The sequence below is a fragment of the Cynocephalus volans genome, chromosome 14 (assembly GCF_027409185.1).
Source record: "Cynocephalus volans isolate mCynVol1 chromosome 14, mCynVol1.pri, whole genome shotgun sequence".
Classification (NCBI taxonomy): domain Eukaryota; kingdom Metazoa; phylum Chordata; class Mammalia; order Dermoptera; family Cynocephalidae; genus Cynocephalus; species Cynocephalus volans.
This window is the reverse complement of record NC_084473.1, coordinates 96,106,841-96,532,400: the sequence shown is the minus strand read 5'-3', so window position 1 is coordinate 96,532,400 and position 425,560 is coordinate 96,106,841. Positions and strand designations below refer to the sequence as shown.

The 425,560-nt window shown below is 40.8% G+C and overlaps 4 protein-coding genes and 1 pseudogene across 6 annotated transcripts; 4 read left to right on the top strand and 1 right to left on the bottom strand.

Moving 5' to 3' along the window:
- Positions 1 to 16,930: 16,930 nt before the first annotated feature.
- On the top strand, positions 16,931 to 17,891 carry LOC134362660 (mediator of RNA polymerase II transcription subunit 27-like; annotated as a pseudogene).
- A 32,704-nt stretch (positions 17,892 to 50,595) lies between these two features.
- On the bottom strand, positions 50,596 to 54,172 carry LOC134362659 (histone H3.3A-like). Its single transcript, XM_063077834.1, has 2 exons — positions 54,086 to 54,172; positions 50,596 to 51,315 (listed from the first exon to the last, which is right to left on the bottom strand). The coding sequence occupies exons 1-2, from the start codon at positions 54,170 to 54,172 to the stop codon at positions 50,920 to 50,922; spliced, it is 483 nt and encodes a 160-aa protein (XP_062933904.1). The 3' UTR covers positions 50,596 to 50,919.
- Positions 54,173 to 62,150: 7,978 nt separating this feature from the next.
- Positions 62,151 to 69,118, top strand: LOC134362658 (large ribosomal subunit protein P2-like). The gene is made up of 2 exons (XM_063077833.1): positions 62,151 to 62,240; positions 68,777 to 69,118. Exons 1-2 carry the CDS (start codon positions 62,151 to 62,153, stop codon positions 69,116 to 69,118), a joined length of 432 nt encoding a protein of 143 aa, XP_062933903.1.
- A 22,950-nt stretch (positions 69,119 to 92,068) lies between these two features.
- VWA3B (von Willebrand factor A domain containing 3B) lies at positions 92,069 to 339,938 on the top strand. 2 transcript variants are annotated; one of them, XM_063078561.1, is made up of 27 exons: positions 92,069 to 92,264; positions 105,260 to 105,354; positions 107,107 to 107,357; positions 108,852 to 109,011; positions 115,502 to 115,671; positions 119,111 to 119,226; positions 151,040 to 151,165; positions 173,560 to 173,756; positions 178,852 to 179,006; positions 190,316 to 190,454; positions 191,532 to 191,663; positions 232,778 to 232,876; positions 241,030 to 241,212; positions 251,965 to 252,095; positions 254,527 to 254,684; positions 258,928 to 259,047; positions 260,450 to 260,522; positions 260,612 to 260,768; positions 271,984 to 272,102; positions 275,857 to 275,907; positions 295,677 to 295,878; positions 312,640 to 312,751; positions 323,734 to 323,858; positions 325,063 to 325,200; positions 328,706 to 328,806; positions 338,930 to 339,214; positions 339,475 to 339,938. In XM_063078561.1, exons 1-26 carry the CDS (start codon positions 92,069 to 92,071, stop codon positions 339,189 to 339,191), a joined length of 3,768 nt encoding a protein of 1,255 aa, XP_062934631.1. In that variant the 3' UTR covers positions 339,192 to 339,214; positions 339,475 to 339,938. The 2 variants fall into 2 exon arrangements, with proteins under 2 accessions (XP_062934631.1, XP_062934630.1); XM_063078560.1 differs by having other exon boundaries at positions 338,930 to 339,938.
- A 50,484-nt stretch (positions 339,939 to 390,422) lies between these two features.
- On the top strand, positions 390,423 to 413,305 carry CNGA3 (cyclic nucleotide gated channel subunit alpha 3). 2 transcript variants are annotated; one of them, XM_063078859.1, is made up of 8 exons: positions 390,423 to 390,523; positions 398,391 to 398,501; positions 399,563 to 399,733; positions 402,966 to 403,019; positions 403,783 to 403,794; positions 408,427 to 408,531; positions 409,010 to 409,116; positions 411,894 to 413,305. In XM_063078859.1, the coding sequence occupies exons 1-8, from the start codon at positions 390,423 to 390,425 to the stop codon at positions 413,303 to 413,305; spliced, it is 2,073 nt and encodes a 690-aa protein (XP_062934929.1). The 2 variants fall into 2 exon arrangements, with proteins under 2 accessions (XP_062934929.1, XP_062934930.1); XM_063078860.1 differs by lacking the exons at positions 402,966 to 403,019; positions 403,783 to 403,794.
- The last annotated feature ends 12,255 nt before the right edge of the window (positions 413,306 to 425,560 follow it).

Genomic DNA, 425,560 nt, shown 5'->3' with positions numbered 1-425,560 from the left:
GTGCTAAGACAATGGATTTCAACTCCAGCTACACATGAGAATTACCTGGGAAGCTTTTAAAGCATGCATGTGCCAGGCCACCTGAGTACTGGCATATTTAAAATGCTCTCCAAATGATTCTCATGTGCAGCTGGAGGCAAGAACTTCCGCGCTGGGAGGATATTTTCAGCATCCTTTTATGCATATCTACTGAAAAGGAGGAAATGGATTGCAGATAATTTAAGATGCCCCACACCAACCCCTACACACACACGCACGCGCGCACGCACGCACACTCACGGGTAGAAGACCAAACCCGTATTACAACCAAGTCTTAACAATGAGGTCTTGAAAAGTGGTTTGGATGAAACCATCACCTTCCTCTTGGTCCAGATGTCTCTCTCAAATATCCTACCTTTCACTTGGAGAATAACTGGCTGCTTCTCAGTTCTTGCTCTGTCCTCGGCTGGAAGCTAAAGAAGACCACCAGACCGCCGGCCCACCAGCCAAGACAGGATGCAGCTTCTCAGCATTAACCTACTTTAGTTTCCTTTTTTAAGAGAATCTTCATATTTTGTCTTTGCATTTGACACTCCTCACGTTCACTATGACATGACTATAGGTGGATTTATTTTTACTTATCCTGCTCATAATTCAGTGTGCCATTTCAGTTTGAGCACTCATCGGCCTACAATTCTGGTAAATTCTCTGCCATTATCTCTTCAATATGTTGCCTCTCCCTCCATCTCTCTTCTTTGAACTCCTATTAGGTTTATATTGGATTTTGAAATTCTATGGTTCACATTACCCTGATTTCACTTTCGTAATTTCTGTTCTCTCCGTGCTTTGGTGTGATTCATCTTCCAAACCACTAGTTCTCTTTCTAATCCTCTAGTCTAATTTGTCTATTGATTTTTTAATTTTAATGACTATATATTTCCTTTCCAAAATTTCTATTTGCTTCCTTATTTTATACAATGTTCTCTTCCTGCCTTATAAGTTCTATTCATTCCTTTATCTCTCTAAACATTCTAACTGGCTCAGACTATTTTATTATCCCTAGTTCTTGGATTGTATATTCCACCATTTGCTGTGTCTGCTGAAAATCCCTACAATCTCATGCAGACATGTGTAGTAATCTTACTCTTCTGAGTAGCATAATCTCAATATTGCAAGATAATATTCACTGTCTTCCTGCACTAAATGCGCAGTTTAGAAAGTATCGTTCCTACTGATATCCAGACTTATATTTTACATGAGATATTTCACATTGTTTTAAAGCCCTGACCTAAGGAGAATACTGTGGGCTGTTTTTTCTATAATTAAGATTGGGATGGGGAAAAGAAAGCCACTTAAACTTTCCAAAGCACTTAATCCACAAGGTTTAACAGAAGGTAATTTGATAAAAAGCCTCTTGCTAAGATGGTATAGTTATGTCACTATCAAGGCTAGATATCAAGATTTAGAAAAAACCCTAACAATCTTTGTTAAAGGACATCACACTAAAACATGTTTTTTTTTTTTTTTTGGTCTTCTTCATGACCAGCACTCAGCCAGTGAGTGCACCAGCCATTCCTATATAGGATCCGAACATGCAGCAGGAGCGTCGCTGCGCTCCCAGTGCAGCACTCTCCCGAGTGCGCCATGGGCTCGGCCCAAATGTTTAGGTTTTTTTTTTTTTTTTTTTTTTAAATGTGTTTTATCAACTGAATATCTTCACATGTTCCAGCTGTTAACACTCTGATGTCATTTTGAGACCACTAAACATTCTTGCTTCCCTCCTTTGCGTGGTCTTGGGATTGCCACTACAGTCCTTTAGTGTGCAAGATTGGAACACAATATGTCACACCAGCCAAGAGGACACGGAACCCTTGTCCTTGTCCTGGACCCTGTGCTTCTACTCATGCAGCCCAAGGTTATCAAACATTTAAAAATAACATGTCATATCACTGAGTTATAATGTTCAGTTATCTAAAACCTCAAATGTCTCACACAGAAACCTGCTGCCTTAACTCTGTAGGCAGCTGAGCATGTAACTCCTGCTGTATAATCACTGCGACCCCCAAGGACATCAACAGAGATGGTTTAATGTGCTATGCACTCTCAGTATCCTGCAATAGTCCTTTCATGGGTCTTGGTCACAGAAGGAAATGGAATGAGCTTAGGCTCTGCCCAGAAGGACCATAGCAAAGGAAAGAGCACTTGCATATGTAAGACAATGGGAGTGTACAGCAAATGCCAGTCATGTGGATCAGACAAATACTGCATAAGGGAAGGGAGAGATCAAGAGTTGGCAAAAGTTCATGGGCAGACTGAGGGATGAGTTGGGCCTGTGCATGGAGCATCGAGGGGCTACGTGCATGCTAAAACATGCTAGCAGCTCATGCTAACATTTTGGTCTGAATGAGTGGATCAGTGTTGGTGAGGGGTACTAGTGACAGGCGGGGGTGGGTGGGTGTGTAAGAAAGTTAGAGGGGAGAATATTGATGACTGACTGATGCTCAGGAGGGGAAGTGGTAACAAGCAGATGCCAAGCAGGAAAAACAGCCGCTGCTCACCACATGCTTTCTGTAGGTTGGGCTTTGTAACTATGTTTCACGAATTATCTCATTTAATCCTCACACATCCTATGAGGTAGAGGATGCTAGTATCCTCATTTTCCAGATGAAAAATTTGATGCTAAAGAAGGTTAAATAAGTTTCCCCCGGTTATATAGAGAGGAAGTAATAAAGTATAGATATGAACCCTGCCAGTCCAGCACCAGAGTTTGTTCCTAATCACCATGAAATACTGTGCCTCAGAGAACATAGTGACTTACCTTAATGCTACTAAAGACTGGCGTGTGTATTGTCTTGGTCATTGTCTAAGACATTGCTCACTCAACAAGTACTTATTATGATGCTGCCAATCCCTGGCCTTATTTTGTATACTGAGGACATCTAGATGAATTAGATTGGTCACTGCGCTCAAGGAGGTGACAGTCCCCACAAGGAGGTCACAAGAGAGAGAACCACGTAAACATATAATTATAAGCAGCATGGCAAATAAAGATTCAGTGGATGTTTCTACACAGTGCTAGGGAATCTCAGAAGATGGAGTGGCCAGTTCCATGAGAGAGAGTTGTGGAAAGCTTCAGAAAGAAGGGGATATTTAAGATAAGTTTTGAAGGACCAGTAGTTAATCAGATAGATGTGAGGGTATAAAAGGTTTGGAAGCAGAGGAAATAGTGTTCAAGGGCACAGGTATATTGGAGTGCACGTCAGGTCAGCAAATGAGCATGGCTGCAAGAAATAGGAGTATAAAGTTCAGTGGTCATCCTCAAACATGTTGTGCAGACAACTGTTCCTGGGTGAGTTGACTTCCATAGTCAAAAAGTGTGGAAACCATTGTATCCTACCACCTCTTTCTATCAGTACTTTTCTAAGAAGTACTACAGTAAACCAGCCTGTTCAAATCTTTTAAAATAAGAGTTTCCCACTTTAATTGCCCACAGAATCCCTTTTTTTCCTACTCCCCCAAAACACTTTTGCTTTTCACTTCAAGAATTTCCATTTTTTCCTAGTTTTCATTTCTTTGCTCTAATTCTTTGAACATAAGTTTGACAGATGCTTTAAAGCCTTTTTTTGCTAATTCTAAAATCTGGTCCATTTAGGTTTGATTTCAATTGCTTTTTAAAAATTAATTACTATGGATCACATTATATCATTTCTTTGTATGTCTAGCACTTTTTGATTGTTTATTGGACATTGTGACAGCACATTCTGGAGAATTCTGGTTTCCTATTATCTTTCTCTGAAGTGTTGATTCCTGTTTTATCAGGAGGATTAACTAATGGTTAATTACTGTGAATTTAATGTAGGCTTAGTTTTATACTTGGTTAGTGCAGATTTGTGGAAAGTTCAAGACATTTCCCAAGCCTTTCTAACTTCTAACTTCTAGACTCATCCTCCAAACTTTTTATTGCATGTGAACCATGTTGGCATTTGGCTTTAGACTTTGGTAGGGTGAGTTTGGAGTAGATGTTACTCTAGGGCTGGGTGCTTACTGCCAAGGTGCAGGCTTTCCTATGTCTTGGATGCCAAGGATATTAATGAGATGTAAAGAAGATCTCTTCACTCTGGCAGGCTTGGGCTCCAACATCCTCAAGTACTGTTCAGCCTCTAATATCTGTATTCCGCTCTCAACATCACAGCAAAGAGGACTTTCCTTGCATGTGGGCACCTTCATCAAAGGATTCATGGTAGTTCCCCACATGGATTTCTGGGGCTACCTCAGCATAGCTTCCTCCTCTTCTATGTCCCATCACAGATCCCAGCTGTTTCAGCTGCCCCAAACTGTTATTTCTGCCTCTTCAGCTCAGAGAGACCACAGAGCCCTGCTTGGACTCCAGCTCTGCTCTAATCAGTTGGAAAACTTTCCCCAGGTACAGATTTGGGCAATCGTGAGGCTCACCTTATAAATTTCCCTTCTTTCAGGGATTACAGTCTTGTGCTATCTGTTGCTCACTACATAAAAACAGTTCCAGTTTTATAGTTGTTTAGGGAAGGATGTTTACTTTGGTACCAGTTATTCCATCACAGTCAGAAATGGAAGTCTAACATAATACTATTAAACAGCACATGAAAGCAGCAACATGCAAAATATACTCTGAGAAACAACAAGGTAAGTTTATTTTTAATTGTAGCCTAATTTTTAGTAATAAGGATTCATGTCTTCCAGCAGCTTGTTTTGTAACTCCACTTTGACTTCAATAGGCCTCATAACTTAACATATCTAAAACAAAAGTCTTAACTTCCAAAAATTTCTTTTTTTTAAGCCTACAAAATCTTTCTTTTATTAGTATTTTTTATGCAAATCTTTTAAAATTGATTGTGAATATTCATGAGATACAAAGCTGATTGTCATCACTCATGCCCAAGATGTGATGGCCAGATCCATACTGGCAGCATTCACATTACCACAAATTGCAATTGTACCCCATGTCCCCAACCAATTATCCCTGACCTCCATCCCCACTCCCCTTTCTCCCACTCCACTTTGTATCCCTAGGTATGCTCTCTCCCTCTGCAAGTCCAACACACCACTGTGGTCTTTCTTTCCTCCCTTCTTTCTCTCTTAGCTCCCACTTATGAATGAGTACATGCAGTATTTATCCCTATGTTTTGCTTATTTCATTCAACGTAAGTTTCTCCAAGCTCATCCATGTTGCAAATGAGAGAATTTCATTCTTTTTTATGGAAGAGTAGTATTCCATGGTATATATATATATATACCACATTTTCCTTATCAATGGACATTTAGGTTGGCTCCATGTCTTGGCTATTGTAAACAGAGCTGCTATGAACATGGGAGTGTACATACCCCTTCGACATGGTGATTTCCATTCCTTTAGGTATATACCCAGAAGCAGGATTGCTGGATCATATGGACGATCTCTCTGTAGTTGTTTGAGAAACCTCCATACTGTTTTCCATAGGGGTTGTACTAATTTACATTCCCACCAACAGTGTAGGAGCGTTCCCTTTTCTCCACACCCTCGCCAGCATTTGTTATTCTCCATCTTTTTTATTATAGCCAGTCTAACTGGGGTGAGATGATATCTCAATGTGGTTTTAATTTGCATTTCCCTGATGACTAGTGATGTTAAACATTTTTTCATGTACCTGTTGGCCATTTATATGTCTTCCTTTAAAAAAGTCTATTCAGCTCCTTTGCATATTTTTTAATTGGGTTATTTGGGTTTTTTACTGCATAATTGCTTGAGTTCCCTGTATATTACAGATATTAATACCTCATCAGATGCATGGTTAGCAAAACTTTTCTTCCACTCTGTAGACTGTCTTTTCACTCTGTTGATTGTTTCCTTTGCTGTACAGAAGCTTTTGAGTTTGATATAGTCCCATTTGTTTATTTTTTCTTTTGTTGCCTGTGCTTTCAGGCTCATGTTCATAAAGTCGGTGTCCAGACATAGTTCCTGAAGTGTCTTGCTTATATTTTCCCTTAGTAATTTTACAGTTTCAGGTCTTATACTTAAGTCTTTAATCCATTTTGATTTGTTTTTAGTATAGGTGAGAGGTGCATGTCTAGTTTCATTCTTCTGCATATGGATATCCAATTTTCCCAGCACCACTTATTGAAGAGGCAGTCTTTTCCCCAATGTAGGTTTTTGTTGCCTTTGTCAAATATCAGATACCTGTAAGCCTGAGGGGTGATTTCTGGGTTCTCTATTCTGCTTCACTAGCAGTCTATTTTTATGCCAGTTCCATGCTGTTTTGGTTACTATAGTTTTGCAGTATGATTTGAAGTCAGGTAGTGTTATGCTACTGGCTTTATTTTTTTTTGCTCAGGATTGCTTTGGCTATTTGGGGTCTTTTATTGTTCCATATGAGTGTTAAGATTGTTTTTTCCATTTTTGTGAAAATGTCATTGGTATTTTGATGGGGATTGCATTGATTCTGTAGATCACTTTGGGTAGTATAGAAATTTTCACCATGTTCATTCTTCCAATCCAAGAGCATGGAATGTTTTTCCATCTTTTTGCATCTTCTTTAATTTCTTTCAGTAGTGGTTTGTAGTTCTCATTGTAGAGATCTTTCACCTCCTTGGTTAAATTGATTCCTAGGTGTTTTACTTTTTTTTGCAACTGTTGTAAATGGGCTTATTTATTGATTTCTCTATCTGTTAGTTCATTACTGGAGAATATAAATGCAACTGATTTGGGGGCATTTATTTTGTATCCTGGAATGTTACTGAAATTATTAACCAGCTTTAGGAGTTTTTTGATAGAGTCTTTTGGTTTTTTATATATACTATCATGTCACCTGCAAATAGGGACAATTTGACTTCATCTTTTCCAATCTGGATACCCTTTATTTCTTTCTCTTGCCTGATTGCTCTGGCTAGTATGTCTAGTACTATGTTAAATAGAAGTGGTGAGAGTGGGTATCCTTGTTCCTGTTCATAAGGGAAAAGTCTTCAGTTTTTCCCCATTCAGAATGATACTAGTGGTGGGCTTGTCATAGTTGTCTTTTATTGTGTTAACATACTTTCCTTCTATACCTAATTTTTTGAGACTCTTTATCATGAAAAGATGTTGAATTTTGTCAAATGCTTTTTCAGCATTTATTGAGATAATCATACGGTTATTGTCCTTGAGTTTGTTGATGTGATGTATCACACTTATCGACTTTTGTATGTTGAACCATCTTTGCATCCCTGGGATGAATCCCACTTGATCATGGTGTATACTTTTATTAGTGTGTTGCTGTATTCTGATTGCTAATATTTTGTTGAGGATTTTTGCATCTATGTTCATTAAGGATATTGGCCTGTAATTTTCTTTTTTTTGTCATGTCTTTATCTGGTTTTGGTATCAGAATTATGTTGGCCTCATAAAATGAGTTTGGGAGAGTGGCTTCTGTTTTAATTTTTTGGAATAGTTTGAGGAGAATTGGTGTTAATTCCTCTTGAAAGGCTTGATAGAATTCAGCTGTAAAGCCATCCAGACCTGAGCTTTTCTTTGCTGGAATATTGCTGATTACCACTTCAATCTTGTTGCTTGTTACTGGTCTGTTCAGGTTTTCTGTCTCTTCTTGGTTCAGTCTGGGTAGTTTGTATGTGTCCAGAAACTTATCCATATCTTCCAGGTTTTCATATTCGTTGTCATACAGTTGTTTATAATAGTCTGTAATGATTCTTCATATGTCTGTGGTATTGGTTGTAATGTCTCCCTTGTCATTTCTGATTTTTGTTATTTGGGTCTTCTCTCTTGTTTTTTTAGTTAACCTAGCTAATAGTTTATCTATTTGGTTAATCTTCTCAAAAAAACAACTTTTGTTTCATTGATCTTTTCTATTGTTTTTTGAGTATCTATCTCATTTAGTTCTGCTCCGATCTTAATTATTTATTTTCATCTCCTACCTATAGGATTGAATTGTTGTTTTTCTAGTTCTTTGAAGTGTAGCATTAGTTTATTTTATTTGAAGTCTTTCCATTCTTTTGATGTAAGTGTTTATTGCAAAAAATTTCCCTCTTAGTACTGCTTTTGCAGCATCCTAGAGGTTTTGGTATGATGTGTCTTTATTTTCATTAGTTTCAAGAAACTTTTTGATTTCCTGTTTAATTTCTTCTTGGACTCATAAGTCATCTAGGAGCCTATTTCTTAGTGTCTATGTATTTGTATAGTTTCCAGAGTTTTGCTTGTTATTGCTTTCCAGTTTTAGTCCATTGTGGTCTGCAAAGATACTTTGAATGATTCCAAGTTTTAAAAATTTGCTGAGACTAGATTTGTGACCTAATACGTGGTCTGTCCTGGAGAGTGTTCCATCAAGAGACCCACCTCACCTATAGACACACACAGACTAAAAGTGAAGGGATGGAAAAAGATATACCTTGTAAATGGAAACCAAAAACGAGCAGGAGTAGCTATTCTTATATCAGATAAAATAGACTTTAAACTGGAAAACATAAAAAGAGACAAAGAAGGCCACTATATAATGATAAAAGGATCTATCCAGATAGAAAGCATAACAATCATAAATATGTATGTACCCAATACTGGAGCACCCAGATATGTAAGCAAACATTCTTAGACCTAAAGAAAGAAATAGGCCCTAATACATCAATAGTGGGTGACCTGAATACCCCTCTCTCAGTATGGGACAGATCTTCCCAGCAACAAATCAACAAAGAGACACAGGATTTAAACTACACCTTAGACCAACTGAACCTGGCAGATATATACAGAACATTTCACCCAACAACTAAAGAATATACTTTCTTCTCATCGGCACATGTCACCTATGTAAGGTCCTATCCCTTGCCACTCTCTGTTGACTTACACTGCTTCATTTTCTTCATGGCATTCACCACTGATATATATGATATCTCTTCACTTGTTTTTCTCTCCTGCTTGAAGTTGGCTCCATGAAAACAGGGACCTTTGTCTGTTTTGTTCACTGCTTTATCCTGGGCACCTAGAACAGTGCCTTGCACTTAGTTGGCCCTCATTAAATTAAGTTGAATGAATAATATGAATTATAATAAATGTATTTAAATTTAATTTTTTGTGAAGTGGTTCAGAGAGATAAAGAAAGATTGAAAAAAGGCATCCCAATTGCAAATATATTGGAAAAACTCTGAATATATTATTGACTCTTATGAACAAAGATGATCAATGCAAAAGCACTTATAGGTTGCTTTACCCAATGGCGGAGAAATTATGTTTAACTTTATCTGTGTGAAGTTTCCTGGGCTCAATCATCTTCCCTCCACAGAGCAATGTCAATAAAAAGCCAAACAGAAGAACGTATAGAAATAAGAAAAGAAAATGCAGCACCCAGGACAATGCTATTATACAGTCTACGTCTTCCAGGAAAACCTATTTTTTTCCCTCTTCTTAAACAGAAACAATGGCATTTAGAGAGCAAAATAGCCTCCATTACCTGAAAAGTTTGTATGCCCAGATTTGCTCTGGAGTATGAAAAATGTGTGTGGAGAGGAAAGTCTCTTGTGTTTGTGTTCACAGAAAATGAGCCAAAACTATAGACCCTTGCAGCAAGAGATTACCTGGTAAAATTCTGCAAAGATACTTTCATCCCTCTGTGTACTGGAGCTCTTGTAAAGCCAAAGGACACCTCTTGAAGCAAACACAGTGCCAGAGAAGCAAGTGCAGTTTAACTCCACCTTCTTTGGTATGATTTCTCACCCAGGACTGTTCCATTTGCTCACTATTCTAGAAGGACAAACTGTGGTAATGATGGACAGGTTATTCCAAGCCATCGTGATCAGCATCTTAAAGAATATTCGTTCTAATTCCCACTTCTTCCTAAAGATCCAGAAAGGCCCTTAGGCACTTCCAGTTTTTGAGATTCCTGATATATTAAAAAAGATAAAATCCTAAAACACGGTTTCAAAATGGTGGTATACTTAAAATGCTTCCGTTTAATAAATTAATGCTTTTAAAACAAGAACATACAAGGTGATGTCATTATGCTATCTGGGAGTGTATGGAGGGCCTTGTTTGGAGATAATATCAAAAGTCTAAACTTGAGCTGCTTCAGGAACGTGACCCTCCCTGGGATAGATCCTGTCCCCCCCATGCCCTGGAGGTGGCTAAGGTCTTTCACTGTTCACCTAATAATTCTGAGTTTTGACAGTTAAGTCTCTTTAATCCTCACTCACTTCATAGCCACTTGATGGATAAATAGATGCCTCAATGTAATGAGGCTTGTTTCGGTGGGTAGAGAAAATTAACTATTTGACCAAATTAGCTAGTCCCATGAAAATGACTAAAATATTCCAACCAATTTATTACAAAATGTATTCCTGAAATCTCATTATCTGCTATATGCTGTGAAAGTGGCTCATAAAAAGGACATTTCAAAGGGTGCTCGGATTTGTAAAGTAAACCTCCGTGACACTACAGCTATGTACACACAGAGGGTTATGGTATATGTTAAGGCTGAGAGTAAGAGAATGATCAGATTGGGGGAATCAGGCGGTGCAGCACTGACTGAGGATATTAATTAACTCATCCATCCATCTATCCAACAAATGCTTATTCCTCCTGCCCATCCACTCATCCACTAATCCATCCAATTTAATATTTAGAGAGGGCCTTTTCCATGCCAGGCACTATGCTAAGTGCCTCAACACTTTGCAAAGTGAATGGGACAAAAAGAAGAATGTGACAGAAGCTTTAGAAACCTATTCTGCTTCAAGGTGGAAACACATCTACAATGGCAGCCTAGGTTGTGAGTGACCTAACAGAGGTGAGCAAATTTATCTGGTGCACAGAGGACAGGCAGCTAACTTAGTCTGGGAAGATGACCAACAGCCATGACCCAATTCCTAGTTTTCTTCCACTTTGCTTTTCAAAACGAATGTCCTTGGAGCTAGAAATAATAGAATACTGGTAAGAATAAACTGAAGGTGAAGATGGGAGAGAAAATCTGAGGGAGAGACTTATCTTTACATATTCTAAGTGAATTTAGATTTCTTTGAATGTTTTATGGAATCTCAGGGGAAAGAGGTTGTGTTTATTCTGTGTATTTCCAGTGAGCAAAACTATGACCAACAGAAAAAAAGTAAGAGGAAGGAAGATTACAGCTCAATGTATGAAGGGCATTTAAGTAAATATGCTTTGTAGCAAAAGTTATTTCTTTTACCCTGTAGAAAAACCAGAATATGCAAGAAAGCTATTAACATTTAGATAATAAAAATTGCACCTAATCTCACAACTCAGTAATAAACATCATCGACCGTGTGGTACATTTCCTTCCAGTCCTGAAATGCATTACATAGATGAGACTATTTAATATATGCAAATTATATCTTTCTTATTTGCTTAACATTAAGCATTTTCCACATCATTATAAGTCTTCACAAAAAATAATTTCAGAGTTCTGCTTCCAGCCAAGATGGAATATCCACAGTCTTCCCAGGTCTCCCCTCTTACAACTGAAAAATTCAGGATATATCATAACCAACAAGCATAGAAAGACACTGAAAGGTGTAAAGAAGTAATACTGACTAAGGACTTTGGGACTGAGGTGATGCGTTCCCTGGGCTTCCTTTTTGCTTCCTATAGGAAGACGCTGAAAGGTGAAAAGAAGTCATACTGACTAAGGACTATGGGAGTGAGGTGGTGAGTTCTCTGGATTTCCTTTTTGCTTCCTATGTATCCTGAGTAGAGTGCTAGTGAAGCTCGCAACCTGGCACCACCAACAAGCACAGTAAATTAAAAAGAAGGCTCCAAGAAAAGCCTATTTCCCCTGAACAAAGGACCACAAAGAGAGGCATAAGAGAACAGAATGTCTTCCCTACTCCAGCAAAACACAAGTGGAAAAATATCCCGATTCAAGGTTTCCACCAAGCCCAATGAGAAACTAATCTTCTATCTCCCCTACCAGGCCTGAGGAAGGAGGAGTGGAGCTCTGGTTTGTCCACTTGGTGGTGTTGGCAGGGACAACCAGGGAGCTAATTTTCCAGCTTCCACCCATCAGAAGAGGGCAAGACTCCAATTCTCCTGCTTCAGTACTGTCAGTGGGGTCCACTGCTTTGTCAAGCATCCACCCTACCTGCTATCAAGGCAACTAAAGGAGAAAGTTTGTGGTAAGGCTATTAGCCATCCATGTCCCTGTGCCCCTGTGTCAGCTAGGCCTAGCAGGGAGCTGGGTTTATACCTCACCTGAGGACAACGAGGTAGTGTGAGTGGTGCTAGCAGGGCTGCTGATCTTTCACCCTACTCATATGCACTCAAGGAAGTATGAGGCACTGGTTAACCATTTTTGCAATGGTGTCAGTGGGGCCCAGGAGGGAGCTGAATACCCACCCACACCTTGGTCTGCATGCTACAGCTAAAATGGGTGACTGTGAGCTAAAAAAAAAAGATTAAATAGGGTTCAAAGTCTCACAGCATAATAACCAAAATGTCCAGGATATAAATGAATATCACTCGTCATAGCAACAAACAAGAAAATTACAATTTCAGCAAGAGATACAATCAACAGATGCCAACCCTTAAATGACACATATGTTGAAATTATCTGATAAGGAGTTTAAAGCAGTTACCATGAAAATGCTTCAACAAGCAATTGCATACATGTTCAAAACACATAAAAAATGGATAATCTCAGAAAAGTAGGTGATATAAAAAAAGAACCAAAGGGAAATTAAATTATAGAACTGAAAATCTAATAAGCAAAAAATATTTTTAACTCACTAATTGGACTCAATGCTAGAAAAAAAAATATGGCAGAGGAACAGATCAATGAGATTGAAGACAGAACAATAGAAATAACGCCAACCAATAAACTGAAAAGGAAAGGAACAGAGACTTAGGACTACAATGAAAAAATCGAACATGCATATTATCAGAACCTTAGAAAGAGAGGAGAAAGAAAATGGAAATGAAAAAATATTTGAAGGAATAATGACTGAAATATTCCTGATTTTGGCAAAAACAACAGCAACAGCAACAACAAAAAAGCCCCATAAAACAATATATACAAGAAACCAAGGGAATACCAAACAGAATCCCAAAGAAATCTACACCAAGACACACATAGTCAAACCTCTAACAACTAAAGACAAAGAATCTGAAAGCATCCAGAGAGTCATAACACTTTACCTATATGAGAAAAACAATTAGAATGACAGCAAATTTCTCACAAAAAACCAAGAAGGCCCAAAGGAAGTGGCACAATATTTTTTAAGTGCAGAAAAAAAAAAAAAAAAGAACTGTCAACCATGAATTCTACATCTGGCAAAATTATCCTTCAAAAATGAAGACCAATAAAGACATTGTTAGGAAACTGAGAGAACCCATTGCTAGCAGGTCTAGCCTTAAGGGACAGCTAAAGGACATTTTCCAAGGAAAAGGTAACAGAAGAAGGCTTGGAACTGCAGAAGGGAAATAAAAATGATAAAATGGGTAAAAAAAAATTACAAAGTAGTGAGGGGGTAAATATAATAGACTATCTCATTCCTTATGAGTTTCTTAAATAATATTTAATCTTTGACGCAAAAATCATAACACCATCTGATGTGTTACTCAGTGTATGTATAGAAAATATCATAGAATTATATTTTTAAAGCAGGTAGGTGGACGTAAGGTTTTTATACTTCATTTAAAGTGGTAAAACATCATTAACAGTAGAATGTGATAAATTATATGTATATGTATATGTGTATGGATATATATATTTGACAAATATTATAGACAAATTGAAAAATATACTTGGGGATCTCAACACCCCACTCTCAGAAACTGACAGAAAGTCAGCAAAGATTTAAAATATCTGAACACCACCACTATCCAACAAGATCTAATTAACATTTAAAAGAACACATGACCCAATGATGGCAAAATACACATTATTTTTAAGTACCTGTGAAACATTCACAAAGTCAGACCATTCATATCCTGGGCCCTAAAACAAACCTCAAGACATTTAAAAGACTTGAAATTATACAAACTAAGTTCCTGGAAGATAATGGAATCAGGATAGGAACCAATAACTGAAAGTCAATAGGAAGATCTCTAAACACTTGGGTATAAGACAACAGAATTCTAAATGATTTATAGGTTAAAGAGGAAGTCTCAAAGAAAAAAGATACATGTAACTGAATGTAAATGAAATGCGTCATATCAATATTTGTGGAATGCATCTAAAGTAGTGCCAAAAAAGAAATCATAAGACCAGAAATCAATAAAATTAAGTAATGTCAGCAAAAATGGCAGAGTAAAGGATCTGCAAAACTCCATATAAGCAATGAGAAAAGTGGCAAACTTTTATGAATCAATATTTTTCAAATCTCTGGAAATTAGCCAAAGGCTTTCAGTAATCTAGGAGTATTTATTCAATAAAAAGTCTGAATTAAAATAAGAACAGTGAGTTTTCTGGCATTTTAACTTGTCCTATTCCCATCTCACCTCACCCCAGTTCTGTATTAGCCTTGAAAACCAACTGCCCACAATAACAGTGAAAACCAACAAACTGGCAGCCACTGGAGCGTTCAGAACAGTGTTGGAGATTCAAGCCTCATTCCCAGAGAGTTGTCATTATTTGACCTACATGGTAGCTCCTTGTCTTTATGTGACCTGACTTGGAGCTTGCCCAGTGTGGAAAGCCTTGTCTCTTGGGCATTCGTCAAAGACATTTGGAATTATTTAACTTCACTGCTGCCTGAGGTGGTAGATACCAATAGGGCAAATAATAGGCGAATCAAAAGCTTAAAAGGAAAAGCTGGGGAATGAGATGTCTGTAGGGGCTTAAAAAAGCCCTGTCATATTCCTAGGAATCTAGAAGACCACGCACATGCACAAGACTATGCACATGTTCAGGAAAGACCTGAGAAAACCCTAAGCTCTCACCTCAGCCTGATCTTGAGGCTGTGTAAACAGAAAGCAAAGGCTTAGGCAGAGTTGTAAACTGCCTGGCTGAGCTTTACGGGCATGCACCAATATGTGCACACTGAGTCTATCCTCAAATATTGGGAGAAATATTGGTCCAGACATTTAAAGAAATCTGTCTAATTATTCCCTGACTGTTAAGCTAAACAAGCAGAACTTCAGTGGCCATACATGACGAAGTATATAGACTTTGCAGAATTAATTCAGAAAGCTACTAAACAAACAATGACAGCAAAAAATAACAATAATAAAACCTGGGGAGGGGGAAGAATCTGATTTCCAGAGTTGCCACATTATATTGTTTATAATGTCCAGTTTTCAACAAAAAATTCCAATACATTCAAAGAAACAAGAAAGTATGGTTCACACATAAGGGACAACATTATTTATCAGAAATTATTCCTAAGGAGGCCCATATGTTGGAATTACTAAATAAAGACTTTATATCAGCTATTTTTAATATGTTCAGAGAACTATAAAAAGAATCAAACAGAAAAGTACAATAACTGAAATGAGAATTTACTAGAGAGACTCAGTCGATTTGAGCAAACAAATGAATCTTGAAAGCAGCAAGAAGGAATTCATCATACACACTGAGATTAACAGCAGATTTCTCATAAAAAACCATGGAGCCAGAATTTGAAATTTTCAAATTGCTGAGAGAAAAACACTGTCAACAAGTAGTCTTATTTCCAGCAAACCATCTTTCACAAAAGAAGGAAAATTAAGCCATTCCCAGATACACAAAAATTGAGGAAATGTTTAGCTAGCAAACCTGCTGTACAAGAAACACTTCCTTCCTACAAGAAATGCTTCCTTTCTACAAGAAAGGATATCCTTCAGTCTGAAGTGAGAAGACACTAGACAGTAACTTGAAGAAATAAAGATCTCTAGCAAAGGCACTACAAAGGTAAATTTTTTATAAAAGACAATATTAATGTATTTTTGTTTGTAACACTGTTTTCTCCTGACTGATTTAAAAGACAATTGTATAAGGCAATAATTACAGAGCTGTGTTGATAGGTACACCATGTATAAGCACCTAATTTGCATGACACAGAAAGGGGAGGAAACAGAAATACAACACATGCAAAGCTTTTGAATTCTATTGAAATTAAATTGATTTCATTACACTTTGATTGTTATAAATTAAGGTGGTAATTTTCACTCCACGGGCAACCACTACAAAAATAACTCAAAAATATAGTTAAAGAAATACTGAAGGAATTGAAGTGGTATATTAGAAAATATGTATTTAACACAAAAGAAGGCAGTAACGGAGGAGTAAAGGAATGAAAAAGCATAAGACATATCAAACACAAATACCAAAATGGTGCACGTAAATTCTACTACAACAGTAAGGACATTAAATGTAAATAAATAAAACATTCAATTAAAGGGCATCACAAAATGGATTTAAAAATGGTCCAACTCTATGCTGCCTACAAGACACACATTAAATTAAAAAACACAAAATGGTTGGAATTAAAATAATGGATAAATACCATGCAAACAGTAACCAGAAAAGAGCTGGAGTGGCTATAATAATAAAATAGACTTAAGATGAAAATTGTTACAGAGTTGAAGAAATTGAAGAATATCTTTTATTTCTTATTATATGGAAGAAAATCTGTGTTCATGAATTTGAAGACTCAATATTGTTAGGATGGCGATACTCTCCAACTTGATCTACAGAATCAATGCAATCCCTATCAAAATCCCAGTTGCCTTCTCTGAAGAAACTGACAAGCTGATTCTGAAAATTAATACAGGGGAAAGAAGAGTCTCTTCAACAAATGATGCTGGGAAACTGTATATCAATACACAAAAAGAATGAAGATGGAGTGTTGGTGGTATAGCGGTGAGTATAGCTGCCTTCCAGGAATGAAGGTGATCCCCTACCTCACACTATATATAAAAATTAACTCCAAATGGATCAAAGACATAAATATAAGAGCTAAAACTATAAAACTCTTAGGAGAAAAAATAGGGGTAAATCTTTATGATCTTGGATTAGATAATGCCTTTTTAGCTATGACTCTAAAGGCACAAACAGGTAGAGCCCACCGTGGTGGGGACAACGTGGCTGATCTGCTGAGTGTTAGAGTGAATCCGGAGGCATTTTCCCATGCCATCGGTGCCATCCAGGCGCTGCACTCCAGCGTGAGCAGGGTGTTCGACTGCCTGAAGAATGGCATGTGGAACAAGGAGACACTGGAGGCTCAGGAGAAGGCCTTCACTGCACACTTCCAGGAAAGCTTGAATTCCGTCAACTGGGACCTCCATGAGCCGGAACATCTGAGCAATTTGGTAGGCAAGCCATTAGAGAACCATCCTCTCCATGACAGCAGGCTGTTAAGCCTGGATCCTGTGCAGGACAAAACTCCTCTCTATAGTCAACTCCTTCAAGTGGTCAAACAAGTTGCAGTGCCATGCAGGTCTAGTATCTGGCCTTTTGAATCAATAGTCACTGAAGCATTCTGCTAATCTCAAGTGCAGACCAAAGACTCAGCCCATGACTCTCATCTTACTGCCTCAATATGATGATGACATGATCAGCTGCATTGACAGGATGTTTCCTGAAATGTCCATCTACTTATCCAGACCCAATGGAACATCAGCAATGCTTCTGGTAACCTTGGGAAAGGGGTTGAAAGTGATCATGGTCATGCACAGCCTATTCATTGATCCAACAATAGTAAAGGAGTATAATGAAAATGTCTACACAGAAGACCGCAAGCTTGATATATGATCCAAATCCAACTGCAACGTATTCTAGAAGATGACAGACCACGCCACCACCGCCCTGCTCCACTATCAGCTGCCACAGATGCTGGACATCCTGATCAGATCCTCCATGACCTGGTTAAGAAGTTACATAAAGCTGTTCCAAGCCCCATGCCAGTGCTGCAGGAAGTTTCTGCAAGATGGCCTTCCTGGCACGAGGAGGGATTTCTGAACCTTCGAAGCCTTCTACAACACCTGCCGGCACTAACTCTACCCCAGCCCGAGGATGACCTGCAGATTTCCACCCGGCACCTTCCTAGGCAAGCCCTAAGGAATATTGATGGCCCAGACCTTTCTTTGCTGCCCAAATATCAATACAGCCACTCTTCCCTATTGTAAAAAAGTGTCATGTCCTCTGTGGCTGAGGGAACTAATTATACGTGTTAGTGAGTGTATTAAAGGCAAAGATGACCTTTCCAGAACCTAATGTGGAGAAATTATACACCATGCTCTTCTTCCATGTATGTTGGCAATACTGTTGAATTGACCTTCCTGGGTCTGTGTGTGAAGTCATTTTCACGAGCTGTCACTGGATTGAGCCCTGTGTTCATATGAATAGTCATGTAGCTATTTTTTTGTAACATTTTTTTAAGCAATAAACCTTTTCTATCCAGAAAATAAATAAATGTATAAAAGCACAAACAACTAAAGAATAAAAAAAGAAACTGGACTTAATTAAAATTAAAAACTATTGTTCTTCAAAGGACACTATGAAGAAAGTGAAGAGACAACCCACTGAATGGGAGAAATTTTTTTGCAAATTACATATCTGATAAGGTTCTAGTATCCAGAAGATATAACAGACTATTACAATTCAATAATTAAAGACAGATAATTCAATTTAAAAATGGTCAAATGGTTTAAAGAGACATTTCTCCAAAGAAGATGTACAAATGGCAAACAAGCACATGAAAAGATGTTCAATATCATTAGTCATTGGGGAAGTGAAAATCAAAACTACAATGAAACACTGGTTTCACACCCAGTAGGATGGCTACAATAATAGTAATAATAAAAAGACAACAACAAATGTTGAGGAGAATGTGGAGAAATTGGAACTCTCATATATTGCTAATGGGAATATAAAATGATGCAGTCACATTGGAAAACAATTCAATAGTCTCTTAAATAGTTAAACAGAGTTACCTTATGACCTAGCAATTCCACTCTTGGATATATACCCAAGAGAACAGAAAACAAATATTTTTATATGTCTGTATAAAAATGTGCACATAAATGTTCATAGCAGCACTATTCATTATAGCAAACAAGTGGGAACAACCCAAGTTTCCATTAACTGGTGAGTGAAGAAATAAAATGTGTTTTATACATTCAGTGGAATATAATTCAGCTATAAAAAGGAGTGAAGTACTGATTCATGTTACAATATTGGAATATGCTACAATAATGAAAATACCATACTAAGTGAAATAAACCAAACACAATGGCCACAAATTGTATAATTCTGTTTACATGAAATGTCCAGACTGGGAAAATCCATAGAAACAAAAGTGAGTTAAGAGTTGTCGAGGACTGGGGGAGAAGGGGATAGAGAGTGACTGCTTAAAAAGAAAAATCATATGATCATATCATTTGATAGAGAAAAAGCACTTGACAAAATCCAGTAGCCATTCTTGCTTAAAAAAACCTCTTAGCAAACTAGGAATGGGGGAGAAATTCCTAAACTAGATAAGGAGTAGCTACAAGAAACCTACCATAACATTGTACTTGATGAATAAAGCTTGAATGTTTTCTCTCTAAGACTGGAAAAAAGGCAAGGATGTCTATCATCACTTTTATTGAACAAAGTATTGGAAGTTCTGGTCAATGCAATAAGTCAATAAAAAGAATTAAAAGGTGTATAGTTTGGAAAAGAAGAAATAAAACTTCCCCTCTTTACAGGTGACATGATTATCTACATAGAAAATCCCAAGAAAATCTATAAAAATAATTGCTAAAACTAATAAGTGAGTTCACAGGATGCAAAATCAACACACACAAAAATTCAATCACATAACTGTGTACTAACAACAGCAGGTGGAATAAAAATTTTTTAAAGTTGCCATTTCCAATCACTCTAAAGAAAATTAAATACTTATGTATAGATCTAATAAGCATGTATAGGATCTGCATGCTGAAAATTACAAAATGCTGATCAAAGAAATCAAAGAACACAGAAATAATAAAGAGATATACCTTATTCATGGAATGGCATCGTCAATACAGTAAAGATGTCAATTCTCCCCCAAATGATCTATAGATTTAAAGTAATCTCTATCAAAATCACAGTGAGGTTTTTTTTTTCTAGACATAGGTAAAATGATTATAAAATTTAGATGAAAAGGCAAAGAAACTAGAATAGATAAATCAATTCTGAAAAAAAAGTGGGAGAAATCACTTACCTGATATTAAAGCTTAATATATAGCTATATTAATCAAGACGGTGTGGTTTTGATCAATGGAATAGAATGTAGATCCTAGAAATAGATTCACACAGATATGCTCAAGTGATTTTTGACAACAGTACCAAAGAAACTCAGTGGGGAAATGATAATCTTTTCTACAAATGGTACTGGAGCAATTAGACAACCATGGATTAAAAAAATAAATCTTGACCTAAATTTATACTTTATACAAAAATTAGTTCAAAATAGATCACAGACTTAAATCTACAAACCTTATAGAATAAAACACAGGAGAAAACCTTTGGGTGCTTGAGCTCAGTGAACACCTTTTAGGATTAACACCTAGAGTACAATCCATAAGAAGAAAAATGGATAAATTGGGCCTTATTAAAATTAAAAACTTTTGCTCTGAAAAAGGATAGAAAAAGAATAAAAAGACTGGGAGAAAAATATTTGCAAACCATAGATCCGACAAAGGTCTTGTACCTAGGGTATATAAAGAACTTTCAAAGCTCACCAGTAACAACAACAACAACAACAACAACAACAACAACAACAAAGCAAACCATCTGAGTAGAATGTGAACAACAGACATGAAGAGACAGTTCACTAAAGAGGACACACAAATGGCAACTAACCATATGAAAAGATGTTCAAGATCATAAGCCATTATGGAAATGCAAATTAAAACCACAATGAGATTCTACCACCTATCAGAATGACTATCTACTTACCAGAATGACTAGAATGAAAAATAATGATATTATCAAACGCTGGAGAAGATTCACAGAAAATATATCAACTATACATTGCTGGTAGAAATGTAAAATGGTACAGCCATTCTGGAAAACAGTTGGACAGTTTCTTTTTTATTATTATTTCATTCAAAATATTTGAACACTTACTTGTATGTATTTGTGGGGTACAGCATGTCATTTCAATACATGAATATACTGCACAATGATTCACTTAGGGTGGATAGCATAGTTTTGTGGCCATCAATCCACCGCTTCCCTCCCTGCCCCCCTCACCCCATGCCTCTGGTAACTATTAGTCTACTCTGTCTTTCTATGAGAACCACTTTTTTTTTTTCAGATTCCACATATGAATGATATGTGGTATTTGTCTTTTTGTGTCTGACTTACTTCACTTAACATGATGGTTTTCAGTTCCATTCATGTTGCTGCAAATGATAGGATAACATTTTTTTTTCTAAGAGCTGAGTAGTATTCCATTGTGTATACATACCACCGATTTATCCATTCATCCATTGATGACATATATGTTGGTTCCATCTCTTGGCTATTGTGAATAGGGCTGTGATGAACATGGGAGTGCAAATGTCTTTTTGATATACCGATTGCATTTGCTTTCAGCTGGATGGTAAGATAGATATATTTTTAGTTCTCTGATGAACCTCCATACTGTTTTCCAAAGTGGCTGTACCAATTTACACTCCCACCAGCAGCAATGTAGGAGAGTTCCTTTTTCTGTGAATCCTTGCCAGTATTTGTTATTTTTGTCTCGTTGATGATAGCCATTCTAACTTGAGTGAGGTGAAATCTCATTGTGGTTTTAATTTGCATTTCCCCTGATGATTAGTGATGGTGAGCATTTTTCATGTACCCGTTGGCCATTTATATGTCTTCTTTTGAGAAATGTCTGTTCAGGTCCTCTACCCATGTTTTAATTGGGTTGTTTTTTGCTGTTGAGTCATTTAAGTTCCTTATATATTCTGGTTATTAGTCCATTGTCTGATTATTAGTCTCTTGTGTGGCTGGCAAACACTTTCTCCCCTTCTGTAGTTTGTCTCTTCACTTTGTTGACAGTGTCCCTTGCTGTGCAGAAGCTTTTTATTTGATGTAGTCCCATTTATGTATTTTTGCTTTAGTTGCCTATGCCTTCATAGTCCCACTCAAAAAAACACCACCCACTCCCATACCCTGTATTTTCTTCTAGTAGTTTCATAGTTTCTGTTCTTAAATTAAGGTCTTTAATCCATTTCAAGTTGATTTTTGTGTATGATGAGAGATAGGAGTCTGGTTTCAATCTTCTGCATGTGTATATCCAGTTTTCCCAGCACCATTTGTTGAAGAGGCTGTCCTTTCCCTATTGTATATTTTTTGGCATCTTTGTCAAAAATCAGTTTGCTGTAAGTGTATGGGTTCATTTCAGGGCTCTCTATTCTATTCCATTGGTCACTTTGTGTGTTTTTATGCCAGTACCATAACATTTGTTACTATAGCTTTATAGTATATTTTGAAGTCAGGAAGTGTGATGCCTCCAACTTTGCTCTTTTTGTTCAAGATTGCTTTTGCCATATGGTGTCTTTTGTGGTTCCATACCAATTTTAAGATAGTTTTTTCTATTTCTATGAAGAATGTCATTGGTGTTTTGATAGGTATTGCATTGAATGCATAGATTGCTTTGGGTAATATAGACATTTTGATGTTAATTCCTCTCACCCATGAACATGGGATATCTTTCCATTTATTTGTGCTCTCTTCAATTTTTTTCAGCAGTGTTTAATAGTTTTCATTGTAGACGTCTTTCACCTCCTTTGTAAATTTACTCCTAGGTATTTCATTTTTTGGGTAGCTATTGTGAATGGGATTACTTTGTAGATTTCTTTGTTGATTTCTTCTTTGGCTATTTCATTATTGGGGTATGGGAGGGTAATTGATTTTTGTGTCTTGATTTTGTATCTTGCCACTTTACTAAATTCATTTATTAGTTCTAGTAATTTTTTGGTGGAGTCGTTAGGGTTTTCTATGTATAGAATAATGTCATCTGAAAATAGGGATAGTTTGACTTCTTCCTTTCAGGCTTGAATGACCGCTATTGCTTTCTCTTGCCTTATTGCACAGCCTAGAACTTCTAGTACGATGCTGAATAAGAGTGGGGAAAGTGGGCATCCTTGTCTTGTTCCAGATCTTAGAGGAAAAGCGTCCAATTTTCATCCATGCAGTGTGATGTTATCTCTGGGTTTGTCATAATGGCCTTTATTGTGTTGAGGTACATTCCTTCTATATTCTATACCTAATTTGTTGAGTTTTTTTTTTTTTTTTTTTTTTTTTACCATGAAATAGTGTTGGATTTTATCAAATGCTTTTTCTGCATGATTTGAAATTATTGTGTTTTTTCTCCTTCATACTGTTGATATGATGCATCATATTTATAGATTTGCATACATTGAGACATCCTTGCATCCCTGGGATGAATCCCACTTGGTCATGGTGTATGCTCTTTTTAATGTGTTGCTGGATTCTGCTTGCTCGTATTTTATTGAAGATTTTTGTGTCTGAGTTCATTAGGGATACTGGTCTGTCTTTGTTGTTGTGTCTTCTTCTGGTTTTGGTATGAGGGTAATGCTGGTCTAGTAGAATGAGTTTGGAAGCTTTCCTTCCTCTTCAATTTTCTGGAAGTGTTTGAGAAGAATTTTTATTAGTTCTTCTTTAAATGTTTGGTAAAATTCAGCAGTGAAGCCATCTGGTCCTGGGGTTTTCTTTGTTGGAAAATTTTTTATTGGTTTCAATCTAGTTTCAATCTTTATTATTCATTATTGGTCTGTTTAGTTTTTCTAGTTCTTCATGATTCAACTTTGGTAAGTTGTATGAGTCCAGGAATTTATTTATTTCTTCTAGGTTTTCCAGTTTGTTTGCATATAGCTGTTCATAGTAGTCTCTTATGATCCTTTGTATTTCTGTGGTATAAGTTATAATGTCCCCTTTTTCATTTCTGATTTTGTTTATTTAAGTCTTCTTTCCTTTTTCTTTATTCTAGCTAAAAGTTTGTTGATGTTATTTATCTTTTCCAAAAACCAACTCTTTGTTTCATAAATCTTTTATATTGTTTTTTAAATCTCTAATTCACTTGTTTCTGCCCTGATCTTTGTTATTTTTCTCCTTCTACTGATTTTGGGTTTGGCTTGTTCTTGTCTTTCCAGCTCCTTGTGGTGTCACATTAGGTTGTTTATTTGAAGTCTTTTTTGATGTAGGCATTTATTGCTATAAACTTCCGTCTTTGAGCTGTTTTCACTGTATCCCATAGGTACTGGTATGTTGTGTTTTCATTTTCATTTGTCTCCAGGAATTTTTAAAATTTCCTTCTTGATTTCTTCTTTGATCCTTTCATTGTTTAGAAGAATGTTGTTTAATTTCCATGTATTTGTACGTTTCTAATGTCCTTTTTGTTGTCGATTTACAGTTTCCATTGTTGTTGTCAGATAAGATAGTTGATATGATTTGGAGTTTTTAAAATTTGTTGAGACTTGTTTTGTGTCCTAATATATGATCTATTCTAGAGAATGTTCCATGTGCTGCTGAGAAGAATGTGTATTCTGTTGAATGAAATGTCCTATAAATGTTCATTAGGCCAAGTTGGTCTATGGTAGAGATTAATTCTGGTGTTTCCTGGTTAATTTTCTGTCTGGATGATCTGTCCTTTGCTCAAAATGGGTATTAAAGTTCCCAGCTATTATTGTGTTGGAATCCATCTCTCTTGCTAGGTTCAATAGTAATTGCTTTTATAGCTGGGTGCTCTGGAGTTGGGTGCATATATATTTAGAATTGTTATATCCTCTTTTTTTTTTTTTTTCTTTTACTTCTCAAGATACATTGTAGTTGATTTTTGTGTCCCTTTACCTGTTCTTCTCCACCTCCTCCACTCCCCCCATCATATCTGTTCACTTGACTTGAATAGTGCAAGGAGTTTTTGAGGTTATTCTGTCTTTTTTACCCCTCCAACCATGATTTGTTTGTGTGTTTATTTATTTGTTTATTTTTAGCTCCCACAAATAAGTGAGAACATGTGGTATTTCTATTTCTGTGACTGACTTGTTTCACTTAATATAATTTTTTCTAAGTCCATCCATGTTGTTGTGAATGGTAGTATTTTGTTCTTTTTTATAGCAGAGTAGTATTCCATTGTGTAGCTATGCCACAGTTTCATTATCCAGTCATCAGATGATGGACATTTGGGCTGGTTCCAACTCTTGGCTATCGAAAATAGAGCTGCAATAAACATTGGAGTACAGGTATCCCTTCAGCATGGTGATTTCCATTCCTCTGGGTATATGCCCCACAGTGGAACAGCTGGGTCATATGGTAGATCTATCTGTAATTATTTGAGGAAACTCCATACCATTTTCCATAAAAGCTGCACCATTTTGCAGTCCCACCAACAGTGTATGAGAGTTCCTTTTTCTCTCTATGGCACTTATCATTCTGTCTTTTGGATATTAGCCATCCTAACTGGGGTGAGATGGTATCTCAAAGTGGCCTTGATTTGCATTTCTCTGATGCTGAGTGAGGCTGAGCATTTTTTCATGTGTCTGCTGGCCATTTGTATATCTTCCTTTGAGAAATGCCTATTCAGCTCCTTTGCCCATTTTTTAATTGGGTTATTTATTTTTATTTTTTTGCTGTAAAGTTGTTTGAGTTCCTTGTATATTCTGGATATTAATCCATTGTCAGATGTATATTTTGCAAATATTTTCTCCCAGTCTGTTGGTTGCCTTTTTACTCTGTTGATTGTTTCTTTTGCTGTGCAGAAGCTTTTTAGTTTGATAAAATCCCATTTGTTTATTTTTGCTATAGTTGCCTGTGCCTTTTGGGTCCTATTTATGAAGTCTGTACCCATTCCTACTTCCTGGACTGTTTCCCCTATGTTTTCTTTAAGGAGTTTTATTGTTTCGGGTCGTATATTTAACTCTTTAATCCATTTTGAGTTGATTTTCGTATATAGTGAAAGGTACAGGTCTAGTTTCATTCTTCTTCATATGAGTATCCAATTCTCACAGCACCACTTGTTGAAAAGGCAGTCTCTTCCCCCATATGTAGATTTGCTGCCTTTGTCAAAGATCAGATGGCTGTAGGTGTATGGATTGATTTCTGTGTTCTCTATTCTATTCCATAGATCCATGTGCCTATTTTTATGCCAGTACCATGCTGTTCTGGTTATTATAGCTTTGTAATATACTTTAAAGGCAGGTTTTGTTATGCCTCCAGCTTTATTTTTTTTTACTCAGGATTGCTTTGACTATACGTGGTCTTTTGCTATTCCTTTTAAATGTCTTGATAGCTTTTTCCATCTCAGAGAAAAATGTCATTGAAATTTTGATGGGGATTGCATTGAATCTGTAGGTCACTTTGGGTAATACGGACATTTTCACAATGTTAATTCTTCCAATCCAAGAGCAAGGGATATCTTTCCATCTTCTTGTGTCCTCTTTAATTTCTCACAACAGTGGTTTGTAGTTCTCTTCATAGAGATTTTTCATGTCCTCGGTCAGCTTTATTCCTAAGTTTTTTGTTTGTTTGTTTGTTTGGGGTTTTTTGGTGGCTATTGTAAATGGGCTAGCTTTCTTGATTTCTTTTTCTGCATGTTCACTGTTGGAGTATAGAAATGCTACTGATTTTTGTGTGTTGATTTTGTATCCTGCAACTTTGCTGAAATCATTTATCAACTCTATGAGGTTTTTTTGTAGAGGCTTTAGGCTGTTCAATATATAGGATCATATCATCCACAAAAAGGGACAGCTTGACTTCATCCTTTCCAAGCAGGATGCTCTTTATTTCCTTCTGTTCTCTGATTGCTCTGGCTAGTACTTGCAACACTGTGTTGAATAGGAGTGGTGAGAGTGGGCATCCTTGTCTAGTTCCTGTATTTAAGGGAAGAGCTTTCAGCTTTTCTCCATTCAGGATGATATTGGCAGTGGGCTTATTGTATATGGCTTTAATTATGTTGAGATACTTTCTGTCTATGCCTAACTTGTAGAGAGTCTTTATCATGAAAGGATGTTGAATTTTGTCAAATGCTTTTTCAGCATCAATAGAGATGATCATGTGGTTTTTGTCTCTGCTTTTATTTACATGTTGTATCACATTCATTTATTTGCATATCTTGAACCAATCTTGCAGCCCTGGGATGAATCACACTTGATCATGGTTTATAATTTTGTGTATGTGTTGCTATATTCTGTTAGCTAATATTTTATTGAGGATTTTTGCATCTATATTCATCAAGGATATTGGCATGTAGTTTTCTATTTTTGCTGCATCTTTGTCTGGTTTTGGTATCAGGGTGATGTTTGCCTCATAGAATGAGTTTGGGAGAATGGCCTCTGTTTCAGTCTTTTGAAACAGTTTGTAGAGAATTGGTATCAGTTCCTCTTTGAAGGTTTGGTAGAACTGTGCAGTGAACCCGTCCAGTCCTGGGCTTTTCTTTGTTGGGAGCCTTCTGATAACAGCTTCAATCTCTTTTATTGTTATTCGTCTATTCAGATTTTCTATATCTTCTTGGCTCAGTTTTGGTAGTTTGTATGCATCCAGAAATTTATCCATTTCCTTCTGATTTTCAAATTTGTTGGCATGTAGTTGTTTATAGTAGTCTCTAATGAATGATTCCTTGTATTTCTGAGGTGTCAGTTGTAATGTCACCTTTTTCATTTCTAATTTTTGTTATTTGGGTCTTCTCTCTTCTTTTCACAGTTAATCTTGCTTTGTCAATTTTATTTATCTTTTCAAAAAACCAACTGTTTGTTTCATTGATCTTTTGAATTGTTTTTCGGGTTTCTATTTCATTTAGTTCTGCTCTGATCTTAATTATTTCTTTCCATCTACTAACTTTAGGTTTGGATTGTTCTTGTTTTTCTAGATCTTCAAGGTGAAGTGTTAGGTTATTTATTTGCCGTCTTTCCATTCTTCTGAAGTAAGCATTTAATATGATAAATTTCCCCCTTAATACTGCTTTTGCAGTATCCCACAGGTTTTGATATGATGTGTCCTTATTTTCATTAGTTTCAAGAAATTTTTTGATTTCCTGTTTAATTTCTTCTTGGACCCACATGTCATTAAATAGAATGTTGTTTAATTGCCATATATTTGCATAGTTTTCAGAGTTTCATTTGTTGATTTCTAATTTTAATCCATTGTGATTGGAAAAAATACATGGAATAACTCCAATTTTTTAAATTTGTTGAGACTTGCTTTGTGACCTGACATGTGGTCTATCCTGGAGAATGTTCCATGTGCTGATGAGAAGAATGAATATTCTGAGGTTGTTGGATGGAATGTTCTGTAGATATCTGCAAAGTCCAATTGGTCTAAAGTATTGTTTAGATCTTGTGTTTCTCTGTTGATTTTTGGCCTAGATGATTGTCCAATGATGAGAATGGGGTGTTCAGGTCTTCCGCTATTATGGTGTTAGTGTCTATGTGTTTCTTTAGATCTAATAGTGTTTGCTTTGTACATCTGGTTCCTCTGACATTGGGTATGTATATATTTATGATTGTTATGTCTTTTTGATGTATAGATCCTTTTATCATTATATAGTGGCCTTCTTTGTCTCTTTTTGTGGTTTTTGGTTTAAAGTCTATTTTATCTGATATAAGAATATCTACTCCAGCGCATTTTTCATTTCTATTTGCATGATATATCTTTTTCCATCCTTTCACTCTTAGTATATGTATGTCTTTACAGGTCAAGTGAGTCTCTTGAAGGCAGCATATTGTTGGGTCTATCTTTTTAATCCTGTCAGTCAGTCTGTGTGTTTTGATTGGGGAATTTAATCCCTTTACATTTATAGTTATTATTGAAAGGTATCAATTTACTCCTAGCATTTTACTGATTTTTGTTTAGATGTCTTAAGTACCTTCTTCCTAATTTTCTGTTTGCCTTTTGTATTTGTTGGTTTCTTGGGGTGATAGATAAACTGTTTTTTTCTCTTTTGCTAGCATTTTTGTTTTGCTGATAGGTATTGTTCTTTCTTGCATATTCACAGCAGCAATGGTTGTTTTTGTGGTATCAAACCCAGTACTTCCTTGAGAATTTCTTGTAGGGCTGCTCATGTGGTAGTGAACTCCCGCAGTTTTTGTTTGTCTGATAAATATACTATTTGCCCTTCATCTCAGAAGGATAGCCTTGCTGGGTAAAGTGTTCTTGGCTGGCGATTTTTGTCCTTCAGTGTTATGAATATATCATCCCATTATTTTCTGGCTTTTAGGGATTCTGATGAAAAGTCTGATGTTATTCTGATTGGGGCTCTCTTATAGGTGATTTGCCAATTCTCTTTTGCAGCTTTTAAGATTCTTTGTCTTTGAGTTTTGTCAGTTTGATTATCCCATGTCTTGGAGAGGGCCTTTTTGGGTTGAATGTGTTTAGTGATCTTTGGGCTTCCTGAATCTGGAGATCTGTGACTTTCCCTATACCTGGGAGGTTTTCTGCTATTCTTTCATTGAATATGTTCTCAATGCCATTTCCTTTTTCCTCCCCTTCTGGAATACCCATGATTTGGATATTTGAACACTTAAGGCTGTCAGTTGTCTCTCTTAGATTGTCTTCAATTTTTTTGATTCTTTTTTTCTGGTCTGTCTGTGATAATTCAAACAGTCTGTCTTCAAGGTCAGAAATTCTCTCTTCTGCTTGTTCAAGTCTACTGGTTAAACTGTCTGCTGTGTTTTTTATTTCATTGCATGAATCCTTCAGCTCCACAAGCTCAGCTACATTCTTTTTCAAAGCATCGATTTTTTTGTACATTTCTTCTTTCAGATCCTGTATATTTTTTCTCATTTTATTGTGCTGTTTATCATTTAGTCTTGTATCTCATTTGGTTTCCTTAGAATAGTTACTCTAAATTCCTTGTCTGTCATTTCAGAGACTTTCTGTTCTATAGGATCTAGCGCTTGAGAGTTTTTATTTTCCTATGGTGGTGATGTACTTACTTGATTTTTCATATTTCTGGTGTCTTTCCTTTGGTGTTTTGTCATTGTGACCAGGGGTATCTCAGTCCACTTATTTCACTCTGATGTCTGGCTTGGATATTGAAGGGACTGCCACTTCTGGGCAACAGGAACTAGCCTGGGCCAGAAGTCCTGCCCCACCTGCCTTCTCCAGCTCAGCTGGCTCAGGGTGTGGGGACTTCAAGCCTCTTAAGTCACTCCTGGAGGCAGGGACTGGCCTGGGCCAGGAGTCCCATCCCACCTGCCATCTCTGGCCCAGCAGGCTCAGGGCGTGTGGGCCCAGAAGCTCTAACATCTCTCTATGCAATGGGGAGCAACCTGAACTGGGGTCCCATGGCATGTGGCTTTTGTCTGCTCCAGTGTTGATCTTGGGTCCTCTGTCGCTGCTCCTCGATAGCTGCAAATTGGTCATTATGTGGGAGAGAGTGACACCAGGAACCGACTACTCTGCCGTCTTGACCGGAACCACCCTTCTTGTTGAATTGATCTGTCTTATTATTATATAATGACATTTCTTATCTTTTTTTCTTTCCTTGACTTGAAGTCTATTTTATCTGATATAAGTAGAGCTACTCCTACCCTTTTTTGGTTTCCAGTTTCATGAAATATCTTTTTCCATCCCTTTACTTTCAGCTGATGTATATCTTTATCAGTTAAGTGAGTCTCTCAAAGTCAGTACATTGTTGATTCTTGCTTCGTAATTCATTCAGCCATTCTTAGTCTTTTAACTGGGGCATTTAATCCATTTACATTTAGGGTTATTATTCATATACAGGGTCTTGTTACTGCCATTTTGCTATTTTTTTCTGGTTGTTTTGTGGATCCTTTTTTCCTTGTCCTCTTTTGTGGTTGAGTGGCTTTCTCTAGCTTTACATTTTGTTTTCTCACTATTTATTTTTAGTATGTCTCTTCTAAGATTTTGTGTTATGGTTATCATTAGGCTTACAAAAAAACATGTTATAGTTATAACAAATTATATCAGACTAATAACAACTTAACTTTCATATCTAAGGAAAAAGAAAAAATCAAAGCTAACTCTATGCTTTGGTGTCATTGCCCCCACTTTTTGGCACTTTGTTGTTTCAAGATGCATCTTTTGATTTTGACTTTCTCTTATACAGTTGTACATTTTAGTGTTTTGCTAGGTTTGTCCTTTAGTCTTCATACTAAGGATGTAGGCAGTTTATTCACCATCCTTACAGCATTGAAGTATTCTGAAGCTGTCTGTGTACTTACCTTACTAATGATTTATGTACCTTCAAATGTTTTCTTGCTGCTCATAGTGTTGTCTTCTTTCAGATTGAACTCCCTTTTGCATTTTGCGTAAGGCAGATGCAGTGTCAAACAATTCCCTTAGCTTTTGTTTGTCTGGAAAAGACATTATTTTTCCTTTATATTTGAAGGTTAATTTTGCTGGATACAGAATTCTTGGCTGACAGTCTTTTTCCTTCAGCACTCCCAATTATATAATCCCATTGTCTTCTGGTCTATAGGGTTTCTACTGAGAAATTCACTGAGAGATGTACTGAGGCTCCACTGAATGTTAGGTGTCTCTTTTCTCTTGCTGCTTTCAGTATTCTCTGTCTTTTGTTTTTGATAATTGGATTATAATGTGCCTAGGAGTGTTCCTCCCTGGGTTGAATTTGACTGGCAGCCTCTGAGTTTCCTATACCTGGGTGCTCTCATCTTTCTCCATATTTGGGAATTTTTCAGACATCATTTTTTTGAATATGCTTTCCAGGCCTCTTTCTTTTTTCTTTCCTTCAAGTATGCCATTATGTGGAGGTTATTTTGTTTGAGGAAGTCCCATATTTGCTGTATTTCTGTTTCATTTTTTCCGTATTCTTTTTTTCTTTTTGCTCCTCTGATTGGATAATTTAATATGTTTTATCTTTAAGCTCACCGGTTCTTTCCTCTGTTTGATTAAGTCTACTGTTGGCAATTTCTATCTAGTTTTTCAATTCAGATAAGGCATTCTTTATTTGTAGAATTTTTATTTGGGTTTTAAAAATTGCTTCTATTCCTTTGTTGAGTTTCTCATTCTGCTCCTGAATTATTTGGCAGATGTCATTTAACCTTCTATCTGTATTTTCTTGTGACTCCCACACATCCTTAAGAGGGTTATTCTGAATTCTTTGTAAGACATTTCATAGATTTGCTGTTCCCCTGCATCCATTGCTGGTGCTTTGTTTCATTTGGTGGCAACATACTTCTCTGTACTCTTTCAATCTGTGTGTCTTTATGTGGATGCCTGGGCATTTGAGGAGACTGCAATTTGCTGCTGATTCTCTGGGTAGACGTTTGGTACAGATTGTTAATCATTTCTGGGTCAGGGCTATGTGAGAATTTCAGCCTGGACTGAGACTTTCCTGTAGGTTGCAGCCCCTGCAGTTCTATCACCCTGACCAATTTCCAAGCTGTGCTCAGCACTCCAACTGCTTCCTAGGGTGCAGACTTTGTACACATGCCTTGTGATAACTCACCGGCCTCTGGGCAACTCTTTTCTCTCCTGTCAGTTGCAGCCGCTTGCTCCTATGCGGGGCTGGGGGAAATCTTGCCATTGGTCTTTATGGCCTGTGGTCTTTATGGCCTATGAGCCAACCTCAAAAATTTATATACTGTATGATTTCAGTTATTCAATATTCTGGAGAGCTTGTTTGGAAGTTCTAGCAGGCGAGCAGAACTACTTGTATACACCTGACTGAAGAATGGTCCTCTCCTCTATTGGGGAAGATCGTCCTCTTCAATAAGGTGTGCAGCTTAAGGAGGGATGCACATGGAACAGTGAGAGATGAAGGGGACATCTGCTTAGCCAGCCAGATCAGCCAAATCAGCCCTGGTGATCAATGGGGTGACAAATGCTGCAGCCAGGTTGCTCTCACACCCTTATTTGTAGAATATTCTTTAAATGACAAAATTATAGTGATGGAGAGCAGACTGGTGGTTGCCAAGGTGAAGGAGGAGATAAGAAGGTGGGGTGTGTGTTACTATAAAAAGGTAGCATACTGACCAATGGAATAGAATAGAGAATCCAGAAATCAACCCACACACTTACTGCCATCTGATCTTTGACAAAGGCACCAAACCTATTCACTGGGGAAGGGACTGCCTCTTCAGCAAGTGGTGCTGGGATAACTGGATATCGATATGCAGGAGAATGAAACTAGATCCATACCTCTCACCGTATACTAAAATCAACTCAAAATGGATTAAGGATTTAAATATACACCCTGAGACAATAAAACTTCTTAAAGAAAACATAGGGGAAACACTTCAGGAAATAGGACTGGGCACAGACTTCATGAATACGACCCCAAAAGCACGGGCAACCAAAGGAAAAATAAACAAATGGGATTATATCAAACTAAAAAGCTTCTGCACAGCAAAAGAAACAATTAAAAGAGTTAAAAGACAACCAACAGAGTGGGAGAAAATATTTGCAAAATATACATCTGACAAAGGATTAATATCCAGAATATATAAGGAACTCAAACAACTTTACAAGAAGAAAACAAGCAACCCAATTAAAAAATGGGCAAAAGAGCTAAGTAGGCATTTCTCTAAGGAAGATATCCAAATGGCCAACAGACATATGAAAAAATGCTCAACATCACTCAGCATCCGGGAAATGCAAATCAAAACCACATTGAGATACCATCTAACCCCAGTTAGGATGGCTAAAATCCAAAAGACTCTGAACGATAAATGCTGGCGAGGCTGCGGAGAAAAAGGAACTCTCATACATTGTTGGTGGGACTGCAAAATGGTGCAGCCTCTATGGAAAATGGTATGGAGGTTCCTTAAACAATTGCAAATAGATCTACCATACGACCCAGCCATCCCACTGTTGGGAATATACCCAGAGGAATGGAAATCATCAAGTCGAAGGTATACCTGTTCCCCAATGTTCATCGCAGCACTCTTTACAATAGCCAAGAGTTGGAACCAGCCCAAATGCCCATCATCAGATGAGTGGATACGGAAAATGTGGTACATCTACACAATGGAATACTACTCAGCTATAAAAACGAATGAAATACTGCCATTTGCAACAACATGGATGGACCTTGAGAGAATTATATTAAGTGAAACAAGTCAGGCACAGAAAGAGAAATACCACATGTTCTCACTTATTGGAGGGAGCTAAAAATTAATATATAAATTCACACACACACATACACACATACACACACAAACCGGGGGGCGGGGAGGAAGAAGATATAACAACCACAATTATTTGAAGTTGATACAACAAACAAACAGAAAGGACATTGTTGGGGGGGAGGGGGGGAGGGGGGAGGGAGGGAGGTTTTGGTGATGGGGAGCATTAATCAGCTACAATGTATATCGACAAAATAAAATTTAAAAAAAAAAAAATAAATAAATAAATAAAAAAATAAAAAAAAAAAATAAAAAGGTAGCATGAAGGAGATCTTTGCGGTGTTGGAGGAATTCTATGTCTTGATTGTGGCAGAAGTTACACCAATCTACACCAGTGATAACTTTTTGTATAAGTAGTACATTAGCAAAATTAGAAAATTGACATTGGTACAATCCACAGAACTTATTTGGATTTCACCAGTTTTACATGCACTCATTAGTGTGTATGTATGTCTCTGTGTCCGTGTATGAGTAGTTCTACTGGGTGAAGTTAAAAAATAATTTTTTAAAAAAGTAATTTCAATAGCCATATTTACCAAACTTTAAATGTTGGGCATTTAAGGTGTTAAAAGCTGGCACTAGTATAAATATTTGCATATATAAATCTTTGTGTACAAATCTTGCCCATGTTTTGACTCATTTCTTAATTTCGAATTTCTAGTAGTAGAATTTCATGGTCTTAGAGTAAGAAAGAATATTTTAACATTTAAGCTGTTTAAACTGGGACAGGCTATCCAAGGAGCTGGTAGAGTATTGTCATCGGTGAAGGTCAAGTACCGGGAGTGTGATCACAAGTCAGGAATGCTGTAGAGGAGACGCTCGTGTTAGCTGGACCAGGTGGCCTCTGAGGTCCACGTACAACTCAGAGTTCCAGCATGGAATCCACCGCAGACTACTGTACTCAGTGGGAACAACACTGAGTTCACCACCCTCTCCTCAGACCTGCTCCTTCTCCTGTGTTCTCTGCCTCTTTGAATGACATCACTAACCCACTGTTCACTGAGAGTTGCTTTAGACACCTCCTGTTCATTTGCCACCAGTCGTCACCAAGTCCTTGGGATCACCAAGCCCCAACATATCTCTCACCTCTGCTGCTCTTCTTCCTCCTGGCTGCCACGTCTCACCTGGCCTTTCAGCGCTAAGGATTTGTGCCTTCCCCCAGTTACACTACACACCTTCTCTATTCACACTTCACACTGTAGTCAAAGTGAGCCAAAAAGGGGGGGGATGCTACCCACCTTTAGTTTGCTATCATGGTTTCTGTTTTTTTTTTTTAACCTTCTAGAAAAGACTATCTCCCAAGTCAAGAAAAGGGTTGTGGGGAGGGGCCAGGGAATAGAGGAAGACCCAGTATTGCCTCACTTGCTGGTACCCCAAAATTTACTGTAAAGTTTTGAGGGCAGGGCCTGTGCCCGGATGAGCTTTCAAACCTAACATCTGGGGTACTAATCATGTGTCAAATATGGTTCCAAGTACTCAATTACACGGCAGGGTCCTGTTATTATTATTGCTACTTTACAGATAAGGAAACTGAAGCACAGAAAAGTGTTCAAAAAAAATCACAGGCCAGCTTACATTGGGACGCTGTTATTAAACCAAATTGTAGAAATCAAAAATTGCACTGTAGAGGCTGGACCTTTGTTATATACTAAGGCAAACAAACCAGTTCACTTTACCCTTCCCCACCCCTAATTTTTTTTTTTTTTTAATGATTCTCTTGTATAGTTTTTCATTTCCAGTGACTTTAGTCACCTAGGACCACATCTAAATTCTCTGTCAGGTGTGACAAGTAACGTTGTCTGTAATTCTGACATGCGATGAAAGGTGCATATTAGTTACAGCTGGCTATTTGTATTGTAAAATAAAGTTAAAGTGTTACAGACTATGAAGAAAAGTGCCTAGTCAAAGACATAAGGAACTAAACCAAAATCAAAAACAAAAACAAAACCCAGAAACAAGGAGAGCACTCATCAGGGAAGGGAAAGTCTTTCTAAGATTGTGTAGGAACTGAAACTTTTTGTGTGTGATCTGCTCCTATTCCCTGTGGTACAGGAATAATTAAATTAATGGTGGAGAAGGTTTCTAGAGTTAGAAATAATTACCACGAACCTCAGCACCCGGCCTCGCAGCCTCCGCAGCTCACACACTCCCAAGCCAGGGCCTCCCTCTAACAGCCTTTCAGGCAGTGTGTTGTGAGTCTGGGTGTGTACTAGTCGCTGACAGCTGCTGTAACGAAGTACCACAAACCAAGTGGCTTAGAACAACAGAAATTTATTGTCTCACAGTTCTTGAGATTCAAAGTCCAAAATCAAGGTGTCCCCTCTGGGACCTACAGGAGAAGGGCCCTTCTTTGCCTCCTCCAGCCTCCAGTAGTTTGCTGGCAGACTGCAGTTTTCTTTGACTTGTAGATGCATCAGTCCAATCCTGCATCATCCCACGGCCCTCTTCTTTCTGCGTGTGTTTATTGCCAAGTCCAGATTGTCCCTTTTTATACAGGCATGACTCATATTGGATTAGGACCCACCCTAATGACCTCATTTTAACTTGGTTACATCTGCAAAGACCCTATTTCCACAGAAGGTCACAGTCCGAGATACTGGGGGTTAGGACTTCAATATACCTTTTTGGAGGGGACTCAGCTTAACCTGTAACTGGGTGCTAGGCCACAGGGTTCTGTCATTTCTTCTTCTGCACTTATGGAACTGGGAGGGCTCTGGGGTGCTGCGTCCTCAAGTCACCTCTATCTTCGGACCATTGTTTAGTTAGGTGCTGCCTGGGAAAAGCCTTTGCAGGCCCCACTGCTGTGCTGTCAAGTGCCTCAGGTCCCAGGTGTCACACAGACAGGGGCTCCTCCATGGGAATAAATGCATCTGAGGGCTCATGCAGGAGCCCGCTGGCTTCATGCTGCTAGTTACCTGTGCTTTGCTTGCACTCTAAGGCTTTCTATTTTTATCTGACTGTGCTGTGTGTTCCTTCTCACAATCCTCCTCAACTCTCTTTGAGGTGAAATAAGGTATAAAAATAAATGAGATGAATGGCAATTCCCTGACACGGTTTGGTGGCTTAATTAAACAGCAACACAAGAGCAGGCAGACGGGCTGAGTTCCAGGGCCTCGTGTCGCCATGACAACCACAGCATGTGGCCTCCCCCACTTGGCCCTTCCTCAACTTCCACCCCTAATGCCAGCTCAGCCTCTGGCCCCACCTCTTCTGAGAGGCCGTCTCTGGGCAACAGACAGGACAGCAGCTCTCTCTCCATGTGCTGCCACTGAATTCTGGGCTCCCTCGGCCACTGCACTCACCTCGGGGCATTCCAATTGCCTGTTCAGCTCCGTCTCTCCAGGCCATGAGCTTCTAGAATGCAGGGACCTCTCCAGGCCATGAGCTTCTAAAATGCAGGGACCATGCCCCCTCCATTGTTACTCCCACCAGCATCTAATTCAGAACTTTACCCACAGTAGGTATTCAAGAAATAATAATGAGTGGTAGAGAGGAATCTGCAGGGAGTCAACACCACAGACTGGTAGACCAGCAGTTATGATCTCGGAGGCCATCTCCAGAGCTACGACCACATGTCACCTCGCGTGCCTACATAAAATTAAAATTAAATGAACTAAAATGGAAAATTCAGTTCCTCAGTCCCACTAGCCACATTTCAAGTGCTGAATCATCACATATGGCTAGTGACTACCATGTTGGACAATGTAGATATAGAACATTTCTGTTATCACAGAAAGTTCTGCTGGACAGTGCTGCTCTCAGAAGACCCCATAACCAGTGCCCTCTGGGATGCTCTTGTTTGTTAATTGCACTTCTAGCCCCTCAGTGCTGTGCTAACTACATTTAACCCTGGAAACCAAAGAGAAAATGTAAGCGGTACAGCCCTGTGTCAGGGTCATGACTTAATGCCCTCTCCCCAGAGGGAGGAACACAAGTACCATGACATATTTTCTCTCCATTTCCTGAAGAAGCCCGGACCTTGCTGCCTGTATGCTTTTGCATATGCGTGGGTCCTCTGCCCGGAATGTCTGCACTTAGGGGAACTCCTGACATCTTATGCATTCTTCAAGAGTGAGCACAAATGCCTTCACATGCATAATCTTTTCTCCTCTTGTCTTCCCCTCAGTTGCAGGTGTGCAGAATCTGTCTTCTCACACTGACTGCATTCTATCTATTATTATGTGATGGCATAAAGAATTAAATATTTTGTAATTAGCACAGAAGGCAAAACTCAAGTAGAACCAACACCACCCTCGAAAATCCCTTAAACCCCATAGAGCATGCATTCTTGGCTTCACTTATGCAACCCACACAGGAATTCTTAGGGACACTCTAGTGGAAGTACTACTAAACTAGACTAAGGAGGAATATCCATAGCAGATATCTTCGCCATCCAAGCCTCCCAGCTTTTAAGACAGCCACAACATCCCTGACAGGAAAGGGGCATTCTAGATTGTCCCTGATGGCCTACGTTGTTTCCTCCAGTGGTTCTCAAAGTGTGGGTCCTCAGAGCCAGCAGTGTCAACATCACCTGGGAACTTGTTAGGATGCAAATTCTCAGGCCCTACCCTGACCTACTTGATCAGAAATTCTGGGTGACAGTCTGTTTTCCTCCAGATGATTCTAATGCATCCTTAATTTGAGAGCTACTGATTTACTCTCTCTGATTTTAATATTTAGCCACTATAGCTTAGTAAAGATTGATGGATTTATTTGCTGTCACGAAGAAGGAAAAGGACAATATCTGTGAAAACACCCCATGTAGGGCCTAGCATGTTGTGGGTGCTCCATAAATTTTTGCTGGATCGAATCTAAATCTTGCATAGTCAGATAGTTGCATTCTTTGAATGTGACACTTGGAGGAGCTGGAGAAGAGTTTGGCCACCTGCCCGCTGCCTTTCCCAGGTGACATTTCCACTGAACAGGGTCATTCCTGCTTCTTTGGACATTGGTCTCATCTCAGAAGAAATATGAGGTGTGGGTCAGGTTTTATAGTCTCCCCAGAACTTAAGGACGTGAAAGGTGTGCAGTGCATTCTGTCCCCAGGAGCTCTCTCACTCATTCCTGTGATGGCGCGTTCTGGGTGAAGGAAGTACTGTCGGAACGGACAGAGCACGTGCCATGCCATGTTGCCAGCACTACTTGCCCTAAGGGTTTTCCATGAAACCTAGCAACACCCCACAACCCTATGAGGAGGGCGCAGAGGGATTATATAACTAGCTTATGGTTAGACAGTGTATTAGTCCGTTTGTGTGTTGCTATAACAGAATTACCTCAGACTGGGTAATTTATAAGGAAAAGAGGTTCATTTGGCTTACTATTCTGGGACAGCTGCATCTGGCATGGGCCTCAGGCTGCTTCTACTCATGGCGGAACGTGGCAGGCAGCCGGTGGGTACAAGCAGATCACATGGCGAGAGGAACAGAGAGAGAGAGGAACCAGGGTCTATTAAACAACCAGCTCTCGCAGGAACTAATAGAGTGAGAACTCACTCATTAATCCCTCCTCCCCTAGGGAAAGCATGAATCCATTCATGAGGGATCCGCCCCCATGACTCAATCAGTTTCCAACACTGCCACATAGGGGAGCAGATTTTCACATGAGTTTTGGTGGGGACCACACATCCAAACTCCATCAGACAGCTAGTATGAGATGGAGTTGAGATTTGAATCTAGTCTGGCTCCAGATTCTTAGATGTAAACACTACCCTCTACCACCTCTCATACAGCATCAAGTGAACTTTGGGAGAGATGTTCAACGGGGAAAATAAGAGGTACGCTAATGTGCAGCCATGGAGAAAAGGTTAAGTAAATTCTGCTGTATTCATAAAAAGGCGTACTGTGTGGCCATTAAGTATGCTGCTGTAGGACTTAATCACAAAGAAAGATGCCTAAGATCTAACAACGATGTGTACATGCCCTAATTTCACACACACACATGTTAAAGAAGGGTAAGAATAGACAGAAGACTGAAGGGCCGCTGTGTTAGTTTCCTAGAGTCCCTGTAAGAAATTACCGCAAACTGGGTGGTTTAAAACAACAGAAATTTATTCTCTCATAGTTCTGGAGGCTGGAAGTCTGAAATCAAGGTGGGGGCAGGGCCGTGCTCCCTCTGAAGGCTCTAGGAACAATCTAAGAATCTGCCTCTCTACTAGCTCTGGTGGTGGCTGGCAGTCCTCGATGCTCCTAGGCTTGTATGTACAGCTCCCATTTTAGCCTCTATCTTCATATGGCCTTTCCTCCTGTGTGTCTGTCTCTATGTCTCTGTTTTCTCTTCCTATAACGACACCAATCATTGGACTATAAGTCCACCCAAATCCAGTATGACCTGTTAGAGTAAATTAAATTGAAGACCAGGACTGAAGCCAACAAAATCAATTAGGCCTCGTAAGTGACCTCAACCTTGCTTGATTTGCAAACATAAACAAAACTTAACTTGAACTATTTCTTATAAATGCCTGTATTAAACAAAACTTAAGCTCAGCCAATCAGAAGCATCCGACAAACTTGTTACTGTATAAGTAGGGACTTTCCGGTGGGATAGATCAAATAAGGCAACTGTGTGATTGTAGCCAATCAGATGTTTTCTTTGCTTTACTTCAGTGTCAATCCTGTAAAAGCCTCCAACTTGCATTCCCTTGGTGGTGTTCCTGAACCACTTCTGGTTTGGAGCTCCCCAACTCATAAATTGCTTCGTACTCAAAATAAACTTCAAAATTTTATTGTGCTTCAGATTTTTCTTTTACAGTTCTTATCTTAATTTAACAATTACATCCACTAAGACCCTCTTTCCATATAAGGCCACATTCTGAGGTTTCAAGGAGACGTGAATTTTGGGGGGACAGTATTCAGCCTGGTACTGTCTGTCCTCTGGGGTCCCCAAATTCATGTCCATCCCATGCGCAAAATACATTCAGTCTATTCTAACATCTCCAAGGTCTTAACCCATTCCAGTATCAAGTCTAAGTTCAAAATCTCATCCGAAATGTGTAGAGTATGCATAAAGCAAGTGTACTTCACAGGGCCTGGTTTTCCAGAGCCTTACAGTTTCAAATATTGACCTTACAAAAACAGGAAATTTTCCCAAGGCTATTTAGTATCTGTTGTAAGATAAAGAAGTGTAGCACAGCAAGATTGCTGGCTCAAAAACAGACAGGTTACTGATTGATATGTAAAGATACTGGGAAGCCTCTGCAGGGAGAAGGGATGTTTGCTAAAATCAAGCTTTTGTTAGTGGATTGACTTAATTGCAGGTTACCAGCTTCTATTGTTAAACTTGTTAAACTGTACTTAGCAAAAACCCCACCTATGTTCTCTTCCTGTAATTCCTGGCTGGAGAATAAATGCAGGAAGAGAACCCCAATTCGTGGTTAATTTCCCAAATGGAAGGAATGCCTTGCTCTTGAAGTTCTGGGAGATTAACCGCTTTCTGGGGTTTCTCACTGCTCAGAAGAGATGGGCTTTGAGTAATCTTTGGCGGCTCCGTCACCCAGGGGAAAAGGGGTGACAAATCTGTGGGAGGCAAAGCAACAAAAAGGCCCAAATCTCGTCTTTTAAATCATGTAAATCAGGCTTCAGTGAGAATTTGGGTATGATTCCTCTCCACCCGTAGACCTGTGAATCCTGGAAAACAAGTTGTCTGCTTCTGAGATACAATGGTGGGATAGGTATAAGAAAGACGTGAGCATGCCCAAATATACCATTGCCCCAGACGCTACAACAGCTGTTATCTGCCACTTGCAACACAAAATGCTGATGACCTGACAGTAACATCTTCACTGTAGCCATCCTAGAATAGCCAAATACTTCCTTACTGCTTTCCAGTTGATTCCAATCCTTTCGCATGTTGATCACTTCATGCTGCTCATGTTTGTTTTCCAATTCTCCATTGATAGTTCTGATTAAAGGAACTCACATCACACGGTTTCCAGCTTTTTTGTGCTAGAAGTTGACTGAGGTTGTGCTGAATGAGTCAAGTTGAAACATTGTTTATATTATATCATTTGAGTCACAGATATGCATAAGTTTGTGAATTGTATGATTTTACTCTTATAAAATATATATTTTTAAGCTTGTAAATGCCTTTTGCTCTGAATTTCAACTTGTTTAAGTTAAATATCATGATCTTGCTTTATCTTTACTGGATTGGCCTTTAAAAAAAATTTTTTTTTTAACTTTCCTGAACACTATTCTCAGTATAATTCTTACATGCACATGTATTTCTCTATTTTAGAATTGTGGCTTTTTTTGTTTGTTTGGTTTTGTAATCTGATTTTTTTTCTTTTTGAATAGGAAAGCCTATCAATATTATTTTAACTAATATTTTTGGTCTTATTTCTGTCCTATTTTAGGTTATGCTTTTTGTTTTGATTGCTTCTTTTTAAATCTTTCACCGTATTTCTGACTTCTTTTGTGTGTGTGTTTTCTGATAAATTAGATTTATATTTTGTTCTTGTAGATTATTTTGTGAATTTTTTAGCTGAAGTTTCAGATTGTGATAAAGTTTATGCTGGCTTCTTAACCTTTTTGTCTTTTCTCTGGAAAAGTTTATGTATTATTAATGTTATTGATGTTTAGAGAAATTTCCCACTGAAGCCATCAGAACTTGGAATTTTCCTTGTAAAAAGATTTTAAATTATTTATTCTATTTTACCTAATAAATATAGGGCTACTCATATTTTCTATTCTTTATTGTGACGATTTTGGAAAATATAGCATTTGTAGGGAAGTTTAAACTTTTCCTCTGAAGGTTTGATAATTGAGTCTGTTGAAATAAAGTGACAAGAGACAGATTAACAGGAGAAAAAGCATACAAGTTAATTAACATGCAAGGGCATGGGCTTCACACAAAATGTGAAACTCAAAGAAGGGCCAGGTGGTTGAAGCTTAAAAACCCTCTTCACAGGGGAGAGGGAAATAAGAAATGTAAGCAACTTTAGAGTAAGAGTAAATAACTTTTAGGGAAGGTGAATGGGCCCAAAGAAGAGACAATAGCTTGGGATGAAGTTCCTCTGGGCTGTGGGGAAGTTATGGAAAGATGAGAGATGAAAAGGCACTATGAACAAAGGTTGTCTTATTCTGCACATTAAGTCTCTCAGGTAACAGCTCTCAGAAGAATATTGGGGAAAGAAACCAGGGAAAATCAGAGAGACCTTGATTCTGAGGCAGCTTCTAAGTCCTTCTAATTTCCTTTAATTAGAAGTGCTCAGCATGTCAAAATGTCATATTTTGGAGTATTGTTTTCTGAGCCTCAACATGCTTGTTAAAGAATTCGCCCATTTCATCTAAATGTCCAGATTTATTGGCATAAAGTTGTTTATATTATCTTCTAATTATCTTCTTATTGTCTATAGAATCTCTATATGATCTATACTGGTGTTTTATGATTTTTTTCTCCATTTTCTTCATCAGTCCAGGTAAGGGGTTAACAAATTGATTAGTCTACAAACTAATTTTGGGCTTCTTTGATTTTTCTGTATTATATATTTTTTTATTAATACATTGGTTTTTGCTCCTTATTATTTTCTTCTTTCTATTAATTTTGTTTTTAATTTGATGATCTTTTTCTAGGTTTATTGAAATGGATGCTTAGTTAATTGATTTTCAGCCTTTTTTCTCCCATAATAAATGTATTTAAAGCTATAAATTTCCCTCTAAGCATGACATTTGCTGACTGCCACTTTCTATTTTCATTGTCATTTGATTTGAAATATTTTAAATTTCCATTGTGATTTCTACGTTGACCTCTGGGTTATTTAAAATAATCATATCTTCCTGTTATTTGATCATTTTATTATTATGAAATGTTCTTCTTTAACTCTAAAAATGGTTCTTATCTTAAAGTCTATTTTGTCTGGTATTATTATAGCTATTACAGCCTACTGTTGGTTATTATTTATATCATATATTTTCTGTACTTTTAATTTCAATCTTTCTGAGTTCCTGTATTTAAAATGTCTCTTTTAAGCAGTATAGAGTTTGGCTCATTTTAATCAAGTCTGACTGTCTTTTTGTCTTTTTAAAAAAATTAATCATAATTGATTATACATATTTTGAGGGTTCAACATTAACATATGTTGATCAAATCAATATTATTAGCATATATATTATTACAAATCATACTTATTTTTTATGCCCCTTATCCAATCTCTCCCTATCCCCCTCTCCCTCTTCCCTCCCACCTCTGATAACCCTAGATTTCTTCTCTCCTTCTGAGAGAGTAACAAGCCCTGTGGCAGCAGTGGCATGCCTGGTTGTGGGAGGAGAGGTTGGTCCCTGGATCCAGACCTCAGGACCCTGGGTGGGCCCTATGGCAGGGGCAGCCTGCCTGGTTGTGGGAGGAGGGGTCGGTCTCCAGCTCCATCTGTTTTTACATTCTAAGTTGTTGTTGCAGAGCAGTTGAGTGGGATGGCGGAAAAGAAAGGGGAAGCAAATAGGGTAGGAGAAGGAGAAAGGAGGGGGGGCATGGTTGAGGTCTATGGCACCCCCCTCATTACTTCAGGGGAGACCAGGGGCCTTCCAGTGGTGGCTTGGTTGTTGCTGGGCTGAATGCAGATGTTAGGGGGATGTGGCTGAAGCCCTCAGCCCCTGACTGCCCTGGCTTGGGAGACCAGGAGTCTTCCAGCAGTGGTTCAGTGGTCATCACTGGGCTGGTTGCAGATGTTGGAGGTGTGTGGCTGAAGCCCTTGGCCCCCTACCATCCTGGCTTGGGAGCCCAGGGCACTTTCTGTGGTGGCTTGGTGGTTGTCACTTGGCTCAGTGCAGTTGTCAGGGGGCATGGCCAAGGCCCTTGGCCCCCCACTGTCCCAGTTCGGGAGGCTGGGATGCTTCCTGTGGTGGCTCAGTGGTTGTTGCTGGGCTGGTTGTGGGTGTTAGGGGGCATGGCTGAGGCCCCTGGCCCTCTCCCCTCTTTGGCTTGGGGGCCCAGGAGGCTTCCAGTCCTTCTAGGTTTTATAAGTATCCTTTGGTGAAGTGAGACCTTTACTAGTTAATATTAAACTTTGTTTCTGGTCTGCGGGTATTTTGTTTTTTCTTTCAGTTCTGTTTTGGATTATTCACTGTTCATACCACTTAAACTCTACACTGGAACTAATTTGTTGTTTCCTGCTTACTTCTAAAATGGGGAACTTCCTGTGGGGACCAGCACTTGAGCCCTGTGTTGAGCTAAATTGCTGCTTTGCTGCTGATTCCCTGGCGAAGGCTTTTTGTGCAGCTCAGGTTTTAATGGTTGACTTTGTAAGTACTTCTGGGTCTCATGATATCTGGTACACCTGGGTTGTATAGAAACTCTGGTCTAGGCCTGAGTCTTTTCAGAAAACTGCTCCCTCTGCAGTTCTATATTCCTGGCCAGTCTCCACTGAGTGGTCCTGTGCTGATTAGGGGGCAGATCAGCTGTCCATGCTGTTCCGCAGGTGGCCCCGTCTGCCCCACTGCCTGCACTCCAAACACTTCCCATGGAATGGGCCATGCTCTGGTCTCTTGCAATGACTCACTGACCTTTGAGTGGCTCCTTTTATCTGTTGCTGTGGCTCCTTGGTCCTATGTGGGTCCACAGGAATGCTGTCAGTGGTACTGCTGGCCTGAGGGTCACCAAAGTCCTCTTCTCCCCTGCAGCCTCCAAGCAACTTCATACAAAGGGCACAGCTGCAGCTTTTGCCAGCTCTTGCTCCATGCACTCACCAGCTTCAGCCTTGAAGTGCTTGGGATTCAAAATGGTAGGAGCAGTCCTTTCTTTCTCTCATTGTGGCTTCTCCTGCCTTCATGAACTGTGTAGGTCTCTTCTCTTCCCCTGAGCACTAGTGGCCCCAGCTTGGCTGTTGTTTCTTTTTAATAGTTGTAAATTGGTTCATTTGTGGGAGAGAGTGACATTGGGGACCATCTATTGTGCCATCTTGACCAGAAGCCTCTTTCTGCCTTTTAATTAAAGTATTTAATCCATTTACATTTAATGTAATTATATATTTTCATTTAAATCAACCAACTTATTCTCCTTTTTTTATTTGTCCTATATTTCTGTTGTTTCTTTATATTTCTCCTGTCTTGACTTCTTTTAGGTTAACAAAAAAATGTTTTTTTTTGTTATTTCATTCCATATTCCCCCTTTATTGTTGGTTACACATTCCATTATTATTCATTTCCCTAAGAGATTGCTATACATGTCTTTGACTTTTTAGAGTCTTCCTTAAATTAATACTGACACCACTTTTCAAACAGGGCAAGGGCTTTAGGACACTTTAATTTCATTACCTTCTTATTGCCACTTATACTAGTGTTGTTGTGTATTTTAATTGAACATATATTTTAAACTTCTCAAAAAATACTATTTAAAACTCAATATTGATTTAAAATTTTCCTCATTTTTGCCTTTTCAGATTCTCTTCATTTTTTCTTGATCCTCCAGCTGAGATCAATTTTCATCTGACTTAAAGAAAACTCCTTTCAGATATCTGTTAGGTGAGTCTGTTGGTAATCCAATCTCTCGGATTTAAATGTTGTTGTTGTTGTTGTTGTTGTTGTTTGGTTTTGCTTTTTGAAAATGACTTTATCTCTCCATTCTTGGAAGCTATTTTCCCTGGGTAGAGAATTCCAGGTTGTCAGTTGTATTCTTTCAGTATTTGAAAGATGACAATGCATTTCTTTGGGCTTTCATAATTTCTGTTAAAAGTTAACTAAAAGTGTTATTGTATCTTTGAATGTGATGTATTTTTATTCTCTTTTTTAATTAAAAAAATGCTTTTAAGATTTGCCCTTTATCCTTTTAATGATATACCTAAGTGTGGTTTTCTTTGTACTTATCCAGGTAGTATTTTTGAATCTGACTTAATATCTTCCATTGCTTTTGGAAAATTATAAACCAGATTCTCTGCAGACACATTCTCCCTCTTTTCTCTTTCTGGAACTTTGATCCATGTATGTTAGAATTTTTTGCCATGTGCCATATGTGTCTTGTGCTCTTTTTCTATTCTTTGTTTTTTCTTTCAGAACTTTAATTTAGACATTTTCAACTTACCTATTTTCCCATTCCCTAATCCACTCTTCTGGGTATAATCTGGTGTTGTTCTCATGGGCAAAGGTTGGTCTGATACCAATGACTCCATCATAGCAGCAGATATATCTGATCATTTTAAATTCTTTGGTCATTTTAATTTCATTTTGCTCACTTTTCTCAATTCTCTCTTCCTTTTATCTTACTATGTTTTCAACTTACTCTTCTTTTGTGTGCTGCTTCTTTTAGTCTTGTTTTTGTAATTATTTTGTAATTATTTTTGTAATTATTTTTTATCCCAATGCTTTCCTATGTGCTGCTAAATCATTTTATCTATCTCTCTGCCTTGCCATATTTTTCCTGACCTCTTAAGTTTGTGCTTCATGTTCTTCTTTTATAAGAGCAAATGCTTTATTAATTTCTTTAAAAAAGTTCTGTCACTATGTTTGGTCAACTTGTTATCTGTTTCATGGCAATGGCTTTTTTTGGTGAATGTTTTTCATTCATCACTTCTCCACTATTACTTTCACCTTTTTCTTTACTGTGGTATCTTTGTTTAGATTCTGGATTTTTTTTTTTTTCTGTGAACTTTAAGAAAAAAAAAATTCGTAAAGAGGTGAATTCTTCCTAGAGGCTTAGATTGAAGAGGGACCAATGCCATTTTCCTGGCCGTATGAGAGTTCTTTTATCCTTTATCTCTCCCCAGACAGATGTGATAAGCATGGCAGAACTGCTCACATCATTCTGCTTCACCATCAGAATGTAAAGATAGCGGTGTGTGTCCTTTCTCATTTCATTCCCACATGTCTTACTTGTCAAGACTTTGTATTTAAACAGTCTAGGGAATCTCCAGCCACAAACCCGTACACTTTCGTTCCAAAAAGGGACTGTTGGTTTTGTTTCTCAGGGTATGTCACTTACTTTGAGGAACTAGACTTTCCTGGCTTTGACTGATGTTTACAACTGTGGATATCCTATCTCATTATTTTCCTACACGCCTACTTGACCTTCAGTGCATTTGGAAGCCTTCCTCATCTATTTTGGTTCAGAGTTACAGATATCCGTCAGTTTCTTCCAAGATAGAGTTTTGTTCCTGTTTCTTATTCTCCTTCTTGCTTTTGGGTGATTTCTCAGAGAAGAGGGGAATTGCCTTCTTTATACCACACTTTAAAACTAGAAGGCTCACCCTCAGAGAGTCATTTGCATACAGCATTATTTTTAGTTTCAGTTCTGCATCACATATAATCTTTTAAGTGTCAGTTTAAGTCATAATTTACATTAAAATTCGATCTTGCCTCGTGCTACCAATGGAAATAACTCAATTGAAGTGACAATCAAATCAGAAGATACTGTCATGCATGGCCAAACTTGCATATGTGCAGGCAATGACCATCTCATCACAGTATACTTCTCTGCCTGGCTGCTGGTCAACATCATCTGATATAAATTTAAAATGTCTCCCCAAAGCTGATATGTAAAAATGGAGAAAAATGTTGTATGGCTCTTCAGCTGGTCCCAAAGAATGGACGGAGTCCAACAGCCTGGCGAGGAAAGTGAGCATGGAGCAGACAGAGCATGGAGCAGCTTGGAGCTCACCTTCTTCCATGAAGCATCATCAGTGTTTGCAAAGGCTGTAATTTTAGAATGGGTTTAGGAATCAAATAGCAAATAGTCCAATTGAGGAGGGAAGTATGTTCTATAACATGTGACACTTCATTCTCTATTGACCAGAATGCCAGTTCTTTAACTTAGAAATGAAATCTGCCCCCAACTTTCCAACCTACCCATTGTCTTCTCATTGTCTACAGAATAATGCTTAAATGCTACAGCCTGGCATTCAAAGCCTTCTGCCCCATGAAGCTAAAAGTAATGGAAGGAATTGGGTTAGATGACCAGTCAGATCAATATCCTTCTATGGTTTGGTAGAACCCTCTCCCCTCCTCCCCTGCTATGTGTGACTGGTGTGAGCTGTTCACCAAGCTTGCCTTGCGCTTTCCCATATCTGTGCCTTTCCTCGTGGATTCCTCCTGGAATCCTTCTCTTCCCTGATGACCAGCTCTGATGATCAAAATCCTGCTTATCCTTCAAAGCCCCAGAGGCCTTTACTGATTCCACAACCAGAAATGAATTTGCTTTCTACCTCTGGGACTGCACTTTTCACTATCTTCTCAGACCAGGTTCTACTTCCTAGGGAGGCAAGGACTGTTACTCTAGCACCTCAGCTCACCCCTCTGCCCTTGAGAAACAGTCTTCTGGACAAGCCTTCAAACTTCTGCTCTCCTGTTTCCCTTTGTCCAGTCGAATTTCCGTGCTCAATTTGACTCCCAACTTTGCTCCTATATAATTCTTGCTTTGACCTGGAACTTTCAGATTCTGGGCCCACTGTTGTCCCCAACTGTGTTTTGGTTGTCCTAGCTCTTGGCTATAAGTGTATCTATATTCCCTTGAGACGATTGTACTGACAAACTAGTCAACAAGCTTCCAATTTCCAGAGCCACTTACTCTGGTGGCCATCATTGCTGCCCCTGTCAGACCTCAGGCCACAATCTCCCAGCTGCCCACGGAGCACTGCTTGCCAAGCTTTAGCTATTGGGTCATCACCCCCATGGATACTGAATATTCTTCTTGGATTTATATTCATTGTATGTTTGTCTCGTATTCTTGGCTCTTTGAGGGTGGAGTCTGCAATGCCCAGCACAGTGCCTTCCATGAAGAAGCACTCAGAAGTTATTTACTCAATGCTGTTTGAATATGAGCACCTTAAGGAACTCAGGCACCTCCCAGTGTACCTCAGCAATGGCACACCTCAGGGTGCTGCTCACCTGTAACTAGACTCAGGTCAGTGCTGTCTCTCAAGGCTGACAGCTTGACACTTTCAGAATGAAGAGGACCAAAAACTCCCCCATCAGAACCACAAATGTACATTTTCTGAATATATGTCCCCTGCTGTGCCTCTAGGACCCCCCAGTCTCCTCTCTTCCCTCTTCCCAAATTGTGCTTGACCACCAGTCACACCAGAGATAGGAAAATCTCTTCTGCGAGTTTGTACTCTCCCTGAGGCCAGGCACTGGGCCTTTTCATGTCTGTATCTCACCAGGGTCGAGCCCACACCTGCCCCGTGCCTGGCCCACAGTTTGTCCTCATTCAAGTTTGTGGGTCGAACGTTTTTATGCCTTAGCTTTGCCCTCTATTCCTGCCATGCTTACTTTCTGTGGTTGCTAGAATATTTCTTCTCTCCTCTAAATTTCTGCCTGAGCATTTAATAATATTTACATTTAAAATTTTTAATTGTTAATATATTCTCCATTTATTATTGATTAGAGAAAGGACTGAAGACAGAAGGGCCTGTGGAGAATGATGGCATGACCCAAGGATCAGACAAGCTTCTATTTGTTTTTTGTTTTTTTGTTTTTTTTTTATAGTTTAAAGTATTTTAATAGCAAACTTACAGGAACAGCACAGAAGACAGACAACATTAAAAACATGTACTTGCATGTAGGACAACTCAGTTAGAAAAGTATAGTGAATGGATGGAACCTACTGTATGATAAAAATGCTACAAACGCCATTTAGTTGCCATCAATAAGAAATTTACTTATTTTAAAAAAATCCAAATGCTGGCATTGTCCAGAAAAATTTAACAGGTTTATTTATAATTGTTATAAAGTTGAACTGCTGAAACTTGTTCACCCAAACATTTTGACTTGCATTAATACTTTACGTCCCCGCATTTATATTAAAAATTCACACACAAATGAAAATGGAAAAACTGCCAATACCTGACTTCTGTCCCCTATTTTTCCACTTGCAACCATATACTTAGGTACCTTTTGACCCCATGGAAAAAAAATATCTAATGTTCAGAACTACCAATAACAGGAAGAAGAGAATTTTTTTTTTTTTTTTTTTTTTTTTGAGAATGAAATGTTTCCCATCATAGTGGATTCTTAAGCACGTTCTCCACGTATGCGGCGTGCTAGCTGGATGTCTTTTGGCATAATTGTTACACGTTTGGCATGGATAGCACACAGGTTGGTGTCTTCAAAAAGGCCAACCAGATAGGCCTCACTTGCCTCCTGCAAAGCACCAATAGCTGCGCTCTGGAAGCGCAGATCTGTTTTGAAGTCCTGAGCAATTTCTCGCACCAGACGCTGGAAGGGGAGTTTGCGAATCAGAAGTTCAGTGGACTTCTGATAACGTCTAATTTCATGGAGTGCCACAGTACCAGGCCTGTAACGATGAGGTTTCTTCACCCCTCCAGTAGAGGGCGTACTCTTGCAAGCGGCTTTTGTAGCCAGTTGTTTCCTGAGTGCTTTACCACCGGTCGATTTGCGGGCAGTCTGCTTTGTACAGCCATGGTATAGAGACCTCCTTACTTACCCCCCCTTCTCCTCGGGCTGGAGCTCGGCGAGCGAGAGGCGGCGCTGGCGTTGGAGAGAGCGACAGCCTGACAAGCTTCTATTTGAACCCTGCTGTGTTACTTATCTATTGTTACATGATTGATTACCCCAAAGTGACTTAAGACAACAAGTATTTCACTTTCAGTGAGACAGAAATTTAGAAGTGACCTAGCCAGGTGGTTCCAGTTCTTTTAAAGCCCTCAGAACCAGGGCCCTGACCACCACTTTTAATCCATTCATTACTGCATGATCCTACAGTCCAATCACCTCTTCAAGGCTCCACCTTTCAATTACCATAATAGGATTTCCTGTCCTCTTATCAGTCACAGTGGGGGCTAATTTTCTAAAACATAAAACTTGGGGAACACAGTTCAAACTTCAGTGACTTTTGGGGGGACATAATTCAATCCACTACATGAAGGCTTGACTGAGGTTGGAGGTTCCACTTCCAAGATGGTTCACCCATGTGGCTGTTGGCAGGAGGCTTCAGTTCCTTACCAAGTGGGCCTCTTCATAGACTGCTTGAGTGTCCTAGTGACATGGCTGCTAACTTCTCCCAGAGCACGCAATCCAGGAGAAAGAAGGCAGAGGCCACGTGTCTTATAATCTAGCCTCAGAAGTGATATACCAAAAAATATGGCTGAAGTGAATATGGCAGAAGCAATGGTATTTCACTTCTGAGATATTCTCTTGGTCCTACAGACCAATCCTGATTCAATGTAGGGGACTGGGACTACAGAGGGTATGAATACCAGGTGGCAGGGCTCATTGGAGACCATCTTCAATCACGTCTCCCAAACTTAATGTCTGGGCTTTCATTCTCCATGTTTCCCTAGGGACCCAGGCTTTGGAATCCAAGCCTTCAGATGATTGCATCTACACAAGAAATGATGAACGGGAACCACCACGCTGAGTGACTCCTGAATTCTGGCCTCACTGAAGGTGTGAAATAATACTCGTTGTGTTAAGTCACTATGGGAAGAATCTTGCTAGTAATTTTTTCTCCTACCTTATCATATCCCTGACCACATCAGGGCTGACCATTTGCTTGAGAGAAATGCCAGAAAGGCAAAAAAAAAAAAAAAAAAAATTGGTAATTAAGGAATCATATTTCACCGGGGAGTTAAACACAGGATAAAATAAGACTTTGGAGGAATAATACCTAACCCTGACTGGCTTCTTGGAGAAGGTGACAGTCAAATGCAAATGAGAGTCACCCTGTGTGTTTGTTTCCCAGGGCTGCCATAACAACGTACCGCAAACTGGATGGCCTAAGATGGAATTTGTTGTCTCGCGGTGCTGGGGGCTGGAAGTCTGAGATCAAGGTGCAGCTGGGCCGTGCTCCCTCGGAAGCCCCCAGGCAAGCCCTTTCTCCCCTCTTCCCAGCTCCCGGGGCTTGCTGCATCTCTGCTGTCCCTGTGCTTGCAGCTGCATCTCTCCAGTCTCTGCCTTCATTGTTGCATGATGTCCTCTCTGTGTCTGTGTCTTCATGCGGCTGTCTTGCTATAAGGACACACCAGCCATATTGGATTAAGGGCCCATTCTATTCCAGGATGACCTCGTCTAAATAATTACATCTGCAATGACACTGTCTTTTAAGTAAAATCACATTCTACAGTGCTCGGGGTCAGAACTTCAACAAATCTTTTTTGAGGGGACATGATCATCCCACACACTTGGGAGGGACAGGGGCATGCCCTGGACTAAGCAAGGGCTCCTTGGGTAAAAAGTGCCTATGTGAACTCAGGTCGGTGTAGACAATTTTCACCCCTGCTGCCAACAGGGATTGAGCCTGCAGGGTGGGTGACCCCAAGCCATTGTGGGAAGAGCAATAAGGAGGCTGGTGACCCAAAGTGAATCAAAGACAAGGGTCAGACAGTGAAAAGGAAGATGTTCCCTCATAGAAGCCGGGACAAATAGGGAACAGGGAACACAAAGAAATGAGCATGTTTAGATTCCCAGGTACTCTTCTAAGTTGAAATGTTGAAATGTTGAAACACTTAAAACATGATACAATTAGTTAGGATGACAGGGAGAGGGAAGTCCAAGAGAAACTTCAGATGTCTTTATATTGTCGCAGTTATGGGAATACACTTCCAGAAGCATGTTCTTGGGAACTTCTGGAGATGGGGCGTGTTGTCAGGGAACAATGTAGAGAAACACTAACCTCTTCGGAGAGTATCAATGGAGCAATTGTATTCCTCTGGTGGAGGGTAAAGACGTGTGCCCCTGTGTGCCCCTGCACGGAGCCCTGTTCTGCTAATTCCCACTGTCTCATCCCCTTCTCCAAATGGCTTAAACTATATGAAGTCCACTGTCGGGCTCCAGTAATGGCTCCCAGGCCTCACTTTTGACTTTGCATATTCTTTCTATGTCAGCCAGCAGCCGCATTTTGTTCTGGTTGGTTCAGTTATCTTAAAAAGTCGTTCTGTTCGGATCCCCATAGTGGCCAGCCACCAAAAATGAAAAAGCAAAAACAAACAAGTCACTCTGCATCTTTTGTTTTGATTTGTTTTCCAAAATGATTATAACAATTTTAAAAAATAATTTATTTATTTATCAATATTATTATTTTTTTTTTACATTCTAAGATGTTGTGGAGCAGTTGCGGGGGAAGGGGAGAGGGGAAGGGAGAAGGGAATAGGGTGGGAGGAATAGGAAGTGGGGGTTTGGTCAAGGCCAATGGCAACCCCATCATCCTGGCAGGGGAAACCAGGGGGGTTCTGCTGGTGGCTCGGTGGTCATCACTGGGCTGATTGCGGATGTCAGGGAGGCATGGCTGAAGCCATTGGCCCCCCATTACCCCATCTTGAGAGCCCAGGGCACTTCCTGCAGTAGCTGGGTGGTCATTGCTGGGCTGGTTGTGGATGTCAGGGGTGGGGCGTGACTGAGACCCTTGGTCCCCCACTGCCCTGGCTCGGGAGCCTAGGAGATGTCCGATCCTTTTGGGTTTTATAGGTGTACTTTTGTGGTGTTAGATCTTCACAGTTAACGTCAGACTTTGTCTCTGATCTGTGGGTATTTTGTTCTTTCTTTCAGTTCTTTGTTAGCTTATTTGCTGTTCCCACCCCTTAAACTCTGCACTGGAATGAATTTTGTTGTCCTTTGCTTGCTTCTAAAATGGCGGAACTCTCTGTGGGGGACCAGCACTTGAGCTCTGTGGTTGAGCTAAATTGCTGCTTTGCTGCCGATTCCCTGGGGAAGGATTTTTGTGCAGCTCAGGTTTTAATTGTTGACCTTGTATGTACTTCCAGGTCTTGTGAGGTCGGGTACATCTGGGTTGTGTGGAAACTCTGGTCTGGGCCTGAGTCCTTTCATCAAACTGCACCCCCTGAGGTTCTATATTCCTGACTATTCTCTACCAAATGGGCCTGGGATGATTAGAGGGCAGATCAGCTGTTCTTGCTGTGCCCCAGTGTCCCCTTGGTGGGCCTGTCTCCCTATCCCTCTGCACTCCAAACACTTCCCATGGGATGGGCTGTGCACCAGTCCCTCATGATGACTCACCAGCCTCTGAGTGGCTCCTTTTTTCAGTTGTCTGTGGCCCCTCACTCCTATGTGGGTCCATGGGAACCCTGTCAGTGGTCTTGCTGGCTTGGAGGCCGCCAAGGGCCTCTTCTCCCTGCCATCTCCAAGCAACTTCATCCAAAGGGCACAGATGTGGCTTTTGCCAGCTCTTGCTCCATGTGCTCACCAGCTCCAGACTTGAAGCAGCCAGGGCTTGAAATAGTGGGAGCGGTCCTTTCTTTCTATCATTGTGGCTTCTCCTGAGTTCATGCACTCTGTAGGTCTCTCCTCCTCTCCCCCTGAGCTCTAGTGGCCCCAGCTTAGCTGTCATTGCTTTTTAATAGTTATAAATTGGTTGATTTGTGGGAGAGAGTGACACCAGGGACTGTCTATTCTTCCATCTTGACCTGAAGCCCCACTCTGCATCTTCAATGCGACTGCTTGCTATCGTTTGAGAAAAACTTGCCTGTGACTGAAGATGGATTTTAAGTCAGCAGCTTCATGTCATAATTTAGGCAAGTTTAGAGAGGTGTTATCTCTTCTTGTGAGTTTTACAAATATTTTCAAATTCATTCAGTTTTTCAACAGTTACTTGAGTGTCTATGACATGCCTCAGGATTAAATATTCTGCCTTTCTGAAAGAACTACTTACCTGGATTGGAAACTTTAAATAAATGACATCTTTGGGGAGGTGTTTTAGTTTAAAATGCTTTGGTCTTAATGTGTTTCTCCCCCCGCCTCAATCTAAGCCTTTTCTCTCTTTTTTTTAAAAAAAGAAAATGTAATGGAAATAATATAAAAATTTATTCTAAATTAGAATTGAAATTGTCTTTTTTTCTAGTTTTATTTATTTTTTATTTTATTCTATCAATATACAATGTAGTTAAGTTTCATGTCCCTTTACCTAATCCTCCCTCCCTCTTCCTTCTCCCCGCTCCCACCCGTCAACATCATATCTGTTCGCTTGTCTTAACAAGTTCAAGGAATTGTGATTGTTGTGTCTTCTTCCCCACCCCCCACCCGTTTGTTTGTGTCTTTATTTATTTATTTTTAGCTCCCACAAGTAAGTGAGAAATTGTCAAAATAAGTTATTGATATTAAGAATAACTCATTCTTAATAGTGAGTTTGAATTCTCTTCCAAACTCATTATTAAGTAAAATATTTTCAGCCAAGAGTCTTAGGCTAATAAAAGCAAGTTGCTTCCTAATTTGGAAAACTTGTTCTTTGATAGGGATGGGAACTTTTGGGGGGAATGGAAATGTTTTCTATCATGGAGTGACAGTGGTTACACAGATGTCCACATTTGTCAAAACTTATCAAATAGCACATTTGAAAATATGCAAATTGTGCTTCAGTAAAATTGATATAAAAACAAGAACATAAAGCAGTGTGGAGCTAGGATTTAAATGGACAGGCATTCTCAAAAAAATGACAGCATTTACAAGGGGACTTCAAAAAGTTCATGGAAAGATTGTATTATCTTTTAATTCTATTTTTTCTATTTTTTTCTGCCCATAGGGAATTGGGCCCATCCTCTGCGACAGCCTTTCTCAGCTCTTTAAGGTCATGAGCTTCCCAAGGGTACCAAGCGGCCGGCCTATTTCCACCGGGGGCAATGTTGACTGGATAGGCCTGAGGGGCCGCTTCCCCCCACGGGCTGCGGACGGCTGGGGGTTCCCAGCGAGCCATGACAGGAAAAGCCTGCGGCTCTGCCAGGGGTGTTTTTAAAGGTGGGCTAGCCTCCTCCACTTCTTCAGGTGCCGCTTTCTCTCCTTCGGCTAAACTTTGGCGGGGTGAGTGTGCCGGGAGAGGAGGGTACAGGGTAGGGGCACAGGTATCACTCAGTGGCTCAGGGCCTTGCATTGGCAGCTTTGTTTCCTTTTTTCTCTCCTCATCGAACTGCGCCCAATCCCTTTCTGCCCCTTCCTGATGCTCGGGACGGAAGCAAAGCTTTAGGGCAGAGATGGTTGCGTAGAACCCTAAGGGGGCGTCTAGCCCGTGACTAATCTCATTCTTTCTGGCCAGGGTCTGAACCCGGTCCCAAGTCTCATACGAGAACAAGTTGGACAAAGGTGCCCAAGGGGCCACCTGCACCACATGACGCCAGGCATTGGTGGCCGTGGAGTCAGATATTTCTAGGCCTCTGCTTTTTAACATGTACTTTAGAGCCTTGCAGGCTGTCTCGTCACTCTCTCCACACACGCCTCCCATGTTGCCCTGTGAGGAAGGGACAAAGGGAGCAACAGGGCAGAGAAGTGCAGGGACTTCCCCCTGTTATGGCACTCACCCTGACACGCAGGCGAATTACTTCGCAGCGACTACTCCGCTGGCTGATCACCCTTCGTCGACCTTCTTTCAGGACTGAGCAGCCGGGGGCCTCACTCGCTCACGTTTCACCCACGAGTTTTAAAAAACGCCTCACATGGGGCACCACTCTGTCGGGTCCACCACCGGCTGACCCGTACAGCCCTTGCCTCACTATCAGTCTCTCCCTTGGTGTCCCTTCTGGTGGGTGAGCGAATTGCCCAGATTCCTCTTTCCCTCCCGTCCCCATTGGATGGAGACAGGGGAATAGAGCCATGAAGAGAGGTGAGCACAGCCCCCGGCCCCAACCAGCCCGTTAAAGGACACTCAGACACGGTGGGGGTTCTGTCCAGCAGTTCCGTTTATTATCACACAAGCACTTGCTTTTAAAGGCAAGCGGGGAAGGGAGGTTTTTACATCCTCCAATCAGCTTAAAGGTTAGGAGAGCATGCATCCTGTCTCAATGCCTAGCTATTGCAATCACGCAGTGTTCACAAGCATGGAAGCGTGTATTTGGCCAATAAGGGCTAAGGCAAGGCTCCCGCAGACACTCCCACCTTACTTCCTCCCAGCGCCCTCTTAGGCTGCCATGTTAATACGCCCTTGTGGGCCCATAATGGTGCCGCTTGTATTGTCACTTAAGGTGGCGTTAGTTTTTAAGGCCCGACAGTGGAGGACACCCTGAGCCTCCCCCTCCCATGCTTCCATTGGAGCTTAAAATTAAGGCAATGGCTCTCAACTTACTTTTTATGTACCATCCCAGGATTCTACTGATGAAATGAACAAAATAAACGTAATTTGTTTCTACATGGAATATCACAATCTAAGAGTATGTGTAAGGAGTATATGCTCCTTTGCAGGGCAGGGTTAGCTCTTGCTCTTTGCAGGGAGTTTGCCTAGCTCTGGGCTGTGGACCAGCCCCGGAGACTGGAGTGTGGAGTGTGTTTGAGAACAGTGTGACAGATTGGGTGTTCCTGGATCTCTGCTTTTAGTATTAAAGACAGGTCTTTAAAGTTCTAGAATGTTGGGGCTGTGTTGTCAGCCAACAAATTGCTCATGGACTGCCTGGCTCATGCATGTTGCTTTTGTATACACTATTTGAAGGGGTCTTCAAAAAGTTCATGGTAAGATTTGTATTATCTTTTAAATCTATTTTTCCACAAGCTTTTTGAAGTTCCCTCATATATTAGGTCATTGCTCTCAAGGCTGGCTACATAATTTTCAGGGCTCAGTGCAAGAAAAAAATGCGAATCCCTTTGTTTAGAAGGGAGGCTTTCTTCCTTTCTTTTGCATTCTCTCTCTCCCTCTCTTTCTCTGTCTGGTAAGGTGGGGTTTTTTTGTTTGTTTTTAAGTTTGCTATTTAATGTTGCTCTCCTCTGGCCCAAGGTCGTGTGCAGGCCCCCAGCAGGGGGCTGCAGGAAGGGGCAACTGAGCCTGGGTGCTGAGCATCAGCATGAGGCGGGGGCAGCACATGAGCCTGGCTCCAAGCCCCCGCAGCATGTTCCCTTCTGCTGTTTCGTTGTATTCACTCACAGAGCACAAATTCAAAGACCAGATTATTAAGAATTTCAAGGCAGCATCTGCAGAGGACTAAACCCAAGCACTGGCCCCCTGCTGAGCAGTGGCCCTTGGTGGCTGGCTGTTGGCAGGCTTAGCAGACCAGCCAGCTTTGATCACTATTTCACATCATTTCCATCCAGCCTCCTACTGGTGGGATTTGAACTCAGATGTGCCAGGAGCCTCTGGAGTGAACAGCAAGCATAAGGCTCTGGAAAGAAGCTGGTTTGATGCTCGCTTTCCTACTGGCTGATTGTAAAACTCATTTAATTTTTAGGAATCTAATGCTCCCCGTCTATAGAATGGACTTGTAAATAAATAGCTGCTTTTCAGACATGTTGTGTGGGTCACATGAAATAATAAGAAAACATATATATTTAAATGTATGGTTTTATTATTTTGGGGTCTCTGGCATCAAGTTGCCTGAAATTGTGAAAACTTCTTCGCACCCATGCACCCTACACCATTTCTGTGGGCAGTGCCAGCCCTCTGCAATATTTCGATTCAATGATGTTTACCTTCTAGGTCTCCTTCATTTCTACATAAACTTTCCTCCTCCTGGTGGCACATGCCCTTCCCCTGCTGCTTGGTGCCCCGTATTGTGTCATTCTACCTGGACTGCACTCCCCAGGCAGTGGCCCCTGGTTCAGGTTTTCCTGATTCCCCAACTTAAATCAAAACACACCTGTTTAGTATCCACTTTGCTTAAGACTCTGCAAGCTCCTCACAGAGATGATGTGATAATGTAACTTGAGTTAATCTTGCCCTGCTTTAGTAGATCGTAATCCTTGACGACATTGCATTTGAACAAACAACTTTAATGTCTTAACCCAAGAAGTGAGTCAGTGAGGAATTTCAGAACCCTGAGGGCCAGTGCAGGAGATGTTTATGAATAGCTGAGGGCACCATGTAATGGAGTTGTGAGTGCAGAGAGCCTAGCCTGTCTTTGATGTAGGAGAATCTACATCCCAGAGAACAGATATAACATGAGGATGAGCCTGACTCAGCTGAGCACCTGGAGAGCTTCTGAGATGGAAGCATCATTTCCAGGCCCAGGAGCTGCATTTGGCCCTGGCACGCCTTGTCCGGTGGGCATTGCTTTTTTTTCTCTTATAATTTGAATGTGAATGCCTTTAAGTGGGGTCAGCCCTCTCTGGTTCACTAGAGGCCCTACCTTCCCTGTTGTCTGAAGTCCTCCCTCTTGGCTGGGCTGTTAGTCCACACCCTCACCTTGGAGATGAGAAGTTGGTTTGGTTAACTGAAAGGCCAAGGCCAGGGGGCTTGGTCCCAGCAGGGCTCTGTCTTGCCCCTGAGATCCTTTGTCAGTTTTTTGCACGCTGGCCCAGGTGTGCCTTTACTTCCAACCTGGAGTTCACCTGGCTTGGTGCGTGAGTTTCCTCTGGCTGCCATAACCAAGTTCCACAAACTCAGTGGCTTGAGACAACAGAAATTCATTATCTCACAGTTAAGGTGGCTGGAAGTCTGAAATCAAGGTGTCAGCAAGGTCGGTTCCTTTTGGAGGCTCTGAGGGAGAATCTGCTCCACGCTGCTCTGTGAGTTTCTGGTGTTGCTGGCGATCCTGGCATTCCCTGGCTTGTACGTGCTTCTCTCCAACCTCTGCCTCTGTCTTCACATGGTATCCTTCCCTGTGTGTGTTAATCTGTCTGTCTGTTTTCTCTTCTTATAAGGACACAGTCATTGGATTAAGACTCAACCTTGAAGAGGAAAAGAGGCCAGAAAGGAAAACTGAAGAAAGAACTGAAGTGACTCCTTGATTGAACTGTAAGTGACTTGTTACTCAGGACTAAGAAACTGTTGGTTTTCTTGAATTTATTGACGTCAGGAAACCCACTGTTTAGACAGAGATAGGTATAGTCATTTGACTGGGTACCGTAAACACAATTAACTGTTTGTAGATCAGATTACATCTGGAAACCTGATGTAATCACTCACCTATTGTGTTTGAAAACAGTATTTGGAACCTTGTTTACTGATTATGCGGTCCTGTACTTTAACTACTAAAATCTCTTACTTTTTGTCTCAGATGGGCAGACTGTCCCCTCAGCTTGAGAGGTAGTCTTCCCCAGTTTGCAAACCTCATAAATGCCTCCTTAAAATTTCCTTACAGATTGAAGTGCTCTGCTGTGACACCATCCTCCTGTATGACTTCATCTTAACTGATTACATCTGCAAAGAATCCTATTTCCAACGAAGGCCACATTCTGGGGTTCTGGTGGACATGAATTTGAGGGGATATTATTTAACCCAGAGCACCTGAGCTCAGAAAGAACCCAGAATGTCTAGGAATTTACATCCCTCCAACTCCTTCTTGGGGGGAGAGCTCTTAAGTACTCTACCCCCTTACCCAGGACTGGCTACTTAATTTACTAGGCCCCATGCAAAACGACAATGTAACGCCCCTTGTTAAAAAATTATTAAGAATTTCAAAATAGTGAGAGCAGAGCATTAAACCAAGCATGAGCCCTTCTGAGTGGGGCGTTCTGTACAACTGAATATTCCCATGAAGACCCCCACCCTAGATTCTGATCAGGACAACTCAGAGGGGACCCTTGTGCTGTCTCTACTGCTCCCTGTGGGATCAAGCCAAAGTTACCTCCCTGGATAATGCCTCCCTCACTTTCCAGTCTCACTTCCGCATTTCCCCACTGGTTATTTATTTCCCAATAAATCTCTTTCACCCAAATCCCCATATCAGGTCTACTTCTGGGAAATGGAATGTCAGACAGATGAGGGCAGCTCTGCTCTAACTGGATGACTACTGAAAAGAAGTGCCAGAGCAGCATGCGTTAATGTGGGGAAGCTAGGGACTCCATTCCTTTTCTCTATCTAAGGATAACTTCCAAAACAAGTCTTAAAGACGCACGAGGGGACTTCTGGGAAGATGAAGATGTGTTTTACCTATACCTCCTGCTAAGCATAACTAAAAACTATTGACATGATATATAAAACAAACATAAGAAGACTTTGAAAAATGGAGAGGCAACAGAAGACTGACTAGGGACTTCAGGACCCAAGGAATAACATGGTAGTAAATTCCCTGGATTTTTTCCTCCCTCATATATCCCAGAGTTAGAGCAGAAGAAGTTGGGAACCTGAAAATGCCAATGGTGCAGACAAAACAAAACAAAAGCCCCAACAAGCCTGCTCTTTCTAGCCAGAGGACTAGGAAAGGGACAGCCTAGCAAGGCTAAAAGTTGACTTTTAGACAACGGCTACTCTATTCCAGCTAAAAACCACAGAAAAGACTGTGGCCCCACTTCCACCTATGCCCGCCAATGTTGAGTGGAGAGCCTAGACTTCTACCGTGACCAGGCTGTAAAGAGATGTCCCAATCCTAGTGGAGGGTCAGGATGTTCACCGTCACCTAGTGGTAACAAGGTCGCCCTCGATGGTGTCAGTGGAGGCCATGTGGGGAGCAGCAATGACAAACTCCGATCCTCTCCAGTCAAGGATGTACAGCCTAGAGGGCAGCCAGAACGTACACCCCCGTCCAGTGGTAGTGAGGGGCCTCACTCCCCTTGAATGTCAGAGGAGGCCATGAGGGGAACCTGGGCCTCTATTGTCACCTGGCAGTAATGAGGCAGCCATCTCACTTCTGCCGGGGCCGTGTCAAAAGAAGCCAACTGAGACAGAGGCCTAAATAAGACACAAATTCTCATAGTCTTAAATGTTCAGAATTCAATAAAAAATCGCTCATCATCTCAAGAACCAGGAGAATCACAAAGTGAATGAAAAAAATCAATAAATGTCAACACAAGATGACAGAGATGGTAAGTTTATTTAACAAAGATTTTCAAGCAGCCGTAATAAAATTGCCTCAATGAGCAATTATGACTATGCTTGAAGCATACAGATAAACGGAAATTCTCTTCTAAGAAATAGGGACTGTAAAGAACCAAATGGAAATTTTAGAAGCAGAAAGCACAACAGCCAAACATTCAATAGACAGACTCAACAGCAAAATTGATGAGGCAGAGGAAAGAATGAGTTAGCTTGAAGATATAACAATAGAAATTACCCAATCTGGACAGCAGGAAAGAAAATAGACTGGAAAATAAATAAATAAATAAACAGAACTTCTGGAACCTTTGGGACTGTAATGAAAGATCTAATACTTATCTCTTCAGACTCTGAAGTCTCAGAAGGAGAGGAGAGAGAGGACAGGGCTAAAAAGGTACTGCAAGATATAATGACTAAAATCCTTCCCGAATTTGGCAAGAAATGTAAAATTGAAGACTAAAGATTGAAGAAGCTAGGCAAACCCCAAATAGAATTTACATAGAAAAATCCACATCGTGATACGTTATAGTCAAATGTCTGAAGACTAAACAGAACGAAAAAGAATCTGGAAGCAGTTAGAAAGAAACAACACCTGATGCATGGGGAAAAACAATTTTAATTACAACAGATTTCTCACCAAAACCATGGAGGCACAATATTTTTCAGGTGCTGAAAGAAAAGAACTGTCAATTCAGAATCCTATATCCAATAAAAACAGGCTTCAGAAATGAAGAGGAAATTGGGTCATCCTCAGGTGAAGGGAAAGTAAGGAATTTGTTACTAAATCTACTCTAAAATAATTCATAAAAGAAGTTCTCTAAACAGAAAGGCAATGATAAAAGAAGGAAATTTGGAAAATCAGGAAGAAAGAAAGAACACAGTAAGCAAAAATATACTCTCCTCCTCCTTGTCATTTTCCTAAATTATGTTTGATGATAGAAGCAAAATTCGTAACACTGTCTAATGTGGTTCTAAATGTATGTGGAGAAAATATTTAAAACAATTATATTATTATTATTATCTTAAATATTTAATATATTAAATTTAAAAAGCTATGCAAAGATATACACTAAAAAGAAAAGGTATGGATAAATCAAAACAGAATTCTTAAAAATGTTCAAGTAACCCAAAGGAAGTAAGGGAAAAAAACCCCAGAGAAATGAAAAATAGAGAGAAAAAATAGACAACAAAAAATTGCAGACTTAAGCCCTAAGATATACCAGGCTAACACTAATCGAAAGAAATCTGGATTAATCAGTTTGTTAGGGCTGCTGTAGCAAAATACCACAAGCTAGGTGGCTTAAACAACAGGAATTTATTGTCTTACTGATTTGAAGACCATAGGTTCAAGGTTAAGGTGTCACTAGGGCCATGCTCCCTCTGAGGGTGTTAGGAAAGAATATGTTCCAGTACTCTCTCTCCACCTTCTGGTAGGTTCTTGGCTTGTGGAAGCATAACTCCAGTCTTCACATGGTTCTCCCTGTGTACATGTGTGTCTCCAAATTTCCCAAATTTTCCAAACTTTTTATAAGTAGTATTGGATTAGGGGCTCACCCCTCTCCAGTATTGTCTGAGGGTGGAGCAAAGACAAAATACCCACCAAACTGAGAGGGTATCTTGAGACTGAAAAATGAAGCAGACTCTTAATTAAAGAGTGTAGTTTACTTAAAGGGTAATGGACCAAGTGGGTGGTGACCCAGGAGCGTAGGCAAAGTTTCTCCATGCCACCTTCTGGTTGAGCCCAAGTTTATGTAGGAAGTTCACACAAAGCACTGGAAAAAGTCAAGAAGCAATTACTAAGGAACAGGCTAATGTCACAACTTAGTACGATGATTATATTTTTTGGTGGTCTTGTGATGCATGTAGCCAGACCAGTTGTTACTACACAAGTGCTTGATCGTTAGGTCCCTTCTTTATAGTCACCAAGCTGTTTCTACTTCTTGTTTTAGCTACCTTGCTTCTAGCTACTGTATAACTTCACATAAAGGACATGGCAAGGAGAGAGGGCTTTCCAGATGGGGTAAGGTACACTCACAGTATCACAAGTATCATCTTAACTAATTATATCTACAACAACCCTATTTCCAAATAAATTCAAATTCTGAGATACTGGAAATTAGGGCTTTGACATTTTTGAGGGGGACACAATTCAACCCATTATACTGGAGTAGCTACATTAATTTTAGACAGAGCAGAATCCAGGGCAAGAAAAATTATCAGAGATAATGAGTAGCATTATATAATGATAAAGGAGTCAACTCTCCAAGAGGACATAACAGTTTAATGTGTATACACCTAACAACAGAACGTTGAAATATGTGAGGCAAAAACTGATAGAACTACAAGAAAAAAATATACAAATTTGCTATTATATTAACACCTTCTATCAGTAATTGACAGATCCAGCGGGTGGAAAATCAGTAAGGACATAGTTGAACTGAATAGCACCATCAATCAACTGGATATAAGTGACATTTATTTACAGACAGTGCCCAACTTATGATGGTTCAACTTAATGATTTTTTGATTTTATGATGGTGCAAAAAATGATATACATTCAGTAGCAACTGTACTTCGTGTGTTTATGTAACCATTCTGTTTTTCACTTTTAATACAGTATTCAATAAATTATATGAGATATTCAACATTGTATTATAAAATATGTTTTGTGTTAGATGATTTTGCCCAGCTGTAGACTAATGTAAGTGTTCTGAGCACTTCTAAGGTAGATGAGGCAAAGCTATGATGTTTGGTAGGTTAGGTGTATTAAATGCATTTTTGACTTATGATAGTTTCAATTTACTATGGGTTTATCAGGATGCAACCCCATCATAATCTGAGGAGCATCAGTACTTCATCCAAGGACAACAGAATACACATTCTTTTCAAGATCAGTTGGAATGTTCACTAAGTGAGACCATATTTGGGCCATAAAACACCCCTTAACAAACATAAAAGAAGAGAAATCATGAAAAGTATGGTCTCAGACCACAATGGAATTAAATTAGAGATCAATAACAGAAAGATAACTGGAAAAATTACAAAACATTTGGAGATTTAACAATACACTCCTAAATAACACACAGGTTAAAGAAGAACTCTCAAGAGAAATTTAAAAATATCTTGAACTAAGTGAAAATGAAAACATAACTCATCAAAATTTGTGAGATGCAGCAAAAGCAGTATTTACAGGGAAATTTATAGCATTAAATGTATATATCAGGAAAGAAGAAAGATCTAAAATGAATAACCCAAGCTTCTACATGAGGAAACTAGAAAAATAAGAACAGATTAAATCCAAAGTAAGCAGAAGAAAAGAAATAATAAAAAGGCAGAAATCAATGAAACTGAAAGGAGGAACTCAATAAAGAAAACCAATGGAACTGAAAACTAGTCCTTTGAAAAGATTGATAAAATAGATAAACCTCTAGCAAGACTATCCACAAAAACAAGAGAGAAGACACAAATTACTAATATCGGAAATTAAAAAGAGGCCATCACTACTGATCCCATGGACATTAAAAGGGTAATAAAAGGAAATTATGAAGAAAAATTTGTACTATGTGCACAAATTTGATAACTTAGATGAAATGAATCTTGAAAACATTACCAAAATCTACCAAAACTCAGACAAGAAGAAATGAATGATCTGATTAGACCTATATCTATTAAAAAGAAATTGAATCAACAATTAATAATAGTCTTTCAAAATAGAAAGCACCAGGCCCAGATGGGTTCACTGGTGAATTCTACCAAACATTTAAAGAGGAAATGACATCAAGTTTCTACAATCTCTTTCAGAAAATAAAAGCAAAGGAAATACTTCCTTACTCAACCTATGAGGCCAGTGTAATACAAATACTTAACACCAAAACCAGACAAAGTCATTATAAGAAAGGAAAACTATAGACCAATATCTCAGGAACATAGAGCAAAAATTCTGAAGAAAATATTAACAAATCAAATATAACAATATACTAAAATAATTGTATACCATGACCAAGTGGGATTTATTTGAAGTATTTAACACTACTTCAACATTTAAAACTCAATTAATGCAGCTCACCACATTAACAGGCTAAAGAAGAAAAATCATATGATCATATCAATAGATGAAGAAAAAACATTTGACAAAATCCAACACCCATTCTTGATAAAACCATCAGCAAACTAAGAATAGAAGGGAACTTCCTCAACATGGTAAAAAACATTTATAAAATGTCTACAGCTAACATTGTACTTAATGGTGAGAAACTAGATTCTTTCCTCCGAAGATCAGGAACAAGGTAAGAATGTTCACTCTTACCACAGCATACTGGAAGTCCTATCTAATGCTATAAGACAAGGAAAGGAAATAAAAAGTATACAGATAAGGAAGGAAGAAATAAACTGTCTTTGTACACAGATGGCATCATTGTCTGTGTAGAAAGTCCTAAAGAATTAACAACAACAAAAACTCCTGGAACTAACAAGCACTTGCAGCAAGGTTCCAGAATACATAATTAATATGCAAAAGATAACTCCAATATACCAGCAATGAACAACTGGAATTTGAAATTTAAAACACCACGCCATTTATATTAGCACCAAAGAAGAAAAAGAGAGGGGAGGAGGAGGAGAAGCAGGAGGAAGAGGAGGAAGAAAAATAATAAAGTGTCAGTATTTTGGATTCTAAACATTCTAACTGGTGTGTAGTGGTATCTTATTGTTATTTTAATTTGCAATTTGCTAATGACATATGCTGCTGAGCATCTCTTCATATACTTATTTGCCACTTTTTTGATGAGCTGTCTATTCAGATCTTTTGCCCATTGTAACAAATATACCAGATATTAATAATAAGAGAAATTCTGTGTGTGTGTTGGGGGGGTATATATAGGAACTCTGTAATTTCTTTCTCAATTTCTCTGAAAACCTAAAATATCCCTGAAAATAAAGTCTGTTAATTTTTAAAAGGCATTCTTAAGACCTAACATAGCAATAATTGTATTAAATGTAAGTGATTTAAATACACAAATTAAAAGACAGGGAATGAAAGGTTGGATTAAAAACGTAATCCAACTATATGCTGTTTATAGAAACTCACTTCAAATATTACAAAATAGGCAGGTTGAGAGTAATATGATATAAAAAGGATATGCCATGCAAACATTAATCAAATATCAAATAAAGTGGACTTTAGAGCAAAGAAAATTACCAGGGACATAGAGTGTTATCACACAGTGATTAAAAGGTCGATCCACCAAGAATAATAGTAATACTAATATGTAAGTATTAAACAACAGAGCTGAAAAATATGTGAAGAAAATCTGGTAAAATTGAAAGGAGAAATAAACATATCCATACTTATAAGTTGGAAACTCAATATCCTGTGTCAACAATTGACAGAATAACTAGATAGAAAATCAGTAAGGATTTAGAAGTGTTCAACACCATCATCAACCAAGCGGATTTAATTGACATTTACAGAAAATTTCACACAACAGCATAATACACATTCTTTTCAAGTGCCCACAGTACATATACAATGGTAACAACATCCTTGGCTAAAAAACAAACCTCAACAAACCTAAAGGAATCAAAATGATAGAGTGTTTTCTTCAGCCACAATGGAATCAAACTAGAAACTAACAACAGAAAGATAACAGTAAAATCTCCATACATTTGGAAACTACACACACACATCTAAATAATCTATGGGTAAAAGAGGTGCTCTCCAAGAAATTTTAAAAATACATTGGATTGAATGAAAATGAAAACACAACTCCTCCTTTTCCTCCGTGATGCTGCTGAGGTTGCACATGTGAGGCCTCTCTGCCACTGCTGAGATGCGCTGTGTCATTGTATTAGTCTGTTTCTGTTGCTTATAACAAAATACCTGAAACTGGGTAACTTGTAAAGACACGATATTTATTGCTTACAGTTGCAGAGGCTGGGAAGTCCAAAGTCCAGGGAACACATCTGTTGAAGGTCTTGGTGGTGATGACAATGATGCAGGGGTCTTACATGGCAGAATGGCAGAGCAGAGACAGAAAGCAGCCTCCTCATTTAGTCTCCTTTTAAAGCCACCAGAACCACTCCCATTATTCCAAGAATGATCAATCCATTCATGAAGGTACAGTCTTCACAATCTAATCACCTCGTCAAGGTCCCACCTGTCAATTACCATAATAGGATTTCCCACCCTCAACAGTTACAGTGGGGATTAAGTTTTGGGGGGACATTCAATCCAAGGCAGTTGCCTCCTACCTGCTGGACAACCATGGAGGCAACTCCTGCCCCAGCACTAAGGACATCAAGAAGACCCTGGACTGTATGGGTAACGAGGTGGATGAAGACCGGGTCAGCAAGGGCATCAGTGAGCTGAACAGAAAAAACATTGACGATGTTACTGCCCAGGGTATTGGCAAGCTTGCCAGTGTGCCCACTGGTGGGGCTGTGGCCACCTCTGCTGCCCCAGGCTCTGCAGCTGCTGCTGCTGGTTCTGCCCTTGCTACAGCTGAGGAGAAGACAGGTGAGAAGGAGGAGGAGTCCAGAGAGTCAGACGATGATGTAGGATTTGACCTGTTTGATTAAACTCCTGCTTCCCTGCAAATAAAGCCTTTTTATGTATCTATGAAGTGAAAAGAAAATACATCTCCAAATTTGTAAGACAGTTAAAGCCGTTCTGAGAGGAAAATTTATAGCACTGAATGCAAATATTAGAAAAGACAAATGCTTCAAATCAATATCTAAGCTCTCACCTTAAGAACCCCAAAAAAGAAGAGCAAAATAAACCTGAAGCAAACAGAAGGAATGAAATAATAAAGATCAGAGTAGAAATCAATGAAATTGAAAACAAAGCAAAACACAAAATAAGAAGATAAATGAAACAAAGAGCTGGTTCTTTGAAAAGATCAATAAAATTTACAGATTTCTTTCACGACTGACAAAGAAGAGATAAGACACAAACCACCAATATCAGAAATGAAGCGGGATGCGTCACTAGGGACCCTGCATTTACTAAAAGGACAATAGAATACTACAAACAGCTATAACCACATAAATTTGATGAAATGGACCAATTCCTCAAAAACCACAAACACTAACTACCACAAGTCACCTTTTATGAAACAGACAATTTGTATAAATGCTATAAAATCAGGTGCATAATTTTAAAGGTGCCCCAAAGTGGCCAAACTCCCACAGATCCTGATAGTTTTGTTCTGGATTCACTGTACTGTGCTGGGCCTCCACTTGACCTGGGGAGGACTTCCTGTGCAGTGGCTGGCTTCTGTGTCATGACCAATTTCTATGCCAAGTTCACCTTCCTGTGCCTTATCATGACAGCACTACCTTCCTTTTTGTTCCTACCATGGGGTGTGAGGGTTTGGGCTGCACTGTGAACATCAGCATTATCTCATGGGTGCCGATGGCTTCTTGTACACAGTAGAATTCTACTGCATGTTTCTAGAGACAGTGGAACTTGAACTCTGTCGTGAGGGCTATCCATTACCCTGAGAATACACACACTTCAAAACGGCCTCCACAAGCTTGTTTTCGTGTCCTTGAGTCTTATGAGACTTTTCTATGGCAGCATTTTGCATGAAATCATATAGACTGCACATCTGGAGAACAAGAAGTCAGTCTCTGGCTGTGTTTTTCTCAGCATAGTAACATATCTTTTGGCCCTTGGACCTTATCAACCTCTTTCCTTACTTAAATACCTCTTAGAAAGCAGGGAATGGGGATTGGATTTCTGTAAGAGAGAGCACAAGTTTTCTGGGCAAATCACCCTGTGTCCAATGACGTTTTAAAATACATTGGCTCTTGTATTCTACATCCTTATCTCCAAAAACACTTGAGGAGAAGTGAGAGGCTTATGTACGTGTTGTGTCCTTCCTTTGGAGGTGTCATAGGGGAAGTTTCTGTGAAGGCCACTGTAAAGCAGTAAAAGAGCATTTCTCAAATTGAGTTCCAGGCATACATCCCCAGGGAACTGTGAATTTATGACAAATTTTAAAATTCTTGTGTTTTTATTTTAATAATAGCCTAACAGATGGATGACCCTTATGCAGATATGGCTGTCAGCTGCAGTGTCATTTGGTGTGATGTAGTTTTCCTTTAATAATTGCAGACTCAGGAAGAAAGAGCAAAGGATGACATGAAATGTAAACAGTGCGTTCTTCCAAAGTATAGGCCAAATGACACCAGGGCTTAAAGAAAATTTCGCAATAGTTCAAAGGGAGAAAAATGTGGAAGAACTGAGTCATCACATGGAACACGGTGATAGAGGCAATTCTCTGTAAAATTATATTCCAGTGTGAGCAGCAGTTTAGGTCCAACAAACCAGTATTATTCGTTACATTGAATTAATAATGTCAATTATTAACGAATAAAAATAATTAAAATTTAATAATATAGATTGATAAACGTTTTTATTAGATATGTTGTTTTGCTTATTTTAATCTCTAAAATTATTTGCATAAGGAAATATCTTGTCCAGTTTTAAGTTTACATGTTTAAGTAACGTTTTGATTAAAGCAATCAACAACAACACTGGAGGGCCATGAGAACACTTTTCCTTTAAGCATTGTGCTGTCATAGAGTAATTTTTAAACTGGAAAGTTCTTCAGAGATTTGGTAGAGAGGAAACTGAAACCCCAAGAGATTAAAGGACTTTTCCAAGGTCAGACAACTAATCCACAGCAGGGCTGTGACTAGCACCAGGTCTCCTGGTGTCCAGCCCAGGCTCCCTTCCAAGGCACGGCTGTTCAGAATAGTGATCCAAGAAGGAGGATTATTCAGCTTTAGATGATTGAGTGGCAATGTCTTCTCTAAAACAGAGGCTGGGAGCTTTATTTTTCCTTTTTTCAGGCCACTGACTCATGAAATACATCAACTGTGGCCCAGACACAATGGAAAAACAAGAGGAGAAGTTTAGAGACAAGATTAAACGTCAGTCCCACTCCACCCCCAGCAACCCCACCACAGCTGACGTTACCATATACTCCACCTCTGTCACATTCAAATAAGTGCAGAAAGTGAGAAAGGATGTGCTAAAAGGCTATTTTTAACATCTCTAAATGGATGCCACAGACTGTACACATTAGGAAATGGGCTATGCAATGGTTCTCAGCTGAATGGTTCCTTTTAGCTTTTAAAAAAAGATCCACTTCCTCTCTACTGCATTTGACCAGTTAATAAAAAAAGGTCCACTTCCCCGAGGGCATCATTACTGCAGCTGGGCTGGCATATTCCAAAATTTAAGTTTGTTTTTCAGCCTTGAGTTGTTAGTGAAATAACAGCAGTATTGTAATTATTGATTTTCAAGCTTTGAACTTGTGCTGTTTGTAGATGAAACTCATCTGAAACTTTCTAACATAACATACATTTCATTGGTTCTAACCACTCACCAAATAATGCAGAAATGTTTCCAGATGATTTCTGGGGGTGCCCAGGGGTACTTTCCAAATGCTTAGAAATACATTGAGTCAGTTACCAGATGTGGTTGGCCCATTCTCAAGTTTAATTTCTCTGCCCTGTCTAGTGGTCTGCACCATCATCTCCATTTCCCAGCTGTTTCATAGGCCCACTCCTGCCCTGTTTTCTTATGACCATGCTATTGTTTCTCTGAGACCCCCGATCTTCCCACCTTGACTGGGTCCCCTGCATATGCAGCCTTTTCCATGGGACGTTCATGGTCCTGTACTCCCAGAATTCTGTCATGAGGAGAGAGAGTGCTTTAAAAGGTCTATAACTTACTTTAAGATGACTCAATGCAGACAGTGTAAAGCAGAATAAACTTTTTCCTTCCCCCAGAGCTATTAGTCACCTAAGTAGGAATACACTCTCTACATCCATCGGGGGCAAGGCTTCTTTACCTGGGTCTCATTGACCTCCCAGGAGTCCAAGGATAGAATCCAAAAAGTCTGTCTATTTGGATGGGAAAAAAATTACATCTTTGTTTTTACAATCCTCAAACAAAAACTGCATTTCCTCTTGTTATGAAAGTAGGCAACAAACTGCAATAGAAGGAGAGGACCAGTGACTGTCACAGCAGAAATCTGAGGGCTTTTCATTGATGTTACAGTTGTTGCAGATCTCTCCAAATATTGTTTATACTCTTCATCATGTCCAAATTATAATAATTATTAGATTTTCCACTAGATCTTGTTATTTAAAGTGTTAATAAAGAAGCGCATGTATTACTTTAGCACAAATTTGCCTTTTTAAATATTTTGAAAACTGTATTTCAATATAACTGGTTTCTTTTGCAATCCTGTGTATTTTATTTTATTAATTTAAAAGGGGTTTTTTTTGTTGTTTTTTTTTTCTGAGAAGGGATCCATAGGCTTCTCAGATTGCCAGAGGGGTCCATGGCCCAAAATGTTGAAGAAACCTTGTGCTAGAGGGTTAAGAGATGTTTAGGTTACCAGCCCTGCTATTGCTTGACTGCAGCACAGAATCAGAAGGCCCAGTAGTACAACATTTGCAAGTTCAACTAAGATCTTGGACTCCATTTGTTCTTCCCTTTACAGAGGTTGTTGCTGTCTGACACAACCGGAAGCCTGGTCCTGCGGTTGGGTCATTGTCGTATCGGCTTTTATGTGACCGTTTCTGGCAAGATGTGTATTGTGGGTTAAGTTGTGTCCTCCAAAAATATGTATTGAAGATCTGATCCCTGGTGCTTGGGAACGTGATCTTTCTGGAAATAGGGTCTTTGCAGATGTAATCAAGTTAAGATGACGTCATACTGGAGTAGGGTGGGCCCTTAATCCAATAGGACTGGTGTCCTTATAAGAAGAGGGGAAGAGACACAGAGAAGAAAGCCATGTGACGACGGAAGCAGAGATTGGACTGTTGCAGTTGCAAGCTAAGGAGCATGAAGGATTGCTGGTAACAACTGGAAGCTAGGGAGAGGGAAGGAAGGATTCCACCCAGAGTCTCACAGGGAGGCTGGCCCTGCTGACACCTTGATTTCAGACTTCTAGCCTCCAGAACTGTGAGAGAATAAATCTCTGTTGTTTTAAGCCATCAAGATTGAATTACTTTGTTACTGCAGCCCTAGGAAATGAATCTAGTAGATATCAGAGGGCCAATAAAGGGAAAGAGGGTGGGAACTCCACTGAGGTCACAAAACTGGTTGTGTGACTTTTGGAGCCTAGTTGCTAATAAGGCTTGTTCATGGGGCAGAATCTGGTCTGAGAGGACACTGATTGCTACAAACCATCTGGTTGTGAGGTTATGGGGAAGGAAATATATAGCTCTCACCCACTTCCAACTGACAGAGCCTAGAGATACCCTAAATGGCAGTGCAATTGTTGGGCCTAGAGATTGGCTTAGTTCAGTTGAAAACAGAACCACTCTCTCCCTTTTGGTGTTAGACTTGGCTAAAGCTGCCCCTGTCTCACAAGTGCTGCAAGTGAAATTGTCTCCTTACATTTTTACTCATTACCCCTTCTTTCCCTGGGGCCCAAACTAAGTTCAGGGAAGGCCAGGTGGGGACCAAACTGACCAGCAAACCTATGCTAGTTCCACACCACTCTGTTTCCCTCTTCCTTAGGATGAGTTCCCTCCCGGGGAGAGCTCAATCCTCACACAGAGACATATGCAAGTCTGCCCAAGGGAACTGCTAGACTTCTGTCTTGTCTACTTTTTAAGAGTGGGTAGCGTTTTGCTCAAGTTGGGACTCTCTTCTCTATCAGTACGATAGCCTCGTTTACCCAAAAAGACAAACCACGTCATCATGTATTAGGGTACCAATTCAGACACCCATTTTACAAGATACTTTGAGCTTGTGGGCAGAAGTGTTCTGCGGTTTTGAACTTCTTGCTTCCCTGGTTTGGACACTCAAAGAAGAAATGGTGCAGGATCAAGAATCAGTAGGGGCCAGGACATCTCATTGTCCAGTCCGTCACAGCTACCACTCTCTTCCTCCTAAGTCCCTATTTCCTTCAAGTTTGGCTCTAAATCTCTGTATGTTCAAGACAGTTCTCCTACTACTGAAATCCCTACTTTCTGCTCTTGCCTGGAGACGTGTCCTGAAGTCCACCCTGGCTCCCAAAAGATTCATATATAAAGCCCTTAAACTACTCTAGAGCATTCATAAAAACCACCTAAATTTTCCATAAATAATTTCTCCTGGATTAAGTGCAAAGTCAAATATTGACCTCAATAAACTTATACTCATGTAATCTAATCTTCAAATGTTGGAAAAATAGCCTTTAACCTTCCTTTCCATGCCAGAGAGAGAAACTCTGCAGCTCCTTTGGTCTCACATAAAACCTTCTTCAAAACGTCTAGTCCTGCCCCCCAAAGCAAGTTGTCAATCGAAGAAACAACTTGCTCAAAATATCTATAAACAAGCCCTTCATGTTACTAAACTACCCTGCTTCCTCTGCTGTTTTTGGCCACTGAAATAGCTCCCATTTATTAACCGATTGATTGAGACATAATTCACATACCATAAAACCTATGCGTGTAAAGTGTACCTTTCAGGGATTTTTAGTGTATTCACAGGGTTGTGCAACCATCACCACTACCTAATTTAGAATATTTCCATCAGCCCCAAAAGAAACTTGTGCCCACTAGCAATCCCTCTTCACCCTCTCTCCCCAGTCCCTGACAACCACTCCTCTACTGCTGTCTGTAAGGATTTACCTGCTTCTTTATTTTTTTCAACCCTGTTCCAATCCCAGAATCCCAGAGTCCTACCAAATAACACCTCTTTAAGTGAAGGCCTGCCATGCAGGAGTCTCTCTGCTTTGAATTTGAAAGGCCAACTGTATGAAGTTCTCTTTACTCAGAACAGTGAAGAAAGAGGGGCAGGGGGTCAAGCCGATGCCCAGGAGGGGCTGGGAGTCAGGGGTTAGAGGGTGTGGCAGCAGGGAGGACTTGTTTCTAGTGAATATGTTGAATCTTGCCCGTTTGCAACAGATGTAAGGCGAGAGATCCTGATTAAACTTTTTCTACTTTCCTTACAACTCTTTTAAAGGAAAGAAGACAGCCACTATTCCCTTACATTATTTTTATTGTAATGTGTCTAAAATATGGACTAACATAAAGCTAGTGATAAATTCCTTATGCTTATAACAAACAATTTTAAAACCCAAAGAAATTTAAAAATTAAACCCCAAATGGCCACCAAACCCAATACAATTCAAGTGGACATTTTTGCTGCTGTTCTGCTGAGACCACAACCCCACCTGCCATGGGGACTTGCTCTCACTGTCTCTACTGCAGTGTGTTACTGTGTGTGACGTGATGACCCCGTTTTCCCATCACTGGTCTCTATCAAACTGCTATGAAACCTTCTCTCATAGAGGTAGTCTTGACAATTATTTGGCCTTTACTTTGAGGAATACACCATTCTCCTGGTTCTTTTCTAATTATATGAGACATTTAATGTCTGATGCCAACACATAAATAAACACACGTGAGCATGGACACCCAATTCTATTGGTTAGCAGAAACATCATCCAGATACTCATGAATGAATCAAGAATATAGTTAACTATTTTTAAAGATCAGCAATGGACATGAAAACACAAAATTAATAAATTTTCATAGAGCATTCATGGGCATCCAAAAATAAATTTAAGAAATATAGGGCTGAGAGAAACATTGTTATTGGCTGTCTTTTGATGCATTAAAAAAAGTGTTCGTTTTTTTCATGTTTTGATACAGCTAAGTATTGGGCATTCAAAGGGGAGGATAAGGTGGAGTCAGGGACAGGGCCCTGGCAGCGATCACTCCAACGTGATATGCTGGTTGAGGTCCCAGGCATCAAAGGCTTCCCAGTGACACTAAGGCAAGGACTTGATTAAGGCTGATAAAGATAACTTTCAGTTAATACTGATTAAATGTTTAGTTTCTAAGCTATAATTAAATTAGTTTTTGCATAGGCTAGACATTCAGGAGACATAAACCATTGTTTAGTGAAGTCTTCTTTCCACATATGTCCCTAAACACTTATTTTCTCTCCCCGGAGGCAATCAGTACTGCAGTTTCTTGAATCTCCTTCCAGAAATAGATAACACACAGACAAGCAATTACATATATATTCTTAAAGAAAGGAATTGATTAGCACCAGATTTTTATATCGTTTGGGATGCATTTTCTTTCACTTAGGGGGGAAATGGTTATTAGTTTTTCAAATTTCAAAATAATGCATATTTATTACAGAAAACCTAGAAAATACAAAAAGGAAAAGGAAGAAAATAAAAATTGCCCGTTATGTCACCATATGGAGATAGCGTCTAGTGACCTACGAAAATTTATACTCCTTTCTAGTCCTTTTACACTCCATACACAATATATTTCATTGGGGTCTTTTTGTTCTCATTACTACAGTGTTTCCGCCTTTCCAAGTCATTAAGTGTGTCTTCTACACATCAATTTTAATAGCTCGTTTGTATATAACATTTTATCTAACCTTAATTACTTTAATTATACAAGATCTTATCTTGTTTGAAACTCAGGTGGATTACAATTTTGCACCATTATAAGCCTTCACTTGATATATATTTAATCTTTGTTTATTGATGACTTTGTAATTCAGGTGCACATTTCCTAAGGGAGAAGACTGTCCTTGTCTTGACTATATATCTCCCCAGAGAACAGTACTTAGTTAAATGAATTTAACTGTTAGAAGACCATATCTGCAATGAAAAATGCAAGTTTTAAGTGAAGTTAACCTCAGAAAGGATTGGGTTTCTGGTATAAGTTGCTTTTTGGAAGACAGGACAGCATTCTTTCACCTATAGCTACAAATCATGCTGAGGACACAGCAAAAAAGACACACGTGTCACAGAAAGAATTGTGACTTTGTCTCCTAAATACAAGAACAACGTTGCAAAAAGAGCCTCCGTTTTTAAAAAGCAGCACCCTCTACAATTTTTACTGTATTAGGACGAAAGAGTACATTTTACTCTACTGCAATAAACTCGCCATAGGGCACCCACACCGGCCTAAAAACACCAGATAAAACGCTCTCTGTACAAGTAACTGAGACAATGCCATTTATCAGATTACTAAAAGCTGCTTTCTCAAAACAGTTCCCTGTTCCTCAGGGAAGATCTATTTTAAAGGCAAGTGCTCACTAGACAATTGCGGTCTTTATTATTATTCTAAATGAGGCAACAGAATCCATGTAGCTTGTTTGGTCTGCAAAGAGATCTTTCCCTGTCCCTAACTGAGTCTCCGCAACGGAAACAAAGAAGGGCGCTTCCAGGGCAAAGGACCAAGCAAAGAAGCAGGGTTGATAGAGTGGTGTTCACAGGTGTTCCACTTGTGACTCAGCTGAAGGTTGACATTTCAAGTCACAAAAGTGCCTGGAGATTGCTGCTGTGTTGACAAAGCCCCATGTCTGGCTACTGAGAAGACCAGGAGGACCAGGAACACTGAGCGCTTAGTTGTGACAACAGGATCAGGGACCACTGAGCACGTGGGCACCTGATGTCATTTTTCCTTTAATGGGAAACTTATACAGACCCAGGCCAGGTTTAGGCTTTGTGCTTGTGAAAAGAAGTCTCCTGCAAATCGCTGACTTTGAACACGCTTACAGAGTGAGAAGAGAAACAATCAGGTTTTTTCTTCACCGGAAACTATACTTTTAACTGTTTTTCTATAGAAAAATCTTTCTTGAGTTTATCCTCCCCTGCAGGTATAAAAAGCACCTCTACTTGTTAATTTTTTTTTGAATGTTCTAGAGATGCTGGTGAAGGAAGTTCCAATACCCCCCAAATGATACTTTTACCATTATCTTGGCCCACATTTTGTCCACGATGCATGTGACCTGAGAATGGACACAACATCCCAGAGAAATGACAGCTCTGCCTCTGTCAGGAACAACAGATCATCAGCAAAAGTTCATGAAGTTACCTATATAAACTTTGAAACATATGCCACTGTTATTTTTTTTTTTTACCTTTTATTTTAAAATAATTATAGACTCACAGTAAGTTGTAAAACCAGTACAGAATTGCCTGCTCTTCCTGCAGCTTCTCATGGTAACACCTTGTGCAACTGCAGTGCTCTATCAAAACCAGGAGACTGGCATTGATGTTGGTGTGCTGCCGCTCTTCTTTTTGACATCTGACAGTACAAAAACTGAAAATTGAAAGTCCTAAGAAAAGGAATGAGTTACATCTGCTAAGACCTACTACGACCAGGCTCAAGTTTTCCACACACCACTCTGCTCAGACTATTTTGGTTTTGTAACATCCCTGCCTTCTTTGGGCAGCAAAATGCTGTCTCCTGGCAGATCTGCTCATCCCTAGGGCTGAATATGCAGAGGAGCCTCCTGTGTCTGTTGCTCCCTGTCCCAGACAGATAACTTTCCGTTGTTCAACTGGAAAGGGTAGGTGGCATCTATGGGGATCTCTCCTGGTACTGTACTTTAATGTTCTTTAAAAAAAAAATTTTTTTTTAAATTATAGATTCATGGGAAATTGCAAAAACGGTACAGAAAAGTCCCAGGTACCCTTTACCAGGTTTCTCCCAATGGCTATATCTTTAATGTTCATTTTTTCAGATTACATCTTTAATGTTCATCTTTTTCAGATTATATCTTTAATGTTCATCTTTTTCATTTGGAAAAGATAATCAATTCCTGTTTCATTTTGTTTCAGCTAGGAAACATTGAATCTTTTCTTTAGCTACTCCCTTTGCCCAGTGAAAGAAAATCCATTACAGCTGACACTCTCTCTTAGTTAAGAGATTGGGGCTAATTATTAACCTTAATTGAAAAATGTAGGAACCATAAAAATGGTACGCAGATCTTATATATCTTATCTAACTTGGCTTATATAAATGTGTTCATTGCCAATCTTTTGATGTAGAGTTGTAGGAAAAAATGTTGTGCTTTAATGGAAAACTACGTATTGTCAATGCTGCCCTCTTCTGCCTTATCAGACAGATTCTATGGAGCTCTTTTACAAATCTATGTGTTGTAGGTAACTGATAGACATGCAAATTATGTTCAGCCTGCTAGAGATTGGGTTCCCTCTCTCATGAGGAAAAGCCAGTCTGTGTCCATCTGCACATCCAACAGGGTCAAGATATATTCTTTGAATATTTAACCATTGGTTAGAGTTTCTTCTTTAAAGATGACACTTACATCACAGACGGAAATGATTTCCCGTTTTACTCTCTCTAAAGTGGATATAGAGCTTAAAGATACATGCAAGACAATTTGAGAGCGAAACATTTCTAGATTTGTATGACTCCTTGTCCCTTCTCCAGGCTTTTCCTGGGGTCTCACCCACTCCTAATTCAATAGCAGTGTTATTTAGTGACTCACCTCCATCTAGTATTTCCAAAGCATTCGTCCTAAGTTTCACAGACAAGAACTTTTTCTCTTTTACCATGTACTGTTCTCTAATTTAAACATTTAATAAAATGACATAATAAGAGACTGGCCAGCATGAATAGATTTGAGGATGAACATATCTGATAGGATAAACGTAGAACTCGGTTGGCTGGAGCAGGGCCTGCACACCCCTGCCTGGCGAGTCCTCGGAGCCGACGGGGCTGCAGTCAGTCTGCACGCTGCAGGTCTATGTTATTTGTCGGTTCATCCTGTGCGTACGCCGAGGGGAGGCCAGTTGAGAGAATGTGTGGCAGAGACTGGCTACTTGTTCACCAGGTTTCTTTCTCTCCCTGGGCACAAGCTGGATCTCACATGCCAGGCTTCCTTGCGGTTAGTGTGGCCATGGGACGGAATTCTAGCCCATGGAATTTAAATGAAAGTGGCAAATGCTTCTTCTAAGTCTGCCCCATAAAACCTCCCACTTGCCATTCTCCAGTTCTCTTTCTCTTTTGCCAGCTTGATGGGACAAGCACCTGAGAGTCAGTGATAACGGGGGTGGAGCCAGAAGACACATGGAGCCTGGGTCCCTAGATTACTGCTTAGAGGGATATCGCTTTGGGACTTTAAGTGAGCAAGATATTAACTTCCATTGTGTTTGAGCAGTATACATTTCTGGATTTGCTTGTGACAGCAGCTGATGCCAGAAAAGGGTCTGGGAAAGCCCAGTAGTTGGCCTTAATTCACCCCATGCTCTTACCAGATTCTTGATTCTGCCGCAGGAAAGAATTCAAGAACAGAGTCACATTAGAGAGTGAGAACAGATGCAACAAATAAGAGATACAGATTTCACAGAGAGGGTGTGGCCTAGCTCCGGAGACCCAGCAGGGCCTGCACCAGGACCAACACAAAAGTGAGAAACACCCCCTTACAGTCTAGTACAGAAAGCAGGCCAGCTCAAGAGAGCACATAGCCACCTGCCAAAAGAAAGTTCATTACAAGTGAAAGATACACACCTCAGCTAGTGAAGTGCAGGTTGGCCCCAGGAAAGTAAGCAACAACCTTGTCTTCTGCTGGGATTCAACTTTAGAGTTTTGCTATCTAATACATATTCATGCTATCTAATGAATATAAATTCTACTTTCCTGAGCATTGTTGGCCATTAGGGTTATAGAAGCCCCTTCTATGGCGAATGCTTGGCCACTGGATTTGCATAAGTCAGCCCCCTGTCTCTCATCGGTAGGAAAATAGGTTCAGCTAGCAACAGTAATTCTCCTCTAGGGGAGGGCCTAGAAGAGGGCCCTGAGACCTGCTTGAAAACCAGAGGTGTGTCCTGAAACCTGAATCCAGGGGAACTGAGCACCTCCTATCTCACAGCTACCATCATTGTCCCAGTTCGAGAGCTATTGCTGTAGGCCCACAGTTGACCCTCTGTTTCTATTCATCAAGGGAAAGATCAATCTTTAATTGGGGATTCTCTGGTAAAAGCGAATAATTAGCATAATTAGTCTGATGAAGTGCTTACCCCACTGAAACATCCTTTAAAGGGAAGGCAACTGGATTTAGGTTCCTCACATCTTTATTCATTCCACACAGATGCACTGAGGGCCTGTTTCTTGCCAGGCCCCATTCCAGGCCCTGCAATATGCAGTGAACAAAACAGACAGAGCTCCCTGCTCCCCAGGAGCTCACATCCTAGAGCAGAGAGACAGATCACAGCAAAGTTGAGTGCTACGGAAGTTAGACAGCGCCATGTGCTGTGAAGAAAAGTCAAGCAGAGAAGGCAGACAGAGAGTTAGTGGAGAACTGTCTAAAGAGACAGATGTCTGCGATTTTCAGTGCCCTGGTCCAGGAAGGTCTCAGGGACAAGGTGACGTTTGAGCAAAGACTTAAGGTGGTGAGGAAGCAAGTCACATGGCTATCTGGGGGTAGAGCATTTCAGGAAGATGGAAGAGTAAACACTAAGGCCTCTTTCCACTCAGGTTAAAATTCTACATTCATTACCCAGTTTTAAAAATCAAACCTTGTTGGGGGTTGAGGGTGGGGATTTCTTCAGTGACTGGGCCTCTGAGCGAGGCTTCCCTGATGTTCACTTCTTCTCTTACCCTCTGAACCAGCACGTTGGGTAGATCCAGGGGCACAAAGCCACCTGGGCATGGTGAACTCACAGATTCTGCACTGCTGGCAGTGGCTGTCCAGGGCAGCCGCAGTGAATTAATATTCTCTTTTTCCTCTGTTACTAGGTTTTGCAGTGGGCTTAGGAAAATTGCTTTTTCTTCCTTCATTTCATTTATCACCTCCCTCCCCTGCCAAAGATTCTAATCATGGCCATAAGCCCAAGCAGTGTCAGTAACAGAATTGTAAAGGACCACAGAAAACAATTACACTGTATAATGTTGAATATACTAGTTATCCTGATTTGAGTACCACATATTGCACACAGATAAGGATATTCCACTCCATACCCTACAGAAATGTAAAATCAACTATGTTACAATAATAATATTTAAAAAGTAATAGACTTGTATAAAGAAAAAGAAAAACCATTCGACCTGGAAAGTAAACAGCACAAAGATTAAATAACAATGAAAGGACTGTCACGAGGAAGTACACGGTTGTCAAGAGTGTACCGACAACTGATGCTCTGAGGCTGGACAGGTTCAGAGAAATCATTGGGGTTGGAGCCTCCATTTAAAGACTTTGTGAAGAGAGAAAGGTTTGAGCTGACCCTGAAGGACCTGTAGGACTGGATTCTTAAACTGTGGCAATCTGGGTCACAAGAGGAAAGGCATCTGTGCTTAGGATCAGGGACCAAGTTAGTCTCTTTGCTGGAGGGATTGTGTAGGGGACAGTGGGCAAAGAGACTGCAATGGTAGTCAGGAGGCTAGACATTAAAGATGGGAGTGATATGATAAATGTCAATTACTGAGGTTGAAGGTAGAATACAAATTACTTGGAAAAATGTAAATTCTAAACAGATTTGTTGAAAGTTCAGTACAATGGTGTACCACAACTGTGCTAAAGGCATTCTATTTCCAAATCACTCAACAGACAAAAATGAGGCAGGCTGTCCTGTGGCTAGGTGAACTGAAGTCCACATCAGCTATGCTAGACTTCAGAATGACCTTAAACTTCTGCTCACTCTTCTTTCTACAATTTATGTAATGTTTAATATTTTCATAAGAATGTATGTTTACAGACACATAAATGTAAGAGACAGAAACAAGGTCATCTGCAGTGACTTGCATGCATGTGGCAATTATCCCAGGGAAGAGAGAAGGCAGGAGGTGAGGGTGGGGTCAGGAGTGCCTGGTGTGACCCCATGAGGCAGTGTGTTTGGCTGTGTGATTCTGTGTGATCTATCTCACCTGCTTGACCCAGGAATATTAGTCTGGCAGGATATGGACAGCAGGGATTGATGTGGCATTGGCAAGTGTAGGCCTGGCTGGTGTACTATTCCTCTTCTGAACAGAATCTTTCGTACTGTCAAGGTTTTGTTTGTCTTTTTGGTGGTACAGATGGCAGGTGTCATTTGCAAGACCAAAGGTATACAGTCATAACTTTAAGGAATGATTTGTGATCTGGGATCAAACCTTTCAGCACTTTAAAAAATTTAAAGGCATTAAAAGAATGCAGGAAAAATAAATCCCTATGGATAAAGTAGACTTGTCTGTTGGGAACAGAATTATTCATTTCTAATATTAGCTATGTTTTATTAGATCTTTGACTTGAAAACGTACAAATGATCTGGTCAGTTCTTCAGTCTTAAAATCTAAAACACAATTTAATATCCCAATATACTAAAAACAATGCTCGCTGTCGGGATCTTTCATTAAGGACTTATAGATGCTTTTCGTAGGCACAGTTTTATTTCCTAGTGACTGCAAAAACTGAGAATGCATTTTGAGCTCTTTGCTTACTTGATAAGGTAAAATAAAACAAGGGCTAAAATAAAACCGAATGGAGAAAATAATGCCTATAGTAATACTCAGAGATCAGAATATTTTTGGTAACTGCAGTCCTTGCTTCCAAATTACAGAACTGCGAATTTGCAAAACTGCAGCTCATCATCCCTGCTGCCTGTCTCGTCTCCACCCACGTCCCAGGGCTGAGCATCTGCAACTGACCCGCCTCTTTAAGCTTCTCTCCACCGTACAACGGAGAACACCGCCTCTCAGCGCCGAGGTGGAAACTGCACAAAATGACGCAGGGATCAGTGCTCTGCACTCTGGAAAGTGCGACCAGAAGTTGTGTTTGGAACGCTTCCCGCCGTCTACTCTCCCGCCTTGCGCCTCTGACGCCTCCCTCCACGGTCTGCTCGCACCCTGGCTCCCTACCCGGGCTCGTCTGTGTATCTATTTGCTTGTTAATCGAACTCATGAACACTCCGCACTGTTGTTCATTTTCCCAGTGACAGTGGGCGCAGGAGGCAGCACCCTCCGGCCTGTCCCTCCGCAGTCCGGGACAGCCGCGTTCCGCACCCGGCCTGGGATCGCGCCTCGGAGCCCCGCCCCCTCGGCCCCGCTCCCTCCGCCTCCCGCGGGGCGCGCTCCCTGGGCGGGGCCGGCGGGGAGCCGCGCCGTGATTGGCCGTGTCCGAGCAACCGCGGCGACGCCGTCGTCAACACGCCGCGCGGGCCGCGCGACGAATCCGCGGTGGTGTGGGTCACAGGGAAATCGAACGGCTGGAATCCTCGGCGCCCTTCGCCGACCCTTCGCTCGCGGGAGTCGCTGCTTTATCCTGCAGCGGGATGCTTACCTCGCCCGCCCTCTCGGGTCAGGCGGCCCCCGGCGGGTGGGAGGGTGGCTGCTGAACAGGAGCCTCGTCGGCCATCTGACAGACTGCCTAGTAAGTGTGGCATGCGGTCTCTCCCACTCCGGACCCGCGGGGCTGCTGAGCGTTCCAGCGAGCTGCTCAGGCACATCTTGGAAGTATGCAGCTTCCGAGCTGGACTACACTCCCCCTTTACAGGTGTGGACACAGTGCCAGGAAGGCTCGACAATTTACCCAGACTCGCTTAGCTGTTTCGTACTAGGGTCAAGCCCAGAGACAAGGTATCCCACCCCTCCTACTCTAGAGGTCCTTCCACCGTGCCGAAAAAGCTCAGCAGTTCTCGTGGAGAACCTGCTTTCCTAGTTTCTATTTATGCCTTAGGCCAAAGCTAATAAGGTAATACAAGAACCAGGAGAAATTTATTTCTAATAAATAACGATAAATATAAATAGTCCAAACCCCAAAGCGATCTGTTTGCATTAAAACTTTCTACAACTTTCTGTCCTGGAAAGGCCTCTAGCTCCCTCCCATCCTTCCACACATATATGGTTTTCACAATCACATCACTTTCATTCTTTAAATGGGCATAAAACTTAACTATTAGGTTTAGTTTCCATTAGGCAGAGTTTTTCCTTTTATCCTTGTGGGAGCTCTCGATTTCTTTCTCCTCAGCAATGACCTTCCACCTAAAGCACTCCAATTATTCTCAGATTTTCTTTTCTTGGCCTTGTTTTCTCTACCGTGGTAGAGTTCATTTCAATCCACAGGCCTCTGCCCACATTATATGAGCCAATGATCACGTCCTATCCTTGACGCAGAAAAATGGGGAGAGGTTAATGGTTTGGGGAGAACAGTTGCAGCAGGATACATCATCGAACTTCCTCTTGGCTTCTTTTCTTCCCAGAATGATCATAGTTCAAAACTCACATAAATCTCAAGATACATCCACCTCGCCCAGACTTCTTTTTCAGAAACTAACAAGAATGCAGGAAGCTTGGTGTGGTTATGATAAAGGAGGTAGAAGCTTACTGAATGTTTAAGCTGAGTTGATGGACTCTAAGTCCTGCACTGTCCCTCAGCCTCTGACCACATAGGACCTTCTCTCTTAGGTCATGAGGACTTCCACAAAACTCTCACCCCAGAGCAGCCTTGGAGCATCTCCTGGCTGTCCAGTATGGGTAGACTCCAGCAGCACAGGGCTGGCTGTACATGGAGCCCCTTCTTCCTTTGGTTGGGGCCTTTGGACTTGTGCCAGTTTAACCTTTCTATTTTCCCAAAAGTTTTGCCTGCTCATTCCTTCAGCTCAGACTTTCACTTCCTTTTTTTTTTTTTTTTTTTTAAATTTTAATTTTATACTTCCTCCTTCTACTCAGGAAATCCTTCCTATTTCCCCAAACTCTATGGCTCTTGGAATAATGTTTAAAACTTAGGGCAGTGCTCAACTGGGATATGTTGTTGTTTCTGACTTCTGGGATCCTCTGTCCCCCAATTTGCAATAACCTCAGATGAGGCAACACTGAATAGGTAAATAACCAAGTAAATAGCATAGTTATACACAGAAAATAATGTATCTCTGTTTAAAGAGACAGCTGTTTCCTGATCTTAGCCTTATTAGAACCTTGGATCTTTGCCTTGTTTGGAAAAAAAGTCAGGATTCTATCAGTAGCTCTGAATGATTAATTTAATTCATCTCAATAGTCATACAAAGTCTCTGCTGTATATAAGGCACTGTGCTGAGAATCTTCAGATAGTTTGTCCCCTGTAGTCATTGAAGCTTCTTTCAGTTCAGAGAGGACAAACTTGAAGTGACCAAGGCCATAGTGATGAAATAACAAAGCAAATTTTAGGGCTTTCCCTGAAAGAGACTGCAAAAGTTTGCAAAGTGGATCTGGAAGAGCTTAAAGGTTGGGCTTCCTTGCTCTGACAGAATGGTTCTTATCCCATTTGAGTAGAACGATTCCTTCTGTTGTAAGATGCACTTTCTGTCTTTCCTTCCTTGTTTTCTCTGGCTAAGTTCCATCTTCCATTTGCTTTCATTACAGACAATACAGTATTCTCAGGCTATAAAACCCTTAAGTTAAGGTCTGAATCAGAATGAATCATACAGGCTCTCAGATCCAATAGAGCCAATTACACTTTTTTTTAAAATTTGCATTTTACTTTATTTTTTTTTAAAAAAGACGAAGATCATAGAAAATATGTTCTCTGACCACAATAACAGAAGGAAATTTAGAAAACTCACAAATGTGTGGAAATTAAACAATACTCTCCTAAATAAACAATGGGTAATAAGAAAAATCACAGGGAAATTAGAGAGTACTTTGAGATAAAGATCAAAGTACAACCTATCAAAATTTATAGGATGCAGGGCTCATGCAGTGCTTAGAGGAAAATTTGTACTTGTGAATGCCTATATTAAAAATAAGAAAAATCCCAAGTCAGTAATGTAAACTTCTACCTTAATAAAATAGAAAAAGTAAAGCAAACTAAACCAAAAGCAATATAAGAAGGAAATAAAGATTACAACAGAAATATATGAAATAGGGAATGAAAAAACAGAGAAAAATCAACAATGCTAAAAGTTGATTCTTTACAAGGATCAACGAAATTTGCAAACCTTTATCTAGACTAAGAAAAAAAGAGAGAAGACCAAAATTACTAAAATCCGAAATAAAGCAGGGGCATTATTACATTGTCACTATGGCATTTTGTGGTGGTAAGAATTAGTTTCTTCCTCTTTCTCATTTGCATTTTTGTTCTACCAGTGGGTTTTTTTCTTTCTTGTGTATTCATGGTAGTCCAGATGCAGGACTTCGTTAAGGATTTCTTGTAGGGCTGGTCATGTGGTGGTGAACTTCCTCAGCTTTTGTTTGTCTGAGAAATGCACTATTTTCCCCTCTTTTCTGAATAGCCTTGTTGGGTATAATATTCTTGGCTGGCAGGTTTTTTCTTTTAGTATTTTGAATATATCATCTCATTTTCTTTTGGCATGTAGAGTTTCTGCTGAGAAGTCTGCTGTTAGTCTGATAGGAGCTCCTTTATAGGTGACTTAATGCTTTTCTCTTGCTTTTTTAAAGATTCTCTCTTTGTCTTGAGCTTTGCCGGTTTGACTGTAATATGTCTTGGAGAGGATCTTTTTGGGTTGAATCTGTTTGTGGATCTTTGAGCCTCCTGGATCTGAAGGTCTATCTGTCTCCCTATACCTGGGAAGTTTTCTGTTTTTACTTCATTGAATAGTTTTTTTTGTTTGTTTTTTGGGTTTTTTTTAAAACAAGATTATTTTTATTTTAACAAGTAGACAAAGAAATCCACACTAATTTAGTTTACCAAGGTACACAATTAATCTTAGTCTTTTCCTTTTGAGAAAATCATGAATGCAATGATAGACATCTAAGGAAAGTACATAAATGGCAATCACAACAATAAATAAACCAAGCGATGTATAATGCTAATTGGTTACTATTGACTTAGTCATTTGTTGAATAGGTTTTTCATGCCTTTCCCTTTCTCCTCCCCTTCTGGAACACCAATGATTTGAATGTTTGTGTGCTTAAGGTTGTCTGCTAGCTCTCTTAGATTTTCTTCATTCTTCATTTTTAAAAGTTCTTTTTTCCTTTTTTTTTCTTTCTTTTTTTTTTTTTTTGTTCACCTGGCTTATTTCAAAAAGACTATCTTCAAGATCAGTAATTCTTTCTTCTGCCTATTCTAGCCAGCCACTGAAGCTGTAGATTGTGTTTTTTATTTTGCTGAGTGATCTTTCAGTTCCATGAGTTCTGCTACATTCTTTCTTAAGATATTAATCTCTTTATAAATTTCTTCCTTCCTATCCTGGATTTTTTTTCTTGTTTCATTATGTTGTCTGAGTCTTCTCATATCTCAGTGAGTTTCCTTAAGATTGCTTCGAAATCCTTTTTAGTCATTTCAAGGGTTTCCTGCTCTATAGGGTCTAGTATTTGAGAATTACTGGATTGTTTTGGTTTTGTCATATTTTCTTGGGTTATCATATTTCTCATATCTCTATGTTGATGTCTGGTCATCTGGTAGAGCAGTTGCTTCTTCTTACTCTGGAGTGGGCTTTGAGGAGAGAGATATCCTCTTCTTTTTCCAGTCTTTGCTGGTGACTCTCCTTGTGTCAATGCAGTTAAGTCTCCAGTGGGCCCCTTGCACGGTGGATGTGGCTACTTCCGTGGTGTTGAGCTGCTTTTTTAGCAGCCATGGTTGTGGCAGTGGCTATGGTGGGCCACCAGGATGGAGGTGGTGTTTTTGGTGTGATCTCTTGCCCACTTCTGGGCAGAGGGGGCTGCAGCCCACAGCTCCTTGCCTAGGACCCCAGGTCTGCTCTCTTGCCTGCTTCTGGGCATAGGGGCCTGCAGCCCTTGGCTCCTTGCCTAGGCACTTTTTTAAATTAATTTTTTAAAATAAGTCAAGTGAGTGCAAAAGAGACTGGGGCATGTGCCTTAGGTAGGCTGGAGAATTTGGTTACCTTTCATTGGGGATCAAGAATGTCCTTTCGGCTTAAAAACAACCTGTGACTCATCTGACCCCTCTTTAAGGTTCCAAAATCCACTTTGAAAAAATCCTTATTAGGGCAGTGCTGTGGATTGAATCCCCCTTCCCCCAGCCAAACTCATTTATGCTTAAATTGTTTCCATCAAATTTCCAGGTATTGGAAACTTGGCCCCCACCATGATAGTGTTGAGAGGGTGGGAAATCCTACTGTGATAATTGAAAGAGGTGATTAAGTTGATAGTTTAATGGTGGTCATGGGCATGGTTCTGCTGTCTTTAAAAGGAGAGTGCATGAGGAGCTAACTATTTCTCTCTGCTCAGCCATTTTCTGACTTGTGAGACCCCTTCATTGCTGTAAAGCCACCATCAAAGGAGACCCTCACCAGATGTGTTCCTTGGACTTTGGACTTCCCAGTCTCTGAAACTGTAGCAATAAATTTTGTTTTCTTACAAATTACCCAGTTCCAAGTATTTTGTTATAAGCAGCAGAAATGGACTAATACAGGCAGTTTATGTAGAAGTGCTCCCTTTTCAACCTAGGACATGTAGCTCCCTCCCACAAGAAGAATGTAGGAGGTGGGTGTGTGTCAGGGAAGAGAAAGATTAACTGGAAATGATGAAATAGTCAAAAATATCTCTTCCAAGCTTCCCTTTCTTGTTTCTATAGGAACAATTGACGAAATTTAAAAGTCTTTCAGCTGCAGTCTTTATGGACAGATCCCTAAAAGAAAGTTGAAGCATATTAGTCCGCCCTTGTTTTCATGTTCTGCGATTTTAAACTTAGCTCAATATGACTGGAGACTTGGGTATAAAAAAGTGCTTGGAATGAAAGTGGGTATCATAAAACAAAACACAATTACTAAAGGATAATGACTTTTGGGTAACTTATTTGTGCATAGCTCTTTCCAATATATCAAAGTGCTTATCCAGCATAATTCATGCATTTGTTTCTTGCAGTTTCCCTGGGAGTTAGGTCATGCAGGTGGTATTACTATCATAGAGAGGTACAATCACTTGCCTAAAGTGGCAGAATGCTCTTATACTGAGTTTTGATTCTAAACTTTTCCACTCTGACATGATGTTCTTCAGATAATATTGTAACATTCTCATCAAATTGAGCTCTTATAGAAAGAAGGTGAGATCTTCACCAATAATATGAATTTGTATACCTTTGGAATTTGACCTATGTGGACAATACACATTCACATAAACCTTGAAATGGAAATCATTATCTTTAAAAGCTTGAGAGTGATAAACCAGAATGCCTATTGGGCCTGAGCTCTGAGAATGAAGATTAGAGCTCTTTGTCCTCAGTGAGGACGCAGGAGCCCTACTAGAACACAATCCTGCTGGAACACAGTCCTAAACTTGTCCCATGGGACCAGGCTGGAGGTGCTTAGTTGTAAAGATAGAGTGGTTAAGAAATAGCTTTAACTCCTGCTTCTGCCACTTACTGACTGTGGCAGAACTTGTGAATAAGTTCCTGAAATTCTCGAAGCTTCCAATTTCTCAAATATAAGTAGGTATTAGTGCATAACTTGATATGGTTATGAAGAATCTGTGAGATAGTGCAAATAAAAAGCTCAGCTCAGTGCATGACCAACAAATGGAAGTTGCTGCAGTTGTTTTTATAATAATAAAGACCACAGAACACAGACTCTGGAGCTGTATGGCTGGGTTAGAATCTCAACTGCACTTCCTACCAGCTGTGAGACTGTGGGCAAGTTAGTTAACCCCTCTCTGTCTTGGTTTCATCATCTGTAAAATGCAAATAAGAATAGTACCTACTTTATAAGGTTATTATATGGATTAAATGTATTACGTGGATTAAATGCACATAACATAATGTTAAGTGAATGTTTGCTAATAATAATACTTCTAACTTTTAAAAACCTCCCTGTCCTGGGTCCACTGAGTTTTGTGTTTGACTGAATTTCCATGTCATACACTGAGACTTTCAGGAAATACAGCTAGAGTTCTAGAAATAGGAAAAGGGAGTATTTTGATTGTTGAACTTTTACAGTCCAACTGAATCAGTTTATATGCACTGCACACCCTGGGGACAGAGGTAAGCGTGGCTTTCTACACTTCCTCCACGTTATCAGGCCCTGCCCAGCTGTGGTGAGTGAGGTAGGATTGCATTACAGTTTGGCCACTCCCTTCCTCTTGTGTACACTCACTGTATTCAGGCAGGTCTAGATCAGATTAATATGTTGTGTATTGCCTTGAGTCCAGTTGATTCCAGAACAGCTGGCTATATGAGCCAGAATGTCAAAGTCCAATTTTAGATCAAAGTCCCAGAAAATAAAATATTCAGAAGGTGGGTACCTGTATTGCAGTTGGGCTGAGCTGTGGTCGGGTCACACCCTGCCACCAGCTCCCAGTTAGCCACTCCATTGGTAGAACAGGTGCATTTCTCTCAGGGTTTTATCCTCTTTATCTCTATTGGAAGCAAAATACCAGGTGTGATTATAATTGAAATACACGTGTATAGTGAAGATTCTGGAGAGGGTGTTTATTTTCCAAAATGGAAGGGGTTTGTATCTTTCTGATTATAAATGTAGATAAATCCTATATTAGAAATGTTCAAATAATGCAGAAATTTAAACAATTTAAAAAAGGCACTGAACATACTTTCACCACACAGAGAAAACTACTATAAACCTGTTGGCATATATCTTTTTGCATGTTTTTCTTTGTGTGTATGTGTACACACATATGGATTCTGAATTTTATGGATACCTCTTAAAAATATCTGTGGATATCTTCTTTGCCAACAAATATACATCTATATTATAACTTGAACTGTTAAATGGAATTCCATTTCATGGGTGTACTGTAATTTATATTAAATCAATCCTCTGTTGATGTTAGATTATTTCCAAGATTTCAGGAAGTCTGAGTTTGGCAATTGCCCTTACAGGAGGTCCCTGTGACTTAAATCCTGATTCAGAGATGCAGAAATCAAGCTCATCTTCTACCATCTCTGCCCAGCAGCTACAGAGGCAAGAGGGGCTGAGAAATACCAAAACAGACTTGGCTGAGCAGAATTTCATCTCATCTGAGAAATGGCTTCAACTGCATGGGCTTAAGAGCAACAAATTGACCTTGAAACAGATTTTGTCACAGATCGGATTCCCACATTGTGAAGGTATAGTGCCCACAAACAAGCGGCGCGTAGCTGTTTAGCCTTGGAGGAGGCTGCATCAGTTCCAAAGGCCCCTCAAAAACCACAGGTCTCTGAGCTTGCTTTGATCTCACATCCCTATCAGTAGAAAATGTTTGCATGTGCACCCCTGATAGATGTATATTATGTAAATGTACAATTGTCAATCCACATATTAAATACTAGTAATACTTAATTTCATTCTTTCTTTTTAAAAGATAAAATAAAAAATAAATAGAAGTTATTTGTATTTATCATACCCCAGCAGATGTCTTGCTTCATTCATCCCCTGGGATGTGCAAACTCCTTTTGGAGGCTGTTGATTAACACAATAGTTGTATGTGGTTTCATGGAGAACATACTGTTTTCCTCTTGTGGCCTGCTGTATGTTGTGGTCCATTCTTTTTTTTCCCTAAATGCATTGACTAGAGTGTTGGTTCTTAACTCCCAGTATTACTGCCTTACCCCCCGACCCCCCACCCCAAGAAGCATGGAAATGTGTGAACGTGTGAGGGTTTTTTTGGGGGGGGGTGTTGGATGATGTATTGCCTTTGGGTGCTACTGAAATACAGGGCATGGGAATCAGTGTTACTAAGTAAGAGTGTCTAACAATGTGTGAGACAGCCCACTCAGCAGGAACTGTCCTGTTCAGCATGTTGGTAACATCTTGCCTGAGGAGCACTCCTTTAATCTGGGAAATTTCCTTTACTGGATTTCACTCAGTCATTCTGAATTAGTGCATTAATTAATCAACTAAGCAAATATTTATTGGGCAGCCATTAATAACATTTTTGGTTGTAGATTTATCTGGAGACCTGTCTGAATGTCAAGGCCCTGCTATTCAGGGATCAGAATGTACTTATATACCCTTTCACATGGGCTAGTACAGCCCTGTGCCATCTAAATACCTTTTGAGTAGGGGTCTGCCAGAGTCAGGGTTTGTGGGATTCCTATATAAGGAAACAAAATGAAAGCAGGTTTATCTCATATGTCATGTAATTTTAATTCAGTCATTAATATTAGCAAACATAGCAATTCCTTATATTTTGTTTAGGACTTTTCCCTCTAAGTTCTAACTTGGCTTCCTTTTGGGCTAATTGAATATTTTTTAGTGTTTTATTTAATGCATTTTTTTCATTTATATTCAATGGGTTTTTTAGATTTACCTTTTTGCATTGTGTTTTCAGTGTTTGCTCCATGATTACATCCTTAACTTGCCACAGTCTACCAAAAGTTAATTTTGTACTATCTCATGTAAAATGTAGAAATTTTGCAACAGTATAGCCACACTTACCTGTTCTTGCTGTTATTGTTTTAATATATTTTATTCCTATGTATATTATAAAGCCCACAATCTAGTGTCACAATATTTGCTTTAAAAAAATCATGTTTTTAAATAAACTGAGAAGAAAAAAATGTAGCCTTTTATGATACATGTATTTACTATTTATAACATTCTTCCTTCCTATAAGATTTGAAGTTCCATCTGGTGTTATTTCCTGAAGAATTTCTTTTAAGCATTTCTCATAGTGCAGGTCTGCTGGTGACAGATGTTCTCTGTTATGGTTTATCTAAAATTGTCTTTATTTCACCTCCACTTATTTTTATTTATTTATTTATTTACTCGTTCATTCATTCATACATATATACTTTTTATTCTGAAATAATTATAGATTCTCAGAAAGTTGCAAATATAGTATAGAAAGATCCATGTACTCTACACCCAGTTTCCCCAATGGCTATATCTTATAAAATTATAGTGTGATACCCAAACCAGTAATTTGATATTTATACAATGTGTGTGTAAGTCTATGTAATTTTATCACTTGTGTAGATTTCTGTAATGACCACCACAATCAAGATACATAACTGTTTATCACCACAAAGATCTCCCTTGTGCTACCCCCACCTATATTTTTTTCTAAAAGTTTTATAGTTTTACAATTTACATTTAGCCTGTGATCTATTTTGAGTAGTTTCTGTAAACGATTCATTTTTTTGACTATGAATAGCCAGTTGCTCCAGCACTTTTTACTTAAAAAGACTGTCCTTCCTCCTTTGAATTGCTTTTGCATCTTTGTTAAAAATTAATTGGTTGTCCTTATATGGGGCTATTTCTGGGTTCTCTCTTCATCTGTGTCTGTCTCTCCACCAATACCACACAGTCTCGATTACTATAACTATGTAGTGTCTTGAAATCAGACAGACGGACTCCTTCTACTTTATCCCTTTTCAAAATTGTTTCGGCTACTCTACTTACTTTGACTTTCCAAATAAATTTTAGAATAACTACATCCATGTCTACGAAAACATGACTAGGATTTTGGTAGGAATTATATTAAACCTGTATGTCAATTAAAGGAGAATCGACATCTTTACCATGCTGAGTCTTCCAGACCATCAACATAGAATATCTTTTTTATTTATTTACATCTTCTTAGTAAACAAGTCCTGCACATTTTTGTTTGATTAACACCTAAGTATTTCATTTTTTGAGAGGTTGTAAATGGCATTGTTTTAAATTTTTCTTTCCACATGTTTATTGCTAGTGTATAGAAATACACTTGATTTTTGTATATTGATCTTCTATCCTGTGATCTTGCTGAACTCACTTATCAACACTAAGAAGTTTTTTTGTTTGTTTGTTTTGTTTTTGTAGATTCCAAGGCATTTCTAGGTAGACCATTATGTCATCTGCAAATAGGGAGCATTTTCTCTTTTTCTGATCTGTATGCCTTGTATTTCTATTTCCCTCCTTGTTGTGCTGGTAGAACTCCCAGTGCTATGTTGAAAAGCAATGGTAAGACTGGATGTCCTTGCACTTAGGGGAAATCTTTCTATCTTTTACCACTAAGTATGGTATTAACTGTAGGGTTTTTTGTAGGTATTTTTTTTTTATAAAGTTGAGGAAGTTCTCCTATATTTCTAACGAGTACTCTGAGAGTTTTTATCATTAATGGATGTTGAATTTTGTCAGTTTTTTTTTTTCTATCAATTGATAGGAGCCTGTGATTTTTCTTTCTTGTTAGCCTGTTAGTTTAACTGATTGATTTCTGAATATTGATCCTGCCTAGCATCCCTGAAATAAACTAAGTCATATTGTATAATTCTTTTTATATTATATATTGCTGAATTCTATTTCCTGTTATTGTGTTAAGGATTTTTGTATCTGTATTCATGAAGGATGTTCATCTGTAGTTTTCTCTTTTTTATACTGGTTTTGTCTGCTTTTGGTATCAGAGTAATAGCATCTTCATAAAATGAGTTGAGAAGTGTTCCATCCTCTTCTATTTTTGGAAGATATTGTGTAGAATTAATATTAATTATTCTTTAAGTGTTTGGTAAAATTCTCCAGTGAATTCACTCAGGCCTGGAGATTTCTTTTTTGAGAAATGTTAATGACAAAGTCAATTTCTTAATAGATACAGGACTATTCAAATGATCTATTTTATATTGGGTGAGTTTTAGTAGTTGGTATTTTTTGAGGATTTTATTCATTTTATCTAAGTTGTTTAATTTATGTGTATAGAGTTGTTTATAGTATTCCCTTATTATTCTTTTGATGTCTGCAGGGTCTGAAGCTTGAATTGTGTCCCCCAAGTTTTATATATTAGAAACTTAATCCCCACTGTAACTGTTGAGGGTGGAAAATCCTGTTATGGTAATTGAAAGTTGGGCCTTGAAGAGGTGATTGGACTGTGAGACCTTGCCATGGTGAATGGTGAATGGATTGAAGGTGGTAGTCAGGGGCATGGTTCTGAGGGCTTTAAAAGAAGAGAGACTCAGCCTCTCTCTTTCTCTCTCTCTCTCTCTTTCTCTCTCTGCTTCCACCATCTTGCAATGTGAGACCCCTGGGTCACTGTTGCCACCACCAGATGGACTTTGGACTTCCCAGCCTCAGAAACTGTAAGCAATAAATGTAATTTTTCTTTGTAAATCACTCAGTTCCAGGCATTTTGTTATAAGCAACAGAAACGGACTAATACAGGGTCTTTAGTGATGTTTCCTATTTTATTCCTGATGTTAGTAATTTTAATTTATGCCTTCTCTCTTTTTATCTTTGTCAGTCTTGCTAGAGGTTTATCAATTTTATTGATCTTTTGAAAATACCAGCTTTTGTTTAATTCATTTTCTTTACTTTTTATGTATGTAATTATATTTGAAGGAAATTTTTGGTAGACACCATATTGTTGGATCTTTTAAAAAAAAAAATCCTCTCTGTCAATCTCTGTTTTTTACTTGGTATATTTAGACCATTTATATTTAATGTAATTATTGATATGTTTGGGCTTGTCTGCCATTTTATTTTTTTATTTTCTGTGGGTTTTTTCCCTCTATTTTTCATTTGTCTGTTTTCTTTTTCCTGCTTACCTTTGGGTTTCTTAAACATTTTTAAAAATTCTGTTTTTATTTATCTGTAGTGTTTTTTAGTGTATCTTTTTGTATGGACTTTTTAAGTGGTTGCAGTCGGTATTAGATTATGAATACATTAATTATCAAAGTCTACTGGTGTCAACATTTTATCAGTTTGAGTGATGAGCAGAAACCTTATTTCTTTTTAGGTCTTTTTACACTTCCCATTTACAATAAAATATTTGACTTTCTCTTTATGCATTGAGAATCACATTAGATTGTGCTATAATTTTTTTTTTTTTTTTTTGGTCAGCTGGCCAGTATAGTGATCAAACCCTTGACTTTGGTATTATCAGTACCACACTCTAACCAACTGAAATAACTAGCCAGCCTGCTATAATTTTTGATTCAACCATTAAACATAATTTAGAAAACTCAAGAGGAGAAGGAAAGTCTGTTTTATTCATCCCTAATTTTTTTCTTTTTTCAAAAAATTTTTATTTGTTATTAGCATATTCATTATTACAAATCATGATTTTTCTTCATGCACTTTACCTGACCTGTCATTCCCCAAATCCCCTCCCTCCCTTCTCTAGTATCCTTAAGTTTGTTCTCTCCTTCTGAAAGTTCAACTATTGTTATGGTCTTTCCTTCCTTCCTTCCTTCCTTCCTTCCTTCCTTCCTTCCTTCCTTCCTTCCTTCCTTCCTTCCTTCCTTCCTTCCTTCCTTCCTTCCTTCCTTCCTTCCTTCCTCCTTTCCTTCCTAGCACCCTGTTATGAGTGAGAACATGCAGTATTTCTCTTTCCTTGTCTGGCTTATTTCACTTAATATAAATTTCTCCAGATTCATCCATGTTGCTGCAAATGGCAGAATTTCATTCATTTTTATGGCTGAGTAGTATTCCATTGTATATATATACTACGTTTTCCTTATCCAGTCATCCGTTGATGGACACTTAGGTTGGTTCCTTATTTTGGCTATTGTAAATAGAGCCGCAGTGGACATGGGAGTGCAGGTATCCCTTTGACATAATGATTTCCATTCCTTTGGATATCTACCCAGTAGTGCGTTTGCTGGATCATATGGTAGTTCTATCTGTAGTTGTTTGAGGAACCTCCATATTGTTTTCCATAATGGCTGTGCTAATTTACAGTCCCACCAACAGTGTGGAAGAGTTCCCTGCATCCTTGCCAGCATTTGTTATTACTGCGTTCTTCCTTCCTTATGTGCCAAGGTTCCTTCTTTTGTTATTTTCTTTCTGTTTACAGAACTTCCTTTATTCTTTTAGTTTCTTTGTCTGGGGGTTTATTTTTCCTTCATTCCTGAAGAAAAATTTCACCAGGTATAAGATTTGGGTTGATAGTTCTTTTCTTTCTGGCCTCCATGGTTTCTGATGAGAAAACCTCTTTCATTAAAATTTATTTTTTCCTATTGGTAATGTATCATTTCTCTCTGGCTGCTTTCAATTTTTTTTTCTTTGTCTTTAGTTTTCAGAGGTTTGACCATAGTGTGCCTTGGCGTAAATTTCTTTGGGCTTATTGTCTTTGAATTTCACTCAGCTTCTTGACTCTGTTGCTTTATGTTTGTTTTTGCTTTTTGTTTTGTTGCCAGATTTGGGGAATTCTCAGCCCTTATTTCTTTGAATTCTTTTTTCAGCCTTACTTTCTTTCTCCTCTTCCTCTGACACTCCAATGACTTCAATATTAAAATTTAAAAAACATCCTACATTTGTTTCACTCTGTTCATATTTTTCAGTTTAGATTTTTCATATTTTCTCTTGTTTAGATTGGTTAAACAACAGTATTGTTCTGTCCTCATGTTTACTTCTTCTTTCTTCTCCATCTTCCTGTTGAATCTATCCCTTGAGTTTTTAAATTTTCTTTACTATAATTTTGGTCTGATATTTCCATTTGGCTCTTCTTTATGTCTTCTGTTTATTTGCTGAGGCTTCCTATGTTTTTATTCATTTCAAGCATGTTTATAATTGCTTGTTAAAATACTTTTATGGTTGTTGGTTTAGAATCTTTGTCAGGTCATTCTAATAACTGTGTCATCTTGATATTAGTATTGTTGATTGTCTTTTTTAAAAATTAAGTTTGAGCTCTTCCTGGTTTGGGGATGATGAGTAATTTTTAAAAATTGGGACATTTTGGGTATTATGTAATAAGACTCTGGATATTATTTAACACTGTTCTAGTAGACCTCCTCTGACTGCTCCAGGGAGAGAAGAGAGGCACTGTATTATTTTTGTCACATAGGGATAGAAGTCCAGGTTCTCCCCACAACCTCTCTTGACATACATAGGAAAAAGGTTCCTTGCTAAGGATGCACAGTGGTGGTAGTTCAAGCTTCCCTCTAGGCCTCCATTGATACCACCCTGGCTGGAGGGGAAGGGTATATTTTTATTGCTTTCCATATGGCCTACACTGACACTGTGAATGGGTGGTCTTGTTATCTTTGAGTGATGGTAAAAGTCCTGACTCTTCATTAGGCCTGCTCTGACACCACCCCAGTGAGGAAGGGGAGGCATGCCTCATTATGCCAGGTGGGGCAGGAAGTCCAGGTTTCCTACCTGGTTCTCACTGACACTTTAGTGTGGAGGCTTGTTACTGACTGGCAGGAATGAAAGTCTTGGCTCCCCATTGTGTCTTTTCTGATACTTCTCCAGCAGAGGTTTAGGGCACCTTATTTTAGGGTGGCAAGGCTAGAAGTATAAGCTCTCCACTCAGCCTCTCCTAGTGGAGATAGGGGTGGTGCTTCAGGGTTTTTCTATGATGTATGGCTGGAGGAGAGTGCTTTCTTTTGATCCTAATATCCCTAGTCAATATGCCTCCTGCTTTCCACATTTTAGCATATTGCTATATGTACTTTTTAAAATATAATGTCCGTTGTTTTTAGTTGTACTTAGTTAAGGAAGAAATGGGGAAAAGTATATTTTCCCCATCTTCCTCAACACAGAAGCCTTTCTTTATTATTATTATTATTATTTTTTTTGCTAGAGAAGAGATATTTAATATGTCAAACAATCATGGAACTCAGGGGATATATGTTCAAAGATTGTAAACCCTAAAATCTAATGCTCTCAGTTCCAGCTGCCTCTGGGCAGCTCCATAAATACTTACCCCATTGGTAGGGGATTAAGATCTAGCAAATGCGGCAATGAAATACAGAATTTTGAATTTATATTCTGAAATGTTTTACTGTAATTTTTTCTTTTTTTTAATTTTATTTTGTCGATATACCATGTGGTTGATTATTGTGGCCCATTACCGAAACGTCCCTCCCTCCTCCCTCTCTCCCCTCCCTCCGGATAATTTCCATTCTGTATGCATGTTGTATCAATTTCAAGGAATTGCAATTGTTATGTCTTCTTCCCTCTCCAGTTATTTTTGTGTATTTATTTATTTATTTTTAGCCCCCACCAATAAGTGAGAACATGTGGTATTTCTCTTTCTGTGCCTGACTTGTTTCACTTAATATAATTCTCTCAAGGTCCATCCATGTTGATTCAAATGGCAGTATTTCATTCGTTTTTATAGCTGAGTAGTATTCCATTGTGTAGATGTACCACATTTTCCGTATCCACTCATCCGATGATGGACATTTGGGCTGGTTCCAACTCTTGGCTATTGTAAAGAGTGCTGCGATGAACATTGGGGAACAGGTATACCTTCGACTTGATGATTTCCATTCCTCTGGGTATATTCCCAACAGTGGGATCGCTGGGTCGTATGGTAGATCTATCTGCAATTGTTTGAGGAACCTCCACACCGTTGTCCATAGAGGTTGCATCATTTTGCAGTCCCACCAACAATGTATGAGAGTTCCTTTTTCTCCACAACCTTGCCAGCATTTATCGTTCAGAGTCTTTTGGATTTTAGCCATCCTAACTGGGGTTAGGTGGTATCTCAGTGTGGTTTTGATTTGCATTTCCCGGATGCTGAGTGATGTTGAGCATTTTTTCATATGTCTGTTGGCCATTTGTATATCTTCCTTAGAGAAATGCCTACTTAGCTCTTTTGCCCATTTTTTAATTGGGTTGCTTGTTTTCTTCTTGTAAAGTTGTTTGAGTTCCTTATATATTCTGGTTATTAATCCTTTGTCAGATGTATATTTTGCAAATATTTTCTCCCACTCTGTTAGTTGTCTTTTAACTCTGTTAATTGTTTCTTTTGCTGTGCAGAAGCTTTTTAGTTTGATATAATCCCATTTGTTTATTTTTCCTTTGGTTGCCTGTGCTTTTGGGGTCGTATTCATGAAGTCTGTGTCCAGTCCTATTTCCTGAAGTGTTTCTCCTATGTTTTCTTTAAGAAGTTTTATTGTTTCAGGGTGTATATTTAAATCCTTAATCCATTTTGAGTTGATTTTAGTATACGGTGAGAGGTATGGATCTAGTTTCATTCTCCTGCATATGGATATCCAGTTATCCCAGCACCATTTGCTGAAGAGGCAGTCCCTTCCCCAGTGAATAGGCTTGGTGCCTTTGTCAAAGATCAGATGGTTGTAGGTGTGTGTGTTGATTTCTGGATTCTCTATTCTATTCCATTGATCAGGTGTGTCTTTTTTTATGCCAGTACCATACTGTCTTGGTTATTATAGCTTTGTAGTATAGTTTAAAGTCAGGTAGTATTATGCCTCCAGCTTTATTTTTTTTGCTCAGCATTGCTTTGGCTATGCGTGGTCTTTTGTTATTCCATATAAATGTCTGGATAGTTCTTTCCATTTCTGAGAAAAATGTCTTTGGAATTTTGATGGGGATTGCATTGAATTTGTATATCACTTTGAGTAGTATGGACATTTTCACTATGTTGATTCTTCCAATCCAAGAGCATGGGATATCTTTCCATCTTCTTGTATCCTCTCTAATTTCTCTCAGCAGTGGTTTGTAGTTCTCATTCTAGAGATTTTTCACCTCCTTGGTTAACTCAATTCCTAAGTATTTTATTTTTTGGTGGCTATTGTAAATGGGCAAGTTTTCTTGATTTCTCTTTCTGCATGTTCACTATTGGAGAATAGAAATGCTACTAATTTTTGTGTGTTGATTTTGTATCCTGCTACTTTGCTGAAATCCTTTATCAACTCCAAGAGTTTTTTTTGTTGAGGCTTTAAGCTGTTCGATATATAGGATCATGTCATCTGCAAACAGGGACAGTTTGACTTCATCTTTTCCAATCTGGATGCCCTTTATTTCCATCTCTTCCCTTGTTTTTAGTTGTACTTAGTTAAGGAAGAAATGGGGAAAAGTATATTTTCTCCATTTTCCTCAACACAGAAGCCCTTACCTTTATTCTTGAAGGATGTTTTTGCTGGTGTAGTGGATTAAATGATGTCCCCCCAAACCTCATTGAAGCTTGAATTGTGTCTCCCAAGTTTTATGTATTAGAAACTTAGCCCTCATTGTGACTGTTAAGAGGGCAGAAAATCCTATTTTGGTAATTGAAAGGTGGAGCCTTGAAGAGGTGATTAGATTGTAGGACCATGCAGTAGTGAATGGATTAAAAATGATGGTCGGGGGTGTGGTTCTGAGGGCTTTAAAAGAAGAGGAGAGTCTGTCTGTCTCTCTCTCTGCTCTCTCTGCTTCCACCATCTTGCAATGTGACACGCTTGGGTCACTGCAATCACCACCAGATGGACTTTGGGCTTCCCAGCCTCAGAAACGGTAAGCAATAAATTTCATTTCCTTTATAAATCACCCAGTTCAGTGTACTGTATTATAAGCAACAAAAACAGACTAATACAGCTGGAAATAGAATTATTAGTTGAAATTTGTTTTCTTTCTGCCCTTTAAAGATGTCAGTCATTGATTTCTGACCTCCATTTTTTTTACCTGAAAAATCAACCATAATTCATAACATTTTCATTCTGTGTGTGATGTGTATAATGTATTTTTTCCCCCTGTGATTGCTTTTATGATTTTTCTCTTTATCCTTGTTTTTTAGCTATTGTGCTATTCTTTATACTATAGTATGCTTTGGTTTGGTTTTCTTTGTATTTACATGCATGGGATTTGCTGAGCTTCTTGTATCTTCAAGTTTGTTTTTCACCAAATCTTGGAAATTTTTGGCTATTATTTCTTCTAATCTATTTTTATGCCTATTTGTTCTCTCCTTTTCTTCTGAGACTCCAATTATAATGGTGTTAAATATTTTGGTATTGTCCTACAGGTCACTGAAACTGTTCATTTACGTAAACATTTTTTTCTCTTTGTTCTTCAAATTGGGTAATTTCTTTGAAAGATTTTCAAAGTTATGGACATTTTGTTCTGCTATCTCCATCTGCTATTAAGCCCAAACAGATATTGTAATTTTTGCTCTTAAATTTCCTTTTGGTTCTTTCAATTTTTCTGCTAAGATCCCCATTTGTTCACTTATTATGACTATATTTTTCTTTCCCATCAACATATTTATAATGCTTATAATGTAAACATTTCTGATATACATTTTTATAAACAAAAATTTATAATATAAATATGTTGAGGCCCTTTTCTGTTAATACCAATGTCAGCTCCATTTCATGGTAGGTTTTATTGATGGCTTTTTTTTTTTTTTTGACTATTGGTCACATTTTCCTGTTTCTTTGTATATGTGGTAATGTTTTATTTTATCCTGAACAGTGTGGATGGTTGTTGAGACTTCGAGTTGTATTATCTTTTTCCTAGGAGACCTGATTTTTTAAAAATTCTTTTTAAAAATATTGACATGTCTTTAATGGCATCTTTATTGAGATGTAATTTACATACTATGCCATTCACCCATTTTAAGAATACAATTCAATAGTTTTTAGTATATTCACAAGTATGTGCAACCATTACCACAGCTAGCTTTAGAATATTTTCATCACGTCAAGAAGAAATCCTGTACTCCTTAGCTCTCCCGCTTCCACAACTACCTCCAAGATGTAAGCAATCTACTTTCTGTTGCTATAGATCTGCTTGTTCTGGATGTTTCATGTAAATGGAATTTATAATTGTGGTCCTTGTGAGTGGCTTCTTTCACTTAGCATAATGTTTTTTAAGGTTCATCCATGTTGTGGCATGGACCGGTGCTTTATTCCTTTTTTATGGACATATATTTCATTGTATGAATATACCACAGTTTGCTTTTCCGTTTATCAGTTGATGCATGGAGAGATGCAGGCAGTTAACTTGGCTGGATTCAGACTCCAAACTCTCTCTCCCACGCTAAATACAAACAGATCTCACCAGTCAATGTCTTCCTTCTGAGGATGAATGCCATTCCAGTTTCTGCCTGTTTTTGTTTGGTCTCTAATGCCTTCAGATTGCTGCTTTTGGATTTTGCCCAGAGTTTATCTTTGTTTTCTGTGTGAAGGTTAGCCAGTTAAATATACTCCACTGTCACTGGATGCAAAACTCACAATGCCTTGCATTTCAATTGACAACACAGCTTATTGAGGCTTTCATAGAATTATCTCCTTCAATCCTCAGAAAACAGCCCCTTTCCTGACTCCAGATAAATGTCTTAGGTAAAGAGAGAATGCTGCTGGGGACTTGAAGTCACTCTGTCAATGTCAATTACAAAGCTGAACTCTTGAAAGTAGAGATTTTAGAGTTTAAGAGGTTTGTCGAGTGGGGTTATTGCTGATGGAATTCAAAGATTCGTTCTTTACTCTTTATAATTACAAAAGTTGGACTTCAAGATTTGTGAATTTTATCACCCCTTGTGATTTGGGACCAAGAGGGCCAGGGAGGCTATATGATTCAGCCTTGACCTTTCTGCCTTTCCAAAGTAGGCTGTTATCTGGCCTCCCTACAAAGGCTGAGGAAAGGAGTACTGGAACCATGAGAATCACCATTCTCTCTCCCACCTAGAGACTTAGTAATAATAATAACAACAACCACCACCACAATGAAATAATTATCATAATAAAAACATCTCTGTGAAGTCTTGCCTCATCTCTGTCCTGCTAGGTCCTAGTTAGTCTTTGAAGCCCTTCTGTAGCCTTCTGGTAGTTCCATGAAGGAATAAGAACATGTTTCGGCCACACCTCCTGTGAGTACTTCCCTTCCCGTGAGTACTGTGCCTAGCACAGAGTGAGTGGGTGCTCAGCTCAGTAAATGCTTGTGCAGTGGATCTTTGAACAGCTGAGCATCTAATCAGATGGGAAGAAAACCTTGTGGTTCTGACATTCTGTATGACTATTCTGAATCTGTTACTTGTTTGCTTCATTTCATGCATTTATTCATAAACCCCCACTTGAGAGAAAAACAGATAATATCTAAGTTGAATTTTTAAAATTCTGAAAACTAAGTCCAAGTTCTGAGTAAAAGTTTTCAGGAATTAAATACAATTTCTATGTCATCTTTTTTGTTTGTTTGTTTGTTTTTAACCTCTGCCTTAATCATTCTGAACAAAAGAACCAGGAAACCAGTGAATGAACCTGTTCTTCCTCCCTATTCATTCATGCATTAAAAGATTACACGTCATAAACAGTTACATTTATCATAGCAACTGAAAATGCTTCCTGATTTAGAACAGAATACAAAGCATCACAAACTGTTGGTGTCTCTGGGGATCTAATTTGAATCGTGTCAGAGAAAAACATTTTGAAAGAAAAATGAGAAGCTGTGATAATGCACCATTTTGATTTTTTTTTAAATAAAAATACAGATTATGTGACATCTCTGGGGAGACTTGTGGCTTCTCGGTATGCTGATGGCCTGTTTCCACAGCTCTGTAGAGCAGAAGATGGCAGAGTCTACAATGTAAGTTGGAGTTCCCTTGAAGAACACGTCCTGTGGTATGCTGCTGAGGTCCCATCAGGGAGGTTGCTGTGTGGAGAGGCTTGTGCTGTGTGGCACGGATGCAGCTGAGATGAGGACTTCTTAGGCTGGAGCGTTTCTTTAGGCAGTGCTAGAGTGATGAAGGTCATGGCCAAGAAGCTGGAGAAGGAAGTCCTTGACCTATTAAGAGATTAGTGCAGTAAGCTCTTGACCAGGGATGAAAACCTGTGCATACAGCACTTTATTTTGCCTTAAAAATAAAGAGATAAAAAGCAATATTGCAGAGATTAGCTGACTAGAGCAAGCTGCCATTACCCAACAGAAGCACTAGGCACAGGGGCAGGTTTTGCATGTAGAAGAGGAGAACGAGTGAGCAGCATATGTAGCTGGAGTCCTTTGCTCCCAGCAATTCAACATGTGACTCTTGTGCCCCACGTGTGTCGGACCTGGTGCAGATGCCAGCCCACCATGTGGAGCTCACAGTCCGTTGGAGACTCGTGTTCCATCATACCCATTCATGTTAATGTACGATCATGTACCTCCTGGGCTTTTGTTTCCTAATATTTAAAAAATTCAGATTATTTTTTAAACTAAGCCCGATCCTAGCAGTAATATCCGTGGAATCTTGAGTTTGGTGTGCTATGTATATTTTTTTATCTGAACCACATTAAAATCACTACAGAATTATTAAAAACATCTCTCTTTACCACCTGAGTCACCTCCTGTGATCTGGTCCTGCCTGGTTTCTGTGTTGCAGCACGTGCTGTGATGGCTGGTGAGGGGGTTAGGAATTCCACCTTAAGGAGCGTGAGAAACAGTAGAGAAGTGATGCTGGCACTTGAGAGACACATGGGCAGGGGAGGAAAAAGGGCTCAAGGAGTAGGGCATGAAAATGTGGAATTAGGTGTGTGTTCAGAATGCACATTTTCCTTAACACCTCAGGTATTTGAGGGTGGTTAAAGTTTAAGAAAGTACCAGATCTTCTTTTAAAACTTGATTTGTCACAGAATATAGCAAAATTTTTTCTTATTCCTTTTCTATGTCTTCTGCCTCCCTGGACCCTCCCTGGCCTTGCACAGCTGTGCTTGGTCCATGCAAAGGATGATTTATTTGTGCTTATAAGAAATTGCCCACAAGTCTCTGTCACCTTTTGGGGCAGCCCCTAGAGGTCTTGGTGGCAGCCATGGGTGAACAGGTGACTCCGTGGAGCTTGGCCTGAAAATTGGAGGACACAAGGACGAACGTCATGAGCAGGAGGATGACCAGTTGGGGTGGTTCTCCGTAGAGGAAGCCAGGCAGAGGTGCCGCATGGTTAGAAGCATTTTCAGAAAAATTTTTGGAATGTTGTACTTGGAAAAACTTTTTAGTGAGACCGATTTTTTTTCCATCTGCCTTTGCTGGCCTTTCTTTTCTTCTACCGAATTTCTTAAAAGCACCCTTTGCCATTTTCTGATAAAGATAATTTGTAACTGTAAAGATAAAATGCAGTCTGGAAACATTTTTTTGAAAGACTGCTGTGTTTTGAATAGATCACATCATCCTCTTTCTGTGGGGAATCATCCGAGGGTTTTTCAGTAGAGAGACTGGAACACTTCCTCCTGGCTTATGCGGGGTTTGGAGAGTCATTTACAAAATTGTTATTAATGCACAGTTCTTCATGGCAGCATTGTGGTTCAGATAACTTATTTTGGTGCTATTTTATTGCTTTTGTGTTTTACTTTCGTTTTCATTAAGCTGACAGCTAAGTCAGAATTGATCTATCAGTTTGTGGAATATTTAACACAAGCCGTGGAGAGCTACAAACAGCGGATGGAATGGCTCACCAGCAGAAGCCGGCAGATTTTTGGTGTCATCTTGGAACAGTGCATCACCATAGTGCTGGATTTTGGTGGCATTCTGGAGGGGGAGGTTAATTTGTGCCAAGATGCACTAATCATGGTCCTCCAGGAGCAGGTGGCTCACATAACCAAGTTCAATATCATACGGTGAGTACCCATCGGAAGAGGGTATTTCAGTGAAATTTCTAGTAATTTGCACATATCTGGAGGTAAATAGCATAGCTAATACAGTTAGCTCTGTGGTCAGGGAGGAGGTATTATCTTGTAATTTCCTAGAACATGCAATTTCATCAGAAAATCCACAGTAAATACATTTTAGGAATCTCTTTTCTGCTTTGCACAGGGCATCTTAGTTTTCACATTGAGAGATTTAGAAGCATATATCTCCAAATATAGAGATATGAGTTATATAGAATATATTCTCAAGGCCATAAATCTCTTCACTTATTTTAGATTTTTGCTTGGGTAATGAGTAATGAATTCAAAGGTCACAAATTTTACTGTTTTTCCAGGCTGAATTTGCAACCCAAGTTGATCTTCCTTGTAAATTGACCCCTTTAATCAGAACAACAGGTGGCTAGCTTTAGAGGATTTCCTGTATTTCAGAGTTTTGACAATCAATTATTTATGGATTCTTGGGCCCAAGAGAATTTGGACTTCAGCACTAACTTCTCATCTGGAATAGCAGTTGCACCTCCGTGATGAGAAACATCTGGATACAGGGGGATCTACCTAATTGATTTTTTCTTTTTAAAATCAAATCCTTACAGCTAAATAGAGGACATGTTTAGGGACAATGGCTAATCATGTTCTATCCCAGATTCCTATTGGTCATAGGTATATTATTGAAGGAATTAAGTGCTTAAGTGTGCAAAGCTTTTGCTTTCTTGGAAATGTTTGCTATAGCACATATGCCACTCACCCAGATTCTCTACCCAGAGATGCCACACAGAGGGGACACAAGTGTGTGCCATTTGGCCTCTGGAGGTGGGCTATGAAGGGCAATCAGGTCAATTTATTTGCAGTTATAAACACAGAGATAAATTCAAGTGGCTCTTTTAGCCGGGGGTGGGGTTGGGGGTTTCCATCAGTTGTTTCCAAGCCCAGACTAAATGGTTCAACCAAATTTTCTCAGGATTTAAAAACTAATGCTCTGCTGAACTCTAAACAATACTATTTTTGATCCCCCCCAAAATGTAAGTGATGGGAAACTTTCAGGACAATTGAAAACAATGTCATGAAAGAATTAGAAATAAAATAAAATTGCTGGTGATTTGTAAATCTTCATACCGCAAATCTTATAAACCAGTTTATAATAGAAGACAGTTACGTATGAAGCTAACTTCTCTCAATATTTTTAAAGCACTTGGTAACGTTTGCATTTTTGAGGTTTGTTGTCCCCATGTAAACATTGTTCTCCTAGTGAGGACATACAGCTCATGCAGTGTCATGGTGTTGTGTCTTCCACAGCCTGCCCACTCTGTCGGGAGCTTCGGGGGTGGTGGTGGCGGCTGCGCTTGCTTTGTCTCTCACCCCTGGCAGCATCAGGTGGCTCAGGCTCATGGCTGTGAGACCCTGGGTTGACATTTCCCCAGTGGCATCGATCACTGCCCAGTGACCACTGCCTGCGATTCCTTTCAGGGTTTCTCAAGAGCCTGTGAAATGGCAGGAAGATGCTACTCCTGTGACTGAACAGTCCATAGCCGCTGCCATCAGCTGGGTTGAGACACTGACTTTTGAGGTGACTGTGAGTGAAGTTAGCCGCTTGCATGCTCTGCTGGAAGCCGGGAAAGACAAAGCCGTGAGTGTGTATCTGTGGTTGGTCCTAGGTCACAAAGGTGGCTTCAAGCTTAACTCTTAATGCTCAGTATCTTCACACTGCCTTTCAGCTGACCTTGGCTGCTCCCAGCAGCATCCCACAGAGACCCCATCACTGGCATTGAAGAACACCATAGTCGTAATCCTGTTCTCCTCTGAATTTGGAACCGGTTGAGAAATAGAATACAGTCTCCAGATGGGGATCGAAATAACAGCTTTGGTGACAGCAGAGCTGGACCAACCAAAATGAGATTCCCAATACCTGTCCCCTGAGCCTGCCTAGGCTCCCCCTGAGGGGTGGTTGGGGCCTCAAGGCAGAACCTCATTTGGCCAGTGCCAGGAGAGCCACGTGCTGCTCACACCCACTGAGCATCAGGAAAGGACAGGGAGTGAGGCCGTCGCTGTGCACCTCTAACACATCAATCCCACTCCTGCTGCCCTGCCAATTAGATAAATCAACCCATCTCTTACAGGGAGGAGAGAGGGGTTGAAAGACTCCTCCTAGAACCCTGAGGATGAGGAAATAGGGTTTCCCCAACACCCACGTTCTGTGTCTTTCCCAGTTCGTCTTCTTTACAGTTGGATCTATGTATGCTTTCCGGTGTTAACTATATCCAAATCGATGAGTCCATCCATTTTCAAATGTTAATGTATTGACATATGCATTTTGATAGGATCCGTTTGGAAATGAAGCTTTACCTGGAAGAAGTGATTAAGTGGTGGTGTCTTATGTCTCTTTCAGCCACAGGGTCTGTGCTTTTGTGAGTGACTCTAGTGATGGGACTGTTGAGGGCAGTGGCAAGCTAGTGGGGAAGTACTCTGGGAAGGTGGGGTCCTTTGGGCAGACTCAACTCCCCAGGTGGGGGTAGGTCCGCTTGCCTTTGGGATGCAGAAACTTAGCACTTACTTGCTTCCTTCATTCTGCAAGCCTTGGGTTCGTGTAGCTTGAAAGGATAGCTCCCCGTGGCCACCAGCCTGTGTTCATCAGTACTGAGGGTGATGGTTTGAAATTGGAAACACATTGTTTTTCCTCATGAAGCCAGAGGAACAAATGTTTTCCATTAAGGAAGAACCAAATAAAACCCACTTTGTTCTTTGGCCCTTTGGGTTTGTTTTAACATCTGTAAAATTTCAAGTGTCTGAACACCTTAATAAGCATTCAAGAAATGGAACATTTCACAGGCTCTTGGATATGTGTGCATGAGTGTGTGCACATGAGTGTTCTTTTTCTTTGTCTGTTAACCTAGCTATTGTGGTCATGGCTGACTCTGGCCACCTGACATGCTTTTTTATGTCACTTGCTTTTTGTGTCCTTGCTTTTTTATGTCACTTCCATCTGGTTTGTGCCTCTCCTTTCTCTGGGCTTCATCTCTTGTCCAGGAAATAAGGAACAATTCAGTGCATTCCAGGGAAGTCCTATAGGAGAGGAAGTACCAAGAAAGAGCTCCCAGGCACCTATTGCCAAATGCAACCTAAACGTCCTTGAGAAGAGACTGTGGAGTATGGGAAATGCAAAGCATGTACAGACTGCTGTGTCCCTCCCCCTAGAGCCTCTATCTGGGTGTGTGTGTCAAAGAAAATTCTAGTAAATGCAACAAACTCATACATAAAAATTCCATGCCCTATGTTTTATGAGGAGGAAAAAAAAAAAAAAAAGCCTGCGAGGGGGTGGGGCAGCAGGGAGGAGTGGAGAGGAAAGGGTTCCCATGAGGGCCGCCTCCTCTGCTCCGTGCCACGCATGTCCACCCCGTGAGTTTCAAGTTCATCCACATAGCAGCAGTATGCTATGAACAGAAAAGATTTACGGCTTAAGAAATTTTTTGAACACTAAATATAAACATGCAGACTTTCCTTACTAATGATAACCTGCTTCGGGTTAGCATCTCTCTCCATGAGTGCGTCCTGGAGGGGAACCAAAAAAGTGAGTATTGTCTTGTGTCCACAAATTGACACAGAAATCCTATTATTGTACCAAGGCCACATGCGGAGTAATGGCTGAATGACGGGCGTGGTTATGGGGAAGGAGGACACCCAGAGGTCACTGGCCGCCTCCAGCACTGGGCTTTGTAACCACAGGCAGGCCAGGAAGACTGAACAGGGAGGGACAACTGAGGTGAGCCTTCGAGTCTAAGAAGAGCCTGGGCAGAGCATGGGGGTCTGTTTACATCATGGTTCTATTAATAGCACTTAAAGAGCACCCACTTGTGTCCTGTGGACAAGAACCTGGTTCATGGGAAGGGCAGCACGGCGGGTGTTGTGTAAATGTTTGGCGGTTGAGAGGGTATCCTCTGGTCCCCGGACATATATCTTTTGGAAGTTGGCAGTTTCCCTGGCCTTTCCGAGGAGGAGTGTGCACCAGGAGGCTGCAGAAGGCCTGCTGATGTGGGCGTCTTTAGGAAAGAGAAGGCTGTTTCTCCAAAGCCCTGGTTCTCAGCTGCCTAAGAAGACTAACTAGGTGCTTTGCTTCTGCTTTCAGGAGGAGACCACCTGCCTAGGGACACTGGTGTTTCTATGTTTGTTCTCTCAGCCTCTCTTCCATCCACCTGATAGGCACAAATCTATTTAGTTTTTTTGTTTAAAAAAAAATCATATTCACTTGGAGAGGAAGTGGGTGAATCAAAGACAGACCCACCTGATTCCATGGGGAGCCTTCACTGCTGGACTGTAAGCTGAAGGCCTGGCCACGTCAATCCGTGAACCTGGCATTTCATTTATTTCCTTGTATTGGCTCAGACGTGTATCAAATCTTCTCATTTTTGTGTCCCTAATGACTAACAAGGGCTCTATAAATGTTTGCTGAACGTTTAAGAAATGGAAAGGAAATAATGTTGATATTCTTGAGTTTGGGGCTAGATATGGGTCCAACAGATTCCCCATCCCCAAGCTGTGGCACAGATATGAGTTTTTCTAGATGAAGGCAGGTGGTCTGTGTGGGTCCAGGTAGGTGAATTCACTGAGCCTTGTAAGACTCTGGTAGGGATAGTGGGGTGGGGACAGGGATCCTGAAGCCTGGGAGGCCAGAAATTAGTGGTAGTCAAGGGTGTCAGGAGGGATTTTAGAAGCAAACAAGGTCACTGCCATACAGAATGGTCACCACCATGGAGGGAATCAGAAAATCAAAACAGGCTGAGCCAGGAAAGAGCTGCCACGGTTACAGGGAGGATCTGGAGGTTAGATGCACAGGTCCAGAGTTGGCTAAAATTGTTGCAGTGTTCTTCGTACACCTTTGAACAAGACAGAATTCATTTTGGCTTCCTTGAAGAGTAGAGATTTTATACTTAGAGGTCTTGGGGATGAGAGAGCAGGCTCCTGACAAGCTGGAGCAGAGGGCAGCCAGAGGAGAGGCAGCCAGTCCCATGCTGTTTCTTCTTCTCCCAGAGCTGCAGCCGGGAAGATGTCAAGGACTCTGGCTGGGCAGAATGCAGGTTACTGTGTGAAGCTGAGCAATGAATGGGCCAGACAGAACGTGACATTTTAAGTGAAAACATAAAGGCTCCACCCTACTTTATGTAGTATATACTGGCAGGAACTTCTGACTCACTATAAATAAGCTGCATGGAACCCACGTATTGTTTTATCAAATTCAGTGCAAATCAGAATTTAGGGAATTGCCGGTCTGTGAGGAAGCTGCTCCTAGGCTGGGTGCTACTGCTGATCCTCATGACTGGCCCTTGCCCTCCAGGAGCTGAAGGGCACTGGTTAAGGGATGAGGACTCCCATGAGGATAACTCCCTTAAGCCACACAACCTCCTGGACCCAACTTTTCGTCAGCAGTGTTGATAGCAGGAGATAGGAACCTAGAGCCTTGAATGGTGGGGGAGCTCAGGAAGTGAAAGCAGTGCCTGCCTGTGGCCACCTTCTCTGTCCTGTGGTCTTGCTTTCCAATTCTGGGACTCACCTTCATCTCTAGGAGGTGTCCAACCTTTATGAGCCAACACAGCATAGTGGTTGAGAGCCAAGGCAGAAGCTCGTGGGGTCAGGCAGCCTCGGTTTATTAGCTACAAGACCAAGTCAGTTAAACTTTCCAAGCCTCAGTGTCTTTGTAAATTGCACATGATAACAATAATTCATACTCCACAGGACTGTGGTGAGTGCTGCGTAAAATAATTCATTGTAGCTTATCATCCCAAATAGCTGATAGCCCTAAAGCCATTTGGCTTTAAGAGGCATTTTGCCAATTTGAGGGGATGTAGGGATAGGGAGCATATTTATCTTCCTTTCTGTTTTCCTCAGTGTGATTATATGAGCAGAAAGGAGAGGCAGAAGGCTGTGTTCGGGAGAGTGGGGGTGGGATAGGTGATTTCAATGGCAAAGCGTGTCCCAGGAAATCTGTAGCATGCATAACTCAGAATTGACAGAAAACATATGCAATTAAGAAGCTGAGTAATGAACTTCATGAACAGTGAATAATGTATCAGCCTTAGTAAAGGAAATCCTGACCCACTACTGGCTACAGTAATTTTCAGTCTGATCACATCTCGAGGGAAGAACATTTCTGCACAAGGATTTCAGATTCTTGGGTTATTGCCAGAGCAAAGAAGCTGAGTTTACACAACGTGCAACAGAGATGCAGTGGGGTTTGAAGCTGCTGACAGACAGACCACCTAGAGATGTATGTCCTCACCTCCCTGGTGATCTGACAAACCCTAGAAAATATGCCGTGTCTGTTCCTCTGTCTTGAGCCGTGTGTCATTTTATATGATTATGACAAGATAAAATTGACCCTTGTTAAACTTGGGCACTGATACATCTGGAAAACTAATAAATAACAGTGCAGCTAAGTGAGAGCCCATTTAATACATCTTACACAAGGTAGTGTATAACACCAGAAAAAGAAGGAAAGGTAATGCATTTGCTGGAAGAACAATATTAGTTGCCAAATAAGTAATCTGGAAAACACTTTCTTCCCTCTTTCAGTATTTCTCCTGCCTGCCAGGTGACTGACAGAGAAATTTACAACATTCCCCGGTCTTCACTTTTTAAAACCAGGGAGCTGGTGTTGAAAGGCCTAAGAGCAAGTCACGGGGGTGGTGGTGGGCGTGTCGAAGTAGCCTATCTCAGCTCCTGCTCCGGCCTCCTACCTCCCAGCCTGGGTCCTCAGCCACCACTGTCCCCACCTGCCTTCTTGGGCACACAGTGTACCCCATCTGCTGCAGACAGGGCATCCTAACCAACTGGGGGACCACCCAGGAGTCCACCCCTCTCTCTGCCAGGTGAGTGTAAGTCCCAGGGTTAAAGTTGAGGTGAGGCTACTTATTGATGATCTTCCACTAACAGGGGTTAGGATTAGTAGGGAGAGGGCTGCATCTCCTAAAGGGATGGTAACATCTGTTTAGCCCTAAACACAATGCATCTGCTGCGGTTTCTTCCCCGGTTAACTGTGGAGACCATCCATTACGACGATTTTAAAGGCAGGTTGAGATCTGTATTCCTGGCCCTCTGGGTTTTTACCTTTAGAGATTTATATATACGTAAATACATACGTACACACGTAAGTGTAAGTCATCTTGTTTAAGGTCAGTCGTGAAGAATAATCTGCATTATCTCCCTCTGTGCAAATGGAGAAACTGGAGTTAGATCACTTGTCTGAGGTTCCAGAACTCATCAGTGGTAAGCAGAGTGGAAGCAGAGTCTGGGGGAGAGTGACAGCAGTGTGGCTGAGCTTGGGGGACAGTTGTCATGGGCCCCATGGATGGTTTATGTCTCTCTAAATTAAGCAGAAAGCACTTTGGTGTTGTCTTCTACCTGGGTGAGGCACACATCTCCCAGAATCACTGATTTAAGATCGGTGTGTACGTGTGTGTGCGTGCACGTGTGCGTGCGTGTGTGTAGTGTGTCTGCTGTCACAGGGGTTGCGCATTCTACCATTCTTCTCATGGCCCAGTATGGTGTCGAGAGGCAAGGCCCTGTGGGCAGACCTGGCTCCTGACTGGCTGTGTGAAGTCAGGGCAGCCTCGCCTCCCCAAGCATGTGTTTACCTGGTGAAATGAGACAAGAGGATGCGCCAGCCTGTAATATGCCCTCCTTTGCATGCCCTGCCTCAGACTGGCGCTGGATGAGTTTGCATTGTAGAATTCTGGCACTGCCATACGAAATGGCTAATAAGCTTCCTTCCTGCAGTGGCTGTGCCAATACTTCCTTCATTTCTTGACTTGAAAATAACCACTCCTAACCTTATATATAATGTCTTTGTGGGCCCAGAGGAAGATGTTCTCCAAATCCACCAACCATGCTCTTCTCATGCCATACCCAAGACGGTAGCCAGTAGCAAGAGACCTGCTTGGCACCAGGCCTTGAATATCTAACTTCCTGACTTTGGCCCCCAATGTCCTCACAAAACACTGAGCAGTGCTGCTATTTTTCTGCCCATTTTTTTTAAAAGAGGCAATTTTGTAGAAAGCATATTTCCAATAAGTCCAGTACAAGGCTAGGGTGTGTCAGGGAGATAAATCGTTGGTACCACTGTTTTGCAGATCGAATCCATTTACTACTTTGTGGTGGGGGACGTTCCTGAAGAATCCAAGGAGCTTCTCCTCCAGAGGGCTTTGGAGATCCCATATCCAATCTACACAGTGTCCTTCAATGCCAGAGGAGAAGGCACTATAGCCTTCCTGAAGGATTTGAGTGCCAAAACCCATAGCAGGTAGGCAGAAACTGTGCTCTTGATTGACAGTGAGTGGGTCACCTGCTTACACAAGATCAACGGAGGGTCCTGGGTTCTTTGTGGTCTTCTTAACAAATCTGTTGCTGTGTTCTTTCCCCCTTTCCAATATGGTCTTTAGTCTATATGTGCCTTTTCTTCTCTATCCTGTATAATCATTCCTTTTTATTGTCTGCAGTTCTAATGCTTTGACATCTGGGGCCTTGCTGACCCTGGAGAGTCTGCCCCTCCCAGGGCTGGTCAATTCCTAAAGGTAGTAAATGGCTCGTCTGGGGGTGCAGATTTTATATACAAACCAACCCATCCAGAGCCCCATCTTAAGCCAGGCTCTCACACTCAGCACCACTATCCTGTGTCCTAATCAGGGCCAAGCATCAGACAACTCAGGACAGCCCCTTCACCCCAGAGCTCATTAAAATTATTCAAACGAACCAATCCTAAGCCTGCTTACTCTGCCCCGCCTGTTCCTTCCCATGGAAACTGCAATAAAGGCTCTCACCGGCCTTTTCCCATCTCTCCCTCTGCCTCCTGACTGACCCCGGTGCTTCCCTGTGTGACCCTGTGTGGCATGACATGCCCCTTCCTTGGGGGAACTCTATTAGTCTGCCTGGGCTGCCATAACAATATACTACAGGCTGGGTAGCATAAACAACAGAAATTTTTCCTTACAGTTCTAGGAGGTTGGGAAGTCCAAGATCAAAGCCAGTTCAGTTTCTGGCAAGGGCTCTCTTCCTGGCTTGTAGGCAGCTCACTGTGTGCTCACATGGTTGAGGGGGGGAGGGGGAGGGGAGGGCGAGGGGAGAGGGAGAGAGAGAAAGGAAAAAGAGTGCTCTCTGGGATCTCTTCCGCTTCTTATCAGGTTACTAATCCTCTTGGGTCAGGACCCCAGCCTTATGAGCTCATTTAACCTTTATTACCTTCTTATAGGCCCTATTTCCATATACAGACAGGTTAGGAATTAGCACTTCAACATATGAATTGGGGTGGGGGATGAGGGGACACAGTTCACTTCATAGCAGGAACTGCAAGTAACAAACTATATTTTCAATGGCAATAGTCTCCTGATCTGTTGGCCTCACCATACCTGAATGATAATAAAACCTCCCTTTTAAAACACAGGCCCCTCTCTTGGTGTGTGTGTGTGCATACATTTAGAGAAACCAGCTACTTCTGTGGTTGCGAGGAGAATTACTGAGTCCTTTCTTAATTTAGCTTGTCTGAAATGAGTACAGTGGCTGCCCAGAGCACTTGTCCTCAAAGGCAGGTGTTTGTCCTCTTCATCTGAGGAGCTTGGTAATGATACTGAGGCCTGGCCTTCACCTCGCAGGCTGACTCTACAAAGTAGAGGGGAGCCTAGTAAAAGGCATTTTAGTCTGTCACTTTGCATAATAACTGCATAGGCAACTTGATTGAAATGCAGATTCATGGCCACAGCCCCAGAGATTCTGATTTTCAGGGTCTGAGGAGGGCCAGGAATCTCCATGTTCAACAGGACCTCTGGGTATTCTGAGGAGCATTGCTCTGGCTTCTCTTAAAGCACTTTGAAATCTTTTGACATCAGGTACTTGGCTTTGATTCTGGGTTCCTGAGTCACAAAAAAACAGAAGAAGGCTCCCTGCCCCACCTTCGCTGGTAGAGAGAGACGAAGGCAACTGGTAGGGCACCTCTTTCATTTGTGCTTAGCTCTCCACTTGGCTCATCTGGGCACTTTCTCTGGGCATGCTGGAGCCTGAGAGTAATTTACCATGGGAGAATCTGCAGTTCAGCTGCTGATTTTTAGACTGTGTATGTGTGACGGTAGGTTTTGCAGAAAAGGATAAGAGTTGGATGAGCTCTCCTGTCCGTGCTCTGGCCCTCATGAATCAGCCCAACCCACAGCCAGTGGTGATCCTGCCTGCCCCTCTCCCTGCCCAGATGCCCCATGGCTCCTGGTGGGTCGCTTGGTGCACCTCTGGCTGTTGGGCATGAGCTGGAGGGTGGAAACGGCATGTCGTGAGCGTCTCATCTTGCAGGAGGCTGCCTCTGGCCAGTGACCCTCCAACTGGACTGACTCTGGCTCCCTGTGTGCCCTAGGCTGTGTCTGGGTGGAAGCAACAGTCCAGGCCTAGAGCTGTACTCTAAGGATTCTCCGCGGAGCCTGTCCTAATGGTGATTTGCTTCTGTGCAAGCGAGGCTGTATCAGCCGGAGGAACCCTCTGTCCTGTTCTCTTCTCTAATGTGGAAAACAGATCAGAGAGCGGAAATTCCTGGGCACCAAAGGCTTTGGCTCTCAGGCTGTGGGGCCTGCCAGGACAAACCTCAGCCGTCTCCCCTCCTTGCCCTGCGAGGAGTTCACGGGAGGAAGGACGCTGGCTGTTTCTGCTCTGGATGAAGCTCCTGCTGGAGACAGGCCTGGCCAGGCCAGGAGTCCACTGGCCTCAGGATGGGTGGCTGGAACGAGGCTGCCTTGTTCACTGCCATCGAGTCATGATCCCAGTCCTACCTGAAACCCTTTAGAAGTAGGACTGAGGCTTTCTGTGGTCCAGGCGGGGCCCCGAGACATCTCTCACCATTTGCCTGCCCATCTGTCCATCCGAAGCTGTGCTGTAGGGTTCTCTTTGAGTTGAGTGAGTGGTGACAGGCAGAGATGGAGCTCGTGAGCGTTATTCGAGAGCTCCTCTGCCAATCTGAAAGAAATGACCTGCTATTACCGACTTTCTGGATTCCAGTTAAGTGTCTTTGAGGGTACCACTCAGCCCATCACCCAGTGCATCCTGCCAGTGCTTGTCAAGCTTTACTGTGCACATGAATGCCTTGAGGGTCTGATTAAAGTGTGTGTTCGGACTCAGCAGGTGCAGGCAGGGCCTGGGATGTGGATCCCTAACCAGCGCAGAGGCCATGCTGCTGTGCTCCTTGGACCACACTTTGAGGAGTTAGGTGGGCCCGAAAACTTGCCCACACAGGAATTGTTTTCATCAGCGCTTAAGCTCCGATTCTGGGGAAGTGTGTGTTTGCTGAGTTAAAGTTGAGTGAAGCCTGTCAGCAGTAGGCACACTGGCCAATCCTGCCTGTGTCACCAGCTTCCGACACTCAACCCACAGAGCTGATGGGTGCTGTTGGGGCCCCCCTTAGACTCCCTAGGAACAAAAGCATAAATATAGGCATAGAATATCATTTTCCCAGGATCAAGAAATACCATTAGCTTGAGCTAACTACCCCCTAATGAAAGGACGAGTCATCAGCTAAAATCCCAAACCATCTGCAAGTCTCTCTACTGTTCTACCTCCCTGTCTTTTGCTTGTGGGTCAGGGAAAAGCAGTGAACGTGACTAGGATTAAGATGCTTGGCACCACAGGAGAGCAAATTCGCAGTCCTAAGAGAATTAGCAGGCATGCGCACACTCCTCCGTAGCAGCCTGAAGCTGACCATCTTTGTGTTTCAGATTCCACGCATTTGCCGAGAGAACAGACTGTGCAGAGTTTCCTGCATTTCCCGCCAAGGATGGCGACAGCGTGATTACTGGGAATTCAAGGAAACTGAAAGGAAAACTCCCTCCAGGTACCTGGAATCCAAAAGAAGCAGTGCAGTTTGTATCCTTAATGACCTCAGGTGATCCACATAGGGACGGCCTGTGTCTTTTGTATTATTAACGTGGGAACAGGACAGAGTTAATGGATATTAATGGTAAACTTGCCAGGCAACCAGGCATAAGTTACTACCCAGGGAAATAGCCCAAGTGCTATGTGTTTACTAATTTGGGAACCTTTCGGAGACACCCCGGGCATGTCAGTGCCGGAGTTCTTGGCACGGCAGAGCCGCCCTGCTGCTTGGGTTAGCTGGGAGGCTGCAGTGAGGGGCCTGCAGTTTGTGGGGGTTCTCATGTCCTTCCTGTGTTGAGAGCCCTACTTGTGGGTGCAGCGTGTGGGACTGACTTGCCCCTTGCGAGGATCAGAGGCCTCACAGGAACCTTTCTGGAGGCTGAATGAACCTCCCCTTTCATTCTAGGAATGTGATCAGAGAGCTTAACAGGCACAGAGAATGGGGTTATAAAATCAGTGAGAAATAGGGCTGTGATTTGGAAAAACAGTAGTAGAAGGTTACTCAGAAAGCCAGGAGATGGGAGTTTCTTTTGGGCTGATGAAACTGCAAAGAGCCAAGGACAAGGAATAAACACCACTGAGTGAAGGAGGGAAGGAAGGTCCTGTTGGATCGTTAGGTGCCATGACACAGTGGCTGGATAGACGTCTGAGAAAGCCCACCCCCACCTCCACCCTCCTGCTCATTTTTAGTTATGAAACAGATTTCACGCTTCAATATGAGACAGGACTACTCTCTGGGGAGAGGGGAGAGGCTGCAGCGTTCAGCTGCTTGGAGAGTCCTCTGTTTACATAATGGTACTGCGAAAGCTCCCGGGAGAAGGGCGCCAGGACCATAAGCAGAAGGCAGTTGCATTACCAGACTAGACTGTCAGATGCAGATAGAGACAGGGGATCAGGTCACAAAGCCTGTTCCTGACACTCTGTAGATCCAAATTCTTAATGCACAGCAGGGGAGAGGCTCCAGTAGAGCTCACTGGAGGTACTATTTTAGGTAACTGGCACCTTTATTCTGATCACAAAGTGAACATCTCCAGAGAATTTGAGAAAATACCAATTGATAAGCAGGACTGATGATAATCTAAGAAAAAATTAATTCAGAACATATGCCATGCCTACTGACACTAATTTACAAGATTAAGCTGAGTGGGCAATGATTCAATCAGGGTAGAAAATGTGAAATGTCACCAGCTCCCCAAGGCATGCCAGTTGCTGTAAATGGGGTTTGATGTTGGTCTCTGTGTTCTTTGGCAACTTAATTGTAAAGGGAAACATAAACTGCATAGTCTGCAGATTCAGCAGCTACCATCTTCCCAGCCCTGTGAAGCATACAAATTAAATTACAGATGAAAACATTTTTCTTGGAATGAAATGCTCAGTATGGCTTGTCATTCTAAATCCATTTCAGTGATCACATTTTCCGAATTTAGGGGGAGAGTCCCAAATCCTAAATATGCACTCTCATCTCTTCTATCCATCACAATGTCCCAGAAATGACAACATTTCAAAGCCTACCTTTCCCACTCAAAAACTGCCCAGAAATCTTTGACAGAATATTCTGGTTTGAAAATGTGTGGTTTTCAACGTCACCTGGGACTCACAGGCAGTTCCCTAACCTTTTCCTGATCAGTTCCCTTTCCTTGTTACCCTGTCAGCTGTTTCAAGCATGCATCAGTGGCAGTGTCCTTAGGCCACACTCTAGTTTGAGATGGGGGCGGTGTGCCTCTTTAGGAGATAGTTTTGCCTCATCGTACAGAAAATAGAGGCTATCAAGTGAGGGGTTGGAGAAGCATTGCGCAGCAAACCTGGCAACCTAAAAGAAATTTTCTGCTGTTATTATTGACCTTTTGGATTCCAGATAATTGGCTTTCAGAGTACAGCTTATCACCAGTGCCCAAAAAACTCTGTAGTCAAAATAAAGAATATTTTAAAAAATTGTGGTAAAATGTACATAACATAAAATTTCGCATTGTAACCGTTTTTAAGTGCACAGCTCAGTAGTGTTAAGCACTGTTGTGCAACTGTTACCACCTCCAGAACTCTTTCCGTCTTCCCAGATGGAAACTCTGTGCCCATTAAACACTAACTTCCCAGGTCTTGGTCCACTTGTGTTGCTGCAACCAAATACCTGAGACTGGATAATTTTTAAAGAACAGAAATTTATCTCTCTTGGTTCTGGAGGATGGGAAGTCCAAGATCAAGGTGCTGGCAAACTTGGTGTCTGGTGAAGGCTTGTTCTCTGCTTCCGAGATGATGCCTGTTGCTGCATCCTCCTGAGGGGACTAATGCTGTGTCCCCGCTTGGCAGAAGAGATGGAAGGGCCAAAAAGGACAAACTGGGTGCTCCCTTCAACTTGTTTTATAAGAGCACAAATCCATTCAAGAGGTGGAGCCCTTATGATTTAACCACTTCCTGAAAGGCGCCACCTCTTAATACCATCCCACTGGGTATTGGGTTCCAACATAGGAATTTTAGAGGGACACAAAGAACCCTATTTCCACTCCCCCAATCCCCTGATACTACCATTCTACTTTCAGTCTCTTCGAATTTGATTACTCTAGGTACCTCATAAATAAGTGGAATCATACAGTATTTGTCCTTCTGTGACTGACTTATTTCACTTAGCATGATGTCCTCAGAGTTCACCTGTGTTGTCACATATGTCAGAATCTCCTTCCTTTTAAGGCTGAATAATACACCATCGTATGTATAAGCCACATTTTGTTTACTTATTCATCCACCCATGGACAGACGCTTGGGTTGCTTTCACTTTTTGACTATTGTGAATAATGTTTTAAACGTGGGTGTACAGTTATCTCTTTGAGACTCTGTTTTCCATTCTTTTGTGTATATACCCAGAAGTGGAATTTCTGGATCACATATGATGATTCTATTTTTAATTTGGGGGGGGGAATCTCCATACTGTTTTTCCATAGTGGCTGCACTGTTTTACATTCCCACCCACCATGCACAGTTGTCTCACATCCTGGCCAACACTTGTTATTTTCGGTATTTCTGATAGTAGCTATCCTAATGGGTGTGAGCTGGCATCTCATTGTGATTTTGGTTTGCATTTTCCTAATGATTAGTGATCTTGAGCATCTTTCCATGTGCTTGTTGAAATAAATAATATTTAATGCAATGTTTTCAAAAAATCAAAATAATTGCAAAAAAAAAATTATGCTGATTAAAATACCACAATTTTAGGGCCAGCCCTTGGCTCATTTGGGAGAGTGTGGTGCTGATAACACCAAGTCAAGGGTTAAGATCCCCTTACTGGTCATCTTAAAAAAAAAAAATCACAATTTTAAATAAAGGCAGGCTAAACAATGCTGAGTGAAACCATACTGGAGCCTGAGGTAAGAGGAAGAATGTATGCCTCTATCTACATGTCTTTTTTTTGGACTGGTAAGGGGATTGCAACCCTCTGCACAGTGTTGTCCGCACCACGTTCAGCCAGTGAGCACACCGGCCATCCCTTTATAGGATCCGAACCCGCAGCCTCGGCACTACCAGCGCCGCACTCTCCCGAGAGAGCCATGGGGCCAGCCCTCTACATGTTTTTATTTATTATTTTTAGTGATTAATTTGTTTCTAGGTTATTAAAATAGCTGAAAAATATTGAAAATATTAAAACTCACAACATTATCTTAAGTTTAAATATTTTGGGAGTATATTCATAACTTTTGCTAAAGTTTTATATTCATCAAGGATACTTTCAAACTTACTTTCTCTCAACAGCTCTCAACTGAAAATGAGATAAGAAAAGAGGTAGATTTTGAAAATACTTTTGTTTTTTTAAATTTTATTTTGTCGATATACATTGTGGCTGATTATTGCTCCCCATCAGCAAAACCACCCTCCCTTCTCCCTGCCCCCCTCCCCCCCAACAATGTCCTTTCTGTTCGCTTGTTGTATCAAATTCAAGTAATTGTGGTTGTTATATCTTCTCCCCCCCGTTTCTTTTTGTGTGTGTGTGTGTGTGTGTGTGTGTGTGTGTGTGTGTGTGAATTTATATATTAATTTTTAGCTCCCACCAATAAGTGAGAACATGTGGTATTTCTCTTTCTGTGCCTGACTTGTTTCACTTAATATAATTCTCTCAAGGTCCATCCATGTTGTTGCAAATGGCAGTATTTCATTCGTTTTTATAGCTGAGTAGTATTCCATTGTGTAGATGTACCACATTTTCCGTATCCACTCATCCGATGATGGACATTTGGGCTGGTTCCAACTCTTGGCTATTGTAAAGAGGGCTGCGATGAACATTGGGAAACAGGTATACCTTCGACTTGATGATTTCCATTCCTCTGGGTATATTCCCAGCAGTGGGATAGCTGGGTCATATGGTAGATCTATCTGCAATTGTTTGAGGAACCTCCATACCATTTTCCATAGAGGCTGCACCATTTTGCAGTCCCTCCAACAATGTATGAGAGTTCCTTTTTCTCCACAACCTCGCCAGCATTTATTGTTCAGAGTCTTTTGGATTTTAGCCATCCTAACTGGGGTTAGATGGTATCTCAGTGTGGTTTTGATTTGCATTTCCCGGATGCTGAGTGATGTTGAGCATTTTTTCATATGTCTGTTGGCCATTCATGTATCTTCCTTTGAGAAATGCTTATTTAGCTCTTTTGCCCATTTTTTAATTGGGTCACTTGTTTTTTTCTTGTAAAGTTGTTTCAGTTCCTTGTATATTCTGGATATTAATCCTTTGTCAGATGTATATTTTGCAAATATTTTCTCCCATTCTGTTGGTTTTCTTTTCACTCTGTTAATTGTTTCTTTTGCTGTGCAGAAGCTTTTTAGTTTGATATAATCCCATTTGTTTATTTTCCCTTTGGTTGCCTGTGCTTTTGGGGTTGTATTCATGAAGTCTGTGTCCAGTCCTATTTCCTGAAGTGTTTCTCCTATGTTTTCTTTAAGAAGTTTTATTGTTTCAGGGTGTATATTTAAATCCTTAATCCATTTTGAGTTGATTTTAGTATATGGTGAGAGGTATGGATCTAGTTTCATTCTCCTGCATATGGATATCCAGTTATCCCAGCACCATTTGCTGAAGAGGCAGTCCCTTCCCCAGTGAATAGGCTTGGTGCCTTTGTCAAAGATCAGATGGCAGTAAGTGTGTGGGTTGATTTCTGGATTCTCTATTCTATTCCATTGGTCAGTGTGTCTGTTTTTATGCCAGTACCATACTGTTTTGGTTAGTATAGCTTTGTAGTATAGCTTAAAGTCAGGTAGTGTTATGCCTCCAGCTTTATTTTTTTTGCTCAGCATTGCTTTGGCTATGCGTGGTCTTTTATTATTCCGTATAAATGTCTGGATAGTTTTTTCCATTTCTGAGAAAAATGTCTTTGGAATTTTGATGGGGATTGCATTGAATTTGTATATCACTTTGGGTAGTATGGACATTTTCACTATGCTGATTCTTCCAATCCAAGAGCATGGGATATCTTTCCATCTTCTTGTATCCTCTCTAATTTCTCTCAGCAGTGGTTTGTAGTTCTCATTATAGAGATTTTTCACCTCCTTGGTTAACTCAATTCCTAAGTATTTTATTTTTTTGGTGGCTATTGTAAATGGGCAGGCTTTCTTGATTTCTTGTTCTGCATGTTCACTATTGGAGAAAAGAAATGCTACTGATTTTTGTGTGTTGATTTTGTATCCTGCTACTGTGCTGAAATCATTTATCAATTCCAAGAGTTTTTTTGTAGAGGTTTTAGGCTGTTCGATATATAGGATCATGTCATCTGCAAACAGGGACAGTTTGACTTCATCTTTTCCAATCTGGATGCCCTTTATTTCCTTCTCTTCTCTGATTGCTCTGTCTAGTACTTCCAACACTATGTTGAATAGGAGTGGTGAGAGTGGGCATCCTTGTCTAGTTCCGGTTCTTAAAGGAAAAGCTTTCAGCTTTTCCCCATTCAGGATGATATTGGCAGTGGGTTTGGCATATATGGCTTTAATTATGTTGAGATACTTTCCCTCTATACCTAACTTATAGAGTGTCTTTGTCATGAATGAGTGCTGAACTTTATCAAATGCTTTTCCAGCATCTATAGAGATGATCATATGGTCCTTGTGTTTGAGTTTATTAATATGGTGTATCACATTTATTGATTTGCGTATGTTGAACCAACCTTGCATCCCTGGGATGAATCCCACTTGATCGTGGTGAATAATTTTACGTATGAGTTGCTGTATTCTGTTTGCTAGTATTTTAGTGAGGATTTTTGCATCTATATTCATCAAGGATATTGGCCTGTAGTTTTCTTTTTTGGTTATATCTTTACCTGGTTTTGGTATCAGGATGATGTTTGCTTCATAGAATGAGTTTGGGAGATTTGCGTCCGTTTCAATCTTTGGAATAGTTTGTAAAGAATTGGTGTCAATTCCTCTTTGAATGTTTCCTAAAATTCTGCTGTGAATCCATCTGGTCCTGGGCTTTTCTTTGTTGGGAGCCTTCTGATAACAGCTTCAATCTCCTTTATTGTTATTGGTCTGTTCAAATTTTCTACGTCTTCATGGTTCAGTTTTGGGAGCTTGTGTGTGTCCAGAAATTTATCCATTTCCTCCAGATTTTCAAATTTGTTGGCATATAGTTGTTTATAGTAGTCTCAAATGATTCCTTGTATTTCAGATGAATCAGTTGTAATATCACCTTTTTCATTTCTAATTTTGGTTATTTGAGTCTTCTCTCTTCTTTTTTTTTGTTAGCCATGCTAATGGTTTGTCAATTTTATTTATCTTTTCAAAAAACCAACTTTTTGATTCATTGATCTTTTGAATTGTTTTTTTGGTTTCAATTTCATTCAGTTCTGCTCTGATCTTAATGATTTCTTTCCATCTGCTAACTTTAGGTTTGGATTGTTCTTGTTTTTCTAGTTCTTTAAGGTGAAGTGTTAGGTTGTTCACTTGCCATCTTTCCATTCTTCTGAGGTGAGCATTTAATGTAATAAATTTCCCCCTTAATACTGCTTTTGTAGTATCCCACAGGTTTTGGTATGATGTATCATTGTTTTCATTAGTTTCAATAAATTTTTTGATTTCCTGCTTGATTTCTTCTTGGACCCATATGTCATTAAGTAGAATGCTGTTTAATTTCCTATGTGTTTGTATAGTTTCCAGAGTTTCGTTTGTTATTAATTTCTAGTTTTAATCCATTGTGGTCTGAGAAAATACATGGGATAATTCCAATTTTTTGAATTTATTGAGACTTGATTTGTGACCTAATATGTGATCTATCCTGGAGAATGATCCATGTGCTGATGAGAAGAATGAATATTCTGAGGTTGTTGGGTGGAATGTTCTGTAGATATCTGCCAATTCCAATTGGTCTAGAGTCTTGTTTAGATCTTGTGTTTCTCTACTGATTCTTTGCCTAGATGATCTGTCTAATATTGAGAGTGGGGTGTTCAGGTCCCCTGCTATTATGGTATTAGTGTCTATTTCCTTCTTTAGGTCTAATAGAGTTTGTTTTATAAATCTGGCTGCTCCAACATTGGGTGCGTACATATTTATGATTGTTATGTCTTCTTGATGGATCAGTCCTTTTATCATTAAGTAGTGTCCCTCATTGTCTCTTTTTACGGTTTTTAGTTTAAAGTCTATTTTGTCAGATATAAGAATAGCTATTCCAGCTCGTTTTTCTTTTCTGTTTGCATGGTAAATCTTTTTCCATCCTTTCATTCTTAGTCTATGTGAATCTTTATGGGTGAGGTTGAAAATACTTTTTAATTGATGAGTTTGCTTCCATCAAAGTCAGAAAAGTAAAATTATAGTAACTTCCATTTGTTGTTAAAATTATGTAAGTTTTAATATTTCTGCTTTTCAATTTTTCAATATTTTTTCAATTGCTTTAATGTTCTGGGGAAAAAAACTATTATAAATACATGAAACCATGTACATAGGGGTGTATATTATTCTGCTTTGCCTCCGGCTCCAGTACGGCTCTGTGTTGCTCAGCCAGTCCTTCCCCACCTTCCAACCTCATCCCCCCCACTTTCCCACATGCACCTCTCTTTCTAGCTCTGTCTACATGGCCACCGTCTTCTGAGGGCCGTGTGCACTCACGCCCATGTGAGCCTTTGAAGATGCCTGTTCCCTTTCCTCTGCCTGGGGGTCTCCCTCCCCTCTATATAAAGCTCATCTTTCTGGGAAGCCTTCCCTGACCACCTCTGCCCTCTGCTTTTTTAGACTGCAGTTGAGGCATCTGCTGTAGCATGTGAACCACAGACAGAGAGAGTGATATCTTTGAATGGTGGTCTGCGAAAGGTTCAGAAACCCAAGCGGCAAGAATCTCTGTTTACAAACTCTGGTATGGTAGACAGACCCATTAACATTTTCATAATTGTGTCTTTTCACCACTGCACGCCCATTTTCTTACACACTGGGGGAAATGTGCAGCCTACTTCTGTTTTTCCCTGCTGTGTATTTCTCCTGATCCCAGGAAGCACAGAATAATGACAAAGGGAAACTCTACGTGAGCAGACATATCTCCTAATATGTCATGAGAGGGACTCAGCCATTCACATCTCCTGATGAAAATCTCTATGTTTCTAGAAAGGAATAACTTCTCACCTGGGTGGAGTTAGGTCGCTAGCCTGCATTGGACTCCTGGAACATTGGCACGACTGGCTGGCTGGAACTTAATCCCAGGGCCCCAGGAGTTGGGTGTCTGAACCTGGGCACTTGGTGCATTGGCACGACTGGCTGGCTGGAACTTAATCCCAGGGCCCCAGGAGTTGGGTGTCTGAACCTGGGCACTTGGTGGTCTTCTTGCCTCTCACTTATGGAGATGACTTCCTGCCTGTAGAGATCCAGCTTCCCCCCAGCACAGATCCATCCCATCCAGGCATGCTCCATCAGCCCCACATGATCTCCCCCTACGTAGAGAAAGCTGGATCTTTGACTCAGACGTAGAAGTGTGTGCGACAACACCGACTTGAAGCTACAGCTCTGGGCTTTTCCTCCTCATAGTCATCCTTCCCCTAGGGTTTTGGCCCAGGGTTGGCTAGGTCCCTGCTCGTGTTTATACTCCTGGGGCATAGAGAGGGGGGCTGCTCTGTCGAGTGGCTAGCACACTTCCTCCCATGCTTCTCTCCATGCGGGTGTCTCTGCCTCTTTCTCTATTATTGACTTGGCCATCTGCTGGAGAGGGACAGGGACACCCACAGAGCCTGAATTACTGTGGAACCACAGCGATGCTACCTTCTGGTGCTCCTCTGAGCCAACAGCCCCCTGCAGCTTGGCTGCCCCTCCCTGTTAGTGAGTGTGGATTCTCTTCACAGCCTCTGTCAGCCAAGAAATACCCATCTCACCCATTAGCAAAATAAAGCAGGTGTGCTGAGCTTCTCCAAACTCTAAGCTTTTCCCTTGAAAAAGATTCTTCTCCAAGACTGGGCAACACTTTCCCCATCCTTGCCTCAAGTTCTTGGTTTCCTTGTCCACAGTCTCTTGGCATGTGCCCCAGGTCCCCTCCTGGGTGGCAGCTTAAGAGGTGGGCACAATGTGCAGGTAGCAGGCTCTCTTTGCCTTGGCACTTGACTCTTAAGGAATCTGTGCACAGTCCTCCTGCCTAGCTTCCTAAAGCTTTTAAACATGGCAGCTACTCTTGACTGTGGTGACAGAGCTTCGGCTGGTGCTGCTGAAACAGGCCTTCTTTCTTCAGAATCTGAAATAGAGGGCTGAAAAGTGATCTTCCACACCCCTCTATTTCTGAGCATTCTCAGGAAATCAGGGAAACTCATCTTTTAAGCAAATTCCAGTGGCATTTCTGCTGATCACTTTGCATCCGACCAGGGACTTAAAAGTATTCCGTGATATTCTTTGAAACTCAATCTCACCCCAGGCCACTGGTGTTCCCCAAGTCAGCAGTGACTTATCCAAGTCACACCCCTCTCTGCCCAGCAGCTCCTCGTGGTTACAGCCATCCATGTCAGGAGAACTGGCTCCAATGTGCTGGCTGTGCAGAGGACACTGCCCAAAGTTCGGGCAGACTTGAGTGAGGCCCCCATGGCAGACATGAATTTCTTGTCACCTGTAAAACAAGGCGGATCACTTTCTTTGATTTCTAGAATTCCATTTAATTTTTGATGTCCATCCCCTTCTATCCTACCAGATGGTGAGAAATGAAGCTCAGTCATTGTCAGGGTCTCCCTCCTGAGCTTTAGCCACATTTAGGAGATCGTAGGCAATGCTTAGGTGTCAGAGGGGGGCTCTAGTAACTGGACATCTGCTCTAGTTTGTCACAGCATAAATACCCGTTGTCCCTGTTTTATGGCCATTTCAGGTCAGGCAACTCTCTGCTGCTTCCATGCTGGGTATTGGATGTGGGAGTCTTTTGCACACTCTGCCCCTCCTCCCAGGACTCACCATGCAGCCTGCCTCCTTGCAAAGACCTGGAGCCGATTCCCTTCTTCCTCTGGGACCTCTCTCCTCTTCTTCCCCAAGCCAAGGGCAATCTCCTTTTAATCTGCTTTTTCAAAGCTACCTGCTTTGTAAACCCTAACAACTCTCCTAGAGGTTTAGGCTTAAAAAAGCCAGAATGTCTTGCAGGCTACTTCATCTTTTAATGCTGCTATAATGCCTCCTTTGGGCAAGTTTTCAGTAAGCCCGATATCTGCTGGAGTGTGGAAGAGGTGATGGAGAAGGGAAAATACAGGGAAAACACAGATTAACATAGCAAAATATGGTGGAACTACAGGTATAAATGCACGTCTGTAAGTGCCAGGTGTATAACGTTAAATCCTAACATAGATGGCTTTTCTGTGGAGGTGGAAACCACTGAGATAACACAATTAGTTGCTTTGTTTTTTGATGTTCTAAAATAGCACTTCAGGAATAGATGCTGGAGAATAGACAGTGAAGAGTTTGCATGCTATTCATTTGGTGAAGCATTAGCTCTATAGCATAATTCAGAAGCCATGGGCTGTATGTGGCTATAGAGCCCTTGCAATGTAGCAAGTCCAAACTGAGATGTACTGTGGATGTAAAATACATACTGGATTTCAAAGAGTTGGTGTAAAAAGTATAAACCATCACATTAATGATTTTAATAGAGATTATATGTCAGAATGATAATATTATGTATATATTGGGTTATATCAAGTATATTAATAAAATTAAGTTCACCCGTTTCTACTTTCTAAAATGTGGCTACTGGGAAATTTAAAGTTATGTATGTGGTTTGCAGCATATGTCCATTGGGTGGAACTGCTCTAGAGTCAAACTGGCTTTCCCAGTCACTTAAACAGCTGTGTCACTTTGGACACCTTATTTAAGCTTTCAGCTTCCTATTCTTCATCTATAAAGTGGAAATAGTAGATTGTTACTATTATGTTATATTAGCTATGTTACATGATGGGGAGGCAGACAAGAATAATTCAAGGAACTCAAATATGGTAACATCGAGAGCCTGGACTTTAGACTCAGACCTGAGTTTGGATTTGTCACTTATTGGCTGTGTGATTTTGATCAAGGTGTTTAATTAATCTGAGCTTCTGCTTTCTAATTTATGAATGGGTAATGATATTTACCTTATGGGCTATTAGGAACACCCAAATGGATATATATGTATGCATTACATGATACCTAGCGCATAGTTAAGCAGTCAATAAATTATAGCTATTACTATTGCCATAACCATCATCGTTGTGTGGGTTACCCTGCTAATGTTATACCGCTAAGTAAGCAGCTTAGACTGAGTCTTTATTGCCTTTACTTCTCTTCTGTAATCCTAATGCCCATGTTTTCATTTTAGTCCTATCATTAAATATACACAATTCTCACTTCTAGTCTATTTACTTTGGTTTCCCGAAGTATCTCCTGGTTAGCTGAAGTTTATCTTCTAGCAGTTTCCTCAAGAAGGGCTCACAGGAATGATATTCCAGAGTTTTCAAATGTTCTTTTCTATAGTCCTTGTATACTTAAAGGGCAGCTTGGCTGGATATAGTGTCTTGGCTCCCTTTTCTTGCCTTGAGTGTCCTATGGTCTGTGGTCCATTTTTTTTCAGGTTACATGCTGCTGAAGAGAAATCTGAGCTTGATTTTTTTTTCTTTTGTAAGTAACGTTATCTTTTTGCCTGATTGCCCAAAGAATCCTTTTTATCTTTAAAGTCACTAAGTTTTAGGATTTGTCTCAATGTTGACTGCTGTGGGTGATTTTGCCTGTCTTACAGTGTGTCCTTTCCCTGTGTAGATTCAAGATTTCTACATTAGGCAAGTTTCCCTGAATTGTATCTTTAAGTATGTGTCCTGTTCTGTTGTGTTATTACTTTTAATAAATACCTACATTACATATTGCTTGGTATATGCCAGGCACTGTTCCAACTTCTTATCAAATTTTAATTCACTTATTCTTCATAACAACCCTATGGAGTAGGTACTATTATTATCCTCATTTTAGTGATGGGGAAACCACGGCAGAAAGTAGTTCAGAAACTTGTCCAAATCCACGTAACTAACGAGTGTCAGAGTCAGGATTCACCTTGAGACTGTGTGTTGTCATAAGCCTTGCCCCGTGTTGGTTTTCTTTTTCAGGGACTCACTTTGTGAGTCTGGTGTATATCCTTTGACAGCCTTCTACATCCATCATTTTCTCTCTAGTGTTTTTAAACATGTTATTTCTGCTTGTGCTCACCTTCTCTGATTTCTTAGAGTGAGTTCCATAGTATCTTTTCTTCACTGGGCTTCCACCAATTTCATGTTAACTTCTGTGATTTTTTTCTTCTTTCCTGAGTTTTTCATATTTCATCTCTTCCTATTGCCTCGCCATCTCATTCTTGACTGTTTGAATTTTTGCTTTCTGTTCTTTCATCCTGGGGATTATGGCTTCACATATATATTTTTTAATTGGTGGAGAAATACTGGGTCATAATTTTATGTACTCTTCTATAACATTTTTAGTGAGTATTCTTCATCTTTTGGTGGTTTTGCTGCTCTTTCCTCCATACTTTTCTTATAGTGTTTGGATGGTGTGTACCAGCGTCTTTTTTCACTATTCACCACAGGCAGATCATACAGGAGAAGGGGTTGAGAAGGGGCCAAGGTGGCCATCCATGCTTCACAGCTCAAGGACTCTCTCCTCTGCACTCAGGGACAGAGTGGTTCCTGCACATAAGTTTGTTCTGGGTGATGATGCTTTGAAGCCCTGCTTCTTTTGCCTCCCTTAACCAGTTAGGAAGACTTTTGCTGTGAGCCCTTGTCATTGAGGTTCTAGCATCCTACATTGCCAACAAGGCTCTCCTTTGACTTTAGGTGAGCCCCTGCTTCCTCATGTCCCCCACAGCCCTCTTGATGGCTGCAGGTGAACCTTATCATACTGTCTTCTGCATAGCTTCTGCTCCATCCCGGCTGCTCTCAGCCCTTATCTGGATGTTATTTTTGTCTCCTAATTTGGCAGAAAAAGGTGGTTTTGTTTTCTTTTTTCACTCTCATTTCCCCCCCATAGTTTCTAAATAAAGAGAAAAGATACTGACTTATATAACTATGTTCATCCTGGAAGTAGAAGCTAAGTCTTAAATGTTCAAAGATGTGTTAAGGAGTGAACTCTAAGAGCAAATGTGGAACCTGAAGTCTTTATCTACTATATGGAGTGCACATTATCTGTCATTTTTTTGGTCATATATTTATGTACCATACATTGCATTATGTTACCATGTACTGTATTTATATATGTGTTTACATAAAATTGATAAAGTATCATTTGGACATTTAGTCATTTACTATCAATTTCTTAAATTCCAAACTAACTTTTGATACCGTGGTATAAAATTCTGGTGTTTAAAAAGAGAATGTACTTTGTAAGTATTAGAATATAACTTTTATCATTGTTTGTTTTGTTCTCCCACCATTACATCAGTTATTTCCTAGAAATCATGGTTATCATTTCTAATTGTTGGATGAGGGTGATAAAGTGACCTAACCCTCTAAATGTTTAACTTTTGTTATTTCAGAGCATTTTTTTCCAGGACAGTTAAAGCTCTGTGTGTGTGTGTGTGTGTGTGTGTGTGTGTGTGTGTGTGTGTGTGTGTGTGTGTGTGTGTGTGTGTGTGTGTGTGTGTGAGTGGGTGTATTGGTGTATTTCCCCCAATATAATAGCTAACATTTAGTAAACACAAATATTTATTGTTGCTAGGTGCATTACAAACATACATTGCCTCATAAATGAGGCAATAGCCTCACTCACAATAGCCATGTGAGGTGAATGATATTATTATCTCAATTTTTGAAGAGAGAAAGAGCCCTGGAGTAGTTTGCTGCGGTTACACGGTTGGTAAGGGACAGAGGCTGGGGTCTGCACCCAGGCTGTCATGGGCACTTGGCTGTACTGCACCCTCCAGACATAGTATTGACAATTTGGAAAATATGGAGAAGAAATAAAGGGAAAAAACATTCTTATTACCCAAAGATTTTCACTGTTGAACATATTGGTGTATCTCCTACCAGTCTTCTCACTATATACTTACAAAATAATTAAAGCATAAATATCATATTATTGCACAATTTGAATATTGCATTTTCTACTAAATATTGTAGCAAGTATTTTCCCATGTTACTATACAACTTTTATAGTTGACATTAAAATATCTAATACTTCATTAAATTTATATATTATAGTTTTGTCAATCATTTCCGGTTGGACATTTGGGTCATTTCTAATACTGTACTTATCTTTTGGGTGGTTTATTTCCTTCCATATTTTAGGTTTTTTAAAAAAGTAGATTTCTGGTAGTGAAAATACTGGATCAAAATGTTTGGACATTTTGGGTAATCTCTCATATTGAATTGCTTTCCAAAAAATATTTTAAGAGAATACAATTCACACCAACAGTGTGTGAGGAATACCGATTTCGGGAAACCTGAATTAACATAAAAATAGTATCTCATTGTTTCTATCTGAATTTCTTTCATGAGGAATCCAATGTCATCTAGTAGTAAATAGTAGTGAGGTTGAACATTTTTGTATTTTTTAACTTTCGTAAGTTGACTGCCTGTCTATTGCCCATTTATCTGCTGGGTCTTGTGTTTCTTATCACATTGTGTGAACTCTTTGTATATTAGTGGCATTAACTCAAGGGTAAGTTATACTAGTTATTGTGTTCCTTTTCATTTTAGCTATTTTTTATATACAACCTTAAAGTTTGCACAGTAACTCCCATCTACAAATCCTATAGCTCCTTTGTGATTCTATTTCCCTTCCATTTGGCTCTTTATGGCCTGAGTTTAAAACAAAACCAAAAATCTTTTTGCTCCATCTAGGTTTGTTTTGAGGTATGATATGATGTGAGAATATAAATGAATTTTTCCCCAAATATATAACAACTATCTTCACATCACTCACTCAACCTTTTTTTCCTCCACTGATGTATGTGGTCTCCTCTGTAATATATTATTTTCTTACGTATGGTGGACCTGCTCCTGGACCATCTACTCTGCTTTCCTTTCTAGTCGGAAGCTGGTCATGATCTTTTGACATTAATTTGTTTTTCTATCTGTCGTATATATTTATTATAGATGAGAAAAATGAGTTTGATGTTATTCAAATAAACCTTTACTTCGTGTCTTGCTGGACTGAATCCTCTAAGAGCACACGTATGCTTGATTTCTGTGTTGTCTTATTCAATGCACACTGTTTTTCTCATAGCATCTATTGATATTCTAAGTTTTTTGGGTTTTGTTCCAAATACATTTTCTTCCTTTCTTTCTCATTTTTCTACCCCTCCCCCAGTTTTTTAATATAGATTTGGGCAGCTCCAGTGGTACAATTTGAAAGAAGAACCAAAGATTGAGCTATATCAGCTTACTACAGCTTTGCTTGTTGGTGTATTAAAGCCTTTAAAAATTTGGAACAATCATATTGAATTTGTACCCATTATCAGTTGGAGATTTAAAAAGCTGTAATTGTTCTCTAAAGTTTCCAAAGAACTTGGGACTGCTCTAACCTTAATTAATAGAGCCTGGATAAATTAGATAAATACATTGCTACAGATTCTGATTTTATTTAATTTTAATGCTGATACGTATTGGTAAGTAGATATTGTAGGAATCTGCATTTCTTGTAATGGATTTGATAAATAAATTGTAATAGTGTCCATAAATAAATTATGTATGAATGATAACCAGCTTTTAGGCCTTGTATTTTGGGGTGATTCCTTATAACAACCTCTTCCCCTGAGAAAACAAAAATGTAATTGTAGGCTGGGAGAAATTTTCTCTTGTTTCTTGCTTTATTGTGAAGTCAAAAATAGATATATCATATAAAATCAGTTGATTGTTTTGTGCTTGCTTTGGATTCTTATAGAAATTGCTTGGAGGAATTTCTCCCCAAATTTAATTTTTCCTGTTTGCTTGTTTTTCCAGGACGGCTCTTTTCAGGTAATGGAAAGCTTTCCCAGTGTTTTGACATGGACAATATGTGCTGCTTAGGGTGATACACCAAGTAGTGCATTACATTTTGAGTTTGCCTTACAGTACCTTCCAAGAGTTCACGGTCAATCTTCTTTGGCTGTCAAGAATATGAAGACAGAGGGCAGGAAGGGGACTAAAGTTCATAGTACCTACTGAGTCAGCCCTCTGAGCACTTACAGAGATGTGACTCAGATGTGATGGTGGTGCCTGTCCTCCTCAGAGGTCAAGAGAAATTGCCCCTAACCCCTGATCCTGTGGCCTGGTACTGTCTGAAGACCCCTCCCCTTGGATTTCCACGAACCTCTGGAGGAGGAGGCCTGCCCTTCCATTCCCGTTACCCTCTAGGAGCCTCTGTTTGCCTGCACTGTGTCTGGTTTCCCCACATTAGTCTGGAAGAAAATTCAGCTCCTCTACCTCCCACCATGTCTTCCCATGCTTTTCACTATGTGTGACTTTAATACATGCTACTGACTCTCTGGAGGTTGAGGAAAGATGAACATACATCCTCCCTGGCTCCTCCCTTCTGTTTCTCTTTTTGCCTTCTCAAGCCTCTCACCATTTCTTTTCAAGAGCAAAACATGCTACTGAGTCTACCCTCCATCCCTGATCACATATATCTTGTATTTGGGGTTCCTTGAGCTTCCTGGACATGTTGGTTTAGTTTTATCCAGTTTGGAAACATTTCTATCCTTATTTTTTGATCACAGGACTACAGATCAACTGCAGTTTGACTAATCTAGGATGGGCTTCTCTGACTCGTGCTATCCAGGGTACATTCCCATCGTGGTGACTAGCATGAGTGAAAAAGCTGATCCAAGGCAAAACGTGCAGCCACATTTGAGGCCCCAGCTCCTGTCACATCCACTAACGTTCCATTGGCCAGAGCAAATCACGTGACCAAGTCCAACTTCAGTGGGATGGGGGGGTCTACTCCACTCATGCTGAGGTGTGGAGGGAAGTGAGTGTTTGAGGGACAATAATGCAAGTGATCACCACCTTTTGTTCATGTGTGATTCTTTTTTTGGCTCTGGGAGACACTGTTTGTTGGAAAGTGAATCGACTTTGGAACTGACCTGGATTCAAATCCTAATTTTTCCACTGGCTACTTCTGTGACCTTAGGCAAGTTACCTAACCTTTCTGAGCTGTTTCATCACTTATAAAAATAGTAATAATAACATCTACCTCACGTGATTGTTGGGAGAATTAAAGCATATGACACATATGGAAATGGTTAGCATAAAACTGGCATTCAATTAATGGTGGTTTCCTCATTTCTTCTTGAGATTCCAAGTGGGCTTTTATTGTAGACATTGGTTCTAGGAAGTGAAATAATCCCAAAGGGCATGTCAGCCTCTGTCATAAAGAGCATTTTTAGAATGGTCATGTGTGAGGAGTGTGGAGTGAGCACAGCCAGACCCTCTCGCCTCATTTCCGGCTGGGTATGATTGAGCACATCCGCTGTGAACAAGTTACGTAAGGGCAGTTAGTGCGCATGTGCGCCCGGGTAGCCCTTGGCTTGTTGCTGCTCTTGTGTACTTCAGTGTGGAAGGTGGCGCTCTGAACCGCTGGTGGGCAGAGCTCCTGTGTGGAAACAGCATGTCCACCTTGCCGGCGGCTGCTCTGTTTTTCTTTCGCTTACCTGACTCAGGACCTGCACAGGATGGGGTAGCAGGGTCTGTGATCCAGCCCAGCATCGCGATACTAACCAGCTTATTTGCATTCGTAATAAGGGGTAGGAATTGGATTTTGGAACAAGGAAGTAAATACTGTACTGTTCAACTGTGTCCTGATGGGAAATGGGTCCATTTGTCAACGTTGGTCTAGGGACAGGCCACTGGAACCTCTGGAGGAAATCAGGAGCACCCGCCCTTCTACCGGAAGTGGAATCCTACTTGATGGTGAGTAGCATTATACTGTGGGGCCCTTTCTGGGCGTGACTTTCACCCACTTCTCTGTCGTCACACTGAGCTCAATGAGAGGCTTGAATGGTATAGTCATATTAGTTAACTGGACTTGGTAATTTCTAATTCTCAGGTGCTTTCATATAGGGCTGGTTTGCTCTGGATGGGGGCTGGGCTTATTGTCGTCTTGGTAAGGAACTTTAACTGCTGGTACTTTCCAGGGACTGTATCTTTAAGGCTACAAACTAACCCTCTGGGCACCTGCTCCTTAGCTTATGAAAGTCCTGTGAGTCCAGAGTGAGAGGTCTGTTTAGTGGTTAGGGACTCCTCTCAGGAAGGAAAAGCCTTCTGGTTTCTTGACTTCAGAGCAGGCTTTATCTTTTATTTGTTTCTCGCTTCCAGATTCATCCTTGAAAATTTAATTAAACTGAGATAGTAAATATGGATTAGTAAGATTATATTAGAGTAGACATTTTTACTGAGGGCGTGGCATCAGGCTGAGAATCTGTACAGAATTTCCGCATTGATGCAGCCCATTCAGGATCTGGACCAGCCGTTGAAGCTGACAGTGGACTTCCCTGGGATGGCCTGTGGTGTCAGGCTCTTCAGACTTGGGAGTTCAGGGAGCCCCAGTGGTAGGAAGAGCACCCAGGCTGAAAGCCACAATCACAGGTCTGGGCTCCCACTTGAAGCCAGAGCATCACATTTATACCTGAGGAAGAGGAGGAAACAAGGGAGACTTTGTAGTGAATAGATCGAAAGGAGTGAGCATTAGCTAACAGCAGAAGGCAGTGTTTTCCTGAGGCATTTTTGTTCGTGTCCAGTCCTTTTGGCAAATGGTATTTTAAAAGCTGCTTTGCACGACTGGTATTATTAAGTCCAAATATGTTGCAGCTATAAAAATTTGGTTGATTCTACCTTTGGAAACTTCACTTTTTTGTGCTGATGGAGAAAAATACATGAACTAAGACTAAATATCTTGAAACTAAAATTTATTTACCTGAGAATATAGTCAGGCTGCTATGCTTAAAGGCAAAAAATAACCAAGTCGCGTTGCTGGCAGACACTGTGATCTTTAATTAGATGCTGAGAGTCTACTGGCCCATCAGGCAGGCTTGGTGTTGCCTCTTTGTTTCTTATCTCAAACTTAATTTAGGGGCACTGATGGGTGTTTATAGCTTACTGCCAGCAGGAGGTTCTCTCAGAAGTCTCCTTCTCTCTAAAATTCAGTTTAATTCAGTGGATAGGGCCAGAGCAGCTGCACTTCCAAAATTGTTGCCACGTTATAGTTTACAAAGTGGAGAGACTTTAGTGACCCCCGGAGTCCTGCTCCTTCTAACAATGGGGTGTCTTGAATTTCTTATTGCTGCTCTTTTTTGCTCTTATTGCAAATAAACTGGTTAGTATCACGACTACTCTAAGAATGCTCTTTGTGAAGGAGGATTAACAACCCTCTGGCTAGTAAAAAAGTATTTATTAAACACCTTCTGTGTGCTTTAGGGTCTCATTAGAGGTGAGGAAGAGATTAGAAAGGAATAAAAGTCAACGTTCCCAGCCAGAGAACCCCAGACTCTCAGAATGTCACTTTGCTTCTCTTTTGTGATTTGGAGGCTGGTCCTTCCCAGCGCAACTCCGGAACCCCAGTAACTGAGGGCGCCTGCCTTCACTCCTCCCCTCTTGCTCCCTCAGTTCATAGCTCCATCTGATGTGTCCGCAGGCTTAGTTTCCCTAGTGGAGAGTAAGCCAGCAGTGGCCTAATACAACAGGCATTGATCGAGTTTTGTTGAATAAATGAGTGAAACTGATTCTCCAAGTACATTGTCCTATTGAGAAGAGGATATTTTCAAGTGATTGGCTTCCTGGCTTCTAAGTCAGTCTTTGATGAGTTTGAAGAAAATAACAGTCTCCTGAACTTGCTCATTCCTTCATGACCTGGCAGAGCTGGGAGCAGAGCCCACTGTGTGAGTGAGACCCAGCCCCCAGCAGCCCATGCACATGACCCAGCCTCACGAAGACGGGCTGCTGTTGAGGACAGCGTGGGGTTACTCCCGGTACCAGTACCCTCGCCTCACTCTCTCTCTGTCGATTCCTGGTTGGTTGGTGAGAAATCAGAGAGCAGCTCTGTGACCATCTCTCATTCTCTTTATGCACTGTATGTCCCTTAGAACTGAAAGAAGTTCATGTCGTTTTTTGATGGAGAAGCTGGAAGAACAACAATTTTTGTAAATTTGCTATAAAGGAAACTCATAAGTTCCCCTGAATTTACCCTGTCATTAAAACACTTACCCCTTAAGTTGGTGTCTTACAAAAAAAATCACCTATTCTAAATATAACAGATTTAATCACCTAAACTTTATCAATGAACATTTTTTTGCATTTTTTCTTCAAATATTGCTTCTCTATACCTTTGCCTGGGCCTTTATTGTCTACCTGCCTCCTAGCATCCCAGAGCCTTGGGGGTCACATTTAATACCAAGTTTGGGAGAGCACCGATTTGTTACCATGGAGGGAGTAGTGATGGCTTCTTTTCAGTTTTTCTAAGTGAATATTGGATAACTAGACTGCATTATATTCTCATTTTAGTCTTCCACTTAGAAGAGGAAGAGAGGGCCCAGGAGACAGTGCCACGTTCATATCTCAAGTCGCTCATACTTTGTATTTGAAATTGCTTCTAAGATAACACAATGGCTCTTGTGAAACATATACTTTCATTGCCCCAAGAAAACATTAAACGTTTTTCCAGGTGGCGAGATGACTCTATAGTTGCTTTAAATTAATCAATGGTCGATGTCCATAGGGTGAGACTGAGCACAGCTCCACACCGTGCCTCAGAGCTTAGGGCCTTGGGGCTGGATCAATCCAGCAGATGTTTAATTACCTTTCAGCAACAAAACACCTTAATATATAAATTTAACACAAATAACTGGGAATTTTTTCTTTACAACCCAAACTACTTATGTCACCACTTTCAATCCCTATATGGATGTAATGTGCCCCCTTTTACCAGATCCACCTGATAATATTAGGTCTCTGGGAATTTTTAACACCTCACATTTTATTATTATTTTTAAATGTTATATTGCTTTCTGAAAACAGAAGCATGTGCTACTATTTCCTGAAAATACTGCCTTTTCATAGTTATATCCGGGTCTTCACACTGGATAGGAGTGTGTCCTGGCAGCAGGAGAATGCAGAATGGTGGTCATGGCTGCTTCTCTATGCCAATGGAGAAGGGGCAGCTCAAAGCAGTCACTGTTCCCTGGGATGGCTGGGCAAAGCTTGCTGCTGGAGTCAGGACTGTGCCTTGAATCAGGGTGAGAGAGCTGAATGCAGTGGAGGGCTGAGTCCCTTGGTAGGGAGGACAGGGGCCCGAGAGGATGGGGAGGACAGGAGTGTTATGGGGGCCTTGAACCCTGGACTCCATGCCAGCTCAAGGAGCCAGCTCCGTGGTTCACCGCTGTATCCCCAGCACCAACAGTGCCTGCTCATTGCATAGGAGATGCCCAACATGTATTTGCTAGGTGAATATATGAATGAATTGGATAGTGACAGTGGGGCTTTGTCCTATAGGTCAGATGCAGAAGATGTGGCAGGGAGGTGGTGTTAGGCAGGAGGCACTCAGTGGACTCTTGCTGCATGAGAACGATTCTGTCCTGGGTCTTATTGCACTTTTCAAACTAGCCAGCCTGAGAGGTCAATACCGGGTGCTAATGAAAAACAGCAGCTTAGTGTGACGTCTGTCCCCTGTGATGCTAGCATTTTAATGTGAATCTTCAAATTGTTACCACATGGCATATGGGGAATGTCAGGGGTCTGTGCAGGTGGGAGCCTTTTTGGTTGGAGAATCTTTTAGGTCTCTTGTGTCTCTATGAGGAACCGTATTCTGCTTCTGTGTAAAGCAGGCTGGCTCATACTTCTTGGTGGTCTATATGCATAAGACTTCGTGTTGTTCTGTCTCCTCTCTGGTTTAGCCTGGAGAATTTCAAATTCACAGAGCCCTTTGAACACGGGGATTTCCTGTTCCTTGTCCTCTACCCTCTTCCACTCCTGGTGGGGCTCTCTCCTTCAGTTGTGGCTGTTTGATATCCCAGTTAAGTCCCTTAGAAGTGACCCGGATAAAAATAGCACCCTGCCTCACTGCCTGTGGCACAATTTGAAATAAAACCTGTGCATTCTAAGCTATGCTTTTACTGTTCTATGCTTTTTCCTTTTTACTGTCTAGTTGTTTTTTATTTTATTTTATTTTATTTTTTATTTTTTTATTTTTTTAAATTTTATTTTGTCGATATACATTGTGATTGATTATTGTTTCCCCATCACCAAAACCTCCCTCCCCCCCCCCAACAATGTCCTTTCTGTTTGCTTGTCGTATCAACTTCAAGTAATTGTGGTTGTTATATCTTCTTCCCTGCCCCCCCCCCGGTTTTGTGTGTGTGTGTGTGTGTGTGTGTGTGTGTGTGAATTTATATATTAATTTTTAGCTCCCACCAATAAGTGAGAATATGTGGTATTTCTCTTTCTGTGCCTGACTTGTTTCACTTAATATAATTCTCTCTAGGTCCATCCATGTTGATTCAAATGGCAGTATTTCATTTGTTTTTATAGCTGAGTAGTATTCCATTGTGTAGATGTACCACATTTTCCGTATCCACTCATCTGATGATGGACATTTGGGCTGGTTCCAACTCTTGGCTATTGTAAAGAGTGCTGCAATGAACATTGGGGAACAGGTATACCTTCGACTTGATGATTTCCATTCCTCTGGGTATATTCCCAACAGTGGGATAGCTGGGTCGTATGGTAGATCTATCTGCAATTGTTTGAGGAACCTCCATACTGTTTTCCATAGAGGCTGCACCATTTTGCAGTCCCACCAACAATGTATGAGAGTTCCTTTTTCTCTGCAACCTTGCCAGCATTTATCGTTCAGAGTCTTTTGGATTTTAGCCATCCTCACTGGGGTGAGATGGTATCTCAGTGTGGTTTTGATTTGCATTTCCCGGATGCTGAGTGATGTTGAGCATTTTTTCATATGTCTGTTGGCCATTTGTATATCTTCCTTAGAGAAATGCCTACTTAGCTCTTTTGCCCATTTTTTAATTGGGTTGCTTGTTTTTGTCTTATAAAGTTGTTTGAGTTCCTTGTATACTCTGGATATTAATCCTTTGTCAGATGTATATGTTGCAAATATTTTCTCCCACTCTGTTGGTTGTCTTTTAACTCTGTTAATTGTTTCTTTTGCTGTGCAGAAGCTTTTTAGTTTGATATAATCCCATTTGTTTATTTTTCCTTTGGTTGCCCATGCTTTTGGGGTCGTACTCATGAAGTCTGTGTCCAGTCCTATTTCCTGAAGTGTTTCTCCTATGTTTTCTTTAAGAAGTTTTATTGTTTCAGGGTGTATATTTAAATCCTTAATCCATTTTGAGTTGATTTTAGTATATGGTGAGAGGTATGGATCTAGTTTCATTCTCCTGCATATGGATATCCAGTTCTCCCAGCACCATTTGCTGAAGAGGCAGTCCCTTCCCCAGTGAATAGGCTTGGTGCCTTTGTCAAAGATCAGATGGCAGTAAGTGTGTGGGTTGATTTCTGGATTCTCTATTCTATTCCATTGATCAGTGTGTCTGTTTTTATGCCAGTACCATACTGTTTTGGTTATTATAGCTTTGTAGTATAGCTTAAAGTCAGGTAGTATTATGCCTCCAGCTTATTTTTTTTTTTTTTGCTCAGCATTATTTTGGCTATGCGTGGTCTTTTATTATTCCATATAAATGTCTGGATAGATTTTTCCATTTCTGAGAAACCCAGTACTCCCTTGAGGATTTCTTGTAAGGGTGGTCGTGTGGTAGTGAACTCCCACAGTTTCGTTTGTCTGAGAAATATACTATTTGCCCTTCATTTCGGAAGGATAGCCTTGCAGGGTAGAGTATTCTTGGCTGGCAATCTTTGTCTTTTAGTATTTTGAACATATCATCCCATTCCTTTCTACCTTTTAGGGTTTATGATGAAAAGTCTGATGTTAGCCTGATTGGGGCTCCCTTATAGGTGATTTGATGCTTCTCTCTTGCAGCTTATAAGATTCTCTGTTTGTCTCTGAGTTTTGCCAATTTGACTATAACATGTCTTGGAGAAGGCCTTTTTGGGTTGAATACTTTTGGAGATCGCTGAGCTTCTTGGATCTGAAGATCTGTGATTTTTCCTATACCTGGGAAGTTTTCTGTCACTATTTTGTTGAATATGTTTTCAATGCAATCTCCGTTTTCCTCCCCTTCTGGAATACCCATGACTCGGATATTTGATCGCTTAAGGTTGTCTGATATCTCTCTCAGATTTTCTTCAATGTCTTTGATTCTTTTTTCTTTCTTTTTGTTTGCTTGTGTTATTTCAAACAGCCCATCTTCAAGTTCAGAGGTTCTCTCTTCAACTTTGACAAGCCTGCTGGTTAAACTCTCCATTGTGTTTTTTATTTTGCTGAATAACTTCTTCAGTTCAGCAAGTTCTGCTACATTTTTTTTCAGGACATTGATTTCCTTGTACATTTCCTCTTTCAGGTCCTGTATACTTTTCCTCATTTCATCATGATGTCTAGCTGAGTTTTCTTGTATCTCATTCAGTTTCCTTAGAATTATCACTCGAAATTCCTTGTCAGTCATTTCAAGGGCTTCTTGTTCTATAGGATCTAGAGTTTGAGATTTATTATCTTTTGGTGGTGTACTTTCTTGATTTTTTGTATTTCTGGTATCTTTTTTTGATGTTTATTCATTGTGGCAGGGGGTTTCATAGTCCACCGGTTTGAGACTATTGACTAACTAAGATGTTGCTGTGGTTGCCAATTTGGTATGGCTACCTCCGTGACTGCTCAGTTGGCCTCTAGTGCCTTGTGTGTATGGTTGCCTCGGGTCTTGGGCCTCTCCGGGGAGCCCCCTCTCTGGTCAGCTTGGACTCTGCTGGGCTGCTGGATCACGTACCACAGGGTGTGTGATCACTGCTGAGCTTTCACTTTCCGTGCAGGACTTCTCCCTGTTCCATGTGCTCTGGCCTGGGCTGTTGGATCATGCAGTGGAGACCCCACAGGGTGTGTGGTTTCTGTCGAGTCTCCGCCTCCCTGGCTGGACTTCTCCCCGATCTGTGCGCACTGGGCTGGGCTGGGCCATGTCTTCTGCAACCCTCGTCTATCAGCTGGGCCTTCAAGACCCTGCTCGGCACCGCCTCACCCAGGAAGTCTCCCAGGTTTCTGCTAGGCACAGACGACCGGTCGCTCTGGGTGCCTTTGTAGCACCGTGTAGATCTTTCTCGGGACTTATCACCTTCCTCCTGGTATCACGGTTATTTGTATACTTGTCTTATCTCCCACACCAGAGTGTGAGCTCCTTGGGGGAGGAGCCCGCAGGACACTGTTCACCTTTGTATCCCCCCGGCACCGACTGAGTCCGGTGCCCGCCTGCAGTCAGCGCTCCGGCAGGTTCAAGCGGACTTGGGAACTCTCCTACCACACTATTCCTAACCAGAAATTGGTTAGGCGTTTTTCCGAACTGGTGGCCGCAGAGATGGTATCTGCCTCCCAGTAACAGGAATTTTACCAGGGCTGGAGTCCCGAGTGTGGTGGAGTGACAGTCGGCCCCGCCCATACTTCCTTGCCCTCCCGACGCTGGCCGGGGATGCCCCACGCCACCAGCCCCACCAGAGAACCGCAGAGGGAGTGGGAGGGGAGGCCAGCCCACAGGCCCTGGGAAGCCCCGCGCTGGGGCTAGCAAGTGGGAAGGCTCAACGAGGAGCCAAGCCGGGCGAGGAGGACAGGCTTGGCTGAGCCCCACCAGAGCTGCCACACCTGAGAAAATGGAGGCAGCCCCGGGGTGGTGAGTGGCCCGGTGATGCAGGCGGAAGCCAGGTGGGCGTCAGCCCCCCGCACAGGGCCGGGTTGGGGGTCACTCACAGGGCTGTGCCAGGTCGTGCGCTCTGGTACCTCTCTGCCTCTGGTTTGTCGCCTTCCCCGTTCTCGGTTCCCGCCGCCTTGGGCTGCTCGCTCGGTCCTGCGGCGTGGCTCGGGCGCTCCCAGGAATCTTCTTTTATGCCGGCCTGAAACCTTGAATCCTGAATAGGGCAGCTGGCCGCCTTCAGCGGAGCCCCAGCCTCCGGGATCCTGTCTGCATCCACAGCAGCTCTGGCACTGTGTTCCCTGTTTAGAGACGCGCTTTTGCAGCTAAGAAACAGTTCTTTTCCTGCTCCACACTTCAAAGCTGTTGCCTGTAAATGAGGCAGCCTCTCCTGCCGAGGACAAAGTGGCAGTCAGCCCCCACGACCAGCCACCAGCAGCGGTCCTCCCTTAAGAGATGGCAAGAGGAAGGTCCACAAGTTTCCCCGCTGCCTAAGGCCCAGTGGCCACCTTTTCCACCTCAGCTACTCCATGCCAACCACCACGCCACCGCCATCTTGAAAAACCCTGGTAAAGCTGTCTAGTTGTTTTTTAAAGCAAAGCTATTCAAACAGATAGTTCTGAGTTTTTTGCTTTCTGATCACTAGTGTAGCAGTCTGTAGCTGCCTCAGTACAATTCCTAACCCAGTGTGGAAGTAATCCTAGCTACTGCCTGCCCTGGGAGTGTGTCCCTGGTCACTGCTCCCCCTTAGACACAATTCCCTGTCGCTGGATGATCAAAAGCAGACTGGGTTTCCTTCCAAAATTTTCTTTTGATGCTGACCTGGGTAGCTTCCCTCCTAAGATATTATTGACAGATCTAGAGGAAATCCTTGACTCATTTGAAACTTTTTAAGAGAGGATCCTGCTACTTAACACCTCTATAGTGAAGAAAGCAGCGGGAAATCAGTCTTGATTTTACAGCTGTCAGAAGACCTGTGGGATTGAGATTCGCATTTGGCAGCAGCATGTGATATTTTTGGAGTTCCAACATGGAGCTCAGTGCACATCACATTTCACTCCTTGGGCTATCGATGGCTGCAAAGCCATGTTGACCATGCATCTCTGTCAGGGCTTGCCACTTGCTTCTTTACAAACATAGCTATTAATACTCTCTCGCTTGATCTGGCCAACTTTGGGAGGGCCTGAGCTCTGGTGGCCCTCTGCTTCTGCCCAGCCCTTTTTGACTACATTTGGAAATTCAGAAAGAATGACTCGGATCTGCCCCACTCTGTCTTGGTGATTTAGGGTCGGTTCTTTGGCCCCAGGTGGACAGCTCTCCTAGGGTGCCCCTTAGACTGGATGGTGGTCTCTTGTTCTCTGTGGTGGTGGGATCTTAGGCATCTGTGAGCTATTACGTAGACTTGGTAAAGGCAGGGCGTGTGGGCTGCTGGGCTCCTCTGTAAGCATCATCCTGTTTCCAGGGCAACCTGTCAAGGCGGCAGTCACACCAACCTGGGTTTGACTCCCTGCTCTGCCACTCATCAATGGTGTAACCTTGGACAACTTGTTCTGCCTCAGTTTACTCAGCTAGAATAGAATTTACCAGCAGAGTTGTGGTGGGAGAAAAGAAAATGTTTATGAAGGCCCAAGCACCGTGTCAGGCACATAACAGTACCTCAGAAAGGTATTTATCATTAGAGAATTTGGACTCAGCTGTTGGCTTTCTTGCTTTTTAAAAACAGCTTTGTTGTGGCATAATTATGTACAATAAAATGCATGTAATTAAAATGTACAATTTGAAAATTTTTGGTACATGATTCCACCGCTATTATTTTTAATGGTAACATTATCAGTGTTCTCTGAACTGACTGTATACAGTCTGTGGAATAGAGTTGTTAGTTTGTTCTGTTTTGTTTTTGCCAAATCTTTTTTTGGAATGGAGTTTTTTGTTTTTTGTTTGTTCTTTTTAAAGATGACCGGTAAGGGGATCTTAACCCTTGACTTGGTGTTGTCAGCACCACGCTCTCCCAAGTGAGCAACCAACCGTCCCTATACAGGGATCTGAACCCGTGGCCTTGGTGTTATCAGCACCACACTCTCCCAAGTGAGCCATGGGCTGGCCCCTAGAATGGGGTTTTTAAAACCAGAGAATACATCTGCTGAATTCTTGTCTGCACAACCATATTAGAAACAACCCCAGAGGGAGTTCCAGTCAAGATGGCAGAAAAGACTGTCCCCAGCATCACTCTCTCCCACAAATCAACGAATTTACGACTATAAAAATGTAACAACAGACAAGCTGGGGCCGCTGGAGCTCAGCAGATGAGGAAGAGAGACCTACAGAGTTCATGAAGGTGGGAGAAACCACGATGAGAGAAAGAAAAAAACTGCTCGGAGTGTTTCAGGCTGCGGCTGCTTTAAGGCTGGAACTGCAGAGCACATAGGGCAGGAACTGGCAGAAACCACAGCTGTACCCTTTGGATGGAGTAGCTTCGAGGTGGCAGGGGAAAAGAGGGCCTTGGTGGCCCCTAGGACAGCAAGACCGCTAATATGGTTCCCATGGACCCATGCAAGAGCAAGGAGCCAGAACAGCTGAAAAAGGGGAGCCATTCACAGGCCAGTGAGTCATCGCAAGGGCCTGGCACAGAGCCCATCCCATGGGAAGTGTTTGGAGCATGGGCGGTGGGGGAGACAGGCCCACCAGGAGAACACTGGGACACAGCAAGGACAGCCAATCTGCCCCCCAATCAGTGCAGGACCACTCAGAAGAGACTGTTTGGGAATGCAGCATTGCATGGGGTGCAGTTTGATGAAAAAATTCAGGCCCAGATCAGAGTTTCTGCACAACCCAGGTGTACCGGGTCTCTGGAGATCTGGAAGTACCTATAAGGTCAACCATTAAACCCTGAGCTACACAAAAAGCCTTCTCTAGGGAAACAGCAGCAAAGCAGCAATTTAGCTCAACCACACAGCTCAAGTACTGGTTCCCACAGGAAGTTCCTCTGTTTTAGAAGTAAGCAAAGGACAAAAAATTAGTTCCAGTTCAGGTACACCATCAGTGCCTTGGGGCCCAGCAGGGGACCTGAGGCATGGAGCTGAGGACCAGAAACCCCACCCACAACCATGCACACCACCAATGCCTGAAGGCCAGCCTGAGAACCTGAGGCTTGAAGCCAGGGACCAGGCCCCACTCCCATACTAAGGCATACTGCCAGCACCTCAGGGCCCTGCCTGGGGGCCCAGAGCATCAAGCTGGGGACCACAACCCCCCACCCACACCCAGGCACACTGCCAGCACCTTGGGGCCTGCCTGGGAACCTAAGGCTTGAAGCCGAGGTCCAGACCCCACTCCCACATCCAGGCACACCACTAGTGCCAAGGAGCGTGCCAAAAACATCACATCCATGTGGGTGACCCACCACAGCCACCACAGTAACCACAGCTGCCATGAAAGTGGCTAGATGTCACAACCGCTATGCAGAGGGTCCCCCAGCCACTGGAGTGCGTTAACACAAGGAGAGTCACCCACAGAGACCAAAGAAAAGAAGAGGATGTCTCTCCACAAAGCCCATTCCAGAGTGACAGAGAAGAAGCTGCTGTATGAAAATATTGGGGGACCTGATCACACCTCTCAGCATCAGACAGATCATCTAGGCAACAAATCAACAGAGTTACCATTACTCCTTCAGAGGGAAAGAAGAAATCTAGGGTTATCAGCGGTAGGAGGGAGAGAGAGACTGGACAAGGGGCATAAAGAATAAGTACAATTTGTAACAATATACATACTGGTAGTATTGATTTGATCAACATATGTCAACATTGAATCCCCCAAATATGTATAATTGATTATGATTCAATAAAAAAAAAGAAACAGCCCCAGCGCAGGGACTCCCTTAGCCCCCTTGATGCCTGAGCAGTGCTAGGCTGGTGGCTGGGCCCAAGGATGCCATTGAAAATGAGCGGGTGGCATCTTCCAACCGTGGCTGCCTCTTGGGGTCACCGCTGGTCTCGTGTCATGGCAGGCACTGGCTGAGAGGCACAGAGAGCACTGCTAGGCATGGCAGGTACAGCAGTGCTTGTGGCCACCTGGTGTCAGCACACGCAAGGCCCCCAGTAACTGTCATTCCTTTTTTGCTTCTTTTAAAGAAGCTCTACCGAGGTTTCCAACTGGCAGTAGGACGATGGAAGATTCCTCCCTCTCCTCTCACAGGGCATGCAGAACAGCCAGACAGCGAGTGGGGAGGGAGCTTCTCTGACCATGATTTGATGGCATGTCCAGGGGCAGCTACAGACGTCTGAGCAGACACCGCTGGGTGCAGCCGGCAGCAGACCAGTGGATGTGGCAGGGACTACCAGTTGCCACCCAGGCCCACTCCCTCCCTTCTTAGGATGCAGCCCCAATTTTACGTAGGGCTGCAGTGCACCCTGCTTAAAGCTGCATTTCCCAGTTTCCCTTGCAGCCAGATGGTCCACAGCTAAGAAATGCAGCTGTTGTGTGGGACTTCTGGGAAGGATGCTTGAAAGGGACCGACTCTATTAGGGGCTATGCCCATTTGCTCTTCCAGTGTCCCTCTGCCACTGGACTATAACCTGGCCATGCTGCCGGGCACTCTAGACGTTGTGTTGAATCATAAGAGGCTTTGAGGGCAGAAGGGCATCCTGGGATGAGGGAGCAGCAAGATAGCAAGACCCTAGATCTTAAAAAGATTTCTTTTTAAATTAAACTTTTTATTTTGAGAGAATTATAGATTCACATACCATTGTAAGAAATAGTACCCTTTACCCAGTTTCCTCCATGGTAACATCTTGTAAATCTGTAGTACAACACCACAACCAGGAACTTGACTTTGATACGGTTAAGACACCGCCGCAGTGTCCCTCACGTTGCACTTCCATCATCACACGTATTTGCCTCCTGCCCCTACACCCTCTTGACCTCCAGAGACCGCTGATTTTTTAGAGCCTGGATCTTGATGAAGACAGAATCTCAGCCCAGCCCTGGACCACTTAGCTGTGGAAGGAACTTTGATTGATTGATTAAGAGACATAAATATCTACATTAATGAAGCCATATTATTTTTAATAAATATCATATAGTTAAACCTAACCCTTAACTGAGACAGCAGAGGTTCAGGAAAGGAGTCTGAAGAATCGTGATTACGTTGGGGGAAAATAAAGATTTGTGAAGGTTGTTTCAAAGAAGGAGGAAATCTCGGCTAAAGCAGGAAAGGATTAGGGGCTGTTGCTTTCATATACCATTGAATTTCCCTTCCTCACAGTGGCCACCCTAGCTTTTAAGCAGTGCTTTTGAATGTTTCTATTTCTTATTTTATTCGAGTATTATCAGTAATTCATCTTAAAATAGTCTGGCTGCTATAGACATCTTGTTTACCAAGATTTAGTGCATCCTAAAGTCTGTCTTTACAATCTCTTGAGGTGAAAGCACTTCCTTTAGTTTTAGATCTCAGAAAGAGATTAATAAGAAAAGTGGAATTTGATGTTCAGAAATGTTCTAGAAATTTGTCCTGAATGTGCCAGGCCTAATAGGACCACTGGAGAGTTCTCGGGCCTGTCTCAGCTGGCTGCTCATGCTGTGTTTCTCTTTCCAGGAGCTGGAGTCAGAGAGGACGTGTTTCTCATCTGGAGGGAGATGGAGGAAGCCTGCAGCACGCTAGCCCAGATCCAGAGGCTGGTGGCCGAGCGTCCCAAGTCCAACATGGCTCCAGTAGATTGTGGTTGGTGCTATTTTTGGTTACTAGTGTAAAAGAGTCATAAATGTTACTCATTAGGGATTGGGGGGCTGTTTCCATGTTCCTAAGCAAAGAGAGCTCCTTAGCCCAGCTGTGAGGAGCTGCTGAGGAGAGCTTCCAGAGCGGTGCAGTAGTGTGCATGTGTGTGTGTGTGAGTGTGCACATGTGTGCATGTGTGTGTAGACTCACAGAAGAACCAGAGCTGGACAGTAGTTAGAGTGGTAAAAACAGATTCTGCAGGAATTGTTGCAATAGGGGAAAACAGACCTCAGTATAGAGCTGGGCTCAATTCTGAATACAACATGGACAAATGGGAATTCATAGCCAAGGAGCAGGGTTGGGGGTCAGTGGATGGAATGTTAGTAAGAGGAGCTATCAAGGGTAAAGGGAGATTCTGGCTAAACCAACTTGGCAGGATTTTTGCTGAAGATAGATCGGGGCGATCAGACATGGCCTGGAAGATAGTGGGAAGGAGGATCCTCATCAGATGTCAAGAGTGATCGGACATTGAGGCTGGGGATTCTGGCTAAGCTGACTTAGCAAGATTTTTGCTAAAATCATGATGCAAAGATGAACATAGAAGTCCAAAGGTTGAGGCCTACTTGAGAAGAGGGTTCAGAGGAGGCTCACTAAAGCTCACTAAAGAAGGGGAGACTCTTTGTCAAGATGCATATGCTTTTACAGAAAGGAAAACCAGGGGGAGAGCTCAGGCATTGGGTCATCTAAAGCTGGCCCTTGCCTGCAGACTTAACTCACTTCCAAACTGTCTGTGTCAGGCAGTCATCCGACTCACACTCAGAGGCCTGCAGGAAAGGCTAAATTCTCTTTTTTCCATTCTCGTTTAAGGCCACCACTTTTCTTGGAGCAGGGTCTGGGACCTTGCTGCAGAAGAGGAGGAGCACAGAACGGGGAAGGAGTATTGAGTGTTTACCTGGAAAGGATAGGGTGAATGTGGGTTTGTATTATTAATATTAAAAAGAACTCATTAAAATCCAGAGTCACTTCCTGGCCTTTAGCTTAGAGCTCTTTCATGTCATTTGAAACAGCCACATGAAATTTTAGAGTTCAGAAGAATGACTCTCTCTAACTGGTAATGACAGCAATGATGGCCACCACTCAGTGAGCACTTAGCATGTGCCGGGCGCTGCCCTGAGGACCAGGCTTGTATTTAGCTCATTTAATCCTCATAACGCTGTGAGAAAGTTGCCCTTAGTATCCTCATGTGACAGGTGAGGAAACTGAGGCACAGAGGGGTTAAGTAATTGGCCCAGTGTCACACAGCTTGCAAAGGTAGAATCTGGTTTTGAACCCAAAATACAGAACAGAGGCCCTTTTGCCTAAACTTTAAAAAGACATTAGCAGTGATGCTGTGTTCATGTTAACATCACTCTCCAGTTATTCAGGAGCACCATCCTATCCTGAAGAAATCAAAGCACTGCCCTGACGTTTGATATGCTACTAGCCCCCAGCCACGCCACAGAAGCAAGCTCGCTGCATTTGCACTGGTGAATGATGCTGACACTGCAAGAAGTGTTTTTCCCCTTTTTTCTTTCTTTTTTTTTTTTGGATTTTTTTTTTTAAATTTTATTTTGTCAATATACATTGTGGCTGATTATTGCTCCCCATCACCAAAACCTCCCTCCCTTCTCCCTCCCCCCCTGCCCCCCAGCAATGTCCTTTCTGTTTGCTTGTCGTATCAACTTCAAGTAATTGTGGTTGTTATATCTTCTTCCCCCCCCACCGTTTTGTGTGTGTGTGTGTGTGTGTGTGTGTGTGTGTCTGTGTGAATTTATTTATTAATTTTTAGCTCCCACCAATAAGTGAGAACATGTGGTATTTCTCTTTCTGTGCCTGACTTGTTTCACTTAATATAATTCTCTCAAGGTCCATCCATGTTGTTGCAAATGGCAGTATTTCATTCGTTTTTATAGCTGAGTAGTATTCCATTGTGTAGATGTACCACATTTTCCGTATCCACTCATCTGATGATGGGCATTTGGGCTGGTTCCAACTCTTGGCTATTGTAAAGAGTGCTGCAATGAACATTGGGGAACAGGTATACCTTCAACCTGATGATTTCCATTCCTCTGGGTATATTCCTAACAGTGGGATAGCTGGGTCGTATGGCAGATCTATCTGCAATTGTTTGAGGAACCTCCATACCATTTTCCATAGAGGCTGCACCATTTTGCAGTCCCACCAACAATGTATGAGAGTTCCTTTTTTCTCCGCAACCTCACCAGCATTTATCATTCAGAGTCTTTTGGATTTTAGCCATCCTAACTGGGGTTAGATGGTATCTCAATGTGGTTTTGATTTGCATTTCCCGGATGCTGAGTGATGTTGAACATTTTTTCATATGTCTGTTGGCCATTTGTATATCTTCCTTAGAGAAATGCCTACTTAGCTCTTTTGCCCATTTTTTAATTGGGTTGCTTGTTTTTTTCTTGTAAAGTTGTTTGAGTTCCTTATATATTCTGGATATTAATCCTTTGTCAGATGTATATTTTGAAAATATATTCTCCCACTCTGTTGGTTGTCTTTTAACTCTGTTAATTGTTTCTTTTGCTGTGCAGAAGCTTTTTAGTTTGATATAATCTCATTTGTTTATTTTTCCTTTGCTTGTCCGTGCTTTTGGGATCGTATTCATGAAGTCTGTGCCCAGTCCTATTTCCTGAAGTGTTTCTCCCATGTTTTCTTTAAGAAGTTTTATAGTTTCAGGGTGTATATTTAAATCCTTAATCCATTTTGAGTTGATTTTAGTATACGGTGAGAGGTATGGATCTAGTTTCATTCTCCTGCATATGGATATCCAGTTGTCCCAGCACCATTTGCTGAAGAGGCAGTCCCTTCCCCAGTGAATAGGCTTGGTGCCTTTGTCAAAGATCAGATGGCAGTAAGTGTGTGGGTTGATTTCTGGATTCTCTATTCTATTCCATTGGTCAGTGTGTCTGTTTTTATGCCAGTACCATACTGTTTTGGTTATTATAGCTTTGTAGTATAGCTTAAAGTCAGGTAGTGTTATGCCTCCAGCTTTATTTTTTTGCTCAGCATTGCTTTGGCTATGTGTGGTCTTTTATTGTTCCATATAAATGTCTGGAGAGTTTTTTCCATTTCTGAGAAAAATGTCTTTGGAATTTTGATGGGGATTGCATTGAATTTGTATATCACTTTGGGTAGTATGGACATTTTCACTATGTTGATTCTTCCAATCCAAGAGCATGGGATATCTTTCCATCTTCTTGTATCCTCTCTAATTTCTCTCAGCAGTGGTTTGTAGTTCTCATTCTAGAGATTTTTCACCTCCTTGGTTAACTCAATTCCTAAGTATTTTATTTTTTTGGTGGCTATATGCTCACTTCAGAAGAATAGAAAGATGGCAAGTGAACAACCTAACACTTCACCTTAAAGAACTAGAAAAACAAGAACAATCCAAACCTAAAGTTAGCAGATGGAAAGAAATCATTAAGGTCAGAGCAGAACTGAATGAAATTGAAAACCAAAAAACAATTCAAAAGATCAACGAATCAAAAAGTTGGTTTTTTGAAAAGATAAATAAAATTGACAAACCATTAGCTTGGATAACAAAAAAAAGAAGAGAGAAGACTCAATTAACCAAAATTAGAAATGAAAAAGGCGATATTACAACTGATTCATCTGAAATACAAGGAATCATTCGAGACTACTATAAACAACTATACGCCAACAAATTTGAAAATCTGGAGGAAATGGATAAATTTCTGGACACACACAAGCTCCCAAAACTGAACCATGAAGACGTAGAAAATTTGAACAGACCAATAACAATAAAGGAGATTGAAGCTGTTATCAGAAGGCTCCCAACAAAGAAAAGCCCAGGACCAGATGGATTCACAGCAGAATTTTACCAAACATTCAAAGAGGAATTAACACCGATTCTTTACAAACTATTCCAAAAGATTGAAAAGGACGCAAATCTCCCAAACTCATTCTATGAAGCAAACATCATCCTGATACCAAAACCAGGTAAAGATATAACCAAAAAAGAAAACTACAGGCCAATATCCTTGATGAATATAGATGCAAAAATCCTCACTAAAATACTAGCAAACAGAATACAGCAACACATACGTAAAATTATTCATCACGATCAAGTGGGATTCATCCCAGGGATGCAAGGTTGGTTCAACATACGCAAATCAATATATGTGATACACCATATTAATAAACTCAAACACAAGGACCATATGATCATCTCTATAGATGCTGGAAAAGCATTTGATAAAGTTCAGAACTCATTCATGACAAAGACCCTCTATAAGTTAGGTATAGAGGGAAAGTATCTCAACATAATTAAAGCCATATATGCCAAACCCACTGCCAATATCATCCTGAATGGGGAAAAGCTGAAAGCTTTTCCTTTAAGAACAGGAACTAGACAAGGATGCCCACCCTCACCACTCCTATTCAACATAGTGTTGGAAGTACTAGCCAGAGCAATCAGAGAAGAGAAGGAAATAAAGGGCATTGAGATTGGAAAAGATGAAGTCAAACTGTCCCTGTTTGCAGATGACATGATCCTATATATCGAACAGCCTAAAACCTCTACAAAAAAACTCTTGGAATTGATAAATGATTTCAGCACAGTAGCAGGATACAAAATCAACACACAAAAAATCAGTAGCATTTCTTTTCTCCAATAGTGAACATGCAGAACGAGAAATCAAGAAAGCGTTCCCCTTTTTTCTTGTCAAAGCACTTTTGCATGAGTTTTGGAGGGAGAAAGACCTGTTTATAAATCCCAACTCCACCACTAGATTAACCTGCGTTAATCTCTTCCAGCCTTAGTTTATTCTTTTGTAAAATGATTATAATAATATCAATCTTGAGGGATTATTGTAAAGATTAAATAAAATAATGCTGCTTTGCACCAAGCCAGTACTTGATAAATGTCGACTTGCTCTTTTCCCTTTCACATTTAGGGGAGTTACTGTACTGATTCCTCTGTGTGAATTCCTGAGTTAGTAGAGGATTTTCCTCTGTAGGGTGCTGATTTCCTTTAGGGCACACCTGCTAATAATAATAGTCAACACTGAAAGCACATGCCTTACCTGTCAGGCACTGTTCTAGGCTCCTCACATGTATTAACTCATCTAATCCTTACTGCAATCTTATGAGAAAGGAACTACTGCTACTATTACCTTTATTATGGGTTAAGTAACTTGTCTGGTAAGTGATGAAGCCAGGGTTCAAAACCTAGTCTGCCAGTAGAAGTCCTGATGTCTGGCTCCCACCCCCAGACCCTCTGATTTAATCCATATGGGGTTCAAGCTGGACACTGGGGGTTTTGAAAGCTCCCCAGGTGATCCTCATGTGCAGTTAAGTCTGGAACACCTGCCAAGCTGTAGTGCCTCCTGATACTGCCCATAATACAGAGGTAGCCACGGGGACAGAGAGCAAGGAGGCCAGGCTGGCTGGGACAGGGATGTGGTTGAAGAGGAGGAATGGGGACAGGGACATGTGCTAAAGAAGGGAGAGGTTTAGGCATGGGCAAGCTTGTGCTGCATGACTTGAGAAATTCCTGGTGACAGTGGCTTTTTCCTAGGACCAGATGTCCTGACTTGGGCCTGGGGCACCAGCAGCTGTGGTTGCTTTGCCAGGACCAGCTCCCTGGGGGTTCGAAATGAGGGGGCCTAATCAGGCTTGTCTGGAGGAACTGCTCACTTGCAGTGACCTCCCACTCAAAGTCCCAGACGGTCCCCTGTCATCCTGAGAGAATGAAAATGAAGCAGGGGAACCGAGGCTGAAGTAAACATTTGTGCCAGGCAAAGAGAGTGATGCTGCTGCTCAGGTATTTGTTGGGGGGAATGTTATGGACTGAATTGCGTCCCCCTGCTTTGATCTGTTTCTGTTGCTTATAAGAAAATACTCAAAACTGGGTGATTTATAAAGAAAACGAAATGTATTGCTCACGGTTTCTGAGGCTGGGAAGTCCAAAGTCCGTCTGGTGGTGGCAACAGTGACCCTGGGGTCTCACATTGCAGGATAGTGAGAGCAGAGCAGAGAGACAGCTCCTCATGTGCTATCCTTTTAAAGCCCTCAGTACCACGCCCATGATGATCATTATGAATCCACGCACTGCTGCAAGGTCCTACAATCTAGTCACCTCTTCAAGGCTCCGCCATTCAGTTACTGTAATAGGATTTCCCACCCTCAACAGTTAACAGTTGGGATTAAGCTTCAGTGAGGTTGGGGAGGCATTCCCAAAATTCCTGTGTTGAAGCCCTAACTCCCATGTGACTATGTTCAGAGATAGAGTCTTTAAGGAGGTAGGTAAGATTAAACGAGGTCATAAAGATAGGACCCTCATCTGATGGGATGGTGTCTTTACAAGAAGAGCGAGATAGACCAGAGAGCACTCTCTCTCCACAAGCACACGGCGTAAAGGACATGTGAGGGCACAGCAAGAAGGCAAGCCAGGAAGAGGGGCCTCACCAGAAACCAATGCTGCTGGTACCTTTATCTGGGACTTCCAGATTACAAAACTGTGAGAAAATAAATTTCTGTTGTTTAAGCACCCAGCCTGTGGTATTTTGTTATAGCAGCCCAAGCAGACTAGTACAGGGAGAATTTAAGTTTGGTGTAGTTAGTCTTAAGGGTTAATGGAAAGTTTTAGATGTTATTCCTAAAGGAAACAGAAGAGCTATAGGCCTCTGAAATTGGACAATGATCTATCATTGTCCCTTTGTTTCAATCTAATAAACACACACACCCAAAACTAAAAACCAAAATAACTCCAAGCAGAAATTTTCAAAAACTGCCTTGAATGTACCGTTTCTATATAAAAAGGAGAACTTGGTCAGGGCCTTTCCTCCACTGGGTAGCCCTCTAAGCTTTTCTAACCTTGGTTTGGCCCCAGCAGCTGCATGTGGAGTATCTGGCCCGCTCTCATTCCCACCCATAGCCCAGTGTTACTGAGGCAAAGTCTGTGTCAGTCCAAGATCCTGCGAAGATCTTGTGAAGGCAGCTGCCATTCCCCCAAGTTGGATGCCAAAGGCCCAAAGGCCAGAGGAGAGAGGGTAGCCAGCTATAAAGGGGAAGGAGCAGATTGGAAGAGACTAGGTAGACTGCCATTCCATGTGGAACTATCAGGTGAATTAGAAAAAGGCTACCCTCCTTGGGGATAGCAGCCCACACATGCCCCCCTGGGCTGGGTGCACTGGTTCTGGGGTCAGCCGGCACATAGAGTCATAGGGCCAGGAGGGGAGTTTCTAGCAGGGATGACTCATAGCCTAATGCCTGAGATGAGATGATGGTGAGATGAGACATTCTGGCTATTGGTAATTTTGACCTCTTTTAATTACGAAGAGCAGGACATGAGAATTCCCTGGGGAAAAAATTAACAAAAATATATGAAATGATGGTTTTTAAGACACTGAACTCGAAGCAATGAAGGCCATAGATCTCTGAGATACAAAGCAAAAACAAGGTGAGCTCTAGATTATCCCAGCTTACTGCCTTGAGAGAGTTTCCAGGCCATGGTGCGCAGGGGAGGAACCCAGGTGGAGCCCAGCAAGCTTTCTGAGTTTGGGAGACAGAGCTGAGAGTCTGGAGAGACCAAGGCAGCTAGAGTTCATAGGACACAGTACCAGAGAGGAGTGAGATGCACAGAGAAAGAACTCCAGAAGTCTGGAGAGGGTCCCCCTTGAGAATTCAAAAATTACATGAGGCTGAGAAAAGAGCCATTGAAAAGAGTTAGAAGAAAAGGTCTTGGAGTTCACGCAGGGCCGGAAACAGTGCCTATTCTCACTAGCCTGAAAACTTTATAATTCATGGAGCCCTGGGTAGATTACTTGAGACGGTCTTGCCTCAATAATGGGGAATGATTAGCCTTACTGAGCACTGCTCTGGTTCCTCCTAAGAAACTGTCAAAGCAAGGCATGCAAAGAGCAAACTATTTTTAGGTAACATAACTGCATATCAGAACAAAGCTCAAGAAAATTTATAAGAATGCAAAAACATCCAGCACATTCACAGTGATTAGCATCTACTCAAAGATTACCAGGCATGAAAAAAAGCGGGAAAATTTGGCCCTTAATAAGAAAAGAAATCAGTCAATCAAGACTAACTGAGAAGTGACATAGACGTTAGAACTGGCAGAAAAGGAAGAGTTATTATAAGTGTATTTCACACGTTCAAAAAGTTAAGTAGAGGCTGGGAAGATACACAAAATATTAAAGAGTTTGTCCAAAGTGAGGGAAGCTTTACGCTTCTTTGATGATGCTGTAGCTCAAAGCATTTTAGGGACCCCTCATTTGAAATAACTTTCACAGCCATTTTGTGACCCATTAGAGATAATTAGTATCATCATGTTGTGTAGTAATGCTTTAATCATGAACAGAGACAGTCCCAAAGGTTACCATCTAAGACTCAAGATTTGACTCAGGATACTTGGTTGTTTCAAAATATCAAACTCAACATCAGAACATAAGGAAGTGGCCAGAGGCTCATTTAAGCTCTGCGGACAGTTCCAACCGGTAGCTCTATCAGAGTTTATTTTTTAATTTCAATTTTAATTATACGTGTTTATGGGGTACAGTGTGTTGTTTCAATACAGGCATATAATGTATAATGACCCCCTTTGACGATATAGCATATCCATCACTTAAACATTTATCATTTCTTTGTGGTGATAACATTGGAGATCCTCTTTTCTGGCTATTTTGAAATATACAATTCACTATTATTAGCTATAGTCACCCTAGAACACCAGAGCTTATTCTGCCTATTTAACTGCTTTGCAGGAGTTTTGAGCACGTGTTTTTTGAACAATTGGAGAGGGGTGGTAATGCTCATTTTTACTGGCATTGTATTAAATAACCAGCAGAATTTTTCTGTAGCCCTGGGTGGTGGTAAAGGACACAAATTCAGAGTTAGAAAGATATTAAGCCTGGCTCTGACCACTCTTGTTGTGTGACCCTGGGCAAGACATCTGTGCCTCAGTTTCATTATTTGCAAAGTGTCGATAATAATAATGCCTATTTCATGGGGATGTGGTGAAAATTAAATGAGGAAATATTTGTAAAACACTTAGAACTGTGCTGGCACATAGAATGCAATGATAGCTTAAGAAAAGGTTAATCCACTTATTTATTCTTTCATTTATTGAATGCTTACTATATGTAGCCCTGTGCTAGAGGCTGAACATAATGGTGAATAAAACAAACATGGGATGGGCCCCCATAAAGCAGGACATACAAGGAACATTTTTTGCCCAGGGAACCTAGAAAATCAGATAAACACAAAAGTGTAATTACCAACTGGGATATTATGATTAAAGAAAAGTCAGAGCTCCTGAGTTAATTCTCCAGGGTCAAGGAAAATTCCCCTGAGGAAATGAGTTTGGAGCTTATGTCTGAGGGTTGAGGAGGTAAGTTAATGAGGTGAAGGGATGGGAGTGTGTGCCATGCAGAAGAACAGCAAGCAGAAAAGGCCTGAGGCAGGAAGGAGCGTGGCACTTTAGAAGAACTGGAAAATATGGATGTGGCAGGAGCTCAGAGTTCAGTGATGAGGCTGGAGAGGTAGGCAGGGACCAGACCGTGCTAGCTCTAGAGGCCCTCGGTTTCATACTAACTGTCAGCTGGTAGAGGATTTTAAGCAGGGGAATGATAAGATAACATTTACGCTTAGAAACAAATCACTTTGACCACAGGGTGGGAAACAAGTTGTATAGGAGGGGGCAAACAAGGATGAGGGAACAGAGGGAAGAGAGTTAAGAGGTTAGTACAGATGAGAGACGATGACAGATTGGACTAAGTGGATAGCATGTGATGAAGGTTATAAATGGACAGATGTGAGGGAGAGTTCCGTTGCTGAATTGGCAGGACTTGGGGGGGGTGATGGTGAGGGAGATGGAGGTGTCAAAAGTTAGCTCCTAGATGAATATGGTGACATCCACTAAGCTGGGAGAATGCTGGGAGAGAACACAGTTTATGGGGAAAGATGATGAATTTTGTTAGAACCTATTGAGATGAAATGTTCTTGAGAGACCCACTGGAGAAGAAAGGGAGGCAATTAACTATGTAGGTCTGGAAGTCAGTTAGATGTGAGTAACACACTGTTGGAGTGAAGTGAACATTCTTGGTATAAAGGTAAATATGAACATGTCAAGTGGGAATCCCATGTTTCTGAACCTTTGACCCCAAGTTCTTTGGATTCTGATATCCACAGAGAATAATGCATTATCTGAGTTTTCTGTTCTGCACCAGTGGTAGGTGTCCAGTCAGTGTACTAGACTATTTTACTAATATCACAACTTGCGATATGAGAGTAGAACAAATTAATTTACAGAATAATTGTACAGCCTGCAATCACAGTGGAAACCAGCAGCCTGGCAGCCACTGGAGGGGAACAGAATGGGGTTGGAATTCCTTGAAAGCCTCATTTCCAGAGAATTCTTATTATTATTTTCTGTCTGTTTGTTCTCTGGAAGAACACACTTACAAAGCTGTCACTATTTGACAGGGATCAAAGCTTGCCCAGTATGAAGAGCCTTTTCTCTGTGGACAATTATCAAAAACAAATGAGAATTAATTGATTAACTTTGTGGCTGCCTGAAGTTATGGATAACAGTGAGGATAAACAATAGGCTAACCAAAAAGTTTAAGAGGAAAAGCTGTGGAAGGAGATATACACTGGTATTGGAAAATCCCTGAGATATTCCTGGGAATCTGGAAGGCCATGCATAGGCCCAGTGCTATGCACAAGCCTGAGCTATATGTATGCTCAGAAAGACTCAAGAAGGCTCTAAGCTCTTATCTTGGGCTGATCTTATAGCTCTGCACAAGCAGGAAGTGAAGGCTGAGGAGAGTTGTAAACTGCTGCAGCATCGAAAACAAGTCCCAGTACACACACAGAGCTCCTCGGCAAAAGGCAGTCCAAAGCATTTAAGGAAATCTCTATTCAATTTTTAGCCGACCACTGAGCTAAATAAGTGGAGACTCCAGTGGCTACACATGACAAAGAAAACATATTTTACAGAATTCAGAAATCACTAAGCAAATAATAACAAACAGAAACCACAACAAACTCTGGGAAGGTGGAGAATCTGATTTTCAGTTTTGCCACATTTTATTATGTAAAATGTCTAGTTGTCAACAAAAAATTATGAGACATAGAAAGGAATAAAGTATGGCCATACACAGAAAAAAGGCAATAAATAGAGATTGTTCCTGAGGAAGTCCAGACATTGACTTTACTGGATTAAGATGTTAAATAAGCAAAAAACTAAAGGAAACTATGTTTAAAGATCTAAAGGAGAAAGCATAAGAACAGTGTCTCACCAAATAGAGAATATCAATAGAGGGAAATAGAAAAAAAAGAAAAAGAAATTCTGGAGTTGAAAAGTACAAAAATTGAAATAAAGAACTCACCAGAAGGGTTCAACACCAGAAAAGAGCAAGCAGAAGAACAAACCAATGAACTTTTAAATAGGTCAATTGAGGTTACACAGTCTGAGGAGCAAAATGAATAAAGAATGAAGAAAAATGAATAGAGCCTTAGAGACCTGTGGGGTTCCATCAACATGCCAACATATGAACAATGGGAGTCCCAGAAGGATGGGAGAATAGAAAAAAATATATTTGAAGGAATAATGGCTGGAAACTTTCCACATTTGATGAAAACGTTAATTTACCCTTCCAAAAAGCTCAACAGATTCCACATAGAATAAACTTAAAGAGACCCACACCTAGACATATTCCTAATTAAGCTGTCAAAAGCTAAAGACAAAGAGAGAATCTTGAAAGCAATGAGAAAAAAGTGGTTAAAAGGGATCTTTCATGAGATTAACAGCTGATTTTTGTATCAAAAACTAAGGAGGCCAGAAAGCAGTGGGATGAAGTAGTTACAGTGCTGGAAGAAAAAGACTGTCAACCAAGAATACTATACCCACCAAAACAATTCTTTAAAATGAAGGAGAAATTAATACAAACAGAAACTGAGAGAATTCATTTCTAGCAAACTTGCCCTACAGTAAATACTAAAGGAAGTCCTTCAAAATGAAAGAAAAGGATATTGGAAGAAAACTGGAATCCACATGAAGAAATAAAAAAGAAATTCATAAAGATAACTACATGGGTAAGTATAAAAGACAATATAAATGTATTTTTTTTGTTTGTAACTTTTTTCTTCCTATCTGATTTAAAAGACAACTTTATAATGCAATAATTTAAATCTATGCTAAATGGCACACATGTATAAAGATATAACTTCTATGAGAATAACAGTACAATGAATGGGTGAGAGAATGGAACTATATTGATTCAATATTTTTACATTGAAATTAAGTTGGTATTAATCTGAACTATATTTTAATAAATTAATATGCTAATTATAACATCCAAGGCAGCCACTAAGAAAATAATTCAAGAAAATAGTAAAAGAAAGACAAGGAAATTAAAATGGCATATTAGAAAATATCTATTTAACCCAAATAAGGCAGTAATAGAGGAACAGAAGAACAAAAAAGATGTGACATGTAGAAAACAAATACCAAAATGGCAGACACAAATCCTACAATATCACTTACCATATTAAGTGTAAATGGATTAAACATTTCAGTTGAGTGGCAGAGATAGGTGAAACAGGTAAAACAAACAAACAAACATGGTCCCAACTATATGCTGTCCACAAGAGACACACTTTATATTTAAAGACACAAATAGTATGAAAGTAAAGGATGAAAAAAGATATACCATACAAATAGTAACAAAAAGGAAACTGAAGTGGCTATCCTAATTTTAGACAAAATAATCTTTAAGATAGAAATTCTTACTAGAGACAAAAAAGGACACTTGGTAAAGCTAAAAGGATCATTTTACCAAGACGATATAGTCATTATAAATATAAGTACCTCACAATGGAACTCCAAAATATAAGAAGCAAAACCTGACAGAATTGAAAAGTCTCCTGTAGTTCAACAATAGTAGTTAAATACCTCATTATTTCACTTTTAATAATGGATGGGTCAATTAGGCAAAAGATTAACAAATAAAAGACTGAACAATGCTATAAACTAAAGAAACCTAATAGACATCTATAGAACACTAAATCCAACAGCAGTAGAACACATATTCTTAAGAGCACATAGATATTTCTCTAGGATAGATGATGTATCAAGCCATAAAACAAGTCTCAATAAATTGAAAATGATTGAAATTATATGAAATATCTTCTATCACCACAGTGGATAAAATTAAAGTCAATAACAGAAGAAAATTTTGGATATTAACAAATATGTTAATATTAACAATATACACTCAAATAGCCTGTGGGTGAAATACATCAAACAGGAAATTAGAAAATGCTTTTAAAAGAATGAAAACAAAAAATTCAACGTACTAAAACTTATGGATGTTAAAGCAGCGTTTAGAATGAACTTTTTAGCTGTAAACACCTATATTAAAAAAGAAGAAAGAGTTTGAATCAATAATATTCTTCCTTAATAAATTAGAAGAGCAAACTAACCTGAAAATAAACAGAAGAAAGGAAATAATAAACATTAGAGAAGATATAGATGAAATGGAGAATAGAAAAATAACAGATAAAATCAAACACACCAAATGTTGGTTCTTTTAGAAATGAAAAAAATTTATAAATCCTTTAGCTAGACTAACCAAGAAAAAAGAAAAAAAACAAAAGACTCATTTTACTAAAACCAGGAATGAAGGAGGAGGAATGACTATCAGCCTTTCAGAAATAGAAATGATTAGGGCCGAGCCCATGGTGCACTCAGGAGAGTGTGGTGCTGGGAGCGTCGCCCGCCGTGGGTTCGGATCCTATATAGGAATGGCCAGTGCACTCACTGGCTGAGTGCCGGTCACGAAAAAGACAAAAAAAAAAAAGAAAAGAAAAGAAATAGAAATGATTAGAAAAGACTATTATGAACAATTGTATGTCAACAAATAAGATAACTTTGGTAAAATGGACAAATTGCTAGAAAGACATAAACCAAAACTGACTCAAGAAGAAATGGAAATTCTGCATAGATCTGTCATAAGAGACTGAATTAGTAATAAAAAAAACCTCTGCACAAAAAGAAGCCCAGACCAAATGGCTTCACTGGCAAGTTCTTTCAAGTGTTTGAAGACAAATTAATACCAATTCTTCACCTCTTCCAAAACACAGAAGAGGAAGAACACTTTCTAATTCAATCTATGAGACCAACATTATCCTGATACCAATGCCAGAAAAAAAACTATAAGAAAACTACAGTATTTCTTATGAAGATAGATGCAAAAATCCTTAACAAAATATGAGCAAACTAATCTAGCAACATTTAAAAAGAGTTATACAACTTGACCAAGTGGGATTTATCCCAGGAATACAAGGTTGGTTCAACATATGAAAATCAGTGTCATACACCTTATTAATAGAATAAAGGACAGAAGCCACACAATTGTTTCAGAAAATGAAGAAAAATCACTTGACAGAATCCAACAGTCCATCATATGATGAAAACAGTCAACAAACTAGGAATATCAAGAAACCTCCTTAGCCTGACAAAGAGCATCTATGAAATATCTGCAGCTAACGTAATATTTTTGGTGAAAGACCAAAAGCTTTACCCCTAGTATAAGGAACAAGACAAACATGTCTGCTCTCCTTACTTCTATTAAACATTGTACTAGTGATTCTAGCCAGCACAACTAGTCAAGAAAAAAAAAAAAAGTATCCAGATTGGAAAGTAAGAAGTAAAACTATATTTTGCAGATGACATAATCATGTACATAGGAAGACTAAGGAATCCACAAAGAAACTATGAGAACTAAGTTCAGCATGGCTGCAGAAAAGAAGATTGATATAATTGTGTTTCTATATACTATCAATGAATAATCTGAAAATGAAATTAAGAAAACAATTTCATTTATAGTAGCATTAAAAAGATTAAGATAAAAATTAAAGTATCAGGAGTAAATGTAACAAAAGTTCAAGACTTGTATACTGAAAAACTTAATGTTATTGAAAGAAATTATTAAGACTTAAATAAATGGAAAGACATCCATGTTTGTGAATTGGAAGTCCTAATATTGTTAAGATGGCCATATTTCCCCAGTTCATCAATAGATTCAACATAGTCCCTACAGAATCCCAGCTGACTTTATGGCAGATAGTGACAAGCTGATCCTAAATTCACAGGGAAATGCAAGGGACACAGAAAAGCCCATAACAGTCTTTACAAAGAACAGAGTTGGAGGACATACATTTCCCATTTTCAAAACCTTCTACAAAGCTATAATAATGAAGACACTGAAATATTGGCATGAAGATAGACATATAGATCAATGGAATAGAACTGAGGTTTCAGAAGTAAACCTGTACATTTGTTGTCAACCGATCATTGACAAGGGTACCAAGACATTTCAATAGGGAAAGAATAGTATTTCAATAAGTGGTGCTGGGACTGACTGTATCGCCACATGCAAAAGAATGTGGCTGGACTCCTAGCTCACACCATAAACAAAAAATTAGCTCAAAATGGATCGAAGACCTCAATGTAAGAGCTAAAACTATAAAACTTTTAGAAAAAAACCTAAGTGAAAATGTTCGTGACCTTAGATTAGGCAATGGTTTCATAGCTTTGACAGCTAAAGTACAGGCCTTCAAAGAAAAAATAAATTGGACTTCAAAAATTTTACAAGGTTTTATACTTCAATGGACACTATCAAGAAAGTGAAAAGAAAAGCCACAGAATGGAACTATTTACAAATCATATACCTGACAAAGTTCTAGGTCCAGGAAACATAAAAAAAACTCTTACAACTCAATAATAAAAAGACCAGTAACCCAATAAAAAATTAACAAAGGATTCAAATAGACATTTCTCCAAAGAGAAGACATACAAATGACCAATGAACACATGAAAAGGTGCTCAACATTTCATTAGAGAAATGCAAATGAAAACCCCAGTGAGGTATTAATTTACACATACTAGGGTGGCTATCATTTAAAATACAGACGATGGCAAGTGTTGGCAAGATATGGAGAAATTGGAACCCCTCACACATTGCTGGTGGGAATGTAAAATGGTATAGCTGCCTTGAAAGTAATGTGAGATTCTTTGAAGTGTTAAACGCAGGGGTAGCATATGATCTAACAGTTCTACTCCTAAGTGTATATCCAGGAGAATTGAAAACATGTTCACACAAAAACTTGGACACAAATGCTTATAGCAGCATTATTCATAATAGCCAAAAAGTAGAATCAACCCAAATGTCCATCTGCTGATGAATAAATAAACAAAATGTGGTATAGACCTAAAATGGAATATGATGCAGCCATAATAAATAATTTGCATTGATACACGCTACAAACTGGACTAACTTTGAAAACGTTATGCTAAGTGAAAAAATCAGTCATCAATGGCCACATATCATATGATTCCACGTACGTGAAATGTCCAGAGAAGGCAAACGCGTCCAGTAGATCAGTGGAGGAGGAGAGGAATGGGGGATGACTTCTAATGGGTATGGGTTTCTTTTGGGGGTGATGAAAATGTGCTGGAATTGACTAGTGATCGTGGTTGTACAACCTTATGAATAAACTAAAAACCACTCAATTGAGTATGTGAAGAGGGCGAATTTTGTGGTACGTGAATTATATCTCAAAAAAAATTTTTTTTTAAAGAATGCGTGAAGTAAATATGCTGACCAAAGACTTTTTAAAAGCCTTAACAACAGCGATGTGAGATCAAAAAGGCAGCAAATATTTTAATTTTCCAAGGGAAGCAGATCTAGCTTCCTCTTGGTTCAATTACAGCATTGCCACTGTTGGGAGTGCCCGTCCTCACTACTTACCACGGGAATTCCAGGCCCCTCAGTCTAAATTGCCCACGCTCCATTAATCCTTTTCTCACTTCTTAACTTTGGTCATTCCACTTTGGGCCAAACACCTTGAGTTGGTCTGTTCATTTTGCCATGTCATGGCTATTTTTAAAGCAGTAGTTGTCTGAAGTACAATGTGATGCCTCCCTCACTGATCCTCAACGATTTAAAATTTATTTAAAACGTACATTTAGATGTAGGCACTAAAGTGCAGCTTGTGTTGTTCTTCTCTCGCAGGCTGCGCTGCCGTCAGCGATTTCTTGGCCTTTGTGCGGGGTTGTCACTAACCTGACTGTTGCTCCCTATGTCTCAGCAGTCAGCTGCAGGTGCTGTAGTGTAAAAATTCTTCCTGCAGCTGCCTCCTTCACAGCGTACATCCAAAGTGAATTTTTCAGCTTCCTTCTTTCAGAATTAGGAGGCAGAAGAGAAGGCGAGAGAAATGTGCAACCTCGTCCTTCAGAGGGTGTAGCTCCTCTTCCGTGCTCTTTTCGTTATTGCTGCTGATGTTCTTTATTTTCCTGCCTGCCTCCTTCCTGCCTCTTTGTTTTTAATCAACCTTCCCTCCCTCCTCTCTGCACCCCTCCTCCCAAGGGTTGGAGGAGTTAGGGACACTCGGGGTTGGAATCGTTTTCCCACTGCTTTATAAGTAAGTTGGGTAAAGCATGGAGCCCTTCTTCACAACAGAGATTTTACTGTGATTTTATAAGCACGACCAGGAGGAAGTAAAACTCATAGTACATGGGGAAAAGAGTCTAGAATTCATCAGGTCTCTTTCCTGTTCTTCCATGAACATAATGGTTACCACTCCATGGTCTTCCCAGTAGCAGACTCTAAAACTGCCCGTTTAGTAGTAGTGTACACTATCAGACATGTGACTTTAGGCACGTCACTGCATCTTGTTGGGCTTTGGTCCCCATGTGTGTCGTCCCTGGGGGGCTCCAAAGAGCAGTTACCCCAGTCTCCCCAGTGAATCCATTTTGTGGAATATTGGTGGGTTATTGTCCCCCATCCCCTCCGTCCTCGCCCTTTCTTGGCTCCCCTGCAGTGCCAGGCAAACATGTGTGGCACATGGTGCTTTAGCAAGTGTAGATTAACAGAAGATAGTGGTCAGCAAGCATAGCAAAGTGTGCAAGTGCCAGAGACAGGCTGCTGTCTCACGCCACACTGTCACCATCTGTCTCCTGGATCTCACCTTCAGAGAACCCGCAGCCCTGCAGCTGCCATCCTGAGCCGGCTCTCAGGGCTGAAAGCCCACCCATCTCATCAGTGGGTGGGCCCGGATTCTTCCCCTGACAGCCGCTGCTCTTCTCTCTGCCTTCCCAGCTGTCCTCAACTTTTTCTTCTTTCTCTCCCTTCTTCCTGCCTGCCTGTCCTCCCTTCTTTCCTTCCTTCCCTCCTTCCTGAAGCCTTCCTTTTCACCTAGTTCACACATTCTTTTTCTGTACCACTTCCCATGTGGTGGTCAAGGGTCTGTTCAGTGTCTCATGGCACCTGTGCCAAGCTGTGGTCTATTAAAGTACAAGCCCTCCAAAATGTTCTATGCAGAAAGACTTTGGGGCTAATTAACTTTGGATTCCCAAATAGCTTTGGGAATACTGCTCTGGTGACCCCCACTGCCCATTCCCACAAGAAAGGCTTAGAGAAGTCCTGTGATGAAGAACCCCGTGAAACTTTATTTTCAAGCTCCCCAAACCTTTTGCATAAGGAACCCTGTTTCTGAGTAGCAGCCCCAGACATGAAGTGGAAGCAGCGTTCGTGGAACCCACTGTGGGAAACATCAGACTTGCCCTCTCTGAGGCTGGTTCCAGATCTAGAACTCTAGTTTATTCATTCACTGACAGTCGCCTAGAAAGGCACATGGACCTACCATGGCAGGAATGAGGTGCCCAACAAGTAACTTTCAGTGGAGAAATGGCAGAGGGCAGTTAATGGTAAATCCTTGATGGCTGCGAGCCCTTGGGGAACCCAACCTTGAGGGTAGGTAGACAAGGGACAGCGGAAAGGAGTAGGCACAGATAAGCTATGTCCAGTTTATCTTTTTGCTTGTGGCCCTGGCTATAGCATTGATGGTTTTCGAAGGAATTGGCCAATGGGTCTTACTCACTGAAAAATGTTCTGAGATTGATAAGTAGGATAAAGAGGACCAGGCAAGTGAACTCTGTGGCGTAGATGTACTCTGCCATTTGCTTCTCTGCCCACAACTGAGAGGAAATCTTTAGCAATCTGTCCAGTGGAATAGGAAAGCCATGTAATCAGGATTAGCTATGAGCTCACACCTCTGTAATAAATGAAGGCTCTGTAGGTGAGAAATCATGTAACATTTTTAATTAAGATAACTGCAGGAAATGGTAAGGACCCCTTAGTAAGTGACGCTAATGAACAGAGAAGATGCATTTCCCCTGCCCTCCCGTGGAAAACGAGGCTCAGCCACTAATTGGTGTAATTAGCACTGAAAGTAAAAAGATTTCCCTTTCCTAAGTGCTGGAGCACCTGGGCTCTTTTTTTTCTTTTTCTTTTTTTTCCCCATTGCTTGCTGCCCCTTCTTTCCTTTACGAAAGTTCAAATTGCTTTGGGGTCTTCACCTGAACCCCCTTTTAAGATGGTAATTGCGAGCTTGAATCAGGCCCTCAGAGGGCTGCACTGCCTGGTTGTGGGCGAAGCTGGCAGTCAGAAGTTATTCTCTGGCTTATTAAAAACCCTTCCTAGGATTGGTTTGAATGTGTTTTCGGGAAGTTCTTTTATGGTAAGCTTGAATTTATACTTGATGAAGGGCTCTCATGTTTTTCAAAGAAGGCAACCCAAAATGGAGCAGAAGGACGTGGTAAAGTGTATATGGAAATAATTGAATGAAAATTTTATTTCCTACTACACCTATGGATCAGAAAGAAGGGACAAGAAAAGAAAATGTCTCCCTAAGTAGAAATAAAAAGGAGACTTAGAATGTAAATAACAATAACTGATGAAAAATAGTCACCCTAAGTGTTTCTCCGAGGAGGCTGATCTCCCTGACAAAAACAGCTCTATCTCCTTTGTGCCACTTCCCGGAGTTGTGGGAGAACGCGCAGGAGACACTCAGGGACCAGGGAGCCTCTGGGTTGAGCTCTCTGAGAAGACACTTTGTGATTCCTTTGGAAAGCACCTGCTGGCCTTGGGGACAGTGTGCCAAGGGGCTTTTGATGCCAGGTTGGTTTCAAGTTAAAAGCTGAAACAAGCTTCTTTGAGAAGTCCCAGCTGTAGTAGGTTTCAGACTGAGTTCTTTCAAAGTTGTTCTATTGAAATTCGAGGACAACGTTCACATGAAGCATTAATGGGCTGATCCTTTACACATTATCAAGAAATAATTGGCTCTAAAGTATTTTACTTCTTCAAATCTTATTCTGATTATATGTCCCCCTCAATCTGGTAATGGGTAAGTCTGGGTAATATTTTTGTTTCCCTAACAGTGAGTGCTACTTTGTAATTAACAGTATAATTTCCTTTGCATCTGTGTCTGGTGGAAACATAACTGATGGGATTACGACTTCATAATTGAGAAAGCTCTGTTCATCTCACGCCGGTTGCAAAGCTAGCTGCACAGAACAATCACCCAGGGATCTCTGAAAAATCCTAATGTCCAGGCCACACTCCCAGACCAGTTAAAATAGAATCTAATGGATGGGACCCAGATATTGGTGTTTTTTAAAGCTCCTCTGGTGATTCCAGTGTGAGTGGTTGAGAGCCACTGATCCAACTGGAAATAAACAAAACTCTGAAGGGCTGGTGAACCTCACATGTTCACAGATTTCACATTATAGAAAACTATCCCCCTGCCCAGGACCCCTTCCCAGTCTTTCTAGTGCTCCGATAGTCCCAATGGGACCGTCAGGATCCTTTCTGCCTTCCTTCCCGTGACATGCAGATGAATTTTTAACAGCTCACTCCCTGGAAATACTCCTGTGTATATATAGACTGTGTGGGTTCTCCCACCATGGCTGATTTCACCCTGCCATTGTGCTGTCACGGAGATGGCATTGGGAGGTGTGCACAGCCAGCTCCAGAAAGCCCTGCCTCCTTCCAGTTTCAGATTTGCTCACCCTCTCCTCTGCGCCCACCCCCAAATACCCCATTCTCCCTTAGGTGCCTTTCCAGGTTTTGAGCCACCTAGATAAATAGTTCTCTGCTTGTTATGAAACGATGGCTTATCCTGCTCAGGTAACAGAACACCTCCTCCCACTTAAAGAGTATATGTAACTCTGGAAAACAAGGTAATATTCCTAATGCTGGGGATATTTGGCCGACTGGCATTCTGGTTTATATTCTAACCTGTGATCCTGACTAAGGTGAGTTGTCCTGAATACAGCTCTGGGCACCTGAGCTGTCATACGAGGTTTCTGAGCCTGCAGAGCTGAGGTCTAGTCTCTGAATCAGGATAATTCACCAAGGTAACAAGGGGGCTCCCCAGGAGGCAGGCTGCCTGCCTTTGTGGGTTGACTGACCACCTCAACACAGGCTGCGTGCCCCTCCTTCCCCTTCCCTCGTTACAAAGCACGTTCCTGTGACTTTTCTCATGGAATTGCGGCAGTATACCTAGGAAGGCCGAGCAGAAACTATCTTCCATCTGCAGGTGAAGAACTCTGCCTAAGCTCAAAGGTCAAATGGAATGACTCACCCAAGTCTGGGCAACTTGCCCAAGCCAGTAGGTGATGGAGCCGGGACTTGAACCCAGAGCTTCTGACCCCAAGCTTAATGCTTTCCAACACACAGCCTTGATCTATAGGCCACCTTCACCCAGATGTGGTGCCAGTCAACTTAGGTAGAGGAGGAAACAAAATGAAAAGTGACAGATATTCTGCTTTCCAATCATGAACACATCTGTGCCAACCCTGCTTTGTTTTTTTGTTTTGGGGTTTTATTTTTATCTTATTAATATTATTTTTTTACATTCTATGATGTTGTTGCGGAGCAGTTGGGAGGGAGAGGGAGAGGGGAAAGGGGGAGGAGATGGGGTGGAAGAAGGAGGAAGGAGGGGAGACCAGGGAGCTTCCAGTGGTGGCTCAGTCATTGCCAGGCTGGGTGCAGATGTCAGGGGGGTGGGGCTAAAACCCTAGTCTCCTACCACCCCAACTTGGGAACCTGGGGCCCTTCTTGCTGTGGCTCAGTGGTAGTCGCTAGGTTGGATGCATGTGTTGGGGGGCATGGGCAAGGCCCTTGGTCCCCCATAGCCCCAGCTTGGGAGAGCCCAGGGCGCTTCCCACAGCAGCTCGGTTGTTGTCACTGGGCTGGCTGTGGGTATGTGGGGGGTGGTGTGGCCAAGGCCCAAGACCCCCAGTGCCCCAGCTCAGGAGAGCCCAGGGAGCTTCCTTCAGCAGCTCAGTGGTCATTGCTGCAGCCCTGCTTTGAAAAGCATGTTTCCTCAAATGAAGCGTGGTCCTTGTGGCCTAATAAAGAGCAAGTTCCAGCTTGGGGACTTAAGTTGGGGGTGTAATATGAATAGCTCATGCAATATGAGTGGCTGATGAACTGTGATTCCAAATGCAGAGTCAGGAGCAACCGCTGTCAAGATTGAGTCACAGCCAGAAGACACCTGGGACTCTAAGAAGTGGCTACAGAAATATGGCTTGAAGGCCCAGAAGCTGTCACTTTATGACGTCCTAGCTGATTGCTCCTTCCGCCACGCTGATGGGGTTGTTGATATAAAAGCCAAACCAGAGAATGAGTCCGTGCAGACCAGTGCGGTAGGTGACATGAACTCCCGGGTGGGGCTGTGACCTTCCCTAGATGCCCCAGGTGGGTGAGGCCAACCTCAGAAGCCAAGGGCAAGGCCACGGTTGAAGAGTTACAGGGAGAAAAACCAGCGTGGGTTTCCGGGCAGAAAGGTGTCCCTTCTGCTTCCCGCTGTACCCTTGTCTAAAGGATACCTGTGGAGTGGAGGTCAACTCTGGGAATGGTGTCTAGTTATAAGTGAATTACACATAAGCCAGGGCTGGGCTTGTAGAAATCGGGCATTAGGGGTATCAAATTATTCAACATTATGCAAATAGAGATGCCCTTTGTTGCCTCATATTGAATGGAAGAGAAAAACTGCTGGTGAATGTGCCCAAAGCAGGCGTTTCTGTGATCCCCTTGTATTTTCACTCTCATAACGTTGCATTATTCTAGTGACTACCAACCAGCATACAGTGGATGCCCAGTAAATATAAAATCAGATTCTCCAAAGGGTTAGAGCACTGGGTGTATATTGAAACCTTTGAAAGCTGTAGTTCAGTTGTGCCAGTGGGTCTCCTGGGAGTACAGCTTCTCATAGTGCTGGACTCTGGCTCCCAGTGGAAGGATGAGGCTGGATAGCAGGAGTTCCTGGACTCCAGAGCCATGCATGGGAGTCAGTAGGTCTGAGATGGGGCCACATTTTGAGAAACACCAATGTGTAGAACAGGAGCCAGAAACTAGGTGTCAAAGGTTTAGCAGTATGGAAAGACTAAAGAGTGTTATGATACGAAACAAAATCAGGATGAAATGAATATTCCCGATTTGTAAAACTGAAGGAAAGCTCTTTCAGGCGGTGGCAAAGCTCCAGGTACACACTGAAGTGAAAGGTGAATTGCAAGCCATGGAGCAGACATGTCACTGATTGCAGCTCAGTGGGGATGACCAGGAGGGAGTCAGGGCCCTCCCCAAATACGGTTCTCGCTACATATTCTCTACGGCTCTGATTCAGTGTCAAGATCGTCACTGAGATGTTCATAGATCCAACAGAGGTGAAAGTTGTCTCTTTCATGCGGCTGTCTACGCTCGCTGACCTCAGAGCTCCACATGCCCTCCCAGGAAAGGCTGTTTCCTTTGGGGCTACTTGAGCCACACCGGGTTGTGTTCTTGTCCCTTATTGCTGGTTTATCATGAACCAAAAGGAGGAAAATATACAAATCAAATTAGAAAAATGCAGCATTGACGTAAGCCTTGTTTCCTGGCTTCTCCTAGGATGCAGAGTAATTGCTGCAGTGCAGGGAAAATCTCATTTGTGCGGTTCCTCCCCCAGCACAGTTTTCTGGTTTTTGTAGACATTATTCAGTAATGTTCAGGAAATCATACATAATTAAATTTTTATTTTAAAAATACATCAGACACTGAATATTTGGAATTATTAATCCCTGTTGATTTGAACATCGCTTACTGTGAGCCCATGACAATGTGGTATGCTCAGAGCTAGCTGTAGTGTACGTTTTCCCCTTACTCTTTCTTAACAATTTAAAATGAAATTTTATACGGCCAGGTTGAAGAATTTGGCTTGTAAAAAGAAAGTTTTACTTCAAATTTGCTGTGCTAATGAATAATATTATGGTAAAAGTTGAAATTATATAGTATGGGTATCCTCTTTCACAAAGTTTGATGAAAGGGGACAACTTTTTTTTTTTAGTATTTGGGACTACATGTCTGAAGCTGGATTTATACCTAAAATTGTGATGTGTATAAAGTAGGGAGAAATTGAGGCTGTAGAATAGGTAGATTATTTAGGGTTCTCCCAGACTCCCATAGTGCAGGACTGCCTAATCATTTAACTGTAAACTACTTTATAGGTACAGATCTAGGAAACTCATTTACCCTGAAAAATAAGTGACTAAAAAGGCCTTGCTGTACAGTGTTTCTAGGATGGATGAGCATACAGCAGGAGGAGACAAAAATGCATTTCTAATTAGGGAATTTCAGGCAAAGTCTAGTAACTTTTGGGCACCCCTGAAATCACGTTGCAGGAATGGTTGCTTGCGCTTGTGTGCAAAACCAGCCCTGATGTTCAAAAACCCAGTGTTGTCTCACCATTTATTCCTCTAACAAATATTTATTGAGCCTCTGCTATGTATCAGGCAGTGTGTGTGGTAGAAGGTGCACTGGATCTGGAGTGAGAAGACCTGGGTGTAAGTGCTACTTCGACCAGTTACTAATTACGAGATGCTGAAAAAAATAATTTCAACTCTTTGAGCCTCACCCTTTATATCTGTAAAATGGTGTAAAGTGCAAATTTAAAAATGCATGTCCGAGCACAGTGCATGGCACTTAGGAGATTCCCCACAGATGTTACCTTCCTTCTCTTCTGTATTACAAACATTGTGAGTCAGAAATAAGCATTTATGGAATGCCTTCATGCTTTATATACAAAGTGAATATTTGTGCTCTCATTTTACACGTGAGAAAACGAAGTTGCAAGACGTCTGAGAGGTTAGGTAAGCCACCTGTGATCGATCTCGTGGCAGGTGGAGGCAGCGTTTGGGCTCGGTTCTGCTGGTCTTTCATGCGGTGCTTTTCCCACTGTGACACGCTGCTGCCTGACACAAAACCTGCCTTTCTGCAGCTTATGGTCCGCTGTTTTTCCATTTGGCTGTGCATGTGGCACACTCAGCAAATGCCGTGTTATGAGACTGACAGTAGGGAGAACCCTTTTGCGTGGCAACCCTGGGGATGTGGTGAGAAGGAGAGAGGAGATGGCTTCTCCTCCCGTCCGTGCCCTGCAGCAGAGGCCTGGCGCCCCTCTCTGCCTGCCTTGGGAGCATAGGACCGATCTCATCGTGCCCTTCAGCCCCGTTCTCCTCAGTCACCACTGGACTCCTGGCTTCTGATCCCCGCGTGGCTCTGCAATTCTTACTCCTCTAGAGGGGGTGCTGGTTCCTCTCTCATTCCCCCTGGACCTATGGGCCTGGAGGTGGGGGTTGGCTTCCTTGCTCCTTGGCCATTCTCCCTCCCTCCTCCCACGTCATCAGACACTACACTTCCTTGTGGCTGTCACCTACCGATTCCCAGCTCACCCCCTCAGTCCTTGAAGAGCACAGCTTCTATTGTGCTATCACTGGCTCCAACACCCGTTTTAATTCTTAGTGATTTCAATCCCATGTGCATGACCCTTCCAGCACTCCAACCTTTCATTTCTTTGACCTCCTCCACTCCATCACTACCACTCCTGCCACAGGCACGCCTTGACCTTGTTATTACATGTAATCGTAACCCACAAAAACAGTTCCAAACAGTGTCCCATTCTCTGATCACTTTTTTTTTTTTTTAGATCATTTCCTCTATTGCCCTATTCCACCAATCTGTCAACCCCACTGGGATATACATGTTATTGTTTCTGCCACCTTCTCTCTGTCCCATCCATCCATGTGTTCCTCCCATACATCCTCAACTCATTTCCCCCTTTCTTACATTATTGCTCTCATCTGGCAAAACCCCAAGCCTGGTCAGATCCAACTTTCTGCCTTTTCTGGCTTATCCCTGGGCAGTGGACGGCACTGGAGGAAACTGGAGGAAACACGCAGCCGGGACGCCTGCTTTCATTTTAAAGGTGTGAGCTCTGGAGTGAGCAGATCTCTTGTACTTCCCAGTGATCGACTCAGGCCCTCGGCTCCGAGGGGTCTACCTTCCACTTCCTCCTCAAACGCCGGCACCTTTTCCTGTCTGCTCACGCTCATGGAACACTGAAGGCAACGTCATGGGCATCCACCTTCACTTCTACCCCCACATCTCATCGCATTAAATATTGTCAGCTCTGTCTTCTTGATACAGCTGTCATTCAGAATCAGAGCACCTCTCACTGTCGCTGCTCCTGCCCCTACTCCGTGCCTTGACTCCCTGCTTCTGACCTTGACCCTCTGCAGCATGTTCTCAACAGAGTAACCAGAGTTATCCTGCAAGACCATAAATTACATGTGTTACTTCTCTTGTTCAAGCCTTTAGATGGTTCCTTTTTCACTCAGCAAAGGCCCGAGTCATTTTCATGGGCTGTCAGCTTTACGGCATTTATTTTTCTAGCTTCTTCTCACTTTTTCTTCCCTTCCTCTCTCTACTGTGGCTACACTGGCCCTCTCTGAAGTTCTACAGACATGCTAGGCAAACTCTTAGCCCAGAGCTTTTGCACCTGCTATGTCTTCTGACTTCCTCCAGACCTTTACGGCCACACTCTGTGTTCCTTCACATCTTTGCTCATGTTCCACCTGCTTCGTGAAGCTTTCCCTTTTAGGTTTGAACTTGTCCCTGTCCCTTCCCATCTTCCTCAGCGTTCTCTGTTCTTCCTTGCCTTACTTTTCTCCATAGCGTCTGTCATCATCTGACCTACTAGATCAAGATTTGTTTATTATCTGGCTGTTCCCCTGTGATGTGAGCTCCACGAAGGCAGGAATTTTGGTCTTTGTTTATGGATTGTGCTCTTGCTGCCTAGAAGAGCTCCTGGCCTGCTGTAGCGCTTGATGAATATAGGTTGGATAAATGACAGAGTGACAGACCTGATGAGAGCTCTCCTTGTGGGGAGGCTTTGTCCTTGGCCAGTTCTGTATGTCCCATTAGAGGGTGCTAGATGTGGGATGGGGTTCTTGGCTACTTTCTTCATTTGTGGCTGAGAGTAGCAAGGGGAAGAGGTTTTGGGTGAGTCCCAAGTCCTACCTCCTTCAGAATGGTCTCCCTGACCCTCCAGTCCACTGTGAACTCTTTCTTCTTTGCCAGGACTTGCCCAGTCCTTACTGTCTCAACCCAGCACCAGGTACTGAGTATCTAATTCTCTGCATTGCTAATTCTGTGTGTGTGTGCATACAGTGTCTCCCTGCTGGGATCATTAGCTCCTGTGGGGCATGGATGGGACTGCACATGTCTTTCTGACCATTGCTCATGACACCCAGCACAGGGCTCCATGTGGAGCAGACCCCAGAACGTGGTTGGTTGAACTCATGATCGAATGATTTGCAGTGGGGGTGAGTGTTAAGAGCTGTATAAATAAGGTAGAGATGGAGGTGCCATTTAAAAACTTTTCTTCTTCAAATGTTTCTGAGTGGCTTCTGTCCTTTGTCCTTTCCTTAGGAGACCAAAAAGAAGACTGTCCATGCAAAATATTGCAGCAGGTTTGTGCACGCTCCCTGGAAGGATGGGAGCTTGGTCCACGTCAGCATTACCAAGGAGAAATGCAAATGGTACAGTGACAGAGTCCATGTGGTCCTGGCTCGGATCCAAAAGAGGTTGGTGTATTTGCAGGAGGGTACAAGTGGTCTAGTCTCTCTCGAAATTAAAATCTGCTTGATCTTTTGGTAAAAGCTCAACCAGGAGAAATGGCTAGTAAACATTGTCAAGTCAAGGTTGCCATCTGATGGTTTGCTGACAACAAACATTTGCTGATGGTCTTGTGAACAACAAAGGGGGATGTTTGGATTCAGTTCCAAACTGCCTTGATGCCAGTGCAGATTCTTAAAAAGAGTGTACAAAGATGTAGTTATCACATTGGTTACACACCACTGTCAGAGGCTCAGGAATGCTTCTTCTGCTCATGCCTTGTGTTTTTTGTGGTATATTGCAGATGGTATTACACCTGAGCTGACTGCTCTTGAATAGTAGTACATCTCAAGGCAACTGTTAACAATGTTGTGAAATATCTGAATACAGTGGAATTATATATATTTTAGAATTCAGCTAAAAAGAACTTCATGCAATCCCTCTCAACCCTGGTGGGTCCTTAAAATCAGGTAATGCTCATGAATCTGGTGTGCTGATGCCGTGACCTCAAGGTCAGCCCCATGGAGATGATTTACCTTAATGTCTTCACCCCCTAGATGCTGGGGGACAGTTTTAAACCATGAAGACTAAATTCACTTAGGTGCATGAGCTCTGAGGCAAGATAGAGCTGGATGCTAGCCTCAGCCCTGGCATTTGGTGTGTGACCCTGAGCAGGTCAGTTAATGTCTCTGTGCATCCATTTCCTCATTTATAAAGTGAGAATAATAATGCCACTTATATATGTGTTCTGTGGATTACATCAGATACTAAATCCAACGAGCTTAAGCTAGTACCAGCCTGAGATAGCCATTTGAAAGTAAGAGCTCCCTCCCTCCTTTTCTGCTATGAAGCCACAAGCTGCAGACATCCATCTGCCTCTGTATTTGCCCCCAGAGCCCCAGCCTCTCAAAGCCCAGGTGGCAATGGGCTACTTGAAACAAGCAGCCCCTGTGTCTGGAGTCTTCTCCACTAATGGTTTTGGAGCTAACGGCATGGGAGAGTGGTTTGGGTTTCGAATCTGGCAGAGAGGATGCAGCTTGGAGCACTGCACCTGACAGCTGCTGGGCCCACTTGTCTCCTCCCACCGGAGGTCAAGGATTGTTTGGAAATTTTCTCTCCTTTTCTATTACTTTGTGAAGAACTGGCATCGTTTCTCCCTTAAATGTTTGATAGAATTCAGCATTGAAGCCTCCTAAGCCTGGAGTTTTCTTCCTTGTGGGAGGGTTTTTAACTATGCGTTCAACTTCTTGAAACGCTCACAGAGCTGATATTGGTAGTTAAGTCATCTTTATTTTCTAGTTAGTCTGGTTAGAGTTTATTCATTTTATTGATCTTTTCAAAGAACCAGCTTTTGGTTCCATTATTGTTGGTTTTTTTCCTGTAGGGTTTTCTGCTTTCTATGTCATTGGTCTCACCTCTTTATTTCCTACTTTCTCCTTACTTTGGGTTTAAGTTTCTTAAGATGGAAGCTCAGCTCACTGATTTGAGACCTTTATTTCTTTATATTAGAAGCATTCGATTTTATAAATTTCCCTCTGAGTGTTTCTTTAGCTGCCTCTCACAAATTTTGATATGTTATATTTCATTTTCAATCACTTCAGAATATTTTCTAATTTTCCCTGTCATTTCTTATTTAACCAAATGGTTATTTAGAAATGTACTGTTTACTTCTCAAATATTTGTGGATTTTTCTGGTAGCTTTTTGTTACTTATTTCCATTTTAATTTCACTGGGGACAGAGAAATACTGTATGATTTCAATTTGTATAAACCTGTTTTGGGACCCAGAATGTGAAAAAAAATTCTGCTTTTGTTGGATGGAGTGTACTATAAATACCAATTAGCTCACATTGCTTCGTAATGTTCAAGCCTTCCCGATCAGTACTGATTTTCTCTTTACTTGTTCTATAAATCCTTGTGAAAAGAGTGTTGAGATCCAAGTGTCATTTAGAATTTGTCCTGTTGTCCTTTCAGTCCTGTCAGTTTTTTCTTCATGTATTTTGAAGCTCTGTTAGTAGGCGCATGCACATTTAAGATTTTTATGTTCTCTTGTTGAATTGGCTCCTTTATAATTATGAAATGTTCCTTTTTATCTCTGGTAATATTCCTTGTTGTGAAATATACTGTGTCTGATATCGATATAGCCACTCCAGCTTACTTTTGACTATTGTCTACATGGTTTATCTTTTTTCTGTCCTTTACCTGTACCTATCTGTGTCTTATATTTAAATTGGTTTCTTTTTTTAAGAGTTAATATATTTAATACATAACAGTAAATATCTGAATTGAAAAATTGGCAAATGACACAAAAAGGCAATTTACAACAGAGGAATAATAAATGGTTCATAAAATCTTGGGAAATGTTTGTTCTTACTAGAAAGTAGAGAAATACAAAATAAAACAGTAATGAGATGCCTTTTCAAATAAATACATATACTCCATTATAACATTCGATGTTGGTAAAACTTATTGAGAAACAGACTCTCTCACACATAGCTGGTAGGAGCATAAATAAGCACAGCCTTTGATCCAGAAACACCTCTTCTAGGGATCTAGCATAAGAAAATGAATCAAAGATGTACACAAAAATTTAGCTATAAGGACATTTATTATAGTACCGTTTATAAGAGAAAAAGTTGGTAATAATGTAAGGATTAACAATAAAAATTTGTTAATAAATTAAGGTTTACCCATATAATAGAATATGATACAGTCAGCAAAAATTGTGGTATAGACTTATGTTTGACATACAAGTATGTACAAATGATGACATTTAGTAAAAAAGCATATTGCCAAACATCAATATACACATAAAACTTTATGAGCATCTATAAATTGACAAATGTCTGGAAGAATGTTAACAATATTATTAGCTGGTCATTTTTAAAACATATCTCATGATTGTCTTAATATTTTGACCATTGATTATTTCTGGACAATGTGAATTCAAGAGATTTTTTTAACTTTCTTCTTTTTACTTTTCTATACTGTCAGAATGTTTTACAATGCCCTGTTTCTTTTTCTTTTTCTTTTCCTTTGGTTTTGGCAGGTGGCCAGTAAAGGGATTGAACCCTTGACCTTGGTGTGATCCCCACCATGCTGTAAAGAGCTGAACTAACCAGCCAGCCTGTTTCATTTTTAGAAAATGATGAAAGCTATCTTTATCATAAAACAGTTAAATGGGTTTCTTGTAGACAGGATACAAATATATATGAGTATTGTTTTTAATCCAACCTGACAATCTTTGACTTTTAATTGGAGTGTTAAGATCATTTATATTTCATGTGATTATAAATTTGGTTTGATTTAAATCTAAACTTGTGCTATTTGTTTTCTATTTGTCCCATCTGTTCTTTGTTCCTTTTTTACTCTTTTTTTTTTGCCTTCTTGTTTGAGTATTCTTTATAATTCCATTTTATCTCCACTATTGTCTTATTAAATCCACCTCCTTGGCTCTCTCTGCTTCCACCATCTTGCAATGTGAGACTCCTGGATCACTGTCACCACCACCAGATGGACTTTGGACTTGCCAGCCTCAGAAGCTCTTTAAAAGTATAGGCCCAGGCTTCTGATCAAGATGGTGGAGTAGATGGTTCCTAGTATCGCTCTCTCCCAAATCGACCAATTTGCAACTGTTAGAAAACAACAACAGGAGGCTTGAGATCTGCACTGGAACAGGCAGGAGCTGCATGCTGCAGGACCCCAGCCCAGGCCAGTGCCTGCCACCCATAGAGGCCTGAGAACCACCAGGCTCACACACCCTGAGTCAGCCACGCCTGAAGAGGCAGGCACCATGGGACCCCCAGTCCAGGCCAGTCCCTGCTACACAGAGAGGCCTGAGAGCCACTGGGTCCACATGCCCCAAGTCAGCAGCACTGGAAGAAGCAGGTGATGTGGGACCCCCAGCCCAGTCCAGTCCCCGCCACACTGAGAGGCCTGAGAGCTGCTGGGCCCACATGTCCCAAGTCAGCTGTGCCAGCACAGGCAGGTGCCACAGGACCCCCAGCCCAGACTTGTTCCTGCTGCCCAGAATTGGCAGTCCCTTCAGGATCCAAGCCAGACATCAGGGTGAAACGAGTGGACTGTGATACGACCTGCCACAATGACTAAACACCAAAGGAAAGATACCAGAAATATGAAAAATCAAGAAAGTACATCACCACTAAAGGAAAATAATAACTCTCAAGCTCTAGATCCTATAGAACACAAAGTCTTTGAAATGACTGACAAGGAATTTAGAGCAACAATTCTAAGGAAACTAAATTAGATACAAGAAAACTCAGACAGTACAATGAAATGAGAAAAAATATACAGGATCTGAAAGAAGAAATGTACAAAGAAATCAATGCCCTAAAAAAGAATGTAGCAGAGCTTGCGGAGCTGAAGGATTCATTCAACTAAATATAAAACACAACAGAGAGTCTAACCAGCAGGTTAGAACAAGCAGAAGAGAGAATTTCTGACCTTGAAGACAGGATGTTTGAATTAACACAGGCAGACCAGAAAAAAGAAAAAAGAATTTAAAACCTTGAAGAAGATTTAAGAGACATAACGGACAATCTTAAGCACTCAATTACCTGAATCATGGGTATTCCAGAAGGGGATGAAAAAAGAAATGGCATTGAAAACATATTCAATGAAATAATAGCAGGAAACTTCCTAGGTATGGGGAAAGTAACAGAGCAGGAACTACACAATGATGCCCAGTCTCAGCACTGCTATTCAACGTAGTGTTGCAATTACTAGCCAGAGCAATCAGAGAAGAGAAGGAAATAAAGGGCATCCAGATTGGAAAAGATGAAGTCAAACTGTCCCTGTTTGCAGATGACATGATCCTATATATTGAACAGCCTAAAACCTCTACAAAAAAACTCTTGGAGTTGATAAAGGATTTCAGCAAAGTTGCAGGATACCAAATCAACACATAAAAATCAGTAGCATTTCTATACTCCAACAGTGAACATGCAGAAAGAGAAATCAAGAAAGCTTGCCCATTTACAATAGCCACCAAAAAGTTAAAATACTTAGGAATAAAGTTAACCAAGGATGTGAAAAATCTCTCCGAAGAGAACTACAAACCACTGTTGAGAGAAATTAAAGAGGACACAAGAAGATGGCAAGATATCCATGCTCTTGGATCAGAAGAATTAACATTGTGAAAATGTCCATATTACCCAAAGTGATCTACAGATTCAATGCAATCCCCATCAAAATTCTATCCAGACATTTATATGGAATAATGAAAGGCCACACATAGTGAAAAAAACCAAAATAAAGCTGGAGGCATAACACTACCTGATTTTAAACTGTATTACAAAGCTATAATAACAAAAACAGCATGGTACTGACATAAAAGCAGACACACGGGTCAATGGGATAGAATAGAGATACCAGAAATCAACCCATACACCTACAGTCATCTGAACTTTGACAAAGGCATCAAGTCTACACAATAGGGAAGAGAATGCCTCTTCAACAAATGGTGGTGGGAAAACTGGATATTCGTATGTAGTAGAATGAGACTAGATGTGGAGTATACTATAAAGCAAACATATTTCAGAGGGCTTAGTTTCTTGTAGTTTCAGGTTTAGTCTAACTTCTTAAAACGTACATATAAAATGTTAACCTTGCAAAAAACAGGAAATTTTCCCCAGGCTATAGTCTCTATTGTAAGATAAAAAATTGTAACACAGCAAGGTTGCTGGTTCAAAGACAGACAAGTTACTGATTAATATGTAAAAATACTGGAAAGCTGCTATAGGGAAAAAAATGTTTGCTAAGATCAAGCTTTTGTTGGTAGATCACTTAAATTGCCTTATGGAATGTCACCTTACTTGTTTTACTGAACGTTACCAGCTTGTATTGTTAAACTATAACCCTACCTATGTTCTCTTCCTGTAACTTCTTGGTCTGGAGAATAAATGCAGGAAAAGAACCCCAATTCATGGTTAATTTCCCATACGAAAGGAATGCCTCTCTCTTAAGGGTTCTGGGAGATTAACCACTTTGGGGCTTCTCACAGCTCAGAAGAGATGGGCTTTGAGTAATCCTTTGTGACTCTGTCACCCAGGGGAAGAAGGATGACAAATCCATGTGAGGCAAAGCAACATTTAAACTATATTACAAAGCTATAATAACCAAAACAGCATGGCACTGGCATAAATACAGACACGTGGATCAGTGGAATAGAATAGAGATAGCAGAAATCAACCCATACACCTACAGTCATCTAAACTTTGACAAAGACAGCAAGTCTACACACTGGGGAAGAGACTGCCTCTTCAACAAATGGTGCTGGGAAAACTGGATATTCATATGTAGGAGAATGAAACTAGACCTGTACCTCTCACCGTATACCAAAATACCATATACAAAAGTCAACTCAAAATGGATTAAAGAATTAAATATACATCCTGAAACAATAAAACTCCTTAAAGAAAACTTAGGGGAAACACTCCAGGAAGTAGGAGTGGGTACAGACTTCATGCATAAGACCCCAAAAGCACAGGCAACTAAAGGAAAAATAAACAAATGGGATTTTATCAAATTAAAAAGCTTCTGCCCAGTAAAAGAAACAATCAACAGAGTGTAAAGACAACCAATAGAGTGGGAAAAAATATTTGCAAAATATACATCTGACAAAGGATTAATATCCAGAATATCCAAGGAACCCAAACAACTTTACAGCAAAAAACCAAATAACCCAATTAAAAAATGAGCAAAGGAGCTGAATAGGTATTTCTGAAAGGAAGATATACGAATGGCCAACAGACACATGAAAAAATGCTCAACCTCACTCAGCATCCAGGAAATGCAAATCAAGACCTGTCGGGCCTTAAAAACTAATGCCACCGTAAGTGGTATTACAAGCGGCACCATTATGGGCCCACAAGGACGTATTAACGTGGCAACCTAAGACGGCGCTGGGAGGAAGTAGGGTGGGAGTGTCTGCGGGAATCTTGCTTTAGCCCTTATTGGCCAAATACATGCTTCCGCGCTTGTGAACACTGCGTGATTGCAATAGCTAGGCATTGAGACAGGATGCATGCTCTCGTAACTTTTAAGCTGATTGGAGGATATAAAAACCTCCCTTCCCCACTTGCCTTTAAAAGCAAGTGCTTGTGTGATAATAAACGGAACTGCTCGGCAGAACCCCCGTCACGTTTGAGTGTCCTTTAATGGGCTGGTTGGGGCTGGCGGCTGTGCTTACCTCTCTTCACGGCTCTCTTCACCCGTCTCCTTCCAACGGGGACCGGAGGGAAAGAGGAATCCGGGCAATTCATGCGCCTACCAGAAGGAACACCAAGGGAGAGACTGATAGTGAGGCAAGGGCTGTTCAGGTCAGCTGGCGGCGGACCGGACAAAGACTCCTATGAGATACCATCTCACTCCAGTCAGGATAGCTAATATCCAAAAGACTGAGAATGATAAGTGCTAGAGAGGTTGTGGAGAAAAAGGAACTCTCATACACTGTTTGTGGGGCTGCAAATTGGTGCAGCTTTTTTGGAAAATGGTATGGAGGTTCCTCAAACAATTACAGATAGATCTGTCATATGACCCAGCTATTCCACTGTTGGGAATATACCCATAGGAACAGAAATCGTCATGTCAAAGGGATACCTGTACTCCAATGTTTATTACAGCTCTATTTACAATAGCCAAGAGTTGGAGCCAGCCCCAATGTCCATCATCTGATGACTGGATAAGGAAACTGTGGTATATCTACACAATGGAATACTACTCTGCTATAAAAAAGAGCAAAATACTACCATTCGCAACAACATGGATGGACTTAGAGAAAATTATATTAAGTGAAACAAGTCAGGCACAGAAAGAGAAACACCACATGTTCTCACTTATTTGTGGGAGCTAAAAATAAAGAAATAAATAAATAAACACAAACAATAAAGGATAAGGGGGAAGAAGACACAACAATCACAACAATTCTTCGAACTTGTTTAGACAAGTGAACAGATATGATGGTGGGGGGGAAGAGGAATGGGTAAAGGGTCACAAAAATCAACGATAGTGTATATCGAGAAGTTAAAATTTTTTTAAAAAGCAAAAAAAAAAAAAAATCCACCACCTTGTTTTGTTTTCTTTTGATGTGTGCAGGAGTATTTAGCATTTACAATATACATCCTTAATTTATCGCAGTTTACTTTCAAATAATATTATCACTTCATGTATAAGAATCTTATAACTTTCACTTCCCTCTTCCGTCCTTTCTGTTGTTTTCCTAAACTTCACTTCTACATATGCCATAAACCCACAGTACATTATATATAGCTAATTGTCTTGTAACTAGATTAAAAGTTAGAGTAAATGTATTTTGTATTTGTTTTAGTCTGTTTTTGTTGCTTACAACAAAATACACAGAACTGGGTATTTTATAAAGAAAACAAAATTTATTTGCTTACAGTTTCTGAGGCTGGGAAGTCCAAAGTCCTCCAGTGTCTCACCTTGCAAGATGGTGAAAGCAGAGAGAGAACAGAGAGAGCAAGAGAGAGACAGATGGACTCTCTCTTCTTTTAAAGCCCTCAGTTCCATGTCCCGACCACCATTATTAATCCATTCACCATAGCACGTCCTACAATCTAATCATCTCTTCAAGGCCCCACCTCTCAATTACCATAGTAGGATTTCCCACCCTCCTAACAGTCACAGTGGGGACGAAGTTTCTAATACATAATACCTGGGGGACACAATTCAAGCTTCAGTGAGTTTTGGGAGGATATAATTCAATCCACTACAGTATTTATCCACATACTGGATATTTAAGTTGTTCTTTATTCCTTTGTATGATCCACATTTCCATTTGCTATCATTTTCTTTCTACCCAAAGAAATTTTGTTAATATTTTTGATACTGCAGGTCTGTTGGTAATGAATTATCTCAGCCGTCTGAGTCTGAAAAATTCCAGTTTACCCTTATTTTTGAAAGATATTTTTGTTAAGTAGAGAATTCTAATTTTACGGTTTTATCTTCTAGTCCTTTAAAAATGATTTCAAAAATCATTTATGATTAGAAGGCTCCTGTCATTCTTATGTTTGTTCCTTTGCACATACTGTGTATGTTTTGTCTGTGGCTGCTTTTAAGATTTTTCTTTTTATCACTGGATTTCATCAATTTTTTTAGCATGTGCCTGGGTATGGTTTTCTTCATTTTTCTTCTTTTTGGGTTCTTTGAGCTTCTTGGCTCTGTAGATGTTTTGTTTATCAAAATTAGAAACATTTTTGCCAAATATTTTCAAATATTTTTTCTGTTTCTCCCTCTCCTCTTCTTCTTAGACTCCAATTACACATATGTTAATCTTCTGGATATTGTTCCAGAGGCCATTTATTCTCTGTATTTTTTGTTTTTTGTCTCTTGTGTTTAATTTTGAATTGTTTCCTATTGCTATGCTTTGGGTTTTTTTTTAAAGTTTCCAACCTTTTCTTCTCCTAATATCTAATTTACTGTTTATACCAGGCAGTATGCTTTTCATTTCAGATATTGTGTCTCTCTAGAAGTTCCATTTGGTTTTTTTTATATATATATATCTTTTATATCTCTCCTTGTTCTGTTTGTGTTTTACCTTCTTGAACTTATGTATTACATTTATAATAGCTGTGTAATATACTAATTCTATCATCTGTATCATTTTTGGGTCTGGTTCTGTTGATTGATTTTTCTTCTGGTTATGGATCATATTTTTCTGCTTCTTTGCATGCCTGATAATTTTTTATTGTATGCCAGACATTTTGAATTTTACATTGTTGGGTGCTGGATTTCATTTTATATGTTCTGTGATGCAGTTAAGTAACTTGGATTCAGTTTGATCTCTCTAGGACTTGCTTTTAAGTTATGTTAGCATAAACCCAGGGTAGCCTTTAGTCCAGCGCTAATTTAGTCTTACTACTAAGGCGATACCCTTTTGAGGACTTTATTTGACACCCCTGAACTATGGAGATTTGCCCATTCTGGCTGCTTGGAAGCTGAACTATTTCCAGCCTTGTGTAAGCCCAGAGGGTTTGTTCCACCTGCTGCTTTTTAATGATTTGTTCCTCGGCTTCCATAGTTACTTCACACACGTGCCTTGTTCATTACTTGGCCAAAATCTTGAGGGCACCTTTCTGCAGACCTTTGGAGCATGTTCTTTCTCAGGCTTTCTCTTTCACCATCCATCCTCCCTCTCTCTCTCTCTCCTTCTGTGCAATAATCTCTACCTCACCCCCACCCCAGGCTTTGCCTGCAGCCATGAACTTCATTTCCTTCCTGTGACGGGAACCCGAGCATGTACCACAGAGCAGACCTGCTCACACAACCGCCTGGCGCTTGGTTTTTACAGGGCTCTGGGCTTGCTTGATACTGCCCATAAGCTTCACTGAAGCTTTGGGAATGTGCTGGCTTTACTAGCTTGACTACAGTCAGCAGGATTACAGGAACAAATGGTCTGAAGTCATAGCTGAGGCCCTCAAAATATAAGATGACTAGAGGTAATTCACTTTGGGCTTTGGCAACCATGTTGGATTTATTTTTGTGTCACATCAATTTTCTTTGTTTTGTTTTACTTGGATTTAGAATGGATAGTGGAGGGGGTGATAAGGGAGCCAGCCCAAATATAGGGTTGTATCACGGGAACCCCAAATCCGAAAGGGCACTCGTGTAGTGTTAGCCTATTCCAAATAAACTCACCCGATATTGCAATAGGTAGAGACATCAGTTTATTAGACTTATGTAAGATGCAGGTAGTGGCCGGTCAGCTAGAAATCTGCACTGCCACGGGGTACATACAACAGTTATATAGCGAACAGATCAAAGGGGAGGTGTAAATCATTCGCATACTTATGCGTAGACCCTCACTGGACTCAGAATTTGCAGAAGATCTGGCTGAGTAGGTAAGTTAACCCTTCCTGGAGTTAACACTAATGTTCTAACTCTATTTACATGCTAATTCATTTACTCAGGGCTCCTGCTTCCTACTGTCTTCCATTTGTCTTAAAGGAGAGGTGCCTTTCCTTGGGTAACTACCTTGGCCAGGGGTAGTTTCCCAGGGAGAGGGGGAATCTGGTTTGCACGGGGAGGGGGAAATAGGTCTACGTCCCACGTTTACCTTCCAAGGGTTTTCTACCCTCAAAGTGAATAAGCCCCAGAAGGTTGGGTATAAACAAGATAGCACACTCTGGTCTCCGTAGACATATCATTACATTATCATGCTACGTTCTTCCATGATAAAGGGAGATGCTCTTGTTGCCTGCAGGCTCTAACTACTCACTTTCAACCTGTTTCCTGTCTAGGATTAATTGGCTACAGGATGGGAGTCAAATCCTCTTTGGAAAAGTGCATAATGATTGTGTCTATGTCCTCATTGATACATCTCACTCAATGAAGAGCAAACTGGACTTGGTGAAGGACAAGATCATTCAGTTCATACAGGTTAGATGCAACTGTCAGGCTCGTCCATTCGGGGGCCTCGGTATCGTAAATGCATCTCCACCGATCATAGTCTGTAGTGGTTATGAGTGGTGGGCAAGGCAGTTTTACACTAAAAATTCATGAGGAAGTCAGTTCAGAAAAAGCTCCCTTTTGCCAGACAATGATCAGTTCTCCTTTTTAAGCAGATCCTTTCTCTGGTGGGTTCTTTCTGTCATGCATGGGTTGCTTAGGAGAGTTTCTATGTTCATTGCTTCAGGTTTTCTGTATCCTGAAATCTGTGGTACACACATACCTCCACTGTTTTCAAGACACAGTACTCTTCATCTTGGCATTATTATTTTGATTTCCAGTGTTTGTTAGGAATGCTGTGTGCACTGGCTTGAGAACCGATGCATGAGAGGAGTGGAGGCTGATGTTGGGAGCTTCCAGTTCTTATTCTCATTGCACTGTCTTTGAGTTGTATGACCTGAAGCAGATCGCTTGTTCCCTAACTCCTAGTTTCCAGACCTATAAAAGGATATCATAGTGCTGTCATGAATCTATAGTATTGATTAACTACAGAAATAATTGTGGGAGTATTCAAGAAATACAAAATACAGTTTTTAATGTGACAGACCTCTACTGGAAACATGTGGGCTGATGGAAGGGAAGTAAACAGATCAGTAACTGAATTATAGCCCTACCCAAAAGATGATGACTGAAATGAAGACATTTATTTGGATTTATTTTCTTTAAGCATATTGCATTTAGTGTGCTTATTCGGTATACCATTAATGTCAGTATTAAAGTCAACATTTAATGTCACATTGTATATATATAAACTTATATGTGACATACATAACATATATTCATACATATATATATATATATTTGTAAAAGTCTTAACATCCAAACTGTGTATTAATTTTATTTAAATGCCTTTGGCACTGGGAAATATTTTCTGTATTGAATATAATTTTTAGCTTCGGTAACTGAACATACATATCATAGTGTTTAAAATTTATCAAACTGTGAGCTGTCCTAAACTTTTCTTACCTCTGAGTGGCTTTATGGTTAAATAATAACGATCTCTTACAGGAACAGCTGAAATACAAAAGTAAATTCAATTTTGTGAAGTTTGATGGCCAAGCAGTTGCTTGGCAGGAAAAACTTGCTGAAATCAATGAAGAAAATTTGGAACGGGCTCAGTCCTGGATTAGAGACATTAAGGTAAAATGGTGGCTAAATCTGGGAGAGGAAACCTGAGCTTGTTACCTGTGTACTGAATTTATTCACTGGACAGAAATTCTTTAGAAGTGTTTTGAGCTTCACCTTCATTTTGCTTACAAAGGTCACATTAACCCAGTCTCATTAGTCAGATCTGCCCTTGGCTCAAGTCTCAGCCCCTTTATGAAAACTGATTTCAAAATATAACTTTTTTTTGTGCTTAGACATTCAGATTTGTTCCTTCCGAAACGTCATTATTGGTTCAAAGGCTATATTGCAGTTGTTCTCTTTTTTTAGTATTATTTTTTGGCCGCTGGCCAGTGCAGGGATCCGAACCCTCGGCCTTAGTGTTACAACACCACACTCTAACCAACTGAGCTAACTGGCCAGCTCCTAGCAGCTGTTCTTAACAGTGGACTTTGTTCTAAAGTAATGAACTTGTGGAAACATACCGTGTAATCTGAGTGTTTATGACTGAAAACAAGGAGAGGGGGCAGCAGGATGCAGTAAAAAATAATTTCTTCAGGCCTATGTTTTACTTGGAGACCTTTAAAGCTACTGTGCTTGGCATTTACATAGACTACTGGGAAGAATTTTCCTTTCCCTAAACTTTCTCTTGTCTTGAACTTGTCTTAAAAATTTATCCAGAACCATAGAACATACCAGATGTTTGAGATATACTAACAATTGAGACTAAGGTTTGTTGTTAAAAAGACAAGTATAGGTGACAGATCATCTTTAAAATAGTTCAGTGCCTGTGTTTAGATCCAAGATTTTTTTTTTTAAACTTTAACTTTTAAAAAAAAATGTTACTAATTTTTTTTTTTTACATTCTAAGATGTTGTAGAGCAGTTGGGAGGCAGAGGGAGAGGGGAAAGAGGAAGGAAATGGGATGAAAAAAGGAGGAAGGAGGAGGGGTGGGATTGAGGCCTGTGGCACCCCCACATTCCCACAGGGGAGACCAGGGGGCTTCCAGTGGTGGCTTGGTCATTGTCAGGCTGGATGCAGATGTCAAGTGGGTGTGGCAATAGCCGTCGCCCCCACCACCTCAGCTCAGGAACCCGGGGCCCTTCTTGCTGAGGCTTCCTGGTTGTCACTGGGCTGGTTGAGCGTGGGGGGGAGCGTGGTCAAGACCCTTGCCCCCTGCCACCCCAGCTGTGGAGAGCCTAGGGCGCCTCATGCAGCAGCTCGGTGGCTGTGGCAGGGCTGGTTGCTCGTGTGTGGGGGGGTAGGCATGGATGAGGCCCTTTGCACCCCACCACCCTGGCTCAGGTGAGATTTGACAGGAAGTCACGAATGGACATTAGCTGATCTCCCTGAAGATTAACCAAAGCAGGGCCTGTGCTGTCTTTGAGATGCAGCAGGGTACCCTTTGGATTTGTTTTTAACAATGTGAGAAGGAGGAAATCTCTATAAGAAATAACAATGCCTGTAAGATTTTGACAAAACTGGTCGGTAACTAGGAAAGAGTATTAAATTCATAAACAAACTTGTTAAATTTCCAGGATTAACCAATGGATTTACTTGTGACTCGTGTTCTCTCCTTTTACAAACTATAGGTAGTAGGAAATATCTTGTTAATTCAGAGCCTAGTAATTTAGGGTTTGGGATAACAAGATATTATATATGTAATCTCATTGGATGAAAACATTAATGGGTTCCACTTTAAATAAAAATCACTAATGAATAGTGTCAGTTATCTATTTAAATATTAACCATTTGGCTGAAAACATAAATCATTCTTGTAAAGCATGATTCTGTGCTCCTTAAAAATCTTTAATGCTCGCTTGCTTGCTTGTCTACTGGATGTCCAAAATTCATTTTCAAGAAGACCAAGGATAAAGAAAATGGGGCCAAGGGAAAACTTCCTCTTCACCTCTGAAGTTTCGTTAATAAAAATCACTGACAAATTTATAATAAGAGGAACACAGCTTACATACCAGTGTTCATGAGAGAGGGAAGGTGGGGAAGGTACAATCCCCAGAACAAGGGCCTGAGACCAGGGTTCTCTGAAGCTCTGGAGGGAGGTGTCATTGCAAGTGAAAGAAGGAAGTAGAAGTAAAAGTTAAGTAGACATCTTGTATGTGGATTAAAATACTTTAGGTAATCTCACAGCTGCCCTCAGAAAGAACAGATAGTAGTCAAAGGAGGGGTGCCTCACAGGAAGCCTGGCTATTTGCATTTACGGGTGTATATATCTTTCCTCAAAATACAGCCTTCTAGCTATTCTGGTTTTTCCAGTCTCCCTGAATTAGCCATTTTGAGATATGTCAAAGAAATATATTCTGGGGGCAAAATATTTTGCTTTCCCACAGTTTCCCATTTGAAATTTTAATTTTTAGAAAGTTTCACATATCAAAATAGGATTGGTAGCTATGGAGAGATTTGGGTTAAAAGTTTTGAGATAAGAGATAAACAAGTAAAAAAGCATAAAATGGAGCAAGTAGAAAAAACAAATTTGAATATGCTGCTTCATATTTTCTTAAATCAGTCTCTTAAGTCCTGAAAATAGGTCAGTTCGGTTAAACAGTTGTGTCCCATTCCAGGAAGTGGCACTGTAGATGGGCTCCTACCGAGGCTAGATCTTTCTGTTGACCAAGATCACTTCAGCTTGCAGGGGCTTAGGAAAAATGCAACTTTAATTTCTAGTGATTCCAAGTCAGAAATATGGAAGAAAAAGAAAACTGAAAACATCAGGCTGGAGCATCACAGCTGGATACTGGAGGAAATTAAAAATTTAGCCCAGATAACAGAAACTCAAAAATAATGAACATGGCTAGAATCTAATAACAGATGTACCATATTTTTTTCTTCTTCTGAGACACAATTTTTCTCTCTCTAGTCACCACCCCATCCTACCAAAAATATTTATGACAAGACTAATTCATTTGCAAAGTAAGTTAAGTCTCTGGCCTGATTATTTGCATAAAGTACAGCATGAATAATGATTTATTATATAGGTTCTCTTTAAGTTGGCTTTGCTGGGTCTTTTATAAGGAATCTCAGATTAGACTTTTTAGGAAGCCAAGCCAAGGATTTGACTCACTCACGTGCTACCTGTTGATGATTTTTTCTTTCCTGGAGGTCTCCAAAATATCAAGGTTCCTGGACTTATCAGAAAGTGGCATTCTTTACTACTACAAGGCCAGGAACCCTGTATCATGTAGACAAGATACCAGGCCATTCTATCCAAGGGGATTTTTATTATCTTCATAAAAAGTCAAGCATTCCTTAAAGCACTCTGGTCATAACTGAAAATATGGTATTCCAGTCAAAGCATTGGTAAAATAACCAGTGTCTCAAATTTTTTTCTGTTACAAAAGAAAAAACAGATTCTCATTGAATTTATGCAAATAACTATATTGCTTAAAATAAGGGTACTCATGAATAGCTTCAAAATCCTGGAGGAATCAAGTAGAGAGAAAAATATTTCTGTTTTGCTCACATGAAGATCATGGACTAGAGGTGCCTAGGGCACATTCCTCTTGCAGAAGAAAATCAAAACATGCCTAACACACTGTAGCTATAGTAACTGGAGCCATTATCCAGTCCCAAAACCGTTGCCCATCATAGAGCAGCTCCCTGCCAAGCAGCAGACATGCACATGGACCATAACTTCAGCTACAGACTCTGTAGACATAGGAAGGTGGTTTCAACCACCGCCACTATTGCTGCCACTGTTAGTTAACTGCTGCTGCCAAGGACACTGCTGACACTGCAGCCACTGCTGCTGTGTAGGCAGACTGCTGACCACTTGACTGCTTTGACATAGGAGGGTCATTAGTGAAGTCCAGGGAAAGAGAGTAATATAAGAAGCAACTGTTCTACCAAATGACCAGACATAAATGTAGAGATACTAGAAATCTGAAAAAAAACAAACAAACAGGAAAATATAACATCAACAAAGGAATAAAATAACTCTCAAGTACCAGACCCCATATAGCAGGAAACCCTTGAAATGGCTTAAAAGGAATTATGAGTAAAAATCTTAAGGAAACTCAATGAGATATAAGAAGACACATTTAGATAACACAGTGAAGTGAGCAAAACTATCCAGGATATGAAAGAGGAAATTTACAAAGAGATTAGTACTTAAAAAAAAAAAAAAAGAATTTAGCAGAGCTGATGGAACTGAAGGAGTCATTCAACAAAATAAAAAACAGAACTGAGAGCTTAAGCAGCAGGTTAGAGCAAGCAAAAGAAAGAATTTCTGAACTTCAAGACAGTCTCTTTGGAATAACCCAGGCAGACATGAAAAAGAAAGAATTTAAAAAACGAAGAATCTGATAAACTTAAGTGCACAAATATCCAAAGCATGGGAACTGCTGAAGAGGAGGAAAAAGAGAAAGACATTGAGAATATATTCAGTGAAATACTAGCTGAAAACTTCCCAGGTATAGGGAGAGACACAGACCTTCAGATTCAGGAGGCTCAATGATACCCAAAGAGATTCAATCCAAAAAGGTCCTCCCCAAGACACATTATAATCAAACTGGCAAACTCAAAGACAGAGGATCCTAAAAACAGCAAGAGAAAAGTGTCAAATCACCTGTAAGGGAGTCCCCGTCAAGCTAACAACAGACTTCTCAACAGAAACTCTACAGACCAGAAGAGAATGGGATGATATATTCAAAATACTAAAGGAAAATAACCTGCCAGCCGGGAATACTATGCCCAGCAAAGCTGTCCTTCAGAAATGAAGGAGAAATAGTGTATTTCCCAATCAAAAACTACAGGAATTCACCACCACATGACAAGCCATATAAGAAATCCTCAATGGAATCCTACATCTGAATCCAAAAATGATAATTACTATGATGAATATACAACAAAGAACAAAACCCACTGGTAGAACAAAAATGCAAATAAAAAAGAGAAAGAAACTGTATCTTACCACCTCCAAAAACAAACAACTGCCAAAGACAATAAAAGAGAAAGAAAGAAACAAAAGATATTTAAAACATACAAGTGGAAGTCAATAAAATGCCAGAAGTACAGCAATACCTTTCAGTAACAACCCTAAATGTAAATAGATTAAATTCACCACTCAAAAAACACAGACTGGCTGATTGGAATAAAAAGCTAGACCCAACTATATGCTATCTACAAGAGACCACTGCACCTGTAAAGACACAAACAGACTAAGAGTGAAGAGATGTAAAAAGATATCTCATGCAAATGGAAATTAAAAACGAGCAAGAGTACCTATTCTTATATCAGATAAAATAGACTTTAAACCAGAAACTGCAAAAAGAGACAAAGAAGGCCACTATATAATTATAAAGGGATCTATCTGACAAGAAGACATAACAATTATAAATATATATGCACCCAACATCAGAGCACCAAGATATATAAAGCAAACACTGTTAGACCTAAGGAAAGAGATGGACTCAAATACAATAATGGTTTGGGACCTGAACACCCTTCTCTCAACATTGGACTGAACATCTGTGCAAGAAATCAACAGAGAAATACAGGATTTAAACCACACTTTAGACCAAATGGACTTGTCAGATATCTACATAACATTTCATTCAAAAACCACAGAACATACATTCTTCTCATAAGCACATGGAATATTCTCCAGGATAGACCACATGTTAAGTCACAAATCAAGCCTCAACAGATTTTTAAAAATTGAAATAATTCCAGGTATCTTTTCAGACAAAATGGGTTAAAACCAGAAATCAATAACAAGTGAAATTCTGAAAACTATACAAACACATAGAAATTAAACAACATGCTCCTGAATGACATATGGGATGGGTCCAAGAAGAAATTAAACAGGAAATCAAAAAATTTCTTGAAACTAATGAAAATAAAGACACATCATATCAAAACCTGTTGGTTGCTGCAAAAGCAGGACTAAGAGGAAATTTATTGCAAAAAACACTTACATCAAAAGAATAGAAAGATTTCAAATAAACAAGCTAATTTACACCTCAAAGAACTAGAAAAACAAGAACAATACAATCCCAAAATTAGTAGACAGAAAAAAATAATTAAGATCAAAGCAGAACTAAATGAAGTAGAGACCCCCAGAATGATACAAAAGATCAATGAAACAAAATGTTGGTTTTTGGAGAAGATGAACAAAATAAACAAACCATTAGCTAGGCTAACAAAAGAAAAGAGAGAAGATCCAAATACAAAAATTAGAAATGAAAAAGGACATATTACCAACTGATACCACAAAATACAAAGAATCATTAGAGACTGTTTTAAACAACTATACACCAACAAATTTGAAAACCTGGATCAAATGGATAAATTTCTGGACACATACAAACTACCAAGAAGAAACAGAAAACCTAAACAGACCAAGAACAAGCAATAAGATTGAAACAGTAATCAGCAGTCTCCTCACAAAGAAAAGCCTAGGCTTTACTCCTGAATTCTACTAAATGTTTAAAGAGGGATTAATGTCAATTCTCTTCAAAGTATTCCAAAAAATTGAAATATAGGCCATTCTCCCAAACTGATTCTATGAGGCTAGCATCACACTGATACCAAAACCAGACAAAGATACAACAATAAAAGAAAACTGCAGGCTAATATCTTGTGTGAACATAGATGAAAAAATCCTTAATAAAATATTAGCAAGTAGCATACAGCAACACATCAAAAAATTATACTCTGTGATCAAATGGGATTCATCCCAGGGATGCAAGAATGGCTCAACATTTGCAAGTCAATAAATATGTAAACCACATCAACAAAAACAAGGACAAAAACCATTTGTTTTTTGTTTTTATTTTGTTTTTAATTTATTTTTATTATTTATTTATTTATTTATTTTTAAATTTTATTTTGTCGATATACATTGTGGTTGATTATTGTTGCCCCTTACCAAAACCTCCCTCCCTCCTCCCTCTCCTCCCTCCCCCCCAACAATGTCCTTTCTGTTTGCTTGTCGTATCAACTTCGAGTAATTGTGGTTGTTATATCTTCTCCCCCCCCCGTTTTTTTTTTTGTGTGTGTGTGTGTGTGTAAATTTATGTATTAATTTTTAGCTCCCACCAGTAAGTGAGAACATGTGGTATTTCTCTTTCTGTGCCTGACTCGTTTCACTTAATATAATTCTCTCAAGGTCCATCCATGTTGTTGCAAATGGCAGTATTTCATTCGTTTTTATAGCTGAGTAGTATTCCATTGTGTAGATGTACCACATTTTCCATATCCACTCATCCGATGATGGACATTTGGGCTGGTTCCAGCTCTTGGCTATTGTAAAGAGTGCTGCGATGAACATTGGGGAACAGGTATACCTTCGACTTGATGATTTCCATTCCTCTGGGTATATTCCCAACAGTGGGATGGCTGGGTCGTATGGTAGATCTATTTGCAATTGTTTAAGGAACCTCCATACCATTTTCCATAGAGGCTGCACCATTTTGCAGTCCCACCAACAATGTATGAGAGTTCCTTTTTCTCCGCAACCTCGCCAGCATTTATCGTTCAGAGTCTTTTGGATTTTAGCCATCCTCACTGGGGTGAGATGGTATCTCAGTGTGGTTTTGATTGGACAAAAACCATTTGATTATCTCAATATATGCAGAGAAAACATTTGACAAAATTCAGTATCCTTTCATAATAAAGATTCTCAGCAAGTTAGGTGTAGAAGGAAATTATCTCAATACAATAAAAGCCATATAAGACAAACCAATTGCCAATGTCATTAAGAACAGGAAGAAGACAAGGATGCCCACTCTCACCACTTCTATTTAACACAGTACTGGAAGTACCAGCCAGAGAAGTCAGGTGAGAGAAAGAAATAAAGGGCATACAGATTGGAAAAGATGAAGTCAAATCACATGACATGATCTTATATATAGAAAAGCCTAGACTTTACAAAAAAACTCTTAGAGTCGATAAATGATTTCAGTAAAGTTGCAGGATACAAAATTAACAGGCAAAAATCAGTAGCATTTTTTATAACCCCAACAATGAACTAGTAGAAAAAGGAATCAAGAAAGTTATCCCATTTACAATAGTCACCAAGAAAAAAAAATACATAGGAATAAATTTAAACAAGGAGTTGAAAGATATCTACAACAAGCACTACAAATCACTACTGAAAAAAAATAAAAGAGGACACAAAAAGATGGAAAGACATTCCATACTCTTGGATTGGAAGAATTAACATTGTGAAAGTGTCCATACTACCCAAAGCAATCTGCAGATTTAATGCAATCCCCATCAAAATACCAATGACATTCTTTACAGAAATAGAAAAAACAATCCTGACATTCATATAGAACAAAAAAGATCCCAAATAGCCAAAGCAATCTGAGCAAAAAATAAATAAATAAATAAAGCCAGGGGCATAACACTACTTGACTTCAAATTATACTACAAAGCTCTAGTAAGCAAAACAGCATGGTTCTGGCATAAAAACAGACACTAGGACCAATGGAACATAATAGAGAACCCAGAAATCAACCCACATACTGACAGCCAACTGAACTTTGACAAAGGCACCAATATACTGGGTAAAAGACTGCCTCTTCAGTAAATTGTCCTGGGAAAACTGGACATCCTTATGTAGAAGAATGAAAGTAGAACTGTATCTCTCACCATGTACCAAAATCAACTCAAAATTGATTAAAGACTTAAATATAAGACCTGAAACTATAAAACTTCCAAAAGAAAACATAGGGGAAACACTTCAGCAAGTGGGACTGGGCTAAGACTTTATGAATATGACCCCCAAAACACAGACAACAAAAGAAAAAACAAACAAATGGGCTTATATCAAACTAGAAAGCTTCTGCATACCAAAAGAAATAATTAACAGAGCAAAAAACAACCTGCAGAATGGGAGAAAATATTTGCAAGCTATGTATTGATGAAGGATTAATATTGGGGAACTCAAACAACTTAACAATAAAAAAAAAAAAACCCGAACTCAATTTCAAAATGGACAAAGGAGCTGAATGGCATTTCTCAAAGGAAGATATACAAATGCCAACAGACACATGAAAAAATGTAAGCATCAGGGAAATGCAAATCAAAACCACACAGAAATATCATCTCACCCCAGTTAGACTGGCTGCTATAAAAAAGACTGAGAATAAGAAATGCTGGCAAAGATGCAGAGAAAGGAGAACCCTCCTACAGTGTTTGTGAGACTGGAAATCAGTGCAGCCATTATTGAAAATGATATGGAGGTTCCTCAGACAACTACAGATAGAACTGCCGTATGATCCAGGAATTCCACTGCTGGGTATATACCCAAAGGAGTGGAAATCATCATGTTGAAGGGATACCTGCCCTACTGTATTTTTTGCAGCTCTATTTACAATAGCCAAGAGTTGGAACCAACCTAAATGTCCATAGTCAGATGACTGGATAACGAAAATGTAGTATATATACACAATGGAATATTACTCTGCCATGAAAAAGAATGAAATACTGTCATTCACAACAATATGAATAAACTTACAGAAAATCATGTTAAGTGAAATAAAAGCCAGCACAGAAAGAGAAATACCACATGTCCTCACTCATAAGTGGGAGCTAAAATATAAACAAGTAAAACAAAAGAAAGACATAAAAATCACAATAACACATTGAACTTTCAAAAGTAGAGAACAGAACTGAAGTTATCAGAGGTGGGAACAGGGAAGGGGGGAGGTAGAGGAAGGGAGGAATTGGTAAAGGGCCATGAGAAATGGTTACATTTTATAATATTGAATATACTAATTATACTGATTTGAGCATCACATATTGCACACAGTTATTGATATTTGACTCTGTATCCGACAGATACATATAATCAACTCTAGTATAATAAAAAATTTAACTAAAACCCAATTTTGCTCACCAAAGTATACTTTACCAAATAGCCCAAAAGAGAAAGAAAAGTTTCTTAAATCTGTAAAACAAAACATAAAAAAAATTAGCAATGTTTCAAACAAAAAAACATATTAAAAAATTATTTCAGTGCTTTATCAATTCTGTCCCACAAAATTAATTATTGTTCTGCTTGATGTTAGGTTATCAATTTTATAAGTCCAGTTTTTGCGCTGGGGTTCTGGAGTTTTTGACCAGTCCAGTTGAATAAACAAAGTTATCATCAGAGTGTTGTATTTCAGAGTACTTGTCAATATCTTTCATCCTTTCCATGAACTTCTTTGAATAAATAACAGTTTAGGATTTGTAAAGATCATTTGAAAACAGTATTGAAATAAAGCAATTTACTGTGGCATGCTTAAAGTCATAACTGACAAAAAAATTGGTTATTTCCATGGCCTTGTATAATTTTTCATCATAGCCATAACTGTGAGTAATAACATATACCAAGACATAGCAGAATTTTAGGGATCTCATGCAATTTTGGAGTATGATGTATTGATAACATATTTATACAAATATAAAGATACATATTGAGAAAAGAAAAACCTTAAATTTTTAATTCAATTTTCCTATGTAATCAAAAAACCTAATCTGTTCCTCACTCTCTCCCTTTCTTTTCTTTCTCTTTCTTTCTTTTTTACAGTTTACTGAAAAGGCAAACAAAAATCTTTTCCTGTTCCTTATCCATGTTATGTGAAAATTTTGTTTTAAAGAGAAAACCAGATTTTACTTTTGTACCGATGTACTATTAATACTAAAGCTGATTTTAACAATGACTTATAAACAAATCAATTCAATCTTAGTTTTGAATACATAAGATTTCTATAAACTTTTCATAACCTCTTACAATTTTTTAAACTATATCCATTTAGTTTTGTCTATAACATTTTTTATTCCTTCAACTTGAAACAACCTTTAAATAGCCTCTAAAATAGACTAATTTATTTTCCTTTAACCAAAACCACATCCTCATACCCCTTTTATAACCTTCTTTTCCAAAAGTATATTCTACTTTCCTCACATCCTACTTTTCTTATACACTCTGTATATGGAATTGCTTTTTAATACCTAGCATTTTCGTTCTGTTATTAACTATAATTTTAACTCTTAGTAACCCTAATTTTTAGGTAAAAACCAAGGAAGCAAGCTATTTTAAACTGTTCTGTCAATATTTACAGATGAAAACTATTTCCTAATTTTTGAAAAGCGATGTTTCCTCAATATTTTTAAACAGATGTAAATATATTTAGCTTTTTTTATATCACATAAAAACAAAATGTCAAAGTATATAAGTGTAAACTTTTTACATTTTAATAACTAATGTTTCACTGTTTTTACTTACTTAGAAATGACTCAGACATTTAGGTTACCTATTACATAATCTAACACAACCACAACTTTTAAAATTTTAAATTACTGAAAAGATATTTTTTCTTTTAGAATTTGGAATATATCATCCCATTTTCCTCTGGCCTGTAGGATTTTCTTTTTTTAAAAAAATTTCTCCATTTGTTCCATTGACATTTCCCTAATTTACTTATTTTTAACAATTATATTTGAATTGTTCACAGTAAACAGAGCTAGCCATTTATGTTACCTTTTTTTTTTTTCCCAACCAGTCTTAACTAAAGCCTTTGAGATATTGGACATAGTTATCCTTTTTAAAGTCCCTTCTAGTTGCCTGAGTCCATGTAACATTGACACCCTGGGTGGCAATGAAAGGTGGGACCCATCTGGATTTACATACCAAGTACAGAGCCCAAGACAGAGTAGAGCTGTGAAGACAATGCCTAAAAAATGCTCCGAGCATGGCCAGGAGGCAGATCTGGGCAGGGAGGATAAAGCCATATTGGGTTTGGCTTTGCCCTCCAGCTGTTGGCCCACACGCTGAGGACAAATGTATTCCCAAGCCTCGTCATGGGCACCTGTCTATACCCCAGAATTCAGAGTCTCAGAACCAGCAAGATGTGTGCAAGACTTTGGGGGAAGCCCAGCTTTCAGTTCACAAAGAAATCAAGCCAGTGGCAAAAATACCACAGAACCAACAATTTTATGGCTTTAAAATATTGATCAGAGACAGCATAAATCTGATCAATAGATAGACCTAGGGGAGAATGTTTAGGTTAAATTCTGGAAACATTTCTATTCATTTGCCAATTATTTTATTTTATTTTTTAAATTGAAACTCAATTGATTATACATATCTGTGGGATACAGAGTTGAATATCAATACCTGTGTGCAATATGTGATGATTAAACCAGGGTAATTAGTATATTCATTATTATAAAACATAGTCATTCTTTGTGACACTTAACCAATTTTTCATTGACTCCCTTCTCCCTCTCCCTTTTCCACCTCTACTAACCACAGTTCTCTTCTCTCCTTTTGAAAGTTCTTTCTTTTCTTTTTTCTCTTTTTCTTTTTTTTTTTTTTGCTTAGAGAATTTATACTTGTAAACACCTATATTAAAAATAAGAAAAATTTTAAAACAGTAATATAAACTCCTACCTTAAAAAAATAGAAAAAGAATAGCAAACTAAACCAAAAGCAAATATAAGCAGGAAATAAAGATTACAACAGAAATATATAAAATAGGGAATTAAAAAACAATAGAGAAAATCAACAAAAACCAAAAGTTGATTCTTTAGAAAGATCAACAAAATTTGCAAACCTTTATCTAGACTGACCATGAAAAAAAGAAAGACCAAAATTACTAAAATCAGAAATAAAGCAGGGACACTATTACATTGTCATTATGTTTTTTTTGTGGTGGTAAGATTTAGTTTTTCTCTTTCTCATTTGCATTTTTGTTCTACCAGTGGGTTTTGTTATTTCTTTTATATTCATGGTGGTGATTATCATTTTTCAGATTCCAGATGCAGGACTCCCTTGAGGATTTCTTGCAGAGCTGGTTGTGTGGTGGTGAACTCCAACAGTTTTTGCTTGTCTGAAAAATACAGTATTTCTCCCAAATTTCTGAAGGATAGCCTTGCTGGGTATAATATTTTTGGCTAGTAGATTTCTTCTTTTAGAATTTTAAACATATCATCCCATTTTCTTCTGGCCTGTGGAATTTCTTTCTTTCTTTTTTTTTTATTTCTCCATCTTTTTTTTTTAATTTTTAATTTTTATTAGCATGTTCATTGCTACAAATCATACTTATTCTTTATGCTCCTTATCAAATCTCTCACCTTCCCCCTCCCCCTTTCCTTCCCCCTTCTCCCTGTCCCCCCCCTCTAATAACCATAGATTTGTTCTTTCCATCTGATAGATTAACTGTTCCTTTGTTGTTTTGTTGCCTAGGTGATCTGTCCAGTACTCAGACTTGGTGTGATTAAGTCCTCCCCTATTATCATAAATCAGATGCTTCTTTTATGACTCTGGAGTGTGCTTTGTGGAGAGAGAGGACCTCTTCTTCTTCTTCTTTTTTCTTTTTTTTCTTGGTCTCCACTGGTACCTCTCCTTGTGTCAATACAGTTGAGAGGCTTGTGTGCCATCTGCACAGTGCCCATGACTGCTGCTGTAGAGACTAGCCACTTTTGTGGCAGCCATGTCAATCGCAGTGGCTATGGAGGGCTATCTGTGTGAAAATGGTGTTTTTGGTGTGCTCTTTACCTTATTGCTGCTGGGTTTAGCTTCCCCCACCTCCACACCTCAGGACCCTGGCAGGGCCCGGGGGGTGGCAGCAGCTTGCCTGTTTGCGGCTGGGTTTGGCTACTCCCAGCTACATGCCTCATTCTAAGATGGTGTGGAGCAGTTGAGGGGGAGAAGGAGAAGGGAAGAGGGATGGGAAATAGGGTGAGAAGAGGAAGAAGGAAGGGGAGCATGATCAAGGCCCATGGCCCCCCTCATTCTGGCGGGGGAGACCAGGGGGCTCCCAGCAGTGGCTATGTCATCACTGGGCTGGATGCAGATGTGAAGGGGGTTTGACTGAAGCCCTTGGCCCCCCACTGCCCCAGCTTGGGAGCCTAGGGTGCTTCCTGTGGCAACTTGATGTGGTCATTGCCAGGCAGTTTGCAGATGTCAGTGGGGCGTGGCTGATACCATTGGCCCCCCACCGCTCTGGCTCGGGAGCCTGGGTGCTTTCTGCAGCACCTCAGTGGTCATCGCTGGGCTGGTTTCAGATGTTGGGGGGGCGTGGCTGAGGCCCTTGGCCCTCCCACCTCTCTGGCTTGGGAGCCCAGTGGGCTTCTGGTCTTTCTAGGTGTTATGGTGTTCTTTGGTGGTGTTAGACCTTTACTAGTTAATATCAAACTTTTTCTCTGATCTGTGGATACTTTTTTTCCTGTCAGTTCTGTGTTGGATTATTCACTTTTCCCACCACTTAAACTCTGCACTGGAACTAATTTATTGTATTTTGCTTACTTCTAAAATGGGGGAACTTCCTGTGGGGACCATTGCTTGAGACCTGTGGTTGAGCTAAATTGTTGCTTTGCTGCTGATTCCCTGGGAAAGGCTTTTCGTGCAGCTCAGGTTTTAATGGTTGACCTTATATGTACTTCCAGGTCTCATGAGGTCTGTGTTGTGTGGAAACTCTGGTCTGGGCCTGAGTCTTTTCAGCAAATTGCACCCCCTTCAGTTCTATATTCCTCACCAGTCTCCACCGAGTGGTCCTGAGGTGATTGGAGGGTATATCAGCTGTCCATGCTGTGCCCCAATGTTCCCCTGGTGGACCCATCTTCCCCACCACCAGCACTCCAAACACTTGTGCACTGGTCCCTTGTGATGACTCACTGACCTCTGAGTGGCTCCTTTTTCTGTTGTCTGTGGCTCCTAACTCCTATGTGGGTCCACAGGAACCCTGTCAGTGGTCTTGCTGGCCTGAGGGCCAAGGCCCTCTTCTCCCCTGCTGCCTCCAAGCAACTTCATGTGAAAGGTACAGCTGCAGCTTTTGCCAGCTCTTGCTCCATGTGCTTACCCATTCCGTCCTTAAAGCATCCAGGGCTCGAAATTGTGGAAGCAATACTTTCTTTCTCTCATCGTGGCTTCTCTTGCCTTCATGAACTATGTAGGTCTCTTCTCCTCTTCCCCTGAGTTCTAGCAGCCCCAGCTTGGCTGTTGTTGATTTTTAATAGTTTTAAATTGGTTGATTTGTGGGGGAGAGTGATGCTGGGTACCATCTATTCCACCATCTTGACCAGAAGTCCCCTGGCCTGTAGAATTTCTGTTGAGAAGTCTGCTATTAGTCTGATAGTGGCTCCATTATAGGTGACTTGATGCTTTTCTCTTGCCTCTTTTAAGATTCTCCCTTTGTCTTTGAGCTTTGTGAATTTGACTACAACGTGTCTTGAAGAGGATCAATTTGGGTTGAATCTGTTTGGGGATCTTTGTGCCTCCCGGATCTGAATGTCTGTGACTCTCCCTATACCTGGAATATATTCTGTTATTTTTTCATTTAATAGTTCTCCCATGCCTTTTTCCTTCTCCTCCCCATCTGAAACACCTGTGATTTGAATGTTTGTGTGCTTAAGGTTGTTTGCTAGCTCTCTTAGATTTTCTTCATTTTTTAAAATTCTTTTTTCCTTTTCTTTGTCCATCTAGGTTATTTTGAGAAGACTATCTTCAAGATTAAAAATTCTTTCTTCTGCTTGTTCTAGCCTGCTGATTAACCTTTCAGTTATGTTTTTTATTTTGTTGAGTGAATCTTTCAGTTCCATGATTTCTGCTACATTCTTTTTTAAGGTATTAATCTCCTTGTAAATTTCCTCCTTTATATCTGATTTTTTTCTCATTTCATTATGTTGTCTAACTGAGTTTTCTTGTATCTCAATGAATTTTCTTAAAATTGTTGCTCAGAATTCCTTTTCAGTCATTTCAAGGGTTTTCTTCTCTATGGGGTCTGGTATTTGAGAATTACTATATTCTTTTGGTGGTGTTATATTTTCTTGGGTTTTCTTATTTCTAGTATCTCTACATTGATGTCTGATCATGTGGGAGCAGTTGCTTCTTCTACTACTCAAGTGGGCTTTAAGGAGAGAGACATCCTCTTCTTTTTCTGGTCTCTGCTGGTAACTCTCCTTGTATCAATGCAGTTGAGTGTCTGGTAGGCTGCCTGTATGGTGGCTGTGGCTACTTCTGTCGTGTAGAACTGCTTTTGCAGCAGGCATGGCTGTGGTGGGCCACCAACGTGGAAGTGGTATTTTTGGTGTGCTCTCTTGCCTGCTTCTGAGCGGAGGGGGCTGCACTCAGCACCTGCCTAGGACGCTGGGCATGCTGTCTTCCGTTTACCAACCATTTTAAAAACTAGCTTTATTTACCAAAGATTATTAAAGTCATGTGAACTTGAAAAGCATTTAGGCTTATCTACTTAATTTATGAACATGCTTTATTTATAAGCCAATTTCATACCATGTAGACAATACACAAACACATATATAGACATAAACACATGTAGATACAATATACAGCTTACACATGTGTATTAGTCTGTTTCTGTTGCTTATAAGAAAAATACCTGAAACTGGTTAATTTGTAAAGAAACAATATTTATTGCTTACAGTTTTGGAGGCTGGAAAGTCTAAATTCCAGGGAACACATCTGATTAGGTGACTCTATAGCAATGTCGGTAGTCACATGGTGAGAACGGTGGGGCAAAGAGAGAGCTAATTCCTCACTCCTTCTCCTTTCAAAGCCCTCAGAATCACTCCCCTGACCACCATTAAACCATCAATGGATTAATCCATTTACTAGGGCATCGTCCTCACAATCTAATCACCTCTGCTATGTCCCATCTTTCAATTACCATAATAGGATTTCATACCCTCTTAACTATCACAGTGGAGGTTAAGTATCTAGTATAATAAAACTTGGGGGACACAATTCAGTCCATACCAACATGTATACAAGCATACGTAAAAAACACAGAAACAAAGATCTTATATCTTTCATTTAAAATTTAGCAGTGAGACAGATACAGTATAAAACTTACTAATTTACAAAGGACAGTTGGATTTAAATCATGTCTCTGTAAATGAAACAAGTTAAAGCTTATCTGCCCCAAGTGGCAGAAGCCCTTGCTGAATTTTAGTGAAACCAATGTAGCAAATTTACATCTCAAAGCACAGATAAATAATGCAAGCTTTTCCAAGAAGCGGTTTAGGTGGGTTAGAGGAGATACAGAGGGAAATTAAAAATCGAAGCCAAGAAAAAAACAAAATCCTAGAAATTTGCCCCAAGACTTTACAAGGAGACAAATTTTAGTTAGCTAGGTGGCTTTTAATCTAGTTTCTATTCTCAACTGGGTTACTGAGCTAAGGGTGGGGCCCATTAATGAAGAGGGCCAAACTCACTTGATTCTTGGAACTCTGAAAGGAAGGCAGCTAACCCAAAAATATGTTGGTTGGCACACTGTAGTGGGCTGAATTATGTCCCCCCAAAACTCACCAAACTTGAATTGTGTCCCCCAAGTTTATGTATTAGAATCTTAGCCTCCATTGTGACTACTAAAGGGTGGGAAATCCTATAATGGTAATTGAAAGGTGGAGCCTTAAACAGGTGATTGGATTGTAGGACCGTGCAGTAGTGAATGGATTAAAAGTGGTGGTCAGGGTCGTGGTTCTGAGGACTTTAAAAGAAGAGAGAGAGTCTGTCTTTCTCACTCTCTCTGCTCTCGCTGCTTCCACCATCTTGCAGTGTGAGACCCCTGGGTCACTGTTACCACCACCAGATGGACTTTGGGCTTCCCAACCTTAGAGACTGTAAGAAATAAATTTTGGTTTTCTTTTTAATTCCATGTATTTTGTTATAAGCAACACAAAAGGCACTAACACACACACCATGGCTATATTTCTCATGAGACCTCAGAATCTTTGGCAAAAATGCCAAGAGAAACGTAAAGAGGGAGCACATAGTTAAAGAGGTTCAAGGAAAAGGAGTTCAGTCAACTAACTAGTTCCTGTGGGGAGAGGCAAAAATCCACAGAAATAGAGGCCTAGAAGAAAATATATCCAACTAAAGCCAAAGAGGTGCAAAGAAGCCCTCTCAGGATCCAGAGCCAGTCAGTATGGTAGCAGCAAATGGGCCTATTCATTGAGCAGAGGGGAGTAGTTAAAAACAAACAAAAAAAACAGAACAAACAGTTCCTAACACATTATAAATCAAAGTTTCAAATCAAACATATATTTGAACAAATGACTCAAAATCTGAATAAGCACATGTAAGACTAAAGTCTCCAAAGGGGAGCAAAAATATCTCCCCCACACCAACATCTAGGCTGTTCCCAACCACAGCTTAAAGAAAACAAAGCCTGTCTGTGAGGATAGAAGGATCACAAATGTGTACGCCAGAAGATCAAATAGTCATAAATATAATTTAAAACAAACACTTTTATTCTTCTAAATGCTTTTCTCCTGAGGTAAAGGAGTTTCATGATGGGACTAAACTCTTTCAAATCCAATCTCTGCTCAACTACTAGTTTCTTGGATGTTAACATTTTAAAGGGAAAGCAAGGTATTTTAGTTTGTTTGAAATCAGATTTCTGTTTTTTAAATCTTGCTAAGGAAGTTTTTAAGACTAGCTATTTTATTAATCTTTTCATAGATACTTAAGGATGGATGTTTAAGACAAGAGCTCTCTAAAAAGTTGTCTTTTGAGCATAGCCAACTCAAAGGATCTGTGTCTGGCCATGCACAATTCAGGATCCCCCAGCAGTGTACCCAATTTCAATAGCAACTCAATCCAACGAAGACCAGGAGGTAGTTTTCAGATTTAGACAGGGCATAGAAGAGGCAGCCTGCATAATCCCCAAAAAGTTACTTCCAGAGATAGGCTAAGTAAGGTATCAAAGACTCTTATTTCTGCAGGCAGTTAGGAATCCTTGGTCCCCTGTGGAACATAAGGTATCTCCAGTCACAGACCTGCTAATCTGTGACCCAGGACAGGTGATACTGGGAAGGGAGTTTCTCAGCACAAACAAGACAACAAGGTTGAGATGATAAAATCCCTTATGTACTGGACCTCTCATAATAAACTCCTCTCAGAGCTTGACATATTTAGAAATGGTGTTTCCAAAATGGTGGAGACCAAAAGAGAAAGAGCTCCCACTTGGTTATAAGTCAAGCTTCAAGACATAAATAAGATGGGAGGGTAACCATATATAGTTCTCCTCTTTAAGATAAATGGCACAGAAAGATAAAGTAAAAAGGAAAGCAGATTATATAACAGAGTTGCTTCACCTAAGACTAGTCAGACAAATCCTTTTCTCCCTTCAGCTAAAAAGAGAATGTGATCTTTACCTTCCACTCGACTGGATTCCATAGAGGGAGAGAGAGTAGAAGTCCAACTGGTAAGAAAGTCTTACCCTTTTTGCTGGCTTGCCAGGCACTGGTCTCCTCCAGCTGTGGCTTCCAGAAGAGCAGGGTGGCTTTGGTATCCTGCTCATAGTGCCATAACCTAGGGGTAATCAATCTGCAACATAACCAGCACCACTTTAGACAAGCCCAAATACAAAATGGTGCCATCCACCTCCTGCCCTCCTCTCCCCCGTTCTCTTTTACAGGAAGCCTCATGGTTTTGGAGAAAATGAAACTTTCGGTGTTTCCGCATGCGCAGAGCTCTCCATCCCCATGACCTAACTCAATCCCCATACCGGAATTACAATACCCAGCTCTTGGCGCCAACATACCAATATAAGCTCTACCACCCCCACACCTGGTGCTGTCCCCTTCTCAGGGCAGCCCCAGGCTTCCTGCCACTCTGAGCACAGCCCAGCAGATTTCTTTCTTTAATAAAGCTTGAACGGTACCCGGCATCTCAGCTCACTTTCTTTCAAGGGCAGAGAGAAAACTCCCTCTTCACTCCTGAAGATTCATTAATAAAAATCACTGATAAATTTAGATCAATATGAAGAAAGTGCATAACAGATTTTATTATTTAACATACTGGGAGAGGTAAAGCATGAGGGAATCACAAGAGAGTAGTGTCCCAATTTACAATGGGGGTACAAAGCTCATACACCAGTGTTCATGAGACAGAAGGCAGGGGAGGTACCAGCCCCAGAACAATGGCCTGAGACCAGGTTTCTCTGAAGTTCTGGGGGAGATGTCATCACAAATGAAAGAAGGAAGTCAAAGGTAAAAGTTAAGGAGAGATATCTTGTATGCAGATCAGAGTACTTCAGGTTATTGTGGAGTATACTTATACTCATAAAGCAGATGTATTTCACAGGGCCTCCAAAACCCTGCACTTTCAGATTCAGCCTAACTTAAAATTACATATAGAAATGTTAACCTTGGAAAAGACAGGAAACTTTCCCCAGGCTAAAGTCTCTGTTGTAAGATAAAGAATTGTAACACAGCAAGGTTGCTGGCTCAAGGACAGACAAGTTACTTGATCGATATGTAAGATCAAGCTTTTGTTGGTGGATTGACTTAACCTTTTGCAAATTGCATTATGGAATGTCACTTTGCTTGTTTGACTGATGTTACCAGCCTCTATTGTTAAACTGCAATTGGTCATAACCCCACCTATGTTCTTTTCCTGTAATTTCCTGGTCTGGAGAATAAATGCGGGGCAAGTACCCCTGTTCGTGGTTAATTTTCCAAAAGGAAGGAATGCCTTTCCCTTGAGGGTTCCGGGAAATTAACCCCTTCGGGGTCTCTCACTGCTTGGAAGAAATGGGCTTTGAGTAAATCCTTTTGGCGGCTCCACCACCCAGGAGAAGAGAGGTGACAAATCTGTGTGAAGCAAAGCAACAGGTTATCTCACAGCTACCCTCAGAAAGAATAGATAGTAGCCCAAGGAGGAGTGCCTCACAGGAAGCCTGATGTTTGCATTTATGGATGTAAATATCTTTCCACAAAAAACAGCCTTCTAGCTATTCCAGTTTTTCCTGTCTCCCTGAATTAGCCATTTTGAGATATATCAAAGAAATATATTTTGGGGCCAAAAATTTTCCTTTCCCACAATTTCCCCTTTGTCAAGTAAAAATAAATTAATATAATAATAATAATAATAATAATAATAATAATAATAATAATAATAATAATAATAAAGAAGGCCAAATTCTTCCATTTTGGTGGGGGGATGGGGGCTGTCATTGTTCAGTAATCAACCCATAGTGTTCTGAGCCTGCTCTGTGCTGGTGTCACGGAGCAGTAGATCCTGAAACAGGCACAACCATTCTTAAGGCCAAGCAATCACAACCTGGGGCAGTGCTATGGGAGCAGGTGCAAAACGGGTGCCAACTCCTGACCATCTTCCCAAGCGTTCTCAGTCTGGCTTTCTTGCAGCTTTTCCACCATCTTTTGAACATATCCCCAACAGCCAGCTTGTCAACAGAAGACTGGTGAGGTTGGGCTCAGAGGGAAAAGTTGCTTTGTTTACTATCTGAGCTACATTTCTGCTGCAAAAATCCTGCAGGAAGGTTTTGTTTTGTTTTGTACTTTAAAATTTGAGATAAATTTAGACTTACAAAAAGAGTTGCAAAAATAGTACAGAGAGTTCCCATATGCCCTTCACCTAATTTTCTCCCATGTTACTATCTGACAAAGCCGTAGTATAATTATCAGAACTGAGAAAAAACACACTGATATTATTAACTAAATTACAGACTTTACTCAGAGTTTGTCAGTTTTTTCACTAATGTCCCTTTTATATCCCAGGATCCAATCCAGGATCTCGAATGACATTTAGTTGCAGTGTCTCACTGATCTCCTCCAACCTGTGAAAGTTCTTTGGTCTTTGCTTGTCTTTCATGACCTTGATGCTTTTGAAGAATGGCGGTCAGATATTTTGTAGTCTGTCCTTCAGTTTGTGTCTGGTGTTGTCTCATGATTTGATTGGGGTTATGGATTTGGGGGAAGAATACCTCAGAGGTGATGTGCCCTTCTCAGTACTTTGTATCAAGGCACAAATGATGTTGACATGACTTCTTACCAGTGATGCTAACTTTGATCATTTGGTTAAAGTGGCATCTGCCAGGTTTCACCCCTGTAAAGTTACTATTTTTCCCCTTTGTAAATAATAAATGTTTTGGAGAGGATACTGTTACTGAACCGGTTTGTCACCCGTTGTGCAATTAGACTAAGTGCACACCACCATTTGCAGTAGAAAAAGTCAGCATTTATTGAGTGACACCAATCAAGGAGAATGGGGCAGCAAATGGTCTGATCACCCAAACTCCTGGGCAGCTTAAAGTCACAGGCAATTATAGAACAAAATTACAGGTAGGGTTCTTGCGAGTCATGTGGGAATCTGATTGGCTTGTGGGGAAGCCAGCACAACTATTTCCCGCATCTTGACTAAGGTCTTCCTTGGCTCCTTTGAGTCTGGGGGTGCATGATCTTTAAAGCAGACTTGTCGTTAATGATGATCTGCCAAACAACTTGAGATTGGAGTCTCAGATATTACCTTAAGCCATTCTGTTAAGGAACAAACATCTTGTGACCATGAAATCATGCTTGGCCTAAGGAGAGTATATGTTTAACTAATCTATTCTTAGCTTATTGTTAAATAAACTTTATTGTTACTCCCAGGAATTTAGCCCATCATGCTTGATCATGCAGATTTTTCTTTAGCTAGATATATCTCTTCCCCCAGCTGAAGCCTCCTGCTAACTGGGGTCAGGGGGACAGCTAGGGGGAAATCTGGAGTCTGTCGCTGGTTTCAATACTTTGAGGCATGCAAATATCCTTTGTTCCTTAAACTTTTGCCCACCAATTTATCATTAAATAGTGGGTTTTCCCAACAGCAATTATTACTGAGCTAATGCCAGTTTTCTATTTTCTTCATTCCTTCTGTATTTATTTGTTGGAATTATTCTATAAAAAGAGTTTCCCCTTTCCCCTTTTATATATTTATTCATATATTTAATTCAGTATGGACTTGTGGATATTTATTTTACTCTTGAAGTTATAATCCTATACTATTGTTAATTTTTTTGTTACTAAAATTGTTCCCACTTTGGCCATTGGGGAATTCTGCCTCCCATGTCCTTTAAACATGCATCCGTCTATTTTTCCCTTTAGCACTTCCTGACTTGCTGGTACTACAAGATGTTCCATGATAATCTTATATTTTCTTAGCCCCAGTCCTGGAATCTACCACTTCTCTAGCGAACCCTGGTTTCTTTGATTAGAGAATGGTATTTAGAAACCAAGAGCTGGGTACTACATCTGCTTATTGCTACTGGATTGTGTCACTGCTTCTAGGCCTTCTCAGTGTACAGACATAGAAAAAAAAAATATGTATATATATATAATAGCCCATGCATCCACAAACATCTAGATTTCTGTGTCTATCTGTATTTATATTAAATAATCAAATGCTTATAGGGTAAGTGCTGGGCACAGACCTATCCCCCCTTCCTGTGCATACCAGAGTTCCCCCTCTTCCCTGGGAAACTACCCCTGGCCAAGGTAGTTACGCAAGGAAAGGCACGTCTCCTTTAAGACAAATGGAAGAATGGAGGAAGCAAGGACCCTAAGTAAATTGGAACACTGGTGTCAAAGTGCTCTGGTGCCAGGAGAGTAATGAGTGGATTGACTTATCTACTCAGCCCGACCTCCCGTGCACTTTGGGTTGTGCGAGCTGGGTGAGGGCTGCATAAGCATCACATGATTTATAGCTCTACTTTGATCTGTTCACTATATAACCGTTGTATGTACCCCATGGTGGTGCAGATTTCCAGCTGACTGGCTTCCCCCAGCACCTCCTGTAAGTCTAATAAACCGATGTCTCTACCTATTGGCCTGGGTAAGTTTTTTGGAATAGGCAAACACTATGCAAGTGCCCTTTCAGATTTGGGGCCAGAGCCATAAGGGTTCATTTGTAATGAACCTATTTGCCTATTTGTAACTTCTTCAACCATGAGAAACCTGACTATCATTATCTATAATGAATTTACTTATATATTCAACCCCAGTGTACATACAGTTTCATAATTGCTAACTCATACTCTATGAGAAACAAATTTATTTATTTATTAGGGTTTGTGTACAGTTCTTTTTCTCTTTAGCCATACAGTATCCACTCAAAAAACTTTTCCAAAGTTATTAAGTCAGGTACTTTCTTTTTTTTTTTTTTTTAATTTTATTATGTCGATATACATTGTGGCTGATTATTGCTGCCCATCACCAAAACCTCCCTCCCTCCTCCCTCCCCCCTCCCCCCCAACAATGTCCTTTCTGTTTGCTTGTTGTATCAACTTCAAGTAATTGTGGTTGTTATATCTTCTTCCCTCCCCCCGTATTTTTTTTTTGTGTGTGTGTGTGTGTGTGTGTGTGTGTGAATTATATATTAATTTTTAGCTCCCACCAATAAGTGAGAACATGTGGTATTTTTCTTTCTGTGCCTGACTTGTTTCACTTAATATAATTCTCTCAAGGTCCATCCATGTTGTTGCAAATGGCAGTATTTCATTCGTTTTTATAGCTGAGTAGTATTCCATTGTGTAGATGTACCACATTTTCCGTATCCACTCATCTGAGGATGGACGTTTGAGCTGGTTCCAACTCTTGGCTATTGTAAAGAGTGCTGCGATGAACATTGGGGAACAGGTATAGCTTTGACTTGATGATTTCCATTCCTCTGGGTATATTCCCAACAGTGGGATAGCTGGGTCGTATGGTAGATCTATCTGCAATTGTTTGAGGAACCTCCATACCATTTTCCTTAGAGGCTGCACCATTTTGCAGTCCCACCAACAATGTATGAGAGTTTAAGTCAGGTACTTTCTTACCCAACCCCTTCAGTGTGATTATGTCTTCCATTAGTAATACTGTTAGATTCATTGGTCACAGTCTGTGCTCCATCTTGGGTTCCTCCCACATCCTAGTTGAATTTTATTTTAATTTGCACGTGGTAAAAAACACTCTTTTTGGTGTATGTATTTTGACAAATATATAGAGTCATGTATCTTCATCATGGTACCAAGAAGAAGGGACATTTCCTCATGTGCCCCTTTGTGGCCCACACCTCCCCTCTTCTGGTAACCACTGATCTGTTTCTCTGTCCCTATAATTTTTCCTTTTACAGAATGTCATAAAAGCAGAATCATATGATAGAACCCTTTGGTTCTACCTTCTTTCACTTACTAAAATACATTTAAGATTCATCCAAGTTGTTTCATGAATTAAGAGTTTATTCCTTTTTATTGGTGATTAATATTTTATTAATGAGTATGAATGTAAAACTTTGTGTACACATTCCCTGTTGAAGGACATCTGTGTTATTTTTTATTCAGGGCATTATATATAAAGCTGCTATAAACATTTGCATACAAGTTTTTGTGTGAATATGTGTCAAGAACTGTGAAGGATCTGAGATTTTACCTTACTTGCAGATCCATACAAATCCTGGCAGAGGACCCCAGTTTCCTGGGTCAGAGACAAAGGATTTTGTTACTCACAGCAATAGCAGTAGTCAGAGTATCAGCATTTTCTTGCACCAGTTCCCTGAACTCCAGTTCTCACGGTTGAGAAAATGAGGGGCAGGTGACACTTGCATACATGGTAGGTTGTGTTAAAGGAGAAGGACCCTGAACTTAGGAAAACCGAATCTTCTGTAGTGGACTGTAAGCATGCTGGTCCTTTGCTCTGGAGTTAGATATTACCTTTATTCTAGGCAATAGCAGGCCTACCCTTGGCTCTTAAGAGAGACATTATCTTTATTTTCCAAGGCTGTTCCCTATATAAACATCTTGAAAAGATAGATCAAAACAAAGACAGTGCCTCTGCTTGCAAGATAGGTAGAAATGCAAGAGATCCATGGAGAATGGTTTCCAACAGTAAGTTTTTATTTCACTTGGATATGAATTAATACCTAGAAGTGGAATTGCTGGCTAATATGCAAAGTATATGTTTAACTTTATAAGAAATGGCCAAACTGTTTTCCAAAGTGGCTGTACCATTTTGCATTCCCATCAGCAGTGTTTGAGAGTTAGAATTACTTTATATCCTCTCCAACACTTGATATTGTCAGGTTATTTATTTCAGTCTTTCTAATATAGCTAAAATATGTTTAGTGGCATCCTATTGTGGTGTCCATTGCATTTACTTAATACCTAATACATTCACTAAATACTAATCTTCTCATGCTTATTTGCCATCTGTGTTTCTTTTTTGGTTCATATCTTTTGCCCATTTTTTAATTGGGTTGTTTGTTTTCTTAAGATTGAATTTCTTCCATTATTCTGGACATAAGACCCTTAAAAGATCAATTTGCAAGTATTTTCTCTCAGTCTGTGGCTCATCTTTTAATTCTCTTAATAGGTATTTCACAGAGCAAATGTTTTTAATTTTCATAAAGTCCAAGTTATCAATTTTTCTTATGGATTGTGCTTTTGGTGCCATATCTAAAAACTGCCAAACCCAAGGTTGTACAAGAGTTCTCCTGTTTTCATCTCAAAATGTTATAGTTGTATATTCTACACTTGAGACTAGGGTCCATTTTGAGTTCATTTTTGTATAAGGTCTGAGGTATGGTCCAGCACCATTTGTTGAAATAACTATCCTCTCTTCCTTGAATAACCTTTGCTTCTTTGTCAAAAATCATTTGACTTTATCTGTATGGTTCTATTTCTGGTGTCTCTATTCTGTTTCATTGAACTAGGTGTCTATTCTTTTGCCAACATCACACTGTCTTTATTACTGTAACTTTACACTAAGTCTTAAAATCAGCTAACATCAATTTTCTAACTTTGTTCTTCTTTCCACAATTTTTTGGCTATTCTAGTTCCTTTTACCTGCCTTATAAATTTTAGAATCAGGTGTTGAAATCTACAGAAAAGCATGCTGGGATTTTGATTGGGATTGCATTAAATCCAGATCAGAGTCAGGAGAATTGATATTTAACGGTATATATCTCTCCATTTATTTAGGTCCTTTTTGTTACTATTGTAAATGGCACTTTTGAAATTTTAAATTTTAATTATTACAATTGATTTTTGTGTATTGACTTTGTATCTTTTGACCTTGCTAAACTTCACTTACTTTTCTAGGAGCTTTGTTGTTGATTACTTGGGAATTTCAATAATGTCATCTATGAATAGAGATCATTTTATTTCTTTTTATCCAATCATATAGATTTTACTTCTTTTCCTTGCTTTAATGTGCTGGCTAGGTCTTTCAGTATGATGTTGAATAGGAGTGGTGACAGAGGACATCCTTGTCTTGATCCATATCTTAGAGGGGAAACATTCAATCTTTCAACATTAAGTACTTTGCTAGCTGTATGGTGGTTTTCGTTTGGTTTGGTTTCTAGATATGCTTTACCAGGTTAACAAAGTTCCCTTCTATTCCTGGTTTGCTGAGAATTATTACCATAAATGAATGTTAAATTTTGTGAAATGAGTTTTCTGCATCTATTGAGCCAATCTATAGTCTGTTAATATGGTGAATTATATTAATTTAGTTTTGAATGTTAAGTTGACCTTGTATTCCTGGGATATTTTCCACTTACTCATGAGTATTTTACATTTTATATATTCTTGCATTAAATTTGCTAACACATCTTGTTGAGATGTGTTGTTCATTAGGAATATTGGTCTGTAAATTTCTTTTCTTAGAATTGTTGTCTAATTTTGGTATCAGGGAATGCTGGCCTCATAACATGGGTTGGGAAAAACTCACTCTTATTTTTTTCTGAAAAAGCTTGTATGGGTATTATTTTTCTCAACCGTTTGGTAGAATTTACCAGTAAAATCATCTAGGACTTGATTTAATTCAACTTTAATAGCTATAGGACTATTCAGATTATCTGTATCTCTTGGAGTTAGTTTTGGTCATTTGTTTCCTAGAAGGAAGTTGTCCATTTCTTCTAAGATGTCAAGTTTATGGGGATAGAATTATTTGTAGCATTCCCTTATCATTCCTTTAATCCTTGTGGAGTCTGGAGTGATATTCCTTTGTTCATTTCTGATATTGGTAATTTTGTCTACTCTATTTTTTTCCTGGTTAGTTTGATGAGTTTTTTCTTCTTCTTTCAATTTTATTAATTCTTTCAAGGAACCATCTTTTGGTTTTATTGGCTTTCTATTTTTTTTAATGTTTTTAATTTCACTGTTATCTGCTTTTATCCTCATCGTTCTCCTCCTTTTACTTGCCTTTTTAAAAACTATACCTCTTTCTATTTTAATTTAAGAATTTAATGATGTAAATATCCCTCCATCTACTGTTTTAGCTACATCCCAGAAATTTTGATGTATTTTATATCCATTTTTATTTAGTAAAGTATGTTAAGTCTAAGGAGTGTGCTTAGTCCTAGATCATGAAGATTTTTTTCCTGTGTTTTATTCCTAAAAATTTTATAGTTTTATGTTTTGCATTTAAATCTACAATCTATTTTGAATTAACATTTGTATAAGGTGTGAGATTTAGGTTGAGGCTTATTTATTCATTTTTGGTCTAAGCATGTTTAATTGCTCCAAAACCATTTTTCGAAAAGGTTATCCTTTCTCCATTAATTGCATTTGCTCTTTTGCCAAAAATTCATTAGGTACATCTGTAGGTTTCTGTTGGGGTGCTCTGTTCTGTTCTATTTTTATATATGTTTATGCCTCCATTAGGACCACACTTTCTTAATAACTATAGCTGTATAGTGAGCCTTAAAATCAGGAAAAATCACTCCTCCCACTTTACATTTCTTTTTCAGAATTGTTTTGACTGTTCTAGGGCCTTTCTTTTCTTTTTTCTTTTTAAAAAATTTTTATTAGCATATTCACAATTACAAATCATAATTATTCTTTATGCCCCTTACCTGACAAATCACTCCCCAACCCCCTCCCTTCCTTCCCCCATCTCTAGTATCCTTAGGTTTGTTCCCTCCCTCTGAAAGTTCAACTTCCTTCCTTCCTCCTTCCTTCTTTCTTTCCTTCCTTCCTTCCTTCCTTCCTTCCTTCCTTCCTTCCTTCCTTTTTCTTTCTTTCTCTCTCTCTCTCAGCACCCAGTCATGAGTGAGGACATGTGGTATTTCTCTTTATATGTCTGGCTTATTTCACTTAACATAATTTTCTCTAAGTTCATCCATGTTGCTGCAAATGGCAGAATTTCATTCTTTTTTATAGCTGAGTAGTATTACATTGTGTATATATACCACATTTTCCTTATCCAGCCATCTGTTGATGGACATTTGGGTTGGTTTCATAGTTTAGCTATTGTAAATAGAGCTGCAATAAACATGGGAGTGCAGGTGTCCCTTTGAAATGATAATTTCCATTCCTTTGGATATATACCCAATAGTGGGATTGCTGGATCATATGGTAGTTCTATCTGTAGTTGTATGAGGAACCTCCATACTGTTTTCCATATTGGCTGCACTAATTTACAGTCCCATCAACAGTGTAGAAGAGTTCCATTCTCCCCACATCCTTGCTAGCATTTGTTATTCTTGGTCTTTTTGATTGTGGCAAGTCTAACTCAGATGAGATGATATATCAATGTGGTTTTGATTTGCATTTCTCTGATGATTAGTGTTGTTGAGCATTTTTTCATGTACCTGTTGGCCATTTGTATACCTTCCTTTGAAAAATGTCTATTCATCTCCTTGGTCTAGGGCCTTTATTTTCTATATAAAATTTTACAACAAGCTTCTTTATGTCTATTGCAAACCTTGCTGACATTTTGATAGGAATTGCATTAAACCTATAGATCCAGTTAGGAAGGACTGACATGTTTACTATGTTGATTCTTCCAACCTATGAATACAGTATGTCTCTCCAAGGTCATCTTTGATTTATTTCATCAGGATTTTGTAATTTCAGCATATAGATACTGTACATGTTTCATTAAGCATACACTAAATATTTCACTTTCTTTGGAGCAGTCATAAATGCATTTTCATTTTGATTTCCACTTATTCATTGTTGGTATACAGAAATGCAGTTGGTTTTTATGTGTTGATCTTGTATCTTTTGACCTTACTAGACTTACTTATTCTAGTAGTTTTATTTTTTGTGTATTTCTTGAGATTTTCTAAGGCAGTTGAGTAGTCTGGACAGGGAGACAGTTGCATTTATTATTTTCCAGTCTCTATGACCTTTATTTAGTGGCTTGAACTTATTTGGATAAGCATGGTGAGAGCAGACATACTTGCCTTTTTCCAAATCATTAAAGGAAAGAATTCAGTCTTTTACCATTAAGTATGATGTTATCTATAGGTTTTTTGTACAGTACATGCTCTTTATGAAATTGAGAAAGTTCCATTCTGTTCCTAATGTACTGAGTTTTTATATTGAATGGGGGTTGAATTTTGTCAAATCCTTTTCTGTGTAAATTGACATTTTTCTGTGATTTTTTATTTATTAACCTGTTGATATAGTGGATTACATTAATTGGTTTTTGAATTCTGAACTAGCTCTGCATGTATGGAATAAATCCCACTTGGCCGTGGTGTATTATTCATTTTATACATTGTTGGATTAAATTTGCTAAAATTTTGTTGAGAAAAGTTCATGAGATATGTTTGTGTGTAGTGCTGTCTTTGGTTTGGGTATCAGGGTAGTAGTAGCCTCATAAAGTGAGTTGGGAAGTGTTTCCTCCTGTTTTGTTTTCTGGCATAGATTATGTAAAACTTTGTTAATTCTCAGAGTGTTTGATAAAATTCTCCAGTGCAACCATATAGGCCAGAGATTTCTTTTTTTCTTTCTTTCTTTGGGGGGGTGGGGGCAGAATTACAAATTCAATTTCTTTAATAGTTCTGGGAATATTTAGATTACCTATTTCATCTTGGTGGACTTTTGGCAGTTTGTGGGTTTACAGAAATTGTTCCATTTCTTTTAAGCTGTTGAATTTATGAGCACAAAGTATTTCATAATATTTTCTTATTTTCCTGTCAGCGACTGCAAGAGATATTGTAATATCTCTGGTTTTATACTTGATGTTGGTGATCTGTGCCTTCTTTATTTTGTAAGTTTTGCTAGAAGTTTGTTGATTTTACTGTTTTTTATTTTAACAAACAGCCTTTTGTTTCATCAGTTTTCTCTGCTGTTTTACTGTTTGAATGTCACTGATTTCTACTTCCATCTTTATTATTTCCTTTCTTCTGCTTGCTTTGAGTTTATTTTGTTCTTTTTCTAGGTACAAGAGGTAAAACATAGATCACTGTTTTGACATATTTTCTTTTTTCTAATGTAAGCTTTTAGTGCCATAAATTTTCCTGTGTTGGCTGCATCTCACAAATGTAAATAAATTGCTTAATTTTTATTCCATTCTATTTAATTTTTTTTTACTTTTATTTATTTATTTGTTTGTTTATTTTAATTTTACTTCTCAAAATACATTGTAGTTGATTTTCATGCCCCTTTATCTGTTCCTCTCCACTCCCGCCCCTCCACTCCACATCATATCTGGTCACTTGATTTAAATGGTTCAAGGAATTTTTGTGGTTATTCTGTCTTCATCCTCCCCCCCAACGTGATTTGTTTGTGTTCATTTATTTATTTATTTTTAGCTCCCACAAATAAATGAGAACATGTGGTATTTCTCTTTCTGTGCCTGACTTGTTTCACTTAATATAATTTTCTCTAAGTCCATCCATGTTGTTGCGAATGATAGTATTTCATTCTTTTTTATAGCAGAGTAGTATTCCATTGTGTAGATATACCACAGTTGCCTTATCCAGTCATCAGATGATGGACATTTGGGCTGGTTCCACCTCTTGGCTATTGTAAATAGTGCTGCAATAAACATTGGAGTACAGGTATCCCTCTGGCATGATGATTTCTATTCCTCTGGGTATATGCCCAACAGTGGAATAGCTGGGTCGTATGACAGATCTATCTGTAATTGTTTGAGGTACCGCCACACCATTTTCCATAGAGGCTGCACCAATTTGCAGCCCAACAGAGTATGAGAGTTCGTTTTTCTCCGCGACCTCTCCAGCACTTATCTTCATTCTCAGTCTTTTGGATGTGAGCCATCCTAACTGGGGTTAGATGGTATCTCAAAGTGGTCTTGATTTGCATTTCCCGGATGCTGAGTGATGTTGAGCATTTTTTCATGTGCCTGTTGGCCATTCGTATATCTTCCTTTGAGAAATGCCTATTCAGCTCCTTTGCCCATTTTTTAATTGGGTTATTTGTTTTTTTTGCTATAAGTTGTTTGAGTTCCTTGTATATTCTGGATATTAATCCATTGTCAGACGTATATTTTGCGAATATTTTCTCCCAATCTGTTGGTTGTCTTTTCACTCTATTGATTGTTTCCTTTGCTGTGCAGATGCTTTTTAGTTTGATAAAATCCCATTTGTTTATTTTTCCTATAGTTGCCTGTGCTTTTTGGGTCCTATTCGTGAAGTCTGTACCCACTCCTACTTCCGGGAGTGTTTCCCCTATGTTTTCTTTAAGGAGTTTTATTGTTGTAGGATGTATATTTAATTCTTTAATCCATTCTGGATTGATTTTTGTACATGGTGAGATGTATGGGTCTAGTTTCATTCTTCTACATATCAGTATCCAATTCTCCCAGCACCACTTGTTGAAAAGGCAGTCTCTTCCCCCATATGTAGATTTGCTGTCCTTGTCAAAGATCAGATGGCTATAGGCATATGGATTGATTTCTGGGTTCTCTATTCTATTTCATTCATCCATGTGTCTGTTTTTATGCCAGTACCATTCTGTTTTGGTTATTATAGCTTTGTAATATAGTTTAAAGTCAGGTAGTGTTATGCTTCCAGCTTTATTTTGTTTATTTGGCTATGTGTGGTCTTTTGTTGTTCCATATAAATGTCTGGATAGCTTTTTCCATCTCAGAGAAAAATGTCATTGGAACTTTGATGGGGATTGCATTGAATCTGTAGATCACTTTGGGTACTAAGAACATTTTCACAATGTTAATTCTTCCAATCCAAGAGCAAGGGATATCTTTCCATCTTCTTGTGTACTCTTTAATTTCTTACAACATGGTTTGTAGATCTCTTTGTAGAGCTTTTTCTCATCTTTGGTCAGCTTTATTCCTAAGTATTTTATTTTTTGGGTGGCTATTGTAAATGGGCTAGCTTTCTTGATTTCTTTTTCTGCATGTTCACTGTTGGAGTATAGAAATGCTACTGATTTTTGTGTGTTGATTTTGTATCCTGCAACTTTGCTGAAATCATTTATCAACTCTACAAGGTTTTTTTTGTTTTTTGTAGAGGCTTTAGGCTGTTCAATATATAGGATCATATCATCCACAAAATGGGACAGCTTGACTTCATCCTTTCCAATCAGGATGCTCTTTATTTCCTTCTCTTCTCTGATTGCTCTGGCTTCTACTTGCAACACTATGTTGAATAGGAGTGGTGAGAGTGGGCATCCTTGTCTAGGTCCTGTATTTAAGGGAAAAGCTTTCAGCTTTTCCCCATTTGGGATGATATTGGCAGTGGGCTTATTGTATATGGCTTTAATTATGTTGAGATACTTTCTGTCTATGCCTAGCTTGTAGAGAGTCTTTATCATGAAAGGATGTTGAATTTTGTCAAATGCTTTTTCAGCATCAATAGAGATGATCATGTGGTTTTTGTCTTTGCTTTTATTAACATGGTGTATCACATTCATTGATTTATGTATGTTGAACCAACCTTGCATCCCTGGGATGAATCCCACTTGATCATGGTGTATAATTTTGTGTATGTGTTGCTGTATGCTGTTGCTAATATTTTATTGAGGATTTTTGCATCTATATTCATCAAGGATATTGGCATGTAGTTTTCTATTTTTGATGCATCTTTGTCTGGTTTTGGTATCAGGGGGGTGTTTGCCTCATATTATGAGTTTGGGAGAATGGCCTCTGTTTCAATCTTTTGGAATGGTTTGTAGAATTGGTATCAGTTCCTCTTTGAAGGTTTGGTAGAACTCTGCAGTTAACCTGTACAGTCCTGGGCTTTTTTTGGCGGGGGGAGCCTTCTGATAACAGCTTCAATCTCTTTTATTGTTATTGGTCTGTTCAGATATTCTATATCTTCTTGGCTCAGTTTTGGTAGTTCATATGCATCCAGAAATTTATCCATTTCCTCCAGATTTTCAAATTTGTTGGTATATAGTTGTTTATAGTAGTCTCTAATGATTCCTTGTATTTCTGAGGTGTCAGTTGTAACATCACCTTTTTCATTTCTAATTTTTGTTATTTGGGTCTTTTCTTTTCATAGTTAATCTTGCTAAAGATTTGTCAATTTTATTTATCTTTTCAAAAAACCAACTTTTTGTTTCATTGATTTTTTGTATTGTTTTTTGGATTTCTATTTCATTTAGTTCTGCTCTGATCTTAATTATTTCTTTCCATCTACTAACTTTAGGTTTGGATTGTTCTTGTTTTTCTAGATCTTTAAGGTGAAGTGTTAGGTTATTTATTTGCCATCTTTCCATTCTTTTGAAGTAATTATTTAATTTGATAAATTTCCACCTTAATACTGCTTTTGCAGTATCCCACAGGTTTTGGTATGATGTGTCATTATTTTCATTAGTTTCAAAAATTTTTTTGATTTCCTGTTTAATTTCTTCTTGGACCCACGTGTCATTAAGTAGAATGTTGTTTAATTGCCATGTGTTTGTATAGTTTTCAGAGTTTCATTTATTATTGATTTCTAATTTTAATCCATTTTGATTGGAAAAATACCAATGAAATAATTCCAATTTTTTAAATTTGTTGAGACTTGCTTTGTGACCTGACATGTGGTCTATCCTGGAGAATGTTCCATTTGCTGATGAGAAGAATGAATATTCTGAGGTTGTTGGATGTAATGTTCTGTAGATATCTGCCAAGTCCAATTAGTCTAAAGTATTGGTTAGATCTTTTGTTTCTCTGTTGATTTTTTGCCTAGATGATCTGTCCAATGATGAGAGTGGTGTGTTCAGGTCCTCTGCTATTATGGTGTTAGTGTCTATCTCTTTCTTTAGATCTAATAGTGTTTACTTTGTAAATCTGGTTCCTCTGACATTGGGTGTGTATATATTTATGATTGTTATGTCTTCTTGATGGATAGATCCTTTTATTTTTATATAGTGACATTCTTTATCTCCTTTTATGGTTTTTCGTTTAAAGTCTATTTTATCTGATGTAAGAATAGCTACTCCAGCTCATTTTCATTTTGCATGATATATCTTTTTCCATCCTTTCACTCTTAGTGTATGTGTGTCTTTACAGATCAGGTGAGTCTCTTGAAGGCAGCATATTGTTGGGTCCATCTTTTTAATCCAGTCAGTCAGTCTGTGTCTTTTGAGTGGAGAACTTAATCCCTTTACATTTAGAGGTATTATTGAAAGGTGTTGACTTACTCCTAGCATTTTATTGATTTTTGTTTAGATGTGTTAAATATCTTTTGTTCCTTTCTTTCTAATTTTCTGTTTGTCTTCTGTATTCATTGGTTTCTTGGGGTGATAGATGAACTTTTTTCTCTCTTTTGTTACCTTTTTTTTTTTTTTTTTTTTTTTTGCTTATAGGTATTGTTCTTTCTTCCATATTCATGGCAGTGATGGTTGTTTTTGTGGTATCAAACCCAGTACTTCCTTGAGAATTTCTTGTAGTGCTGGTTGTGTGGTAGTGAAATCCTGCAGTTTTTGATTGTCCGAGAAATATGCTATTTGTCCATCATTTTGGAAACATAGCCTTGCTGGGTAAAGTATTTTTGGCTGGCAATTTTTGTCCTTTAGTGTTTTGAATATATCATCCCATTTTTTTCTGGCTTTTAGGGTTTCTGATGAAAAGTCTGATGTTATTCTGATTGGGGCTCCATTATAGGTGATTTGCCACTTCTCTCTTGCAGCTTTTAAGATTCTCTCTTTGTCTTTGAGTTTTGTCAGTTTGATTATCACTTGTCTTGGAGAGGACCTTTTCAGGTTGAATGTGTTTGGTGATCTTCGGGCTTCCTGAATCTGGAGATCTGTGACTTTCCCTATACCTGGGAAGTTTTCTGCTATTTTTTCATTGAGTATGTTTTCAATGCCATTTTCTTTTTCCTCCTCTTCTGTAATACCCATGATTCAGATATTTTAATGCTTAAGATTGTCAGTTGTCTCTCTTAGATTTTCTTCAATTTTTTTGATTCTTTTTTTCTGGTCTACCTGTGATTATTCAAACAGCCTGTCTTCAAGGTCAGAAATTCTCTGTTCTTCTTGTTCAAGTCTGTTAGTTAAACTCTCTTTTGTGTTTTTTATTTCACTGAATGAATCCTTCAGCTCCAGAAGCTCAGCTACATTCTTTTTCAAAGCATTGATTTCTTTGTACATTTCTTCTTTCAGATCCTGTATTTTTTTTCTCATTTCATAGTGTTGTTTAACTGAGTTTTCTTGTATCTCATTTAGTTTCCTTAGAATAGTTACTCTAAATTCCTTTTCTGCCATTTCAAAGACTTCCTGTTCTATAGGATCCAGCACTTGAGAGTTATTATTTTCCATTGGTGGTGATGTACTTTCTTGATTTTTCATATTTCTGGTATCTTTCCTTTGTGACCAGTGGTATCTCAGTCCACTTGTTTCACCCTGATGTCTGGCTTGGATTTTGAAGGGACTGCAGCTTCTGGGCAGCAGGATCTAGCCTGGACCGGAAGTCCCACCCTACCTGTCTCCTCTGGCATGGCTGGCTTGGGATGTGGGGTCCCCCAGCCTCTTAGGACTCTCCTGTTGGCAGGGTCTAGCCTGGGCCAGAAGTCCCACCCCACCTGCCTTCTCTGGGATAGGTGGCTCAGGGTTTGGGAGCCCTGAGGCTGTTAAATCTCTCCTGGTGCTGGGGGCTGGCCTGGGCCGGAGGTCCAGTCCCACCTGTCTTCTCCAGCATGGCTGGCTCGGGGTGTGGAGGCCCACGAGCCTCTTATGTCTCACCCAGCATCAGGGACTGGCCTTGGCCACAAGTCCCGCCCCGCCTGTCCGGCCCGGCAGGCTCGGGGCATGTGGGCCCAGAAGCTCTAAATTTTCTCTATGCAGTGGGGAGCAACCTGAACTGGGGTCCCATGGCATATGGCTCCTGTCCGCTCCAGCACAGATCTCTGGTCCTCCATCACTGCTCCTCAATAGCTGCAAATTGGTTGCTCTGTGGGAGAGAGCGACTCCCAGGAACCGGCTTCTCCGCCATCTTGATCAGAACTCTCTGTTCCATTTAATTTTAATATTGTTTGTAATTTCTCTTTTGAGCCATGAGTTATTTAAAGCATGTTCTTTAATTTCTAAGTGTATGTAGATTTTCATGTTGTCTTTCTGTTATTGATTTCTATTTTGATTCCACTATGGTCAGAGGACATACTCTGTATGATTTCAAGTTTTAAAAATTTGAAATCATGTTAAATGTTGTACTGTGACTCAAAATATGGTATATTTATGTGAATCCTCAATGTTTGTTGGAAAAGAATGTATTCTGTTGTTGAGTGGAGTGTTCTATAAATGTTTATTAGATCTAATTAGTTGATGATATTGCTTAGTTCTACATTCTTGCTGATTGTTTAGTTGTTCTATTAACTATTAAAGGTGGGGTATTGAGGACCCCAACCATAATTTTTTATTTATCGATTTTTTTTCAGTTCCATCAGTTTTTTCTTTATGTATTTTGAAGCTCTCTTGTTTGGTGCATGAACATTTGGGTTGTTGTCTTCTTAGTGAATTGAGGCTTTTATCATCATGTAATTTCCCGTTTTGTTCCTAGTTACATAGTTACTCCTGCTTTTTAAGAATAAATGTTCGCATAATATACCTTTTCCATCCTTTCAACCTTTCTATGTTATTAGGCTTGAAGTGAGTTTCTTGTAGACAGCATAGAGTTAAGTCATGTTTTTGTCCACTCTTCAATCTCGCTTATGTAATTCATATATTTAGATCATTTACATGTAAAACAATTATTGATAATTAAAGCTCAAGTCTCCTATTTTATTATTTGTTATTTGTGTATTTTCTCTGTTCTCATTTCTCTCTTTTTTTCTTGCCTTCCTTGGATCATTTGAGCATATTCATAGTGTTTCATTTTAATTTATTTATATTATTTTTGAGTATATTGCTTTGTTTGTATAGTTTTCTTAATGATTATTCTAACATTTCCTTGTACATATGTGTCAGCTATCACAAACTACTGATATTGATGATTTACTACTTTATGTGAAGTATACAAACCTTCCTTCCATTTAGGTCCCTTTACTCTCACTATTTAAAAAATTTAATTGTCTGAAGTATTTCCTCTACATACATTATACACCATATTAGATGGTGTTATACTTTTGCTTCGATTATAAAATATGATTAAAGAAACTCATGAAGTTAAGAATTGTCTATTATGCTTACTTCTATATTCATCCATTCTGTTGTTGTTTTTCCTTTCTGAAAGTCTAAGCTTTCTTCTATTATTATTAGCTATTCTATTTAGAGAGCTTCCATTAGCCATTATTTAAAGATAGGTCTCCTAGCAATAAATTTTCATAGTTTTCGTTCCTCTTCAACCCTGGAGGATATTTTCACCAGATAATAGGATTCATGGGTGGCAGTTCTTTTCTCTCAGCACTTGAACACTGTTGTGCCACTTCTTCTAGTCTCTGTGGTTTCAGATGAGAAACTGCTGTCATTTGAATTGATGTCCTTTTATAGGTAATCTTTGGCTGTTTTAAGGATTTTCTTTTGTCTTTCATTTTTAGAAACTTAAATACAATGTGTCTTCTTTTAGATTTCTTTGGTTTTATCTTATTTGGGGTTAGTCGTGCTTCTTGAATTGTAGTATTTATGTCTTTCACAAAAATTGGGGAATTTTATGACCATTACTTTTTGAATACTTTTTAAGTCTCACACTCTTTCTCCCCCTTTTTCTGAAGGTCTGACGGTATAAATATTAGATCTTTATTGTCCCGGAGATCTCTAAGGCTCTGTTCATATTGGCATCAATTGATTGCTCTTCTCATTCAAATGTGATATTTCTGATTCTTGGTGTGATGAGTGACTTTTCTTATTATATCCCGGACAATTTGGTTATTAGGTTAGGAGACTCTCTATTCTCATTTAAATCTTCTCGTTTAGCATGCAGTCACTGTGTTTAGGTTCAGCACGCTCGATGTGGCTTACTTTTGTGGGCTTTAGTTTCTGAGCCATCTCGTGTTGCTGGTGCTCCCACTCAATTCCTGTTCGGTTGTGGCTGCAGGAGTGGAAGGCACTTCCCTGGGCTTCCTGTTGTTGCTGGGTGACCTTCTGGGGCACAGGGGCAGAAGTTGCTAGGCTTGAGTCTCCTTATGCCACAGAATAAAAATACAGGAAAAGTACTTAGCCTAGTAAGTACTCAATAGATGTTGTTTTTACGATGACCATTCCCACCATTACTTTTCTGGCCTCTCTCATCACATGGGCCTTACAAGTATAGAATTAATTGCCAAATCCTGAACAATATAGGAATCTGAAGTGCCCACCATCCTTTCTGTGTTTGCCAACCTATCCTACTCATCCTTTAATCTTCTTCCTCACCATCTCTACCATGAGATGTCTTTAGCTACTCACCCAGCTAGAGTAAGAAACATCCTACACTGGATGTGATTTGTTGCTTTGTTACATCTTTTAGCACAGCATTTGGTAGTGGTTTTCTAGACCTCCAGCCCTCTCCTGTGAGCCTCCCTCAAGACACAGAGTTTGGTCTGGTTTTGTAAGTTATGTCCCAGACCTAGCAAAATGCCTGGCATGTGATACTTAGGTTCTTACTAAATATCTTGAAGTGAAAGAGAGTAAAGCTAAATGAAGGAGGCCTAGGTGAGAGGAACTGGATGGGTCAAGGCATAGAATTACCCATTCATGTCTGGGTCTGAGAAACTCTTAATGGTGAGAGCATCTATGGCATATGGTGAGGCTTTGGAGAAGGCTTTGGTGGGGGGCAGGGAAGTGGATATGTGCTGGATACTTGACATTTCCTTTGGCCATCAGTCTCTACTCCCTTCTTATTCCTGATTCTTAGTGTGAGAGAAAGGTCCTGTTCACCCAATGATGTTCTGGCCTCCTTTCAGCTAGGGTGTGAGTGATGTGACCCAGGCACCACCAGCCAGAATAACCTGCTAGGCTTTGAATTGAGAGAGAGTGATTCCAGATGGTGGGCCTGGCAGGGAAAGCCATGGTAGTGGTGGTGGATACAGATTGATGTAGCTCCTGGGGTGGCACTGGCAGTGGGCCACTGGTCCATCTTCTGTCTGACACTCCCAGTATTGGTGAGGCAAGCTACAGCATCTGGTATTCAGCAGTGGGGCCTCCACCAGGAAGGTCTACAGCAGGATTTGGGGCCTTGCTCCTGTTGTGAGGTCGCAAGGCAGGTTCTACTGACCATTTGGTGATGCTGTGAGCTATACTGATGTCCTTTTCCTAAAACTCTTCCTGCTTCAATCAACCACAGTTGGTTTTCTTGCTTATGACTAAAGCTGGACAGACACACTGGGACTGAAGTGGGGGGAGGTTTAAAAAGGATTTTGGACAATTCAAAGTCCTGTATATCTACTAATAGTCTCTTGATAAGGATCATTTTTGCATAGTAAGGAGAGCGCATTCCAGTCAATTCCTTAAAATCCATTTTTTTCAATATTGATGAAGTGTTCAAGAGATTTTCTAATTTGTAATTGTTTAGTATGGTTTGAGATGTTGCTAAAAATCTGTTATTAATTTCATTTGACATACAATGTATATATTCTTATCTGTTCTATTTTTACATGAAAAGTTATGGATGGTGTTATGATTGATGTTATGTACTGGAAAGAGAATGGGCCGTAACTTATTCCTTTTGATTGATTATAATTTTGACTGGTTTTTGTTTGTTTACTTCCATCATGTATAAAGCATTTGGAGTCCCTCATTCAATACCTTGCATTTATATAAGACCTAATAGTGTGTCCAGGCACTTGAAGGTATGTATTTCACCAGAACGTTATGGAATCAAGTTATGTTAGATATGTCCATGTGTCCATTGTTAGGTTGCTAATGATACCACACTCATATTTGCCAAATATTGAGTGTCCTAAGTAAGTTCTGGTTTGAAACAAACATGCAGGGTGTGTTCAAGCTGCATGTTTAAGCTCTGTTGACAGCAAAGCGAGCAGTAACTGAATTAGTGTCTCATCTAGAAATACACAAAGATAAAATTGCTTTAAGATCTCTGTCATCAAGACAGGAAATCCACAGTCCTGGCTTCTAGCAGTCCTTGGACTGCCTGGAGAGACTTCCACAGCACACCCAGGGATTTGGTTTCTTGGAGTCACTGGGATTAAATTATTATCTCAATATAATTTTAATTTATCTTTCATTTCACAAGTACTTTTCCTTTTTTTTTTTTTTTAAGCAGAGAATAAATACCACGTGTTTGTGGGATCTTTTCTGCAATTCACGTATGTCCTTGGTGTCTCCCTTTCTTTTCCGTAGGTTGGAAGTTCCACAAACACGCTGAATGCCCTGAAAATTGCTTTTGGTGATAAAGACACACAAGTAATCTATCTTCTGACAGATGGGAGACCTGATCAGGTACTTATCAATGTTGGGAACAAAGAGGGGCTCACCAATACTCTGGAAGTGAATGCTGAGAGTCGGTTTGGGGGACCTTTTCAAATGCCACCAAAAAGCTGTTGAGAGATACTTCCTTGGTTTAAGAACCCAGAACTGAGGTGAGAAAATACACTGAGGAATTCCTTTGTCTACTAAAACTCTGAGGAGAATTTATGTTGTCGTGAGTGTTGTCTGGTTAACGTGACACACGCCCATAGCCTAGAGCCCAATCCCGTGAAAGGAGAGTCTGCCTTCCAGACCTGGTTTATGTTTTATCACAAACTAAGAGTAACGAGGTCCTTTTTTATTTTTTTCCTTTGGGGACTCTGAATCTCAACAATGTCACTACACAGTGTCCTCGGCTTTACCCCTCATTTTAACTTAGTACTCATTTAAACAAAAGCGTGCCTTTCTAGTGAAACGCTCTTTGTTTTGGTTAGCCTGCCTGGAAAATATTTGAAAAGTTAGAGGAGTCAGTTTATATTCTTTTGAGCTTTGTGAATGAAAGACTAGTGCTCCAGGCATTAAATAAATATGAGGATTTTCGGGCCAGTACAATGTAAATCAACAGCTAAAGTGAATTAGTGTCAAGTTGTATCCTTTCTTGTAAGATGTTTACATATGCAGACTGCTTGGCAAATGTTCTAAAATATCCTGTGTCAAATGTTTCAGAGCTTAAATAGTAAAGCAACTGGATTTTACTATAGCTATAGATTTATGGTAGAACGTTGGTATTTAAAGTGAAATTTTATTTTGAGTGGTTTTCCTATTGACTTCGTTGTATTTTCTATTAAGAAGCAGTATATTATTTGTGTTTCTTTATCAAATAATGTGTCTCTCTTATGTTCTATGTGTAGTGCCAAGGTTTGAGGCTGTCAAGATGAACAATAGCTCACCCCTGCCTTAGGGGGGCTTATGCTTTGAGGAATGTGTCAGACATATGCAGCTAACCCTGGTATGATACTGGGAAAGGGTTGCCTGTGCCATGTCTAGGAGCACAGAGTGATGAATTCTGCTGTATAAAATGCAGAGAAGACCAGAGACGTTTCCATGGAAGTGGGGATGTTTGAGCTGTGTCTGAAAGGAGAAATTTTCTTAAAAAAAAAATAAATAAATAAATAATTGATTGAACATATCTGTGGGGTACACACATCAATACCTGTATGTAATATGTGATGCTGAAATCAGGATAATTAGTATATTCAGCATCACGTAATGTAATCATTTTTGTAGCCCTTTACCAATTTCTCACTAACCCCCCTCCTGCTCCCCTCCCTCCCCTCCCCCTTTCCCACCTCTGGTGGCCTCAGTCCTGTTCTCTCCTTTTGAAAGTTCACCAAATTATTGTGATTGCTGTTTCTTCCCTTCCCTTCCCTTCCCTTCTTTCTTTCTTCCCTTCTTTCTTTTTCTTTCTTTCTCTTTCTTTCTTTCTTTCTTTCTTTCTTTTTCTTTCTTTCTTTCTTTCTTTCTCTCTCTTTCTCTCGCTCTCTCTCTCTCTCTCTCTCTTTCTTTCTTTCTTGTTTATTTTAGCTCTCACTTATGAGTGAGGACATATGTTATTTCTCTTTCTGTGCCTGGCTTTTCACTTAACTTAATTTTCTCCAAGTTCATCCATGTTGCTGCAAATGACAGAATTTTATTCATTTTTATGGTGGAGTAACAATTCCATTGTATGTATGTATATATATACTATATTTTACACATGCAGATTTTTTACACATCCAGTTGTCCATCGATGGACAGTTAGGTTGATTCCAACTCTTGGCTATTGTAAATAGATAAACAGGGAATGCAGGTGTCCTTTTGACATGATGATTTCCATTTCTTTGGGTATACACCCAGTATTGGGATTGCTGGGTCATATGGAAGGTAGTTCTATCTGTGGTTGTCTGAGGAACCTCCATACTATTTTTCGTAATGGCTGCACTAATTTACAGTCCCACCAACAGTGTAGGAGGATTCCCCTTTCTCCTCATCTCACCAGCATTTGGTATTCTTTGTCTTTTTTATAATAGCTAGTCTAACTAGGGTGAGGTGATATCTCAGTGTGGTTTTGATTTGCGTTTCCCTGATGCTTACTAATATTGAGCATTTCTTCATGTGTCTGTTGGCCATTGGTATATCTTCCTTTGAGAAATGCCTATTTAGCCCCTTCACCTATTTTTTAACTGGGTTACTTGTTCTTTTTACTATTAAGTTGTTTGAATTCCTTGTGTGTTCTGGATATTAATCCTTTGTCAATGCACAGTTTGAAAATATTTTGTCCCACTCTGTAGGTTGATTTTTCACTGCTGATTGTTTCTTCTGCTGTGCAAAAGCTTTCTTATTTGATATAATCCCATTTGTTTATTTTTTCCTTTTGTTGACTGTGCTTTTGGAGTCTTATTCATGAAGTTTTTGCCCAGTCCTGCTTCCTGAAGTGTTTCCCCTATGTTTTCCCTTTGGAGTTTTATAGTTTCAGGTCTTATGTTTAAGTATTTAACACATTTTGAGTTGATTTTGGTATATGGTCAGAGGTATATGGGTCTAGTTTCATTCTTCTAGATATGAAGGTCCAGTTTTCCCAGCACCATTTATTGAAGAGGGATATTCCTGGTGCCTTTGTCAAAGATCATTTGGCTGTAAGTATGTGGCTTGATTTCTGGGTTCTCTGTTCTGTTCCTTGGTCCAAAGGTCTATTTTTATGCCAGTACTGTAAGTGTTTTGGACTACAGCTTTGTAGTATAATTTGAAGTCAGGTAGTGTAATGTCTTCAGCTTTATTATTATTATTATTTGTTTTAATTAATTAATTAATTTGTTTGTTTGTTTATTTATTTATTTATTTGCTCAGGATTGCTTTGGCTGTTTTGAGTCTTTTGTTGTTCCATATGAACGTCAGGATTGTTTCTTCTACTTCTTCGAAGAATGTTATTGATATTTTGATGGGGATTGCATTGAATCTGTAGATCACCTTTGGTAATATGGACATTTTCACAACATTAATTCTTCCAATCCAAGAGCATGGAATGCCTTTCCATCTTTTTGTGTACTCTTTAATTTCTTTCAACGGTAACTTATAGTTCTTGTTCTGGAGATCTTTTACCTCCTTTGTTAAACTGATTTCTAGATTTTTTTTTTTTTTTTTTTTTTTTTTTTGGTGACTATAATAAATGGGTTTGCTTTCTTGGTTTCTTTTCTGCTAGTTCGTTGTTGGAGTTTTAAAATGCTACTGATTTTTGCGTGTTAATTTTGTGTCCTGCAACTTTAATGAAATCATTTATCAGCTCTAAGAGTTTTTTGGAAGTGTCTTTAGGGGTTTTTAATATATGAGATCATGTCATCTGCAAATAGGGACAGTCTAACTTTGTCTTTTTCAATCTGGATGCCCTTTATTTCTTTCTCTTGCCAATTGCTATGGCAACTACTTTCATTGCTATGTTAAATTTGAGTGGTGAGAGTGGACATCCTTGTCTTTTTGCTGTTCTTAAGGGAAGAGTTGGTGGTAGATTTGTTATATATGGTTTTCATTGTGTTGAGATACTTTCTTCTATACCTAATTTGCTGAGAGACTTTATCATGAACCAACATTGAATTTTGTCAAGTGCTTTCTCTGCATCTATTGAAATAATCATATGGTTTTTGTCCTTTTACTTAGCCTAGCTAATGGTTTGTCTATTTTGTTTATCTTCTCAATAAACCAACTTCTTGTTTCATTGATCTTTTGTACCATTCTTGTGGTCTCTATTTTGTTTAGTTCTGCTCTGATCTTAATTATTTCTTTCCATCTACTAATTCATGGAGAGGATTGTTCTTGTTTTTCTAGGTTGTTGAGGTCTAGCATTAGGTTGTTTATTTGAAATCTTTCTATTCTTTTGATGTAAGTGTTTATTGCAATAAATTTCCCTCTTAGTCTTGCTTTTGCAGCAACACACAGGTTTTGGTATGATCTATCTTTACTTTCATTAGTTTCAAGAAATTTTTTGATTTCCTGTGTAATTCTTCTTGGACCCATAGGTTCTTCAGTAGCATGTTGTGTAATTTCCATGTCGTTGTATAGTTTCCAGAGTTTCACTTGTTATTGATTTGTAGTTTTAATTTGTTGTAGTCTGAAGAGATACTTGGAATTATTTCCATTTTTTAATTTATTGATACTTGATTTGTGACCTAACATGTGGTCTACCCTGGAGAATGTTCCGTGTGCCAATGAGAATAATGTATGTTGTGTACTGTTGGATGAAATGTTCTGTAGATATCTGCTAAGTCCAGTTGGTATAAAGTGTACTTTAAATCCTGTATTTCTCTGTTGATTTTTTGCCAGGATAACCTGTCCAATGCTGAGAGAAGGGTGTCCAGGTCCCCAACTATTATCATATTGATGTCTATCTCTTTCTTTAGGTCTAATAGTGTTTGTTTTATATATCTGGGTGCTCTGATGTTGGGTGCATATGATTTATGATTGTTATGTCTTCTTGCCAGCTAGATCCCTTTATGATTCTATAATGTCCTTGTCTCTTTTTATCCAATGTAAGAATAGCTGTTCCTGCTCATTTTTGATTTCCATTTGTGTAGGATCTCTTTTTCCATCCCTTCACTCTTAGTCTGTGTGTATCTTTACAGGTAAGGTGAGTTTCTTATAGACAGCATATAATTAAGTCTAGCTTTTAAATCCAATCAGCCAGTCTGTGTCTTTTGAGTGGGGAATTTAACCCATTTACATTTAGGGTTGTCATTGAAAGGTATTTTCTTATTCCTGGCATTTTGTCAATCTTCATTTAGATGTTTTAAATATCTTTTGTTCCTTTCTTCCCCTTTCATTGTTTGTCTTCAGTGTTTGTTGGTTTTTTGAGGTGATAAGATGTAGTTTCTTTCTCTTTATCATTTGCATTTTTGTTCTACCCATGGGTTTTGTTCTTTTGTATTCATGGTAGTAATTATCATATTTTGGATTCCAGATTCAGAACTCTCTTGAGGATTTCTTATAGGACTGGTCATTGTGGTAGTTAACTCCCAAAATTGTGTTTGTCTGGGAAATACACTATTTCTCCTTCATCTTTGAAGGATATCCTTGCTGGATATCATTTCTTTCTGGCATTTTTTTTTTCTTTTAGTCTTTTAAATATACCATACCATTCTCTTCTGGCCTGTAGAGTTTCTGTTGAGAAGTCTGCAGTTAGTCTGTTGGGGACTCCCTTGTAGGTGACTTGATGCTTTTCTCTCGCTGTTTTTAGGATTCTCTCTTTGTCTTTGAGTTTTGACAGTTTGACTATAATGTATCCTGGAGAGCACCTTTTTGAATTGAGTCTTTTTGGGGATCTTTTAGCCTCCTGAACTGAAAGTTTATATACCTGGGAAGTTTTACACTATTATTTCACTGAACATGTTTTTGATGCCCTTTCCTTTTCTCTCCCTTTCTGGACTATCCATGATTTGGATGTTTGTGCACTAAGGTTGTCTGCTAGCTCTCTTAGTTTTTCTTCTTCTTCTTCTTCTTTGGTTCTTTTTTCTTTTTTATTATCCACCTCAGTTATTTTGAAAGGACTGTCTTCAAGATCAGACACTCTTTCTTCTGCTTGCTCTAGCCTGCTGCTTAAGCTCTCAGTCATGGTTTTTATTTCATTGAATGAATCTTTCAGTTATAGGAGTTCTGCTACATTCTTTTTTAAGGTTTTAATCTCTTTGTAAATTTCCTCCTTCATATCCTCAATAGTTTTTCTCATTTCATTGTGTCAATTAACTAAGTCATCCTCTATTCATTGAGTTTCTTTAAGATTGTTGCTCAGAATTCCTTTTCAGTCTTTTCAAGGGTTTCCTGCCCTATGAGGTCTGGTACTTGAGAATTATTATATTCCTTTGGTGGTGTCATATTTTCTTGTTTTTCATTTTTTTATTCATATTTCTAGTTTCTGTATGTTGATGTCTGGTCATCTGGTAGAGCAGCTGCTTCTTCTAGTACTCTGGCGTAGGCTTTGAGGAGAGAGACTTACTCCTGTGGATGTGTTTTATATTGACCATTAAGTACTGTGGTTTTAGTATTGGTTCTGGGTAGACACAGTAGTCTCTGTGTGGGTACTTCAGCCATATTCAATGTCACAGTTGTGTGTGTGTGCTTCTATGGCCTAGGCACAGCAGTACTTAGTGATTCCTTGCTGAAGTTAGTGACACTATGTTGGGTAGTCAAGGAGGTGGGTGAGCTCTTGTGTTCTTGGAAGAAGCACCTGGGTGCCCTGTTGCTCTTTGGCTGGGGTGGGTGACCCTGGATGGGCTTGTTGGCACTCTGGGTAACATCCCGTGGCTCTGATGAGTGCACTGGGGTATATACTGGAGCTCCTCAGTTTGAGTGGGTGGCCCTGGGTGGGGTTTCTTTTTCCTCTTTCCTACAGGCAAAGGCTCCTCCTGGGTCCTTGCTTTCCCTGGTTGGGAATGGGTTAGTGGTAGTTTGGAATTTTCTTCCTTACTCTATTTGGGTATTCTGGGTTCCCACACTCTCCAGGGGTTCCACATGTATCTCTCCCCAGATCAAGGCAGTCATGTGGGCTCCACATGTACCTCCCATCCTGAGGTGTGCTACCATGGGGGCCAGCATAACTCTCCATTGTGGGTTGAGCCATTGGGTCTCAGGTCTGCACTTGCTTACCTCTTTCCCTGGACTCCACTGGTGACCCTCCTTGTGTCAGTGCAGTCTACTGGTCACTGCACTGCCTGCATAGTGGTGCTGGCTGCTGTGGTGGCAGTGGCTATTGTTGAGGCAAAAATCTGCATGGTGGCAGTGTCTGGAGCAGCAGTAGACCACCCACACAATGGCACCCCATGCTCCTGCAAGCTGTTCTGTTCACAGGGGCTGCCCTCAGCTCCTGAGATCCCCAGACTCCTGCTGGCTCTTGAGGTCCTCCTGCTCCTCAGAACTCATTGATTTTTTTTTTATTGGTTACACCAAGAGCAATTTGGAAAAATATAGATAAGCATAAAAAAGTACAAAAAGGACATTTAAATCATTCATAATTAAACTTTGTGTTCTGCTTTATTTTCATCTAATATATCACGTACATTTTCTAAGTCATGAGAAATTTTTCAAAAGCATCGTTTTCAATGACCATATGATATTCTATGATATGGATTTAATAAAACTTTTACCTTAAAATTTGTTTTTATTTATTTAATTTTTGAATAGTAATACATTCACATGCTACAAATTATTCTCAGAAGGTGGGGTGCTGGCCGGTGGCTCACTTGGCAAAGTGTGGTGTTGATAACACCAAGGCCATAGGTTCGGATCCCTGTATAGGGATGGCCTGTTTGCTCACTTGGGAGAGCGTGGTGCTGACAACACCAAGTCAAGGGTTAAGATCCCCTCACCAGTCATCTTTTAGAGAGAAAAAAAAAAAGAAGGTGGGATGTGTGTGTGTGTGTGTGTATGTTGTTTGTTTGTGTTTTGTTTTTTTAACTGGGCACATTGCTGCCATGAAAAGAAAACCAAGTCTCTGATAATAAACAAGGAGAGAAAGAGATGGATATTATATAAGCAACTAGCAGTGTTTCCAAAACAACTTTATAAGGCAGCTGTGAGGATTAACTAGGAGATTAGGCCCCAAACAGAATTCCCAACATATGGAAAGACTCTAAATAAATGTCTCTTCCTTCACTCTCTGTGGGAGGAAAGTTGGCTGTAGCATGATGGAAGCTGAAAATTGCTCTTTTGGTGAAGATGCTTTGGCAGCCACATTGAAAATCCTGGGGCCTCACTCTGTAGAATCCCAATGGTCAAGGTGTTCTAACCATGGCTTTTGACCTTAGCACTTTAAGTGGTCTACAGCATAGCCCAACACTTTAAAAACATGGACTGTAAGCTTAGATGCACCTAAAGTTGAGTGACTTGGTTAGCCAAATCTTTCTCCTAGCTCCTTTTTCTCACGATATTGTTAGATCTCAGAAGGCAAAGGCCATGTCTTTTGATCTGTGTACTCTCATTATCTGGCAGTCTTTGTTTTGTTTATTGAATTGAATTGACACATTTATAAGAAGTCACTTATCACCATATAAGGAATTACTATTTGAGAATTTCATGATCTATAGCAAATACTGAGGGTTTCATGTCTTATTTTTTTTTCTTTCTTTCCATCTTCTCTTTTCCCCCTCAAAACTTAATAATTCCAGCCACCTGAAATGGTTATAGACCAAGTCAAAGGTTTTCAGAAAATTCCTATTTATACCATCTCCTTCAATTACAATGATGAGATTGCAAATGGATTTTTGAAAGAGCTTGCTTCTTTGACTGGAGGAGAATTTCATTCTTACAGTTTTGGTTGCAAGGATCCCAGTCCTCCAGAGACTGTGCAGGTAAGAGCTTGGTGGGCTGAGAAGAGAGTGTTCATTTATTTGAGCATTACAGGCTAGAGGCCCATGGACAATACCTTAGTTGGGAAAACAGCAATCACAGAGACAACTAAGTTGATCAAATAAATTGCTTAACAATGCATGTATCAGTGTCTCTCAAAGTATGGTCCAAGGACCACCTGACCCAAGGCACTTGTGAAAATGCAGATTCCTGGGTCTCACTTTGAAGCTACTAAATCAGGCTATAGGCATAGAGGCCCAGGAACCTTCATTAATATAGTTTGTTTTTCTTTTAAACTTTTCAAACATACACAAAATAGAAGAACATGTGGACCTCCAATGTACCTGTCACTCAAATTCAACAATTATCAACCTTTTGTCAAACTTAAGCAATCTGTATTTTTAATAAGGATCCTAAGGGTCCATATGTGAATTTTGTTAACCACTGATGTATTCAGATGTTTGTAAGAAACTTTCAAAAACTTCAGATGCTGGGTAGTTGTCGCCTGACTTCTCAGGCTATATATCTATGTGACCATCTGATAAAGTAATTTATTCTAGTAGGCGAATGGGGAAAAGTAAATAAAACTCTATTCTCCTATCTTGGCCTAGCATATGCTTTTTAAAAATGCCCTCTTAGAGAGTGTATTTTTTTGTCTTACTGTATGCCCTGAAGAGTCACTTTAAATCCAAGTCAAGTGGGTACCAGAACAAGCTGATCAGTGCTTACATGTGAGGAAATTACCTGAGTCTGGTGAATAAATCGTCCAATAGGATTGGAGGGAACAGTGCTTTGAGTCCACACGGGCTAAGAATAGTGACTATTTCCATCAGCTAGACTAGAAAACCTCATAATCCTTTGGGCATTGGGTTAAGTATACAGAAGGATCTTGCCTCAGTAATGGAAACAGCCAAACACTGCTCCAGTTCCACCTAGCAAATTTTAACCACAAGATTTGAAAGGATCAAACTGTTTCAAAATAACTTAACTGCATCCCAGAACAAACGCCAAGAATAATTATTGGAAAACAAAAATATCCCACCCAACAAAGTAAAATTGACAGTATATGGCATCCAATCAAACATTACCAGTCATGCAAAGAAGCAGGAAAATATAGACCCATAATGAGGAGAAAAGCAAACTGAAAAATTAAAACATACCAAGGACTGATTCAAATGTTACTATTAGGGTATTAAAACAGTTATTATAACTATATTTTATATGTCCATAAGTGGGGAGACATGAAAGGTACAAGTAAGACACAAACCTCTAGAGATGAAAAATACTTGTACAATGTGTGAGATGAAAAATATATGGAATGGGATGAACAGTAGATCAGACACTGCAGAACAACAGATGAGTGAACTGGAAGGCAGCAATGGAAATTATCCAAAATGTAACACAGGGAAGAAAGAGAATTCAAACCAACCAAATGAACAAACAAAAAACTAGAGAACAGAGCATCACTGAGCTGTGGAAAAATTCAAGTAGCCTAATAAAGTATAATTGAAGCAATAGTGGCCAGAAAATTTCCAAACCAGATTAAAAGTATAAACCTACAGATTCAAGAAACTCAATGAACCCCAAGCACAAGAAACATGAAGGAAACCACAGCAAGGCAGAACCAAACTTTCCAGAAGCGGTGTAAAAGAGAACATCTTAAAATAATAGGGAGAAAGAAGACATAGTATGTACAGAGAAAAAGTGATAAGGATTATAGCAGATTTCTCATCAGAAACATGAGTAACGCAAATGAGAAGACAGTAGAACATGTTTAAAATTCTGAAAGAAAACACTGTCAGTGTAGAATCTATACACGGTGAAAATATAGTTCAAAAAGAAAAGTGAAGTAGACTTTTTAAAATTTACAAAAACTGAAAGAATTCATCACCCATAAACCTGCAATACAAGAAGTGTTAAAAGGAGTAAATACTTTAGGCAGAAGGAAAATCATACCAGATGGAAACATGGATCTACACTAAGGCATAAAGAGCAAAGACTATGATAACTACATAGGTAACTATGTAAGATGTTTTTATTATTTAAATCTATTTATTTAAAAAATTACCAGAGGGACTTCCAGTTCCAGCAAAAATGGAGTAGTCCCATTCCTCCTAGGTTCTCCACTATAGAACTAAAAAGCCCTGGTAATAACTCTGAGAGAGTCAAGAGGACTCACTGTCATGTCATTCCTCAAGTTCCAAGATCCCCAGGCAATGAGGCATCTGGATTTTCTTATTGCCTATCATATACCCCAGACAGGAGACTGTAGGAGCCTCCAACCTGGAATTTCTAACAGGCGGACAGAAAATGACCCAAGAAAAGCCTGTCCCCCCTGGCCAAATGACCAGGAGTAGTGGGGCCTAAAAAAAGAAAATTTTTGTCTACACCTGTCCTGCTCCAGCCATACATCAATGGATCAAGGTCAAGTGTACAGATTCCCATACTGGTCAGCTGCCAAAAACAAAATTTTAAAAATGTATATCCCCTCTCCCAGGATTTCAGTGAAACCTGACGGGGGCTAATCTTCCACCCACCCTCCTGCTCCATGGAAGCAAGTGACTGTGCTCTGATACCCCTGCAGGCTGGTGCAGTAGAACTGACCAGGAAGATAATCTTCCATCCCCCACATGGTGGAAGCAGGCAGCAATGCCCTAATTTCCGTGCTGGGATAGTGTCAGTGGGGCTGTGTGGAAAGCGGATTCTTCATCCCCCACTGGGCAGACACAGGTGATGCTCCTATTCCGGTGTTAGGTTAGTATCAGAGACTGAGTGGGAAGCTCATCTTCCATCCCCCTGTGGCATAAGTAAGCAGGGTGGTGTCCATGGAGACCAGTAGCAATCTGAGCCTCTACTGCCACCAGCCAACACCGAGAGTTAACAAGACAGTGCGAGGTCAGTCTAATCTCTACCATGCTTCACCACAGTCCTCATGTTAGCAGGACTCAGCAAGGAGCTGAGCAGCCACAAACACCCAGCATCAATGAGAATGAAAAAGGAAGCATGAATTGGGGATAGGCAATACTCCACCTTCCCTCTACTCCTGGTGTTAGTGAGGCTTGATGGGGAGAGGAGCCTCCACACCCACCCAACAGTGTGAGAGTAAATGAGGAAGTGCAGAACAGGACTAATCCCTACTGTGGTCATCCCCACATTGTCAGCAGGCCCAGTGGAGAGCTGAGCCTCTACCTCTACCTCAACTCAGCATAAAAGATACTTAATGAGGTGGTGCCAGGTGGGACTATTCCATTCTCTGTTAACCCTCTACCCTTAGAAGCTCTCTGTGAACAAACTGGAGATAACTTTCCCACAGAAAGTTTGCTGAACTCCTGACCCTGCCTACTCTGTCAGCTCCCTGGGATGAAAAAAAGCTGGAAAAACTCACAGATACATAGGTGTGCTCAAATGAATGTGAAGTTTAGCTATAAAAGTCCCCAAACATATAAAAAGTGGGCTAGAAAAACAGATTTACTTGGGCACGTGGCAGGATTAGCCCAAAAGACACAGGCACAAGTGGCCTGGTCTGGGAAGCCTTTTTGTCCCTGCAGGCCTAAAACTCCCCTCCCCTGCAGAGAGACACAGAGTGAGTAGGAAGAACAGGCATGAGGGGCCTGGCTAGATATTCCAGAAGATTCTTTGTTCCTGTGGGCCAGTGACTTTCCTACTCCACCCAATGACACAGGGACACCTAGAGGACAGCAGTAGAGGCACTAAGAGGCACTTAGCAGCCTCACTAAAATAGGAGCAAGGTGCGACCAGATTAACAAAGAAGGCTGAAATAATACCAAATAGGCTCTGAAGATGAAACTGCATTGGAACAAAAACCCACAAAAGTAGGACAAGTTCCAGGTGCGAAATTTAAATAGGGTGACTACCAACTGAAATAAAAGATTTTAAACAGGATCTAGAGTCTACTAATAGACAAAAATGCCCAGAATACAGTTAAAAACCACCCATCATACCAAGAACCAAGAAAATCACAACTTGAACGAGAACAGACACATGATGCCAACACGGAGATGAATCAGATGTTGAAACTACCTGACAAGGATTTTAAAGAAGCTATCATAAAAATGCTCCAACAATCAATTACAAATTTTCTTGAAACAAATGAACAAAAAGAAAAATCTCAAAAAATAAGTTGAAGATATAAAATATTTACAAGTGGAAATTTTAAAATTGAAAAATACATTAACAGAAATTTAAAAACTCACTGGATAGGCTCAATAGTGGAGTGGTGATTACAGGATATCAATGAACTTGAGGTTAGAACAATAGCATTTAGCCAATCTGAATGACACAGAGAAAATAGACTAAAAAAAAAAAAAATACAGAGCCAAAAAATTACAGAGCCACAGGGACCTGTGGGACAATAACAAAAGATTCAACGTTAGTATCATCAGAGTCACCCAAGGAGAGGAGGAAGAAAAAGGGGCTAAAATCTATGAGAAGAAATAATAGCTGAAAACTTCTCAACATTGGTGAAATATAAAAATGTACAGATTCAGGAGGCTGAGTAAGTTCTAAAAGGGATAAGTCCAAAGAAATCCATGCCAAGACACATCCTAGTTAAACATTTAAAAATTAAAGACAAAGAAAATAATCTTGAAACCAGTCAGAAAGAAATGACACCAATTCAAAAGTAGATTTGATGGTGGGTTTCTCATCTAAAACCAAAAGAGCCAGAAACAAAAAGGTATAATATTTTTCAAGTGTGGGGAAAAGAAGAACCACACAACAGATTTTATGACTCACAAAACTATCCTTCAAAAAAGAAAGAGAAATAAAAATGTTCTCGGATAAATAAAAACTGAAAGGATTTGTTGCTAGAAGACTTACTCTTTTAGATTGGGTACAGGAAGTTCTTCAAGCAAAAGAAAATGATAACTGAAGGAATCTTGGAGCATCAGGAAGGAATGAAGAAAAAACAAAAATATGGGTAGATATAACAGACCTATCCCTTTCCTCCTGAGTTTTATAAACCATATTTGAAGATTGAAACAAAAGTTGTAGCACCACCTGATATTCAAGATAATGATATTTAGAACTGGGGAAGGTAAAGGGACCTAAGTGGGAGCAAGTGTTCACATTTGGCTCAGAGTAATAAAATGTTGATGCTAGTGAACTGTTATAAGCCACATATGTGCTGTCATACCCAGAGAAACTATTTTAAAATCCATACAATAGGCTACACTCAAAAACACTATATATAACCAAAATAGAATTGTAAAAAAAAAAAAAAAAAAACAGTTCAAGTTCTCTTAAGGAAGGCAAGAAAAGAGAAACAGGAATGAGTACAGAGAGAACAAATAGAAAACAAATCATAAAATAACATATCAATAATTACTTTAAATACAAATGGTCTAATTACACCAATCAAAAGACAGAGATTGGTAGAATGGATAAAAGAACATGGCCAATCTACGTACTGCTTACAAAAAACTTACTTCAAATCCAACATAGGTAGGTTTAGTTAAAAGGATTTAAAAAGATGTATCATGCGAATATTAATAAAAAGCTGTAGTGGCTATATTAATATCTGATAAAGTAGACTTCAGAGCGAAGAAAACTTAATAATAAGATCAACTTATCAGGAAGACATAAAGTTGCTAAATGTGTGTGCATGAATTGATACAGCCTTAAAATATGTAAAGCAAAAACTGATAGAGCTAATAGAGAAATAGACGACAGAATTATAAAGGGACTTCAACACCTCCCTGTTAGCAACTGATAGACACAAAAACCTCAACTAAATTAAAAGAATTGGAGTCATGCAGTTTTTACTCTGACCATCATGGAATCAAACTAAAGATTAATAATAGAAAGACAACAGGAAAATGTCTAAACACAAGGAATTTAGAAAACACAGTCCTGAATAATCCATGGGTCAAAGAGAAGTCTCAAAGGAAATAAGAAATACTTAGAACTGAATGAAAACAAAAGTACGACATATCAAACATGTGGGATGCAGCTAAAACAGTGCTGGAAGTGAATTTATAGCACTGAATGCTTATGGGGGAAACCAGGAAAAGTCTTGAATCAGTGATCTAATAATTCTAATAAATAATTCTACTTCTGGAATTCTATTCTAGGAAACTAGAACAGGAAAAGCAAAAAAACCCAAAGAACAGAAGGAAGAGGACAATAAAAATAAAAGCAGAAATCAAGGAAATTGAAAATAGGAATACAATAACAAAAATCAATAAGAGAAGGAGCTGTTTCTTTGGAAAACAAGTCAAGATTGGATCAAAGCTTTTGGAAGACTAACAAAGATGAAAAGAAAGTAGACACAAAGCACTAATATCAGGAATGAAATAGGGGACGTTACTACAGATCTTGCAGCCATTAAAAAGATGATAAAGGAATACAACAAACAACTTTACTGCATAAATTTGGCCACTTAGAAAAAAATGGACCAGTTCCCTCCAAACCACAAATTATGAAAACTCAGATGAGATAAAATGGATATTGTGAGTAGCACTAAAATCATTAAAGAAATCGAATCCATAATTCAATACCTTCTGAAAAAGAAATACCAGACTTTTGGTATCTAGTTTGGCAAGCCTGGAAATTTCCAGTTTGTTCTAACAACAAGTAAAAAGCTGAACAAACTGAAAAATCAAATCAGATCTATAAGAAAAGATGTCTCAGACTCAGACACTGCCCCCCAAATTGGAAAGATTGACAGGCGAATACAGCGAATGATAACTTACCAGAGCAGAAACCCATGAGCTCAAACCTCTGCAGGAACTAGTGCCAGGGTGGGGAAACCTGAACTGTAATTGGCAAACTGCTGGAGGCTCAGTGTGGACAAGAAGGGGAGAGAAACACTTCAGAAGGATCCAGTCAGCGAGGATGGGGCACCATACTTTTGTGAGTTTTACCTCCTGGAGCTCTACCAGGTTCTCACAGTAAATATCATAGGAAAATCCCCTTGTGCTTCTGTTAGAAGGAGGGGAAAAGGAACCATTTTGAAATATGCCAGTGCATTCTGTACTTAGCAAGGTCTGCCCTCAGGAGAAATTATTTAACCAGATCCTAAACTTCTGTGATATTATCAGAGCCTAACTGACCTGGAGGAAGGTAAATACCCAACTCCAGACCTCTCTAGCCTTCTGTGTGAGAAAAGGGAATAACCAACTCCAGCCCACTCTAGTCACTTGGTCCCACCTAAGAGGGTGTTGGGGTACAGAGAAGCACTTGTGAAGTTCAGTCCAGAGGAACAAGCTCACTGAAAGACTGGGACCTAACCATAGGACTATAGAACGCTTCTGCTCCCCCCACACTTCACCACCACCTTTCTGAAGGCTTATTTATAGCAGTTCCTTTTAGCCAGTACATCATGTCTGGCTATCAAGAAAAAATTACAGGACATGCTAAAAGGCAAAAACAAAAAAACAAAAGACCACATAGTTTGAAGAGACAGAGCAAGCATCAGAACCAAACTCAGATATGGCAGGGATGTTGGAATTATCAGACCAGGAATTTAAAACAACTGTAATTAATATGCTAAGAGCTCTAATGGATAAAGTAAATATCATGCAAGAACAGATGGAAATGTAAGCAGAGAGATGGAAATTCTAAGGAAAAAAACAAAAACAAACGCTGGAAGTCAGAAACACTGCAGTAGAAATGAAGAATTCTTATTAGTAGACTGAACACAGCTGAGGAAAGAATCTCTGAGCTTAAAGATATCTCAATAGAAATCTCCAAAACTGAAAAGCCAACAGAAATAAGACTAGAAAAGAAATACCCAGGCACAGATGGCTCCATGGAGAATTTCATCAAACATTCAAGGAATAATTAAACTAACTTATTTTCAGTGCCAACCACCAAGCTGCTGGAAGTGCCCTGGGCTCCCGAGGCAGGGTGGTGGGGGGCTGAGGGCTTCAGCCACACCCGTCTGACATCTGCATCTGGCCCAGCAATGACCAAGCTGCTGCTAGAAGCCCCCTGTAAGAATGAGGGGGCTGCCATGGGCCTCGACCACCCCCTCCTTCCTCGTCCCACCCTGTTTCCCTCCTCATTCCTCTCTCCCTTCCCCACAAATGCTTCACAACATCTTAGAATGTAAAAAATAATAAATTAATAAATAATATAAATATAATTTTTAAAATGAAAAAAACACTAATTTATTTTGAGAAATAAAATAGAAGGGACCACCTCCCAACTCATTTTATGAAGGAAGTATTACTGTGACATTAAAACCAGATAAAGGCAGTGTTAAAAAAGAAATCTACAGGTTAATATCTCTTATGAACACAGATGAAAAAATCTTCAACAAAATATCAGTAAACTGAACCCAGCAATGTATTGAAATAATTATACAACATGATCAAGGGGGATTTATTCTAGATATACAAGATTGGTTTGACATCGGAAAAATCAATGTAATTCGACTTTATCAACATGCCAAAAAAGAAGAAGAATATGATTATATTAATTGATGCAGAAAAAACTTTCACCAAAGCCAACACCATTCATGATGAACACTCTCAGCAAAATAAGAATAGAGAACTTCCTCAACTTAATAAGAACATCAATAAAACACCTACAGCTAAAATCATACTTCATAGTGAAAGACTGAACAATTTCCCCCCAAGATCAGGAAAGAGGCAAAGGCATCCACTCTCACTAATCTTACTCAGCATACTTTTTTTTGGAAGTGGCGACATGGACTGAAATTAACACAAGTTGTATGCTGGGAGGAATAATTTTCAAATTGCATATCTATTAAAGGACTTGTGTCCAGAATATATAAAGGTCTTGTTGGGAAAATAGAATAGTTTAATCAGGTCCCCTCACCTCAGGTCTGGTTGGGTGTGGTGTACCACCTTCTTTGTAAACAAATTGTGTGTGTGTGTGTGGAGTTAGTGCGCATGAGCGCCAATGTATCTTTTCAGTTTTGTTGCTATTCTTGTGTTCTTGAGAGTTGTGTGGAGCAGCGGCCCTGAACTGCTGGCGGGCAGAGAGCTCGCATCTAAAAACAGAGCATGTTTACTTTGCTGGCAGCTGCTCAGTTTTTCTTTGGACTTTGCCAGTAGCAGTTGAGTTTCTGAGTTTCTCTTTGGACTGCCTAGCTCCTAGTCATGTGTGTGCTGAGTAAAGACTACGCTTTCTTCACCTACGGCTCCAAGGACCTTTTTTCCAGTTACCTAGCTTGTAGACCTGTGTGTGAAGGGTTTGTGACCCAGTCTGGACAACAGGCTTGAGGGGTCTGTGGGCTCCAGACCCAGCCCTAGCACTGCAGGTCTCTCAAAACCCAATAATGAAAATCAAAAAATAGGCAAAAGATTTAAACAGACACTTCACACACGCACAAAAGATATATGCATGGCAAATGAGAACATGAAAAGATGCTCAACATTATTTGTCATTAGGGAAAAACAAATATTAAAACCACAACTAGATACCATTCCACAACTACTAGAATGGCTAAGATGAAAACAACTGACCATACCAAGTGTTTGCAAGGATATGCGTGATCTGGAACTCTCATATATTACTGATGGGAATGTAAACTGGCACACCATCTTGGAAAACAGTTTGGTTTTTGTAGTGGATTGAATTATGTCCTCCTAAAACTCCCTGAAGCTTGAATAGTGTCCCCCAAGTTTTATGTATTAGAAACTTAGCCCCCATTGTGACTGTTAAGAGGGTGGGAAATCCTATTATGGTCATTGAAAGGTGGAGCCTTGAAGAGGTGATTAAATTATAGGACCATGCTGTAGTGCATGGATTAGCAATGGTGGTCAGGGGCGTGGTTCTGGGGGCTTTAAAAGGAGAGTGCATGAGGAGGTTGGGCTCTGCTCTCTCTCTCTCCACTCTCTCTGCTCTGTTATTTCTCAATGTGATACCCTGCTGTCACTGTTGCCACCACCAAGGCCTTCACCAAATGTGTTCCCTGGACTTTGGACTTCCTAGCCTCTGAAATTGTAAGCAATAAGTTACATTTTCTTTATAAATCACCCAGTTCCAGGTATTTTGTTATAAGCAGCAGAAATGGACTAATACAGTTTTTTTCTTTAAAAATTTAATCTCACAGACCGTATGATCCAGCCATTTCACTCCTAGGTATTTACTCAAGAGAAATGAAAGCAGATGTTCATACAAAAGCTTGTGCACAGATGTTTATAGCTTTACTTACAATATCCCAAACCTGGAAACAACTCAACTGTCCATCAACAAGTGAATGGATAAATAAATTTTGGCATTTAGTATACAATACTAATAGAATACATATAGAACACTACTCAGCAATAAAAACAAGTGAACTGTTGATTCACACTGCAACATAGGTGAATCACAAAATAATGTAAGTGGAGGAAGCCAGACAAGAAAGAGTATTTATAATATGATTCTATTTACATAAAATTCTGGAAAATGGAAACTAATGCGTAGTGACAGAAAGCTGATTGGTATTTCCTTGGGAACTGGGGAGAGGTTGGGGAGGAGGGCAGATTTACAGTGGGGCACAAGGGAACTCTTGGGGGTGATGGATATGTTTGTTATCTTGATAATAATGATGATTTCACAGGTGTGATTGTCAACTTTTCAAATGGTACACTGCATATGTTCAGTTTATTGTATGTGAGTCACATGTCAATAAGGCTGGGTAAAAATAAAAAATATAAGAGCCACGTGAAATTCTTTAGGTCCTTTTTTTCCTGATACGGTTGGCTTTCTGTAAGAAATGTTTGAAATTCGAACTCTTTTATACAATCTCATAATGTATTCACCTCTCATTTTGGCAGAATGAAGATCTGACTCTTTTAGTTAAGGAAATGGAGCAGGGGTACAGTGACCTGGAGAAGGTGCAAACCCTTTATTCCGACTCCTTGATCATGGACTGGTGGTACAACGGAGAAAAGGATGCGGACAGCAAGTGAGCCTGCCATCGCTGCCCGGGACCCTCCAAGAGGCCCCACTCGCTTTCCTGACACTTCTCCTTTCTGAAATGCTTCGTGAGATTTTTTAGTGAAAAGAATCACATAGTATGGTTGTTAGGATTTTTTTAAACAAAGAGAATTAATACTTTAATAACAATAGGATTGAGGAGGTCATGTTTCGACCTTTCTATTCTCCACCCAGTGTGGATAGGCCCCTACCCTACGTGGTGGTGGGGCAGAGAGAAGTGCCGTGCAGTGAGGGAGAGTGAGCTGGGGATCAGGACAGGAGGCCCGAGGTCTGGACTTCACTCGCTGTGACCTGGGCCACTCCTTTAGCTCCTCTCCACACCTCTCCATTGCTGTAGGTCTCAGTTTCCTCATCTTTAAAATGGTGGCTGTGGTGTAGGGCTTGGGATAGATGATTTCTCAGGTTTTTCCCCCACCCTATATTCTAATATGTTTCTAACTAGAAGTTAATATTCAGGAAACATGTCAAATCTTGTTAAAGTGATTTAACACTGTATAGATATTCAAGTGTCACAGCCTACCCTGCCAGGAGGATGCCTTTTTATTTAAAAGAGTGAGAGAAAAATGGAAGGAGGGCCGAGCCCATGGTGCACTCAGGAGAGTGCGGCGCTGGGAGCGTGGCGACGCTCCTGCCGCGGGTTCGGATCCTATATGGGAATGGCCAGTGCACTCACTGGCTGAGTGCCGGTCACAAAAAAGACAAAAAAAAAGAAAGAAAATAATAAATAAAAAAAAAAAAAGAAAAAAAAGAAAAATGGAAGGAAATTTAAAATACATTTATTTATCAGAATTCCTAATTCATCAAAATTCACTGTCTGCCTATTAGCAACTTAAGCATTAATATGGACTGGGAGCAAGGCATTGTTAACATAGAATCAGTAAAAAGAGGCAAGTGTCATAATGGGCCATGTTATAATCAGATTTTATAGCATTATTTTTTAAGTATTTGGGAGCTCACAAATACAGCTCATAAACTGAGAAAATTTGAAAAAATAAATGAAGAATCAAATAAACAAACAGCACTTAAGTATAAATTACCTTCTGTGTACTCTCAGTCACTACCTTAACTGTCTTCTTTCCCTTAATCAAACTGACAGTCTCAGGACAAAATGACCAGCTATGCTTGGAAGTTGGATTGGTCAGTTGACTGTGTCTACTGTTTGATTGAGTAGTGGATGCAGTCTCGTTATTTTGTTACCTGTTTTTTTGTTATGGGGTGGGGAGAGGTTGGAGGGAGCAGATTCTGGAGTCAGAGAAATATTTTAATATTCCAGTCATTGTTAGGTGACTTTGGGCAAGTTACTTAACCTCGCTAAGCCTCAGTTTCCTCATCTATAACATGGGAATGATGGTAGTTACAGGATTGTCGGATGGATCAAAACGAGGGTATATCTGGCATATAATAAAAGCTCTAAATTCATATAAAAGAAAAAGTGAAAGATGGCACCTCATTCTATAGTTATCTTGCTTCTATACTTCCTTATAACTTAACAACATTTGGAAAAGTTAATTCTCCCTCTTAGTTATGGTCAACAACATAATGCCTTTTTCTAGTTTTCTACCGGGTGAAAAAAATGTTATAGCTCCCAAATCTTTTTTCAAACATGTGTTGAGTACAAATCATGCACCAGGAGAACCAGGATGCACAAATGAAGGTAAACCTGGTCCTTTCTGCTACAGGATGCACAGTGTGAATCCAGCCACACAGAGGATTATGGAACATGGGGCGGGTGCTCCATGGAGGTATGGGGAGTGGGGGGGGGGCTGGTGAAGGAGGGAGTGCTCACTCTTCAGTGTCAGAGCAGGAGATTGTTCTGGAAACTTTCCTTGATGTGGCTGCTGTGTTCAGAGCTTCAGAGAAAATACTCAAGCATTTCTGTGATCCCTCTGGTCCCAGATCTTCTGGGATCTGGTGCTGGCATGGGAGATCCAAGGCAGGAGTTTCCCTTCTCTAGTTTTTACAAGAGCATGCTGGTTTGGTTAGAGAAATGGGTTTCTGCAATGCTTACATGACAACCGGCCTGCCCTTATATTAATCCCCGCCTCAGCCCCGTGTAGTGAGTGCTCGGGTGAAGGTTCCCGCAGTTTATAGATGAGGAAGTGAGGATGTTTAGAGAGGATTGAGTGACTTCAACCAGTCTCGCCGCCGGGGAGGAGCAGACCTGTGATGGGAGCCACATCTTCTCACTCCAGGGCTGGGCCCCTCCCACTCTTCTGAGTAGGGCAGGGAAAAGGACTATTTTTACATTAACCCCAATGGGGGAAGGCTCATTTCTTTATATTTGCAGTGTTTAACATGAGTGTATTTGTTTGACTCTGCCTTTTTGATGGAAATTTTCTTTTTTTCTCCCTTGTTTTGTTCTTTTTTGGGGGATCTACTTTTTATCTAAATGAAAACAGGCATCAAAAGGAAATCTGTTCTATGGTTTCAACCCCAGAAAAATGTGCGAAGGATCAACCTGATGTCGAATCAACACAAACCTCATCCCTAAATATGTTGAAAGTACCATGGAGCCTTTCAAATCAAAAGATTCAGAAAAAGAAAGTCCTTCATGCAGGTATCAGTGCACAAAATGGCTTGACTCTTTACTGGTTTTCTTTCAATTCAAGATGGTAGAATAAAACTAAACCCATATGGTGTTTTTTAAAAAGCCCTACAACTGCGGGGTTGTATAATTGAAATTTTTATTAAGGTAATTGTGCATTCACATGACCCCATGCACCTACTCTTCACCCCATTTCCCCCAGTGGTAACATCTTGCAAAACAGTAGTATGATATTACAGCTGGGGTATTGACATTGATACAATTCACAGGTCTTAGGTCGTCCCAGCTTTACTTGTACTCATGTGTGTGAGTATATCTGTGTGTGTTTATCTGTGTTTAGGTCCATACAATTTTATTTTTTGTGTAGGTTCACATTTCTTCCACCACAGTCAAGATACAGAAGAGTTCCATCACCACAAAGATCCTTCACGTTGGCTTTTATAACCACACCCACCTCCCTTGCACACCCTTCTCTAACCCTTGGCAATCTTTATTTCTAAAGTTTTGCCATTTCAAAAATATTATATAAATGGAATCATATAGTACATAACCTTTGGAGATTGGCTTTTTTCTGTCAGCATAATTTCCCTGGGTTTTATCCAAGTTTTTACATGTATCAGTAGTTCATTCCTTTTCATTGCTGAGTAATATTCCAAGAGGTGTATCACAGTTGTCTTAATCATTCGTCTGTTGAAGGACATCTGGATTGTTTCCAGTTTTTGTCTATCACAAACAAAAGTTATGAACATTTATGTACAATTTTTATGTGAACATAAGTTTTCATTTATTTAAGATAAATGTCTGAGAGTGCAACTGCTGGGTAATATGGTAACTGAATGTTAACTTGTTAAGGAAACTGCCAAACCGTTTTCCAGAGTGACTATGCCATTCTACGTTACCGCTAGCAATGAATGAGTGATTCAGTTTCTCTACGTTCTCCCCAGCATGAGATGTTGTCACTATTTTTCATTTTACTCGTTGTGATAGTTGTGTGACAGTGGTTTTGATTTGCATTTCCCTAATGGCTAATGATGTTGAACCTCTTTTCATGTGCTTGTTTGCCATTTGTATATACCCTTTGGTGAAACATCTGTGCATGTGTTTTGCCCGTTTTCTAAATGAATGGTTTGTTTTTTGCTGTTGAGTTTTAAAAGATCTTCATGTATTCTAGATACTAGGCCTTTGTCAAATACGTTGTTTGCAAATATTTTCTCCCAGTTTGTAGTTTGTCTTTTCGTCCTCTTAATAGGGTCTTTTGCCAAGCAAAAACTTTTAATTTTGATGAGATTTAGTTTATCAGTATTTCCTTTTATGGATCATGCTATTGGTGTCAAATCTCTTTCCCTTGCCCTGTTTTATAGAAGAAGATTTTATTCAATTTTTTTTCCTAGAAGTTTTATATTTTTATGTTTTAGGTTTAAGTCCATGATCCATTTGTGTTTATTTTTGTATAAGGTATGAGGTTTAGGTCAAGTTTCTTTTTTGGCCTATAGATGTTGCTTCAGCACCATTTGCTGAAAAGGCTATACTTCCTCCATTTAATTGATTTTGCACATTTGTCAAAATCAGTTGGGCATATTTGTGTGGGTTAAATCTAGGGTCTATATTATGTTCCGTTGATCTATGTGTTTACCCCTCTGCCAATATCACACTGTCTTGATTAATGAGGCTACTGATAGGTCTTAATAACAGGTATAGTGATTCCTCCAACTTTATTCTTCTTTTACAAAATTATTTGAGCTATTCTAGGACCTGAAGTTTCTGAGTGCATTTTGGAATATGCTTGTCTATGTATATAAAAATAACCTTTCTGGGATTTCACGAGGAATTACGTTAAACCCTATAGATCAATTTGGGGAGAGCTGGCATCTATGATGCCAGTTAATTCAACCCATGAACATGGTATGTCTCTCCATTTATTTAGGTCTTCCTCGACATCTTACAGCAGCATTTTGTAATTTTCAACATACAGATCATGCAAATGTTTGGTTAAGTGTATGCCTAATTATTTCATTCTACTTGGAGTGATTGTAAATGGTTTTTAATATAGATTTCTATATGTTCATTGTTAGTATATCAAAATGCAATTGATTTAGTATGCCGATCCTGTTACCAGCAACCTTGCTGAATTCACTCAATAGTTCTAGGACTTCTATTTTTGGTAGATTCCTTGCCATTTCCTACATATTTCCAATATGCTATCTGCAATTAGGAACAGTTTTATTTCTTCCTTTCCAATCTTCCTGGCTTTAATTCTTCTTCGTGCCTTGTTGCAGTGGCAAGAACTTCCAATAGTATATTGAATAAGGGTGGTGAGAGTGGACATCCTTGCCTTTTTTTCAATCTTAGGGGGAAACAATTCAGTCTTTCACCATTTAATATGATTTCAACTGTAGATTTTTGCACATATTCTTTATCAAGTTGAGGAAGGTCCCCACATTCCTAGCTTTCTGAGAGGTTTTTTCATGGTTGGGTGCTAGATTTTGTCAAATGTTTTTTCTGCATCAATTGATATATGGTTTTTCTTCTTTATATTCCATTCCTATGGTCAATTACATTGTTTTAGTTGAAGCAGCCTCATATATCTTGGAATATTTCTTGCTTGATCGCAGCATATAATTCTTCTAATATGTTGCTGGATTCAGTTTGCTAATATTTTGTTAAGGATTTTTGTAGCTGAGGCGCCCCACACTGGGCCATTGTGTGGCTGCATCTTTGCCAGTTTTCCTCCCCACCCCAGTGAACCTGAGTTTTGCTAGACTTGCTACTTGCTACTTGTCCTAAACATTTTAATGGCCTTTTGTCCCTCTCACCATTTCACCTAGGTTTGGGATCCTTGGTGTGGATAGGCATCCATGTGCAGAATTTTAATTTTGTTTCCATTTTTTATGTAGAAAAGTGATGAAATGTGGTGCTGACTACACAGTGTCTGCACAGTGGTTAAATGCTTGTATAAATACGTTTTTATTCAGTATTTTCAGGGTTTGGCAATAGTACAGCTTTTCTGCGTGGGGACTCTGGGAGCTAAATTTCACTTTCACTTTGGCACACCTGTCTATCTGGTTGTTTTCACTTAACAATGTTGGTCAAAGCAGGCTACTTGTGTTTCCAGCGGCAGGAGCCCAGCTGTCCTGCATGGATCATTTATCTCTTTTGCTCACAGACATAGCTCCCAAGAAGATGTATCTTTCTTAATTACTAGTTACAGAGGCAATTAAGACAGGGCTTACTCTTTTGCTGCTGAGAAAAACAATGCACATAGCACACTCACATCTCCTGCATGGAGGTCACTGGTGTCACTTTTCTGTGCTACAGACCATTTAAAGATTATTAGCTAAACTTCACACTAACTATATAATTTCTTATAGGAGAGGGTAAGTTCCCTCTCCTTGAAAACGCAGATATATTTCATTCACAAATGTTTAACCCTCTCCTGTAAGAAGACTTGGTACTTGTGCCTCTCAATTGTAAAGCAACAGAACACGTTTACAGTTAGTGTGGTCTATGTTATCAAGTATGAAGCGTGATGAAGATGTCTTAGTACAGCCTCATTATTCTCTAAAGCATACAGATTAAAGGTCAGTGTTCGATGTGTCCACTCACTAGTTAAGGGACCCAACAGAGGGCTGAAAAGAATGTAAATAATGGTCTGGGCAGCAACTGTGGTAGGCAGAATTTCTAAAATGACTTACCAAAGATGACCCGCCCTAAATCCTCAACCATTGAACATGATGAGACATCACGCTTATGATTATGTTATGGTGTCCTAACACAGAGTTATCTAGGTGGGTCCAGTGTAATCACACGAGCCCTTAAAGCAGGAGGTTTCTCCAGCTGGCGGCAGAAGAGAAAGTAAGATATGATCCACGAGGGGAATTCAGGGTTCCATCGCTGGCTGGAAGATGGAGCGGCCACGTGAGAAGAAGTGTAGGTGCCTTGAGGAGCTGAGAAAGGTCCCTGGCCTATGGTCAGCAAGGATATGGGGACCTCAGTCCTACAACTAGAAGGAACTGAATTTTGCCTACAATCTGAACGAGCTCGGGAGTGGATTTCTTTCTAAGAGGGACACAGCTTGAATTCAGATAAAGGGAGCAAACCACTAGTGCAGCATTCAGTTCATGGCAAGATCATCCTCTGAGGGTTGGCAAACTGAAGTTGCATTCTTCTTTTAAGGATCCAATGAAATAGTTGCATATAATGAAATATCTCCTTCCATCCCAAATGCCTTTAACCCCTCTTCCTGTGATACCAACAGAATCAACCAAAACCAGCCTGCTCAGAAGCCAGATGTCTACCCTCAAGAGCTCAGCTTGCAGTGAAGGGAAGGACCGCCTCTCCAACTTGAGCAGCTGGAACACTGCTGCAAGTGACAAAGGCAAGCCAGATGGGTCTCTCTGTCCCAGGAAGCCCAGGCCAGCCTCTCTTTGCTTAGTGCACTCGTATTTATTCCTGAAAGAACTGGGTATAGGATGGAATCCCTTATAAATCAGGTCTACCTGCTTACGTGAACTGGGTTTTCTTACACTTGCACTTCTTGTGCTTGGGTGTTTGACACGCATGTGGCTCACATAACTACAGTGCCAGAGGCATTGCTTGCTGCCACTCCATGGTTTGAATTTGAACCTCTAATACTTCAAAGTTGGTTAATTTTCTTTCCTTCATTCATGGGGGTTCCATCCATGAGCCCCTCTCTGGTCCAAACTGCCAGAATTTGGGGGGCTAAATATGAAGAAAATATTACTTTTCCACTCAAACTTTATTACTATTGATAAAACTATTATTTTTAAAATAACGTATCTGGGAAATTTAATTCTTATAGTACTTTTTCCTATATTTCAAATAGTTTAGAAAATAATGAATCCCAGTTAAACACACATGTACACACAGTCCCCTAGGTTGTAGGAAGCACCTGAGTGACAATTGTACACCTGCTGTTACTCAGTCATGGCTTAATCAAACACTGTTTCCTTCAGTGCTGATGTGTTTGATGTCTTTTCCTCAATTTCAATGAGCCTGTCATGTTTCTTAAGTCTGCTACACGCACAGTCCTTACGGGGCCTGTCGTATGATAATGAACATGATTTCTTAGGCATTTACCTAACCCACTCCCAACTACTCCTCCTTTGCTATGCTGCTCATTCAACGAAGTAATATTCCTGTTTCACAATTTTATAAACCCAAGTTTATTTAAGGATATACATTAAAAACTCCAAATATTAATTTGAAAATTTGAACTTACAACTAAACAGGACCTAACAGGGTTTTTGGTTTTCCATGTACAGCTGAGGAACCACGAAACAAACCATCAGAAATCAAAATGCTGGGGGGAGATGGAGTAAGGGAAAAATCAATTAATTAATTAATTTGAAAATAAATAAATAAATAAAAAGAGATGAAAATGTTGCTCGGGGCTGTCCTGTATAATTTGGAGAGAGTCTAATGAGGTCAACATGGAACGCTCGTGGGTTAATGGTATCCTTATTGAACATTTTAAGGTGTGTTTTCTGGAGAATGAGAGAATGAGTGTGTCTCATTCTTGAATGGAGAGATCTCAGTGCATGTGGGTGAGGAAGACAAGCGAGGCGGTGGCGGTGCCAGAGTGACCACGGTCTTCAGTGTGAATTGCAAGTGAATCTCGCCTGAGAACCCTCTCTGACAGATCGAGATAGGTTCTCTGAAATAGGGTCCGTTATTAGTCTGAACAGAGACGAGTCTGATCCTTTGGCTTTTTGATAAAAACTGCATACATAAGGAAAATGCCATTTCTCCTTCCACAGAAATGAGCATCTTGGTGACAAAGGAGTGTCTGGACGACAAGTCCTCAGAAAGAAGCCACGTTTATGACCACGCGTAAGTTACTTGAATTTTACGAGGATACTTGTGTTATGTTTTTGCTTGTTATCCATCAAGTTTTAAAACACCATGGTCTGTGTTTTTAGTTCTTCAGATATGTCTTCAGAAAACTGGCTCAAGACCCACGGCTTAGTGGCCAAGAAACTCACGATCACGGACAGCCTTTCGGTGACCGCAGTCCCCCACAGCCCCACCTGCATTCCCATTCTGGACAAGCATGATGTTTCCAAGGTCTTTGATGAGGTAAACTGATTGTCTATATTGTCCCTGCTAAAGGAATTTTTATTTTCTACTCAAATAAAAAGTAGTTCACTTGGATTTCTTGTACATTTGTGACAGAAATGTATTTAAGCCATTGGAAAAAATTATTTGTAAAGGCTGTAAAAGAGAGAGAGAAAGGCTCTTAAGATTTTTTTTTTTTTAATTAACACCAGGTCCTATACCAACCGTCAAAAGAAAAGAAAAGAAAATTCTTTTTTTAAAGCTTTTTAATTCTTTAAGCTTTTTTAAAATTCTTTTTTTGAGTAAGAGGAAACTGGTCTTTGTTGGGTTGGCAGTGGTAAGTCATGGCTGATGGAAGTGTGGAGCTGCAGAAGTGCTCAGAAACTCTCTATTGTCATAGTTGAGAGCACACATCATCCTGTTTCAAAGGACAGGGAGAACTTGTAAGAGATTATGTCCTCCTTTTGCTTATCTTCTCCTCCTCAATTGAGTGGGATCTTTTCCATCATAAAAGCCTCTAAAGGGTGTGGGGGGGGGAGAAAGAGAGAGAAGAAGAATCAAGAGAACCACTAGAGAGAATGATAGTCATGTTCCAAGAGGAGAAAAGAGCTTCCAGCAGGAGAGTATAGTAGGGTTAAATGTGGAGGAAGGCCAGGTAAGTACGGAAACGTTTCATGCAACTTGACCATTAGGAAGTCTTGGTCCAGCAAGAACAGTTCCAACGGAGCTGCCATATTGCAGCGGGATGAGGAAGGCAGAAGAAAGGAGAGCGTGAAGATGGAACCGCAGTGCCTCCTGGCAAATACAACAGCAGCTGATGATTTAAATAGCAACATACGGGCTTTACAGTCACTAAATAGAAACAATGACCTTAAATGACCTTTCTCATACTGAAATATTTACAGAAAAAATGATAAGATGTTTGGGATTTGAGTCAACGTAATCTAAATGGTAGGAGTAGTGGGGGGAGGGAGGATTAGAGGAACGGATTGGCCAGGAGTTGATCACTGTTAAATTTGGATAATCAGAATATTGGTGGGAGAGAGGGGACGGGGAGGCTTATTCTGCTATTCTTTCTGCTTTTTTACATGTTTGAAATTTTCCGTAATACACAACTGAAAAAAATCAGGAAAACTTAAAAAAAAGAGAAAAGACTTTATCTAGCAGGCCTTGAAATAGCTGAGATTTGATGTTTTTGGAAGAAGTGAGTGAACTGGTAAATTTCCTTTTCTGTTGCTCACATTTAAAAAATTATTACCTAAGGACATCGACATGCATACTGGTTTGACATGATCAGTGACTCTTACACTGGAGGTTGTGTGTGTGTTATCGTTTACTCTGGTTCCTAGCTACTTTGCCTCAGGGTGAGTGGTCCTGGCTATGACCTTGTGACTGACAGGTTCAATCTATACTTCCAGTGAACTCCAACCTGATTGCTCAGATATCAATTTATCACGTGAATTTGACTTCTTCCAGCAGCGACGGAGAGAAGTTGAACACTGATTTATTTCTTCTAGGAAGTTTGGTGACAGCTTCTTCATACTCTGTGCATTTATTATATTAATATTCTTGAGTTTTATTTGGAACAAAATATATTTAGTGAACTCTCCATGAAAATAGAATTTTCCTGGGCTTATCATGCCTCCTTCTAAACATCTCAACAACTTGAAATACATTGAAAAGTAAATTTGTCAAAAAGCAAATATGGTAGGACAGGGAAGCATAAGCATAAAATCAAAGAAAGAAACCATAAAGGAAAGATTTATAGACTAAATACATAAAAAAATATTATTTTGCATTGAAACATAAATAAAATGAAGGCAGAACTCAGGAAAATATCTGTAACATAAACTGTATGACAGACAAAGGGCCATAGGAGTCATACCTTAAATATGTGTGCGTGTATCAGCATAAATCAGTGTTCAGAACACACATACACACACACATAGGCACATACATCCATGCAATAAAGGAATCAGAAAATGATAAATACCCTAGTGGAAAATATAGGGGAAAAAAATCAAAACCACATATGAAAATATTTAACTTTGCTGGTAAACAAATATATACACTTAGAAAAAATGCAAGTTGAAATTCAATTAGTCCTCCCTCCCTCATCAAATTGGTAAGGTTAAAAAATGCCAATAGTAATGGTAAAGACAGGATAAAATGGGAACTTTTATATCCTGCTAGTGGGAGTATAAATTTGTGCAATGTATTCAGAAGCATTAAGAGCTTATGGTGTTTACTCTAGTGAATCCATATGTTACCAGGAATGAATCTATATAAGGAAGTAATCAGAGGCACTGACAAATATATGCAGAGAATAATAATTGCTGCCTTATATCTAACAATGAGAAAATTGAAAAAAACCTAGTTACCTAGTAGGTATGTTCATATAATGGAATGGCATGCATTCATTAACTATCACATTTCTGAAGAATGAGTAATGACACGGGGAAATCCCTCAATATCATACTAAATGAAAAATTAGAGTGCAAAACTCCATATAGAGTATGTGAGCAATTTGATTATATGTATGTATGCTATAGACATAGCGCTTTCTGCCTCCCTCCCTTTTTTCTTTTACCAAAATGTTAACAGTTTATCTGGGTGGTGAGATTGTTGAAGATGTTTGGTTTTTATTTACATACTTTTTAATTTTTACCGTAGTACTTTTAACTCTGAACATATATTAATTACATATGAAGAAAAAAGAAAAACAGACCTAAAAGCAAATGGTCAAATGGTATAATATGAAGGGAACTTAATCTTTAATTAATTAATCGTGTTATTTTGTGTGATAAGTAATATATGAATGCATTCACATTGGAATATGTGATTCAAGCCGTACAGAAGTCTTTAGAGGAAGATGTGGAAGCTTCTCTCATAACCACTCCCATCCGCAAAGGAAACACTGAATACTTTGGTGAATTTCCTTCCAATCCTTTTTCTACACACACATATGTATATATACGTACACATCACATATTTATGAACATACTATATATAATAATTTTAATAAGGATAAATAAGGCAATGCCATATGGATTTTGCTATATTATATTTTTAGAGTTGTCTTAGAGACCCTTCCACACAAGTAGATATGGGTCTATCTCATTCTCGTTAGTTGCAAAGTCCTTCCCTATTATTAACGAGCGTTTACATTGTGTCCTTCTTTCCCCTGTTACAAACAATCCTGTAACAGATTTCCTTGCACATAGATTTTTGGACACATGTACACATCTGTCTTTGGAATAGATTTCCTCAAGTGAGATTGCTGGACCTAAAATGTATGTGTATTTTAAATTTTGGTAGATAAATCCAAATCATCTTCTAAATACATTTTACATTTCCACTAGTTTATACCCCCACAAACAGTGTACAATCATGTCCTTTTCCTAAAGGAACTCTGTATAATACTTGCTGATAATCATCAGTTCTATGAGTGTAGAAATGCTTTGAAAACCCTGAAAGTAGTGTGCAGACATAAAATTCTTATTCAACCTGTCCTTTCCTCACTGGCTCATACATAGATTGAAGAAGTAAACTAACATTCAGAAGTTTTCTCTCTGGGATGCAGGTAACATATCTGTACTTGGGGGATAATAATATAGTAGTTACTTTGAGGTTGTTATGGGATTAAAAGAAGTAATTTATATAATGGACTATTTACCAGGCACTCAGTAAAGGTTGGCTTTCATTATAGAAATATCAAACAAAAATTGCATGCCTACTGTATGCCTGTGCTGGGCTCTAGAACACAGTACCAGAGAGGACGGCCAGCGTTCCTACCCAAGCACACCCTACACTCTGGTGGAGGAAACAGCAATGAAAATGAGAGAAGCTCTAGTTCAATGCAATAAGAGGGAAGTGTTGAGTGAGGATGCAGGAGAGCCCATCACCCTCTCTCAGTTGCCTTAGCAAGGGGTATCCAAGTTCAGACGTGGGGGAAGGGAAGGAGTTACGAATGTGGAGAGATGGGGAAGCCGGTCCCAGGCAGTGGGGGAGCTGTGGGAGAGCCTAAGGAACAGAGAAAGTTTGTCACTCCGGAGGAAGTTCAGTGTGGCTGGGGGAAGACGTGAAAGCTGATGAAGGAAGGACCGTGACTGAGTTAAGGGTGTTGAACTGCATCTTGAGGGGAAGGCAGGGGTTTTCAGCAGAGGAAGAAGAGATTACTTTTTGGCTTTGGCTTGCATGTGGAGAATAGGCTGGGAAGGTGGGGGGCAGTCGAGAGGTAAGGTCTAGGTGGCCAGGACCCAGTGCAACAGTGGGGATGGACCTAAAGCTAGTCACACAGTCAAGTTGACAGGATTAAATGATGGAGGCTAAAAGAGAGAAAAATGTCAAGAGTGACTCTCAAGAGTCCAGTCTGGACTGTAAAGAAGGAAATAAATGGCAGGACAAGTGGTAAGGGGCCTGTTCTTCAGACATTCGAGTCTTCTGCCTCTAGAAAGCCAAGGGAAGGTGATGACGTTTCTTAAGTGCATTCCATGGCACTTGTGCTTGGTGCCTTTTGTCGCATTGCAAATTCTCATCACAAACCTGCAGGCAAGTGGTGCACTGCCCTGCACCCTGCATCCTTTATTGATAGCGAGAGCAAGAATCCTGATGATGACAAGTGTATTGCAGTAAATTCCAGTCTCACCTTCAAAGCACATTTGTATTTTTTGTTCCCTAATATTTTCTCTGACTGGAAGGGACACTTAGCTATACATGGAAAGAACAGCAAAACAATAATGTAAAATATCTCTCACTTCATTAGATGAATAGCTTTTTGAGATTTGGACCTAACATTTTATGAAAAAGTAGACAAAAAGTAGAATGGAGCTGAGAAGAAAACACGCTGAATCTTAACCCACTTCACAGAGAACTTTAATTGGCTCCTCCCCAGTTTTGTGCACAGCCACATCTGCCTGGCTAGAACTATAAAGCAGTGGTTGGCTTTGTCCCCTGCTCTGTTTCATTTATGACTTACATACGGGCTCCCTCTTCTTCTGGAACACAATGTTGCTTTGGTGTTTCCTGGACCAGCATGAAATCTGTCACCTTGGAAATGAAGTACTGAGCAGACTCTTTACACACAAAATGCAAAATGGACCAATTTTATCTTAGCTTTTTCAAAAAGATTTATTCATCACCAAGTCATGTACAGAATAAAACTGCCTAACCTATTTGATGAACCTAGAATTCAAAGGGTTTTATTGCCAGTTGCTTGGGGAAAAAATTGAAATAATTTGGGAAGATTAGTCTGCATCGTTGGAGAGTCTACCTCCATCATCTTCACCATCATCATGTCTTTTACAGCATCCGGTCAAGGTTTCCTGTTTTGTCCTACACTGGGTTCTGCACATTGCTTTGTGGTCAGATATCCTGGATTTGTACCCCACTCTGTCATTTACTCCTGAAGGGTCCTGGCAAGGTCCCTAATCTAGTACATGACAAAACCCCATCTCATACTAGGTTCTGAGCAAAATATTTCATATTGCCAAAGCATCTCACCTAAAACTTAGAGCCACCTGTGAGGTGGCTAACGATCTCATCATTTAGCTGACAAGGAATGTCAGGTACAAAGAAGTTACAGGGATGCTGTTAAGTTCGTGGCATTCTGTTGCTTTCAAATATAGCACATTGAATATAGCAAAATCATACATTGATAGAAAAGCTTTTTAAATTATAATTTTAAATGACAGTTATTACAAAAACTATATATGAAAGTACTTCAAAAGTTCATGGAAAAAGAGAATTGAAAGATAATACAAAATTTTCCATGAACCTTTTGAAGTACCTTCATATATATCCATTTTATAGAAAGATTAGAAAATATAGACAAGAGAAAAAGAAAGAAGCAATAGAGTTATAATTCCACCACACATGAGTCATGTCAGATGAAGTCAAACCGAACATACTGTTTGCTCTGGGCAAGGGCGCTGCTGTCGTGAGTGTGACCCTGCACCCCCAAGAGAAATGCTGGGTCGTTCTACAGCTCCTCAGCTGGAGTGGGTGGCTCTATTGGAGCTGCACCAGGACTCGGTGCCCCTAGGAGAGGTGCATGGGCACTCCATAGTTTTCCCAAAAATAGCGGGTGGCCCTGGGCAGGTTTTCTGGAGCGGCAGCAAGGACTCTGTGTCCCTGGGAGAGATGCACAGGCGCTCCATTGAAGAGAGCAGGGCTGCCAGCATGGCAGAAGGCCCAGATGGGTCGGCTCTCTGGCTCTGCAGCTCCTCAGCTGGAGTGGGCCACCCTGCTCAGGGTTGCTGGGGTTGTGGGCGGGCCCCTGTGCCCCTAGGAGAGATGCTGAGTCACTCTGCAGCTCCCCAGCTGAGGCAGGTATCCGTAGGTGGACTTGCTGGAGCTACAGACAGGACTCTGTGCCCCCAAGAGTGGTGCATGATGCTCCACTGAAGAGAGCAGGACTGCCGGCACTCAGCCTTGGTCCTGGGGGTGCAGGTCAATTGGTCAGCTCTTGGTCCTGGGAGTGACCTCTGCACTGCACTGGACTGCCTGGTCCCAAGGGTACAGGGTGCCATGTGGTCTCAGGTGCCAGAGTCCTGATGTGATGAAAGGACCCCAGGGCTGTGGAAATGCCAGGTCTATTGGGCCCTAGGGCAGAATGCACTTGGGTGTGGTCTCCCATCCCAAAATGCCAATATGCTGTGACAGTCCAGGCCCCAGGGGGTGGGGGATCTCAGTGTGAACTCCCTTTCTGAACCAGTGTGGTTGCATGGGCTCCCAGCAGGTCCCTGCACTGGGCCCACGGCCTGCAAGGGACCCACAGCTGCCCTGTAGCTTGGATTGCAGACGTCCCCACCCATAGGTGGGGACCGCTCAGAACTCCCCCTGCCTACTCTTTCCCTGTAGCAAGGGGTCTCTCCTGGCTCCCTGCTAGTCCTGGTCAGGCACTTTGCCTGTATTTCTATGCTGCCATCATGAGCTCTGAACCTCGGGGGTCTTCATCACCCTTTTGCTGAATTCTGGTGTTTTCTCCCAGAAGCACTATTTAATGTGTGACTATCCACTTGTTGCTCTGGACTTTCTTTGTGTCAGAGGCCAGAGCTGGGGCTTCTAGTCAGCCGTCTAGAACCCGCTCCTCAGTAAAGCTCTTCTTAAGCACAGTGGCTGCTTTCGGGGTATTTCCTCTAACAGCGGGAAAAATTCTAACAGAAGCAGCCCAGTTTGGTCTGTCCATGAATTGCAGCAATTTTTTCTGCTTTTATGGTAGTGACTCTCTCTTTCTCTCTCTGCCTCTCCCACAGTTAAAATTTTGTGACAAAGGATATGATTATTAACATCAGTTCAGTAAGTCTTGCAGGTTAACCTCAAAGAAGTTGAAGTAGGTAATATCTTGAGGCTCCCTTTTGTTATCAAACACTGTTCAGAAGGGTCCCTCGTTAGTAGGTTATGCTTGATTTGCATTATAAAAGTGATTAGTAAACCGTTTTCAAAGGTGCTGTGATCAAGTGGTTTTATTCCGTCTCAAACAGAGCTCTCTGTTTCTTCATCAACCTCACTCCCTCCCCACTTGCTTCCTTACAGAAGCTGGGCGGCCATGATTCTGATCCCCCAAGTCCCTATGAGAATGTCCCTTATGACATCATAGTCACACTAAATTTGACATCACCAAAAGAATATCTCATGTGACCTCCATATGACCACCATGTTGTAAAAAACAAGACCACAGACTGAAGGTGTGGAGTATGACTGTCTTTCCCTAAATCTGCATGCGGAAAGGAATGAGAGTGGGTGAACACAATCCAAATTTGAACTACTGCCACACTGAAGTACGCGATGGCCACGCCAGGCATGAGATCTAAATCCACAAAAGAGGGAAGTAGAACACTAAACAATGGATTTTTCCTTAAGTACGTTAAGTCAGGAGTCAAGCCGATCATGGGAAATGTTATAATGTTGCTAAGTATTTTGTGGTATAGATTTACAATTGAGCCTTAAGTTGGCAAACATGGAGAGCTATTTATAGATTCCTAAATGGCTATTTTTGCCAGGGGAGAGAAAAAAGCCAGGGTCTTTCATTTTGTTGAGACTGATTTTTTTTTCCTCTGAAAGTTTATGTGACCTTTGGCTCTGTTTTGAGAGATGGTTTTTGTTTTTCATTTCTGCAAGCTTCATTCGGTTTTTGAAGTCCAGCTGTCCCACCTTTTAACGCACTGTTCTGGTTATTTTCTTTTGACAAGGATTGTTTAGAAGCCACATGCTTAATTCATGTGATTGATAAGTATCTTCAGTTTTCTAAATCTTTGCCTGTTGTCTTTTTTGCCTTTTGTTACATTGATAAAGTTATCTATATTCCCTCTTTTCCCCCACCTCTTCCTGTTTGGAAGCAATAGATTAGTACCATTTAACTTATTCAAAACCCTTCTCCCCAAAATCTTGTGACTATGATTTAGAGTTTGACTTTTGCTTTTAGAAAATACACAATAATCTTTCTTCTTTTAACTTTCAATAGTTAAATTTTTTAACAGTTTCAGCTGTACATCTTTGTATATCTAAAAGTGTCTTTAGTTTTCCCTTCGCTATTGAATAATACTTTAGCTGGGTATAAAGGTCTCTATTGACAATAAATTACCCTAAGCACTTTGAAGATATTATCTTCTGATATCTATTATCTGTTATATACATATATCATTCCTTTATACTCTCTGTTTTGCTTGGGTTGCTTTTAAGATTTTCTTTTAGATTTATGTTGCAGTTTTACTACAATTTGTCTATATGTGGATTTATTTTTATTTAGTCTATTTTGCTATGAGTCGAATTTTAATTGAGGACTTATTTCTTTTTCCAATTGTAGAAAATTCAAATATCATAGTTTCAAATGCTGTTTCTCTAATAGTCTTTACAGTCTATTCTTTTGAAATTTCTATATATTTTGGTGTTTCTCAATCCCTTTATCTATCTACTATTATCTTCTATTTATATACACTGTTTTTGTCTCTCTGTGCTGCATTCTGGGTAAAGTCTTCACTATTATCACCTAGTTCACCAGTTCCTTTTTTTATTGTATCTAGTCTAGAACTTATTCTGTCTATTAAGATTATTTTTTGTTTTTATTTTAATGTTTTTTTTTTTTCTATGATACATTTTCTGATTTTTTTCCCCATCCATTTCTTCTTATGGCACTTTGGTACATTTTTGTACTTTTATATGTCTGTTATATCTTTGGGCAACCTAATCATAAGTAATTTTAATAATAATTAATTTAAAGTCATTGTTAGATGACTCATAAAATTAATTTTTTCTTGAATAAATTGAGATTCTGATTGTTGCATTGCTCAGCTATCATTTTTGGCATTTTTTTTTTCATAGTTGGGAATTTTCGTTTGCTCACTCATTTTAGTAAGATTTTTTGAAAATCTGCTTGTTCTCTTTCTCCTTCTGTTTTTCAGTTGCCTAAATCCATCCCCTTGTTCTTTCCCCCAAACCTCATGAACATTTAGAGCTCTGGTTCTGTGATGATATTGTAGATATATATTTCAAAGAGTGGCTTGGTTTAGATCCTGGTTGTAACGCTGCGTCAGTGTTCTCTCTCACTAAGCACGGCCTTCTTTCAGGAGTGAGAGAACCTCATACCAGTGCTGACTTCAGTCACTGAGCTTGACTTGTGCCTTTGTTTTGCAGAGCACTCATGGTCCCACTTTCTTGCCAGTAGTTGAGCTCCCTCTGCTCTGCCATCTTTGGACATAGAGCCAACAAGCCCACAGCTTCAGTCCTGCTCACTTGTTCACATTTCTGTTCACCTTTTTGTCTCTACAAATCTATCAACAATGCATTTTTTAATTTGTTTTCTTCCTTCCTATGCATTATTTTCGTAAACGGTAACAAGAATAAACATTTTGTATGACTTTGGAAGCAAGGGTGAATATAAAAGCATGAAATATCATCTTTATTGAAAGTAAAAATTTACTTCTTAAAGTAATTCCGTGCATTTCCAAAATGCCTACGTGCTCCTAATTTTTGGAATCATAACAATTTTGAAACAATGATAGTATAGCTTACTATTTTCTCAAGACTTCTTTTTTCTTTTTTTTTGAATATTAAGATATGAAATATGCCTTTTTGTGAACATACGTTTATTAATTTATCAACAAATTTTGGTGAGTACACAGTATGTGCTATTCTAGGTGATAGGGATACAGTAGTGAATAAAGCAAAGTTCCTGCTCTTATGGAGCTTACATTCTACTAGAGAAAGACAGGTATTTGCAAATAGGTAAACATAAAATTACTGGTACTATTAAGATGAAAGAATAGTTGGGAAGAAAAGAATGATGGAGGGCTCCAATTCTAGGGAAAATGGAGTAAGCATGCTCCATCCCGTTTCTCCCATTGAAGACAATTATAAATCTTGGACAGAATACACAGAGGAGCTCTCAGTGAACTTGGAAAAAAAATGGTCCTAAAAGAGTTAGGGAGGGAGATGAGAACTTAAAGTTCCACCAAACCAGCAATAAGTTTACCATGTTTCTCCCTGGAATTGTCTGGCATGGAATCAGAGGCATCCAACCCGGATATAGGCACCAGGTGCAGACAGAAAGAACTAAAAAAAAAAAAAGCCTCTCTCTCTGGTACTCTGCAAATCACTAAACCTTCTTTGTTGGACATGTATAAGAGTTTCTTATAAATTGGTAAGAAAATGGTCAAAATTTATTAACTATAATCAAATATTCTCCAAAAAATCAAATATGAAATAAACGTATAAAAAAGATGTTTACCCCAACTAGTAATTCACAAAGATACGACAATGAGATTCTATTTCTTATTGCCCACTCTTACCAATTTGACAGAGGCTTCTGAAGTTAATCCTCAGTGCTTACTAATGTTTCCTGAAACAGTTTCGATATATTTCTTGCTGCTTTTTATTTTATGTTTATGGTGGTGGTGGTGATTATTTTTTAAATATATAGTTTTAAGAATTGGAAGAAAAATGTTAGCAATGATCTCTCTATTATTTTTTTCTCTACGATTTACTGTGTTTTCTAATTTTTTGTACCTTTATAATGTATTGATTTTATAATGAGAAAACTATATCATACCGCTATGTATTTTGTTTTTGTTTTTGGTGGCTGGCCGATATAGGGATCCGAACCCTTGACATTGGTCTTATAACACTGCACTCTAACCAACTGAGCTAACCGGCCAGCCCAAGCCACGTAGAAACAGTTTTGAAGGCACCTGTTAACCTTTCAAGTGACACTTTCCTTTCCTTTGGTGTTGATGTACAGGAGTTCCCTCTGGCACACGTGTGCAACAACACAAATAAGATGACATTAGTTAACCCCCAAGGAGTCCAGCTCAATATCTACAGGGAAAAAGTGGAACAGGCAATTAAGTCCTATGAAAAGTGAGTATTACTCCTGGCTGCTCTTTAATGGGTGTGGAATTTATTTGCTTGTTTTGGCTTATTATCTCTTATTTCAGCTTAGATTATTTTTTATCTGAAGCAGCTATTTTAAAATTGTCCAACACCAACATCATCAGCAGCAGCAGCAGCTAACATAGGGGCTTCCTATGTACATTAGGTACTTTGTTTGAATATTTTCCACAGAGTTTTAAAGAAGTCGTCTTCCCTTTCCAAACTCTATAGAAATCTCATGTTTCCATGAGATCTTTAAGATCATTTTAGCAGAGTGAATTTGGTCCTTTTGGCATCTAACATTCTGTAAAGTGACTAATAAAACTCCACAGTAATGTGATAATGGAGATAATGTAAGCATATATTAGTATTATTAAAATTTTTCTGCCAAGTTCAATATCCTGACCAGGTTGACTACAGTAAAAATCATATTCTCAATTAGCCGCTGTGTCTGTGCTGAGACAGCAGCCTCTCCCCACAGGGGCAGATGACCCATCTTCACTCCTGTCCATGCTCGACTCACCTCCCCAGCAACTGATTAATTCTTGGTGCTCAGCACTTGAACTCCGAGCATGCCCACCTTCTTCAGGCACGCCTATTCTTGGTCTGGAAGCTGTGCGGTTGGGTTTTCATTTACCACCATGTGGGTGGGTGAAATAAAAGCTAATGACATGGTCCATGCCAACATTTGTTGGTCTATTGTCATTTTGCAGTGTGTCTAGTATGTGTTCAAAACAAGTATAAGGCCTGACTCCTGCCCATAAGGAATGCACAATCCAGTCCAGTGCAGGCCCAGCACCCATCGCAGGCCTCTCCAGCCACCTTCAACCTGAGCCCCTTCCTCTGCCCTCACCTAAGAGTTGCAGCTGTCTTACCTGGGCTGTCTCAGTGGCCTCCACGGGCTCCTCAGTATTGCTCAGGTCTCTACCTGCCCTTGGTCTTTCTCTCAAAGGCAGGATGAACTGTTTTAAGGTCCACCCTTCCCCAAGCATTTGAGACTCCATGCGGGCCTCAGCTTTGCTCCTGTTCTTCCTGATCTGCTGCTGTCCCGCAGCTGGTCTTTTGTCCCTTCTTGCCTCAGCACCAGTGCCCTGCTCAGAGAGGCCTTTCCGCAGTCCCCCTCCGCTGTCACCCTACGTGTGGCCCTCAGAGCATGCATGGCATCTGCACAGGCCTGTCTCTGCCCTGCTAGGATGTCAACTCCCAAGGTCAGGAGCTTGGCCAGCCTTGTTTTCTCCTTCATCCCCTATTTCCAGCAGGTCTGTATGTATGTATATATTTGACTATTTGAATTTAATTCAAATTTGATATCATTCAACTTTAGTTATTAAAATTCTTCAAATTCGCTTATCCAAAAATGTAAGATAATAATGCCATTGAGATTCTAATATAATTTGTTTGATAATTTGAAAGTTTGAGTCCTATAATTACCTGGTCTGTGAAAGCCTGGTGCAGGGCCACAAGCTAGCACTTTGAGGTCAGACAGTTCTCATGGGTTTCATTCTTGGCCCTGGCACCTACTCTGTGCGTGTACATGGCAATCAGGAGCCTCCGATTTATTTATATATTTATTTATTTATTGGCGGCTGGCCAGTACAAGGATTTGAACCAGAGACCTTGGGGTTATAAGGCTGAGGTCTAACCAAGGGAGCCTCAGATTTCTTATCCACAGAACCTCTCTCACAAGGCTGTTGTAAAGATTATGTACATTGTAAGGTCGCCGAGGAAGGAGACACTAGCCAGGCAAAGGATGGAAAAAAAGATTTTATTATTGGCAAGCAGCAAGCAGACCTCCTGGGCTGTGCCGAGAGGCACTTGGGTGTCTTCTTTTGTAGGGTTAAGATTAATATCTGGCCTAACCAAGGGAATGGTTACAATGTTCCACTTTGGGTACAGCCTGATCATGGGAACAGAGACTTAGGGAAACAGAAACTTAGAGAAATTAAACTGAAGGACAGGGACTTTCTAAATGTCAGGCTCTCAGTTCCAGGGACCTAACATACGTCATATGTAAAGAGCAACTCATATGAATTACTTCCCCTTTTCATTCCCTGAATCTGCTTCTCAAAGTTTCTAAGCCTCTCTCTTCTTCAGCACCTGCAGGGAACAAACATTGAGTTATTCCTGGTCACTCTATATGTACATCTCACTTAATCCTCTCAATGCCACGGATAGGTGGTATTATTCTTGTTTTTTCGGTGAGAAAGCACAGTTTCAAAAACTTGTCTAACACAGGACCGCAGAGCAGAGAAGGAGGAGACTGACATTTGAACCCAGACGCATGTTATTCCAAAGCCTTTATCCGCACTCTCAGCTCCCCAGTACACTGCATCCACTTTCAATGTTTAGATATAAAAGGATTTTGAATACTTTTTTTTTTTTTTTAACAAAAGCACAAAATCCCAATCCTTTTAACATGTCATGGAAGCTTTGGTCATTCTTACATGAACCACATGATTAAAGAAACCCAATTTCCAGATAGGTCCCAAAGAACCAAAAACTTCAAGTGAGACAGAAGCACTGAGCTGGCTTATTTCCCTCTTTTCCTGTCTGTCACTTACAGAACATTTACCTGTGTCAGACACATTTCTATGTGCTGTGCACACATTAGCTCACAGAAACAGTAGGAGAAGGGAGATACTGTTATCATCCCCGTGCTATGGAAAAGTGGGTACTGGCTGAAAGTGTCACACTAGTAAGAGGAGACGCTCACTGACTTTGAGCCCAGGCCCTGTGGCTCAACTCTATGCTCGTAAACCACCATGCCAGACTCTCTTTCCATGTCCTCAGGCTCATAGTGGGAGAGCAGGGCAAGATAACAACACCCAAAGTGTGTTCTCAGAATCCTGTCCCACGGATGCTGGCTCCAGTGGTTAGAAGAATGCCTCCTAGGGAGGGATCATGTTCTCCCACCTCATTTTATTGACACAATTTTTTTTTCCCATGGAACATTAGCCCACAACCCCTGGTGCTAGTGTTTTGTGCCCTGCAGTCCAGGAAACCTGCATTGGGGTAATGATGTAGCAGAACAGAACTGGGCTGGAATCTCTGAAAGAGCATCATAGATTAGTAACCAGAAGGGGAGCTGTAACTACCTTATGGGAGCCACTGGCTCCAGCCTCCTTTCCTCTTGGGTTGAAGCTTCTCTCTGAAAACATGTTCAGTGACGATATATGGTCCCAGCACCACCAGCCGGCTGTGATGGTTGAGCAAGGCGCTGCTTCTGTCTGCCCTCTCAGCAGCCTCGTTTGGAAAATAAGGCGGGTCAGGCTGGTTGATCTGTAAAGTGAGTCTCCCCTGATCCTATTATTTATGACCCTCTAAGCCCCATTTGCTTTGAGAATCCAGGCAGGAAAATGTCTACAAAAGGCCAGCTAAGGGCACGGTTATGTTTTCCTTAGGAAGAAAAATGACGGGTGTTTAGAAACATCTTGATGCAGAGATAGTGAGGACCAGTTAGTTTGTTCACTGCCTTTACTCAGCCTGAATTCTAGCTGAGCTGAGATCTCAGCCCTCCTTTAGTGTGACACAATTGTCACAAAGCCATGAGGCTTCTGCAGTGGTGCTGAGGGAGGGAGATGCTCGTATCCCATCTCTGCAAGCAGATGGCAGTGGCATGTTCCAGTGGTGACGACACTTGGCTTGGGCTCCCCTTTCTGGGCCTTTAGAGCCTCGGGTCAGCCTTTTGCCATGAAATTGAGTATTGCTACTAAATTATTCTTCTTGATATTTTTTAAAACAGGCGCTTGAATAAAATCGTTTGGCGAGCATTATCTCAAGAGGAAAAAGAAAAGTAAGCCATTCCATTCCCTTCTCACTTAAAAAAAAAATTTTTGGTGAAATTCACATAACCTAAACTTAACCATTTTAAAGTATACAATTCAGTGGTATTTAGAGTTTTCAAAATGTTGTGCAAACTACCACCTCTTTCTAGTTTCAAAACTTTTTCATCATCCCAGAAAAACACCTTGTATCCATATCCCATTCCCCTCCTAACCCCTGATAATAACTAGTCTGCTTTCTGTCTCCATGAATTTGTTTATTCTGAATATATCATGTGAAAGTAATCATGTAACATGTGTGTCTGGCTTCTTTTACTTAGTTAATGTAAAAACTAAATGTTTTCAAGGTTCGTACAAGCTGCAGCATGTATCAGTACTACATGTTTTATATTTATATATGTTTGTTTACTCATTCTTGCATTGGTGGACATAGGGTGGTTTCTGTATGTTACTATATACATTTGTGTTAGAAGTTCCTGTGTGGGCATATGTTTTCATTTCTCTGGGATATATACCTAGGAATGGGTTTGCTGGTTAAGGAACCACCAAACTGTTTTCCACAGCAGCTACACCATGTTACATTCCCACCAGCAATGTACAATGGTTTCTATTGCTTCACATCCTCTTGAACAATTGCTGCTTTCCTTTTTTTCTTGTTTTTAAATTAAAGTCATCCTAGTGAATATGAAGTGCTATTCCATTGTCATTTTGATGTGTACTTTCTTAATGGCCAATGATGTTGGACAGCTTTTCATGTGCTTGTTTATTCGTATATCTTTTTTGGAGAAATATCTATTCAAGTTCTTTGTTCGTTTTTAATTTGGGTTGTGTTTTTGTTGTTGAGTTGTATGACTTCTGAATATAAAACCCTTCTCAGATGATTTGCCAGTGTTCTCTCCCATTTTGTATGTTATATTTTCACATTCTTTGTCAACGTTCTTTGATTTCCAAAAGTTTTTAATTTTTAGGAAGTCAATTTATCTTTTTATTTCTTTTGTTGTTTGTACTTTTGGTGTCAAATTTAAGAATTCATTGCCAAATACAAGGTCATGAAGATTAATCACTTTGTTTTCTTCTAATATGTTTATGGTTTTAGCTCATACATTTAGGTCGTTGATCCATTTTGAATGAATTTTTGTATGTGGAGTAAGATAGAGGTCCAACTTTATTCTTTTGCATGTGGATACTCAGTTTTTCTACCACCATTTGTTGAATTATTTTTTCCTATTGAATGGTCTTGGCACCCTTGTCAAAATCAATTAATCAGAAGTATTTGAGTTTATTTCTGGACTCTCTGTTGTATTACATTGGTCTATATGTCTGTCTTTATGCCACTGTGACATTGTTTTGACTACTGTAGCTTTTAGTAAGTTTTGAGATTGGGAAGTATAAGTCCTTCAACTTTGTTCTATTTCCAGATTGTTTGCCTATTCAGGGCACCATGAAGTTTCATATGAATTTGAGAATTGGCTTTTCCATTTCTGGCGGAAAAAAAGCCATTAGACTTTTGATAGGAATTGCACTGAATCTGTAGATTGCTTTGGAGAGCCATTGCCATGTTAACAATATTAAGTCTTCCAACCCATAAACATGGGATTTCTTTCCATTTATTTAGGTCTTTAATTTCCTTCAGCAATGTTTTATAGTTTTCAATATACAAGTCTTTCACATCCTTTGTTATTTTACTCTTTTGAATGCTATTGTGGATTTGGTTTTTCTGCATGCTTACATCATTTATACGAGATAAATGGAAACTTATGTTTACAAAAAAATTTGTACATGGATGTTCGTAGAAGCTATATGTTTTAGTTCATTTCTATTACTTATGACAAAATACCTGGAATGGGGTGATTTATAAAGAAAACAATATTTATTGCTTACAGTTTTGGAGGATGGGAAGTCCAAAGTCCAGGGAACACATCTGGTGAGTGTCTTGGTGGTGGTGGCAGTGACTCAGGGGTCTCACATGGCAGAAAATGGTGTAGCAGAGAGAGACTAACCTCTCATGTTCTCTTCTTTTAAAGCCCTCAGAACTACGCCCCTGACTACCATTATTAATCCATTCACCATGGCATGGTCCTATAATCTAATGACCTCTTCAGGGCCCCACCTTTCAATTACTATAATAGGATTTCTCACCCTCAACAGTTACAGTGGGGATTAAGTTTTGGGGGAACATTCAACCCAAGGCTCTATATTCATAATAGTCAAAAACTGCAAACATCCCAAATGTCTCTTAGTGGATGCATGATTAAACAAACTGTGGACCACTATTCAGCCAATCTGAAAAGGTTACAAACTGTATTAATCCATTTGTATGGTTTTTATTATTTATTTTATTTACTTATTTTTCAGGATAATTAGTATCTTCAAAATTACACAACGTAATCAATTTTTGTGGTCCTTTATCAATTTCTCACTAACTCTTCTTCCCCCTCCACCTTTCCTACCTCTAATAACCTCAGTTCTGTTGTCTCCTTTTGAAAGTTCAATGGATTATTGTGATTGTTATATCTTTCTTTCTTCCACCCTCTTTTTTTGTTTTGTTTTGTTTTAGCTGCCACTTGTGAGTGAGAACATGTGGTTTTTACCTGTGCTTGGTTTATTTCAATTAAAGTAATTTTCTCTAAGTTCATCTATGTTGCTGTGAATGGCAGATTTCTTTTTTTTTACAGCAGAGTAGAATGCTATTGTAAATGGGATTGTTTTCTTAATTTCATTTTTAGATTGTTCGTTACTGGTATGTAGAAACACTACTGATTTTTGTGTTTTGATCTTGTACTTTGCAACTTTGCTGAATTTATTAGCTCTAGTGGTTTTCAGGAGGAATCTATGAGATTTCATATATACAGAAATATGTCATCTGCAAATAGATATTGTTCTATGTCTCCCTTTCTGATTTGTATACCTTTCATTTTTCCTCTTGACTAATCTGCTAGAACTTCTAGTATAGCATTGAATAGCAGTGGTGAAAGGGGACATTCTTGTCTTACTCCTGATCACAGAGGGAAACTTTCAGCCTTTCACCATTGAGTATATTAGCTGTGGGTTTTTCATAAATGCTCTTTACTGTGCTAAGGAAGTTCACTTCTGTTCCTGGTTTTCGGATTATTTTTTTCATGAAAGGTGTGTGTTGAATTTTGCCAAATGTTTTTTCTGCATCTGTTGAGATGATCAAGTGTTTTTTTCCCCTTTGTTCTGTTGATGTGATATATTAAATCAATTGATTTTCATAGGTTGTACCACCCTTTCGTTCCTGGGATAAATTTCACTTGGTTATTGTATAGAACCCTCTTAATGTTCTATTGGATTCTATTTGCTAGTATTTTGTTAAGGTTATTTGTGTCCATATTCAAAAAGGAAAGTGGTCTGTAGTTTTCTTTTCTTTAGTACCTTTGTGTAGCTTTGATATTAGGGTAATGATTGCCTCATTCACTGTGTTAAGAAGTGTTCCTTCTCTTCTGTTTTTTGAAAGAGTTTGAGCAGGATTGATATTAATTCTTATTTATATGTTTGGTAGAATTAGAATTCACCAGTTAGACCATCTCCATCTGGACTTCTCTTTGTTGAGGTTTTTTTTTTTAATTGTTTATGTTCAACATCTTTAATTGTTGTTTCAATTTTAATTTATCAACATACAGTGTAGTTGATTTTTATGTCCCTTTGCCAATTCCCCCTTTTCATCCCTTCCTCTCCCCCCATCCCCCCATCAACATCAACGTCTTTAATTGTTGGAGACTCTTGAGATTATCTATTTCCTCTTGAGTTGATTTTGGTAATCCATGTGTTTCTAGGAAATTCTAGGAATTTGTTCATTTTATCTAGGTTATCTAATTTTTTTGCATACAACTGTTCATATTATTTTCTATAATCCTTTTGATTTTTGTAAGGTCAATAGTAACGTCCCTCCTTTCATTTCTGATATTAGTATTTGTATTAGTATTAATCTTCTCTCCTTTTAGTCAGTCTAGCTAAAGGTTTGTCAATTTTCTTGATATTTTCAAAGAACCAGCTTTTCATTTTCTTGTTTCTATTATTTTTCTATTCTCTATCTTATTTAAATATGCTCTGATTTTTATTTTTCTTCCTATGATGTCTTCAGATTTAGTTTTTCCTTCTATTTTTAGGTCCTTGAGGTGTAAAGTTAAGTTGTTGATTTGAAATCTTTCTTTTTAGTGAAGGTGTTTACAGCTGTAAATTTCCCTCTGAGAGCTAGCGTTGCTGCATGCCATAGTTCTAGTATGTTGTGTTTTCATTTTTACTTATCTCAAAGTATTCTCTAATTTCCCTTCTGATTTCTTCTTTGACCCACTGCTTGTTTGAATGTGGTGTTTAATCTTTATGTATTTGTCAATTTTCCAGTTTTCCCTTTGTTATTATTTCTAGCTTCATTCCATTGTGGTTGGAGAAAATGCTTTGTAGGATTTTGATGTTTTAAAGTGTTTTAAGAGCTAATATGGTCTAACATATGGTCTGTCCTGGAAAATGTTTAGTGTGCACCTAAGAATGCATATTTTGTTGTTGGGTGAGGTGTTCTGTATGTGTCTTATTAAGTCTAATTGATTTGTAGTGCTTTCTAGTCCTCTGTTTCCTTTTTGATCTTCTCTCTACATGTTCTGTCCGTTATTGAAAGTCGGATGTTGAAGTCTTCAGCTATTTTTGCCTAGCTGTCTATTTCTCCCTTTAATTCTGTCAGGTTTGCTTCATATATTTTGGTGCTCTGTTGGTAGGTGCACACACATTTGTAATTTTATATCTTCTTGATGATTTGACACATTTATCAATATAAGATGTACTTTTTTGTCTCTTGTAACAATTTATGACTTAAAAATCTATTCCTCTAATAATAGTATAGCCACTCTAGTGCTCTTTTGGTTACTTTCTGCAAAGAATCTCTTTTTCCATTCTTTTACTTTTAACCTATTTGTGTCTTTGGGTCTAAAGTGAGTCCCTGTCAAGCAGAGTTTCTTTTGTAACAGTCTGGTTTGAATTGATATCAACTTAGTTTCAACAGCATACATTACCTCTGTTCCTGTCCAGCTTCATCCCTTCCCCTTTATATGGCTGTTTTCACAATTACTTCTTTTACATTGTGTGCTTATTAACATGGATTTATAATTTTTATTTTATTCATTTATATTTTAAATACTATAGGAAACAATAAGAAAAGTTACATACCAAAAATACAAGAATACTAGCTTTTATATTTATATATGTATTTATCTTTACCAGTCATGTTTATTTCATCATATGGCTTAGAATTACCTCCTACTGTCCTCTTTCAGCACAAAGAGCTATTTTTAGCATTTATTGTGCTTTTGTTTATGTGGAATTGTCTTAATTTCTCTTTCATTTTGAAGGGTAGTTTTGCCAGATATAGAATTCTTGGCTGACAGTGTTTTTCTTTCAGCACATTAAATATATCATTCTACTGCCTTCTGGTATCCATCATTTGTGATGAGAAATCAACTGTTAATCTTACTGAGGATTTCTGTTTTCATGACCAGTCACTTTTGTCTTGCTCCTTTTAAGATTCTCTCTTTGTGTTTCAACAGTTTAATTATAATGTGTGTTGGTGTGGCTCTTTTTGAGTTTATCCTGATAGAAGTGTGCTAGACTTTTTGGATGTGTAGATTCATATCTTCCATCAAATTTGGGAAATTTTTGGCCACTATTTCTTCAAGCCTCTTCACCACTTTCTCTCTCTTGTTACGTTTTGGAACTTCCATAGTGTGTATGTTGGTAAGCTTAACGGTGTCCCATAGGTTCTTTAAAGTCTGTTTATTTTCCTTCATTCTATTATAAATATTTCTGCTCCTCAGACTTGTTTATATCAATTGACCTGTCTGTAGTGTGAGGGGCATTATTTTCCCTTTACAAATAGTGATGATCTATAAGTTCACCAATTCTTTCTCCTGCCTGCTCAAATCTGCTGTTGAAACCCTCTAATGATTTTTTAATTTCAGCTATTGTACTTTTCAGCTTCAGTATTTCTATTTGGTTTGTTTTCATTTTTTTTTCTCTTTCTTGATATTCTCTCATTGTTGATACATCAGTCTCTCAATTTCCTTTAGTTCTTTGTCCACAGTTTCCTTCACCTTTTTGAGCATATTTAAAACAATTAATTTAAAGTCTTTGTCTATTTAATCCAGTGTCAACTTCCTTCTGTCAATTATTTTTCTTATGAGTGGGTCATATTTTTCTGTTTCTTTGTTTGTTTTGTAATTTTTTTGTTGAGAATTGAATATTTTGAATATTGTAATGTGATACTTCTGGAAATCAGATTTTTCCCCCACCTCATCAATTGTTATTGTTGCTTAGTGAAGAATTCATTTGTCTGTTTAGTATTTTTCCTATTTTTGCAAAAACTATATTCCTTGTCATGTGTATTCATTGAAGTCTCTGTTCTGCTATCTCTGTGGTTAGCCAGTGACTTGGCAGAGATTTCCTTAAATGCCATCCTCTTTCTTTATCAAGCAATCCCTTGGATGCTAAAAGTGGTCAACTAGATTACAGAGTTCCAAAGTAGTTTATTCTGGTAGTCATTGCTTTTTCAATAGTTTTTGTAAAGGGACCCATTTCTTGATTTTTCTTACTCTGCCATCTTTCATGACCTCACTTTACTCCTCAGTTTCTAAAGAAAGGTTTTAGTGTGTTACATGCTGTCATCTGATGCTCATTCTTTCCTTGTCAAGCCCACATAACTCTTTTGTTCTTGTTTCACCTTCTCTGAAGGCTGCCTATGAGCTTGGAAGATGAGAAAAGAGTCAGGGCCCTCAGGAGCTCCCTCCCTTGTAAGGGTCATACTGTGTGGACATTCACAATAACAATACAACATTGAATAAGATAGAGATACTCAGAGTTCTGGAACTTGTTGTTCAGAGGAAATGAAAGGTCATGGAGAGAAATTCGTTCAACCTGGGGTGGCTGTGTAAAAGGAATTAGGAGAGAGGTGGGTTTTCAGTAGATTTTATGGCCACCACCACCCTTATTCTCACCACCTTACTGAGCACCAGCTGTGTTTCATGCATTGCATGAAACACCTTCTCCTCATTATGTCATTTTATTCTCTTGACATCCTCATGTGAGGGGCACTGTTTCCCCTCTACAGGTAATGAGACTGTGTTTCTCAAATCATGGTCTCACACCAGCAGCAAAGCAGGAGATGGGGTACAGCTATCTGTGTTGGAAGAAGCCCTTTAGAGAATGTAGGATAAAGTCTGACAATCACTGCTGTAGAAAATGAAGTCATTTTGGCAGGCCAGTTAGCTCAGTTGGTTAGAGCACAGCCTTGTAACACTGAGATCAAAGGTTCAGGTCCCCATATTGGCCAGCCACCAAAAAAAAAAAAAAAGTGAATATAAAAACAATATATTGAGACTTCCGGTCAAGATGGCGGAATAGATGGTCCCCAGCATCACCCTCTCCCACAAATCAACCAATTTACAACTATAAAAATATAACATCAAGTGCGTATGGAGCAGGGAGACATCCAGCAGGGGAGGCAGAAGCTCCACAGAGACCACATGCCCTGCGGGGCTGCCGCCACGTGATCCAGCAGGTAGGCTTCACTGCCACCACCTGGCTCCATTCCCAGCCTGACCCAGTGTGAACGGAGCAGGGAGACGTCTAGCAGGGGAGGCAGAAGCTCCACAGAGACCAAATGCTCTGTGGTGACACCACGCAACCCAACAGCCCCGCCCAGTGCATGCAGAGCAGGGAGTCGTCCAGCAGTGGAGGTGGAAGCTCTGCAGAGGCCACATACCCTGCAGTCCCGCTGCCTCACAATCCAGCAGCCCAGCCCAGTGTGCACAGAGCAGGGAGACATTCAGCAGGGGAGGCGGAAGCTCTGCAGAGACCACACACTCTGCAGTGCTTCCATGCATCCCAGCAGCCCGGCCCAGTGCATGCGGAGCAGGGAGACGTCCAGCAGGGGAGGTGGAAGCTCGGCAGAGACCACACACCCTCCAGTACTGCCCGTGACCCAGAAGCCCAGCTGAGTGCATGCTGACCAGAGAGGTGGCGCCCTGGAGAGGGTCAAGACCTGAGGCAACCACACACACAAGGCACTAGTGGCCAACTGAGCAGACACTGATGTTGCCATACAAAATTAGCAACCCCAGCAACATCCTTGTCAGACAATAGTGTCAAACCTGTGGGCTATGAAACCCCCTACCACAATGGCTAAATATCGAAGAAAAGATAACAGAAATATGAAAAAATCAAGAAAGTACACCACCAAAGGGTAATAACTCTCAAACTCTAGATCCTATAGAACAAGAAGCCCTTGAAATGTCTGACAAGGAACTTCGAGTGATAATTCTAAAGAAACTGAATGAGATACAAGAAAACTCAGCTAGACAACATGATGAAATGAGGAAAAGTATACAGGACCTGAAAGAAGAAATGTACAAGGAAATCAATGCCCTGAATAAGAATGTAGCAGAGCTTGCCGAACTGAAGAATTCATTCAGTGAAATAAAAAACTCGACTGAGAGTTTAACCAGCAGGCTAGCAGAAGTAGAAGAGAGAACTTCTGACCTTGAAGATGGGCTGTTCAAAATAACACAGGCAGACAAAAGAAAAAAAGAAAAAAGAAAAAAGAATCAAAAGCATTGAAGAGAATCTGAGAGAGATATCAGACAACCTTAAGTGCTCAAATATCCGAGTCACGGGTATTCCAAAAGGGGAGGAAAAAGGAGATTGCATTGAAAACATATTCAACAAAATAGGGGCAGAAAAATTCCCAGGTATAGGAAAAGTCACAGATCTTCAGATTCAGGAAGCTCAAAGATCTCCAAATGTATTCAACCCAAAAACGTCTTCTCCAAGACATGTTATAGTCAAATTCGCAAAACTCAAAGACAGAGAATCTTAAAAGCTGCAAGAGAGAAGTGTCAAATCACCTGTAAGAGAGCCCCAATCAGACTAATATCAGACTTTCCATCACAAACCCTAAAAGCCAGAAAGGAATGGGGTGAAATATTCAAAATACTAATAGACAGATATTTCCAGCCAAGAATACTCTACCCCACAAGGCTGTCCTTCGAAAATGAAGGGCAAATAGTATATTTCTCAGACAAACAAAAACTGTCGGAGTTCACCACCACATGACCACCCTTACAAGAAATCCTCAAGGGAGTACTGGGTTTGGTTCCTGAAAAATAACTACCACTGCCATAAAAACCCAAGAAAAATCAAAACACACTAGTATAATAAAAATGGCTTTCATGAAGAGAAAACAAACAAACAAAAAGGCTATCTACAACCCAAGGAACCAACAAATACAGAAAACCAGCAGTACATCAGAAAGAAAGGAACAAAAGACACCTACGACATCCAAACAATAATCAATAAAATGCTAGGAATAAATCAACACTTTTCAATAACAACTCTTAATGTAAAAGGCTTAAATTCCCCAATCAAAAGACACAAACTGGCTGACTGGATTAAAAAGGAGGACCCAACTATATCTGCCTTCAAGAGACCCACCTCACCCATAAAGACTCACATAGACTAAGAGTGAAAAGATGGAGAAAGATTTACCATGCAAACAGAAAAGAAAAAAGAGCTGGAGTAGTTATTCTTATATCTGATAAAATAGACTTTAAACTAAAAACCATAAACGGAGACAATGAGGGACACTATGTAATGATAAAAAGATTGATCCATCAAGAAGACATAACAAACATAAATATATACACACCCAATGTTGGAGCAGCCAGATTTATAAAACAAACTCTATTAGACCTAAAGAAGGAAATAGATGCTAATATCATAATAGTAGGGGACCTGAACACCCCACTGTGAATATTAGACAGATCATCTAGGCAAAGAATCAGCAGAGAAACACAAGATCTAAACAAGACTCTAGACCAATTGGACTTGGCAGATATCTACAGAACATTCCACCCAGCAACCTCAGAATATTCATTCTTCTCATCAGCAAATGGATCATTCTCCAGGATAGATCACATATTAGGTGAAAAATCAAGTCTCAACAAATTCAAAAAAATTGGAATTATTCCATTTATTTTCTCAGACCACAGTGGATTAAAATTAGAAATCAATAACAAACGAAATTTGGGGAACTATACAAACACATGGAAATTAAATAGCATTCTACTTCATGACATATGGGTCCAAGAAGAAATCAAGCAGGAAATCAAAAAATTTATTGAAACTAATGAAAATAATGGTACATCATACCAAAACCTGTGGGATACTGCAAAAGCAGTACTAAGGGGGAAATTTATCTCATTAAATGCTTACTTCAGAAGAATGGAAAGATGGCAAGTGAACAACCTAACACTTCACCTTAAAGAACTAGAAAAACAAGAACAATCCAAACCTAAAGTTAGCAGACGGAAAGAAATCATTGAGATCAGAGCAGAACTTAATGAAATTGAAACCCATAAAACAATACAAAAGATCAACAAAACAAAAAGTTGGTTTTTTTGAAAGATAAATAAAATTGACAAACCATTAGCATGGCTAACTAAAAAAAGAAAGAAGATTCAAATAACACAAATTAGAAATGAAAAGATGATATTACAACTGATACATCTGAAATACAAGGAATCATTCGAGACTACTATAAACAACTATACGCCAACAAATTTGAAAATCTGGAGGAAATGGATAAATTTCTGGACACACACAAGCTACCAAAACTGAGCCAAGAAGACGTAGAAAATCTGAACAGTACTTGAAGTTGATACGACAAGCAAACAGAAAGGACATTGTTGGGGGGGAGGGAGGGAGGGAGAAGGGAGGGAGTTTTTGGTGATGGGGAGCAATAATCAGCCACAATGTATATTGACAAAATAAAATTAAAAAAAAAAAAAGAAACAAAAAAAAAAAAAAGAAAGAAAATCTGAACAGACCAATAACAATAAAGGAGATTGAAGCTGTTATCAGAAGGCTCAGAACAAAGAAAAGCCCCGGACCAGATGGATTCACAGCAGAATTTTACCAAACATTCAAAGAGGAATTGACACCGATTCTTTACAAACTATTCCAAAAGATTGAAATGGACGCAAATCTCCCAAACTCATTCTATGAAGCAAACATCATCCTGATACCAAAACCAGGTGAAGATACAACTAAAAAAGAAAACTGCAGGCCGATATCCTTGATGAATATAGATGCAAAAATCCTCACTAAAATACTAGCAAACAGAATACAGCAACACATATGTAAAATTATTCTCCACCATCAAGTGGGAAATGTGATACACCATATTAATAAAATCAAACACAAGGACCATATGGTCATCTCTATAGATGCTGAAAAAGCATTTGATAAAATTCAACATTCATTCATGACAAAGACCCTCTATAAGTTAGGTATAAATGGAGAGTATCTCAACATAATTAAAGCCATATATGATAAACCCACTGCCAAGATCATCCTGAATGGGGAAAAGCTGAAAGCTTTTCCTTTAAGAACAGGAACTAGACAAGGATGCCCACTCTCACCACTCCTATTCAACATAGTGTTGGAAGTACTAGCCAGAGCAATCAGAGAAGAGAAGGAAATAAAGGGCATCCAGATTGGAAAAGAGGAAGTCAAATTGTCCCTGTTTGTGAGATGACATGATCCTATATATCGAACAGCCTAAAGCCTCTACAAAAAAACTCTTTGAGTTGATAAAAGATTTCAGCAAAGTAGCAGGATACAAAATCAGCACACAAAAATCAGTAGCATTTCTATTCTCCAATAGTGAACATGCAAAAAGAGAAATCAAGAAAGCCTGCCCATTTACAATAGCCACCAAAAAAATAAAATACTTGGGAATTGAGTTAACGAAGGATGTGAAAAATCTCTATAATGAGAACTACAAACCACTGCTGAGAGAAATTAGAGAGGATACAAGAAGATGGAAAGATATCCCATGCTCTTGGATTGGAAGAATCAACATTGTGAAAATGTCCATACTACCCAAAGTGATATACAAATTCAGTGCAATCCCTGTCAAAATTCCAATGACATTTTTCTCAGAAATGGAAAGAACTATCCAGACATTTATATGGAATAACAAATGACCATACATTAAAGTCAACTCAAAATGGATTAAAGAATTAAATATATACCCTGAAACAATAAAACTTCTTAAAGAAAACAGGAGAAACACTTCAGGAAGTAGGACTGGACATAGACTTCATGAATATGACCCCAAAAGCATGGGCAACTAAAGGAAAAATTAACAAATGGGATTATATCAAACTAAAAAGCTTCTTCACAGCAAAAGAAACAATTAACAGAGTTAAAATACAACCAACAGAGTGGGAGAAAATATTTGCAAAATATACATCTGACAAAGGTTTAATATCCAGAATATACAAGGAATTCAAACAACTTTAGAAGAAAAAAACAAGCAACCCAATTCAAAAATGGGGAAAAGAGCTAAATAGGCATTTCTCAAAAGAAGATATACGAATGGCCAACAGACATATGAAAAAATGCTCAACATCACTCAGCACTCAGGAAATGCAAATCAAAACCACACTGAGATACCATCTAACCCCAGTTAGGATGGCTAATACCCAAAAGACTGTGAACGATAAATGCTGGCAAGGTTGTGGAGAAAAAGGAACTCTCATACATTGTTGGTGGGACTGCAAAATGGTGCAGCCTCTATGGAAAATGGTTTTCAGGTCCCTCAAACAATTGCAGATGATCTACCATACGACCCAGCTATCGCACTGCTGAGAATATACCCAGAGGAATGGAAATCATCATGCAGAAGGGATACCTGTATTCCAATGTTTTTTGCAGCACTGTTTACAATAGCCAAGAGTTGGAACCAGCCCAAATGTCCATCATCAGATGAGTGGATATGGAAAATGTGGTATGTCTACACAATGGAATACTACTCACCTATAAAAATGAATGAAATACTGCCATTTGCAACGACATGGATGGACCTGGGGAGAATTATATTAAGTGACACATATCAGGCACAGAAAAAGAAGTATCACATGTTCTCGCTTATTTGTGGGAGCTAAAAATAAATAAATAAAAACAACAACAACAAAAAAAACAGGGCTGAGGGGGAAGAAGACATAACAATTACAATTCCTTGAAATTGATATGACAAGCAAACAGAAAGGACATTGTTGGGAGGAAGGGGGAGGGGGAGGAGGGAGGGAGGTTTTGGTAATGGGCCACAATAATCAACCACATTGTATATTGACACAATAAAATAAAATAAAAATATTTTTTAAAAAAAGGAAAAGTAAGAATAATCATCAGAATAAGAAAAGTAAAAAAATAAATTTAAAAAAAATAAAAACAATATATTAAACAAAAAAAGAAAATTATGTCCTTTTTCCAAGGCCACACAGTTGGTAACTATCAGAGTGTGGATCCACCCGAGGCCTATTCTTGATACTTAAATATCAAAGCCCTTCTTCCAGAACCATTTCCAAAACTCAGGTTTTCATATACTATATTTGCTTATGTTGCTGAAGTTCTTTATGGTTGTTTATGCAGACTGTTAGATTTTTTCAATCCCTGTTCATTGCACACATTTTATTTACTCTGCCTGGGTTGTTCCTGCCACACTGTTTACATGACAGGTTCCTTGTGACTGTCACCTTATCAGAGTCCTTCTAATCACTCTGGAGCTCCTCCTGTTTCTCTTCTGGTACTACTCATTTACTTTCTACTTAGTACTTGTCATAGTTTATAATTACATGTTTTCACTATTTCCTTGTTTATTGTCTCTCCCTACCATATTGTAAACTTTACAAGGGTGGGATTATGCCGGTTAATCATCAGAGAATACCCAGTGTCTAGCAACCTAGAATGCCTAACACAGAGTAGGCATGCAGTAAATATTTATTGAATGAATTTATGAATTTTCTATTTATTAGAAATGGTAGCTTTATGTATTTTTACCATTTCTCTTTCATCAATAATTTTTAAGCCCTTAAAAGTTTTAACAGGAAGTACTTGTATCTGAAATCAGGAAGTAATTGTTTCTCCTTTAAAAATATATCATATTTGACTTTATTTTTCAGTCTTCTATAAAACGGTTCCAAATATATCTAAGTCTTAAAAATTGAGAAATGGCTTAAAAAACATAACCCAGGAATCTTAATTTAGATTTTTAATTTTTTTAGAATTTTAATTGTGGCTTTAAAAAAAAGACCATATACCATAAAACTTGGCATCTTAACCATTTTTAGGTGTAAGGTTCACTTGAGTTTTATATTTACATTGTTGTGCAACAGTTGTTTAGAATTCTTTCATCCTGCAAAACTAAGACCCTAAATTCATTGAACAACAGTTCCCCATTTCACATTCCCTCTATCTAATGTTTCTAGAGTTTGACTCCTTCAAAAACCTCATGTAAGTGGAATCATACAGTTTTATCTTTTTGTGACTGACGTATTTTACTTAGCATAATATCCTAAAGGTTCATATATGTTGTAGCATGTGACAGGATTTTCTTATTTTTTTAGGCTGAATGATATTCCATTGTATGTATATACCACATTTTATTTTTCCATTCATCTGTGAATGGATATTTAGGTGGCTTCCACCTCTTGGCTATTGTGAATTATGCTATATTGAACATGAGTGTGCAGATAACTCTTTGAGATCCTGTTTTCAATTCTTTTGAATATACACCTAGAAGTGGGATTGCTGAATCATAATGGTTATTCTATTTTTAATTTTTTGATGAACCTCCATCTGTTTTACACAGCATCTGCACCATTTTACATTCCCACCAACAATGCACAGGGTTCCTATTTTTCCACATTCTTTGTCAACACTTGTTATTTTGTGTTGTCGTTGTTGTTGTTTTAATAGTGGCCATCCTAATGGGTGTGAGGGAATATCTCAATGTGGTTTTGATTTGCATTTCTCTGATGATTAGTGATGTTGAACATTTTTTCATGTCCACATTGGCCATGTAGATATCTTCTTTAGAGAAATGTCTATTCAGGTCCTTTGCCCAATCTTAAATTGAGTCATTTTGTTGTTGTTGTTGTTGAGTGTTAGGAGTTCTTTATATATACTGTATATTAACCCCTTCTCATATATATAGCTGATACATATTTTCTCCCATTCCATAAGTTGCTGTTTCACTGTTGATAGTTTCCTTTGATGTGCAGAAGATTTTAAGTTTAATGTAGTCCCATCTGTCTATTTTTGCTTTTGTTGCCTGTGAATTTGGTGTTATATCCAAAAAAAGTATTGTCAAATCCAATGTTATGAAGCTTTTTCCCTGTGTTTTTTTCTAGAAGTTTTATAGGTTTAGGTCTTTAATTCATTTTGAGTTAATTTTTGTATCTGGTGTAAGGTAAGAGTCTAACTTCATTCTTTTGCACATGGATGTTCAATTTTCCCAGAATCACTTGCTGAAGAGATTGTGTAGTCTTGGCATCCTTGTTGAAGGTGACTTGACAAGATCACAGAGAGTTTATTTATGGGCTCTTTATTCAGTTCCACTGGTTGATATGTCTGTCTTTTTGCCAGTACCACTGTCTTGATTACTTTAAAGTGAAAACAATGTACTGTTTTGATTACTGTATCTTTGTAATATGCTCAGTATCAGGAAGTGTGAGGCCTCAGACTTTGTTTTTCTTTTTCAAGATTGTTTTGGCTATTCAGGGTCTCTTGAGAGTTCATATAAATTTTAGGTTGATTTTTGTATTTCTCCGAAAAAAAGTCACAGGGATTTTAAAAGAGATTGTCTTGAATCTGTACATTGCTTTGGGTAGTTGGAACATTTTAAGAATACAGTATTAAGTCTCCCACTCCATGAACAGAGGAAGCCTTTCTATTTATTTCTGCCATCTTCAATTTCTTTCATTGTTTTGTAGTATTCAGTGTACAAATCTTTTACCTCTTAGTTAAGTTTGTTCCTAAGTATTTTACTTCTTTTGATGCAATTGTAAATGGGATTGTTTTCTTAAATTTCCTTTTCAGATTGTTTATTGTCAGTGTATAGAAATGCAAATTGATTTTTGTGTGTTGCTTTTATATCCTACAACTTTGTTGAATTCATTTATTAGTTCTAGTGGTATTTTTGTGAAATCTTTAAGGTTTTCTACATATAAAATTATGTCCTCTGGAAACAGAGATAATTTTACTTCTTACTTACCAATTTAGATATCTTTCACTTCTTTGTCTTGCCTAATTTCTCTGGCTAAGACTTCCAGTACTATATTGAATAAAAGAGTGAAAGTGGACGTCCTTCCCTTCTTCTGATCTTAGAGGAAAAGTTTCCAGTTTTTCACCATTGAATACAATGTCAGCTGTGGGCTTTTCATATTCATATAAGGCCTTTATTATGTTGAAGTAGTTTCTTTCTATTGCTAGTAGGCTGAGTGTTTTTATCATGAAAGGAAGTTAAATTTTGTCAAATGCTTTTTCTACATCAGTTGAGACAACTATGTGTTTTTTGACCTTCATTATGTTAATATGATATTGATTTGTTTTCATATATTGAACAGCCTTGCATTCCAGGAATAAATCCCACTTTTCATGGCATATTATCCTTTTAATATGTTGTTTAATTCAGTATGCTAATATTTTGTTAAGGATTTTTGCATCACCATTAGTTAGGAATATTGACCTGTGGTCTTTTCTTGCAGTATCTTTGTCTGGTTTTGGTATCAGGGTAATGCTGGCCTTATAGAATGAGTTTAGAAGTGTTCCCTCCTCTTCAATTGTTTGGAAGAGTTTGAGGAGGATTGGTGTTAATTCTTCTTTAACTATTTGGTAGAATTGTCCAGTAAAACCATGCGATGCTGGACTTCTATTTGTTGGGAGCTTTTTTATTATTGATTTGATCTCCTTAATATTTATAGACCTGTTCATATTTTTTAGTTATTCATGATTCAGTCTTGGTAGGCTGTATGTTTCTAGAAATTTATCCATTTCTTCTAGGTTATCCAATTTTTTGGTATAATATTGTTCCTTATAGTCTTATAATTCTTTTTATTTTTGTGATATCAGTTGTAATGTCCCTTCTCTATTTCTGATTTTAGTTATTCGATACTTCTTTCTTTTTTTCTTAGTTAATCTAACTAAGCATTTGTCAATTTTGTTGACCTTTCAAAAAAACTGATTTAGTTTCATTGATTTTTTTGTATTGTTTTTCTATACTCCATTGAACTTACTTCTGCTGTAATCTTTATTATTTCCTTCCTTCTGCTAACTCTTGGTTTAGTTTGTTCTTTTTATAGTTGTTTGATGTGTAGAGTTAGATCATTAAATTTGAGATCTTTCTTTTTTAATGTAAGCATTTAGCACTACAAAATTCCCTCTCAGTACTGCTTTCATTCTATTTCATATGCTTTGACATGTTGTGCTTTTGTTTTCATTTATCTCAGGATATTTTCTATTTTTCTCTTGTGATTTCTTCTTTGACTCAATTAAAAGTGTGTGATTTAGTTTCTACACATTTTGGCTTTTCCAGTTTTTCTTCTGTTATTATTTCTATTATTATTCTACCTTGGTTGGTAAATTACTTGGTATAACTTCAATCTTCTTTAAAAAATTTTTAATATTTGTTTTGAGGACTAACGTGATCTATCCTGGAGAATATTTCATGTGCACTTGAGGAGAATGTATATTCTATTGTTTGGTGGACTGTTCCATATATGCCAGTTAAGCCCAATTGGTCTGTGTTGTTCAAGTCCTCTGTTTCCTTATTGATACTCTGTGTGATTATTCTATATATTATTGAAAGTGAAGTATTGACATCTACATTAGTGGGTTGCTGTCTATTCCTTCAATTCTGTCAAAGTTGGTTTCATGTATTTGGTAGCTCTGATGATAGATGCATATATATTTATACTTGTTATATCGCCTTAGTGGATTGACTATTTTACCATTATATAATGTCCTTCCTTGTCTGTTGTAACAACTTATGACTTAAAATCCATTTTTCAAGTTCACTGATTCTTTCTTCTGCTTGATCAAATCTGCTATTGAGCCACTGAAGTGGATTTTTCAATCCAGTTATAGTATTCTGCAACTCAGTAATTTGTTTGGTTCTTTTTTTATAATTTCTCTTCGTAGATATTCTCATTTTGTTCATTCATCGCTTTACTGATTTCCTTTAGTTGTCTACCTATGTTCTCTTTTAGCTCATTGAGTATCCTTAAGATGGTTATTTTTAATTCTTGTTAAGTAATTCATAGGTCTCCATTTCTTCAGAGTTGCTTTCTAAAGATTTATTTTATTCCTTTGATTGAGCCATGTTTCCTTGTATGCCTTGTGATCTTTAGCTGAGATTAGGGCATTTGAACAAAACAGCCACCTCTCCCAGTCTTTACAAACTGGTGTCTTATAGGGGAAGACCTTCACCAATTATCCCAGCTAGATATTCTGGGAACCTCTGAAGCCTTTTGGGGGATGTATCTTCTCTGGGATTGCGCATATAATTTCCCAGTTAAAGAGGTTTAACCCTTTCTCTTCTCAGGAGTCTGTGATCTCTTGCTCCCGTGTTGTCTCTCTGCAGTACTGCAATATCTCTGATTCTGTAACACTCACTCACCTTTGTCCTTGGTGGCCCCCAACCTGGCATTCAAAATATACTACTGTTTTCATCAGCACTCTGAGTCAATCAAGACAGAAACCAGTCCCTTAGGCAGCTCCCCTAAAAACAAGAATGTTGGACACACATTCCACTCTTTATCCCTCCCAAAGGACTAGCCAGGTTTGGGAGTTTTTTCCCAATTACACTGCACTGTTGTAGGGAGAAGGGGAGGGGCAAAGGCAAGCAAAATGTAGTGAATTTTCTTACTTCAAGGAGACTCTTCTTGGCTTTGTACTCATCTGGGGTGCTACAATCTCTTTACTGGTTTCTGGAATTCTCACAAAGGCAATTTGATCTGTACACTATTACTAAGTGTCTCTGTGGGGAAACAAGGGCCTGGGGCTTCTTTTTCCTCCATCTTGCTGACTTCACTCCAATTTAGGTTTTTAATAAGAATTTTTTGCTGTCTTCTGGAGTCATGTTTTGTTTGTGGATTTTGTCCTGTGATTATGCTGGATTTAGACTGTACTCTTCTAACATCTGACATTTAATGGAAGTAAGGGATACTTTCAGCAATAAGAGAATGATAATTATCTGCTGTTTTCTTTCTTCTTGCCGTCCTCTCAGAAATGTCTGACTCAGAAGCAGCTGGGACTGGAAATAGAATCCAGGAGCTGGGCCATCACACTGCACTAGCCCCCACTGGAGTCTCTCTGCCTGCTCTCAGCTTGTAGAGAATTTGGCTTCTGTTCCTTGTGTACCAAAACAATGAAGCCAGAAAGTTTAGGCCTATTTAGACTTGCAAGGATGAAAAGAGATTAAATAGCTAGTAGAAGAATTACTGCACTCAGGCAAATATTTGAGGTTTCTTTGGCTTTGCTTTACTTTGCCTTGTCTTCCAGAGTCACTGCCAGGCATAGTTGTGTGACTATGAGCTTCTCTTTGAAGCTCATGTTTGGTTCTGCCAGATGTTAGGCCAGGGAGGAAGGAATGGGCTCCAAATATGCAGAAAATCAAATGGGGTAATGGGAAAGAGTGCCTGGCATAATTCACCAATAGTTATTTTTAATCTGTGCAAGCTACCAAAGTCCTGATGGACCAGAGTGCATGGCTATGACTCTGTCATCTAACACCTGCTTTGACAGGTGTTTCTCGGGGGGTGGGTTTACTGAGAAACTATCTTACCATATTTTTTCTATTATGGTCATTTTCTTTTTTGTTGCTTGTTTCTTCTTTGTCTTCTCTTTCTTTCTTTCTTTTTCTTTTTTTCTTTAGGTTAGATGCAAACAAGCCAATACAGTACCTGCAAAACAAGGCAGCTTTAAACCAAGCATTAGAACGGTTGAATTGGCCCATTTCGTTGAAAGAGTTATCAATGCTGGAAAATGAAATTCTAGCTGGAAAAAAATACATTCATCAGGCCATGGAACTCCAGGAAGCTGCCAAGAAGAATTTTGTGAACAAGGCAGCGGGAGAGGTGGGTGCCATGGAAGTCTCCGTATTTCCTCCCTCCCTGCCTGTCCCAAGTCATTGCTGTCCCTACCTTGGCCTTCCTCTCTCCCACCCCCACCACTGATTTCTGAAAGAGTCAGAAAGGAAATGCCATTTGATTTTACTTTATTTTTATTTTTAAAGCAACACTTTTTTTTTTCATTGAAAAGCAAAACTAAACAGAAGTATGATGGAGTGATTAAAAACTTGGACTTTGATAGGAGCCAGACCAAGATCTGGCCTCAGATCTGCCACCTAATCTGTATGTGATCTTGGCTAGTTACTCAGTCTCTTCAAACCTCAATTTTCTTATCTGTAAAGTAGGAGTATTAATAACATAGAGCTGTTATGAGGATAAAATGAGCTTTTAAAATACTTAGTATTGAAAACCCCCATAAAAGTTAAAAGTTAGCAATTATTAGTAGTAGTGCTAGTAACAGTAGTAGTAATAAAACAAACCTAAAAAGAAAAAATAATTTATAATATGACTGCCTTATTACCACCACTTTGGAGCATTTCATTGTAGTTTTTTTTTTTTCTCCTCAAATAGATGTTTTTTACATAGATGCAGTCAGAGTGTCCATATTTTATATTCTGCTTTTTAATTTGGCGTTATTTCATAAACTTTCTCTGTGTTTTTACTGAATCTTCAGATTGATATGTTTGGTGGTTATATAATATCCCAAGGTATGTATATACCCTAATTTATTTAACTCTTCAATGAATTTTGGACATTTGGGTTGTTCTCCAGTTTTCTGCTCTTTCACATAATATATGCATGACTCCTATGGTGCATGTAGTTGAATTATTTTGTTAGGATACAGACTTAGGAGGGGGATTCCTGGACCACAGCTCATGGACATTTGGAGGTCCTAAATAGACATTGCCCGTATAACACACCCTTTCCTGGCTGCACACAAGTGTGTATGGATGTTGCTATGGTTTGAATGTGGCCCCCAGAGTTTATGTGTTAGGAATTTGATCTTCAATGCAGCAGTGTTAGGAGGTGAGACCTTTAAGAGGTGGTTAGACCATGAGGGCTATGCCCTCATGAAGAGATTAATGCTGTTATCACAGGAGTGGGTTTCTCATAAAAAGGATGAGTTCAGCCCTCTCTTGCATTCTCTCTCACCTTCTGTCATGTTGTAATGCAACAAATAGGCCCTCACCAAATGCTGGCCCCTTGATCTTGGACTTTGCAGCCTTCATAATCATGAGCCAATAAACTTCTGTTCATTATAAATTACCCAGTCTGTGGTATTCTATTATAGCAGCACAAAAATGGACTATGACAGGCATGAAATAGTTCATCCAAAATCTTACTGAATCCTATATAATTTTGAGATGTTCGCCATATAGTGTTGTTTTGCTCCCCACAGATTTGTCACCCCTCTTCCCCTGGGTGAGAGAGCCACAAAGGATTACACAAAGCCCATCTCTTCTGAGCAGTGAGAAGTCCTGAAGTGGCTAACTTTCCTGGGACCCTCCAGTGAGAGGCATCCCTTCCTTGGGAAATTAACCTGGAATTGGGGTTCTCTTCCGGCATTTATTTTCCAGACCAGGAAGTTATAGGAAGAGAACATAGGTGGGGTTATAGTTTAACAATATAGGCTGGTAACTTTCAGGGAAACAAGCCAGATGACATTCCAGTAAGGCAATTAAGAGGTCCTATCAACAAAAGCTTGATCTTAGCAAACATTCCTTCTCACAGCAATTTCTCAGTATCTTTACATAACAATCAGTAACTAGTCTGTCCTTGAGCCAGCAACCTTGCTGTGCCACAAATCTTTATCTTACACCAGAGACTTTATAGCCTGAAGGAAATTTCCAGTCCTCCACAAGGTCAATATTTGAGACTGCAAGGCTTTGGAAAACCAGGCTGTGTGAAGTACATTTGCTTTAAGAATCCTCTACAATATAGTAGTCTAAAAGCTATTTCTGAAGAACTGACCTTTGTGTTTATCCATTTGGTTTCAGTCTTTGCCAAGCAATACTGGTTTTGCCTGGCTTAAAATTCTGTTTTTGCTGCTCTAGATTCTTGTTTTGTTTTGCTTGTTTGTTGTTCTTTAATTTTATTTTTCCTCTGCAGATCACATTTTTTTCCTTCAGTGTAAAAAACTATGTCTTTTGTGCAGAATGCAAAAATTTTATCACAAAACATTATATGTCTATTAATGTTATTCAAATTAAGTGACTTCCTCAAAGAATTATTTAGTGTTTCCTTTGGAGGTACAATCTGATGCCTCTGAACATTTTGCTAACTATTGGCCTTTCTCACCTGGATGCCCTATGGGCACCTAAGAATCAAAAGAATCAAAAGTCAATTACCCACCTCTCCCTGAAAATATGCTACTCTTCTCACTGTGCATTGTGCATATCAAAGGGTGTGTTATACTGGCAACATCTATTTAGGACCTCCAAATGTCCATGCCCCTTGGTCCAGGAATCCCCCTCCTAAGACTGTATCCTAACAAAATAATTCAACTATTTGCACCATAGGAGTCACGCATACATTATGCGAAAGAGCAGAAAACTGGAAAACAACCCAAATGTCCAACATTCATTGAAGATTAAATTAATCAGGGTATATTTCTCTTCCTGTCTGCTTGTTCTTTCATTTATTCATTGAAATATTAATGAGTGCCTGTGAGGTGCCAAGCACTATTCTGGGCACTGGGGGTACCTGGAGCACCACAGACTAAGTCCTGCCCTTATTCTAATGGGGAGACAGACCATTACTGGTCCCAGATGATGGACTTTTCTGTGTTGAACTATAGAGACACCACTGCCTAACAGCAGAATTTGCTAGCATTATTCTTTTATCTATATTTTATTTCAAATTTGCAAATATGAAGTGTTGCCAATGGAGTGAACATAAGCCTCTTCTGGTTTGGAGCAAAGATAGTATATTGTGCTGAATGTGTCTGAAATTCTGGCAACCAAAAGCTCATTGTTCACAAGGTAGAAATTAGATGTTCTATTTCTTTATTCTCTTTCTACAAAGTGGGAATAAAAATAATTTTAATAGTTTTTTCATCCAGAAATATTTGTTTGTTCCCTGCTGTGGATGAGATTCTGTGCTTGGCACAGGTGATCCCAGGCAGTAAGTAGCCTGTCTCATTCTCTCTCTCTTCGGGGTCTCCCAAGGTGATACTACATATTGGATTCAAGACAGGGGTTTGTTAACTGCATTGCAGGCGTGGGTCCAGCCTAGCAGAGAAGACGTACTGGAATAGAACACAACCTTCGCGAGAGTTTGTCTGGCCTTATTTGCAGCTGTATCCATAGCACCGAGAGTGGGGCTTGGTGCACAGTGGGCACTCAACAAACATATTGAATGAGTGAAACCCAGATCTTTATAGCAGAGTATTGCAAATATCACAACAGACGATTGCAAATGTCACAACCCGAGAACAACTGGAAGATGAAAAAAAGTGACTGATTCTGAGTGGGGAGTTGGGGAAAGATCCACAGAAGAGGATTAATCCAGTTTGGTCTGGAAGGATGCATAAGAATTGAGGGTGGAGTGTGAGAAATGTTCTGAGTGAGTGAAAGTAACAGCCTGTGCAAAGGCAGGGAGAAGGGAGATGGGGAAGAACATGGGATGTTCATGGGGGGCGAGACAAAAAGGGAAGATGGCACCAGAATGGGAGGGACTTGAACTGTCTACTAGGATGAGGGACTTCTGCTGTAGGAAGTGGATATCCAGGGAGGGGATTTCAGCAAGTGAAAGACAATAACAGATTTGGGTCTTGGAAAGATTATTTTGGCATGGAGGTGAGACCCGGTGTACAAGGGAAGGACCACAATCAGGTACAATGCTCACGTTGAGAGGTGTTGAGTCCTTGAGCCAAGCAGGAAGAGTAGGGAGGGAACAGGTAAAAGAGACATGAGTTGTTGGAAAGATGAAAGTGTGGGGTGATCCAGAGGGCAAAGGTGAAGACGCCCACAGAATTTCTGTCTTGGACAACTTAGGGAGATAGAGGCACCGTTAACCACTTCCTTCCGTCTCTGCTCCTGAGAGAGATGTGTGTTCCTGGCTAGCCCATCTAATCACACTGCCATTCTGTGACCTCTTACCATGTCTTTGTCTACTTCACAACACATTTCACTATCTGACATTCTGTACGCGTTTGTTTATGGTCTGTCTTCCCCGCTAGAGTACGTGTGGGACTTGGTCCATTGTGTTCTTCTGGGTTCTCCTGGCTCCTAAAAGAGTGGTTGGCACCACATGGTCAAATATTTCACTGTATAAATGAACATACAAACAGAGAGAAAGAAGCCCAATGAGAAGAAGAGCAGATTTTCAGGAAAAGGTAACTCACTTTGAGTGCTTTTGATTCTCGTGTCCGTGGGGCATCCACGTAAGAAAGGCCAATAGACAGCCGCATGCTGGAGCTTAGGAGAGAGGTCTGAATTAGGAGATAGATTTGGAGGTCATTTGAGGTGCTGAGAGAGGAAGAGGAGACAGTGGAGGGACCAAGACAGAAAAGCTAGAGGACCTGGGCCCCCAGGGTGGAGAGGTGTGATGTGAGAGTGAGGAAGAGCAGAGGTTAGGAGCCTGGCTCTGGAGTCAGGCAAACCTGAACACAAATCTCAGCGCTGCACTTGCTGGCTGCGGGACCTCACTCAGGCCCTCTGAGCCATTTCCTCTTCTTTGAAACAGAGAAATCTAGGCACTGACCTACAAGATGGCTGTGAGACAATGCACATCTTATGCTAAGGACAGTGCGCAGCACCAAGTGCTCAACAGTCAAGGCACTCAGCACAGGTTGTCTTTATTGCTATTTCCATTGTTAGAGCTATTATCAAGGCCTTGAAAAGTCATATGAATGTTGTCTGACAGCTATTTGATTTGGCAAGAGGGAGCTCATTAGTGATGGTAGCCAGAACAATGTCAGAGGAATTGTGGAAGCAGGAGCCAGCTGTAGTGGGTGGAAGAGTAGGAGGTAAAGACATTGTTTGCAGATCTTCGTAGGAAGGCAAGGAGAAAAAGGTGGGAACTCGAGGGGTTGGCAGCGTGGGAGAAGGCATTTAGTTTGTGTGATGGTGTTGCTGGGTCCACGGCTGCCCCCTTATTTGGCAGGGGCCAAGGCTATCCCAACGCACGGTGTCCAAGGCTCCCACTATCTGTTCAGGGGAGCTCCCATGTGCCCAGGACAATTGTCAATCGGAATGAATGGGGGTGGACATTCATATTTGGCAGCTCATCTTCAGAGTTCTTTCCACTCTTAGCATGGTCTTCTGCAATGGAAGACTTGGTATAATGTCTCCTTAAAACAATACATCTCCTTATCGTGTGTGATACAGTCTGAGATCTTTTAATTCCATTGTTATCGTACCCCACTGATTTGGTTTCATGACCCACTAACAGTTCTCAACCCCAAATGTGAAAAACATTGGTTGGGAGCAAAGCTTAAGATTTCAGGGCCTTTTGAGATCCTAGGGTGAAAAACTCATCACAGATGCAAACCATTTTTATTTATTCATCTATAAATATATAGTCTCTTCTAAAATTCTTTTAGCAAATAAAATAAAATAAATGTCTTGTAGCAAAGACCAAATATATTGATCAATGATTGTAAGTTGGAGAGGAAGAAACCATGCGTCAATCATGAAGACCCCTGGAGTTCATTGATAATGTGCAGCAAAGGCGATCAAAGTTGTTTGGAGTGGAATCCAATCAGAAATGCCCCTGTTTGTTCAGGAGGCTGTGTTCACTGTATTTGGCCCTCTCCAGGGCACATTATGGAGTCTGGATGTCTGTGGCTTTCTGATACCCTTCCCTGGAGTATGTTAGCATCCAACATAGCTGCCCTGTTGGTTCTTCACTTTTGGTACAGCTTCATGATTTTTCTGCCAGTGAGGACCAGAGGTGGGAAGGAAACATTGTTGTAAATGCCACATCTGGCTAGCCGGCTTCTGCTTTTTATGCTCAGGCTTACCCTGGAAGTCCCTGGCTGGCCCTGGGTCAGACCTAAGGTGAGAACCACTATTCCCACCTGCTCTACCCAGTCGCCTGTGCTGGACACATTTCACGCTTGACTGTGTAATGGTTTCTCCCCATTTCCATAATCCACCACTCTGTGGTGTCTCTGGAGACAGGTGCTGGGCTCACCGCCTGAAATTGGAAGTTCCTCTTGAAAACTCCCCTCACTAGCACCCCTCTTGTTGCAGATTGCAGATTTCACCTTCACTGGCCAATCCTGAGCCCTCAGAGTTGTGTAATGGTGGAAATCACTGGAAAGCATCTGTGAATGACAATTAACCTTCCATAGTCTCCCCAGGAGGAGTTTGGTCTGGGGCAGCCTAACATGCTGTTCTGCAACATTTCCTTAGTAAATGAGGATGGTTCTCCAGAGAAAATCCCACAGAATCCAGGCCCAGAAAGATCCAAAAGCCTTTCTCATCCATATCCTTGACTGCCTTGGAAAATTTGGAAGCAGAAAACCTTCTGTAGCTGTAGGCAACCCTAAAGGAGGCCTTGGAAATTTACCCCACAGCTGGCTGCACATGTTAACTTCTCAAAGCCATGACTGGTAGGAATCTGGAGTCTGTGGTGAATTGAGTGCTCCGGTCCATGGAAAACTGTCCAGGACAAAGAGTGTTAGGAAAATGCACACAGGGAGAAGGGTGTGATCGAGGCTGGCTGAGTGGGACTGGGAGAAGGAAGAGGAGAGAGGCCACGGGGGCTTGGGAGCTCTGTGCTGGGTCGTAACGTTGACACTGTTAATGCAAGAGAATGTTAGCTGGGGAGACTTCGAGGGAAATTTCTTTGAGTTACGTAAAATGAAGTCAGAATATATACAGTTGTTATCATTTCTCCCAAATAGCAATTGCTTCAGTTGTCATTCGTGTATCCTAAACCACCGCCCCCCTTTTTTTAACTCAAGATTTTTTAGTTCTCAAAATTCCCTCCTTAAAGGGAAGTGGGAGGTATTACACCTGAACCAACTAGTCAACCTTTCTCATTCCACTAGTAGAAACTTCAGTCTGTTCTGCTGGTATTGAGGTCCTAGTGACTGTGAACTGTTGTCCACAAGGACAGGATCACCTCGTGTGGGGACGGGAGGTTAGCAAGTCTGGATTGTGTGTCGATGATGTTGCCATCACAGAGAGAATGACACGTGCTTATTCAGGCCACGCTATCCCCAGACAGCACTGCAGTGATAAGTTAACATCTGGAAATGAGACCCCAGGTGAGCCCCTAAGTTGGTGGTAGGAGGTGTGGCCAGGGTGAAGCTGAAATCTCAGAAAGTGAGGGACCAGAGAGGAGGCCAGCAAGCAAATGCACCAACCTCACGACCATGCCGTGGTTACTGGGGATTTCAGGAGAGGCTCCTGCTCAGGAACTCCAGTCACTGGAGGAAATTAAAGGAAGGGAAGAAAAATTCCCACGAACCTTATTATCTAAAAAGTGTGCTGTCTAGTATCCCAATGTTCAGAAGTGGGAAGGTGGGTATCAACTCTGGGGATCCCTGAGGTGACAAAAGCCACAGCCAGGTTGCCTTTTCACTCTAAAGCTGAAGGCACCCTCCTCACTGGAGACTTCAGCTGGGCAGACTCCAGCGCTCTCCTAAGAATGGGTGTGGAGGGCAAGAAGATCGGTCAGAATAGCCAGGCCGGAGAGGTAGATGTCTTGAAAAGTTAAAGGCCTAGAATTTATTGTAGTCTTGTGTGAGCTATTTGTACAAAGTAGGTAGCTGGTGGTGGTCCACACATCAGGAAATAATGACACAAAGTCACCCAAATGTGTGAGTAAATCTGCAGATGGGTAACTGCATGCGTAAAATCCAGCCAGTTTGGAAGACTTTCTCACTTTGGGTTTTTTAAACTTCCCTAGGGCTGTGGGGGGGACCCTCCACAAAAGCACTCCTTTACTTCCCTTTGGTTTTGAAAGCAAGGCTAAGTCCCCAAGATACTGGAAGGGGAAGGGATAAAAATCCCATTTAAGCCTTGGACTAACGTGGTATCACCAGCTTTTCTGGGAGGCCCAGCCCAGAACTGCTGTACTTGTGAGAAGCTCACAAGGAGACTTTGCTCTGTCTTAGGACTGATACAGGAAATTCCACTTAGAGCTTCACTTCTTCGGCACAAATTTGCCTCCTGTTAAAACACAAGTGCCCTGGAAAGAAAGCACACCAAGGCCTTCAGACTCATTGACCGCGGGTCCCTCACCCCATAGCCTGGAGGGGCTGGGCAGGGGTTGCCGCCCCTGATTTACATTTTCCTGTGAGGTCCTCTGCTCATTCTCTCTCCAGAGTCCATTTTTAAAAGGAATGAGGACCCTGGGCACTTCCTGGGTGCAAGAAACCCCCCTCGATCTAGATGAGGGGAGAGTAAATGAAGGTCAGAAAATGCTCCAGGCCACCCTATCCCACTCACCAAGATTGTAAAGGCAGTTGAATTATTCACAGAGATAGTTTGCAAGTTTTCTGGTCTCATAATTAGGTATCCTAGAGAGAGGAAGGATCACAACCTGCCCGACCCTACTTGCATTATCTGGATTATAGCTGTTGCAGACTTTACTTGACGTTACAGACAAACAGGGGCAGAGAAGCATGTTGGAGCTGCTGCTAGGACAGTGTGGGGAGTGTGTGTCGTGGAGTTCAATGATTGGGGCAGGAAAAATACTTAGTAGAGTTTTTTTTAACAAGATTTTCAGCCAAAGACTAATCCTAGCTGAATTGTAGAAATGTGTTCTGTACCCAATGTGGAAGTACGTTGCTTGGTAAATGGGAATTTTTGACGCATCAAACATTTAGTAACATCATGATCTCCACCAACGCAAACCGCAAGAGCATGAGGTTGAAATTAAGTAATGAAACGAAAGGAGGATGGCACCGTTTGGGGCCCTGCTCGACCAGTCCCAGGTGACTGAATCTGGCGAAAAAGTGAGCTGGATTCTCTGAGTTTTGTAGACAAGACAGTGTTCTCGTCTGATTTCCTTACTGACGCTGACTACTGTGCAGCTGTTCCCCTGTGCTGGCTTATGTAGGTAGGTAGTGCAAGCATTCCTCATTCTCTCTCTCTGTCCCCTCTCCCTCATTCTCTGGATTTCTTTTTAAAACCCAGTGGTTTGCTTGTATTTTGTGTGTGTATAGGTGAGGTATAGCAGGAGAAGAACGGGGCGGGGAGTGTTCTTTGGCGTGGACTGTACAGCATCTCTGAAGTCTTTGGCAAGATTCAAAGACAGCAGAATATCATCTTTCTGGAACAAAGTTGTCAATATCCTGGCTGAAGGGATGGCATGTCTAGTGGCCCTGAGAAGACAACTTTGCATCCTGGAAAGCCCCTGTTCTATTTCTGTGGGATGAGCCATTGTAGTAAGTAAGCCCTGGCGGCTTGTTTGCCGTGGCTATTCTGCTTTATCTGTGGTGATGCTGAATTGATTGCACCCTGGTTCAAATGAGCCATTAAGTAGGCCGTAGTGAATGGTCCCCTCCATAAAGCTACATGCCGTGGAATCAACCAGAAGTGGATTCTTGTTGATCATAACACAGTTGTAAACAAAAGCAGAGTAAATATGAGTTACTTGTACAAAGCCCTTTAGTATCTGTCCTGGTCCTGTCAGATGAGCTCACAGGTGTGTGAATGATTTGAAGGGGAGTGACACTTTTAGACATTTTCTTAGGCGGCATTTTCAGTGGTAAAAGTGACACCGTATCCCTCTGCACTGCTACCGTTCACTATTGTCACTTATGTGACAGAGGAAACAGTTGTTCTGTACACAATGAGTTGGGAAGTGAGTGACCACTAGAGAAAAAGAGAGTTCTCTGATTATTTTAGGCAACTGGACTCACGGATTTGTACCTCCAGGTCCCTTCTGAAAGTGTAGACAGCAATCTCATCGGTCGGCGTCTGGGTGGGACATTGAGAGAATCAATGCTCGTAATCTATAGATAAAAGGGAGCCAGTTAAATAAATTATGTGACTGTGCTCATTTAAAATCTTAAAAAGGAACTTTAAATGTATCTAGGCATAGGTTGTAATAAAAGACTTGTCATATTGATGAAATCTAAAGGGGAAAATGTCTTTCTGGAATCGGAGTAGACATCTTTTTGGAATAACAGGTTGTCACTTATTGGGAGGCCGTGAGGCCGTCTGGTGTCCAACAGCACCCCCCTGGCCAATTGGTCTTTGATGTGAACACCGGGGTAGCAGAGTGGCTAAGTTTAAACTTTAAACTTTTAAACTTTAGGTAAAGGTGACGTTTTTAAGCAACAGCTGATTTAACTTGGCACCTTCCAGATTCTCAAGATTCTAGATTCTATTGGTAGAAGAACACTCCAGCTGAGGAGCTGACTGTGGGAAACTGAGATGTGGGCATCTCCTTGGAATGTGATGATGGGAAAACCACGCTCTTCACGTGCACAGTGCTGGCTCGCGCATTTTCCACATACTGTGGAAACTGCAAACAAGGCTGGCATGCTTGTGTCCCCGTCCTTCTATACACATGGCCTGACAGTTTCTCCAGGGGTGCAGATTCAGACCCTCCTGGACAGAAATATGTAATTAGAGGATGTTAGAGATTATTTTGTTTGTCCCTTCATTTTGCATATGCAGAAGCTAAGCTCAGGAAGGTTATATATATATCCCAAAGTCACACAGCCAGGTGGGCAGCACTCAATCCTATTTCTTCTGTCTCCAGGCCCAGTCTTCTCCCTTTGAGAAGAGAGTAAGTGACTCTGCATCTCCCATGGGAAGTAGTGCTCAGGTTTCTCCTCTGGGTGAAAGCCCAAGAATAAGCAGGTGACAGTCACCATCCACCAATGACGTTGAGCTGTTCTCTTTGACATACTGATTGCCTCAGTAAAAACACAAATTCCATGAGAAGAAAAGGATCCAAGCAATATCTGACTAAATGAGAACATCATAGACAAAAGAGTAGTGTTCATGGCATGCTTTTGTCCACGGCTGCAGAGGCTAAAGCAGTGCAGATCTGAAGACTTGATAATATCCCACAATTCCTTCAAGAGACCTTAACCTCTTAGCTCATTAATTCTTCACTTCGGAGGCTCTAAGTTTTCATCTCTGAGGAAATAAACCATGCCCCTGCTTCTTTTAATGAACTTGGAAAGCATCTGCAGACAGATCCAGATGATAGATGGCTGCAGCAGAACCTTGTCCCATCAGGACACTTATTTCCAGAACCCAAACTGTACTGAACATGAGTAATGACCCAAGAGCAAATGGTGTTCAGACTGCCTGGAGTTATTTAAATTTTTATAGTCAATTGCCTCATAAGTGGGGACCTACAAATGAACTCATAAAGTATGCACTAAATTCTTTATTTATGGTATAACTATAGTGCTGCAAATACATAGCTGTAGCTCTACAGCTATAGCACTGTGAAAAGGTGGCATCAAAACGTCTGTGAAGACACTTTCTATTGGGCTGTGTGTCGTGAAGAAGAGGTACATTTGATGGTCTGTGAAGAAGAGAAGCTGGAGAACAATTTCACTGGGCGCTCTAATTGGGATGGAGATCTAATTCCTTTAAGAAACCCAAGAATTAGTTAATACTTGAGAAAGGAAAAAAAAAAGACAAATCTAGGATGGAAAATTCCATTTCTTCAGTGTGTCAATTTGAAGGAAAGGTCTAGTTTATCTTTGGACGTAAAAGTTGATTCCAAATTTTCTGTGCTCATTTACTCATTCAGCCCACTGATATGCAAAATACCGCGACTGGTTGCATAGAGCAAGCCAGAAATAAGCGGCTACCTATTTCTGCCTTTAAGAAAAAAAGAAAAAAAAGATTTGTAGAAGTATAATTCACATACCAATTCAATGATTTTTAATAAAACTGACAGAGTTGTCACCCCCACAATACAGTTTTAGAACGTTATCATCCCAAAAAGGTCCCTCCTGCCCATTTGCAGTCAATCTCTGTTTACACCCTCAAATGCAGGCAACCACTAATCAATTTATCTCTATAAATTTGCCTTTTCTGTGTATTTCATCTATAAATGGCTGAATAATAGCCCGTTGTATAGATATACCACATTTTGTTTGTCCGTTCCCTGGTTAATGGACATTTGCATTATTTCCACCTTGTCATTAACTGTGCTGATATGAACACTTGCATACAAGTCTTTGTACGGTTATAAGTTTTTGTTTGTCTTGACTAGGTGCCTAATAGTGTTATTTCTAGGTCATATGGTAAGTTTAATTTTTGAAGAAACTGCCAAATTTTTTTCAAAGTCCTCAAAAATTAATTGGCCATAAATAGAAGGATTCTGGACTCTCAGGGGTGTTCCATTGATCCAAATGACTGTTCTTATGTCAGTACCACACTTCCTTGATTACTGTAGCTTTACAGTAAGTTGAAATCAAGCAGTGTAAGTCCACCAAATGTGTTCCTCATCAAAATTGTTTTGGCTCATCTGGGTTCTTTGCACTAAATTTTAGGGTCAGCTTCTCAATTTCTGCAAAAAAAAAAAAAACCAGACAAAAAACTTGCTAGGATTTTTATATGAGTTATATTGAGTCTGTAGATAAGTTTGGGGAAAACGGCCATCTTAATAATACCAAGTCTTCTATCAATTAACATGTTTGTCACCCCATTTAGGTCTTTGATTTCTCTGAGCAATGTTTTGTAGTTTCAGTGTATAGGTCTTTCACTTATTTTGATAAATTTGTTCCTAAATATTATATTATTTTTGATGCTATTATAAATGGAATTTTTTCTTTATTTCATTTTCAGATTGTTCATTCATAGAACATAGAAATAAAACTTATTTTTTTGTGTATTTATTTGGTAACATGACACTTTGCTGAACTTATTAATTAATTCAAGAAGCTATTGGGTAGATTCCCTAAGAGTTTTTACATATAGGATCTTATTATTTATGCATAAAGACAGTTTTTCTTGTTCCTTTTCAATATGGATGCCTTTATTTTTTTCTTGCCTGATTGCACTGGCTAGAACCTTGAGTACAATGTTGAACAGAAGTGGCAAGAGTGCCTTCCTTTATTTCTGATCTTAACAGGAAATCACCTAGTCTTTTACCATTAAGTATCATGTTTTCTGTAGGCTTTTCATGGATGCCTTTTATCAAGTTGAGGAAGTTTCCCTCTATTCCTGGTTTGTTGAGAGTTTTTGTTTTTGTTTTTGTTTTTAACGTGAAAGGGTGTTGAATTTTGTCAAATGTTCTTTCTCCATGTATTGAAATAATCATATGGTTTTATTCCTTATTCTATTAATGTTGATGGTAAACCAGCTTTGCATTCCTGGGATAAATCCTGCTTGGCCATTGTGCATAATCCTTATATTTTGCTAGATTTATTTACTGATATTTCTTGTTTATTTTGTATCTATATTTATGAAGAATATATGTCTGTAGTTTCTTTTTCTTGTGATATCTTTGTCTGTTTTGGTATTGGAGTAATACTTGGCCTTCCCTTTTCTATTAGAAGCAATCTTGCCAGTAATATCTGGTTCTCTAGGACTCCTCTTTCCACTTCTCAAGCAAGAAATCTGGAGTTTTATTTGCCCAGCTCAGTTAAATACTTCCCAGTGCTTGCATCTGGGGCCAAAGAGAAGGTGGAGAGAGAGAGAGGGAGAGAGAAACAAAGAACAATGGTGCTCACCTCATCTTCCTGGAACCACAGTGCCACTAATCAGGCAAGAAAGATTTCCATCCTTCAGAGTATTGGTACCTCTGGGCTCATATTGCCAATATTGCTGCCATTGGAGACCAGTGTATAAGAATGGAGGGAAAAAAGAGGTAGAGATATCTGCATTTTCTTTGAATGTTAGGAGTTCCTTTTCCCATTTCATAAGCCAGAACTAGAGGACTTCTCCTAGAGCTCTCTTTGTCTGCACTCTGGTGCCACTTCTGGTCTTTAGAAGATGCTAGAGGAAAAACATGTTAAACTCAATGCTAGTTTGGTGTTAATTAGAAGTCTTGTCTTCTTTCCCAGCCAATTTGTTGCTGTTTGCTTTCCAGAATCCTTAGGTTTTACCTATAACCCAAATTCTCTGTCTGTTATTGAGTTTTTCTAGAAATTTATTTTTAATATATTTTGTAAGAGCATTGGTCCTCAAATTGATTGGGAATTAAAAATAATGGCTATTCCAGATGATGAAATAAAGGCTTTGGGGAATTTTGGGGGGAAGAGGTTAGTAAGGTCTTTCCATTAGTTATCCGTCTTTAAGCATAGAAAATAGAACTTTAGAGATGGTTTTTACAAATCAAAATGATACTACCAGTTTCTTCGTGTAGTAGACATAGCGATGACATTTACTCCAACTTTGATTCATATAGTACCATTTGGAAATAACAAAGCAGTCTTTTCCTTTGCTTCTTATGAAATTTCCTGGAACTGAAGTCTACCCAGAAAGGTTATAACTGAGATGGGCTTTGAAAAGATTATCTGGAACAGGAAAGGGACCCTGTTCATTTTTTTAAATCCCTTTTCTCTGTACTCTTCAAATTGGGTACTTTCTGTTGATTTGTCTTCAGGTACACTTTTTCCTTTGTTATATCAATTATGCTACTGAGTCCTTCCAGATATTATATTTTTTGCTTCTAACATTTCCATTTACTTTTTATAGTTTCTATTTCTCTCCTGAAAAAACTACCTTTCTATTCATTTCAAGAGTATTTACCTTTACTTCATGGACTATGGTTATAACTGATGATTTAAAGTCTTTATCTGATCATTCCAACATCTGGGTCATCTCAGTTTTGGGATCTATTGATTGGGTTTTACCTTAAGAATTGGTCATATTTGCTTGCTTTTTCATATGCCGCATTTTTAATCATATAATGGATGTTTTGAATAGTATGGTTTAAGATTCTGGATCTTGTTTAAATTATCTGGAGAAGGTTGATTTTTTTTTTCAACAAATTTGCTTAGATTTAGACTGCAAATACTGTATCACATTCTGTGGGCAGTGGCACCCATGTAAGTTCAGGTTTAAAAGACTGTGTGGTTCCCTTTGAGTTTGGCCTATGCCTGTATCACTCAAGGTTTAGTCTGGTAATCTGGAACCCGGGCAATGGTTTAAATTGTAGTTAAATGTTCAAAGCATTTGCTGTGCTGCTTTGAGTCTGTTCTGCACATGTGCATCTCAGGACTTTGGCTCGTTCATGTAGAGAATAAAAGCATCCTCTTTGCAGGCTCTTCTCTCACTGAAATTTCCAGATTAATTTTTAATTTTTATCAAAACACTTCCTTCATATGGTAACAATTCAAACAGAATAGAAGAGCTCATATAATGATAACAGTGTACCTTCCCTGACATCTCAGTCCTACTCCCCAGAGGCAGCTTCCATGAGATGTTTGTTTCTAGTTCTCCTTTTCAAATTCTTGTTTCATAATTTATCATATTTAAACAATGTTTTTATTCCACTATATGAAAAAGATGGTAATATTACCCTCATTACTCCCCTCTTCTTCTCCTGCTCCTAATATTGGGTATTTATATTATTTTTTGTTCCATTGGTTGCATTTATAACAACATACTTAAAACTCTGTTTCATGATGTATTAAGTTTCATAATCTTCTTCAATTTCTGACTCCAGATGGTGGAGATATGTGTGCCAGTGCTTTTCTCCCCCTTTCTTTCCACCTTCTAAGAGCTATACTTAGACCATTATGTTGCTAATTTTGTGCTCTCTCCAAAGGTTCACTGCAAATGTTTAAATTTTTTTTTTTAAATCACAAAATAGCATTTGCATTATTATGACTGGATAAATATTATTCAACCCTGGGACAATTCATAGTTTAGGGGTACATGTCCCTCTTTAAGATCCTATGTGATATGTTGGCCATTTGAAGGATGCTAATAGCATGAAGCAAAATAATTTCTTTTTCTTTTTTCTATCAGTGTTTAAAATTATACCACATTTAATTTGTTTTATGTTTGAATCATTATTTTTTGTATTTGTTAGATATGTATATGGATGTATTTGTCACCAAGATTTCTAAGTCCTCTTTATCCTGGGAGACTTCTTGTTGTCTATGACCTGTGCACAGCTATCATCCTGTGATTTCCCTTCTCTGCCCACTTGGGCTGAATCTTACTGCTTCCTAGATTTTGTGTATTTCTTTCATGGTTTACTCCTTCATTTTGCTGGAGTACATTTTCAAGTAACTTCCATGTTTGTCTCTCTCCAAGGTGCTAACTAATGATTGACTTTTCTGTTGAAGAACCCATTTACTTCTCACAGCACCGGTCATGGTTCTGAAGTAGTCTTTGCTTCCAGCTTTGGCGCTGTCATAAAATCTCAGGAATTCTAGTTGTATACATAATTTTTCTTTATTCCCCTCTTCCTCCTTTCACCTTGAACTAAGTATAAAAATTGTGGGGGCAGAGATACCTTCCTTCTATACCTAATTTGTTAAGTGTTTTTATCATGAAGGGGTGTTGGATTTTATCTAATGCTTTTTTGCATCTATTGAAATGATCATATGCTTTTTTTCGTTCCTTCCTTCTGTTGATGTGATGTATCACATTTACAGATTTGCATATGTTGAACCATCCTTGCATCCCTGGGATGAATCTCACTTGATCGTGGTGAATAATCTTTTCAATTTGTTGTTGGATTCTGCCAAAAGGGTAATTTTTAATTAGCAAAGAACAGAAAGTACTCCAAAGTGAGTATATAGTATAAGTGTGTTCTGTAATGCTTTAATAGAGTGATTCTTAGTAGAGAATCCCAGACTACCCAGTACTTAACTGTTTTTACTATCTGCATTGACTTTTTTCATGAATCATTACTGTTTTGTCTTTTCAGCAGCAGAAATTGCAAGGAAATTCAACAAAGAAAATCAAATCCAAAAAACCAGACCACCTCAAAGGCCAGAAGGTTATTGCAAGATGTGATGAAAATGGCTTTTATTTTCCAGGTAGAGTTTTTTTAGTTTGTGAGACTCCTTTGAGAAATAACTTGATATTGGATTCTGGAGGTGTCAACCTGTGCTTTCCCTAGAACATAGACATTTCATGAGCTGGACTAAGATATTCCACTTCTCAAATGAAATGATAATAGGGTTTCTACCCATATTGGGGCAGGGGAAGTAGGCAGAAAAGTGTATTTATTTTAATCTCTCATTTGTTTAGTAAACAAATTTTTATCAAACACCTACTATGTCCATGTATACAATATTCTGAAAGTGCTGGTCTAATGTAGTGAGCAAACAGATGAAAATTCTTGTCTTCATGAAGGTTACATCTTAGTAAGGGAGACAGACAAACAACCAAATAAATAAGTAAAATATGCAGTATGTCAGATACAGTGCATACAGAAAAATGAAACCATGAAGGGAGTTGAGAGTGTCAGGGTGAAGGTTGAAATTCTAAATACAGTGGTTAACAAAGAGCTCCTGGGGGAGGTGACATATGCATAAGGACTTGAAGGAGAGAGGGGCGAGCCATGAGATTGGGGGAAGAGAGCTCTAAGCAGAGGGAGCAGGAGTATGAAGGCCTGAGGCTGGTGCGCACCTGGCATGTTGGAGGAAGCGCAAGGAGGCCACTGTGGCTGGACCTGAGAGGTTTGCCCACGACTTCCTGGGCAATGTGATTCCTGAAAGAATCAGCCAGGTAAAGTGCAGCAGGGGGTGGAGGTATAAAGGGGGCTTTGTGGATAGTGACGATAATATATGTGAAGGTCTAGAAGCAAAGAAAAACATTGTATGTCTGGAGAAGTAAAATTGATTAAGGCCGGAACCTAGAATGCAAAGGAAGGGTAGAAAATAATAAAGCTCCTCAGAGAGGTAAGCATGGGGCCATTCATAAAGGGTTATGTTAAAGAGCTTGAACTTTACTCTGCAAGCATTGGGGAGCCACATTTAAAGCAGAGAGACTTGGGAGTGTGCTGATGGTAACATGAAGGTCAAGGGTTTGGATCCCTGTACGTTCAGCTGTCAAAACAAACAAACAAACAAACAAAAAACAGAATAAAAAAGCAGGAAGAAACACAATCACACTGGATATTTTTAAAAGATCCCTCCCATTGCAGTGTAAAGAATGGACACTAACTGGGTTAGGAGGTCACTCGGGTCCCTGGCTTGGGCCATTATGTAGATAGTGGTGCCTACAACAGATGGCGGTGTGGACAGGAAGACAATGAGATGGATCTGGGATGTGATGAGTTGTAGGTGCCTATGACATGCCCAACTGAAGATGTCGGAGAAGCACTTGGTGATAAGAGTCTAGAGTTTGGAGAGAAAGTCTATCTGGAGATACAGACTTTGCAAATGTCAACACAAAAGTCATCAGCGAAATCATGAGGAAGGTCTATAGAGAAAAGAGAAACTAGGAGAGAACCTTGAGGAAGCTCTTTCAGGCAAAAAGATCATACTACAGAAACATAGCTTACTTCGCATAGGCATTATCTATCAATCACCAGTTAAAATAATAATTATTAATTAAATTTAACTAAATAATGTATTCAGGTAGGAAAAAACAATACTTCAGTGGGATGTTTGGTTTCCAGCAGGTATATATGTAGAACAGAAAATTGGGACATCTTGCTTGAAATTTGGTAAATGTACTTTGGAGTTGCCTGGATGAGAGTCAATATGAACCCGAGCATTTGAGATGCACACAGAGGCCAAGGCACGCGGCTCTTCATTATGAGAACAGGGGCTGGAAATCTTCCACTTCTCTGGGGCTCAGATTTGCTGAGAGGTGATTACAGGAAGCTACCCCTGCTCGAGAAACTTTTCATTTTCTGAATTTGAGCCACGGAGAGGAATCCAAAGCTAACTTGGCAGTTTAAAGAAAATTCTGAAAAGGACTGGATTCCAAATGTGAGGATTAGGGCTTGGCATCACTTTGCTGCCCAGGGCCTCAGGGACAAGTAGAGTGGCTCGGTCTTTTCCCAGCACCATCCCTGTGCGATGAGAAAATGTGAAAGGCCTACTGAGGCAGTCGAGGACACAGAGCTAATGCCATAGCCACATGCAATACCTGAAACCATATCAGCAAGTTCTTTAAAATGTGCAATTAAAGGTAGACTGCATGCACTCCTAATAGCTGTACAGGATCTGACTAATGGGGAATTTTTAATTTGCAGCTGTGAGTAAACTCAAATAAGTCAGTTTGGAGGAAATAAACATTTTAATTTAGTGATATAATCAATAATTTTGATTAGTGGCTAGTTAGTAAACATTGGCTCAGCCGAATTAAATGACAGTGCACAGATTAACTGGATGTAGTTGTTTTTGTGTCTTGTCCCCGCCAAGGTCAACTAATCTTTTAATCTGGAATTTCAACTTTAATTTTCAACAGAAAAGCTAAAAGAATAATACAGAGAACTTCTGTATACTCTTTACTCAGATTCACCGATTTTTACCATTTTGTCACATTTTATGACATATGTTATATTATTTTATTTTATTCTGTCTCTGTCTCTCTGTCTCTCCTCCACACACGCACACATATTCTTTTTTCTGAGCCAGTAGAAACTAGATAACATTTTTCATTCCACTTTACCCCTTAATACATCAGTATGTATTTCTCAAAAACAAGGACATTCTCTTACTATAATCACAATAAAGTTATAAAATTCAGGAAATTATACATTATTATAGTACTTTCATCTAATATATATTTTTTGATTGTGTTTATTGTTACAATAATGTCCTTTATAGGCATCTTTTTCCTCCAGTGCAGGTCCCAATTCAGAACCATGTATTGCGTTTAGTTAACATGTCTCCTTAATTTTCCTTAATCTTGATTTATTCTTTGGCCTTTCCTATTATCTGTCATGATATTGACATTAATTAAGTGTAAGGCCAGCTCTCTTATAGAATGTTCTCAAGTTTGGGTTAGATTAGATTCAGGCCATGCCTTCCTGGCCAGAATTGTACCTAAGTGATGTCATGTCCCTCTCGGGGCATCCTGTCCAGGGGCACGTGATGTCCATCTGCCCTCATTAGTGATATTAACTCAGATCACCTTGTCACTGTGAGTTGCTGTGCTCCCTCTTATATAAAAAAAGAAGGCCCAAATAGAGTTTTGTAGAGCACAGGCGTGATGGTCATTGGTGACTCCTCTTCTGGTAACTGTTGTTCAAAAACATCCTAAACATTTTTAGTGAAAAATAGCTGGTTTTTAAATGCACTTCAGCAGGAGGCTGCATTGGAGTAACTGGACCTGAGTGTCCACTGCTTGAGGCAGGTCGACACTGGAGCAGGGCTGGCCCAGCCGGCTGTGGCCACCATCCTTGGGATCATGGCAGGGATTTCCATAGGGCTGGCTCTACTCCAGGGGTTAGTGTGGATGATTGAGCTGGTGAAATATCTACATTGTGCAGAATGGAAGTGATGAGCTGATAGCCTGGCTTATCCGAATGCTGAAGACAAAGAGGAAGACACGTTTCAAAACCTTGTTTTAAATCATTATTTGTGGGAATTGGGTCATGCTTCCTGTTGTTCAGTGAAAAGCGTTTTACTTCAGGAAATTCATGGTGATTTCTGCACTAGGCCATAGGAACAAGTTATGATGGAAGCAAAAGGGGGGCAAAACTGAATACTTTCATGGACTGCTTTAATGATTTAATCATGGGTGTAATGATTAAAGGTACTGCCAAAGGTTCCTGTATTAGAGACTTAATCCCCACTATGACAGTGTTAAGAGGGTGGGAAATCCTACTGTGGTAAGTGAAAGGTGGCACCTGGAAGAGGTGATTAGATTGTAAGCACTGTGCCCTCTTGAATGGATTGGTCCGTTCATGGAGTAACAGGCTTGGTTCTGATGGCTTTAAAAGGACAGCAAGTGAGGTTAACTCTCTTGCTCAAGCCATTTGCTATGTGACATCCTGGGTTGCTGGAGTCACCACCAAGAACAAGGCCCTCAAAAGATGTGTTCCCTAGACTTTGGACTTTCCAGCCTCTGAAACTGTAAGCAATAAATATTGTTTCCTTATAAATTACCCAGTTTTAGGTATTTCTGTTATAAGCAACAGAAACGGACTAATACAGGTCAGAAAATTCTACGTTTTCATTTATTTGAATTCTGCCTCTTTCCTCTACTAGACACAGGATTGAAGTCATTTAATTTCTCTGTGCCTCAGTTGCCCTGTCTTTCCAAATAGGATTTAAAACAATTGAAACCCTCATAAGATTGTTGTGTAGATTAAATGTGATAATGTACAGGACTTTGTTAATTACATGTAAAGAATTTTTCTATCATCCCATGGGAAAGCTCCTCTTAGGAGATATAAACAATTCTCATCCTCTCCTGGGGGTGAAGGAGCTGTTTTCAACTTCACAGAAGTTTAAAACCTTTAACAGCAAGTCAGAGAGTCAGCACAGTGGACTAAAAAGGAAACCTATGATGCTAAAAGGAAGGAGAGAATATGAAGAGTAGAGTGCAGGAAGACACTGCCGTGGAGGTGGGCAGGTGGAGGGGGTGCTCTGGCTGGAACAAAGCTAAAGCCTTTGAGGGGAGGTGGAATTTAAGCTGGGCTTTGAATATTGAAAGGTTCTTAGAGCCAGATGTAAAACAGACAAACAAACAAAATCCAGTCTCCAGCCTGAGAAAACCTATTTGGAGCAAAGATTCAGAACTATTCATGCATCTTTCACCAAATGAACTGCCTGACACCGTCTAGTTAGACAGTTTCACCAATTCTGTGGCCATTGAGCACAGGCAGCATTTTTGCTGAGGCTCTCAACGGGAGTGTGTTCTTTCCCCCAGCTGAGTACAGGAGAGCCCTCTGGCCAAGGTGGGGAGCTGACTCAGACCCAGGAAGATGCCTGGAATTGCCAGCCTCCACCAAGAGAAAGACTGAAAGCAGTGGAGGGTCTTCTGCTCGTTCACTCTCCAGAGCCCAGACTCTGCAACAGGTCCTGGAGGACTTCAGAGCCAGGAGACACAGCCTCACCTCTCCGGGACTGAGCGCAGAGAGAAACTGAAGTGGAAAGGGAGCCAGGAATTGGAGCTGATCTTGAATCAGGACGTAAATGGTGGCAATTCCTTAATTAGATGGAAAAGGAGCAAGTACAGAGGATTAGCAGGAACTCAGTGGACCGGGTCTGGGTCCTCCAGCTCCACAGGAGCCCGGTGAGGTGGTTTTGAAGACAACTGTAAGAAAGTGCGCTGATTTCCGGGGATGAACAAAGATCCACATCACCAGAGGTTGGACAAAGAAGAAAGCAGATTGGAAGGATCTAAAAGAAGTCATTGTGACATACTGAAAAGTCTAGGTCCAATGATCTAGAGCAGGGGTTGGCAGACTTTTTCTCTAAAATACAAAGGAAGTAAATGCTTGAGGCTTTGTGGGCCGTATGGTCTCTGTCATAACTTCTCAACTCAGACAACTGAAAGACGGCACAGCAGGCTCAGTACTGTACACTCCTAAGTCCCACAGGCTAAGAATTTGAGGAGGGTCACACCAGCCAGCGTGGGCACCTCGGCAGCCCGGAGCCGTGGGAAGGGTGCGGGGCACTCGTGTGGGATGTGAGGACTCCCTGCATTTTTAATTAGGAGTGGATCTTATTGTTTTCATAATAGAAATTCTTTCTAAGAAGTAGTGCTTGTTTTTTTCTGATTAAAAGGGATAAAGTCAGTTTTTGGTAGAAAATGTGTGAATAATGTGTAAAGAATATTTTAAAAACCAATTTAACATTTTAGACCAGTAAGAAATCACAATGGAAAGCTGGCTTGTGTGTGTGTGTGTTTACAAAAAAGGATTTTTACTTCTTTGGCCATTTAAAACAAGAGACATGGGTCAACATGAAAATCCACAGCTGTTTCTTTGCCACCTAAAAGGACATGGGACTTTGCCAGGGCAAGCGTGTGAGCCGGGGCGGGGGTGCTGGGCACACGGCCTGTGAAGCCAGCAGGGCTGCGTCAGCACGGTTCTGTCTCCGAGTGGGAGTCCGGAGCAGCTGCTACTGCCAGGGAACGTGTCCAGGGTTAAATTTCCCCTTCATTAGAGTTAGAATTTAGAATCCCTTTTTAATGGGAAAATAAATTTCTACTTGGATCAATGACAAAAAATGTGAACCTTAATAAGGGTATTTTCTTTTCCTATTATAACAATTACGTATAATTATAATACATAAATTATATATAATTCATAACTATAATATAATTATAATATAAAGAGTATATTATAACTAAATATACTCTGATTATAACTAAAAGACAAGCTTCTCACTTCTGTTAAAAGAATAAATATAAGGCAAATTATACTTAACACATTTAATTGGAGCAAGAAAAGAAAAAAATAAATAAAAATGACGTGCAAATCAGGCAGCCCCTAAAGACAGAACAAATTACGAGGGACTGTGGCCGACAAAACACATGGTGGATTCATCTTATAGACAGGAAAAGGGAAGTGGTGGCACAGAACAGGTGGCTGCCTGCAATCGGCTGAGATGCAGCTGTCCTCACAGAAGCACCCTTCTAAGTTAGGTTTTCAATTTGCCTATGGGTTTGAGTGCTAACTTAGGTCGGTTCCTATGAAGAGCTCAGGAATGAGAATACAGAGGCTTTCTCAGGCCAAAACTTTTTAGTTTGATTTTTTTTTAAATTTCAGATAATTTTTATTTATTTATTTTATTGGTTATGAATATTCATGAGATACAAAGCTGATTGTCACTACTCGTACCCACGATATGATGGCCAGATCCATACTGGCAGCATTCCTATTACCACAAATTGCGATTATACCCTGTGTCCCCCACCCAATTATCCCCGACCGACCTCCCCATCCGCCTTTCCCCGACTCTATTTTGTATCCCTAGGTGTGCTCTCTCCCTCTGCAAGTCCAACGCACCACTATGATCTATCTTTCCTTCTTTCTCTTTTAGCTCCCACTTATGAGTGAGTACATGTGGTATTTATCCCACAAAGTGCATGTGCTTTGCTTATTTCACTCAACATAAGTAACATAAGTTTCTCCAAGCTCATCCATGTTGTTGCAAATGGGAGAATTTCATTCTTTTTTATGGCAGAGTATTATTCCATGGTGTATATATACCACATTTTCCTTATCCAGTCATCTATTGATGGACATTTAGGTTGGTTCCATATCATGGGTATTATAAAAAGAGCTGCAATGAACATGGGAGTGCAGATATCCCTTTGACATGATGATTTCCATTCCTTTAGGTATATACCGAGAAGTGGGATTGCTGGATCATGGGGAAGATCTATCTGTAGTTGTTTGAGGAACCTCCATACTGTTTTTCATAATGGTTGGACTAATTTACAGTCCAACCACTGGGGTGAGGTGATATCTCAATGTGGTTTTAATTTGTATTTCCTTGATGACTAGTGATTTTGAGCATTTTTTCATGTACCTGTTGGCCATTTGTATGTCTTCCTTTGAAAAATGTCTATTCAGCTCCTTAGCCCATTTTTTAATTGAGTTATTTGTTTTTTTACTGTGTAATTGCTTGAGTTCCTTATATATTATGGATATTAATCCCTTGTCAGGTGCATAGTTAGCAAAAATTTTCTCCCACTCTATAGGTTGTCATTTCACTCTGTTGATTGTTTCCTTTGCTGTGCAGAAGATTTTTAGTTTGATATGGTCCCATTTGTTTATTTTTACTTTTGTTGCCTGTGCTTTCAGGCTCATGTTCATAAAGTCGGTGCCCAGACCTAGTTCCTGAAGTGTCTCACCTATATTTTCCCTTAGTAATTTTACAGTTTCAGGTCTTATACTTAAGTCTTTAATCCATTATGAGTTGATTTTAGTATAGGTGAGAGGTGCATGTCTAGTTTCATTCTTCTGCATATGGATATCCAGTTTTCCCAGCACCACTTATTGAAGAGGCAGTCCTTTCCCCAGTGTAGGTTTTTGTTGCCTTTGTCAAACATCAGATGGCTGTAAGCCTGAGGGGTGATTTCTGGGTTCTCAGTCCTGCTCCACTGGTCCAAGTGTCTATTTTTATGCCAGTACCATGCTATTTTAGTTAGTATAGCTTTGTAGTATAATTTGAAGTCTGGTAGTGTTATGCCTCTGGCTTTATTTTTTTGTTGTTGTTCAGGATTGCTTTGGCTATTCATGGTCTTTAGTTGTTCCATATGAATGTTAAGATTGTTTTTTTCTATTTCTGGGAAGAATGTCATTGGTATTTTGATGGGGATTGCATTGAATCTGTAGATCACTTTGGGTAGTATAGACATTTTCACAATGTTAATTCTTCCAATCCAAGAGCATGGAATGTCTTTCCATCTTTTTGTGTCTTCTTTAAATTCTTTCAGTAGTGGTTTGTAGTTCTCATTGTAGAGATCTTTCACCTCCTTGGTTAAATTGATTCCTAGGTGTTTTATTGTTTTTGTTACTGTTGTAAGTGGCCTTACTTTCTTGATTTCTCTTTCTGTTAGCTCATGATTGGAGAATATAAATGCAATTGTTTTGGGGGCGTTTATTTTGTATCCTGCAACATTACTGAAGTTATTAACCAGCTTTAGGAGTTTTTTGATAGAGTCTAGGTTTTTCTATGTGTAGTATCATGTCATCTGCAAATAGGAACAGTTTGACTTCATCTTTTCCAATCTGGATGCCCTTTATTTCTTTTTCTTGCCTGATTGCTCTGGCTAGTACCTACAGTACTATGTTAAATAGAAGTGGTATTATCTTGTTCCTGTTCATAAGGGAAAAACCTTTAGTTTTTCTCCATTCAGAATGATACTGGCAGTGGGCTTGTCATAGACATCTTTTATTGTGTTGAGATACTTTACTTCTATACCTAATTTGTTGAGAGTCTTTGTCATGAAGGGATGTTGAATTTTGTCAAATGCTTTTTCAGCATCTATTGAGATAATCATATGGTTTTTGTCTTTGAGTTTGTTGATGTGATGTATCACATTCATTGACTTTCATATGTTGAACCAACCTTGCATCCCTTGGATGAATCCCACATGATCATGGTGTATAGTTTTTAAATGCGTTGCTGTTTTCTGATTGCTAATATTTTGTTGAGGATTTTTGTATCTATGTTCATCAAGGATATTGTCCTGTAATTTTCTTTTTTTTGTTATGTCTTTATCTGGTTTTGGTATTAGAGTTATGTTGGCCTCATAAAATGAGTTTGAGAGAGTGGCTTCTGTTTCAATTTTTTTGAATAGTTTAAGGAAAATTGGTATTAATTCCTCTTTAAAGGTTTGATAGAATTCAGTTGTAAAGCCATCTGGACCTGGGCTTTCTTTGCTGGAAGACTGCTGATTACCACTTCAATCTTGTTGCTTGTTTTTGGTCTGTTCAGGTTTTCTGTCTCTTCTTGGTTCAGTCTGGGTAGTTTGTATGTGTCCAGAAACTTATCCATATCTTCCAGGTTTTCATATTTGTAGCTATTCTTATATCAGCTAAAATAGACTTTAAACCAAAAAACATAAAAAGAGACAAAGAAGGCCACTATATGATGATAAAAGGATCTATCCAGCTAGAAAACATAATAATCATAAATATGTATGTACCCAATATTGGAGCACCCAGATATATAAAGCAAACACTCTTTGACCTAAAGAAAGAAATAGGCCCTAGTATGTTAATAGTGGGTGGCCTGAGTACCCTTCTCTCAGTATGGGACAGATCTTCCAGGCAACAAATCAACAAAGAGACACAGGATTTAAACTACACCTTAGACCAACTGGACCTGGCAGATATGTACAGAACATTTTACCCAAAAACTAAAGAATATACTTTCTTCTCATTAGCACATGGAATATTCTCCAGGATAGACCACATATTAGGTCACAAATCTAGTCTCAGCAAATTTAAAAAAATAAAAATCATTCCCAGCATCTTTTCAGACCATAATGGACTAAAACTGGAAAATAATAAGCAAAACTCTGGAAAAAACACATGGAAACTAAACAATAGGCACCTGAATGACCTATGAGCCCAAGAAGAAATCAAATGGAAAATCAAAAACTTACTTGAAACTAATGAAAATAGAGACATATCATACCAAAACCTGTGGAGTACTGCAAAAGCAGTACTAAGAGGGAAATTTCTTGTAATAAACACTTACATCAAAAGAATGGAAAGACTTCAAATAAACGACCTAATGCTACACCTCAAAGAGCTAGAAAAACAACAATCCAATCCTAAAGGTAGCAGATGGAAAGAAATAATTAAGATCAGAGCAGAACTAAATGAAATAGAGACACAGAAAACAATAGAAAAGTTGAACAAAACAAATAGTTGGTTTTTCAAGAAGATAAATGAAATAGAAAAACCATTAGCTAGGTTAACAAAAATAAATAAATAAATAGAGAGAAGACTCAAATGTCAGAATTGAAAAGAGAGACTTACAACTGATACCACAGAAATATGAAGAATCTAATGATTATAAACAGCTGTATGACAACAAATTAGTTTGCTTTAGCACTTCTTTTTTCTTTTTTGATTGTACATTTTAGGGAAGCCATAGGGTGTGTTCAATCTAATATTAGATGACATGCTGATTTGAGAGAGAGTTCACCTTTCCTTTTTACTTTCACAATTTAATGATACCTATTTTTATTTCAAGTATTACAGATGGGGAAATGGGGCTAAAATAAATGGATAATGAAATCAGACGGTAGGAGGTGTCCAGGAAGAAGATCTTTGAGTCTAGGAACAGTGTTCCTGCCAGGATGGCTCTAGCAATGCAGGTGAACAGTTTCCCGTGCATTCCCTTGGCTCCCACCTCGGCGGGTGCCCCAGACCACAGGATTGCACTTCGCCAAGTAGGCATTTTGGTGTTGTTCAAGACAGTAGGCATCATACTGTACCCAACATTATCTGCTGAAGAAATCAAAGGGGCACACTGATCTTAACAGGCAATGTGTTATAACAGCACAGCCAATAGGTTGGGGAAGCCTAAGGGAATGGCCATTATTTGTCTTCACATGTTACATTTTCTTTAACTCCTTCCAGGGGTTGTGAAGAAGTGTGTGAGCCCCACCCACGCACTGGTGAGCTTCAGGTATGGAGACACCAAGGTTGTGCCCACCTCGTTCATCACGCCTGTGGGGGGCGCCATGCCCTGCCCACTGCTCCAGGTACCTGCTCCACAGTCTCTTCTGGGCCCCCTTTGCACCCTCCAAAGGGTTTTGGATAACAGGGCCAGGCAAGGCCACTGTTTGGCCCTTTGCTGAACCCAGGCGGGCTCCTGTGGGGAGCTTGTGCTTGAGTAGGAAGAGCAGAGCCCTTGCTCCAGGGACCCATCGCTTGGCAATTTCTTTGCTCATGAAATCTGCCAGTTCCCTGTTACGGTACTCAGAGCTGCAAAGACTTAATATCATTGCACCCTGAGGCCCTTGTAAGCCCTTTACAAGAAAATAGATGGTTAGGGGAAGGGCATTGCTGTAGCTGCTTCTGTTCTTGACACTTTAATCGCAAAAGATTGTATTATATTATATGTAATAACAAGAGCAAATGCAGTGCTTTCCTTGACATTGCAGTCAGTTGATATCAGACTGTGGTGCTGTAATGCACAGTTATCCCAAACATTCATCCCTTGGATTAGCTGGACCAGTGTGTTCTCATCTGCTCATAAATTCATAAAAGCTATCCTGGGTCGGGCCCTCCTACCCCTGTCCTAATCCCAGCACCAGGGCCAGGGAATAGAGAGAAAGCCTCACAAAGTGCCACTGCTGCTCTTTCTTGTGAGCCAGGAGAAGTTTGGGAGGAGGAATCAGAGGATTTAGCCATGGCCATCTGTTGCAGCTTCCCCGGCCAGACCCCATGGCATGCGTGAGTGCACTGGCAGCCTTTATACACCCCTTCAAGGGGTTCTCTTCCCGCTGCAGGTTACCTTTTTGCAACTTTTAACTATAGATTCCAGGCATATGCTTTGGGGCAACATTAAACACACCTGCTCCTTTCCTCTGTCTGGGTGACAGCCCTTCTGATATATGAGGACACTGTTCATATCTCTTTATGTCAAACACCGCAGGTTTCTTCAACCAGTCTTTGTAGGATTTGGTTTCCAGAACCTTCACCATCTTATTGGCTGTCTCCTGGATCCTTGTCAGGTGTCAAAGTTCTACTAAAGTAGGGCTTCCCCAAACTGATCACAAATCCAGGTGTGGCCCTATAAGCCCAGGGAGTTTTGGAGCTCTTCCTTAACTGAGGAAAAAAAATTGTATTTGAATTTTAGCATGAGAACTTGCCAACTGTCTTGAGGTGTTTTAAAACAAACATTAAGTTATCTGTATGATCTATAAGGAACAGATTTATTATAAACTATGTTCTCCTCTACAGGTTGGAGATTATGTGTTTGCCAAAATTGTGATACCCGAAGGATTTGACTTCTATGTCCCTGCCATTGTCATAGCACTTCCCAATCAGGATGCATCCTCAGAAAAATTGTACACAGTTTTAAAGTGCAACAATCGGAGAGTAAGTAGACTTCCGTCTAGAACAGGATTTTCATGCTAGGCAGAACGTGGCTTTTTCCGGGGCAATGCCTAGCTCTTTCCTGTCACTGCCAGATGTCGTGAAGGAATGGTTTCCCTGGCTGTGTCCTTCACCCTGCTCTCTCACTCCCTGTGGCTGGGATTTCACCTTCACTGAGATCAGCCTGGCCTCCTAATTCCTGTGCCGGGCGGTCTTTGGCTCTCCTTGCCAAACTGAGCTGTGCTTTGACAGCAGAGCAGGCTCTCTGGGGCTCTGCAGCACCCCGTCTCTCACTCCTGTCCTCCTCCTCCTCGGACTGCTCCTGCCTGTGCTCCTCTGCCAGCTCTGCAGATGTGGGCCTCCCCTGGGCCCTCCCAGCCCTGTCCTCCTCTGTGGCCTCATGGCCTGTCTCTCAGGTGAGCCTCCATTGTTGGGCTCCTCCCGTGTGCCAGGGGTGACAGCCCCCACTCCCAACCCAAGCTCCAACCCTGCATTCCCAGCTGGGTCCTCCTGGAGAGCTCCCTCCAGGTGAGCCATATCACCTTTCCCCCAGGCGCCTTCCTCCTCCTGCGTTCCCTGTACTGGGGAGTGCCACCACCTGGCTCCCATCTCACACCTGCTATGAATGAACCACCACCAGGGTTGGCTGAGAGATGAGGGGACACAGGTAAAGTGGAGCAGAATGAAAAGAACACAGGCTTTACAGTGAAAAAAAAATTAACTGAGCATTCACTCTGCTCTTTATTGGTTGTCTCATCAGGGCGGGTCGCTTCACCTCTCTGAGCCTCAGTTTCATTTGTATGTGCAATGGGTTTTCTATATATCCATATCTACACCTGTATCAATATCTTTTTCTACTGGAATATCTATGTCTGTCTATACAGTCATGCCACCACATACATATGTTTCAATCAGCAAAGTACTGCATCTGTGATGGTGGTCTCGTAAGATTATAGTAGAGCTGGAGGTGTGTAGCAGACCATACTATCTAGGTTTGTGTGAGTACACTGTGATGTTAGCACAAGGACAAAATTGCCTAAGGACACATTTCACAGAATGTATCCCTGCCATTAAGCAACACATGACTGAATATATAGACACACACACACACACACACACACACACACACACACACACACACACACACACACACACACACACACACACACACACACACACACACACACACACACACACACACACACACACACACACACACACACACACACACACACACACACACACACACACACACACACACACACACACACACACACACACACACACACACACCCTTAACGAAAATACTAAAATCAGGGGATGTTCAACTCTTAAGTCGGCCTTCCATATCCTTGGGTTCCACATCTACAAATTCAATCAGCCACAAGTAGAAAATACTGTATATGTAAAAGCTCTGCGTGTCTGATGCACAGGTATTAGGTAATAGTAGTAATGACGCAGCCGTGGTAGTTAATAGCATCACTTTGAATCTTTTGCCCTCTGCATTCCCCATAGCCCATGAGCGGGAGGGATTCAGTTAACTCTTATCACCTCTAGATCAATTCGCTCATTAGACAGAGGTTTGTTAAGCACCTGTATTTTCTACTGGATTATTTGTCTTTCTTATTGATTTGGAGAGTTCCTCTATATCTTCTGGGTAGTAATTCTTGGTAATACATGCAGCCAATATTCTTTTCCCAAGTCTATGCTTGACTTTCAATTTTGGAATAGTTGTTGATAGAGAAGCTTTAAAATTTAATATGGTCAAATGTATTCAGCTTGTCCTTTATGAATTGCCCTTTCTGTGTTTTGTTTAAGAAATTTGTCTTTAACAATGTATTTCTCTAAACGTATTTTTTCTAAAAGTTTGAGAAAACTTCTTTACCAGTATACAAATCTGATTATGTCATTTGCCTGTGTGATGTCCCCCACACACATACTTCTTGTCACCCTCAAGGAGAATCCCAGCAGGAGCCCAGCATGTCCCCAGCCTGCCCCCAACCTTGACCTCCAGCTAACTGGGAGGTTCACTGCCTGCTGCTTCCTGAACATAGTGGGCTCTTCCAAGCCCCTGGGCTTGTACCTATTACTGGACTGTCCTCCTCATCTCCTTTGCATAGGGAACTCCTGTCATCCTAAAGACCCACCCCAGTGTGACGTCCTGCTGGGCCCCTCAGGGCTCTCCTGCGCACTGCCCTGCCCTCTTCCTATGCTGACTTCCTCCCCAAGCACAGCCCCTGATGAAGAGCAGGTTCCCATGATTGTTTTTAAATTCCTTGAATCAGTGACATTTCTAATGGAAAATAACATTGTCTTGATGGGCCACTTAACATGCCTGGAAAATAGACTGGCAAGTGAAATAGATTGGTAAGCAAAAAGCAAAGTGACAGTGGCTAATTTTATTAAGCCCTTACTATGTGCAGCAGGTACTAATCCAGGTATCTCACATGTAACGAGCAACTGAGTCCTCAGATAAGGAAACTGAATCAGAGAGGTTAAGTCACACACCTGGTAAGCAGACAATCTGGCTCCATGGCCTGAACTCCAAACCACTGTGCCCAACTGGCTAGTAGACAGAATAAAAATATCCAGTAAATTCTTGACTGTGGCATGAGGTACTTCCATCAGGGAGAGGAGCATAGTAAAGGAATTTTAAGGTTAAGGGCAAAGGGTGACTATCATGGGAGCCGATGGCCACAGGAGCACTGTATCCCATCTGACAGGCAAGAGGAGAGGGATGTCTCATCAACCCAGGAAGAACCCCCTAGAGAAAATGGAGTTTCCTGGAGCTGTCTGGACAGCAGGAAAGCAGCAGGGTGGAAGGTGGAACATGGGGAAGCTTTCCTGGCACATGGCACTGCTCTGGGGATATCTACTGTGCAAGGGGGGGACAGCAAACCAAGGGACGTTTTAAGAGATGTCCCCAGGGTGTGTGGAGAGATGAGGCAGTTGGCCCAGGATCCCTGAGAAAAGACCTCAGAGCCCAGGGAAGCACTTCAGAATTTATCCACAGAACAGGGGGGCCCTGGATGCCAGAGTAGCATGGCCAGGGGAAGGACACCGGAGACACCTCGATGGAGATTCTGGGAGACCCTGTGAGGCTGAGAGTGGGGCATTCAGCAAAAGGGTGGTGGCTATAGTTGTCCAAGAAAGAGATGGCCAAGGCTGAAATAAAGATAAAAAGAAAGGTGGTTATATAAAGGGCTGTTGTAGTGTGTGTGTGTGCATGTGTGTGCATGTGTGTGTGCGTGTGTGTGTGTGTACACACACATCTTAAGTGGGCAGACTTGGCAATTGACCAAGAGAAATGACAGAGAGGACTCCGCAATGACTTTTATTCAGCAAATAATTATCAAGTGAGGCTCTGAATTTAAACTGCTCTCTTAAGTGTCACACTGAAGAGGATAATGATAGTAGCTTTCATAGTGGGTTGAGCTAGAATAAAATTATATCTGAATTGTGGACATTTCTGATTTAAATTGTGTGAACTCTTTTGGTGTTATTACAGGAATTTTGCCCTCGGAGTGCACTTATTAAGATCAGCCAAAACAAGTATGCTCTCTCTTGCTCTCATATAAAATCGCCCCCCGTTCAGGAGGATCCAAAAAAGTAAGTGTTCCCCATTTTACTAGCCCTTGAATATTCATTTATATCTTTGCACTGTTAATCTGAGTTGAGATCCATGACCTCTAAATACTAGGGTGGAAAAGCAGAGGCGGGAGGCTTTCTGCACAGAGTGCGTTCTGTGGTTATTGCCCCTTCAATGTCACACCTTTCACCTGCTGGTTATTCATCTGTCTGGCTCCAATTGCAACATTATTTTACTGACCCTTCAGAAAAGCATTCAGTCCTGTCATGAATATGAAGGAATTGTTTCCCTTTTATTTGTAAGGATTTAAACCCTTCTAATTTAGTTGCAGTTGGAACCAATCACCTACCTGCCTCTCCCCTTGTTGGGAGGTGGGAGGGAGGTGCCGGTCCTGGCTTACCAGGAGCCAGGTGAGTGCGGGGATGGGTGGGTGTGTGGTGGTTTCCAGGGGCTGCATTGGGGTGAACATTTTCATCTGAGACCATAGGTTTCCTCAGAGCTGTAAAGGTGGATCACAGCAAAGTCAAGAGGAACAAGCTGAGGCCTAAAGAGCAGGCAAAACCCAACCATGAGGCCAACAGCGGCATTGAGTTGGAGTCACAGAGCCATGACCTTGGAGTCAAGGCACACAAAAAGAGGCGAAGGTGGATTTTGAGCAAGGGTTGGGGAAAGGGATGCAGGACTCATCCTCCATTTCACTAGAGTTTGAGGCTGTCTTTGGGTGCGAGCCTTCGTTCTCCCGTGGCCTTGCCTTCCACTTCTTTGCAGAAACCATCCACCAGCCTCTCCCTCCACTTCTTATCCCCCACCTCTGGGCTTGTGAAATTTCTGTCTTTCCCTCAATGTCAAAGCATTGGTGTCCCCCTTCCATCCAAGGCTGATCTGCCCACCAGGCTCTGGAGGCCTGTCACCTGCTATCCCGGGCCCTTGCTCCGTGGGTTATCCCTGGACTCTCTTCTCCTCTCTCTTGGGCTCCTGTCCCTTGAGTCCTTCACCTCAGCAAAATCCCAGGCTCGCCTCCCCTATTTGCACACGTGCATGTTACACACGCGTGCACACGTGCACGCACACACACTCCTGAGTGCATGCGGCTGCCCTGGTTCTGCAGTGTGGACTGGCACCTCCTTCCCTGCCCACCAGGCTCCGCGGGCAGTGCACAGACTTGGTGTCTCCACAGTCTTACCTCCTAGTCACTCCCCAGTCCTGGGGGACTGGCTTCCACTCTTAGGTGGGGAGAGGCCGCTCAGGACGACTCACAGGCTGGATCCAGTCAGCTCTGCCCGGCCTGACCACAGGCGCTCCTGCCGCGTGTCTGTCCTTCCCTATCCCCCTCCTCCTGAGCCTTGTCATGGCTCCACCTCTCTGCGTTTTTCCCTGCCTGATGTCACATCTGCTGCTTCCTTGACTCCAGTTACACTGCGGACCCCATACCTCCTTCTCTCCAACCCAGACCGTTCTCCGGTGCTCTTGCACCAGAATCTCGGACTCCGAGAGAGGGCCTTGCGGTGGGTTTTCTTCAAAGCCCCCCAGGTGGCTTTTTGAAAAAGCAGCCATGGTGGATAACTTAAGGGGACGGGGCATCAGTAACTAAGACTCAGGCTCGCATCCCGACCCCACATCCTCACCCAGCTCTGCGCCCCTGGGCAGGCTGCTCGTCGTCTCTTACCTTGTTCTCTCATCCGGAAGATGAGGGAGGTCTGAAGACTGGGCATGGTCATTGCCTGACATGAGACACGTGGCGGGAATCGCATTATTTCCAACCACCTGCTGGATGTTTCTACCTGAGTGCACAGAATCTCAAATTTAGCACACCTGAGACTGAAATCATAGTTCCCCACAAACCTGCTCCCATCTTCCCTGTCTCAGTTCACTCTTCCACCCAGTCACAGAGTTGTCCAAGCAACAGTCTGTAGTCAGCTTTGGCTGCTTCCTGTCATTCACCCACCACACCCCTCGGTCTCCACGTTATTGTGATCCTAACTTGCAAATATTTCTCAGCTCTGCTGTACCCGTGCCGCCTGAGGTCAGGGGCTCTCAGTCGCTGCAGGCTCCTCCAGCCCCGATGCCAGGCATTCTCCGTGAGTCTGAGAGAGCAGGGTAACCCTCTGTGTGTGCACATCTACCCTTGCCCCTCCCCCACTTAAAAAATCCTTCAGTTTCCTCCTTCCTCCACCCCTTCCTGTCCTAGCTTAGCCTCTTGGTGGTCTGACCCAAGCCTGCTACCTAGCCTCACTTGTCCCCAGCCACTCCACTCCGCCCCTGCAACGCCCTCTGCACACTAACCACACTAAACTACTTGTAGTTTTTCTCCCCAGTTTTTCAGGTCTCCCCTTGCCTTTGCATAGACTAATTATTCCCTCCCTGGAATGCTAGTCCCTGCCCCCCGCCCCCTGGGGAATGCCAAGAATGAACTCAAGCATCACCACCACTGTGCGATGTCCCACGTAGCGAGGTGACCCCCTGCCTCCTGTCGAGGTTGGCATTATGGAACACTTCCCTTGCACTGGCTGTGTAGGCACAAGTCCTAGAAGGTAGGGGCCAGGCTCTATCTTCCTCTGAATCCCAGTTGCCAGGGTCCAGCTCACAGGACGAGCCCAAGGACTGATTGAAGAGGGAACCAATGAACAAACACATGCTCGTGGGCACCCAGCGTGCTCCCCGAGGGGCACGTCGTTCTGTAGAGAACCTTTCCTTGAGTGCGATTATTAAATACATGCTGGATCCTTCACTCTTTGTCTAGCTGCGTATGGTATTTCGTTGTTAATATCAAAACCCTGCTCAACCCAGACTCAGAAACTGTAAGCAGTAAATTTTATTTTCTTTATAAAAAAAAAAAAAAAAAACTCTGCTCCAACAATATGATACCCAAATTACAGTACATTATAAAGGAATGTGAGTAGATATGTCTAGGTAGTGCCCATTTTTACTAAACTCAAATCACCGATCACTATTTTAGAATTAAAATTGAATTCTTTCTCTGTTGAGAAAAGCCTTTTATTGTTTCCCATCTTCCCCAGGCCTTATTTAAAGTTCTTAGCTGCTAGTTATCTATTCTCACTTCTAGGGCTTTACACAGTGGAAGTCTTCATTGACTCCCTAGCCTCCTGTTGTAATTTCCACTCTGTTTTGCTCTAGCTGCCTCGCTGGGAGCAGGAGACTGCGTTTAATTCTCCTAAGCAGAGGTAACATACTACCCATTAATTTCAGAGCTTGATCGGTCTCTTTCTATACCCAAGACTAGCAGAACTGAGCACAAAAATAGAGGTCTATTTTGCATGTACACTGGGATTTCTTTCTAATAAGTTTTTTCATCAGGACCTCTTCATAAATGTGCCGTCTCCCTTCAGTAGTTCTCTAGTAAGTCTTCATGCCATTATACCAAATGAGAGCATTAAAAAAGAGATCCTAGTGCTTTCTTCATGGACTATTAAAAAAATGTACTGTAGGTTGCATCTACAACATGACATCATTTGACTAAATTTAATTTTAAAATATTGAGTCCACTAAACCATCCTCTTAGGGGGTGGTAAGACAAGGATACCTGGCCCCAAACAGCTGGGTGGACCAGGTTACCGGATTCCAGCTCTCCATCCTCTGCCCCGCCTCTTTTTCTTCCTTCTTGGGGCCTTCAGCTCTGAGTGACTGAGAGCATTTCCTGCAGGTTGCTCTCCTGGGTCCTACCTGACGGTGGTACATAGTGAAAGACAGGAAGGAATGTATTTGGAGGATAAACAGTTCAAAATTGATCGAATATGGCCAAAGCTGAGGCAAATTTTCATTTTCAACTCAAATTCTGACACCTAAATGATTCTTGAAGACTTTTTAAAAATAAGGTTGGCTTGCAAAATATGGTATCTGTATTGCTAATTCCAAATGAGTTCCTAAAGGAGAGGATTTTGGTATCATCGTACTTGCAACATGAAGTGAGTGAGGCTGGTACCAATTTTCTCTTTCCTTTGCACCATGATGACGGCATCTTCTGACCCTGCAGCCAGGAGGGGTGTGTGCTGAGACAATGCCAAATGATCGCCCTTCCTTCCCTGCCCTTCAGTGGTGCCCCTGCGCTTTCTTCTACATTCCATGGCATCAGAGATGTCTTTTCTGAGTGAAAATACTTCCTAACCTGTCTATAACTTTCTCCATTTAGAGAACATACATGTGGTTTCTCCCATATGATCTTCTCAATAACTCCAAGAAGCAAGTGGAACAGTGGTAATTTCCCCCATTTGGCATTCTCTCTCCTTACCCAGGCAGGGGACTCACAGACCAGATTCTTCCCTGGCTGCCTCACCCAGGGGCCCATTCACATGAAAGGGCTGTGGCCTCCAGCTGCTGCAAGGGAAGCTGCCTGGGGGGTTCGGTGCTCCACGCCTGGTTTTCTCCAGTGAAGGGAAGCGTCCCTACCAGGCGTTACTCAATCATCCGCAAGCCGGAGCCTCTGGCAGGCCTCAACTGAATCCACACACCTGGTGCTGTGTAACCAGCTGGAAATCCCTGCCAGGGAGCTGGAATCCAACCTCTCTTCACTGTGACAGGGAGAAGCTTGGGCACATTACCCTGGAGACTACTCTTGAGAAAGACTCTCTTTAGAGGGAGTGTCACTTTTTTGAAAAAATTAATAATGTCCCAAATGTGATCTCAGGAAAACCAAATAGGACTAATCATTTCTTTGTGCTCCAGAAAATTTACCAGACATCTGAAGGAGGTTGTTAGGAATCACGATCCTGAATGTGAAGAGTGTTCTCCCCTTGCTGCTTGGTCACCATTGTGCGGTCTTGGGGACATGGGGACCCCTCTCCCAGGGCTCAGGTGCCCCAATTCCTATTACACAAAATATTAGCCTCTCATTATCTCTCTTTTGAACAGCTTAGTGGCTTTCCATGAAGTCATTTGGATTTTCATGTCTCCATGGAAATGATAATTCCTGTACTGTTTAGCACTCCTCCCTTTACTCCAGCTAGTGTGGTCTCACATTGTCCTCCTGACAGCAGTGAAATGAAGTCATTGATTAAAACTTCAAGATTCATCGCTGCCTCTGACATTACATTAGATGAATCACTTCCCTGAATCTTGCCTGGTCTCTCTGACACCTGTTCCCTTGGAGGGAACGCAGCTGTGCATTTGAAATCATTAAGCCTCTGTGTGTCATTAGCTCCCTCCGTCCCTTCTGGTCAGATTAGGAGCCCATTTCCTACACTGGAGCAAAGCCCTGAGAAACAAGCGGTTCAGCAATAAGCCCTGTCTGTGAGTGTCCTGTGTTATCCAGAAGGACAAATGCCATTGCCTACCTTTAGAAAGCGTGCACCGTGCTGTGGTGCCCTTGTACGTGGGACAAGGTAACGCAGGAGTCATAGACATTGGCTAACCCTCAGGGCCAGTGGTGGCAATTCGGATGGCAACAGCCTTTTCTTATCAGTCTCTTCATTTTCTGCCCCTTCAACTGTTAAAGCTCAGAGGCCTCCCGGTCCTCAGCTCCTCCTGTCTTTATGTTCTAAGACAGCCTTGCTGACAGAGAGGCACTTAGGGCAGAATAGAAATGAGGCCTCGGGGAACCAGCAAGAACGCTGGCAAGTTGGCAGCCTTGACGGTGTGCATGAGGGGGGCCTTCAGCATGAAGTGGGGGCTCAGCACTCTCTTCCCAGAAGTGGAACCAGCCTCTTCTGAAAAGTCAGTGAAGGCACAGTACCTGGTCCCCCCGGTCCCCAACACACACACATTTTTGGTCTGTTTATCATATTATTCAGCCAAATCTGTAGTTTAAAATATTTAATAGAGCGCCTAATTTAAAGTTTTTTGGTATGTGATTGGGCGAAAGGAGGCCATTCAGTCCTTTCCAGGCTCGGGGTGAAGTCCGGATGGTGGGGCCTCGCCCCTTTCCACTGAGTGGGTTTGGGTCCAGCAGCAGCAGGAGTGCGTGGCAGGGGATACGAGCTGTCACATCAGATTCACACCGACCCTTCCCCCCGCCCTGCCCCACCCCATAAGGAGGCACTTCCTCGTGAATCGTCTTGAATTTGGCCAACATCAGTCATTCTGGAGCATGAGATACGGCCGCTGAGCAATGTCTGCTTGATTCATGGAAAGGCTTTTCCTTCATCAAAATCCCTGCCTGCTTTTTGTTCTAATCATGACAACTCATATGTTTTATTCTTATTCAAAAGTGCATATTTAATATAATTTAGAAATTAAAAGGAAACAAACTAAAACAAAAGCCATCCATAGGTCCACATTTCAAAAGTAATCATTTATATTTTGGTATATATCCTTCGAGAGTGTTTTCTGTGCTGTGTTGATTCTTATTTTTCCTCAAAATAAATGGCTTTATTGTTTCTCCTTATCAAGTATGATAGTGACAAGGACCCTCTATAAGTTAGGAATAGAGGCAAAGTATCTCAACATAATTAAAGCCATATATGATAAACCCACTGCCAATATCATCCTGAATGGGGAAAAGCTAAAAGCTTTTCCTTTAAGAACAGGAACTAGACAAGGATGCCCACCCTCACCACTCCTATTCAACATAGTGTTGGAAGTACTAGCCAGAGCAATCAGAGAAGAGAAGGAAATAAAGGGCATCGAGATTGGAAAAGATGAAGTCAAACTGTCCCTGTTTGCAGATGACATGATCCTATATATCGAACAGCCTAAAACCTCTACAAAAAAACTCTTGGAATTGATAAATGATTTCAGCACAGTAGCAGGATACCAAATCAACACACAAAAATCAGTAGCATTTCTTTTCTCCAATAGTGAACATGCAGAACGAGAAATCAAGAAAGCCTGCCCATTTACAATAGCCACCAAAAAAATAAAATACTTAGGAATTGAGTTAGCTAAGGAGGTGAAAAATCTCTATCATGAGAACTACAAACCACTGCTGAGAGAAATTAGAGAGGATACAAGAAGATGGAAAGATATCCCATGCTCTTGGATTGGAAGAATCAACATAGTGAAAATGTCCATACTACCCAAAGTGATCTACAAATTCAATGCAATCCCCATCAAAATTCCAAAGACATTTTTCTCAGAAATGGAAAGAACTATCCAGACATTTATATGGAATAATAAAAGACCACGCATAGCCAAAGCAATGCTGAGCAAAAAAAAATAAAGCTGGAGGCATAACACTATCTGACTTTAAGCTATACTACAAAGCTATAATAACCAAGACAGTATGGTACTGGCATAAAAACTGACACACTGATCAATGGAATAGAATAGAGAATCCAGAAATCAACCCACACATTTACAGCCATCTGATCTTTGACAAAGGCACCAAGCCTATTCACTGGGGAAGGGACTGCCTCTTCAGCAAATGGTGCTGGGATAACTGGATATCCATATGCAGGAGAATGAAACTAGACCCATACCTCTCACCATATACTAAAATCAACTCAAAATGGATTAAAGAATCAAATATACACCCTGAAACAATAAAACTTCTTAAAGAAAACATAGGAGAAACACTTCAGGAAATAGGACTGGACACAGACTTCATGAATACGACCCCAAAAGCACGGGCAACCAAAGGAAAAATAAACAAATGGGATTATATCAAACTAAAAAGCTTCTGCACAGCAAAAGAAACAATTAACAGAGTTAAAAGACAACCAACAGAGTGGGAGAAAATATTTGCAAAATATACATCTGACAAAGGATTAATATCCAGAATATATAAGGAACTCAAACAACTTTACAAGAAAAAAACAAGCAACCCAATTAAAAAATGGGCAAAAGAGCTAAGTAGGCACTTCTCTAAGGAAGATATACAAATGGCCAACAGACATATGAAAAAATGCTCAACATCACTCAGCATCCGGGAAATGCAAATCAAAACCACACTGAGATACCATCTCACCCCAGTTAGGATGGCTAAAATCCAAAAGACTCTGAACGATAAATGCTGGCGAGGTTGTGGAGAAAAAGGAACTCTCATACATTGTTGGTGGGACTGCAAAATGGTGCAGCCTCTATGGAAAGGTATGGAGGTTCCTCAAACAATTGCAGATAGATCTACCATACGACCCAGCTATCCCACTGTTGGGAATATACCCAGAGGAATGGAAATCATCAAGTCGAAGGTATACCTGTTCCCCAATGTTCATTGCAGCACTCTTTACAATAGCCAAGAGTTGGAACCAGCCCAAATGTCCATCATCGGATGAGTGGATACGGAAAATGTGGTACATCTACACAATGGAATACTACTCAGCTATAAAAACGAATGAAATACTGCCATTTGCAACAACATGGATGGACCTTGAGAGAATTATATTAAGTAAAATGAGTCAGGCACAGAAAGAGAAATACCACATGTTCTCACTTATTTGTGAGAGCTAAAAATTAGTATATAAATTCACACACACACACACAAAAAAAAAACCGGTGCGGGGGGGAAGAAGATATAACAACCACAATTACTTGAAGTTGATACGACAAGCAAACAGAGGGGACATGGGTGGGGGGAAGGGAGATGGAGGAGGGAGGGAGGTTTTGGTGATGGGCAACAATAATCAGCCACAATGTATATCGACAAAATAAAATAAAATAAAATTAAGTATGATAGTTACAAAACATTTTTTTAAATGTGGAGAAAGTGACAGTTCTTCTGGAATCCATTACCAGAGGCAACTGTTAATGGTTTGGTGCAAAGGTTTCCAGTCATCCTTGTGTATTCACAACCTTAAGAACAAAAATGAAAATAAAATTTGCACTCCTTTTGTAATTTTATTCCCACTTAACAGTGTATTATTAGCGTCTTTCCATGACAGTGACACCTCTTGTTTCGTTACTGCCTGCCTAGAATTCCATTATTCTTGCGGTCCATAACTTATAGACTGGACTGTGATCAATCCTAACACATGGGGATAAAAGAAACCCATGAAAAGGAAATAGAATGTATCAACTTAGTGTGCTCTGGAAGGAGGTAGCAATTTGAGGGATAGTTGAAGGTAATGAGGTGGATGAGGTTCTAGATTTCACGGAGGGGGGGTGCAGTTAAATACAACCTTGAAGTGTGATTTCAAGATGCCTGTAAGAACCTGGAACACAGAACACACATCCACACAAGCGCTGGCCTCACACTGAGAGAGGATTTTGTGTGTGGCCTCCTGGAAAGCCTTTTTCCAATGTTACTGCTATTGCTCAGGCCAATTTTCCGGTCTCTCTTGGGAATCTCCTGAGTCATGGAGCCAATCTTTGAAAATTATCACTCAGGTGGTGAATTTTGATCCTTTGAAGAGGGATTTGAATGATGGAATTTTCTGTTTAGAGATAACTAACAATCTTTTTCTGGTTTATTATTTTTTTTCATGACAACTTCCAGAATGATCTGAAGTGGCAATGGTCAAAAGTGATTCAAAGTAAAAACAAGAGAAAACGAACACTTATTCAGGGTGAAGGCAGGGTGATTGAGGTAGTCGATATTGATTATGGGAACCAAATAAGATTTAACACTGGGCAGCTGGTGTCCTTAACTTGCCCTGAAGGCCCTGAAGGCGGCAAGTTCCCAAAACAGTGAGCCATGGAGGCATGGCAGGAATGAGGTCATGGTGTCCCTAAGATGCCTTCTTTGAAGGACAACACTTCTGGATCAATAAGCTTTGTCCGGTACATTTCCTAAATAGTAAGTCCAGCTCTATGACTTCATAGTCATACCTAAGTTTTTTCAATTAAATGTAATTTAAAATCATATCATTTTTGGCATTTGTCATGAAAGAAACCCAAGGGTGTGGAAGAAGGTCTGTATTGTGCAAGCTCCGGTTCAGGGATGAACTGGGCTGGGATGGGGCCGAGCTGCTCCCTTGGACTGGACAGGGGCAATGCTGAGGCATGCCCAGGGGCTTCAGGGCTGGCAGTTGTTCCTTCACTGACTTGGTCAGGACAACGTCCAAGTGGTTGGGTTCTCCATGCCATGTGAGGCTCCCACACACCAAAGGCCTGTGGAAATGAAGTGAGTGGATTTAAGCCCAGCCTCAAGTATCAGGCCCAAAGGACTCCTGCTGGTCCTGCCCACGGGAAGGAGGACAGCAGACAAAGCTGAGGGACACCCATGGGACTGCCTTGGACATTTCTGTAGACACAGCAGCCATCAAGACCAGGGTAACCCTGATCTATCCCTCTCTCTCTTTTCTCTCTCTCTAGGGGGGGCATGGAGGGGAGGACCTCGGCTCCCCTACTCTGGAAACAAAAAGAAGCTGACACTGGGGACTTAAGAGAGCCAAAACAGGAGAACTCTAGAAAGAAGAAAAAGAAATCTGCCAAAAGGCCACCTGTCCAGGAGATAGTGTCCTCAGACTCAGACGACTCTTCCCATGGAACCAGGTCCCACAAGTCCTATCCTAAGACACACCCCAAGCGCAAGGTAGCAGGGGAGGAGACATCACTTATCTCCACAACACCCTGAAATCTCTTTCAAGAATAGTGCACGTGAGTTCATTCCCCAGTTTCTGGGCATAGCACAAACCCTAACACCGTTAAGTAATGCTGACGTCCACTTCCCCAGAGAAGGCCCTCGGCCTGGGGTCTAGGATCGGCCAGCCCTGCTGTCGCTGCCGCACCTCTACCTCGAGCAGCCCCTCCCCATCGTCCCTGAGCCACCCACAGCAGCAAAGGGCTGAGGACCGTCACTGAGAAATCTTAAAGTGGTCTAGTGGCAACTATGCTCAAGAAAGCCCATGTCCCTCCAGGGCTGCCCAGACCTCAGCTGCTCGACACTGTGGACCTGGCCCCTCTGCAGAGGTAAGGCCGCCCCGCATTCCACTGGGCCTGCCCTGGGCGTAGCGAAGGTACAGCTCTCCTGTCATCCCCCACCTGCTCTCCTGCCTGTTGGAGTTTATTGGTTCTGGCTTTTCCTGAATACAAAACTGTATTCAGTCTTCTGGTAGACACTTCATATCCCAAAGTTTTAATGTGACCGGTCACTGTCACAGGATTTTCAAATGTTTTGAAAATCAGAGTAGTTAGGATCCAAGTCTGAAGTCTTTTTTTTAATTGATTATCTCAGCTGAATTAGGGATTTTGTCACTCAACATTAAGACTGAAATTAAGACCCGGTAACTTGTCTAAGATCTGTGAGACTGGACATTCCCTATTTTATTGATTTCTGGGCATTTTCATTGAGCCCTTCCTAATTATTTTTGTCTGTAGTCTGTTGTAGGTACCTCTAATTGAGCATGGAACCAGAATAAAAACTCTTACACTGAAAGCATTAAAAACTATTGGCTTGTTTGTTACTGTTTTCTTTGAACACATTTTGGCAGTGACATATAAAAATATTCAGTTCTGTTCACTAATTTCAAAAATGAAATAGTTCCTGCAAATTCTTTTTCCAGTTGGTAATAGCCCTGAAGCTAGATAATGACAGATTACAGATTATTAATAAGAAAAATATTGGATGTTTTTTACAAATAGAAAAGATAGGGCAGAATTCTGATTCTCTGAAAATTCACCAGCTAATTAAAACTGGTGTTCACATTCCTGAAAGCTAGGGGTCACTAGGGTTATAAAGAAGAAATTAAAGGAGGAATCCACTTCCAAAAACATGAAAAAATAAGGGGCATCATCTCAGCATCGGGATAAACATAGTGATGCAGTGAGGAAGGAATTGAGGAATGAGGAAATGGTCTGAAACAAGGCAGGGACAGCATATGGGGAGGCGTGCTGTCCCCCAAATCCCAGAGGTTTCTTCCCGCAGGAAGGCCCTGGAGCTCTGACAACAAGGGCTGTGTCCTGGGAGGGGGGTCTGACGGAAGTGAGGTGTTTGGTCTGCCTAGTGGAAAAGTGGGGGGTGGGAAAGGCCATTCATCCAGTCACAGGCATCCATCATTTATTCATTCATGTGCACACATCAGCCTGCATGCACTCCTTCAGTCACTCAGCATGCACTGGAATGCCAGCAAGGTGCCAACCCCAGAGAGATGCCATTGGACATTTGGAAGGTGGCCATCTTCTCTTGCTATTCCATCTCCCGCTGTTCATCTCCACCCTGTTATTGGACCAATCACTGTTGTCTGCTGGTCAGGGATATGCAGGGACAAAGAACTACAGGGAAAATGCACATAATAACCATGTATGGGTTTTACATCCCAATGCATGATGTATTCAGGGACATTATATGGTAAATTCAGTGATAACGCCTAGTTCAATGTGATGGGGGAAATTGCAGTCACAGCAGGGTACAGGGAATTGCAGTCACATGCAGCCAATATGGAATAACAGGGACTAGGTTTACACTCCTACCCAAACAACTAAAACACCCAATAAAAGATATGTAACAACAGTTTCCAAAACATTGGCCATCAGGCAATAAAGGACAGTGATCTTTGAAAAACAAACGAGGTGAGCCCCAGCTCTGACAGTGTCCAAGAGCTGAGGAGACAGAACTGGGACTCTGAAGAGACCAGGGCAGCTGGAGTTCAGGGGGGAGTGCTGGAGAGGAGAGAGCTACCCAGAGAAACAACTCTGGAGATCTGTAGAGGCCCCCTCGAGTCTCCCACTCAGTACTGGATCAGTGTGTGGCTGTGAGGACACTACTCCAGGCTGGAGAAAGGACCACTCAAAAAGATCAGAAGAAACAATCCCTAGAACTCACACTGAACTGAGAATATTTCCTGCTTCCTCCAGCCAGAATGGACAGCTTCCTTATTCAAGGGGCCTCAGGTAAAGCATTCAGAGGGGGTTTGCTGCAAGAGTAGAGCAAAACCGGCCTTAGACTAAATGCTTCTCTGGTCCCACCTAACAAAAGACCTGGAATGATCAAACTGTTTCCAAATTACTGTGCCCCAGAACAAAGCTCAAGAATATTTATAGGGCTGCAGAAATATCCACCATTGGACAAGGTAAAATTCACAATATCTGGCATCCAAAGATTGGCCTACAGACAGGATGCAAAGAAGCAGGAAGATACAACCCCTCATAAGGAGAAAAATTAGCTGGAATTAACTCAGAAATGACAGAGATGATAAAGAGTACCAGAAATGGAAACTGGTGGTATATATAAGACTTTCTTCTCTTACTGTTTAATCTCCTTTAAACATAATTGGCTTTCTAAAGCAACTGCAGGGGTACATGAATGCATTTCCATCAATCTCTGAACATGCATTGCCTTGGGTGACTTTTGTGTTTGATTTTTCACTAAACCTGCACTTTTAGGATACACCAGAAGAAGTAATAAAAGAGGTTCAATCTGTAAAAAAAAAATTTTTTTAAATAATACTAGCTATGTACCCAGATTTTCTGGCCACTGTATTTAATTGGCCTGGATCACAAGCCAAGAATAGAAGCACTGGGATGGAGTGATTGAAGGCCACATAAGAACAATGTAGAATGAGTACATTGCAAGGTGAGTCCCTATGATAGAGTTTGGATGTGTCATCCCCCCAAAACTCATGTGGAAATCTGATCCCCACTGTGACAGTGTTGGGAGCTGTTTGAATCATGGGGGAAGATCCCTCATGAATGGATTAATGCTCTCCCTGGGGGGTGGGGGCAGTGAGTGAGTTCTCGCTCTATTAGTTCCTGCAAGAGCTGGTTGTTTAAAAGACCCTGGCCCCTCCTTTCTCTCTCTCTCTCTCTCTCTCTCTTTCTCTCTCTTTCTCTCTTTCTCTCTCTTGCTTCCTCTCGCCATGTGATCTGCTTGTACCCGCCAGCTCCTGCTCCCTTCTGCCATGAGTAGAAGCAGCCTGAGGCCTGTGCCAGATGCAGCTGTCCCAGGATCGTGAGACAAATAAACCTCTCTTCTTTATAAATTACTCAGTTTCAGGTATTCTGTTATAGCAACAAAAAAACAGACTAATATGCCCTGAAAGAGAGAAGTTCTCCAGAAGAAAGGGAAGAGATGCTCAAGAAGAGCCTGGATAACCAATTGAGTGACGTAAGAAAAATCCACACATCAAGTGACAGAGTCACCTGCATCACCTGTAAGTTCCTATTCAACTCCATAGGTTCAATGACCTAGTTCATTACCAACTCAGAGCAGTTCCACGTAGACTACAAAACTGTTCTTATAAAAAGGGGAAGGGTTGTAGCCAACACAATTAGACAAGAGAAATTAATTAGGGGAAGAAGAATTGGAAAACAAGTAAAGTATGTGCACATAATAAAAGAAAATACCTGAAAAATCTGAGAGAATCAGTAACACTAATCCAAATAATAAAAAAGTTCAGTGAGATGGAAGATATGAATTTGATATACAGAAATCAATATACTCAAATCATGATCAATTAGAAGATATATTAATAAAGAGAAACCTCATTTGCAATAGCAAAAAAGAAAATAAAATATAGTTCATTCTCATTACCCATGGTAGTGATGTCCTATAAAGTTTCCTCTAACACTGAACACTGAATCATTGCCCCTAGGGGCAACACAGGGTCAGGTGCCAGAAATAAGAGTTCAGGGCTAGAAAAGAAGTGGAAATTTAAAGAAGAAATCCTGGCATCAAGACACCACAGTAAGAGTAAGTCATAAAATCTAAGTATTAACTTTGCCTCCAATTCCTGGCTAACCACTAAATTATGCATGTACCAGGGAGGAACCAGGAAGGGAGCCCTGTAAAAAAATCAGGCAAAGATCAGAGAGGAATCTACTGTTGAGAAATAGAGCTGCACAGAGGAAGGTCTGTGTGTGTTTGCTGCTTTTTAACTGAAATGAACTTCCAAACCATGTGCAACTTGGGTAGCAGTAGTGTAAAGCCTTATGTAAAGTACCGGGGGACAAAACTCAAGGTTGGCAGAGCAAGTGGAAATTTAAGCAGGGAAACCATTGAAAGAGTGAGCCCCCAAAGCTTCCCAAATCCTTGGCTAACTACCAAATCATGTAGGGATAGAGAAGACACCCAGAGTACCAGGATTAAAAAAAAAAAAAAAAAAAAAAAAAAGCAGTAATGAGAAGCCATAAGAACAGAGTAGAAATCTGAACTACAGGAGAGAAAAGTTTGCGGTTTGAGTCCAGGAAAGTTAACTGCCTACTAGAATAAAAAATAAAATAATAATAAATAATAAAAATCAAGCAGTCTAAAAACAAATTGAGGAACACAATAGAGTCCAGCATCACTAGAACATGTTGCCTGCAGGGTGTAATTTTGAACCAAAAGTTAGCAGACATGCAAAGAAACAGAAAAATGTATTCCATTCTTATAGATAAAAGATAGTAGCAACTTTGGATCTGAATGTTGAATATAGCAGACTTCAAAACAGCTATTATAAATACATAGAAAAACTTAAAGGGAAATACAATATCAATGAAAAAATGGATAGAGAATCCTTGAATCTCAATAAAGAAATGAAAGTGTTAAAATGCAAGCGGAAAATTCTAGAGCTGAAAAGTATGAGGCATTTTCAAAGAGTTCATGGAAGGATTCATATTTTAATTCCATTTTTACACAAACTTTTTGAAGTCCCCTTGTACAACAACAACAACAAAAACACACTAAATAGACTAAACATCTAAATGGAGAGGGCAGAAGAATCAATGAACTTGAAGACAGATTAATAAAAGCTACTCAATCCAAAGTATAGAAAGAAAAAAAAATATTGAAGTAAACAGAACCTCAGAGACCTATGGGACGATTTCAGGCATTTCAAAATATGTGTAATTGGAGTCTTTGACGAAGAAGAGACAAAAAGAAAAAACATTTGGAGACAATGACTGAAAAGTTCCAAAATGTCATAAAAAAAAAAAAATAGTAGATCCAAGAAGCCCAAGCATCCGTAAGGATGATAAACACACAGAAAACCATATCTAGGCACATCATAGTCAAACTGCTAAAAAAAATAAATAAATAAAAATAACAAATCTTGAAATCACCCAGAAAAGAACGATACATTCAGGGGGCAAATGACACAATTACAGATGTCATCTCCACAAAACTATGGACACCAAAAGATACTGGAATGGCAAAGTACAGAAAGAAAACAAATTTAAAATCTGCCATCAAAGAATTTTATATCCAGAAGAACTAGCCTTCAAAATGAAGGTGAGAGTTCCACTACCAGGATGTTCCAGGAAACCTGTAACATAGAACCCTCCAACAGATAGACAGAGAACCTGAACAAAATACAAATAACTGCCCAGACACTCTACAGAGTGACCAAAACAAGTAGATCCTGACGGGGTGAGTGTCCTGTTATGTATTGTAGCTGAAGGGCAGGCTGAGGCAAAACATGGTAAGTAACACATGCGGAGGATTAATCGCTGAATGAAAACATGTAGTCTTTCTGGCTTGGAAAAAAATCCAGAAAACAGAGTTTGGGGAAACTACAGCTCCTGGACAGTTCAGGGAGAATGCCAGCAAGGAGAGATCAGAGACAGGGAGCCACAGATTTTGTGTATAAACTCTGCCCAGGTCTCTAACACCTTAACCACACAGGCACAGACAGATTGCAAGTAGATCGATTAAGGTAAAAGAACTAAGTTGATATTTGAACTCCTACCAAAGAGACAGAATTTTCTCTTTAAGTTCAACGAAGCTAATTGTCTGTTAAAACAAAAATATCAAGTCTTCTGAGGAATTTAACAGACTCTAGAGACTCCACAACCTAACATTTACAATGTCTGTTATACAATTTAAGTTATTCTATATATAACCATGAAAATGGTCGAGTGGTAAATGGACATATATGGTTGCAAATTTTCTGAATTTTATGTAGTTGTAGATTTTAACTTCTTTCTGTCAACACTTCATAGAACAAGTGGACCAAAGACAAACAAAAATCAGTGAAGATTATCTGAACCACCTTGACCTCAAATCCTGGAGAATATATATAGTATTTTCAAGCATACTTGGTACTTTCTCTCCCAAAGCCTGGCCACAGAACAAGTCTCAATAAGTGTAAAAGAATTGTAGTCACACAGAGTATGTTGTGGACTACAATAAAACTAAATAAAACCAATAACAATAAAATATTATTAAAGTCTCAAAATATTGGGAAATTAAGCGCATACTTCTAAAAATCTATGGAACAAAAAAGAAATCACAAAGTAAGATAACAAATCCAAAAACTGGTTATTTGAAAAAAATCAACAAAATAGATAAACCTCTAATTAGCAAGAAGAAAGAGCAAACACAAATGCAAAGAAGGTTTCTCACTAGAGAGCCTGTAGACATTAAAATCATAAAAAAAAAGAATATTATGACAACTATTTCCTGAAAAATCTAAACACTAAGATAAAAAGGACCTTGAAAAATGTAACTAACCAGAACTGACATAAAATAAAGCAGAAAATATTAATTACCTTATATATATTAAGGAAATTTATTTATTTATTATTGAAACATAGTTGATTGTACATATCTGTGGGGTACAGAGTTGAATGTCAATACCTGTGTGCAATATGTGATGCTCAAATCAGGATAATGAGTATATTCAACATTATACAATGTAATCATTTTCATTTAATTCTTTGCCAAGTCCTCCTTTACTCTTCTCCCCTTTCCCATCCCCCTTTCCCACCTCTTGTTCTGTTCTCTCCTTTTGAAAGTTCAACATATTATTGTGATTGTTGTATCTTTCTAAGGAAATTGAATTTCTTATCAAAACCCTTTCCACAAAAGAAGCTCCAGGCCCAGATGGTTTTACTGGTGAATTTTATCAAATATTGAAGGATGAAATAACATCAATCTTACACAGACTCTTTCAGGAACTAGGGAAGGAGTTAACACTTTTCAACTTCTTTTATGAGCCCAGAATAATTCTAATATCAAAACAGAGGTTACAAGAAAAGTAAATTAGTTTATAAGCAAATCAAATCCAATAATACATAAAACAGGTGGTACCTCATGACCAACTTGGGCTCATCCCAAGGAATAAAATATTGTGTTAACCATCTAAGCCCAATCAGTGTAATTCAATTTATTCCAGTTAAGGATTCATCTTAATATGTTCAGAAAAAATATACTTGACGTAATTCGAGATCCATTCACAGTACAAACTCTCAGGAAAATAAGAAAAGAGAAGAACTTCCTCAAACAGATAAAGAGAATGGTTATATAAATGAGTCAGAGATGGCCTCTGTGTATTGGCCCCTCAGTTATTTATTTATTCTATGCAACCTGAGGCTCGTTAGCTCAAAAGTCCACTGGCACCAAACTCAAACTTTTGCACACTTAGTCATTATTTAAATGCCAAACAAGCATTTATTTTTTTTTTTAGCCATTTATACTACTCCTGCTTTGTATATCCTATGAAACCTGACAGCTTTTACCCACTGGTAAGATAAGGAATTGAAGTTATAAGGCCCCAAGCTGCTGCTTCCCTTTGGAGGTCTCTAACCAAGAAACTCCCTGCCATGCTACTGAGCAACATTACCAGGATGCCTCTCTCCCAACAGTTCTCTTGCGCTCCTTGTAGAGGTTGCCCCTCACCCCAAGTCTCTGGGAGGTCTCATGCTGTAAGGGACCACCCTTGTCTTTCAACCCTGTCCAAGTGCCACGCAGTAAAGCTTGTTCTGTGTTACTGCCTCTCATGGTGATATCTTTTTCCTTGTTCAGTCCCCAAACCCCTTGAATCCTCTGTAGACATCTGCAAAAATAATCTACAGCTATCATCATTCTTAGTGGTGAAACATTGAATGCTTTTCTCCTGTAATCAAGAACAATCCACCCCCACCACTTCTATTAAACATTGTTCTGAAGTTCCTAGCCAGTGCAGTAAGGCAAGAAAAAGAAAGGTCATAAGATCAGAAATTAAGTAAAAATATCTCTATTTGCAAAAATCATAATTATGTATATAGAAAATCCTAAAGCATATTTAATACTCTATTAGAGTTTATGTGAATTTAGCAAAGTCACAGGATGTAAAGTCAGTATATGAAACTTAACTGCATTTCTATATAGTAGCAATAAACAATTGAAAATAAAATTTTTAAAATTTCATTTAAAATAGTGTCAAAAACCACAAAGTTCTTAGTAAATGTAAACAAAGAAGTAACAACCTCTACATTGAAAACTACAAAATATCCCTCAGAGATATTAAAGAACAAAATGAGATATACCATGTTTGCCCGTTGGGAAAAAAAATCAATATTGTTAAGATGTCAGTTCTCTGCAAATTTATCTAAAGAGTAAACATAATTCTACATATATTCCCAACAGGCTTTTTGAAAGAAAGAATCTTTTTCTGAAATATATAGAGAAATATAAAGAAATTAGAATTTCCAAAGTATCCTTCATAAAGCACAACAAAGTTGAGAGAATTTCCTGATCTTAAGGACCACTTTAAAGCTACAGTAAATAAATAAACAGATAAATAAAACAAAAGCTACAGTAAATAGAGTGTGGCACCGGTGAAAGTCTAGACATATAGATCATTGGAACAGAAAAGAGAGTCCAGAAACGGATCCACACATATGTGGTCAATTGATCCTGAACAAATAGTGCCAAAGCAATTCAAAGGGAGAACAAAAGTCTTTTCAACAAATGATAACTAGAAAAACTGGATATTCATATAGGGAAAATTAACATCAACAATAAATCATCGGTGGAGTTTCAAGATGGCGGCGGCTGCGGCGGCTGGCGCGGAGTAGCTGAGGTGGAAAAGGTGGCCACTGGGCCTCAGGCAGCCGGGAAACTTGTGGACCTTCCTCTGGCCATCTCTTAAGGGAGGACTGCTGCTGCTGGCCGGTCGTGGGGGCTCAACGCCACTTTGCCCCCGGCAGGAGAGGCTGCCTCATTTACAGGCAACAGCTTTGAAGTGTGGAGCAGGAAAAGAACTGATTCTTAGCTGCAAAAGTGAGTCTTGAAACAGGGAACACGGCGCCAGGGCTGCTGTGGATGCAGCCAGGATCCCGGAGGCCGGGGCCGCGCTGAAGGCGGCCAGCTGCCCTATTCAGGATTCGAGGTTTCAGGCCGGCATTAAAGAAGATTCCTGGGAGCGCCCGAGCGGCGCCGCGACTGAACAGCCTGAGGCGGCAGCGCCGAGAACACGGAAGGCAACAAACCAGAGACAGAGCGAGCGCCCGACCTGGCACAGCACTGTGAGTGATCCCTGGCACAGCTCTGTTCGGGGGGTGAATGCCCACGCGGCTTCCGCCTGCACCACCAGGCCACTCACTGCCCCGGTGCTGCCTCCATTTTCCCAGGTGCGGGCAGCTCCGCCCTGCTCGGCCATCACTGAGCCCATTTGCTTGGCCTGGCGCGGGGCTTTCCGGACCCTGCGGGCCGACCTCCTCTCCCACTCCCTCCGCGGTTCTCTGGCAGGACTGGGGGTGTGGGGCGTCCCGACCAGTTTTGGGAGGGCTAGGAAGTACGGGCGGGCCGACTGTCACTCCACCACACCCTGGACTCAAGCCCCGGTAAACTTCCTGTTACTGGGAGGCAGATACCATCTCTGCGACCACCAGTTTGGAAAAAAGCCTAACGAATTTCTGGTTGGGAATAGTGCGGTAGGAGAGTTCCCAGGTCCGCTTGAACCTGCCGGAGAGCAGGCTGCAGGCGGGCACTAGACTCGGTTTATACCGGGGGGATACAAAGGTGAACAAGACCCGAGAAAGATCTACACAGTGCTACAAAGGCACCCAGAGAGACCGGTCGTCTGTGCCTAGCAGAAACCTGGTAGACTTCCTGGGCGAGGCGGTGCTGAGCAGGGTCTTGAAGGCCCAGCTGATAGACGAGGGGTGCAGAAGACACGCCCCAGCCCAGCACAGTGTGCACAGAGGGGGGAGACGTGCGGCCAGGGAGGCGGAGTCTCGACAGAAACCACACACCCGGTGGGGTCGCCACTGCATGATCTAACAGTCTGGGCCAGAGCACACGGAACGGGGAGAAGTCCTGTACAGAAAGTGAAAGCTCAACAGAGATCACACACCCTGTGGTACGTGATCCACCAGCCCAGCAGAGTACAAGCTGACCAAAAAGGTGGATCCCCGGAGAAGCCCAAGACCCGAGGCAACCACACACACAAGACACTAGAGGCCAACTGAGCAGTCACGGTGGGAGCCATACCAAATTGGCAACCACAGCAACATCCTATTAGTCATTAGTCTTAAACCGGTGGACTGTGAAACCCCCTGCAACAATGAATAAACACCAAAAAAAAGACACCAGAAATACAAAAAATCAAGAAAGTACACCACCAAAAGTTAATAAATCTCATACTCTAGATCCTATAGAACAAGAAGCCCTTGAAATAACTGACAAGGAATTTCGAGTGATAATTCTAAGGAAACTGAATGAGATACAAGAAAACTCAGCTAGACATCATGATGAAATGAGGAAAAGTATACAGGATCTGAAAGAGGAAATATACAAGGAAATCAATGTCCTGAAAAAAAATGTAGCAGAACTTGCTGAACTGAAGAAGTTATTCAGCGAAATAAAAAACACAACGGAGAGTTTAACCAGCAGGCTTGTCGAAGTTGAAGAGAGAACCTCTGAACTTGAAGATGGGCTGTTTGAAATAACACAAGCAGACAAAAAGAAAGAAAAAAGAATCAAGGACATTGAAGAAAATCTGAGAGAGATATCAGACAACTTTAAGTGATCAAATATCCGAGTCATGGGTATTCCAGAAGGGGAGGAAAATGGAGATTCCATTGAAAACATATTCAACAAAATAGTGGCAGAAAACTTCCCAGGTATAGGAAAAATCACAGATCTTCAGATCCAGGAAGCGCAATGATCTCCAAATGTATTCAACCCAAAAAGACCTTCTCCAAGACATGTCATAGTCAAATTGGCAAAACTCAGAGACAAAGAGAGAATCTTAAAAGCTGCAAGAGAGAAGCGTCAAATCACCTATAAGGGAGCCCCAATCAGGTTAACATCAGACTTTTCATCACAAACCCTAAAAGCTAGAAAGGAATGGGATGATATTTTCAAAATACTAAAAGACAAAGATTGCCAGCCAAGAATACTCTGCCCTGCAAGGCTATCCTTCCGAAATGAGGGGCAAATAGTATATTTCTCAGACAAACATAAACTGCGGGAGTTCACTACCACAAGACCACCCTTACAAGAAATCCTCAAGGGAGTACTGGGTTTGGTTCCTGAAAAATAACTACCACAGCCATAAAAACCTAAGAAAAATCTAAACCCGCTAGTACAATAAAAATGGCATTCATGAAGAGAAAACAAGCTAACAAAAACACTATCTACAACCTAAGGAACCAACAAACAAAGAAACCAAACAGTAAATCAGAAAGCAAGGAACAAAAGACACCTAAGACAACCAAACAACCAATAAAATGCTAGGAATAAATCAACACCTTTCAATAACAACTCTTAATGTTAAAGGCTTAAATTCCCCAATTAAAAGACACAGACTGGCTGACTGGATCAAAAAGCAGGACCCAACTATATGCTGCCTACAAGAGACCCACCTCACCCATAAAGATTCACACAGACTAAGAGTGAAAGGATGGAAAAAGATTTACCATGCAAACAGAAAAGAAAAACGAGCTGGAGTGGCTATTCTTATATCTGACAAAATAGACTTTAAACTAAAAACCATAAAAAGAGACAATGAGGGACACTACTTAATGATAAAAGGACTGATCCATCAAGAAGACATAACAATCATAAATATGTACGCACCCAATGTTGGAGCAGCCAGATTTATAAAACAAACTCTATTAGACCTAAAGAAGGAAATAGACACTAATACCATAATAGCAGGGGACCTGAACACTCCACTGTCAATATTAGACAGATCATCTAGGCAAAGAATCAGTAGAGAAACACAAGATCTAAACAAGACTCTAGACCAATTGGAATTGGCAGATATCTACAGAACATTCCACCCAACAACCTCAGAATATTCATTCTTCTCATCAGCACATGGATCATTCTCCAGGATAGATCACATATTAGGTCACAAATCAAGTCTCAGTAAATTCAAAAAAATTGGAATTATCCCATGTATCTTCTCAGACCACAATGGATTAAAACTAGAAATTAATAACAAACAAAACTCTGGAAACTATACAAACACATGGAAATTAAACAGCATTCTACTTAATGACATATGGGTCCAAGAAGAAATCAAGCAGGAAATCAAAAAGTTTATTGAAATTAATGAAAACAATGATACATCATACCAAAACCTGTGGGATACTGCAAAAGCAGTATTGAGGGGAAAATTTATTGCATTAAATGCTCACTTCAGAAGAATGGAAAGATGGCAAGTGAACAACCTAACACTTCACCTTAAAGAACTAGAAAAACAAGAACAATCCAATCCTAAAGTTAGCAGACGGAAAGAAATCATTAAGATCAGAGCAGAACTGAATGAAATTGAAAACCAAAAAACAATTAAAAAGATCAACGAATCAAAAAGTTGGTTTTTTGAAAAGATAAATAAAATTGACAAACCATTAGCATGGCTAACAAAAAAAAGAAGAGAGAAGACTCAAATAACAAAAATTAGAAATGAAAAAGGCGATATTACAACTGATTCATCTGAAATACAAGGAATCATTCGAGACTACTATAAACAACTGTACGCCAACAAATTTGAAAATCTGGAGGAAATGGATAAATTTCTGGACACACACAAGCTCCCAAAACTGAACCGTGAAGATGTAGAAAATCTGAACAGACCAATAACAATAAAGGAGATTGAAGCTGTTATCAGAAGGCTCCCAACAAAGAAAAGCCCAGGACCAGATGGATTCACAGCAGAATTTTACCAAACATTCAAAGAGGAATTGACACCGATTCTTTACAAACTATTCCAAAAGATTGAAACGGACGCAAATCTCCCAAACTCATTCTATGAAGCAAACATCATCCTGATACCAAAACCAGGTAAAGATATAACCAAAAAAGAAAACTACAGGCCGATATCCTTGATGAATATAGATGCAAAAATCCTCACTAAAATACTAGCAAACAGAATACAGCAACACATATGAAAAATTATTCATCACGATCAAGTGGGATTCATCCCAGGGATGCAAGGTTGGTTCAACATACGCAAATCAATAAATGTGATACACCATATTAATAAACTCAAACACAAGGACCATATGATCATCTCTATAGATGCTGAAAAAGCATTTGATAAAGTTCAGCACTCATTCATGACAAAGACCCTCTATAAGTTAGGTATAGAGGGAAAGTATCTCAACATAATTAAAGCCATATATGACAAACCCACTGCCAGTATCATCCTGAATGGGGAAAAGCTGAAAGCTTTTCCTTTAAGAACAGGCACTAGACAAGGATGCCCACTCTCACCACTCCTATTCAACATAGTGTTGGAAGTACTAGCCAGAGCAATAAGAGAAGAGAAGGAAATAAAGGGCATCCAGATTGGAAAAGATGAAGTCAAACTGTCCCTGTTTGCAGATGACATGATCCTATATATCGAACAGCCTAAAACCTCTACAAAAAAACTCTTGGAATTGATAAATGATTTCAGCACAGTAGCAGGATACAAAATCAACACACAAAAATCAGTAGCATTTCTTTTCTCCAATAGTGAACATGCAGAAGGAGAAATCAAGAAAGCCTGCCCATTTACAATAGCCACCAAAAAAATAAAATACTTAGGAATTGAGTTAACCAAGGAGGTGAAAAATCTCTATAATGAGAACTACAAACCACTGCTGAGAGAAATTAGAGAGGATACAAGAAGATGGAAAGATATTCCATGCTCTTGGATTGGAAGAATCAACATAGTGAAAATGTCCATACTACCCAAAGTGATATACAAATTCAATGCAATCCCCATCAAAATTCCAAAGACATTTTTCTCAGAAATGGAAAAAACTATTCAGACATTTATATGGAACAATAAAAGACCACGAATAGCCAAAGCAATGCTCAGCAAAAAAAATAAAGCTGGAGGCATAACACTACCTGACTTTAAGCTATACTACAAAGCTATAATAACCAAAACAGTATGGTACTGGCATAAAAACAGACACACTGACCAATGGAATAGAATAGAGAATCCAGAAATCAACCCACACACTTACTGCCATCTGATCTTTGACAAAGGCACCAAACCTATTCACTGGGGAAGGGACTGCCTCTTCAGCAAGTGGTGCTGGGATAACTGGATATCGATATGCAGGAGAATGAAACTAGATCCATACCTCTCACCGTATACTAAAATCAACTCAAAATGGATTAAGGATTTAAATATACACCCTGAGACAATAAAACTTCTTAAAGAAAACATAGGGGAAACACTTCAGGAAATAGGACTGGGCACAGACTTCATGAATACGACCCCAAAAGCACGGGCAACCAAAGGAAAAATAAACAAATGGGATTATATCAAACTAAAAAGCTTCTGCACAGCAAAAGAAACAATTAAAAGAGTTAAAAGACAACCAACAGAGTGGGAGAAAATATTTGCAAAATATACATCTGACAAAGGATTAATATCCAGAATATATAAGGAACTCAAACAACTTTACAAGAAGAAAACAAGCAACCCAATTAAAAAATGGGCAAAAGAGCTAAGTAGGCATTTCTCTAAGGAAGATATCCAAATGGCCAACAGACATATGAAAAAATGCTCAACATCACTCAGCATCCGGGAAATGCAAATCAAAACCACATTGAGATACCATCTAACCCCAGTTAGGATGGCTAAAATCCAAAAGACTATGAACGATAAATGCTGGCGAGGCTGCGGAGAAAAAGGAACTCTCATACATTGTTGGTGGGACTGCAAAATGGTGCAGCCTCTATGGAAAATGGTATGGAGGTTCCTTAAACAATTGCAAATAGATCTACCATACGACCCAGCCATCCCACTCTTGGGAATATACCCAGAGGAATGGAAATCATCAAGTCGAAGGTATACCTGTTCCCCAATGTTCATCGCAGCACTCTTTACAATAGCCAAGAGCTGGAACCAGCCCAAATGTCCATCATCAGATGAGTGGATACGGAAAATGTGGTACATCTACACAATGGAATACTACTCAGCTATAAAAACGAATGAAATACTGCCATTTGCAACAACATGGATGGACCTTGAGAGAATTATATTAAGTGAAACAAGTCAGGCACAGAAAGAGAAATACCACATGTTCTCACTTATTGGAGGGAGCTAAAAATTAATATATAAATTCACACACACACATACACACATACACACACAAACCGGGGGGCGGGGAGGAAGAAGATATAACAACCACAATTATTTGAAGTTGATACAACAAACAAACAGAAAGGACATTGTTGGGGGGGAGGGGGGGGAGGGAGAAGGGAGGGAGGTTTTGGTGATGGGGAGCATTAATCAGCTACAATGTATATCGACAAAATAAAATTTAAAAAAAAAAAAAAAAAAAAAACAATAAATCATCACACCGTGAATAAAAAATAACTTGAAATGTTGTGGACCTAAATGTAAAAGCTTAAACTACAAAACGTCTAGAACACAGGATAAACTCTTTGTGATCATTGGAGGAGGCTGACGTTTCTTAGTTGTGATACAAAAGAAAACATTGATTAGTTTGTCTTCATCAAAATTAAAAACTTCTGCTCAACGAAAGATAATAAGTAGGAAGCATATAAGCAAGCCACAGGCTGGGAGGAAACATCTGCAGAATGTATTATCTGATAAAGGACTGGTGTACAGAATATCAGAATAATTCTTACAACTCAGTAATAAAAAGGCAAATAATTCATATTTTTAAATGGGGAAGATTTAATAGAGCTGGTCCTCCGTGTCTGTGGATTCTGAAGCTGTGGGTTCAACCAATATTTGAAAAAAAATTGCATCTGTACTGAACATGTATCGATTTTTTTCTTGTCAGTATTCCCTAAAAAATACAGTATAACATCTACTTACATAGCATTTACATTGTATTAGGTATCATAAGAATCTAAAGATTATTTAAAGTGTAAGGGAGGATGTGCATGTGTTACATGCAAATACTACATCATTTTATATCAGGAACATGAACATCCACAGATTTTGGTATTTGCAGGAGGTCTGGGAACCAATCCCTCATGAATACCTAGGGACAACTGCATATGATTGGCCATAAGTGCGTGAAAAACTGCTCCACATCAGTAGTCATCAAGGAAATTATAACAGTCATAGGGAAAAATCTTCTGTGTCAGCTTGGCTGTGCTACAGTCCCCAGATATTAAAGCAAACGTTAATATAGGTTGGTTGTTGTGAGGGTATTTTGTGGATGTAAATTGAAGTCTGTCATCAGTTGGCAGTAAGTAAGGGAGATGATCCTAGTTAATCTGGGTGGGCCTTGTTCAATCAGTTGAGCGGCCTGAAGAGCAGAGGTGAGGCTCCCCCAGTGAAAAATAAATAATGCCCACGGAGAGAAGTTCCTGCCCATGCCCAAGAGTCCCAGCCCACCCTTTCTGACAGTCTGCCCCACACATTTCAGTTTGGCTGGGCTGGAGAGTGTGAAGGTGAGGGGTGGGGAGGGTGTCGTGTGGCATACCTCAGGAGACCCCTAGAGGAGACAGCTGACCCTATCTGAAGGATGCTGTACTGTGATCTTTGAAACTAGGGCAGAAAAACCACATGCCTTGCTGCATTCTGGGGCTAATGCTGTCATGTGGGTCTCCCAGGACATTAGGTGTACCAGGTTCCAAAGGAGGGGCTACAGGGGGCCACTCAGGGTGCAGGGAGTATTCTGAGGTGAGATGGCTAATGTCAGACATTTGCTTGTACCCCATTTCCAGCCCCCAGCTGGCTCATGTCTAACTGGAGGGGCTTTTTCCTTTTCTTTCCCAAGGACTAGGATTTATTTGGAGGATGGTGAACTTGGGACTTACAGTCCTGGGACTTGCTCTGGGATATTAATTGAATAATGCTCTCCCTCCCCCGTCTTTTCCACATCTCTCTTTGTTAATATATTTCTCCTACACCTCATGCCCATCAGAGAAACACCTCATTTGCGGTTTTGCTATGACAGATCCTGAAAGACACAAGGTCCACCAACACTCAATTCCCAAGACATATTGTGTGTCTCTGCTCCTGGGGAAGTGATCTGCCTTCAGACTACTTTCTGTATGAATTATCTGTATTCGTGTTTGGATTATTATAGATGCCCCTGGGGAGGCCTCTGGGATCTCTGCTCACTCCCCATCACGTGGTTTTTAATCAGATCTGCATCATGCAAGACTTCTCTGAACCTTGTAAGAGTGAGTTACTGCAGAAACTGCTCTTATGCAACGGCTGGAATGCCTCATACTCCTTGAGGTGGACATTTTCACTTTTTTTCTAATTATAATTTTAAAAAATAACAAATTTACATCTTACCATTTTCAAGTGTACAACTCAATAGTCTTACGTATATTCACATTGTAGTGCAATTTTACTCTTGTTTTGAAAGTGACTCTGCCTTCATGTGGATTTACACATGGTCTGCAGGGAAGTGTCATGAGGTCTTACACTTCTCTCTGTCATTTTTTGGAGGTACAACCCAGCAAACCTATCTACTTTATCAGGAGCCTTGGTGCGTATTTCTCTGCTTCCAGGATACATTTGAATATAAATGATTCACCTCTTGCCAGAAATCAAAAATTATATTCCTCACATATGAATCTTCCCAATATGCCATCCATACCTGTAGGATAAAGCAGAAACTGTCCAAAGTGGCAATTACTCCCCACAGTGGAGGTTTGCAACTTTAATGTGCCTATAAACTGCACTGTTGACAAGGCAGATTCCCGGCCCAGCTCCCAGAGAGTTGAATTTGGTGGGTTCACGTGGCACCTGGCATTCTGTATTTTCCACAAGCTCCTGAGCAGAGTGCCAGCAAATCACACTTGTGGAACCAGAACCTGAGCAGGTGATGGGAGAGGAGATATGCCTGCCCACTCTGCTTCCTCTCTCAGGTCTGAGCCCCAAGCATGCTCTGACCAGGTCTGGGAGAGTTCCAGGGCCTCCAAGACCCAGAGCTTGTTTTACTTCTTGACTCTGAGGCTTGTGGTCTCCATGGAAGGTCCTCTGGGCATCTGGGATGAAAGCTGTGCCTGCCTCACAGGGTTGTCGTGAGGGTAGAATGGAGAGAGGACTTAAAACAGGGTCTGGCACACAATAAGAACTCAATAAAATTTAGCTGTTGCTAGAACCATGACCACGAACATTGCTAACACTCCTACCGAGAAATAACAGGCAGAGCCCTCCTAAATGCCTCCTTCACCTCGAACCACATGAGGAAGAGGACACCACTCTGAGCAGCTAAAAGCCACGCAGAAGAAATTATAATCATGAGTCCAGCATCAGCAACAAACCCCTTTCACCTAATCTCCCTTGCACCGAGAGACTTTCCCAAGGCTCTTGCCCTTTGCAGGAACAGCCCAGGCATCCCCACCCAGCAGGGAACCACCCTCCACTGAGAAGTTAGCATCTCCTCACAGTCCCTCTCTGCAACTGTTCGCTTCTTCCATGCCACTGTAATCTCCAACTCCCCTCTCTGTCATCCCAGACACATACAGCAATCTCACTCTAATCCAATTCCCTCTATTGGGTAGCCGGTGGAGGCCCCACTAAACCCCTTTGGAGTCAAAGTGTGATGAGTCTACCCCCAAGACATCAATGATTGTGTTGAGCCATACCTCCTTTTCTAGCCCCCCTTGGGGACCCAGCTTCCTGTTCCCAAAGCCGTCCTTCAGGAGCAAGTCACCCTGAGTTCCAGGGGACAGATGGCTCTGTCTTGCATGATCTTAAGGCTTCTCCAGTTTGCACACGGAGTAGGAATGTGATGATATGGGCATACTGTACGTAGAGCCAAGCACATAGTAGGTATTCGATTCATATTTGTAGAATGAATGGACCTTCATTTAAGCAACCTTGCTTCTGGGCTTCAAAATTCTCCAACAGGAATATGTATGCATTAGAGAAATAACTTACTCTGGGCCCCCAGCAGTGGCTGGCAGGGCCTGGCTGGTGCCTCCCCCGTCAGCGCCTCTATAGAAAGGGTCGTGGGGAAGAATCTCCATATGGAGCCTGCAAGAAGGCCCTTCCCTGTCCGTTCTGGTTTGGCCTCAGGTACAGAGGCACATGAGGATGGTCTGGTCATACATGTCCCATTACAGGACCTGTAGTCACCAGCTGTTTGACCCCTAATTGATGGTATCTTGCATTTTGTGCCCAATATCCTCTGGCTAATATAACAATTACAGATGGGTAAGATGCTATAATCAAGAATAAAATGGGAGACCCCATTCTCAGAGGGTCTGGCCGGGGAGCACTCTTTGTCAACACGCCCATCAAAAGGAAAAAAAAAAAAAGACATGTAATCAATCCCTCAACAATTCACAGCTGATTGCTGTTTGGGAGCAACCAGGGAGATAAAGCTGGAGATGTCAGCCTCATTCACATTAATAAATAAATTAATAAATAAATAAGCATTATAGATTCCTTAGGAGTTAACTCATCTGAAAGCTGTCATTCAGTGTAAGGTCAGAGTGGCCACCCCCCTTCTCCCAGCCTGTCACCCTTTCCAGGCCTGAGTGCCCCTCACTCTGCAGACAGGTTTGGATGAACTGAGGACTTCATGGCCACATCAGCATTCTCCATGTGTGACAGTTCACACCCCTCTGCCTGGGGTCTGGTGGGAGGATTCTGAGTCCTGGAAGGGCTTGGGGGCCCAGCTTCCCAGTGTGAAAGAGACCACAGGAGCGCGGTTTATATGTGTGGTTAAGAACCCACCTCTAATGCCAGCCCAGCCCTGTGACGGAGGGCACCGCAACTGTGCCTCAGGCTCCCCTGTGCTGTTGTAAAAATTAAATGAGTTAACTCAAAAGTTCTCCGTAGTGTGTGGCACAGAGTAAGTGCTGTGGACGTGTGGACTATCTTGACCACAGGGTCATGTTTTCGCAGCATCTCTCTCTAAATTAACAAGCAGGTTTCACCCCTGCGGGATTGTTATAAGTGATTTTCTATGCAACGGGCAACTCCTTAGCTCTCCAAAAATCACAGAGATATCAGTTTAATAGTTCTGCAAAATTCTGTGCTTTCCCCTTAATAAGTTAGAGGCTAATCCAAACCTATTGGGCTCACCATCTCCTGTCACAATATTAGGGGAACTCAGGGGACATGTGGGACAGGTTATCTAGCTAGAAAGATAGGACCTGATCACAAAAGGTGGTCACTGGTGAACAGTAAAGTAAACTCGCTGTTTCCCCTTGAGCGAGTCAGTACCCAGTCTGAGGCTTAGTTTTCTCATCTGCACGGTGGGCAGGTTTGAGGCTGGCTCTGTGTGTGAAGGAAACCAACTGTAGCCAATGGCCCCAAAGAGCAGTCCAGGTCTGCCCCTGTGGCCCCTCGCCCTAGTCTGCTTTGACAACCGAAACAGGCATCAGCAGTGAACATGGGGCGCACGCAGCACACAGAGAACGTGTGCTCACACAGGGCGAGAGAAGACGGTCCCCACGGGTAGGTGGAAGCTGTGGTGGGGGCAGGAGGAGCAGAGAGAGAGAGGAGAATGAGGGGGTAAAGACTGAAAGAAGAAAAGGTGGAGGAGCGAAAGAAGGAAAGAGGGAGGAAGAAGCAGAAGAAAAAAAGATGAACACCCTGTGTCTGCACTTGGTAAGAAATCAGAACTCAAATAAGGAAAAAAAAAAAAAAAAGCTGCACTTCACAGAGTCAAATGGAAATGTTTTTTTTAAAAAAAATTTATTGAATCAAAATTGATTATGCAAATTTTGGGGGTTCAACATTAAGATATGTTGATCAAATCAATATTACTAGCATATATATTGTTATTCTTCATGCCCCTTGTCCAATCCTTCCCTGTCCCCCTTTATCTCCCCCTCTCCCCTATAATTTCCCTAGATTTCTTCTCTCCTTCTGAAAGAATAATGGTTACTCTGTTGATTTGCTGCCCAAATGATCTGTCCAATGCTGAGAGGTGTGATCAGGTCCCCCAACACAATCATAGAACAGATGTCTCTTCTGTCACTATGAAATGGGCTCTGTGGAGACAGACGTCCTTCTCCTTTCTTTATCTCTGCTGGTGACTCTCCTTGTGTCAATGCACTCCAGTGGCTGGCGGCCAATCTGCGTGGTGGTTGTGGCATCTAGCCACCTTCGCGGCAGCCATGGTTATTGTGGTGCCTGTGGTGGACCACCCACATGGAGGAGATGTTTTTGGCATGCTCCTTGGTGCTGGCGGTGTGCCTGGTTATGGAGAGTGTCCGATCCCTGGCTCCATACCCCAGGTGCCCAGGCAGGCCCTGAGTCATTGGCACAGGATGTCTGGTTGTGGGAGGGGGTCTGTCCCCCTTCTCCATGCCCTGGGTCCCTGGGCAGGCCCTGAGGTGCTGGTGTGGGGTGCCTGGTTGTGGGAGGGGGGTCCAGTCCCCTTCTCCATGTCTTGGGCCCCCAGATGGGGCCCGAGGCACTGTCACTGCATGCCTGGTTGTGGGAAGTGGGTCTGGTCCCCGGCTGCTAGTCCTGGGTCCCTGAGTGGGTCCTGAGGCATTGGTGGTATGCCTGGATGTGGGAGTGGGGTCTGGTCCCTAGCTCCAATCCTCAGGTTCCTGGGCAGAGTCCCAAGGTGCTGGCAGTGTGAGTGGTTGTGGGGGTCAGGGGTCCTGTCCCTGGCTCCATGTCTCATGTCCCCTGGTGGGCCTCAAGGTGGTGTGCCTAAACTGGAACTAATTTTTTGTCCTTTGCTTACTTCTAACACCGGGGAACTTCCTGTGGGAACCAGTACTTGAGCTCTGTGGTTGAACTAAATTGCTGCTTTGCTTCTGTTTCCCTAGGGAAGGCTTTTTGTGCAGCTCAGGGTTTAATGGTTGACCTTATAGGTACTTTCGGCTCTGATACTCAGTGCACCCGGGTTGTATAGAAACTCTAATCTGAGCCTGAGTTTTTTCATCAAACTGCACCCAATGCAATTCTGCATTCCTGACCAGTCTCCTCTGAGTGGCCGTGTGCTGACTGGGGGATGGATCAGCTGTCCTTGCTATGTCCCAGTGTTCTCCTGGTGGGCCTGTCTCCCCCATCACCTGTGCTCCAAACACTTCCCATGGGACGGGCCCTGTGCACCAGTCCCTTGCGTTGACTCACCGGCCTCTGAGTGGCTCCCCTTTTTCAGCTGTTCTGGCTCCTCACTCCTCTGTGGGTCCACGGGAACCCTATTTGTGGTCTTGCTGTCCTGGGGGCCACCAAAGTCCTCTTCTCCCCTTCTGCCTCCAAGTAACTCCATCTAAAGGGCACAGCTATGGCATCTGCCGGCTCCTGTTCTGTGCACTCAGCAGCTCCAGCATTAAAGCAGCTGCGGCCTGAAACTCTGAGAGCAGTTTTTTCTTTCTCTCATCGTGGTTTCTCCCGCCTTCATGAGTTCCATAGGTCTCTCCTTCTCTTCAGCTGAGCTTCAGAGGCCCCAGCTTGGCTGATGTTACATTTTTATAGTTGTAAACTGGTTGATTTGTGGGAGAGAGTGACACTGGGGACCGTCTATTCTGCCATCTTGACTGGAACCTTAAATGGAAATGTAAAACACCCTTGTCTCCTCCAAAATATGTTATTCATTTCTCTGTGTCACTGCAACTGTGCGAGTTGTGTCCACTCACAGACAAGCAGGGTACATCTGCATGATTTAAATGTCACCTACATCTTGTGAATAATAAACTGTGTGAGCCATTCCAGAGCGTCTGAATCACATTCCCTGGAAGCCCTTCCTTCATCAGCTAAGCCCCATGCTAGAGTTCAAAATTCTAGGCTGTCCTGTCTCATTACTCTAGAAGGCAGCAGGGTCAAAATAAACCATGCCCCCCTCATCAGCAGGTTTCAAACACCCCAGAACATGGGGCCACCTTGTCATTCATATCAAATAAGTTAGGCCTAGTGCCTGTCCCCCAAGGAATTTTGACATCCAGCAGTGAAAGAGGCGTGACAATAAACATCTGCAGGAAGAGCAAAAAGTAAGGTGCTTGTGCACGTGTGGGGAAAGAAGAGGACCTTCTTCCAGAGTAATATTCACTGAAATTTGGTCATTGTTTTACGGTTTCCAGGCCTTTTGACACATATTATCTTTATTAACTCTGTGGTGGGGAAGAACTCCTCCCCACACTTGCATTGCTGGAGCTTGGTATGCAAAGTGAGGATTCACACACGTAGCAAGTATTTGTTGAGCTGCTACTATGTGCCCCACTTTATTCCAGGCACTGGGAGGTGTAACAATAAACAAAGGAGACAAAATTTCTGTCCTCATGCTGCCACAGACTGATGGCACCAGAGAGATACTCTCCAGAGAGTGATAGAAAAGAAATAAAACACAGAATGTCAGATAGAGATAAGTGCTATGGAGAAAAATAAAGCAGGAAAATGACATGGAGAGTGTGGTTGGGATGGGAGAGGGGTCTGGAGATTTTGAATAGGGTACTCAGAAAATGCCTCTGTGTGAAAGAGACCTATGAGCAAGGCTGGGAAGGAAGCGAGGGAGGGAGCCACACAGAGAGCCGTGCCAGGCAGGAGGAAGAGCAGGTGCAAAGGTCCTGAGGCAGACGTGTGCCTGACTGCTCAGGATTAACAAGGAAGCTAGTGAAGGGGCGAGGGGTGAGGGTGGGAGCAAGTGGTGGGACCATTTTGGAGGCAATTGCCATGATCCAGGCCAGACGTGAGAATAACATGAGCAAAAAGGGTAACAGCGGATGCGGCAAGAAGTGATCAGAGTCCGGGTTTATTTTGAATGTAGAACAGGGGAGGTGTGCTACTGGAGTGGATGAGGGTTACAAAAGAAATAGAGGAGTCAAAGAGGACTCTAAAGTTTTAGGCCTGAGCTCCTTGAAGGTTGGCACTGTCACAACAAGAAGGTTGTTGGAGAAGGAGACCATAGCTCATGTGACATAGTAACACTCCCAGGAATCAGCTCAGGGACGAGCAGAAGGTTGCGACCAGACTCTGGGGATGAATTCCCACCCTTCCTCACCTGTAGGTACCACAGACACACCAAAACCCCATTCTCGTCTCACCTCACTCCCCTTTTTGGTGGTCACTGATTTTTTAAAAATATTTAACATAATGTTTAAATGAGGTGTAATTTACACCCAATAAAATGCATACATCTTAAGCGCTCAGTTCAAAGAGTTTGACAGTCACAGGCACCTGTGACACCACCACTCCATACTAGGTATAGAATAGGCCTTCACCCCAGAAAGTTCCTTCCTGCCTCGTTGCAGTCAATCCCCCGCCTGACCCCCCAGGTAACCAAACTTCTGATTTTTTCCACCCTAGATTAGTTTAGCCTATTCCACGACCTCATATCAATGGAATCATACTGTGTAACACTCTTTGGTGTCTGGCTTCTTTGCCTCAGCGTAATGTTTTCAAGACTCGTCCCTATCGTGGCATGTATCCGTAGCCCGCCCGCCCTCACTGCTGAGAAGTGATCCACCTGTGAATAAGTCACTGTCTGCTTAACTCTTCATCCACTGATGGACATTTGGGTTATTTCCACTTTGGGGCTATTATAGTTAACGCTTCTATGAACATTTGTGTACAAACCACTTTGACGACATATGTTTTAATTTTTCTTGAGAAGATATCTAAGAATGGAAATGCTGGTTCATGTGGCAAACATTTAACTTTACGAGAACAGTTTTCCAAACTGGTTGTACCATTTTACTTTCCCACCCTCAAAAATATGTGCTGCTCCGTGTGCTCTCAAGATTTAGCGCGGCCAGTCTTTTTAACGTTAGTCATTCTGGTGAATGTATAGTAACTTCCCATTGTGGCTCTAACTTGCATTTCTAATTTATAATCGGTATTTTGACTAGTAATGACATCGAGTACTTTTCATGTGTATATTTGCCATCCATATATCTTCTGTGATGAATGTCTATGGAAATATTTTTCCTTTTTGTTAATTGCTGGGTTGTCTTTTTACTGTTGTTTATAAAAAACGTTTTAATATGCTTTGAAAATGAGTCCTTTGTCAAATATATGTATTGTGAATATTTTCTCTCTCTCTGGGTGTTATCTGTGCATTTCCTCTTTTAAACATTTATTTTGAAATAATTTAAAACTTCCAGAAAAGTTGCAAAAATAGTCCAAAAAATGGCTATATATGCTTCAGCATAAATGTTAACATTTTACCATGTTGACTTTATCAGTCTCTCTGTTTCTGTCTCTCTGTCTCTCAGGTGCACACCCCAAAAATAATAGTTTTCTGAACCATTTGAGACTAAGTGAGAGAGAGGATGATCGTTTATCTCTAAAACTTCAATGAGTATTTGCTAAAAACAAGGACACTCTTTTGCTTAGCCACAGCACAATTAGTAAAATCAGTACCTTAACACCGACCCAATATTATTATCTAATCTTCAAACCTTGTTCACAATTCACCAATTGTCCCACAGAGTCCTTTATAGCAAAAGAAAAAAAAAATTAGAGTCAAGGATCCAAATCAAGATCACATGTTGCATTTAGTTTTCATTTATCTTTAGTCTCCTTTAATCTGCAACAGTTCACCGGTCTATCTATCCAGAATTTATTTAACTTTCATAACTTTGACACTTTTGAAGACTGCGTACCATTTATTTTGTAGACTGTCCTCTTCATTTTCTTCATGGTATCTTTTGATAAGGGGAAATTTTTATTTTAAGCACAATTCATTGGTTTATTATTATTATTATTATTATTATTATTGTTATTATTATTATTATTATTATTGCTTTCTGTGTTCTAAGAAAATTTTGTCTACCGTAAAGTCATGAAAATATCCTGGCTTTTTGTTTCTAGAAGCATAGGGTTCTATCTTTTATGTTTAGGTCTGTCTATAATCCATCACAAACTAATTTTCCTATATGGAGTGAGATAGGGGAGGAGATTCATTTTTATTCACCATATCCAGTTGTCCCAGCACCACTTCTTAAAGATGAATTTCCTTTCCCACTGTGTTGCCGTGGCACCCTTATCAAAAATGAATTGAACTGTAATTTTTTTTTTAATGGTGGCTGGCTGGTACGCAGATCTGAACCCATGACCTTGGTGTTATAAGGCTGTGCCCTAACCAGCTGAGCTAACTGGCCTATATACTTCATGTTCTCACATAAATGGGGGCTAAAAAAAATAAGAAAGAAAGAAAGAAAGAAAGAAAGAAAGAAAGGAGGGAGGGAGGGAAGAAGGAAGGAAGAAAGAAAGAAAGAAAGAAAAAACAATCACAATAACACATTGAACTTTCAAAAGAAGAGAACAGAACCGATATCAGAGGTGGGAAAGGGAAGAGGAAGGGGGTAAGGGAGGAACTGGTGAAGGGCCATGAAAATTGATCACATTGTATAATGTTGAATATAATTATAATTATAATTAATATAAATATAATTAGTATAATTATCCTGATTTGAACACCACATGTTGTATATAGCTATTGATATTCAACTCATACCCCACAGATACATATGATCAACTATGTTCCAATAAAAAAAAAAATCAATCGAACTTATATACATGGTTCTTCTGGAATTTCTATTTTGTTCCATTAACCTATTCTTTATGCCAGTGTCATGTTTTGATTACTGTAGCTTTATTATAAGTCTTAAAATCAGGAAATATAAGTCCTCCGACTTTGTTTTTCTTTTTCAAGTTTGTTTTGTCTAATATAGATACTTTGCATTTCTGTAAAATTGTAGAATTCAGTTTCTTCCCCAAAAAAAATCCTGTTGGGATTTTGACTGGGATTTCATGGAATCAATAGATCAATTTGAGGGGAAAAATCTTTAAATTATTGAAATTTCACAAACATATACCTTAATGTGGTATATCTTTCCATTTATTTAGGTCTTATTTAATTTCTGTTAGCAATGTTTTACAAGTCCTGAACATAGTCTTAGATTTATGTGGAGTACACTAACATTTATAAAGCAGATGTATTTCACAGGGCCTACTTTCCAAAGCCCTGCAGTTTCAGGTTTAGCCTAACTTCTTAAAATTACATATAGAAATGTTAACCTTGCAAAAGACAGGAAACTTTCCCCAGGCTAAAGTCTCTGTTGAAGATAAGAATTGTAACACAGCAAAATTGCTGGCTCAAAGGGTAGATGTCCTTGGTGCAAGTTAACCTTACTTAATTGTTGTGTAAACGTACTAAGGAAATTGCTGTAGGGAAAGAAAATGTTTGCTAAGAACAAGCTTTTGTTGGTGAATCTACTTAACCTTTTGCAAATTACATTATGGAACGTCACTTTGTTATCCCACTGATGTTACCAGCCTGTATTGTTAAACTGTATTTAGCCATAACTCCACCTATGTTGCTTTTCTGTAACTTTCTGGGCTGGAGAATAAATACTGAGACAGAAGGCCAGTTCAGTGTTAATTTCCCAAAGAAGAAATGCCTCTCTCTTGAGGGTTCAAGGAAGTTAACACTTTGGGGTGTCTCACTGCTCAAGAGAGATGGGCTTTGAGTAATCTTTTGCATCTCTGCCACCTAGGGGAGAGAGGTGGCAAATCCATGTGAGGACAAAGAGAGTGCAACAGATTTATTCCTAAGTCATTGATGTATTTGATGCTATTGTAAATGGTATTTTAAAAAATTTATTTTCTGCTATTGTCATTACAACATAGCACAATGAGTTTTGTATGTTATCTTTGTGTGCTGCAATCTTGTTAAATTCACCTATTGGTTTCATATTTTTATAGGTTACATAGGGTTTCCTACCTACACAATCATGCTGTGTGTGAATAATGACAGTTATCTTTTTCTCATCTTGATTCCATTTGTTTCCTTTCTTTTCTTTTTCTTTTTTTTTTTCTGTATTGCACTGGCTAGGACTTTCAGCACAATGTTGAACAGACATCTTGAAATCAAACATCCTTTCCTTGTTCCTGATCTCAGTCTTCAAATTAGGCATGATGTTAACTGCATACTTTTTCTCAGATGACTTTTATCAAGTTAAGGAAGTTCCCTTCTATTCCTAATTTGCTGCGTTTTTGTTTCTGGTTTTTTGTTGTTTTTTTTTAAGATGAATGGGTGTTGAACTTTGTGACAGAGACCATATGGCCTGAAAGCCTAAAATACTATTTGGCCCTTTAAGAAAATATTTCTGACCCTTTCTCTAGGTAAAAATATAAAGGACATATAGCATGCATAATTAGCCCTCTGTATCTGTGGGTTTCACATCCGTGGATTCAACCAAACATGGATTGAAATATTCATTTTTTAAAAATCCACAAAGTTCCAAAAAGCAAACTTTGAATTTGTTGTGTACCAAATACCACATTGAATCCATAAGAATGAATTAATGTGTAGTCATTGTGTTAGGTATTATACATAATCTAGAGAAGTATATGGGAGGATGTGCATAGGTGATATGCAAATTCTACACAATTTTATATAAGGGACTTGAGCACCCACAGGTTTTGGTATCCATGGGGGGTCCTGGAACCAATCACCCATGGATACCCACTGGACTAGATATTAGTTTGGGTCTAATCAAGAAACAGAAGCCACACAGTGATTTAGGTGAGTATAAGGGAGAAGATTAATATAAAGATTATTAAACTATGATAAAAGGGTAACTGTAAGATGTGAGAGAACTCTTCAGGCACACTGGGGCTGAAGGAAAGTACCGAAGGAAGGACAGACTTGGAATGGGGACACCTCCCCAAGGTTAGCATTCAGATCTTGTTGAAGCAGGTAGAGCTGCAGCCCAATGGATTGCAGAGAAGTTCGCTGGTTTGCACAGGCCAGAGATGGTCTGCAGTCACTGGGCAACTTGCCTGGAATGTAGGTGGGGTTCAAGTAAGCCACAATCAGTGGCCGGCCACACAGGTGTGCAGAGAAAGTGGGAGCACCAGTGATGATAAAAGACCTGGAGACACGGTGTTTGTGTTAGAGGGGTTGTGGCACCAGTAGGTCATAGGAGAAAAACCCAGATAAAAAGGCATAGGGATGTAGAGGCAGTTGGGGCAACAGCAGCAGGAAGATGATCACTGGGCCAAGCTGGGGCTGAGAAGCCAAAGGACCATGTGATCGAGGCACATGGCCTGGGCAGAGCACCACAGGACATTCTCACACCTGCATTACTCACCACTGGTGCAGCCACAAGATGCAACAGGAGAGCCTCTTCCTGCTTCAGGGTTACTCCAGCATCTTCCTGAGAAATTTTAACACCATGCTCACTGTAAAGAAGAAATGCTTAAAGAGTTCTGTCCATTATTGCAGAGCGGGTATCAAAGGGTAAATTTGAAACTGAGAGACAATGAATTGATAAGTGACACAGCATGGTTGAGGAATGGGTTGTCTTAAGCAATCAAGTATCTGAACCACCCAATATTTTGTTAGAGGATTCTGGAACAAAAGTGAGAAGTCAATTCATTTTTTTTTTTTTAGTAGATGAGGAACCTCAGTTCTGCAGTAAACTTAACCTTTTTCAAAGGTAAAGAGATTTGAAGTAAAATTATCTAGACCTTATGTCAAAATAAATACAATTGTATTAAAGAGTATTAAATTGAATTAAGAATAAAAACAGACTTTGGTCAAGATGGTGGAACAGAGAGAGCATCTCTCTCTCCCGCAAATCAACCAATTTACAACTATAAAAAAGTAATGACAGCCAAGTGGGGGCCACTAGAGCTCAGGGGGAGAGGAGGAGAGACCTACAGAGTTCATGAAGGTGGGAGAAGCCATAATGAGAGAAAGAAAAAACCACTCCAACCGTTTTAAATCCCAGCCACTTCAGGCAGGAGCTGCTGAGTGCACAGAACAGGAGCTGGCAAAAGCAGCAGCTGTGACCTTTGTATGAAGTTGCTTGGAGGCTTCAGGGGAGAAGAGGGCCTTGGTGGCCCCCAGATCAGCAAGACTACTAACAGGGTTCTCATGGACCCACACAGGAGTGAGTAGCCACAACAACTGAAAAAAAGGAGCCACTCAGAGGTCAGTGAGTCATCGCAAGGGACCGGAGCACAGCCCGTCCCGTGGAAAGTGTTTGGAGCATGGGTGGAGGCCAGGGGAAAACTGGGGCACAGCAAGGACAGCTGATCTGCCCCCTGATCAGCATAGGACCACTCAGAGGAGACTGGTCAGAAATATAGAATTGCATGGGGTGTAGATTGATGAAAAGACTCAGGCCCAGACCAGAGTTTCCACACAACCCAGGTGCACCAGATCTCACTAGACCTGGAAGTTCTTATAAAGTCAACAAGTAAAACCTGAGCTGCACAAAAAGCCTTCCTTAGGGAATCAGCCTCAAAGCAGCAATTTAGCTCAACCACAGAGCTCAAGTACTGGTCCCCACAGGAAGTTCCCCCATTTTAGAAGTAAGCAAAGGACAACAAATTATTTCCAGTGCAGAGTTTAAGTGGTAGGAACAGCAAATAATCCAAAACAGAAATGGAAGGAAAAACAAAGTACCCACAACCAGAGACAAAGTTTGATATTAACTAGTAAAGGTCCCATTACACCAAAAATCACCTATAACACCCAGAAGGACTGGAAGTCCCTTGGGCTACCAAGCCAGAAAGGAGGGAGGGCCAGGGACCTCAGCCATGCCCCCCGATACCTGCAACCAGTCCTGAGGGTGAGGGCTGAGGGCCTCGTCCACTCACACCCAACACACGCAACCACCACAGCAATGACCACCAAGCCACTGCAGGAAGCGCCCTGGGCTCTTCAGAGCTGCAGTGGTGGAGGGCCGAGGGCCTCTGTCACCCCTCCCCAACATGCGCACCCAACCCAGCAATGACCACCAAGCCACCACAAGAAGTGCCCAGGGCTCTCCCAAGCTGGGGCAGTGGGGGGGCCTCAGGCCTTGGCCACACCCCCCTGACACGTGCAACCAGCCCAGTGACAACCACCAAGCCACCGCAGAAAGTACCCAGGGCTCTCCCAAGCTGGGACAGTGGGGGCCCAAGGGCTTTGGCCATACCCCCTGACACATGCAACCAGCCCAGCTGTGACCACTGTGCTGCCACAGGAAGCACCCTGGGCTCTCTGAGCTGGGGCAGTGGGGGCGCTGAGGGCCTCAGCCATGTCCCCCCAACACTTGCAACCAGCCAGCAACAACCACGTGCCACTGCAGGAAGTTCCCCAGGCTCTCCCAAGCTAGGCAGTGGTGGGGGTGGGGCTAGGACTTTGGCCATGCCCCCATAACATGCACAACCAGCCCAGCAACAACCACCAAGCTGCAGCAAGAAGGGACCCAGGTTCCTGAGCTGGGGTCATGGGGGGTATGGAATTTTGCCACACTCTCCTGACATCTGCATCTAGCCCGGCAATGACCAAGCCACCACTGGAAGCCCCCTGGTCTCCCCTGTGGGAATGAGGGAGGTACCACAGGCCTTAATCCTGCCCCTCCTCTTTTCTCCTTCCTCCATCCCATTTCTTCCCCTTTCCCCTCTCTCCCTCTCTCCCAACTGCTCTGCAACAACATCATAGAATGTAAAAAATTAATATTAATAATAAAAGAAAAAAGAATAAAAACATATAATACCACCAAGAAAAAGAGTGGACATTATATACAAGGGGTGTTCAAAACATTCATGGAAAGATTCATATTATCTTTTATTAACTTTTTATTGAAACATATCGATTGTACATATTTATGGGGTACAGAGTTATATTTCAATATATACACACAATGTGTGCTAATCTATTCAGGGTAATTAGCATATTCATCATTGCAAAACTTAATAATTTCTTTGTGATGTGCACATTTGATCTCCTCTCTTCTAGTCATTTGATTACATGCAGTAAATCATTATTGATTATAGATTTCTGGGTCAACTGTACACCAATAGGACTTACTTTTCCCCTGTCACTATACTTTTGTGTCTATCAATCAGCCTCTCGCTCTCCCTGTCCCCCCTCCCCTTTCTCACCTCTAGTAACCACAGTTCTTCTCTCTCCTTTTAACAGTTCAACTTACTATTTATTTGACTTTTTTGTTTGTTTTGTTTTATTTTCTTTTTTAGCTCCCGCGTATGAGTGAGAACATGTAGTATTTCTCTTTCTGTGCCTGGCTTATCTCACTTAATGTAATTTCCTCCAAGCTCATCCATGTTGCTGCAAATGGCAGAATTTCATTTTTTTTATGGCTCTGTAGTACTGCATTGTGTATATGTACCACATTCTCCTTAACCAATCATCTGTCAATGGACATTTAGGCTGGTTGCATATCTTGGCTATTGTGAACAGTGCTGTGATAAACATGGGAGTGCAGGTATCCCTTCAATACGATGATTTCCATCCCTTTGGATATAACCCCATTAGTGAAATTTCTGGGTCATATGGCAGTTCTATCTGTGGTTGTCTGAGAAACCTCCATACCATTTTCCATAATGGCTGCACTAATTTACAGTCCCACAAACAGAATGGGATGGGAGAAAATATTTGCAAACTATGTGTCAACAGGGGCTAATTTCTAGAATATACAAGGAACTCAAACAACTCAATAGTAAAAAAAACAAATAACCCAATTTTTTTAATGGGAAAGGAAGCTCAATAGACATTTCTCAAAAGAAGACATCCTAATGGCCAACAGGTTTATGAAAAAAGGTTAACATCACTAATCTTCAGGGAAATACAAATCAAAACCACATTGAAATACCATCTCAATCCAGTTAAACTGGCTATTATCAAAAAAGACAGAAAATAACAAATGCTGGCAAGGATGTAGGAAAAGGGGAGCCATTACATATTGTATTATTTTTAATTCCATTTTTCCATGAACTTTTTGAAGTGCCCTTGTATCTAGTGGAATTACGCATTTTTAGGCTTTCAATGAGTTGAATGAATCTCAGAAGGAAATGTTTGCAAGTCTCTAGAATAAATATTATCAGAACTCAAATAAAAAGGGAAGCAGAGTGGGGGAAATATTTTCATAAAATAAGCCAGGAAAATGTCTCTGTCGGTATTGCACAAAAAGCTCACAAAAATTTAAAGGAAAATCATCAAAACTTTAATGTAAATTGGCAAAGGACATGACTAGATGATTCACAAACAGGAAACACAAATAATAAATCGATATGAGGTGTTCAGCTTGACTACCTTTTATTGAAATGCAAATTATAACCATAATGGGGTACACTTTATGCATAAAATATGAAAAATAAAATAGAATGCTGGTGAAAAAAATATGGTGGAACTGGTAAATGATTGATGGCAATAGAAATTGCTAAACCTTCTCTTGAATTCAGATGTTCATATCCCAAAATAGCCTTCCTTCTGGGACTATAGTCAAAGGAAATAATTATTAAAAAATAGGAGATTTTATGCATATGTTTACACCAGTCACTTCAAGGAATTAAAAATGGGAAATAATTTAAATGCACATAAAAATGTGGACAATTGTGTAAATTATTGTATTAATTATATAATTCATTTGGCCATGATCATGGCCAGTGATAAATGATTTGGCCATGACAAAAAATTATTAAAAACTAATGCATCACAATAGACTATTTCTCAAGATATAATGCCTAATTTAAAAGCAGAACAACAAAAATTGTATTTACGTTACTGCTGTCTCTGTGAAAGAGAATGATATGTGCATGTAAAGAAAAACTGGAAAGTAACAGAAAATGTATGATTGATTTATTAGATCGATTTTTAAAGTTCTATTACTACTAATATAATATTGCTTTATATATATATCTATTTTGTGGCAACTAAAATGAAACTACTCATGGTATGTTGACAAGAGAAAAGCTGAGCAAGGCTCCCCTCTCTTCTACATGCTGTACTGTCAGCCTTATTTCTCATTAGCTTTTTGCCAGTTTTTGTGGAGACTCCATCCTGAGGCTTCACATCATACCGAGTGAGGTCTGCTAAGCCATGTCCGTACTTCCTGTACTTGGGTGGCTGATTTTTGGACCCTGGTGCAGAACTTTACATACGTTCCTGTTACATCCTTTCTTAGTCTACATATTCAGCCCATCATTGAAGGCTCTCCAGGATTTTTTGGATCCTGATTTACACCCCTTAGTCGCCATATCTCCTGAGTGCATGTTAGCTATATATTCTATCCATATAAAATATACATGGAACTCCCTATATTTACCCAAAGTCCTGATGGCAATGTTGAACTGAGCAGTACTGAGCCCAGAGTACATCACATCTATTAATGAGCACCTTTGATGACATTCATGTGACAATCCACTGAAACAGCCTCACATCCACTGCGCTTTAGCCAACTTTAACAATTAGCAAAGGTGATTGTGGCTTCTTTCGTAGGTGGCAAATGAAGGCTTTAGGCTAGATGATAGCTCAGATGGTTTTCCTGTACCAGGACCAGGTTCAGTTGTGACAGGGGCCAAGCTTGACCTCCGTGTTCAGTGACTGTTATCTGGGCCCTTGCGCCTTCTGATCCTACCTGCCCCCTGCCATGAAAGCCACCTCATGACTCCCGCACAGGTCCACAGGGTCATCAAACACTCTCCTCAGTCTCTCGTACCAGAAATTTTTAATTGATTCTTTATCCTCACTCTACCTCCTGGAGTTATTTGCATTTTAAAAGAGATCAAAGTTTGAAAATAAAGAGATGACATTCTGATGGTGGATTTCAGGCATTGATGGTCAGATAATGGAGATTTAGTGGTGTGGGGAAGTGCCATGGGGCCTTACAGGCAGCCCATACTTATCCTCTGCCTGCAATGCTGATCTGAAAGAGGGAGGTGTAAGGGGAGGTGTAAGGGGAGGTGTAAGGGGAGCGTCCCCAGGGGTCCAGGTATTAGATCCCATGGCCCACGGTCCTCTGGCTCTTAATGATATTTGAATACAATTTTTAACTCTTCAAATCTCATTCACTAATTTTATTTTTCTTCTGTTCTTCCATTCTTCCAGCTGCCAGGTAGATGAGGAAAATAGATGCATCATCTTCATTGCCTGAGAAGAAAGCAGAAAAAGTGGGCCTGAAAGACTGGAAACAGCTGCTGCTCCCCACCTTGAGGCCTTTCCCCCAACTACCTTTGTGCTGACTGAGAGGACTCCTGTAGAGAAAATGGATCGATGCATCATTGCGCCCTAGGTGAACCTTGCCTACCACCTCACATTTTATTTCCCAAAAGCCATTCTTATGAATTGCCTTATCATTTGTCAAGGATCTAGACCACCTGCCAGAGCAAGCCCACCCCCCCCCTTACTGATAACTGGGCTCATCTGTTTACATTTCTGCTTATTATCTGTTAGCCCGGCTTATCTCCTTAGCAGATTGTGTGCTCTTTAACACACTGGACACCATATGGCCCCCAGTAGAAACAGCTCTTCTGTTGCCCACCTGCGGACAATGTATGTGCTTTTCAACCCTAACCTAATTAGAATAACAAAAATTTGCTCCTCCCCCCATTTTTTATAACATGTACAATATGCACACATAATAAATAACAAATTGTATATTTATACAATGAAACTGAGTGAACTACAAACAGTATCACTGTGTGTTACTAACCTAATATTGATTAATGAAAGCAAATCTCAGAATACTATATAGACCATCACACTGTTTCTAAATTTCAAAAACAATTGAAACTAAGATCTTGCTGCTGGATGCCTTTTGCAGGCAAATTCGCAGATATATCCCCTTCAGGATCTTTCTACTCATTTCTAGTCTCAAGTCATCTGTTTCTACCTTTCAGATACTCAGAGTTCTTCAGCAGTAACTACTGCCACATGCCATCATTTCGTAAGGGCCAGTTATGTACCCAGTCCTGCGCTGAGTGCTCTGTCTCATTTCATCAGACTCAGTGCACTGCTCCATTTCATGGTTAATTTTGTAAGGTCTTGTTTTCCCCCTCAAATCTTAGGAATGATATGTATTTGAGAAACAAAGTCCAAGGGAATTTTTCATTTTTCAGGATTATGCCTTAAAATGATCTTATTATAGCTACTACTTTTTCCAAGAACAGGAACTAAGGTTCTTTTGAAGGCCTAATGTGTACGGATAAGAGAAGATAACCATCTGCTTCCAGAGGTCAAGCCAACAGGAAACAGTTTTAATCTGTAGCATAAATTACTGAGATTAGAGGAAATAAAGCATTTCTTGACAATGAGGACTATAAAAAGTTGCACATGATAACTGTGGTATGTTGGAGATCCTCTGGAATAAGGACACTAAAAGTCTTGATGAGGCAGAGACTCACATTATAAATGTTTTCCCTTGTGCTTAATTAATTAATTTTAGTTTCCTTCCAAAAGCCCAAATGATAAAACAAGAATTCTCCTCTCATCCAACTTCTGTGGCTTCAACTTCGTTTCTTTGATGCAACACTTCCATTTACTTGCTAGCCCACTACCAGAATCCCTGACTTTTCTTTGGAGAAAATTTTTCTGGGCTTTGCTTTTTTTTCTTCTTTGAGGAGAGAGAGAGAAATTGTGTGTGTGTGTGTGTGTGTGTGTGTGTGTGAGTGTGTGTGCGTGCATGCGTGCATGTGTGTGTGTGTGTGTGTGTGTGTGCGTGCGTGCGTGCGTGTGTGTGTGCGCGTGCGTGCGTGTGTGCGTGTGTGTGTGTGTGCGCGTGCGTGCGTGTGTGTGTGTGAGTGTGTGTGCGTGCATGCGTGCGTGTGTGTGTGTGAGAGTGTGTGTGCGTGCGTGCGTGTGTGCGTGTGTGCGTGTGTGTGTGTGAGTGTGTGTGCGTGCATGCGTGCGTGTGTGTGTGTGTGTGTGTGGTGCACACGTGTGCCCTCTCACAAGCCATTCCAAGTCTCCATTTCTCCAGTGAATACTGTGCACTTCATCTCTCCCTTCAAGTGATATGTGAACTTGAAGACTTAAAGTTTCTGAAGATAATCTGCTCCACGAACAGGCAATTAGATAGGTAAATTCAGGAAATGCCATGAGCTCCGAGTCCTAGGAGAAGCTCTGGCTTGTTGGCTGCTGTGGGATCTGCTTTTGTGGAGCTTCTTCCCCTGATGGTGTCAGTCATGAGAACCTGGAACCCAAGAAGCTGCCCAGGCCTTGTCCCAAGTGACAAGGTTAGGATTCCTCCTGGAACCTGCTCCTACAATCCAGAGCCAGAGAAGGCTGCTGCCAGTCAGTGAGGGGGGGGTGGCATTAGGTCTACGTCCTTGACAGAGATGTGTGTCCTTGGACACATACCTTCTGTGGGGAAAGTGAGTTTGGGGGAAATGTGGAGGTTTTATTAAATAAAGATGTTTCTTGCAAAAAGAGGTTAAGTTCCTTGGGCTTCAATAGAGGGTAATGAATACTGGCTGGACTGGTGGCTTTTAATTTTTGGTTCAAGGAGTGTGGTGTGTCCTTCTAGGAGAACACGCATTATCCCACAGAGAGACTTGTCTCTAAAATCTTCCCTAAGATTGTAAACGGGTTTAAGAAGGCACATCCCCTCCTTCTACTTCAGACTCCCAGACCTCTGCCGTGTCCTCATCCGGTGTGGATTCCACTACTGGTGAGACATCCCCGGCAGGAGTCCAGGGTGGCCGCGCGCGGTGAGGAGAAGGGACAGACGGACTTGGCTGCTTTCTTGCTCGGAAGACATGGGGATATGAGCAAGTGGCTTCTGTCCCTTCCGGTACCGCCTTGGAGGCTCACCTGACTTTCCCAGAGAGAGGAAGGCAACAGGCTCCTTCCCCAGTCCCGGGGGAGAGTCCTGGGGCCTGGAGTGTCGGGGAGGGAGCGAGGCCGGAGCTGCCGCCCAGCACCGGGAGGGCGCGAGGGGACACGCGCTGTCAGACCGAGGGGCGCCGCGGAGAAGATCGAACTTTGGCCGGGTAAGCGCTTTAGGGGCTCTGGAGCTGGGAGTTGCTGGGGAGCCGGGAGGTGGGCCGGGGACGCAGAGTGCACGGCCGGGAGCCGGGCGGCGCGCAGGGGCGGGCGCGGCGCTGTCCGCAGCCCCGGTGCTGAAACAGGCCTCGCCTCGGCGGGCAGAAGCAAGGGCCGGCGCCGACCTCCGCCCCTTCCCCTGAACCCCGACACCCCCCAGTCCGGTTCAAAGCATAAGAAGCCGTCTCCGGTGCTCCCCCAGCCCATCGCTCTCCCTCTTACTCAACGTGCCGCAGCTGCTCGGGCCGGAGGCACAGGGCTGGCTCCCGTTGGGGACGGGAAGGCGGTTCGGCCGCGAGTCCCCCCACCTGTGCCACGTCCATTCGCCACACTGTACGCCTCCACGGCCACCAGCCCGGGAAGGGGCTCCCGGCTGCCTCGCTCCGGGTCGGGGGCGGGCGCACGGTGTCCCCGAGTCCGCGCCGCGCGCGTGGGGCGCGGGGCTGCATCCGCCGGACCCCGCTCAGCCTTGGGGACCCAAAAGACAGATGGGCTGTGGCGGAGGCGAGGAATCCGAGTCCTTTCGGGGAGTGAGCCGTGACTTTTTTCTTTCTTTTTTGGTTGGTGACATCGTACCCCCGGTCTTGGCCGCTCAGGGCGTCAGGGCTTTAGTGCCAGGGTAGCGAGAAGGGGCGGCGGGCGCCCCGAGCCTGTGCAACCCGCTCGTGTGACAGCAGCGCCGGCTCGAGCTCTCAGGCTCTTTCTCCGCAGCTCAACCCCGACCCCTTCCTTCCCCGACGCCCCTAGAGGCTGAGTCCGCTGCTCCGTGTGATGCATCCGCCCGGGCCGGGGCCGGGGCTGGGGCCGGGGCTGGGGCTGGGGCCGGGGCCGGGGCTGGGGCCGGGGCTGGGGCCGGGGCCGGGGCTGGGGCCGGGGCTGGGGCCGGGGCTGGGGCTCGGGGTGAGGAGGGTTGTTGCATTTTTCTCCTCTGGTAACCGCCCTACTTTATGCTGTTGTTGGGACTTTAAGCTTCGTCGCTCTGAGGCGGCATCTCGGGCCAGACAGGGCGTGTGGCCGAGGATGAAGGGGCTGGAGCGGGGCGACCCCGGAGCCGGCGGCCGGGCCTCCTTAGCCCGGACACGCAGTTCGCTTGCTCGGACTCTGCCCGCGACTCCTGTCACGGGGACGCTCGGCAGCACGACGGCGACGCTCCCCATCTAATCTGCCGCGAAGGCGAGGCCGGGATCCGTGGTGAGGTCCCCGGTACCCCCCGTCTGGGTTCCAACTCCATTCTGGAGTGGGCGGCTTAGAACCGCCACCACCAACGTTCTCTACGGACTATTCCCACCCCCACCCCCACCCCCACACACTTCCATTCATGAAAACGAGCAGCAGTGTCGTCGTCCGGGCCTGGGGGCAGAAGTCACAGTGAGCTCCTACACACGGGAGCGGGGGCGGTGGAAAGTGAGGCTGGGAGCGGGACGCGACCACTCGGCTTGCTGTCGCCACACCAGGACTTACCCGAGCTGGTGGGACGTGGGGAGGACATGAGCTGGCCCTGCCTCGGTGGATGCCCAGGTTCTCACACTCTTCCTCCTCAGCCTCTGCTCAGCCGCAGGGGGCTGGGAGGTGGTGAATGGCAGCTCTCTGGGTGACCGGTCAGCACAAGGTCTCAGTCACTGGGACTTTGGCCATGGCTGCGTGTGCCTCCTGCCTTTGACACGCCTATTTTTGTGCCTCTTCTGTCCCTGTTCACTATCTGCCAGCCATCCGCTGCCTCTGGTTAATCATGGGGTTGCAGTGGCCATGAGTCTCCAGTTGCCATGGTACCCAGGAGGTAAACAGTTGGAATCTATGGATGCTCTTCTCTACCTCTGCAGATCAGATTGCTCACTGGCTGCAGGTCGGCTGTGGGGGAGGGATGGCCCTTCTCCATCCCCTCCCCACAGCACCCTGCTCCCCTGAAATCCCCGCTAATCTGCCACCAGCCACTGTGGCCTCCAGGATGAGATGGGTCAAACCTTTTTCTCCATTCCCCAGTACATACGCTGAGGTCAGGGGGTAAAAGGTTTTTCCCTCTGACCTAATTCATTTCAGTTGTTCATTGACTACTACACCGGAGTACAAAGCGCAAAGCTAAGTCCAGTGGGAGAAACAGAATTAAATTATTTAAACAGACAGAGTCCCTGCCCTCTGGGACCTCAGGGTGTAGTGTGGGAGACAATCCCTTACGCCACATGTGAGCTGGCCTGGGCTCTGAGCTGCAATGGAGGTGATAACAGAGCCCTAAGTGTAGAGAGAGTTGGGAACGACTGACTCCTGGCCAGGGAGGGCCTCCCAGAGGAGGTCATATTGGAGTTGAAACTTGAAATCAGCTGGTGAGGAAGGGAAGAAAAAAATATATATCTCTAGGCAGAGGGACTAGCAAGAGCAAAGATTTGTGGATTAGAATAAGCCCTTCTGTGGTAACATAGAGACTCAGAACAGCTCTCTGGCTTAGCACATTACTTATGCAATGTCTGAGGTTACAAGGCTGTGGGGGTCCCTCATTGTGGGAGGAGTCCACTGGCCAGGGACTGCCCTCACCTGTCCTGGAAGGGACGCTGACAAATCCAGGAAGCACAGCGTGAGCTTTGGTAAACACTGCCTTTGCCAATAGGTGGGACAAGAAAATTCATGACACACATAAGAAAAGGATGAGTAATTTGGTTTTGATTGAGCATCCAGTTTAGGCTGATTTGATCCAGGTTATGAAAAGTATTGATTATCAGGCCAAGAAATGGGGACTGTATGCTGGAGAAGACAGGCAACCTCTGAAAGTTTCTGAGAAGAGTGACATGATTAGAACCACCTTTTAGAAAGACCCTGCGGTCACTACGGAAGGTTCACTCATTCATTCATTCCACACTCATTAGGCACCTCCTAAATGTCAGACATGGGATGGATTGCAGACATGAGAGACTGAGGATGGGAGAAGAGCAAAAGGAATTATTTCAACCATCCTGGGGAGGAAGACAGGGCCTGAACACAGGTGGGAGCAGAGTTTGGAGAAGCCAGGAGCTGCCTCTGTCTGGTTCTGCATTATACACCCATTGCCTAGCAGAGACCCCAGCCCATGATTAGGGCTCAGCCCATTTTCTGAATTAATGAATAAATGAGTAGAAGGGGACAGAAGGGACAGACAGTTGGTGGCGTAACTGGAAGGACTTGATGATGCTGAAACTGGAGCAGTAAGGGAGGAGGAGTGAAAGTTCAAGCAGGGTGGTCAGTTGGCTCTGGGTGTCATTCATGGCTTTAAACAAGACAGGGCTAGGGGAGGAAGAGCATGCCTGGGAGGAGCTGGGGGCAGTTTTGCACCCAGGACAACTCTTCCCAGACATACTGTACCCCTCACACAGCCTGCACCCCAGACCTCATCTAACCCCCAGAGCTCTTCTTTTGTCCTCCTTTGCAAGATTCACACATTTCACCTTGAATTACAATAATGCAGTGTAGAGGTTCAACTTAAACAGAGTTTTGCTCCCCAGCTCTGCCACTGGGAAACTTTGAACAAGTTATTTGATCATTCTGAGTCTCAGCTTCTTCATGTGTAAATTGGAAATATAGTTATAATATCTGCTTCACCAGGTGGTTGGGGGATTAAACGAAATAACTGAGGTGAATTCCTTAGCACAGTCCTGATATATGATGAGTGCTCAAGGTTAGATATGATCATCTTATTTCCTATAATGACAATGTATTACTTTTCTAATCACACCACAAAAGTTAATGAAGAGAAAAAAAACAAAAACAAAAAAACCCAGTTTGCCTCCTCTGCTTGCAGCTAGGCTTGGTGAAGCAGGTCCTTGGGGAAGGAAAGGAGGTTTCCTGGCTTGGCCTTACTAGCCCAGGGAGTGTGGGGGTGGGGTGGGGATGGGGGACTTCTAGAGAGCATCTGTAGGGCTGTTTATAGAGATCTGGGTTCCCCAGCTCTAAAAAGATCTGGAAAGCACTTTCATCCTCTTGGAATCTCAACCTCAACAGCTGAATCTTATTGCAAAACATTAATTTCAAAACAGTACATTCAAAGCTCGGGAACCCAGAGTCCCATTAATTTTGAGTCATTTCCACAGAAGAACAAGACACTTTCTAGACATGAAACAGGCCTCTTCCTCCTGGTTAGGTAACATCACTGATAACCTTGTTCCAATTTCAGTGCATTCTCTTTCGCCCCAGATTTCCTGTTCTTGGGAACAATGTTTATTTTTCTTCTCAGGCAGGAATTGAAAATTTGCAGCTGGTGTTTGAAACTCCATTTTCTTATGTTATAAAAATACATAGAGTACAGAAGAGGGAGAACCTTTCAGCCATGACCAGGTTTCTTTGGGAAACAAGACTCACTCTCCTGACTCAGAGTCATTGTCTCTGTCTTGGTGGTGCAGGGACATTCCCAGGTTTGGGGCAGCCTATACAGAGAAGGGAGAATGGCATTCAGAACTCCCTCTTCCTTCGTCACCTCTCAGCTCAACCCTAAGCGCTACTGGATACACCCTCGATGTCTTAAGACCTGAACTGCCCTTTGGGATCTTTCTTGGACAGATGGAGGAAGCTTTGATGATTACTCGTCCCAGAAGTTGGCCTTGCTTCTCTTGAGAGGCAGGGGGTCAAAAGCTTGCAGGCTCTATAAATAGATTGCCTATTATACTCCTGGCCATTTGAACTGTGTACCTCGGTTTGCTCCTCTGCAAAATGGGAATAACAATAGTACTTGCCTCATAGGGTTATTGTAGGATTAAATAAGTTAACATATGTAAAAAGCTATGGAGCAGTGCTTGGTATAATATAAGCCCTCAAAAATGTGATCCTTATTATTATTAATGTGATATTTTGACATTTATGCTCTTTATTACATTTATATTTTGTGAGTTCCTTGTAGCTAATATCGTGAGTTTTACATTTTAAAAGTTTTGATTTTGGATTTAACATTATTTCTTTTTTTAGATATGATTCACAAGCCGTAAAATTCATCCACTTAGCATGTACATTTCAGTAGTTTTTAGTATATGCACATTTTTAGTATATATAACCATCAACACAATATAATTTTAGAACTTTTTACACCCTAAAAATAAACTCTGTTCTCATTAGCAGTCACTCCCTTTTCTCTACTCCTGCCCCAACCACTAATCTACTTTCTTTCTCTATGAATTTGCCTATTCTGGACATTTCATGTCAAGGAAATCATACAACAAGTGGACCTTAATGTCTGGCTTCTTCCATTTAGCATTATATATTCAAGGTTTGCCCATGTTATAGCATATACCAGTACTTTATCCTTTTTCAGTGCCAAATAAGATTCCATCTCAATAACATTCCATTATTTGGATATACCAAATTTTGTTATTCATTTATCAGTTGTTAGGCATTTTGGTTGTTTCCACTTTGGACTATTATGAATAATGCGGCTATGAACATTTGTGTACATGTTGTTGTGTGGACATACGTTTTCATTTCTCTTAACTGTATGTTTAGGAGTGGAACTGATGGATCGTATGGTAACTCTATGTTTAGCATTTTGAGCCACTGCCGAACTGTTTTCCAAAGTGGCTGCACCATTTACATTCCCACTAACAATGGATGAGGGCTCCAGTCTCTCCATATCCTCATGGTGATGTAATTTTATGTATCAACTTGATAGAGACATGGGGTGCCCAGATTAAGCATGAATTCTGGGTGTGTCTGCGAGGGTGTTTCCGGATGAGATTAGCATTTGAATCCGTGGACTGAGTACCAAGCAGATTGCCCTCACCAGTGTAGGTGGACATCATCCAGTCTCTTGAGGGCTTGAGAGGGCAAAAAGGTAGAGAAAGGGGGAATTCACTCTCTGCCTCTGAGCTGGGTATTGTCAGTCTTCTCCTGTCCTGCTCTAGAACTTAACACCATTGGCCCTCTGGTTCTCAGAACTGCACCACGGTCTTCTCTGGTTGTCTGGCTTGCAGAAAGCAGATTGTGGAGCCTCCCAGCCTCTGTAACTCTCAGCCTCCTACCACTTATATCATTGTTTCTGTTTCTCTGGACAGCCCCGACTAACACGCTTATCAAAACTTGTTATTGCCTGTCTTTTTATGATAGCCATCCTAGTCAGTGTGGAGTAGTAAGCCACTTCTGATTTTGACTGATTTTCCCCATGACTAAACACATAAAGCATCTTTCCATGTACTTGTTAGCCATTTGTATACCTTCTGAAGAGAAAAGTCTACTCAAATACTTTGCCTATTTTTTAATTAGATCATTTGTCTTCTTATTATTGAGTTATAAGAATTCATTACATATTCTGGATATAAGTCCATTGCCAATGAATGACTTAGAAATAACTTCTCTCATTCTGTGGTTTGCTTTTTTACTTTCTTGATGATGTCATTTGATGCACAAAGGTAATTCATTTTGATGAAGTCCAATCTATTTTTCCTTTTGTCACTTTCACCACTAACTGTGCTGTTAGCTATGGTTTTATCAGAGGTGGTTTTGCCCCTTCATTATGTTGAGGAAGTTTCCTTATAGTCCTAGCTCTGTAAATTTTTTTATCATGAAAGCTTGATGGATTTTTGTCAAATGTTTTCTCTGTGTACATTGAGATGATCATGTGGGTTTTGCCCTTTATTCTACTAATATGGTATATTACATTGATTGATTGTGGATGTTAAGATGACTTTGCATTCCTGGGATAAACATCACTTGGTTATAATGTTAAATCCTTTTTATATGTTACTAAATTCAGTTTGCTAGTATTTTGTTGAGGATTTTTGTATATTAAGGTGATTTTCTTTTTTTTTTTTAAGGTGATTTTCAAAGTGTCTTTTTGTGTAAGTTCTGACACTCAAGTTGTTTTCACTTATATTCTACCATTTCCAGAAAATATTAGCATTATACAGTTTTCTCCTTTCTGTTTTTGAAGCGCTGGAATATTTTCATTTCCCCTGCATAGGTTTGCATGCACACACCAAATACGAGCACATCCTCAGGTATAATATTTGCATTGTAGTGCTTTGCACCATCACAAAATTTCTGGAATGGAAGGACCTCTAATTATCAACTGGGCGCATGACTTTTAACTCTGTTCCACAGAGTTTCTTAAGGTGTTCTGTACCCATTTTAAGTTTTTTAAAAATATGTATTTAAACATTTTTAAAGCCCAAATATATAAAGTCAGCACTAACACGTGTACGATACCAAACTTTAATATACTGGGTATCATAGTCAAAATTAACTTGTGTCCCTGATTGTCTTAAAATTATCAAGCTCTCCTTTCTGTCAGTCTAGTGCTCTTGGCCACTTGTACTATTTTTCAAATGTACTTTGTCTCAAGCAAAAGATCTTTCACTCAGGTCTTCCCTCTGCATAAGCCTTGGACTGCTTGAAATCATACAGCCCTCGTCACCAGGTGTAGTAATGTTCGTCCTGTGCCCTGTGTCCGTTCTGTGGGCTATTTCTCAGGTCTCAGCGTGATTAAGGGATGCAGCATTGGAGAATTTCCCTTCCACTCTGCAGTTCTTGGGTGGGAAGGGGGAAGAAGGGAAAGGCAATTAAAAGTCTCATTTAGAAAACTTTCTACGTCATGCAGGCCCTGTGGGAGTTATTGACTTATCTTTGGAGTTTAATTTGACAAAGTTAGCCTATCCAACTTCACATTTACTAACAATTTGCTAAGTGCATTTGCCCAGGGTGATGCTGAGAAGGTTAAGATTTGGAGGACTGAAATGGATGAAATCCGGAGAGGTATTACTTTTAGAAGTGAGATTGGAGAACCCAAACGGTAAAAGTTATCAGTCTCAGCTGGAGAAAGCAGGAGCCTGGGCGAGTGTGCCTGTCCATCAACACTTGGGGCCCCCACCGACTGGGGTTTCAGCTTGTCTGCCACGACTTTGCGTCCAGACTTCGTGCCTCACTAGTTGGATCTGCCAATCCCTCATAACCAAGGCCAATGACAATTCAGAAAGACCTCCAGGGGACAGGAGGAGCATCCCTACTGGACTATAGGCACCTCTCTATTGACTCTGTATTGTCAGCTGCATTTAGAGATTGGAAAATGATAATGCTTCAAATGACACAAATTGAACGAGGATTAGTTTTCACATTTAAGCCATAATAGAAAAGGGGACAAAGCATGAACAATATTTTATGAGTGTAAGGGGTTGATCGTCATGAATGAGGACCAAGGTTTTTCTCCAGAAGCACATTTTAGTACAGAGCAAATGGCTTTACATGTTTTGACCTTTTCTGTTGCTTACTTACTCTCTCCCCTATAAATTCTCATTTGTTTTCAAGTGGGTTGGAAATTTTTAGTGTGACTCATTCGTATGATCATTGTTATTCACATGTTATTCGCATCAAATGAGTTATTGTACAATTAAAGTTTAAGAACAGTAACAGGCAAAGAGTAAATGCTCAGTAAATATGCTGCTGTTATTATCAGTGTCACCATTGTGATTATTTACCTGTCCCTCCTCCACTTATGCCACACACTTTTTATTACTGACTATGTGTATGTGCTGTGTGTTTGGAAAGTAAATTTTTTTTTTTAAGTGCAAGGAAATATTCTTGCCTTCAAGGCTTTTGGAGTTAGTAAAGAAACAGGAAAAGTACAAGAATCACTGGAATGCAGGTGAGCTGTGTTAAATGTCTGGCCTACTCAGTTGTCCAGGCCATCAACCATGGAGAGGGTTGAAGATGAGCATGAGTGCAAAAGTCCCAGTCAGATCCTTGGAGGTGCACAGCCCAATGGTTAACTCGTGGCAAATGTTGAATAATGTTAAATAATACTGATTGCTTCTTACCTGAGAAGCCTCCTCAGTGGTCCCTGAGGCAGAATTAGGGGTTCCCTCCCTTATGCACATTGCACCCCATCATGCCTCTATCTCTATTTCAACACCTCTTGCACTCTCTTACCCCCACTGCTTTACACGCCTGTTTCACCCATGAAATTCTATGTTCTCAAAAGCAGAGGTCTTTCTTCTTCAACTTTATAATCCTCGTATTTTTTAAGAGCCAGGTACAGGGCCTGGGACATTACTGACAAGGAATCAGTAAGAGGGAGCTGGGGGGAAACATGTCAGATTTAATCATGTTGTAAAGAAAATGATAATTTTCTGAAATGGTGTGTTGTTGTTGGTTCCCCAGCCAAGTCCAGGAGGATATACATTCATTTGGGAGATGCTCACAAACCACTCCTGGACTCACACTTGGTATCCACTTCAAGGTCACCTTTGCAGTTGGCAGAATGCATCTTCTTCCTGTTCTTGAAAATTTAAATTATATGTGTTCATTTCTAATCTCCTGCATTGGGTGCGATAAACAAAACAAAATAAACCATGACATGGACCTCAGAGTCAGAGGGACCGAAGTCCCCATTTCCTCATGTGCAAAATCAGCATCACTATTCCCTCTTGGGGTTCCTTAGGATTAACAGGTAGTGGACTTGGAAGTGCCTCTTACTCAGGGTACCCTCACTGGATGGCAATTTTCATTTTCAACAGAGCCTAAGGATCACTGATTGGGATTTCATGACCTCATTTGTGAATTCTTCTACAGTTTATCAGGACCAGTTGATGTGAAAACAAGTAGGGCGATTGGGTAATCTCTTAAAATGTCATGACTTAAAAACTGGTACATACAGGGAAAGAATTAAGGGTTTATTCTGCCTTTCCAGTATGAACTGTACCACTGACTAGCCAAATAATTAATGAGCAAAATGTTCTCTTCTAAGAATATTTCAGCTAATTGAGGAAGGAATGATAGAACACCGCAAGCTTACAACTTCTAACGAATTGATAGATCTAGTTAATGATCATCAATAGCTGCTAACATCACCCAAAGAAATATAATCGGATGTTATAGACCTTCTGATGGGAGAATACGGCACCCCTATGAAATACTCTTGCCAAAACAAAAAAACTGAACCGAATTAGACTAAGCCTCTGGGTGCCACAACCAGTATATAGAAAACATTTTAGAATTGAAATCAGCAAAAATCCACACTGCAGGAAATTCTATAGGACGAGCGATTAAATTCTGCCATAAAGAGAAAGAAAAATGCATGGAAACTTTAGATTAAAAAACACCAATAAATATATCAACCAATCAAAATATACAGATCTTATTTGAATTCTAATTTGTTTTATGAATTTTTTTTAAAAGACACTATTTATAGTATTTATCAAACAATCAGGGGTAAAAGATCTTACACGTTATCTTAAACTTACATTTTCTTTTAGTGATGTACATTTTGTCCTGCTCTAGCCCGACATCATTTTCCTGCATAAAGAATTAAAAGGGAAATTAGGCTCACCCCTAAACCTTGAGGGGCCTGGGTCAAGAGCACAGTTGATCCTCTTACCATATGTCTAAATATCTACAAGTTAAACATTCTCTTAGCTGTGGTAAGCACCCCCCTGAAAAAAAATCACAGTCTTGGACAAGGGCACAAAGGCAGGCAGTTTATTGGGGAGTGACTCCAAGACAGAAGAATGAAGATCTTGGAAGAGGGTGAAAGGAAAGACGGAAAAGCCAACCCAAATGTACACTATCAAACTGATCACCACTCTGGAAGCTAGGGGTTCTCCAAGGAGCAGTGCAGAACGTACCTCAGAATTATCTTCCTGAAGGATAGAAGACTACATACCCTCGGGCTCCTGCTGCCTTTAGTCAAGGGCTGCCCATGGGGTGTTAACTCTCACAGTTCTAGGTTTGCACATGTGTCAGGACGGCTGACGTGATCCAAGCAGGTGCTCACTGGGGGAAGCAGGGAAGCCCGAGGGCAGAAGGCAAGCACATGTAGCCTAGTCGAGGCCAGGTGCTACTGGGTTACCTGGCATGCAGCTGTTAGCAACAGCTGAACTAAAAAATGGGAAAGAAGTATGTCAGGTAGAGGGCAACAATGATGTGGACCAAGCTAGCACGCTGTTAAGTCAAACATGCCCCACACTCCTGTCTTGACAAACACACCTTCATAACAACCTGGAGGCCGGGTTCAAACCAAAAGAACTCAGGCCTCTTGGATTCGAGCCCCAACATGGTGGCAAAGGGAGATCTGATCTCTGTCTCCAATCCATGGCCTTTTCTTTGTAGCCCTGGGTCCAGCCCTCATCACAAGGGGGCCTTGCACACGTGTGATGACATGCTACTCACACCTCCAAGCCCTCTTCACCCCTCCCTGCCTCACAAACAGCTGCTCCTTGGCCACCCTGGGGATGATGGGCCTGGGAAGAGGCCCAGCTGGACTCTAGAACTGTTCAGAGCCACTTGCACAGAGAGTCCAAGGTACCCAGAGCATAGTCTAGAGCAAGGACAGGGTTCTGGGTGTCCATGTCCCCTTGACCCCATGGGTTTCTCCACCTTTAGGGAGGTGTGTGGCTGAAGGAGGGCCAGACTGGGGTCCTTTAAAGCATGGGGCCCAGGGCAGGGACCCCTCCTGCTCAGATCTAAAGGCAATACCAGTTCCTTGCCACACACTGACTTTACACTATCGGGCTCTGGAGTCAGACAAATCTTCAGTCAATCCCGGCTCAAGCCGTAAGCAGCAGCATTAGAAAAGCTATTCACCTGCTTAGCTTCCTCATTTGTGAGGGGGGAGGAGGAGGCTGTTGTGAGGATCAAGTGAGAAAATGTTATACGATATCTGCCCTGTGCCTGTGGCCCCCAACAGGAGGCGGGTCTGAGGGGAAGGGAATGCTGCCCCCACGCAGTGGCACTGGGACTAGGGCTCAGGCCCAGAGTGGAGGATGCAGCTGAGGTCGAGGGAGGGGACACAGGCTGGAAGCAATATAATTTGTCTGGTGCAATTGCCTGGAACTGTACAAAGAAGAGTAATTTGGTAGTTTTTCCACAGAGCTACAAAGCTTCTTTGAGACTTGCTCTGGACCCCACTGGACTGTAGCTCCTGCAGGACAGAGCTGCACGTTGTTCTCAGATGAATGCCAGCTCCTGGCATATTGCCTGGCACATAGTAAGTGCTCCCAATAAAAGTGTTGAATGGACAATTTCAAATTGGGCTTATTGCTTTAAATGGAAGACTGTTATTTCACGTGGTGGCTATAAGATTTCCACAGGCATCTCAGACTGGAATCATTCTCTTCCTCAAACCTTCTCCTCTGCCACTACCCTGCCTCGGTGGGTGGGCAGCACCCCTCACCACCACCAGCCAGCTGTCACAGCATCATGCTCAGTACTTCCCTCTTCTCTGCTCCTTATACCCCATCAGTGCCACATACTGGCGAGTCTACCTATTTGGCAGTTTTTTAATTGATCCGATTCACTACCACAAAACTAGTTCTGGCAGCTCGTTGCTCTCGCCTTTCAGCTGCTTCCTTCATACCCACGCAGGTCCCCTGAATGCAGCCTCCCTAGTGCGGCCAGAGTGACCTTTACACATCCGACCACAAGTGCTTGACACAACCTGCAAGACCCCGATGTGTCACCTGCCCCACTGGACTATCAGATCCTTGAGAACAGGCTTTGTCTTGCTTCTCTTTAGATCTCCTGCCATCAGCCAGAAACTCACTGTTACGTAAATGAAGTGTTTAAAAATCAAAACAGTTTTTGATCTATTGAGAAAATTATAAAATTTAAAATCATAGCCTTAAACCATGAAACATCAAAGAGGAGTTGGGACCCAGATGAGCTCCCAGTGGCCCTTGAGAGGCTCGTGGAGCTGACCTTGCCAAGCAGAGCCTGCCCCTGTGGCGGCTGCTCTGGTGCAGAGCCCTGAGCTCCTTGCACTGACCTTCCTTTGGATATGGAATTAGTTTAGGAGTGAGTCATGGGGCTATTTCTAGAAATTGCCATCTTTCTCCGGAGTGGTGTCTTCTGACATCTGACACACTTAAGCCATGTGGCTGCTCAAGAGAGCCTGTACTAGCCCATTTTAGAGAAAGCATCCTCAGGAATTCATCTTCCAGCTGGAAGGTTTGTCCAGAAATCATGGGACCGGCCAGTCATACCAGCCCTGCTCTCACATAAGCTTTCTGGTATATGACGAGCTGGGTTTGTTGTTCCTGATGATGCATCTGCTTTGTGTTCATATTTTAGCAACCACCTTGGGTGCTGCATGTAACGAAGCAAAAAGATGGCCAAGATCAGCAGCCAGCACTCCCACCCCACCCTGAGCCACCTTGCAGTAAAGGCCACGGACAGAGATCTCGATCACATTGAAAATGGCTTCAGCAGGTAAGATGGGCTTTATGCCTGGCACAGGTTATGTCTATAGCAGATCTAGACTGTGGAGGAATATGTCTCGGCAGTGGCCAGCCCCAGGTTGGAGGGTGGGTGGTATTCACGGTGCTCCCAACTTCGTTTTTCATCTCAATCTTCAAACCCCAGTGAAGTTGTTTTTATTCTTATTTTACAATAAAGTGGAAAATGAGGCTCAAAAGTGTACATAACTTCTAGAAGTAAAAAAAATGAAGATTCAAAAGCAGCAAGACTAAATTTTACTGTAAAAATGTCTCCAGACCGCCACACTTTCCCATGCACTGGAAATGTACTGGACTCTCATGGGCACCAGCCGCTGCCCTGGGCACTGAGGATGTGGTACAAGTTAGATGCCCTGCCCTCACTTCCAGGGGAAGGTCGGGAGGCAGGCCGTGCTCCTGGGCCGGCACAGGGAGTGGCGCACCTTGCCAGCCAGGCCTATCAGCCCTATCGACGACCTCCCATCACAGGCCGCCCTATGGAAATCTGGGGCTTTCAATTCTGCTTCTGGCCGTCTTCCTGACTTTCTACTAGACCTGAGAAAACTCACTTAACCTCTCTGTGCCTCCATTTCTTCAGCTGAAAAATGGAGCCGCCTTCTTCCAAGCTCCTAGTACAATGGTGAGGACGCAGAGGACACCTACTTGGCACACGTGGACTTACATTGTGTTTCTGAGCTTCTCAGTGAGATGATTGAGTTGAACTGTGAGAAACCGCCTTTCCAACATTTATGTTATTTTTGTCCTACATATACAGAATTGAAAATTTCTGCCTCCTATGAAATTTAAGTGCATTTTCTCTGATGGTACCAAATGCAATGACAGACCTCCAGTCCCCGCATCCCTGGCACTGGGCCCTCATCAGTCATTTCTTCTTACTTATTTGTGTGTGTCACTTGCTTTCTTGAATGCACCTTTATTTTTTCCCTGTCTGAGTCCTTGGTCCCAGCTCCTCAGCAAACTCTGCTAATAAGGATGGTCAACAGTTCCCAAAGAGACTGAGTCCCTATTACTCTAAATTTATGCAGCCTTCAGCCCCTACCTTCTGAGGTTCACGCCAAAGAAGGAAGATCCCAGAGAATTCTAACAGATATTTATTTTCTCCAACCAAATAGGGTCCCAGGAAGTTTGATATGACTTCAGAGGCATCAGAAAATCCCATTCTACCTGAATATCTCCCCCCTACCTGGCCCTCTGTCAATGTCTGTGTCCCGCCACTGGGGACTTATTCCTGTAGGGTAAGGCATTGCTCTTTATTTAAAGGGAAAAAAAAACACGATTAGGACATTTATCCACTGTTAAAACTTCAGTAAGAGCCATTAAACAACTTCGGGTGGGTGGAAGGGTTGGGTTTGAAGTGTCAGGGAGAAAGCCCAAGCACAGGGCACAGCAGTAATGTCAGGCTGCTGGGATCTTGCACCCAAACAGAGAAGGAGAGAGGCTGTCATGGTCAGGGAGATTTGGAAGGAAAGTAGAACTTTTCCCCATGGGGCAAGACCCCAGCATCTCACGGAGCTTCCAGATTCCCTGGGGCAGAGAAGGTAGCAATGGAGTCTCAATCCAGTTCCTTCCAATGAGATACTCAAGAGGAGAAGGCAGGCCCAGTCAGTGGGCTGGGGCTCTGCCCAAAATGTCTGCTTGACTGGACATCACCATGGTCCAGCTGACTTGAGCTGGCTCTGCTTTGGCCAGTGGCCTACAAGCTGAGCCTGACTTGTGGGCTGTTCAAGAGGGCCCACAAAGTCTCTTGGAAGATGACTCTTTGCAAAATGAATCAGTAGCTCATTGAGCCACGCTGACCCATAGCTGTGGGCCTCTGGCCTCCAACAGACTCACTGCAGGCTCACACTAGGTTGCATGCTAGCAATGGTCACTTGCACCCTCAGGGGTCAGTCACAAGGTCAAGAGCTCTGAACTGATGCCCTTCAACAATGCTATTTACCATCTTCACGGAGAAGGACATGTTCTCTCCTCTCCCCCCATCCCCTTTTCCATGACCAGTGTGATGATTAGCAGCTCAGGTCTGCGGTCAGACTGCCTGGGTTTGAACACCAGCTCTGCAACTGACCAACTGTGAAAAGTTGCCCAACCGCTCCAAGCCTCAGTTTCCTCATCTGCACAACAAGTCAGTCTAGAACTGACTCCTAGGGCTGTGGTGAAGTTAAAGCCGATTGTGAATGCAAGGCTCTTGGCACAGTCCCTGCTATGTGGTTGATTCCTTTTTTTTTTTTTTTTTTAAATTTTATTTTGTCGATATACATTGTGGCTGATTATTGTTGCCCATCACCAAAACCTCCCTCCCTCCTCCCTCCCCCCCAACAATGTCCTTTCTGTTTGCTTGTCATATCAACTTCAAGTAACTGTGGTTGTTATATCTTCTTCCGCCCCCTCCCAGTTTTTTTTTTTTTTGTGTGTGTGTGTGTGTGTGTGTGTGAATTTATATATTAATTTTTAGCTCCCACCAATAAGTGAGAACATGTGGTATTTCTCTTTCTGTGCCTGACTTGTTTCACTTAATATAATTCTCTCGAGGTCCATCCATGTTGTTGCAAATGGCAGTATTTCATTCGTTTTTATAGCTGAGTAGTATTCCATTGTGTAGATGTACCACATTTTCCGTATCCACTCATCTGATGATGGACATTTGGGCTGGTTCCAACTCTTGGCTATTGTAAAGAGTGCTGCGATGAACATTGGGGAACAGGTATACCTTCAACTTGATGATTTCCATTCCTCTGGGTATATTCCCAGCAGTGGGATAGCTGGGTCGTATGGTAGATCTATCTGCAGTTGTTTGAGGAACCTCCATACCATTTTCCACAGAGGCTGCACCATTTTGCAGTTGTGTGGTTGATTCTTGATCAGCCCTCGCTATCAGTCTCAGAAATGATTCCTCCTCCTGTGGGCTTCTCTGGTCCTCCAGGCTGGAAGCTTTCTTCTTCTCCTTTGACCTCAGATAGCCCCATATGACCAGGCATCTGAAGCTGGCCGTGTCCAAGTCATGCTTTCACAGCCTGACCACTAGCCGAGTCTCACTGAGCTCCACTTACTGAGCTCCTGACCAGTCACGTGATGAAAACTCGGATTAACACAGAGTCCCACAGTAACACGACTGAGATTTCAAAAGGAGAGTGAGAAAGAATCCTTCCTTCATGAGAGAAAGAAATGTTGTGCTTTAATCTTATGAAGGCAAGAGTGGGTTGACAGATGGAAGTTTCCAGAATGTTCCTTGGAGTCACCAAAGAGTATGAACTCATGTTCAGGATGGTGGTGGGGTAGCCTCGGGGACAGAGGCTGGGCTCCAGGTCCCCTCCCTTGCTTCCCAGCCCAGCACGTGAGATTGATTTGAACAAAGGATTCTGACACATATACATTAAAATTTTTAAGTTTTAAATCACTATTTTAGAGGGAAAATGGTGTTTGGGCAAAATACATCTTTGCCTTGAAATGCCAGTTCTTTAAGAAAGATTTTGGAAGAAATCATTGGGAATTTGTGTACTTAAATGTTAATCACTCTTTATCTTCAATGATATCAAGAAGGCTGTGTTGGGGACCTGTGTGTCAGTATGGCCCCCAGGAGGAAAGGACTACGTGTCTCTGACCCCAAGACATCCCTGCCCCCAGGTCTTTCACCAAATCGGAGGCCCAGTTTTCTGCTTCTCTTTTTCAAGTTATTGGAATTATTTTCCCAGTAGAAAGCCATAGGAAAGATGAACACTCTTCATTTGAATGGACAACTTTTTACACCCTGAAAATACCAGAAATAAAAATGTCTTGAGTTTTTCTTTTCTACTTAGATCTGTTTAGTTGGTGCAATTATTTCAGAGATGTCTGGCGTACTTTTTAGGATACTGCTATAGAGAAAGACTATTCTCTGCTACAGAGAATTGTAGCAAGGCCTGAGGGCACCCCAAGCCCCAGACCGATCTCCTGGCATAGCTATTTTGAGTGAGCTTTTGGGTATAGCGGGTTATGTCCTATAGAAGAGAGGCCTTCGTGCTGCTCCCTGAGTGGAGCCCAAAGCAATTTTCACCAAAGAAAACCAATTTCGGTCTGCTTCTCCAGGACTAACGACTCCGAAATGCACTGCTCAGTTCCCTGTCGCATGTGGCCTCAGGGCTTAAGAAGAGAAGAAAAATAAGGTGCCATTCTCCAGCCTCATGCTGAAAGGTCACCTCTGTTTCCTCTCATGTCCCCGAACTCACCAGAGGAAGACATCGGAGGCTCCAGAGCCCAGAGTTAATTACCGGTTCCAGTTCTCAGAGCAACCTCTGTCCCCGCCCAAAGACGGAGGAAGCTTTTGCCTTACCAACATGAACTCCTGCCTACAAACCAACTTAGAAGTTGAACATTACAAGTTGAAAATCACCTGGTCTTTCAATACAGTCAGCTTCTTGTGTGGCAGTAGCTGCTCTTGTTCCTGCTCATTACCGACTTCAGGAAGCCTCTTCCTGGGAAGGCATTGTCACCACTAGAACCAGAGTGGGAAGAGGCTTCAGGATGGTCTTGGCTGGGTCTGCTCATGTGCAGAGACTGGGGCCCTGTCAAGCCCTTGCCCCGGGCCCCTCAGCCAGCTACAGGCTGTCAGGCCCGGCCCCCAGGCTCTCCTGACCCCGGGTTTCCCTGGGAGGGTCTCGCTTCCCTTTCTTGCATTGATTTCCAAAAACTTTTCCCTTTTTTTCATTACCTGTGTCTCCTTGGGGGGCTCAAAATGTGACTCTGGACATTTAGTTCTTCTCCTTTCTTCCCATCTCCCCTCCATGTGCCTGGTAAAGTCGGTTTCTCTGAGAAATAACTAATTGGGTTTGCTCTTCAAGGGCAAGGACGCAGAGCTAAAAGAAAGATACTGACTTGGCAGAATTACAGGCATCAAGAAACAAGCGGGGAGATCGTCAGGGAGAAAAGGCCCCTGGGGGCCCCTTGAACTTACTCCTCGGAAGGGTCTCGCTGTTCTTCAAGGCTAAGTGTGCCCTTCTGGGCTTGGGTGTTTGAACAACACTTAAATCAACATGAAATTGCCAATTTCGTCCTTATTTCCTTCATGAGGATCAGGAAACTTAAGCCCAGAGAGGGTAAGTGGCCAGCCCACAGTACACCTAGCCAGCAGGTGCCGGAGTGGGGATTTGAACCGAGGCCTCCTGGCTCCCTACTCTGCAGCAACCCCTGCAAGTGGGTGTCATGGATCCAGTCCACATGCGATAGCTCTCACTGCTGCCAGTTCCAGGCCTGCTTTGAAATCTAGAGTGGGTTTTGCACTCCCTGCCTGTCCACCAGCTCTGATATCATGAACATTGATTCCTTTGCTGCGAATATAAATAAATCTGGTCTCGGGATGTGCCCTCACGCAATTAACAGGAACCAGACTAGGCGGAAAAGCTGGGCCAACTGCTTGGTGCCTACAGCTCCCTGAGGAGCTGCTGGTAGGGACAAAAATTTTCATCCTTGGGATTGTGTCTGGATCTTTTGCTATGACAGAGCCCCATCCCAGGTGTCAGCTGCCACCACCACCACCCATGCCAGCTGCTCAGATCCAAGGAGTACAGAGATGGACTCACTTTTCCCTTTGCCACCTCCTCCTGTAACTGACCTGGGTGCCTAGGAACATGCATCCCACCTTTGAAGTATACAGAATATTAGAAGGGCAAGGGAATTGTAGCTTTGAACTGCAGCAGGGCCTCTGACAGCGTCTTGGATGTGGATACGAATGAGACATGAGTGGGTCTCATATGCATATAGAGGGAGAATTCAATCAGGTGGTCTGGAAATAAAGAGCCATGCCCACATAGTGCAGCCAGATGGATCAGAGTGACATCTCTAGTGGCATGTCGCAGGGCTTAGTGCTTGACCACATCCTATTAACTTTTGTTTTCATCTGTGTCATACATGAAAATACAGAGGACATCATCATGTAGTGAATGGAGGCAGATTTTGAAATGGAATGGAATAACACTGGAATCTCAGCTTTGCCACTAGGCCATGCGACCTCTGGGAAGTTACTTAACCTCTCTGAATGTCCCTGTCCTTTCTTACTGGGTCCTTATATGGATTAAATGATAAGATGCAAGTATCTGACACACAGTGAGCAGACAATAAGTGTATGTGGTGTGTGCATTGCATTTGTGAGTGAGATGGTGATGCGAGGAAAGGTGAGTTTGTCTCCTTTGCATACCAAGGGTCCCAAAACATCAAGTGGATCAGATAAATGGGAAGATCCAATACTTAATCCCAAAAAATCTATTGTACATGCACAAACTAGGGCTGTCTGGATTACCAGCAGTCTGTGCTGTAAGACTTTGGATTTTGGCTTATGACCAAAAAAAGACACTGAAAACACACAAACCACAAAGACCTTCCAGCCTCGGCTCCAGTAACAGCAAGCTGGTCTCAGTCTCCCTAATCAGTCAAGCAAGAACTTGGGAGCCTACTCACAGGAGAATGACCATGACAGGGAAGAGACTCGAACCCACTGAGGAATGGCTGGATGGGCTGGGGATTCTAGCCCAGAAAATCAGATGTGGCACAGGTCCCACCACTGAAGGTACCACGTCAAAGATGAAGTGCCTGACTCCGTGTGGTTCCAGCGGAAAGGGTAGCCCTGCCATGGGGAAGCTTAGGGAAGGAGAAACCTGCTGGCAATTGGACTTCCAAAGATGGCCCGGACAGGCCACAGGGTGGTAGTGAGCTCCCGCTGCTGGAGATGGCAGGGTCGCTGTAGAAAGGAGAAGGGAACAGATAATCGGCTAGGATTCAAGACCTCTGACTTCTAATCACTCCCCGGGGAGACTGAAGCTTGGCCCTGATGTTAATTCCTGCCTCCTGCTTCCACCATGTAACCACCTTGTTAAGAAGGCTAATTAGGTTGGAATAGGTCACGTGATGGAATTAATTTGTCTTGCTAGAGCTCCTCAACACTTGCAGAATGAAGTGCAAATCCCTGGAGGCCGATGCCTGGATGGCTTTTAATCGGGTTGATCGAACTCCAGCCCTAGGAGGTTTTAAAAAAAAGGAAAATATTCTCAAACACATTCCTGATATTGTTCCAGACAATTTAACAACCAGGCTCTGCCGATGGGACCGGTGCTTGCACTGAGTTGCGGGTACTTGTCCTATCTGTGCTCTTGCTTTTCATTCTGAATTGCACAGGAGAGGTCACTGCCCCTTACTTCTGCAGTGTGGGGGACAGAGGCTAGGGTTTGGCAAAAAGGCCCAAGTGGAAGTGGATTTTCATTAGAAAGCACTGTACAAATTATTTGAACTGTGTGTAGAAGTCTAGGCCAATTCTGTACAATAATCTGGGGACCTTCTCTTAACCACTGGGTTCCCAGGAAGACTACCAGGCAAGCACACAGATAATGCCACGTAGCGTGACTGTAGCACACACTGTGGAAAGGAGGCCTCGTGAACCTAGGAGATGGTATTTCATCTGGCCTTTGAAGGTAGGATTTCAGTAGGCAGAGATGTGTTAGAACCAAAATCCTTGTCTGGAATTATTCTGTGGAAACACCTGCTATGGCTTGAGATGGCATGCCCTGGGACCTCAGCCCACCTTGTGCTCTGCTGAAGACCTGGCTAACATCTTCTACCACCCTCCTTCACCTAGCTGGGGGACAGTAGTTGGACATGAGCTACCTTCCTTGGTCTGATTTGCTATAAGGGAAAAGCCACATTTATCCCCAAAGCCAGGATCTGAGGGAGGTGAACCAAAGTGGGGAGCCCCAGGGTTGAGGATCCCAGAAGGCAGCTTTCTCAGTGAAGCAGAGTGTCTGGCCATCTCACTCATGACTGTGTCCAGGAAGTGGATGAGCTTGAAATCAATTTAGCCTGCTGCATATTTGATTTCCCAGGGCCCATGCACCAGGCGAGGAGACATTGGCAGCGCTGCAGCAAGGGATCGCCATGGAGACCAGAGGGCTGTCGGAATCCAGAAGCTCCCTCACTGCCCAGGGGGCCGCCAGGTAACTGACCAGCCTCAGCGCTCACCTGGGGAAGGGGAAATTGAGGCATAAAGAAGGTAAATATGTCTCAGGAGGAAATTCTGGGCGGGGATGGAGTCGTTTCGAGGAAGAAAAGGCCAGGCACAGAGCAGCCCGGAATTTATCCGTAACTTCCTCTGAGCTCAGAAAAGTACAGGGAAAACTGCCTTTACCTAAAATTGCTTTAATAAAAATTAATACTGGTATTTGCTCAATTCTGGAAGCCTGTGTCCCTGCAAAAGCATTTGAGAGATTTGCAAGGGTCCGAGCTCTGCCTCCCTCTGAGGGCAGCTGCACTGCCTTGGGCAAGCCCTTTCACCTCTTCGAGTCTCACCTAGAAATGCACCTAACGATGCCTCCACTGCGGTGGCTGCATTAGAGCTGGGCACCCACTCGTGACAGGTGCTAACAAACGTTGGGCTTATTATTTCCTTCCACCAAATTTCTTTTACTAACGTCATAGTTTTACATAGTCATTTGTTCTGCACTTTTTACTTACCATTATTGCAAAATCATTTGCCTATTAATCATGGCCTGGCTCCAGGAGAGGGGTCAGGGCAAGTTGCAAAGGAACTTTTACACAAGTCTAAGAGAAAACTGGAGTTTGTATAAATAACAATTAATAAGATAAGCATTGGGGAAAGACTCTGGGTTGTATCTGGATGCTTGTGCCTTTAAAACTTGCTCTAAATTTTACAAAATTCGAACATGGTATTGTTTTACTGTTCCTATGCTAAGCAGTCACAACAAAGAGCTCTCCACTGGACAGAAGCAATGGTGACTAGAAAAGCTTGCTAATGCCCCTTTGAAGGACCGTGCCTTTGGTAGAGTCCAAATGGTAAAAGGAAAAAGCTATAATAAAGACATTGTCCCTTATGGAGACAGCTCTGCCCCAGACTGCAGGTACAGAGGGAGCCAGGAATAAAAGGTGCACAGTACCCACGCCCTGCTGGTCACCTGCGCTTCCGCCCGGCCCCTTGAGATGAGAGTGACGGGGCTTTGCTTCCCTTCCTTCCGCTCGCTGCCTGTCCGCTGCCTTCCAGATTGTCACATCTCATCATCTCGCTGCGCTCACGGGCTGCCGGGCACTTGCACCACGAGGACCAGAGAACCAACTCCTTTCAGGAGCATTTCCAAGGAGCTGAGCTCAAAGAGGTGTCCAGCAATGCCCAGTCTGACGTGGGCAGCCAGGAGCCACCAGACAGAGGGGGAAGGTAAGGGACCAGGGGGGGGGGAGCTGGGCTTGCTTTGCTGATCCAGCTTGGATACCCCCCAGGTGGCCCCAGATCACCATCCCCATGAGCCATTCCTTGAAGGAACTGTCTGTCCTTGGAACACTGAGTGCTCTAACAGCTCCACCCCAGGTCCAAGGAGCCCTGCAGGAGAGGAAAGCCTTGAACCAGAGGGCCCAGACTCATCTGATCACCGACCGCATCCTACACAGAGCTCCTGTTAGCAGCCCCTGAAATAGTGTTCTCAGAAGCTCATCTAGGGACACTGGCCTCACCAATCTCCAAAACAGGACACTCATCCTAGACTGCATGGTGACCTGTCTTGCCTGAAAGCAGGCCTTGTATATTGTGAGCCTCGGAGGGGGAGGGGGTGCCCAAATGGTGCTCACGTTGGCATGGGGAGGTGCACATGCATTTGTCGAGGAAGAAGATCCACAGGTTGGTCATAATTTTCAAGGGGAACCATTCATAACCCATATCAGATTAAGAACCTTTGGGTGGGGGCAGGTGGGGACAATAGGTTAGGGTACAGTAGAGGATGAGGAGAACGTTTGCTTTTTGGTAGGAGGATCTGCAGAACGAGGGTCTCTGAGCGTCTTCCTGTGAGGTGCACCACCCCTGCTGGGAGATAAACCTGCACTGCTGGGCTGGTGCTCCACAGACAGACAGACAGACAGACACACACACACACACACACACACACGCAGAGCTGATGCCTCCCCCATCTCTTGTTCTGGAGAAGTCTCCCCGGCAGACGATCTTGCAGAGAGACCGTTGATGCACCACTGGTTCAATCAGTTGAATCAATTGTCTGGTTGAATCGATTGTCACTGAGCCGCAGAGGGTCTCTTTAGGACACACAGGCTGGGAGAGAGGAGAGGTAAGACGTGGAGGGGAAGCTGACCTCCCCTTGGCTTCACAAACAGGTGGCTTCTGACCCAGAACCTGTTTTCTGGGGGTAAAAAAGTGGAGGGGGGCTCTCTTTTGGCTGAATTCTCTAGGTAATGCTGAGATTTACAAGACATAAAGGTGAAAAAAAAACATGATTCTTGCAGAACAGGCAGTCCCTATATAATTTGCTAGAGAAAATGCCATCTGTTTTTTGTCACTGAGAAGTTGGGCATAGGTTTGGGGCTTCTTGAATGGGCCTGTGAGGGCCCCTGGGAAGGAAAGGTGAGAGGGAGCATCAGGAAAAACATGATGGATCTTCCTGGAGCTTCTGTTTTACTTCCATATTTGTGTGGGAGAGGATATTTTTACATCATAAATTATGCAGTAAATTGCAAAATGAGCAAACATTCTTAAGATAAAATATGAGAGTTCAAGGACATTTCTTGCTAGTCACTGCTGTGGGAGACCCAGGTTCAATCTTCTCTACCAGGAAAGGTGTGAGAATCCCCTGCTGAGATGCAGAAGTCCACTGGAGAGGCATTCTCAGACACAAGTTCTCACATGAGCTTGGACTGCAAACCCTGAGCTCGCCGGGCTGTGGGAACGAGACAGGACGGCTGGGGCTGGCCAGGGCTAGTGCAGGACAGCCCCAGACCCTGAGGGAGCTTCGTGAGTGCAGTTGGCGTGCTATTTGCTACTGAGACAGAAAGACAGGAGGAATATCAGATAAGGAAGAGGAGAGGGAGAGGAGGAGGGAGGGAGGAAAAAAGAGGTTTCTTAGAAGCCAGCTGGTTCAATTCCTTTTGGGCAAGCAAAGATGCCCTCAGCTAAATAGATTGAATGATCTTCCTACAACCTTAGACTAAACGAGATAAGTATTATATTCTTTGTCCATTTCCCTATGTGACCATCTGAGCTCAGGGTTGAGCTAGGACCACATCTGGCGCAGGCCCTGACTATACCACAGACACCTGGTCACTTGAAGACAGAAGGTTCCAGGTGGGCAGAGGACTGTGATGGTGCAGGGTGGTAGCTCATCAGTCAGGGAGGCTTCCTGGAAGAGGAGGACTTTGAATTTTTGGATGCAAAGTCCCAACTGCAAAGTAAAGTGTATACAAAGGCAGGTGTTAGTTTTCCTGTGTGGGTTTGGCATTGCAGGACTCTGGGCACAGAGGTGTGGCAGACTGTGCCCCCGGAGCCGAACTTTCCTTCCTTCACAATCTCAGAGGGGTTTTGGTTCCTTGGGTGATTTTTGGATGAGCAAAACTAGTCCAGAAATAAGCAGTGCTATTTACACGTCAGGCAGGAAGTGAGAAACTCAGGCAGGGCAAGCAGAAGTAGCCAAAAGGGCATTTGGCTGGATTTCCAGCATTATAGAAGAGACACCCTGAGAGTCAGGCTGGGGTGTCCCCGCCACTGGCTCCAGTTCCCTTGATCTCCTATGAGCAGTCTGCCGTGACTGCAGGCAGGCAAGCCACCCTCCAGCTCTGTGAGGTCAGCTGGCTTTCTTAAACCAGCTGTGTCAGAAACTTGTACTGGCAGCAGAGCGCTTGGAGATAATACCTTCTGCTATATAACACCATGAAGTACTCGAAAATTCAACTTGAAATAAACATTCAGTTTTGTGCAAAACCAGACCCCACCTTCTCACCTAGATTCTCACCAGATTCTCACCTAGATCGGGGTGGTAGCCATGAAGTTGTAAGATTTGCAGGGATGGGGGTCCAGAGGGAGGATAGAGCAAAAATGGAGACAATCCTGCCCATAGTCAATTTTTTGCCCTGCTAATTGGAAGAAATTGCCATGGTCAGATTTCCAAGGGAGGGCACCCTTTGGGAGCCACGCCTCTGCAGGTAAGGGTAGCAAGTTGCCGCTTCAACTGGATGTGTCCATTCTGGTGCAGAAGGTACGAGACCCCCTTCACCTGAGAGGCCCAAAGGTGCCCAGAGGGCAGAGGCCACGCTGGGTCCATTTCTGTGCCCCTGGTAGTGCCTGGCACACTGTACTACACAGGGTTGAACAGAAGAAATCGGGTGGAATTTGAGACTGGGAAGCTGGATGAGATTCAAATGGTTAATCCTCGCTTATTTAGAAGCCTCAGTTTAACCAAGTGTTTGTCCTCTCTTCCCCCAAGGCCTTTTATCAGAGCTAACTAGTCACCGAAAATGTTTTCCCTGACAGTAACAATACCCTGTGTTCTCCAAGCTGTAAGCCCGGGAGACAGAAATAAGAGTACCAGAATAATCACCTGGGGGGCCAGGGGTCCCAAGTAATTGAAACTGAGTTCAGATTCCCATGCTACATTCTCTCTGCCTCCCTGCAGTGCCTGGCCCCTGGCCAGAAGCAATGCTAACGCCAGCAACAACACGGAGGAGGAGTAAGTACCCACGCGCCCAGCAGAGCCCGCACCTCCCCAGGCCCAGGGGCCACAGTCCTCCCCATAGAAGCCCCAGCTTTGCCTCCCTCCTTAAGTGCTCCTGCTTCCCACCCTCGCACAACACCAGTAGACCATTCTAGAATCCTGCTCCTTTCATTGAAAATCCATGCCCATGGACTGATGGGGGGCAGGGACCTGGTGTGTACAACTTCTTTGGGCAAGTCATTCTGTCTCTTTGGCTCTCTCTCATTTTTCTCATCTGTAAAACAAAGGAGTTGGGTTGGGTAAACGTTTAAGCTTTCATGTCCCCTATTGCTGTATATTTGAGGGAGCAAAACTGGAGTTCCTTTACAAAGCAGTAGATATTCTCCTTAATGATGAGAATGCATTTTCCATTCTGCAATCTCAAGCTCCTGTGCGCCAGTGAAATGCCCTCATCTTAAGGCCAATTCAGGCCAATTTTGAGGGCGTAATCAGGGCAGTGGAAAGAGGAAACATAAATATCTCCTGAGAATAGCCTCTTGAAAGCGTGGCTGCTATAATTACTTTCTACTGCAAGATGCTGAGCTGGCAGATTAGTTTGATGTGTGATTCTTGCAAGTACATTCAAGAGCCCAAAGAGTGTGTGTGCATGTGTGCCAGACTGGACATGTGTGTTAGCGTGTGTGTGCACGTGTGCATGATGCTCCATTCTCAGCACTTCTCTGTGGAATACTGGGGTGGGAGGGTTAGTTGGAAGTCAGGGGAAAACCGTCAATATCAGCAAGAAATACCAGTTGACTCCCAAGTGACAGAGTAATGTGCCAAGGCTTTTTCTCGTTATCTTCCTCTTTGTCTCTCAGAGAGAACTTTTTTCTATTTCCCTCCCTGAAGGAAGCATGTCTTTTGTTTGCATAAATTTGGACATCAAATCCAGAGACCCAAATGCCAGCAATTAAGAAAAATGAAGTGATTTCATCCACAAAACAATAACTACTATGATACGTGCTTGATTTAAAGCCAAACCTGATCTTAAACACCCTTGAAACCCTGATGTTGAGTCTCTGAGGCAGGGAAAGGCCCAGAGCACTGGAAACCGTGGAGCGAGGTCCAGTGGGTCTCTAGGCTTCTTTGTCCTGGGGCTGGGCTGTGGGCAAGGATGGGAGCAGACACTGTTGGCCGCACTAGGCTCTGAAATCTTTTCAGATGGGCTCATCTCATGGGTCCACATCGCAGCCAAGGACCTAGGTACAAAATTAGGAACTGTCCCAAAATGGGGATAACTTGGCACAGAAGATGCAGAAAATAATTCTTTATGGACACTTTCCTCCATTCTTTCATCACATTTCTGGCATTTTCACAAGTCCAATGGGTCCTGAATAATTTCTCCTTCCCTGGATCAAACTGTTCCCAGCCAAAGCCAGCATCATTATGCAGCTCTGTGTAGGTTCTTTTGGGGCGGGTGCTGGGTGGATTCAGGGAAACATCTGGATGGTTCTGGGTATTTATTTCCTAGGCCCTCAGCAGTTCGGTATCCAGCAGAAAGGCCAGGGCCTGTATCCCACCGCTGCAAATCCTAGAAAAGGCAGTGTAAGCCTGGTGTAATTAAACTCTATGGGGAGCTAAGCACACTCAATAGGCTTGTGGGCAGCGCCCTCTGCTGGTACCTTGACATTAAGATTCCAGTGGTAGAACAGACTCCAGGGGTCATGTCACAGTAGATTCAAGAGGACAGAACATGGGTGACTGCCCTTGCTCTTCTCATCTAACATTTTAATAACTTTTTACTCTTATCCACTTAATTCAAATGCTAATTTCCAAAAGCTTGGAAAATACAAAAAGCACCCGTGAGCATACACACACAAAGAGTACACTTCCTGTTAATAGTGGAATCCCACTATCAGGGATAACCCCTCTTAACATGTTGGCAAATATCCCTCCAACATTTTTCTAAGCTCATATGAATATAGTGAGATATAGATAGATAGATACAATATACATTTAATGTATATACTGGTTGAGAACATTTGTGTTCCTACTCGGTCACCTAAGAGCTCAGTGACCTTGAGTAAGTTACCTGACTTCTCTGTGTATCAGTTTCCTGGCTTATAAAATAGGGATCGTAACAGTGTCTTGCTTACAGGGCTGCATGAAGACTAAATGTGTTAATGTAAGTGCTTAGAACAGTGCCTGGCACATAGTAAGTGTTCAGTAAATACTTGCTACTGTGGTGGGTAGAATAATAACCCGTCCTCCCAAGAGGCCTACCATCTTCCTAGTCCCTGGAACCTGTAAATAGGTCACCTTACATGGCAACGGAACTTTGCAAATGTGATTAAAGTTAAGGTTCTTGAGATGGGGAGATTATCCTGGATGATTAGGGTGGGCCCAATGTAATAACTTGAGTCCTTAAAGGCAGAAGACAGAGGTAGAAGAGTGGGTCAGGGAGATGAGACGGAAGAAGAAAGAAGCGAGATTGAGTGTTAGAGGGACTGAACCCATCGCTGCTGGCTTTGAAGATGGAGGAACAGGGGACACAAGCCAAGGAAGCAGCAGCCTCTAAAATCCGGGGATAGTCCTCTACTTACAGCCTGCAAGAAAACAGGGTCCTTGGTCCTGCAGCTACAAAGAACTGAATTCTGCCAACAATCCAAATGAGCAGAAAATAGTTTCTCCCTAAAGCCTCCAGAAAGGAATGCAACCTGCTGACACCTTGATTTTAGTCCAGTGAGACTTATGCCAGACTTCTAAACTACAGAACAGTGAGATAACAAATTTATGCTGTTTCAAGCCATTAAGTTTGGGGTAATTTGTTATGGCAACAATTGAAAACTAAGAATACAGCTTTCAATACCAGAAATGCAGTGCTGCTGTAACACATACCCAAAAATGTGGAAGTGACTTTAGGATCAAGCACTAAGCAGAAGCTAAAAGAATTTTGAGGAGTGTAATTGTTTTTGAAAGTCTAAGTTTCTTTGAAAAGGTCGTTAGTAGGAATATGGATGAAAAAGACTCTGCCAGCGAGGGCTCAGAAGGAAACGAGGACCATTATATAGAAAACACAAATCAACTAAATGCCTAATACTATTTAAGTCATAAAGAGTTAATTAGTAGAAATCTGGACTTTAAGGATGCTGCTGGGGAGAACCCATATGTACATGAGGAACAAGCTATTGGAAACTGGAAGAAAGGGGAATCTTGTTTTATAGTGGCAGAAAACTTAGTGGAATTGTATCCTGCAGTTATGTGGAAAGCAGAACTTGTATACTATGAGCTTGAATGTTTAGCTGAGGAGATTTCCAAGCAAAACATTGAAGGTGCAACCTGGTTTCTGCATGCTGTTTATAGTAAAATGCAAGAGGCAAGTGACTATTTGAGAGAATGACTATTAAACAAAAAAGTACCAGGACTTGATGATTTTGGAAATTCTTAGCCTACTCAGATGGCAAAAAATGTAAGGGATTCACTGTCAGGAAAGCATGCCTTAGGAAAAAAAGCCAAGGGTTTGGCTGGACAACCTTTTGCTAATATTGTACCTCAGAAAGATCACAAGATCTGAGTATTCAGTCACACAAAGGACTCTCTGAAGGGACTCTCCCCTCAGCCATCTCAGCAGAAGCCAAAATAGGGAAGATATTTCTCAGAAAGATCTGTGGATGAGTCTCTTGTCTAAAGTAGTGAATCCTTGTCATTTACAAAACCCACAGAGTTACACCAGCAGAAAATGTTATAACAGCGGAAGCATTGCTGGCTTGTACCTGAAGGGACAGGGAGAACACAAAATGAAGGAAAACTATTGGGCCCTCTAAATCTCAGGCAGGCAATAGGCTGATAAAACTACTCAGCTACAAACAGATGTTACCATTTATGAAAAAGGAAGGGTGGCTCAGAACACAGAGCCTCAAGCCCAGAGGGCAGAGCCATGAATCACAGAGGATTATTCTCAGGTTTTGAAGTGTGATGGTATTTGCCACTGGGCAGTGACTCTGTCCTTCCATCTACTACCTTTTCAAATTGGAATATTTACAACGGTTATCTTATGCCTGCCCCACTATGGTAAGGAGCATGGTGAAGCAGATAATTTGTTTCTTTAGTTTCACAGGTTCACAGGTAAAGAAGAATTGAGCCCCAGGATGACTCACACCTAGAGACTCACCCATACCTGATTTAGATGAAGAGGTGTAAGACTTCTGAGCCGATGAGATTTAGATGAGATTTTGGACTTCGAGTTGATGCTGTAATGGGACGGGACGGTTGGGGATCTTGGGATATGCTGAATGCATTTTGCATATGGGATGAATGTGAATCTTTTGGGGCCAATGGGGGAATGTGGTGGGAAGAATAATAGCTCCCCAAGATTCCCATGCCCTAATCCCCACCTCCTGTGAATATGTTTGTTATCTTACGTGGTAAAGGAGACTTTGCAGATGTGATTAAGTTCAAAGGCATTGAGATGGGGAGATTATTCTCGATTATCAAGGAGGGCCCAATCTAATCACATGCACCCTTAAAAGTAGAGAACCTTTCCCAACTTCAGAGAACCAGGTAGATGGCATCTTGAGAAGGACTCAATCCACTGCTGCTGGCTTCGAAGATGAGGATAGGAGCCACAAACAGGATTCAGCAGCATTTCAAAGCTGGGAATAGCCTTCATATTACAGCCAGCAGTAAAATGGGGACCTCAGTCCTAGAACTGCAGGAAACTGAATTCTGACAACAATCCAAATGAGCAAGAAACAGATTCTCTCCTAGCACCTCTTAGAAGGGATTGCTGCCCTGCCGATGTCTTGATTTCAGTCTGGTGATACCCACACCGGACTTCTGACCTACAGATCTGCAAGATAATAAATTTGTGGTGTTCTAATCCATTAAGTTTGTGGTAATTTGTTCTGGCAGCAACAGAAGACTAACACAACTATTATTGCAAACTCTTTATAACCTAGCAAAATATTAGAAACAATTTTCTCATGTCACTATTCTCCACAACATCATTTTAAGTGGCCTCGTAGAATTCCAGTGTTGATGGTGAATCTCCTACATTGCATGATTAGATCGCTCATGATTTTTGACTATTATGAATAGGTAGTGATTATTCTACATGCATGTTTGCACACATCCTTGATTATTTCCTTAGAAAGTGCTAGGTAAAAGTAGACTGGCCTTTTTCAATTAACACTTATTTCTCAATCCATGCCTTCCTCTAGAGTGTTGAAGAGCAAAATTAGAGTCTGCCCTGCCTCCCAGCCTGCCTTTCCCTACAGCGACACCCCTTGCGCCCCCAAGACTAAGAGGACCCCATTGTGAAAAGCCACTTCTTGAGCTCTAGCCTGAAATTGCCCTAGGGTGTCTAAGCTAATCCAGATCTCTAAAACCCTACAAAGCTGTAGTCTTTCAACCCACCGCACTATTTGTGTGTGACTGTTTCCAGAAAGAAGGACACCATTGTGGTGGACCCCTCCGGCAATGTGTACTACCGCTGGCTGACGGCCATCGCCATGCCAGTCTTCTACAACTGGTGTCTGCTCGTGTGCAGGTAGGGCTAGGGCTAGGGGTGGGCTCTCCCCCTGACACAGGGCAGGGAGGGAATGAGGGCAGCCAGGCCTGAAGGCAGAGCTCTGAGTCTCGCCCAGGAGACCTGAGTTCTGGTTCCCTCACGGCCACATGTAGCTCCTGTGCCTCAGTTTCTCCATCTATAAAAACAGGAGGTTCTCAAAGAGGACTTTCAGGGGGCCACGTAACTCACTGCTGAGAGGCAACAGGGCCTACTCTTTGGGGTCAATCCCAGCTCTTCTTCTTAGAAGCCCTGTAAGCGTGGGACAGAAAAGCTTCTCAGAGCCTGAGGCTCTTCATCAGGGTCCTGGGGTTATTATGTGGGATAACGATGCTGCAGGCAGGGTTGTTGCCAGATTAAATGATCCAGTGTGTGCAGTACAGAGCCAGTGTCCACACATGGGTGGCCCGTGTTCCAGATACACAGCACATGCCATCCGTCTCCCCCTTGGCTTGGTTAGGGCCTGTTTTGATGAACTTCAGTCCGAGTACCTGATGCTGTGGCTGGTCCTGGACTACTCATCAGATGTCCTCTATGGCTTGGATATGCTGGTACGAGCCCGGACAGGTGAGTGTGCCCTGGGCCTGGGGGCTTCTGAGCCAGGCCACAGGCCCTCAGGAGGGGGAGCTTGGGGACCAGAGGAGTGTTCAAGGAAATCCAGAATTGTCAAGGGGACATTACCTAGCTTTGACCATGAGAGGCCAGGCATGTCTGAGAACCCTTCAACAGTGAGGGATGTGGTGCTGCCTCAGCCCCTCTACAGTGCGCCCTTGGACAGGAGGACCCCAAGCTCTGCCCTCCCAACGAGCTGTGACCTTGAGCAAGTCAAGTTGTCTCTCTGGGCCTCGTCTGTATCGCCTGTGAAATAAGAAGGTCAAACTGCGGTCTCAAAGGATCCCCCCAGCTCTGACTACTCAGCATTGGAGGGAGCGGGAGGGAGAGCTCAGTCAATCTTGGAGAGTCGGGGGATCTAGGACCTGTTACTCTATGGCCTTCAGAGTTATAATAATTTGGAAAACTAGAATCTAAAACAGGGCCTAGGTGATTGATGACTTCCTTCCAGCCGCCTGCGGTTGGGAGTAGGGGCTGAAACCCACCCACATCTTAGGCTCCGAGCTGTGCACCCTTTGGGTACCTTTTTCTAATTTGCACAAAAGACCTCGCCTAAACTGGTGGAGATGCTGCTCGTCTCTGCTAAGATTTTTGAACTAAAAACTGTGTCATATTTGTCACGGTAAACACCGCTGAATCATAGCAGCAAATCTTGGGGTATCTTCATGGTGTGCAAAGCATTCAAGCACTTCTCGCATGCTCATTAGAACTGTTGTGTTAAACAAGAAGCGTGAGCATGAATATCTCCATCTTACTGGTTTAGAAACCAAGGCCAGAGACACTGAGTGACTTGCCCAAAGTCTACAGTCACTACCTGGCCATACCAGACTGGCACCCATCTGCTTCCACATTGGTGCCAGTATCATAACGCAGAAGACCTCGAATACTCAGCCTGAGGTTTGCATGGGTGATCTAGCCGGCCCTGCTGGTCTGCTTCTCTGCCTCTGTCACATTAGCCTATATAGACACAAGAGCTCTGTGAGTGGCCCATTGAGCCAACTGTCCCCAGTCTCCACCAAGCTTCAGCAGGACAAGATGCCCTCATTCAGACATTGACTCCACCCTTTCTTGTTTTGGGGTGCTATCCTTGGCAACCCAAGACTTAGCAGGAAGCTGGGGTAGAGGCAGGCACAGAAACCAAGTGGCCATGGATCATACCCCAAGGAAGAAGTCATCAGAATTGAGAGAATACGTCTTAAAGAGGTGATGAGGTGTCCCAAGGTACAAGGAGGGCCACAGAATGATCTAGACACTCAATAAACATGTAGAACAAGAGAACGCTATAAGGAACGGGGGGCTGGGAAGTGGGGTGCCCCTAAGATATGACAACAAACTTGATTTTCAGTTTTAACACAGGGGGCTGTCCTACATTCAGTCTAGCCTGAAAATGTGTCCCAGAAGCAGCAGCCTCAACTGGAACTTGTTAGAAGTGCCCCAGACCTACCGGATCAAACTTCACCAAAATGTAAAATGTATTCACTGTTTTATTCTCCCTACTTTTGTGCATGTTTGAAAATGTTTAAAAAAAAAAAAAAGAATGCAGGTCATGGTCTATTTGATTGATTTCACTAGTCATAATACTTCATGACTCTCAATGTCCAGCCTATCTCCAAACCAGACTGAGTCTTTGAGGGTGGGTCCCAGAATCCATGTGTTTTAAAAGCCCCTAGGTGGTGTGCAACCTGGAAAGAGAGCAACTGCCCATCTGGGCAGCCGTGCTCCACTCGTGGCTGGTGAAATCAATTTAGTAGGCCATGACCTGTGCTTTTAAAATTTGTGTTAATATTTTCAAACACACACAAAAGCAGAGAGAATAGTATGTACACCTGTCCAGCTTCAACAGTTATCAACATTCTGCCCGTCTTGCCCCATCTGTCCCCCACCCCACCCCTTTCCTTGGCTGTAATATTTTAAAGCAAATCCCAGGTAGTCAGCATTTAAAAATGTATCTCTAATTTTAAAGGACCCTTTTAAAAACATATATCATTTCCATTTATCTTTTAAAATTTAATAATCATTCCTTGCTACCGTCTAATACCCAATGCATATTCAAAGTTACACAAAAGATCTATATATTTTTTTAAAAAACTGAATAGAATAGATTAGAACACCATAGAGAAGGAAATAGCAGGGTGCATTTCCTGTAGTAATGGTAAGTTTTGTTTTTTGAAATTGTTTCTATTATACATGCACTGCTGCATATTGTGTAGTCACAATGTAAAATATCTTTCTGCAGGCCATTGTATTAGTCCGTTTCTGTGGGTTATAACAAAATATACAGAACTGAGTAATTTATAAAGAAAATGAAATTTATTGCTTACAGTATCTGAGGGAAGTCCAAAGCCCATCTGGTGGCGGCAACAGTGACCCAGGGGTCTCACATTGCAAGGTGGTGGGAGCAGAGAAAACAAGAGAGAGCAGAGGACAACTTCTTCATTCACTTCCCTTTTAAAGCCCTCAGAACCACGCCCCTGGCCACCATTAGTAATCCATTCCTTACTGCACGGTCCTGCAATCTAATCACCTCTTCAAGGCTCCACCTTTCAATTTCCATAATAAAATTTCCCACCCTCCTAACAATCACAGTGGGGACAAATTTCTAATTCATAAAACTTGGGAGACACAATTCAAGCTTCAGTGAGTTTTGGGGGTATATAATTCAATCCACTACAGCCATGCTCAGAAAAAGCCAGCCTCTCTGTTGCCCAAGTGACCTCTGCCTTCTTCTCTAGGTTTCCTTGAGCAAGGCTTAATGGTCATGGATGCTGAGAAGCTACGGAAGCATTACACGAAAAGCTTGCAATTCAAGCTGGATGTGTTATCTCTGATCCCTACGGACCTGGCTTACTTAAAGCTGGGCATGAATTACCCAGAACTGAGGTTCAACCGCCTTCTGAAGTTTGCCCGGCTCTTTGAGTTCTTTGACCGCACAGAGACAAGGACCAACTACCCCAACGTGTTCAGGATTGGGAACTTGGTCTTGTACATCCTCATCATCATCCACTGGAATGCCTGCATCTACTTTGCCATTTCCAAGTTCATTGGTTTTGGGACAGACTCCTGGGTCTACCCAAATATCTCAAGCCCAGAATATGGGCGCCTCACCAGGAAGTACATTTACAGTCTCTACTGGTCTACCTTGACCCTGACCACCATTGGTGAGACCCCACCTCCTGTTAAAGATGAAGAGTATCTCTTTGTGGTTATAGACTTCTTGGTGGGCGTTCTGATTTTTGCCACTATTGTGGGCAACGTGGGCTCCATGATCTCGAACATGAACGCTTCACGGGCAGAGTTCCAGGCCAAGATTGACTCCATCAAACAGTATATGCAGTTCCGCAAGGTGACCAAGGACCTGGAGACACGGATCATCCGGTGGTTTGACTACCTGTGGGCCAACAGGAAGACAGTAGATGAGAAGGAGGTGCTCAAGAGCCTCCCAGACAAGCTGAAGGCCGAGATCGCCATCAACGTGCACCTGGACACGTTGAAGAAAGTCCGCATCTTCCAGGACTGCGAGGCGGGGCTGCTGGTGGAGCTGGTGCTGAAGCTGCGGCCCACGGTGTTCAGCCCCGGGGATTACATCTGCAAGAAGGGAGACATTGGGAAGGAGATGTACATCATCAAGGAGGGTAAGCTGGCTGTGGTGGCTGATGACGGGCTCACACAGTTCGTGGTCCTGAGCGATGGCAGTTACTTTGGGGAGATCAGCATCTTAAACATCAAGGGGAGCAAGTCGGGGAACCGCAGGACGGCCAACATCAGGAGCATCGGTTACTCGGACCTGTTCTGCCTTTCGAAGGACGATCTGATGGAGGCCCTCACTGAATACCCTGATGCCAAGAAGGCCCTGGAGGAGAAGGGACGGCAAATACTGATGAAGGACAACCTGATCGACGAGGACCTGGCCGGGCCTGGGGCCGACCCCAAGGACATCGAGGAGAAGGTGCAGTACCTGGAGTCCTCCCTGGACACCCTGCAGACCAGCTTTGCCCGGCTCCTGGCTGAGTACAACGCCACCCAGATGAAGGTAAAGAAGCGTCTCAGCCAGCTGGAGAGCCAGGTGAAGATCTGTGGCAGCGGCCCCCTGTCTGACAGAGAGACTCCCGGGGATGCCACAAAAACAGAGGACAAACAACAGTGAAAATGCGGGTGTCTGTCTCTTGCTTCCCAAGGTCAGGTGTCAGGGGGATGCTATGTGGCCACAGCTGCATGGCACAGAAACTGGCCAGGGTTTCATTCCAGCTCTGCTCACCTTTTGCAAGCCTACAGGAGAGAGCCTCGGTTTCCTCATCTAGAAAAGGGGACTCACGGTGTCAGCCCCGGGAAGTGCCAGGCTATCGCAAGGTCCCTGTGAAATACCACACAGAGCAAGGCTTTGTGAAGTGAGAAGTAGCCTCAATTCAAGTACACGGACGTGTGCGTGCAGGATTCCAACGATTCTTTTATGAATCCATGAGGACTTTTTAGGCTTTTTAACCTAATTTTCTGACAAATGGAAGATTATTTAGTTACCCTCCTCGCCCCCAACCTCGCTCCATCACCATCTAAAAATGAACATATATCAAGAAACTGAAAGTAAGATGTCATAACTCGAATTCAACCTCAGATTTAACAACGGAGTTAGGGGTGTATTTCTGAATCTGGTGTCTCCTCATGTGCTCTCTGGGACTCTAGAAACCTGGCCTTTGGTAGTGCCGTGGTAAGCAGAAGTTCTGTGGGACAGAGAAGTCACCCCATTTGAGGTCACTTCAAGTCTGTGAAGCAAGTCTAGACTCCCTGCCATCCATCCACTGTGCAATCAGAATCTGCTTCATGGAAAAGAGCATCTCAGTTAGGCGGAGAGACACCCTTCTCAGGAGCCAAGGAGATTCAAAGGCAGCCTCTCTCCTCATCCTTGATTCAGGACCCTGGGGAGACCTACGCTAGCTCCAGGAGGAGCGCTATGATCGGGCAGAGCCTTTTAGGTTAGAGTGGGAACGGCGTCCTAAGCCGAAGCAGCTGACCACCTGGACTTTTAGCACGTGAGACTCTCGGGCCATATCTTTGCAAACTGCCCTTCACCCCTGAAGAGGAATACGCAAGCCCGTTGTGGGGTTACAGCCTGAGGCAAAGCTTTTAGCTAGCATTACAGATTTCAGAAAGTAGTTTTTTATTTTTAATCCAGTAAATAGAATCCCATTAACATTTTATAACAGATTTATATATTTGGGTTCTATGATTGTAAATTATGACCTCAATGTTGCAGCCTTTGCTTAAATATATGTTGCAAATTATTCAAAAATAAGTCTATTTTTCTTTCCTTCTCTGTCTCTTTCTTTCCTTCCCTCCTCCTCTCTCCTTCCTCCTCCTCCTTCTTCTTCCTTCCTCCCATCATACAAAAATGCCCTACTTTGCTTTGACAACTTTGAAGTCTCTGTGATCTGATGCTATAATCCACATACTACATAATTGGGCCCTAATGTAGTTCTTACAAAAGGTGCTGCATTTTCAAGTATGTAACTTTGGATTTATATGGGTCTCTTTTTGTTTTTATTGTGGGTCATTTGACCATTTTAACTTGTTTTTAATGGATTAAAAAGTCTAGTAAAGGTCATAGATCCAAGCTCATATCATCAGCAAAATGTAACTAGCAATGTTTTCTCAAAATGCATGTTTTAAAAGCCTTAACTAATAATTATGCCTGCATTCATATTTGCACAGGAAAAATAAAGACCTGGATTAAAAAATATTAATGACTCTTGCTTCAGCCTCTTGTCATAGGGAAGACTCAGTCCCAGGGTATGTTTCTAGGGCAATGACTTCCCTACAGAGAATGGGTACTGATGAACAGGGGACGGCATACCCCACGCAAGGGGATATGCACAGCCAGAAGCAGCGAGAATGCACGTATGTGTACCCATAGATGTGTACAAATGGTTACGCAGCACTGTTTTTAATAGCCCCCCCAAAAAAGAACCTAAATGTCAGAAACTAAGGACAAATCAGGAAAAATATAAAACATGCTAGGTATTCCACCAAAGAGAATTTAAAAGAGGGAATTGATTGTGTGGGTGGTGGAGGGCTGAAAGATCAGAAAAGGAGCACCGAGGTCGTTCAGAGAGAGAAAAACTGCAAGAAACAGCTAGGGCTGGGGGACGAAGGTGAACAGGTGCTCAGAGGAGAGGCCCCAAGAGGTAGAACTCAGACCTTTGAGAAAGGGGTGCTGCTGGCTGTTACTGATCATTCAGGAACTTGGAGGAGTTTGGCAAACCTAGGAATTTGGACAATGTTTTAGGAGGGGCATTGCGTGATGAGACTGGTCCTGGGAGTCCCCAAAGGATGAACCCAACTGCCATTCCCAGGACGGGAGTGCTGCTGCTCCTGCTTCTGGGAATACTTAACCAGAACACCAGACAGACAGGAAAAAGAAAGTCCCTGTAGAGAGTTCTAGAAAAGTAAGAACAGTTAGAAGGACTTTGACTTGACTTGACTGACAGAATGTCTTCCATAGAGTTGAAGCTTTACCTTAGATGCACCTGGAATAGGTGGTGAAGACCAAGTGTCCTAAATGAATGACCCTCTCACCAGTGACTGATGTCTGACAGGTCGCCATCAAAGCTTCCTTCCTTTGTCCTAAAGCTTTTTCCTTCTGAGAATGCAAAAATCCCTGAGAAAAGACATGACGGTGAGAAGGGAAAGTGTCATTTATTAAGCATCTCCTGTTTGCCAGGCATTGCTCATCATGCAAAAGAATAAATATCCTCAATCATCACACCTGTTGAGGGAATCCTTTAACCTTCCTTAGGCATTTATACTTTTAATATGATTAACATAACTTACTAATTGATTTTTTAATGTACACCTGTTCTGTGCAAAGCAAAGAGTTTATAGATTGCTTTTCTAAAAAACAGGGCTGGCCGGTTAGCTCAATTGGTTAGAGCATGTTGCTGATAACACTAAGGGCCAGGGTTTGATCCCCGTTGTACTGGCCAGCTGCCAAAAAAAAAAAGTTGTGAAACAAGAATTCTAATTCATTGCTGGTGGGTATGCAACAATGGCACAGTCACTTTGAAAGACAATTTGGTAGTTTTTACAAAGTTAAACATACACTTAGCATATGATACAGCAATCACGCTCCTAGGTATTTACCCAAGAGAGTTAAAAACTTACATTCATGCAAAACATTTATACAAATGTTTATAGCAGCTTTATTCATAATCACCAAAACCCTGGCAGCAACAGGTATGAAACAGGCATGAAACAACAGTGCTTTTTCATCAACAGGATGAAAAACAGTGGTATATCCATACAATGAAATGCTATTCAGCAATGAAAAGAAATGAGCTATTGATTCATGCTATAAGATTCCATTCATGTGATATTCTGGAAAAGGTAAAACTATAAGGTTGAAAAACAGCTCAATGGTCACCAGGAGCTGGGGGAGTGTGGAGTGGTTTATCACAAAGGGAACACAGAAGGGAATTTTTAACGTGATGGAACTGTCTTGTATGGCACTGGGTGGTGGGTGTATGACTTTATGCATTTGCTCAAACTCATAAAGCTGTACATATCAAAGAGCAAAATTTAACGTGTACGTATTTTAAAATATCAACCAGGAGGTGAGGCAATTGCATGATGGAAAGAAGATTGTGACAAATGAATCGAACTGTATTACAAATATGAGACATAGCCTTATGGAAGGATGTAAGGTAAAATGATGAACTAAGTAGCTTTTAAAACTGGTGCTGTGGAGGCGTGGAGCTGGGGAAGCTGAATCCAACCACAACCAGGTAAAAAGCACACCAAAAACACCATTTTCACACGGGTAGCCCTCCATAGCCACTGCAATCACCATGGCTGCTGCAAAGGCAACTAGTCTCTATTGCAGCAGTCACAGCCACTGTGCAGATGGTGCACCAGACTCTCAACTGCATTGACACAAGGAGAGCCACCAGCAGGAACCAAAAAAAAAAAAAAGAAAGTCCTCTGTCCCCACAAAGCACACTCCAGAGAAATAGAAGAAGCATCTGATTTACAATAATAAAGGAAGATTTGACCACATGTGTCTCAGTACTGGACAGATCATCTAGGCAACAAACCAACAGAGGAACAGTTAATCAGATGGAGAGAACAAATCTATGGTTATTAGACGGAGGAGTGGGAGGGGGAGAGATTGAATAAGGGGCAAAAAGAATAAGTATGATTTGTAACAATGAATATGCTAATAAAAATAAAACATAAAATAAAAATGGTGCTATGATTGAAAAGTAAAGCTAAAGACAAAAAGAAGTGACATAAATACTGTATGCTAGTATTATTTTATTTTTTATCAAAAATTTATTTTACATGGAGGTATGGATTAATAATTCTGAAATTAGGGGCTGGCTGGTTAGCTCAGCTGGTTAGACCGTGGCCTTGTAACACTGAGGTCAAGGGATTGGTTCCCCCGTACCAGCCAGCTGCCAAAAATAACAGTAATGATAATAATTCTAAAAGTACATGTATACTGTGGACAAATGAATGAATGAATGAATGGTAAAAAGTGGGAGCCAGGTTTATCACAGTCAGAGAAAGAAGTTACAAACAAGTAAAGAGACAAGACCCAAATGAACCTTGTGGCAGGCACTCCTTTCTTGAATGAATCAGTCTCATTTCATTTTCACAACAATGTAGAAAATTATTAGACAGTCTCAGAGAATGTTAGTAGGATGCCTAAGGTCACAGGACTCTAAAGCATAACACAGGCTTTAGAATTCTTATTCTTAAAACTACATTCACAGACTCCACAAAGCAAGCAGGGATGTTAGAGTTCCCTTATTTCTATCCTTTATGGCTTTTGTGCACACTCTGTGACACTCACACCAGCAGTCTGAAAGGGCAAATCCTCCCCTCTCTTGGTTGGTTTTGTGCTGCTATAACAAAATACCTGAGACTGAGTAATTTATAAAGCATAGAAATTTATTCTCTCACAGTTCTGGAGGCTGGGAAGTTCAAGATCAAGGCAACAGCATCTGGTGTGGACCTTCTTACTGCATCCTCACATGGCAGAAGGTGGAAGGGCAGGAGAGGGACAACCCTGTGGGTTCAAATGGCAGAAGAGCAGAAAAGAGAGAACCCACTGCCTCAAGCCATTTTTAAAGAAGCATTAACCCACTGGTGAGGGCAGAGCCCTCATGACCTAAACACCTCCCACTAGTCCCCACCTTCCAACACTGTTGCATTGGGGATTATGTTTCCAACACACGAATTCTGGAGGACACATGCAGACGTTAGCATCCCCATTCTTGCCAGTAGTGGGCATGGTTTAATGATCCCTGTTTCCCAGACGCAAATCTCCCAAACTCATTCTATGAAACAAACATCATCCTGATACCAAAACCAGGTAAAGATATAACCAAAAAAGAAAACTACAGGCCGATATCCTTGATGAATATAGATGCAAAAATCCTCACTAAAATACTAGCAAACAGAATACAGCAACACATACGTAAAATTATTCACCACGATCAAGTGGGATTCATCCCAGGGATGCAAGGTTGGTTCAACATACACAAATCAATAAATGTGATACATCATATTAATAAAATCAAACACAAGGACCATATGATCATCTCTATAGATGCTGAAAAAGCATTTAATAAAATTCAACACTCATTCATGACAATGACCCTCTATAAGTTAGGTATCGATGGAAAGTATCTCAACATAATTAAAGCCATATATGATAAACCCACTGCCAATATGATCCTGAATGGGGAAAAGCTGAAAGCTTTTCCTTTAAGAAAAGGAACTAAACAAGGATGCCCACTCTCACCGCTCCTATTCAACATAGTGTTGGAAGTACTAGCCAGAGCAATCAGAGAAGAGAAGGAAATAAAGGGCATCCAGATTGGAAAAGATGAAGTCAAACTGTCCCTGTTAGCAGATGACATGATCCTATATATTGAACAGCCTAAAGCCTCTACAAAAAAACTCTTGGAGTTGATAAATAATTTCAGCACAGTAGCAGGATACAAAATCAACACACAAAAATCAGTAGCATTTCTATTCTCCAATAGTGAACATGCAGAAAGAGAAATCAAGAAAGCTTGCCCATTTACAATAGCCACCAAAAAAATAAAATACTTAGGAATTGAGTTAACCAAGGAGGTGAAAAATCTCTATAATGAGAACTACGAATCACTACTGAGAGAAATTAGAGAGGATACAAGAAGATGGAAAGATGTCCCATGCTCTTGGATTGGAAGAATCAACATAGTGAAAATGTCCATACTACTCAAAGTGATATACAAATTCAATGCAATCCCCATCAAAATTCCAAAGACCTTTTTCTCAGAAATGGAAAAAACTATCCAGACATTTATATGAAATAACAAAAGACCACTCATAGCCAAAGCAACGCTGAGCAAAAAAAAATAAAGCTGGAGGGATAACACTACCTGACTTTAAACTATACTACAAAGCTATAATAACCAAAACAGTATGGTACTGGCATAAAAACAGACACACTGATCAATGGAATAGAATAGAGAATCCAGAAATCAACACACACACCTACAGCCATCTGATCTTTGACAAAGGCACCAATCCTATGCACTGGGGAAGAGACGGCCTCTTCAGCAAATGGTGCTGGGAGAACTGGATATCAATATGCAGGAGAATGAAACTAGACCCATACATTTCACCATACACTAAAGTCAACTCAAAATGGATTAAAGAATTAAATATACACCCTGAAACAATAAAACTTCTTAAAGAAAACATAGGAGAAACACTTCAGGAAATAGGACTGGACACAGACTTCATGAATACAACCCCAAAAGCACAGGCAACCAAAGGAAAAATAAACAAATGGGATTATATCAGACTAAAGAGCTTCTGCACAGCAAAAGAAACATTAACAGAGTTAAAAAACAACCAACAGAGTGGGAGAAAATATTTGCAAAATATACATCTGACAAAGGATTAATATCCAGAATATACAAGGAACTCAAACAACTTTACAAGAAAAAAACAAGCAACCCAATTAAAAAATGGGCAAAAGAGCTAAGTAGGCATTTCTCTAAGGAAGATATACAAATGGCCAACAGACATATGAAAAAATGCTCAACATCACTCAGCATCCGGGAAATGCAAATCAAAACCACACTGAGATACCATCTGACCCAATTTAGGATGGCTAAAATCCAAAAGACCCTGAACGATAAATGCTGGCGCGGTTGCGGAGACAAAGGAACTCTCATACATTGTTGGTGGGACTGCAAAATGGTGCAGCCTCTATGGAAAATGGTATGGAGTTTCCTCAAACAATTGCAGATAGATCTACCATATGACCCAGCTATCCCACTGCTGGGAATATACCCAGAGGAATGGAAATCATCAAGTCGAAGGTATACCTGTTCCCCAATGTTTATCGCAGCACTCTTTACAATAGCCAAGAGTTGGAACCAGCCCAAATGCCCATCATCGGATGAGTGGATACGGAAAATGTGGTACATCTACACAATGGAATACTACTCAGCTATAAAAACGAATGAAATACTGCCATTTGCAACAACATGGATGGACCTTGAGAGAATTATATTAAGTGAAATGAGTCAGGCACAGAAAGAGAAATACCACATGTTCTCACTTATTGGTAGGAGCTAAAAATAAATAAATAAATTCACACACACACACACACACACACAGAAAATGGGGGGGGGAGAGAAGACACAACAACTACAATTCCTTGAAGTTGATATGACAAGCAAACAGAGGGGACATTGTTGGGTGGGAGGGGGAGAGGGAGGAGGGAGGGGGTTTTGGTGATGGGCAACAATAATCAACCACATTGTACATTGACAAAATAAAATAAATAAATAAATAAATAAATAAAACCAAAACACCTAAAAAAAAAAAAAAGATCCCTGTTTCCACTATTTATTTCTTATCTTGTGAATGATTTTTTTATTCCCTTTGTTCATTTTTATTTTAGCGTGTACGTCTGATTACCTCCTCAATTCCATTCTGATAAGAATCAGGTTGATCTTTTTACCCCTTATTAGCATAAGGCCTAGCATATAATATGTGCTGAATGTGGAAGGGGTTAATTTCCTTAGGACATATTCCTGGGAGTGCAACTAGTGAATCAAAATGTAGGAATTCTTAGAAGGCTTTTCACGCATATTATGTTGCTTCCCCAAAAGTTTGCATCACTTTATAGCATATGAGAGTGGCTATGTATTACTATTATTTTTATTCTTGTCAAACTTATAGTTGGACGCTTACCTTATTTTAATGTGCATTTATTTCATGATTAATACAACTGAACACCTTTTGCATAATTATTGACTATAACTTTTAACTCGCCATACATAACTCATAAAAACATAAGAATATGTTTCAATTTTTCCTCCCTCTCTTATTGATTTGTAATAGGGTATTAGGAAAATGAATTGCTACCCTTTGTCAATAAGCGATATAATTTTCTCCTTAGTTTATATTTGTGCATTTAGAAAGTTTCCATATTTTTAATGTGGTTAAATTTATTAATCTTTTATTTTACCAGTTTATGCCTTTTATTCAAGACATAGATATTTACCCATGGGTACATCTACTATTTTTGTGGTTTCATTTCTTATATATAAACATTTGGTCTAAATATTTGATCTAAACATTGGATCTATTTGGAAGGAATTGTTTTTATTTCATGTTTTTTCATAAAGCGATTAGATGGTTTGTGAAGTGAGAACCTTCTTTCAGAAGTTCGGGCACACTGTCACTGGTGGAAGACTCATCACCACCCCGTGGAGTTTCAGGGTCACTCAGTTTATGCGTGACAGCACCGGGTGACCTGTTTTGAGAAGAATAAAAAATCTTGCTGGAGGCTGCATGGTTCTACTTCAGGACACTGAAAGGGGACAGCAAACCCAAAAAATGCCTTTATCAAGGATCTTAATACACTGTCTGCTTGCCAAAATGTAAAGATTTGACTGTGTAACAAAGCACTCTAATAAATGGCAAACAATGTACTGGCAAAACATTCACAATGAGACAGAAGGTTGATATCCGACAGGTATCAGGAGGTCTCACAAGTCATCAAGAAAAGGACAAATATCAGTACGAGGCAGTTCCTACCACCCCTACAGCTTCTTCCAGAGGAAGCTTCCCTTTCCACTCCCCTGGTGCAGGAACAGCCTTGGGTAGCCATGGTTGCTCCTATCACCAGCCAGAGCTGGTTGGATCAGGGACAGGCACCTGATCCAAGGATACTGACCTGCGGCATGGTTCTGTGAAAAAGATGAGATGGACCAATCAGGTTCACACTCTCGGGAATTTGAAACAAAAGCCATAATAATAAGGCATTCAGCAGTGGGAACGGCAGCTAAAAGACGGTGTGGAGAGAAGTCATGAGGTGAGATCAGAGCCTGAGGATTTTGGTGGGTAGAGTTATGAGCAAGCAGGAACAGTGGGGACGCAGTGCCTGTGACCACGGAGCGAGAGTCAAGCCAGAGAAGCTCCCTGGCTCATCCCCAGAGTCCTTGATCCTGAATCTCCTCCGGCAGTTCCTGTTCCTGTTCCTGTTCCAATCCACATACGACTCCATAAGTGGTCTTCTATTCTTTGGGAGCAAAAGTCCTAATTGAAAACAGGATTGGAAAACACAACTCACAGGAAATAAAAATCAGATGAGTAATAAACAAATGGGGGAAATATTTAAATTATTTATAAAAAAGTACAAATTAAACAACACTGAAGCTCTGTTTTTTTAACTTATTAAATTAGAGAAAACTCTTTTAAAATGATGCTGCCCAACACTGGGGAGAGTGGTGTGAAATCAGCATTCTCAGACAGTCTTGTAGGAGTATAATTTGGCTCTACCCTTTGAATAAATTTAAATAAACTTGAAAATATATTTTATGAACCTTGATAAGGTAACCTCGGAATCCAAGGTTATAAACCTTATCTAGTTTATATAAACCTTACCAAGGTTTATAACCTTGAATAAACCTTGGTATATAACCAGTAATTTTACTTCTATGAATTTATCTTACGTGAATAAGACCTGTGAACAAAGAGTTACTATATGTTCATCATAGCATTATTTATAACTGCAAGTAATAAAGTACATATCTCTTTGATGTTTTAAATACTTTTTTGTGATTTCAGAGAAGCTTATGATCTACTTACTACTAAGTGAAAAAAGTATATACAATACGATTTCAACTTTGAAAAATTATAGAGAAAAGATTGAAAAAAAACGTTTGATGGTATCTAAGGGTGGTAGGACTCTTAGAGATGTTTACTTTCTTTATGGTACTTACTAATTTTTCTATAGGAAGGTGTATTATTTTTATGATAGAAACTTTATATGTAGTTTTGAGATTCTGGAAAGACAGCAGCACTGTAGTTTTTCCATCTCTCCAAGCCCTCCCATAAAAACACAGCAAATAGGGTAGCAAAATTAAAAATCCACAAACAACACCTGACATCCCTGAGAATAGGAGAAACACCCAAATCACCAAGAGGTACTAACTGGAAAGCATGGAGAGCCCACCTGAGAACAGCAGCTGGATCTAAGAGGAGTTCTACAGGGAGAGTACGAGACAGTAATGCAACCAAATCGATGTGCTGGGACACTCAGGGTAATATAAACTCTAGACATTAACAGAAGGAAGCTTCCTTCTTCTGAGAAATGTCTATTCAGACTCTGCCCGTTTTTTAATTGTGTTATTTGTCTGCTTTCTATTGAGTTGTCTTAGTTCCTTATACATTTTGAGTGTTAACCCCTTATCAGGTATATGCTTTGCAAATATTTTCTCCCATTTCACAGGTTGTCTCTTCATTCTATTGATGGTTTCCTTGGCTGTGCAGAAGCTTTTTAGTTTTTTAGTTTAGGGCTACACGTAGTTCTGTGTATCTATTTTTGCTTTTGTTGACTTGCTTTGGGATTTACATACAAAAAATGATGGACCAGACCAATGTCAAGGAGGTTTTCCCTGTGTTTTTTTCTGTTTCTTTTCTTTTCTCTTTTTGGCTGCCAGTCAGTATAGGAATTGAACCCTGGGCCTTGGTGTTATCTGCGCCACGCTGTAACCAACTGAGCTAACCCGCCAGACTTTCCCCCTTCCCCTGTATTTTCTTCTAACAGAAAGAAGCTTCCTTCCAAGACAAAGCCATTCACTGAGAAAACTATGCTGGGAGTCAAATCCAAATTGAGCACAGGAAAGAGATGATAATGACAAAGGAAAGAGAAAGTGTAGATAAAAGAGGGGAGAGAGGCAGAGGAGGCAGATCTATGACAGCACTATCCAAATATATATTTTATGACTTTGAGAAGACAGCAGAAGAGGACGTTATAGACTATAAAGTTAGAAAAAGATAAATCATGTTCCATCTCTCCTTTCAAAAGTATAGGCACATTCGATTCACTTAAAATAGAAACAACAGAAAAGATTCACAGTCAAATTTCATGCCAAGTCACTATTTAAAAGAAGAAAAAAAAGAATAAGATGAAATATAATATCTCTACAGATAATGAAATCCACTAGGAAAACATGATAACAAAACAGATGTAAACTGTGACCCATCATTTCAAAACCAGCCAAGAGAAATTAAGAGAATGATGGATGCTATAAATAACATCATAAATCAGAATCAGGAACAAGGTGACTGAGGAAAAGGAAGATTTGAAAAGACAAGTAACAGAACTTGAAAAGTACTAAAAATGAACAAACATTATTTCAAAATAAAGACCGAGTTAGAAGGAACACAAAAGCAAATAAACAAAGTAGATAACGTTTTAAGAGAAATCAAGGGAAGAAAGGATGTTTTAGGGCTGACTGGTTAGCTCAGGTGGTTAGAGCGCAGTGTTATAACACCAGGGTCAAGGGTTTGGATCCCCACACTGGCCAGCTGCCAAGAAAAAAAAAAAAGAATGTTTTAAAAATCAAAAACATATTCCAACAATATGGCATTCTGGAAAAGGCAGAACTATGAAGACAATAAAAAGATCAGTGGTTGCCAAGGGTTTGGGGGAGAAAGGGATCAGCAGGCAAAGCACAGAGAATTTTTAGGGCAGTGGAACTACTCTGTGTGTTATTATAATGGTAGATACACATCATTACACATTTGTCAAAACCCTTAGACTGCACAACACCAAGAGTGAGCCCTAATGTAAACTATGGGATTTAGGTGTTAGTGATATGTTAATGCAGGTGCATCGATTGTAACAAATGTAAATTTGTCACATGTACATGTACATGTACCAGTCTGATGGAGAATGTTGCTAGTGTGGTAGGTGGGGGGAGAGGGGCAGTAGCTGATTTATGGTCCTTCATTCAATTTTGCTGTAAACCTAAAATTGCTCTAAAAAATAAAGTCTATTTTTTAAAAATCAAAAAGAAATGAAAAAAGATAAAAAGAATTTGAGAGG

Excerpts from the sequence above, each read along its gene's own strand:
- LOC134362659 (XM_063077834.1), bottom strand. The coding sequence starts at position 54,172 with ATGGGGGGCCAATGGCTTCAGCCATGCCTCCCTGACATCCGCAATCAG. Across the intron at positions 51,316-54,085 it reads CCACCAGCAGAACCCCCCTG|CAGACTGCCCGCAAATCGAC; the intron begins GTTTCCCCTGCC and ends GGCTGTACAAAG.
- LOC134362658 (XM_063077833.1), top strand. The coding sequence starts at position 62,151 with ATGGTGTCAGTGGAGGCCATGTGGGGAGCAGCAATGACAAACTCCGAT. Across the intron at positions 62,241-68,776 it reads GCCTAGAGGGCAGCCAGAAC|GCAGTTGCCTCCTACCTGCT; the intron begins GTACACCCCCGT and ends ATTCAATCCAAG.
- VWA3B (XM_063078561.1), top strand. The coding sequence starts at position 92,069 with ATGCAGAAATCAAGCTCATCTTCTACCATCTCTGCCCAGCAGCTACAG. Across the intron at positions 254,685-258,927 it reads AAAGAAAGTCCTTCATGCAG|AATCAACCAAAACCAGCCTG; the intron begins GTATCAGTGCAC and ends TGATACCAACAG. Across the intron at positions 323,859-325,062 it reads TGCCCTGCCCACTGCTCCAG|GTTGGAGATTATGTGTTTGC; the intron begins GTACCTGCTCCA and ends TCTCCTCTACAG.
- CNGA3 (XM_063078859.1), top strand. The coding sequence starts at position 390,423 with ATGGCCAAGATCAGCAGCCAGCACTCCCACCCCACCCTGAGCCACCTT. Across the intron at positions 390,524-398,390 it reads ATTGAAAATGGCTTCAGCAG|GGCCCATGCACCAGGCGAGG; the intron begins GTAAGATGGGCT and ends TTGATTTCCCAG. Across the intron at positions 399,734-402,965 it reads CCACCAGACAGAGGGGGAAG|TGCCTGGCCCCTGGCCAGAA; the intron begins GTAAGGGACCAG and ends GCCTCCCTGCAG.